Source organism: Bos taurus, chromosome 10, assembly GCF_002263795.3.
Source record: "Bos taurus isolate L1 Dominette 01449 registration number 42190680 breed Hereford chromosome 10, ARS-UCD2.0, whole genome shotgun sequence".
In the NCBI taxonomy this organism is placed as follows: domain Eukaryota; kingdom Metazoa; phylum Chordata; class Mammalia; order Artiodactyla; family Bovidae; genus Bos; species Bos taurus.
Window position 1 is genome coordinate 42,831,655 of NC_037337.1, and position 476,160 is coordinate 43,307,814.

Genomic DNA, 476,160 nt, shown 5'->3' on the forward strand with positions numbered 1-476,160 from the left:
ACGCTGGACTGGAAGAAGCACAAGCTGCAATCAAGATTGCCGGGAGAAATATCAATAACAGTCAGACACGACTGAGCGACTGAACTGAACTGAATGAATTAGATATTTTTGGCAGGGATCATGAGAATCCAAATCACTTTAAAAAGGGCCTATTTTTAAATTACTGTTACCCCGCCCCCCTCCCTGCCTCGCTTGTAAAAGCCCATGGACAGAGGACCACGGTGGACTATATTTCATGGGGTTGTAAAGAGTTGTACACAGCTGAGTGACTGAGCACGTTGACCCCTGCCCCACCTTTCATTAGACCTGAAGCTCTACAAAGGCAATGGCTTGTCCGTCCTATTTCTGATTATGTAGTATCAGTATCTAGTACCTAATTACCTAGGGTCTGGTAAATATTTGGCATGTAAACTTTTAAAAAATGGATAGATGGATAAATGAATGGATAGATGAATAAATGGATGGACTGTTAAAATATTATGCTTTAAAGAAAGATACACACACACACACCCCTCAGAAAAAGATTAACCCTGAAAACTTATTGAACGTGAAAAGTTTTTTAAACAAAAAGTACAAGCATTTTAAAGAAGACAGATACTGGAATGATTCCTTTCTGACCTCACAAGTTTTTTCAGGTACAGACTGACCTTCTATTTGCTTTCTATTGCTGCTGTAACAAATTACCACAAATTGAGTGGCTTAACCAACACAACTTTTTTATCTGACAGTTCTGAAAGTCAGAAGTCCCAAACAGGTCAGCAGGGCTGTAGTTTCCAGAGGCTGTTCACATTCCTTGGTTGGTGACCCTGCATGACTCCAATCTCTGCTTCCAGTTCACATCTCTCTGACTCTGATCTTCCTTCCTCCTTTATATATAATTGTAATAATCCTTGTAATTACATTGGGCCCAAAGGTATAATCCAGAATAATCTCTCCATCTCAAAATTTTTAAGTTACTCACATGTGTGAATTATCTTACCTCATAAAATAACATAGAGGAAGTTCACTCTATGAACTCATAAAATAACATCAGGAAGTTCACTTTTTTGTGGGGCATTATCCTACCTACCACACCTCAGTTCCACAAAACTGAGAAGTTCTGTCCCTAAAATGCCTAAATTTAAAAGGGGAAGCTCTAAGACAGTTCTTTCATAAAGATAAAATTACTATTACAGACCACCAAAAACTTCTGACAATTTTAAAGAGTCTCTTCTTTCATACCTTATTCACTTATTTCTTTTAAAAACGAGACAAAGATACAACACTTGCTCTACATAGCTCAGTGGAGGGCTCTGAGGCATTGCTCTAACCAGTTGAGTTCCAGATCCATCCCCATATAGTGCTCGAAGTTCCCTGCACTTCAATTCCATCTCTAAGGTGGTTGTTCAGTTGCTAAGTCCTGTCTGACTCTTTGTGACCCCATGGACTGCAGCACACAGGCTTCCCTGTCCTTCACTATCTCCAGGAGTTTCCTCAAACTCATGTCCATTGAGTTAGTGATGCCATCCAATCAAGTCATCCTCTGTCACTCCTTTCTCCTCCTGCCCTCAATCTTTCCCAGCATCAGGGTCTTTTTCATTGAGAAGGCTCTTCGCATCAAGTGGCCAAAGTACTGGAGCTTCAGCTTCAGCATCAGTCCTTTCAAAGAATATTTGGGGTTGATTTCCTTCAGGATTGACTGGTTTGATCTCCTTGCAGTCCAAGGGACTCTCAAGAGTCTTCTCCAGCAGCACATTTTGAAAGCTTCAGTTCTTCGGTGCTCAGCCTTCTTTATGGTTCAACCCTCACATCCATACATGACTACTTGGAAAAACCATAGCTTTGACTATATACAGTCTCTGCTTTTTAATACGCTGTCTAGGTTCGCCACAGCTTTTCTTCCAAGGAGCAAGAGTCTTTTAATTTCATGGCTGCAGTCACCATCTGCAGTGATTTTGGAGCCCAAGAAAATAAAATCTGCCACTGTTTCCTTTCCCACACCCCTCCCCCGCCCCATCTATTTGCCATGAAACGATGGGACCGGATGCCATGATCTTCGTTTTTTAAATGTTGAATTTTAAACCATCTAAGGTTAGCTGTGGGCAATCCGAGAAGGTGAGACAGGCTGACAGCATTTTTCCACATTGTTCCGGTTACCTTGGTTATAACAGGAACGTCTGGGTTCCTCTTATAGGTTTGCTTGTTCCCCTAAAAAGAGGGAGTATTTGGAAGGTCAGCCCTACCTGTAAACCCGCACTAAGTAAGGCTTGGCAAAAGGGCTAGATACTTCGCCAGAAACCTTTAAAAGCAAAAACCTTGATAGTCTAGTGGTGAATGAGGTTACATCCAGTGGCAGGAGGGTGGGGAGGAGAGGTCGGTTAACTAAGGGAAACGGCGATAAAAATTAGCAAACCTAACCGTTACGGGAAGAATATAGGAAATCTGGCCTCGGAGGTGCATTTTTTCCACTGACGCGGAGCAACCATTTTCTCCAATAGGTTGTGAGGAAACGAGCAACCCCTGTTGGTTTCGAGGGTGATAACAGCTTTTCGCAAAGACGTTCTGCTGATTGTCCAGTAGGGGTCAGTGATGAGGTAGGTGCAATCCCTCGAATATCCTAGTTAACCAGTGAGTTTTAACTGTAAAGGAGACATAAAATAGGAGACAAGTGTTAAAGAGTGAGCCAGTAATAAAGGCCAGTTATATCTCGTCTGTTTTTAATGCACACATTAGTGAACTACTGAACACGTAAAAAGTATCTGGAAAAAGGTAAACGTTTGTTGTTTACACAAAATTTGAATCCGTTAGTTGTACAGAAAATTTAGGTTCCCTTAAATCAGGGCGATGATAAATAAACAAAAGAGACGGGGTCTCGCTATGTTGCCCAGGCTGGAGTACAGTGGCTATTCACAGGCGCGATCCCACTACTGATCAGCACGGGAGTTTTGACCTGCTCCGTTTCCGACCTGGGCCGGTTCACCCCTCCTTAGGCAACCTGGTGGTCCCCCGCTCCCGGGAGGTCACCATATTGATGCCGAACTTAGTGCGGACACCCGATCGGCATAGCGCACTGCAGCCCAGAACTCCTGAGCTCAAGCGATCCTCCAGCCTCAGCCTCCCGAGTAGCTGGGACTACAGGCGCGCGCCACCGCGCCCGGCGATGAAAAACCTCGGCAGAGAGATACTAGAGGTTGCGGTGTTGTGACGTCATCTGGGGCGGGGCGAAGCAGAAGCCCTGCCAGGCATAAGACACGCCCGGCTCAGGGTGGGCCGGGAGGCTGAGGACATGTGACGTCATGGGGCGGAGATATCGTCTTGCCCTGGTCTGTTTGCGGGCTTGGAACTCGCACGTTTTCTTGTTCCAGCTTCGGCTCCTGGTGTTTTGCTTGGACTACTGTATTTTCTGGAGAAGGAAATGGCAGCCCACTCCAGTGTTCTTGCCTGGAGAATCCCAAGGACGGCGGAGCCTGGTGGGTTGCCGTCTTTGGGGTCGCACAGAGTCGGACACGACTAAAGCGACTTAGCAGCAGCAGCAGCAATTGTATTTTCGTTTAAGAAAAGTTGGTCGGTTGGCTCTTAATGCTCATAGGTGTTGTGTTCGGACACGCAGGTAGCACAAAAGGAAATGCAGTGCTCGGTCCCTCATTTTTCCCTTTCTTCAGCAGATCTTAAACACGTGCTGCACTCTGTGAAGAAGTTATTTACGAAGGAACCGGACCTTCTGTCCCTAAATCTACCATTGTCCACAGCAAGCATTTAGGAGGTGTCTTCGCTGTACCAAGGAATGTGATCCATAGTAGCGGGGGTTGGGGTCCACAGAAGTGCTGGAGGCCAGCTTAACTTTCACTGTTGAAGAGAGGTGGGGGAGCCGTCCGTTCATTGCCCGTTATTGTTGGGGGAGAAAATCTAGTATTGGAGTAGACTGTGCAAGAATTAGTATTTGGCGACCTGAAGTCTTTTAGGAGCAAGACTAGGTTGCTGCTGCTGCTGCTAAGTCGCTTCAGTCCTGTCCGACTCTGTGCGACCCCATAGACGGCAGCCAACCAGGCTCCGCCGTCCCTGGGATTCTCCAGGCGAGAACACTGGAGTGGGTTGCCATTTCCTTCTCCAATGCATGAAAGTGAAAAGTGAAAGTGAAGTCGCTCAGTCATGTCTGACTCTTAGCGACCCCATGGACTGCAGCCTACCAGGCTCCTCCGCCCATGGGATTTTCCAGGCAGGAAGGCATAAAGAGGAAGGAGGAAAAAAGAATTTCCAGCCATGGTAGATCTGCAATCAGCAGACCTTTTCTGTTTTATACAATCTTTACCATCTTTTTCTCTTAAAAACTAGTCCAAATCCCCCCTCCATTTCCTCCCTTGCAACACATTATTTTGCTCCCTCTTTGTAGATAATTTAAAGGCCGTCAGAAACATCTCAACTCCTTGTTACTCCGCTCTCCTTTAAAATTTATCTTTACATTTTCTTTTATATACATATTTGAATTTATTTATTTTTGCATTTTAAAATTTATTTTTAATTGGAGGATAATTGCTTTACAGTATTGTATTAGTCTCTGCCATATATCAACATGAATCAGCCATAGATATACATATAGCCCTGGAGGAGGGCATGGCAACCCACTCCAATATTCTTGCCTGGTGAATCCGCACAGACAGAGGAGCCTGGTGGGCTGCAGTCCATGGGGTCTGCATGTGTCCAAAGAGCTGGACACGGCTGAGCGACTGAGTACTGCATAGCACATACATATATCCATCCTCTCCCTCTTGAATCTCCCTCCCACCTCCCTTTCCATCCCAGCCATCTAGGTTGTCACAGAGCACCTGATTTGAGCTCCCTACTTCATACAGCAAATTTCCACTGGCTATCTATTTTACAGATGGTAATGTATATGTTTCCATGCTACTCTCTCCTTTCATCCCACCCTCTTCTTCCCTTTGTGTCCACAAATCTGTTCTCTACATCTTCATCTTGATCGCTGCCCTGCAGATAGGTTCATCAGTACCATCTTTCTAGATTCCATATATATGCATTAATATATGATATTTGTTTCTCTCTTTCTGACTTACTTCACTCTGTATAACAGGCTTTAGGTTCATCCACCTCATTAAGACTGACTCAGATGTGTTCTTTTTTATGGATGAGTAATATTCGATTTTATATATGTACCACAGCTTCTTTATCCTTTCATCTGTCCATGGGCATCTAGGTTGCTTTCACGTCCTAGCTATTGTAAACAGTGCTGCAAAAAACACTGGGGTACATGCGTCTCTTTCAATTATTGTTTTCTCAGGTTATATGCCCAGTAGTGGGATTGCTGGGTCATATGGTAGTTTTATTCCTAGTTTTTAAAGGAATCTCCATACTGCTCTCCATAGTGAGTCTATCAATTTACATTCCCACTAACAGTGCAAGAGGGTTCTCTTTTCTCGACATCCTTTTCAGCATTTACTGTTGGTAGATTTTTGGTGATAGCCATTCTGATTGGTGTGAGGTGATACCTCATTGTAGTTTTAATTAAAAAATATGGAACACTTCACGAATTTTTGTGTCATCCTTGTGGAAGGGCCATGTTATTTGTATTGCTCCAATTTTAGTATATGTGCTGCTGAAGTGAGCACTATCTTCACATTTTCAAAGAAGGGTAACGCTTTGTTGTCTCTTCCTGTCAACTGCTCCTATCAAATTCTTCCATCAGTTATTTCCACACCCATCTTCGCTCCCTCTCTCCCCTCCCCTCTTATATAGAGACTCTAAGCTTTCTTTCAAGTGTCCTTTGACCTTGCCTCTCTTTCCAAATAAAATGTTTTCATGGTTGCCCTTCCTGAAAGCATGTTCTACAGTTACTACATTCACTTCCTAACATTCTGTCTTCAGACCACAGCCCACTACCCACTGAAATTATTATAAGGTTCCCGTATCTAAGCCTCCTAATTGGCAGTTCTAAGGGACTCTTTCAGACTATGTGACACAATTTATGCCCCGCTCAACCATCTGAACTATTTGTGACCACTACCTGCTCCCTGAAGGTTTCTCCCTGGTTCTTGCTGACAGCCCCTGCTGGGTCCTCTAAAGTTTTGCTGCTCTTTCTGCCCACTGTATAAATGTTATTCTTTGTAGATCCTCCTAAACCTTCTCTGTAGTTTTTTCATGCTCTTCATGCCTGATCTCACCAGTTCTCAAGGTTCTTAAATCTGTAGCTCCAATGTAATGGTCTTTTCAGAGCTCTAAATCTGTATTTCAAGCTGCCTACTAGGTGTTATATTGAAATTATTCAAAACTTCAAATTCAACATGTGCAAACAAAACTGATCATCTTCTGGTCCCTTCCTCCAAACTGTTTCTAACTTCCTATATTCTCACTTTCTACCAATATATGTAGTTGGTCACTTCAGAACTCTCTGAGTCATTCTTGACCACTGTTTGATGCATTTAACACCAGGTAAAATTTATTTTTTGTCTATCCAATAATGAGCAGTGTGCTAGGTAATGGAGATATAGTGGTGAAGAAAAGGGACACGGTGGGGAGACAGAACATAGCAAAAAAAAAAAAGTTACAAGTTGTGTTAAGTGCCATAAAGTAAACAAAGTGCTGAGATAAAAACAATAATGACAGGAAAAGGGGAGAGGACCTATTTTAGAGAAAGCAATGATGTAAGCAGATCAGGGGGGAGGGGGCTGTAGGAAATCTCTGGAAAGAGAGAACCATGCATGACTTTCCTGACATAGATCAGATCAGATCAGTCGCTCTGTCGTGTCCGACTCTTTGCGACCCCATGAATCACAGCATGCCAGGCCTCCCTGTCCATCACCAACTCTCAGAGTTCACTCAGACTCACGTCCATCGAGTCATTGATGCCATCCAGCCATCTCATCCTCTGTCGTCCCCTTCTCCTCCTGCCCCCAATCCCTCCCAGCATCAGAGTCTTTTCCAATGAGTCAACTCTTCACATGAGGTGGCCAAAGTACTGGAGTTTCAGCTTTAGCATCATTCCTTCCAAAGAAATCCCAGGGCTGATCTCCTTCACGATGGACTGGTTGGATCTCCTTGCAGTCCAAGGGGCTCTCAAGAGTCTTCTCCAACAACACAGTTCAAAAGCATCAATTCTTCGGTGCTCAGCCTTCTTCACAGTCCAACTCTCACATCCATACATGACCACAGGAAAAACCATAGCCTTGACTAGACGGACCTTTGTTGGCAAAGTAATGTCTCTGCTTTTGAATATGCTATCTAGGTTGGTCATAACTTTTCTTCCAAGGAGTAAGTGTCTTTTAATTTCATGGCTATAGTCACCATCTGTAGTGATTTTGGAGCCCAAAAAATAAAGTCTGACACTGTTTCCACTGTTTCCCCATCTATTTCCCATGAAGTGATGGGACAGGACGCCATGATCTTCGTTTTCTGAATGTTGAGCTTTAAGCCAACTTTTTCACTCTCCACTTTCACTTTCATTAAGAGGCTTTTGAGTTCCTCTTCACTTTCTGCCATAAGGGTGGTGTCATCTGCATATCTGAGGTTATTGATATTTCTCCCGGCAATCTTGATTCCAGCTTGTGTTTCTTCCAGTCCAGTGTTTCTCATGATGTTCTCTGCATATAAGTTAAATAAACAGGGTGACAATATACAGCCTTGACGAACTCCTTTTCCTATTTGGAATCAGTCTGTTGTTCCATGTCCAGTTCTAACTGTTGCTTCCTGACCTGCATACAAATTTCTCAAGAGGCAGATCAGGTGGTCTGGTATTCCCATCTCTTTCAGAATTTTCCACAGTTTATTGTGATCCACACAGTCAAAGGCTCTGGCATAGTCAATAAAGCAGATATAGATGCTTTTCTGGAACTCTCTTGCTTTTTCCATGATCCAGTGGATGTTGGCAATTTGATCTCTGGTTCCTCTGTCTTTTCTAAAACCAGCTTGAACATCAGGAAGTTCATGGTTCACATATTGCTGAAGCCTGGCTTGGAGAATTTTGAGCATTACTTTACTAGCGTGTGAGATGAGTGCAATTGTGTGGTAGTTTGAGCATTCTTTGGCATTGCCTTTCTTAGGGATTGGAATGAAAACTGACCTTTTCCGGTCCTGTGGCCACTGCTGAGTTTTCCAAATTTGCTGGCATATGGAGTGCAGCACTTTCACAGCATCATCTTTCAGGATTTGGAATAGCTCAACTGGAATTCTATCACCTCCACTAGCTTTGTTTGTAGTGATGCTTTCTAAGGCCCTCTTGACTTCACATTCCAGGATGTCTGGCTCTAGGTCAGTGATCACACCATCGTGATTATCTGGGTTGTGAAGATCTTTTTTGTATAGTTCTTCTGTGTATTCTTGCCATCTCTTCTTAATATCTTCTGCTTCTGTTAGGTCCATACCATTTCTGTCCTTTATCGAGCCCATCTTTGCATGAAATGTTCCTTTGGTATCTCTAATTTTCTTGAAGAGATCTCTAGTCTTTCCCATTCTGTTGTTTTCCTCTATTTCTTTGCATTGATACCTGAGGAAGGCTTTCTTATCTCTTCTTGCTATTCTTTGGAACTCTGCTTTCAGATAGTTATATCTTTCCTTTTCTCCTTTGCTTTTCACTTCTCTTCTTTTCACAGCTATTTGTAAGGCCTCCCCAGACAGCCATTTTGCTTTTTTGCATTTCTTTTCCATGGGGATGGTCTTGATCCCTGTCTCCTGTACAATGTCACGAACCTCCATCCATAGTTCATCAGGCACTCTATCTATCAGATCTAGTCCCTTAAATCTATTTCTCACTTCCACTTTATAATCATAAGGGATTTGATTTAGATCATACCTGAATGGTCTAATGGTTTTCCCTACTTTCTTCAATTTAAGTCTGAATTTGGCAATAAGGAGTTCATGATCTGAGCCACAGTCAGCTCCTGGTCTTGTTTTTGCTGACTGTATAGAGTTTCTCCATCTTTGGCTGCAAAGAATATAATCAATCTGATTTCGGTGTTGACCATCTGGTGATGTCCATGTGTAGAGTCTTCTCTTGTGTTGTTGGAAGAGGGTGTTTGTTATGACCAGTGCATTTTCTTGGCAAAACTCTATTAGTCTTTGCCCTGCTTCATTCCGTATTCCAAGGCCAAATTTGCCTGTTACTCCGGGTGTTTCTTGACTTGCTACTTTTGCATTCCAGTCCCCTATAATGAAAAGGACATCTTTTTTGGATGTTAGGTCTAAAAGGTCTTGTAGGTCTTCATAGAACCGTTCAACTTCAGCTTCTTCAGAGGTTACTGGTTGGGGCATGGACTTGGATTACAGTGATATTGAATGGTTTGCCTTGGAAACGAACAGAGATCATTCTGTCGTTTTTGAGATTGCATCCAAGTACTGCATTTCGAACTCTTTTGTTGACCATGATGGCTACTCCATTTCTTCTGAGGGATTCCTGCCTGCAGTAGTAGATATAATGGTCATCTGAGTTAAATTCACCCATTCCAGTCCATTTCAGTTCGCTGATTCTTAGAATGTCGATGTTCACTCTTGCCATCTCTTGTTTGACCACTTCCAATTTGCCTTGATTCATGGACCTGACATTCCAGGTTCCTATGCAATATTGCTCTTTACAGCATCGGACCTTGCTTCTATCACCAGTCCCATCCACAGCTGGGTATTCTTTTTGCTTTGGCTCCATCCCTTCATTCTTTCTGGAGTTATTTCTCCACTGATCTCCAGTAGCATATTGGGCATCTACTGACCTGGGGAGTTTCTCTTTCAGTATCCTATCATTTTGCCTTTTCATACTGTTCCTGACGTAAGAGAAGGCATTTTAGCCTAAGTCATTCTGTGATCCAACCTTGGTCCCAATGCTTATCCTTGAACAAGTCTCTTATGAATAATCTTAAGGGAAAAAAAGAATGCAGGAACAAGTGACTGTTATGAGGCAAGAGAAGTAACAAAAGCACAGATAATAAATCATTTATAAAGACTCCCAGTTCTGTTTCAGTAGTAAAGATTAGCCTGAAGTGCTTAACTCCCAGATTAACTGGAACCTAAGGGATGATGATGTTGACCATTGGTCAGACCCTGATGACTTTAATCAACTAAAGCTTAGACTCTGCTTATCTTTGCAGCGAATCTGTGCTGGCTTCTCCTCTGCCCAAGCCCCTTCATGATTATGCATTTACCCTTAGCTTAAAGTTTTGCAGTTCTGAGCTCACTGCTTGGGAAAGATTCCTGGTGTTCTCCTTTTCTGCTGCAAGAAATAAATCCTTCCTTCTTTCAATCTTTGGCTTGGATCAACACCCACCAAGAGAACAGAGTTTTTGGGTAACAGCTAAATAAGCCTCCTTGAGGAGGTGTCATTTAAATTGAGACCTGAAGAATGAGGCATCAGTTAGGGTACCTCAATTGCAAGCAGTAAGGACTGTCTGTAAACTGAAGTAACAAACTCCACTTAAGAAGGGATTAATTGGAAGGGAAGAGGAGTGTGAAATAAAATGTATATTTTATGAAAAAAATTTAAAAAATAAAAATGTATGTTTTATGGCAAGATAAGAAAAATTTAAATATAAAAAATTCTGCCTTTTGGCCTCCTCTCTCCTGCCACCGTGCATAGTGTATCTGCATCATGGATTAACCAAACCGTCCCCATCAGCAGGAACGTCTCCCCAACCTTAAACAGCAACATTCTCCTAGCACCAACAAGGCAACTCCTTCAAAGATAACATTTCTTCTTGATCTTGTAAGGAAGGGGTCACATGACCTACCACAATGGCGTTTAGATCTTTATTATGTAATCTGTCCATATACATCATTTGATGTGTCAAAAAAACTTATAACTGTGCCTATACTTCTACAATGTTCTCAGAGCTTTCTGATACACTCTTCCTGAGTTATAATCCTCAAATTTGGTTGGAATAAAATTTTCCAATTCTTAGATTGACTAACTTTTTTTTTGTCGACAGAAGAAATGTGGCAGAATGAGAGCTGTCCCCCAAAGTCTGTTCTTTCCTTTTACTAAACTAATAAATTTTCAGTTGAGCACATGAAGCCCCGGCTAGAGACCACATTTCCTAGTTTCTCTTAAGGCCAAGTGTGGTCAAGTTCTCAGTAAAAGTGATATGTGCCACTTCTGCATCACTTGCTGAAAAATAAATCAACTCTGCTCTTTTGCCCTTACCCCAGCACTGAAGTGAAGTCGCTCAGTCATGTCCAACTCTTTGCGACCCCATGGACTGTATCCTGCCAGGCTTCTCTGTCCATGGATTTTCCAGGCAAGAAAACTGGAGTGGGTTGCCATTTCCTTCTTCAGGGGATCTTCACAACCCAGGGATCAAACCGGGATCTCCCGCATCGTAGGCAGATGCTTTTACTGTCTGAGCCACCAGGGAATTCTCCCCCAGCACTAGATGGCGCCAATGCAAACCTCTGGCAGTGCCCCAGCTTTAATCATGCAAATAAGGAAAATGATAACACTCTAATGTCAGAAAACGAAGAGCAATTGAAAAGCTTCTTGATGAGGATGAAATAGGAGAGTGAAAAAGCTTGCTTAAAACTCAACATTCAGAAAACTAAGATTATGGCATCTGGTCCCATCACTTCATGGCAAATAGATGGGGAAAAAGTGGAAACAGTGATGGACACATTCAGTAGTCATGTATGGATGTGAGAGTTGGACCATAAAAAAAGCTGAGTGCCAAAGAATTAACTGATGCTTTTGAATTGTAGTGCTGGAGAAGATTCTTGAGAGTCCCTTGGACAGCAAGGAGATCAAACCAGTCAATCCTAAAGGAAATCAACCCTGAATATTCATTGGAAGGACTGATGCTGAAGCTGAAGCTCCAATACTTTGGCCACCTGATATATAGAGCTGGCTCATTGGAAAAGATCATAATGCTGGGGAAGATTGAAGGCAGGAGGAGGAGGGGGCGACAGAGGATGAGATGGATGGTATCATCAACACAACGGACATGAGTTTGAGCAAACTCTGGGAGATGGTGAAGGACAGAGAAGCCTGGGGTGCTGCAGTCCCCAGGGTTGCAGAGTCGGACCTCACCTCTGGTGAGGTGATGTGCAGCATTAAGAGGAAAGAAACCAGAGCCCATGGATAACTTACTGGAGTTGAACAACCCTGTTTGCCTGGGCCACTTCTACCTCCAGACTGTTACATGAGAAGTAAGTTCCTGTAACCAAGCAGAACCCTATGTGGCTTTCCCAAGACATACCCTCCCAAGCAACTCATATCCTCTGCCTGTCTTTATTTTGTAGAAAAACTTTAGCATCCTCAGCCTTCCCTGAGTTCCAAAGAATAAATTTAATCAGAGAAGTGAGAAAATGTAAAAACAAAAGAAAACAGACAAGCAAGAAAAATAATAAGAGTTTAGCCATGAAGTGAAGTCAAGGACTTCTAGGGCCTCATCAAGGGCTATAGATAATGTTCTGAGCCATGTTCTTTGAGCTGCTTTGCAGATACTGAAACTCCCACTAGGTGGAAGAAGTTAACAGTATGCTGCCCACAAGAATGTAGGCTGCAGACCAGCTGGTATCAGAAGGGTGATGATGTTGACTTCTAATTATCTCACCACCAATCAATCAGAAGAATGTGCATGAGCTGATCACACACCCTGTAACCTTCTTGCTCATCCTATCTTTAAAAACCTTTCCCTGAAGGCCACTGAGGAGTCTGGGCCTTTTGAGGATTAGCGACCTAGACTCTGCTCGGTGTCTGCAATAAAAGCTGCATTTTCTTTCACCACCACCTAGTGTCATTAGATCGACTTTACTTCACACAGTTAAGTGGACTCAAGTTTGATTTGGTAACACGCCTATCTCATGTAAATCATTATATTTTGGGGTGTCTATTATTGCAGCATACTCTGTCCTCTAATTTAGGGAAGCTCACAGAGGAAACTCTGGCTAACCAAAACTCAGAAAGGGCAGGAACTGAAAGAGCTCCAGGCATCTTCAGGGCACCCCAAAAGGATGAGTCAGCCTTGACCTCCTGTAAGGAGTCTGATTTTCTATTTTGCATTCTGTATCCTTCTACAATCACCCTTTTATACTCATATCCATTTTTTAAGATAAGTAAAACTTTTATGTTCTGCTTTTCAAATTTGTCACTATACTTTTAGTGGCAGTATGTCTCTCAACTTGATGTATAATTGATGATTTAAATTGAACCACTATCAGTTACACTAACCACTATTTCATCATTCTATACTTTTCACCTGTATTATTTTATGAATTAGTGATATACATAATACCCAGTACAAAGTTAATTATGCACAAATTTGCATCAGTCACTTTTCTTTCAGCTTTATTGAGGAACAATTTTCAAATAAAATTGTAAGACATTTAAGGTCGTGTACAATGTAATGAATTGTGTCCATTGTAAAAGGATTTCTGCCATCAAGTTAACACATCCGTCACCTCACGTGTTTACTTTTTTGTGGGGGCGACATTTAAGTTTTACTTTCTTAGCAAATTTCAATTGTACATCCAGAAGTGGAATTGCTGGATCATGTGGTCGTTCTACTCTTTCTTGAGACACAGCCATACTGTTTTCCATAGCAGCTAAACTCGTTTGCAACTCCACCGACGATGCACAAGGTTTCCATTTTCGCCGCATCCTTGCCAGCTTTTATCTAAGTTTTTACTTATTAACATTGCTCTTTCAAACATAACCTGAATGACAGTTAATTTTGAGGCACTAAATGTCAGAATCGATTCTGCATTCATTCCAAATGGAATGTCTCAACCTGTATACACACGTCCATTCACTTGCGCTCGAGTCATTTATAAATCAGTCCTTCAGGGGAACGTTAATGGGGTCAGACCCACAGGGTTTCTGCCCTGGCAGCCGGGAGAGAAGGCTTGTGGGTAAACCGGGTCCCGGCTTACCGCCTCAGCAACAACCAAGCAGGGGACTAGCCTAAGGCCAGACCCTGGACCGCATAGCCGGAAAAGAACACCAGAGGAGAGCTGACGCGGTTGAAGAAAAGAAGGCGTTAAGATCACCCGCCAACAAGATAAAGAACGAGCCCAGTGCACTGCTTCCAGCACCAACCGCCAGCTTGGTCCAGCCCAGCCCACTACTGAGGAATGAGGAAGTGGGGAGGCGGGGCCTCCGAAAGGGAAGGTGGGGCCACCTGGGCAGGGACAGGCGGGGCCGTCTGGGGTGTGAGAGGCGGGACCCGCAGGGCTGGAGACGAGAGTAGCCCGGGGCCTGCGGAAGGTGGGGCACGGAGGAGGGTGGGGTGGGACACGAAGGAGGGTTCGGTGCTGGGGAAGGGGGTGAGAGGCTGGGTCACTAGGGGAAGGTGAGGCGGGGCTTGTCTAGGACGGAGACTCCGGAGGCGCAGGGGGAGAGGAGAGAGGGGTACCGCCAGGGGGCGAGGATCTCCGCGGTCTGCGGATCTCAGTCCAGTCCTGGGCTTCCTCCTCCCAAGAAAGCCTCCCGGCCCCGCGGCGCCTCGCAACCGCGCGACAGTTTCGCTGCTGCGGACAGGATTTTCTTTATGATAGGTTATTTGCATTTCAGAGACACGCCCATATGGGCTAACCCCGATTCTGTTACATTTAATAAAGGAACAATGGATTAACGAGAGGTAATAAACATTTACTTCTTGGGCACACTCTGAAGGAAAAGCCTTTAGTGTAGTTAATACACAGTATCTCACAATGTCTATCAGAAGCTCATTTCTTGTGGCAGGTTTTCAAATATCAGAATAAATCCTTAAGTGAACACAGTTACTTATACGGTGTCACGCTGCTAGACTCATAAATTAAACTTGTGGGGTTATTGTCCTCAATTTAAATATCTTTGACTTTTATGCGACAGTAGCACTCCATTACAACATGGCTATTTGTTACACTGATTTTGATCTGAGGTGAAATAAATCACGTCCCCAAACCAAAACAATACATTAAAATCCTGATATTTAGCAAACTTTGTCGCAGTTATTGATTCTAACTCTTTACACCAATGTGGCAAAAGCTTTCTACTGTATTTAATTTATTCATTTGCCTTAGAACGTTTCACTTTCATCAGATTAAGTTTGAAACAGTGCTTCCTTTGTTTAAGGACACCATAGAATCAGACTAATGCCACACCCTGCCAGAATAATTGGCAAATTAATTTGCTTTTTTGTAACTTTCTATTCTCAAGGTTAATTATTTATTGAGGTTAGTATATTTGAACAGCCTGGCTTTTGGTATAGAAACAAATATTTTAAACTGCATACAGCTTATACTGACGAAGGTGAGAGAGGATCAAGATAACGTTCTTTAAATCATTCATTCACTCATCCAACAGTTAACCATTGAGCCAGTGCCTGCTATGTGCTGCTAAGCTGCTAAGTCACTTCAGTCGTGTCCGACTCTGTGCGACCCTATGGACTGCAGCCCACCAGGCTCCTCCGTCTATGGGATTTTCCAGGCAAGAGTACTTGAGTGGGGTGCCATTGCCTTCTCCGTGCTATGTGCTAGGTGTCCTGAAATGTTAACTATTAATTAATACTGGGGATAAAAGTTAGATTAAAAGTGTAAACAGAAAACAAGGAAGTTGTTTGACATGATACAAATAGTCTAAGATACAGGCTTATGACTATTCAGCTTGAACCTTGAGAAAAGGGCATAATTTCTAAGAGAAGAATGACTGGAATAGTTCTAATCTTGCATGACTGCTGGCCTCTGGTTATGACTAGTATCAAAATCCTAGGGCTTTCCCTATACAAAGGTGGTGAGGAGGGTAATATCTTCCCCTTGAACTCCTCCCCTTACCTTGAATCAGTGGAAGCTCATTGAGGCCTTCTGAGGTTAAAATGGCAATGTACTTTCACTTTTATTTTGGAGAGGGAAATTTTAAACTTTTGGAGTGTGGTTTAGACAGCTTCTTATTGAGATTTCATAATGTGATGATTGAATATATAGCACCATGGTGCTTGCTAGGAGATGTTTTATAAATACATTATTTTATCACAAGTCACATTGATAATAATTAAAATGTATTGTTATACCAAGTTTTCTCTATATTACAATTTAATATCAAAATGATTCATAGTTTCCTCAGGGTGTGCCCTGAAAAAAGGCCTATTTATACACAGTATTAAAGGTACAGTCTGCTTGTGCCTATTCAAATGAACCCCCTTGCTGTACAATGGCAGAGCTCTAATTCATTTTGTTCAACTCATTTCCCAAGAGGCCATGGCCTAACATGTGGCAAGAAACAAAGACAGACAAAATCACTATGTATTAGTTGCAATATTCTGTAAAAGGAGATAATCTATAGTCACCATGATGTATGGATAAACAATATTACATATTACAAAAAGAGTATTTGTATAAGCAAGACAAATAAATACAAATGCTGAGTTATGCTTTATCGTTTTTAAAACAAATATTAGTGCTCTTGTACAGTAATATAATAATATAGACTAAAAGAGTGATTTACCCTTTGTGATAGAAATTTATTAAACTAGTAAGCCTGTTTATGCATTTATTCATTCATTCACTCTATCATTAATCATTGAAAGTGAAGTTGCTCAGTCATGTCTGACGCTTAGCGACCCCATGAACTGTAGCCTACCAGGCTCCTCCGTCCATGGGATTTTCCAGGCAAGAATGCTGGAGTGGGTTGCCATCTCCTTCGCCAGGGGATCTCCCTGACCCAGGGATTGAATTGGGGTCTCCCACATTGTAGGCAGACGCTTTTACTGTCTGAGCCAACAGGTAAGTCATTAATCATTAGGGATATACAATTAAAACCACAATGAGATACTATGTCATACCTACTAGGATCACTATAATTTAAAAAAAAACTGTATAATAATAAGTGTTGGCAACAATATGGGGAGCTCTTGCACATTGTTGGTGGGAATGAAAAATGGTGCTGTGAAAAATGGTTGGCAGTTCCTCAAAAAGTTAAGCATATGATTACTATATAGTCCAGTGATTCTATTCCTAGCCACAAGAACTGAAAACAAGGAATCAGTTACTTGTAGATGGACGCTTGCTGCAATATTACTCACAATAGCCAAAAGGTGGAAACAACCCAATTGTCCTAATAGAAAACCATGTGAACAAAATACTCACCCATAAAGAGGAAAAAAGTTCTGATGCACTCTATAGCATAAATGATCCTTGAAAACATTATGCTAAATAAAAATTTGCCAGACACTAAAGGACATATATTGTAAGATTCGACTTATATGAAATATCTAGAAAAGGCAAATGCATAGAGACAGAAAGTAGAAAGAGGCTGAGGGGCGCAGAGAACGGAGAGGGTGGGGGGGGTGCTTAATGGATATAGAGTTTTTGTTTTGGGGTGATGAAAAAGTTTGGCAAATGGTGCTATAAATTTCCTTTTCATCACTGCTTTAGCTGTGTCCTTCAAAATTATATACATTGTATTTTTACTTTCATTCATTTCAGTGTATTTTCCTTCCCTTTAAGACCTCCTCTTCGACCCATGAATTATTCAGAAGTGTGTTGTTTAGTCTCCAAGGGTTTTGAGATTTTCCTGTTACCTTTCTGTTATTAATTTCTAGTTTGATTCCACTGTGGATGGAGAATATAGTCTGTATGATTTATAGGTCTTTAAATTTTGTTGGTATTGCTTTTCTGGCCCAGAATATGACACTTGATAAGAGTGTATATGCTGTGGTGTTAGGTGAAATGTTCTATTAGTTTTGATTATTTTGGGTTGATGCCATTGTTGAGTTTTTCTATAACCTTGTCGATTTTCTGTCTAGTTTGTTCTATCGGTTCTTGCAAAAGAGGGACTGATGCCTCCAACTACGTTGTTGTTGTTGTTCAGTCGCTCAGGCGTGTCTGACTCTGTGACCTGATGGACAGCAGCACCTGAGGCCTCCAACTATGTGGATTCATCTATTTCTTCTTTCATTTCTATCAGTTTTTGCTTCACACATTTATATTCCTTTATTATTGTTTATAATTATATATAATTCTTCCTCAACAATCTTTAGAACCAAATCAGAGAGTGTTATAAATTTTTACTGCAATCATCAAAAATAATTTAGAAAGAAGAGAAGGGAAATCTATTATATTTACCCATATTTTTGCTTACCATGTTCTTTCTTCCTTCCTGATGTTCCGAGATTCTTTTTTAAAAATATTTTATTTTTGTTTATTTATTTTGGGCCATGCTGGGTTTTCGTTACTATGCAGGCTTTTCTCTAGTTTCAGAGATCGGGGGCTACTCTCTAGCTGCAGTGCACAGGCTTCTCATTGGGGCCTCTCTGGTTGCAAAACACGACCTCTAGGGCATGCGGGCTTCAACAGCTGCAATATACAGGCTCAGTAGTTGTGATTGCTGTGCTCTAGAGCACAGGCTCAACAGCTGTGATACATGGACTTAGTTGCCCTGCAGCATGTGGGATCTTCCTGGATCAGGGATTGAACTCGCATCTGCTGCATTGGCAGACAGTCTTTACCACTGAGCCACCTGGGAAACCTCCAAGGTTCTTTTTTTAAAAAAAATTCTTTCCTTTCTGTTCAGATAACTTCCAGCTTCCTTTGGTAATATTTTAGGAAACATCTGTTGGTGAAATTCTCTTTATTTTCCTTTGTCTGAGAATGCCTTGATTTCCCCTTCATTCTTAAAACGTATTTTCACTGGATATAGGATTCTAGGTTGACAGCTCTTTTCTTTCAGGACTTAAAAAATGTCCTACCACTTCCTCCTGGCCTCTATGGTTTTGGATAAGAAATCCACTGTCATTTAAATAGTTTTCCCCCTTGTAGGTAAGGTGCTGTTTTTCTCTGGTTTTGTTCAATATGTTTTATTTGGCTTTCATTTTAGGAAGCTTGATTATAATGTATCTTGATGTGGGTCTCCTCAGGTTTGTTTAGCTTCTTAAATCTATAGGTTTGTGTCTTTTGCCATATTTGGGAAATCTTTAGCCATTATTTCTTTGGGAACTTTTTCAGCCCACTCTATACTTTCCTTCTAGGAGTCCAGTGATAAAAACATTAGAAATTTTGTTATAGTAGCACAGGTTTCTGAGTCTCTTCTCAATTTTTAAAAAATTCTATTTGTTCTCTGTTGTTCAAATCAGGTCATTTCTATTGTTTTATCTTGTAGTCCACTGATTGTTTTCTCTGCCCCTTCTATTCTGTGTTGAGTTCATCTGTTGAGTTTTAAAATTTTGGTTATTACATTTTTTTCAGTTCTGAAATTTCAATTTAGTTCTTTATATCTTCTATATCTTTTTTGAGACTTCCTATTTCTTTGGTGAGACTTTCTATTTTTTCAGCTGTTTCGAATGTGTTCACAATTGTTCACTGAAGCATTTTTACAATGGCTCCTATAAAATCTTTGTCAGGTAATCCTAACATCTTTGCCTTACTGATATTGGCATTTATTGATTGCCCTTTTTCATTCACTCTGACGTTGTTTGAGAATTTGATTTTTTTTTTTTTTTTTTTTGAGAATAAGCTGTGCTTTTTGTTTGAGATCTGAATATTTTGACTATTCTAAGACTCTGAATTTTATTTAACCTTCTGTTTTAGCTGGCTTCCTCTAGCACTTCTCCAACAGGGAAGTGGAACATCACCTCACTACTGTCAAGTTGAAACAGAAGTCCAGGTTCCTTACTAGAATCTGTTGACAGCCTGGGGGGCTTGTTACTTCTGGGTGGGGGTGGGATCACTGGCTCCCCACTAAGCCTCCAGGGATACCTCCCAGGCTGGAAGGGGTAGAAGTGCCTCTTTACTGCTCCCAACATGGTTTTCACTGATACCACACCATGAACGGTGAGCACTGTTGAGGATCAAGAGGGTAATGGTGGAAGAGGGGCCTGGCCTCTATGTGATGAAAATCTGACTTTCCAGTAGGCCTTCGCTGATACCACCCCCACTGATTCAACCTCCTTACTGCCTAGCTGAGGTGGCAGTGCAGGCTCCCCATGAAGTTTCCAATGACACCAAGGGCTTGGATGGGGCTCATCAACACGACATGGGGATGAAAGACCTCTTCCCCACTCTGCCTAGTGAGGAGGCAGGAGATTAGGGCACCTTGTTAAGAAACTGGCGAGGGTGAAAGCCTAAGCTGCTCACCTGGCCCTTCACCATGGGTGAAGGTGGGGCTACAGCTTTTTTCTTTGGGTTTTGGCTGGAGTAAAGTGGTTGTTTTTGAAAAGTTTTCTGTCTTGCTAGGTTGCCCCTTTCCTAATTCTTTTTTAAAGAGAGAATATCCCTGGAGGTTTTTTGGCATTTCCAAGTTGCCAGATTCTTAAGCTCCAAGTCTGGGATACATGAGGCAAAAAGAAAACCCAGGGAACTCACCACCACATCATTCCTTGAGCCTTTAAGTCCCTGGTCAGTCTGCCTTCTCTTCATCTTTCAGTCTTCTTATGCTTCTTTTCTATGTAATATCCAGGGTTCTTAGTTGTACTTAGAAGGAGGAATTGAAAAAAGTATGTTTACGCCACTTCCTGGAAGAGGCTGTGTTAACTTTTTTCTTTTTAGATGCACCATGTGGCTTGTGGGATCTTAGTTCCCCAACCAGGGACTGAACCTTGGCCACGGCAGTGAAAGCACCAAGTCCTAACCACTGGACTGCCAGGGGATTCCCCTATATTTTATTAATTTTATTGATTAACTTCTAATCAGAGCAAATGATACTGATCAAAAAAGTTCTCCAGAAATTCTATGATGTCTTTTCCTCCTACATTAAGAGAATTATTGCTCTAGCATGCTGCTGCTGCTAAGTCACTTCAGTCGTGTCCAACTCTGTGGACCCCATAGACAGCAGCCCACCAGGCTCCCCAGTCCCTGGGATTCTCCAGGCAAGAACACTGGAGTGGGTTGCCATTTCCTTCTCCAATGCATGAAAGTGCAAAGTGAAAGTGAAGTCGCTCAGTCGTGTCCGACCCTTAGCATGGACTGCAGCCTACCAGGCTCCTCCGTCCATGGGATTTTCCAGGCAAGAGTACTGGAGTGGGGTGCCGTTGCCTCCTCCATGCTATAGCATAAGAGAATGCATTAACATATTCTAAGAGCTCTAATAAAGCAATTCAGAGATAGGTCAAAAGACCAGGTCACAGAGTGGTTTAGAGCTTTTTATAAATCAATTATTAGATTTGTCAATAGTCCGTTCCTACCTACTCCAGTTCTAATGGTGGTTTTATTACATAATAGTGGTGACAGTATACAATTATTTTATATTAGGTATTATTCATATCATATATAATTTTCAATGAAGCATTAAAGTCTGTAACTTTGATATGTTGTTAAAATTTGTTTTGCTTGCATACTACATTGATACATTTTATAAAGCTATAACTTTTATTTTTAAGTAACAGAAGCCTACTGGAGCTTGAAAGAAAACTGAAGGTGAAAGTGTCAGTCGTTCAGTCATGTCTGACTCTTTGCTATCACATGGACTGCAGCTCTCCTCTGTCCTTGGAATTTTTCAGGTAAGAATACTGGATTGGGTAGCCATTCCCTTCTCCAGGAACTTTTCCTGACCCAGGGATCAAAACCAGGTTTCTTGCATTGCAGGCAGATTCTTTACCATCTGTTACCAGGGAAGCCTTGTGGAGCTTGCTTTAGCAAAAAGAAAGGTCATTTTGTATAAAGATGCAAGTACTTCATGAAACTCAAGGGTTGGTATGGAGACAGACTCCAGGAAGGGCCTGGAACTGTGCAGTGGAGCCCAAGGTATAATATATTTTGTCTCAACTTCTCACTGTACATCTGCTTTATCTTTCTTGCCAAAGACTCTGCCACCAGAATATGGCTGTGACACAGTCCCTAGTTAAGAGAATATGGACCCACTGGGAAGAGACAGACTGATAATGGTCTTTCTTCCTTCAGTTCAGTTCAGTTGCTTAGTCATGTCCAAGTCTTTTTGACCCCATGGACTGCAGCATGCCAGGCCTCCCTGTCCATCACCAGCTCTTAGAGTCTAACCAAACTCGTGTCCATTGAATCAGTGATCTGATTTTAAATTCTCAGGAATGAGTACAATTAGCAAGTTAGGATCATGAGTCTACCTGTAGTCCATTTGGTATGATGTGAGGTGTATGCGTGGAAGTAGAACATGGAAAAACCAGTAGGGGTGACAGACGTCTACTCCTGTGTTCCTGTGGGTGGGGGTGCCATTTCCAAAGACAGCCAAAAGTGTTCAATACACTGGGTATCTTGTTCTATTCCTAGAATCTCTGATACATGGTTAACAATGTATCTACATTGAAACTGTTATAAAGTCACAGGTTTACCTTCTTATACAACCAACATCACTACTGTGAAAGTTGAATTCATGACTTAGTATTTCTTGTAATGTTTAAAAGATATAATAAGCAGCAGAAAGACCCATTTTTACATTTGGAAATGAAGTCAAACATCAGAAACTGCTTCAAAAGGCTCCAGAACTTTCCTTTTCCAGCATCAATCTAGTTAATTTGGGAAGTCAGCATACAGGGGACCAAGGTTTCCCTATGGTGAAGAGAGTATAGGAAGTGTCCCCCTAGTTTACCAGAGAGAGTCACCACACCATTGACTCTGGTTTGTAAAACTGTAAAGTTACCCCTGAAGCCAGTCTTGAGCTCAGCAGGCTTATATTATCTGACTAGTATTTGTGGACATATAATGTAGTAGGTGTCTTTCTAAGCCTTTTGGAATATAAATCTTTTTTACTTGAAATGGAAACAAACTCATAAAATTTGCCCAGCTAAGCCATTGTTAAATTGGTTATAGTGTAACATTTAGCTAGGATTTTACAACCATTTCCACACTCATAAATCTTGGTCATTGTTCTCAGAATTTTATATTAGAAGTAGAAGTAACTACAAACAGTAATTTACTGATAGTCCAAAGGTACTGAATAGCAAAAAACTGTAGTTCAAACTTTTGTTTTTAGTTATATCTTTTCCACTCTTAATACTGCTGAAAATGAGAGAAAGTCTTCATACTCAGGGATAACTAAAGTAATTATCAAGGTTTTGATTGGGATATACTTTTTTTTTTTATGGTTAAAGAGGAAAAACTAGCAAGTAGTTCTTCAGCTGACATGGGAAGAGGGAGTGAACTATCATTTTGGCTTCCACCCTCAATGTGTGGCCAGAATTTCCCTGATCCTGCATAGGATAGAAAGAAAGATACTACCGAGATACAAAGTGAGTGATTTTTCAAAGTTATAGGAGTTCAGAAATAAGGGTAAATAGCATGAGGTGCTATTGTTAAAGAAGACATTTATTTCATTTTAAAGTGGAAAGCTAAGTCATTTTATGAAAGTAAATATTTTTCTTATAAGATGATGCTTTAGTCAGGGATACAATAAACATGTGATATTGAACAGATTAGACATTATGAAATGGCATTTAAAAGTGAAGTCTTGTTTGAAAGCAAGCTGGAGAAATCTCTTCATTTGCAAGCTGAGTTAAAAGCAGAGATCCATTTTTCTATAGGAGTTAGCTTACATTTGTGTCTGTAACTTAAAACAGTGAAATAAAATGCAAACTGAGAAATTTAATACTTTATTTTATAAATATAAATTTGTTTATTTATAAAATATTTCACTGAATGACAATAATATTTTTTAAATTGAAATTTACTTTTTAAATTGTTTCAAGAAAGTGTCAAGAAAAAATTTTATCAGTGATATGATGATTTAGTAGTTCTCTAAGTTGTTACTTTTTGCAGATATTTTGGTTTTAGTGAAGTTCACTTTTTTAAAAAAAGTGTGCATATATAGAGTTAAAATTTTTCACTGTATGTATATTCTGGTTATTATTTTTTTATGATCATTACTTAAAATAATCTATTGTATAATTTGTTACATGAAGAGCCACTGTAAGATATGCTACTGTATGAAAATCTTGACTAACCTATTATTTCAGACCACAGATAAAAATTGTATATGTGCTTCCTTTTTTGTTTTACCTCCTCTGTGGTATAAAAGATATTCATTTAGTAAATAATGACTGAACTCCTGAGACCTACATGCTGTCACTGAGGACATTATGTGGAGAATGCAAAATCTCTGTCTTCACTTACTCTGTTAGAAGATAAATGGAAGTTGGCTTTCAAACATAAACTGTTTTAGCCCTAGCACAGTACCAGTGCCAGGTAGATGCTAGTGCTTCAAGTTGCTTCAATTTTTAATTATATCACACCTTTCACTGAAAAACAAGTAAAAGCCCAGAAAATCAATCTTCCATCTAGTTGGGAAAACTGGAATCTGCTCTGAGAAAACTATTGTGTTGGAATGAAGCAAGATACAATAGTCACTGCCTCATATAAAAAATTCCTTCCTCAAACAATAATTACCATGGAGCTTTAATAATTACTATGGCATCAGAAGGACTGATGCTGAAGCTGAAGTTCCAATACTTTGGCCACATGATGTGAAGAACTGACTCATTGGAAAAGACCTTGATGCTGGGAAAGACTGAAGGCAAGAGAAGGGGACAACAGAGGATGAGATGGTTGGATGGCATCACTGACTCGCTGGACATGAGTTTGAGCAAGCTCTGGGAGTTGGTGATGGACAGGGAAGCCTGTTGTACTGCAGTCCATGAGGTCACAGAGTCAGACACAACTGAGCAACTGAACTGAACTGATGGCACCTTATTTATATTGGCTTGGCCAAAAAATTCATTCGGGGTTTTCCCATATCATTGTACAGAAAGACCTGAATGAACTTTTTGGCCAACCCAATAGTTATAAAGCATTGTAAGTTATAAGAAATACAGTTGACCCTTGAACAATAGGGACATTGGAGGTCTCACCTCAACACAGTCCAAATTCTGAGGATAACTTCTAGGTCACCCCCAATATCCCAGGTTTCACATCTGTGGATTCAACCAACCCGGATTGTGTAGTAACATACTACAAATCTATTGGGAAAAAAAAAAAAAGCCAAGTATTGATGATACAAGTGGATCTGTGCCATTCAAACCCATGGTGTTCAAGAGTCAAATGTAATATAATCGAGCTTCCAAACAACCGTGTGAAGTACTCAGGGAGATAGCATAATTTTGGGTTAAGAGGATGAGCCATAGATTCACCATTTGATCTCAACTCTGGAACCTTCAAAAACTTACTTAACCTCTCTGACCCTCAGTTTCCACTAATACTCAAAGTTACCTCACATGGTTGCTGTGCAGGTTGAAGGAAAATATTTAAAGTATGTAATACAGTGTTCATCATGACAATCAATAGTGACTATTTTCATTCTGGATGATATCATTCTTCATCTGTTTCAACAGCTTAAAGAAGATGGAATTTACAAAGGTTTAGAGGAAAGGATTCACAGCTATGAAATGGAGGGGTGACACTCTGAACCCCAATCTTCTGACTCTAAATCCTTTTTTCAGTTTTAAGACAGTGCATGCATATTCAGGCTGATGGTAAGTAAATCACTGCTAGAATATTAACAACTTTGGTAATTAAATTTACTTCAGGCTGACGTTTATGAGGTTATCATTTAACCCATCTACCACTATCACATTTTCTTGAATTGTGAAATGAGAAGTATGTTACCTTATGTTATTACAGCATTTTCTTTAAAAAAACGAAACACTATTTTCCTGTTTTTCCTTCATTTCCAGCTTTCACTTTAAGTCTAACTTTACCAATAAACATCTGACACAAAAAGGTTTCCTGAAGTTTTCTACAAACATTATACTTATTATTTAATCCTCAAATAGGGTTTGCGGACAGCAAAGTCAGTAGTACACTCAGTTTAAACATGAGATAACTCAGTAAGGTTAAATGTTCAAATCGAGGCAACAGAAGTAGTCTTTCTAATTCTTAAAGTTGAGAATGAGTGGCTGGGTGAGAAGTTACTACTAATTACACTAAAAGATGATAATATTTACACATGAAAAATTATCACCTTCTAAAAAGTTGAAAAAGCATGGAAACTGTTGATAATACTGTAATTTAAAAAAACACACAACAGAAACGTGGACTGGTCCTGCCGAGATGTGTTAAGATTGGGCTCAAATGCCCCAAAGACGGGCTTCAGAACAAACCCAAGCTCAGTAAAAGCTCCGCACTGACTGGCAGATTCCACGCGAACCACTTGCCTACCACGTGTCTTTCAGGAAACGCACAGAACACAAGGGATAAAAGGAAGCCAAAGAGGGCCAGGGGAAAGGTAAAAACCGTGGCTAGGGCTTCCCTGGGAGACTGAGGGCTCCCGAAGGCTGCGGCAGGCTGGAGGGACCTCGCGGAAGATCAGGCAGGCACTGGGGTCTGCGAACAGGCCTGTAAGGAGCATGGGGAAGGCGTTCGTTGGGGGAGCCGGCGGTCCGTGAGCCCCACCCTTTGGAGCTCCGTAGAGGATCGGCTCCCCTGGATCGAGTTGGGGGTGGAGGAAGTGAGAGCGCAGAAGAAGGAATGCATAGAGGAAGGAGTCGCTAGAGGAGCAACAGGTGGGAGCTAGTCAGAGTCCGAGGTTCGCGGGGGTGGGGGTTGGCCGCACCTGCGAGACCTCCGGGCCGCCGTAGCCCCGCCCTCCGCGCGTGGCGCCCCGACGCTTGGCGCGCGGGCCGCTCTCCTTACAGAGGTCGCTCTTGCCCGAACGGTCGGACTCCCTCTGTTGCGCCTGCGTAGTCGGGAGGGGAAGTGAGGCGGTTTCCTCGGCGCCTTTTCCGGCGGCGGCAGCGGCAGAACTGGGAGGAGGCTGTGGAGGCCGGAGGGAGCCCGCGCGCGGGGCGGCGGCTGGAGGTAACCTCCTGGGCTGAGCTGGCGAGGCGGGCCCCCTCGGCCTCCGCTCTCCTCTGGGGGTCCAGCAGTAACTCCCTTTTCCCTCTCTGTGTCTCCGCAGGCAGCGCACCGAGTTCCCGCGAGGATCCATGACCTGACCGGGCGCCGGAGCCGCGCTGCCTCTCGGGTGGCCTGGGTCGGTGGTGAGCGCGGTGCTCGCGGACCGGGGACCGGGCCGAAGGGCCGCAGTCTCCCGCGGCGGAGCCAGGAGAAGGCGGAGGAGCGGGAACCGCGGCGGCGCTCGCGCGGCGCCTGCGGGGGGAAGGGCAGTTCCGGGCCGGGCCGCGCCTCAGCAGGGCGGCGGCTCTCCCGGCGCAGACTCAGCGCCCCGGCGGCCGCGGCGCCTGGAGGAATCAAGTTGTGTGGTGGGTGATGCCCGAGTGAGCGGCGGGCCCGGGCCTCTGCCCAGAGGAGGCGACTCCCACGCAGGCCGCGCGGGCGCCCTCGCGACTGGGAGGCTCCGTTTCTGTTTCGCGGCGGCGGCGGCGTTGTTGGCGGAGGGGACCCGGGACACCTGAATGCCCCCGGCCCCGGCTCTTCCGACGCGATGGGGAAGGTGCTATCTAAGATCTTCGGGAACAAGGAAATGCGGATCCTCATGTTGGGCCTGGACGCGGCCGGCAAGACAACCATCCTGTACAAGTTGAAGCTGGGCCAGTCGGTGACCACCATCCCCACTGTGGGTTTCAACGTGGAGACGGTGACTTACAAAAACGTCAAGTTCAACGTATGGGATGTGGGCGGCCAGGACAAGATCCGGCCGCTCTGGCGGCATTACTACACCGGGACCCAGGGTCTGATCTTCGTAGTGGACTGCGCCGACCGCGACCGCATCGACGAGGCCCGCCAGGAGCTGCACCGCATTATCAATGACCGGGAGATGAGGGACGCCATAATCCTCATCTTCGCCAACAAGCAGGACCTCCCCGATGCCATGAAACCCCACGAGATCCAGGAGAAACTGGGCCTGACCCGGATTCGGGACAGGAACTGGTATGTGCAGCCCTCCTGTGCCACCTCGGGGGACGGACTCTATGAGGGGCTCACATGGTTAACCTCTAACTACAAATCCTAATGAGCATTCTCCACCCATCCCCCGGAAAGGAGAGAAATCAAAAACCCATTCATAGGATTATCGCCACCATCACCTCTTTCAATTGCCACTTTCTCTTCTTTTGAATTTGAACTCTGGAGTTACAGTTCTGCGGTTTGGGGGAGGGGGTTAGGGATTTTCTTTCTTTTCTTTTTTTGCTTTGCGTTAGGATGCTCTGATCTGACTTTTTGACATGAACACAAAGTGCTAGATGCTCTTGTTGACTTCCAGCAAATGGGATGGGGGAAATATAGCAGTTCTTGGTAAACTCCTTTATAATAATGGTTTGATTTTTTTATCTCGAGAGAATCTTCTTTTCCAATGTATGCTTTTTTCCTTTTTGCCCAGTTTCCTTATCACTTGCTGTAGATGGCTTATTTTGCATTCATGCAGACTATGTTGCAAGTCTGTTTCATCTAGTAAACTGAAAATTATTGCTTAATCAAACTGCCGTTTGTCTTTTATATTTAAGGCCTTTCCCCCCCCTTATGAGTTCTGACTTTAACTTAGTAAATTCAAATGTGACCTTTTATATCTAAGACCAGTACAGTAAACTTAGACCACAGTGGCAAATAATGAGTAATATCCTTGTAATATGTTCCAGTTCCACATCAGTATGTTAAACAGGTAATGTAAGAAGTTCTTTGAATTTTCAGCTATTAAGTTCTGAAACATACATCATGCATGAGTAAGGATAAAACTCAAGTTCCCCATTGCAAAGCTAACTTACACTGCATAAAACTATGAAAATATAACCTGTCAAGGACACAGATTTTTTTTCGCTGCAAAGTTAGCAACTTTGCTGTGTTTTCCCTCTTTGTTAACTTTTAAAACATACTCTTCCAGAAAATGGAGCAATAATGGTGTATAACATACACAGATGAAATATTTGTAGATATTTTAAGTGACTTTTGGGCAAAACTGGAATATATCCTTTTACCATGTTTCAAATATCTAAGACCAGTAGATTTTAAATTACTGGAATGGTTATTTTGTTCATTAATAAGTCATTTAACAATTCAAATTATATGCACCTTTTACCTAGTTGGAAAAAAAATCTGTTTCCACATTATAGCAACCTGAAGATGTCTTTTTTTTTTTTTTTTTTTTTAGTAAGTGAGTGATCCATATCTCCATTAATTAGAACACTGGAAAAGATGTTTTATAAAAAGTATTCTGTTGGATTAACTCATGCAAATAGATATCCTGTTGGTTCAAAAATACACTATCTCCTTTAAGGAAGGAAATGTGATGAATGAATGATGTGTAGACTTGAGGAATGACAAAGGGGAAGTAGGATGTAGAAGAAGAACCTACAGATGACAATGAATGTAAACTTATTTTCTTCAAGTGTAAGCAATGTGCTTGCTGGTGATACCCAAATCTTAACAAGATTACTTGCTTAGCTGGTTAGGACCAGTAACTAGATTATTGAGACCACTATGATAATACTTTGAACCAAATGTTAATGCTTAATACAGAATAGTGTAGCAGCATCTGGTTCTTATATAGCCTTAAGGATTAATTGTAGAGATCCTCAAGGAATTAAAACTTAGGGAATTTCAGAAATGTAGACTGCAAATGCAGTTTACAGGAAAAGGTGAAGTGGGTTTTGTTTATGAGGGTGTCTGAAAACAAAAATTGAACGGGATATCATGGTATATGATTGGACAGTATTGGTCCTTCATGCTTTGGCCATATTGTATAATGGAGCTTTTACCAAAGATGTATGAGAAATACAAGGCTATAGAAAATTAACTCTTCAAAGTAAAACTCTTGACAAACGTTTTACTTAAAGCAGATGAGAAAAGGTGCTATGTTGTAGGCTCCTAATGGTGCAGAGGGATTTTTGAATTCAAAATGCAACTAAAGTATCAAGTTCTCAGTTTCACTTTAGTAGAAGTATCTCTGGAAATGAAGCTGACACACATCTAAGAACATTTTCGTTGCTTTTAAAATTCCCAAAGCTCCATCATACATTTAATTACTAGTGTGTTAAATGATTACATATAAGGTACATAAACATGGGTTATACAAATATCAATGTTACAGTAACATCCTGAAGCGACAAGCACAAAGGTATAAATGCCTAAACTGGAGGAAACTTGAAACCCTCATGTTAATTCTTAAATGTAGTATTTCTAACTTGTGACAAGACAGATTGGTAGGCAGCCATTTTTGTGTCTTAAAATAACTGGGGGCATAGTTAAAATTTTATACATCAAGTGATTGCTAAGGAATGTTGCAGGTGAGATGTGGTTATTTTTAGTTTATTTGAAATGTCTTAAGGTGGGGGGAGGAGGGGAAGCAAATATCTGAAATTTGGAAAACCCTAAATCTTTTGATAAGAAATTGTGATTTTCACTTACGTTATCTTTAAGGATATAAAAGGTTGATAAATTGGTGTAGTTAAATTGAGCCATAACCATTGGTGGTCATGGGGACCGGTAATTAAGCCTGCAGAAAAAAATTACAATCTAAGAATTTAAGAAATAAGATCCTGAAGATTTTGTTTAATTGCATCAATTTCTGTATTTTATGTGCATTTAAAAACTGCAGTAAGTTGAATGGGGTTAATCTTGTCTAATAATAAGTAAATGAGTCTGTAGACTGTGATCTCCCCAAACTAAAAAGTACAGTACTTGGAATTGTGTTCTTTATGGTTGTAGTGTTGGTAAAGCACTAATATGCAGAAAATAAAGGAATTACACAGTGCAGTTTCTCACGTTATGTTACTCGTTTGAACTAGATTAAGTGGGACGTGTGGTGTGTTGGGCCATGTTTTATTCCAGGGATATATGGTACAAAGTGACTTAATTTGGGAGTCATTTAGCCTTTGTAAGAAGAAAAAGAATCAGTTTGGTTCTTGTGATTCTGGCTATCAAGGAAATTTTGTGCTGATTTAGTTCCACCAAATTTAATCTGAATTTATGATAACTTTTAGGACACAAAAACAGTTGAAAAATTTAGAAAGTGAAAGTTCTATAGCAGTTTTTATTATGCTGCTTTTTTTTTTTAGAACAGAATTGTGTCTCTCGAAGAATTGACCTACAGCATAGTTTTAATCCTTGACAATTGACTTGGATTTTAGAAAGTTTGTCTTTTAAAAACCAAGCCTGCATGTCTTATAAGCATGGCAGAATTGTAGCCCTTTAGAAAATAAAATAGATGAAGAATAACGTATAAAGGGTTTTTAAAAACATCTTTTCTGTGTGGGCATTCCTTCTTAGCAAGGAATAGTAGTATTTTACTATTAACTTAGTAGTTTGTTTAGAATATCTTTGATCTCTAGTATAATTTAACTCCCACATTAATATTATTAATGGCTATCAAGTATCAGAGATAGTGGTAGAGGATATTTTATTTTAGTTTTTATGTTTTAATATAAGCTTAGAAATATTATAGCTGTAATCTGAATGGTGGTGAAGTTTACTGAATTCCCAAAGTTATTTCCTCTTTACCTTGCCGAGTATATATATGGGTGGTGGTAAGGCAGATTTTTCCTTAGAGGTAAGAATTGTAAAACCGTATACAGCAACTAGAAATAATTAATCACTGAGTATAATGTGTTTGGAATATAATATTCACTAGAATCTCCTTTTGCTTTGTTTATATTGAATGGTAAAGACAAAGTAGGAAAGATTACAATATTATGAAGTTTACAGAAAGGGAATGTTGGGAGATGGAGTGATAAATGAGGCAAAGTAACTTTTCTCTCCCTGCTTTACTAAACTTCAAAGTTGCCAGACTAGATAAGTGAGTTGAATGGGCAGGGAATACATAGAGGTGAGGTCAAAGAGGCGGAATAGAGGGGTTTAGGAATAACAACTGAAATTTGTTAAATAAGCCAAAGTAATGGTAAACTTCCAGGAATTAGTCTAGAAATAACCTTACTTTCGTTGGCAGTAAGAAAATACTTTTGAATTTTAAAATGTTTTATGACTGCCGGAAACAATGTTTAAAAAAGTATTTGTCAGTCTTCTTGGATACCTTTTCTCCTGTCTTCATTTGGATATACAGTTGGCCCTGAATAACATGGATTTGAACTGTTTGGATATGAGTGGGTCCACTTATACATGGGTTTTTTTTCCAATAGTAAATACTACAGTATTACATAATCTGGAGTTGGTTGAATCAGCAGATACTGTGCAACTACAATATTATGCGAAGATTTGGATTTTCCATTGCACAGACGGTTGGCGTTCCTAACCTCCAACTTGTTCTAGGATCAACTGTGTATTTCCTCCATGGTTTTTCTAAGTGTGTAAGTTTACTTACTGAGAGCCCACTGATGTGCTTGGCACTGTTCTAGGGACAATGAAGAAAAAAATATATATCAGTGGACAAAAATCTCCTTTATGGAATTTATATTGGTGTTGGGAGGTAGGAATGATAAAAATGTTAGGTGATATACTATGTATTACATAGTATGTTTTATATATATATATACACACACATATATATATATACACACATAGGGAACAGGTAGGCATGTATCCAGAGAAGTACTCATTGAGAAGGTGACATTTGAACAAATATTTGAAGGCAGAAAAATTAATATCAATGAAATTGACATAGTAGCAAAAAGATAATATGTATAGTGTAAAACAAGGGTGGGGAAACTGGCCAAGGGCAAATGTAGTTACTCTTGTTTTTATAGAGACTAAGCTAAGAGCTAAGAATGTTTTATATTTTAAAGCATCTTAAAAGACTGATCAAAAAAACCAAATGAGAATATGTGACAGAGACAGTATCCTGAAAAGCCTGCAATATTTACTTATCTGGCCCTTGATTGACAATGTTTGTTGACCCCAGATCTAAAGCCCTGTTTTTTTTGACCACACTTCGAGGCTTGTGGGATCTTGGTTCTCCAAGTAGGGACTAAACACATGCCCTCGGCAGTGAAAACATGGAGTCCTAATCACTGAACCACCAAGGAATTCCCTAAAGCCCAATTTTAAAAACATTACCAAACTATAAAGCAAACCCCTCAAAAGACCATTGTTAAATGAGTCTAATCAAAACTTTAGGAAACAGTGGCACATGTAATTTACCACATACGAACATGTAGTGATCTTTGAGACTTGTATTTGAGTAGTCTAACCGGGGTTCTTTTCTTGCTGGATGAGTGTGTGAAATCCATAGTTTTTCAGTATCAGTTTTCATATTCTTAAAAATTTCATGAATCATTTCATTAAAAAATATTCCTCTTATTTTTATGGTTGTTTTATTGGTCTTTGGATATAAGTTAAGCATGCTTTTCGTACAAAGCGCCTTTCCTCCAGGTAACCTGGATTAGTTTAGAATAGTTTGATAACATCATTGAACTGTGGCTTTTATTCAGTTGGTATTATTTTAATCAAGTACTGAATCCAGTATTTTTAATTATGAAACTTTGTAAGAGGAAGTGTTTTATTTGGACTTGGAAAATAATATAATGCATGGTATTTGGTTTCTTATTGTACTGTTCATGGACCACAACACTATTCCTCTAATCAATATAAATTAGGAAAAATAATTTACATGTGAATTATTACTTGCATAGAAAAATTGTTCCATACTATATACATAGTAGGATGTGGGAATTCCTAACTATCTTAAAAGAGAACCTAAAATGATTTAGGAGTTATAGAAGTAAGTTTTACGGAGGATATTTACAAGGGAGCTTTAACAAATAAAAATACTTCTTGTTCATAGAAGGGTCTATGTGAAACTGGCTAGTCATAAGCATGAAAGCTGTTTCCCATTACACTGGCCTCAGAAAGTCATAGGATGTAAGGGCAAAAGCCAAATTTGTTAAAGGAGTTAAAGAAGCAAGGATCAGGACTTTTGAAATTTGTTCTAATACAGCAAAGTGTTTTCTCTCCTCCAGATCTTTATTTCTAAAAATTAGTTTTGTGAATAAGTCCTAAATTGGAGCTAGAGGGGCACGAAGAAATCAAATTGGAAAACATTCTAAGAATAATAAGAGTTAGCATTTTTTGAATGTTTGCCATGTGCCAGGCATTGTTCTAAGCATTTCATGCATATCTTCTTAATCCTCACAACGCCTTGGCAGAAAAAGCTCCCGTTTTATAGCTGAGAAAACTGAGGATTAAATCAGTTCAGTTCAGTTCAGTCGCTCAGTGCTGTCCAACTCTGCGACCCCATGGACTGCACCATGCCAGGCCTCCCTGTCCATCACCAACTAGATAGCATATGTTAATAAGTAGCAGAGACAGACTTTGGACTCAGATAGTCTATACTGTCCTGAGAATATAACTGAGGTGAACCACTGGTTAATAATGTACCTAAAATTTTGTGTGTGTTTACAGAAAGCTTATTCTGAGGAATATCCCATAATTTTATTTGGTCATCAACAGACTTTCAGTCCCTATATAATTTGAGTCTTCTGTATAGTGGCGAACATAGTATTGTATTAAACTCCAACTGAGAAAAAATTTTTTTCTGTAAAAACATGTGACCACTTCCTGGATTGTGAATTTTACAGATCATTGTGAAAAATAGGTAAACATTTCAATGAGCTGATTATCGTACAATTATTTATATATAGACTCCTGATTTAAGAAAGTTTTAGAAAATTCAGAGTGTACAATTTATATTGTCTTTACTTCCTAAATTTATAACTATGGACATTTCAGGTACTAATACATGAATTTCTTGCTTTTTGTAACCTCACATTTTGTAAGTGAGGTTTATTGAACACTGTATCCTCTGACAGCAAGAGCCTAGAGTCCAGGGTCATCAAGGGCACTTTATTCATGTACTTAGGAATTTAAGCTTGAACTTAAGAGTAAACGTTGATAAAAAGTTGCAATATGCCTTATTTAACAATCCTATTTTATTTCTCAGTAATTTCTATATGAGATGGAAATTTAAGGCTAGATAAGACACATATGAAATGTTCAAAGTAAGTAATGAAATACTTTATCAAATACTAGATTTAGGAGAGAGGTTATATTTTGTACTGGACCCACAAAGTCAGAGGGATAACAATATTAGTACTTACTTCAAGCTTATTGTGTGCTAAGCACTGTTGTAAGTGAATTGATTATCTCAGTTAAAATAGGTAAGCAAGGGTAGTAATCTATGTGTAGTATTTGGGAGATAGCGAATAGACTTGTCTGACTAGGAGTGCCAGATTTAGCAAATAAAAATACAGGACACTGAGTTAAATTTCAATTTCACACAAACATTAATTTTCAGTACAAATAATCCCAAACCATATACTAAAATTATATACTAAAAATTGTTGTTTATCTGAAACTCCAATTTAACTGGCTGACCTATATTTATCTGCCACTTTACGCATATGTTAATGTGGAGGGAGAATTTACGTAAAAGATAATGATAGCATCATTGATAGAAAGCAGGATATACAGCAGCTTTGAATAGAAAGTTTGATAATCGGGTAAAGTGTCTCATTTATAATTTGAATGAAAAGAGGTTGAATCTGTTAGGCATACTCTTATAATTATTCTCTCTTAGAGCAGTGCTGTCCAATATAAATATATTGCAAGCCACATATATGATTTAAAATATTTTAGTTGTCACATTTTAAAAAGTAAAAATAAACAGTGAAACCAATTTTAGCAATATGTTTAACTCAAATATATCAAATATATTATTTCAATGTCACTACTATAAAATAATTGTTACTAAGACAGTTTCACCTTTGTTTCACACAAAATCCTCAAAATCCAAGAGTATGCAATACTGTATACTTAAAGCACATCTCATTTAAGACTAGCTACATTCCTTTACTCAATGACCTCATGTGGTTAGTGGCTACTGTACTGGACAGTTCATTTTTAGAGTGTAGTTATTTCTTCCTGATACCGTGCTTATAATTTCAATAAATTTATTTGAGGGTACCAGTTAAGGATCATTGAGATATGATAAGCTCTCTCAGCCAGGGACTGACAACCAATGTCCACAAGTCAAATCTGGCCCACTGCCTGCTTTTGTAAATAAAGTTTTATTGGAACATAATCATGGTCATTTATTTGTGTACAGTCTATGGCTGCTTTTGCACAGCGACAGCAGAGTTGAGTAGTTAGGGCAGAGACCATATGGCGCACAAGGCCTTTACGATCTGGCCCTTAACCGAAGTTGCCAAATATCTTTCTAGGTCCCAAACTAAAGTTCCAAGGATAAAACCCATACTTTATACATTTAAATGAGTTTTCAGAAAGAAATAATATTGAAAGAGCTAAAAGATAATGTATATATTGATGCATTTATTAACCAAGCGTTCATCTATTAGGTTCCAGGCACTGCACTAGGCTCCATAGCTGGAACAAATAAATGTCTTTAATCTTCAAGAAGGTCACAGTTCAGTTGAAAATAAATATACACAGTAAATTACAAAGATGTGTTATGGTAGACGACTCATTGACTGTACACCAGTGAGGCACCTTCCTCTGACTGGGAAATGGGAGGCTTCAGAAGAAGAGGACCATCTGAGGTGAGTTTTAAAGGACAAATAGCAATTACTCAGCTAAGCAAAAGCTGGTTGACATTTTAGGCAGAATAGTTATGTGTAAAACTCAGAAAGTGTTACCACCACTCTCTGGAATTTATGGTTTGTTAGGCCTGGAGCATAGCGTGGACTGGTGTGAGATGAAGATGAAAAGATGATGAGGGGATGGATCATGAAGTGCCTTTGGTTTTTTGAGGAACTTTGGATTCTATAATTTGGGTACTAGGAAAAAGCTGTGAGATTTTTAAGCACGAAACTACCTAAAATTTACACTGTAGGGAGCTCATGAAATACTGTATAAAAGATGAATAAAGCTCCTAGGCCGGAAATCTACTGTATAGACTAGGTGAGATAGAATTTCCTAGTTGAAGCAGTGGCTATGATGGTGTAGAGGAGAGGATCCATTTGAGAAATCCTTGAATGGCATTTTGTAAAGTATGTTCTCTGGTACACTGACCACAGAAGATAATCCTTGGAGAAAAAGGCTTCCAAGTTATTTGGGAAACGCTTCAGATTGTATCTGCATTTGGGATTCCCAAGACTCTTTAGCAGTATATTGAAGATTCTTAGAAGTCCTGCCTTAACCCAGCATTTCCCAAACTCATTTGATCCCACACCCCGATATTAAAACAAAAACAAACAAACAAAAAAACCACAGCAAACAGACAAGGGTCCCAAGGACTGTAGTTTGGGATACCCTATTTTAGAGACAGAATAAATGAGTTTGGGTCAACCAAATGAGAGGAAGAAGAGGGAAATTTTGCATAAGTGACTGCTAATGAAAGTTTTATATTTGTAAAAGTATAGCTGGAAAAGAACAAGTTTAAGGGGAGGAAGGAGATGACATACCCAGATTTGACAGCAAGTTGGAGAAGACTCTTGAGAGTCCCTTGGACTGCAAGGAGATCCAACCAGTCCATTCTGAAGGAGATCAGCCCTGGGTTTTCTTTGGAAGGAATGATGCTAAAGCTGAAACTCCAGTACTTTGGCCACCTCATGCGAAGAGTTGACTCATTGGAAAAGACTCTGATGCTGGGAGGGATTGGGGGCAGGAGGAGAAGGGGACGACAGAGGATGAGATGGTTGGATGGCATCACTGACTCTATGGACGTGAGTCTGAGTGAACTCCGGGAGTTGGTGATGGACAGGGAGGCCTGGCGTGCTGCGATTCATGGGGTCGCAAAGAGTCGGACACGACTGAGCGACTGATCTGATCTGATCTGATGGTATGGACATTTACATGAAGATGTCCAGTCTACATCCAGCTAGGTTAGGAGACATCTAGATTACAGATAGAAGTTTAGGAATTAGCTTGTAAGTGATTTTTCAAGCCAAAGATGCTAGTGAGATTTCCTTGGAGTAAGAAGAATAAAGGGCAGAGAATAGAACACCTCCCTGGGGACCACCAATGTTTAAGGGATGGTTAGAAGAAGAGGGTGTTAACAGAGAAGACTTAGAAGACATGGGTCAGAATATCAATGACATCATATCCTACAGGGAGATCAAGAATTTTGAAGTTCAGAATGACTTCTTTAGAATTGACATTAAAAGTCATTGAGATCTTCCTTAGATAAATTTGAGTGAAGTGGTCAGAAACTAGTTTGCAATGAAAAAGACAGGAGATAGTAGAGAAGCTGCTAATAGAAGTGTTCCAAGAAGCTGGAGATGAAGGGATGCTAACACTTTAATACAAGAGGGTCATTTAATTTTCAAAACATTATTTAGGTAGGTAGGTCTTGATTCGGAGAAGGCAATGGCACCCCACTCCAGTACTCTTGCCTGGAAAATTCCATGGACGGAGGAGCCTGATGGGCTGCAGTCCATGGGATCGATAAGAGTCAGACACAACTGAGCGACTTCACTTTCACTTTTCACTTTCATGCATTGGAGAAGGAAATGGCAACCCACTCCAGTGTTCTTGCCTAGAGAATCCCAGGGACGGGGAGCCCGGTGGGCTGCTATCTATGGGGTCGCACAGAGTCGGACACGACTGAAGTGACTTAGCAGCCACAGCAGCAGCAGCAGGTCTTGATTATTAACGGTGGAGTAGGGAATGGAGAACATGCACTCCCTACCACCTGTTTCCTAGAGGGAAAGTAAAATTGAAAAAAGGAACCATTTGAAAAACATTCACCTCAATTCCTGTGAAAGTGAAAGTCAATCAGTCATGTCTGATTTTTAGTGACCCCATGGACTATACAGTCCATGGAATTCTCCAGGCCAGAATACTGGAGTGGATAGCCTATCCCTTCTCCAGGGGATCTTCCTGACCCAGGAATTGAACCAGGGTCTCCTGCATTGAAGGCAGATTTTTTACCAACTGAGCTATCAGGGAAAACCTTAACTCCTGTAAGATACTTTTTTTTTTTTTTTAGCTTAGTTGGAGCTCTCTCCTTGGAAATGCAGTGACCATGCCCAGGTAGTTATAGTCCCAGTGTAATTACAAATGTGATGGTGGTATCCCAATCTCAGAAATGTGGAAAGTAAGCCATGGTGGCTCTGACATGTCCAGGAAACCATAGCAATTAGTGATGTAGCTGAGACTAGGTGCAAAATGTATTTGTATTTGGCAATTATATGGCCATGGAGTGAAATTTAAAAGAGTTTCTAATTTGTAGACATAATGATTGACCTAATCCCAATTTAACTAAAATATAGTTACCACTTTATTAGGAAGCTTAAGATTTGCGGGATTCCCTGGTGACTCAGTGATAAAGAATCTGCCTGCCAATGCAGGAAACACAGGTTCGATCGCTAGTCTGAGAAGATCCCACATGCTATGGAGCAACTAAGCTGGTGCACCACAACTACTGAAGCTCATGTGCCCTAGAGCCTGTGCACGGCCAGAGAAGCCACTGCAATGAGCAGCCCCTGCTCCCTGCAACTAGAGAAAACCCAGAGCAGCAATGAAGACCCAGCACAGCCAAAATAAATTTTAAAAATTATTAAAAAAAAAAAAAAAAGATTTGCAAATTGACAATACTGCCTGTCAGAATCAGTTCTGAATTTCATGGTATTTCTTCTGCAATGATTTAGGAGTTAGAGGTTAAAATCCTACAGGATGAAAAATTGGAGTATAGTACTAAATAATTTTATTGACTTACACATTACTGAATGGTTATTGTGTGCCTGCCAGTGTGCAACAGACTTTAAATGTTATCCTCACAACAGACTAGCAACATAGGTGGTGTTATCTTTCATTTTACAGGTAAGAAACTTACCATACAAAATTCAAGCAATTTGCCCATGATACCACAGCTATTAAATGGGACAGCCTAAAAAAAAATAAAAAAAAATAAATGGGAGAGCCTACATTCACACTCAGGTCTTATTGACTTCAAAGCAATAGGCTTTAGGAGGGGAAGGTTCTAACAAACTGCAATAATTTTCTTTTTTTTTTTTTCCCAACATGGAATCCAGTAAAACCTGGTGTCAGTCATCCAGGAGATCTGTCCATCATTAATCCAACTTATCAGGGACTTGTGGATGCTCCTGGAGGCAAAACAACTTTTGGAAGGGCAGGGATTGTTGGAAGTGTATAAGCAGGGTACTTCCCTCCAAAGAGTGAAAAAGTTGGCAATTTTAAATAACTCCCAAACATTCTTCTTTATATATCCACTATCACCTGCGGGCCTGGTTGACAAAAAAGGCTTTGGGGTAAATGAGGGGTGGGGGGCTGTGGGGTGGGAGGGGTGCCATAGATGGTGAGGAGGAAGAGGCCTTCTCTCCTACCTTATGTTAAATAAGGTGACCCCAACTTGTTTTCCCTGATAGCTCAGTTGATAAAGAATCTGCCTGCAGTGAAGGAGACCCCATTCAATTCCTGGTCAGGAAGATCCCCTGGAAAAGGGATAGGCTACCCACTCAGTATTCTTGGGCTTCCCTTGTGGCTCAGCTAATAAAGAATCCGCCTGCAATGTGGGAGACCTGGGTTTGATTCCTGGGTCAGGAAGATCCCCTGGAGAAGGGATAGGCTGTCCACTCCAGTATTCTGGTCTGGAAAATCCTGGGTCCCAAAGAGTTGGACATGACTGAGTGACAGTGACTTTCACTTTTTCTTTCAACTTGGTTTGAACTACATACCTCTATATGCCTCTGATTAGGGGATGGTTTGTTGTTTTTCAGGAGCAGCATCAGTACACATGGTTTCTGAACTCTGTGTGGCTGGCTAGTCTTGCCCTTACTTGGGGAGGAGGAGCCAGATGTATTGGTTTCTGCTGTGAATTTGGCCAGGAGTTCTGGGCGTGTGTAGACGTGCCTTGGGTGTATTTGTATTAATTCTCTTCATCTGTCTTTGTGGGTCTCTACTTTGTATTAGCTAAGCTCATGAACATGTTATTCATCAGGAACTCAACATTTGAGGTATATAAATATTTAAAGAATACATGGAGAAGTGAGATGAAGCCCAGGCTTCTTTTCAAGGGTTTATGCAGGGTAGCAGAAAGATGCACATTTTAATGAAATCATCTTTGTGCCAGTGACATATTTAAGAGGTGGAAAAAACACCTCTGCATTTTTTCAGTAACTTTTGGAAAAATCAACGTAGTATCTTTGAGCCACTGTTAATTATATAATAGGACTTTAATATCAAAAGTATATAAAAGCTTGTAGAGAGACTTAGTTTACTTAAAAGATTATGATGTGTTAGCACAGGAGAGCTAGCTGTTTAGTGGTAGAGGTTTATTTTCCCCCAGTACTGAATTAAAAGTGGAAGGGGGAGGGGAGGGCAAGGCACTGTTAAAGCCAGGAGGTTGAATCATCTAAGGAAATGAGTCAGTGGCTATGAACCATAACTTTCCTTTTTCTGAGGCTTTGACTTTGAGAGCTTAATGTTGAATTATTTAAAAAAATCTGCTTCCATGCTTTAAGTAAATTTAAAATAGAAGTTTTAAAAAAATAACTCTTTTATTATTAGTATTTGGGATTCATTCATTTTTCCAACACATTCACTGGTATCAAAAATAGTAGTTAATACCTTAAACTAAAAAAAAATACGTAGTGATCTGGTAGTAAAGTGTTAAGTCAGTCAGTATCTTTGTATTTATATTTAGCTCAAGGTAACCAATAGTGATTCTTAAACTACTTTTAAAGCAAGATTTTTGAGGTTACTACCACTGACTCATTTGTAGACTTAACAGGGCAAACCTGAGACACTGGTAGCTATTGACACATTGTATTTTCATTTGATACACTCGAGGTTTTTCCTAGACCATGAATTGTTCCTTAGGAACCTTAAGTCTATATCTGAAATGAACACATTGTATTATGGCTTATTTTTGAAATTAAAAAAATCTGAACTGTAAAGATCAAGTTTGAGGATAAAGATAGGTAAGTATCGCAAAGTAAACAGTAGTACTGGTATATGAAAAATTCTTAGCCTTTTGTGGTTGATTGCCTATCTATGATTTGAATTCTTTTTTATAAGATCGATTTATATTTTTTATTCTCTTCAATTCATAGATAATACTTGATTTAAGATAGTCAATGTATTTCACACAAGAACCTAGTATTTAGAAACTTATTTGAGGAATCTTAATTTTTTTTGTCGTTGAGACAAACAAGTTACACAACAAAATATCACATATTGATTCTTTTTTTTTTTTTTCTTTACTTAGTGTAATAATGTAATAGGGACATCTTGGAAAAAATATTTTAAATAAATGCTAACAGGTAGTCTTATTTGTTGGAAATCTCATTGGAGTATAGGTTTTATTAATTAAAAATTTATTTATTTTTGGAGCATAGATTTTAGACTAGCATGGAAAATTTTCCAAATTATATCCTGGGTAACTAATCTTCCTTCTAGTATTGTTGACAGGGTTTTTGTTTCCATGTGCTTAGACATGTTAATATTTATTTTTCTATACTTATGACGATTTCTAGGCGGTAGGGATTTTTTGTTGTTGTTTGTGTTTTTTTCTTAGTGCACATCCCTTCCTAATAAACCCTGAAGTATGTTGCCTACTGGTGTACATCAGAGTCCATGTCGCTTTCCTGAGCATCAAAATAGTGACTGAGCAAACTGTGACTTCTGCATAAGTGTTAGAAATACTAGAGTACAGAATTAGACTCTGGAAACATCCTGTGTATGATGTTGGGATATCATTCATAGCACGGAGGGAGGGCTGAAGACGGAAAAGGTGCCTCCTCCTCAAAAAGGTTGTCTAAGACAACTCCTACCTTTCCACCAGCATTTTAGGACCCTACCTGACAGGGTCAATTTGGGGAAACAGCATAACGTTTTGAGTCAGACCTAGGTTTGAACCCAAGCCCTGCTACTCAATAGTTAAGTGACATTGGAAAATTTCTCTCTTTGCTTCTTTTTCTAAACATGGGACTGGTAATGTTCACCCAGCAGGGTTTTATCATTAAAAGTGGTAATTTAGGAGAAAGTCTCTTGCATAACATGTGGCATGGGAAGCACTCAGTAGATGTTAGTTCTATTTTCTTTCTTCCCTCTAACTTAATCATAAAAAAAAATGAAAGCAGAAATAAAATTCAAGACTTAATGCTAGCCTTGAAGTACTTAATGATGAAATTACGTATCTTGGATTTGTCTTAAAATAATCTGGGAATAAGGAGTGGGTTTACAATATTTTGGCAACCTGATGCGAAGAGCTGACTCATATGAAAAGACCCTGATGCTGGGAAAGATTGAGGGCAGGAGGAGAAGGGGATGACAGAGGATGAGATGGTTGGATGGCATCACCAACTCAATGGACATGGGTTTGGGTGGACTTCAGGAGTTGGTGATGGGCAGGGGGGCCTGGCGTGCTGCGATTCATGGGGTCGCAAAGAGTTGGACACTACTCAGCAACTGAACTGAACTTATAGGTGAAACTATATGGACTATGAGTTGCTAACTGTTGAAGTTGAGTGAATGGGTACATGGGTGTTCAATTGAATGTTTGAAATTATCCATAGTAAGTTTGAAAAATTATACTGTACATAAAAAATATTCAGTGAACAAAGACTTTCTCAAGATACTGCGGAGCCAACTATTTGTTGTATTAATACCTTTTCAAAGATGATGATTGAGAACAGGCATTGTAGGTTTATGAATAGTGGTAGTTTTTTCCTTTCAACTACACAAAATGTGTAGTCACCAAATCTATGCCTAAGAGGAAGGAATGTCAAGAGAGAAGTCTGAAAAAATCCTGGAGAGGTTTACATGCTTTTGTCTAATTATCTGAGTCACTCCTCAGGGTGGAGGTTCTGTGGCATGGCTCTCAGCCAACATAATTTTCAGCTGGAAAAAGACAGCAGTTGGTACAGGAAACACAGTAACCAAAATGACTGCTATGACACTGGATCCAGCTTTATATGCAGACATTTTTTTTGTTATCGCAGGATCACAATGGATATATACCAGTGTTTCCTTTTCTGTGCCATATCACATTTTCTAAGAATGAATGTATACTGAGTTACAAATACAACAGAAAAAATTCCAGAGAGTGAACAAGTGTAGAGCACTTCCTCATAAGGATGTGTTATTCTGTACACCACTGAAATATAGAGGGAAAAAAAGTTTGACTTTTTTTGTGTTGAATGATTGATTCAAGGCACATTCATTACTGCAGAAAGCTAAAGAACTACTTTTTAAAAAATCTCTGCAAATCTTCTGGGGTGAATTCTAGAGGTTAATGTGTTTGAGAAATAAAAAATTGCTGTTAATATATTTAAACAATTGACATTCGAAATACAGGAATATGATTAGATTAATGTGCTTAGTATTTCATCAAATTTGATATTCTTGATCACTGATTAAATTGACGACTTACTTTTAAAGAACAAAATCAGAAGTGAGGTGCCAATTTAGAGAGAACAGAGAATTTTACTTTTTTGTTCTGCATTTATAAAATAAGTGTTTATTTCTTAAAGCTTTCCCTGAGGATACTGGTATCCTTACCATAACTTACTATAGTAAACTGATATTTGAATAATTTTTCATTAAAGTCTCAGTTCAGAAATTATGACCACTGAACAATGACAACCTCTCTGTAGTCTATTACTGTGAAAGAGACTTTCCTGGTGGCTCTGATGGTAAAGAATCAGCCTGCAATGTGGGAGACCTGGGTTTGATCCCTGGGTTTGGAAGATCCCCTGGAGGAGGAAATGGCAACCCACTCCAGTACTCTTGCCTGGAGAATCCCATGGAGGGAGGAGCCTGGTAGGCTACAGTCCATGGGGTCACAAAGAGTCGGACACGACTGAGCGACTTCACTTTCTTTCTTTCTTTCTTATAATTCATGGGAAACTCAGGTTAAATAATTTGTCCTTTGCTCTAGAGAAAAAAAAGTAGTTTATCTGGCATGTCAAATGCTGTAGCCACTGTGGTGTGACAGTTTGGCAGTTCCTCAAAATGGTAAACATAGAGTTACCATATGACATGGCCCCTAAATCCAAGCCCCACTCTATGTGAGCCAGTTAAACAGGGCTGTAAATGCCATGAGGTGGGGAACACTGACGGCCTCCTTAGAGGATGCCTACCAGAGCATGGAATGATCCTTTGTCCACATCAGGACACAGGGATACTTCAGTGCTCTTCTGTGAGGGGTCACCCATCTCTCTTTAGTGGGAAAGCAAAATGTAACTATATATATATATATATATATAATTCAGTAATTTAGAACTCTCTTTTTAGTTGCAGTAAAGGAGAACTAAATGCTTACAGAATAACTTAAACACATTGCAATTGAAGAACTGAAACTCTCCCTTTAACTAATATAAGCATTTTAATTATTGCTTCTCCTAGCCTCTCTGAACTTCAGCGAGGATAGTTTCTACACAAAGCTGTAACTGGTGGAAGATATGAGTGTCTACATATCTAAGCTGACAGTTTACTAGATATGTGTTGGAACTGTCAAGTGAGTTTTTGCACATAAAAACACTCATGAATTTATTAATATTAGCTATTAAGGGTATCTTATTGTTTGAAAATAAATAATGGAAGTATGCCATGTATATCAGTTTGGAAGTTTTTTCTGCAGCAAAAAACAAAGACAGTCAATTGTAGCCTAAACAATTGGGTGCTTATTTTCTCACCTAATTTAAGGCCAGAGGTAGGCAATTGTGGCCTGGTGTGACATAAGGAATGGAATCAAGGACCTTGCAATTTGTGTTTTTCCAGGCTGTAAGACTAAACAGGCTGCCTTGTTTGTTTATGAGCCCATGATGGTTGCTGCAGTTCTGGGTACCTGTGCTCATTTTCAAGGCAAGAAGGAGAAGGGAGCAGCACCATTGGCTAGAACTGTGTCACCTGGTCTCTCCTAGTTCCAAGGAAGGCTCAGAAAACAAGTACTGAACTTTTCCAGCCTCTCTAGTGGAAGTGGACAAGGATGAAACAGTGTTTTGAGTTAGCTTTATTGAAGAGAAATGGTCAAAAAGTTGAGAAATACTGCTTGAAATGTTCAATGGGATTTGGATAAGCTGAGAAGAGGAAATAGGGGTACAGCATGAATCAAGGATGCAGTGAACACTGGGGTACTTGAGGAGCCTAGTCCTGTAAGAAGAATAATGCTGAGAAGTGACAGAGACTGAATGTGGGGCTCCGCTTGGCTGCAGTGATTAACAGGACACCGATAAAGGATTTTGAGCAGGGAAATGATATATGAGGAAAGGGTAAGAAATATCTGGCAATATAAATTGTAAAGTAGTGAGCTGCATGATAAGGAAGCCTGGAAACTGCTGCAGTAATCCAGTTGTGAAACGCTAATTACTAAGGTGGAAATATACATAATTCCAATATTCAACCATTTTAGATTCACTCATGTTTGTGGCGATGGTAGGATGTCCAAATGGAAAAGTCTGGAAATGAACAAAGACAGAGGACATAGATTTTCTAACAGAGTGTCAGAGAAAAATGGGACTATCTAGACAATTAGATACTTTTCATCCTATATTTCCTGGATGTCTTTTCAACACTGAAGCTGTCACTTGCCAGTGGCTTTGACTCCCCATATTATTTCTAAGTTCTGCATTCTTGTATTCAACTGTTCCCAGGATATCTGCCTGCAGATATCCCAGTGAACTCTTCAATTCATCATGTCAAAGTAGATATTATTTTCCTTTTATCCTTTGCCTTATCTCTATCATACTTGCCTCATATTCTTTGTCTCATTTAGTGATATCACATCGAACTAGCTATGTTAAAAACTTGCCTTTTATTGATCCCTCTCTTTACCCACCTACATTCTGTTGCTTACAGATCTGATCAGTGCTCTTGAATCTGTCCTTCCTCTTCATCTCCCACTGCCCCTCTCTTAGTTTAGGCTCCCATTATTTCTCACCTGGATTATTGGAATACTTTGTACTTGCTTGAGTCTTAGCAAAGGAGCATCCAGATTGCTACCAAAAGGATCATTTTAAAATACAAAGATGATCTTGTCTCCTTCTTGCTTAATGCTTTTAATGGCTTTCAATACATAAAGAATAAAGTTGAAACTTATTACCAGTGCTTAGAAGAGCTCTCCATAGCACTCACTTTATCTCCGGCCTTACTTCCTTCTACCCCCTTGAACTCCTCTAAGTTCTTCCACATCAAACTTGTCCTTAACATGTTATGCCATGTCTTTGGACTGTCTCCTTAGCTTGAAATTTTCATATCCACCTTTGAACATTTTGGTCGTCCTTTAGCAATATCTCCTTCTGTGAAAACTTCTCAGATGTCAGTCACATTCTTTTTTTTTTTTCGCTCCTATGATTTGCATGAACCTTTAGTAGGGCACTTACCACATTATGGGCTTCCCTGATAGCTCAGTTGGTAAAGAATCCACCTGCAATGCAGGAGACCCCAGTTTGATTCCTGGGTTGGGAAGATCCCCTGGAGAGGGGATAGGCTACCCATTCCAGTATTCTGGCCTGGAGAATTCCAAGGGAGTCACAAAGAGTCAGACATGCCTGAGCAACTTTCACTCAGTACTACTTACCACATTATACTGTTGTTACTCAAGTGTTTTTCTCTGGCTCATGGACAATGTGTTCTTGGTGTGTTCTGGTGAATAGCATAGTGCCTAGTCCATAGTTGGTGCTCAGTAAGTTTTCATGCATTATCATGGATATGAATGAGCTGTCCCCAGGAGAAAGGTTAGGATGGGGATCCAAGGACAAATCCAAAGGGAAGGCTGATAATTAGAGGATGGGGGGAAAAAAAAGAATGGATGGAGGATCAATCAGTACGATGAAGCAAGAACCATACACTCATCATGTTGTAGAGCACTGCACTGTGTGTGAGGAAATACGCTTGTGTGTTAAGTAAACTGTATTTGTTTTGGCTTTGCTCTGTCTCCAGGTTACATCTAGTCTCAATATCAAAGGGAGAACTTTTCTCTGTTGCTTTGATTTATAGTTTCAAAACAACTCTTGTAAGTACTGTCCTATTTTCTTAAAGATACTCAACCTATAGGTTTTTGTACTGATGAATTAATTTTAATTCAGTGGGGAGACATACAGAGGGGAAAAGTCTGAATCTAAAAATCTCAGAGATAAGTTCCTTCCTAGGCCCTCACTAAGTTGACACAGTCCCTCTGTTATGCTTTGAGATCATACACACTTTCTGGGGATGTTACTGCCCATGCTCACTATTGATCTCCTGATTAATCTCAGTGCCCAGAAAGTGAAAGCAAGTACCAAACAAAATGTTCAATCTCTTCTTAAGCTCACCAACTGCAGAACTGATATTATTATATAAAAATTTATAGGAAGAACTAACCACAACCGTGCTAAATATTAATTCCAAACTGTTTATAACCTAGTGCTCATACTCCACTGTATGTTGCAAAAAAATCCTTGCTTTTTGTATATGTGATGTTGTGGTCTATTGATTAACTTAAATACACATACTACATGGGACTTCCCTGGTGGTCCAGTACTTAAGACTTTGTCTTCCAATAAGGGGAATGTGAGTTTGATCCTTGGTCATGGAGTGAAGATCTCACATGCTTTGTGGCCAAAACCCAAAAAAAATCCCCAAATCAAAAAACCAAGAGCGAGAAGAAGAAGGAGCGACACTGCAACAAATTCAATAAAGAATGTAAAAATGGTTCACATTAAAAAATCTTTAAAAATAGGCATACTACAGCAATACGTACACTGAATGCTTACTTTAGTCTCCTTAGTCCACCTATTATTTAGGTGATTGCTATGTCTGTATATTCTGTTCTCTGTTTCATTTTTTACTTCCTATTGGCCTTGACTCCTGGGATTTGCCATATTCCTATTCCTCTTGGGTTTGTGCCATATGTGTTCGATTATTTCCTAATCCAATTTTCCAAGTCATAGCCTCATCAAACTGCTTCTTCTTTGGCCTATCTTACTGCCAACATCTGCTCTTGATTAACTACCAAGCTACCCACAGTAGATCTTGGTTTATTTAATGAACCCAAAGTCACCCTCTTGAATTTTTTTCATTCTTTTGCATTTTACCTTCTCTAGGCTCTCATTCAGGCTTTAAAATTATAAAAATGAGCCATGGATGAAAAATTTGAAAAATATAAAAACAGTGGGAGATGGAGAGGAAAGTAATCTCTAGTTTCGCCATCCAAAGACTATCAAAAGAGATATCTCTATTCTTCTTAAACTTTTTCTTAGTATGAAAATATATTTCTCTCATCTCACACGCTAGTAAAGTAATGCTCAAAATTCTCCAAGCCAGGCTTCAGCAATATGTGAACCGTGAACTTCCTGATGTTCAAGCTGGTTTTAGAAAAGGCAGAGGAACCAGAGATCAAATTGCCAACATCCGCTAGATCATAGAAAAAGCAAGAGAGTTCCAGAAAAACATCTATTTCTGCTTTATTGACTATGCCAAAGCCTTTGACTGTGTGGATCACAATAAACTCTGGAAAATTCTGAAAGAGATGGGAATACCAGACCACCTGATCTGCCTCTTGAGAAATTTGTATGCAGGTCAGGAAGCAACAGTTAGAACTGGACATGGAACAACAGACTGGTTCCAAATAGGAAAAGGAGTTCATCAAGGCTGTATATTGTCACCCTGTTTATTTAACTTATATGCAGAGTATATCATGAGAAACGCTGGACTGGAAGAAACACAAGCTGGAATCAAGATTGCCAGGAGAAATATCAATAACCTCAGATATGCAGATGACACCACCCTTATGGCAGAAAGTGAAGAGGAACTCAAAAGCCTCTTGATGAAAGTGAAAGTGGAGAGTGAAAAAGTTGGCTTAAAGCTCAACATTCAGAAAACGAAGATCATGGCATCTGGTCCCATCACTTCATGGCAAATAGATGGGGAAACAGTGGAAACAGTGTAGACTTTATTTTTTGGGGCTCCCAAATCACTGCAGATGGTGACTGCAGCCATGAAATTAAAAGACACTTACTCCTTGGAAGGAAAGTTATGACCAACCTAGATAGCATATTCAAAAGCAGAGACATTACTTTCCCAACAAAGGTTCGTTTAGTCAAGGCTATGGTTTTTCCTGTGGTCATGAATGGATGTGAGAGTTGGACTGTGAAGAAGGCTGAGCGCTGAAGAATTGATGCTTTTGAAGTGTGGTGTTGGAGAAGACTCTTGAGAGTCCCTTGGACTGCAAGGAGATCCAACCAGTCCATTCTGAAGGAGATCAGCCCTGGGATTTCTTTAGAAGGAATGATGCTAAAGCTGAAACTCCAGTACTTTGGCCACCTCATGTGAAGGGTTGACTCATTGGAAAAGACTCTGATGCTGGGAGGGATTGGGGGCAGGAGGAGAAGGGGATGACAGAGGATGAGATGGCTGGATGACATCACTGACTCGATGGACGTGAGTCTGAGTGAACTCTGGGAGTTGGTGATGGACAGGGAGGCCTGGCGTGCTGTGATTCATGGGGTCGCAAAGAGTCGGACACAACTGAGCCACTGATCTGATCTGATCAGTATAAACTCTTAAACATTATTTGTAAGGGTACTATATGTTCCACTTTTAAAATGACAATATCATTTTTTTTTCCGTTAGAATATTGGCTTAAAAGAAACCCACCGACATAATACCAAATTGCTTTCTAAGAGGATTAAACCAATTTCTGTCACCAACAATAGTATGTTAGTGCCAGTAACATTGCATTTTCCTCAATATTTACTATTACTACACTAACTTAATTGGAGAAGGCCATGGCACCCCACTCCAGTACTCTTGCCTGGAAAATCCCATGGACGGAGGAGCCTGTTAGGCTGCAGTCCATGGGGTCGCTAAGAGTCGGACACGACTGAACGACTTCACTTTCACTTTTCACTTTCATGCATTGGAGAAGGAAATGGCAACCCACTCCAGTGTTCTTGCCTGAAGAATCCTGGGGACGGGGGAGCCTGGTGGGCTGCAGTCCATGGGGTCGCTAAGAGTCGGACACGACTGAAGCGACTTAGCACACTAACTTAATAGGTAAAATTTTCTCTTTAAAGGTTATCAGAGCCCTGAAAACAGTACCAATGAACCTTAAATTTAAAAAAAAATTTTATATTGGAGGGTTGATTAACAATGTTATGTTAGTTTCAGATGTACAGCAAAGTGATTTCGTTATATATATACATGTATTTATTCTTTTTCAAATTCTTTGAACCATTGAACTCAAAGCTCAGAGTCAGAATTTAGGAGTTAAAAGGAGCTACAGAAATCATGTAGTCCAGTTTCCTCATCATTCAAATGAAGAAAAGGATCTCCAGTTGATTTGCCCAATGTCATAGGTTAATAATGACAGAGTTGGGGCTAGAGTTTAGGTTTCTTGAAATGTGGTTCATTTTTCCCATTTTATTCTTCATACTGGTACTGAAATTAAACCTCATTTTGGGTTTGATATTGCTTTGAATGCAGTTTTTAGGATGGATTAGCATACACGAAATTTCCAGGAGTAGTTTATCACTTAGAACTGTTTCAGATCAGTTTAGTCGCAGCCAACTCTTTGTGACCCATGGACTGCAGCACTCCAGGCCTCCCTGTCCATCATCAACTCCAGGAGCCTACTCAAACTCATGTCCATTGCATCGGTTATGTCATCCAACCATCTCATCCTCTGTCGTCCCCTTCTCCTCCCGCCTTCAATCTTTCCTAGCATTAGGGTTTTTTCCAACAGGTTGGTTCTTCACATCAGGTGGCCAAAGTAATGGAGTTTCAGCATCAGTCCTTCAAATGATAAAAAGTTACCCAAATAACAATTGTGTCTCCTGCATTGCAGGCAGATTCTTTACCATCTGAGCTGAAACTCCTCTTATATAACAAGAATTCTGATGTATCTGTTACTTAATTCTGCAAAACAAATAATCCCTAAAGTTTCATGGATTAAGCAATAACAATAATTTATTCTTGCTCATGATTTCTATAGTTCAAGAATTCAAGAGTCACTTGGCTGGGTAAACCAGGTTTAAGGTCTTTGATCAGATTGCTGTTAACTCTCATGGCTGTAGTCATCTGAAGGCTTGACTGGGGCTGGAGGATATAGTTCCAAAGTGGTTCACTTTCATGATTGGTAAATTGGTACTGACTGTTGGCAGGAAGCATTTTCTCCCTACATGTGCCTCTCCAGAAAGCTCCCTGAATGTCTTTAAAGGATGGCTGCTAGCTTTCCCCACAGTGAGCAATACAAGAGAGCAAAGCAGAAGCTGAGATGCCTTTTATGATCCAGCATCAGAAGTCACACAGCATCACTCTGCTCTATTCTGTTAATCACACAGGCCAGCCCTAATTCCTTGTGGAAGGATACTACTCAAAGCTGTAAAGGCCAGGAGTTAAGGGTCACTGGGGGCCAATTGGGATGCTGGCCACCACAGTAGGAAATTCATAGGTAATATGAAGATAAAGGTATGTTATCATAGATCCAAGCTCTTTCTCATCTTGCCAGTCTGCCATCCGTAGTTATGAATCTCTGTCCTGTGGCTGGAATGCAGCTGTGGTTCTGCCAAGTGTTACTTTTAGGTGCCAGAATGGAAAGCAGAGGAGGAGAAATATGAAATACAGCACACTACATTCCCTCATACCATATATAAAGATAAACTCAAAATGGTTTAAAGACTTAAATGTAAGACATAAAACCATAAAACTCCTAGAAGAGAACATTGATGGGACACTCCTTGATAAAAATCATAGCAATATTTTCTTGGGTCAGTTTCCTAAAGCAAAAGAATTAAGAGCAAAAATAAACTAATGGAACCTAGTTAAACTTAAAAACTTTTGCACAGAAAAGGATACCATCAACAAAATGAAAAGAGAACCCAAGGAATGGGTTTGCATATTTGCAAATGATGCAGCTGTCAAAGGGTTAATATTCAAAACATAAAAACAGCTCATACAACTCAATATCAAAAAACCCAAACAATCCAATTAAAAAATGGGCAGAAGACTTGAATAAACGTTTTTCAAAGATGACATACAGATGGTGAACAGGCACATGAAAAGATGCTCAACATCACTAATTATTAGAGAAATGCAATGAAAACCACAGTGAGATATCACCTCAAACCTATCAGGATATCTACCACAAAAAAGTCTAAAAGTAACAAATGTTGGAGAGAGTATGGAGAAAAGGGCACACTGTTGATGGGCATGTAAATTGTTATAGCCATATGGAAAACAGTACAGAGGTTCCTTAAAAAATTAAAAATAAAACTACCATATGGTCCAACAATTCCACTCCTGGGCTTATACCCACAAAACCAAAAACATTAATTTGAAAAGATTCATGAACCCCAATCTTCAAAGCAGCACTATTTACAATAGTCAAGACATGGAAGCAACCCAAGTGCTCACTAACAGATGACTGTATCAAGAAGATGTGATACACACACACACACCACACACACACACACACACACACACACACACACACACCTATAATGGAATATCACTCAGCTGTGAGAAAATGAAATACTGCCATTTGCAGCAAAGTGGATGAACCTAGAGAATAACATGCTCAGTGAAATAAGTCAGAGAAAGACATATACCAAGTGATTTCATTTATATGTGGAATCTAAAAAATAAGTAAATATAAATGCAAAACAGAAACAGAGTTACAGATATAGAAAACAAACTTGTGGTTACCAAAGGGGAGAGGAAATGGGGAAGAGATAATAAGAGATATGGGATATTATATATAAAATAGAGAAGCAAAAAGGATATACTGAACTGCACAGGGAAGTAACACCTGGTATCTTATAATAACCTCTAATGGAAAATAATCTGTGAAAATTAATGAATCACTAATTTGTACACCTGACAATTAACACAATATTGTAAACCATCTATACTTGAATTAAAAAAAAATTCAGCACACTTTCCCTTGTGTCCTATTTGTAAAACTGTGTCGTGTGACCACACAAAGTTGCCAAGACAACTAGGAAAGTGAGTTTTTACCTTTTATACCTTCTGCAGTAGTGGCAGGCGAGGGAGAAGAGTGCTGGAAGTGGTGGCTGGTCAGCCAGCATGCAGTGTCTGCCACCGGTAGCTTTTACCACCATAGTAAGGTGGTCATAGTACTTAATGGCTTCCCAGGTGGTAAAGAATTCACCTGCCAAGCAAGAGATGTGAGTTTGATCCCTGGGCCAGTAAGATCCCTTGGAGTAGGAATGACACCCACTCCAGTATTCTTGCCTGGGAAATCCTATGGACAGAGGAGCCTGGTGGGCTAGAGTCCACAGGGCCATAAAGAGTTGGATGTGACTTAGCGACTAAGAATGCAAGCACAGTAATATTTAATATTGAAGAGGAGCATGCTAAGTATCATGTATTCTTAAAAACAATTAAGGAAGATTTTTCAAATAATAACACAGATTTTTCCTCTCAGAATTTTTGAGAGCAAAATGATTAAAGGCCTAACTTGGAAAGAACTAAAACGATAATAGAACATACAAAATAATACTGACTTCTAAATGGTTCTATGTTTAGGTTTATACTATACCAGATTTATGGTATTCCACATGTGTTTTAGTATTATCCTAGCATCATAAAAACATATTCTGTTTTAATGTAAATGTTATGCTCTACTGTATAACTGCACAGTGCTTATATTTATGTCATATTTTCTTCTCTACCAGTAATATCTTAGTCAACATTTACTGTTGACTGCAATATAAAAATGGCCATTGCCCTTGGGAGTTTATAATCAAATTGGAGAGGTAGGATCATCTGTGAAAACACACAAACAAAGGAAATATTACACAATTTTGGGGGAAGAGATAAGGGTATAGTGTTTCAAGAAATAAATATGAATAATTTGAAATTAATTTAATATACATAAATTCTTTTAATTAAAGGGATCAATTCAGGTAAGATAGAGACTATGAGGCAGAGAAAAAAAACTAGAAAAAATGATGTGCATGATCTCATTTCAGTACAAAAGGTGATGTTCACATTCTCTGCTGCACTTCATTTCTTAGGGTTATTCTGGAATCACAAGCTCCAATAAGCCTTTGGATTGCACTGAGGGATGTTATATTTAAAAGGGCAATTTGATACACAATGCATATTTATCATAGAACACAGTTGAAAATGTGTACTATAGAATCAATCAGGATCTTCTATATGAGACCCTACAGGAGAGATTCCTTATGCCCAGTACCTTATAAATGTTTTGTCCTGAACAGTTAATAAGTTTTTACAATAAGGACAGCATAAATCCTGGTCATGTTTCCCTCTTTTATTTGGCCACAAAGATCCCCAGGGTCTGATGAAGTGGACCACTTTTAATAATTACAAAGCACTTACTTCATGCATTTATTTCTTTGTACTAATACTTCCTGAACTCATCATATCTATGAACACTTATTCTTTTTTTCACTCTAATTTTTGTGTTTGTTTTTCAACTTAAATGGATTTTAGTAAACTGCACATATTTTTTGGAATAGAAGGAATATTTTAATTTAAAAATAAAATTGCTTACACACCTACCAAAAGACTAAAACTAAAATGACTGACAATACCAAATGTTGGTGGTGATGTGGAGCAACTGGAATGTTCAAATATTGTGGGTGGGGATGTAAAATGCTCAACTTTTTTGGAAAAAGTCTGGCAGTTTCTTATAAAACTAATCCTAGCTACTTGGGTCACAGAAAAGTGAAAACATGTTAATAGAAAGAGCAGCTTTATCTGTAATGGAAACAGCCTTCAGTTCAGTTCAGTTCAGTTCAGTCGCTCAGTTGTGTTCGACTCTTTGCGACCCCATGAACCGCAGCACGCCAGGCCTCCCTGTCCATCACCAATTCCCAGAGTCCACCCAAACCCATGTCCATCAAGTCAGTGATGCCATCCGACCATCCAACCATCTCATCCTCTGTCGTCCCCTTCTTCTCCTGCCCTCAATCTTTCCCAGCATCAGGGTCTTTTCCAATGAGTCAGCTCTTTGCATCAGGTGGCCAAAGTATTGGAGTTTCAGCTTCAGCATCAGTCCTACCGAAGAACACCTAGGACTGATCTCCTTTAGGATGGACTGGTTGGATCTCCTTGCAGTCGGACTCTCAAGAGTCTTCTCCAATGCCACAGTTCAAAAGCATCAATTCTTTGGTGCTCAGCTTTCTTTATAGTCCAACTCTCACATGCTACATATCCATTAATATGAGACTGGATATATACACTGTGATATAGTAGAATACAACTCAATAGTATATAATAAACACAAAAAACAACATGGATGAATCTTGAAAACAAGGTGAACAAAAGAAACCATATACAAAAGAGTATATACTTTATGATACCATCTATATGAAATTAAGCAAAACTAATCTATGATTGCAGCCATGAAATTACAAGACGCTTACTCCTTGGAAGGAAAGTTATGACCAACCTAGACAGCATATTAAAAAGCAGAGACATTACTTTGTCAACAAAGGTCTGTCTAGTCAAGGCTATGGTTTTTCCAGTGGTCATGTATGTATGTTACAGTTGGACTATAAAGAAAGCTGAGCACCGAAGAATTGATGCTTTTGAACTATGGTGTTGGAGAAGACTCCTGAGAGTCCCTTGGACTGCAAGGAGATCCAACCAGTCCATCCTAAAGGAAATCAGTCCTGGGTGTTTATTGGAAGGACTGATGCTGAAGCTGAAACTCCAATACTTTGGCTACCTGATAAGAGAGCTGACTCGTTTGAAAAGACCCTGATGCTGGGAAAGATTGAGGGCAGGAGGAGAAGGGGACGACAGTGACAGTGGATGAGATGGTTGGATGGCATCACCAACTCAATGGACATGAGTTTGGGTAAACTCCAGGAGTTGGTGATGGACAGGGAGGCCTGGCGTGCTGCGGTTCATGGGGTCTCAAAGAGTCGGACACAACTGAGCAACTGAACTGAACTGAACTAAATCTATGTTGGAAAAAAATCAGAATATTGATATCTTCTAAGGGCATGGAAGTATGGATTAACTAGGATGGGGCAGGAGGGAATTTTTGGGGGTAATAATAATGTTCTGTATTTTGATAGAGGTTTGGTTTTCACAGATGTACGTGCTTGTTAAAACTCAGTAATATGTGCATTCATTGAAACTCAGCAAACATTGAAGTGTATTCATTGTATATACAAATTTTACATAAAAACTGTAAATAAATATTGAATTCTAGTTAATCATAGGGAGGAAATATTTAGGGGGAAATGTACTGATGTTTATAATTTTTTAGAAAATGCATCTGTGGGGGTTTCCTGGTCTAGTGGTTAGGATTTGGCACTGCCATGGTCCAGGTTCAATTCCTGACTAGGGAACTGAGATCTTGCAAGCTGTGCATGGTGGCCGAAAGAAAAAAAGCATTGAAAATTAAGGTGGATTAATAATGGTAGAGGGATGGATAAGGTGATAAAGCAAGTATAAACAAAATAGAAATAATTGAATCAAGGCAGAAGGTACATTGATGTTCATCACAAAACTCTTTCAACTTTGTTCTTTGTTTAAATTTTTAATGAAAAGATTTTCTGGCGGAGGAGGAATGCCCTCAGACTTTCATTAATGTGCTCTGACTGGGTGTGTGCACTGCGTGCTCAGTCATGTCCAATTCTTTGCAACTCCATGGACTGTCACCCCTTGAGGCTCCTCTGTCCATGGAATTTTCCAGGCAAGAATACTGGAGTGGGTTGTCATTTCCTACTTCAGGGGATCTTCCTGACCCAGGGATTGAAAGTGCATCTCTTGTATCTCCTGAATTGGCAAGCAGATTCTTTACCAACTGCGCCACCTGGGAAGCCTGTATATATTCTTCTCTAATATCTCACATAAATGTTCAAACATTTCCTCTCAGGGGGAATGTGTCTTACTTTCAGAATTTATATAATGCCTAATTTACTCTATTTTTCAGAAATTCAATGAATGGCCTTCAATCTTGATATAACTCACTTAAAAATTTGGTAAATGGAAAAAAAAAAATTTGGTAAATGGTGGTATATTTTGATATATTTTGCCTTGTTCATGGCAGGATATTCCCAAGGATACTGGGGATGGAGCCAGATGTGTGCCCTACATAGGATCCATGATTTTCCACGTCTCTTATGATTTTGAAATAAACTCACCCTTATCCACTTTTTAAAAAAGACAGTAAAGTTCTGGTTATGTTAGCTAAAGACCAGGTGCATCAATAATACTTGTGTCAACACACATTTCACCGTTAAGCTTTTTCTCTTTTAACTTAACTAGTTTGGAATTCAATATCCTGTGTGCTAATTCACTTCAGTCGTGTCCGACTCTTTGCCACCCTATGGACTGTAGCCTGCCAGGCTACTCTGTCCATGGGATTCTCCAGACGAGCATACTGGAGCGGGTTGCCCTGTCATGCTCTCCTCCAAGGGATCTTCCCAACACAGGAATCAAACCCACATCTCTTATGCCTCCTGCATTGGCAGGTGGGTTCTTTACCACTAGCACCACCCGGGAAGCCCATTCACTAGCCTAGTGGACCAGAAGTATGGCTGTGGGGCATTTTGATCCCAGAAAAGGCCAGGTTAAGCTAGGACCATTCTTAGTTTTATATCTGAGGTTTTGTGTTGATTTAGCATATAATGACAGCCATGGTGGGCAAACAGAAAGATCAGTCAGTTGGGATGGCTGAGGTGCCCACTGACCAGGAGAAAATGGTGGATGGAGAAGAGAAACTAGCTGATGAAGATGAGAGTAAGGCAGATTCTTTTCTAAGTCATTGATTTTAAACTCCTGTTATGGCTATTTCCAAGAAGAAGAAATATAGCTGATGAAAATCATATGCTTCAAGGCAGGTGAAGTGAAGTGAAAGTTGCTCAGTCAGGTCCGACTCTTTGTGACCCCATGGACTATACAGTCCATGGAATTCTCCAGGCTGGAATACTGGAGTGGGTAACCTTTCTCTTTTCCAGGGGATCTTCCCAACCCGGGGATTGAACCCAGGTCTCCTGCATTGCAGGCAGATTCTTTACCAGCTGAGCCACAAGGGAAGCCCAAAGCAGGGGAATTTGCCAAAAAAAGAAACTCTTGAGTGATGGAGATGTAATGCATAATGAAGAAGTGCTTTAAATTGGAGATATTGCATTGTCTGATTTTAAATATTTAAAGAACCTCACAAACCACAGTATTTTATTTTTCATAAAAAGGCTTTTGTATTGGTCACATCTAGCCTATTCTTTGGGTTTAATATTCCAGAAGGACTTCTTCTCTCTCCAACCCCTACCCTCCTCAATGAGTGCCCACTTGACAAGCCAGGCACTGATGCAGGCGCTGGCAGTGTGGTAGTGCCGTAACAGGCCAAACCCAGCTCGTCTAGAGTTTAATCTAAGGAGGGAAGACAGTGAATAAAGAGATGAATGGATATTTTGGGAGAATGAAATGCTTCCACTGAATTTTCATGGGAGGTCTTCAGAGGAGGTACCATTTGAACAGAGATGCAAACATGGAGGAGGAATCAGCCTTGGGGAGGTCTGGGAGCACAGTATTTCAGGAGGACACAGCCAGTGGGAAGACCTGAGTGGGTACCCAAGCCAGCATGTTCCACCGTGCGGGGTTCTAGCTCTGAGACTGAGAGAAAGATCGTTGTTGTTACACTAAGGAAGCACCCATCTATTCCTATTCTAGGGAGAGTTTTTAATCAAGAAGTGATAGTGCATTTATATCCAATCTTTTTATAGCATCTATAGAGGCAATCATACATATGATTTTTCTCTCCACATCTATTAATATGGTGAGAAAACCTATTATTATAATAGGTTTTCTAATATTAAACCAAACCTGCATTCCTAGAAGGAAAGCTACTTGGTGTATTATTATTTTAATATGATGCTGGATTCTGTTTGCTGACACTCACTGTAGGCTTTATGGCATTGATAATCATCAAAAATATTGGCCTATAGTTTTTTGTGTGTGCTATCTTTGTCATATTTTAGCATCAGTTTTATCTTAATTGGTATTATCACAAAGTAACACTGAAAATAATGTTATAAATTATGTTATAGTTACTATAAATAATAATTACTTATTATACAAAGTAATAATATCAATAGTAATATTTCAAGGTAAGAATTTACCTTGTAAATTATTAACAAGAATTTCCTTTATTTTTTTATGGAAGGGAGCAGTTTGCTTTTTTTTTTTTTGGCTGCACTGAAAGGTTTGTGGGATCTTATTTCCCTGACCAAGGATCAAACCTGGGCCCTTAGCAGAGAACACCAAGTCCCAACCACTGGACTGCCAGGGAATTCCCAAGAGCAGTTCAAGTATCATTTTCAATGTCTTTAATAATTTGAATTGTGCTTCTCAGCCTTGGCTAAATATTGGAACACTTGAGGAGCTTAAAAACTACTGCTATCCCAGAGATGTAGATTTAATTGGCCTGGGGCACAGCCTGGACTCCTAGAGATTTCAAAAGCTTCCCAGGAGATTGTAACCTGTGTCGTTTCACCACTTTCTCTGTTTCTTCTCTACAGTTGGTCTGTTTCGATTTTCTGTCTTGAAAAGTTAGTTATATACTTTTACATCATCAAACTTTCATGAGTGTTTCAATTTCTTCTGTATCTCTATTTGCCCTTATGTTTCATTTATTTTATGTTTTCAAATTTTCTCTTTTTGTCCTTGATTTGTTAGACAGGATTTTATTTGCCTTTTGTTTTGTTTTTAAAGCAACAGCTTTTGAAATTTATTTCTACCTTTCCTCTGGCTTTTAATTCACTAATCTCTATTCTTATCTTTATAGCTTAATTCTGTTTTCCTTAGAAAAGAAATAAAAATAACTAAACCTAACATATTGAGAGTTTAAAGTTTTGTCAGAGTTTTAAGTTTTTGTTTTCTTTTTCCTTTTTATTTAGACATAGCTGTTATTGAAGACTATAAGATTCCCTGGGACCACTGTTGTAGTCGTACCTCTAAAATCTGATTTGTAGTGTTTTCATTATTGCTATGTTTCAGATATTCTGAAATGTCAATTTTTTATTTCCTCCTAGATCTAAGAGTTTTCTATTAAGGATGGTTGATACTGTCCTTAATCCTCTCTTTAGCCAATAATCTGTTAATTCTCTCCTGTGAACACTGATGAGATTATTATACTGTATACCCTTTTTATTTTCCTTCCCTTTCTTTTTCCATCTAATTTTAGTTATATTATCTATATGATATTATTATAAAAAGATATCATCTTTTTTGGTAACTTAATTATTTCTATATTCTTATTAATTGCTTTCTCAGTTTAAAGAAATCTTGAGGCTCTCAGCTAGAAGAAATGGAGAAGTTAATATTCTTTAACTACCTCCTACCTTTCCACCTTTCCTTCTCAACATTTTTATTCAAATTCTTTCTACTTTGGTAGAGTTTTTGGTGTTTACATTCGGTTTTGAAACCATAATTCCTACTTTCGTTTGCGTTCTAGTCCCACAATTAAATAGACTCAGGGGCTCACAGGCAGTTCTTGGCTGCAGTTTTTCCATTTATGTCTCGGTTGACTGAAATTTGTCCTCTGATCGTTTCTTCAGAAAGAGCTCTTGGTGTTCATTTCGGCAGCACATATACTAAAACAGAAAGAGCTCTTGGAGACAGTATTTCCTGAGCGTTTGCATATTCAAAACTACTTATTGTCTTTGGAAGTGAGTGACAGTTTGGAATATATACTTTCTTTCTGGGAGAATTTTTCATGTATTGCTATAGTATCTGTCTAATGTTATCACAGAGAAATCTGGGGCTAATTTGAATGTTTTTCCTTATAAATATCTTGATTCCTCCCTTCAACCTGCTTGGCTGCTCAAAGAATATTTATTTTAAATTCTCTAGATTTCAAACTATAAATTTACTGTGACTGTTCCAAATCAAGATTTTTGTGGGACATGGTATGCAATTTCGATTTGTAAATTCAAGTCTTCTTTTATTCCAGGAAAGTTTTCTTAAAATATATCTTTAAATGTTTGTTCTCTTCCACTATTCATGTTGTCTTCTTCAGGTACTTTTATTTTGCGAATATTGAATTCCCTCTCCTGTGTACATATAAATTGGCCAAAATTCACACATTTCTCTCTGAACATTTTGGTCTTTGTTTACATTTCCTTTTGTACTTTCTCCTCATTTTTGGCTATTGCGTTCCACACTGTATCTTTTTCTCCTTACCCTGCTTCTAGCTTTGCATATATGGCTACCATAGTCTTGGTTTCTTTTTCATTTCTTTCTTTCCTGAGCTCTGTCAGCTTCTGTTTCTGCTCCTTCAGTCACCTCCCCCCATCGCTTCTCTGAGTGTTGCTTCTTTGTTTCGTGCTCGTTTACTGAAAATAATTGCTCCATTACATCTTTCGGAAAATTTAAGACAAAATCTGTGTTTAGAATTTTCATCTGCTCTGAGGTAACATTTTCATGGTGACTATTCATCAGCATTTGTGTTTCTGTATGTTTTCTTGTTTTTTTCTTATATCTTTGTTGCCTTCTTTTCCATTCTTCATGTTTGAATGAGGAGAATTTTTCCTATATTAAATATTTGTTTATAGGAGGTTTGAATATGGAATGGCAGCCCATTCCAATACTCTTGCCTGGAAAATTCCATGGACACAGGAACCTGGTGGGCTACAGTCCATGGGGTCAGACACGACTGAGCAACTTTGACTGTATAGTGAAGGGGCCAAGGACACCTTCTATACCCTGGGGAGTTTTTCTTTTACTCAGGGTTTGTGTGTGAGATATTTTAGCTTTTCTCTTCCCCAGCCAGTGAAGACAGGCAGTGCAGAGCTGTTCACAGCGTAGTCTCTTTTCTTTCTTCCTCAACATATGACTTCCCGTGAATATGGTTTGTAGGTGGAATTCTAATTTAGGTCTACTTTCTCTGCTACTCAAAACCAAACTAGGTCCAGGGAAACTCACGCTACCAGCCTACCCATCTGTATTAGACAGCTAGAGCTGCCGTAACAAGTACCACAGATCAGGTGGCTTAAAACAACAGAAATGTATTGTCTCACAGTTCTGGAGGCCAGAAGTTCAAAACCAAGGTGTTGGCTAGGTTGGTTCCTTCTGGAGGCTCTGAGGGAGGATCCATCTCATGCCTCCATCCTAGCTCCTGGCTGCCAGAAACCTGGGTGTTTCTTGGCTGGTAAAAGGATCATTCTAATCTCTGTCTTCATCTTCACATGGCATTCTCCTCTCTGGGTCCAAATTTCTGTCTTATAAAGACACCAGTCATTGCACTAGGGCCTACCCTAATCTAGTATGATCTCATTTTACCTTGATTATGTCTGCAAACTCTATATAAGGCCACATTCAGAGGTTAGAAATTCAGTGCATCTTTTGGAGACACACACAAATCAACCCATAATTCCACCTTACTTCCATTGTTGTGTGAACCGAGCTATTGATTTCTAGCCTCAGTATGTGCCTCTCATTGGTTGCCCTGTTAAGCTCTTTCTAAGATATGTAGCCTTGGGTGCCCTCTCTCAGCTTCCTTTCATGCCTTTGGTCAAACTCCACTGCTTTTGGTACCCCTTCCACTCTTTTGAGGGCATCCTGTTGGCTCAGTCGGTAAAGAATTTGCTGGCAATGTAGGAAAGAGATTGCCTGCAATGTAGGAAACCTGGGTTCAATCCCTGGGTTGGGAAGATCCCCCAGAGAAGGAAATGGCAACCCACTTCATATTCTTGCCTGGAGAATCCCATGGACAGAGAAGCCTCGACATAGTGACTGAACCACCAACACCACCGCATATTTTGTGGTTAAATTAAAAATGACTTTTGTTGGAAGATGAGATTTACTCCTTTTTATTTCTTCTTTCCTTTGTTTTTTGTTGGGTGCTTTTTGAGAGATGACAGAAATGTCCGTTTTATGTGACATCTTCCAACTGGAAATGCCTTTGGTCTCCCTTATTTTTTAGGAGTCATTAACATGCTGAATTGAACAAGAAAGGAATGCACAGTATTTTTAGTACTTATTTCAGTAAAATAGCCTTCAATGGCACCCCACTCCAGTACTCTTGCCTGGAAAATTCCATGGATGGAGGAGCCTAGTAGGCTGCAGTCCATGGGGTCGCTAAGAGTCAGACACGACTGAGCGACTTCACTTTCACTTTTCACTTTCATGCATTGGAGAAGGAAATGGCAACCCACTCCAGTGTTCTTGCCTGGAGAATCCCAGGGACGGGGGAGCCTGGTGGGCTGCCGTCTATGCGGTCGCACAGAGTCGGACACGACTGAAGTGACTTAGCATCCTTCTAGTCTCAGCTTAGCATGCCAGTTCTACCAACAGACTCATGAGTAGGAACTAATAGAATTTATTAATGCTTACATTGAACTTAAACATCTTTCATAAGGATTGTATTGAATTGATATACAATTGCATTATTTTTACTTTTATATAACAATCAGTGTCACACTTCTTTACATGATCATCAAAAAGTTAATATTTATTTTTTGCAGTATTTAGCAAGTCTGTGTTGTATCTTTAGAACTATGTAGTGTTGAATAACTTTTTGACATTTAAATTATTTTTGCTCTAGTTGAACCTTTCTAAAAATAAATACTTTAAGAAATCTAAAACTATTATATCAAAAACAAAAGCCGTTTTGTCAACTTAAGGGATTTATTTCCAGGAATAACCACTACTTCTTACATATGAAATACTAAAAAAAATTCTTTGCTTCCCAAATATTCCTGAAATCTGCTCATTTATTAAGATTTATTTTTGTGATACTTTCTACTATGGTCCATTAAATACCTGATTCCATTAAATGCTAATAACAAGCCTGGCTTTTCAAGTCTCTCCAAGTCTGTCAATTTTGCATTATTACCACTTCAGCTTCAGAGCGATTCTTCTGAATGGCAGAGTCAGCAGTTATATTCTGCTACGTAATGGATGCACTTAACATACAGAACTGCTCAGAATTACAGAACACATGAAGCAGCTCATTTTAACCATTTCTCTGCTTAGGACTGTGAGAGGTTACATATGATTTTGGGGAAATCTTTTGGCATTTGGGGACAACATTTGTCTGCTTTTTAAATAAAACATTCTTGGGATACCATTAACCTAATCATGTGAGAATCAATGTAGCACAGTGTTTAAAAATGTGGACTTGGAGCCAAGCTGCCTGGGTTCAGATCTTGGTTCTATAAGCTGTGTGAGCTCAGGCAAGTATCTTAACCTCTCTGTGCTTCGGTTTCTTCAACTATAAATGAAAGTCGGTGGTGTTGAATTAAATGGGTTAAGGTATGTAAAGCCCTGGGAACTGTGCCTGGTCCATTTTAAGCCCTGTATGAGTGTTAGCTTTTATGACAGGTCTTAATTATTTTATTCATTCACTCCCTGGACCTGCAGCCAAACCAGCAGAGTAGCAGTTACTAACTAACTACACTGAGAATTATTAGTGCATAGTAGATGTTCAGAAACCACTGTTGAAACAAGTGAAAGACTAGGGAAGTTGTACGTGAAAGAGGGACACCAAACTTGAACCCTCACCTCAATATCTTCCAGACAGGAAGTTACATTCAAGAGGGAAAGCACCTCAGATTTCCAAGAACAGTGTCTGGCACATGGGCGCTCTGTAGCCAAATAGCTAATGACACTATTTCAGAGTTGGATTGTTTAAACCCCTCATTCCAACTGCAGAGAAGCAAGGATAAGGTACCGAACACCAAGGAATGGAGAGTTTCTAAAAGGAACAAGTCAACTTGTGACGCTAAGCAAAAAAAAAAAAATTGCTTGCCCAAGAAATAAGCACCCAGAAAAAATCCAGGTGATTAAGTAATAAGATGAAGCTACTGTATCTGATCTGTTCTGTGACTATTTTAACCCTTGTCAATAAAACTCCCTTCTTTTTTAGGAAGAACGTATGAATTTTTAACAATTAAACATTCTAGGCAAGGTGTTGGGCTTCCACTTTGCTCTGTGTGGGAAAGGCTGAGTGAGGTGTGCTGGCTGTGTCTGCGCATCCCCTCTGAGGCCCCCACCCTACCCACAGACCTCAACTGGCTGCTCCTCATGAGATGTTTCAGTTTTCTTGTGAGAGGACGAAGACCAGTAAAGCTATTTCGGTCAAGTGACAGGAGGCCTGGCGATCAGATGGAAAATAAGAGCCCTGTTGAATAGGTTGGGTGGTGCTATGAAAAGAACAAGAGGCTTCGGAGGTAAAGACTGATCTTCCAATCCAGGCTCCAGGACCTACAAGCTGGGTGATTTTAGGCAAGTTACTTAATGCCTCAGAACCACATTTTTCCTATGTGTAAAGTGGGGGTGAATATTACCTTCTAAGTCTGTTGTAATACTAGGTACAAAGTAGGCCCTAAACTATTACGGCTTTTTTTCACTATAAACTGAAGACAGAAGCATCTGAACTGACTCTGCTTAAGCCAACTTGATATTTCCTGTCTCCAGCAGTGAAAGGAGAAATAAGACAAAATTTTATATACATAGAGATTCTATTCAAGGTCTCTATGCATTATAGAATAATGGAGGATCTAAAGTTTTAGAAAATTGTCTATTTTATCCAGTTATCAGAACAATATGGCCACTTGCTCGCAGTGAAACAAATGAGTTTTGATGTTAGCTGAGGAGCAGTATAAAATCAGATTTAGACGCTAAGGGCGGAAACTGTCTTCTTTAGGGTTCCCGGAAACAGCTGCTCTGGTGTGGTGTACACAGGAAGTGCTGAAAGTGCTTGTAAAGTATTTTACTGAAGTGCCCTTTATACATATTTATACACAGATACATTTTTGTAACTCATTTCTGTACCTTTGAGGATGAATCTTAAAAGAAAAATATGTAATCCAGAGGGTGGGATGAGGTGGGGGATGGGAGGGAGGCTCCAGAGGGAGGGGATAGATACATACATACATATATATACATCTATGGCTGATTCATGTTGTTGCAGAAACTAACATAACTTTGCAAAGCAATTATCCTCTGATTAAAAATAAAAATTAAAAAAAAAGAAAAAAACATAGTCAAGCAGAGCCTTTGCTAGGACTGTCAAGGCCAGGCTTGAACATTGATTCATCCTTTGTCATTGTCATGAACTCTTGGCGCTGTACAAACAAGCAAGCCTGGGTAGGTAGAGGATGTGAGGGAAATAAACAAGGTGAACTCCTGCTCCATGAGGGCCTGGACTTCCAGTAATTTTCTTTTACCTATGTTTTAATTTTCTTTAATGAATATATTGAATACTTTAAAACTTTTAAACCCAGATCCCTTCCCTCCAATCCTGGATATACAAGCATGTATGCATCCCCCATCCACTTCCTCAAAACATACACACTACACCAGATGTGAATACCACCAGACAGGAGTCACTGGGGTCAACTTGGAGGCTGACTACCAGTGTTCTACAAAGTGTGATACAAAAATATTGCTGTTTTTTAACATCTGCAGAGTAGAGATGGAAGTAAGGGGTATGTGGGGGGAGATTTCCTTCTTTCCTGAGAATCATTTGCAACTTTTAGCATATTCTTTTACTGTGCTTACTTTTGATATAGATTTTCTGTCTCTTCTACTTTTTCTCACTTCCTATCCCAGTTTCTAAAATACTGTCCCTACTCTTCTTATTCTTGTTCTAGTCTTCCTGGATTTGTGGGCAAATAAAAACATTGAGTGTGGATGAAGGTAATGAGGTAACTTTCTGTAAGTTAAACATTTAAGTTTCACGGAATGATTTCTCTGGAATATCTAACACAAAACATTTACAACTTGGACAGTGTTTAAGGATGTACAATTTGCTTATCATGGAAGGAAATAGAACGTATTATCTATGTAATAAAGACATTTGGGCATTAAGTGCTATATGACACATTATGAAGTTAGACATATTAGATGTGATTCCTGGCTTCAAAATTACCACAAAGGGAAGAGCCGAGATGAACTGAGATATTTTAAAGGACAGTTTGATGATTGCATATCTACTTAATCCCTACATAAGCTTTTTAGTAGAGTCACACGTTTGCCAACTCTACAGGGCTATACAGTGCCCCCAGTGCCCTGGAGGACCAACTTCATGGGATGATGCTGTACTTCAACACCAATAGAAGGTGGACTCCTTGCTCTGAGGGCTGGCTGTGAATCAGGCAATAGAGAGCCATGGGAAGAGGTGGACTCTGGACACATCGAGAATTCCCGTGGCTCTTTAAGAGCTTTTCAGACTCCTTCTGACTCTCCTGGTCATCTCTCACTGTTTTCTGGGCTCGGCCTCCACCTCGCAGTCACTTCTAAGTTTTTATTCCTTTAGAATTGCTGTGGACCAAGAAGCAAAATAACCAAGCATATTTCATTTAAGTAAAAAAAAAAAAAGGATATTAATACTATTAATAAAATGAATAATACTAAATGAATGCAGCCACCAGATCCCCTGGGATCTGGCTGTGTGTTGGAGGGGGTCCAGAGCTAGGTAGAAGAGTTGTGAGTTAACCCAGTTAAAATGTTGACCTACTAGTACTGAGTTACTTCTGCAGAGCAACTCCAACGGAAGCTTCGTTGAGGCATTCCAAGAAGGCAAATGTCTGTTCCCTGGTGTGCAGGTGGGGTTAAGGGATGATAAAAAAGAGTCTGTGGATTCAGTCAGTACAAAGACTTCATCCTGCCAGCTGGGTGAACTTGAACAGATTTTTTAGCCTCTTGAAGCCTTAATACATCTTCCTTTAAACAGGAGAGAAAAGTACCCAGCACATAAGGTTTTGTAAGGATAAATGAATAAATATGTATAAGGTCCTCAGCACACTGCTTAGTGTACCATAAGCTTTCAAACACTAGCATTTATTAAAAAACACATGCACACACCTTGGAGCCTCACTGTATTTCACCATGGGATTTCATTTCTTAAAAGTAGGACACTTTAAAGTGAGAATCTTCTCTTTTTTTCCCACCAATTAAAATCTCTCGTTTAAAGAACAGTGATAGAGCAAGAATGAGTCTCATGGAATAGCAGCTAGGATATGACTACGGGATGGAATGTATTCGTGTACACATATATCAGAGGCTTGAAGGCTTTGCAGGTATGGGTTTATATAGGAAACGTCCTTTCAGAGTTAGGTGCTGATCTGAGTTTAAAGGACTACAGGGGATAATATGGAAAATTTAAGGCAAAGGCCACAAAAGGGTGGAAGATAACCATGTAAATAAGTTAGGCAGAAGCTGGGGAGGGGATGAGCTTAGGTGTTGGGAGGCTTTCAGGGAAAGAATCACAGAGTATGTAGATGAAGCAAACATGGGACTTGACTTGCTCACAGGAGTGAACTCCAGGCTCCAGACGGTCAGATGCAAGGCTCAAATGGTGTGTATGGGAAGTCCCCTGCCTCCACCTGGCAGACATATTCTCTCCAAGTGGTGAGCAAGACTCACATTCTTTTAGCTCAGTGCACAGAGAAAGTGTTATCTGAGAACTCAAATTATAAGAGGTTTGGCTTGACCTGGGTCACAGGTTCAACTTTATCCCAGTCACTATGGCCTTGGAGGAACTGGGGGCTCTGAGGATGAGGGGGGTTCAGCTGACCCACATGGACGGGCTCACCACAACCAAAAGGAGCTTTTCTCCTAGAAAAGCAGGGCAAAGGATGCTGGGCAGGCAAGAGGAACGTGGCTCCAGCTGGTAGTGCTTGACGTAACCATCCCTCGCCATCTGCCAGTACTCCATGGGCATCCATACCTTCTGCTTCAGCTTGACACCAGCCCTCTGAGCCAACAAGACCCCCTGAGATGATTGTGAAGTCACAAGGGTTCCTGGAAATCCCATCTTAGAGTAGATAGTTGTTAAGAGGACTGAGTGTAGACAGTTCCTTTGTTCCAAGAATGACAGAATTCACTAAATATGAGATCAGCAGAGTGAAGAATGGGGTGAGGGTGTTGCTTGCTCAGGTGGTATAACACAAGCACAGCCTCTAGGACCATGTAGGATCTGGCCACAGGTTGAAGGGAGTCCAGTGCTGGGTAGGTTACAGTAGACCTGTTGTGAGTTAGCCCAAGTAAAACATTAGTAGAGACCTGTTAGTACTGAGTTACATGTACAGTCTCATTTCTAGTATCTTTCCCATGTAGTGTCCTTCCCATGAAGACATGTGGTCTTCAGTTCAATGGGATGTTATTCTTTCTCTCTAGTAGAACAATCTCAGGGACATTTTTAGAGAACTGTTTATTTACAGTAAGAATTAGTACATATCCTGTGCTTGACATGCATGCTTCAAAAGCTTCTGGGTGAAGAGGCACATGGGGCTGGGGCAAGGACCGAAGGAAAGTCGAGCGCAGGTTACTAGAATGCTTTAGAAATCCTTTTCTGCTTCAGATAAGTGGCTAATTAAATTTGGGATTGGCTACTGGAGAAGTGCCAGTTATGGAAACGAGCATCTGTTGATCACACTTTGCTTCGGAAGCTTGGCTCCTGACTCGAGCCATGTTGGGGAGAAAGCGGGGTGCCGTGCTCGCACCACACACCGGCATGGTGGGAGGAGTGATTCATCGTATTTACTTTCAGGCTTTCATCTTGTAACAAGATTAATTCAGAAGAATTCAACTTCCAGAGAAAAATGGACCATTTATTGTTTTAGATTCAGACTTAGGCACAGCAGGTGGATTTTCAAAACTGCCTCATCTGACATTTCCTGGAAATGTAAGCTAACATGATTCCATTTTTTGGCAACTGGAAAGTTATATTTGAACATTCTACAAGTCAGTTGGCAGGACTGGGAATTTCGAACATTTAACTATCTTGCTTGAGCTTGATTTTGTCAAATGATTTGTAACTGTGTGACAGTCCTTTTTGTGTGACAGTCCTGAGATCTGGAAATCATCTCAGAAAATGTAAGTCATTTGCCAAAGGTCACTGAATAATATACACATGAAAACTGGGAACTGGTGAATATTGATTAGAATCCAGTTCTCTTATATCTCGGAGTCACTTGTAAAAAGTGACCACAGTTTGTGATGTGTGTAACTTTGTTTAACACATGGAGGAAATGAAGATTTTTGACACCCATCTCCTCCTGACTTTTTCCCCTGGTACTTCTAGGGCTTGCTTACTATGGTGTCTACTCTACAGTAAGTGAGTGTGAAAAGCTACAGATCACATTTACCTTTCTCCTAGAAGCACATGTTTCCTGCTCTGTTGGGCAGATCCAGCAAGAAAATCAACTTTGCCAACAGTAATACCATATTCCAGGTAATGATGTCCTTTGATCTTTTCAGTGGGAAGTGGTAGGCCTAAGCAAATTAAATTCAAGCAAGAACCATCAGTTTTGACTTCTTAATTAATAGCTGTCTCATCTTCACCAGTTGTCTCTAAGATACCATATAAATTCACTATTTAATCTGTTTTCCCATACATCTTTGGGGGTTTCTTTATTCAATAATTTTTTAGATTATTCTTCAGTGTTTTTCTTGTTTGCTTTTATGGATATCACAGATTTCTTCCATATTCCTCTATATCTTTGGGATTGTTTAATGTGTGTAGCATTTTCTTGTTTAGAATTTCTGATGTTTGAAAGTAACTCTTAGGTTGATAAAATTCAGGCATTTTCTGGGGATGTGGATTTGAAAAGAGATGAGAAAATAGATGAGTTTGGATTTAGGCTTATTTATTTAGGTGCCTCTGGCACATCACCTCTGGCACAGCCAGATGGACATAACCAGTATGCACTGAGAAATGGTTTGGAACTACGAGTTTAGGACTAAAGATAGATCTTTGGAATTACCGGCTTTTAGGTAATATATGACATCATGAGAATAGATGTAAACATCCAAATAAGAAAGTGCAAGTGGGAGAAAAGCTAGGATTAAATGCAGTCAGGACAGCATGAGTGGCAGGTGAAGAGAAAGGAGGACCGTGGATTCAAGGGGATTGGCAGCAAGAAGGGGAGGAGTAGAAGGAAGAGGTTTTTCAGGATGGAGAGCACTGACCATGTTTCTCAGGGAGAAGATGGGGTTGGGGAATTACTGGCAAGGGAGAAAATGAAGAAAGAAGATGGAGCACTATCAGGAGCATTATGCAGGTCTCGGAAGGTGTACCCATTCCTTCAGCTGGAGGCAGGAGGTGAGTGAACATGTAAAGCAGGAAGTAGAGAGGAGAGACATGAAGCAAGTTATCAGTCCTGATGCCCTTTTTCTTCTTCATGGATCAGGAAACTGAGTTATCTGCTGAGCACAGAGGGAACTTAAACTGCTGAGCACTTGGTAAAGCTTGCAAGCATCTTTATAAATTAAAAATCCGGTGTACCTAGATCTTGTGGAACTATATGGTACACTTCCATTTTGGAATTGAAGTCATTTTCACTTCCTTCTAAGCCCTAAAACATGATGATTGAGAGCCAGCAACTTATACCAAAAGACATGGAAGCATGAGGGTCCCAGCACTGCTTGTAAAACTCACCCTGGGAATTTCTGACCAGCTGAAGGCTTGCCCTCAGATGAGCAACTTGGTCTCCTATAGCACATCTATGCAGATCTGAATGATATAAAGACTGATGGCCGAGCAATGGATGCCTTAACTAATGTGATAAGTTGACTCACTCCTTAAGAATGTTCTATCTTCTTTGGAGATGGAGTAAAAACTCCTTGGGGCAGGGAGGTCCCTTAAGAAATGTTAGTGTTCCTGAAGTAATAATAGGCTAGAAAGCCTTTTACTGTGGGATGATTGTGACAGCTAAGAAATGGAAAGAAATGAACATGAGTCACACAAAAACCTCAGTCCATGACCTTCAGTTGTTGTCAATCATATTTAAGAAAATGTTGTGAGGAACTTCAATATTAGGTATTTTATTTATATTTTCTATTATATCTATAATTGTATATATGTTGGCTTCAACTCAGATGAGAAATGAGACAAATACGTAGTTTCACTTTCCCGGAGGCAGAAACTCCTTAAGCAGAGTGATCAGTCATGAGGGAAGGGGGCAGGGAAGAGATACAGGCTTCTGTGTCTCAGCGGAATCCTTAGAATTTTAAAATTTGCTCTATTTTCCTTCAGGACTCTTTACCTTTGCCCCAGGTTTCCCTTTTCAGAGCCTAAATTGGAGTAAGCCCAGAGCAGGCTCCTCGCCCCCGTGTATGCCTGTTCTTGTCCGGGCTTCACACCGCACCTCAGGGTGGGGTACAGAGCAGCTTTCCAAATCTGAGGTGTGGCCGGCCAGAACCTGTTCACTGTTGGCCAGTGGCCGACTTTGGAGCCACTGGTGCTGTGGCTCTCAAAGCCCTGCTAATTGGCACATTCAGTTACTTGGGACTGGGGAAGGTGGAGGGAGGCACGGCCTGGGATGACTTGGTCTTTCTTTGGCCTAACTAACAACGTAAGACCCTTATAGCGTGAACCGAGGGACAAAGCTAAGGAAAACTAGAACAAGAAGCATTGGAAAGATTTTGCCTTTACTTAAAATTTCCCTACTTCTCTTTTTAAAAGAAATTCAGTGAATTCGCATATATCAAGCATTGGTCATGCTTTGACCAATGCTAAGACCTTTGTAGTGCTCACTGCAGGTTTGTAGCATAGCGGCTCAGAATCAGTCTCCAATGTGGGAAACCCAGGTTCCATCCCTGGGTCGGGAAGATCCCCTGGAGAAGGGAATGTCTACCCACTCCAGTATTCTTGCCTGGAGAATCCCATGGACAGAGGAGCCTGGTGGGCTATAGTCCATGGGGTTGCATAGAGTCGGACACGACTAAGCAACTAATACACACACAGGTTTGAATGTGCCCTTAGACCTCATCTGGTTTTTCCCTTTCCAGAGCATGTGTTCCCCTCTGTCTGGATCCTGGTGAACCTCTTGAAAAAGGGAGATTCTTTTGTCAGACTCAGATCCTGTGGCTTCTTCCCTCCAGCGCTGACAGATGTGAGAGAAGCCTCCGCCTCCAACAGAGGCTATGTCTGCTCACTTTGTCTGCTGCCTGAAGCTGGCAAAGCAGCCAGGAGCAGTCACACATGTGGGGAAGTTATGTCCCCAGCCACTGTCGTAATCCCTTGGACAGCCTCTTCCTCCTATGCTTGTCTATCTTCCTTCACATTTTTTTGGTTTGTTTTTTAATTTAAGTATAGTTGCTTACAATATTGTGTTAGTTTCAGATGTACAGCACAGTGATCTAGTTATATGTTTTATATATATATATATATACATTCTTCTTCAGATTCTCTTCCCTTATAGATTATTACAAAATGTTGAGTACAGTTCCTGTACTATACAGTGGGTATTTGTTGGTTGTCTATTTTAAATATAGTGCTGTGTATATGTTAATCCCAATTTCCTAATTTATCCCTCCCCCCACTTCCCATTTTTACCAAGGGTTCTCTGTTTTCTTCTGAGTCTTCAAACACAGTTTGTGTCTTATGTATTTTTGGATGTATCGAGGATAGTGTTTTTTTGCGTCTTGAAGAGCTTAAAAAACAGGCCATATTCCTACTTTTCAAGAATTTAGTTCTATCTCTAAGTAAGGAGATGAAATAGCTTTCTAATTCTGTGGTCCTTAAGCCTGAATATGAATATATGTGTGCATGCACAGACACACATTCGTATCCAACTCTTTGGGACCCCATGGACTATAGCCCACCAGGCTCCTCTGTCCATGGGGTTATCCCGGCAAGAATACTGGAGTGGGTTGCTATTTCCTCCTCCTCTGAGGGATCTTCCCTACCCAGGGATCAATAAGGTCCTTAAACTTATCTTCCTTCTTAACTTCACCAGGTAGCCAACAGGACTCATGTGTACCCTGAGAGGTAAGAGGTGAGAGATAAAGTGAAAGTGTTGTTCTAAATGTGGGTGCCTGGCAAGCCTCTGTCCCTGAGCTGGAATTGCTATCGTAATCTAAAATCAACAGAAGAAGCAATCCAGGGCCAAGTATGGGGCAGGAACCAGGGTCATGGGTTACAAATTGATCTGGGAGTGAAATTACAAGCCTATGTAACATTTTTACAGGGCTTGATTCCAAGAAATAAGGCAAATGTGTTTCCAAGGTAGTTCATTTAAAGCTGGAGCTTTCAGAACTTTAATGCCCTTTCGTTCTCCCTAAATGGTTGGGAATGTGGTGGACATTTGCCTAGTTTGTTTTCTGCTCAGCATCTCCCTTTCCATCTGGAGGCAATGCCTCGCTGTGTGTCATACTGGGGAGGAGCAGTGCTCCACTCTGTATCAAGGATGATCCCTCCTCCCTACCCCAGTCATTCTGAGGAGGATCCCGGGTCAGCCAGTCAGACCCTCCTCTCTGGGACACTGAACATCAAGGGAGGAAAGCGAAGATTCAAAGATAGTGTAGAAACCACTTGTAGTGATGGTGTGTGCTGTGGGCAGCAGTGGGGATTAGCAGGGGCAGACACTCCTATGGCATGACTTTGGTCCCTACTGTCCATCCTCTCTTGGTGTCCAGCCCATTTTCTGAGCCTTGGTCTCCAATCCTCCCATGTATCCTATGAACTCTTCAATATCCTCCCAATACTCTATCTAAAATAAAGTGAGCAGAGTTGTCTTCTGTTGCTTGCAACCAGGCATTAGGTTGGACCATCTGATGCTCCTGAAATTTAAAGAGGTGTTTCTGGTGCTGCTAGTTGGTCTCTATTTAGAATAGTCTGGCAGCATGCATGCTGTGCCCCTCCACATGAAAGCCGCTGTACTTAGAGATTTTATGACAAATTTAGAGTCAAGGGTTTCTGGCACTTTCCCAAAGTGGACACAACTAACTTAACGTAGAGAGGGATTTCGCTGAGGGTGGGCCCTAAATGGTCAATGTTTGCAGGTATGAATTCTAGGTCACAGACCTAGGTGGCAAGAGATACTGAGTTTTTGCATGTATTTGCTGCTAAGTCACGTCAGTCATGTCTGACTCTGTGCAACGCCATAGATGGCAGCCCACCAGGCTCCCCCGTCCCTGGGATTCTCCAGGCAAGAACACTGGAGTGGGTTGCCATTTCCTTCTCCAATGCATGAAAGTGAAAAGTGAAAGTGAAGTCGCTCAGTCGTGTCCGACTCTTAGCGACCCCATGGACTGCAGCCTACCAGGCTCCTCCATCCATGGGATTTTCCAGGCAAGAGTACTGGAGTGGGGTGCCATTGCCTTCTCCATGTATTTAAATCAACTTAATTTCAACCTCACCTTTTCCTATATAGCAAGAGGGTAATGTATATCTATAGGCATACATGACTGCCCTCAGAGCCTCCTCACCCCAAGGGTTGTTTGGAAGTTCGGGGTCTCATAGCACCAAGATATAGGGGAAGGCCCTCTGGTCCTCAGTCCCTGGACTGTACTGGTGACCTCTGAGACACCTTCTACCCCAGCCAGTACAGTCCCTTCAAACCTGCTGGCTCTGTTTTTTCCCCTGGAGCACATACAGCATGGTGACCTATAGTGAGGCTGCTGCCTAGAGTTCTAGTTCCTTGGTTGTATCATAAAGTTGAGCCTTTGAAGATCTGGTCACTCCTTAGGTCACTTATGGAGATGGCTCTGGTTGCTGATGCTTGAGGAGCCCAGACCTCTGTCCATCTCCCCTGTCTCCTGGAATCTTTTAGTTTGATGAACACTCCATTTTCTTCATGTTTCCCTTATAGGTCCCCCACCCCTCCTGCCACACATGCACCTTACAAATGAATCAAAACAAAAGTCAAGAAGGAAAATATATTGCAGGTAACTTGTGCTCTATGCTCTGCCACAGCATCCTTTGAGACAAGGAAGCACGGAGCCTGTTCTTTGCTCACATGGTAGAAGGGAGAGAGTGGTCACTGCATGGGGTGGGAGAGGGATTAAAAACAAATGAATAGGTTAAAAAAGTCTTGTCAATAGCATTTAAAATTAATGAGGGGGAAAAGAAAATAGACATGTTGAAAGGCTATTAGCTGCCAAATAGAAGGGTTAATTGACTTTGTATTTGGTGTCACTATCTTCAGTGATTCCTTAAAATTTTATACATGATGCCACCTCATCTTGAAGCTATTCTGGTATGAATAATGTCACTCCTCCTTTCCCCGGCTAACTTTTTAGAGTCAGGAATGAGGAGTGTTTCTTGTCTACATTCTGTAAACCAAGTCAGCAATTCTAGCTCTAATTAATATGGGACTCCTACTCCAGCTGCAAACAAATATTTGTGTAACAAATGAAACAGCATATAATCCACAATCAAGCTTCTTACTGAGCCCCTTATTCCAGCTACTTCTCTGAATAGAGCCCATTTACTATTATAGTCTCCAATCTTGCATAGCAAAGCAGCTTAGGTGGGGTATCTCTGCTGGCATGTGAGCCTAGTAATTTATTGATACATTTAAGACAAGCAAGCATATGCTAACATTTTTTTATTCATTATAGATCCTATTCCAAGAAGCAGAGAATCCACATTTTGGGGATTCACAACTCTAATTCATGCCATACATACGAAGGCTGGATTCTAGTAAAAAAATTGATGAATCACTAGAAGAGGGAAGGTCAGTTCTTCTTAAACCTATAACCATGATTGACTGAGTCACAGAAACTCTGATTCAAATGGGGTTAAACAATAGGGGGATTTATTGTTCCATTTAAAAGGCCAGAGGCGAGTTGATTCTAGCATTGGTTAATCCAGGGGCTCAGTGACATCATGGAAGACCCGGGCTCTATCCAACTTTCTTCTCTGCCACCCTCTATGTGTTGGCTCTTCCCTTGTCCCAAGACAGATGAAGCTCTTCCAAGCTCTAAATCCCAGCAAGATTTCCAGAGTCAGAGGGAAAGAATGGTCTCTTCTTGCCTGTCACTCCTTAATAGCAAGAAAGTTTCTTCCAGAAGTATGCCCCTAACCAGAAGATTTATTCTCATGTCTCATTGGCTAGAATTGAATCTAGAACACCGTCCCAGGGCTTGACCCATGGTGCCCCTTCCGTGGCACCTGGCCATGGGAACCAAGTCAAGGCTTTCCTAAGAGTGGAAGGGATAGATTTAAACAGGCAACTGACAGTGTATATCATACCAGCTTATCCCCCATGAGCTAATAAATGGCTTATAAATGTGTTTTCAGGAATGTAGTTAGAAGTAAATATATGATGTTAACACATATCCTATCAACTATTTTTTTGTGTGTGCATGTTCCTTTTGTTTACTTTTTTAGCCTCAATTTTAGTTCCTTGACCAGGGATTGATCCAGGATCCTTGGCAGTGAGAGCACAGAGTCTTAATCACGGGACTTCCAGGCAATTCCCTACTCTATTAACTGCTAGATGTTTCATCTGAACTTTCATCAACTTTTGGAAGACACAAAATAATTTTTAATGAGTACCTTTAATGATCCAAGTCTTTCTTAATTCATATCATTTACACTTATTTAAGAGATGTCTTAGGAGTAGGGGAGATGTTATAGGACTTGGAGGCTGCTGCTTCTCAAGAGTCATCCTGAATGCTCAGGTGTCTTCCGCGGCTCCTCTGTAGACTCATCAAGTCATTGTCTCTGCATCTTGGTCTTGCTCTTTGCTCTTCTTTGTGCCTGTCTGCTCCTCTAGAGAGGCGTCTGCTTATGTGATGCTCCTATCGCAACCATGTGAATTACGGCCATGTTTACATTTTGGTTCTTTCTTCCAAACTGCCTCTCTCACATTTCCATATGATTGATGGATACTCCCAGTTAGGTATATTGCTAGTAACTCAAACTCAGCACATTTAAAGTCACCATGCCTTCTCTCATCATCTCCAGTTTTATTCCAAACATTTAATCAAAGCCAACCAACTCAAATTTTATCTTCTTTGTAAAGAACTTTCTGATTTTCACCCATCCAATAAAATAATGGTATGGACCTAACAGAAGCAGAAGATATTAAGAAGAGATGGCAAGAATACACAGAAGAACTGTACAAAAAAGATCTTCACGACCCAGATAATCACAATGGTGTGATCACTCACCTAGAGCCAGACATCCTGGACTGAGAAGTCAAGTGGGCCTTAGAAAGCATCACTATGAACAAAGCTAGTGGAGGTGATGGAATTCCAGTTGAGCTATTTCAAATCCTGAAAGATGATGCTGTGAAAGTGCTGCACTCAATATGCCAGCAAATTTGGAAAACTCAGCAGTGGCCACAGGACTGGAAAAGGTCAGTTTTCATTCCAATCCCAAAGAAAGGCAATGCCAAAGAATGCTCAAACTACCCCACAATTGCACTCATCTCACATGCTAGTAAAGTAATGCTCAAAATTCTCCAAGCCAGGCTTCAGTAATATGTGAACCATGAACTTCCTGATGTTCAAGGTGGTTTTAGAAAAGGCAGAGGAACCAGAGATCAAATTGCCAACATCCACTGGATCATGAAAAAAGCAAGACAGTTCCAGAAAAGCATCTATTTCTGCTTTATTGACTATGCCAAAGCCTTTAACTGTGTGGATCACAACAAACTGTGGAAAATTCTGAAAGAGATGGGAATACCAGACCACTTGACCTGCCTCTTGAGAAATTTGTATGCAGGTCAGGAAGCAACAGTTAGAACTGGACATGGAACAACAGACTGGTTCCAAATAGGAAAAGCAGTACATCAAGGCTGTATATTGTCACCCTGCTTATTTAACTTATATGCAGAGTACATCATGAGAAACGCTGGACTGGAAGAAACACAAGCTGGAATCAAGATTGCCGGGAGAAATATCAATCACCTCAGACATGCAGATGATACCACCCTTATGGCAGAAAGTGAAGAGGAACTCAAAAGCCTCTTGAATGAAAGTGAAAGTGGGGAGTGAAAAAGTTGGCTTAAAGCTCAACATTCAGAAAACGAAGATCATGGCATCTGGTCCCATCACTTCATGGCAAATAGATGGGGAAACAGTGGAAACAGTGTCAGACTTTATTTTTTTGGGCTCCAAAATCACTGCAGTTGGTGACTGCAGCCATGAAATTAAAAGACGCTTACTCCTTGGAAGGAAAGTTATGACCAACCTAGATAGCATATTCAAAAGCAGAGACATTACTATGCCAACAAAGGTCCATCTAGTCAAGGCTATGGTTTTTCCTGTGGTCATGTATGGATGTGAGAGTTGGACTGTGAAGAAGGCTGAGCACCAAAGAATTGATGCTTTTGAACTGTGGTGTTGGAGAAGACTCTTGAGAGTCCCTTGGGCTGCAAGGAGATCCAACCAGTCCATTCTGAAGGAGATCAGCCCTGGGATTTCTTTGGAAGAAATGATGCTAAAGCTGAAACTCCAGTACTTTGGCCACCTCATGTGAAGAGCTGACTCATTGGAAAAGACTCTGATGCTGGGAGGGATTGGGGGCAGAGGAGAAGGGGACGACAGAGGATGAGATGGCTGGATGGCATCACTGACTCGATGGACGTGAGTCTGAGTGAACTCTGAGAGTTGGTGATGTACAGGGAGGCCTGGCGTGCTGCGATTCATGGGGTTGCAAAGAGTTGGACAGGACTGAGCGACTGAACTGAATAAAATAACACATATCAAGTGCCTGTCATGGGTCTTGACCTACTGTCGACCTCACTATAAGGTGGTGAGCAAGCCCCCATGGAGCATATGTTCCTGCGCAGTGATGTATCAGATCATGAGTGACCAGTCATCTCTGCAGAAGCTGACCTGTGGTCTCTGATCTTCCAGAACTTTCACTGTCTGTGTGAGACACTGTAATAGCAAATTCATACCTTGGAAAGAATTTGGGCAGGGTGCGGTTCTAAGTGCCTAAAATGTAATAACTCATTTAACTATCACGACAACCCTGTGAGGTGGCCCTGTTTGCCCCACCCTTTATAGAGGAGGAAACTAAGAGAAGAAAGATTAAGAAATTCACTCAGGTTTTCAAAGCCAATAAGTAATAAGCTTCCTTCCTTGAAAGCCAGGAAAGTAAATTAGAATAAATTCTAGTTTGAGTAAAAGTAAAACATTGAAACTTAAAATAATGTGATATTTAGTGCACCTACTTTTTCATTTTCAACATTTTCTCAACTACATCAGTGTCACAGAAAAATAATAGCAGTTAAAACTACAATGAAACATCTACATAGGGATACATGTTTTTCTTTTGTTTAGGGCTCCAGTATGACTTGACACAGGATTGCTGGAGACTGTATGTATTTAAACTTTTGCTATTTTGTGCATCATGAATTTTTTGTATTAATTTTGATTTTTTAAAATATTGCATTAAAATATTTATCTCGATCACCAAACTTTTGGCACCCTTGTAAATTGTGTGCCCAAGGTGAGCCCTTAACTCTAATCCTGGCCTTCAGGGGTAGAGCTGGGATTTAAAACAAGGAACTGTGCTCCGGGTCTGTCCTTTTGACTACGGCACAACTCATGTCCTAGCACTGTTGATTTTTGTATCGATATCTACATACCACTGCTCTTTCCAATTAAACTAAAAATGCCTTGAGGACACAGACCATATATCATACTGCCTTCCTGTATTCCTAAAGCATCTGGCATGGTGTTTGATATATAGGGTGCTTGATAAAGATTGGCTGAAAGGGACTTTTCTAGTAAGCTAAAATTTACTGTAGAACCAGCTAATTTTACCACAATTTGTAGTTTTGCTTTCTTTCTGGCAATTTCCCTCTTATATATTACATTTTAATTTTAGAAAGATAATTAACTGAATAGCGCATCTCATATAAAGATGATGAATGAACACGTGCTAACAAAAATGTTATAAAAATAAAATGCTTTCTTCCACCTAGTATTGTCTTTTTAGTGAGACCTTTTGCATTTTTCAGAAATATATGGCCTTTGAAAAGAACATCTGTGTTAGTTTTGTAAGTGAACAGATGGATATAGTAAAGAGAAAGTAGAATGTTCATTGACATAATTATCAGCTCTTTGGTTACAGTGCAGCAGTTTCTGAAGTACAACATTTCTGTGATTTATGCCTCCCTGCAAACTAGAGCTCTGCTCATTACCTCCCACACCTTGCTGGGGATCAGTTCACCTGTGGGTGTACCCCTCTCAGTGTAGTGATGACACGCCTGGGTGGTTATGTTTTCTCCAGCACTACTTCTGGGAAGGATTGAGGGAAGGGTAATGAGTATCTTCTCTCCTGCCACTGAACTTAGAAATGTGGCCTTTGGAGGGAAGAGGGAATCAGTGATGAACGCAGGGATTTCTTCATTATATAAAAGCCATTGACTTGTTTTTCTGTATGTTAACATCCTATGAACAGGTTTTAACAGCTTTTGAATTTTATCTTTAAGCAGTCTACAGGTAAATTATACAGGATATTCTACCAAGGTATAGAGTAGTATATTCTATACTTTACTATAGTAGATATAGAATTCTATACCTTCTAGTTTATTTATTAATTTTACAAAAGAGATTTTACAGAGGAGAGCCCAGCAAATTGTCACTTGCTTGACATTTGGGAATTATATGGATGAGCCCTTACTCTCTGGGTTTCTGCTGAGAATACAATGCTATACTCAGGCTAACTTGGAAATGGTATTATATGATGCAGTATGAAGCACTTTGTAATTACCCAAATTCTGCAGCTATTAATATTTGCTTAATTTTTTGAGGAAACAAGGTGTGAGGAGAACAGTGAGAATTGTGAGTTTGCTCTGAAGGCACTTTTACTAAAGGTCACACTCCCCATAAGATCTGGTCTTGAAAACCCTGCTCTATTTTTGGTACAAACACAACCTCGTGTATCTTGAGGGGGAGAAGACACACTCCTGGAGAAGATATTATTTTCTCCACACAGCCTTTAGCTACTCCAGGGGCACCTCTGTATTCATCACTTAGACCAGTATAGACTGTGATGAGTGGCAACAAACTTAGTGAGACTCAAGTCCATTGTAACTTCTAATAAACTGAGCAGAGAAAATAGTTTCGTGGGTCATCTGAGTGAAACAGGTGAGACACAGTCTTCAAATATATGAAGAAGGGCAGCACGAAGAGTTGGTACAACATGAGAAAAACAGTTGCAAAGGGTGGAGAGTGGTAGGGTCCAGTGCCTAAGTCCCGGCGTGGACCTTACCTCTCTGAGTTCTCAGGGGAGAGAACAAGGCAGCCAGAACACCCTGTGAGGTAAGCTGGAACTTAGACCAGGCACAGCACAAAGGATCAAGTACCCTTTCTATTTCTGCATTGAGGCTAGTTCTATGTACCGTGGCAGGATCCCGTAAATTGAGAGACATGAGGATTTAGAGTTCACTTCTGGTCTTAGATTTAGATGCTAGAGCCCAAGAAAGTAACAAATGGGGAGGTCTGTGAGGATGTGATTCAAGAAATACTTGAACTGGGGTCTGAATTGGGGTCAGATTCCACTCTCACAGGAGCCAGGGAGTCATCCGGGCAAGCATGGCTGTCACCACCGCTGCTCGTGCTGCCCTTGCTGCTGGCTGCGTGGCCCGGGGCCGCCCCTTCCGCCCAGGCTGTGGCTGCTACCAGCCCCTGTGCTGGGAACAGCATGCCCAGCTGGGGTGCAGGACGGACTCTGGGCCTTGTGAGTATGGGTCACCATCGGATCTGCCCAAGAGCTGGAAATGGTGCAAGGTGGGATGGGGCTGACTAGGCCAGTGTTACCAGGAACAAGCACACCCCAGCATGGCAGAACCCACTGGATCCAGCATCCACCCCACCACAGCCCCAAGGAAACCAGTAACAAGTACCAGGCCAAGGACCAGGAGTGTGACAAGGTTAGCCAGGGCAGAACAGGCGCTGAATTCAGACAGTGCCATATCCTCCAGAACCACAAGAAACCACTAGAAAGTTGGTGACTTCTCCCTCTCTGGGAGGGAGAAGATGATGGCAGAAATCTAGGCGAGCGGGTCATCAGCCACAGTACAATGGCAACAGGCAAGATGTCTAATCCCTCTGGAGGCATCTATGCTGAATTCCATGAGGAGGCCCATTTCCGTGGCCAGGTGGGATGTCACCGATGGAAGAGAGTACTGAATTGTCCAGAATTTACAGAGTGAACCATGGGGTGAGAGAGGCTGTGTGAGGACAGTGACAAAGATGGGAAGAGTACTGATTACAACCTAGCTACCCAGGAGAACTGCACATTTGGGGACCCCATCACTTAAGGCAGATGTCTCCAGAAGAACACTTCTTAAAGAAATAATCTCATGATCCATAACCAGAGGGGATTCCATCAACATGGGCCCTGGGTTGGTCCTACCATGGTTTGAAGGAATGGGAGTTAATGTTCAAGTATCTGATGGCTGGTAACAGCACTGAGTACAGAGGAGGGACAGCTGTCTAAATGCCAGCGTGTGCTGAAGGAGCGTTCCTGGGGGAGAGTCTGACTGTGGATGACTTGAACCTACACAGGATGACTTCCTGCCACAGTGATGGCTGTGAACCATCTACCTGGAGAAGAGTGATCGCTAGACAGTGAATGATGTGACCTACGTTTTATTCAGTGAATGATTCGGCAACTGTAGTCTGTGATGAATTTAAGAGGCAAAACAGTTCAGACTTGTCACCTGTTTGTCACCTTGAAATCCATGGGAGGGTGGGGGGAAGGGAGATGGCAATTTCAAGTTGCCTAAGGGATGAAAAAATACACATGTCACACCAGAAAGAGGGAAAGAAGGGAGAAAGAGAGAGAGAAAGGAAGGGAGGAAGGGAGGGAGGCTGGCAGGAAGAAAGAGGGGAGGGAGGGAGGGAGGGAGAGAGGGAAAGGAACTGAACACCCATCCTGGGGCAAGGTGCTGGCCCCAGGACCGGAGAGACCGGCACGATTAGACACGATGCTGCCCTCCTGTAGCTGTGATCTGTCTGGGATTGTATATGTTACATGCCAGCCTACTGTAGGTTTTCAAGATTGGACAAGTTGCAAATACACTTTCAGAACCACGTGCTAATATGTGTGGAAATAATAACTGAAAAGTCTGTAGTGATAGGACTCTGTTTTCCTTCCTTACTTTAGTAGTATTTCTCACACTTCAGAAAACCTTTGTATTATGCATCTTCCAGGCCATATTTCTTCAATACCTGCCTTGACTTCTCTCCTGCTGAGCTCTGCTCTACAATACATTTGCCTCCCTAGAAGCTAATTATAAGCCTGTATTTTAATGCCTACTTACAAGGAAAGCTTGTGTCAAAAGCAGCACACATACACACACACACACATATATATATATAAATTGCAAAGAGTACAATTCCAGAACAGTGATGGAGCAATGCCCTTGGATATGTTCACCAAGGAATGATTCAGGGAAGTTGAAATAGGTTTGTTCATGTTAGTGCTGGCCAAGTCCTGATGCTTAATCAGTGTTTATTGACAATAATCATCATGATAGTGATGAAATGACCTGGTAAAGTTCATTTGGGACACTTTCTAGCTATAAAAAGGGGCAGATGAACTTTCGTGCTCGTCAAGATCAGAGCTTAGGTTACTGCAGCATTGAAGGTAAGTTCATGCCTTTGCAGGTCCACAAAGTTTTTCACTAGTCCTTCTCAATCTTGAGAAATAATGTTTCTGTTGTAATAGTAGCTTAGAATATTTGAGTGTTAGGTCTTAAGTTTTGGACTTTTAATCACAGGCTTTCTAGCTAATGTTACAATCTCTTTTCGGCCTTTGGTCTCCTGAGCCAGTTCTGAAAAGCTGAGATGCTATTATCACTTTCTCTTTTGTACTGAAATGTTATGAGGTATAAGGGGGAAAAAAGTATAAATAGGAATAGTTTAAGGATGTATTTACATCTTGGATTTTTGAAGAGAAAACTCAGATCTCCCAAACTGTCTTTTATCATCTATTTAAGGTCTAGAGCACTATTGAAGTTCGCCTCCCCTTAAAACCAAACAAACAAAAATTTTTTTCAGAGCTTCCATGAACTTCCGTATTTATAGATGGAAAGATATATGGGACTACACACTTTCAAGCCTCATTGCAGGACCCTAGTTTTAGTGGGATCATGTAAAACCTTGTATTGTTGAAAACCCAACCTTGTATTGTCTTCCATCTTGAAGCAGCATTGAGTATTTTATCAAACTGATAGCAAGGAAGTGTTTCACCTGCTTGACTTTTTCTTACTGTTTCATCTTAGTTTCAGTGCAGTGTGTCTACACCCTGCTGGGTGTGGAGGCCGTGACTCACCTAGAGAGAGGATGTAGTTCTCTGGCCACATCCAGGGTGTTGCAGGATGACTGAGGCACTTCTCACTTGGGCTTGATGCCATTTTGTTCCTTCCCTGGTTCTCACTTGGATATTTGCTTGGCTACTTGCTACCAAGGAGAACCAGTCCGTTGAGTATTTGAATATTAATTCCTCTTTCTACACAAGTGGCTGAGCAAGTTTTTACTGGAAGCGTAGACTACTGCCTGAGGAAAGATGGGGGTGGGGAGAAGCGAGATTGAGGTTAAAAGGCAAAGGACCTGCAGAAAATAGCTTTCCTGTCTAATTACAAGTTTTATGATGCTTTCCCATTGTCCAGGATCTCTGAGCATAAGACTAAGAAAACGTTTTGGTGAGAACAACCTCACATTATCAGTTCACACCAAGGAGGTCCCTCTCCGGCTGCAGCACCACAGCTTGGTCCATTAGAGCTCAGGGAGGGACCTGATACCTGGTCATCTGAGTCCTGTGAGTTGCATTTTGTACATAGCACCTTCTCCTTTCACCCTCTCTCAGACTAAGCAGTTTCCCAGAAAGCTAGTGGCTGCAGGCCAGGTATAACTGCGGGGAGAAGCTACCTGGATAGAAGCAGGTGCAGTCAGGCAAAGGGTGAACTTGTACACCAGGCAACCTTTCCTCCCGAGGGTGTCAACGTTCTCCTCATTCTCAGAGGCTCTCTCACCCCTGTGTCCTTTTCTTTCCCTCCTGTGGGCACTTCCAGAGCTGGGTAGCTTGGGTACATTTCTTATCCAAAGCCTTTTCTTTCTTTTTTAAAATATAATATGACTAGTTGATCAAGAGTTGTATCTAAGAGTGGTCAGATTGGGTATTTGGGGTAGTCAGGCCCAAACCCAGCTCTTTATCAGAAATATGGGAGCAGGGGAGAGGGAGAAGCTGGTTAAAAAATATACACTCCAAAACAACAAGTACCTACTGTATATCACAAGGAACTGTATTTAATATCCTATGATAAACCATAGTGGAAAAGAATATGAAAAAGAACGTATATGTGTGTAACTGAATTACTTTGAGGTACAGCAGACATTAACATAACATTGTAAATCAATCATGAAAGTCAAAGTGTTAGCCACTCAGTGGGGTCTGGCTCTACGACCCCATGGATAGGCTTTTCTGTCCATGGAATTCTCCAGGCAAGAATACTGGAGTAGGGTAGCCATTCCCTTCCCTAGGAGACCTTCCCGACCCAGGGATAAAACTGAGGTTTCTGACACTGCAGGCAGATTCTTTATTGTTTGAACCACCAGGAGATCATACTTCAATAAAATAGGGAAAAAACCATTCCAGGATGATATATCTTTACTGATGCATTCCACCAAAAATTTAAAGAAGCCTTAATACCACTCTTTCTCACAATCTTCCTAAATCGAACAGAAGGGAATAATTTTTAACTCATTCTATGAGACCAGCATTACCCTGATTCCAAAGCCAGAAAAAGATACTACAAGGAAAGAAAACTATATACCAGGGTCCAATAAGAATACAGCATTTAAAAAAAATATTAGCAAATCAAATTCAGCAACATATTAAAAGGATTATGTACCATGACCAAATGGAATTTATTCATGAAATGCAAGGAGAGTTCAATATTTAAAAATCAATTTCTGCAATATACCACATTAATGTAATGAAAAAAAAATCTCACAGGATCATTTCAATTAATGCAGAAAACTGTTTGACAAATTTAACACTCAATGACAAAAATACTCAATAAACTAGAAACAGAGGGAAACTTCCTCAGTATTAAAAGGCCATATATTAAAAATCCTCAGCAAATATCATACTCAATGGTGAAAGACTGAGAGCTTTTCTCTTAAGATTAGGAACGAAAGAAAGATGTCTGCTTCTAGTCAATATAATATTGGAAGTTCTAGCCAGAGATATTTAGGCAATAGAAAGAATGAAAACATATGTAAATTGGAAAGAAAAGAATAAAATTATCTCTGTTCAGAGATGATAGAATTTTTTATGTAAAAAATTCTAATGATTACGCACAAAACAATTAGAGTGAATAATATTTAGCAGCTGCAGGATACAAAAAAAATACAAAAAATCAGTTACATTTCTATATACTAGCAATGAAAAGTCTGAAATGGAAATTAAGAAAATTATTCCATTTTTTAGGATGTCAAAAAGATAGTATTCAGGAATAAAAAAATATATTTTTATGGTGACACTGTGCAGCATGTGGGATGTTAGTTCCCCCCCAGGGAACAAACCTGTGACCTCTGTGGTGGAAGCATAGTCTTAACCACTGGACTACCAAGGAAGTCTCAGGAATACAGTTTTAATCAAGGAGGCTAAAGAACATTGAAAATTACAAAACATTGCTGAAGGAAGTTAAAGAACACAAATAAATGGAAAGACATCCTGTGTTCATGGACTGGAAGGCTTGGTAAGATGAAGTGTCTTAGTCACTTGGTTGTGTGTGACTCTTAGTGACCCCATGAACTGTAGCCCATAGCCCACCAGACTCCTCAGTCCATGGCATTCTCCAGGCAAGAATACTGGAGTGAATAGCCATTCCCTTCTCCAGGAGAGCTTCCTGATCCAGGGATCAAACTTGGTCTCTTGCATTGCAGGCAGATTCTTTACCATCTGAGCCACCAAAGAAGCCCATTAAGTTGAAAATATTACAGAAATTGCTCTACACATTCAATACAATCTCTTTCAAAATCCCAACAGCATTTTTTTCAGAATAGAAAAATCTATTCTAAAATTCATATGGAATATCAAAGGACCTGGAATAATCAAAACAATATTTCAAAAGAGAAACAAAGAACAGAATTGGAGGTCTCATTCTTCCTGATTTCAAAACTTACTACAAAGCTACAGTAATCAAAACAGTGTGGTATTGGCATAAGGACAGACATATAGACCAATGGTACAAAATAGAATCCTAGAAACAAACCCTTGTATATATGATCAAATGATTTTTGACAAGGGTGCCAAGACCATGCAATAGGGAACGGACAATCTTTTCAACAAATGGTACTGTGAAAACTGGATATCCACATGTAGAAGAATGAAATTGGACACTTTCCTTATATTATTTAAAAAAAATCAGCTTTGTTTAGGAACAAAGACCTAAATTTAAGAGCTAAACTATAAAACTCTTAGAAGAAAACACAGGAGAAAAGCTTCATAACACTGGACTTGATAATGATTTTTTGGCTATGACACCAAAAGCACAGGCAAGAAAAGAAAAAATAGACTGGGCTTCAACAAAATAAAAAAGCTTAGTGCATCAAAGGACACTCTGAAGAGAGTAAAAAGACAGCCCACACAATGGGAAAGTATGATAAGGAGTTAATATTCAGAATATATTAAAACTCCTATAACTCAGAAACAAAAAAATAAAACCAAACCTAATTTTAAAATGGACAAAGGACTTGAATAGATATGTCTCCAAAGAAGATATACATATGGCCAATAAGCACACAAAAAGATGTTCAACATCATTAGTCACGTTGTTATTGTTTTCTTGTTAAGTGGTGTCTGACTCTTTTGCGACCCTATGGAAAAGTAGGCTGCCAGGCTCCTTCTGTCCATGGGATTTCCTAGGCAAGAATATTGGAGTAGGTTGCCATTTCCTTCTCCAGGGGATTTTCCTGACCCAGAGATCAAACCCACAACTCCTGCATTGGCAGGCAGGTTCTTCACCATTGAGCCACCAGGGAAGCCTCTATTAATCATGCTGCTACTGCTAAGTCGCTTCAGTCGTGTCTGACTCTGTGCGACCCCATAGACAGCAGCCCACCAGGCTCCCCTGTCCCTGGGATTCTCCAGGCAATAACACTGGAGTGGGTTGCCATTTCCTTCTCCAATGCATGAAAGTGAAAAGTGAAAGTGAAGTCACTCAGTTGTGTCCGACTCTTAGCGACCCCACGGACTGCAGCCCACCAGGCTCCTCCATCCATGGGATTTTCCAGGCAAGAGTACTGGAGTAGGGTGCCATTGCCTTCTCCTCTATTAATCATGAGGAAAATGCAAATCAAAACTACAGAGATATCACTCTACACCCCTTAGAATGGCTTTTACAAAACCAAAACCAAACAAAATGAAAAACAAAAAGAATAAAACAAAAACAATGAAAAAAGAAACAGAAAATAGTAAGCATTGACATAGTTGTAGAGAAATTGGAACTCTAGTACACTGCTGATGGGATGTGAAATGGTGCAGCTGTTGTGGAAACCAGTTTGATTGCTCCAAATGGTAAACATAGCATTACTTGTATGCAGTAATTCCACTCCTTGGTATATACTCAAAACAACCGAAAGCAGGCAACGAAACAGAAACTTATACACCAATGTCTGTAGCAGCATTATTCACAATAGCTGAAAAGTAGAAACAACCCAACTGTTTACCATGAGATGAATGGTTAAAGGAAATGTACCTTATATATATAATGCATATTTGGCCATAAAGAGGAATGAAATTCTAATACCTGTTATAATAAATGAAACTTGAAAATATTATGCTAAGTAAAATAACAAAAGGACAAATAACATATGATTCAATATATATATGTGGTACCTGGAAAGTAGAATAGAGATTGCCTGGAGCTCAGGGGGAGGGAGAAATAGGGAGTTACTTTTAAACTATTCCTGAGTTTCTGTTTGGGATGATAAAAATGTTTTGGGAAATGAACAGTGGTGATGATGGCACAGCATTGCAAATGCATTAAAGCCACTAAATTGTACATATGTCTGCTTAGTCGTGCTTAGTCCCTCAGTCGTGTCTGACTCTTGTGACTCCCTGCCCCCTCCATGGACTGTAGCCCACCAGGCTCCTCTGTACGTGGGATTCTCCAGGCTTGAATACTAGAGTGGGTTGCCATGCCCTCCTCCAAGGGATCTTTCCAACCCAGAGATTGAACCCAGGCCTCCTGCATTGCAGGTGGATTCTTAACTGTCTGAGCCACCAGGGAAGCCCAAATTGTACATTAAAAAACACACACACACACCAATTATTTTTAAATTGTACATATAAAAATGGTTAAAATTGTAAATTTTATATTATAAATATTTTACCATAGTTAAAAACAGTTTTAAAAAATACACATACCAGAGCTCCATTCTTGAAGAACAGAGAGGCAGATGCTGTAAATATGGGATGGGTACTTGGAATCTGTAATTTTTTTTTTTAATGCCTTCCTGTCTTTCTTGGGCATAGACAGGTTTGGGAATTTAGGATATAATCTCTATCAACTCTTTCCAAGGGGACTGACACCAGCCTGTGAGGAAATGTTTAACAGTATATGAGGAAAACGTGTTTTTCATAAGATCTTAGTGTGTTAGAGTGCTGCTTTTAAAATCTGAGATTGTCATTTTCACATTGTTTTGGTATTAGAGTCAGGTTGTTTTTGAAACCGTCTGTACTTGGTAAAATGAAAATCATTAATCCTTTGTTGGGCTCCCCCGAAACTGTGAAATTTTAATGGCTTATTAAATTCCAAAGGCTGGAAAAGTTTGCTCCAGATGCTAACCATTTGAAAATATGGTAGCATAGACTGCTCCTGCTATTTATTTGTACAATAAGAAACTGGAAGGATGTATGCATTTTTTGTTGTTCGTAGGATCCTCGAGGAAAAAAAAAAAGGGCAGAGTTGCAGTCGACAGTATTAAGATATTATTTCTCTTGCTGCCTGCTGCAATGCTCTTCCTCCATAAGGAGAGGCGGGACCAGGAGGACAGAGAATAGTATAACTCTTCCGGGAGAAGAACCGCCTTCTGGGCAGGGCCTTGAAGGCCCTTGCCTCAGTGTTTGGGGGCTGAGGAAGGGCAGGGGCCAGGGAACGGCCACTGCTAAGGGATGCCTTTGCATTCCAAAGGACTGTTTCTGTCCAGGGAGTGTAGAGTCTGTGGGAGCCACACCCACCCCCACCCTTCAGGCAGTTTAATTATTGAAAAGTGCTTCGGAAGCACAAAGGGCTGGAGAGACTCCATGTGCCCTTGCTCGGGCCTGTGTGGGAGTTGGCATTTGTGACACTGAGGCTCCTCTGGGAGGCTGTGGAACAAGAAACACTTCTTTCCTCTTGCGGTTCAATCTTAGGATTTGTCCAGGAAACAGAGAGACGGTCCAGGGACAGCATTCTATCTCCAGAGAGAAGTGCTTTTTTTTTTTTTTTGGTGATAGGATTTGTAAGATATTTAAATAAATGAGCCACATCAGATTTTAGTTTTGTTTTCTTGTTTTAAATTTTATATTAAAAGTTTACATTCAGGTCATTTGTATATAAATGAGATCATGTAATATGTTCCTATTCTGTGACTTAACTGTTTTTAAACTTAACAATGTTTGCTGGAGTTCTTTTTGTGTTAGTACATAAAAGCTTCCCTCATTTTTCTTTAAAGGCTACATTCTTGCCAAATTATGGACACATTGGTGGTTTGCCATTTTTCAGCATCAAACAAACAATACTGCTGCAAGCTTTTGTTCACAAATTTATGTGCTTATGCATCAATATTTCTGAAGGATATATTTCTGAAGTAGGATTTCTGCATCAAAAGGCATGCACGTTTGAATTTTGGGTAAATAATGCCAAAGCTTCTCCCTGAAAATTCTGTTCTAATTTACAAAGACACCAAAATACTCATGGACATTGAACATTATAAATTAAAAAAAAACTGCCAGCATCATATGCAGAAAAAGCTGCATCATTTAAAATCGCATCTTTTCATTGTGCATCTTTTCATATGCCTATTGACCATTTGGATTTTTGGTAGCATTTTCTCAAAGTATAAAAATACAGAAAAGTATAAAAGTATACAGAAAAGTATTCTACTGAAATAATTAACAGAATTCTTCTTATACCACCATCCAGGTCAAGAAATAGAATATTATCAGAACTTTTCCCACCCCCCCCAAGTAATCACTATTCTGCAATATAACTTGCATAGATTAGACACGCCTGGTTTTAAACTTCATAAAATGGAATCATACAGCATGCACTCATGTCTAGCTTCCTTCATTCAACATTATGAGTCATTCATGTACTTGCTTGTAGCTGTAATGTATTCATTTACATTGCTTATTATATTCCATTATGTGAATATACCACAATTTATTTACTGATGGATATTTGGATTCTTTCCAACTTTCAATTACTAGCAAATAATGATGCTATGGATGTTCCTGTGCATGTCTTTCAGAATACATGTGCATACATTTTTGTTGGGTATATTATCTAGGAATGAAATTTTGGGGTCATGAGTAATATCAACCTGTCCAATTATATTTGTGAATTTTCTATAACTCTTCCTTGTACGTTAATTATTGGGTGGTTTGTATGCATTCTATTTATTCTGGATGTTTTTTCTGTTTTATAGCTCTTATAAATATTTTCTCCTGGTCTTTATTTATATTGACTTTTACTTCACAGAGTTTAAAATTTTTATGCAGTCAAGGTTATAAATCTTTTTCTTTATGGTTTCTGAGCTTTATATTTTGTTTAGAAAGTCTTTCCCTATCTCAAGATTGTAAAATATTCTCTTATGTTTCCTTTGAATACTCATTTTGATTTTTACATTAGGATTTTTAATCAGTCTGAAATTTATAATGGTGAGAGGCAGAGGCTAATTCATGCCCAACACTCAGGGCATGAATAAAATGATACCATTTGCTGTCTGGATTTTTAGATATTTATTTTTAAAAATTCCAAGATAGGTGATGACACCAACGAGCTAAGAAACTGTCAAAAAATTTTTTTTAATTCTTTTTTTTTTTTTTTTTACTTTTTAATAGTTTTCCCTAACATAAGCCTCAGATCTTAAATGGGCAAAAGTTCTGTATTAGTGGTTGCTACCACAAATGCCATGCGTGTAAATGGTCAGTGACAATTCATTTACTGTGTATTTATGGAACTTTAAAATGCAGTTCTCATGGATTTTTGTGTCTGATAAGGAGAAAGATTCCATCCTAGAATCTTCAAGGCAGACTGATGGCACATTGGATCTGGGCTCTCAGGCCGGGAAACCCACAGCTGCTTCTTCCCTCCTAAGGGCCCAGCTCCTGTCCATCTGAGCAGATGCCCCCAGATAGGTTATGCGATCTCAACCTATCCTCAGTATAGTAAGGGGTCCAGTTAAGATTTTATCCAGTCCCCAGGGTCAGCTTTTGTTTATAGACATGACTTCCTCCAGCAAGTCTGCTCACCTAAGGGAAACTATTTTCTTGCCCACCTGGATGATGGGTGCAGGGCCACATGTGGAGAAGCGTGTGAGAACTCAGTTGTCCTCCCAGTGTGTCTGAAACGGAGCACTGGCTTGTGCCTGTTAACTAGCAGTGCCCAGTGTGGAGTTGTCTGTTCACAGACTTTCCACTGGCTCACAGTGTGAGCTGGTTTTATTCTGTTCGCCCCTCCTTTTTAAAACCTTTTTCCTTACACGTTTTGGAGAGGGCTGGTTACCTGTGGTTTAGTTAATAAGTTATATGACTGGAGCTTGAGCTGGAATGAGAAGAAACATCCCCCTAGCTTGACAAAGAGCTTGGTTTCCGGCTGGTGAACCACACATTCCCTGGTGAACCGTCTGAGCTGGTTCACTTGGAAATTGATCTGACCAAGCTCCAAAAATATAATCAAAGTGGGTTGAAATCACTCATTTTGTCACTTTCATTCTTAGTTTCACTATTTAAGGATTTGGCTGAAAGCATTTTAAGGATTTTGTCCTGAAAGCATGGAATTTTCTATTTGTGACAATGGCATTGTGTGTGCGTGCACATATTCAGTGTCCTGGGCTTGCCTGTACAGGCATGTTTTCAGCTGAACTATTTATACCTAAAGGCATGCAGTGATTAAAGATCACAGCGTATGGCAAGTTTTCTTTGATTTCCAGAATTGCCTATCTGAATTTGTAGGTTAGTGTCTTTGGAGAAATGCAATGTGCATCCAACTGATCACCTAGGTAGAGGACCTTGCCTCAGAAATATCTGAGGATAATTTACTTAGAAGAAACCAATATGCCTTTTTTTTTTTTTTTTTTTTTTGAGGAACAGGTGTATTTGACCACACATTGGGGAAGTGAAGACCTGAGCTTTGAGGAAGTCAAGTGTGAGGCCTCAGAGTGGTTATTTATATCTGAGTGATGTGTATTGAAAGTCAAAGACTTTCATTCCCCCAACATCACAGAACCAATTTACAGAAGAGAAAAGGTGTGAGTTTTGCCTTGTTAAATATCTGTTGCACAGAGAAGAGTTCTGGTGTGGGTCAGACTGGGTCATGATCCACACACAGGCTCTACTGTAGACAGAAGGGTATTCACATGCTCTTGCTTCAGTACTTTGTGGATAAAGTGGCTCATTTCCCATTGGTTGACAGATGTGTGACTTGATTCTTGCTTCTTTTCCCAAGATGCTCCTCCCCCAACCCCACCATGTGAGCAGCCTGGTGTGGATGTTTGGGGGAGAAGGGGAGGAAGAACCTTACATTTTCTCTCAGCTCAAAATAAGAACACTGGACTCTAACAACAGCCCCAAACTATACATTAGAAACCCTTGTGTTCGCTGTTAGAACAAATGAAGCCTCATGTGACTAGTTTCCACTTTTCTGTCTCTTGAATTGTAAAGTTCCCCTGCTCCACGCTCTTCTGGTTATGGGAAACGAGTGTGTTTTCAGACCAACATGTCAGAATTATGAGGAAGAAACTTGGCTGTGGAACAAACTACGTGATATGCTTGACAAGAACTGAGTAAAAATACGTCTCAGATTTTCTGAGGCGGTCTTCCATTTTTGGTTCAGAAATAGGACCCAGCAGCCGCAGAAAGAGAAGCACCTTTGCGGCACCATTAGGGTCACATAGAGTCCCAAGTAAGGAACCAACAGAGGATTTTTCTGCACAGAAAGATGGGGTGTCTCTAGGAGGAGAACTTAGTCCTGTTTCTACCAGAGGTAGGTGGAAACTGAAAAGAGAATTTGTGATCATCTGCTCTAAATGAGAAGGCCAAGGTGCAGAGTCCTCAGAAGGATGGAGCAGTGAGGAAATGTGAGGTGGCGGGAAATCACGAGCCCGTTTACATAAACATTTAGCTCCTTCTGGGCTCGCCTAAGCCTAGTCCTTTGGAGTTTGCCTTTTACGAGGGTAAACATGGTTTAAGAGTGAGCAAATATTAGTTCACATAATTAAAACCTGTTGAGTTGAACAGGAAACGTTCAAGGGAAATCTGCAGGTGTCTGCAAGCAAGGGTGACTCTGGAAGGATCTCCGTATGTCGGCGCCTTTTCTCCCAAGGGGAGTGTCCCTGGAAGGAAGCCACTAAGGACAGGAGAGGAAACAGACTGCTTGTAAAAAACTGGAGCAGCGTGGAAAGGTTCTGAACTGATTAATAAGCCGCTAGCCCTGGGGAGGGTATAAAAGGCATCTGGGATATTTGCATTTTTGTTTATTGAAGAGAGGAAGGCGCCTCACAACTCTCTCTCCCTAATTCATTCAGGACATGATATTTTTAAGACTGCTGCCATCTCAAGGCTTGAATCTGTTTTCAGCTTCTCTCCAGGTTTCATCACACATGTATATTAAAAAAAAAAAAAAAAAAAAAGACGGTTCCAATATGACTTTAAAAAGAAAAGCCAGCCTGACTTCTAAAATCCAATTTTGCCCCGTGGATGTATTTTCTTCCTGGAGGGGGCCATGTGATCTCTCCCCTCCTCACCATCCTGCATTCTCTGCATTCCAAGGCCTGGTCACAGCCAGATAGAAACTCTTATCCTCAGGCTGTCTGTAGTGAATGAGAGAGGGGCCTTGTTCAGACCAAGGGTGGAGACAAATGGGTGTGTAACTCACCATAATCCATGGCAAGAAATGATACACGTCATGAGAGAAAAATAAAGTGCTGATGGAAAAGTAATCTCATTAGAAGGATTTGTTTGTGGTGGCATTTGAAATGAGCCTGAAAAAATGAGTAGGATTTTGACAGATGGCAAAGAGTATCACTGGTATTATTATGGTGTTAACTTTCAATAAAATCAAATGAATCTGAATCTGTTCAGAACTCTTTAAACTTTTGTGAGGCTGGGCCTGGGCACACTGTTCTGCTGGTAGTAGTACCCTAATTATGCTCTTCACTTCACTTCAGTCGTGTCCAACTCTGTGCGACCCATAGACGGCAGCCCACCAGGCTCCCCTGTCCCTGGGATTCTCCAGGCAAGAACACTGGAGTGGGTTGCCATTTCCTTCTCCAATGCATGAAAGTGAAAAGTGAAGTTGCTCAGTCGTGTCTGACTCTTAGCGACCCCATGGACTGCATCTCCCAATCTCAACCCACCTCCTGGCTCCAGGTTCAGGCATGCGACCCAGACTAACCAATAGGAGAACCACATTCCCTTAACGCAGTGATTGGGTTGTAAGCATGTGACTGAGGCTGAGCCAATCCTGGAGCTTTTTCTGGAACCACTGGGTAAAAGGCATCCTCTTTCTGCTGGGATTGCTGAGGTGGTGGGTTGATATGCAGGAACCCCAGGTGGCCAGTCTTGTTACCACAGAGAGAGAACCTGAGAGACACAGAGATTCCTGAGCACTTGGAGCCAGCTGTGCCTGAAATTCTACTCTGGACTTTTTAGTCAGGGCAATAAATTCACCTTTTAATAAGGCATTTTGTGTTTTTCTCTTGCAAACAAAAGAGTCCTAACCTATACATAAAATTTTAGTCTGCTTTAACAAACAAAAAACCCCAGTGGGGCAAGGGTGGTTACAGAATCATAGAGCAGTTTCCTAGCAAAAAGAAATCTTCCTACTGCTAACATTTCCAGGTGCCAGTGACTAAGAATTTGGAGACTTTATCCTTAACCCCCTTGTCTGAGGCTGCTCACCAATCTAAGTGTGCTGGATATTTTCCAATGAATCAGAAATGAAATACGCAGCACAATAGCCACAAAGCATTGAAAACAGCTCGTTGCCTTTTGTCTCTCTCCAAGCTTTGTTTTTTCTGGGTCACATTTTGTAAGTGAAGAGTCGTAGTGATAATTCTGTTTGGATTTATTAACAGTTGAATAGACCTTTGAGAAAAGATTTGTTAATCATCAGAAGCAAATTCACCGCAGAAGCATTGTAGACAGAGAGTGGGATGGTTGCCTTGAGCCAACTAATTCTCTGCCCCTTCAGGGAAAACTCTTGGATGTTTGAATTAAGTGCCACATCTGGAAACTCAGAAAGAGAATTGCTTTTATTGAATGCATAGTATGTCCTTGGTACAAAGAACAGCATTTTGCCTGCATTCTCTCTCAATTTCATCAGTTCTACAAGGTAGGTCTTAGTCCTGTTTTACAGGTAGGGAATGATGCAGACACTGCCAGTTGCTACCCCCAAATCCATCCTCTTTTTGTTCCTTACAGATAGATAACCCCAAGAAGTTACTGCTTCTAGTTCAACGTTTATACTCCATGGGTGATTCCTGTCAACATTAATCATTTTGCAAACATTTGTCATGTCTTTCCTGCAGCTATGAATGGCCGTGTGATATGGTTCTGACCAGTGAGACTTAAGTAGAAGTCTTCTGGGGATTTCTGGGAAAGTGTGGCTGTCCTTATATGGACATTGCCCCTTCCTCCTATTCTTTCCTTCACCCTACTTGGAACATGGATGTGAGACTGGTGCTGGAGCAGCCATGTTGTGACCTTGAGGCAACCGTAAGGCAGACAGCCATATCCTGAGGGTGGTGAAGCAGGAATACAGAAGAACACTGGGGTATTCTGACATTGTGAAGCTACTCTTTCTGCCCCCAAAGGCCTACTTTCAGTCTTGGTGTGTGAAAAAATAAACCATTGTTTCATTAACCCAGTGAGGCTGGGTTTCTGCTACAGACAACTGAATTCTATCCCTGACTACACAGAAACTGAACTAAAGAAGTTTAAGGGACTTGCTCACATTTCCATATAAAGTAATGTCTCAAAGCTGAATGAGACATAGTACCCAGCTTTAAAGAATTCAAGCCTAGTTTGGGAGGCAGATACATAAATAGATAATTATAGTGTAATGATGGGATTTACCTAAGGGTAACATAGATGCCTCAAAAAAAAAAAAAGAGAGAGTCAGAAGTGGAACAGGAGTTAGCCAGGCAGAGGAGTGAGGTGGGGAAAAGAGAGTATAGCTTGAATAAAAGGTATGTAAGTGAGACACAGCACAGCCTATGCAGGGAGTCAAGCAGGCTGCTGTGAGTTGTTGAAGCATAAAGTATGAGGCAGGCAGTCAGGAGAAATGCAGCTGGAGGGGTGTTTCATTTTACTATTGAGCATAATAAGCCACCACCCAAAACTTGATGGCTTGAAAGTACATTTTATCATTTCTCATAATTCTGCAATCTGAGCTGAGTTCAGCTAGGTGGTTCTTCTGTTCATGGAGTATCTACTGGGATTAGGACATCCAAGAAAACTTCTTAACCCCCAGCTTTGGTGCCTTGGCTGAGATAAATGGAAGAGCTGGGCCATTCTCTCTCTTTCTCTGGCCTCTTCAGGTGGCTTCCTCACAGTATGATGACATCAGAGTACATGGCAGATGGCTTCCAACTGGGAGGAAGAAGAAGCTTCCAGTGCATATAGGGTCTGGGTTCAGAACTACCAGAACATTATTTCTACTGCACTCTGTTGATCAAAGCAAGTCACAAGACCAGCCCTTCAGGGAAAGGAAGCACTTTCTACTTCTTGATAGAAGGAGCACTTTGCACACACAGGGAGAGATGAATTAACAATGGTCCTCTTTGGAGACTACCTACCCCAGAGGTAAGAAGGGTACAGATGAAGGACAACCTTGTCTGCTTGTCAGGGAGGTTGATGTGAACCCCAGACCTGGGAGTGGGTGGATGTTGCTCTGCTTCATATTTGGGATCAGAAAGGAAAATACCTCTCAAACTGCCCCAACTTATCACAGTGAAACAGAGTAGTGTGATTAGGCAGAGGAAGGCTGGAGCTTGGCTTCTCTGAACTCCCTTCAGTTCCCATGTCTTATGGGAGATGGTTGAGTTGAGAATCAGAGAGTCTCCTCTGGGGTCTGCAGTGGTAAAGGACAAGGGGAGCTGCTAGCCAAGGCTGTGGAGTCAGAGTGGCCCAGGAAGCTGAGCAGGCTGAGTCCGGCTACCCCACAGCAGGAATCAGCGAGGATCTGGAGGGTGTGGTATGGGTCTGAGGACCTTGTCTTTTACCCTCCCAACCCCTACCCAAAGGGTCCCCAAAGACACCACCCCTCCTACCCAGTGAATTTACACAAAGCATCACGCTGGAGAGCAGCAAGGAGGAGAGGTGACCTGAGAGGCCGAGAATGTACCTGAAGGGACAACTTTTTCAGTGGTCTCTTCATAGCATTTCCCGGACTTCCCTGAAATCTAACCAGCAAGAGAGGCTCGTAAGGAATAATGACAAGTTATAATGAAATAGAAAAGCCATGCTAAGGAAAATTGCAGAGACATCAGAGGAGTGCTGGCAGATGCAGAATGGCAGTTACCTCTGTGGGAGGGGAGGGGAGGGGACGCAGGGGCAGTTTTGGCTGTTGTAGAGATAAGGCTTTATCTTTGAAGTTAGGGAATGGGTATGCATGTGGTTATAGTCTTTATGCCTTTTTGTGGGTTTTAAATAGTTCATAATGTAACTTTTAAAAAAGCTGCCATTCTGAATAGAATTGTGAGCTGCCAATGCCAAGTTTAGGTTTTGAACATATTGCATGGGAGTGGGAACATAGAAAGAGGCTTGAAATGGAATCAGATTTGCTTGCTCGAAAAATCAGCCAGGGTGGATATGAGGAGGACAAGAGTAGAGACAGGGAGGCCAGGGAGGGGGCTGCCACTCCAGTCCCCTGAGAGGTGACGGTGGCCTGACTGACATCCCAGGTTGTAGTTAGGGTGGCTATGGGGTCTAGTTGGTTATAAGGACTTGGTAAGATGCAAGGGTGGGGAAGATTTCTGCTGTGAGTGAGCACCCCATCCCCTGACTGAGATAATAGAATCCAAGTGGAGGGCGTATGAGAATGGAGAGGCACCAGGGTCACTCAGGAAAGGTTGGATTTGAGGTGCCAGTGCGATGTCATGGTAGAGGAGGGATGCATGAGTCTGGTCCCCAGGGAAGAGATCTGGGGACCTCGAGCACTGATGCAGATGGGAGCTGCAGAGGTAGGTGAGATGCTCTGATGCTCCCGGTAGGGGAGAAGCAAAGAGGATCCAGGGCAGACAACTGCAGTACCCACTCAGTCAGAGAAAGGGAAGCTCCAGCAGCTCCCAGCCCTGAAGACACCCTTTGGCGTCTGGTTAGCAGGAAAACCATCCCCCACCACAACTTGCTGTGGTGGGCTCCTCCCTCTGTCCTCCCCCAGTGCGGCCCTACCCTTCCTGCCCCTGCCCATCCTGTTCTCTATTTGCTGTGCAGGTTTGCCTGCCTGGGGGATTGTATTCCTTTCCCTCTAGAATTAGTAAAAGGGCCAGAGAGAAAGGCTCCCTCCATAACCAGATCTGGATTGAGATCCTCACCCAGGAAGCAGAAGGCCCAGCAACCCCCTGGGCCTGTCTCTTTCAAAGACAGAGCCCTGAAAGACCCACCCCTGGAGCCTCCTCTGAAGTAGACGCCAAATTGAGGAAGAGTACATAAGATGGGTTACAGCCTAGCTGGCCCCTTCCTTCAGCCTCCCACCTCCCTTTATTTTTCCTTATGATAAACGCGAGACAGTGTCAGGCTTTATCTCCGTTGACAACCTAAGTATCCTCTTTTGTATGTAGCCCCTGTCTTCTAGAACTGGGAATCTGTTTCTTACAATTTGAACTTTGATAGGAAGTTTGGGCCCTGAGTTAGGCAGGGATGGCTCTGGGCTCTAGGGGGAAAAAAAAAAAAAAAAGTGTTTCTGTCTCAAATTTGGGAAAACTAAAAACAACGAAGTTGCATTTCAGAAATACCAATCTCTCAAAGCATTTCTCCAAAAATGTAGATTTCGACTGTGGTATGAAAATATACTGGAGGGAATGTTACAGGGTTTTGCTTTTCTAAAACCAACCCTATGGTCAAAAGTAATAGAGCTATGAAATAAGATAATCAAAAAGGGAAAGTTTTCATACAGGAAACATTTTAATGAGTCAGTTTAATGCCAAACTGTTGCATCTATCTACTCGGAGATCTGAGAAGGGCTTTCAGAGTGAGTTACTTACCAGCCCTTTGAAACTCACTTGTATAAACCATAACCTTCTGCTCTAAAATATATGCCAAGAAGAACAGGTGTGTGCAAATAAGCAATCTCCAGTCTCATGATCTTTCTTTTCACCCAATAATTGGCTTTTTACAGAACTGCGCAGGAGGCATTGAAAGGTCCATTGGTTCATTCCTCTGCGTCCAACTGAACATCGACCAAATCAGAGAGCAGGCAGCCATTCCCTCTCAAGCCCTCCTCTGCAAACATACTCTGGTCTTTAGTTTCCTTTCCTTGAACATCAAATTGTTTTTGATGTGCCTTCTAACTCTTGGAATGCTCACTACCATCATTCTTATTCTAGGCTTATCCTTGGGGGACGGTAGCCCTGGCCCAGTCCTTCCATCTGTGTTCACTGTGGGCCAGGATTCAGCCAGCTGATTGAATCAATAAACTGGGGGAAGAGTTGAAAGTGGTGCTTTTCCCAGATAATATATTTACATTTTAATAAGAGTCTCCTGGGAGAAAAAAGTGTTAACTTCCAGGCATTAAAACTAGCTGTGAGTGTGTGTGTGTGTATATAGAGGGAAGGAGAGAGAATAAGAGGAGAATTGAGGAGGAGGAAGAGAGTGGCTGCCATTTATCAAAGAAAAACACAGAGAATACCCAGAGATGATCTCTGTTAATATTTTGATTTGGGCTTCCCAGGTGGCTCTCAACTTCCCTGGTGGCTCAGATGGTAAAGTATCTGCCTACAATGCGGGAGACCCAGGTTCAATCCCTGGCTCGGGAAGATCTCCTGGAGAAGGAAATGGCAACCCACTCCAGTATTCTTGCCTGGAAAATCCCATGGACAGAGGAGCCTGGTAGGCTGCAGTCCATGGGGTTGCAGAGTCGGACATGACTGAGTGACTTCACTTTCACTTTTCAGGTGGCTCAGTGGTAAAGAATCTGCCTACCAAGCAGGAGACACAGGTTTGATCCCTGGGTCAGGACGTAGTTCAATCCCTGGAGTAGGAAATGCAACCCACTCCAGTATTCTTGCCTGGGAAATCCCTGGGACAGAGGAGCCTGGCGGGGCTATAGTCCATGGGGTTGCAAAAGAATCAGACACGGCTTAGTGACTAAACAACAATATCTTAGTATATATCCTCCCAAGGACCTAGTGTTATAAATATGAATAATCATCCTTATCTCTAGCAGTCAAATTTTAGACACTTTTATAAAACTCAAAATTTGTACACATTGTTTTATACATCCCATTTAGTAACACTTATACTGCTGTTCCAGTAATCCCACTTCTAGGAATTTATCCTAAAGAAAAAACTAGAATGATAAGAATAACATTAGCTCTTATATATTGAATTTTAAATGTGTACCAATGGTACTGCACACCCATTAACTCACTAAATTCTCACACCCAGCCTACAAGGCACATAACATCAGCCCTCACTCAGATCAGAGAAGCGAAGGACCTGGGGCAGGGTTCTGCTAGCAGGTGGGTCTGGAGCTGGGGCTCTGTGTGCGGGAAGGAACCCCAGCAAAAAGTATCATCCACTTGGCCTCTCCAAGAGGAGTGTATCCCTTATCCCAGGGTCTCCCGTCCTCCCCAGTTGCTCCAAAGGTCCCAGACGGGAGGAATGTGGCCAAAGTCTTGCCCTCGCCTTCGGCAGGGGGTGGCAGCAGATGACCGTGCCTGTGTGCCTCCCACTGTCTAGTTTTCAGCTCTTCTTTAAAAGCACTTCTTCCAGGAAGCTTTCCCTCAATCTCTCAGACCAATTCTGTCTCCCCTGTCTCTGTTCTTTCATGGGACTGGAGCCACCTCAGTGAAGCTTGCAAGAGATTCTACTGCCTTCCACTGTGTCACCAAGTCTCTCAAAATATGTTCTTAGGGTCCCAATCAGAATTCCCTGGAGAGGAGTTAAAAGTGCAGATCAACTGGATCAGATTCTCTAGTGGGGGGTGGGGCCCAAGAATCTGCCTCTCATAAGCAGTCATAAAGATTTAGGGGTGCCCGTAGCACATTTGAGTGGTAGGGGGGACACTGCACTGGCATGGATGCCTCCTCGGAGCAGGGACTGTCCCATTGCTCTTTGAGTTCCCCACGACCCTTAGCTCGGGGAGGTACAGCGGACAGTGGTGTTTGGTGGATTCATCATAGAGATGTATTTTGAGGGGAAGGAAATGAAAGTAGAGGAGGTGGAAAAAGTGGGATTGTGGGTGTAGAATAACTGAAGTAGGGTGTAATTCGAGAGCTTTTACAGAAGAGTAAATGAGATGGGAAATCTTGGGGCTGATTGAGGTCCTTTGAGTGCTACCAATAGATATTTGGTCAATATCTCCTTTTTACTCCCACAGATATATTAATACATACTTTAGTCCCAGGGATTTTTTTTTTTTTAAATCTGGACTTTCAATGCCAGAATGAGTAATTGTGTATAAAGTGGGTCACAAGGAAGTGATAACTAATGCACAGACTATTTTAACTGCTGAATCAGAAATCTCTATGCTACATTATGAAATATGCAGGAAGGAAAATAAGCAGATGATAGGAGTGAAAGCAATCCTAAAATAATATTTTCACAAACAGATTCTAGCCCAACACACGCCTGAGGGGTGGGGGGAGGGGAGCTGCAATGATACACTCTCCTGTGCATTGACAAAGTGAAGCAAAGATTGCTGAACTAGAGAGCTTTCCAAATGACATAAGACCTTCTGAGGCGCATGACCACACAAGCCCACAGCCTGAATGGCTTTGGCAATGTTGTGGGGGCATCTTAGTCACTCTCCTTCCTAGCATAGGCAGGCAGGGCTTAAAGCAAGCAGAAACAAACTGAACAAAACCCAAACGGAATTTAAAAATCTGTTCTATTTACTCTTCCTAAAACAAATAAACAAAATCCATCTTTTCAGTTTAATTTTTGTTTAATAGATTTTTTTTCCTTGTGGTAAAATATATACAACATAAATATTACTATTTTAACCATGTTTAAATGTACAATTCAGTGGTATTAAGGATCTTCACAATATTGAGCAACCATCCCCACTATTTTCCAGAACTTTTTTATCAACCCAAACAGAAACTCTGTACCCAATGAGGAACAACTTCCCAGCCGCCCTGCCCAGATCTTGGTAACCTTCATTTTACCTTCTGTCTCTGTGAATTTGCCTATTCCAGGAAACTCACATAAAGGGAAAAAAACTAATATTTGTCCTTTGGGACAAAAATAACACAGTATTTGTCCTTTTTCATTTTGCATCATATAGTCAAGTTTCTCTCATGTAGCATGTATCAGAATTTTGTTCATTTTTATGTCTGAATAATATTTCACTGTGTACATATACTACATTTTTTTTAATCCCTTCATAGGCTGGTGGACAGTTGGGTTGTTCCACCTTTGGTCATTGTGAATGATGCTCCTCTGAGCACTTGGGTGCAGGTATCTGGTTCAGTCCCTCTTTTCAGTTCTTTAGGAATGGAATTGCTGAATCATGGTAACTCTGTGTTTAATTTCTGAGGAACTACAAACTGTTTTTCACAGTGGCTGCATCATTTTATAGTCCCACCAGCAAGTGTTCCAATTTTTCCACATTCTGCCAATACTTACTGTTTTGCGTTAAAAAAAAAAAAAAAAAGTCATCCTAATGGGTGTGAAATAGTATTTCATTGTGGTTTGGAGAGATTTTTTAAACAGAAATCATACCAAGAACACATAGTATAGATAATTTCATATAATTTAGATTTTGAACCAAAAGTAGGAATCATAACATATACTGAGAACAATAAGGATATCTATAAACTCATTGTGCAGAGCATCTTTTGCTTTATTCTACTTTTGGTGTAAAATATTCTCATCCTGTACATTGATTTTTCTTTCTGACACAAGTTTAAATTTTATCTAATATTCTAAAAATAGTTTGTGGACATAACATTAAAAGATGTGTTCATCTCTGGTGGTGATTGTTATTACTTCTGGTATCCTATTGCACTAGTTTCCAAGGTTGAACAGATTCCTTGAATTCCACTGTCAGGTTATGGGGCATTTCACAGTCATAAGGAACAAAGATAAGAAGCTATTTCTTTGAAGTTGACCTGTGGTCTTTTCTTAAACTGCTTATTATAGTCAAATGACAGATCTACTGTATTGAAATACTTTCCGTTACATCATAATTTTCTTTGGGCATAACCAACACATTTGATAAAGAGAGACCTTTCATGAACACTTGGTTAATACAAAGTTGAAGGCCCTGCTATGAGCCAGCCATTCTGCTGGATCTGGATATACACTGGTGACTAAACAGACTTTTGCATGTGGTAGACATTTCCAGAAAGAGGTACTCCTATTGTTTGACTAATACCTTAAAGGATAACTCATAATTTAAGGGTAACTCATAGAATTTTCGAGATAAATTTGGACCAGGACCGAATTATACTTATTGAATTGAATTTTACCTGATTTCCCCTAAAGGATTTGAGTTAACTTATAAAAGATATATACAATAATGTTCATATACAGAAAGACAGAATCCAGATCAAGAAGTAAGGAAGGTAGCAACATACTTGCCCTAAGTTGCCTATGGAAGGCAATGGCACCCCACTCCAGTACTCTTGCCTGGAAAATCCCATGGACGGAGGAGCCTGGTAGGCTGCAGTCCATGGGGTCACTAAGAGACTGACACGACTGAGCGACTTCACTTTCACTTTTCACTTTCATGCATTGGAGAAGGAAATGGCAACCCACTCCAGTGTTCTTGCCTGGAGAATCCCAGGGATGGGGGAGCCTGGTGGGCTGCCATCTATGGGGTCGCACAGAGTCGGACATGACTGAAGCAACTTAGACACAATTACTATTATGCAATTACAGTGTTTGACACAAACTTTAGAGATGCATTTGCTTGCAGAAAAACAATTAACATTGACTTGTTATAACAGATATATTGAGGCTCATATATTGATATATATATCATATATTGATATATTGAGGCTCAACATTGATATATTGAGGCTCATATATCTCACATAACAAGAAGACTCAAGTTATGCAATCCAGGGCTGCCACAGTAATTCTCTATTAGGACCCAGTTTCATCATCTTTCTGCTATGCCATCCTTAGCATGTTGACCTTTGTCCTCATGCTTGTCACCTCATGGTCCCCAAATTGAGGTTGCTGAAACCTCAAGGCAAGAAGAAAGGAGAAGGGCTAGTGGGCAAGAACTCTCTCCTACTTTTCTTTCTTTTTTTTTTTTTTAATTTAACCAAAAACAATGAAGGGTCTGAGGTATCATCCTGTTTGCAAGCTAAGCAGTTAGCCTGCCTTGGTTTCATGGTTGCTGGTTGAAGTCACGAGACTCCTGGGTCAGGGACAGCCAGCTCTATTACTCAGCACACAGCAAGCAGCAGGATTGTGGTAGTTCTCCTTGCCCAAGTCCCATAGGGGTGACACAGATAGGCCCACAGGAATGTCGGCACACTCAATGGGTTGCCTCCCGGGAGAGGAACATTGAACTCAGGGACCCCAATCTTACACGATGAGCAGTAGGCAGGCCTGTCCTTTGCTCTGGAGAGATACTATCTGTATCTTCAGAGGCTGTTATGCTATGCAGGCATCCTTGGAAGGATACTCTGTTGCTATCAGTAAGTCCTCTGCTTGTAAGGTACACAGAAATGAGAGAGACTGGAGAACTGTCTCCCAACAACATCCTCCCCAGGGACTTCTGCCTGGACACTACTGCCCAGAACTATATCTCTGGGCCACCTCTGATTTGCCAGGGAGCTGTGAACCTGGGCACTCTGGCTGGGTACACTGCTATTCACAAAGAAAGACGAGTTCAGGATGGAGCTTCTCAAGAGCACAACAAAAGCTGTGCCCACAAGTTTTTAATCTGTGTGACCAATGTCTTTTTCTCATTGTATAACAAGTTTTATGACACTTTATTGGTCCTGCCAGAAATAGTGTGTCCAACTTAGAAGAAAACTCCTAGTAAGTACCACTTTGTAAATTTCAAACAAGGTATAGGCAGATTAGTGCAGAATTTTAATGTCATAACTGCATAATATCTAAGTGTATAGGCCCATCACTCCTTGGAACTCTCCATATTTTTTTTAAAAAAATCTGCGTTTGTTATTTTTCCAGATCATTTTTAGGGGGTGAGAATAACCATTATTTCAAGAAAATGTTTGTGTCATGAAATTCCTCCCAATCTTTGAGTATCTGTCGCTTAAGGAACAGGTTCTACATTGTCAACAGATAGGTGTTTGGTAAGAGGTTTATAAATATATCTTTTCTGGTTTCATTTATTTTAAGAGAATTTTTTCACCTCATGACAGTCATTTGGGGCTGACGATGTTACCATGGTAACCATGCGCCACAATACTGGTTGCTGTTGAATATTGATCCTCAGCCTCTTTCACTACAGTGCTTGCTCCCTTACTAGAAGGAGGCCTTGCTCAGAGCACATCTAGGTCAAGGAGCCCAGGCCCTGTGGCAGCTTGTACTATAACAGAAACCTCCTGGCTTTTCCTCCCAGGAACCAGTCTAAAGATTCCATTGAGAACCCTGGCTCAACCCATATCATCATGGCTTACATTTCTACTGTGACAGATAGAGGCAAAACTTCTTTGTTTCTTTTTTGGCTGCACTGTGAGAACTCAGAAGCTCAGTCAGTGCAACAGCTAAGGCACTGAGGGAAAATCTCTGACGTGAATGGACATGCCTTCCCCAGTGGCAGAGAAGTTTGTGAACTACTTTTCAAAGCCCTTACTGTATGATTTTGAAGTAAAAATGCTTCTTTCCTGAGAAGGAAGGAGAGATTTTAATCTGGGTAGTGCCCTGGGAGTTTAATGATGGAGCAGAGCCCAGGGGCATCCCAGAAGTGATGACTATCAAGGCTGTGGCAGGGTGATCGCAGATGGGGTTGACCTCGCTTCTCCACAAATGGGGGAGAGACTCTCCCCTTCAGCAAGGTTTTGTGTATGAGAAGCGGGGGGTGGCAGGGGGTGAGTGGGTGGGGAATGGGAGTTTGTTGGAGAAAGCAGCTTTGAAAACTTCATTCTCCTTGCCAAGAACTAATGGACTGTCTTCAACGTGCATGAAAATCTGTTCGGCATGGTGACCAGGGGAGCCAAAATGAGGCCTCCACAGACCTAATTTGGCATCAGTCTATCTCCGTGTGAGAAGGTCTGGATGTGTTTATTCTACTCTCTGCTGTAACTAAGAAGAAAACAAATAAAAACCCTGCAAAGGTTCATTGAGACAACAGTTGGTCACAAAAAAGGAATTTGAACCAAGATAACGCTGGTTACATTTTATCCACGTTCCTGAAGCCAGTGCACTCACAGTTGAATACATAGCCTTTCACTATTAGATGAAAAAGGAGCCTAATCAGCATAGACTTTGTAAAATTAAAGTAATCTACATACACACACTTTTGATATCTCAAGAACCACTGACACAGTGAAAGGATTCCTACATCAAGTGAGACATTTCATTCTCTTATCATCTTTGTCCCCTGTTGGGAGAGGTGAATGAGTGTTGGTAGAGTGGAAACGTGTGGGAAAACTGCTCCCCTGACACTTGCAGTGACAGCCAGCCTTTATGGAGCTCTGTGACTTGGACACTGTTCCTTAGCGCTTTCCAGTGGGATTTTGCTGAATGCTGGTTAATGGCCCTTTTAAGTAAACTCGATCCTAATCCCCACTTTACTGCTGTGACAACTGAAGCACAGAGGAGTTAAGAGACTTGTCCAGCAACACACAGCTAGTTGTACAGGACCTATGCCTCTTGTGTAAAACGATTTGCATGCCCCCTCTAGCTTTGTGGCGCAAGGTCCTCACAACAAAAATGCTCCGACAGGAAGGGGAGAGGAAACCAGGCTGTGGTACATTGGAGGGGAAAAAAACAAGGGTGGCTCTTAAAGGCCACCAGGCAGCATCTCCAAGGACAGTGCAATTTCTCATCCGTGAGCTATTGGTCAGGCTCCCTGGCCTCAGAGGCCTGTCCGGGGTCACATTGCTCAACTGCCGGTAGGGGAGCTGCAGGCCTGGAAAGAAGCCCAGGCTGTAGGGCTGCCAGGGCCTGGCTGGTCTTGACTCCAAGATAGAGGAGAATGTTGTTCTGGGTACATTTTCCTTCTAATGACCTTTCTAAGATAAGCAGAAAGGTTGTTTCAAGGTCATTCTGTTTCCCAAACTGTCTTCCTCCCTTTGTCTTCTTCAGCACCAAAAAGTCTCCTCCTCTGAGATCCAGCTGGTTCCCCTGACCTCCTTGGGGACTTCTGACTGTGCTTCTAGGGGAGTGAAGTCATTCCCGGAATTGCTTTTCTGCGGGGATCCAGTCAGGCTGATGGTGGTGTGATGACTGAGTAGACTGGCTTTTCAGCAAGATGCACTTCTTTTTGGTTTATGCTGCCCGTTTTCCCCAGAGAATCAAATTTTGTTTAATCTGAATGGGAACTGTTTGGAATGGTGATGTCACTGTCTGTCATTGGAAATTAAAAAGCAGAGGGGATATATACCAACACCTTCCCTTGGAATTTCTCTATCTCCTCCCCTTTCAACATAGTAACAGAGCCTCTTGGATCTTAAATCTTTTCACCCTTTATCTCTTGGTCATCAAGATAATGAATGCTTCTGGCCCTAAAATATGCATTATTTCAATTCTTTGGTTTAAGAATATATGGATAGTTTTAATAAAAGAGATGACGGGATCAATTCAACTCTAAATCCAAAGTCAAGCCCTCTTGGTTAAACCTAAAATATTGTGTCTCACAGGCTTAGTTTTAAACCAAGGATTTAAAGCATAACTTATTTGTTCCTCTGAAAAACTTAAAAAAAAATCCAAATGGGGATAATTGTTCACATCTGCCTAATGATGTTTCTAGTTGAAAAGACATAAGAGAATGGACATTTTTGAGTTACAATAACTTCCAGTTTATAATTAAAATCAAAATGGGAAATTCAAGTGAAAGAACTAGATACTTTTGAAAGGTATTCTTTATATGAAGACTCAAAGTAACACATTTTCTTAGCTTTATCAGGCATTGATTTTTTATCTTTATTTTTTTCTATTTTTGTGCAGGTGAGGTAGGGAGGAGCAGATGTTTTGTCTCCATCACATCAATAATTCTTTATTATTGTTTGACTTGCCTTGTGTGTGCTGTTCACTAATGAGGCCTACAATACTGTCCACAGGGTCTGAAATGTGTAAGAAGGGGTCAGAAGGCCTTGGGAGAACTGAAAAAGAAGCCACTGCCCTGGCTTCAGTCACCTGTCCCCAGACCAAACCACAGCTAGTCATCCATGACGATTTGAAGACCAGCCCCCACTCAGCTGCTATTTTCAACCACAGTCCTTGTTGCCCTAGGCACTCACCCATGAGATTGAGAACTTTAATGCCAGAAAGAAGTTAGAAACTGATATTGAAGAGCAGACCTGTGTTGTAAAGAACATAGTTCTAGGGAGACTGGTGAATGAAGAAGGGTAGGTATGAATGGGGTCTGACTAGAGCATGACAGAAAAGAAGATCAAATGAGCTGATGTAAATGGAAGCCAAGATTCTAATGAAAGACTAAGGTGTTCTACTGAAAGACAGAAGGTGATCAACAAAAGCTTCTTAACTGGATTAATCACAAGATGGTAGTCAAGGGATCCTTGGTGGTGGTGGTGGGTGGCGGGGAGACCAACCAACTCAAGATGTTAAGGGTCTGAAAAAGTGAAAGTGAAAGTCACTCAGTCTTGTCTGACTCTTTGTGGCCCCATGGATTATACAGTCCATGAAATTCTCCAGGTCAGGATACTGGAATGGGTAGCCTTTTCCTTCTCCAGTGGATCTTCCCAACCCAGGGATCAAACCCAGATCTCTCACATTGCAGGTGGATTCTTTACCAGCTGAACTGCAAGGGAAGCCCAAGGATACTGAAGTGGGTAGACTATCCCTTCTCCAGCAGATCTTCCCAACCCAGGAATCGAAGCGGGGTCTTCTGCATTGCAGGCAGATTCTTTACCAACTGTTAAGGGTCTGTGGAGAGGGTAATTGCAGCTTGAATCAGGGAGTGTCTTTGGAGGAGCAGATACGAAGCAACAGAACTGCACACTGAAGCCAGGCTTGGTTGTGAAGTGAGATGGGGCAAAAACTGCTAGTTGCCTACACAGTATCTACTCGTCCCTTTTCCCCTCATAACACAACTCACATTTTAAACTGGATGACAATATGCCCAGCTGGAAGATTATATTTGTCAACCACATTTGCATCTGGGTTGGCCACTGAGATATCAGCATAAGTCTTTGGGTTGATCTTCTGTGAAAACTCCTTAAGAGGGGCTAGACTGCTGACATACTTGTTTCTTTTTTTCCTCCTTCTCCCTTCCTCTTGTGCCTTCTTGGACCAGAAGATCAATGTGATAGCTGGAGCTTTAGCTGCCACATTGGCCTATGAAGTGAATTTGAAGATGCAAGTCGTATACTAAGGATGACAAAACAAAAAGAGGAAATCTGAAATTTTGATGACACTGTAGCTCCCATATCAGCCAGAATCCTATTTTATTTTGAATGATAGAGAAATAGGCTTCCATCTTATTGAAACCATTGTTATTTCCTCCTTTACCTGGGACATCACAAGCCTAGAGAATTTTTGGAAGGCCTTGACTAAAGAGTGAAAAATTAAGGATTTTATTTGTTTTTTGGTATGTTCATTTTTGAAGTTAAATAAGCTGTAAAATAAAGGTGATATAGCTTGACAAAATGGTCTCTGAGCTCAATCATAAAAGGAATCAAGAGATTATGTATTATTGTGTTATGTAGTCATTTGGTTTAAACAAAAAGAGGCTTTGTTTGGTTATGTAACTGAGAAATTCAGAGGTTGTGTGGACTTAGGTAAGGCCAGATATAATAGCTGGAAAAGCCAAAGAAGACCCAGTGTCTCTTCATTTCTTCTTAGTCTCCCGTGGTTTTATTCTTAGACTGTCCAGGTGGCCAGCCCCAAGCCAATCACTGTGGCTAGTGTAGCTACAACAATAGAACCCACTGAATGTCTTGACTCTACCAAGGTCCACCCAGAAAACCACAGTTAGGTTAATCTCTCCCAAATGCATGGCTAGGAAGTGTGGGGCTCTGCTAGGAAGGGGGAAAAGGAAATGCATATGGAGAGGTCACCATGTGCTCTATATCTCTCCTGGCCATCCTTCCCAAATAGTGTTATTTAAAGTGCTTCAGTTTTTAAAAGGCAAAAATCTTTTTCTCTCAAAATCATTTTTACTAGCCTGAAAGCCAGTCTTAGGCTTATCGGTTGGAAGTAAGGCATGGGATTGCCAGAGAAACTTAGCTACTCTTACTTTAATTAACTCAACAGTAAGTATATTGGGGTACTAATTATGCGTCATATGGGGCTTCCCAGGTGGCACTAGTTTAAGAACCTGCCTGCCAATGCAGGAGACATAAGAGACGTGGGTTCAATCCCTGGGTCTGAGAGTTGCTGGAGGAAGAAATGGCAACCCACTCCAGTATTCTTGCTTGGAGAATCCCTTGGACAGAGGAACCTGGCGGGCTATGGTCCATAGGGTCGCAAAGAGTCAGACATGACTGAAGTGACTTAGCGCACAAGCGTGCATGTATCATATAGTCAGTAGGTCTTGCTTGAGAGGATGGGCACTTATTAAGCCATGAGAATGAGTGGCTGTAGCACACAGGGACACACATACTCTTTCTGAAGGTCAGGAAGCATGCATGAGGGCATGGGGAATAGAATGGGGAAGACTATGACTGGGATTGGATATTGGGTGATGCTCAGAGAGGGTGCACCTGTGTGGGTCCCTAAGCACGGCCCCTGGGTAGCTCACTGGTCCTGTGCATCTGAGAGAGGGAAAAGCAGATGGGAGATGCACATGGGGGCCTCAAGCTGCACCTGTTTTGTAGTCTTACCAGTGCTGGGTTTTGACTGGGGTTCTGAGTCCTCCTGGTTGGGGAGTCTGGGGGAGGAGGATGGATAGAATTATTGACTCTTAACTGGGGTTTGGGGAATGCTTGGGGGATAAATTGTTAGGAAATGAGGGTGAAATCCCTGAAACTCTCAGGAAGAGTTTCTGCCAATCCAGCCACTCAGCTGCTCTCCTGACCCTGGAGCAGTTTCTTGGGGGTTTTCGGTTTATCATGACACAATTCTTTTTCCTACAAGAGTTAGAGAATAAGGGCTCCATAACCCAAAATAATTCAGAGCATGGTATTGTCTCTATTTTAAATCATCTCCCAAGGGGTTCGGTGAACAATGTACATGTCAAATTATGTCACGTCCATTAGCTGCTCTAATTTGGTCAGGCTGGGTCAGGCAGTCCCTGAACTGACGGAGCTGTGAACGTCCCAGCAGACAGACAGAGCAGCAGCACCCGAGCTGCCCTTGGCTTAAGCTGCATCAGGGTGTGACATCCCACTAGGGAGCACCAGGCAGTGACACGTGGAAGGTTAACCTCATGATGACAGAGACCCGTCATCATCCCTTTTATCAGAGGTTTGCCCCTGGAGACCAGAATATGTGGGTTTGAATCCCAGCTCTGTCATTTAGCAGCTCTGTGATCCTGGGCAAATTCTTTAAATTTTCTGAGCCGATTTTTCACATCTGTAAAATGAGAAAACTCGTAACACTTCATTTATAGGGCTGTAGTGAGAATGAAATGCATGTAAAATGTTTGGCAGAGTGCCTGACACTTAATAACAACTCAATCCTAGCTATTTACTACTAGTAGTAGTATTTAATTTTTTATCTTGTGTGTGTGTGTGTTAGTCTCTCAATCATGTCCGACTCTTTGCGACCCCATGGACTGTAATCTGCCAGGCTCCTCTGTCCATGGAATTCTCCAGGCGAGAATGCTGGAGTGGGTTGCTGTTCCCTTCTCCAGGATCTTCCCCACCTAGGGACTGAACCTGGGTGTCCCTCATTGCAGACAGATTCTTTACCATCTGAGCCACCAGGGAAGCCCTTGTTTAGTCCTACAAAACTGGGGCTCCTTCCAAGATCACCCCCTCAAAATTTTTCACCAGCCCTCCAGAGACCAAGAGAAGATGAGCAGCCCTTTCTGGAGGGCATGGAAGGGTAGCTAAGAGGAGTCACAATGGTATTTTGACATAGAATTATTTAAAATGTGGCAAGAGTAGCCTTGACTTTAAGACTGGCTCTGTGTGGGCATGGAAAGCTTCTTTATCTGCCTAAGTGACCACAGGATGCCCTTGTATGGCCACACAATGGGTCACTGGAGCTCCAAAAAGGCAGACATAAGGGGCTGCCATCCATTTTTCCATAGAGGTAAACTGAGGCACAGAGAAGTCTACACATGCATAGTTCCTTCCCCGACTTCTGAAAGAACAAGTGAAACTAGGGTAATTATAGAGGCAGAAGCAAAATCTCCTCCTCAGATGACAAGAGACTGAGGTATCTGGGCCAACCACAATGGAAGCTAACATTTGGAAAGTGATCTGAGGTTGCTTTACATGCACAGAGACTTTGCCTCTCATCCTCTTTCTCATCCAAAGCCTCTGGAGTTGTCTGGCCACCCCTTCGTGGGTATATCCAGGAGGTGGTGTGTTGTAGAAAAAAAGTGTTAGTTGTTCAGTTGTGTCCGACTCTTTGCTACCCCATAGATTGTAATCTGCTGGTCTCCTCTGTCCATGGGATTTTCCAGATAAGAATACTGGAGTGGGTAGCCATTCCCTTCTCCAGGGGATCTTCCCAACCCAAGGATCAAACCTGGGTCTCCTGCACTACAGGTGGATTCTTTACCATCTGAGTCACCAGGGAAGCCTAAAGTAAAGAAAGTGTTAGTCGTTCAGTCCTGTCTGCTTCTTTGTGACCCCATGGACCAAAAAAGCCCCGGTTTGTATTTAAGAGACCTGTACTTTAAGCCCAGTCCTGGCAGACCAGCTGTGTGACCTTGGAAAAGTTACTTAACCTAGGACTGTACTTTAGAAATGGAAGTGAAGGGTTTGCATGACATCAGTGGTTTCCCAACCATGACTGGTCAGGAGAATCTCTGGGTGTGTGTTGGGGAATAGGGTGGGGAGGTGAGATCTGGAGCCTCAGAATCTGTATTTGCAACGTGTTCTAGGTGATTCTGAAGAGCAGTCTCTGTTGGGAACCCTGGAGGAGATGCTATCTAAGATCCTTCAAAGGGCTCCAGGGTTTTCTGACAACAAAGTCTCCTTAAGCACATGTTGTACAATTCAGTCCAGAGGAGATGGCAGCCCTCACGGTGAACCCATGAGAGACTCGGTGTGTACCCCTGGAAGCAGCCGACATGGCTGAGCACGCGGCATGTACCATGTGTGGGAGTGGGCTCCGGGGCTGGGCCTGTTTCTTAGCTGGTTCTCCCAGTGGAGCCAGTGTATTGGGCTTGCCTGGGGTCAGTGGGACCTCAGCCTTGACTGTGACTGTCTGCTGCCTTGTCCCTGAGGGCTCAGGGCTTCTTGCCATTGTGCTGTGGTCTGGAACACCCAACACACCTGCCTCAAGACTCAAGAGCCCATCAAGAATCTCACAAGCCTGCTGTGCATTCTGGAGGCTGACATCCTTCACGTGAGCTTTGGAATTATTCAGCCCTGTGCCTCCAGCTGTCCCCAAGTCACAGGAAGTCCTGGTTTTCATGAGGAGCTGTGGAATGCCATGGCTAAAGCTGCCTTTAGTTCTTTTTCAAAAAGTTTCAATTATGGGTTGATCCTGACATTCTTTGGCTTTACTAAATGGGGAGGAGGCTTTTGTGTTTGTGTGGAGGCTGAGGCAGGAGTCAGTCATGGCTCTTGGGGCTGACTTTGATCCGGAAATGTGTGTCTAGACTGCCTCTGAGTGGCAGAGAGAATGGGAGTGGTGGTCCCTGGCGGGACCCTCCCTGCCTGCAAGGCACTGAGCAGGGGGCCACTGCATGGGTGTGCGTGTGTGGACTGGTGTGCTTTAGTTCACGGGGTTGGCCACCACCAGCTCTTGACTGTTGTTGCCATGTACCAATGAGAGCCTAACGTTGCCAACACTCCTGCTACTTTAAAGAAGTCAGAAGTTTCAATTTTACCTGAATTCTCCCAATTTTAAAATAATGACACCTTGAATTTAGAAATTCCTCAGACCAAGCAATGGCACCCCACTCCAGTACTCTTGCCTGGAAAACCCCACAGACGGAGGAGCCTGGTGGGCTGCAGTCCATGGGGTCACTAAGAGTCGGACACGACTGAGTGACTTCACTTTCAGTTTTCACTTTCACGCATTGGAGAAGGAAATGGCAACCCACTCTAGTATTCTTGCCTGGAGAATCCCAGGGACGGGGGAGCCTGGTGGGCTGTCATCTCTGGGGTCGCACAGAGTCGGACATGACTGAAGCGACTTAGCAGCAGCAGCAGCAGCAGACCAAGCAAACCATACCTTCAAGCCACAGTCTGAGACTCTAGGCAGAAAACCTGGTCTGGGTATGCTCTAATAGTCTGCTCCTAAATGAGCAGAACCTCCAGAGGGAGACTATTAGGTCTTAAGAGTGAAATCCATCTCCTAGGTGAGTTCCTTGGCTGGAGGGGGAAGGAAGGCTCTGGCTTTCTGAGGCCCTAGAAATCCCCCTTTCCACTGCTATATAATACCCCGCCGTAGCACCAAGGACCCTCAGAGCTCCCCTGGGCTCTCCCTCTATGTGACCCTGCTCCCAACAACCCCTAATTACACAGCCTGCTTCCTCAGGTGTGACACCCAGTTACAGACTATGACACCATTTCCTTTCCCACCTAGAAAAACAACTGAACCCAAGTAACACGGCAATAACTTCTGACATGTACAACTTTGAGGTTTCTTTTATTTTTTAAAGGTTAATCACTTATGTAATACTTTGGTACTCTAATAGAGACGATTTATTCATGACACACATCTCAGTGTGGCGATACATAAAACAGATAAGGAACAAGAAGTGGCTCCAGAATTTCTATATGGGAAAATCTTGGGGATGGCATTTTGTTGGAAGCAAGGAATAGCTGAAGGATTTCTTCTAAAGCTAGGCTATATATTCTTAAATTGCACATTTATCTAAAAAGCAAAGGAATGCCCAGCAGCCAGGCTTTGACCCTACCATTGTGATTGGTCAGGACACCAGTAAGAGCAACACTAAGGTAGAGACCCACCCCCTCCTTCTAGATGGGGAGGGGGATGGGCAGGATGAAGTCCCAGAACAACCCAGGTGCAGCATAGGCCCCAGTGCTCAAGAAAATATTCAATTTGTGGCTATTACCAAAAAGTCTACAGATAAATGTTGGAGAGGGTGTGGAGAAAAGGGAATGCTCCTACACTGTTGGTGGAAATGTAAAGCGGTACAGCCACTGTGGAAAATAGTATGATTCCTTAAGAAGCTAAAAATAGAGCTACTATATGATCCAACAATTTCACTCTTTGGTATACACCTGGGAAAAATGAAAACTCTAATTCAAAACGATATATGCACCCCAATGTGCAAAGCACCGCTATTTATAATAGCCAAGACATGGAAGCAACTCAAGTGCCCATCAACAAAAGACTGGCTTAAGATGTGGCATATGTACTCAATGGAATAGTATTCAGCCATAAAAAAGAATGAAATATTGCCATTTGCAGCAACATAAATTAACCTAGAGAATATTACATTTAATAAAGTAAGTCAAAGAAAAATTCTATATGATATCATTCATATGTAGAATATAAAAATAAAATAAATGATTTTATATATGAAACAGAAACAGACTTACAGACATAGAAAATAAACTTATGGTTTACCAAAGGGGAGAGTAAAGAAGCCTCTCTCTCATTTGGAGGGAGGGACAAATGAGAAGTATGAGATTAACAGATATAAACTACTATACATAAAACAGATAAGCAACAAGGATTTACTATATAGCACAGGGAAAAGACGCTTACTCCTTGGAAGGAAAGTTATGACCAACCTAGATAGCATATTCAAAAGCAGAGACATTACTTTGTCAACAAAGGTTCGTCTAGTCAAGACTATGGTTTTTCCTGTGGTCATGTATGGATGTGAGAGTTGGACTGTGAAGAAGGCTGAGTGCTGAAGAATTGATGCTTTTGAACTGTGGTGTTGGAGAAGACTCTTGAGAGTCCCTTGGACTGCAAGGAGATCCAACCAGTCCATTCTGAAGGAGATCAGCCCTGGGATTTCTTTGGAAGGAAAGATGCTAAAGCTGAAACTCCAGTACCTTGGCCACCTCATGTGAAGAGTTGACTCATTGGAAAAGACTCTGATGCTGGGAGGGATTGGGGACAGGAGGAGAAGGGGATGACAGAGGATGAGATGGCTGGATGGCATCACTGACTCGATGGACATGAGTCTGGGTGAACTCCGGGGAGTTGGTGATGGACAGGGAGGCCTGGCGTGCTGCAATTCATGGGCTCGCAAAGAGTCGGACACAACTGAGAGACTGAACTGAACTGAACAGGGAATTATAACCTATAATGGAATATAATCTGCAAAAAACAAACTCAAATCAATTTGTTATACACCTGAAACGAACAGAATATTATAAATCAACTATACTTAAATTTAAAAATACTTCATTATAAGAAAATATTCAATTTGGAGGCTGATGATTTTGAGCCTAATCTCTGAAGTGTCTTGGACCAAGAGTGGAGGCTGAGCCATTCTGGATAAAACCAAACCTGCTCCTTGGTAAAGATCAATGGTAATGTCAGTAATATCTCAGACACCTGCTCCCTTGTGCTCCTTCCACCAGGCAGCCAGATAGCTCATTATGACCAACACGCAGTCCTCCAGGTCTGGTGGCCTGGTTTGTTGGCAGCAAATGGTCTGGGGGACAGGGACTTAACCCCATTGCTTGGAGTGGTTCCCACAGGATCCTGTCCTTGGGTCCCTCCTTAGAACCAGCAAACTCAAGGATAACCAGGGGAAAGTTTACTTTGAAGTGATTTATAAACTAACTCTAGAAAAGGAGAATAAAATGAAATATTCATACTTGCCATGATGTGGCTGAATTATTTCCATCACCATAATGCTACTATTAATATTTGGTAATATTTCAAATATTACCAATATTCATGTATAACTCAGAGGGTTCCAATATTTGACCCTTCATTAAACTGGTGGTTGTCATCACACTTAAAAACTATCTCGCCAGCACATCATACCTTTCTGGAATATCAATCATCAGCAACTGGTGAGAACTCACACCATTTTCACTTAAATTTATCTGTTCATAGATGGCTGGATTGTCCTTTTTTTCTTTTTCTTTTTTTGACTTTTTAAGCAGTAGTAACTTGACACTGAAAAGGCTTATGATGTTGGAACCTTATGTTTCTCCCTGGGAACAAAAAAATCTGGCAGGACATACACACAGGTATATACATAGACACACATGTGGGTCTGCATTCAGAGCTATGCACCATTAATATTTTTGAGTTGAAGAGTGTGTCTGGGGGACAAAGGGACCAGAAAGTCACTTCTGCAGAGGGGGTTGTCCATCCTGTGGTTTCTTCTGTCCTAAGTCACCTCCTTGCAGTTACCCCTGGGTGTGTGCTGTGCTCCGACCCACTCACCCAGCTCACCCACAGAGTTTCCTCCTCCGCCTCCCTCAGGCCTGGCCAGCCAGGAAGTTCAACCACAGCAGAGACTCTGAGCTGAGCATCTTCAATGGCCCCAAAGGCCAGAGGCACTTGGTAACATCCAAGGCAGGTCTGAGGCTTGGGGCCACTTCACAGCAGGACCACCTTTCTACTTGGGTCATTCCAGTTTACAGCTCCATTGGATTTCTTTGCCTCAAATGCCCTCCAATGTCTGCAGCTCTCCTGAAAGTTCATCTGGTTTGTTATGTCTTAGCCTGCTAAACACAGGTGATAAGATGGTAGATGAGACAAGGGGCTTGGTAACATCAGCTTTTGGTGATACGAGATGTAGAGGATATATGTGCAATTTCTTAACACGCATGTGGCCTGAACACTTGCACATGCAGCATCTTGAGAACAGAGTGACTTCTTTAACTGTTTTTTTTTTTTTTTTTTTTTTTTAAGGAATGATAGTAATCCAGCCAGCATACATCATTTGAGAACAGTTGCTATTTTTCAGGCATTATCACAAGACCGTGAGGTTCAATGTCAGAAAGCCTCTGCCCTCCAGAGTTTTACAGTTTCAGTGGAAAGAGATTCTTGCTAAAAAGTAAAAAGTCAAATTTCTCTTGCTTCTCATATCAGGGTTGTTCTATCCCAGTGTGAGCAGCAGCCTGCCAAGGCAGGTAACAGCACAGAGCCATGGGCTTAGCATGGTTCACAACTTCCAGCGAACAAAGGTCCTCAAAGATTTGGAGGGAACATTAATTGTTTTTCTTAAAATAACCACAAACCTATTCTGGAATAGCATACAAAAAAAAGATATAGTCCTCCCACTCCCAACTGCAGCTCCTCTTCCACCCATATCTCCTTGGTGGAAAAAGGGCTGCTGCTTAAGACAGGGATGCCAAAGGGACAGGGAGCAAAACTGAAGAAGGGGGAGTGGGGACAGTCAGAGAGGGTCAGCTGGGCAGAGGCATCTAAGAATGTATAACCCACAGACAGCGTCCCTGCTGGGCAGGCCCAAGCACCCCAGGTTAGAAGGAGATACACAGAAGTGTCTTTGGGGACTTTGTGGCTTTAGCAGTTCTTCACTTAGTTTCAGAAACAGGGGAGAGACATTCACCATGAGATCCAGACCAGGAGGAGACACAGTATTTGAAGCAAGCTGGGGTCTCCTCAACTGTGGCCTTGTCTGCTTTAAAGTTCTCCTCTACTCTCCCCAGGAAGTGGGGAGGCTCTCGAGAGCCTGAAGCAGAGAAGTTGTGTAGAACAGAAAGAGCTGGGGCAGGCACACCATGCCCTCCAGCACGTCAGGCTGGCAGGAAGCTCTGCGGGGTAACTTTGGTTTTAGTTGGAAACCTTCTGTCATGTTCCCATTGGGGCCGCGGGGAGGGGCGGGGCGGGGGGCGGAGTTGTGGTTAGATTTCCTCCTCCTTCCTTGCAGTGGGGAAGAGCGGTGGGGAGGGGTGACGGGGGATGAAGTCAGCCATGGATGTGCGGAGAAGTGACCTTGGGAGAAGGTGGAGGTTATCGCAGAGGGCTTTTAACGCACAAAACTTTTCTGCTGTGGGGAGACGGAGCGACACTCGCCTGCGCAACAGGCCACTCACTGGGGGAGGTTCCAGAGGAGGGGCCGCCGAGGCCTCCTGACTTGTGGCTTTAATTACCCAGTCAGTCACTGGTTTACTGTCAGCCAAGTTTAATAAGCTTGACTGTGATCCAAAAATTCGCCTAGGCCAAAAAGAACCCCAGCCATTCTGTGCTGTCCGGCAGCCTGAGGGGCAGGACACTTGGAGTCCACCAGCCCTAAAGAAGTAGGGGCCGCCGACCTCTTCATTTCTTTTTTCTTCTTTAGACCTGGGATCCTGAACACAAGGCCTCATATGCAGGCCAGGCCAGTTAAACCGGAAACATTAAGGAGCCGACAGCTTGCAGCTGCTCAGAGGGAAGGTTCACTGGCACAGAGCACCCATGAAAAGCAGAACCCCGATCTCCCAGCCTGGCAGGCTATAGCTGAGGTTCTGGGAACCTGACAGGTGCTGGGCTGCTCATCTAGCCTTTCATGGGCAGAGACAGGTCCCCACTGGTCCTGGCCCCCTGCCCAAGCCCAGGAGGAATGGATGTATTTTGGGTGGCATCCTCCCGGACAGGAAGAGGCAGGGCTTTGTTCCCCAACCTTGGAGCACAGCCTGAAGCTCAGGGCATAGCTCAAGCTTCCATCGTGAGAAACCTGATCCTGGGACTTGAACACTCTGCTCTTTGTGTTCTGCACAACAGGATGGTCCTGCTACTAGCTCAGCTCAGTGTGTGTCCTGGCTTCAGCTTCCCTCCTAAGCACCTGACTGCTGGCAGGTTACTGTGACTCATGGCCATTATATCTGCTGGGCTTGTACTTCCGGCATCTTATTGGCGTGGGCATCTCCCAGGCAAGGGTTTCCATGCAGAGGCTGCCAGGCCAGCAGGAGAGGAGACCTCCAGCCCATCTGTCAGCACTGAATAATTTCATCCACACGTACTTCTCTTCCAATCACCCAGGCTACTTTAGCTTCCCTGAACCACGCCAGCCAAAGACACTGGACGACCTGTGCCCTCTCACGCAGGATGCATCTCCTTGAGTGCTTTGGGAGCCCCACCACACTGGTTTCTCTGTGAGGTCATCTTTGCCATGATACTCTGGCCTCCTTCCTGGTAACTTCACACATTCTGATTTGCCACACTTCTGAAGGTGTTCAATTAAGTCAAAACATAAGGGCCTTCTGAGCATTCAGCTCTGTACTTCAAGCCATGGAGGATAGAAAAGTCCCTAGGGGGATGGCTAAGAGTCGTCCAAGGCTTGTCCACCCAAAGGGAGGCCCAAAGAGAAAGAATTCCACTGTCAGTTAGATTGGGGAATCTTGATCCTTCAAAACACCTATTTTTATATGAAAGTTTCTGTGAAGTCCTGTCATAAAGAAAATCTGTTGCCGTTTTTTTTTTAATCATTGCTACTGACATCTCAAGGACCTAATGAATGCTTTTGGAATATAATTTAGGAAATGAGTTAACTGCTCTTCAGCCTAAGGAAGTATAATCTCTAAGGAGCATTTGGACACAGGCAGTAGCATTTTGGGTTGTCAGAAAGAGAGGGAGGTGCTCCTGGCTTTAATGTATGGGGGAGGGGTAATGCGACAGCGCAGACAGTGCACCCCAGCCTCACTAAGCCAAGAACAGTTCTGCCCCAAGTGTCCTGGGCAGTCCCCACCCCACTGACAAGTGGTGGCTGGACAAGTGCTCAGCACCAAGACTTCGACCCCCGCCTCCGCCACCCACAGGGTCTAACCCTTCCCGGCTATCTCAGTCCCCTGGTCCCTTGCTTCCTCTTATCGGGGTGCCTTCCTGGCATTAGGGCATTACGGGACAGAGTTCATCCTTGGGTCTGGCAGAGGCAAGTAGAGAGCAGGGCTCCACAGTTCCAGAGTGGATGAAAACAGGGTGCTCAAGTGGACCCGGGAGATAAAGAGGAAAGGGCTCGTCTTCCTGAAAGTTCTTTCACCTCACCTCGTCTGGCAGAGAGAAGCCTGCCCCATGGCTCAAGCCAAAGAGAACACACCTGGCGCTTAGCCAAAGTCAGGTGACTTGAAAAGGAACGTGAGAAGGGCGGGTGCAGCCCTCCATCCTTCGGGGTTAAAGGAGACACCAACTTCCACAGTCTGCAAAGTCGGGGGATTCGGTCTGTGCCTGCTTCTGTCAAAACAGAAAACGCCCATGGCAACCGGCAAGTGTTACCTGAAACCGCAGAGTGTGTTTCACAAAACAAGGGTGGCTCATCGATAGTCACCCGGGGAGATTCTGGCCCCGGGCCCACGAGGTGGCAGTTGGTGGGTGGGATCTCTGCAGAGCTGGGGGGTTTCCGGGCCTCCACCCTTGCAGGGAGGAGCCGTGGGGGAGCGGGCGGCCCTGCCCGCCGAGGGACCGAAAGCCCCCTCCATCTGCGCCTGGGGCGGGAGACCGGCGAGCAATTGGACTTGAGACGGAGAACTGCGATCACCATCCGCCTCCTGTCCTACACACAACGGAGGAAGCAACGCCGGCACATTTGCTCATTGCAGGACAAGTCCCGTTTCTGCTCCCCTCATTCGGCTGTAAATATGCGTCGTTGCGTGGTGGTTTCTGGAGCAGTCGAAATGGTCTTCTCCCAGGATATTGCTTTGCGTCTGTTCTCCCCTTCCTCTTTCTCTCTCTGGATTAATTAGTACAGGTGATGAAGGTGGGGGTGGTGGCAAGGGAGGGATGCGGGGGTTTCTTGTGTGTGTGTGTGTGTGTGTTTAATTTCAAAAATGACGTTTAGTACAACGTCCTGCAAAATGTACAGTCCTCATATCCCATGTTATAGACAAGAACACTGAGAGCCAGCGCAGTCAAATTTAAGGTCACCCTGCTGGTGAGCTGCCAAGCCAGGTAGAGAACCCTTGTGCCCCACACTTTGAGCATTTGGCCTCCCCATTCACTATCATTTTCCCTTCTTCAGTACCCATTGAAGCAAAATGTTGTTGATGTTTCTCCCTGTTAAGAATAATGATTAAAAAAAAAAAAAAGACTAATGATTAAAACTTTCTAGGGGAGGGGCAAAAAACTTTTGATATCAAATAAAAGCAATGTCTAATGAGCCCATCTGGGGTCACCTGGCTCTCAGGGGAAGGTAACTTTGACTATTTACTATTAATCAGAGTCTGGAAAGGCATAATATTGTAAAATTAGATGAGAGTGTGTAGAAACTGTTAAAATGTAAATGACTTTTCTGTTTCATAGTAATGCAAATGACTTCTATCTGGTCGGGGAAAATATAACCCCAAAGATTACAGTTTTGTTGCCCCTGTAACCAGTGACTGTAACATTGACCAGTTTTGTATCTAACTTTGCATTCTTACATCAGCATTCCTTTTTGTTCTGAGTGCACAAAATCTTTGATCCTATGTCCTCTAAAAATCAGCTTTGTCACCCCTCTAAATTTTCCCCTAAAATAAATGAAAATCATGGGCACATATTCATCATCTGTCAAGACTCAGGTTCCTCTTTCTCTACAGTTCAGTTCAGTTCAGTCGCTCAGTCGTGTCCGACTCTTTGCGACCCCTTGAATCGCAGCACGCCAGGCCTCCCTGTCCATCACCAACTCCGGGAGTTCACCCAGACTCATGTCCATCGAGTCAGTGATGCCATCCAGCCATCTCATCCTCTGTCATCCCCTTCTCCTCCTGCCCCCAATCCCTCCCAGCATCAGAGTCTTTTCCAATGAGTCAGCTCTTCGCATGAGGTGGCCAAAGGACTGGAGTTTCAGCTTTGGCATCATTCCTTCCAAAGAAATCCCAGGGCTGATCTCCTTCAGAATGGACTGGTTGGATCTCCTTGCAGTCCAAGGGGCTCTCAAGAGTCTTCTCCAACACCACAGTTCAAAAGCATCAATTCTTCGGCGCTCAGCTTTCTTCACAGTCCAACTCTCACATCCATACATGACCACAGGAAAAACCATAGACTGTGACGGACCTTTGTTGGCAAAGTAATGTCTCTGCTTTTCAATATGCTATCTAGGTTGGTCATAACTTTCCTTCCAAGGAGTAAGCGTCTTTTAATTTCATGGCTGCAGTCACCAACTGCAGTGATTTTGGAGCCCAAAAAAATAAAGTCTAACACTGTTTCCACTGTTTCCCCACCTATTTCCCATGAAGTGATGGGACTGGATGCCATGATCTTCGTTTTCTGAATGTTGAGCTTTAAGCCAACTTTTTCACTCTCCACTTTCACTTTCACTTTTTCTTCCTCTACAGCCCCCACCAATCCATGATCAGCTTGGAAGGCATACTAAGCACCCACCATTGATTCTTTGACCCAAGTGAAGCACACACATGGCATCAGGGGGAACTAGGGATATGTACTCACCAACTTTGCAGAGTAAAAGAAATCTCTGTGATTGTCAGAAACAGACTAGAACTGTCAAAAGGATACAAACTCAACACGTTAACTCCAAGTAATCTCTGCCCTTCCCTGCTCACACTTTAATCATGTCACAGCTATGATCAGGGGCTGGGGGCTCCGGTCCTCAGGACACCTGCTACACTTTCAGTCCCTGCCAAGAACTTCTGCCACCCCACACAGAGTCATACCCATGACCCCATCACCCTGGATCCAAGCAGCTGCCCACTTCTGGTTGGTGAGCCAGTTGAAGGCTCAGCCCAGTGACACAATGAAATCCTCTATCTTGGCAAACTTGACAAGGAGACTTTGAGGGAACACTTGTTAGTAAAGGAGACAGAGACAAAGCAGGGATTTGGGGTCCTGAAGCAACAGATGTGTAAATAAACAGCAGGAAGAGCAGGGGCAGAGGAGTCCCCAAGTTGCCCCACTGATGAAGCATGAAGGCAAGGATGGATGGAGCCTGCTGCTCAGCTGACAAGATGACGGAGCGTCATTTTCTTAGGACTCTTGGTTCCTGCACTACATCTATTGGGCTCTCCAGAGATCCTGTGTGGTTTGTCCCAGGTCACCATTAGATCTGTCATTTGGTCTATGGCCCTTACTTCCTTTTCTATGTGTGGTCTTAAAATAAATCCTACCATGCTTAAAAGAACTTAGTGGATCTCTACTCCTTCCAATCTAGCTCCTGATCACTTTCTCATCTTTTAAATAACTTAATAAGTTAAATAATATGGCAGGATTCTTGATCACCTTTTGTTCAGCCAACTCTCTCTAGATTCATCAAGGATTTTCTAGGAAAGAGAAAGTTTCCCTGGTTAGAGCTCCCTTTCCCCTCTGTGTCCCTCCATTTATTTCTGCTTGATTATTCATTCACTCATTCATTCTCGCCACAAGCTCACATGGATTCTAAAACGCACAGGGCCACATCCATGCTTTGGAGGAGCTCATAGGTTTGCAAGGACAGCATCATAAGTGGGGTCAGTGCAGGAGTGAAGAGAAGGGTGGGTGCTGCATGCACCCCAAGGTGGAGGCACTGGAATCTGGGGCATTAAAGTGGGGTTGGGGAAGGCTACTCCTTGGCTCCAGCGTCTGCACTGGCAGCTTTTCCTCCCGACCTTCCTGCAAATGCTGGCTTTTGTGCCTCTGGCCTGGAACCACATGTAACCAAAGCCATATGTTCAACTTGGTTTAATTAAATGGTGGCCTCAGCAAACTTCTGATGCTGTGTATGATCCCTTGGTGTTATAATATTTTTAATATTTGTTACTGTATGTTGTTTGTTATGTTTAACCCTGAGGCTGAGATTCTTTTAGTCTGTAAAGTTTAAATGTTGAGAGACTTTTGGTCTTGGTTTTTAAAAATCAGTATTATTTTTAATTTATTCCAAGAGAACATATCTCCTCTCCTCTAGGTTAGACCTGGGAGGGTCCACAGTCCTAATTTTTCTGGGAGATGAATATTTGCAGGGCAGCAATGGAGATGCAGACATAGAGAACACACTTATGGACATGGGGCAAGTGGATGGTGGTGGTGGGAGGAGAGGGTAGGACAAATAGAGAGTAACACGGAAACTTATACTCTACCGTATATAGTACAGATAGCCAGCGGGAATTTGCTCTATGACTCAGGGAACTCAAACCCGGGCTCTCTGACAACCTAGAGGGCTGGGTTGGGGTGGGAGGTGGGAGGGAGTTTCAAGAGGGAGGGGACATAGGTTTACCTAAGCTGTTTTATGGCATACATACATATCATATTGATGTATGGCAGAAACCAACACAATATTTTAAAGCAATTATCCTTTAATTTAAAATAAATTAAAAAAAAGAAATGTTAGGAGAGAATGTTGTGCTGTGAATACAAAGACCTGTCCTCGATTCTTAGCCCCAAACTGCAGAAAAACCTAAATTCCCAATCCAGTTTCTAAGTGCAGTTGCCCAAGCACCCAAGGTGGCAAGCAGAAGGGAAAAAGTGCCTTTTCCTAGGCGAGGCCCTCTCAGGTTTGGCTCAGCCCCTACTCTCCCAGGGCCCACCTGGGCAGGTGAGAGGGGGAGACCTGGCCAGGTGTATAAGTGAACCTGCCTGTGTTCTCTAGCCCACAGAGGTTTGCAGAGGCAGCAGAGCTGCCATCTTGGCCATTTCCCACTCACGCAGCTCCTGTGCTCTTGACCCAAGGGCAGATTTGGTCATTTTATCTGGGGGTGGCGGGGTGGGGTTGATACAGTGACAGAGAGTCCTGCCAACCTTGTGCAAGTCCCCTAAAGGGCAGGCCTAAGTGTCAGCTGGCTCCTTGGCAGTGCCAGCCGAGAGAATGCCTGTTTCAGAAGGTGACAGTGACATAGGATGACATTGGGGGTGATTTCCTTGGGAGAGGGGGACCAAGGCTGCCTTTCTGATCCTTACATCCATATATTTGGGCTGGGGCAACTTTCAGAGGCAAACAGTGCACTTCTGAAGGTGGGGGGCCCCAGCATGGACCTTGAAGAGGGCCTGTGGGAACTTCCCTGAGGCCTCCAATCCCTAGGCAGGGCTGGGCTGGGGACGGTGGTTGTGATGCTCACAGCTGTGCTCCAGGCCCAGCCAGTGAAGTGAGACCTACTGCCCTTCTCACTGGGCTGGAACTTCAGGGAGCTGGGATTCCCCTTGGGTGCCTCCCAGCACAGGCCCCTCACCCTATCTAACTGCTCTGTACATCTACCTCTTGGATCCAGGGAGATTGGCCTTGATTTCAAATAAGCAATTAACATTCAGAAGACAGGCTTATACTTAGTTCAAGGCTGCTGCCCCACCCCTTAGCTTTCAGTTCAGTTCAGTGCAGTCTCTCAGTAGTGTCTGACTCTTTGCAACCCCATGGACTGCAGCACGCCAGGCCTCCCTGTCCATCACCAACTCCCAGAGTTTACTCAAACTCATGTCCATTGAGTCGGTGATGCCATCCAACCATCTCATCCTCTGTTGTCCCCTTCTCCTCCTGCCTTCAATCTTTCCCAGCATCAAGGTCTTTTCAAATGAGTCAGCTCTTGCATCAGGTGGCCAAAGTATTGGAGTTTCAGCTTCAACATCAGTCCTTCCAATGAATATTCAGGACTGATTTCCTTTAGATGGAGTGGTTGGATCTCCTTGCAGTCCAAGGGGCTCTCAAGAGTCTTCTCCAACACCACAGTTCAAAAGCATCAATTCTTTGGTGCTCAGCTTTCTTTATAGTCCAACTGTCACATCCATACATGACTACTGGAAAAACCATAGCCTTGACTAGATGGACCTTTGTTGGCAAAGTAATGTCTCTGCTTTTGAATATGCTGTCTAGGTTGGTCATAACTTTTCTTCCAAGGAGTAAGCGTCTTTTAATTTCATGGCTGCAGTCACCATCTGCAGTGATTTTGGAGCCCAAAAAAATAAAGTCAGCCACTGTTTCCACTGTTTCCCCATCTATTTGCCATGAAGTGACGGGACAGGATGCCATGATCTTCGTTTTCTGAATGTTGAGCTTTAAGCCAACTTTTTCACTCTCCTCTTTCACTTTCATCAAGAGGCTCTGTAGTTCCTCTTCACTTTCTGCCATAAGGGTGGTGTCATCTGCATATCTGAGGTGATTGATATTTCTCCCGGCAATCTTGATTCCAGCTTGTGCTTCATCCAGCCCAGCGTTTCTTATGATGTACTCTGCATATAAGTTAAATAAGCTGAGTGACAATATACAGCCTTGACATACTCTTTTTCCTATTTGGAATCAGTCTGTTGTTCCATGTCCAGTTCTAACTGTTGCTTCCTGACCTGCATACAGATTTCTCAGGGGACAGGTCAGGTGATCTACTATTCCCATCTCTTTCAGAATTTTCCAGAGTTTATTGTGATCCACACAGTCAAAGGGTTTGGCATAGTCAATAAAGCAGAAATAGATGTTTTTCTGAAACTCTTTTGCTTTTTCAATCAATGATCTAATGCTATAGAGTTAGTCCCAGGATTTTTACTAAACTATTGAAAAGGAGTGTTTGGCCTTCCACCGGGCTGGCTTGGCTGGAACCAGGTGGTCCTTTGGCTCCTTTGGCCCTCTTGCCACTACCTGGGGAGGGGGAGCCTTGTACATGTGTGCTAAGTCGCTTCAGTCATGACTGATTCTTTGAAACCCTATGGATTGTAACCCACCAGGCTCCTCTGTCCATGGAATTTTCCAGGCAAGAATACTGGAGTGGGTTGCCATTTCATCCCCCAGGGGATGTTCCCAGCCCAGGTATCCAACCGAAGTCTTCCACATTGCAGGCAGATTCTTTACCATCTGAGCCACCAGGGAAGCCTGGGCAGCCTTGTAGAGAAAAGCAAAGCTGAGAGATAGTACTGAGGATGCAGTCCTGAATCCAGCTGCTTGTGGAGCCCCCGGACTTGCTGGTTAGATGAACTGATAAATTATTACTTTGTGTTTAGGTCCCTTTGAATAAGAATTTATTTCACTTTCAATTGAAAGAGATCTGACTGCTAGCTGACTGATGTGTAAACTGATTTCTAGCAATCAGAGACAATGTGTTTTTTCAGGTAAAGCGGAGGGAAAGAAAAGCAGAGTGAAGCAATAACAGAAGCTCAGGTGGAGAGCTGGGAGTCTAAAATGCTGCCATTTTCTCACTGATTTTTAAAATCCTTCCCCTCCCACCCTCACAACCATGTAATCATGTGCTTTCGGAAACACACTCTTGAAAAGGAGACACTGAGAGACTTGCTTTGGTCATGCAGAATTTTTGGACCATAGTGAGGTTTTCTCTCCCAGGATCCCTTCAAGAATCCTTCCTGAGATTGTTTTGAGCTGATGGCAGCAGCTATGGGGAATGGTGATCTGGATCTCCCCTCTGACGTGGAAGATAATTCTTGGAGGAAGTGTGCGCCTTGCTGAAGTCTTCAAACATCCAGTGGGACAAGCAGCCTCATGCCCTAACCAGGTGCCAGCAAGACTTAGATTCAGTTTGTAATGACCCCACCCTCCACCCCCAAACGGTTAAAACCAGACAGAAATCTCTTTCTTTCTCACATAAAGGAAGTCTCGACTTAGGCTTCAGGAGGTTGTCAAGAACCCAGTACCACTTTATCTCATCTTATCAGCCTCAGTGTTGGGCGTGTTCCTCACAGTATCTCTTCCCTGCTCCCTCAACCCTCCCACCCCCACACACCACACGTTCACTTATAACCTCGTGCAGACGGAGACACAATCAGCAAGAGACTGGAAGACTCTTCACTCTGCGTGCCAGCTAAATATTGGGTGTATGTTACTAAGGAAGAAAACTAAAGTGGCTACTGGGGGACACTAGAAGTCTTTACTGGATAGGTAACCCATGATGGGACAGACCAAAGCCCCTCTCAGGGACTGCCCTATTGCTGGGGCTGCCAGTGAGGGTGAAACCTAGTTCCCCTAAAACTGAGTTCCCCTGCTGAGTTACTGATTAACCTCTCTGTCCAAAACTTTATTCCCTTTCCTGGTCCTCTGTTAGGGAGCTGTTGACAGAAACTATCTGCATTGGCCAGGCCTGCTTGCCTGAGTTATCTCACGACAGGAGGTCCCAATAAGGAATAGGTGCTGCTGCCTGAAAACTAAACTGGAGAATTTGGGAGGGGCTGAAAGAGGGAGCAGATGGCCAACCTCCCAGAGTCCTTCTTGTTGGAATCTATCTTGGCTGAGAGATGCATGCCACCAGGAAGGACCCTGAGTCAGACTGTGAACCAAGCAAGATAACTGGCTGGAGGCAACCTGGAAACTAACCCCATTACCATAAAAGCTGAGACTAGGAGCCACGTGGCAGAGCAATTGTCCTGGGTTCCCTCACCCTCCTACTCTCTGCCTGGGTGCTCCTTTCCAATAAAGTCTCTTACTTTGTCAGCACGTGTAGCTGCTTGGATGATTCATTTCTGAGTGTTAGACAAGAGTCCACTCTTGGGCCCTAGATGGGGCTCCTCTTTCCTGTCCAACCTCCCTGATCCCCTCAGGGTTGAGGAGTATCAAAGAAAATGGGGGGGGATTGAAACTGAGAAGGACCCTGTGGGGGCTTCCCAGGTACAGAAGCCCCATGTGTTCCCCATGTCTTAGTTTTAGAAAAAGCCTTGATAGCCTCCTAGCCTTCACTGACTTCCAAAAAGTAGGCACAAGGAATGAGAGAATGCAGAAACAAAGGAAAAGCAGTCAAGCAAGAAAAGTAATGATTATAAAACAGAGCCCAAGTTCCTCCTCAGGGGATATACATAACAATCTTGTTTTGCAGACCCTGAGACCCTCCTCCCCTCCCATCCCCCACTCTCCCTTCCCAAGGTGGAGAATGGTAACTATGAGCTGAAACCCCAGACTGGTTGGAACCAGAAGTGTGATGATTGAGATTCCTGGAACACCACCCTGTTACCTCACCACCAACCAATCAGAAGAAAGTCATGTACACTGCAGCCCTCCCCACAAATGTTGCCTAAAAACCTTTCCTGAAAGCCATCAGGGAGTTAGGGTCTTCTGAGCATGAGCTGCCTTTTCTCCTTGCTTGGTGCCTGCAATAAATACTGTACTTTCCTCCATCACAACCTGGTGTCAGTAAATTGGCTTTGCTGCTTGGCAAGCAGACTCGAGTTCAGTTTGGTAACAAGGGCCACTGGGAAAAAGAATAATTCATTCCATTTGTATCAGCTGTATGTGTAATTTCTTCCTGTTACAAACGCTAAGAAATGGCCTGGGACCACCTAGGGAAACCTTCCCCATCGCTATCTGTCCTGATCATTCAGGGGTCACTGTTCTTCAAGAGTAAGGACTCAAATCCCACCTCAACTTCTCAAGGACAGCTGGACTTATGATGGCATTAGATCCACAGAAACGTCCGAGGAAACTCCCAGGGAGCCAGAGAACAGGCAAAGGAGCTGTGTCCCTAGTTGACCCCATCTCAGCTGAGATTACACAATAGCAGCTTTCTTAGTGAAGAAAATAAAGTAGGAAGAGTTTCTTAATGTATTTCACTATCATTTGATATGAATAAGTGAACTGTGGATTTCCACACAAGGTTGTTGGATCCCAGAGCTCCTTCTGCAGCTCAGGAGAGCTGTAGCCACATTGGTTGGTCACTAACAAAAGGCAACCATCTTAGGGAAGAAACTCAACCTCCTTACTCACTGCTTAACATTTTCAAAGTGCTTAAAATGCTGGTTGGCATTTGATAGGAGCTCAGTAAATAGTAATAAAATATGAGCTTGAATATTTCTGAGTGAGAAAAGCACTTATGGTCATCATTACTATTTTAAAAATATTTATTACACATCTGTTATATATAAGGGACTGCTCTAAGGGCCATCGGTTGTCACAGAGATGAAGAAGATACCATTCGTGCCTTCAAGGAGTTTATTAATATGCAAATCCCATGGACTGTAGCCCACCAGACTCCTCTGTCCTTGGAATTCACTAGGCAAGAACACTGGAGTGAGTAGCCATTCCCTTCTCCAGGGGATCTTCCCAACCCAGGGATCGAACCAGGGTCTCCTGCATTGCAGGCAGATTCTTTTTCATCTGAGCCGTGAGGGAAGCCCATTACTAATAGGGAAGATAAGAATTATGTTTCATTTCATGTCAATTACCAAAACAAAATAAAAAACAATCAAGAGAAGCTGGGATCCTGCTTCCTGCATTTGTGTCTTGGAAGAAGCTGGTTTCCAAATCCCCACGTTTGCCTCCTGGAAGAGATGCCGAGGTTTTGCTGTACTCCATGTGGGCCAGGGCATGGGGAGTTGCAGGTAGACCTTTGGAAATAGCAACAGTGGTGCCTTTGTCTGCCCTGTCACCTCCCACTCCCTCGCTGAGCCTCTGCCTCAGTTTACCTCTCTCTAAAACGAGGACAACTGCATTTGTTTCTTCCCAACTCCCTCCGTCCCTTGCACTCTGTGCTGATGAAAGCAGCGATAACTGTGACTCACGTGGAGCTTCCCAAGAACTGGTTTTACATCAAAGGTTTCTTGGAAATGTAGGAGTAAACAGCTGGCTTTTCAAAATGGCTGTTTCATTTTGCATTACTCTTCACCCCAGCTCTTTCCAGGATCCATGATGAGATTGGGGAGAGAGGGCAGCACAAAATGCCCATGGGGGAGCAAACAAGATGCCAGAAGACCTGGGGAAAAACCAGTTGTTCCCAGAGCCCACTCCTCTGCCCCCAGACAGCTCTTTGATCCCCTGGGCACCATGTCCTTGAGGTCTGTATGTTGGGCAGTACTATCCCTACCCTAGGGCCACTCTCCTCCCCACCATACAGCAAGTGTGTGTGACCAGCAAACCATAGCTGACATCAGTGGGGGCTTCAAAATCATCCACATTTATGTTTCATCCTTTTGTTGGCTCACTTATTCATTCTCAGTTTATTCAGCATTTACTGAGCACCAGTAGGTTCTGTCTGGAAATCTTGCCTCCATTTGATACCAGGAAGAGTGTGTATTTGTATTGACTTTTCTGTACAATTAGTTTCATTTACCAAGAGTGGTTTTGAACTCGAAAGTAGATGTTACTCGCAACCTTTTCTGAAAGCTGTGTCTCAAGTTCGCAGGGAGGGGCCCACTTCTCCAAAGAAGTCTTACATATCCTGGCCCAGGTGAGCACATCCTCATGGGCATTCAGAAGACCCAGAGGTATCTTTGCACAGTCCCGGGCTGTCCCCAGGGAAATCAGAGCCATTTGGCTGCAACTAACAAGGACTCTTTGTGTTGATGGGGTTGAGTCACCTGACGGGTCTGAGATATAACTTCCACCTCTGGGGCCAGGGGAACTGAATGCGAAAGACTAGAAGGATGGGTCAAAATGAAGATAAGATTTTACAGGAATCAAAGTAGAGTCTTGTACTTAGTGGTTAAAAGGGGGAAAAAATGACAAAAGAAGAAGGAATCCCATCTCAATGGTGCTGTGTGGGAAACTGACCTAGAGATTTTGTTTGACTGTAAACCAAGAGCTGACCCAGCATCTGGAAGACTGAACAGCCTTTGGCAGTGTTGGCAGAGTCACAAGTGTCTAGAGATGGAGATGGGGCCCCTCTGGGCTTGTCACAGGGCAAGGCCGTATCTGAAATGTTTAGGCTCAGTTCTGGGTCCACACTTCAAAAGACACTTTAATATATTAGAAGGATCCCTCAGGTGTTTGTGTGAAACCACACCACGTGAAAAAACACTGGTGTTCAGCTAATTTATGGACTGGAATCTTTCTTCAAATAGTTGATTGGTCTGGTGGAGAGGAAGCCCAGAGAACTGCAGAAGGGCAACATCATTCTCAGATCACAACTTCCAGACCCCTGCCTATCAAAATTTGATATGCATCTTCCCCTATCCTTTCATATCCTCCTGGTCTCAGAAGAATTGTTGCTCTTCCTTCTTGGAGGTTGACCTCATCTCTCCCACCCAACTTGGACATGCCTTGCCAATTACCTCCCCTTCCAGAATCTTTCATTTTTCCTTCTCTGCTGGCTACTTCCCATCCTGCAAATATGACAAAGGTGGTGATCTGGGTACCTACTATATGCCAAGTGCATGATGATTTGTCTGCCTTATCTTGGTTAATCCTCGCACCAACCCAACAAAGTATGAGATACCTTCTCCATTTAGAGATGAGGAAACTGAGGCTTCAAGGAATTCTGTGCTATTCATTCCCAAGCTGAAGCAATTGCCAAGTGATGAAACTAGGACTCACTTCAGGTTCATCTGCCTCCAGCACTCAGAACCTCACTTCTACTCAGGCTGTTAATAACTCTCCTCCTCTTCCCAGCCAAATTCCTTTAAAGAAGTTCCTTTCATGTATCTGCTTCCTCACCTCTCATTCACTCCTCAGCCTGCTGCAGTCTGCTTTCTGCATTTACCCTCTGCAGAAATAGTACCACCTCCCTTCCAAGGTCATCAGAGACGTAATGGTCAATCCCAATGACCTTTTCTCAGTTCTCATTCCAGCCAGCCTTCCTGCCACATTTGACGTACTGAGCATGTACCCTTCTTCCTTCTGTGTCTGACTGAGCTCATCTGTTCCCACCACTGCACTTCTCACCCTTCTTATCCTCCTTCCAGTGTCATTAGTCATCTTAAAGGATCTGAGGACTCAGCTAAAGTTGGAAACCAGGAATCTGAGTCTGAGATTTCCCTGGTAGGGGTAGAGGTAAGACATAGTGTGCAAAGAATCGAACATGCTGGAAAGCATAGCTCCAGGGGTCCAACTGTCCTCATACCACCAGTGGGTGCAGTTAGAGGGGGTGGGGAAGTTATAGAGCAGAAATAAAAGGGCCAGGAAGGGGGATTGGTAGAGTCTCAAAAAACAGAGAAAGGTGGCAGGGCAGAATACAGGGAATGAGATAGTGAAGTTGAAGGAAAAAGCAGGCTGAGACCCTGGGGAAAAGGTGACCATGATACAGAGCAGGTGAATATTGCTGGAATTATAGGAATGCTGCAGGAATGTCAAGAAATTAAGAGTCTAGATTGTTGGGATGGTTAGCCAGCTCCACCTAGACTCTGACATTCCCCTAGGTCATGGAAGGAGGTGGGCTGAATCCCCCTGACTTGAGCCTGGATCCCCTGTGAAGCTGTCTCCTCAGCAGCAAGTGTATGTACCCCTGGGGCCCATCGTCAGCCTCCAGTTTGCCATGAGCTGGGGGTCCTGCTCCAGTGAAGGAGGGGTATGGGTCCAGGCCTGTGCTGAGTGGCACAACTCCAGGAGTTCCCTTCACATGGAATTCCCACTGGGGGCCTGAAACTACTCCAGCAGCACCGTGCTCAGCACGCAGAAGCCCTGAATGAACCAAGAGATGAACAAATGCATTCATTTCTTGTGCCCCTGACTCCAGTTCAGGCCAGCAGCATTCTCTGAGCAGCCAGGCTCGGTGTGAAGGAATTAGACAGATAAGAGGAGAGGAGGGAGCCAAGGAGCAGCCTGCTTCCCAGGTGCTAATATCCTTGCTGATTCTAAATTCGAGTAAAACCTTAGAGGGTTCCAAACGCAGCCTTAATCTCTCTCTTCTGGGCTCAACATTCGCAAACCTCATTTCAAATCCCAGAAACTCTTTAGTCTGATGAACGACAGGAAGTCAGCCTTGGTGAGACCACTCAGAAATATCTGGCCTTGGACCTGCCTGGTGGTCCAGTGGTTAAGAATTCACCTGGCAACACAGGGCACATGGGATATGCACTGCAAGAAGAATAGCCGCCGCCCGCCATAACTAGAGAGAAGCCTGTGCACAGCAACCAAGACCCAGGGCAGCCCAATGGACAAAGAAGTAAATAAATAATTTAATAATGTATTACTGGTATATTAAAAAAAGAGAGAGACATCTGGCCTCTCAGTTACTGGGCCATCCCCCACCCCCAGAGTCACCAGCTGAACGAAGTCAAATGTGTGTCCCCTGGACAGAGATGCTGCTAGGTCCTCAAGGGAAGCGTCTAGAAGCTGCATCCAATACAGCCTCTCCAGATTCTCCCAGTGGGGAAGGGGAGTTAACTGCTCATCTCCTTTGCTTCCTCTCCCATCTAATTTTACTCTGAAAGGAGTCTGAGGATCTCTTTTTATTTTCACATGGAAACAACTCCTGTCTCTAAAACCTTTGGAGTATTTCTTGGAGAACTACCTTTTGATTCTTTTCTGTCTGCACCAACAATAGCTAGAAGGTACAAAAGGTTCTCTTCCTGATTCCCAGGAGAAGAGCCTTCCAAGGAGAGCCCCACATCCCTCCTTGCTTTGCCCACACTGAAGTAGCCATATCTCCCTACTGTGTCTGGTTCTAAGTGGCGATGCTTCAGCAGAGCAGAGTTGATGATTCAGCTACACAGAAGCAGAGCTCTCCGATGGTTACCACCATGGGCTGCTGCAGAGACTTCGAGAAGAGCCTCCCTCTCTGTCACTTGCCAGGTTGGCCATGAGTGTTCCTGCTGCAGACCCTGGGCACCCAGGTTCCAGCTATAGGAGCTATGAAAACCCAAGCCACACTAGAGTATCCAACTGCTGTGGCTTTATCTTTTGTTGGCAGGCCTCCTCCATCAGTACCACAACCTCTGCCCCCAAACAGAAAGCGGGGAAGAAGCCAAAGAGAGGAGCTTAGGACAGTGGTGAGGAATGTATTGATCTACCAGACTTGGGGGGAAATCCTTTTACACAGAGCCAGCTTTGACATTCAAGTGGAGCCATTTGCCAGAGTTTGGACCCAGACCTGAAGTGCCAGGATGTTGGTTCTGTTCAGATTCTGTGGGGAGACGCCAGGACTGAACCACTATGGTGACAACTGGCAAACCTGGGGACATGTTCGCTTGCAGATGTGTGGCACAATATTGTAAAAAAAGTTTGATCCAGTGTTAATAGACTGGAGAGTCACAGATTTATAGCTTCTTTTGGAGGAAAAAAAAATCAAAAGATATTCTAAACTGGGTTCTTGTGGCAAAATTGTCTGTGCTGGTTACACAGAATGGGAGGGGGGTAGGGCAATGATTTCTGAAGTCCCCTCTATGCCCATGTCGTCCCTCACACACAGCCAGGTGCTATCGATCCTGAACTCACGCCGCTGTTTTTTTTACAGTAGAGGGAGATTTCTCAATGTGCCCTTTGCCACCAAGTGATTTTTCCACACTGGATCTCCAGGCTCCTGTTGGCATTTGAATTTGCAACCCTTGGATTTGCACCTAAGAACAGCAGGAGCCACAGGAACGGCCATTCCAGCCCACAGGACTCTCCCCTGCTCCTCATTTTGCTTGTTTCCACATATCCTTGTCTGTTGCCCTCATTCTCTTTCAGCAGAGATGCCCTGGCCATGTGGTGAGGATCATGGGCACCAGAAACTTCAATTTAGAAATCCTAGTAGAAAAAAAAGAGTTTCTTTTCTCTACTTCTGAAAATCAAACCTAGTAAAGAATGCTGGCCCCACATGGGGCGTGTGCCTCAGAGCTGCAAGATGTTGTCTTTGGAATCCAGCACTTAAGTAGCTGGTCATTGTTCTAAGCAGGTCACAGATAGTAACTTACTGAATCCTGTTTTTTAAAGAAAGCCTATGATTTAGGTTCCATGACTGCCTCTGATACAAATGAAGAAACTGAGGTACAGATAAGTTAAGCTGCTTTCCCAAGGCCACACAGCTATTAAGAGGTAGAACTAGAATTTGAACCAGATTGTCTAGCTTGTCTGTAGAACTGAGTTCTCGGGGGGTGAGAATAAAAGCTGACAAGCCTCAAGGTATGAGTCAAGAAGTCACAGCACCTCTCTTGCTACATCCGACTGGTCAAAGTCAGTCACAGGACCAGCTCTGGACTTGCTGGAAAAAGTTGTCTACATAGGAATGGGAGGAATTTAGGGCTATTTTTTGCAATTTGCCATATCTTCTCATTTTCTATAACTTCATTTCAATAAACTTGGCATGTGTCTGGCACACGAAGATGACAACTCATAGTATGTGTGGGAGAATGTGGCAAACCCTGCTATGTCCCAACTCATTATTCATTCTCCACTTCTCTCTTATTGACGGAACCCTAGTTCTTTTTTTTTTTTTTTTTCAGGGTGGCGATGTGCCCAGGTACAAGTATTCACCTTCCCAGATGCCCTCATAGCTGGGCTGACCATGTGACCCAGTTTTGGCCTATGAATGTAACTAGACGTCTCCTGGGCAGGGCCTCTAGAAGAGCTGTCATTTTCTCAGTAAAAGGGAATAGGCTCTGTGTCCCTGGCCATTTGCCTTTCCCCTTCCTGTCTCATTCCTGCCTGGATCCCATATGCAACAGTTTGGGGTGGATCAGCCATCCGGAAACCATGAGGATGTCATGTAGGATGGCACAAAAGGGCCACAGAAGCCTGGTCCCTGATGACACCACGGGGCCTCTGCTCTAGTCCTGGATGCCCTGTCTCTGACCTTCTTGTCATCTGAGAAAAATAACCCCTGCTTGTTTAATGCCACAGTCAAGAGTTGTGGATTCAGCTACTGAAAAAAGGAGTCACAAGAAAATGAGACTGAAAAGTGGGCAGAAGCCTGGCTGTGAAGCGTCGTGACTATTAGGAAGACCTGGCAGCTGCTGTGAACACTGCAGTGAGTTTCTGCCTTGTTATGCACATGTGCTTTTGTGTGTGTTTGATGTATGGGCATCTGGATGTATGTGTGTTTGGGTGTGGGGGTGAATGTGTGCATGGAAGGAAATGCTATAGTCATGGAAAAATTTAAAATCAAACTGGAGCCCAGATTTTGAAAGATTGAAAGAACAACGTTGAAAGTGAAATGGTCAGTTTAATGGTGATGACTATAAACCGAGTACTTAATTTTGTTTTTTTTTTAAGATGTCAGGATAGGAGAGTGTAGTTTCACAGCCTGGGGGCTTGGGTTGACTGCAAAGGCTAAGAATGAGCTCACAGAGTGAGCTTCGAGCGCCAGGAGCTCTGGCTCACCCTCTGGCTGTGATGATTATCTAGGATCCAGAACAGAGAGCGGACCGCCCAGCCTCTGCACGGTCAGAACACTGGGAGCCTGCACCATGTCCACCCCAGGACCAGCGAATGGAGCCCAGCCAGACGACGAGGCAGAGAGCTGGGAAAGTCTGACTTGGACAAGAGAAGACCTGGAGGGCCCTGATGGGATAATAACTATAATAAGTCATCTATCACTGTGTAGAAACCACACCTAAAACTTGGTGTCTTAAACCAACAACGGCCAGTCATTTGCTCACAATTCTGCAGTCTGGGTTGGAGAGATTTTCTCTACCCCATGTGGTGCAGTGGCGTGGGCTGGGCTCACTGATGCATTCGCAGCCAGCTGGCAGATTACTGGGGCTGAAGGAGCCGCGATTGCTTCATTGACATATCTGTCTCCTTCAATGAGATGATTGGACTGGCCGCACCCTTTTCCCCAGCATGCTCGTTCATCTTCCTTCTCCACATGGCCTCTCATCCTCAGGGAGGCTAGCCCAGGCTTCATGACTTCTCAGGACAGCAAGATGGTAAAAGTGGATGCTGCAAAGCTTTGAATGCCCAGGACTGAAATTTTTGTCACATTGGTACTGAATCAAGCACATCATGAGAGCAGCCCAGATATAATGTGGAAATGGGCCATGCAGCAGTATGATTTCAGGAACGTGATTCATTGGGGGCTATTTTGTAACAGTCTATCAAGATAAATAATCTTTATTATTTCTACAGATTTTATAGTTCACACAGGATATTTACTTGCACTATCTTAATTGATCCTTACCACTAAGTTGAGAAATGGTCAGTGATATGCTGGTAAAACAAAACATAAGCCAATAAGAAGTCCCAATTTATAGCATTTGCCAATGTTTATGGTGTAAATACTCCCACTGTGGCTCATTTTAAGCACCCAGCATGAGATCACGCGGCAAAGAGGAAAGAGGAGACACACTCTGGTTCCAGCACACCACTCTATCCAGTGGGGACCAACCCCATTTGCAGATAAGGTTAAGGGACTTCCTCAAAATCACACACACAACCAACAGCGGCAGACCCGGGACTCATCCAGATCCAGATTTTATGTTCTGGTCACCCTGCTTCCTAGATATTTTCTTCGAACATTTGAAAGGCTGCTATGCAGGAGAAGTTGCTATAGTCTAGATTGCCCTAGAAGGTAAAGTAAGAGTCAATATGAGTGTTAGAGAGACTTCAGCTTAAGAAAGTCAGTATGCAAATAGATTCTGCCAGACTAGAGCCACCCAGAGAATGGACTGCTTTGTGCCTGTCACAAAGTGTCTCCCAGAGGCCAGATCTTTGAAGATTTCCTAATTAGAGGAGAAGTTGAACTAGATAACCTATGAGACCCCATTTATGTCTCAGATTCTTGTTTTAAGAATGTTCCAAACCCCCAAATCTGGAATATACTTATTGGCCTTTTGAGACCAAAGGAGGCATGACAAGGAAAGGGAAGAGAACGGAAGAAGGAAAGAAGGTGCGTGTTGAATCTGGGAGGAGCTTGGCCAGCTGAAGAGTCTCTGTCCTAGAGAGCTCTATCCAGGGTTGGGAAACGGGTCTCCACTAGGGTGGCTCTGGTCCAAGGAACAGAGCCATATGACTCATGATGCAGAGACACAATATTTACTTTATCCCAAGTCAATTAAAATGGCAGCAGACAGCTCCAGACCTTTTGTCTGAAATGTCGGGAGGGATGTTCTCAGTGTAGTAGAATGCAACTCCTGATATTATAGCCTGGCTCTTTAGATAATGCTCTTTCTTTCCAAACAGGCTTTCCTAATTTTTCTCAGATAGCTTGCTGAGGACTTAGCATTTAGTCTCTTTGGCTTAACCAGATCCCAACTGCTCCTCTGCTTGGCCCCAGCTCTGGAGAAGAATAGATGCTCTGCTTGAGGGTCTGACAGTCTTAGACACTTTCCACTCAGCTCTGGGGACTTCCTGAAGCAATTAAATTTTCTGGTTTTATAATGAGAACCACAAAACTGGAAGCTTTCCTGAAGGAACAGCTCAAAACTTGAGGAATAAAACTCGGCATTTGGGAATAAACACCTGGGATGTTTCCTGGAATGACTCAAGCGTCACCACCCATGCCAAGAAATTACACGGGTAATCATGCAGCCTGGGAGCTTCCAGAGAATGCCCAAGACAGTTACTGAAGTAGATAATTCACCTCTGAGAACATGTCTTTCAGCTCAAAAATTGCAAAAGGTCATGTATCTGGTTCTGAGAAACTGTTATTTTCTTGTGCTGAACCCAAAGAAAGGTTAGTTGACAATTAGTGAAGCCTAGCCCTGCTCTTTCAGCAGGACCAGCCCCATCAGAGACTTTCAAGGACACTTTCACATCAAGATTTCCAGTCACAAAAAAATATGGGGTTTCCCAGAAACTGTTACGGAAAAACCCAAATGAACTTTTTGGCCAACCCAATATTAGCAAAACAAATACAACAATACATAAAAAGGATGACATACTATGATCAAGTTGGATTCATCCTAGGGTCACAGTATGGTTCAACAGATACAAATCAATATGATACACCACATCAACTAAAGAAAAGACAAAAACCACATGATCATCTCAATAGATGTGGGAAAGCATTTTATAAAATTAAACATCCATTCATGACAAAACCCAAAATGGGTACAGAGGGAACATCTGTCTCAACATAATAAAAGCTATTTATGACAAGCCCAGCTAACCTAGTACTCAATGGTGAAAAGCTGAAAGCCTTCCCACATCAAGATACCCCATTGCCTACTGGGCGACATGCTCCCCAGAGTTCAGTGGCTCCATCACCTATGGTAGAAGAGTCTGAAATGGCTGGGCAGGATGTGAAATAAGAAGCAAGGATGGTCTCAAGAGCTTCTCCCCAGGAGACAGGTACTGGGGTGGCTGCACTCCCCTCTGAAACACATTTACACACTAAAGAAGCATCATCTATTTATATGCAAACCATTACCAGCTCTGGAAACTGGGGGAGCTCTCTCTCCAGGAGCAGAGTAGCCTCGGTTAGTTCTGTTTGGCTCTTGCACAGAAATATGTCAGGGAAACAGGGTAGTAGCTATCAGATCAGAGCCTCCCATTCCCATTTCCTTGCTCAGCAAACGGTAGGACTTGCATCCACCCTGGGCCTAGAGTCAGCTCCAGGGCTTAAGTCCTGGGGTTGTTTCACAAGACCCAAGTTCCTTTCTCTTCCTCCTCTTTCCCTTCTTCACTCTCTTCTTCACTAACCTCAAATGACTAGAATCACAGACTTTACAAAACTTAAAGACTATGTTAGTTCAAACACTTGACTTTACAGAAAGGACCCAGAGATGAAGAGCAGAGATGCAGACTTACGAAAGACACTTGACTAGTTGATAAAAGAGTATAGCAGATGAGATGGGTTGTCACTGCTGGGATTAAGTTATAAAATATGGTGGCTTCTACCTTGGGCTCTCTCTTCCTCTCTCTCTTCTATCAGTTGCTCTGGGGGAAGTCAGCTGCCACATTACTAGACCAGGAAATTGATGGGCAAGCCCTGTTGCTCCTTACCCTTACCATCATTCAAGAGTAAAAGGACTGGGCTTCCCTAGTAACTCAGTGATAAAGAATCCACTTGCCAATTCAGGAGACATGGGTTCCATTGCTGATCTGGGAAGATCCCACATGCTGCAGAGTAACTAAGCCTGTGTGCTACAACTATTGAGCCTGCGCTCTAGAGCCCAGGAGCCGCAACTACTGAGCCCTGCACACCCTAGAACCCATGCTCCCCCTGCACACTGCAACTAGAGGGTAGTCCCTGCTTGCTGCAACTAGAAAAAAGCCCATGCAGCAAAAAGACCTAGCACAGCCAAAAATACAATAAATAAATCTTGAAAAAATTTTAAGTATATGAACTTAAAATTGAGCCCTGACATCAAATTTTGCCATCACATAGAGAGGATCAAGTCTGCTTTTTTTGTGAACAGTTTGCCAACTGAGAAGGACAACCAACGTGAGCTGTATCTTTGAAGCACAAATGCGGCAAATCCTTCACCTTGCTCTACAGATGGAGCTGAAAAGAGTTCTGGGGCTTTGGGCCCTGCAGGTGTCAATTTGCGCTCACTACACTTTCAGGCAATGCCAAAGAATGCTCAAACTACTGCACAATCGCACTCATCTCACATGCTAGTAAAGTAATGCTCAAAATTCTCCAAGTCAGGCTTCAGCAATATGTGAACCGTGAACTTCCTGATGTTCAAGCTGGTTTTAGAAAAGGCAGAGGAACCAGAGATCAAATTGCCAACATCTGCTGGATCATGGAAAAAGCAAGAGAGTTCCAGAAAAACATCTATTTCTGCTTTATTGACTATGCCAAAGCCTTTGACTGTGTGGATCACAATAAACTCTGGAAAATTCTGAAAGAGATGGGAATACCAGACCACCTGATCTGCCTCTTGAGAAATCTGTATGCAGGTCAGGAAGCAACAGTTAGAACTGGACATGGAACAACAGACTGGTTCCAAATAGGAAAAGGAGTTCGTCAAGGCTGTATATTGTCACCCTGCTTATTTAACTTCTATGCAGAGTACATCATGAGAAACGCTGGACTGGAAGAAACACAAGCTGGAATCAAGATTGCCAGGAGAAATATCAATCACCTCAGATACGCAGATGACACCACCCTTATGGCAGAAAGTGAAGAGGAACTCAAAAGCCTCTTGATGAAAGTGGAAGTGGAGAATGAAAAAGTTGGCTTAAAGCTCAACATTCAGAAAACCAAGATCATGGCATCGGGTCCCATCACTTCATGGGAAATAGATGGGGAAACAGTGGAAACAGTGTCAGACTTTATTTGTTTGGGCTCCAAAATCACTGCAGTTGGTGACTGCAGCCATGAAATTAAAAGACGCTTACTCCTTGGAAGGAAAGTTATGACCAACCTAGATAGCATATTGAAAAGCAGAGACATTACTTGCCAACAAAGGTCCATCTAGTCAAGGCTATGGTTTTTCCTGTGGTCATGTATGGATGTGAGAGTCGGACTGTGTAGAAGGCTGAGCGCTGAAGAATTGATGCTTTTGAAGTGTGGTGTTGGAGAAGACTCTTGAGAGTCCCTTGAACTGCAAGGAGATCCAACCAGTCCATTCTGAAGGAGATCAGCCCTGGGATTTCTTTGGAAGGAAAGATGCTAAAGCTGAAACTCCAGTACTTTGGCCACCTCATGCGAAGAGCTGACTCATTGGAAAAGACTCTGATGCTGGGAAGGATTGGGGGCAGGAGGAGAAGGGGACGACAGAGGATGAGATGGCTGGATGGCATCACTGACTCGATGGACGTGAGTCTGAGTGAACTCCGGGAGTTGGTGATGGACAGGGAGGCTTGGCGTGCTGCAATTCATGGGGTCGCAAAGAATTGGACACGACTGAGTGACTGAACTGAACTGAACTGAAACTTTCAGAGAAGGAGGACCCACACTGAAAAAGCAAAAACTGCACAGAAGTGGCTGTCCTGTCAGTGAAAACGTGGCATCTCTTGTTCAGTAGATAGCAGTTTTTAAAAAATTAAAGGTTGTAAAGAAAAGACTCATATAAGAAGAATAAGCATTTCCATGGGTGCAGTCTGAAAACAAATAATCTCAGCTGCTGGGAAGCACCGTTTTGGTTTCTTTCTGTTCTTTCTTTTCCTTCTCACTGTAGACTGAACTTTGTCCTCCGCTTTCTCTTTCTTGGAAAGAGAGGACAGAGTTTTAAGTCAGCACTGATTTGGGATTGTGCCTAAGGCACAATCAGTGCTTCATTGTCATTGTGTTTTTAAGCTTTTTAAAATTAAAACAGTTCTTTGGGGAATGAAAAAAAGTGAAATGTCATGAGGACACTCAGGCAGGCTATGAGATGTTCATATCGTGGGGCCCCGAAGTCTGGCCAACCACCAGTGAGGAATGAAGTTCTGCTGACAAGCATATGGCTGAGCTTACAAGCAGATCCTTCCCCAGTTGAGCCTTCAGATAACTGCAGTCCCCAGCCAACCACTGAACTGCAATCTCATGAGAGACCATCCTGAATTCCTAACTCAGAAACTGTGAGATGATAAATGTTTGTTGCTTCAGCTGCTGTGTTCAAGAGTAATTTGTTATGCAGGAGTGGATAAAAACACTGGGCTTTTTTTGTTTCTTCTTTTCTTGGTTGTTTTAATTTTCCCTTTGGGAGAAAGAGATGAGGGCAAATTCCAGCTTACCAGTCAACAAGACCTTGTCCTCTACCACTTTAAGAGATGAAAGTGTGGCAAATTAAGAATAAAAAAAGAAGGAGCTTCCATGGAGGCCTGGGGCAAGAGCCTCCTGAGCAAAGAACTAAGTGTCTTTCCAAGCCTAAGTGAAAGAATTTCAATTCATGGGCTGCTAGAAAGCTCCAAGTTTCTTTATAGCAGTTTTGAGTATGCGGCCACTGCAAATGCTAACTGCAGATGATGCCTTATGTATACACGTGACAGAGCTATAGAAATGGTGTCTTGGTTGCAACAAAGATAGAGCCTGAATTCCAAGTGGCCTCCCCACCCCCATCCACTCTCATGGTGGACCAGTCTAACCCTGTCTGCCTTATACACGCTACCAAGAGAAAAGGCTCTTTGAAAGGGGCCTGAGCAAACGACATCCTACAAATGCATATATTCAGCAGAATATGGTCACAAGTGCTCTTTCTGACAAACTTACTCATTGAAGGGTCCAAAACTGCAGGTTCTTAAGCAGCAGGCCCCAATCTCTGCATTCCATCCTGTGTGCTCAGAAGTGAGCCTTGTCTTGTTTTCTCTCCAGAAAACCTAGAGCTGAAAGCAAAACGGGTTTTCCAATGCCCAGCATTCATTTCCTAAAATATAGCTAAACTAGGTTAATGCTTTTATTTTATTTATTTATTTATTTTGCCCTTGAAGTACAGATTCAGAGCTTCTGGGAAACATCCTAGCTTCTTGTTTTAAAGATCCAACAAGAATGTAGTTGTCACCTTCCTTTAAGGAAGACTTTCAATTCAACGCTGGAAGCAGACAAGCCATAGGGGTGGGCCTGACTGGCTCTCCCGGGTCCATGAGAGAGAGTGGTGTGGGCCGTGCATGGTCTGCAGTGGCATGGCATCTTACTGTACAAAATAGCGCCAAGTTCATTTGGTACAGCTGCGGCAGGGCTGGAGGTGTTCTTAGGACCTATTATATGTGAGCCAACAACCTCATCAGTCCAGCTGTTCCTTGGTCTTCTAAAGGAGACCAGGAAGTAGAAGAAAATGAAGAAGTGGGAGCCAGAAGTCAGTTTCCGCCAATAGAACAATGGGTGCCATTGTGCTTCTCACATGGCAACAACTGCTCTCAAGGAGCATATAATAGAATTACACACACACTGTTACCATCATGAGAACCTCCCCATGGGAACTTCTGGGTGCAGTCTTTTGGAGTTTGAGGGATCTGGGAAGACCATTCCACTAAAAGGGAGATCCTATAGAAAAATTGAGGAGGGGCCAGTTTTTGGGTGACCTCTCCAAGCAAGAGAAAATGCAAATATGTGCTTTAGGAGTTTCCCCCAAAACCAATGCAAATCTTTCTCAATGCAAAAGCCATGCTTTCCTCTTAGTATTAAAGATAGTCCTGGTCTTGCTTCTGGAAAGCTTCCAAGGACAGAGGCTAAACAGATACCAAACTCACTGGAAAGGAAGAGCTCCTCAGAGCTCGGAAATGATTGTTTCACACAGTTTCTTGCCCCTTGTCTTGAACTGTGCTCAAGCCAAACTCTGCAAAGATGCCAAATGGGGGCTCCTGGGTATGTGTTGTGATTCCAGGCCCTCTCAGAGGGAGGCTGAGGTGGAATCACAGAGGTGATGTGGAGTGCTAACAAGAGCATGGCACTTGAGTCCTGCCTCCGAAAGTTCCTTAACTTCTCCCCAGCCTCTGTTTCATCTGCTTTGCGGAGATAATACATATTTTATGAGTTGGTTTTTTTTTTTGAGACATCAATGAGGCAATGAATGTGAATGAGGTTTGAAAAATGAAAAATAATCTCTGGATTCCATTTAATCATTTGTGCTCCACCACATTTATAGTCCAGTGACTGAGGGTCAGTAGGGGAGGCCTTGCCATGGGCTCCACACCATGTGAGATCTCATGCCAGGCCTCCTTGAGAGCTCTGCTCCACCACATGATGAGAAATGTCTGGTGGGCCAACTTAGTAGTCCTGAGACATCCCTAAGTTGATAGAATGATGCTTCTGGAAGATCTTGGGTTTAGTCCCTCCTCTTCCTTCTGTCCATCTAGTATCGCTTTCTCTCTACAAATGTGGTATCTGTGTTCCATTTCTCATAACCTGTGATGTTTACAGATCAAAATACCAGTTTCTAAAAACTCACTGGCCCAACTAGCCTTGACCCCAATCTGAAATGCCTACTGGGGATTACTAACTAGATGTCTACCCTACTTTAAATTTTTTAAAAAGGATGTCTTTTTCTTGAAATGCTTCCAACTCTCAACTATGATAAGCTGGTCAGTAAAGGCTTATGTGTTTATTTACCCTTTACTCTCCTGTGTTCCCTACTCCAACCTGTTACCAAAACCCTGTACCTCTTCCTTCGAGGCAACTCTTGAAGTCCGTTGATTCTTTCCAGGTCTTCTCTTGCTATCCTGCTTAAGTCTTCCTTTTCTGATATCTGGATTCCTGTCTCTACTTCTTATTACTTGTTCACCTCCAACTCTCTCTCTCCCATTTATCTGACACAACTTGATCTTTGACATCAGTCAGTCTAGGCTAGGCTATACTGAAGTAACAGATGACCCTAAAATCTCAGTGGCTTAACACAACAAAGGGTTATATCTTATTTACCTTACGTATATATCCATCATGGCCTTGCTCTGGCTCTACTCCAAGTTGTTTCATTCTGGGATCCAAGCTGATGGAGACCTCCCTATCTGGGACAGTGGTGTTCCCAGGGCAAAGGGAAACAAGAACATGGAGAACCATGGTTCAGTTATCTTTTGCCTAGAAATGACATAATTCCATTTTACTCACACTTTATTGGCAAAAGCATCACATGGCCAAGTCTGCTGTCATCTGGGGGAACCCCTCCGCAGGGAGGGGAACATAATTGTGAACACTGCTACAATCTGCCACAGAGCTCACTTCAGCCTTCTGTTTCCCTCTCATGACTCAAATGCCATGTGTTGAAACCCCAGCCACGTCATGGCCCCAGGAAGCCTACTCTCTCTGGCTCAGAGTGCTTTCTCTTTCCTAAGACCTTTGGTTGACTTTATAATCAAAAGGCCCCATACTGGATTTGTTTTAGGTGTCTGTCTGCACATAACCCTTAGGTGGTCTTGTGATCCACTACTCCTGGCCAAAGCTGACTGGACTTCCAGGGATGGCAATGGATCCAAGGATAATCAAATCCAGGCTCACAGAGGCCTAGAAGCTGGCCCAATCAAATGTAGAAAGAACCACCAGGCGACTGCCAAATACAGAAAGAATATACTGCTTGGGATAGTGGTTAAGGCTCAAAAGATGCTTTGAGGTAGAGTCAGAGCAGGTGGAAGCTTTGGGTAAGTTGAGATTAGGAGAGAATTGAAACTGAACTTCTTAGAGAGAGAGGCAGGGGCCAAATGCATGGAGAGTGCGGAGACACCACGAGAAAGGGCGGGGCCCTTCCATGACAGGGTGGAGGAGACTCGCCAGGCCTCTGGAGCCAACCACCTGGACTCTTACAATCCATACCCCTTTCCATTCCCACAGAGAGAGGGTGGTCTCAGCAAATCCCGAATAAAGCCACTTTGACCTTAGAGAAACATCAGTTGTCAACTCGTTTCACACGAGTTTAGTTTGATCTTCCTATTTAGACTTTAAGCCCCTAAAATCAAGGCACGTATTGTGTTCACCACAAGCCTGGCACAGTGCAGGCCGCCATATGTATTCTACAAATGGCTTTCCCTCAATTTCCACACACCTTTGCCTCATTATCATGATCATCTTCTCTGCAGCCAATGCTATAAAATCAACCCAAAGCATTACTGTAGAATTAACGAGAAAGGAAATACAAATTTCCTTACCCAGGAAACAATCTCTGTACCCACTTAGCACAGACTTCTGGGACCTTAATAGCCAGTGTGCTGTGCACCATGGACACAGAATGGACTTTTCACAATGGCACAGCCCTATCTCATGGTTTCTCATTCAGCTCCCCCGGGGTGAATTGCTGAGTCCCAGATTCAGCCTCTTAAAAATGGGGTTAGCATCTGGTTATGGTGAGGCATATATGGTAGATATAAAGGACTATCAGCAGAACAAGAAGCAACACAGATGCTTCCTAGCTACAAGTCCTCATCTGCTTCACACAATACCCGCTGTGCCCAAAGCAGCCTGAGTCTAGACTATGGGGATAAGAGGTGGTACCAGGGGGCAGATGGGAGGAGCCAGCTGTGGTCGCTGGGCTGGCTGGCTTGCTTCTGCAGAGCCTTTGCATGTTTCTCTTCCCCCATCCCTTCTGCCTTCCAATCCCCCAGTGGAAAGCAAAGGGTGTGTGTGTGTGCACAGCGAGGCAGGGGAAGCCGCATACAATTTTTTCCTGTGTGTGTTTGTACACATACCAGAATCATTCAACAGAGAAAGATTTTAGTGTGGGTCTGAAAAGACTACATAACTTGAAATATTCTTACCCATCTAGATACTGATTTTTCTGCCAGGAAAATGAAAAAAATAGCAGAGATGATAGATAGATAGACAGATAGATAAGATATTCACAGGCAGACCTTGCCAGTTAGTGTCAGCCCTTCTCCCCTGGGAAGTCTCCTTGTGTAACGCGACTCCAGGAGGAGAGCAGAGAAGTCCCTTCTGAGAGCTTACTGCGGCTGCCACTGGCTGCCTGCCCGAAGGGGCAAGAGGACTCGCTGGGGTCTCTGTCAAGCGGAATGACCCAGGAGACTCCAGCTGCCCTTAATGTCTTCATACCCAGATGAGAGGCAGCAGGGATATCACTTAAGACCAGTGCTGTCACAGACTCCTCTGTTGCTGGCACTTAAAGGGACCTCACGTTAGTGGCTAGGGTTGCCCTAATGAAGTACCACAAACTGTGGCTTAAACAACAGAAATGGATTATCTCAGACTTCTGGAAGCTGGAAGTCTGTGATAAAAGTGTCAGCGGGCTTGGTTTCCTCTGAAGGCTGTGAGAAGCTGTCACAGTGGCCAATGACGTTCACCCAAAGTGTGATTATTGCTTATTGAAAACTGAGGGCTGGGAGGGAGAATCAGCCCCAGGCCTCTCTCCGGGCTCTGGGTGGGTGGCTGACAGTCTTTGGAATTCCCTTGCTTGTAGAAATTCCCCCATCTCTGACTTCATCTCCACGTGGTGTTCTCCCTGTGTCCTCTCTGCCTGCAAATTTGCCCTTTTTATGAGGACACAAGTCATTAGATTAGGGCCCATCCTAATGACCTCATTTTAACTTATTACTCCTGTAAAGACCCTATCTTGAAATAAGGTCACATTCTGAGGTACCAGGGGTTTAGGACGTCAACATATTTTGGGGAGGGGATCTAATTCAACCCGCATGAGGCCTTACTTATCTGCCCCTCACGGCGAGGGCGGAGGTCTGCGTTCACCCTGGCCAGACCCTGAGTTTGTCACCACACAGACCTGGTGTGTTTATCACCAGACACACAGCCCTTCTCCCTTTGAATCATGACTTCTTGGACCCAGTTAGCCAGAGGCAGGGCAAACAGACCAATTCAAGCCTGCAGAGCCTGAAAAGGGAAGTTTCATTAGTCATTCTTCTGGTTTCTCCCAGTTAGTGCACGTTATCAGCTTTGCCTGCTTATTCTCACTCTTCACACCTCGTTGGGAAGGGGAGCAGTAGCCACTTCCCTGGCCCACCCGGGCCTCTCTGCAGTGGGACGCTTGCCAGGCAGCTGTGAGGGGAAGGCAGCAGGGGCTCCAAGGACCTTTGGGCTGTGAGCCTGTTAGTCGTGGAGGCAGAAACACTGAGGTCAGGCAACTCTGGTGTGGGAATCAGGAAAGAGGAGGTGCCGGGGGAAAGGTGAAGACAAGGGGATGGGAAGGGGATAAAGGGGGCTGGGAAAGAGACAGTATCATCATAGACTTTCCTATAAACTAAGTAATTTGTGGGTATATATATAAATGGTCTGTTCATTAGGCTGAAAGGCAGTTGTGTCTGTTACTTAGGATTATATTTGGCTCTGTATAATAGAGAATCCTCAAATAATAGAGGCTTTGTAAAGATTGACCTTAATTCTCCTATCCATAAAGAAGTCTGCCAACAGACAATATAGAGCTGGTATGGCAATCCTGCGGTCATCAGGAAACCAAGCTGCACTTAAGATTCTGTACCCTCAACCTTAACATGTCTCCTCTTGGCCCCTGCTAGCTGCTCAGCCTCCAGCCATCACATCCAGATTCCAGACAACAGGAGAAGGGTCCCTCAGAGACTCCACACATTACTTTTGCTTATACCTCATTAGCAATAACTTAGTAAGGTGGTCATATAATCTTTTCTTTGGGTAGCTATGTACTTTAAAAAAACTGCTGCTGCTAAGTTGCTTCAGTTGTGTCCAACTCTGTGCAACCCCACAGACGGCAGCCAACCAGGTTCCCCTGTCCCTGGGATTCTCCAGGCAAGAACACTGGAGTGGGTTGCCATTTCCTTCTCCAATGCAGGAAACTGAAAGTGAAGTCGCTCAGTTGTGTCCGACTTTCCAGACCCCATGAACTGCAGCCTACCAGGCTTCTCCGTCCATGGGATTTTCCAGGCAAGAGTACTGGAGTGGGGTGCCAAACAAAAACTAGGAATGTATTATTAAGAAAAGAGGAAAGAATGTTGGAGAGCAACAGTGGTTTCTACCATCACATTGTATATGAAGGGAAGACAGTTATCATCTAAATTCCCACTACGAACAAAGCTAGGGGAGGTGATGGAATTCCAGTTGAGCTATTTCAAATCCTGAAAGATGATGCTGTGAAAGTGCTGCACTCCATATGCCAGCAAATTTGGAAAGCTCAGCAGTGGCCACAGGACTGGAAAAGGTCAGTTTTCATTCCAATCCCAAAGAAAGGCAATGCCAAAGAATGCTCAAACTACCGCACAATTGCACTCATCTCACATGCTAGTAAAGTAATGCTCAAAATTCTCCAAGCCAGGCTTCAGCAATATGTGAACCGTGAACTTCCTGATGTTCAAGCTGGTTTTAGAAAAGGCAGAGGAACCAGAGATCAAATTGCCAACATCCGCTGGATCATGGAAAAAGCAAGAGAGTTCCAGAAAAACATCTATTTCTGCTTTATTGACTATGCCAAAGCCTTTGACTGTGTGGATCACAATAAACTCTGGAAAATTCTGAGAGAGATGGGAATACCAGACCACCTGATCTGCCTCTTGAGAAATCTGTATGCAGGTCAGGAAGCAACAGTTAGAACTGGACATGGAACAACAGACTGGTTCCAAATAGGAAAAGGAGTACGTCAAGGTTGTATATTGTCACCCTGCTTATTTAACTTCTATGCAGAGTACATCATGAGAAATGCTGGACTGGAAGAAACACAAGCTGGAATCAAGATTGCTGGGAGAAATATCAATCACCTCAGATATGCAGATGACACCACCCTTATGGCAGAAAGTGAAGAGGAACTCAAAAGCCTCTTGATTAAAGTGGAAGTGGAGAATGAAAAAGTTGGCTTAAAGCTCAACATTCAGAAAACGAAGATCATAGCATCTGGTCCCATCACTTCATGGGAAATAGATGGGGAAACAGTGGAAACAGTGTCAGACTTTATTTGTTTGGGCTCCAAAATCACTGCAGTTGGTGACTGCAGCCATGAAATTAAAAGACGCTTACTCCTTGGAAGGAAAGTTATGACCAACCTAGATAGCATATTCAAAAGCAGAGACATCACTTTGCCAACAAAGGTCCATCTAGTCAAGGCTATGGTTTTTCCTGTGGTCATGTATGGATGTGAGAGATGGACTGTGAAGAAGGCTGAGCGCTGAAGAATTGATGCTTTTGAAGTGTGGTGTTGGAGAAGACTCTTGAGCGTCCCTTAGACTGCAAGGAGATCCAACCAGTCCATTCTGAAGGAGATCAGCCCTGGGATTTCTTTGGAAGGAAAGATGCTAAAGCTGAAACTCCAGTACTTTGGCCACCTCATGGGAAGAGTTGACTCATTGGAAAAGACTCTGATGCTGGGAGGGATTGGGGACAGGAGGAGAAGGGGATGACAGAGGAGGAGATGGCTGGATGGCATCAATGACTCGATAGATGTGAGTCTGGGTGAACTCCGGGAGTTGGTAATGGACAGGGAGGCCTGGCGTGCTGCGATTCATGGGGTCGCAAAAAGTCGGACACGACTGAGCGACTGAACTGAACTGAACATGCTTGAGAAAAGGATGCTCCTGAAGCACAAAATCTTTATGTCCCACAGAATCTCCCCTTCCAATGTCATGTTCCACTGCCCTTGAATCATTCTTCAGGTCTCAGCTTTAACCTCCTTCACTCAAGGAACTCTCCCCAGACTTCTCAGCCTGCATTAGCCTCCTTGTCTCATGTCTCTGTTGTGTCTTGTGCTTCTCCTTCAAAGCCCTCTACCTCCTATTCATCATTGAATTTTAGCTGAAGTTACTTATGTAAGGACCACCCTCCCTCTAAACTAGAATGTCCTCTCCCTGAGGGCAGGGGCTGTGCCTTGCCCACCATCATCTTGGAAGTTGGTGTAGAGGAAGAAGAACTTCCTTCCACCCTATTAGGATGTGGAACTGGACTGAAGACTTCAATTGACATGAGACAGATTAACAGGAGAAAAGCATACAATTTTATGTGCTATTTTTACATCTACAGAGGAATCTTCAAAAGGAAAAGTATACACCATTTAAACAAAAACAATACATTGTGGGGATGTGACAAGACAAAGGGGCTTAGGCATGGGGCAGTGAACTGTGGGCCACTGACTAGGAAACAGGTAGAGGAAACCAATGGAAGGTAAGTGTCATTTTAGTGGGTTTGTTTGTACAGGTCCATTTGGGCCTCTTCTCCTAGTCTCTGAAGATAAGAATGTTCTCTCTTCCTAGTGCATAGAGGTCACCATTCTTGGGGGAAGATTTTGTGACCCGCTTTTAGGTAGAAAGGGGGAGGTCAGAGAGCCCTTCCTGCATCTGGTGTTTCTCAAGTGACTTCGGCTCAAAACAATCAATACAGGTGGCATATTTTGAGGGTGGCATGTTCTGAACCCCTTCATAGATTCTCAGTAACTATTTGTTAACTGACTGCCATCGAGTGATTAGAATACTAGAGAGGTCCCAGACTCAAGGCTGGTTCCAGTGAGACTCTTCTTTAACTGACTGCCCTGGTTGAGACCAGGGGAGACTGGCTCCTCCTGCGTTGTCCACCTAGCAGGATTTGGGTAGCCTGAGCATGCACGTCGAGGTCTGGGAGGGTTGGGGTTGAGGCTGTCAGACCAGCCTCTCTGAGGAGAACTCCCACACCAAACTCCGCTTTAGGAAGCCAGCTCTGGCCGGAAGTACGCCCAGGAGGGCAGGGGAACAGAAACTGCTGCAGTGTGGGTGAGATTTAGATCTGAAAATGTAGCCAGCTACCCAGTGTTTGGAGAAGAAAAGTAGGTCACCATCTTCCCTTCGGTCTGCTCTGACGTCATCCCCAGGCTCAAAAGGGGAAGGAAGGTTTGTGTGATCTCTGGCACCATAGGCTGTGGGCACATTTGCTCACACTCAGCTTTGTGAGAACTCTGCCCCACCCCTGCCATTCTCAAGACTCCCTTAAAATCAAGGAACCATCAGCTGGGCTGTTCAGCCTTGAGGTCTCAGATAGGGAGGCTTCCCGAGGCCGGCTTTTTGAGAAAGAGTCCATTTCTCCACCACCCAAGCCAAAAGGTAGGACCCAGCCAATGGCAGGACTTCCAAACCCTCCATTTAAAACCTGTCCAATTAAGAGACAAGCAGTCTGTGCTCTGGCACAGGAGCGCAGGGTTTTAAAGGAGAGAGCAAGAAAGAGAGAGAGAGGTGGGAGCCCTGAGAGACCATGACGTTGACCACTGACGAGCAGCCCTAAGAACACGACTCCCTCCAAGGCTCCAGCCCAGGGGGAGGTGAGGCCAGGATGGAGCAATGCAGCGCGAGTTCAGTCGCTCAGTGCTGTCCGAATCCTTGCGACCCTGTGGACTTTGCCCACTAGGCTCCTCTGTCCATGGGATTTCCCAGGCAAGAATACTGAATTAGATTGCCATTCCCTTGTCCAAGGGATCTTCCCAACCCAGGGACTGAACCCCTGTCTCCTGCTTTGTTGGCGGATTCTTTACTCTTGAGCCACCAGGGAGAAATGCAGACTTCATCTCCAACTTGAATTCCCCACTGAATCCTGTCCTTCCACTTTCACCATGAAGAAATTCAGTCATCACAGCCTGGGCGACCTTCAGCCACTTCTGACTAAGAGGCCGAAAGTGATATTCACCCCTCGTGTGATGTGGGGATTTTCTGGGGCAGAGTTGAGAGGATTAGCTACTGTCTCCCTCTGGTTTGCAAGGGCTTTTGATTAAATATTCAAGAATTTTGTGAGCCAGTTGTTAAACCATTAGTAACGCTGCCATGGTGGGAGTATTGACACTGTGGAAATTGGCAAATACTACAAATTAGAGTTTGTTTTTTTGTTTTGTTTTGTTTTGTTTTCCCCAGAGAGCTGCTTTACCAGCCACAGACTCATACAAGAGGAACTCTGAGAGGGCTAGAGTTGGAGGAGACCACGGGGTGAGCAGTGCTAAGGGCAACTGGTGCTTTCCTGACGCCTTCATCATGTCGCCCTTGGCTTTTAGACATTCCCTTGGGGGTCCATGTTTTCTCTGTGGAAACATCTATGGGTGCACTCCTGCTCCACCAGGGAACATGAAGAAATTTACTTTCAGTTGCCCCTATGCCAAAGGACTCCAAGAACACAACTTCCAAAGGCAGCAGGTGCATTGTCTTGAAGAAAGAGAAGAGAAGGAAAAACTGAGTGGCCCCTTTAATAGCAACAAGTGAGTGCAGAAGTAGATCCGGGCAGCCTGATCCCCAAAACTTAGTTTCCTTCAAATCCCCTGATACAATCAGCAATCCAAACCTGCAGTTAAGACCACAGGTGACGTTTCTTATGTAAGTAGATCCCTCTGCTTCAGATTTCATTTTCAGAGGTCACAAAAGTTTAAAAGGGAAACACTATTTTCATGAAAAGGACCATAAAAGAGACTGGGATTGGTATAAAGGAAGGTTCTTAAATTTCACCATGTTGGTCAACCTGGGGAAGGGTGTGCTTCTGGAAAAACAGATTTCTAGGACTTTCTCTGAGAAATTGAGACTCTGCAGATGTGCAGAGGTGGCCAAGCACCAGCCTTTTTTAAAAAAAAAATTTTCATTTATTTTTAACTGAAGGATAATTGTTTTTACAGTATTGTGTTGGTTTCTCCCAAACACCAACCTGCATCAGCCATAGGTTTACCCGCGTCCTATCCCACTTGAGCACTAGCATTTTTAACAGCCCCTGCCTCTACCTCCATATCTGCTACTGGTGGCCTAAGGACCACACTTTGAGAAACTGGTCCCAAGGGGATCCTTGGGAGGAATTCTGTAGAGGGAGTAACCCTGAGTGGGACCTTCCTCTCTACCTGGATCAGCCACCTGTGACCAGAATCGCCCAGGGCCATGCCCAGAGCAGGGGCAGCCTCCTCACCCAGGCTCCTCTCCTTGGCTCCTCTCCTTAGAATCGAGGGATGACAGTGAACTTGATTCTTGGCACAAATGCAGAGAAATCCTTGCCCCCATGGACCCAGAGAACCCTCCAGGAATCACTGAAAGTCATCAGATTGATTGTGCTTGCTGAAAGCACCTTAAGAGTTTAGATTTATAAGGTTTAGCAAAACTCCTCTCAGTAACTCAAATCCACATGCAGAGATGAGGTGGACAGGGGCTGTGGCATTCCACAGATGGTTCACTTTGGAGAGAAACCACTGATCCACAATTGTCCCTCCTCTGCCACTCCTGTACACCACCCCCAGAAAGACATCCCGTTCCATATCTAGGCAGCCCAGCCCTGCCATGATGCTAGAGGGCATCATGGTAATAGAGAGAAAGAAAAGATGCCAGGCTTCACCTCTGCTCACAGCACACTTCCTGGCCTGAGGAGACTTCTACTGCACCCCTGCCTTGGCTGTACTCTTTATATTTCTAAGCCACTTCCTGTTTCCATTTCTAGGTCATAAGCCAGGCTTACAGTTGGTGGGGCTCACTCACCTAGGAGCCCCAGCTCTTCTTATCTCCCCTCAGAGACCATGGCTGCCTCTTGGGGAAGGGTTCAGAGTGTGCAGCTTGGAAGACACACAACTTGTCCTCAGCTTTTCAGAATGCCGAGGCCCAGAAACTTTGCTGGCCTGGGAAGTCTGTGACTTGCTTGGGTTGTGTTTCTCTGCCTTGCTGATGCCCAAGTGCTCAGTTCCCTGGACGGACTGGACGAGTATGCTTTGTGAAGACTCTGCAAAGACCTCATCAGAAACCTCGCTCCTCCAGAAAACCAGCAGGCACCAGCTAGCTTTCCCAGAGGGAGATGTGAACAAGAAGCCATTCACGAGCATTCTCTCTGGAAACCAAATTTCAAAACAAGGAGGAAACCACAGCTCAGCTGTGTGCTGGTGTTTGGCAACATGGGCTCACTTGAAGAGAGACAAGCACAGGCTTTGCACAATTTTATTGCCGTCGCTCTGTGATTTCTAAGCAGTTTACTCCTGATTTCCACCACTCACTGGGGAAAGATTATCTTGGTGAAATGCTGAGTGCTCAGGACAAGCCCCTGGACGATTGGGTCAAGGTACATGTGCCAAGTCAGCATCAGGCTGTTGTTTTTGCCTCCCAATTCCGTTCTCTAACTTTTTTTTTTTCCCCTGTGAAAATGTATCATAAGCTGGAACACACCTAAGATGGCACAGAAAATGCAGAGCTTTGATTTTTACCCTGTGCCCCCAAGTGAGCCAGGCATGATGCCAAGGCTTGGGCAGGTCCCCTGAATGGATCACCCATGTCGTCTTCACCTACACACTATACCTTTTTCTACAGTAAGGAAGGGAAGAAGAAAGAACAAGCCAAAAAAGGAAAAAAAAAAAAAAGACCCATAACTGTAACTGAGCAGGACCCTGTGGGGTCTTCCCAGGATGAACCCCTCCCGCATATCCTCTGCTGTAGCTCCTCTCTGAAGTACCTAGATCATAGTAGCGGATACACATTTCCCGAGCTGTTTTATAGATGTTAAAATCCCCACCAAATGGAAGAAATCAAATACTTGATGACCATGAGCACACAGCCCCCAGACCTACTGACGCCTAGGGATTGATAATGGGACCTTGCCCTGTTATCACATCATCAATGAATCAGAGAACTGTGCACAAGCTGCTCCCATGCTCTGTGACTCCTCTCCTTCCCTGGATTTTAAAGATGCTTTCCTGAAACCCACCAGGGAGTTCAGAGCACTAGCTGCCCTAGACATCTTGCTTGGTGCCCTGTGATGAAGGCTGCACTTGGCTTCACCACAACCTGCTGTCAGTAGGTTGACCTGGGCGAGCAGACCTGGGTTTGGTTCAGTAACAAGCCTAGGGGACAGGGATGCAGGCTGCCTCTCACTCAAGGCAGCAAGATTATCTCCAAAGAGAGAACCAGGTGCAGAGAAAAAACAAAGCCACACACAAATCACCCGAAATCTAAAACATAAACCATGTCTCTTAATTATTGAGGATATAAAGAAATAGGAAATCTCATATCCTGTGGTAGAAACATACACTGGAAGAACTTGGTTGGTTGGCAAGTTTGAGGCAGAGACAATACTCCGTGTTCATTGGACTCTTATGTTTTCCTCCTGGACACACACAAAGACTACATTTCCCAGCCTCCCTGGCAGTTAGAAATGTTCATTTGACTGAGTTCGGGACAAAGGGAAAGTGGCAAAGGAAGTGATGAGAGTCACTTCCAAATCTGGACCTAAAACCACCTGTGCAATTCTCCATGTCTTTCCCTCTCTTCCTACCCCTTTGCCTATTGGTTGAAATCAGAGCATCCAGGGAAGAACTCCAAGGTCCTGGCAAATGCAGAGCCATCATATGACCAAATCTTGGTTCTAGATGACAGGGCAGAGCTCCTTCCATTTCCAACCACATAACCTACTTTGAACTGTAGCGTAAGAGAGAAATAAATATTTACTGTGTTAAGCCACAGAGCTTGGCAGAGTGTAACAAGATTTAGCCTATTCTGACTGATGTAGTAGTATCAAAAGCCTTACAAATATCCATAAGCTTTGACCCAGCAATTACATTCTTTGGAGCATATCCTAAGGAAATAAGTAAGAGTAGTCACTACAGTATTGGTTATTATAACAAAAAAATTATAAACAACATTAATAATGAAGACCAAAGCCTAGGACCTAGTAGAAGATTCATTAAAGAAATAATACAGCTCTGTAAAGAAATACTAGACATTTAATATCATTGAAATGTATTTCTTGACTTGAAAAACTTTCCTAGTGTTTGTGAAACACTATAATATAGTGTTTGTGTTTATGTTATAGTGTTTGTGGTATAGTGTTATGTGAAAAAGAACAACAGAACATAACCATTTGTATATTAATATATATGCACATAGAAAAATGTCTGGAAATATACCAAAATAGCAGTGATTATTTCTGGTATTAGGATTACAGGTGGCTTTTTTCTGCAGTTTTACGCCTTTTCTGCAATTAGCATATATTTCTTGAGTTAAAAAAATTTTAAGTAGCCAGCTGGAAATGGATGTGTCACCTTTGAACTTGAAGGCTGGCCTTGCTCTCTCTGTGTAAATATATTCCAAGCAAAAGAAACCTAGGTCCTTTGGATGCTCAGGGGCTAAAACCCCACCATCCCTACACATCTGTTTTATCTTCACCACGGGGAGCAGTGCCCAAGCCCTTCTCAAATCTTCCAGGCTCAGTTCCACTGACAGATTTCTCTGGCTTTAAGGAAGAAAGTACCTTTTCATCACAATGTTTTCCAGGATTTCCTCAGAGGGTTGATGGGCCTCTGAACTCTCTTCTTTCTGGGTCCCCATTTGGATGGTTTTGGAAAACTGTGGCCACAGATCCTCTCTCCCTCGAGACCAGCTGGGTGATGCAGACCCTGCCGACACTGCAGACAGCGGGGCAGGAAATTACACACTAAGCATAGGTCTTTATTCCGAAACCCAGCAACCTCGCCGCAAAATAAACTCAAGGGCCCTCCAGCCTTGGTGCCCTGACCCACCAGATCAGAGAGTCTTATGCAATCTCTGCTGATGAACTTTGAATACAAAGTAAGGCTGTAGGTTTTTGTTTTGACCTTCCAACCACATGATCATGCCAGAATTAAGGTGGAACTCCATTTTTTTTTTCCCCTCCCAAATGACTCCCTGCTCTTTTCAACAGACACTCAGAGAATAAGCCTCTGAGGTTTCCTGTTGTGGAAAGTTCTTTGCATTCTGTGACAGGAGCATGTAATAACTCAACTCCTGTATAAGTTTTGTGTATAGTAGGGTAAAGCTATTTTAGTTGAACTTAATGTCTTTTTGGCAAATCATGTGTCCTCCAAATGAAGACACATAAGGAAGAAACAGCTTATTTTCAGCATGAGACCCCAACAGCCTGCATCAGGAAAAGTGACTTCCCTTTTGAAGGCTGAAGCCTGGAACCTGAGAGAGCTGACAAGAACACTTGCATAGCTCTTTCCCATTTTCCCCCGCAGCTCAAATCCTTCCTGCCTTTCAAGGCCCAGCAGAAGAAGGTACAGAGGCCTCCATGGGCAGGCCAGCCCACATCAACATCTCTCCTGCCCCAAATCCCTTTCTAGTGAAAAGGCTCGGTCATGTGATATGCAGTGTGAGTGCTGAGGAAACTTTCTGGGCCAGTGTGGTCACATTCACATCAGTGCCCAGCTTAACCACTGCTCAGGGGTCCCACCCACTCAGGTCTCAGCCCCTTGAAGACTCCTCTTTCCCTAGGTATTGAGAATCCAACAGAATAGTGGTTAAGCACACAGGCCTTGGAGTTGGAGTGCTGTGTGATCTTGGGCAACCCTGAGTCTCACTTTCTTGTGTGCCTGGTTCTAATCTTAATAGTTGTGAGGATTAAAGAAGGAACTCAGGAAAGACACTTCACACTCAAAAAAGACAGTGTTCCATTTTTAAAAGTGGCCCCCAAGTCCTTTGACCCACCTCCACCCAGAGGTGGTGCTTTGGATCCCCTCTCCTGGAATCTGGTCTCTGAAACTGCCTGACCAACAAACAGAATGTCGGTGGGGGATGCCCATGCCTTCAGAAGCCTGGGCAGGGCTTGAGCCCCGCCTCACTCTTGGAACCCAGAGGCCATATGGTGAGGGAGCCTGGCCACACAGAGGGGTGTGTTCGGGCAGAAAGCCCCAGAGGCAGTGTTGGCCAACAGTCAGCGTAAAAGCTGACTCCAGGTACAGCCACCATCTGACTGCAACCTAGGAAATTGGAGATCAGAAGCCCTTAGCAAGAAACACCTCCCTGATTCCAGTGAACCCCCAGAACCACAGTGATAGGAATAAAATAACTGTCATTTTAAGTCCCTAAGTGTTCCAGTGATTCATTGCTCTGCGGCCTTTTCTTGTTGCTGGTGGGAGGGCTCCCATGGGTCCAGGAGTGACCCTGACCCTAGATCACCTGTCCTCCCTAATCCTGCTGCTTCTTCCTCTCCAGCTTCATACAGTCAGGCGTGCCCTTCCCCACAACATGTCTGTAGGTCTCTGAACCCAACTGTGGACCAAATCCAACTTTTCTTCCTAGAGGACACTTCTCAACTCCCAAGCCATTCAGTGCATTCAAAGAACTGTCTGGGAAGAAGGATGCCACCCAACTCTGAGACAGGACAGCCTCGGACACTCACAAGCTACCTTGTTCTCTTATTATACTTGCTGTGTGTTCAGTTCAGTTGCTGAGTCATGTCCAACTCTTTTCGACCCCATGAATCGCAGCACGCCAGGCCTCCCTGTCTATCACCAACTCCTGGAGTTCACCCAGACTCATGTCCATCGAGTTGGTGATGCCATCCAGCCATCTCATCCTCTGTCGTGCCCTTCTCCTCCTGCCCCCAATCCCTCCCAGCATCAGGGTCTTTTCCAATGAGTCAACTCTTCGCATGAGGTGGCCAAAGTATTGGAGTTTCAGCTTCAGCAGCAGTCCTTGCAATGAACACCAGGACTGATCTCCTTTAGGAGGCATTAGACATTGTTTTATCAAAACAAATGTAAGTTTCTTGAGGGCAGGAGCCCTGTTTAAGTTTTATATTTGGAGCCATCTTTTTTTTTTTTTTTTCAATTTAAATTTTTGAGTGAATTGTAATTTTTTGAGAAAATGATGATCATAGCTAACTGAAATGAGATGAGCCTGAAAAACCCAAGTCCATGACAATTCTCAAAAGGGAGAAGGAGAAAGGTCCCACTGCCCAGTGTGAGTTTGTTCATGCCCAGACTCTCAAGAAATGAAGCAGGTATATGGGGATAAGTCATTCATTTCTTAAAACAGGGTGAAAATGGCTCAGATACATGCAGATTTCAGGGGACGGAGGGTTTCAGTTGTTTCAATGTTGTCTCCTTATTGGGTCATTCAAGTCATTTACTGTAGTCTTCCAAGATGTAAAAAATATTTTGCTTGCTGAGTTGATAACTTCAAAAGTCTTGACATTTAGGATGGATACTAGATTGCAGGAGTCGTCAGGTGAAGCATATTCAGTGGCCAGGATGGGGACTGGGGGAGTGATGGTGGGACAGGGGAGTGATGATGGTCCAGAGGAGTGTTACACACCTGCTCATCCACAAGCTCCATCTGGAAGCATGTTACATGATGTCTCCTGCTCTATGGATCCATCTGCCTGAGTTTCCCTATCAGTTGTCAACGAAGAAGCTTAACCTACTGGGTGACTTTGGCTTCTCTTGGTGAACCGTATGCCTCCCCTCCTGGGACTATACTGGTCGATCCCACCTCCGGGTTGGGTGGTGGTGTCTCCTCTGTGCTCTGGCAGCTCTCCATGCTTTTTCATCACAACCCTTACACTGCTTCACTGTGTATGCGTACACATCTCCCCTTCCAACACACTATGAGCTTCTGGAGGATCTTGACAGTCATTTGTTTTTCTCTTTCTGCTCCTTAGAAGTAGCAGGACCTCCTTAATAAGGCTTTAAATGAATGTGTGTGTGTGTGTCCGGTTGTGTCTGACTCTTTGTGACCCATGGACCCCAAAGATTTTTGGATCCCATGGATTCCACCAGGCTCCTCTGTCCATGGACTTCTCCAGACAAGAATACTGGAGTGGATTGCCATTCCCTGCTACAGGAGATCTTCCTGACCCAGAGATTGAAGCCAGGTCTCCTGCATTGCAGGCATATTCTTTATCATCTGAGCCACCAGGGATTTAAATGAATAAGTAAATGAATAGATGAATAAAATAAGTTTCCACTATTTCCTTATATATTTCAACCAGCACAGGCCACCTGCTTCTTCCCAAATGTGCCCTTGTCTCTGAGGGGACTATGTCTTCCATTTGGGGAAGTCTTCCCAGTACACACAGTAGTGTGGCAGCAAGATTGACTGCATAATTTGTAGGATCCAGTGGAAAATGAACGAGAAATGTGCAGTCACAGACTCTGAAGGGGCCCTCCTTCAAAAATTGTTAAGAATTTCAAACTGGTGACAGTGGAGCCTTAAACCAAGCCCAGGGTCCTTCTAAGCGCCGGGCCCCATGTGACTGCACACGTCTCACATCCATGAAGCTGCTCTGTTAGCAGGTGTTGTTTGCATCGGGGGTGCACGCCAGGCCCCTCCTTGTGGTAACGGCAGCTTTTGTTTCTGTGTGGCTTCTGTAGGACTGACGCCACCATTGCTACTTCAGATGGGCCTGTGATACTGGGCTGGCCAATGAGAGCACTGCATCCTCCAGGTTATGATTAGTTCAGGGAAGGGCATGTGACCCAAGCCCAACCAATGAGAACTGTACCTCAGAATTTTGATGTAGGTGAAAAGGTATCTTTTTGCTGGTGCTAAGTCACCAGGAAGTTAACCTAGAGTCCCTGGGGATTGCTAATTGGAGGAAATTCTGCCGGAGATAAAGCTGACCCTGAAAAATCAGAGTCGAGAAGATAGGGCACTTAGGGGAGAGATTCTTGCCAGCATCATTTAAGCAATTACTGAGCTGATCTTCTCCTTTTCATTTGTATAAACCACTAACTTTCCTTCTTGGCCTAAATCCGCTTACCTTGGATTTCAGTCACTTGTAATCAAACGAGTCCTGTGAGTCAAAGCTTAATAATGCCTTTCAGTTTGAGTAATAGATCTGCAGGGCTTGAAGGAATCCGTTGTTTAGTTCTATCACCATTCTTTGCTTGGTTCCATTTGACTTGAGAATCAGGGCAAGAAATAGAATAGCCCAGGGAGACTGTGACCACATTATTAAAACGAGAATTTATAGAGACGTATCTCTTACTTGTGTTCATTGTTTTGTATTCAGAAGGAGACAAGGATGAGGAGCATGGGGTAGAAGGCCTTTTTGCTTCGGACATTTGAAAACAAAGTTTTTCAGTTAAGCATGTTTTACTTTTATACTATGAAAAAATAAGAATAAAGTTTTTTTGTTTCAAAGATTTGAAAAGATGCGACTCAAGCCAGTTCACCTTTCCACAGACTGCTAGGGTAATGATCCCACATAGGTAATTCTGACCAGCCATGCCAACCCTTCGTGTAAAGCCAAGCTCTGCAGAGCACACAAGTCCATCTGAGCCGCACTCTCCCCACCCAGGACTCAGCCTGCCCATGCCCCCACCCCACCTGCTCAGAGGGGCTGTGTCAAGGCCAGCAGTCCAGGTGGATGTTTACCGACTTGGGCCTAACCACGCCCAAACTATACCCCTTCACATTTCTTTTGGAATCCTGAGGAAATCCTCAGACTGCTGACTTTACTGCCAGTAGCAAACATTATCTACCCTCTGGGTGTGCTGGCAGGGAAATCAAATTTTATACCTTCGGGCTGGCCCGAATCTTAAGGCCACTTACCTTCCCCTGTGATCTCACCCCAGTGGCCCTTTACTTCTTCCCAGAGTGAAACCTTCCTCTATGCTTTGCTCGACTCTCGGCCCAGCATGGCTTTCTGACACCCCCTCCATCACCAGCCCCCCATCCTCTATGCTTTGCTCGACTCTCGGCCCAGCATGGCTTTCTGACACCCCCTCCATCACCAGCCCCCCAGCTTGTCTCCCCTCACACCCTTCCCTGACAACCTCTTTCTTTGGGTTGCCCTCCTCCGTTTAATTGTGAACAGACTCTCCATCCTACTCCTGTGGGCAGACTCTTTACTAATTCCTTTTTGCCTCAGTTGAAACTAGATCTTTCCAAGGACACTAGCCTCCCCTGTGGACCTCTCACATTCTCAAGTGGAAGCTCTTAGGGCCTTTCCCCACAGCTAGTCCTGCCATCAACTTGGGAGAGTTTGGTTTTTCTCATGGGTGTCCTAGCCTTATTGTCCACCTCCTCAACTTCAAGGACCTTTCCCTCTCTCCATTTCAACCATGGCCACATCCTGTATGTCCTCAAAACTCAGAACTGAAATGTTAAACTCTAATACCCCTAAACTTGGTTACTGGCACTCCCAATGTCAAACACCAACATTTTTGCTTTATTGAGATTTCTGGTCTATGGTCCATTCCATTTCCCCCAAATTTATGCATTCAACAAATCCCTACTGATTCTATGCATGTACCAGGGGCTGCTAGGCAAAGCTGGTGAAGCTTCATTCTATTGGGAAGAGGTTTCAGTTACCTAGTGCTTTGCAATGAACCTGTAGACTTTAGTGACTTCAGACAAGGGCTAATTATGTCTCATCTTTCTCTGGTCGGGAACTGGTCATGGCCAGGTTAGGCAGCTCTTCTGCCTCCCTGGGTGTCAGCTGGGATCACTCATCTACATTCAGGCATCACTGTACTTCTGTCACTTCCGTGCTCCTCCACACAGAAGTCTGAGCCTCCTCACAGCATGGCAGTCTCCAGGCGGTCCGCCTCATCACATGGCAGCCAGCTCCCAAGAGTAAAAGTGGAAGCTGACAGACTTCTTAAAAGTTAGGCCCAGAGCTTGGACAGCATCATTTCTGCTGCATTCTGTCAGTCAAGGCAAGTAATAGGAAATCAAAAGTCCAGATTCAATGAAAGGAGAATCAGACCCCACCTCATGATGAGTGGAGTAGCCTGTACGTACAATAAGAGAAGGAATTGGTGGTGGCTGTTTTCAAAGATTATCGACCACAGAGGAGGGAGACGATAGATAGGTAGGCAGATAAACAGGAAAACGCCAGATGGTAGTAAAAGCTGCTCAGACAACTGAAACAGGGTGATTTGATAGAGAACCGCTGAGTAGCTCCTGTAGATTGAGGGGATTTTCAAGGAAGAATCTGAGGAAGAGATATTTAAATTGCAACTTTAAGGCAAGGATTGCCAGCGTGTGAAGATCCAGGCAGGAGGGAGAGCTAGCACAAAAGCTCTAAATGGAATGAGCTGGGCAAATTTAAGGAATAGAAAGAAGGGGCAGGAGTTAGGGAGTACAGCCAACCACAAAGTGTGTGACTGGAAACAAGGCTAGACAGGTCAGAGGGGCCAGTTCAAATGCACTGGGGGAAGGAGCCTGGATTTTATTCCAGGAGCAGTCAATGGAAAGCCACAGAAGGGTTTTAAGCAGAGAAGGGACAGAATCACTGTTAAAAGTTCACTTTGGCTTCCCCATAGGGAATAGGTTGTGAACTATGAGTGTGGAAGCAGCAAGACCAGTCATTGTCTACCATGGAACCCAGAATCAGGAGATGGTGGCTCATTTGGCTGCCAGATGTGGGGAGAAGCATGGACATGTTTGAGGGTTGGGCCATCAGGAGGAGCTGAGACTTGAGCCTGCTCCATCTCGGTTCAAGTCCCTATCATGCCTGGGTGATTACTGCAAAAGCCTCCTGCCTGTTCCTCACCAGTGCACCCACAGCTGGCTGTCAGTTAGTGCCCTTCCTTAAACAGCATCTTAGTGTTTTAAAGATCATTTTCCAAGTAATGTATCTTGCATATAGGGCTTCCCTAGTAGCTCAGTTGATAAAGAATCTGCCTGCAATGCAGGAGACCCTGGTTCGATTCCTGGGTCGGGAAGATCCCCTGGAGAAGGGATAGGCTACCCACTCCAGTATTCTTGGGCTTCCCTAGTGGCTCAGATGGTAAAGAATCCACCTGCAATGTGGGAGACCTGGGTTCCATCCCTGGGTTGGGAAGATCCCCTGGAGAAGGTAACAAACAACTACCCACTCCAGTATTCTTATCTGGAGAATTTCATGGACAGAAGAGCCTGGTGGGCTACAGTCCATGGGGTTGCAAAGAATGCCTCACAACTGAGTGACTTTCATTTTCATATCTTTGCATATAAGCCAACCCCCAGCCCAGGATCTGTCCCTCTCCTCACTCAGGCTCGTTTCCAGTCTATGTCCCATATTTCCTTTTCACTCCAGCTCCATCTGATCACCCACAGTACCCTGACAACATCCTAGGTTGTGATCCCGGGCCTCACACATGCTGTTTTATCTTCCTAGAATGCATCTTCTCCCCACCTCCATTCATCATCCACCCAACATCTACTTCACCTTCAAAATATAACAGACGTTACCTTTTCCAATACGCCTTCCCTAAAAACCCAAGTTTATTTAGATTTCTGTGCACTCAACACAGTGTACCACGAATGTCCATCTCCTTTGTCTGTCTCTTCCAACCAAGTGTGGGTGCCTGAAGGACTGGAATCTAACATAGCACTCTCCAAGTGAAGGCAGTGAGAAATTTAGGAGAGCGGATGCTACCCTATTTGGCATGATTTGCCCTTAGATTCAGAAAATTTGCATTACAAGATCAAATCACAGCAGAAAGATGGATGTGATAGGTGCTTTTACTGCGTTCCTCTTTCTCCAGGCCAACTCGGGGAGGTTAGAGTTGGAATCTAGAATGAGGGGAGAACTTAGTTTCCTCTGTGCGCAAGATCCTCCAGGAAGAGTCTGCCCCCTGTATACACGATGCATCAACATCGTTGTTGATAATAGTATTGACTTCTGGCAAAATTAGTACTCTGACTGCCTTTCCCCTGGGAAAGTCTGAAAAGCCTGCTGCTGGCAGTGTGAAGCCCACCATGATATTTAACGGTAAATACACCGCAAGCTGATGACTTTCATATCCATACCCAGACCTGGTCCTTGAACCGAACTTCAGACTCTGAACTCCAAGTGTCTGATGCCCTTCTCTACCTGGACGCCCCTCAAATTTGGCCAGTCTAAAATCAAACTCATCACCTCTCTTACTCCTGTATGCCCAAGACTGAGGATCTACCAGTAATTCATGGATGAGTCACCGATGAATACTGGAGTTCACTCTCCTCTTCCTTCTGAGTGCCAAGATCCTGGTCCAAGGCCTCAGCTTCTCTGGGCTGTACAACCACCAGCATCCCTGGTCCCAGGCTGTCCTTCTCTGGTTTCCAGGGGATCCACTGGAAGTGCAATGGAAATGCAAATCCAATCTTGTTCCCGCCTCTCACCAATCCCATCTGAAAATCTAAAACCCTTTAATTCTTTAATTGTCCAACATCTTGAGAGCTTCTTTAAAATGCAGATCTGAGCCCCTCTAAAGGCCTGGTCAATCCAGAATCTGCTGGGTGAAGCCTAAGGATGAACATTCTTAACATTCTCAGTGTCCAGGGATTCTGATGGGAGGGGGTCCACCCTGAGCCAAAGTGTGATCCAGGGAAGGAACCCAAGCTCCTCACTCACTTTACCAAGCCCTTCATGCGTCCCCCTCTTCTTAGGTGAGGTTACAGCCACCTCCTTGCCTCACCCACTCTCTCCCCACACACCCTGTTCTCCCAGGTTCTTCTCCTCTTTGACCTTTGCTATATCTTGCCTGTCTCCAGGAATGTCCTCTCTGAATGACTTCTTTCTTCAAAGAGATAATGAAACTGAGTCCCCCTAAAATCAAATTTCCCTGCTAAGTTTACGATTAACCTCTCTATTCAAAACTTTACTCCCTTTCTTGTTCTGAACCTGTTCCCCTCAGGATTGAGGAGCATCAAAGAAAAGGGGGCATCGAAATGGAGCAGGATGCTGTGGGGCCCTCCTGGATAAAAAAATCTCTCCATGTTCCCCATTTTTATTTACAGAAAAAGACTTTATAATCTCGTAGGCTTTCCTGGAGTTTCAAAGAGCAGACACAAGCAGTTACTAATTAGGGAAGGAGGGAATGCAGAAACAAAGGAAAAGCAGTCAAGCAAGAAAAGCAATGATATTTTAAACAACAGTTCAGCGATAAAACAGAATCCTAGTTCCTCCTCAAGGGGTATACAGAACAACCTGACACGTATCTTTGACTTGTTTTGCAGAAATTAAGACCCCCCATCCCAGTGGAGGGTGGTGACTACATGCACGTAGACCCCAGACTGGTTGGAAACGGAAGGTTGATGATTAAAATTTCCAAACCACCACTGTGCTGCCTCACCACCAGCCAATCAGAAGAAAGTCATGCACTCTGCCACATCTGGGAGCCAGAGGTTTGTTCTCACAAGCGACTCTACCACTAACTTCTGTCACCTTGGCCAGCCTCCTATACCTCTCTGAACCTCTGGTTCTTGGTGTGTAAAAAAATGAATAAGAATACTTGTCTGGTCTACCACACTCCTTCCTCTAAATACTCAGAGGTGTTTCTACAGGGTTATGACAGGCTGGGTGAGGTGTGCATGCGTATGCGCACACACGCACATGCACACACGCACACACACACACTCATAGTCACTTCCTCTCCATGCTGTTCATTGACCCAAATGCAACAGAGCAAAGCCCCAGTCTTCCCATGAGCTTTCCATGCCGCCATGATGGCACCCATGAATGTCCAGGCCGATGCTCTCAAGAGCATCAATAATGCTGAAAAAAAGGCAAACACCAGGTTCATTTAAGGTCAGGCTCTGCAGTCATTGCCTGGTTTCTGCAATGGTGAAGCATGATTACACTGGCAATTTTGAAATCATTGTTGGTTACAGAGCTGGGAACATTTTTATGAACCTCACTGGCACATTAAACAAGTGTGGATGGAGCCCCAGATTTGACGTACAGCTCAAAGATAGAGAACAATGGCAGGGAAAATGAGCGGGACCCTTCTGGATGCAAAAGCCCTTGTGTCCCCTGTTTCTTGTTTGTCGGAAATAGGCTTTGGCCTCCTAGACCTCCTCCTTCCAAAGGGCAGATCCAAACAGTTGCTAATCAGGGAAGGGAGAGAAGGCAGAAACAAAGAAAGAGCAGTCGGAAAAAAAAGAAAAAACAGTGCAGTAAAATAGAGTAGAGTTCTAGTTCCTCCTCAAGGAAGGTACACAACAACAACAGCAACATATCTCTGAGTTCTTCTGCAGGAACTAAGGCCCCCTCCCAAGTGGAGGATGGTAACTTCAGGCTGAAGCACAAGAGTCCTGGCACATCACCCTGTAACCTCACCATCAACCAATCAGAGGACAGTCTCATACCCTGCATCCTTCCCCCCACATTTTACCTCTAAAATCCTCTCCCTGAAACCATCAGGGAGGTCAGCATCATTGAGCACAAGCCACCTGTTCTCCTTGCTTTGCCCTGCAGTAAACCTTTCTCTGCTCCAAACTCCGGCTGTTTGTTTGGACTTGCTCTGCGTCAGTCACACGCATGTGCATTTGGTAACAGCAGGACCATCTGCCCCAGCCTTTTGGGTTCACTGTAGTGGTGATGACCTCAGCTGGCATCACAGATAAAAACACACAGGCAGGAAAACCCTGGGACTCTTCTTCTAGAGGTGTAACACATACATACAAATCGAATGTCACAATGGGCCAGAGGGATGGAGAGAGAGAGGGGAGCAAAGCCCGGGTCAGCTATCTGCCCCTTGCAGCTCTGAGTCTCAGCTGGAGCCCTGGACAAGAGGGAGCTAAATCACTTGGCATCATCATGAGTGTCTAGACTGGAGATTGACCATCTGGGACAGGTCAGGCAATTGGTACACATAGAAGTTCTCACTGAGGAGTGTCCCAGAGCCATTAGTCTGCATTAAGGAAGGACGCTGCCTCCAGGGAGCCTCCCAGCAGAAGCTGGGCTTGCTTTAGTGCAAGAATGAGGGACTGCAGGCCCTAGAGCCAGGGTGCTCACCTTGGACATCTACAGTACCTATTTTATCTTTTGTCTGCTTGCATGTAGGGCTAGATGGTTCTATAAGCTGGTAGGGGCCAGAGAACACAGGCTTCACTTTTGGAATAGTTAGAGCTCTTAGGCAGAAATGAGATTTGAAACTGGACTTCTCCTCCCCTGCCCCCACTTTATTAACACCGACGATTTATGACACACCTATTCTGTGTCTGGCAGCATCTTAGATACTAGACTTGTATAGTCTCACAGAGTTGAAAATGAGGCCTGGGAGCTCATGCATTTCTCAGAACTCAAAGCAGAACTGGAGTTACTGACTCCCCCAATGGCCCGCCCCTCACCCCGGGGCCTTGCCCATAGCATTCTCAGTAAACACCAGTTGGAGGGACCATCTGTAGTCAAAAGCATTTGAGAATGTCTACATGCTGTGTCCCCTTTGGTTTCAGGATGCTGTGAGCTGAAAGACACAGAACATTCATGAACAACGAAGAAAAAACCCAGAGAGTTAAAGCAACAACTGAATAACACCAGGGATGGAGAACCGTGCCTCTGGGTGGTCCAGGCCTTCCCTCAAGATCCCAGTCTGACTGCAGCAGTTCCAAGCTCACGTCTTCCTGTGCTAGTGTCAAAAGACAGAAGAGACAAGTACTGTCTTGCATTTCGCTTTGAGAGGAACAACTTCCTGGGAGTCCAAAAGCCTCATTTGCCTGTGGGCAGAGCTGTACTCCAAGCTCCTGCTTAATAAGGCAAACACCGCCCCTCCGGGAATGGTTCAAACCAACCGGTCTTCCTCTCAGGACTGGGGAGGAGCCCACAAAGTAAACAGGTATTTAACCAAAACATTCCGGGTTATCTGAGCAGAAAAGTGGGGGCCAGGATGAGTATTAACTGGGAAATCAATAGCATCTTCCAAACCTTTCTTGGTGAGCCACACTGCTCATACATTTAAGGTTCTTAAACACATTTCTTTCTTAGATCAAGAAACCCACTTTATTTCTTTGAACCCAATGCTTTCCCAAACTTATTTTTCCTGAGAATTCTTATTCATTTCTTACAGACATGCTGAGAAAAGTTGGACCCCACCTTGCTGTTTTTCCTCAGCTAAATGACTGTCCTGAGTGCTCTGAGAGCAGCCTTGGGGCCAGACAGCACTCCGTGCAAGGAGAAAAGCTCAGAAATTCAAAAGGGAGAGATCCCTTTGGCCTAATTAACAGGAAATAAAGGCAGGCGTTTTTTATCTTTGGTGGGCTCCTTTTCTTTTTGGCTACTCCAAATTAATAGGTTTAAGACATTACTTTTAGTTGAATTTCTTTCCACTAAACTTGCCACCAGAAAGGGACAAAATGATGGCTTTTAATAACGATTATAAAGGGACAGATGGTTAGGTCAGGCGAGGACTGTGACCGCACCAGCGAAGCCTGCAAGAACTCACTTAGTCCTTCTTATGGCTGTCAGCTCTCACTAGGCGATCCCCTCCTCCCTACCCCTCCTGTCTTCCCGTCCCCGCTTCTCCTTGGTGCCTCTTCCCCTGTTGGAAATTTCTAATGAGTTTTCAAAAAGGAGACCTTGAGGTTTCTTTGTCACTGATATTTGAGTGAAAGTACAACCCCCACCACAGCCCTCTGCTTGGGAGAACAGCTGGACCCAGCCTCCTCGCGGTTGTTAAGAACCACAGAGAAGGGGCAGGGACCAGCAGGCGGGAAGGCCACTCTTCACACTGGAGATAACCAAGGCTCAGGTTGATGTCACAGATAGAACCATTGTTCTCTTTCCTGTTCATTTTGAGCCCTCCTGTGGGCCCGACTTGTTCCCATTCTTGTACGTGGGTTTTAAGAGGCAGAGCCATCATGCTGGGTGTGTGAGGGAAGGACAGGTGCCCTCAGCAGCCTCTGCTGGCTTCCTCGGGCAAGGTGTCCCACCAGCTGACAAGCCGAGGCCTCTGGGCTAGCGTCTCCTAGGAAAGATTGGGCAGGAGGTGTCCGTCTTGCTAGGAGGACTGAGAGGAGCTCAGCTCATTCTACCTGGTTCAGCCAGATACAAGAACAAGGCAACTAACAAGTAATGTCCACAAAACTGAGATTCTGGGGACACAGGATTGGGGCAGGTCTAGGGTGGACCCGACACAGGCTTGTGCAGTTTTGCCTCTCCCCGCGGTGTGTGTCTTCCTTCTCTGTGGCTTCAATGGCTGCCTGCTCAAATCTTCCCACTCTGGACTCCTGTTTCCTTGATCACTTTGTCTCCTGTTTCTTTGACTCTGTCTTAAAAATGTCTCGCGTCTGTCCACTTCTCTCTGTTTCTATGGCCTCTGCCAGCATTCAGTCCCCATTGTCTCTTGCCCCAAGAGACCTTGTCTCAAGGTCAGCCACACTGCCACTCTTTACTCCCCAACCAGACTGACCTTAAAATGTCACTCATCTGCTTGGAACCCTTTGGTGGGTTCTCACTGGTCAAAGGCCAGATTTCACAATCTTTACAGTGACTCACAGGCCCTGATATGCTGTGGCCCCTGCCCCTCGTCTGCTTGCCCCTGCTCACTGAGGTCAGTCATGCCAGCTGCTGCTAGCTGGGCTGGCTTCATGGGTCTGTGACCAGTGCAGCCATGCAGGGTCCTGCCCTCTGAAAGGGTGACTCTGCTTGGGGTCTAACGCTCTGTGATTACCACCTTGCAGTTCTTAGTAATTATCCTTTTTGCAGGGGCCATGTTGTAAAGCTTGTGGGATCTCAGTTCCTTGATCAGGGATTGAACCTGGGCTGTGACAGTGAAAGCTCGGAACCCTAATCACTAGGCTACAAGGGAAGTCCCAGTAATTGTCTTAGAATTCGTTTTCCAAGTGAAGTTAGACAGGACAATGGAGCACAGCACTGCACTAGACCTAGAGCCTCGACAGTCCTCTGGTCCTACTGCCTCCCTGCTCCCTGGACCCCTGTCCCACCCACCTTCCCCTTCCTCCCTGTGGCCACGGCCTCCCTCTGCCAGGAGCTGTGATCAGGCACACTGGCAGGCCCACATTCTGCTGTTGCCCTTCATTCTGGGCAGAGCTGTAGGAGGGTTGGAGACAGACACCTGATGTGACGTCATTTCCGCCCAGGCTGGCAGCCCCACAGCTCTTGAAATCACTGGATCCAGGTATCCATCACGTCCTTGGGCAGGGGAGGGGAGACTGCCTTACCCCTGGCTGGGGGCCTGCATTTTTGTCTGTACTAGGTTTAGCAGATTACATAGTCAGCTCGGCCTCTGAGATTCTCTGGGCTGCCACCCAGACTGCGCTTTCCATGCGTGGTTCTTTCTCATCCTTCAGGTCTCAGCTCACAGTCACCTCCTCAGCTCATCCTGCCCTGCTCCTCCTGTCCAGAGGAGATCACACCTGTTGTCCTCCGCTGTCTTCACATCACACTTGAAGAAACTGCTTGAGACACAGAGCTTACACATTTCTTAGTGTAATCCATGCATGCCTTTAAATCATTCATTCGCACAGAGGGGACTCCAGGGAGGCAAGGTAAGTGGGAAGATGTTCATGGCTCTGAGCTGACTGGTGGACCTGATTTCCCTCCCCAGCCTCTTACTTGCCATTGCCTCTTCTGAATTCTCTGACTCCTCATATGGACATAAGGAAGGTTCTGGCAATCACTTATCTCAAGGGAAAAAAAGAGTGATTCCCCTTCTCTGTTTCTGTTCAGTCACCCTCTCTTCACCTGGGAAGAGAACAGGAAGGACTTGAGAAAATGTACTAAGAAGTCCTTTGTTTTAAAAATAGCAGAACATTGCTGCTCGATATTTCCCCCAATTTTTATTTATTAAAAATATGACCTCAGCTCCTCTTGAGTTTAGTATGGACAATGGAAAGGCTTGGACTTGTCCTAGAATCTAGCATGCATCAAGCAGGAGGTCCTTTTGGAGCACGTCAGGGTGTAGCCTGGGTGCTGATTAACCAGGAAGTCACTGGCCCTAGTGCATAAGCAGGACGTGGAAGCCCCCTACTGCATGAGTTGATGACTGCTTATTTGGTGTTATGAACCAAATGTCTGTTTCTCTAAAATTTATATGTTGAGGCCCTAACTTATTATGTGATGGTATTTGGAGATAGGACCTTTGGGAGGTAATTAGGCTTAGATGAGGACATGAGCGGGGCTTCCCAGGTGGCACTAGTGGTAAAGAACACGCCTGCCAGTGCAGGAGATATAAGATGCAGGTTCCATCCCTGGGTTCGATTCCTGGGTCAGGAAGATCCCTTGGAGGAGGGCAACCCACTCCTGTATTCTGGCCTGGAGAATCCCCATGGACAGAGGAACCTGGTGGGCTACAGTCCACAGGGTCACAAAGAGTTGGACATGACTAAAGCGACTTAGCAGGCATGGGCTAGGACATGAAGGTGGGGCCTTGGTCTGATGAAATTAGTGCTCTTATAAGAAAAGACACTGGAGGAAATTCCCTGGTGGTCCAGTGGTTAGGACTCAGTCTTTCCACTGCCATAGCCCTGGTTCAGTCCCTGGTTGGGGTTGGGGTTGAGGGTGGGGAAAGACACTGGAGGATTCCCTCCCTCTTCCTCTTTCACTCCCTCAGTTCCTCTCTCTATGATGTGTGTGTGTGTGTGTGTGTGTGTGTGTATAAGAAGGCAGCTTTCTGCAAGTCAGGAAGAGTGCCCTTTCCAGAGTCCCTCTCCAAGCACTGACATGGCCAGCACTATGATATTGGACTTCTCAGTGCTCCAGAGCTGTGAGAAAGTTAATTTCTGTTCTTAGACCACCCAGTTTATGGGGTTTTGTGACGTCAGCCTGAACAAACTAAGGCTGTCAGGTATCTGGGAGGTGCCGTGGAGTGGTTGGGCGAGGGTACGTGGGAACTTGGGGCAGTGGCTAGTCACCATTAGGTACAGAAATATTTCAGTCTATTTAACAATTGAAACAAGTAGATTGTGATGGCCCAGTACTGCTCACGGAAATAACATTATAGAAGAGGCAGACAATGTACAAAATAAGCAAAATAAACAGTATGTCAATGGTTTTATGCGCTGTGAAGAAAAAAAAAAAAAAGGCAGAGGAGAGAGTTAGGAGACGCCATGGAAGAGGAAGGCATAAAGAGAAGGACACAGCACATTCCTTCCATTGAAGAGCGCTTTCCAGAAGTTACACTCTACACTTAAAGCCTGTTGCTCAAAACTTAGTCACTCGGCCACACCTGGCTACATGAGAAGATGGGAAATACAGACATCATTCTGAAAAGCCATGTGCTCAGCCATTGTAGGAAGTGAGGTTCCAGGACTGAAGATGCAGAGACTGGATATTGGGGAACAATCAGCCACAGCATGGGAAAAACATGATTATATAGAAAGATAATTTTCACAGGTGTCAGGAGACCACTCCTCTGGGTTTCTCACATTTGTGGGTGTCCCATAAGCAGAGGCACCGGCTGCCTTCCTTCTGGACTCTCTTTGCAAGGATGTTTGTATAGCAAATAGTCTTAGAGAGAGACAGTGTCTCCCTGTGGAACAAAATACAGGAGTGTTGAGTGTCCAGTATAATAGAATAAGATTTCCTTCTTCAGAAGAAGTCAGGACCTACGGACCATCATAAAATACTTGGGTTCCCTAACCTCAGAGATCCTCCCCTGTAATGTAACCCACTGCAGGCTCAGGAACCACTCGGCCCTCTTTGCACTGACCTATAGGAGGAACTGGGGATCGGGAAACCCCCATTAAGATGTGTATTTATTTAGTCATTCCCAGGAATAGAAGGAAAATGGTAGCTTTATAATAAAGAATCTGGCTGATACCATCTTTACAAGAGGATCAAATGACACAACCAATAATGGGACAACTTGACATCGTGTTCAGTTCAGTCACTCTGTTGTGTCCAACTCTTTGCGACCACATGGACGGCAGCACGCCAGGCTTCCCTGTCCATCACCAACTCCCAGAGCTTACTCAAACTCATGTCCACCGAGTCGGTGATGCCATCTAACCATCTCATCCTCAGTCCTTCCTTCCAATGAATATTCAGGACTGATCTCCTTCAGAATGGACTGGTTGGATCTCCTTGCAGTCCAAGGGACTCTCAAGAGTCTTCTCCAACACCACAGTTCAAAGTGTGTCCTTAATGTAACACTTAATGTAACACTCTGAGAAGAACAAAACCCACAGCTTCCTTGCTTTTTTAAAAAAATAGCTTGATTCTAATCATGAGGAAAAACCAATCCAAATCAAGGAATATGCCATAAAAATATTAGCATTATGAAATACAGAAGAGGGTGGGAGAATTCTTCTCAACCACAGAGGGTAGTTCACCACAGACTGGTGATAAAGACCCTGGCTGGTTGTGAAGGAGCAGAGGCTGGAGCCATTAAAAGGCATTGCATCAGTGTTTCCGTTTAATGCCTCAGCCATCAATGACTCCTCAGAGGCTGCTTCAGCTACCTGTTCCAACGCATCCTGGGAGTTGCTGGGCAAATATGTGGACAGCATTTCAGTCCTAAACCTGCAGGGCCCCCCCACCTGCAGGGCCTCCTGCTCTCTATAGGTAATGGTTTCAGCCTCTCCTTCAAACCTAGTCTCAGCAGGGACCACTGAGTCACCCAAACCTCAAGTCTGGCTTTCGGGAAACAGCCACCGGCCTAAAAATGTGTCACTGTGAGAAGGAAGGAAAGGGAAAGATAACTGAAGGCCCAAGGTACAGGCAGCCTCTGCTCTCTCTCTCTCTCCAGGAAACAGAGGGCCCCTTTCCTCACTCCAATCCTTTCTCACTCTTATTCTTCTTTCAGGAGAACTTAAGTCTGTGGCTAATCCTTAAGATCCAGAATGAGTCAGACATGGGTTTTGAGTCCGGATTCTCCATCTACCAAAGAATAATAATAATACACCTTCCTCCTGGGATTGAGGGTCCATGGGATAACTTACAGTAGGGCATGAGGGAGCAGGAGGTGAGGGTCCACTGTTCTCCCCAGGAATATCTGGACAAGGTCAGAGGTGGATGGCCCCAACCATGGTGCCTCTTGGACCACCCTGGAGAGGTTTCCAGTCACACAGCAGGAGAGATGGGCCTCCAATCAGAGGCCCCGGGTTGCTGTGGTCAGGGGGCAGGGGCGGGTGCAGGCTGAGGGAGCGGGGCGGGGGTTCCACTCGAATAAACTGCACACCTAAGATCAGTCCAGGCAGAAGACTCCGGGAATTTCCTACTACCTTCACTGCAGATGTCCTATTTATAAAGCTGAGTCACAGACAGTCAGTCAACATGTAGAGACAGGAAATGAGGGGCACACCCAGAAACAGGGCCTCACCCACCCACAGGCAGGGGATACCCTGGGTCCAGCCTGGCTGTCCCCACTCTTAAAAGCACCTTGACAGACTCTGGGCATTTGCGTTTCTGGCCCAGCTTTCTCTTTCTTATTGCATTGACCCCCTTTCTGGTTTCTTTGCTCCAAAGTAGCCTGCTCTGTTTCAGGGTTATAAACTTCCACGGAAAGTCTGGCATCTTCATGGCTGGCTTACAAGCAGTGCCAGTCCCTTCTGGGGGGTGGGGGGCCCTCCATCTCCCTCTGAGACCCAAGGGATCAGGCATATGCGCGGATCTAACAGCGTCTGTCTGCTTCTCTGCATGATCACATGGGCCTGAATGCCTCTTGCTCAACCCAGCCTCTGTGTGAAAAAACCAAGTTCTCCTAGGAGTGGTTCCTTTAGTTCAGGGGTGTGGACGCCTGGGGTACAGGCATCATCAAAGTCAGCAAGGGAGCAAAAGGGAGCAGAGTTCAGCTAAGACCAGCAGCACTTGCCTGTCCATCAGCCCCTCCTGGAGAAGCCCTGGAAGGACGGGCTGGAGGGGTACCCTCCTCACCTCCCCATGTTTCAGCCACTCCACCAGCCACTGAAATCAGGGTCACCAATCACGGCTGTGAACAAGGCCTGCCCATCCTGACCCCAGCAATCCCATCAAATGTTGGGCAAACCCACTTCCCCACCCCACAGTTGCGCAGAGAAGTTTCCAAACCAAAGCAATCTTCATAGTCAGCCACAGTTACTCATCAAACAGGCACACCATGCATGGTCAAAACATTCTCACCTCCTGACCCTCCCTCAATAAACTTCTGCTCAGGACCAAGTGTGGGAACCCCCAGCTCAGTGAGCCTTGTGGATCTAGCTCTGACTCCTGGAAGTTCTGGGGATGCGGGAGGTTCAGACTTGGGGGTTCCCAAGCCCTGAGGCCTTGGGAGTTAGGGTCACAGCAGCGCAGGTGACCAGGGCTGCATGGGCTGCACTGGGAGGGGCCCGGGTGCTCACACTTGTCTCCCAGGTGCTCCAGCTCCTCCGCCATCCCCATGTCGGGTGACCAAAGGACCCTAGGGTTTTCTCTGGGTGGCCCAGCTGGATAGCGGGGCTGTGTCCTCCCGCTCTTCTGGACCTGAAGCTTCTCTTACTGTCTACTGTCCCTGATACTTCTCCAGACCAACCCCTCACCCCATCAATATCCCCTTCAAAAGTCTTTCCCTTTTCTCTGTCTTCTTCCTCCTCCTCTCCAAATCCTTCCCTCTCTCTTACTGATAGCATCCCCGCCCTTCCCCTTTCCTGTTACCAGAGAATGTTAAGCCACTCTTTCTCCCATCACAGTGGTCAGTGGCCTGACTACAAGTCTCTGAAGCCATGGAGACCCTGAATGTTCGCATCACAGAGGCCTGGCCCCTGCCTGGAGGAGGAAGCATTTTCCACTCCTTCCACTGAGTCACACCCTCAACCCTCACCACCCACCTACCACAGAGATTAAATAGGGTGGGTGCTTCTTTACTGTAGCAATGGAAAAATTGAACGTCAACTTAGAAAAAAGAAAGGTTGAAACGAATGAGAACTGACAAGTTTCAGTAAGTTTACCAGGCACAAATCACCCTGCACAAATTAACAGCATCTCTCCCCGCCCACAGTAGCTGCTAGGAAATATTACTGAAAAGATACCATTCACCACAGCAACAGGAATTATAAAATACATAGGGGTTAACCACGAATACACAAAACTTCTACACAAAAGTGTTTTTTTAATTCTAATAAAGGAAACAGAAAATGATCTAAATAAAAAGAGCATGTTCCATGCTTTTGGACTGTATGGCCTAATAGAGGATGACTTATCTTGGATGAGTCTGTAAAGACCTAATTGAATTCATGATTAATCTATAAATTCAGCTCAATCTCACTCAAAATTCCAGTTGGACTTCTTTTTGAGGAATAATAAATAAACAACTTTCAAAAAGACGGGTAAAGAAGAGGACTTGCTCAATCAAACACGCTGCACATCCATAGTAGTATAGCATGGCACTGGCTTGGTGACAGAGAGACCAGCGGGACAGAACGGAAAGCACTACAGTGTACCCATGGGTTGTGTTTGAATATATACATATCAAGCTTCCCTGGTGGCTCAGACAGTAAAGAATCTGGCGGGCTACAGTCCATGGAGTCTCAGAAGAGTCTGACACAACTTAGCGACTAAAACAACTGTAGTAGTAGCCAACAAGTCCCAATGTCCTTTATATCTTGATAATTGTTGAATCTAAAGTAATGGGTATAGCAGGTTCGACAATACTATCATCTCTGCTTTCATATGTTTGATATTAAAAGTTTTCTTTTTTTAATCTGTATGGCTTAAAATAACAAAAATTTGCTTCTTGATCCTACTATGTGCCCATCATGGATCAGTCAGGTCTCTCCCCACCTCACTGAGAGGCACAGTCTAGTGAGCACCGGCTGTCTGCTTCCACGGCAGAGGAAAAGAACCCTGGGGGTCCATGTGATGGTGCTTAAGGCTTTTGCCTGGAAGTGAAATGTATCTCACTATTGACGTTTCATTGATAAAACAAGTCACATGGCCACACTTAACTTTTGTGACTCAGGAAAATATGACCCACCTATATGCTCAGTAGGAGACCTGGAAATATTTGGCGAACAGCATAAATGATTACCACGGCTCTGAAGACACGAGTCTAGAAATTAAAGGCCAAAATGTACTGTGATACACAACACTTTTTATGGAAGAATTTCAACACCCCCTACCCACATGCTCAGCTTTCTCACTTGTGATAAAACGCTCAACATTATACCAAGATTGGGAGACCCACAATGGCAGGGACAGTTTATCTGTCTTTACCTTTCTAACCCAGAGCACCTGTTTTGTCTTTACCAGGTGCTAAATTCAGGTTTACTGAGCTGAAGAGACCCTGGAGACAAGCAGTGTGAACTACCAGGCTTTCCCTTATGGAGCCTATTTCTCATCTCACTTCTTTTACAAATTCGGTTTTATGACATTCCCAGGCAGAACATGGGGCTGCTGCTGCTTTTCTAGGCCACCGGGGTGGTGGCTGCAGTCATGAAATGAAAAGATGCTTGCTCTTTGGAAGGAAATAATGACAAACCTAGATAATGTATTAAAAAGCAGAGACATCACTTTGTGAACAAAGGTTTACATAGTCAAAGCTATGGTTTTTCCAGTAGTCATGTACAGATGTGAGAGTTGGACCATAAAGAAGGCTGAGCACCAAAGAATTGATGCTTTTGAACTGTGGTGCTGGAGAAGATTCTTGAGGGACCCTTGGACAGCAAGGAGAACAAACCAGTCAATTCTAAAGAAATCAGTCCTGAATATTCATTGGAAGGACTGATGCTGAAGATGAAGCTCCAGTACTTTGGCCACCTGATGCGAGGAGCTGACTCATTGGAAAAGACCCTGATGCTGGGAAAGATTGAAGGCAGGAGGAGAAGGGGATGACAGAGGATGAGATGGTTGGATGGCATCACTGACTCGATGGGCATGAGTTTGGACAAACTCCGGGAGATAGTGAAGGACAGGGGAGCCTGGTGTGCTGCAGTCCATGGGGTCGCAAAGAGACATGACTAAGTGACAGAACACCACCACCACCATGGTTGATCTCTCTTGGCCAAGAGCCCTGAGCTTGAACTCACTTATGCCAGGGACTCCAGAAGCGAACCTTGGGATCATCCCACCCAAAGGCATGCATCTTATAGGTGAGGAAACTGAACCTCAGAGAAAGTAACCTAAGTAAGGATTTCTATTTTCTGGAAGTGTCTGTGGCCAGCAGTGTGCCCTGCAGTTTGCTGTGGTTTGCTTCAAAAGTGTTCGGACGGAACAGAGCTTGGGAAACCATTTCTCCCAATCTCCAGCCTCCCTCTAACTTCTTTTTCAGTCAGTGCAAGCTTTAGAACCAATCACTCAGCAATCACTCAGACATCCTCTGCCTCTGGAGCAGCCAACACCTTTTTTTGAGCTTAGCTCTTATTTCCACTCAACCATGAGCTCTCAGATTCGACAGAATTATTCCACAAAGGTGGAGGCTGTAGTCAACCACCGAATCAACATGCATCTGTGGGATTCCCACACCTACCTTTTCCTGGGTGTCTGTTTCAACTGCGGTGATGTGATTCTTGAGGGCCTGGGCCACTTTTTCTGCAAACTGGCCAAGGAGAAGTGCGAGGTCCCTGAGCATCTCCTAAAGATGCAAAACCAGCACAGTGGCTGCACTGTCTTCCAGGATGTGCAGAAGCTGTTTCCAAGACGAGTGGGGTAAAACCCTGGGCGCTATGGAAGCCATCAAGCTCGTAGAGAAGAACCTGAACCAGGCCTTTTGGGTCTGCATGTCCTGGTCCTGACTGTGCAGACTCCCAGCTCTGACTTCCTGGAGAGCCACTGCCTAGATGAGCAGGTGAAACTCATCAAGCAGATGGGCAGCCGCCTGACTAACCTCCCAGGCTGGCTGATCCTCAGGTGGGGCTGGGTGAGGACTTCTTCGAAAGGCTTGCCCTCAAGCATGACTAGGAGCCTCTGGAGCCCAGTGGCCTTTAAGGAGCCCCTCTGCATCCCCCTGGTATCAGGGTTTCTGCCTGAGTGTCTCTCTGTAGCCACTGGACAGCTTTTTAACCACCCTGGAGCCCTCTCCCAAGTCCTGGACTAAATGAAAACAATTTTTTAAAAAGTCTGTGTGGGGAAAAAAAAATCTGTGTGGCCTAAATCCCTTTGCCTTAGCATTCTGCAAAATGCTTGTGGCTGAACTGACTTTGCAACCCCAGTCTGGTGCTCTCCGTGCTCCATACTGTATCCAGCCATCCTGTAAATTGCCACATGTTCAGCAAAAGTAAAATTAACAGAGAGAGAGTTGTTTGTACACTGTAGGCAATTCTGCCTGCTACTCCACTCAGTGAAGGGATATGAATCTGCTGTTCCATGTGGGTCTTGGTTCCTGCCTCCTTCTCATTGTGTAAGAACTGGCCAGATTTGGTGATGCTCTAGCACAGTCCTAGACACAGGCCAACCCTTCTCCCGGGGCTCCACTGAAGAAACAATGTTCTGTCCCAACACCTTAGTGAGGAATGGTCTCTAATGTGGCACTGCTCATTGCTTCCCAAGGGTCATTTGGACCATCCTTCCGTCTTTAGAACCTGAGCCTGGGTGTGCTGTGCTCTGCAGTAATCACTGCCAGCACAGGGGACAGGCTGCCAGGAAAGAATTCATGCAGATCAGCACGTGTGTTCAATGACCCCCTCTTGCTGCGGCATCTTATCGGCAGGGGAGTGTGGAGAGAATGAAAACTTGAACAAACCTACACATCACTGGACTATAAAAAATCATTAAAATATCGAGGGGTTTGAAGGTTTAATGACCCAGCAAAGATGGAAAATACTTAAATGCAGATCTCAGTCATTAAAAACGTGTTTTGCACGCCACATTTACCTCCCATGAAAATGGCAGGGTAGGGGTAGAGGGGCAGGAATACACTTAGGGTGAGATTGCCACAGCTCCCCAAGAGGGCGGGTTAGAAAAGTGAGTCACAAATCTCACTGAGTGCCCAGTGGGGTCAAAGCTCTCAGGTGCTCGGGTGGTCTTTCCGTGGAGGCTGGTGGCTCTGTCACCATTTAAAGCTGCAGCCAATCCACCACTGCAGAGCCTTCTGAACTGTGCAAGACGCAGGAAGCTCTCCTGAGAGACCTCCCCTCACAGGGAAAGATGCCAGGTAGGTTCTGGCTTGGCAGAAGCATCAGGAAGTAAGGCAGCTGGAGAAACGTATGTCACAAGAAACACGAGCAACTGGGAGCAAATTCCTAGAGAGAAACAAGTTAGTCTCCGACCACAGCATGTTGTTTTCTGACCAGACCTTCCTTTCTGTGTTAGTTTGTTAGGGTTACTGTAACAAAGCACCAGAGACTGGGTGGCTTAACCAAAAGAAATTTATTTTCTCACTGTATTGGAGGCTAGAAGTCGAAGATTGAGGTGCTGGCAGGCTTGGTTTCCTCTGAGGCGTCTCTTCTTGGCTTGCAGACGGCCACCTTTTCCCTATGCCTTCATGTCCCTTCCCTCCTCCTGTGTCCTCTTCTTATGACACCAGTCATTGCTGGATCAGGGCCCACCCTAAAGACCTCATTTTAACTTAACTACCTCTTTCAAGTCCCAGTTTCCAAATCGGTCACATTCTAAGGTACTGGGGTTTAGGACTTCAACATATAAATTTGGGGGGGGGGGCAGTGCACAAGCCAAACCCTGCTGCTGCTGCTGCTAAGTCGCTTCAGTCGTGTCCGACTCTGTGCGACCCCACAGACGGCAGCCCACCAGGCTCCCCCGTCCCTGGGATTCTCCAGACAAGAACACTGGAGCCAAACCATAAGAGTTGTTAAATGATTATAACACCTTCAAAAGGAGGCTTGGGGAGGGGCTGCTTTGTTTTATAGAGAAAAGTAAATGTTCATAGTGTGTGGAGTGGCTTCTGCCTTTCTAAGTTTTTGACTCCAGTGAAAAAGTGTGGAAGTGTTAGCTGTTCAGTCACGTCCGACTCTTTGCAACCGCACGGACTGTAGCCCACCAGGCTCCTCTGTCTGTGGAATTCTCCAGGCAAGAATACTGGAGTGGGTTGCCATGCCTTTCTCCAGGGGATCTTCCCAACCCAGGGATCGAACTCGGGTCTCCTGCATTGGTAGGTGGGTTCATCACAAGCGCCACCTGGGAAGCCCTCAGCACATACAGTTAAGTGAACAAAAGCAAGTGGACGAAAGTATATTGCCACTTGGAAAGAGGGGGGTGGGTAGGTATGTATATTAAAAAAAATTCCTGGAAGAATGAAAAACAAAACAGAGGGAGTCCTAAAGACCCCCTTTAATGCTAAAGATAGTGTGACCAAGATGTCAGGTCCTGACCTCTAGGAGTGAAAGTGGAGCAAAGGGACAAGCGGCCTGGCCTATCCCTCCACCCAGTTCAGGTGAGTGTGAGGAGGAAGCCACGGGAGTGTCTGTCCTGTATAGCACCCGAGATGGGTACTTCAAAGAGATTTTCTCCTTTAATCATTTATAGTTTCACTTTGAGATAGGTATTTTTATTACCCTCATTTATAGATAAGGAAAGGAGAGCCAAGAGCAGTTAAGCAACTTGATCAAACTTATAAAGCAAGTTGCCAAAAATAGGGCTCGGGATCCCAGCCACTGCCTCCCTCTCTGGTTGGATGCCGGCTGGAGCTCCTGGGCTGTGGCCACAGTGAGGTCATGCTTCCCTAGGGACCTGGTTTCTGCCTCCTTCTTCACACCCTCCCAGAGTGGGGCACCAGGCCCAGCTGCAAGGGAGAGGGCCTCTCCCAACCTCCTGTCTTCTCTTCTGCCTAGGGAGGGAGTGGCTCTAAGCCACTGGTTTTCAATGTAATTGTGTATGAAAATTGCCTGAGGAGCTTTCAGAACTACTGATGCTCAGGTCCTACACTCAGAGATTTAATTTGTCTGGGTTGCAGCCTTGGCATGGGGCTTTTAGACAGCCCCCAGGTAATCGAATTGCAGGAGATGTGAGTTTGATCCCAGGGTTGAGAAGATGCCCAGGATAGGAAATGGCAACCCACTCCAGTATTCTGGCCTGGAAAATTTCATGGAGAAGCCTGGCGGGCCACAGTCCATGGGGTTGCAGAATCAGACACGACTGAGCAATTAAGCACATACACACACACAGAGGTAATCCTAAGGTGCAGCAGTTTGAGAAGCAGAGCTTTGAGCTCCTGCTGTTTTCACGAGTACTCAGGTCAGGGATCATAGGTATCACCTGGGTGTTTGTTAGACCTGCGTGCTCTCCGGCCCCGCCCAGACATACTGAATCAGAAATTTGTGTGAAGGGACAGTGAAGGGAAGGGGGTCCATGACTCCTCAAGCCTTCCTCGTGATTCTCTGTGCCCAAAGCTTGAGAACCGCCGCTTGGTGCAGCAAGCCAGAGACAGACCCTTGGTGCTGTGGTTTGCTTCATCAACTGTCACAAAATTGCTGTGTTATTGCCAAGGAAGATTAAGTTGCTGGTCCTGGGCAATGAGACTGTCCAGGCCTTTCCCCTGAGAATAAAACTTCACGGCCTGTGAGAATGTGTTTAAATGTGATTTGGAATCGACTGGAAGTCGGTGTAGCTTCTGAGAAGGGGAGTGACATCAAAACATGATGATGCTACTCAGCTACTGTGAACAAGAGGTGCTAAAGGGACCATCGGCAGCCGAGGGGGAACTGTGACCCTTGGGGACAGATAGGCTGGGGTGGGCAGCTGAGGTGAAGCAGCACCCTGGCAAGGCCTCACCTGCCAAGGCCTGTCCACTTGAATGGTGTATTAATCTCCTAGGGCAGCTGTAACACATTAATACATGTGATTGAAAACGACACCTGTTCTTGCACTGCTCTGGAGGACAGGAGTCTGAATTCGGTTATCAGCCGGGTTGACTCCTCCTGGAAGGTCTGTGGTAGGAGAATCGGCTCCATGCTTCTCTCCTGGCTGCTCCAGGCTGCGGGCAACCCTTGGGGCTCCTTGGTTTGTACAGCAATTGCTCCAGTCCCTGCCTCTGTCCTCACATGACCTTCCCCTCTGTGTCTTGATTCTCCTTCTCCTTTCTCTTATTAGGACAGTCCCTGGATTTAGGGCCCACCCTAAATTTGTCATGTGAATCATGACAAACTGTGGAAAATTCTTAAAGAGTTGAGAATACCAGACACCTTACCTGCCTCCTGAGAAATCTGTATGCAGGTCAAGAAGCAAGTTAGAACCGGACATGGCGCAATGGACTGGTTCCCAATTGGGAAAGGAGTTCGTCAAGGTTGTATATTGTCATCCTGCTTATTTAATTTATATGCAGAGTACATTATGCAAATTGCCAGGTTGGATGAAGCACAAGCTGGAATCAAGATTGCCGGGAGAAACATCAATAACCATATTGAGATTCATATTCAGCTTCAGCATCACTTCATGGCAAATAGATGTGGAAACAATGGAAACAGTGAGAGACTTTATTTTCTTGGGCTCCAAAATCACTGCAGATGGTGACTGCCATGAAAATAAAAGACCCTTGTTTGCTCCTTGGGAGAAAAGCTATGACCAATCTAGACAGCTTATTAAAAGGCAGTGACATTACTCTGCTGACAAAGCCCATCTAGTCAAAGCTATGGTTTTTCCTGTAGTCATGTATAGATGTGAGAGCTGGGCCATCAAGAAGGCTGAGTGCCGAAGAATTGATGCTTTTGAACTGTGGTTGTTGGAGGAGACTCTTGAGAGTCCCTTCGACAGCATGGAGATCAAACCAGTCAATCCTAAAGGAAATCAGTCCTGAATATTCATTGAAGGACTGATGCTGAAGCTCCAATACTTTGGCCACCTGATGCAAAGAACTGACTCATTGGAAAAGACACTGATGATGAGAAAGATTGAAGGCAGGAGAAGGGGACGACAAAGGATGAGATGGCTGGATGGCATCACCAATTCGATGGACATGAGTCTGAGTAGGCTCTGGGAGTTGGTGGTGGACAGGGAGGCCTGGCGTGCTGCAGTCCATGGGGTCACAGAATTGGACACAACTGGGTGGCTGAACTGAACTGACAATCTAGGATGATCTTATCTGAAGATCCTCCATTCACTCACAACTGCTAAGGTTCTATTTCCAAACAGGGTCAACCTCACAGGTGGTGAGGGAGGGGTTTAGGCTTTGAGTGTACCTTTGGGGGGCCTGCCATTCAACCCACTACGAATGGGAAACAAATCCCACTTTCTCACAGCAGCCCTCTCTAATGCTGATTCTGGGCAGAGGGGTGACCTGAGGAACCTGCTTCTCTCAGGGCAAACACAATGGGCCTGGAATTCAGCACTGAAGACTGTCTTCATAGCGTTCTCTACCAGTGTGCTTTCCTGAGAGCTCACTGAAGCCCTGCCGCAGAGCTGAGCTCTGTGCTATTGAATTGATATAAAAGGAGAAACTGAGGCTTAAGGAGGGCTTTCCAGGTGGTGCTAGTGGTTAAGAACTGGCCTGTCAATGCAAGAGACATAAGAGACGTGGGTTTGATCCTTGGGTCAAGAAGATTCCCCCGGAGAAGGGCAGGGCAACCCACTCCAGTATTCTTGCTTGGAAAATCCCATGGACAGAGGAGTCTTGTGGGCTACAGTCCATGGGGTCCTTAAGAGTCAGACACAACTTAGGGAGGTTGACTTGCTGAAGCTCCCAGAGTTAAGGGTGGTCTTCCCACTCTAACTGTGCTGCCCCTTCTGTTGGTATCAGCTGGTTTCAGGAGTCATGACAGCCTGGTTGTCTTCACGAAAGTAGGGGGCTGGGGATCTCTCACCTGGGACCAGTGGTATAATTATCGTGCCAGCCAGCTTGTCGCCGAGAGGCTCCTGGGGACGATGGTCTGGTCACTTCTTTGTTTCCTGTGACCTCTTTCGGTGCCACTTCTACACACACAGAGTGCTTTGTGCCTGCCAGGCACTTGGCCTCTGGGAAGAACTCAGTAAATGTGAACAGAATGATTTTTTTGTTTGCTTGTTTTTGGCCCCAGCTCAGCAGGAAACCCGTTTGATATACACAGTCCAATAAAATACATCTATTTTGGGACTTAACAATCCAGGGGACCCACAGATGTACAGTCAGAGTAGAAACAGTGGGTTCTGACACCAATCTCCTTGCTCTTGTCAACTCCAAACTGTGACATGCTGTAGGAAAGCAGCCAGGAGACTGGTGTGGGTGTGGTCACCTCCAGGTGGCTCTGTGTGGTCCAGTCAGTGATGTGAGGTTGCTTTCATCTTTAGGGTCGTCATCAACGAGCCCAGTGGGCTCAGGTTTGTTTGCTCACCTCAGCCACAGCTGCTGCAGCTTCTAGGAATTCAGTCACGTGTGGCTTGAACGACCCCAGTGTCCCATCCTGGGACTCCTGCCTGCCTATTCTCAGCTCTCAGCCTTTGGGTTTCTAGCTACCAGTCTGACTATTCCACCATCACGTCAAACCAAAATTTAAAAAATCAACCTATCTTCCCCTATCAGAGTAGTTCCCCTTCCTAACCTTTCCCATCTGCTTAATGGTACTACCTAGAAAGCTGATGTCACTGCTTGGCCCTCACCTTTTCTCTCTTCTCTACAGGCGACCTCTCACCTTTAGATAGGAGGTGGGGTGCAGCTATGGGAGATGAGGAAGGAAACCAACAGTTTTGAGCACTCACCACAATGAGACAGACCAGGGGCTGATGCTAACTCACTGATCTTCTCAATAATCCCGGGAGGTGAGGACAGGGTTACTGTCCTAATTTCAAAAGTGAAAAACCAAGGCTCAGGATGATTGAGGTCTTGGGGCCATGCAGCCATGAGGTGGGGATCAGGACCCAAGCCCGTGTTCTTTGCGCCTGGCAGTGATGCTCAGCCTGACGTATGCTTCCTTTGCTGATTCCCTAACTGCTGCTTCTCTCTCACTTTTGCTAGCGCTGCCTAGTTCAGGCCTTCACCATCTCCCTTCTGAACAGCGGCAACGGCTTCCCAGCTATTCAGTGCTTCTACTCTTTTCTGCTGCAAATTTGCCCGTGTCCAACACTTTCTATTTCTTTTATGTTTCCCACAGTGCCTGGCCCAGGACTGGACGCGGGGTAGACACTCAGCACATCTTGTTAGCAGAATGATATGGGCCTGGTGCCTTGGGAGATTAATTTTCTAGCATCTAAGTAAGAGTTTTGATTAGGCTAGGCATCATCTGATTTGCTGCCAAGGATGGCAGGTATAGACTAGGTTAGAAGTGTGGTTGACTTGTTACCATCCTTAGTGACGAAGGATGAGGATGGAACTTACACGGGAAGTTCACAGCTAAGGGATGACAATTACTTCTTAAAGTCCTTAGCTTCATCTTCTCCACTGACAAATCTGTAGCCAGTCTGTTTCTCTACTGTCGCACAGCTTCAAGGGAAGTCAGACAGTCCCAGGGTATTCATTACCTGTGCACCAGGAGCCACAAGTCCAAGGAACTGCTGGATTCTCAGGTGACTTGGATGAAGAAAGTCAAAGCAACTTTAGCTTAATCTGACCCAGGAAGGTCTGATACACATTTCATGCAAATCAAAACCAAAATTAGGTATTACTTCACACACTAGAGCATTAAGGACCACAAGAATCAGCTCCATATGTAATCTTGGAACAGCAATGTGATGAAAAGTATATGCTCGTGATGAATGTCAAAATAGTTCCTGGTCTCTTGGGTTTGGTATCTTGGGAGAGCAAGGTGGTAGAGGACAGTGGTTAGGAACAAGGCTCTGCAGTCAAATTCCAAGATTTGGTCCTGGTGATGCCATTCAAGCTATTTGACCTTGAATAAATTACTCTCTGGTCTTAGTTTTCTCATCTATAAAATGGAGATAATTTTAGCACCTATCTCCTAAGGTTGCAGTGATGATGAAAGAAGTAAATATAGGCAAAATATATACCAAGTGCTTAACCAATGTTACTACATCCTTAAAAGCTAATCTGCTTTTACAAAAATCATTATTTCTGCACAGTAAGCATTAAAAGCTTCAAACTCCTCACTGCCCCTCCCCTCTCCTAGCTCCTGGGGCAGTGAATTAAAATAATAGACTTGATCTTTGTCTCTTAAATTCAACAGAGCGGTTATTCCTAACCAGTGTTGTCTATTGCAATGCAAATTAATGTAAACTATTCATTTTATCTCAAAATCACCTCAGACTCCCACAGTCATTAATTTCAAACCCAGACTTGCCTTTGTACACAATTATTAGTTCTTCTCTCAGGGTCGGGAATGTAGCACTTTCGTTCATTCACAAAAAAGTTTAGGAGCCTTTCTTGGTGGTGGTGGTGGTAGCCATGGCAGTGACTGAATGAGTCCAACAGAGCACTGGAGTCACTGTGTTAGAAATTCCCATTTGCTGCTGCAGAAAAGTTATACCATCTAAATGGGGTTTTTAGGCTGAAAGCATGGCAGTTTCTCTACCTTGTTAGCAAGATAGGAAGTTCCAGAAAGGAGGTGGCTGTGGGATCCTAAGCAAGCCTTCACCTGTCTGTATCTTTAGATATCTCTAAAACAAACAGATTATATTAAAAGGTGCAGTGGTTCTTTCCCTTCCAAAAGACCCTATGTAGATGTGAACCCTGTATCAGGAAGCTGGGCTCTTTTTTTTTTTAAAACTATATTAAAATACTCCCCTCTGACCCCAGCATTGCCACCACACATCTAAACACACACACACAGTGAAATTATAAAACAGTGCCCATTTATTAGTGCTAAGTGCCAAGTGCTTTACATACATCGTGACACTAAAGCTCACAATAAACTTCTGAGGTAGCTATTAAGTTTTCAGACACCCATAGAGGCCACAGTGAAGCCCAAAGAGAGAGCCTAGATTCTTCCCTGTAAAACAGGAACCTGAGCCAGGTGACCGAGGCCTTCCAAGTGCTTGACCATTGTATACATCTAGATTATTGCATTCCCAAACCTTCACAGTCAGCCATGGTCCTGGGATTGGGCAATTCCTGTGGGACGCTTCCTGACGTCCGAAGTGTGGAATGGCACTGTGTCCTTGGGATTCTACTTTTCGAATCTGTTTTGGGTGGGCTGGTTTTATGAAGCAGTGCAACAAGAGTTCTCTTCAGGCTCTTGAGAGCCTCGAAGGCAGACAGACATTCTGTACTTTTGATTCCAAACTGCCTCCCTTCCTCTGAAAAACTCAAGGCCCTCGACAGTCTCACTGGGGAGAGAGACTCAGCTCCCTCCTGTGGCTTTTCAGTTTGCGTCAGGCCGCTGGGCAAGGCTGCAGTGATGTGACCTCACTTTCGGTGTCTGGTTTCAAAGCCCGTATTTAAGTCCCCGATTCTACTGCAGCTGCACATTTTCTGAGCCTTTATCTTTTATCCCTGCCTTCAGAACTTCAGTCTATGCGGCCAAGCTCCCTCTCTCTCTCTCACACACATTCTCATTCATTCTCAATCTCTTTGAAAATATTTCACAGTGGAAAATTAACACATTGGAATTAACACGGTTCCCTGTGACAAGAAAGCACACAGAAGTGAGAACCAGCGTCCTTATAACCGCAGTGGTAAGGAATGTCTTTGGAACCATTCTCTTCTTCACAGGGCTGAGAGCTCCAACAGAACTCATCAGAGACTAAGACAGTCTCAGAATGAGAAACGCACACATTTATTATGAGCAGCTGCATTCATCTGAGTTCGTGGAGGGATGTGGGGCAAGACTGGCATTCATTCACTGCTCTGGAAAAGCCTGATGCCATCACACCCAAAGGAGTGAGTTCCGGGTGCCATGTGGGGCATCCACCAGGCTGCAGCCCCTGCAAAGGTGGGGTCCAGGCTCTCCAGGGAGTTGGGGTCACAGGGCCTCCTTATCCCCACTGCTGGGGCACCAAGGGGCGGGGCCCAACCTGTCAGAGGTGGGCGGGGCCATGTGGGGGGACTTCTGAGCAGTTCCCCACATTGCCCCCCTTCCCCCACCCCAAACCTTCAAAGAAACAGTTCAAGGGTTGCAAGTCAGCGCCCTGCCCTGGGCGTTGCAGAGGGGCAGGGCCCAGCCAGGCACCTGCAGTCCCATCGTCGGCCCCTCAGGGATCAAAATCCTGCCATCTGCGAAAGGAAGGCGCTGCTTTATTTCCGGTTGATCCTTTCTTTGGGTAAGGCTTTCCCTCTGGTTTTTAGCAAGAAGAAATACAGAACACTCAGCTAAATTTGAATTTGAGATAACAAATATGTTTTGGTATAAATATGTCCCCAATCCTGCAAGGGGCATGCTTATATTAAAACATTTTTTGTTATTTACCTGAAATTCAAACAGCACTGGGTGTCCTGTATTTTATCTGGCAACCATACCTCCTTGCAGCCCTCCCCGAGGCCTTCCCAGGGAGTGCTTATCTTGCAATGTGCTCTCAAGCAGAAATTCATCAGTTCTGATTCTCCTGGGATTCCTGGTGAAAAAGCAGACTTCAGGCCACATCTACTGAATATAATTTCCAGGGGTAGGACCCAGAAATATACATTTTATCAAGGTGGTTGTCTAGGTGATTCTGACGCACATTTGTATGAATTGTTTACTGCCTCCAAACAAATTCCCTAAAACACAGAGGCTGAAAACAACCACATTATCTCACAGTTCAACATAATGAGACAGGAATTTGGAATTGACTTAGCTTTGTGATTCTGGTTAAGCTTCTCTCATGATGCTGCAATCAAGGGGTTGGTCCAGGCTGCAAACATCTCTAAAGACTGTTCTGTTGCTGGAGAACCTGCTTCCAAGCTCAGGTCCTTTCTGGCTATTAGGTGGAAATGTCAGTTCTTCAACACATGGACTGATTGGTGCCTTTTCCCAGAGTTAGGGATGACAGAGACAGAGATACAAAGAGAGGGAGGGAGAGAGAGGGGAACTCTCCAAGACAAATCCACATCCAAGGGAAGAGAATTACACAAGATCATCCATTCCAAGAGGCAGAACCATTGGAGGGTTGTCTTAAGAGGCTGTCCACCACCATATTCAAGTCGGAGAATTATGATAACAAGTTAGTCCTCAACGTACTACAACCAAGATCACATTTAAAAATTGGAAGTCAATGTCTTCCTTTACTCACTTTTTCCCTGTTTGCACCCCTCCTCCCCATATAGCCCTTGGGGTTTAAGACAACAACAATCAGGAAGAAAAATAGTCAAAATGACAATCTTAGGAGACTAGCAAAATGTTAAAATTTTAAACGCCTGCAAATATTGAGGAGGAGAAAATTAAACACCAATCCCACACATATATGGCTGTGTCCACCCAAAAACCCTCAGCATTCAACGTGACTCCTGAAGAACCTCCGATGAGGACTTCTGGAAATATAATACAGAAGGTGACCAGCTGTCCCAGTTTGCCCAGGTTTCTCCCAGATCCTGGGAGACCCTTCAGTCTCAGGCAAATTGAGATGGCTGGTTATCTTCTAACATGGAGCCAGTAAGAAATCAACCACTCTGCCCCTGTCTATAGACTGAGTGGGTCTATCCTGTGACGAAGTGGAGAGTGTGGGCTTTGAGCTAGAAGCCCACCAACAGGTGCCCTGAGCTGTGACTGTAAGCTATCTCACACAGAAAGCAGGCCCCATAATTCTGCTTTAAGCTTAAGTATAACGATGCCCATGGAAATGCCTTGTAAACTGAGAGGTACTGCCTAGATGCTCTTTTCTACTCTTTTGAAGAGAAGACCCTGATCCTAACGTGAAAGGTGGGACCAAAGTCATCACCCGTTTATACTTTTGCAACCAAATGTGACATTGTCTCTTTCAATTAGGCAGATGTGCTGGCCTCCAAAAAAGTAAACATAGCCCACAAAAGCCATATGACACACCTTTAATCTTCATTTAGTTTGCACTTTAATCCCCCAAATTGATTCACACTGTTCCCTCCAGAAACTGCTACCCTACTGAAAAGGACAGTCATCTCTATTGTATCCTCAATGACGAGTTTCCCAGAAAATCTGTGCGAAGTCTTGATAGGAAAGACATGATTCATTTTTCACAGCTCTGAGGGTGTGACTCCCTCCTCTTGGGAGAAAACCTGTCACCAGCGGCACTCATTCCCTCACCCTCCTCGTCTATCTGTCCAGGCTTGGGAGGCTTTTTTTTTTTTTTTGCTAGTGAGAAAGGCAGCAGTCTGTAAATCATATGCAAGTGTTCAAGGCAGGAGTCTGTAAATCATATTCAAGTGTTCATTCCCTCTCTTTTTTTCTTCTGCGTTTACCAGTTCTGTGCAGGCCTGCCCAGTAATATTAATATGATGCCAAATCTCAAAATCAAAACAGAAAATGCCATCTTGAACAGACGCCAGTGATTTTTGAGGAGGGCCAGTTAGCAAGACCAGCCACGGTTGTGTTTTGTCCACTCTCCTCCTCCCCACTCCTGTACCCTGGCTGTGCGTCCCAGGCACCCAACAAAGATGCTGGACTGATGACGATGCTGAAGAAAGCCCATCTGGTCTGGCCTGTTCCCTGCCACCCTGCCACCATGTAAGCTAGGAGCTCTCCTGAGTCTCAATGGGAAGAATGATGCCTGGCCCTACTGCAGCATGGGGCAATGTGCAAGGATCAAATCAGATTCATGTAAATGAAAGATGTTTAAAAATCTTAGAGTGCCATATAAATGTGAGGGGTTAGGTTTTATTAGAGTCCTTCCTTCAGCCTGCTTCAGGTATCTGCACAGCTGAGTACTCCTGTAGTAGTATAATCTGCACTGTTCACTAATGAGAATTTGTACTTACTGACCTCAGCCAGCTTATCTCATAACTATAATCATCTTAACACAGCCACAAAGCTGCTGCCTTATGGTTTCTGTTTTACAGTTTTAATGCTTAAGAGGCTGATTTTTGGCCCTGCGTTAAATTAGACCAGTCTTCAAGGTGTGTCCTTTCCTCGATATGCAAGACAGTCATACCTCAGTTTATGAAGTAGTCTTTAGCTTTCTATTTTATAATATCTCTACATAAATACACACTGTTTTAAAACTGTTTTGGCTTACTTCACTCTGTATAATAGGCTCCAGTTTCATCCACCTCATTAGAACTGATTCAAATGTTTTCTTTTTAATGGCTGAGTAATACTCCATTGTGTATCTGTACCATAGCTTTCTTATCCATTCATCTGCTGATGGACATCTAGGTTGCTTCCATGTCCTGGCTATTATAAACAGTGCTGCAATGAACATTGGGGTACACGTGTCTCTTTCAATTCTGGTTTCCTCAGTGTGTATGCCCAGCAGTGGGATTGCTGGATCATAAGGCAGTTCTACTAACGCATATATATGGAATTTAGAAAGATGCTAACAATAACCCTGTGTACAAGACAGCAAAAGAGACACTGATGTATAGAACAGTCTTTTGGACTCTGTGGGAAAGGGAGAGGGTGAGATGATTTGGGAGAATGGCACTGAAATATGTATAATATCATATGCGAAACGAGTCACCAGTCCAGGTTCGATGCACGATACCGGATGCTTGGGGCTGGTGCACTGGGACGACCCAGAAGGATGGTATGGGGAGGGAGGAGGGAGGAGGGTTCAGGATGGGGAACACGTGTATGCCTGTGGCAGATTCATTTTGATATATGGCAGAACCAATACAATATTGTAAAGTTTAAAAATAAAATAAAATTAAAAAAAAATAAAAATGTTTTGAAGATTTTTCTACCACAATAAAACTGATTTTAAAAAACAGCAATGCTTAAGCTAAACTTAAATGAGTACCATATAATCCCTTAAAGAAGGGATTATAAACACATTTCCTCTGTTCATTAAGTTGCATGCAAGCTTGTATTTAATATATAATCAAAACATTCACAGCCATATCAAAAGAAATGACAAAATGTGTTCACTAATAACTCTACCTGCCTGATCCAAGTGACTAGTCTGAAAATGAAACTAAGTAAATTGTTTCACTATAGCATTTTTCTTCTGGAGGAGAAAGGATGGGAGAGTTGGGCTCAAAGACTCAACCTCATTCAGGGCACTTGGGGAGTAGGCCTAAGGGGGAATGCCATGCATAAGCTCTCTCAGCACATCCTTGTTTTTTTCTGAGCAAAGACACTGTGAGGTTAATTTTATGTGTCACCTTGGCTGGACGACGGAGCCTAGATTACTCATCAAATATTCTGGACGTTTCTGCGAGGGTGTTTTTGGTCGAGTTCAGTTCAGTTGCTCAGTCGTGTCCGACTCTTTGCAACCGACTCTTTGCATGAACTGCAGCACGCCAGGCCTCCCTGTCCATCACCAACTCCTAGAGCCTACTCAAACTCATGTCCATTGAGTCGGTGATGCTATCCAACCATCTCATCCTCTGTTGTCCCCTTCTCCTCCTGCCCTCAATCTTTTCAAGCATCAGGGTCTTTTCAAATGAGCCAGCTCTTCGCATCAGGTGGCCAAAGTATTGGAGTTTCAGCTTCAACATCAGTCCTTTATGAACACCCAGGACTGATCTCCTTTAGGATGGACTGGTTGGATCTCCTTGCAGTCCAAGGGACTCTCAAGAGTCTTCTCCAACACCACAGTTCAAAAGCATCAATTCTTCGGTGCTCAGCTTTCTTTATAGTCCAACTCTCACATCCATACATGACCTCTGGAAAAACCATAGCCTTGACTAGATGGACCTTTGTTGGCAAAGTAATGTCTCTGCTTTTTAATATGCTGTCTAGGTTAGTCATAACTTTCCTTCCAAGGAGTAAGCATCTTTTAATTTCATGGCTGCAATCACCATCTGCAGTGATTTTGGAGCCCCCAAAAATAAAGTCAGCCACTGTTTCCCCATCTATTTGCCATAAAGGGATGAGACCGGATGCCATGATCTTCGTTTTCTGAATGTTGAGCTTTAAGCCAACTTTTTTGCTCTCCTCTTTCATCAAGAGGCTCTTTAGTTCTTCTTCACTCTCTGCCATAAGGGTGATGTCATCTGCATACCTGAGGTTATTGATATTTCTCCCGGCAGTCTTGATTCCAGCTTGTGCTTCTTCCAGCCCACCGTTTCTCATGATGTACTCTGCATGTAAGTTAAATAAGCACGGTGACAATATACAGCCTTGACGTACTCCTTTTCCTATTTGGAACCAGTCTGTTGTTCCATGTCCAGTTCTAACTGTTGCTTCCTGACCTGCATACAGGTTTCTCAAGAGGCAGGTCAGGTGGTCTGGTATTCCCATCTCTTTCAGAATTTTCCAGTTTATTGTGGTCCATACAGTCAAAGGCTTTGGCGTAGTCAATAAAGCAGAAATAGATGTTTTTCTGGAACTCTCTTGCTTTTTCGATGATCCGGCAGATGTTGGCAATTTGATCTCTGGTTCCTCTTGCCTTTTCTAAAACCAGCTTGAACATCTGGAAGTTCATGGTTCACGTATTGCTGAAGCCTGGCTTTTTGGTCAAGGTTAACATTTAAATTGGTGAACTTTCAGTAAAACAGACTGTCCTCCCTTATACAGGTGGGCTTCACCAATCAGGTGAAGGCCTAAATAGAATAAAGACTTGGGGGGGGGGTGTCTGAATGAGTCCCTCAACTTCTTTTAGGCTTAATTTCCTTGTCTGAAAAACCAAAAGCGCTTTGTAAACACTACTATATAATGTCTGGTGTTACATTTATTGTATTTCCTAAACTCACAGTAGCAGCTAACACTTGAGGACATTGGCCAGGTTCTGTGCCACATACATGTATTATCTCATTTACTCCATCCAACAACCTATGTGGGAAACAGTAGCACTGACCCCATTTTACAAATGAAGAGACTAAGGTATAGAGAAGTTAAGGTACTTGCCTTAGGTCACGCAGATGGGACACAGCAGAGCTGGGACTTATACCTACATCTATCAGAACTTGGGGAATGTTCTCCCTAATGATTAGCTCTGTGACCAGGGGGGAGTTATTTAACTACTCAAGTTCTGACATTGTTGTATGCAGCGCAGGATACCTGTATGTCTCCCAATCCTGGTGTGAGCATTCAGGGGATCACATTCTAGCACAGTGTCTGGTGTGTGTGCTCAGAGTGCAACAAGATTTCCACTCCAGACTGCTGGGTCCCACACTGCCAGTCCCCATGCACAGAGGATGGCGGGCAGCCACAAGCCAAAAGGGGCCAGATTCCCTGGACATCAAAGGCCACTCTGCCACACTTACTAACATCTTATTTCAAGAAATGTTCTTCCTGAGAAGAGTCAACGAATTTGAACAAATTTTTTTGTTTTTCTTATAATGTTAAGACTTTTAATATGTTACAAATATCTTCTTAAATATATGAGAAGCCTAACTTACTCTATAACTCAAACTTTTTGGCAAATCAAACATTCCTTAAAATACTAATGAAATACATCCCATATTTAAAAATACAGCTGAGATTATTGTGTTAGTCTGCTCAGGCTACCATAACAAAATCCCAGAGACTAGCTAAAACAACAAAAATTTGTATTCTCACAGTAGTGGAGGCTAGAGGTCCAAGATCAAGGTGCCAGCAGGGCTGGTTTCTTTTGAGGCCTCTCTCCTTGGCTTGCTGATGGTAGCCTCCTCCGGTCTTCACATCTTTCCTCATTATACGTCTGAGTCCTAATCTCCTCTTCTTGTAAGGAAACCAGTCATATTTGGTTATGGTCCACCCTAATGGGGCTTCCCTGGTGGTGCTAGTGGTAAAGAACCTGCCTGCCAACACAGGAGATGTATTTGATCTCTGGGTCAGGAAGATTCCCTGGAAGGCATGGCAACCCACTCTAGTATTCTTGCCTGGAGAATCCTGTGGACAGAGGAGCTTGGTGGGCTACAGTCCAGATGGTCACAAAGAATCGGACACAACTGATGAGATTTAGCACGCAGTACACTAATGGCCTCATTTCAATTTAATTACCTCTTTAAAGGTCTATCTCCTTCTGAGGTACTGCAAGCCAGGACTTCAACATGTGAATTCTCAAAATACACAATATATACAAATATATATTAACTTTATTTACATTAAAATAAATCCCTATTTATTGGACATCTTCAGAATCACTGAATATGCATGAAGAATACATTCACTGACTATATTTGAGAAAATATATGCATGAATATATTCATACAGAGACTCTTTGAATGAAGCTTTCAGTAAACTGGTTATTTTGGTAAACCTGACAAGTTGGCCATATGGTGATGGCCACAAGTGATGATACTTGTTCAGTTGTCTCTCTGAGAATCAACAATTGGGCATATTGATCCAGAGCTGAAAATCTGTATGAACCACCATCTAATGGGACCTCCCCACCTCCAAGAGTATCACACTGTTCCCTGAGAGAGGAAAGCACTGAAAGCCATGATCAACTGTGGAAACAAGGGCAGCAGCTGGTTGCCAGGAGGCCAGGAAGAGGTGTTCTGAGGGAAGGCGTGGGGGAACCTCCAAATCTGAAGTAGGTCAGTTCAGCAGAGTGCTCCCAGGGAGCCTCCAGATCCTGGTTCAGGGGATGGGTTGGGGAGAGAGAGAAAAGGGTGAACCTAGAGAGAACTTCTATTTCCCAACTCTGCATTTCTTTTCCTCAGTCAGGCCACATGGGCAGTTCTGTGTCACAGTTGCTACTTGCTAGTCTGTCCACTAGTCAACCCTGTAGCAGCTTAAGCTCCCTCATGTTGAAACCCAAGTCCCCTCTTTCATTCATTTAACAGTGAAAACCCAGGGTATTGGTGATAAACCCCTTTCCCCCTAGGTGCAAGTGTGCGTGCTAAGTTGCTGCAGTCGTTATCTGTCGTTATCTGACTCTTTGCGACCCCATGGACTGTAGCCTGCCAGGTTCCTCTGTCCTTGGGATTCTTCAGGCAAGAATACTGGAGTGGGTTGCCACTCCCTCCATCAGGGGATCTTCCTGACCCAGGGATCAAACCTGAATCACTTACGTCTCCTGCATCGGCAGGCAGGTTCTTTACCACTAGTGCCACCTGGGAAGCCCTTTCCCCTACATCCCCGTCCACATTTAGCTACATCTTCCTCCCTCCCCGCTTTTCTTCCTTCCTTCCCTCTGCTTTCCCTCCCTTCTTCCCATCAGTCCTCTAAAAGAGATGACCCTCTTCCTTCCAGAATCAGTTTACCTGCTCTGGATCTCACTCCTCCACTCTGGGCTCCTCTACAGCCCCCCTCCCCTCATGCTCACTTTATCTTCAGCCACAATCTCTTCTTGTCCATCCTTTAGTACAAGCCTTCTTTCAATTAAACTCTACGAAATAGGCTACTGCTTTCACTTTCTCCACTCTGTTGCCTCAGTTTTCAGTCATATTTCATTTTTGTTTTCCCTCCAGGACCTACCACAAGCATCACGGGCACTCGAGAAAAGTTGGTTGGATTAATTACTGGGGAATGGAATATTCCTCAAGCGAGATGTGCAAGGATCATGCAGGGTGCAAAGACTCTGTTCCTGACTTTAAGGAGGGGGCGGAAGAGTCAGGGAGACAAGGTAGAAACATGGAAAAACAATGTTGCTAGAGCCAAACTGGAAACAAACATTAGAGAATCTTTAAGGGGTGAGTGCCAATCAGTGAAATCACGGTGAGTGGCAAGTACTGTGACGATTACGCCACAGCAGGGGGCACAGAGAATGAAGGCGCATCATAAGGATGGGGGGATATTCTGGTTGGGAAGGACGGTGTCCCTGGCGGGAGGAAGGCAGTGGAGGACGCACGCAATCTGGGCATAGGCCAGCTCTGCGGACCCAAATGGCAGATTTCCCATGGCTGCCGCTGCTGCTGCTAAGTCGCTTCAGTCGTGTCCAACTCTGTGCGACCCCATAGACGGCAGCCCACCAGGCTCCCCCATCCCTGGGATTCTCCAGGCAAGAACACTGGAGTGGGTTGCCATTTCCTTCTCCAATGCATGAAAGTGAAAGTGAAGTCACTCAGTCGTGTCTGACTCTTAGCAACCCCATGGACTGCAGCCTACCAGGCTCCTCCGTCCATGGGATTTTCCAGGCAAGAGTACTGTAGCGGGGTGCCATTGCTGGGCGTCTTTAAATCAGACCTCAGAGCCCTGCAGGCCAAGCAGCGTTTACAGCCCTCCCTGGGCAGACCTGCTACCCTGGATTCTTTCAAGAACAAGGAAATAAGACCATGTTGAGTTGAGGAGGCCTTTCATTTGACAGGCTGAGGAATCAAGGAAAATACATCTGCAAAACCAGTCTCATCGCCTTTGCTCCCATAGTAAGAGTAAGAATAACAAGAAGATAATGACACATCTGTAAAATGCTCAGCATGTCTTGGGCCCTGTCCTGGCGTGCTCACTCCTTTTAGGAGCCGCCTCTTTTCCATGATAGTGAGCAACTCACAACCCATGGGTGTCCCTAGCACTTGCCGTAAGGCTGGCTCACTGAACACAAATGAGAGATGGTGACTGTCTCTCTTCTGTGACAAGGAGTGAGCATACGATTGATAAGATCTGGGCCAAGGTCAACTAGAGTCCAATAAGAAGACAGACTGAGGAGACCAAGGGGAACTGAGCCACAGTCTGTCCCTCTCCACTTCTGTGGACCTTTGGCTAAGGTCCCCTGCTCATTAGAGATGAAGCAGATACCCTCTGTTTAGTTTTGAATGGCACATACTTGGCTGGGAAGGGGAAGAACCATCCAGCCTTTTGTCGGATGTCAGCACCAAGCACAGTAACTCACATCTCCATCCAGCTTTCAAGCTGACACTGGGCTCTCCCATCCATTTTCCTGTTTGAGCATCCTAAGGACTCTGTGGGTGGGCAAAACAGGTGTCACTACCACCATCACCATCCCCATCTGATTGAGGGACCTGCCAGAGGACTCACAGCTAGTCAGCAGAGGCAGGAGGTCAGCCTTCACCCTCTGGCTCCAGTCAAGCCAGGAAATCTCCATCAAATGCTGCCGAGGCATATCTTTAATCAGGAGGACAGGGTAACCTGAGGGGCGTCAGCATGGCCACTGTCCTAATCACAGTCAATGCCTGGCATTGAGTGTTTGGAAAGATAGCTAGATGCCTGGGAACTCACAGATGAGTCCAGAGAGTTGTGGGAACTCTCTTGTGCTCGGAGAAGTATTTCTGGGGAGATTTGCCGGCTGGAGCTACTTTGTCCCCAGGGGAGGCTGAGGAGGCCAGAGTCCTGGGCTCTTAACAGAAGCCCACTCTCCCTGCCATGATCCTCGTGGAAGGACAGCAAACAATGCCATTCTTTTTGTTGAAGAATAATGGTCAGTTTTTCTAGGCTACCAGGCAAGTTAAGAGACATTGGTAAGAAAAATAAAGCCTCCAGTCTTTTACCAATTAATTACAACCCCATCCCCAACCCCGCTCCAAAACACACACATTATCATATTCTCTGCTCTCTACTCACATTTCACAGGCCTGGGCACAGATCTAAAGCAAGGCTCTGAATGGCCAAGTGGCATATTAGCTATTAGCTTGGGTCTTATGTTAGCCTTGATCACATTAAGCATGATCACATAAGGTAGAACTTACATCAAATCTGACAGTCTTGAGCCCATCCATTCACAACACCAACATCTAATCTGGTTTCCTATTTTGGGGGAATTTAATTCTCCTACCACTGCAGCCAATCACCTGTCAATCATCAAAGCTGCCTTTAAAACTAACCCAGGCCTCTATTGTGAATGGCTGTCTTGTCTTTCATAAATTAGTCCTTGTGAAAGTCAGGGATCATTCTGGAAACTTAAAATTCACGGTTAGGGATTTTATTTCTTGACTTGGTTTCAAAATGCCATATAGTCCTAACATAGGCCTTCAGGTATCTCACACAAGAAATCACAATTAATTTTAAAAACTATCTTACCAATCTATTTGGAATAACATGATATGAGTATAAATTCTAGTGAAAGTTTCAAATCTGGTGATATTAAAAAAAACATTAGGTTCACTTCAATCTTTCCAAATACCTCGATATTCATGACAATTACATTTAAAGTTAAGCAAAATATTTACTGCATGTAACATCTGTAACCCAAGGGTCAGCTTTGCCTCCGTTCCAAAGCCCTCCTCTGGCATATACTGGGAAGGGGAGGTGGCCCCTGGAGCGCTGGGACCCTCTGGGGCTCTCTCTTCCTCCCAGAATTTATACTCCTATCATGTTATTCCAAACAGATGGGTAAGGTAGTTTTTAAAACTTACACTCTTCACTTTTTGCCACCACATGGAAGCTAGACCCAGGTGTCAGACTTTTAGGAAAGCTGTGGAACTAAACGGAATTGAAATAAAGTAAAAAAACGAAAACTTCCAATAAATACAGGTTTTTTTCTGTAACCCAATGAAGCTTACCAACCTTTCTTAGCTGACACCCTCTGCGTCTAGTCTTGCTCTCCAGATCTTGGACCTCACCTAATACCTGCTGTAATTCTCCCTCCACTTTTCACAGTCAGCCCTACCCAGACCCACTTGCTCTCTGAGGCAATTCATTCTCTCAGTGCTAAATAACAAGTCCAGGATGGGGATGGAGAGGGGGAGCCTTGAATATTTTCTGGATGCAAAGGTGGTGGGTATGCTCTTTGGTAATACAGGAAAACCACTCCCACAATGGGTTTTTATTTCTTCACTTTTGCTGAGTAGTTTTATGATGTTTACTTTTGTGGCTTGATAGGTTAAGATACTGATCACCTGCAGTATGATCAATAACTGACACTATTCTAGCAAGTCTGTAAATCAATGGCTAAGATGATTTGGCTGCAATTAAGCACAAAATGAAGACTTAAAAAGCAGATTACTTCTTGGGAAAAGTACTGGTTGGGAAAGATTGTTAAGATAGGGGTAGAGTGTCAAAGGCAGAAAAGTTTGAAGGGTCTAGTTAGGACTTGCTCCACGGCAGGGAAGGGAAACCCAACCTCAAACCAGCAGAACAAAGCTAACTAGGTTATACAACTGGGAGTGTAGGCGGTAGAGCTGGCTTCAGAGGCTCAAACCGAATAATCAGGAGTCTTTTGATTTCTCTCTCTGCATCTAGATTCTGCTTTTGTCTGTGTTGATTTTTATTTGGGGGAAGCTGGAGTCTTATTTTTATCCTTAGCATTAGCTACCCTGGAAAAGAGGAAGTGCTTCTGATCCCGGAGGGCTCTGCAGGGTTGGCATGGGTCATGTGATACCCATCCTTTAACTGTGGGGGTGCAGGGGAAGTGAGGCTGTTTGGCTGGGCTTGGTCATGGGGCAGGCAGAGGGTCAGTTCTTAAGAGATTTGGTCTTCACTAGTCAGTTGGGTGGAGAAGGCGATGGCACCCCACTCCAGTACTCTTGCATGGAAAATCCCATGGACAGAGGAGCCTGGTAGGCTACAGTCCACGGGGTCTCGAAGAGTCAGACATGACTAAGCAACTTCACTTTCACTTTTCACTTTCATGCACTGGAGAAGGAAATGGCAACCCACTCCAGTGTTCTTGCCTGGAGAATCCCAGGGACGGGGGAGCCTGGTGGGCTGCCGTCTATGGGGTTGCAGAGTTGGACATGACTGAAGCGACTTAGCAGCAGCAGCAGTCAGTTGGGAGAAGGCTGATGGAAAAGATCATGGGTAAAGACAGAAGCCATGAAGCACACTGTGTACACACCCAAGAGAAGTCCATTTTGAGAAGATAGCAAGAAGGAAGCAAAAGGAGATACACCGAAGAGGGTACTGAGTACCTGATGTGGGACTTTCTACCTCACGGGCAGTCTCTGGGGAGGTTTTTGAGTAGGATGCTGAACAGTCTGGAACTCCCTGTCAGGAGAGTACACTGGCACCACTATCTGCACAGGTGTGTGTGGAGATGCTGGAAGTGGGAGACATGGAGCATGGATTAGAGGCAGTGAGGCCTGGCCTCGGGTGACAGCAGTAACGGGAAGAAGGCGAGGGAGATGGGACACACTGAAGGCAGCTGAAGAGGTGACGCCATGGCTCAGCAGGGGCAGGGGCAGGGGCCAGGGTGGGAATCTACAGTCAGCTTGTGGGTGGAAACAAGAGAACTGCAAGTTCTCCCCTGTGACCTCTTACTCCCTTGTGACGAAGGTGGAGCCTAAAGAGAAAGTGGAGAACTCAGGATGGAAGTAAAAGTAAATGACAGACAGGCTGCTACACTGGGAATCCCACCTTTTTGACAATAAAGGCTTTTGCTTTTTTTGGACCAAGCCGTGTTGTTTCCATAGGATAACTTCTCTCTAGTTTGCAAGAATTTACCAGTCTGAACCCTCAGAGCAGATAGCTGAGGCTTATGCTGGAGAAATGCCTTCTTCCCTACCCTTGTCTACATATATCATCTAGTATCAGGTAGATGTCACTCTCACTTTACAGAGACGGACATTAACATTCAGAGAATTTAACTCGCCCAAGGATATGTAGCTAGATAAAGTGGTAGTCAAGTGAGCCATTTTCTCCTTAGGAGAAGAACAGAATGTATAAGCTTGGGCACATCAAGGGAAGGTGAGTGGACTTAGAACAGACCTAGGGTTGTCTTCGGAGCTAATTTGGACTTTCATTTCTATTGGCCACAGTGAACTTCCACTCCTCTCTTCCTTGGAATCTCAGGTTAACAACCAGACACCTACTGCAGACAGAGAGTAACAGACTGAATGTGGGTGTCAGAGATATGCTAGAGAGTGAAAAGAGAGTTCTGAACGACAGATTTTTTTTTAAAAATCCCTGTGACAAAATTTAGAAAGACGATAGTTATTCTAAAAGTACACTGTACCTATGTTCATAAATGTCACCGAAACCCAAAGGCATTCTCTGGTTAAACATTTATTATTTGTGGGAGTGTGAAACTTGTTTTTCCTGTTTTTAAGTTTCAAGAAGCCAGGTGTATGTTCAAATGTCTATTATATGCCATGAGATTATTCTTTACACTCATTTGGAATGAAAATATCAAGCTTCTCATCTTAGCTTTGGATAAAACATGCTATTTATATTTACCCCAATGTGCAACTGTACTGTGCTCGCAGGACAAGCCAGTTTTCAGGACACATTCCTAAAAGAACAAGGTCAGGTAATGAATGTAGATACATGGGATTGTTTGTACTATATACACAATAACTCCAGCAATGATTTATCAAAGCACCAATGAGCCAACAAATGAATCTGGACCTCAGATTGTTAAATGCTTGGACTTCAATGGATTAACAAACTTAGAATAAAAGTTAACTTTTAAAAAATTACTCAAGAGTGTTTAAAAGCATTGACCCATCAAGCGTTTTAACAGACTGCCAGTGATGATTCATGAGAGCTAATGACATGAAGGAAATCTGTTAAGTACTCAACATTTAACCCCGTAAGGTTGGCATCTAGAACAGCTCTTTCAAAAGCCTTAACTTTGTTTTGCAAAGAAGAAAACATCATTGTTTCTAACCTTGTGAATAGTAAAAAGTGTGAATTTACCCTTCATCAAATTAAGTTAGTGTCATAGCTAATAGACGTTTCTAAAAATTAAGACCAGCTATCTAGTGTTCATAATAATCTTTTCCATCAACTGCAAACAAAAAAGGCTTGAAAGTTTAATATAATGCAGTTAAGCACCTGTGTTATTTTACACTGGCTGATGGAGAAGTAGATACAGTTCACGCTTCTGACTCTCATTCTTGTCTGCTGGTACAGACAGAATCAGCCTGAAGTTAAATGAAGCTCCTGATTCTCATCATATATACTGATCACAGGGTAAAAGATGGTTTACCCAGGAGGCAAGAGCTACAGAGTATTTTATAGTCACCTTGTTCTTTTAGAATCAACACATCTAAACCGATAGTAATTACGCAGATACATCAAGCCCCAGCCTTCAGAAAAATGACCTGGTGCCACTTATCTGGTCTCAGTTTAACACAGAGAAGAACCACAGAGGGAAGAACTGGGTAAGGTTCAGGATGCTGGGATCCTGGAGCTTCAGCCAACAAGCCCAAGCTCTGGTATTTGGAAATGAGGATCTGTTTTTGTTGGCCTCCTAATGCTCATGGCACTTAGCTTTAGAACCGTAAAAATGAACAGCAAACAAAGGTTTTCTTTTCACCACATTTTCTTCTTCTAAAATTGCTTACCTGTTCAACTTACTGTGGAACACTGTTCTCAGACTCCTCCCACCTAGGAGCCATTCCCACTGTGATGAGGTAGTGATGTTCATGAGCCTGATACTCTCAAAAAGATGCCCAGATTTCACACCGCAACACAGACTTGCATTATTACATTTCCCCAGGACCCTCACGTAAAGTAATTCCAAGCCTGCTATAACCACAACATTTATCGAAGGCTTACTGTATGCTGAGTATTTTATGTGCTAAATCGACTTAATCCCTATGTCAAACTATGAGGCAATCCATCATGGTTTTACCTCATATAGGAGGAAACTGAGGCACACAGTCATACAGCTAAGTAAATGAAGAACTGAGGTTTAAATCCAGGTAATCTGGCTTCAAGGCTTGTGAGCTAATAGTTTTCAGGATGGTCATGAGAAAACAATCATCATAGAGATAACCTATTCTAACACAGTTTAAAATTTATTCTTTGAAAACTATTTGCTATTAATAATGAATTACATAAGATGGATCTCACAACTGATATGACCCAAAATACGTAACAGCTTTCACCTAACTGGTGAAAATGATTTCAGAATTTGTTTTCCTACCCCAAATCATTTAAAGTGAAAACTTAAGTTTCCCATTACTTAATTTTCAGTAAAATTTTGTTGCCACAAACTTTTTCTAATTCAAATATGGCTTAAAGATCTTTATGTTATGAAAACTGAATATTATATTTTTAAATGTTTATTATCACTGAATCAAAAACTCTTTCAAATCCTGATGTTCCTTGAGGAAAAATTAAAACTGAAAGTCAAACAGGCAGCCTAAGCTTACAGAACTGTGATACAACCAAAGACAGAGCTTCAGTCTTTTGATGTAAAAGCTACTTATTACTCTAGTGAAGAAGGAATACTGGCTTGAAAACTAATTAAAATTAATTAGAAGCTTCAAGCACCTCAGATATAAAATCATGCATTATATAAAAAGTACTTTCAAGGTGAATTTCATTTTTAGAACTTGAACTAATTTAGCCTTTGAAATATGTCTCTCATAGAAAATACCAACAGTAGAGAAATGATTTATGAATTGCAATTTATGTAGCTATATGAACAACATTCAAAATTTCAAAAGGCATATCAAAGTGCAATAAACAAAATAAATACAGATTTACAAGGGAAAAAAACCCTATTTCACCTACACTACTGTTATGGTCTGGATGCTTACACCACGCCCCTCCCCACCCATTCATATACTGAAATCTATTCCTCCAGTGTGATGGTATTTGGAGGTGGGGCATTTGGGAGGTGAGCAGGTCATGAGGGTGAAGCTCTCTATAAATGGGATTTGTGCCCAGTAAAAGAGATCCCAGGGAGTGCCTTGTCCCTTCCGCCCTGTGAGGACAGCTGCCTATGGACATCTTGATCTTGGACTGCCCAGCCTCCCAGAACTGTGAGAAATAAATTTCTGTCGTTTGTAAGTTACCTAGGCTACGGTATTTTGTGATACCAACCCAAACGAACTAAGACAACCACATTATATTCTGAAAGCAACTCATAACAGGTAGGTTTTATTCTTTAAAATCTAACGTACTTCACTTTCAAAATGCAAGTGTGAATCCATTTAAAACATTTTAACAACTTCCTGTCTATAAACTGTTTAAAGACCAAGTTAAGCAACGCCATCTACAGGGAACCTTAGGAACAACAGTCATATTTCTATGATCCACACTATTTTTTTAAATATTTTATTTATTTATTGGACATGCAGCATGTGGGATCTTAGTTCCCTAACCAGGGATTGAACCCATGCCCCCTCCATTGGAAGCTCAGAGTCTTAACCACTGGGACCACCAGGGAAGTCCCCCACACTTTTCTTTGGGGGCTTCCCTGGTGGCTCAGTAAAGAATTTGCGTGCAGTGCAGGAGACCTGGGTTTGATCCTGGGGTCGGGAAGATCCTCTGGAGGAGGAAATGGCAACCCACTCCAGTATTCTTGCCTAGAGAATCCCATGGATGAGAAGCCTGGGGGCTACAGTCCATGGGGTCACAAAGAGTCAGACACAACTGAGCGACCAACACTTTCACACTTTTCTTTAAATAAACACAGTTGTCTGTACTCTGAATTGACATCATTTAACAAGGAAACTAGCCACACTGTGTAAAAAGTCCCACTAAAAATCATTGTGGATTGTTAATACTTCTTAATAACTAAACTTTACTTCCAAATTCACCAAACATGACCCATGGACCCTAGGTTATGAATTGCAGCAGATTAAGATTTAAAACTATGTAACCTTAAAGACCTTGAAAGTTATAGTCTATACAGAGAGGAAATAAGTCATTGGAGGCTACACCTGTAATAATTTTCTTTTCCTAGCTCTTGAATCCTCCCCCCTCCTTTTCTCGGGGTGGCTACCCTGTGCTGCATGTGAGATCTTAAGCTCCCCTGCAGTGGAAGTGGAGTCTGAACCACTGGACCTTCAGGGAAGTCCCTCCCCTTTATTCTTGAGGAGTATCACCTTTACCTTCCTAGCCAAACTTTCTAAATTTTCACATATTTAGTTCCTAAAACTCAGCCCGGTTTATTTTAAAACATCCTATTTCATAGAAGATTCCACATCAGGTTCAAAACTCTTTCCTCCCTTTATATAGATCTAATCATGGTTTGTTTTCATGTATCTCTTTCCTTTGATCTCTTCTTGGGAAGTAGCTGCTAGAAGAGGCTTCTTCATTGCAGTAATTCTCAATCTAGGCTAAACATTAAAACCATCCAGAGCACTTTAACAAATTAAACTCTGGTTTAATTGGACTGGGATGGAGACTAAACACAGTTTTTGTTTGCTTTTAATCTTCCAAGTACAGCTAGTCTGAGAAGCACTGCCTTACTGGGTGGCTGGGTGGGGTGTGTGGCTCTCTAACTGGCTATAGCTGCACTGCAGTAAGTGGCTTATAGGTTTCATTGTGCACAGTGGCAAGCCCCACTTGGGCTAATTCCTGAGCAGTTCCTCTTGGCCCTGGAAGTCCCTTGAGATTTGAGCGTTGTCTATATTCTGTCTAACTCCCAGATAATGGCATCACACCTCACTCGTCTGCTGCACCTGCCTTTTAACCACCCCATGTTGCTGCAGAAGTCCTAATGCCTTCAACTCATGTATCAACTCTCAACTGCCTGAGATCCATCTTTAACGCCTCTCTGCCTGACAGTCTCCACACCACCTCTCCAAAATTTCCATGCTCTGGAATTAAACAGATATATTCATCTGCAGGATAAAGACAAATCCAACCAGGTGGGAAAATGCTAGTCTACCCTTCTTGGAGGCATCCTGGATCTTGAATTCCTCCCCAGGTCTCCCTCCTGTGGCTTCTGAGTACAGATACGCTCTGTTCCCTCTCTCATGAGAGCTCAAAGGACTAAATCCCTTTCCTCAACATTGCACTTCCTCCAAAAGAAGGCCTCTCCCAGGTCTCCCCAGCTGTGTGTAGAAGGTAGTTAGTGAGAGAGCTTGCTACATGACCTGGCAACCCTCAGGAAGCCCGGCAGTGCTTACTACTCACTATGGTTCTCTGATCTTGAACATGGTGATTGGTACCTTTTAAACTCTGCTTTGGCCTTATTCCAGAATAAGAAAAACAATCTCACTTCACTTTCTGTTACAAAGTAGTTAATCCTGTAGTCAGTACCTTATATCAGTTCCTCAGAAACAGATGGTAATGAATGTATGATGGTGGTTTAGTCTTTAAGTCCTGTCTGACTCTTGTGACCCCATGGACTGTAACCCACCAGGCTCCTCTGTCCATGGGATTTTCTAGGTAAGAACACTGGAGTGGATTGCCATTTCCTTGACTTATTAAGGTGATAAGAAAGAAAGGGAGTGGAAATAGGACATGAAAGAAGAAGTAAAGGGGTGATTCTGACAAAGCTGCCAAGAGGCTGATCTCATCCCAACCCCTCCAGGAAGTTTTGGTGTAAGGTCCCCTGTCGGAAGTAAAGGAACTGGGCTTTCATTACAGGAATGTCAAGGAGGACTTCAGCTGAACATCCACAGCTACTGTATTTTAGAAGTACAGTCTTAAGGGGAGGAGGGTGAAAGGGACCTGAGGAATTGGAGTGGACTACTAGGGCTGGTCATTGTTAATAAACTCATTTCTACAAGTTTTATATTGTTACGAAACAAGCCAGAAAGTGATCATTTGTTCTAAGACTTCACTAATAAAACACCTGGTATTATCTGTAACTAGAAAAATACCATACACTTAAGTTACACTAGCTGCTTTACACTAGCTGCTTCGTAAGCTGATTAATGAAATGCTAAGAGCAGTTTCAGAGAAGGCAGTGGCACCCCACTCCAGTACTCTTGCCTGGAAAATCCCATGGATGGAGGAGCCTGGTAGGCTGCAGTCCATGGGGTCACTAAGAGTCGGACACGACTGAGAGACTTCACTTTGACTTTTCACTTTCGTGCACTGGAGAAGGACATGGCACCCCACTCCAGTGTTCTTGCCTGGAGAATCTCAGGGACGGGGGAGCCTGGTGGGCTGCCATCTATAGGGTCGCACAGAGTCGGACATGACTGAAACGACTTAGCAGCAGCAGCAAGAGCAGTTTGGGGAAAAAAACAAACAGCAGAACAAAAGTTAAAGACTGAAGAAAGCCTGAAGGAAAAAAATTTTCTCTTGATGTTAATCTTTAATTTCTCTAGGGCTGCTTTTGCTCTTTCTGGAAAGCAGTCACCTGCTTTAAACATTTATTTTCTCTAAAGCTATTTCTGAAACATTCTCAAAGTCACAGGATCTCAAAAACAATGTTTATTTTAACACATAAAATGTGCCACCTAGCACCAATGCCTGTTAAGTACCAGCGTTCCATCTGGTTACTATTACGCTTTGGAACCAGTGTGACTGGGAAGTCCTGACAGATCAGTCTGCGAACAGATGATTATCATAACATAAAACAGAGACCACACAGAAAAAAAATCATTTGGTAAATGTACACAGAAGTACACTTGTAGTATTTTAAATAGCTTCCTGTTTCATATAAACAAGTGATCACCAGTGAATTTAGCCACATTTTCCTGGAAGCTACACAGGAGGAAGAGTGCACAAGACACATAAATGCACGAGCCTGAGGCTGGGCCTTTCATTCTCACTCCATCCTCAAATAAAAAATTTTTACCAGGATCTTTCCCTCCCTTGCACTCTGACTTCTTTCTTCTTTACTAACCAACCACGGTATAACTTATTATGTAATTCACAGGGTAAATTATACTATAATCAGTACGGTAAAGGAAAAGCACAGAACTTTGGTCACAAAACAGTCTTTTCATTTTTTTTCCCCCAAGTAAAAGAACACAAATATTAAAGTTGTCTGAAAAACAATGAAGTGGAAGATACTTAAAATAAAGCCCATTTTTAAATGTTAAAACCCTCTCTTAAACTTATCTTGATGACAAATTAAAATTTACTGATTTGAATTTAAACATTATTAAAGAGTAACTGATACCTCTCTTTAGAAACTGGGTCAACTTATCTCTATTTTCCTGAAAACATGCCAAGCCAACCATGCTACTTCATTATTTTTGGCAGACTTTAGGCTAACCTCAGTACCTATTTTTATTGGAGGAGTGACTGCCACAATGTTTCTTTTAAGCAGAACTTGATGTGGAGCTAAAAGTAAACTAAGTTGGATTTCAGGCCCATTGGCAGGTAGGCAGTCAGTCAAGTCATTTTTCATATTGCAGGCAGCCGGTGGTGGTTGTCTATAGATCGGATCCCTAAAGACATGCTGAAAAAATCTGTGAACACAATCTTCCCATGCTGTATTCACATGCTTCATTCACGTTATTAGCTTACCCACGTTGGTAGAGGCTTGGGTAAGATGACTAAAGATTTCATGATGGGAATTTCTACAAGAAAAAAAAATGAAACCTTAAAAGACTGATTTCTTATTATATATTAAATATTTACTGGGTATTTAATACTAGGTATTATGCTTGCTGACAGCTAAATGCAATTCAAATGAATAGCTATATATAATGCTTGGAGATGGTCTTCGTTAATGCCTAAAGTACAAGCAACCAAAGAAAGAACAGATATACTAGACATCATCAAAATTAAAAACCTCTGTGTTTCAAAGGACATACTATTAAGAAAAGGACAACCCACAGAATGGGAAGAAAATATTTGGAAGTCATAAATCTCATATGAGTCTGGTGTCCAGGATATATGAAGAATGTTTACAACTCAACAGTGAAGACAACTCAATTTTAAAACCGGCAAAGGGTTTCTACAAATATGTAAAAAGGCCAATAAGTACACAAAAAAAGATACTCAACATCATTAGTCATTAGGGAAATAAAAACCACAAAGTGATTACCACTTCATACCTACTGAGATGACTACAATAAAAAAGATTAACAACAATAAATGTTAAGGAGGATATGGAGAAACTGGAAAATGCAGACAGTGCTGGTGAGAAAGGAAAATAGCATAGCAGCTTTGGAATAGTTTGGCAAGTCCTCAAAAAGCTAAACAAAGAGTTCCTGTGTGCCCTAGCAATTCCACGATGGGTATACACACCCTCAAGAGATGAAACACGCCACACAATAGTTTCACATGAATATTCACAACAGGATCATTCATTAGAGCCCAAAGTGGAAACTACGGAAATGCTCATCAACTGATGAACGCAGATAAGGTGTGGCATATCCATACAAAGGACTACTATTCAAGTGTAAAAGAAGTGAAGTGCTGATGCACTCTTGAAAACACTGCTGAATGAAAGAAGCCAGACAGAAGAAGCACACATCATGTGATTCCATCTGTATGGAACGTTCAGAATGGGCAAATCCAGAGATACAGACTGGTGGTTGCTAGGGGTTGGGGAAGGCAGGAAAAAGGTGTAACTGCTAAAAGGTATGGGGTTCCTTTTGGGGGTAATGAAAATGTTTAAAATTAAAACGTGGTGATGGTTGTCCAATTAGGTAAATATACTAAAAATGGCTTAAGTGTAAACTTTATTGTATATAAATTATATCAAGTTAAAAAAACAAATGACTCTCTGCCCACCCCCCAAAAAAAGCCTTTATATTTAGGAAATACAAAATTTTTAAGCCTCAAAAAAAACAAAAACAAAAAAACCTACTTTTAAAACTATACAACAGCTTTGGCTAAAACTGGATCCTTTAAGGCATAAAACATTTTTAATTCATTGTTTTATCTCTAGAACCATGCCACATAATAGTTGACCTGAATTACTAATCCCACTGCTCTTCTTTCTTTGTAGTTCCAACACCTACTCCTGATTCCAAAAAATGCACATTATCGGCTTTTGGCTAGAATGCACATAAATCAAAAAACTTCACCACAAATCCAAAGGAAAGATAAAAGAAACAAATGGAACTAAATCACGTTTAGCACCCTCAATTCATAAAAGTGATCTTGTTCTTGCCTTATACCAGTCACATACACACAAGGTGCTGGGGTACAAAGGTAGATGGGACACAATTCTTCCCTTCTACACATTCAAATACGAGACACTGCATAAAATGTACTTATTATAATGGGTAAAGGAAGCAATCTAAAAGGGGAACATAAAGATTCTATTTAATTGAGTGCATTTTTCTTTATTGGACAGACCAAAAAATAAAAACATACAACTATGTTATAGTTGGACTAGTTAAAAAAAAAAAAAAACTTGAATGGTTGGAGAGAGTTCACAAAGGTCAGAACTGGCATTTGAAAACCTCTAAGAGATAACAGAAATTTATAAATAGCTAAGTTACTTGTCTGAGGTAATGCCCAATTATAAAGCTATATAATTTACAGCTAGAAATGACCTTTACAAAAAAAAGTCTGCCTTTTAGAGAAAACACCGGAGGCCCGATAAGTTAGGCAATCTTAACACTGAGCATTAGTGCCCTGGTTCTGTTAATCATTATAGCCATTTCCCCACATGAAAATTAATATCTACATCATACTCAAGCTCAGAGACAGTGTCCAGCTAGTGAAATCACTTCAGAGAATGATAAGGCAAACATGTATTTACCGAGTTTTTCTTTCTGATGTATAAAATGTGAATATCTTCACTTCGATATTCTTCATCATGTTTTTCCAAAGGAATTTTTTCAAAGTCAAAGTCTAGTTGAAGGAGCTATAAATTTAAAAAAGATGCAATTCAAATTCAATAATATGAACTATCCGTTGCTGACAGAAATCAGAATGGTGGTTACCTTTGGAGTACTGACTGGGAGGGGTATATGAAAAGTTGAGCTAAGCACTTGATATATATGCATTTGATATGTTTTAACTCAACTGAAAACTGATTAATGATATCAAATTTTCAAGTATACACTATTTCAGAAGTTCATTAAAGTTCTTCACAGTCAAGAAAAACATAAAAGTAAAAAACCATTTCACCATATATCTGAGGCAGAGTCATGAAGAGTCACTTTACCCAAAGTAACCCTTTCAGAAGATAAAACTGAAGAGCCATAAAGATGTTTCCTTAAGAGGAACCACTTGTCATATGATGGATCTTTACCCGTAAGAAGCATTTGGGTGACCACTGGAGGAAGATGGGGGAAAGACAAATGGGATTCTAAGTACTACTTCTGCAGCTTCCTGTGGGTCATTAATTCTTGCAAAAGGAAAAAAAAAAGAAAAAGAACAACTTCAAAATAGGTACGATACATTGGCCAAAGCTACCACAAAAATACAGTGGAAAATACTGAAATGAAAACATATCATGTTTCAACACATCACATATCATGTTTCTATGATGTATTCTCCAAAAAATATATACATCATTAATATGTTCCTAAAAGCCAGCAACTTGTCTGATAAACACTGAAAACTTTCTCAGAAAAGACAAGGGTGTCACATTATTATTTTACATGGCTTTACACATACTAGATCAACAAATCAGAAAAGAAAAATAAAGGATCAGAACAGGGGTACTGGGGCGGGGGAGGCTGGCAGCAGTTGTTAGAATGGTGTGCTCTAAAGAATTCTCTCCTTGGGTTCATACAAGCAGAATGTTTTCCCTACTCAAAATTACCACAATATACTGAAACACAAAGTCACACATAGCCTCTCTGAAGGGTAATCCCTACAAATGCAGATCTAATAGAGTACTCACCTCAAAATATTTTTTCTCGATTTCTGGATTTTTTCCCATTGTTCGCTGTTCATAACAACATATAATACAAGTCTCAGACCCACTGAGATCTTTTAGGGTTTTCAACAGTGGCTCCAAAGACTGTTCAAAAAGGAATATGATTTTTGTTAATGACTTTTAAAAACACATTTGTTTACTATAAAAGGGGGTAGGGGAGGCAGAGGAGATAATTATAACTCCCTTACAATTCACACATCTTTGAATCAATCCAACCCAGTAAACACAGTTAACAACTCTGTAACTAATGATTGGTAAACTCTTAACTAATCAACCATTGTATTAATTTCAGCTTCCAAGAATGGATTCAAGTGATTGCATTTTGGAGTACCCATGGGTAAAAATGGAATTGACAGCATTCTTAAAGCTTACTCTAACAATATTTAAACAATCAACAATTTACTTATGAAAGTAGGTCCAACTTTAACTTGAATATAAGTTGGTTCAATGTTCATTATTGTAAAAAAATGATTGATGCTTACACTATACAAACTGATATTCTAAAAGAAAAAAAATTCTATAAATATAATAAATCTTGCCCCCAAACAATGAATCCTTTAGGATGCAACTCACAGCTAACTTAAAAAAAAAAAAAAAAAGAAATCTTAACCTTTTACAGGAGATTCAGAATAAAAAATCCTTTAAAAATTTTACGGAGGCCTCCTAAAATGCACGTAACACTTTTCTCAATAAGGTTCAGGGACCTCTATGTTAATCATGAGTACATATACGTAGTTCCTGGTGACCTTTCTCTTTGTTCATCAACTATGGAACATATATCCTGCATTCAGAGATGTTAAAATGCTAAGTAATGCGTGCTCCAGAATCCTCGAAATACAGTTTAAGTCTTCTAAAGGAAGAGATTCCACTCATGAAATACTCACCTCTTCGTAGTATATGCAGTCAGCCATCAGTATATAGTCTGGCGGAGAAGGAAAGTCTTCTAATTCTTCCCCCCTTAAAAACGTCAACCACATATTTTAAACTGTTGCTTTACTAATTTAAAATAGTCTTGTTTTATAAAAAGACCCAGAAATCTCCACTCGTATTAATCATGCTTTCAGTGAAACGCGATTTAAAGCAAACTACAAATTGTTATCTTAAAACAAGCTGAAAGGCCATACAAACCATTTCAGTACCTTGGCTTGAACAGAACCAGTGACAAGATGCTTGTTCATATTAATATTCATCTTCAGCAAGTCTTGCAATTCCTCAAGATCGGTGACTATAACATCTGCCCTATAAAATAACGTTGATTTACGTGTAGGCGAAAGAGTGGGAAGCCAGTAATCGGGGTTCCCGAACAAAGCGGCGTACCCTCCCGCCAGGTCTTACCCGAGAGTAGCGGCCATGAGCCCCACAGCCCCGGTGCCTGAGCCCAGCTCTAGCACCGACCGCCGGCTCAGCGCGTGGGCCCCATCGCCGGAAAATCCGGGCGTTTCCAGGTATTTAGAAAGGACAATGGCAGCGTCCCAAACAACACAACCCACGCCGCCGGAGCCATACTGCTGCAGTCGTAACACCGTGCCATCTCGCTTCTCCAAAACTCGCACAAAGTTCCGCAGTGGATCCTCCCCAGAGGACTCCAAAGAAGCCGCCATCGCTGCCCGGCAACAAGAGGCGTCGCACGCAGCGACGTCACATTCACGCGCACTATTCCAGGCCCCGCCTTGCCAGGGCCCCGGCGCGTCCCGGTGGCGGAGTTGGGGCTACGGCGCGTGCGCGAAGCCACAAAGCCCGGAAGGCAGCGTTCTTCCAGCACTGCCCAACGGTGGGCCAAGGCACCCCTACGCGCGAAACCGTCTCATTCTCCCCTAAATTACAAGTGTGGCTTAACGAACGGGCAGTTTAAATCACTTTTCCAGACAACGCCAACCTGAGCGTTTTTACCTGGCTGGAGACTGATAAAGTTGTTTTTTTTTTTTTTTAATTACTGGCTTTAAATCAAGGCAGCTTCCAAGATACTACCGAGGGTGGCTATAGTCTGCTTATCTCGAGTTCCTAATAGGCTCCTAAATTTTCATCTCAAATGCATAAAACGGTTGCAGGAAGCTTGTGATCGCGTTTAACGGTGAAGACAGTTTCCCCTCTTCCCTCTAAAGTTTACATCACTTAAATTCTTTGGGATTATGGAATTTAAACTGCACAAAATAACTGAAAATAATGTGTGTATATGTATTACTTGTACAGAATTCGACAGTCTTACCCCCTTGTTTCTTATAATGAAAACACATTTTAAAAGTCTTTTAAAAATTAAGACTGGGGTGATTTATTAATCTTGTTAGGAACTCTGATACAAAGCACAGTAAAAGGCCACAGACCAGTAAATAAACAATGTGGCTTTTGGCTACTTTACAACTGCTGCTAGCACTAAGAGCAAAACACGCTTTTTCATCACTTTGAACAGAGGAGTACAAATGGCAAATAAAAGTTTTAATCACTTCTCTGATTAAAAAGTTTAATAAAGCTTTAACTGCTGGTTTAAATATTACCAATCTAAAAAAATACTTTAAAAAATTTTAGTTAACACGAGATTTATAGAGAAAGTTACTTGGTTTTGAAGGCAATGCAGTTGGTTCCTATGCCATAAGAAAATTATCCTCCGGATTTATGAATTAGTAAAGTAGCAGATTGTATTATAGGCCTTGAGTCACATAAATTTATATAGGTTATTAGCATTATTTTTAAATATACAATATAAACAAAACTGTACATATATGGCATATTAACTTTGTTTTCCAAAACAATAGGCAACTCGTTAGCTAAAGACACCATAGTCCGCAAAAACAAAAAGGCACATCTGTACAAGATATATGCCCTTTTTCCCTCTATAACTGAGTTAGGTAGTCTTTACATTTTGACAACATAATAAACACAGTGCATTCTATTATTTTCATTCTATTTTTCACTTTTGTCTTCAGCAGCAAATTCTGGCATTTAAGACATGGCATTGAAGAGTTTAAGAATAGTGGGTGTTATTCACAATTTTCGGTAAAAACTAGATGTGAAAACAAAGATGGTCAAAGAAGCTTAAAAATCAGTATCACCACACACCCCCTATATGTGTGTAAATTCACTGCCTTAAATAGTCATCTGTTACTCAAATTTGAAAAATTCCACAAATGCACTATCCCCTTTCAGTGCAATCAATTTCACTTTAAACCATATTTTAGCAGAGTCTACAGTGCAAATATAAATTCCTTATACTGGCCTTTTGGCAGCACTGAGGATCCAAGACAAGGCAATGCTACTGATCACCTGAGGATAATGGTAAATGACTTCTGTATTTTTATTTTTCCAATTCTGAAAAGCTTATTTGATCAGTAGCATTTTTGTAAGAGCATTATTTTTTTTAAAGTACTAAAATACTATGCCTTTTTTGAATAAATTAAAAAAAAGAAACTTTACAAATATCATTCCAGTGTCAATGACTACATATGGCTAGGGTCATTGAGGAGTTTCTGCATTTTCTAACAAAGGCAGTCTATACACTGGGGGGTGTGAAAGCTCCCGTTTGTAAGTCTTTGGTGGCAGTTTTGGTAGATGAGGGCTTGAATTCTGCCTTGGTGGAACAGGGGGAGCTTGAGGATGAGCAAGATTATTTTGACTAGAACTGAGCACATAGCATCGACGAGGTACCCTTGGAGAGGGTGTGCTAGGAGGAGTGTTCGGAGAATTTGGACACGTACTAACGTCTCTGAACCAGTCTGGATCTCTGTGAAGATGTCCCAGTGGAGGTGGCTGAAGGGTAAACGGACAGTTTATAAAGTGTTCTGGAGGCCGAAGTGGAACCGGTGGAGGGGTATCAGGAAGAGGGTCTCTCGGCGGCGGTGGAGGTGGACTGTGCAGAGGCCCGTCAAATGGACCAGCGGGAGCAGGAACTCTGGGTTTTACCTTTGGAGGAGGAGGTTGTCTTGGTGGAATAGCAGGGGGGTCATCATCAGATTTCATAGTTCCCTCAAAAACAAAAAAATTAAATTATACCTCTGTTCTCTTGAAACATCTATAAGAAAAACTTTTAAAGACTAAAAAATTCTTATGTGTTAAGTTAAATCCAGAGACACAAAATAGGTTAATCTGGTTTAATGATCAGATTTATGAATAAATTACTCCCAGTTTCACTCAGGGCTCAGTTTAATATTTTTATATATGAGATGTTTTAACTGAAATCTTATAAAGCCTCAGATTATCTTGCTTTGTAGATACAGTTTATAAATTTATGCATTTTAATTATAATAATGGGCAAGTAAGTAAAAAGAATATTTAGTTTTGTAGACATGAATGCTGAAGCTGAAGTTCCAATACTTTGGCCACCTGATGGATAAGAAGAGCTGACTCACTAGAAAACACCATGATGCTAGGAAAGAATGAGGGCAAGAAAAGGGGGCAGCAAAGGATGAGATGGTTGGATGGCATCACCGACTAAATGGACAGGAGTTTGAGCAAACTCCGGGAGATAATGAAGGACAGGGAAGCCTGGTGTGATGCAGTCCATGGGGTCTCAAAGAGGCGGACATGACTTAGTGAATGAACAACAAGACATGAAAGAACATGATGTCAAGAGGTCTTAATATCCATCTTCTGCTTTTTGGCCATTTACTTCTACTATCCCCAGTGAACTTCAGAGTGGTGGTTCTCCAAAGTTTGACCCAGGATCAGCAGCATCAGCACTATTGAAAGTGAAAGTGTTAGTTGCTCAGTTGAGTCTGACTCTTTGTGACCCCATGGGGTGCAGCCTGCCAGGCTCCCCATTCCATGGAATTCTCCAGGCAAGTATACTGGAGTAGGTAGCCATTCCCTTCTCCAGGGATCTTCCTGACCCAAGGATTGAAACCGGGTCTCCTGCATTTCAGGCAGATTCTTTACCGTCTGAGCCACCAGGGAAGCCTTAATAGGGATTTGTTATAAATGAAAATTCTTGGGCCCTGCCCCAGACCAACTGAATCAGAAATTCTGGCCATCTGGTTTTAACAAACCTTTCAGATGCATCTGATGCAGCCTGAAGTTTGAGAAGCACCAGCTGAAAGTTTGGAGAATGCTTTGAATACTACAGTTTTTCCCATCTCTACCCAAAAGAAAATGTACTTCTGAGTATCTATGAATCTGCCCAGCCTCTTTTTTTTTTTTTTAAGAAAAAGTATTATGAGGATTAAACAATTATTTAAGGTATATTCTAAATAAAACAACCTAAGTATTTAAAAAACATAAACGGTAACCAAATTATAATTGACAGACTCTTTTTAAGAATAAGCACTGTTTTGAAGATTCACAACTTTGAATAAGTTGAGGCAAACCCAAGTCCTGTTGACTACCTTGGATTTTTGTTGTTGCTCTTGTTGGCTGAAAGGCACAGCATGTAGGATCTACAGTTCCCTGACCAGGGATCAAACTTGTGCCTCCTGTAATGGAAAAACAGCATCCTAACCACTGGACCATTGGGGAAATTCCCTACCTTGGAATTTGAAGCATCCTGATCAAATTTTTTTCGAGGTGGAAGTGGAGGAGGAATCAGTGGCTCTTCACTTAGCTTATGTAAACTACCACACGAACTGAAGAAAGACTCTGGGGGTAAAAAAGATTAGTTTAACCACAACTCATAATGCAATCATAAGACAAAACTTTATTTCAGTCTGTGATCACCTCTCCTATGGCATCCATCAGACTGTACTGTAGCTGACTGTTGGTTTAGCTATCCTCTCCATTAAGGTGTAAGCTTTTTGAGGGCAGTATTTATTTTCATATCCATAGCAAGTAACACACTGATAGTGCCTGCCACATGCTAGATACTACTGCTAAATGAAAATATAGTACCCAATTAAGATTAATAAGGAGATTCTGCTCCCTGAAAAGTCTTTTGTTTGTATAACTGTAAAGAGCATCCATAAACAGAGACTATGCATTTTTGAAAAAGTTACTATCGGATACATTTCTACATAGGTAATAAAACCTTCATTTAGGAGATGATAGGGTACTGTTGTATCACAGAACCATTCTCTATACAAATTTCTTATTGATAATGGACCCATTACATAACCACATTAATGGAAATTTACAAAATAATAAAGTATTAGAGGAAAAATTATCCCTAAACATGCCAACCAGACACAGAACGATTTTCATGTTTTTTTTTTTTTATCTTTTTCATATGCTTATAATACCTGTCATTATGGACCTGTATAAAGGCACTGATCAAGTCTTGTTTATCATTATACTGAGATTGGGTTTAAAGGAGCTTTTTGGGAAAGAAGCTGATGAGTTTAATTTTAAACACACTGAGTTTGTGTGAACTGCTTATGGGACATCCAAATAAAGATGTTACTCATTACTCCATGTCAAAAGTTGCTGTCCTGATCATATCACTCTGCAGTCACCCCAGGGGTCTTGCTGGCTCAGAGTGCCAGCAGCAGAAACAAACAGTATCCCTATGTGGTGTTGGCAGGTGGTGCGAGGAGGTCAGGTAGAGCACTACCCGCTGTCAATACGTTCCTTCTGCTTGCCCAGCACACCCTGCCCTGTCTTTGTCTCCAGGTGATGGTGAATCCATTCCATATGGTTTAGTCAGCCAATTCTGCCGAGGGCGCCCCAATTTCAGTCAAGAAGTGGACAAAGGACTCATTTTCTTGACAAGATCAGATCTGTAGCTACCTCTTTTTTATGCATGCAGCCATGTGCTTCAGTGAAATCTGACCTCACCCCTTAGCTCCAAAGATGGGGCCTGCTTAGATCATTCCCTCAGCCAGAGTAACTGGTTTAGTTGTTGGCACAGGACCCAATTCAGACTACTGAAATCTGAAAGGAGTGTTGAAGTCTCAACTTCAATTTTATTTTCCATTAAGAGCACTTCTCCACAGATTATTCAGGTTTTGTGAGCTTTTAAAACTTCATTATTCTACACTAGTGAATGTTGGATAATTTACTAAACAATTTCTGTAATGTTAGTTAGCTATATAAGTTACTTCCAATTTTTTATCATTCACGCCTCCATCCACGCAACAAATATGTATTGGGTATCTGCTATAGTGCCAACACTCTTCTAGGCACTAGCAATACAGCAGTGAATAAGAAACAAAAATTCATGTCCTTATGAAGCTTACATTCTAGGTTGATAAGAAAGAATATACATGATGATTAAGTAAAAGTATAACAGCTGTAAGTTAAAAGAAGAAATATTAGATAGGGAATGGGGAACAAGTTCAAACAGGGTGATCAGGGAAGACCTCCCTCAGGAAACACTGAGAAAAAAGGTTGAAGGAGGCAAGGGAGCTTGCCATTAGGCCAGACAGGTGAACAGCACTCTAAGCAGAGGGAATCGGAAGAACAGAAGTCCTGATGTGGGAGTATGTCCAGGATGCAGAGTAGCTAGAGTAGAGTAGGTGACAGGAGTGAACAGCAGGTGATGAAGTCTGACTGATCAGAGGTTAAATTTCACAGGACCTTACGGGTCCTTTTTGAAGAAACTGAAACTGTGTCTTTTACTCTAGGATGGAAGGCTGCTGGGAGCCAGCGTAAGGAACTCCGCCCGTGGCAAAGGTCATGAGGAAGGAGGCTTGGCATACGCAAAGGTGGGATTGAGCCTCCGGGGTCCCCCTGGAAATTCTCGAGCATCTACCCCCCCAAACCAGAGTCTGCCTACTTTACTGCTTTGTGCTCTCACCTACACCTCTGACTTTACAGGGGGCTGTCCCCCACCACCTCTCTCTGAAAAAGAGTTAACTTACAGCTCCAGTTAATAAAGTTCCTGGGCGTGACAAGAGGGTTTCAACCTACAAACTCCTTTGGAAGTCCTCTAGCCTGCCTGAATAGGATCTTCCAGCCACATGTGATTGTTCACAGCCTCCCAACCTTGAGAGGCATGATATGTTCTAAACTGTCTAAATACAGATTCCTTTGAGCAGTTAAAAGATTGATTAGAAATTGTATTGGTGAAGGGTTTTTCACTTGTTGGGCCAATGTTTGCTGCTAAGTTTCCATATCCCTTACCTACTGTGTCCCTGGGAGTGTATTGATTAATATAATTGGTGTATAGGAATGTAAGTAGTAGCTTTAATGTTTGTAACCTTGGACCCTTGAGTTAATTCTTTTCTTGTTATAGCCCACCACACCTTTGCCCTGTAGGAATGCAACTTTATCTAATGCTTTTGGAGGGTGGTGCCTGACTTTAGAATAATCACCTTTAGAGAAAAATAAGTTTTCTGAAGAAAGGATGATAAAATGTTAACAGGCCTCTTGGCCAGAAGATGATGTAATTCAAACTTTTGCATATGATAAGTTTGCAGGAAGAAAGCCTGGCTTACGGCTGACTCTACCCCTTCCTCATTATCCTCTATGCACAACTTAAGGTATAAAAACTACTTTGGAAAATAAAGTGCGGGCCTTGTTCACTGAAACTTGGTCTCCCCATGTCGTTCCTTCTCTTACCTTCTGGCTGAATTCCCATCTTGAGCATGGAGGCTTGTCAAGCCTACTAAATTTGCCTGGGCTTCTAAGATCTGACCGGGGAGGCCTTAGTGTCTCCTCTCCTTCGGGAGAACGGGAGGACACCTGCGGTCTACGTAGGTGACTCAAATTCCTTATTTTGGAATTTTATTAGCTTTCCACGTAAACCAAGTTATTCAGCCTCTTTTCTCCACTGAATTTTCGCACTGAGCTATCCTTATTTGATCACCCTTTGTATCTTTAATTCTATCGTATCCTGATCGCCGAAGCCGTCTCCCCTCAGAATTCCCTGGATCCACCGGGGCTGGACCCCGGTAAGTGGCGCCTGGACAGGCTTTTCGAAGGTAGGTCCCCCCTCGAAGCAATTAGGGTCATCAGCCTATTGCTCCCCCCTCGGAACAATTTGGGTCATGAGCCCTGTTGTTCCCCCTCAGAGCAATTAGGGTCATCAGCCCTACTGCTCCCCCCTCTGAACAATTTGGGTCATCAGCCCTGTTGTTCCCCCTTGGAGCAGTTAGGGTCATCAGCCCTCCCCCCTCACAGCAAGTAGGGTCATCAGCCCTATTGCTCCCCCTCGAAACAATTAGGGTCATCAGCCCTACTGTTCCCCCTGTGTTGAGTTTTTGGGACGGCTAGGACCCCACTCAGGGTGCTGCAGACCCCCCTGTAGGATAGACAGGGCAAGTAGGAGTGGGAAGTATTGAAGTGTTAAAGGGTTGGAGAGAAAACCCGGTTTCTGAAGACTAAAACTATCTTTTACTATACTTAACTTTCTGACATGGGTAACAGTGAATCAAACAAAGACAGCTCTTTATAGGAGTAATTTTGCAGTTATTAAGAGAGGAATCAAAGTTTAAAAATCTACCATTCAATCATTTTTTTCATTTGTACAAGAATAGTGTCCTTGGTTTCCAGAATAGGGTACTGTTAATTTAGATACTTCGGTTAAGGTAAAAAAAAAACAACTAAAAACTTATCGTACAAATATGATTAAAAATGTTCTGGACCTCTGTCATGAGGCTGTTGGATAGCCTATGGGAGAGGCTATAGTGGTGGATGGTAGTGGGTCTCCACCTTCTGCGCAGATCATATTTTCTGCCATTGACGAAGAAAAGGAGGGAGACTGTGCTCTACCTCCCGAGGAATGAGAGGGCTTACAGGACACTGCGGCTGGGCGACCTGGCGAGCCCCCTCCCCCTCTACACAAACCTTTAAAAATTTATACAACAACTTCTGATTTAAGGCGACTACCCCACCTCTGCTTGCACCTCCCAGGGCCTAGGAATTCCCCAGTTTACATCCAAAGCCTCCCAGAGCATTGCCTAAGGCTGAAAAAGATTAAAAAATTTTCTTTTAAACAAAGGAGCTTTTAAAGAATACACAATACACAGAGCCTGCTCCTTGCAGAAAAACCCCCTTCGAATTCAATGACTCCACCAGGGCTGGACCCCAGCAGAAGGCCATGGGTTTTAAGTAGTCATGAGTTAAGTCTAACCTACATTCTAAAAGGACCCATCTGCTGTATTGAAAACTGAAGTACGGAAGGTGGGAAGTGAGGATGCTACTATAATCAATCAGGTAAGTGATTGTGGTCACTTGGACCAGGGTAGCACTAGTAAAGAAGTCAAGAAATGGTTAGATCCTGGATGTATTTTGAGAGTAAATAAAACTTGTTGATAGATCACACTTTGGGTATGAGAAAAAGAAACAGGTAAATGATAGCTCTTAATATTTTCAGCCTCAGCAATTAGACAAATGTGATTATAACTGGGAAGAGGTGGCAATGGAGAGAACGACTTTAGAGGGCAGGATATTGAAATAGAGACATTGAACAGGACACTGATTATACGAGGCTAAAGGTCAAGACAGAAGTTCTGGGCACAGGAAAAAAATGGGGAATTATCATATTACAGATGATATAACATTGAATGAGACACCAAGTGAGTGAGAAGAAAAGAGATCCAGAGACTTAGGACCTTCCATTTTTAATAGGTTGGGAAAATACAGAGAAACCAGCGAGAGAGACTAAGAAGCTAAAAGTAAAGTAGAAAAACCAAGACAGTGAGTGGGGTGAGCAATGTGATCTTCATGTATGTGCCTTCTTCACAAAAATGTTTTGGTATTCAGTATTAATGAAGGCAGAGACTTTTTCTTGTTTGCTACTGAATCCTTAGTAGTTGGCAGAGTAGCTGGTCCAAAGTACTCAATTTTCTATTGAATGAATAAGACCAAAAGGTGTGAACATTTTTTTGGTTTGATACGTTGTTTTCAAATTTCTCTCCAAAAGGATCATACTAATATATCAACTCAAAAGGGTAAGTGATATATGAGCACCTTTTAAGATAGGCTTGCTCATTCTTTGATGTAAACTGCCTATTCATGCCCATTGTTTCTTGCTGTTTTTCTCATTGTACGTGAGCACTTTTTGTACTTTTATTTCTTTCAGGACCTTAAGATACTCAGAATTTTATGCAGTTATTCTCAATGTTTTCTATTAAAATTCAAAACATGATTTTATTTATGATATGGAAAGTATATTTTACCATCACCCAAAATAATGTCTAAAACTCCTTGTTCTAAAATGACACAGTGTTATAAACTGAACTGTGTCCCTTCTCTCCATAAAAGTTATGTTGAAGTCCTAGCCTCAGTACCAATAAATATGACTCTATTGGGAAATATAGACGTTACAGCTCTGAAATCAAGTTAGGATGAAAGTGAACTCTATTTCTGTTTGTGTGCTATGTGCTTAGTCGTATCCAACTCTTTGCGACCCATGAACAGCGGGTCATAAAGAGTGGGCCGCCAGGCTCCTCTGTCCATGGGGCTTCACAGGCAAGAATACTGGACTGGGTTGCTATTTTCTCCTCCAGGGGATCTTCCCGACCCAGGGGTCGAATGTGCATCTTCTGCATCTCTTGCGTTGGCAGGCAGATTATTTACTACTGTGCCACCTGGGAAGTCCTAATTCTGTGTGACTGGTATCTTTATAAAAACAGTTGAAGAGAAAACGAGATACAAGGAGAAGCTGGCCATGTGACAGCAGAGGCAGAGGTTAAAGTGATCTATCTACAAACCAAAGGATGCCAAGGATTACCAGCAAAGGCAGAAGCCAGAAAAGCCAAGGAAAGATCCCTCCTTACAGGTTTCAGAGGGAGCATAGCCCTGCCATCTTGATTTTTCAGACTTTCAGCCTTGGAAGTGGACCTGAAGTCACTCAGTTTGTGGTACTCTGTTACTGAAGCACTAGAAACTAATATATGTAGTAAAAACATTTCCACTGCTGGACAATACAGGAAAGTAAGAAACATATACAAACTTCAGTGAAACCAGGAAACATCTGAATCCTGAAGCTTCAACCCATAAAGGTGGACTACAGTGTATATGAAGGAGACAAATGGAAGAAGACAAAACCCAACAGTCTACACTGAATGAGACTGATAAACAGCAGCAAAACTGCCCCCACAGAACCAAAGGAGGGATCGGGAATTGAAGGCACTTAGTATAATGGAAGGCACGGGACAGAGGACTTGATTGAGTCTATACAAGGGACGAGAACCCTAAAGCCCTATTCTGTACTTAATGAAGCCAGGAAATTACCACATTTCCACCACTGGCAGGAGACTCAGGGTTTTATTCGCTGGAGAATCTAAACATCAGACTTGGGGACACTAGTCTGTGCTGAAAACAGATTTTCATACTAAATGCAAAGATCACCCAGGGAGAAGATTCACAGATCTTTCTTTGGAGAAACTAAATACTCTTAGAGAAAAGGCCTCACAGATTCTGAAATATGGGGATTCCTAATTTAAAAAATTCTCAACACTCTATCACCCTACAGTGAAACCCACAAGTCAACAAGTTTTACCCATGGATACAGATCTTTCCATAAATTTATACTGTCTCACTTTAAAATATGAACAGAAAGCTAAGGATATAAGATAAGAAAGAAAAGCCTCCAGTATGAAAGACCACAGACCACAACAAATAGAAGAAAGAAACTCAGAAAAAAAAGAATCTTATCAGAAACAAAATCTTTCAAAAATTAAAAAATTAAGCCAGAAGAGAAAAATATAAAAATGGCATGCTGAGAGGGAATTTAGAAAGAATTCTGAGAAATTCAAAACCATGATAGATGAAAAAAATAGAAAAGCTGGGTGATTAAAGTAAGGCAATCTCCCAGAAAACAGAACATAAAAACAAAGAGATGGACAAGAGGAGATAAAAGAAAACTGAATGACAAATCTAGGATGTACAATATGGAAAATAAGCTCCAAAAAGGGAGCCAGGGAACATGGAAGGGAAGAAAGTATTAACAAAATGATACATGGAAAATTTTCTAGAAATCAAAGACATAAATCTCTAAATTTAAATGGCTCATTAAATACACAGCAAAATGAAAAAAAAAAAAAGACCCACATCAAAGTAGATCACTGTGAATGTACTGATCATTAGGAATAAACAGAAGATCCTAAAAGCTTCTTGAATTTAATGTGGCAGAGACTCCTAATTGTCCCCCAGGGCACCTTTCCCTTTCATCCTTTTAGTAATAGGCTCTGCGGAGAAGGCAATGGCAACCCACTCCAGTACTCTTGCATGGAAAATCCCATGGATGGAGGGGCCTGGTGGGCTGCAGTCCATGGGGTCGCTACGAGTCGGATATGACTGAGCGACTTCACTTTCACTTTTCACTTTCATGCACTGGAGAAAGAAATGGCAACCCACTCCAGTGTTCTTGCCTGGAGAATCCCAGGGACGGGGGAGCCTGGTGGGCTGCCGTCTACGGGGTCGCAAAGAGTCGGACACGACGGAAGCGACTTAGCAGCAGCAGCAGCAACAGTTAGAGAGCATTTCTTACAGCTGTGCCCGTGTGACTAAGTTTTGGCCAATGGGATGAGAGCAGGAGTGACGTTTGCAACTCCCAGACCATGTTTTTGTAAACAAAGTTCCTTGCCCTCCAAGTTCCTACTGGCAGAAAAATGGTAACAACTCAAATCAGTTGCTCAAAACTCAGAGATGGAAGACACATTGTGAGAATCCTGGATTGCCCTGCTAGTTTGAAAGCCTAGTAGAGCAGAGTTGTTTACTTACTCTGGCTATTTTGAGAAACAAACTTTCATTTCATTTAAGGCACTGCCTTTTTGGGGCTCTTTGTTATTACAGCAAGTAAACTGCAGTTTTCAAAAAAAAGTATTAAAAACGTAGGGTCACTGACAGAAGGAGTTTTGTCTATTTTGTTCAGTGCCACTTCTCTTGTACCTACAATACGGCCTACATGTAACGGGCATTTAAAAATATGCATGAATAATTTATGAGTGAATGATACTAGACTTCTAAACACCACATATGAAAGCTAAAACAGTGGGAAACTGTCTTCAAGATTCTGACTGAAAATGACTTAAATTTCTCTACCCAGCCAAACTTTTTTTTTGGGGGGGGGGGGGGGCCTTGGGGGAGGGCAGTTTGCACCATGTGGGCTTGGAGAAGGAAATGGCAACCCATTCCTTCTGGGTTTCTGGCCTCCAAAATTCCCTGGACAGAGGAGCCCGGTGGGCTATAGCCAAAGGGGTCACAAAGAGTCAGACATGACTGAGTGACTGAGGATGAGCATGCAGGCTTATGGAATATCAGTTCCCTGATAAGGAAATGAACCCAGCCCTTGGCAGCAAAAGTGCAGAGTCCTAACCACTGGACTGCCAGGCAATTTTCCTGGCTAAACTATTCACAATGAAATGTATAATAAATACATTTTCAGAAATGCAAGAACTTAAAAATGTATATCCTATGTATCCTTTCTCAGGTAGCTACTACAGAATGTACCCCTATCAAAATAAAGGAGTCATTTCCAGTATGACAGCAGAAGAAAGTTCTAGGATTTCAGCTAAGTCAGAAGCCGAGACAGCAACTAGTCCCAAATGGAGCAGGAGGACAAAAGATCATCAGTAAGGAAGTTTCCCAGTTAAAAAGCATACACAAAAACCCTCAAAACCAAAAAAACCTTGGTAATTCCCCCAAATGGTCTGACTTTAAGGAAAACTGTGGTGTTAAAGTGTGTGGGAAGACTTAGCAATAGACGTTTAAAAAACAAAAATCCTAAACATTAATGAAGCTATTATTAATTCCAGGAAACAGCATACAAGAAAGGAAGCATAATCACAGTATATACTCTGTGACTTAGCCGTAATAATATTTTCTCTAAATGCGGGAAGTTTATTAGGTAAAGAGAGAAATCCTCACCTACCATGTCTTTTAAACACTGTCTAAAAGTAATGATTCAAGAGAGAGAAAAACATAAAAACATCACTTAAAAAGGTAGAAGAATCACTGCAAAACAAGGGGTGGGGAGTCAGGAGGGAGAATACTGTTGTTAATTTCACCCTAAGTATTTTAAGCACTATTTGCCTTTTGAAACTCTACACATATATTACCTTGATAAAAATCTGAAATTACAGAATTAAATATTTAAAAGAATAAACTTACTTTTCTCACAAGACAGGAATTCTCTTGTTACTATCTATATGATCTACATTTTACTATCATAGAAGCAGAAGTCCTCTAGATTGGGAGAATTATTCCTGAAGCTGCTGTATCCCTTTGGGTTATTCTGTTTTAAACAAATGGCCACAGAAAGGTAAGTGACAGTATTTATGTCATACAGAGGATGAGATGGCTAGATGGCATCACTGACTCGATGGACATGAGTCTGAGTGAACTCCGGGAGTTGGTGATGGACAGGGAGGCCTGGCGTGCTGCGATTCATGGGGTCGCAAAGAGTCGGACACGACTGAGCAACTGATCTGATCTGATCTGATGATATAATTAAGGATGGCAGAATAGCATTTTACTTAAAATGCTACTTTAACTAAATAAGTTCATGAGAAGAAATAAGTGATCAAAGCTAGCCTAGGAACCTGATAAACATTTAGTATTATTCCTGTAGAAAAATGAATTGGAAATAGCAGGGAAGAGGAGAGACAACCGATATGAAATCACTGTTCCTTCTGCGCCAAGCAATGTGCTAGGTGCTCTATATAGTTATCTCATTTGACCCTTAACAAGTTGGAGATACTAAGTAATTTGTTCAGCATCATGCAGTCCCTAAAACATATATAGTAAAATGATGAAACTGTAGTAAAGTTTAAATAGTACCCAGTTGTAAAAAAATAATTCCATCCATTTGTAAGAATTTTATTTTGTAAAATCTTTAAATGTTGCTAAAATTCAAAATATTCATATACAAAGTTCATCAATGCAATTATTATCTTTATAGTCATTTCATTAGAATCAAGTTAAATTCTTACTTACTTGAATGAGGCAAGAGGACTGGAGCAAAGATGCTATTGCTTCCTATTAGAAGGAGAAAAATCAATTTGAAAAGGAAGGTAATATGTATGATTTTATTTTAAAAATGTTTGCATAAAGTAACATACATAATAACATGTACAGAGTTCAGAACTTTATCATCTTTTGCCATGTTAGTTTTTAAAGAATGAATATGGTATTCTTTGTACTTGGAATTTTTTTCCTTTCTTAGCATAAATAGCTCCCTCTCTATCAGTCTCTTTAAATTTCCTTCACAGAATTTATCTGTTTTGTTTTCTTTTTCATTGGCTATTGCTCCCTTTAGAGTAGAATTGGGGCTCAAAAGGTCCTGAATAAATCTTTGTTGAATGAATAAACTAGAAAATAATATGCAAAAGCAATGCACAAATTATGCTTTCCTCCCCTGTGTTAATCTTTATTTTCACATATAGATGTCATTTTTCACACTAATATAGTCTGTAAAGGATTCTATAGTTTCCTAACTAAAATGATGAGAATTAACTAAAACAAAAGATTCCCTTTTTTGCCAAACAATTTACATCAAATACATACCACAGGAACTGTTGAGATCCACATCTAAAAACACACTAAGGTCTGAAGAAGCAGACACTGGTGGGGTAGATGGTGTATTTGGAGAGGTTGGTGCTGACACTGTTGATTCAAGCTCCGTTTCAGCAATCCGACTAAAGCTTATTTTACACGGTTCTCTTTCTAATGGTGTTGGGTGACCTCGCAAAGTACCTGAGGTAGAGCCATGTCGGCCTGTATTAGGCCTTATTCCAGGAGATTTTAAGGAGAAAGCTGATTTCCTAGGCTAGGAAAAGCAAATGTAATTACCATTACTAACTTGCGTGTACTTTAATAAATCAAGTACATTATGTAAAGTATTATGGCTTAGCATATTAGTATACAGTTGAAAGAGTACAATAAATCCCAACCTGCAAGGACAGTCTGTAACTGTTCTTCCAGCAGAACACTTTGAGATTTGATTGGCTTAATTTTAAGGTGGACTTGAATACTGTATAAGTAAACCTCTTTTCATAATTCAGAAATAAAATAAAAATTCATGTGAAAACAACTATTTGCTTCCAAGACACTTGAATCTAAATATCTTCAAATTATTGATATCGATTTTATAAATATTTACTGTAGATACAATAAATACAACATATTATGCTGGGTGCTATAGAAAAAAAGACATCCTCTCCCCAACTCCACAAAATAATAAATGACCAACCTCTGCAATGATACTTTAGAGTCTTTGGGAAAAATTGCTATCATTGTCTCTCACCTTTACCCTCCACTTTTAAAAATTCCCACAGTGGTAACTTAATGAAAAATATAAACTCAGATTCAGATAATTTAAGTTAAAACCTCAAGTGTGCCCATATCTAGCTATGCAGCCTTGAAAAGGTTATTTATCTCCTTTGAGCCTCTTTATGTCTGTAAAATGAGACTAAGGTCAATATCATACAATTGTTGTGGAGATGAGGTAACATGAAACTATCTGGCCCCAAGTTCATGTATGACAAATGTTTTTCCTTCCTTCCACATCTTGTTTCACTTTCAGCTCCTTATAATTGGTGTACTACTACTTCTGTGTCACTGTAAACCCCAGGAATAAAAGCAACTACTGTATAGTAGCAAATTTTAGCGAGTGAGGTGGGTTCCAGTGCTAACTGTGGACAGTGGTGCTCTTATGGCAGAAACCATGGTCAAGTCAGAAGAACCACAATATATCTCCTTACTCTTTCCCAAGTCTCTTCATTCCTTGTCCTATTACCTACCTGTCATTAGGTTCTCACTTTCTCATAGCTTTCCCCCTTATACTGGGAAGGATCAGAAATGGATGGGTAAGTAAGTGGTTTAAGAGACAGGATACATCAGGTTTTATCTAACTGCTAACTTTCCCCCTACAAGATATATAATTTTAGAAATAATGCAATACTGCAAAACAAAACAGGTATTCAAGCAAAGTATGATTTTAATGGAAATAGTCTACTGAACATTAAAGATGGTATCGTTTTAAAAAACAAAATTTTCCAAAATTATAATGCACTTACAAATCGAGGTGGCTGTTTGCAATTTCGGGGTTCAATTTCTAGTGACTTGTTGAACAAATAATCTGTAAACTCTTTTTCAGAAGCACATCCCATGGGGTTAAGGTTTTCAAAGAATCTCTGGAATTAAACATCCATAAGTATATATTTTTTATTTTATTAAAATGTTTACTTCATCGGTTTAATATCAAAAAAACTATCAACAAATTAATAGATCCTAATGTCTGAAAAGTCCTCAAGGATTGCTGATTCCAATCTCTCTATTTTGGGATAAAATTATAAAGTTTTTATGGAAGTTTTATACTCCAATCTTAAACTTCTATTAAGAAGATGAACAGACTTTCACTTATTATTATCATCTTAATAGCTCAGTATCCGTCAGTTAACATTCCTACTGATTACACAACAAAATGATCATCAGTAATAAGTCAAAAGTGTTTAAAACAGAATTACAGTTATAATCCACAACAAAACTTTGATGATCAGAAAAAAAGTAGCGATAAATTGGATTAAAGTCTATTCAAAAATAATTTCAAGGACAATAATATATTTTAACATATCTGTGCTCACATCTAACAAAATAACTTTTCTGTCTTTAATGAAAAAGTATTTGCTAAACTTAAACATAGGTTTTTAAGTAGAAAGTTTAGATGATCTAACAAAGTGCAAAAAGAAAAACAGTAATCTCACAATGAGAGATTGCACTGTCAACATTTTACTATTGGGACAGTCTTCCAGTGTCTTAACTATGTATGTGAACATATGCACATATGCATTATTACAATTTTTTTCCTGCGAAATTGGGGTCACAACATAGGTATTTTTAGCCTTTTGAAAATATTAATTTTTTTCTGTATGGTTTACTTTAAATAATACAAATTTTAACTATATTGTACTTCATCAGATGAAATGTTCCAGAATTTATTTCACCAATTTCCATATAGGTAGTAACTTACATAGGTGGTTTCTAATTTTTTGCTATTATAATTATGTGTTATTATCCACTCCTCATGCATAAATTTTTCTGTGCATTTCTGATGACTTCCTTATAAGCAAATGATTGGGTTTAGTTTAATTTTGAAGTGGCTTAGAAGCATATGTAAAAATAAGTTCTGAGTTTTAGCTTTACCAGTAGGCAAAATGAGCTTTAGAATTTCTAGAATAAACTTCTTCCATTTTTCAGGCATTCTGACAATTTCAAGAAAATTGCATTACTACTTAAACAATATTGAAACAATTTATTCTTATATTCAGGTCAGATAAATTAAATCATATGGACCAAAAGTAATTTAAAGACTTTATAAAAGTCTAACTATGCTTTGAAAGTGAATGGCTACTTTATCTACATTTTAAGCTTATTTTGAGTCAATCGTAAAAAAAGCATTCTCTGCTCCTTACCCCCAAAAGAATGCTTTAAATGATGGCAGGATGTCTAGATCAGATGCAGAAACCTATCAGGAATTATTGAGATATGAATGCTAAAAGCACTATTTTAATTATACCCAACTAAAATGCAACATTATTTCTATGAGGAAATACACTGTGAATTCTAATCTGGGCTTCAAGAACATTTTTTTTTTTTTTGGCCCCATCATGCAGCTTGTGGGATCTTAGTTCCCTGAACGGGGATTGAACCTGGGCCCTTGGCACTGGATCTCCAGGGAATTCCCTCAAGAACATTTCTTTACCCCTATGGAACACCAAATCACAGAGGGTTGGCTAAATGCTGAGAGAAGGGGATGGAACAAACGACCATTTTCTTTAAAGCAAGTATCTGTCTATATTTTCATAATGGTGTACACTTCAGGTCAATTTTTCTTAGGACTTTAAGGTTCTTTGTTTTGAACTTGGAACAAAGAATAGTTACCATCTTACAATTTAGGAGGATGGAAATGATGGTGACTATTTTCACTCAATATGCTCAACCTGCAAACTATATCTGAAAGTGTAGCACAATTTTTAATGTGAAAGGTAAACTTACTCTGATTGTTATCATATGTTCTGAATTTCAAATAAACACAATAATATCTACTTACTATAGATATAATACCACAGTATTTACTCTAATTTAGAAGATATTCACACTTTATAGTACCACAGAATCAATATTATGAACTATTGCTCAAAACAGAATATCAAGTGATAAAATATTTTTTAAAAAATCATTGTTTTGCTATGCATATATACACATCACTCTCCCAACCCCTTCCCCTACTTAAATGCAGTGTTCTTATAAAGGTATTAATTATTTAATGTTACACTGGCACATGTAAAATATCTAAAATGTCTATTAACTAATGATAGTACTGGTAGTGGATTTTCTTTTTACTGTGTGGACATCGGAAAGCATCTTCCATTCCATTTTGTCATTCATTTTTTTAAAAGTGTTACTTAAACCTGTTGCACAAAGAAGCAATAACTGTCAAGACAAAGTGCCTAGTAATATTAATAACGGCAGATTGTTAGTGGAGAATATCTAATATTCACCACTTCCATCTATTGATTCATTAATGCATATTATTTTCATAGCAAAATAAAGATCATAATGTATGGCTATGGAATTTCTTAGAGAGGGCAGAGGACTTAACATGTTCTCTTTTAAAGATAAGCAAAGAAAATATTTACCCTCATTTCTGGTTCTATCCGTAAACAGTAAGGTTGATTTTGATACTGCTGAATTTCTCCAGTAATTTCAGCTACTTTCCTCCTCTTACTGAAATTGATTAAATCTTTCCCTTTCTTTTTTAAAAAATCATTATTCCCTTCTTCAGTCTTCAGTATATTTGTTAAATATATTCCTAGTAAAAAAAGTATTTGAAGAAAAGTTTTAAAATTGGTTACTTAACCATTTGGGAAAACAATTGATCTAGTAAAGTTGAAAAACATCTTATAATACAGCAGGTCTTACTAGTGAAATCTCTGATATATTTAATAATCAACTCTACATGAAGAATTTTTTACATGGATGGAAATAATTTAAAATTGAAAGAAAATTAGGGTTTATAAAGAGCTTAATTTGCCATTTCTTAGTCTAATAGCCTAAAATAAAAGAGGGGATTCATTCACAGTCTAAATTATGTGTTAAATCTACTCTAACCATTTTAATATTTACTTATAAATATTTAACACCAATGATCTTAAATGATTATTGATAAAATACGCAATACCAATGATCTTAAGTGATTACTGACCAGCAAGTTAATTTTAAGCCAATTCTGGTTAATAAGACTACAGATTTGCAAACTAATTCTGTTTTCCCAAAGCCTGTAATTTAGACACAATTTATTCTTCAGTTTTGGACAGGAAGAAAGTTTTCAGTTTCTCTTTCACACATAATTAGATTCATTTACATCAGTGGCTCTCAACTGGGGACAATTTTGTCCCCCAGAGGACAGGTATCTGGGAATGTCTGGAGACATTTTTGGTGTGTGCTATAATTTGAATGGTCGAATGTTCAAAATTCATATGTTGAAATCCTAATGCCCAATGTGACAGAATGAGGTGGTGAGGCCTTTGAGAGGTGCTAAACTTATGAGGCTGGAGCCCTCATCAATGAGACTACTGCTCTGAGATTCCACAGGACTCCTTACAACTCTATGAGATAATTACCAGAATTACAAGTTTTATAGATAAGAGTCTACATATAGAGTTTAGGTTTCATTTATCAATATAGACAGCTAATAAAAGTAGATGTGCTCAGATATAAAATCAGGACTATCTGCTTCTAAAGGCTGGTCTCTTTTTGCTATATAACAAAATCTCCCTCAAAATATAAATCCGTATTTTATAACTTACCAAAAAAAGGCACACAGGGTGGATTGATTGACTTAAGTTTCACTAGATATTTTTTAAAATGATCTTGACTTAATTCCACAGCGTCATCCAAAATTTTCCTTTTTCTTTCCTGCAACGCCTTTAAAATATATAAATGGAGTATAATTTGTTTTTTTTTTAAACAGCTCAATCATATTTTTTAGGTACAAAGCTTTCAATTTTAATATTGTACAAGTGTTTGAAAAAAAAGCTTTTAAATTAAGAGATCAGTAGTATTCTTATCTCTACTTGCTGGAAATGACTTATCTATAAATATAGAACTTTAAAACTTAGTTTTTTTCTAATATAAATTAGAGGATTAAACAATAAAACAATCTTCCTTAAGACATTATTAGTTATAATCCTGATTAGCTGGAGTTTCAAGTTATAGCTATAGGAGAAAAATATAATCCCATGGCATTCAAGTATTTTTCTACTGGAAGGTCTTTTGGGGCTAAGGGTAATAAGATTTTGGTAAAGAGAAGGCCAGGGGAGGGAGACAAGAATTGAACAAAAATTTATTAAACCAAGTAAGCAGTCATTTATTTTATATTTCATTATTACATTTTGTAATTAAAAGTCAGTTATTTTATTTTTAACCTGATACACACACACACACACACACACACACACACAAATTGACAGCAAACGTACTTGATAAAAAACCACTCAACTCATTTCCTTTAACTTAAGGAAAAAGCAAAGGTGACTGCACTGTAACTTTTATTCAGTGCTCTACAGAAGTTCTAACTAGAATGGACAAGAAAAATAAACAAATAAATAAAAGACTAGCGACTGAGAAGAAAAATTGCCAGTATTCACAGAGGAAATGATTATGTAAAGAAATGTAATAAATCTACATATAGAATGTTAATGAAAGAATTTAGCAACATTGCTGGATATAAAACTAATAGGCAAAAATCAACTGCATTTCTAGATATAATCAATAAAGAAAACAAATTTTAAAATATTCTAATATAAATCTAACAAAACAGTTGTGAGGTCTTCATCAAGAAAACCATAAAACTTTATTAAATAAATAAATGGAGAGATATACTATGTTCATAGTTGGGAGGATTCATTATTGTAAAAATGTCAGTTCTTCATAATTGATTTATAGGACCTGTACAATTCTTATCAAAATCCCAACCTTTCAGATGATTCTACAATTACATAATAGCAAAGGGTCAAGAATAAGTCACTCTTGGGAATTCCCTGACAGTCCAGTGGTTAGCACTCAGTGCTTTCACTGCTGGAGTCCAAGTTCAATCCCTGCTTGGGGAACTAAAAAAAAAAAAAGAGTAAATCACTCTTGAAAAGGAAGCTTGGTGGGGACTTGGCCTACTATAGTGTATCAAGAATTAGTATAAAACTATGGCAATTTAAACATGCGGCACTAGCACAGAATAATGGAATACATTAAAGGAACAGGACAGAGGAACCAGAAACAAGCCCACACATATATGGATGCTCAATTTGTGACATAGCTGGCACCTAGAGATCAATGAGGAAAGAATGTACTTTTAATAAACGTGTGGGATCATCTGGCTAGCCAAATGGAACATACAATGAATTTAGACTCCATACTCAAAAATTTGTTTCCAGCTAGATTAAGGACTTAATGAGAAAGAAAACATTAAGATAACAGAGGAGGATCTATTATACAAGACACCAACAACCACAAATTACAAAGGAAAAAATAAATGTGACATTAAGAATTTTTGTTCATCAAAAGACATAATAAAAATGGTGAAAACAGAAGCTTTGATCTGGAAAAAAGGTATTTATAACAAACATGATTGACAAAGGATTAAAATATAGTATATGAGAGAACTCATACAAATTCATGACAAAAACTCAAAGAAAAGTAAAAAAATTTCCACAATACAAAGAGCCAATAAACATCTTAAAAGAGGTTCAAACTCAATAGAAATCAAGAAATTATAAACCCAAACCACAAGACTAGAAAAATTAAAAGAACTGACAATATCAAGTGTCCGTGAGAATGCAGAACAACCAGAGTTCGTTGTTTCCAGTGCGAGTATAAACTGGCACAGTAATTTGAGAAAACAACTGGGCATTATCTATTCTATCATCCAATACTTCTACTTCTAGGTATGTAAGAGAAATTTGTATATGTATGCTCCAGGACACAGGCAGAAAATGTTCATGACAATATTATCGATAATAGCATCAAACTAGAAACAATATGAATGACCATTAACTAATAAATAAATAAGCAAATAAATAAATTTTAGTAAAGTTATTTCTATAATTTTCTTGATGAGATCTCTAGTTTTTCCCATTCTATTGTTTTCCTCTATTTTTTTGCATTGATCACTTAGGAAGGGTTCTTATCTCTCCTTGCTATTCTTTGGAGCTCTGCATTCAGATGGATATATCTTTCCTTTTCTCCTTTGTCTTTCTATTCTCTTCTTTTCTCAGCTATTTGTAAGCCCTCCTCAGATAACCATTTTGCCTTTCTGCATTTCTTTATCTTGAGGATGGTTCTGATCGTCACCTCCTGTATAATGTTCCAAACATTATAGTTTGTATAGTTCTTCAGGCACTCTATCAGAGCTAATCCCTTGAATCTATTTCTATAATATGATACAACTATAAAAAAGAATGGCCTATAATTATAAGAAACAATATGGATGAAGTTTAGGAAAATAATACTGAGTGAAAAAAGTCTGGGAAGAATTATATTCACATATAATTAAGAAACAAGAAAAATAACATTGTTTAGTGCTACAAATAGTAAAACTATAGAAAAAAGCAAAAGAATGATAAGCACAAGATTTAGCACAGTAGTTGGCTCTGAAGGGACAAAGGAGATAGAATTGGGAAAGGTTTTTAAACTGGATGCCAGGTAAACAGGCTTTTTTAAAAATTTTTATTCCTTATACCATATACCTATTTTAAGAAATATTGTTGAACATTTAATATTTTAAGAAACTAAAGCTTAACGTCTCAAAATGAATATATTTCTTTAGAGTTTACAAAATGAGAACTGAAGTTATTAGTCTCTTAGATTAATATTTGGCAATATTTGACTATTAACATCTTTAATATATAATATGTCCATACAAATCAATAACATGCAAACACTCAGATAGAAAAACACATACATGAAAGCAGTTTAACCCTATACTCCCCACTAATCACAACCCACTGTAAGAATGAATGTTAAGTGAAGAGTACATATCCTTCCACTCTTCTCAATGCTGTGCAACTCCACTTACATGTTTAGAGTTTATTCTGTTCTGTTCTATCAAAATGAAGTCATACTATATTAATTTTTCTAAAGATTTTTGAAATGGCTTTTCCCCTGAATGTCACACTATTCTTTCAAGACACACACAAAGATTCTAGTCACTTTTTTCCCCTCCAACCAATACTCCACATGATAGGGATAGGATAACATAATCATTCTGTTGATGGACATACAGGTTGGATCTAGCTTTCTGCTACTATTAGTACAATTAATGCTGCAGAAACTAGATCTTTGTACCTTAATTTTATAGTCCTGAGCCTTTTATTCTATGTCCAAAAGTATGTGTAACATCTGTTAACATCTGTAGCCAGATTGCTTTCCAGTAACACTATAAAAGTTCACATTCTCAATGGCAAATATATTTACATGGCTGAGTCTCTAAATTTCTATACTTTCTATATCTTCCAAATTTTTAATGATAAACATGAAAACATACACCATGTTTACACAATTATTTTTTATAATTTAAAAAAACATTTAAGTTTTAGAAAGCATTCTCTCCATGTTACTTAACTATATACTACAGGTAATTAATTTGTATATTTATATTTAAAATATGTTTAGTCATTTATTTGAAACTGTCAGTCAATCTACTACTGAAAAAATACATTTGGAACTTTATACATCTGAAAGTGAAAGTGTTAGTCGCTCAGTTGAGTCCAACTGGTTGTGACCCCATGCGCTGTAGCCCACTAGGCTCCTGTGTCTGTGGAACTGTCCAGGTAAGAATACTGGAATGGGTAGCCATTCCCTTCTCCAGGAGATCTTCTAGACCCAGGGACTGAACCTGGGTCTCCAGCATTGCAGGCAGAATACTTACCGTCGGAATCACTAGGGAAGCATTTAGGTAAGCATATTAAATAGTCACAAAACACATATTCTTTGATGAATTCTAGGTTTACTAGCATATATTGATGTATTTTCTAATATTGTGATACTGTGCTTCAGGAGTAAGACAGATTATTTATAAACAATTTACTCAAAAAAGATTGGTGGTAGAAGGAATCTCCTTCACATTAATTTTATCTCCTCTCAAAAGATAAACTATTTAAGCCTAAAACTTACCTCAAAGGTATGATCTAGTCTATAGACTGATACTGAATTTACTGCACTGACGATCTCCAATACACCATTGAAATTATTCAAATCTTGAAAAACTTGCAGAATTTCTATAATTCTACTCAGTATTGCCACTCGTTCCTCAAAATTTTCTGCCTCCACAATGCATCTAACCAAAAAAAAAAAAAAATCATGGCTTAGAAAGCAAGAAGTGCCTTGTTTCATACAGAAAAAATATACATTTTCAGCCAGAATGTTTGCTTATATGTGACTTAATGTTATAGAAATATATTAAGAAGTAATAATACAAAGTAAGTAAAAACTTACTTTTCAAACCAGAGGGTGAGATTTGTGGTGTGGCGAATCATTTTTAATAAATTTGGAGAATTTATTTCTTTATCTTCTTTGGTCCATACACTCCCTACAAGTTCAGAAGGTTGAACTTTCCTGTGGAACCAAAAATCCATGCACTTAATCTACAAGGGATCAGTATCAAAATTATTTAAAGGCCTCCAAAAGCTTAATAAGAAAAAGATAACTAGTTTAAAAGATAAGTGAACAAACATACAAGGAGATAATTTACAGAGAAACAGAACTGAATAGCTACAGACATGAAAGAATATTTTAACTCTTACTCAGAAAAAAGAACATTAAACCACAATGAAATCCCACTTTATTGCTATCACACTAAAAGAAGTTTAACACCAAATGGATAAAAATGTGGAAAAAAGAGAACTCCCCATCACTGATGTGCAAGTAAAAACAGATATAACCACTTTTCAAAAAATTTCACAATATCTCATAACACTGAAGATATACATACTAGATCATCTAGCATTTCTAATAACATTCAGTCAAGCAAAATTTGCAAGAGTGAAAAATCCCAAACAACCTAAATGCTCATCATTAAGAGGATGGATAAACTGTGGAGTATTCATACAATGGAATACAATACAGCAATTAAAATAAGCAGACTGGAGCGATACTCAGCAACTTGAACAAATGCCAGAAATGATTTAAGTAAAAAAACAAGTTACAGAATGATACACAGGTAGAAACAGACTTAAAATGTGTAAAATAATGCTACGTGTTGTTTATGAATGGTTGTATGTATATAAATTATAAAGACACACATAGGAGTAGTAAATGCCAAATATAGAATAGCAATTATCCTTTGGGAGAAAGAAGAGGAATGGGATTGGAGAGAATCACACAAAGGGTTTCACTTTTATTTGTAATGCTTTTGTTGTTGTTGAGCCCTTACTGTATTATCGTCTATATTTTTTAATAAAAAACAGTTGGAAAAGCAGATAAAATCACTGTATATAGTGATTCAGGATTATATGATTTTTAAAATATTGACCAATGGCATTGCCATCACTGTCCTATAGACCTGGCTATTATAATAAAAAAGTTCAGTAGATTTGAGTACAAAAGGGTACTCTGAACAGTCTTGGAAATAAATTTTCTTAATTGGTTCTATTATTTCACCAGAATTTTAGTTTACAGAGTGTCAATGTTTTACGTATGGTATCCTTCTTCCATAATACACATATCACTTAACAAAGGTATTTCTATGTTTTGAAAGTAGGTCCACATAGAGCTCAGTGCTTTTTTATTCCTGATGTCCATTCATGTAACACTGTAAGGAAAAATCTAACTTCATACTATTTGCTTTGTTATCTAAGTAATAAGTCTCTTCATTCCCACCTATCACAAATCCCACAGTAAAGAAACAACTTAAGTGCCCATGAACCTAGAGGGTATTATGTAACATGAAATAAGTCAAGCAAAGTAAGAAAAACACGTTATCACATATATATGGACTAAAAAATATAACCAACAAATGAATATAACAGACTCATAGATACAGAGAACAAACTAGTGGTTATAGGTAAGGAAGAAGAAGGGGCAGGAGCAACTGGGGTAGGCAATTAAGACCTAACAAAGTACTATGAAGAAAACAAATAAGCTATAAGGATATATCGTATAGTACAGGGAATACAGCCAATATTTTATAATAATTTTAAATAAAATAGCCACAAAAATATTGAGTCACTATAATGTACACGTGAAACGAATATAATATTGTGTATCAACTACAATTGCAATTTAAAAAACTTTTTCCTTAAAAAAATCCTATAATACAAACAAAAACCACTCGAACTCCAAATTATTTAAAATATAACATGACACTCTGAATCAGATGGTAACAACCTCTGATGTGTGTGCTAAAGTCTGAACAACACAACCAGGGCAAATCAGAAACCCAGTTCTAAAGGTCAAGTTTTATATCTGGTGTCTTTCTACACTCTCCACTAACGTTAAACTTTATATATTCTTGCTTTTCCCTGTGTAATCTCAGTTTAAAAAAACAACGGCTGCTAATCAGGATAATTTCTTAAGGATGTTTGTATTTCAAAAGCAGCTCCTGAACGCAGAAAAGTTTCTGATACAACCATAGTGGTACAGGTTAGTGGGTGGTGATTACCTACAAGGCCTATACTCTCTTTTTTGCAAGGCCTCTACTCTTCACAGGAACCTGGGTTGTAAATGAAAGAAGAAAGCTTATATTATGAGGGAGAAGACAGAAAGAAGCTAACGCACTGGGAAAACATAGGGGTTAAAAAAAAACCTGACCGACAAAGAAGTTGATAAAGCAAGTTGAAAAGAGAGACTGAGATACATGAGTTAGTAATTCTGGAATAAAATTTGAAGTAAATAATATGACAAAGCGAAGTGTCTGATTTGGAGTAGAGAGTGACCCTGGAAATGCCACAGCCATGATACTAAAGTTAGGCTGTAAATGGGTGATGTGTGTAGGTACAGGATGATGGCAGGAACTGCTTTATATATAAAGACAAACGATGGGATACAGATAAAAATAGTCAGGCATATTTCTAGCGATTCTTATAAACAGAAGAAAATTATTTACAAGTTTAAAGTATGGTTCATCATCTACTTCAAAAATCCTTAAAGTCAATACTAATTTCAAATAGCTACAGTATTTGAGACTCCTTAAAAGAAGTGAAGAAATCTTTACTCCACTAAGAATTTTTATTCATTTGCCTTGCAAAGCTAACCCAGTCAAGTCCCAAGTCTAACTTTTTATTACAGAGTATTTGAAAAAAAAAAAAAAAGAAGAAGAAAGTTTATTTCACTCAATAGTCCATGGACTGAGCTGCCCAGAGCCTAGCATCTATACTGACAGTCTTTTTTAACTGAAGCAAGTTAAACTAAAGCAATGTGAGAAAGCATCAGGAATAGGAGCTGGGTGACGGTCTAAAGTGCCTGCTTATTCTATTGCATTAGTCTTCTCTTTGCCACTTCTCTTGTGAAGGATTGCTAGTACCTAATCTAGGCCTAAAGAGCAATAATTTATAAGACTTTCACTTGCAGAACAGATTATAATTAAAAAATTGCTATGAACTTTCTTCCTAGCCTATAAGAATAGATGAGGCTTTTTAAGTACACATGAATAATTTTCAGAAAGTTCTGAAAATAGATAGAAATGTTCAACGTTCTTGAAAACACAGCAGCAAATTAATGTTAATTGTCTACCTGTAGAGATCAGATTCCAAAAGGGTCAGCTGACGTGCAATTTCTATTGGATGAAGTGTCATGAGATCAAATGTTTCAAACTGTCCTGGTCTGCTGATATGCCATTCAATTGGTGGAGGTGGACTTTCAAAGGTAATATTATGGCTTATACCATTTGCCTGAGCTTGTTTTTTCCTCTTGATGATCTTAGCAATTGACTCTACCCATTTCTTCATAGCTTTCCCTAGAAAAAGAACACAAACAAAAAAAGCCCTTTACTTGACAAACATTAACTGCAAATATTCATATAATTTGTAACTTTCATCTACTTTGAACAATTATCAACTCACGGCCACTGTTTTACCTAATATCACTCATGTCCTCCCTCTACTTATATTATTTCAAAGCAAATCGAAGGTATAATATAATTTCATTCATATTTAAGTATGTATCTGAAAGTTGAGACTTAAAAAAATACAATACCATTACACATATAAAAATGACAGTATCTTCTTAATATCATCAAATATTTAGTTAGTATTCACATTTCTCTGATTGTCTCAGGGAACCGTCTTCCCACAGTTGGTTTGTAGGAAGTAGGATCCAACAAGATGTACACACTGCACTGAGTCAGTATGTCTCAAGACTCCATTCATCAACAGGTTCCTCTCTTTTCTCTCATTTCTTCAGACAATTTATTTGTTGAAATTCAATCACTTGTGGTGTTTCCCAAGTCTAAATTTTGCCAATTCAATGTTTGTGGCATCATCAGCCCTATTTCTCTGTCTCTGTATTTTCTGTAAGTCAACATATACAGATTGATCTGGTCCAGGACAAACTTAAACATGAATACTTGCAAGAATATTTCTGACAAGAGGCATAAAATGTCTTTTTATGATGTTACTGTGAGTTTGAGAAATGGTAACATTCTAATTCTGTCATTCCTTCTTCACTTATTGGTTGCAATGCTTCTACAAAACCTTTCCCTTTTATGACCCAGCAATTACCACTTCTAGGCATATACCCTGAGGAAACCAAAATTGAAAAAGACACATGCACCCCAATGTTCACTGCAGCACTCTACAACAGCTAGACATGAAAGCAACCTAGATGTCCGTCAACAGGTGACTGGATAAAGAAGCTGCGGTACATATATACAGTGGAATACTACTCAGCCATAAAAAGGAACACATTTGAGTCAGTTCTAACGAGGTGGAGGAACCCAGAGCCTATTATATACAGTGAAGTAAGTCAGAAAGAGAAAAATAAATATTGTGTATTAATGCACATATATGGCATCTAAAAGAGAGTAATGATGAACATACTTGCAGGGCAGCAATGGAGACACAGAGACAAGACTTATGGACAAGGGCAGCAGGGGAGTGGAAGGAGAGGGTGAGACGAATGGAGAGGGGAGCACAGAAGCATATATGCTAACATATGTAAAATAGGTAGCCAATGGAAATTTGCTGTATGACTCAGGGAACTCAAACTGGGGCTCTGCAGTAACCTAGAGGGGTGAGATGGGGAGGGAGATGGGAAGGTTAAAGAGGGACGGGACATACGTACACCTGTGGTTAATTAATGTTGATGTATGACAGAGATCAAGCCAATACTATAAAGCAGTCATCGATCAATTAAAAACAAATAAATATAATTATAAAAAAAAATCTTCCCCCCCAAAAAAACTTTCCCTCATCAACTACTGAGTTATCTTGAGGATTAACTTGTATTGGAAAGGCCTTTAAACAAAACCATTTAATTGTTTTATTCTAATATGTGTATTTTAGAAGCTTCTTATAGCAAATAAAATCTAGTATCTTCATTAAGAACATTAAATTAAAAATCAGCTTAGTACTATAAAGCACAGATGATAAAAATGTGTTTTAAACATCTCAAAATGGAAACAAATCACATTCTCTATTTTAAGTAAAATTCACCTTAAAGAACAAGTAGGAGATGAAAGAAGCTATATTTAATTTACAATATGCCAATATTTTTAATTAATGCCTTATACTATCAGGAAAAACATGAGTTTTCTGGATTCAATAGCATATATCTGATATGTTGCATATTTTGATACATACATTTGTTTGATGCTCACTGCCTAGAGTTTCATTTTATGGACTGTGCTCTGCAACTTCAGGTAGGAAACCCCTATCTTTCAGGTGCCAAAGATATACCAAAAACTTTTCCAGGGGAAATAGATATTATTTAAGAAGCTGTTAGGGCTTCCCTCATAGCTCAGTCGGTAAAGAATATATGCCTGCAATGTATAAGACCTGGGTTCAATTCCTGGGTCGGGAAGATCCCCTGGAGAAGGAAATGGCAACCAACTCCAGTGTTCTTGTCTGGAGAATCCCATGCATAGAGGAATCTGGCAGGCTACAGTCCGTGGGGTCGCAAGAGTTGGACACAACTTACCGACTAAACCACCAATACCAAGAAGCTGTTAACCATTCAAAACTGAAGAATAAGATAAAGGAAAATAAACAGGTAAAATTACACAAATATTTAATTAGTTAAAGGAGTGGCAGCCATGAGACGAGATAAAGTTTTAAATTTACTAAAGAGGACTTCTGACTTAAAAAAAAATATTTTCCTAAAAACCTTTAACACTTCAGGTGGTTCTAAACATATGTGAGAGCCTTAAAGTCTATAAAAATTATTCCAAATCTTACTTCTTTTTTAAAATGAAAAACAGTTTAGCTTCTTAAATTGAAAGTCACATAAATTAAAAAAAAAACAACAAAACCTCATGTGCAACAGAAGAGTCAATCAAATCTTTAAATAATATACCTCTTACACTTGAAATGAAGGATTCTAGTCTTTCAAGCAGCTCCAAGTCTCTTTCAAAGTCATAAAAATGGTGTTCAACCCAGTGCCGAAACACATTTAAGACCCTGACAAAATGAAAAGAAACATATTTTAGTAAAACCCAAGCGTTCAATTATACTTCTTTCACTTCTCTAATGCCATGGTGATACTTTTATACACTAGGGCCAATATAAAACCCAAGAGTTTCTAATTTTATAAGCATGGAAAAGTACCTTTTCTTTTTTTCATATGTAGAAAATTTATTCTCTATAATTACAAAAGCTACTTTTAAGTTCTTCAATTGTAAAAGGATTTCTTTGAAAGACCTAAAATTTGAAAACCAACTAAGATTTAGTGTATTTAGTTCTAAATGCAAGTGCTATCATCAAATTACCTGTATTTGCAGGTAGGCTCACATTCCTTTATTTCAAAAGACAAAAGTATTTCTGACCGAGCTATTTTGTTTTATGCTGCTGCTGCTTAGTCGCTTCAGTTGTGTCCAACTCAGTGCAGCCCTATGGACTGCACCCTGCGAGGCTCCTCTGTCCATGGGCTTCTCTAGACAAGAGTACTGGAGTGCGCTGCCATGCTCTCCTCCAGGAGATCTTTCCAACCCAGGGATCGAACCCAAGTCTCTTACATCTACCTGCACTGGCAGGCGGGTTCTTTACCACCAGGCACCACCTGGGAAGCCCATTTTGTTTTATAGTACCTCATAAATAATTACTTATACCTTGCAAATAAAGATGTAAACAATTGACACAAATATAACATTCCATTCTCCATCACAAAGATACAGTTAGTATATATTAATTTCATTAGCATTTTTCCTTCATTATTTCAATGAATGACTATTTCTAGGTTATCTTCCCACCTACACCCTCCACAACCACCCAGTAATTGTCAGGCAATAGTTTTTTCCCCAGACTAAGAAAATACTCTAAATTTCTAATGGTATCTGGAATAAAACAACCTTAAGGGCCTGGTTAGCTCAGTGGCTTAAGGCATTATCTTCTTACACAAAGAATGACATACTAAAAGTTTTGGCTAAAAGCTATATAGTTGGAAGCATCATCATTCCTCCAAAACTGCATTTATTTGTGGTAATTATCCTTGAAAATAAACATTTAATACACTTAGTTTTAAATTTTCAGTTTATGGTTAACATTAATCAAGGAACCCTAACATTTACAGGAGAAATATTTAATCATATATAACTAATAAGATATCTCAGTTTTCCCATGGAAAAGGTTATGATTCCTATGATTTTCACTTGCACTATAAATAGGCCTAATCAAAGGAGCTTTCAATTTTCAATGCTCACTGAACATTGAAACGAACAAGCAAGCACTGGCTCAGGCAGTCAGATGTAAGTCTGAACCCTGTCCTGTCACTCCTTTTATACGACCTATCTCAAATTACTTTATTCTGTTAACTTTCAATTTTCTTTTAAACGAAGTGAAGGACAAAATAAAAAAGATCAAGCACTTAGGCACACAGAGTAACGTTAACAACTGGCAGATGCTATTACTAAATACATTTTTAGAAATTACTACATAGATAACCAACAAGGACCAACTGTATAGCAGTGGGAACTATGCTCATTATCTTGTAATAACCTATAATAGAAAACAATCTAAAAAAGATAAAAAGTATATATAAAACTGAATCACTTTGCTGTACACCTGAAACTAACACAAGATTATAAATCAACTGTACTTCAATAAATTTTTTTTTAAGTCATGAAAAAACAAATACTGAAATGACATTGTTTAGGTAAGTAACAGAGAGAAGACAATGGCAACCCACTCCAGTACTCTTGCCTGGAGAATCCCATGGACGGAGGAGGCTGGTGGGCTTCAGTCCATGGGGTCACGAAGAGTCGGACACGACTGAGTGACTTCACTTTCACTTTTCACTTTCATGCACTGGAGAAGGAAATGGCAACCCACTCCAGTGTTCTTGCCTGGAGAATCCCAGGGACGGGGGAGCCTGCTGGGCTGCTGTCTATGGGGTTGCACAGAGTCGGACATGACTGACACGACTTAGCAGCAGCAGCAGGTAAGTAACATATATCGATGTATCTTGTGGGAAGAGAGTAGGGAAAGAACTAGAACTTTCATAAATGTTATAAACAGAAAAAAGTCTAGGATTACTAAATGATCACACTGAGACAAAAATGAAATCAAAAGGGTAGAGAGGACTGACAGTAGGCAAAATTCATATAAAATTAAAATATTTTTACTTATTAGGTACCCTAGCCTATAAGCCATAACATATTGCCTGTGAGAGATATCTGATGCATATAACACAGTATATTTTAATAATTAAATTTCTTCAGGGAATTAAGAGTAGCTTCATGGCACCCCACTCCAGTACTCTTGCCTGGAAAATCCCATGGACCGAGGAGCCTGGTAAGTTGCAGTCCATGGGGTCACTAAGAGTTGGACACGACTGAGCGACTTCATTTTGACTTTTCACTTTCATGCATTGGAGAAGGAAATGGCAACCCACTCCAGTGTTCTTGCCTAGAGAATCCCAGGGATGGGGGAGCCTGGTAGGCTGCTGTCAATGGGGTCCCACAGAGTCGGACACGACTGAAGCGACTTAGCAGTAGCAGTAGCAGTCACATAGAACTTGAAAGTTTAACTGCTATGCAATTAATAAAATAACCTACATCTGAATTAAGAGGTAAAAATTTTTGTGCTAACTATATACTGAAAATTGAATGACACATAAAAAATACAATATTCAGGCCAAACCTAAGTTGTACTGGTTGGACGTATTCCTTGCGAAACCTTTTAAGGTCTGTACTGATGGGCTGCTCGCCTTTTTCTAACGCCAATTTATCTGCTTCAGTAGGTTCTGGCTCTGGAATTTCAAATCTAAGAAGAAAAGCAAAATGAGAGAAATTTTTTGTTGTTCAGAAATGAGGATTTCAAATATAGCAGGAAAGACACTTTAACTAATAAGCAAACTTCTTTCCTACCATTTATGTGAAAACTGAAACTGATAAACTTCTCTTAAAGTACTACATACTACAAAACATTGCCCTTTAGCTATACAGTACTGAATACTTATATTCTTATTTTTATCAAAAGTTTAATAACTAGCACTGACCAACGTAGAAAAGGTCAATGGAAAAGATCCAAGAAGACAATCAACAGAGTATGACCTCTTTAAAAACATAACAGAGATACCTTATCTAATCCTATCTTTAATATTTATTTTATTAAAATGAAAGTAAATATGTTTCCACAAATAAATGAATATTAATCCAAAGGAAGTCCCACACTGAATTTTAAATAGTATTTAAAAAACATAACTAAGTGGAAAAAAAAATCAAAGTTTAAAAAAAAAAACACCTTCCCCAACCATAGGAAATGTAGCTATAATATAATAATGGGGCTTCCCTGGTGGCTCAGACAGTGGTGAATCAGCCTGCAATGCAGGAGGCCGGGGTTTGATCCCTGGGTCAGGAAGATCCTCTGGAGAAGGTAATAGGAACCCCAATATTCTTGCCTGGAGAATTCCATGGACAGAGGAGCCTGGTGGGCTACAGTCCGTGGAGTCACAAAGAATCAAACACAACTGAGTGACTAACACTTTCACATAAATAATATAAATAAATAAATATATATATAACATATGTGCATTCCTTATTTTGAACGTGAAAAGGCAACCAAGTAAATCTTCATAGCACATTATACTGACTGAGTCTGGTATAGTTAGCTTCATGGAATAACATAATGATAGAGGTCCAGATAAAAATCTGGTTAAGTTTTAAAATATAAAACAAAATTATGTTGAAGCTCAAATACTACAGTTTAACCTATAAAGCATTTTAAAATACCACTAACATACTCAGTAAAAAAGAAAAAGCCAATTCAAAACTTAATTTTTAAAAATTACTCAATAAAGGAAATCTTAATTTTTTAGGTCTAATAATGATATTGTGATTATGCTTTTAATAAGAATACTTATCTTTTAGAAATACTAATGGAAATAATACTGACAAACATGTTGCCAAGGATTTACTTCAAAATAATCCTGGGACTAGGGTATTCAAATCAACAGGAAAACAGATGAAATACAAGGAGATAATTATTGAAGTTGGATGATTGATAAATGGGGTTTATTAACAGAATATATTTTCTCTTGCGTATGTTTTGAAATTTTTCACAATAAAAAGTTTGTTTTAAAAGTGAAAAGCTTCTTTCAAGGAAGTATTGTTTTATTGCATAGAAAAAATTTCATTAAAATTCATATTTTTTATCCTATAAAAGATTACCACTATAAATTTTGCTAGAATCTGAAAAGATCTGTTATAAACAGGGATTTCAGTAAGTATGCTACTTGAAGAGAATAATAATACTGTGAATTTAATGTTGAATAAATTATGTTCAAAAACTACCTGAGTGCATACTGGGTACCTAGCACTTTGCAAGGTAAAAAAGTTAACTTTTTAAAAAATGTAAAAATAAGTGAAATAAGTATTTTTCTTACCGTTCAATCAGTAAGCTTAGTAATTCCTGTGGTTTACAAAATGAACGATATGTAGTAAGAAAAGTACGAACAAAATTGGGATCTGAAAAGGCAGAGCACAGAACACATTGCATATTCAATTTACTCAGTTTAATTAATTCAAAGTAGCATATTTTGGAGGCCTTCCTTCCTTTCTTTTTTTCCTGGTTCCTCCCACTGTTGCTTTTCCTGCCAATTGTGGTATCTCTTGATAAAGGACTGCTTCTTGATAAAGGGATGTTTTCAAATTCAAGATTCATGAACAAAAAATTTTGATGAATATTTATTAACGAAGTTAACACTATATAGACATTTAATTAGGTATTTATTCCTATTGATTCTGTAGTATTCCTTTTAAATTTTAGAGGCAGTCTATTTTCTTCCTAGGCCCTAAGTGTTTCTGAACAATCTTGAAAAGGTTTTGGATATCCTCTGCCCTATATAACCACTTGTAAAGAGCTCCACATACCTGCGTACATATGATATGTTAGCCTTTCAATTAATTTCACCACAGTTCCTCCTTTAATAATGGGGATTCCACTTCTACTCTGCAAGTTGTCTTCAAAAACAATGTTTTCCTCAGAGTCTTTTACCACAAAACGATACACTTCAGGACTTGGTAATCTCAATGGTTGTTCATTTTCTTCCTTCAATAATACTGAATCTAGCATTCGATCAAGAGTACTACGATACTGAAGGGAAATAAGTGCTGCCATCCAATTATTTTTCTCTTCGGCAGACTTAGCAGCATATATTATGCTGTTTTCATCTTTGGATACTAATTCAAAAGCATGTTTGCACTCACAAGTATCTTCTTTATCACATATTTGTATTTTCCTCATGACAAATTTTTCTTTTAATCTGTATTCTGCACTACTGCATCCTGGAAGGCGTGACTGGCTGTGATTGGGTTTGCAGCTAATCATTAAGCCATCAAAGAGAAAAATATGCCGTTCATGTTTAGCACCAATTCTTGTCAACGGGCCTTCCATAATAAATTCATTACAACACTGTCCAATATCTTTGCCTTCCCATCCATCTATGTTTTTCTGAATTTCATTCATTTTTTTAATAGCCAGGTGCTTGCTTCTTAATTGACGATTATAAAAAGGGCAAACAGGATCCCTAAAAAAAAAAAAAAAAAAACACACACAAAAAACAAGATAAATTTAGCTTACTCAATGGCTAAGCAACCTTAATTGCCTGAAGTATAAACTACTTTAAATCAAGTGACAAAAATATTAAATAACTAAACACTAAATTTTGCACACAGCATTTACTTTCTCCTAACTTTGCCATTAAATAATACATGCTTCAATTTCATTATTCAGAAAGAGAAATCGTAGAGACTTGACATGATTCCTGAGGTCCTAAGAATTGAAATGAAAATAATATTAAATTTCTTATATAAATAATATGTTATTAAATATATCTTTTAAAAATTTTGTTAAATATATCTTAACAATATGACAACACCAATTTTAAAAGGCTAAAGGGCAAAATAAAAATGTAAAACAAAAATATAATTTTCAAGAATGCAACTATCACTGTAAGTAACACTTTAGAAAACCAGACATCAGATATAAGTGAAATACTGCGTAAGCATTCGTATTTTCAACAGTGTGGAATTACCCAGGTCGGCGTCTAGGTGAATACTGCTTGTAAATTCGGTCCATACTACCTTGGAGATTCATGAGAGCAGTAATAGCTTGGTTCAAACATTCTCTGTCTTCATGCTCTTCACTACGTATTTTCAATTGCTAAGAAAAACCAAACAGAAAAATTAAACCTGCATTGTTCAATTCTTTCCCTTTCTCATACTTAGAGGAAGCAGCAACAAACATTATGAACTCTAAAAGAATTTTAAGTATACTTAATAAAAACAACTATAATTTTATATAATTAAGTATACCTCCTGATGCTTCAAAACAGCCCTCTTTCTACATATGCAAATACAATACAAAGTACTATAACCATTACAATCATAAAAAACAAAAAGTAAATTTCCAGGTATTTCCAGAAAATGTCTCGAAAAAGACGTTTTCCAGATATATAAAAATAGTTTAAAATATGCAAAACATGAGGCTTACAAGTTACTTTTATTTGTAACTATGTATAGAGAAAAGATAAATACATACTATTTCACATTCTCTTATGATTAAATTCTTAACTTTTACAGATTTTTAAGAGCTTGCATATTTTTGTTACACAATAAAATCAAGTATGCTAATTTTAGCAATTCAATCTTTCATAAACTTTTCTACAAACAGCATCACAAAAAGATCCAACTGACATTTTTTACAACATAAAATTCAACTATTCTAGTAAACATCAAGAATCCATGAAAATTAATATCCTATCTTACTAATCCTTAGAAATGACACTTATAATAACAAATTACATCATTAATCTTAACAACTCTGGCTTTATTTCATTTAAGCAAAACCTCTAATAGCTCAGTCTCAAAATGGAAGAAAATTCACCTTATAATAAGTAATTCAGACTGGACGATGCTTCAGTGCTTTGACAGAAGAACTCCAAGAGGAGCATTATACAGAGATTATGTAGATATAAATACACATTTATATGAGAATATGGAAAAATTAAAATCGCTTCAGAAAATTTTTTAAAGTTTAAGTCTATTTCATGATCTTAAACTACCTCACTAGAAATTTTGTGATAAATTTTCCTTATACTCCAAGAACAATCTGAAAACCATTCAGCAATGGCTCTTCTTCCTTAGCAAGGAACTGAATGGATGCTGTTTAAGTACTAGGTCCATTACCTTTCACATATACGTCTAGAAATTATTCTCTATATGGAGCACAGACCCATTAGATATTTTTCAAGATACATATAGAAGTCTTGCTATCAAAGATTTGCAATATAAATAATTTAAGTGACTATCATCATCTCCAGATTTAAGAAATAAATTGAAAAGATGAAGGGAAAAAGAGTTAAAAAAAAACCCACCGGTTTAAAAAATGATTAGCACTCGATCACTCTGACTTCTAAAGGTGAAAATTACTACTAAATCACTTCATTTTGCTGTTTGAAAGCTTCTTACAAAAAGATTCTTTTCAGCTCCACTCTAAAATATTTCCCTAATATAGACATTGATGAGACAAAATGCTTAATTACAGATTTTTTATTTTTACTGCTTCTGTTGATCCAAATTTCCAAATTATCACTAATAATGAGGTTCTATCAAAATGAGAACTGCTTTTCAATTTAGGTGTATGAGGACACTAAATTTCTACTGTAAATTTCATCGTAAGGTTGCTCAAACTCTTCCAAGCAAGTGGCCTTATCATTTCTACATATCCATGAATAATTTCAGGCTATCAAAGAGAAATAAAACTTCAGGATGTTTAAAGCATAGGATTTTCCAGTGATATAAGTATACAAAACAATGGCTTTCTTTGGCATAAACACAGTCCAATAATTTGCTAAATAAACATTTCTTGAATTTGGGCAGTAAGATTCAATAAACATCAGATTAATGAAAACCCAAGCTAATTCTCTATAGATATTTGGGAGAACGTATTCTTATCATGATGTAGAAATTACCATACTGAATTACCTTGCATGTAAGTCATGCTCTTTCACATTGATAGTGCTTTCTACATATTTGTCTGTGTTTCTCTTATCTACCTGGTGAATTTAGCCTCTATGATACAGTTCAAATGCCTCCTCCTTAGTAAGCTCTTTCCTTTTTCCTCCCCCTTGAATTTTTTCCTTTGAAATAATATCAAATTTGTAGAAAAGTTATAAAAATAATGTAAGCAACTCTTGTTACTCGGAGTAACCAGTTTTTAACACTTATAAGAATCTCTCTGCATATGCCAGAGACCTGGGTTCGATCCCTGGGTGGGGAAGATCCCCTGGAGGAGATCATGGCAACCCACTCCAGTATTCTTGCCTGGAGAATCCCATGGACAGAGGAACCTGGCGGGCTACAGTCCATAGGGTCACAAAGAGTAGAACATGACTGAGCGACTAACACTACTACTACTACCACAAAGGCTATACCACTCTGTGTGTGAGTGTTATGTGGCATTCTCCTGCTGAACTACCTGAGAGTAGTCTGTGACACAATTCTCTCAGTTCCTTGTTGAGGAAGGTGCTGTGCTTGCTGTGCTTGGTTGCTCAGTTGTGTCTGACTCCTTGTGACCCCATGGACTGTAGCCTGCCAGGCTCCTCTGTCTATGGGGATTCTCCAGGCAAGAATACTGGAGTGAGTAGCCATGCCCTCCTCCAGGGGATCTTTCCAACCCAGGGATCAAACTCAGGTCTCCCGCCATTGCTAAATGGCTCTGAGATTGTTTCTAGAACATCAGGGAAACTCAAATACATCACAAACTATTCTCAAATAGTGTCATTCCCCTTATTCCTTTGATATTTCAGTGTGTCTTAGAACAAAAATTCTTTTACAGTATAGTGATAACTTCAGGAAACTTTTGCTTAATGTCCCAATCCTGTTCTTAGGGCAATCCCACCCACCTCCACCCCACCCCAATACAGGATCCAATCAGTATGCACTTAGTTGTCATGTTTCTATTCTCTCTTTTAATCTGTAATAGTCCCTCAGCATTTGTCTTTTATGGCTCCCTCAATTTAATAACACCAACATACCAGAACAGGATGATAAATTCTAGCATACTCAACACTCATATACATCTTTTTCTAGCTTTCCTAGACAGAGTTGGTAACTCCTGCCTCACTATCCCATAGAATTACTTTTATTAGGCACTTCCTATATTGTAATTATTTATCTGACATTTATCTTCTTTACTAAAACATGAACTCTTTAGCTTGGGGATATATTTTATTCATTTTTAGTACAGTACCCACAAATGGTAGGTACCCAAGAAAGTAATGAGAATGAGTGACTGTTGTATAAATACTTAGAATTTTGTTAAGTGTTTAGACAAATAACAACAATGAACATTTATTAAGCTCTTGATAAAAAGCATTCTGTGCATGCTCTTTTATGCACTGGCTTATTTAATGCTTGTTACAACTCTGTAAGATAGGTACTATCATCATACACATGTCACAGATGAAGAAACTGAGGCACCCAAGATGAATGGCGGAGTCTATATTCAAACCAAGGAACTCAGATTCCATCCTTTTTGCATGCCTCTCTCCAATGACACCGAACACAATTATGCAAAAAACTGGACTATGCCAAACTCTGGTGAATGAATTGAAGGGGATTCCCCTTTATCTTAACCATAAACTGGATAATTACAGTTTAAGAAATAAAATGAAGTGTGCTTTGGGCAAGAGGTCAAAGAGAATAAAAGTGAAAGTGAAAGAAAGTGAAGTCATTCAGTCGTGTCGGACTCTTTGTGACCAGGGACTGTAGCCTATCAGGCTCCTCTGTCCATGGGATTTTCCAAGCAAGAATACTGGAGTGGGTTGCCATTTCCTTCTCCCAAAGAGAATAAATGCCCTTGCAATTTATGCTTAAACTAAGTAGTAAAGGGGAAATAATCTTTCATTAATGTGTACTACCTTATGAATTTGACTGAAGAATATATTCTTTGCTTACCTGATACACTTTTCTCCTTAGTAGCATATATGTGTATTTTGCCTGAGATTTTATACTTTATGTAAGTTTTTTCTTAACTCTAAGACTTCACTGAAACTCTTGAATTTCTATAAACTGCTATATCAATTCGGGATATGAATTCATTTATGTTCAACTCTTTGTGACCCCATGGACTGTACGATTTTCCAGGAAAGAATACTGGAGTGGGTTGCCATTTCCTCCTCCAGGGGATCTTCTGGACCCAAGGATCCAACCTGCGTCTCCTACACTGGCAGGTGAATTCTCACCACCGAGCCATCTGGGAAGCCCATCTATTACAGATATATGTGCCTAAGACAGGAGAAATTATATTAAATTATGAATTTATCTCTAGTTTATCATGCTGGGAGTTCAGTTTAGATGTGAAATAATATATGTGATCAATTCTCTTTTGGTAATAATAAACTTCTCTCTAGATTTTCATAAAAATAGGATTTTAGAAATTTGGTGGGAAATTCACCTCAATAAAACCTGTTACTTCTCTTTATGTGCTTTTTAAAAATGTGCATTATCTTCCTTCAGATATCTTTGAGTGCTGTGTCAGTACTGAAACAGTAAATATTACATAGTAAAATATTCTCACATATTTTTTTCAAGAGCCAGAACATTTCTTTTAATAGACATTATCTCAACTTCTTGATGTTATAAATACACTTAAATACACACACAGGAATTCTTTTTTGTCACTTTCTCTGTAGGTGACAAAGTAATTGTTACATAATGTTAACAATTAGGGAATCTAGATGAAGGGAGCATACTATTTTTGTAACTTTTTCCCTATATTTTTCAAAGTAAAAGGTTAAAAAAAATATTACCTAAAGAAACATTTTCAATTGTTTCACTAAAATATTGGCTTATCGTTCCCAATGAACTTCATTAAAGTTATTAGTAATAGGTATTCCTGTTAAGCTTCAAATTAAGATAAAGTTCTCTTCAGAGGAAAATATTTATTCTTTCCATTACTAAATTTCCAGGGAATGACCAGAGTAAGAGAGGAGAAGAATGTTACTTGGATTTGAAAAAATCAATTCTGAACTGAGAGTTGATATGTTCCTAGTAACAGAAGGATAAACAGATTTTTTTCTTAGAATATAAGAAGTATATTATAAAGATGCTTATAAATCAGGAAATGAATTTGTGATTTCTGTTTCCTCTTACATAAGGGTTGGAATATATATTAAGGAAAGAAATATCTAAAATTTATCTGAGAAAAATAAACAAAATGAAAGTAGTTTATGATTAACCCCAGAGGGGCTTAAATTGGAAAAGAACAAAAAAAGAATCATATTACCTATAACATGAACTTTAAAGTATTGCTAAAAATAATAATAATCCAACAACAAAATAATACTGTTCTACAAGTGTAAAATAATTTTAGGAAAACTATATATGATATCCTATAATTTCTCATTATGTAGTTGTCTTTCTGTCTTCTTATCATAAATTCTGACTCTGGGAAGTAAAACTCAAATAATATTTAAACATTATATCCATAAATAAATCTTCCTTGGTACATGACCAAGGCAAATATTTCAAATTAAAGCTGGCCTAAGACTGCTCCAGGACAGTGTTTTTTATTCCCAAAGGAACATGACAGCCGTAAGTTACACTGGTCGAGCCTTCTTTCCTATGGGTCTCATCCCAAAGTAGGCTCAATATGAAATGAAATTTCTTTCGAATGAGTGCTTGAGCTCAAACAGTATCACAAAAAGATAATCACCAGAATGGGAGACAGTACTGGAAATGACACATTCAAAAGGTTTAATATTAATATTCAGAATATATAAAGAACTCCTATAAAACCACCACAAAAATATTTACAAATAACCCAAATAAAAAGTGGGCAAAGGACTTGAATAGACATTTCTCCAAAGAAGATATATAAATGGTCAAAAAGCAAATAAAAGGATGTTCACTGTCACAAATAGGGAAATACAAGTCAAAACCATGAGATACCATCTCACATCCATCGGGAAGGCTATTATCAAAAAATAAAAATACAGAAAATAACAAGTGCTGGCAAGGAAGTGGAGAAACTGTAAACAGTGTGTGCTATTGGTGGAAATGTAAAAGAGTATAAAGTTACTATGGAATATCATACAGTGCTTCCTCAAAAAATTAAAAACAGAATTACCCTATGATGCAGCAATTTCACTTCTGGCTATATATCCAAAGAATTAAAAACAGTCTTGATGACATATTTGTTCACGGCAGTATTATTTATCATAGCCAAAAAGCAGAAGCAATCCATGTGTCCAACAACACCGGGTGTATAACAATATACTTAACACTACTGAACTATACGCTTAAAATGGTTAAGACAGTAATTTCATGTTTGACCACAATTAAAAAAATAGTAAATTATTATTAAAAGGAACAGTATCACAGTCAGAACAGATATAAAATGTAAAAAGTAATTTCTTATCTGATCATGTGATAATTCTTTTTGCTTATGTCTGGAATTAATCCTTATTTTGGTTTTTCAAAATCTATGTCATAATACACTGAATTATGAAATGAATGGATCCTTTTTTAAAAAAAGAAACAGAATAGAATATAACAGAATATAGGGTGTGAATATATTGCATGAAATGCCGAGTAGCATTTCAAAAACCTTTTTGCTTTGTGTGTGTGTATGGTCGTATAGCATTATCATGATGTTAAATGTATTTCTTACTATGGATCATTCCCACTGTGTAACATACAGACTGATTCCCACAGGACAATAATGCTATAAATAAATGGGTCACTTTTTAGAATACTTAGGCCCTTCTGATCCCACTAAATGAGTCATATAATTACTAAGAATCAGTAGTAAATGTTTCCAAATATGAATGACAGTTGTGCTTATGTTATAATTATATAATTCAATAACTATATAAGCTAAAGAAATATGACTATAAAAATATTTATATAAAAACTCAAATCTAATAACTTTAAAGGCAAGTCATTTTTAAAAGATATAGGGAAGACAAATCATAAAAGTATTGGAAAAATTATAAAAATTTAGATTTCTGCAATCAGATTGCTTTACAAGGATCTTCAAGGTTATGTACCATCTAAAATAAATGGAAAGTAGAAATCATAGAGATACTGTTTGTGACTTAAGTAAGATTCATACTCAAAGAAAAGGTTTTACCCTAAGTCAACAGATTAGCATATAAATATATACAAATGTTCATCTCTAGGGGTTTTGTGTGTGTTTATTAAAATGAGTGTTTATTAAAATGATTATGATTGATAATTAAAATGATTTATGATTCTTCAGTTCATTTTCAATTAACTGACCAACTACTAGTCCTAATCACAGTGGCTAAAAATACTTGGAGTCCAGTAATTAATTGGTAGTAAAAGTAGCTGTGACATTAGGATGAATCAGGCCATTATAGTCAATGTCCGATTTTAGATTCAGACCTCAGAGATTTTAAAACTAATCATCTAGACAGGGGAAAAATAGTAAGCTTCTATTTTAGTTAACTTCTATTACAGTTAGGTCCATGCTGCTGCTAAGTCGCTTCAGTCATGTCCAACTCTGTGCGACCCCATAGATGGCAGCCCACCAGGCTCCCCTGTCCCTGGGATTCTCCAGGCAAGAACACTGGAGTGGGTTGCCATTTCCTTCTCCAATGCATAAACGTGAAAAGTGAATTTAGGTCCATGAATCAAGGCAAATTGGAAGTGGTCAAACAGGAGATGGCAAGAGTGAACGTTGACATTCCAGGAATCGGTGAACTAAAATGGACTAGAATGGGTGAATTTAACTCAGATGACCATTATATCTACTACTGTGGGCAGGAATCCCTTAGAAGAAATGGAGTAGCCATCATGGTCAACAAAAGAGTCCAAAATGCAGTACTTGGATGCAATCTCAAAAACGACAATGATCTCTGTTCGTTTCCAAGGCAAACCATTCAATATCACAGTAATCCAAGCCTATGCCCCACCAGTATGCTGAAGAAGCTGAAGTTGAATGGTTCTATGAAGACCTACAAGACCTTTTAGAATTAACACCCCAAAAAGATGTCCTTTTCATTATAGGGGACTGGAATGCAAAGTAGGAAGTCAAGAAACACCTGGAGTAACAGGCAAGTTTGGCCTTGGAATACGGAATGAAGCAGGGCAAAGGCTAACAGACTTTTGTCGAGAGAATGCACTGGTCATAGCAAACACTCTCTTCCAACAACACAAGAGAAGACTCTACACATGGAAATCACCAGATGGTCAAAACCGAAATCAGATTGATTATATTCTTTGCAGCCAAAGATGGAGAAGCTCTATACAGTCAGCAAAAACAAGACCAGGAGCTGACTGTGGCTCAGATCATGAACTCCTTATTGCCAAATTCAGACTTAAATTGAAAAAGTAGGGAAAACCACTAGATCATTCAAGTATGACCTAAATCAAATCCCTTATGATTATACAGTGGAAGTGAGAAATAGATTTAAGGGACTACATCTGACAGACAGAGTGTCTGATGAACTATGGATGGAGGTTTCATGACACTGTACAGGAGACAGGGATCAAGACTATCCCCATGGAAAAGAAATGCAAATAACCAAAATGGCTGTCTGGGGAGGACTTACAAATAGCTGTGAAAAGAGAAGTGAAAAGCAAAGGAGAAAAGGAAAGATATAAACATCTGAATGCAGAGTTCCAAAGAATAGCAAGAGATAAGAAAGCCTTCCTCAGTGATCAATGCAAAGAAATAGAGGAAAACAACAGAATGGGAAAGACTAGAGATCTCTTCAAGAAAATTAGAGATACCAAGGGAACACTTCATGTGAAAATGGGCTCCATAAAGGACAGAAATGCTATGGACCTAACAGAAGCAGAAGATATTAAGAAGAGATGGCAAGAATACACAGAACTGTACAAAAAAGATCTTCACAACCCAGATAATCACGATGGTGTGATCACTGACCTAGAGCCAGACATCCTGGAATGTGAAGTCAAGTGGGCCTTAGAAAGCATCACTACGAACAAAGCTAGTGGAGGTGATGGAATTCCAGTTGAGCTATTCCAAATCCTGAAAGATGATGCTGTGAAAGTGCTGCACTCCATATGCCAGGAAATTTGGAAAACTCAGCAGTGGCCACAGGACTGGAAAAGGTCAGTTTTCATTCCAATCCCAAAGAATGGCAATGCCAAAGAATGCTCAAACTACCGCACAATTGCACTCATCTCACACGCTAGTAAAGTAATGCTCAAAATCCTCCAATCAGGCTTTAGCAATATGTGAACCATGAACTTCCAGATGTTCAAGCTGGTTTTAGGAAAGGCAGAGGAACCAGAGATCGAATTGCCAACATCCGCTGGATCATCGAAAAAGCAAGAGAGTTCCAGAAAAACATGTATTTCTGCTTTATTGACTATGCCAAAGTCTTTGACTGTGTGGATCACAATAAACTGTGGAAAATTCTGAAAAAGAATGGAATACCAGACCGCCTCTTGAGAAACCTACATGCAGGTCAGGAAGTAACAGTTAGAACTGGACATGGAACAACAGACTGGTTTCAAACAGGAAAAGGAGTACGTCAAGGCTGTATATTGTCACCCAGCTTATTTAACTTATATGCAGAGTACATCATGAGAAACGCTGGGCTGGAAGAAGCACAGCTGGAATCAAGATTGCCGGGAGAAATATCAGTAACCTCAGATATGCAGATGATACCACCCTTATGGCAGAAAGTGAAGAGGCACTAAAAAGCCTCTTGATGAAAGTCAAAGAGGAGAGTAAAAAAGTTGGCTTAAAGCTCAACATTCAGAAAACGAAGATTATGGCATCTGGTCCCATTACTTCATGGGAAATCGATGGGGAAACAGTGGAAACAGTGTCAGACTTTATTTTGGGGGGCTCCAAAATCACTGCAGATGGTGACTGCAGCCATGAAATTAAAAGATATTTACTCCTTGGAAGGAAAGTCATGACCAACCTAGAGAGCATATTCAAAAGCAGAGACATTAGTTTGCCAACAAAGGTCCGTCTAGTCAAGGCTATGGTTTTTCCAGTGGTCATGTATGGATGTGAGAGTTGGACTGTGAAGAAAGCTGAGCACTGAAGAATTGATGCTTTTGATCTGTGGTGTTGGAGAAGACTCTTGAGAGTCCCTTGGACTGCAAGGAGATCCAACCAGTCCATTCTAAAGGAGATCAGCCCTGGGTGTTCTCTGGAAGAAATGATGCTAAAGCTGAAACTCCAGTACTTTGGCCACCTCATGTGAAGAGTTGACTCATTGGAAAAGACTCTGATGCTGAGATTGGGGGTAGAAGGAGAAGGGGACGACAGAGGATGAGATGGCTGGTTGGCATCACCGACTCAAAGGACGTGAGTTTGAGTGAACTCCAGGAGTTGGTGATAGACAGGGAGGGCTGGCGTGCTGTGATTCATGGGGTTGCAAAGAGTCAGACACGACTGAGCAACTGAACTGAACTGAATTGACTATAGTTAAGTTGGGATTTTTAAATGTTGGCAAATACTAGAAGGCAACTATAAAACTAATGATGGGACTTCCAATTAGACATGAACATTCTCTAAAAACTTTTAGGAATCTAAATATACATCTGTGGCTGCTAATATATTATTCATGAGAAGCCTACAATCCTTTCTATGAGTTCTTTATGGACCCATTAGTCTCCATGGAGATACACAAAATCAAGTTGCTCATCTATTTGTTTACAAAAGCTAGTGAGCTCCAGTATCACACATTATGGATAGTAAGACTCCATAAAAAAAGAATTCTTGAGGTAGGTATTTACTGTTGTAGTTGTTTAGTCACTAAGTCCTGACTTTTGCAACCCTATGGACTGTAGCCCGCCAGGCTCCACTGTCCATGGAATTTCCGAGGCAAGAATACTGGGGTGGGTTGTCATTGCCTTCTCCAGGGGATCTTCCTCATGAAGGGATCAAACTTACATCTCCTGCCTTGGCAGGCGGATTCTTTACCACTGAGCTACCAGGGTAGCTACCAATACCTGAGCCAAGATATTCATTAGAAATCATCTAAAGATTTCTTTGCCTAGATGTCTACTAAGTTTAGTTATTCTGGCTTTTATTTTAAATATTACTAATGAGTTACATGGAAAAGTTAGAACAGGCTGTCTAAACCAACAACATGGTATAGACACAGTGTCTACATATAGACAAATATAGTATACTCTATATACACAGAGATACAATATCTATATAAAGAATGAATAATAAAGAGAAGCCGCACATGATCTCATTAGTGAAACTCAACTCTCAGAAATATGGAATATATTCAGCTTTAGTTGATGCACAACAGTAAGAAAAACAATCAGAAAAACTGCAAAGACAAGGCCCAGAAGATATTTACAATGGCAGAAGACTTGAACGATCCTATAAAAAGTTATTCAAAAGGCCAATCAACATATGTACAAGCACATTAATAATCAAGAAAATATAAAATAAAACATTAGTTACCATTATAAATAGATCATATAATAGAAAATCTTAAATATGAAAAATGCATAAAGAGAGACATCATGCATTCTGGTAGGAGTATAAACTGTATAATTTTGGAAAATTTTCCACTTTGAAAAACTGCTTGACCTCATCTAATAAATTTGAAAACATACACACCTTATGACCAAGCAATTCTAACCCTGAGTACATACTCTAGAGAAACAAAATCATGTACATGTGTATCAAAAGATAGAAAAAAGAATATCAATAGAAGTGTTATCAATAATAGCAAAAAACTATTGTTCAGCCAGAGAACAATAAATAAATCATGGTTTATTCAAACAATGGAAGAAAATTAAATTAGAAAAACATAAAATAACATCAGTGAATCTTATGTTGTGTGTTAGTTGCTCAGTCATGTACAACTCTTTGTGACCCCATGAACTGTAGCCCACCAGGCTCTATTGTCCATGGGATCAATGAATCTTACAAATATCAATGTAACTTTCAGAGAAGATGACACAAAATACTATAATAATTTGATCTAATTGATAAAAAGCTCAGAAACAGGCTACATATATTTTTACTGACATATACATAGGTGGTCAAACTGTAAAGAAAAGCAAAAAAGTAACTGCCATTACAGTCAGAGCAATAACTTACCTCTGGTGTGCTTGTACATTACATTTATTTATTATAAAGCATGTTTACATTTTTCTCTAAGTATACACCATAATAAAGTTTATACTACATATTAGACCCTTAGAAATTCAGTATATTTTTATGTGTACTGATATTTAAAAACGAGTTCAAGTTTTATCACAATTTTAATTTTTAATTCATTACTTGGGTTCTACCTACTACATTGCATGGGCAAAAGGTATCAACTTTAAACGTGTTTTTCATGACAAGTTATATATGACAGAAGTTTAGAACAATGTTATACATAAAAGTTATTAATTACCTTTATAAAATATGAAGTTAAACCATTGTTGCTGTGTGACTCCAAAAATTAATTTTTAAAAAGTCAACATTTTAATGTTATTACTTTGAGAATTTATATTATCAAGTGATAGATAAAGTAACATTTTCCCCTATCTACAACTTGGAAATTATATGAATATAAAAAATAAAGGCATTTCTCTATGGTCCATGGGAAGTAGGAAAACATTTAAGATATTTTCTTTTTATGAATAAAAACTATTAAAACTATCATCAGAGAAAAAGTTTTTAAGTCTCATAAATCTAAGTATTTCTTTTTGTTCAGAAAACTTTTATCTTACCTTTAATAATTCAAAATAGTGCCAACAATGATATACTGGCACCAGCATAAGGCGTGGAAGGACATAACGAACTGCCTCTTTAAAACCATCAGCGATGGACTGCAAAGTGAAAAGACAAAATAGTATATCTCTGATATAAAGGTTACGTAAACAGCAGTGCCTAACAGAAGTAGTTTTTAAGAATACAAGATACAGGGAACTCTCTGGCAGTCCAGTGGTTAGGACTCGCCACTTTAACTGCTGGATCCTTGGTTTCAATCTCTGGTGGGAGAACTAAGATCCCACAAGCTGCTAGGATCCCAGCAGCTGCACACAACTTAGCAACAACAATAACAATAATAACACCACTAAACAACAATAATAACAACTTATACTAAACAGTAGAAACATTAGGGTACAGATATCTTTAATGGAACTAGTCTCTAGTCTAACCTCATTTGTGTTTTGGGCATGACTTAAAAAAACAAACAAACAAGATAGAGATGTATCAAAACTATAATGAAAGCGTTCTATATTGAAATTGAAGTGCTATAAATCAAGTTTTTTCTTTCTTTAATTTATCAGCTAATTAAATATATACATTTCATCTTTCATGGCTAATATAACTTTAACAATGGTCTTCTCAGCTTTTTCCCCAAAAGTTTTGGGTTCCACATACCATAAAGGAATGCTGAAAAGCTATACATCTTCTCACAGATTTCTATGTCACTTTTACTCAAAATGTTTTAAGTAGTTACAAAGAATGTGTTTGGGGGGATGTGGTACATTGCAGATGTGATTTAAACCTATTTCACAAAACACCGATCAAATACATTTCAGATTTAGCTCATTTAACTTAAGAAAAATGCTGCTTAATTGATACAGCCGATCTTCACTGTCAAAGTAAACAGCCAGATCACATTAAATTTCCACAACAGGTCTGACTTCACTCTTAAATTGAAATACACAAGTTAATACCACAGTCTTCAGTACAGGAAGCACTTGAAAGAAACTATAACTGCTTCTAACATAGCATGTTCAAGTATGAGAGCTTTACAAGCCTCCCCTCTCCTTTATCATAATGGAATCAGTGAATTAAAATGGATGAGAATGGGTGAATTTAATTCAGATGACCATTATATCTACTACTGTGGGCAAGAATCCCTTAGAAGAAATGGAGTAGCCATCACAGTCAACAAGAGTCCAAAATGCAGTTCTTGGCTGCAACCTTAAAAAACAACAGAATGATCTCAGTTTGTTTCTAAGGCAAACCATTCAACATTCCAAGTCTATGCCCCAGCCACCAAAACCGAAGAAGCTGAAGGTAATCAGAAGACCTAGAAGACCTCCTAGAACTAACAAAAAAAACAGATGTCCTTTTCATCATAAGGGATTGGAATGCAAAAGTAGGAAGTCAAGAGATACCTGGAGTAACAGGCAAGTTTGGCCTTGGAGTACAAAATGAAGCAGGGCAAAAAGACTAACAGATTTCTGCCAGGAGAACTCACTGGTCATAGTGAACACCCTTTTTCAACAATACAAGAGATCACTTTACACATGGACATCACCAAATGGTCAATACTGAAATCAGATTGACTACAGTGTACCGGAAAATGGAAAAGCTGTATACAGTCAGCAAAAACAAGACCGGGAGCTGCCTGTGGCTCAGATCATCAGCTCCTCATAGCAAAATTCAGGCTTAAACTAAAGAAAGCAGAGAAAACCACTAGGCCAGTCAGGTATGACTTAAATAAAATCCTCTATGAATACACAGGGGAGGTAATGAAAAGAGATTCACGGTATTAGATCTAAATATCAAGGGAACATTTCATGCAAAGATGAGCACAATAAAGGACAGAAATGCTATGGACCTAACAGATGCAGAAGATATTAAGAAGAGGTGGCAAGAATACACAGAAGAACTATACAGAAAAGATCTTCATGACCCAGATAACCACTATGGTGTGATCACTCACCTAAAGCCAGACATCCTATAATGTGAAGTCAAGTGGGCCTTAGGAAGCATCGCTACGAACAAACCTAGCAGAGGTGATAGAATTCCAGTTGAGCTATTTCAAATCCTGAAAGATGATGCTGTGAAAGTGCTGCACTCAATATGCCAGGAAATCTGGAAAACTCAGTAGTGGCCACAGGACTGGAAAAGGTCAGTTTTCATTCCAATCCCAAAGAAAAGCAATGCCAAAGAATGTTCAAACTGTACCACACAACTGTACTCATCTCACACGCTAGCAAAGTAATGCTCAAAATTCTCCAAGCCAGGCTTCAACAGTATGTGAACTGTGAACTTCCAGATGTTCAAGCTGGATTTAGAAAAGGCAGAGGAACCAGAGATCAAATTGTCAACATCCGTTGGATCATCAAAAAAGCAAGAGAATTCCAGAAAAACACTTACTTTTGCTTTATTGACAAAGCCAAAGCCTTTGACTGGATTACAACAAACTGTGGAAAACTCTGAAAGAGATGGGATTATCAGACCACTTTACCTGCCTCCTGAGAAATCTGTACGCAGGTCAAGAAGCAACAGTTAGAACTGGACATGGAACAACAGACTGGTTCCAAACTGGAAAAGGAGTACATCAAGGCTGTATATTGTTACCCTGTTTATTCAACTTATATACAGAATACATCATGTGAAATGCCGGGCTGGATGAAGCACAAGCTGGAATCAAGATTGCCGGGAGAAATATCAGTAACCTCAGATACGCAGATGATACCACCCTTATGGCAGAAAGCAAAGAAGAACTAAAGAACCTCTTGATGAAATTTAAAGAGGAAGTGAAAAAGTTGGTTTAAAACTCAACATTCAGAAAACTAAGATCATGGTGTCTGGTCCCATCACTTCATGGCAAATAGATGGGGAAACAATGGAAACAGGGACAGACTTTATTTTGGGGGGGCTCCAAAATCACTGAAGATTGTGACTGCAGCCATGAAATTAAAAGACACTTGCTCCCTGGAAGAAAAGCCATGACCAACCTAGACAGCATATTAGAAAGCAGAGACATTACTTTACCAACAAAGGTCCATCTATTCAAAGCTATGGTTTTTCCAGTGGTCATGTATGGATATGAGAGTTGGACTATAAAGAAAGCAGAGCGCTGAAGAATAGATGCTTTTGAACTGTGGCATTGGAGAAGACTCTTGAGAGTCCCTTGGACTGCAAGGAGATCCAACCTGTCCATCCTAAAGGAGATCAGTCCTGGGTGTTCACTGGAAGGACAGATGCTGAAGCTGAAACTCCAATACCTGGGCCACCTGACACAAAGAACTGACTCATTGGAAAAGACCCTGATGCTAGGAAAGATGGAAGGCGAGAGGAGAAGGGGACGACAAAGGATGAGATGGTTGGATGGCATCACCAATGTGATAGACATGAGTTTGAGTAGGCTCTGGGAGTTGGTGCTGGACAGGGAAGCCTGGCATGCTGCAGTTCTTGGTGTCGCCAAGAGTTGGACACAACTGAGCGACTGAACTGAATTGATTAGATCTAGTAAACAGAATGCCTGAACAACTATGGACAGAGGTCCTTAATATTCTACAGGAGGCAGTGAACAAAACCAAAGAAAAAGAAATGCAAGAATACAAAGTGGTTTTCTGAGGAGGCTTTACAAATAGCTGAAGAAAGAAGTGCAAAGCAAGGGAAAAAGGGACAGGTACACCCAACTAATGCAGAGTCCCAGAGAACAGCAAGGAGAGAAAAGGCCTTCTTCAATGAACAATGCAAAGAAACAGAGGAAAACAACAGAAAAGACAAGAGATCTCTTCAAGAAAGTTGGAAATATTAATATCCAAAGATGGGCACAGTAGAGGACAGAAATGATAAAGGCCTAATAGAAACAGAAGAGATCAAGAAGAGATGGAAAGAATACACAGAAAAACCATACAAAAAAGATACTAATCACCCAGACAACCATGATGCTGTCGTCTCTCACTTAGAGCCAAACATTCTGGAGTGTGAAGTCAAATGGGCCTTAGGAAGCACTGCTGCCAATAAAGCCAGTGGCGGTGATGGAATTCCTGCGGAGCTATTTAAAATCCTAAAAGATGATACTATTAAAGTGCTGCATTCAATATGTTAGCAAATTTGGAAAACTCAGAAGTGGCCACAGGACTGGAAAAGGTCAATCCTTATCCCAACTCCAAAGAAGGGCAGTACTAAAGAATGCTCAAACCACCAGACAATTGCACTCATCTCCCATGCTAGTAAGGTTATGCTCAAAATCCTCCAAGCTAGGCTTCAGCAGTACATGAACCAAGAACTTTCAGAAGTTCAAGGTGGGTTTAGGAAAGGCACAGGAACTAGAGTACAAATTACCAACATTTGCTGAATCATAGAGAAAGCAAGGGAATTTCAGAAAAACATCGACCTCTGTTTCATTAACTATGATAAAGCCTTTGACTGCATGGATCATAACAAACTGTGAAACACTCTTAAAGAGATGGGAATACCAGACCATCTTACCTGTTTCCTGAGAAACCTGTATGTGGGTCAAGAAGCAATAGTTAAATCCCTGTATGGAACAACTGACTGGTTCAGGATTGAGAAAGGAGTATGATAAGGCTGTTTATTTCACCCTGTTATTTAACTTACATGAAAAGCATGTCATGTGAAAGGCTGGGCTGGATGAGCTACAAGCTCTGGAATCAAGATTGCTGAGAGAAATACCAACAACCTCAGATATGGCAGGTGACACTACTCTAATGGCAGAAAGTGAAGAGGAACTAAAGAGCCTCTTGATGAGGGTGAAAGAGAAGAGTGAAAAAGCTGGCTTAAAACTCAAAAAAACTAAGATGATGACATCTGGTCCCATCACTTTATGGTAAACAGGAGGGAAAGAGGTGGAAGCAGTGACAGATTTCCTTTTCTTGCACTCTAAAATCACTGCAGATGGTGACCGCAGCCATGAAATCAGAAGACGACTGCTTCTTGGCAGGAAAGCTATGGCAAACCTAGACAGAGTGTTAGAAAACAGACATCACTTTGCCGATAAAGGTCTGTATAATCAAGGCTATGGTCTTCCTGGTACGGATGTACAGATGGGAGAGCTGGACAAAAAAGAAGGCTGAGCTCTGAAGAACTGATGCTTTCAAACTGTGGTGCTGGAGAAGACTCCTGAGAGTCCCATGGAAAGTAAGGAGATCAAACCAGTCAATGTTAAAGGAAATCAACCCTGAATACTCCTTGGAAGGACTGATGCTGAAGCTGGCCACCTGATGCGAACAGCTAACTCATTGGGAAAGACCCTGATGCTGGGAAACATTGAAGGCAGAAGGAGAAGAGGGTAACAGAGGATGAGATGGTTGGATGGTATCACCAATTCGTTGGAGATGAACTTGGGCAAACTCTGGGAGATGGTGAGGGACAGGGAAGCCTGGTAGACTGCAGTCCATGGGGTTACAAAGAACAGGACACAACTTGATGACTGAACAACAACAATAACAATAAACTCTTCTTCAGGAGAAATCTTTTTTTTTTTCTGATTGGTACCCTGGAGATTTTTACACCTTGGATTAATGCATGATAGGAAACTCCATAGGATAATAAGTAACGTGTAGGAAAAATTGGAAGAGAATGCAAAAACATAAATAAGATTAGAAACTAATTCTCTTCAAGATACCTGTACTGGTAAGTTTTTGTTGTTTAGTCTAAGTTGTTTTTGCTAAGCTGTGTCCGACTCTTTTGCAATTCCATGGACTGTAGCCAGCTAGGCTTCTCTGTTCGTGGGATTTCCCAAGCAAAAATACTGGAGTAGGTTGCCATTTCCTTCCCCCAGAGGATCTTCCAGACCTGGGGACCAAACTCACATCTCCTGCATTGCAGGTGGATTCTTTACTGCTGAGGCACCAGGGAAGCCCCCTGTACCCTTGTATCACCTGGAAAATCAGCAGCAGCAGCAGCAGCAGGTATATCCCAGTTTTGAAAACTAATAGTCTGCAGAATAAATGATTTTCTAAAATTTATGAGGCATTTAAAAGTCACTCATGTTGATTTTAAATGTCATATATTTATTTAAAGTGGTATATCTCCTCATCAGGTAAATACAGACAGAAGCAATACACAATGTGAAGAAAAAGTTCAAGATGCTGTTTTTAAAATATATCCTCATAGGTAAACATATCCATAATTCTCACCTATTGTTAACTGAAGTAAACTATAATTTGTTCAACAGGCTTTTACCAGAATATGCAGAGATTAATTTCTTTTATCATTTAATTAAGACAGTGATATAAATTATGCTGGATATAGGTTTATGTATTTTATATGCAATGCTTTAACTGGAAGCAAGATGAAACTTTAAATTTAGTCTACAAAACTGTCATTTACATGGTTAATTAGCACTGAAATGGCTACTAAAGTGTATTCTAAAATATTAATGCAATGTATGTTTATAGTGTAAGGGGGCCTGTAAAGACAATATACACTAATGTTTGCATGTGTAGTATGTGCCAAATGTGCTTAGTGTATTCCTGTTTAATTTTCATAACCATAGAGATGTACATTATCATTATCATTTTACAAATAAGTAAACTGATTCTCAGAGATTAAGTGATTTATTCAAGGTAAGATAATTGGCTCAAAGCCAGAAGTTCTGACTCCAAAACTCATATTCTTACAGTGTGCCTACATCTTCTAAAGTTTTGTTGTGTTTTTTAATAAAGCATTACTTTTTCATCTTACAAATGAAAAATTTGTTTTACGTTAATAAGGTACAAGTGAGTCTGGCCTGAAAAGGGGTATTATCTAACTCTGAATTTCACTGAGTATCTGGAATAACAGCTTAAATAATTGGGTTAGAAACATTAAAATCTCATAGTAAGAATTACTGGGTGCTTCCCAGACAGCACTAGTGGTAAAGAACCTGCCTGCAAATGCAGGAGACATAAAAGACGTGGGTTTGATCCCTGGGTCGGGAAGATCCCCTGGAGGAGGGCATGGCAACCCACTCCAGTATTCCTGCCTGGAGAATCCCACGAACAGAGTCTGGTGGGCTATTTATAGTTTATGGAGTCACAAAGAGTCAGACATGACTGAAGCGACCTAGGAGCAGCAGCAGTAGTAAGAATAACTAATAAAATAAGGATGAAACAATTGTTGTACTTTTAATGAGTATGCCAAAGATCTTATAAGCATACTACTCCATTTAACTAATGCTTAATTTATGGTTTATATGAATATCTAAGATTTAACTTAAAAATTATTTCTTCAATTAAGTAAATTTTGAGAATTAAGTGTAAGTTTTATTCCAAATTGACAAGTTTTTGAGGAATAGATGATAATGGGAATTCACAGTAAAGGAGGCAGGGAGAAGACAATACGTTCAGTTTTATTTATTTATATTTGAAGTCCTTGTGGGATATTCAAGTGAATTAGTTCAAAAGGTTGCTGGTTATATGAAGGTGTATATACACACACACATCCAGTGTTCAAAAGAAAGCTATGGGTTAAAAATACAAATAAGGAAGTCACCAGCATACAGATGGAAGCAAAGGGTATGGATAAAGTCCTCAAGGACAGCACAAAGGAACAGAACAGCAGGAGCTGATATAAGAAGATGGGTAACACCTGCAACTAAGGAAACTGAGAAGAGGAAACCAGAGAAGATGAAAACTATGTAACAGCAGTATCACAGAAGTAAAAAAGAGCAAGAGGAATATTCATAAATACTACAGACATAAACATGAGATCAAAATAACCACAAGATTCGGTGGTTAAGTTCATTGTCCAGGGCAGGTTTTAGTGTTAGAGCCTGGTTAGAGCACAGGTGGTGGCAGTCTGATAGAGAATGATCAAAATATAATTGGCTACAAATGGGAAAAAAACAAAAGGGGTAAGAGTAACAGTGACAAAAATTTGTGCATTTATTCACTTGTTTTAGGACAATACAGATTTGACCATATTCTTATGCTAAGGGAGAAAAGCCTGTCTAAATGCAGGAAGCTTCTACAGCAGTAAGTAGTCAAGGATCATCGATGCCAATCTAACCTTCATTAAGTGTTAGCAGAGTAAAATGTAATTTTGTCTCTCTCCACTTACTCTCATTTTATCTAACTGCATTACAGAACCAATTAACTTGCATAATCTCCATTAATATACCTATCTCCTTTAAATGATAGCCCTAATCGGAAAATAGTATGAGTATACATGAGGATATTCTCCACTCTTTATTATTTCAGTTCTCTCTCTCGTAGGGAAACAGATCCTGAAATAGCTCTCCACCACCATCTCTACATCTCAGATCTAGAGTGTACCAGATTTTTCTAGTCACACAGTATTTGTGATGGTATTCTATAAAAGATTTCCACATTAAGGACAAATTGAAAGAACTCAAGACAGAAAACAAAAGACAACCTACAACAGTTTTACAATTAACAGATTTTGAAGGACTGGTAAAATATTCCTTTAGTTTCTTTATTAAAAAAACAGCATTCAATTTAAGTTTACCTGAAAGTGTAGAGCCACTGCAGGTCTGGCCATCAACTTACTAAAATTTTCATTAAACTTTGGTGAAAGAATATCCTGGGATAATGTTTCATAAGGATCAAATGCTTGCTCCTATTTTTTTTTTTAAAAAAAAGAAAAATATGTTAGGTTTAAAAGAAAATCTTTTCTACTATCATGGCACAGATTATTTAATGGCAAATTTTTAGTTAAGCCCTCCATTAGGTTTCAGAACATTTTTTTTATTCTGGGGACAAATAATAACTATGGACTATAACTTGGAAATTTTTTAAAAATGTAAGTAATGACTTTAAGTAATAGATGACAAGAAGCTGCTAGTCTTAAAATAGGTCACTGACTTGTGATCACAAGTATCAAACTATTAAATGCATATGCATATTTATCCCAGCTAAACAAAAATTGTATTATTAGTAAAATAAGGCTGGGATTTGAAATTTCAGTTAGGTTTGCTGCTGCTGCTAAGTCACTTCAGTCGTGTCAGACTCTGTGTGACCCCATAGACGGCAGCCCACCAGGCTCCCGTCCCTGGGATTCTCCAGGCAAGAACACTGGAGTGGGTTGCCATGTCCTTCTCTAATGCATGAAAGTGAAAAGTGAAAGTGAAGTCACTCAGTTATGTCTGACTCCTAGCGACCCCATGGACTGCAGCCTACCAGGCTCCTCCATCCATGGGATTTTCCTGGCAAGAGTACTGGTGTGGGTTGCCATTGCCTTCTCCATCAATTAGGTTTACCTAGGCTAAAAGTCTAGATGGTTGGATGGCATCACCAACTCTACAGACGAGAGTTTGAGCAAGCTCCAGGAGTTAGTGAAGGACAAGGAAGCCTGCCTAGCATGCTGCAGTCCATGGGGTCGCAAAGAGTCAGACACGACTGAGCCACTGAACTGAAATGAACTGAGACTAAAAGCAGTTTACACTGAGGATATTTTCAAAAGAAGCAAGAAGTGATACTTCCCCTGTTTTATACCACATTTTTTCAAAATTAGAAAAAGAAACCAAAGACTAACATACAGTAAAATAACAAAACAGAAACTGCCCATATTTTGTCCATGTTTATATTTTTTAAAATTCCTATTATTTTATAATAATCAATATCTGCAAAGTTTAGTTAGAACTAAGACTTATTTCATTTTCATATGTTAAAAATACAGTATGTTTTCCAGAAAATAACAAGTGCTGTCAAGGATGCAGAGACACTACAACCTTTGTCCACTGACACTTGGAATGCAAAATGGTATAGCCCCTGTGGATAAGTTTGACAATTCCTCAAAAAGCTAAACAAAGAACTATGATATGACCAGCAATTCTACTCCTAGGTATATACCCAAAAGAACCAAAAAAAAAAGTGACTCAGATACTCATATGCCAATGTTTTACTGTAGCATTATTCACAATAGCCAAAAAGTGGAAAAAGCGCAAGGGTCTATCAACAAATAAATGGATAAACAAAATGTGGTATATACACACAGGGGAACATTATTCAGTCATAGAGAAGGAATTCTGATAACATGCTATTACATGGATGAACCTTGAAAACATTATGCTAAGTGAAATATGCAAAGGAGAACATTGTAATAATTCTACCTTTATCAAATATCTAGAATCAGCAAGTTCATAAAGACAGAAATAGATTAAAGGTTACCAGCGTTTGTGTGGGAGAGAATAAGGATTATTACTTAATGAGTACAGAGTTTCTATTCAGGATGATTAAAAGGTTTCAGAAATGGATAGTTATAATGATAACATATTACTATGAGTTTCATTTATCCCTTAAATTGTACACTTAAAATTGCTAAAACGGCAAATTATGTTTTACCATAAAAATTAGAAAATACATTTTTGAATACAAGTTTTTGACTCATGATATCTTTAAGAGTACAAGCAACCAGATTATAAAGTAATATTCTAAGATATCACAATATTAAAAAAGCTTTCTAATAAGAGCAAGCCTAAGTATCTTGGTTAGGCATCAGTAACTGAGTATTTCTATACTAGCAGTTCCATTGTCTACACAATGGATGTAATAAAAGTGATGCATATTTTCACAAAAATTAAAGAGATTATAAAATTATGAAATTTACATGATAACTAAAGAAAGAACTTTTAACATCTGTTTTCCAAAAGAAATAAAACTAACCAATGAATATGAAAAGATGTTCAACATCATTAAAGAATAATGAAATACTGTTTTTCTCTCACTAGACTAGCAAAATTTAATGGGATAACAACCAGGTCTGAAAATATGGGGAAAAAAGAGGGCCTGCATATACTGGAACTTATCTGGAAGTAAATTTGGAAAAATGCTTCAAAGTTCTTAAAATGTACCATAATTCTACTTCTAGGACTGCATCTTAAAATAATTAATGGATTATAAAGGCATTATATAAATGTTTGTTATAGTGTTGTTTATAATAACAAAAAAGAACTAAGACAACCTACATGCTTAACAATAACAGATAATTTGAATAGTATCTCCACAGTACATGGTACTTTCAGATTTTAAAAGCTATAAAGTATATTTATTAACATGGAAAATGTTCCTGATGTTGAGTGAAAAAAAGCAGGTTGTAAAATAGTAAGATCCTATTTTTGTAACTACACATAGGTTTGTTTAAACATGTAGACAAATATTCACAAGGATAAATAAATCTTATAAAGACAATCTCTAGGTTTTGCAAAACAGTGATTTTTGTCTTATACTTACCTACATTTTTCTGAACATTTTTAAAATGAGTTATGTTAATTTTATAATCATTTGAAGTACAAAAATATGATTTTCACTTTGAGAAAAAATATATAAATTTCCTTTTTCATTTTTGGAAATTAAGACTAAAATCCACAAAAGTTAAACTTTTAGCTTGGTCAATAAAATTTCTATGGTCAATAAAAGCAATGATCAATAAAATTTCTTTTCTTTCCTCCTTAAGTGCACTTGCCATCAAAAAAAGAAAGGTCTTAAACATTACTAGTCTATCAGCTTTTGATATAAATATTAGCATAAATACACCATAAAATGCCACTATAAAGACGATGTAATTTTAGTTTGCTACTGGTTAAATCTTAAGCATTTTTTACAGCAGCCAGCAGTGTCTTCTAATTTTCACAAAGAAATACAGCACTTAGGACTTTAAAAGGAAAACAGTTTTGTAAATTTACCTCTGCCAGATCTTCAAAACAGCTGCCAGCTAAGGGATGAGGGCTACTTTCATCAGTCATTTCAACTGTGTCTTCAATTAAACCTAAAAGTTTCACAGTCAATTCATGTATATCTAAAATGTTACTGAAAATCTTTTCAATATCCTAAAAAAAAAAAAAAAAAAGGAAGGTTAAGACATGTCAGGTTGAAAATTTCATTAGAGAATTATTAAATATAAGTAATATAAGTGCTAAGGGTATATTTTCATCCAATCGCATACCAGTATATTTCAAGACATAAAATATATTCCGAATCATACCAAAGTCAATCATGAATAAGGAAGGGAAATGAATCTTTTGGATTAGATTTAGAATTATTGACCAAAACTGTATAGAATCTATATTTTCCAGTAAATGTGCTGTAAATCTCATATAGTGGATGATTCTAAGCAACTTTTTAAATGAAGAATTCGGGCATTCGAGTATTTTTAAATTGGGTAGGTGCTAAAAGTCTTGATCAAAGTCTCAGAGTTGGTTAATGACAAAAGCTGGGATCAAAATGAAGATCTGACTCCTAACTGAGACACAAAGTAGTTCCACAATATGTGACCTGTCTCTTAAATTTGAGGAGGAATTAAAGATTTCAGTCAAGCTCTTCAGAGTGAACTTTATCTGGGTTAAAACATGTTAAATACTCTGGAAACAAGAAGACCACGTGACTGATTATCCAGGTTATAGCCAACTAGTATTCATTCTGCATCTGGTAATGGAAACATGGATTAAGGAACCTAACAGACTTGAGTTTGGATCCTTGTCCCACTACTTGCTAGGTGAATGACTCTGGATTAGGACAATAATAACAGCTAACATTTCTTGGTCACTTACTATGTTCCAGGCACTATTATAAGTACCTGACATGTAAGTTCATAACAGATTAGCTACTATCATCATCTTCATTTTACGAATGAGAAAACAGAGGCACAGAGCAATTATGTAATTTGTCCAGGGTCACACAGCTGGTACGTTAAGACCTACCTCATAAGGTTTTTAAGAGAATGAAATGAGATGATTTCTACAAAATGCTCCTGGTATATATTAGGCCTTCCACAAATATGAGTTTTCTGAAGACATAGGGCTAGGGGTAAACCCCAAAGGAGTAAATTAAGATTAACAGTCATTAATTCTTTTATCAAATATTATTGAATTCTATGCTCTGATCTTAGATGGTCTTTATTTCAAAAGTTTACAGTCTCATCTATGTTGAAAAAATATAATATAGAGATAAAGGGATTCCCTCTTTCTCTTGACTCTTGAGTATTTAATGAAAATTTTCTGTCAAATCAGCACAAATTCAGTGAAAAAAGAACCATAAAAATTAATTCTTGAGGAATGAAAACTGATGGGATGAACAAAAGGTAAAGAGGATAATAGTTCCAGCAATTATTATTAGCTAACAGCATTTATTAAGTTTTTAATTCTTCATCCACTTTAGGTAAAACCCAATTGTGGTATAAAAGAATCAAGTTCAACCTCCGTAAGTAACTTATCATGTCATAACTATTTTGTGTCTATTTCCTCACCAGTAAAGTTGAGGTGATAATACCTGTCCTACCTATCTCAGAGAATTTTTAAGGGTCACACAAAATAGGACAGTACTTTGAAAAACATAAAAATGTTAACTACTTAAGGCAGTGTGTCCAGTAGAAATTATTATCAAATGTTAAACTAAACATGCATTTTTAAAAAAAAGGATAAAAGCCAATTAAAACATCTTACATTTTCATTAATAACCTCAGATACGCAGATGATACCACCCTAATGGCAGAAAGTGAAGAGGAACTAAGAGTCTCTTGATGAAGGTGAGAGAGGAGAGTGAAAAAGCTGGCTTAAAATTCAACATTCAAAAAATGAAGATCATAGCATTCAGTCCCATTACTTCATGACAAATAGATGGAGAAAAAATACAAACAGTGACAGACTATTTTCTAGGGCTCCAAAATCACTGTGGACAGTGACTCTAGCATGAAATTAAAAGACCTGCTCCTTGGCAAGAAAGTTATGACAAACCTAGACAGCATATTAAAAAGAAAAGACATCCCTTTGCCGACAAAGGTTCATATAATCAAAGCTCTGAATTTTCCAGTAGTCGTGTGCAGATGTGAGGGTTGGACCATAAAGAAGGCTGAGCACCAAAAAATTGATGGGTTTGAATTGTGGTGCTGGAGAAGACTCTTGAGAGTCCCTTGGACAGCAAGGAGGTTAAACCAGTCAATCCTAAAAGAAATCAACCCTGAATATTCATTGGAAGGACTGATGCTGAAGCTCCAATACTTTGGCCACCTGATGTAAAGAACCAACTCATGGGAAAAGATTCTGATGCTGGGAAAGATTGAGGGCAGGAGGAAAGGGGACGAGAGAGGATGAGAGGGTTGGATGGCATCACCAACTGGATGGACATGGGTTTGAACAAACTCGGGGAGATCATGAAGGACAGAGAAGCCTGGTGTGCTGCAGTCCATGGGGTTAAAAAGAATCGGACACAATTTAGGGACTGAACACATACACTTACACACACAATAGTTATTTGGGAGAGGAAGTCAGGAGGTAAGAGAAAAGCTAAGAATTTAAAGTGAAAGACACTCAGACATCCAAGGGAAAATAGATCATATAAGAAAGGAAGGAAAGAAAAAGAAATCTAAACAAACAAACACAGCATCTGTCTAGATAGATGCCTTAGAAAACTACACAGGTTAGAAAAACATGGACAAGACTCTCCTGGATCCCCATCATAATTCATCCCATTCCTACCCGGCAGAGTAGAACTCTGCTGCTCTGCCTTTGTTTATGAGACATTCTGCATAAACTTTTATTCTTAAAAAGTCTCACTATTAAAATTTTATACTACTCTAAAGTACTTACCAAAAGACAGGACAAAATGTACATCTTTCTTTTCTAGACCATACATTTCTTTCACCATCTTCAAATGAATAACTATAAATCTCAAATATTGCACAGTAGAAAGATTTTATTCCAGTGTAATTCCCCTAATTTTGTGTCTAATTTTCATTGCCACTGAACATATTAGTGTAACAACCCATGTACTAAAAAACCCACAACATGATTTTGTCACAGAAATCGGGGCAAAGCTCTGTAAGAAATCAATTGATTAAAGTTGATAACTTTCTTTCAAAAAAAAAAAAAAACTCCCACAATATCCCCAGTGTTCACAGCAGCATTATTTACAATTACCAATATATGGAAGAAACTTAAGTTGTCCCTCAACAGATGAATGGATAAAGAAGTGGTATATATACACAATGGAATACTATGCAGCCATAAAAAGATGAAATTTTGCCATTTGCAGCAACTTGGATGGACTTGGGAGGGCTACGTGAATTAAGTTAGACAGAGAAAGACAAGTACCAACTATATATGGGATCTAAAAAATACAATAAGCTAGTGACTATAACAAAAAACAAGCAGACTCACAGATATAGAGGACAAACTAGTGGTTACCATTGTAGGGGACAGAGGCAGTATAGGGGTGGGGAAGTGGTAGGTAAAAACTATCGAGTGTAAGATTGGCTACCAGGATGTATTGTACAACATGAGGAATATAGCCAATAACTTATACTAACGACAAATGGAGTATAAACTTTAAAACTTGTGAATCACTATGCTGTATACCTACAACTCATTCGGGAATGTGTATCAATTATATTTCAATAAAAAACTGAAACAATTTAAATAAAGCCAAACAATACCACAGTACTATATAAAACCATATTTTTATTTTACATACTCATTAAGTTTATAAAGTTACTACTTATGATTTTTAAGCTACTATCTGACATTTGGGGGCAGACAGACTTTCAAACCCAAAAAGGTACTTACAGAAGGTTTAAACAGCTTTCTGTCAGAAAGAAAAGCTTCTCGAAACACTTTTATGATCATATTTAGTTCCCGTAGATACTGTCTTTCTTCTGCAATTTCAGTTCTAACAAGGTCATAGTAGTTTAATTCGCCTGAAGAACTAGGTTCATCTTCACAAAGAGAAACCAAGCCTATGTCATCCTGATCAAACATGTCCATCAAAACCTAAGAAATATAAATCAGTAATGAATAAACTTATCTTACTTACTGTTACAGGACCATTTCAAAGTACTTGGAATTAAAATATTATTAAACAATGAGAGCTATGTGTATTATAGGCCAAATTTATAAAAGAAAACTAAAGAGAAATATGAAAAGCTAAAGTGAGATAATGTTCAAATAAAACTGGATATAGAAAAATAAATATTTATGAAAATAAATCTAATAGTGAAATACATATATACACATATTATGTACACAAATACATGTGTGTCTGTGTGTATATAAATATATATATACATACATGTAAACACAAAATTTACAATAGCAAAAAGAGTACACATTTGGAGAACAAATCTGTACAATTGTTCTGAACAAATCAGAACAATCTGAGCCAAAAATCACAGTTCTATCATTTACCTGTGATTATAGACAATATAATATTTTCGAGTATTCCTTCGAAAGTCAGATCCCTTACATGTATGTAATTGATGAAAGAATTCAATGAGGTAAAGGACATAAAATGCATACTATTATGACTAGCAAATAATAGGCATTAAAAATAGTAGTTCTTTATCCTACTGTAAGAATGCTTAGGTGCACTTAAGTGGAGTTTAAAGGAGAAAAATGAAACAAGACACAAAATATAGAAATAGCATGATGCTTTTCTGATGCATATTTACTACATTAACAACTGCTATAGAAAGTTCTTTGTTAAAATCAAGCATCCCACAGATGCTTAAATTGCTATAGTGACAATTTCCCCTTTCAGGAAAGAATAAAGATTGGTACTATGGACTTGAGTCAACCAACACTCAGTAGCTGGATGTATATTAAAGTCAACAGGAAAAAGGTGACCATACTTTTTAGAATTAAAAACATTGATAGTTTAAAAATAAAAGAAAAATTGGACCTACTTAATTATATATGCATGACTAACTGAAAACTACTTTCCTAGAATTTAAGAGAGAGAAAAAAAAGCACATTTCCAAAAAGGAAGCTCCAAAAGTAAAACAATTAAGAGAATGAGCAAATTCTGACAATATGAGATATTCATTCATTCTCAAAAATATCTACTGATCACCAGAAATTGTGCCAGATGTTGGTAAGATATAGCAGTAAGCAAAATAAACATGAATTCTGCTTTCCTGATCTTTTAAATCTAACTCAAAAATATTTCTTAAAGCTGGTCAGTTCTCTCCATTACCCTCCAAGCTTCAAATTAGACTATTAAAGAGCCATATCACCTCTTAGAAGGTCTTGCAATATGACCTCCTTGCCACAGGTTTCTTCCCAACCCCAGTTCCAAAATTATGTTCCTAAAACCAAATTGTGTCACATCCTACATATACATGATACTGGATTTCATTGCTTTCAGTATACAATTCTAATTTCATGAAGATAAAGCCACTTACAATTTAACCCCAGCCTACCTCCCCAGCCTCATCTTCTGTGATACTCTAAAATCCCTCTTCTCTTCATTGCCCTCTCCATGCAACTCGCCCTCCTGCAACTGAACATCATCGCCTCCCATTCTCAGCCACTTAAGACCTTTGAAGAAACCACTGGGCTGCACAGGGAATTAGCTAATGATTTTAGGCAGACACACAAAAGAATGGAAAGTATGACACAGAACTGTCTTCTCTTCCCCCACTAGAGATATTTTTAAAGTAGTCTGTACTTTGTATCTCTAATTTCTTAGTTCTCAAGCTCACCACTCTACTGAAACTCACTAATAATGTCTGAATATCTTTTTGTTTTCTCTAGTTATTAACACAGATAACCAGAACCTCTTAAAACTTTCTCTTCCCTTGGCTTCTCATACACCATTCTGTCAGTGAGGCCTCCTTCTCTACTGCTTACCTTCCCTGCCACCCACTGAAGGGTCCCATTTTTGGAACTGTTTTGGCCACACGACACCCAAAATCCTGAATGTAAATGCTACAGGAGTCAGGCAGATGACACATCATATTAATACAGAAGAGGTGACAGGCAGTGTGGCAAACTAGAAAGTGCATGGACCTAAACAGGAAAGTGTGCTCAATGGTAGCTGTTTTATCAGGCATTTTGATTTTCTTTTTCAAGAGTCTGAAATCTAGATTTTATGTAGAATTTTCATTATTTTTAAATATAAACAGATTGCAAATAATTCAAAATTTTAAAAAATAAACCTGGAGCCCCTATTCACTAGGTGGAAAACCCCTATTCAATAACAGGCCATCAGTCTGAAACATGTACTATATTTTCTTCTGAATGAGCTCACCTTCTTAGATGATTATCAATCACTAGATAACGACTCCCTAAATATTTATGTCAGAATCTCTCTGGAATCTAGACAAGTGCTATGAAAGGCTGGCTAGGTATCTCTCTGTCTGACAAACCCATACATGTACACTCCACTTGAGAATCACTAATCAAGCATCATCTACTTCATAGCTAGAAAACTTGTCCTTACCCTAGACTTAACACTTCTCAACTTTCACACCAAATCAGTCCCCAAATCCTTTTAACTCCAATTACAAACAGCTCTTAAAACTGGTCAGGTCCTTCTATTCTCCTGTCCTTCACCTTCTCTTACTTCTCTTTCCTTCCAACTCTCACATTTATTCACCTGATAAATCCTTAGTAATTTTCATCACTTAGCTCAAATAAAATTGTCTTTGTACAGCTTTTCCCAACTCTTCCTGAACTCCTCCATTAAAATCTTTCCCTGGCTTCAGTCCTCCATAAGCATCCCCTCTCTTTTCTATATAAGCACCTAACTTATACTGACATATCTACAGATAAGAGCTGTAATTTCATCTTAAAATCCACAGCATTTGATGCACAGTAAATGCACAAAAGATACCTGCTTGAAGAGCATACATATATTGTATGTTTGCAAATTAAGAAGCACAGGCTGGAATCAAGATTGCCAGGAGAAATATCAGTAACCTCTGATATGCAGATGACACCACCCTTATGGCAGAAAGTGAAGAGGAACTAAAAAGCCTCTTGATGAAAGTCAAAGAGGAGAGTGAAAAAGCTGGCTTAAAGCTCAACATTCAGAAAACGAGGATCATGGCATCTGGTCCCATCGCTTCATGGGAAATTGATGGGGAAACAGTGGAAAGAGTGTCAGACTTTATTTTGGGGGGCTCCAAAATCACTGCAGATCGTGATTGCAGCCACGAAATAAAAAGACATTTACTCCTTGGAAGGAAAGTTATGACCAACCTAGAGAGCATATTCAAAAGCAGAGATTTTAGTTTGCCAACAAAGGTCCGTCTAGTCAAGGCTATGGTTTTTCCTGTGGTCATGTATGGATGTGAGAGTTGGACTGTGAAGAAAGCTGAGCGTCAAAGAATTGATGCTTTTCAACTGTGGTGTTGGAGAAGACTCTTGAGAGTCCCTTGGACTGCAAGGAGATCCAACCAGTCCATCCTAAAGGAGATCAGTCCTGGGTGTTCATTGGAAGGACTGATGCTGAAGCTGAAACTCCAATACTTTGTGAGTTGGAGCTGAAACTCCAATACTTTCCACCTCATGAAAAGAGATGACTCATTGGAAAAGACCCTGATGCTGGGAGGGATTGGGGACAGGAGGAGAAGGGGACGACAGAGGATGAGATGGCTGGATGGCATCACTGACACGATGGATGTGAGTTTGAGTAAACTCTGGAAGTTGGAGATAGAGAGGGAGGCCTGGCGTGCTGCGATTCATGGGGTCGCAAAGAGTCGGACACGACTAAGCGACTGAACTGAACTGAAATTGCTAAGACTTGTAATGACTTGCAATAGCCTTCCCAGGTGGCTCAGGAGTGAAGAATCCACCTGCTAATGGAGGAACCACATTGGAGACAGGGGTTTGATCCTTGGATAGGGAAGATATCTTGGGGGAGGAAATGGCAACCCACTCCAGTATTCCTGCTGGGATAATCCCATGGACAGAGGAGCCTGGTGGGCTATAGTCCATGGGACTGTAAAGAGTCAGACACAATTGAGTGACTGAGCAGACACAAGACTTGTAATGAATGGCTAAAGACTGAGTTAAGGATCAGAATAAATGTTAGGACAATAAAAGCAGTTCTTGGTCATGTTCACAAGAATAGTAAAGGAGAATCAGTTCTTGAAACAGAATAATATTACAACAAAAGAAAAAATACAGAAGAACTCAACTCCTATGACATCTGGGTCCACAGAAATAATCTTCAGAACAGCTCTGTGCTCTTACTCTCTCTTGCCTTGAATCAGTTCAGTTCAGTTGCTCAGTCGTGTCCGACTCTTTGTGACCCCATGAATCACAGCACGTCAGGCCTCCCTGTCCATCACCAACTCCCGGAGTTCACTCAAACCCGTGTCCAACGAGTCAGTGATGGCATTCAGTCATCTCATCCTCTGTCGTCCCCTTCTCCTCCTGCCCCCAATCCCTCCCAGCATCAGGGTCTTTTCCAATGAGTCAACTCTTCACATGAGGTGGCCAAAGTATTGGAGTTTCAGCTTCAGCATCAGTCCTTCCAATGAACACCCAGGACTGATCTCCTTTAGGATGGACTGGTTGGATCTCCTTGCAGTCTAAGGGACTCTCAAGAGTCTTCCCCAACACCACAGTTGAAAAGCATCAATTCTTTGACACTCAGCTTTCTTCACAGTCCAACTCTCACATCCATACATGACCACAGGAAAAACCATAGCCTTGACTAGACGGACCTTTGTTGGCAAACTAAAATCTCTGCTTTTGAATATGCTCTCTAGGTTGGTCATAACTTTCCTTCCAAGGAGTAAATGTCTTTTTATTTCGTGGCTGCAATCACGATCTGCAGTGATTTTGGAGCCCCCCAAAATAAAGTCTGACACTCTTTCCACTGTTTCCCCATCAATTTCCCATGAAGCGATGGGACCAGATGCCATGATCCTCGTTTTCTGAATGTTGAGCTTTAAGCCAGCTTTTTCACTCTCCTCTTTGACTTTCATCAAGAGGCTTTTTAGTTCCTCTTCACTTTCTGCCATAAGGGTGGTGTCATCTGCATATCAGAGGTTACTGATATTTCTCCTGGCAATCTTGATTCCAGCTCGTGCTTCTTCCAGCCCAGGGTTTCTCATGATGTACTCTGCATATAAGTTAAATAAGCAGGGTGACAATATACAGCCTTGATGTACTCCTTTTCTTTTTGGAACCAGTCTGTTGCTTCCTGACCTGCATATAGGTTTCTCAAGAGGCAGGTCAGGTGGTCTGGTATTCTCATCTCTTTCAGAATTTTCCACAGTTTATTGTGATTCACACAGTCAAAGGCTTTGCCTTGCTTAAACATCAAATTTCCTCTTAAGCATATATTTTCTATTTTTCCAATCTGAATATTATTTTCCTTAATAGTGAAAATATATGAAGGGTTGAGCTTTAAAATTCCTTCCTATGATCATATACCTATTCTCAGGAATCTCTGATGGGCCAGAATACATCATATAGTCAAATGCTGCTTTTTTTAAGTGCAGAAAAAAACTTGATTCTCAAGTTCTCTGTCAAATTATATGACCTTGTCTGGGAAAATTAGAGACCTCTAGAAAGCACTTTGAACAGTTTATTAAACAGATGGCTTATAAGTTCCTGAAACAGTGCTCACAGGAAATCAGTTTAGATTTACTAAGATCACACCATATCACACTAGTCTCATTACTCCATTCACATGACTAGTCCCACAAATAAAGTCATTTGGATCTTTGCTATACATATGACAGTCTCTTGTGACAAATTTGGAATCACAGGAGGAAAGGATGGGCAAACTAGCCCACAGTCCACAATGAGCCTACTGCCTTTTGTATAAATAAAGTTTTACTAGAGCACAGCCTAAACTCATTGTTTTACGGCTGCTTTCTTGCCACAAAAGCAAAGCTGAGTGGTTCCAAGAAAGGCAAATATATATATATATATATAGCCCACAAAACCTAAAATATTCATCCATCTATCTGGTCCTTTACAGATAAAGCCTGCTGATACCCGAATTAGACAAAGAGGTGAAATGGCAGCTAACTAAAAGCCCGTAGTGAAAAAAAGTGGTAATTTATTAATCTAGAAGGATGCCTCTAATAACATTATATGAGGAATATCACCTATTATACTTTTTATAATATTTTTAATAAATAATTCAAACTGAAACAAACTAAGTTTCTTAGACTGGCATATATTATAAAAAGCTAGTAGGATATCTACAATGATGAATAACAAAATCAGATTTTTATAATATCTTGATATGCTGGACATAGTCTCAATAACAGTATTAAGTTTTAGAGAGATAAATTTGAATTCAAACTTGGATAAAAAAAATATACCAACAGCACACATTGTAAGAAATCAAAGATATAACATACTAGTACCTCACGTGAAAAGTCCTAGGGAGTTGAGATATATAACATACTAGCATCTCCTGTGAAAAAGTTGGAACATCTGTAAACTCATTAAGTAAACAGAACAACATGTGTGCTCCAAAAAGTTAACAGTAAAATAATAAAAGAACATCATATCGAATAAAGGAAGTAGGCATTTCATTGCACTTTGTGTGGTCAGAACAAATCTAGTCTGTTGTCTTTATTTTTGAAATCACAGTCTAAGAGCAATTCAAAGAAAATCTGAAAATCATGTCAAAAAGATTGGTTTGCAAAGTCTCAAAAGGTGAAAATTTAGTACATGGAAAAATGCTTTAATAACAGAATGACTTATTCTGAAAAACAGTTTCATCGAATTAGGGAATCAAAGTTAATAGGAAAGTCAGATGAAAACTGACTTTTTATATATAGGATGAGTAAATAATAAGGTCCTACTGCATAGTAGAAACTATATATCTAAGAAACTATATTTAATATCCTATGATAAACTGTAATAGAAAGGAGTATGAAAAAAAGTATATATATATATATATATATATATATAAAACTAAGTCACTTTGCTGCACAATAGAAATTAAACACAACATTGTAAATCAATTATATTTCAGTAAAAAAATTTTTAATGCATGCCATACTTGATATTTATAGCTCTACTACAGGTTTGTACCCTAAAAATGCACTGAATTTTAATAAATTCTCTTTTGGATAATTCCATCCAAAAAATTTTTTACAAAGCATGATGTGTTTAAAATTGTACATATTGAATTATCAAGTATATTCTTGCTAATAAAAAACAGCTAGTCTGGAAAAAAGTTAATAGGAAAGTTAATTTTAACTCTCTATGAGGAAGACATTTCACCTAACTAGAATTCTATAAAAATGAATAGACAGTTTTATGAGCAATAAGCTCCCCAGTGCTCAAACAGACGCTATGTGACTACCACCTGTCAGTTTGCATATAGATCTGGTCTCTTGTAATTCTGAGACTGTGTATTTGTCTAAGAATTTAACTACTTTTGCTTTTTAAAAGAGTCAGAGAAAAGTTAACTGACTCAGATATAGAATAAAGTCTCCCCTTCCCACAGTCTCTCAATAATCCCACGCAAAGCCACTATTCAGGGCAGGGAGAGTGGAGGAATGGGGCAAATAAAGGAGGAATCCCTGCATGAGGGTGTGGGGAAAAGCTGCAGCGCCCCATCTCAGTGTGCTAGTTCCTGAGAGGAGTAGGGAGGGTGTTTACAGGAGTGTAGGGTTGGGGCACAAGATGTTAGCGATCAATCAGAGTATAGAGACTATCCACAGAATAGCGCAGCTTGATGCAGGGTGCTGGAGCCCTAGTGGGTAAGGAGGGTATTTGCACGGGAAGCTGGTCCAGCAGCAGTGGACCAAGATGGGACTGTCAGAATCTGAGGAGGGTTAGGACAAAGTATACAAAGAAGGAGAAGGGTTTCTATGCCAAAATAGGGTGTCTACACCAGAGTGGGGAGATAGGCCTGCTGGGAGACTGGTCACATACAGAAGTGTTGATCAAACAAATAAATATATTAAGAAAAACAGGAGCCAAGTTTCTATCAGATAACAGAATTACAAATGTAAAAATGGGGAGGCGAAAATGAAGTCTGTGGTAATGAACCTGGATTGAAGAGAACTCATCTAAAGATACATAAGATATAAATACAGATGTATATGTATGTGTTATTATTGTTGTCTCAGTCACTAAGTTTTGTCTGACACTTTTGTGACCCCATGGACTGTAGTCTGCCAGGCTCCTCTGTCCACGGGATTTCTCAGGCAAGAATACTGGAGTGGGTTGCCATTTCCTTCTCCACGGGATCTACCCAGCCCAGGGATTAAACCCACATCTCCTGCTTTGGCAGGCAGATTCTTTACCACTGAGCCACCAGGGAAGCCCATGTATGTATGTATACAAACACACACACACACATATTCCCTAATTTTGACCTTAGAGAGATCGGAGGAGTAACACTCCAGTATCAATGAGCTCATCGAGCACCAAGATCATGGTTTCTAAATACCATTCTCCACTAAAAGGAACCAGGGATTTTTAGAAAACAACTAATTCCAGGCTTGAGTAACCAGGTAAAGAACAAGTTGAACCTGGAGCATCTTATGTCAAAAGAGAGACAGGGACAGAGAAGCAAACTGAAGGGGCTCCCACTGGTCAACTTGAGACAATCTGAATATCAAAATAACTAATAAAGTAACAAGTTATGTTTCACTTAATAAAATAAGAATCAATGAGTCCATATTAAAATAAATTGTAGCTCAGTTGGTAAAGATTCTGCCTGCAATGCAGGAGACCTGGGTTCAATCCCTGGTTCGGGAAGATCCTCTGGAAAAGGAAATGGCAACCCACTCCAGTATTCTTGTCTGGAGAATCCCATGGACAGAGGAGCTCGGGAGGCTACAGTCCATTGGGTAGCAAGAGTTGGACACGACTTAGCGACTAAACCACCACAAAGTGTGATGAGGATCAAGATATTTACATAGCCTTAAGATACTCCACAAAATATTCATTAATTACCAAAGGGTAAGGAGTCCTTTAAAGTAGAGAAATCTAGGAGACAAACCCTTAATCAAGGGATTGAAGTGACCATCACCAAAAATGGGACACATCAAAACTGCTGTCGTGTGACAAAGTACAATGAGAAGAATTTCTATGGCATTTCTGCCACAGCTCCATACATAACCTGAAACTTATCAAGAGAAAATGTCAGAAAAAACTGAAGAGCATTTTAAACATTAATAAGCATGTCAAGGTCATAAAATGTCAAGGTCATAAAAGTTAAAGGAAGAATGAACTGTTCCAGAGTGAACAAGGAGAAGAAAAAGATACATGACAACTAAACACAGCACATGATTCTGAACAGGATCATTCTGCTTAAAAGACGTCACTGGGACAACTGGCAAAACCTGAACAGGGTCTGAGGATTACATAATATAGTGTATCAGCATTCATTTCCTGGATTTTGACTGTCACAGTGTGATTATACAGGAAAATGTTTTTCTTCATATGATACACTAAACTATGTCAATAACCTACTCTCAAGTGGTTTAGAGTACAAGGGGGTATCTTTTTTTGTACATGCGACTTTTCTAAAAGTGAGCTAGAAACTAAGTTAAAAAAAACATATAATCATTGTTTTTCATTTTTTGAGAAGTCAAACAGAAATGACAAGGAATTTCTACGATAAAATTTAAGTGAAAAATCATTTTTGAGACTATGGCGTAGTACAATGGCTCTCAATTGTTAACCGTACATCAGAATCACTTGTGAGCCTAAAGGCCAACCCCAGGCCAAGTAAATAAGACCCTCTAGAGGCAAGATGCAGACGTCAGTATTCTTTTAAATACTGGTAATAAATAATAAATACTGGTAACTCTGATGTGCAAGGTGAAGAACCAGGGGCCTAGGCCAGGCCCTGGGGTAACTCACACCTAGAGGTCTAGCTTAGGCACCTTCTCTATGAAGTGCTTCTGGTCTCCCCTATCCAGAGTTAATCACTTTCTTCACTGCACCTTTGATTCATTTGTATAATAATAGTTTTAATTATCTTGTACTGCAATTATTTGTTTATAATACATTTATTACCCACTAAAATAAATTCCTTCTAACATAGGGACTGCTGATATGCTCAGTGTTGTACATTGCTCAGGGCAGTATCTGACACATAACAAGCATTCAGAAATGTTGATTTCAAAAGAAAAAAAAAAGGAGGAAAGTAGAAAGGGAAGAAAAGGAGGAGAGAGGAAAATAAAAGACTCAATTTCTTTCCTCAGTAGCTTACAGACAGGAAGAATGAAGTAACAAAAAAAACGATCCGAAGAAAGTAACTCTGGCATTGTAAAATCTTCTCTTTCCTTATGCCCCACTGAATTATGCTGCAAAATCTAAGTATGTTTTTCAAAATTACTTCTTAAAAGTATCTGAATATTCTGGATTTATTATCTTTCTAAAAATACAAAAAAACTACTTTTTTAAAACTTGTTTGAGGTTTTGGATGTTTTTTCTCTGCATGTAAAGAAGTTTTGATGGAAAAAAAGAGATTCTCATCCCACCACATGCTGAAAAATCTGAAAATATCATTGTTATTAGTCTATAAGGCCACCATTTTTCTGTCTTGCAACACTAGGAATTATAAAAATCACTAATATAACCATGTATTAAAAAACAGAGATAGAAGTGACATAATCACTAGCATTCTAGCTAAATTTAAAAATACTTTTTAACACTTACCTTATCTGCACACATTGACACTTTAATGTCTTGTTGAGATATTTCATAATGTCGGATATTAAAAACATAATTACCAGCCAATTTCAAAATATCAGCTGAGATATACTCCAGCACAGCCACAATATACAGGGATACATGGTAGTCCACTTTGTACCCTAAAACTTCCTGTGGAAAAAATAAACAATTTAATTCCCAAAAATGGCAGCACTGTCAAGTAGCAGGTAAAACGCACTTAAAATTTTTATTTAACATTCTTGCTTATAAACAACTTTCCAGAAACCAAATGTCTAAACTCAAAGGTACCACAGGATGTAAAATGAGCTGTTGGCTCAGTATCGGGGTTTTGGTTTTTATTTTTTAAATCTAACAAATCTGTCTTTAGTATCAAACAAGAAGCGATAGTTGATTCTAAGACAGAAATCTTAGACTGGACTTCACTGAAAACCTCTTGCTATATTATCCAAAACCCATCTGACAAATATTTGCATTTTTTAATTAATATTCCCAAATTACAACGGTTTCTACTGAGGGGATGACATATATGTGGGGGGTTCTAAAACTGCTACCAAGGGATATTCAAATCCAGGTACACCAGCTACTCTGTACAGACTAAATAATATATCCTACCCAACACCCAACTTTACCAATGTATATAAAAATATCTATAACAAATACAAATGAATTTAAAAACAGTTCTGAACTCACAGTAGCTTTTGCATTATACACAACAAAAAGCTAAAAGTTAATCAGCGTAGCAGTCATCAGAAGATGCCAAAAAGATGCATTATTTCTTATCATTAACTTTTAATACTATTTGAAAAGCAACTGATTTTATCAGAGTATATTTCTTTTTGCTTTTTGCATATATTAAGGAACATATATATGTATGTGTGTGTGTATGTGTATATACAAGTATATACATATTCAACTGCACATACACAGTCACATAGACCACGTATATAAACACATAAATATATTTATAGACCATGTATATAGATACATAAACACTATATAAAGGACTATTTGTTAAAAACTTCTCTCAACAGTTTTTTGTGTGTCTTGTTATTGTATGTTTGCTTGTTTGCTTTTACCTTCAATGAAGGATGGATTTTGTCCACAGGCAGTAAGAGAGGATTTCTTCTTTTTCGTTTCTCTATGGCAGACTGTGCATCAGCAATAGCCCATTTATCAATTGGATGAGGAAAGGTCTTTTGAACTCGTTCCTGTTCAGATCACAGCAGAACTATCATTAACAGAAGTGCTCATAAACGGAAAGTTCATACAAAATTAACTTCATCATCATCCTCATGCCAACAGTTAATAGTAACATAACCTGTTCTGATTTCTGCAATAAATTAATGATTTTTGTTTAAAAAAAATTCAAAGCACTATCAAGATTTTTCCACATAATTCCCACAGGTAAATAAAAAGGTGAAGTTTAAACAGAAAGCTTTAAGTGTAAGTATAACTAAGATAAAATTGGAAAAAAAAGAAAAAGTAATAATGTTAGAGATTAAAGCAAACATAAAATATGCTAAGTCAGTGATTCTACGGTCAAGGTTTCTAGGGTTAAAATTGTTTACCCAGCAGAAGTTGTTAACTTGTTATTAATAATTATTATGCAGTCATTCTCCTTCTGCTAATCTCAGAGCTTTATAGAGAAGAATTTTAAAAAGGAGAAATATCATGTACCTCTTAAAGAATCAAGTGTATGGCAGAGCTCAGAATAGTTTAAAGAAATGTATCGCTTGGCAAAAACAATACAAACCTTTTATATCATCTAATCTTATTAACAAATTTAGTGGTAATAACAAATCTTATTACCAGTAATTGGCATGAATAATGAGAAGTGATGATAACTGAATCAAACTCCAATTCAGCAGAATTTCCTGTTTTTTAAGTTATATTCTCAGCTTCTAGCATATTTAGCTTCTGAAAAGTATACTTTTATTATATTTAGTTATGTCCAATTCTTACAGCAGAGAATACGGAAACAAATGCATTAATTACCAGAGTTCCTGAAAATCTTAATGTTGTTGTTACTGCCAGTTGCTAAGTTGTGTCTGACTCTTTGTGACCCCATGAACTGCAGCACACCAGGCTTCCCTGTCCTTCACTATCTCCCAGAGTTTGCTCAAATTCATCTCCATTGAGTCAGTGATGCCATCTAGTCACCTCATCCTCTGTCGTCCCCTTCTACTCCTGCTCTCAATCTTTCCCAGCATCAGGGTCTTTTCCAATATAAGTCATCTCTTTGCATTAGGTGGCCAAAGTATTAGAGTTTCAGCTTTAGCATCAGTCTTTCCAATGAGTACTCAGGGTTGATTTCCTTTAGGACTGACAGATTTGATTTCCTTGCAGTCCAAGGGGCTCTCAAGAAATCTTTTCCAGCACCACAATTCAAAAGCATCAATTCTTTGGCACTCAGCCTTCTTTATGGTCTAGCTCTCACATCTGCCATGACTATTGGAAAAACTATAGCTTTGATTATAAGGACTTTGGTCGGCAAAGTGGTATCTTTGCTTTTTAATACACTGTCTAGATTTGTCATAGTTTTTCCTCCAAGGAGCAAGTGTCTTTTAATTTCGTGGCTGCAGTCAATGTCCACAGTGACTTTGGAGCCCAAGAAAATAAAGTCTGTTACTGTTTCTATTTTTTCCCCATATTTGCCATGAAGTGATAGGACCCGATACTTTGTTTTCTGAATGTTAAGTCAGCTTTTACACTCTCCTCTTTCACCCTCATCAAGAGTTTCTTTAGTTCCTGTTCGCTTTCTGCCATTAGAGTGGTATCATCTGTACAGCTATGGTTGTTGATATTTCTCCCCGCAATTTTGATTCCAGCTTGTGAGTCATCCAGCCCAGTATTTCACATGATGTACTCTGCATAGAAGTTAAATATGCAGGGTAACAGTACACAGCCTTGATGTACTCCTTTCCAAATTTTGAACCAGTCCATTGTTCCATGTCTGGTTCTAACTGTTGCTCCTTGACCTGCATACAGGTTTCCCATGAGGCAGAAAGGAGGTCTATTACTCCAAAATAAGATTATCCTTTACCCTGGAAGTTGTTGCCTTGTTAGAAAATAATTTTCAAAGAAAGGTGACATAAACAATATAATGCCAAAGTAACTTTTAAAAACTATACTGACAGGTATTTCTAAAAATTTAGAAATACTCACATGTAACTGAGCCCAAACAGGTATTTCAGCACTAAATTACACATGATCTTTTAGGTAGACACACACACGCTTCCCTCGTAGCTCAGACAGTAAAGAATTGGCCTGCAATGTGGGAGACCTGGCTTCGATCCCTGGGTTGGGAAGATCCCCTGGAGAAGGAAATGGCTATCCCACTCCAGTGTTCTTGCCTGGAGAATTCCATGGACAAAGGAGCCTGGCAGGCTACAGTTCATGGGGTTGCAAAGAGTCAGACATGACTGAACAACTTTCACATTCATTCATTCATATATATACATATATGTATATTTTTTTAATCAATGAGTAAATATCTTTATTCTACACTAGTCCTTTATGGAACCTAATATTTGTATGCAGTAAAATGCACAGATCTTAAGTGTATAATTAGATAAGTTTTGAAAAATGTTTACACCTGTGTAACCATCTCACTAATCAAGATTACAGAAAACTTCTATCATCTTAATCTCAACTTCATAGGCAGCTACCATCCTGATTTCTATCACCATTACTTTAAGCTATTTCTGATTTTCATATAATTGGAATCAATAAATATATACTTTCTGGGGTTTGGCTTATATTTTGTTCCACGTGATAACTGTAGATTATAGCTATGTTATTGCATATATCAATAGTTTATTCCTTCATTTTACTACTAAGTAGCATTCTATTTTATGAATCTATCACAATTTGTTTTCCCATTTTCCTATAGATGGAAATTTTAGCTGTTTTCAATTTTTGCTTGTTATGAATAAAACTGCTTATACATTCTTATATAAGTCTCTTTGTGAAGGTATATTTTCATTTCTTTAGGATTAAATACCCAGCAATAAAACTTCAAGGTCATAGGTTAGGTATATAGTTAACTATAAGAAACTGTAAAACAATTTTCCAAAGTAGTTATGCCATTTTATACTCCTACTAGCAGTGTTTAAGAGTTCCAGTTGCTCTACATCCCATTAGTATTCCATGTTATCAGTCTTCAACTTTATCCCTCTTAGTGGGTGTGAAATAACTCCTTGTACTTTAAATTTCTATTTCCCTGATGAATTATGAGTTTGAATACTTTTCATATGCTCTTTTATGAACTGTCTATTCAAGACTTTTGTTCATCTGGGTGAGCAAAGAATCTTTTTATTTTGGATTTGTAATTGTTTTTCTTTTTTAACATATTCTGGATACAAGCCCTTTGTAAGGAATACATATTGAAAGCATTTTCACCTAGTCTGTGACTTGTATCGTTTTCACCTTCACATCAATTTTATTATTTTGCTATTTATGGTATTTTGAGTCCTCTGTAAAAAAAAAAAAAATTGTTTAACATCATCTTATAAAGATATTCTGCTGCATTTTCTTCTAGAAACTTCATAGTTCCAGCTATTATTTTTAAGATTATGATGTATCTTAAATTTCTGAGATGGTTTCAAGGGTTTTTTCCCCACCAAAAATTTATCCAGTTGTTTTAACACTTATTTTGGCTGAATAACTTTACTTTCCTCATTGAATTGCCTTGACATCTCTGACAAAAATGAATTGATCATACATCCCCCATATGATTTCAATGGCTTTAGTTTCCATGATAATTTTAAATGATATAGATGTAGATATAAAAGTTAATTTATACAGTGGTTCAATGACTTTTTGAAATAATAGAATCATTTTTACCTCCACATCTTGAACAGTCCTTGGTTGGGCCATGCATAATTTATTAAGCAGCTGAAAAATCAGCTCTTCAATGTAATAGAGAGACTCTTCATTAGCTGAGAGATTGGGATGTACTTGCTCCTGAACCTTAAAAAAAAAAGTTCTCAATTTAAGTATAAGCAAAATGATACTTATTAAACAAAAGTCTGAGAATCTTACATATAATTAATAGTACTTTATCAGAATGGTTATTCAAATACAGACATAAAACACAAAAAAATGGGGGGAAAAAGTTGGTTTCTGTAAACTTTTCTTAACTCATAGAAGTCGTTCTTAATCTTTCTTAGACTATGGGGTTGGAGACTGAACAGCAAGCAGATCAAACCAGTCAATCCTAAAGGAAATCAGTCCTGAATATTCATCGGAAGGACTAATGCCAAAGCTGAAACTCCAACACTTTGGCCACCTGATACAAACAACCGACTCATTAGAGAAGACCCAGATACTGGGAAAGACTGAAGACAAGGAGGTGGCAGAGGATGAGAGAGAGGATAGATAGCATCACCAACTTAATGCACATGAATCTGTACAAACTCTGGAAGGCAGTGGAAGACAGAGGAACCTGGCATGCTGCAGTCCATGGGGTTACAGAGAGTTGGACACGCCTTAGCAACTAAACAACAATAATACTCTATGAAAATCAACTGAAAGCCACTGGTCTCTCTTCTCCTTACCACCAAAAAACCATATACACATAAAATATTCTATACAACTTCAGAGGAAGCATGGATACCCTGAAGTTAATTAATAAACCTACTGTGTACAAGGATCCTATTAGGGACGATATCAGTCACTCTCACAAAAGTCCTGAGGCTGTAAATTTCTGTGACAAGAGGAGAGGCAGCCATCTATCTGTGTACAGAAACACGTACATAACTTTGTACATGGTTTGGGTTTTGCCCTTCCTTTGACAATTATAATCCTAATATCTTTTCTTTCCCCTTTGAGTAGAGCTATTAGCAGAGACATTACTTTGCCAACAAAGGTTCGTCTAGTCAAGGCTATGGTTTTTCCTGTGGTCATGTATGGATGTGAGAGTTGGACTGTGAAAAAGGCTGAGCGCCGAAGAATTGATGCTTTTGAACTGTGGTGTTGGAGAAGACTCTTGAGAGCCCCTTGGACTGCAAGGAGATCCAACCAGTCCATTCTGAAGGAGATCAGCCCTGGGATTTCTTTGGAAGGAGTGATGCTAAAGCTGAAACTCCAGTACTTTGGCCACCTCATGTGAAGAGTTGACTCATTGGAAAAGACTGTGATGCTGGGAGGGATTGAGGGCAGGAGGAGAAGGGGACGACAGAGGATGAGATGGATGGATGGCATCATTGACTCGATGGACGTGAGTCTCAGTGAACTCCGGGAGTTGGTGATGGACAGGGAGGCCTGGCGTGTTGCGATTCATGGGGTCGCAAAGAGTCGGACACGACTGAGCAACTGATCTGATCTGATCTGATTGCAGTGCCTCAGAGGTTTGTCTATATGCTTTGGTGGATTGCATGTGAGTGTAAAGCCCAGTTGTTGGGGGTGGGGGTGGGGGAGGAGGAAGCTTGGCTAAATGTAGGCCAATGGTGGAGCTGAAGCACTATCAGCCCCACAGAGGTGGGTCAGAGGTGTTCTGCTCCGAGCTGCATTTCCCCTTACCCAGAAACACCACCATTCTTGCTCCTATTCCTACACATCCCCCTCTGCCTCAGATGAAAGCCACACCATTCTGTTTACAGATAAGTTCAGGTGCTTTGGGTCACTGGTCTTGAATCTACCCTGTTTTTTTAGAGTTACGATCCAACTCCAGAGGCATTTTCTGAGAAAAGTGGTTGAGGCCTGCGGTCATGACTGAAAAGTGATACCAATACTGTACCACGTGAGTCAGATGCTGCTCTTCAGTTTCAACCTGATTACTACCAACCCTCACTCTCCCAGGGAGACAAGGAGCAGGGCCCTTTTCACTTAGGCTGCTGACTTTATTACAAAACTATTTCCTACAGTTCAAAAGAAAGAGAACATTTTTGCATTAGACCTGGGCTATATGCAGATCAGAACTGGCTGTGAGTTAGAAGAGGCACCATTAAATTTGAGGCCCAGAACACGCTGGGAGATAGGTCTGTATAGTGTGTCATACAGGTCTTTGGGGTATTTGGGCCCACCTCACAACTTCTGGACCACCTTGACTGCTGATGTCCACATTAGCACATACTTGAACTTCTCTGAACTAATGTAGTTCAGATGTTTGACCCCTGAGTTTGAGAAGAGAAAACTGGGTAGCCCAGCTACCAAGACAGACCAGATGTCCCTCAAAAAAGCATGGGTTCCTGGCTACAGACCCTAGGAAGGTGAATCAAACCTTTTTCCTTTGGCTTTTCTTTCCAAATTTATTTGCTTTTAAGAACTATAAACTCTGGCTACTGTTTCCTATGTCCTCAGGGCCCCCTGGGTATACCTATAAAGCTTGATGATTCAGAGCAGATGTAAGCCAAGAAATCATGGCACTGAATGTGCTGAGTTCAGACAAATGATATTTATATACACATTCAAATTTGAAGATAATGTGTAATTCTTTAGGTTTCAAACACTGTAATTAGACATAAAGCAAAAATTAAAACATGTTGCAAAGTTAAATAAAACAAACCTACTAGAAGTCTATGAACACTAGGTCATAAACCCAGCAACAGAGGTATCTCTGAATGACCATACGATTTTATAAATTATAGAGGTGCACTATGAAGTGCACCCTACTTCATAGGGCACCTCTATACCATCCCCAAGAAAAAGAAATGCAGAGAGGCAAAACGGTTGTATAAGGAGGCCTCTCAAATACGTGAGAAAAGAAGAGGTGAAAGCCAAAGGAGAAAGGATATACCCATCTGAATGCAGAGTTCCAAAGAACAGCAAGGAGAGATAAGAAATGCAAAGATCAATGCAAAGAAACAGAGGAAAACAACAGAATGGGAAAGACTAGAGATCTCTTCAAGAAAATTAGAGATACCAAGGAAATTTTTCAGGCAAAGATGGGCACAATAAAGGACAGAAATGGTACGGACCTAACAGAAGCAGAAGATATTAAGAAGAGGTGGCAAGAATACACAGAAGAACTGTACAAAAAAGATCTTAAAGACCTGATAACCAAGATGGTGTGATCACTCACCTAGAGCCAGACATGCTGCAGTGTTAAGTCAAATGGACCTTAGGAAGCATCATTATGAACAAAGTTAGTGGAGATGACAGAATTCCAGCTGAGCTATTTCAAATCTTAAAAGATGATGCTGTGAAAGAGCTGCACTCAATATGCCAGCAGATTTGGAAAACTCAGTAGTGGCCACAGGACTGGAAAAGGTCAGTTTTCATTCTAGTACCAGAGAGGGGCAATGCCAAAGAATGTTCAAATTTCACACAATTACACTCCTTTCATATGCTAGCAAGGTAATGCTTAAAACCCTTCAAGCTAGGCTTTAACAGTACATGAACTGAGAACATGATGTACAAGCTGGATTTAGAAAAGGCAGAGGAACCAAAGACCAAATTGCCAACATCCGTTAGATCACAGAGAAAGCAAGAGAATTCCAGAAAAATATCTACTTCTGCTTCACTGACTAGGTTAAAGTCTTTGACTGTGTGGATCACAACAAACTGAAAAAATCTTAAGGAAATGGGAATACCAGACCACCTTTCCTGTCTCCTGAGAAACCTGTATGCAGGTCAAGAAGCAACAGTTAGGATCAGACATGGAACAACGAACTGGTTCAAAATTGGGAAAGGAATCCACCAAGGCTGTATATTGTCACCTTGCATATTTCCATTGTTTCCCCATCTATTTGCCTTGAAGTGATGGGACCAGATGCCATGATCTTAATTTTTTGAATGTTGAGTTTTAAGCCTGCTTTTACATTCTTCTCTTTCAATAGATGGGGTAAAAATATAAACAGTGACAGACTTTATTTTTGTGGGCTCCAAAATCACTGCAGACGGTGACTGGAGCCATGAAATTAAAAGACATTTGCTCCTTGGAAGAAAAGCTATGACCAACCTAGATGGCGTATTTAAAAGCAGAGACATTACTTTGCTGACAAAGGTCCATATAGTCAAAGCTTTGGTTTTTCCAGTAGTCATGTACGGATGTGAGAGTTGGAAAATAAAAAAGGTTGAGCATCAAAGAACTGATGACTTTGAACTGTGGTGTTGGAGAAGACTCTTGAGAGTCCTTTGGACTGCAAGAAGATCAAACCAGTCCATCCTAAAGGAAATCAACCCTGAATACTCATTGGAAGAACTGACACTGAAGCTGAAGCTCCAATTCTCTGGCCACCTGATGCGAAGAGCTGACTTACTGGAAAAGACCCTGATGGTGGGAAAGATTGAGGGCAGGAGGAGAAGGTGGTGACAGGGTGAGATGGTTGGATGGCATCACTGACTCAAAGGACATGAGTTTGAACAAACTCTGGGAAACAGGTAAAGGATAGGGAAGCTTGGCGTGCTGCAGTCCATGGTCACAAGAGTGAGACACAACTGAGCGACTGAACAACAACAACAAGTAGGATTTAAGAATGTTGATATAATGATAGAGAAACAGATGACTGGAACAGAACAGACAGTACAGAAACAAGTCTACAAATATATAGACCCTTGATGTACAACAAAGGTGGCACAATGGGTAGGGGGAGAATTGCTGAGGAAAGGTGGGGCAAGTGGATGAACAGTGAACAACTGGACACTCATACAGAAAAGAATGAAATCAACTCCTATTCATACTTGATACAAAAATCAGTCTTAGTTGGATTTTAGATCTATTAAATAAAAAGACCTAATAAAGTTCTGATAATATAAAATAAGATAATAGATAACAATCTCATGATCTCAGGACAGAAAAGGAGTTACTAAAAAGGACACAAAAATTACTATCCATAAAGTAAAGGATTTACAAACTTATCAACATTAAAATTTAAAACAAGTTCAGCAAAAGACATCTTTAGGAAAATGAAAAGGCAAGTTACAGAGTTGAAGATCTATGTTAACACATAATACAAAAGGGCTCACATCCAGAATATATTATAAAGAACTTCTAAAAATTCAACAAGGAAAAAATGATGAAAATCCTAATAGAAAAAAAATGGCAAAAAAATTTTAAACCAGCACTTCACAGAAGAAGAAATTCAAATGGTCAATTAATATGAAAATGTGCTCCAGCTCTTTAGCCATCAGGGAAGTGCAAATTAAACCACAGTGAAATCTATCACCCACTTAACAGACAAGAAAACGAAAAAGTATAATACTAAGTGTTGGTAATTATGTGGAAAAATGGGAACCCACGCACACTGGCACTGGGGTGCAAAATGGCTCTATCACTTCGGAAACCTTTGCTGTCATCTACTACAGTTCAAGATATGATACCCTATAATCCGGCAATTCTACTGTTCAGTATATTCACATCTTTTAGAGCTCTGTTGTCCAATACAGGAGACACTAGCCTCATGTGCCTAGTGTGAGCACCTGAAATGTAGCTCGACCAAACTGAGATGGGCTATAGAATACATACCAGATGTCAAAGATCTAGAATACAAAAAGAATGTCAAATACCTCAATAATTTTTTTGTTGGCTAAATGCTGAAATGACTACATTCATTGGGTTAAATATGTTATTTAGATAAACTTGATCTGTGCCTTCTTATATTTTTAATGTGGCTACGGACGGATGTACATGTGTGCTCAGTTGCTAAGTCAAGTCCGACTCTTTGTGACCCCATGGAATGCAGGTTACCAGGCTCCTCTATTAATGGGATTTACCAGGCAAGAATACTGGAGTGGATTGCTATTTTCTTCTCCAGGGGATCTTCCCCATCCAAGGACTGAACCCGCATCTCCTGCACTGGCAGGCAGATTCTTCACCACTGTACCACCTGAGAAGCCCTAACATAACTATGAGAAAACTTTAAATTACACATGTGGCTAATATTATATTTCATCTGGACAGCACTGTTCTAAAGAAATAAGCACAAACATTTACAGAATACATGAACAAAAAGGTTCAGAAAAAAACATTATTGGTATACCTTTAAATTAGAAAGGCAAATTCAAATACCTATCTAGAGTACGATAGATAAATTGTGGCATATTCATACAATGGAATGTATATACAGCAAAAAATAAAACATGAGTAAAGATAGCTCCACAAAATGTGGATATATCTTTAAAATAATGTTGGCAGAAAGAAGACAGATAAAAAGAACAGATACAAATTTCACTCACAAAGTTCAAAATCAGATAAAATTAAGCTGCGGTGTTTAAGAACACATGCTTAGATGATGAAACTATAAAGGAAAGTAGTGATGACTACTGGTTACCTTCTGGAGAGTTCTCTTGAGAAAAATGTTAAAAATGTGCTATTTTCTCACCTGGGTGATGGTTAAGTAAGAGTTCCTTAAATTGTATATTTATGTTTTATGCATTTTCTAGCTGTATGTTACATTTCACCATAGATAAAGTTTTAAAAAGAAAATCACCAACAAGCAAACAGAAAATTAAGGGGCGAAATTATCAATATATTAAATCATTAAGGGCCCTCCTAGTTCCCATCTCAATGAAAGAAATGAAAATGTCAGGATGCCTGGAGATATAGAGAATATCTTACAAGTTCAGAGTAGAGGGAGAAAACAGGTCATGCACAAAGTAGACAACATTAAATCAGCTCCAGATTTCAACAATAATACTAGAAGTTGGAAGGCAATAATTTCCAACCTTTAATAAGATCTTAACAAATTATCAATCAAATGTTAAGGTATAATGAAGACATGCTTGGATCTAACATGGCCAAAAGTTTTACTCTCACATACTCTTTTTCATTAAACTTTATAGTTTGTACCACAATAAAACAAGCATACAAATCAAGATAGAGAAAAATATGGGATATAAGAAACAAAGGAACCGATGCAAGAGAAAAGCCAAAGGAATGCCTAGGATGACGTGAAGAAAACTTATGAGATCTGTAAAACAAGCATAAAGGTTGCCAGTCCAATCAGAGCAGATCAGAAGGCTCTGAAAGAAACTATCTCAAGAAGATGAAATTAACAGAGTATCTGATAGATCTAAAACTCTTGAGAGGATATTTAGACAACTGGTAGGCAGTTTGAGCTTAAACTGATAAGTACATAGAAAATACACAAACAAGAACACAAGATAATTATTAACTTCAGTAAAACATTAAGTAGGAAAGAAAAAGGGGTTTAACTATAAATAACATATAGTATATGGTCATTATGTACAGTAATAATACTATAAACTCTGAATATTGATCCAACCAACATTAAGATAGACGCATGGAGTGGGAGGGGAGACAGGAAGTATGTACATGTGGTAAATCTATGTGTTGTTGGAGGGGAGAATATATATATGTGTGTGTGTGTGTGTGTGTGTACAAAAGATAGTAAAACCTTACCTTCCATAGTAGGAAGCCAAAAGATACTGCCCAAAGCAGAAAGGTCAATAGAGCAGAAGCACTTTTTTTTTCTTAGAGATACAGAATACTGAAATAAATCACTTTGAAAAATTAAAGGGACTGCATCCAGGAAGCAAAAATTGTTGCGAATAGTGAGGAGACACTGCTATTTTTCCTAACAGCCTTACAGAGCTAGTTATCTTTTCATTTCCATGAATAATTTTGATAAAAACAAACTTACAAAGAAACATAATTTGAAGTGGGGAAGTGAGAGAGAGAAAGGACACAAGAAACTGGAACAATAACCAGTTAACGAAGTCTGGATGAGAAGCGCTTAACTAAGGCAGCTGGAAATCCATACAGGACTAATATCCAAAAAACCTGGCTTTACATTTTTTTTGGAAATGCAAAATAGATTTGGGAGAAATAAATATTTCCTGTTACATGTCAAGACGAAACTTAATTACACTCTACCATATATTTCTATTATATCAACAGAACAGACATTTAAATACATGTATAAACATGTATAAATATATGTATAAAATAAACACTTATATTGGAAGTTTAGCTTAAAAAAGTCCATAAGACTGTTTGTTATAACATTCTTCCACAAAAGCCAACAGCCCCATTCAGTACAAATGACTATGCGTGAGAATTAAGATAATGTCTAACTGGGATACAAATTTTTCCCATGATTGTGATTTCAGTAAGTAACCTGAAAAGCAACCTTAACACTGAGCATCTGAGTTTCTTATGCTAAACTCACTAAATTGCAAAGATGAAAAGTCATAAAAACAAATATAAAATCTTAAAATCCTAGCTATAAATACTAAAAAGGATATCAAATGACAACAAAAGATAACCGTACCCTGCAATACCACATTTACTATCTCAGCACCCTAAGAGACAGTAAGTATAAAATAATTACATCAGAACAAACTCACTCAAACTCACTTTTCATATTTTTCTGAAAGACTAGGCAGAAAAAAGAGCAATTAAAATAATTTTCAGTCTTTAACAGTAGATTAACATATCAGACCTGTATTCCCATTATACAGTATTTTCAAATTGCCAGAAGGTATTTCCTTACACATACACTGTAAACAGAAAAATCATACTGCTACAGATTTGTGCGTAGACACATATAAAAGCATTAAACTTATTTTTTTCAATTGATAAACACTAGATCTGACAAATTTCAGAAATGCTATTTCCTAATACATACATATTTTCAGTTTCCCATACTCAGAATCAAATAAGAAAATCTTGCTAGTGCAAATTGTTCAATCAACTAACATTTGCGTTTAGGGTATGGAAGAAAGTGAAGAGGAACTAAAAAGCCTCTTGATGAAAGTGAAAGAGGAGAGTGAAAAAGTTGGCTTAAAGCTCAACATTCAGAAAACCAAGATCATGCCATCTGGTCCCATCACTTCATGAGAAACAGATGCGGAAACAGTGGAAACAGTGTCAGACTTTATTATTTGGGGATCCAAAATCACTGCAGATGGTGATTGCAGCCATGAAATTGAGATGTTTACTCCTTGGAAGGAAAGTTATGACCAACCTAGATAGCATATTCAAAAGCAGAGACATTACTTTGCCAACAAAGGTCCGTCTAGTCAAGGCTATGGTTTTTCCAGTGGTCATGTATGGATGTGAGAGCTGGACTGTGAAGAAAGCTGAGCGCCAAAGAATTGATGCTTTTGAACTGTGGTATTGGAGTAGACTCTTGAGAGTCCCTTAGACTGCAAGGAGATCCAACCAGTCCATCCTAAAGGAGATCAGTCCTGGGTGTTCACTGGAAGGACTGATGCTAAAGCTGAAACTCCAGTACTTTGGCCACCTCATAAGAAGAGTTGACTCACTGGAAAAGACCCTGATGCTGGGAGGGATTGGGGGCAGGAGGAAAAGGGGACGACAGAGGATGAGATGGCTGGATGGCATCACCAACTTGATGGACATGGCTTTGAGTGAACTCCAGGAGTTGGTGATGGACAGGGAGGCCTGGCATGCTGTAATTCATGGGGTTGCAAAGAGTCGGACACGACTGAGCGACTGAACTGAACAATATAGAAATAAATCCCTTGGATACACAGTCTGTGTATTTATTCATGCCAAATTCTTTATTTCATTGCCAAAGTTTCTGCAAAGATACAGTGGCTCAAACATCAATTAAAAATACTGAAAGCTTTAAAAGTTAAAATTCAATTTAAAAAGAAAAAGCAGAAGATTTCACCCTAAAGATATACATTAACAACTACAAAATATTGGGGATAGAAATGTTTAAAAATCTAAACAAATGAAAATACAAACTTTGTGGGTTCAAAGACTCAATACTGTTAAGATTTCAATTTTCCTCAAATAATCTATAAATTCAACATAATCCCAATCAAAATTCCAGCAGGGTTTTTTTTTGGGGGGGGGCGTAGAAATTGACAGGCTAATTTTAAAATTTCTATGGAAATGCAAAGGTCCTAGAATAACCAAAACAACTGCGGGAAAAAAAAAGTTGGAAGGCTAAACCTACCTGATTCCAAAAATTTTTTATAAAGGTGTAATAAAATAGTGTGGTAGACTGGTGTAAAGATAGGAAAAAAGGGATTTCCCTGGAGGTCAAGTGGTTAGGGCTCTGTGTTTCCATTACAGAGGACACTGGTTCAATCCCTGGTTGGGGAACTAAGATCCCACACGCTGATGGCCAAATAAATAAATAAACAGAATTTTTTAAAAATAAGAAAACAGATCAAAAAACCTCCCTGTAAAACCTCTGTGTCTCTTGTTCATTTATTTTACAAACTTGCACTATTCGTTAGCAAATAAACTGCAGCAGGTACCACAGAATTAAGAAAAACTTAGAAAAAAAATTAAAAAAAATAAAATTTTTTTTTTATTATTATTATTTTTTACTTGACAATATTGTATTGGTTTTGCCATACATCAACATGCATCCACCACGGGTGTACACGTGTTCCCCATCCTGAACCCCCCTCCCACCTCCCTCCCCATACCATCCCTCTGGGTCATCCCAGTGCACCAGCCCCAAGCTTCCTGTATCCTGCATCGAACCTGGACTGGCGATTCGTTTCTTATATGATATTATACACGTTTTAATGCCATTCTCCCACATCATCCCCCCCCTCCCTCTCCCACAGAGTCCAAAAGACTATTCTATACATCTGTGTCTCTTTTGCTGTCTTGCATACAAGGTTGTCGTTACCATCTTTCTAAATTCCATATATATGTGTTAGTACATTGTATTGCTGTTTTTCTTTCTGGCTTACTTCACTCTGTATAATAGGCTCCAGTTTCATCCACCTCATTAGAACTGATTCAAATGTATTCTTTTTAATGGCTGAATAATACTCCATTGTGTATTTGTACCACTGCTTTCTTTTCCATTCATCTGCTGATGGACATCTAGGTTGCTTCCATGTCCTGGCTATTATAAACAGTGCTGCGATGAACATTGGGGTACATGTGTCTCTTTCAATTCTGGTTTCTTAGTGTGTATGCCCAGCAGTGGGATTGCTGGGTCATATGGCAGTTCTATTTCCAGTTTTTTAAGGAATCTCCACACTGTTCTCCATAGTGGCTGTACTAGTTTCCATTCCCACCAACAGTGTAAGAGGGTTCCCTTTTCTCCACATCCTCTCCAGCATTTATTGCTTTTAGACTTTTGGATCACAGCCATTCTGACTGGTATGAAATGATACCTCATTGTGGTTTTGATTTGCATTTCTCTGATTAATGAGTGATGTTGAGCATCTTTTCATGTGTTTCTTAGCCATCTGTATGTCTTCTTTGGAGAAATGTCTGTTTAGTTCTTTGGCCCATTTTTTGATTGGCTCGTTTATTTTTCTGGGATTGAGCTGCAGGAGTTGCTTGTATATTTTTGAGATTAGTTGTTTGTCAGTTGCTTCATTTGCTATTATTTTCTCCCATTCTGAAGGCTGTCTTTTCACCTTGCTTATAGTTACTTTTATTGTGCAGAAGCTTTTAATTTTAACTAGATCCCATTTATTTTTGCTTTTATTTCCAATATTCTGGGAGGTGGGTCAGAGGCTCCTGCTGTGATTTATGTCGGAGAGTGTTTTGCCTATGTTCTCCTCTAAGAGTTTTATAGTTTCTGGTCTTATGTTTAGATCTTTAATCCATTTTGAGTTTATTTTTGTGTATGGTGTTAGAAAGTGTTCCAGTTTCATTCTTTTACAAGTGGTTGACCAGTTTTCCCAGCACCACTTGTTAAAGAGATTGTCTTTTCTCCATTGTATATTCTTGCCTCCTTTGTCAAAGACAGGGTGTCCATAGATGCGTGGGTTTATCTCTGGGCTTTATATTTTGTTCCATTGATCTATATTTCTGCCTTTGTGCCAGTACCATACTGTCTTGATGACTGTGGCTTTGTAGTAGAGCCTAAAGTCAGGCAGGTTGATTCCTCCAGTTCCATTCTTCTTTCTCAAGATTGCTTTGGCTATTCGAGATTTTTTGTATTTCCATACAAATTGTGAAATTATTTGTTCTAGCTCTGTGCAGGGACGGGGGAGCCTGATGGGCTGCCATCTATGGGGTCGCACAGAGTCGGACATGACTGAAGCGACTTAGCAGCAGCAGCAGCAGCTCTGTGAAAAACACCGTTGGTAGCTTGATAGGGATTGCATTGAATCTATAGATTGTTTTGGGTAGTATACTCATTTTCACTATATTGATTCTTCCAATCCATGAACATGGTATATTTCTCTATTAGTGTCCTCTTTGATTTCTTTCATCAGTGTTTTATAGTTTTCTATATATAGATCTTTAGTTTCTTTAGGTAGATATATTCCTACGTATTTTATTCTTTTCGTTGCAATGGTGAATGGAATTGTTTTCTTAATTTCTCTATTTTCTCATTATTAGTGTATAGGAATGCAAGGGATTTCTGTGTGTTGATTTTATATCCTGGAACTTTACTATATTCATTGATTAGCTCTAGTAATTTTCTGGTGGTGTCTTTAGGGTTTTCTATGTAGAGGATCATGTCATCTGCAAACAGTGAGAGTTTTACTTCTTTTCTGATTTGGATTCCTTTTATTTCTTTTTCTGCTCTGATTGCTGTGGCCAAAACTTCCAAAACTATGTTAAATAGTAGTGGTGAGAGTGGGCACCCTTGTCTTGTTCCTGACTTTAGGGGAAATGCTTTCAATTTTTCACCACTGAGGATAATGTTCGCTGTAGGTTTGTCATATATAGCTTTTATTATATTGAGGTATGTTCCTTCTATTCCTGCTTTCTGGAGAGTTTTTATCATAAATGGATGTTGAATTTTATCAAAGGCTTTCTCTGCATCTCTTGAGATAATCATATGGCTTTTATTTTTCAATTTGTTAATGTGGTGTATTACATTGATTGATTTGCGGATATTGAAGAATCCTTGCATCCCTGGGATAAAGCCCACTTGGTCATGATGTATGATCTTTTTAATGTGTTGTTGGATTCTGATTGCTAGAATTTTATTAAGGATTTTTGCATCTATATTCATCAGTGATATTGGCCTGTAGTTTTCTTTTTTTGTGGCATCTTTGTCAGGTTTTGGTATTGGGGTGATGGTGGCCTCATAGAATGAGTTTGGAAGTTTACCTTCCTCTGCAATTTTCTGGAAGAGTTTGAGTAGGATAGGCGTCAGCTCTTGTCTAAATTTTTGGTAGAATTCAGCTGTGAAGCCATCTGGGCTTTTATTTGCTGGAAGATTTCTGATTACAGTTTCAATTTTCGTGCTTGTAATGGGTCTGTTAAGATTTTCTATTTCTTCCTGGTTCAGTTTTGGAAAGTTGTACCTTTCTAAGAATTTGTCCATTTCTTCCACATTGTCCATTTTATTGGCATATAATTGCTGATAGTAGTCTCTTATGATCCTTTGTATTTGTGTTGTCTGTTGTGATCTCTCCATTTTCATTTCTAATTTTATTGATTTGATTTTTCTCCCTTTGTTTCTTGATGAGTCTGGCTAATGGTTTGTCAATTGTATTTATTCTTTCAAAGAACCAGCTTTTGGCTTTGTTGATTTTTGCTATGGTCTCCTTTGTTTCTTTTGTATTTATTTCTGCCCTGATTTTTAAGATTTCTTTCCTTCTACTAACTCTGGGGTTCTTCATTTCTTTCTTTTCTAGTTCCTTTAGGTGTAGAGTTAGGTTATTTATTTGACTTTTTTCTTGTTTCCTGAGGTATGCCTGTATTGCTATGAACTTTCCCCTTAGCACTGCTTTTACAGTGTCCCATAGGTTTTGGGTTGTTTTCATTTTCATTCGTTTCTATGCAAATTTTGATTTCTTTTTTTATTTCTTCTGTGATTTGTTGGTTATTCAGCAGCGTGTTGTTCAGCCTCCATATGTTGGAATTTTTAATATTTTTTCTCCTGTAATTGAGATCTAATCTTACTGCATTGTGGTCAGAAAAGATGCTTGGAATGATTTCAATTTTTTTGAATTTACCAAGGCTAGATTTATGGCCCAGGATGTGATCTATCCTGGAGAAGGTTCCATGTGCGCTTGAGAAAAAGGTGAAATTCATTGTTTTGGGGTGAAATGTCCTATAGATATCAATTAGGTCTAACTGGTCTATTGTATCATTTAAAGTTTGTGTTTCTTTGTTAATTTTCTGTTTAGTTGATCTGTCCATAGGTGTGAGTGGGGTATTAAAGTCTCCCACTATTATTGTGTTATTGTTAATTTCCCCTTTCATACTTGTTAGCAATGGCAACCCACTCCAGTACTCTTGCCTGGAAAATCCCATGGATGGAGAAGCCTGGTAAGCTGCAGTCCATGGGGTTGCTAAGGGTCGGACATGACTGAGCAACTTCACTTTCACTTTCCACTTTCATGCATTGGAGAAGGAAATGGCAACCCAGTCCAGTGTTCTTGCCTGGAGAATCCCAGGGACGGGGGAGCCTGGTGGGCTGCCGTCTATGGGGTCGCACAGAGTCGGACATGACTGAAGTGACTTAGCAGCAGCAGCAGCATTTGTCTTACATATTGCGGTGCTCCTATGTTGGGTGCATATATATTTATAATTGTTATATCTTCTTCTTAGATTGACCCTTTGATCATTATGTAGTGTCCTTCTTTGTCTCTTTTTACAGCCTTTGTAAAAATATGGAACGCTTCACGAATTTGCATGTCATCCTTGCGCAGGGGCCATGCTAATCTTCTCTGTATCGTTCCAATTTTAGTATATGTACTGCCAAAGCGAGCATGAAAAAAATAAAATTAATTAAAATTAATACTGGCTTTTTCTTGTGGCCTGGGGAAAAGGTCACTAAGTATATTTTATTCAGTCAAACTTTAATACTCCCTGGGTCAAATACTCATATCCTTCAGCATCCTACCAAAACTACCATATGCACTCTTTCTTAAAGATCTGCCTGCAAGGTGCCTGCACTCAAGGAGTAAATAATGCATTCTCCTTTCCCATCTCTCCACAACTGCCTTCCTCCCACTTAACAGAAGAAAGGCAGATCTCTTATCTTGAATGTTGTTATGGGGCATTGCTCTGCAGAGCAATAAATAATAAATTCTATGACACAAAACAAAGAGACGGTGATAAATACTTCTCATTTAAATAATAAATATTTATCATTTAATCTTGCTTCTTTCATCCCGTAGCCTAGAGTAAAAAAAATACACTATAAATGAGGAGACTCATGAGAACAAAGAAAAGAAAGCATCTTTAAAAGAATACTAAATACAGCCAACATCATTTTATTTCAGTCAGGAGAAACAATTTAAAGCAAGTTTTCACACCTTATCTTTCTATCTTACAAATAGAATTCAGAAGTGAAATGGCTGGCACATAACAAGTATTAACACATTCATCTGAATTGAAAAATTAAGTCAGACTTGGTCTGAAGATAAATATGATAGGCAGGTTGGCTTGACAACTAAACTGACCTTTCCAATTAGGTTATGGGGGATATTTTCCATAAGATGAATGTGGTAGGCAGAATTCTAAGGTGCCTGGCTCCCAAGATTCCGATCCCTGGTTTACACACCCCGTACACTCCTCTCACCTTGAATGTGGGCAGGACCTGTGAATATGATGACATACCACTCCTGTGCTATTACTGTATATAGCAAAGGTGACTAAGGTCAGTAATTAAGTTGACTTTGAGTTAATCATAAAAGAGATTATCCTAGGTGGGCCTGACCTAAATCAGGTGAGTCCTTTTAAAAAAGGGTCCAGAAGTGTGAGACAAGAAACAGCAGCAGATGCAGTCCTGTTCGCCTCGAAGTAGTAAATTGACTTATTACAGGCAGAACCACGGAGAAGAAATGGCAGCAACCCCTGGGAGCTGAGGGCCTCAGACAGGCAACTGAAGGAAATGAATTCTGCCAATAACCACATAAACTGGAAGAGGATCTCAACCTCAGATAAGCCTGCAGCTAAAGCCAAAACCTTGATTTCAGCCTATGGGACCCAAAATAGAGAATCCAGGTAGGCCATGTCTGGACTTCTAACAGTAACTGTAGGATAATAAATATGTGTTGTACTAAGCCACCAAGTACTCAAAAATTTGTTATGTGGAAACAGAAAGGCATGGCAACCCACTCCAGTATTCTTGCCTGGAGAATCCCATGGACAGAGGAGCCTGGAATGTTACAGTCCATAGGGTCGCAAAAAGTCAGACACAACTGAAGCAACTTAGCAACCACACAACAGAAATTCATAAGGTTTATGTTCTTTTGAGCAACTATGTACTACTAAAGTATGTGCTCAGTCTCTAAGTCGTGTCTGACTCTTTGTAACCGCATGGACTGTAGCCCACAGGCTCTTCTGTCCGTGGAATTTTCCAGGCAAGAATACTGGAGTGGGTTGCCATTTCCTCTCCAAGGAATCTTCCCGACCCAGGGATGGAACCTGCAACTCCTACATTGGCAGGCTGATTCTTTATCACTGAGCCACATGGGAAAGCCAATAACTCAACCTAAAAGAAAGCACTTTGTCATATATATTAAAAGGATGAATGGTGTGTATCAAATTGTTATGGTATTTAGATTTCATTGGGTATTAAAACACTAATGTAAATGTTTTATTTTAAAACACCTGTACTTAGAAAACAAACTATTGAGTTGGCCAAAAAGTTCCTTTGGTTTTAAAGTAAAAATAAAAGACACACCTTTTATTTTCACCAAGAGTTTATTAAGCAATGTATTCAACCATTCTGTTTCACAAACTTCTGCCATTTTTCAGGCAACTTCATAATTCCATCCACCCAAAACATTTTATCTTTTTGAGCAAAAAACTGTTTCAGGTGCCTTTTACAGTTTTCCAGGGAACTGAAATTTATTTCCATTAGGAGAATTTTATAAAGACTGAATATGTGGAAATCTGAAGGTGCAACATCTGATGAATACGGCGGATGTATCAGGACTAGCTAGTCAAGCTGTAACAGCTTTTGCCTGGTCATCAAAGAAACACGTGGTCTTGCATTATCTTGTTGGAAGATTATGCATTTTCTGTTGACTAATTCCAGACACTTTTCATCCAGTGCTGCTTTCAGTTGGCCTCATTGGAAGCAGTGCTTGGAATTAACCATTTGGTTTTCCAGAAGGAGCTCATAATAGAGGACTCTCACCAATCCTACCATATACACAACATCACCTTCTTTGGGTCAAGACTAGCCTTTGGTGTAGTTGGCAGTGGTGCATTTCACTTGCCCCATGATCTGTTCCACTGCACATTATTGCCCAGTAGCCACTTTTCATTGCCTGTCACAATTTGTTTTAACAATGGAATGTCTTCATTATGTTTAAGTAGGGAATCATATGCAGAAATATGGTTTAGAAGGTTTTTGCTTAACTTATGTGGAACCCAAATGTAAAAGCGATGAATATAACCAAGCTGGTACAAATGATTTTCAATGCTTGATTTGGATATTTTTAGTATGTCAACTATCCCCTGCATGGTATAATGTTGACTGTTCTCAGTTAATGTCTTGACTTGATCACTATCAACTTCAACTGGTCTATCCAACCATGGAGCATTGTCCTGTGAGAAATCTCCAACATGAAATTTCACTAACCACTTCTGACACATTCAATCAGTCACAGCCCCTTCTTCATATAACACAAATCTATTTTTGTGTTTCAATTGTGTTTTTATCTTTCTTGAAGTGAAGTGAAAGTACCTCAGTCGTGTCTGATTCTTTGCAACACCACGGACTGTAGCCTGCCAGGCTCTTCTGTCCATGGAATTTTTCAGACCTGGATACTGGGGTGGGTATTGTTCCCTTCTCCAGGGCATCTTCCCAACCCAAGGATTGAACCCACGTCTCCCCTACTGCAGGCAGATTGGTCACCATCTGAACCACCAGAGAAGTCCTTTCTTGAAATAGTAAAGCATAATATGGCAAAATGTTGCTTTTTCTTCCACCTTCAACACTAAGTGAAAGTGAAAGTCGCTCAGTCATGTCTGACTCTTTGTGACTCCCTGAACTGTAGCCCTCCAGGCTCTTCTGTCCACGGAATTCTCCAGGCAGGAATACTGGAGTGGGTAGCTGTTCCCTTCTCCAAGGGATCTTCCCAAACAGGGATCAAATCCAGGTCTCCAGCATTGCAGGCAGATTCTCTACTATCTGAGCCACCAGGAAAGCCTTAAACACTGAACACTAAAATGGCTACACAAAAATTCTCTGGTTTTGGTAAGTTTTTAAAATGCACACTGATATGACATACAATCTAACAAAACTGTGTCAAATGAAGTTAAAGACAACTAAGCACTACTAAAGCTACCATAGATCTTCCTGAGTGGTTCAGCAGTAAAGAATCTGCCTGCGGGTTCGATTCCTGGGTCGGGAAAGAGTTAGATGTTAGACAAGATTTAGCAACTGAACAACAACAAAGTCAACTTACAGAAAACCAAATGAACTTTTCAGCCAACTCAATATATCCTCTGAAACTAAGCTTAAAGATGAACATTTTTAGATGTCAACATAAAAATGTACAAAATTTTCAAAATTCTTTTGGAATACATAGTAAAAAAAAAGTTAGAAAGCTCCTTTTAGGAGAAAAGAATCAAGACTGGGTGTTGATTAGACATGAACCTGGAGAAAAAAGAACAGATGATGACTAGGCTTCTAGCCTGAGAAATGAGTACAAGATCATTTATACTGGAGACATCGGTTTATGGAAGATGATAACAAGCTTGAATTGGGACATGCTGTTAACATTTACATAGGAATTTCCAGTAAGCAGGAGTTGCAGAAGTTTAGACAGGCTCCAAGAGAAGGACTCTTTAAGATCTTTGTCTGAAGACTTATAAGAGGTAAAAGGGCCACTCATATTTTTATCTGCAGGAAGGTTGTTCCAGGCTGAAGAAACACCCAGCACAAAGCCCTGAGACTAGAACACGTCTAAGAGTTGGAGGTACCAGGAAGCCAGTGTGCGGCAGGAGGAGAGCAAAAAAAGGACAGTGGTAAATGAGATCAGCGAGGTTCAGGGGGAAGTGGGGCAACACCAGGCTACTGAGAGGACTCTGACTTTTATTCTGAGAAGCACAAGTTTTGAACAAAGGAATGACATGATCCCACTTATCTCTATGTGTTGAGAAAAGACTATGCGTTGGGATAAGGGGAGAAGACAGGAGACCAGTTAAGAGGCTATTTTAATAGTCCCAGAGTGTTCCCAGAAGGTAGAAGTGGAAGAGTAAAAAATGGTGACTGAATATTGTTATAGTGTGAAGTAGAGCTAAAAAGATTTGCTGACACATTAGATATTGGTTATAAAAAAAGACAGAATTCAAGAATAACTCAGTACTTTGAGCAACTAGAATGATGAAGCAGCCATTCACTAATGTGGGAAATATTAAAAAAGGAGCAAATTTTCAGGGGAAGAGGAGGAATTCAGTATCAGTTGAGATGTCTATCACACATCTTTGTGGAAGTGTTAAGAAACTAGATATCCAAGATCAGGAGGGAGCTCTGAGCCAGAAATATATATTGGAACCCATCAGATAGAGATGGTATGTGAAGCAATGAGGCTGGGTGGGATCTCAAGAAATCTATTGTAAATAGAAACAGAAATTCAAAGACTAAGCTCCAGGGAGGTCAGGATGATGCACTGTAGTAGGGAAGATGAGGAGATAGATAAACAATGGTGAAGAACTAGGAGGAATATAGTCAGAGAGGGAGAAAACCATCAGAGGTTGGTGTCCTGGAAGCCAAATGATGAAAAGAAGCAGAAACAGATCAACTATGAAATGTTGCTAATGGGTCATTTAAGAAAAAATTACAAAGTGCTACATAAGTAAGAGGTAGTATTTGAGTTCACAAAGTGTTTTTATGAAGAAAACTGGGTAATGAAAACTTTACTTGGAGATAATACTAATGCTCTCGACTCGATCTTGATGTTATTTTCATTGTGTTGCTTCCTCTCTACATATTAAAATGTGAAGTATATAATACTTTACACATTTAAAAAGTTTCTACTTACTATGTGCTCTTATGTAAAAAAAGGAAAAGAATTTTAGGTTGTTAATTTTTAACGTGACTACATGAGATAACGCTAAATCTATTAGTTCCATTAAAATTCCTTCCTGATTCAAATATGCAGGCTAACGGAGAATATAATCAAACTACTGCTCCATTGAAAGAAAGGCCCTGATTAATATAAAAGATATATATTTGATTTATGTCAAGTGGTAACACAGGTAATGCTTTGGATACTCAGCATAAAACACTTTAATGGAATATTATTGCTCCAAATATACCATACCAAAATTAAACTGAAAATAGAAGACTACTAAATCATGGCTGACAGGAAGCTAAATGCAGCAAGCTAAAATGCATTCCTAATGCTCATCCAGTTCTAGCTGAACCCCTTGGGTCAGTTTGGGTCATTATTAGTTTGGAATAATTCCAAATGACTCCCTAGAGTTATATTCACTGTTATATTCAGTGGCTTTAGGAAATTCCAAATAGGCCTCATGTCACAAAATCATAGTTTCTCCTATTCCTTTTAGCTGGAGTGATTTCTTCAAAAAAGCAAGTTTGATCAAGTTAATCTAATTAATGTGTTACATAAATAACCCTACAGGATTTTCTATTCTCAGGAGAGACCTTAACCTGAGTCTATGTAAGAGTCTCTCAACTTGCTTAACTCCTTTTCACTCGATCTCAGTTCCTAAAGTCATGGTCCTACCTTACCCTACAGCTTCAATCTTTTCTCCCCCTTTCTTTGTTTATTCCTATTGATCTTTCAAATAATTGTTTACCTCTTTACTGTCTGTCTCTCCCCAGACCTCTCTGCTACAGTCATTTATTAAGAGAATAGATGTTTTTAATGAGAGCAGGGCCTTACTACAACCTCAGTATCAAGAATACTGCCTGGCACGTATGAGGCACTCAACAAATATTTAAATATATTCTCCAGAAGTCAGCACTAATGTTACTTCCTTAAAGAAGCTTTCCTTGACCTTCTGTCAATGACACCAATTTCATTTTCTCAAAGAACTCCCATGCTTTTCTTCTGGGTCCTAGGAAAGATCTAGTGCAATCTTCTAAAACAGTTCCAAGAGGTATTAGTACAAAGGCATTTCTGAATCAAAACCTTCAACCTTCTCTTCCACCCCCACCCTCAGCATTGACTGCCATTAATTAACTCAAACATTCTCTCACATCTCTTGAATTTTAACAGATATCAAGAGTAAACTGTAATGGTTGAGGCGGAAGGTCAATATTAAACCTGAATTAAGTTAGACTCGGGAATAAGGTAAGTTTACCAATTCTTTCTAGCTTTCTGTGACAGCTGTAATGACAGATAATAAGAAAATTTTCTTTTCCATGGCTAGCCTGGTGAATAATATCCTACAGAAAAGGCATCTACAAGGGAAATATCAGAGACTAAAAAACCTGCTAAAATGATTTTAAGGCATGTTTCCCTATATGCAGAATGTTTACACTGATTTTTCTTAGCATACGATTCAAGTAGCACATGCACAAAGTACCACAGGCATTTCAAAGACACAGGTAATAAGCTGCATTTGCAACTATATCCCACACCCTTTCTTCCCCCAAGTAACATGATAGCTTCAGTGTTCTCCAGGAGTAGTAATGAGGGCAATTACCTCTCTGGCTCTTTTTAGGTAAGATACATAATTCAGCAGTAATGTTAACAATGCACATAGTATCCATTAGTAGTGTCATATTGCTCTACCCTTTGTAGCTCTCTATGTATTTAAATGCCCTAAGTGAAGTTCTATTTTAACAGGTAAAGAACAAAAGCACAATAAAACAAAGAGCTAAAGAACAACACATTTCTATTTCCAAAATTATTTTTCCTTAAATCTATTTCTCAATGTTCATGTTTCTCCATAGTGAAATGAATATTTAATGTTGGTTTAAAACAATCTCTTCCATTTTCAAAGTCAGTATAGTAACTTTATCAAATATATGTATGGTTTTCAGAAAAATCAGGAAAACTTGAAAATAAGCAAAAGAGATAACTTGCTGTTCTTCAGTCCAACACTATGCTTGATTACTACTGACTGGGCTATTTTACAAACGGGTAAGATTAACTTAAAGAGATTTTTGTCCGGCACAGATGCAAGATCTAATCAGTAGGAAGATAACCCCAAACTTACTGCTTATGTTCCTGTAGGACATTAACTATTTTTGTGTCCAATCCAACAATCTTACCTTGAGATTCTTTAAGGTTTCCTATAAATACTTAACCTCCTCCAATTTTCATATGAAGTGGCTTTTAGCATCTCATGAGTTAAGTAATAAATTAAGTAATAAATTGAATCAAAATCACTGATACATGTTCATTCGTAACTGTCATGAGAGTTTTGATTTTACCTTTCAGAAAATTATATTGTAACTGTTTTGAAGGTTCCATCAAGATGCACAAGTGAACTAACAGAACTAATTAAACAACCTTGTTCTTTTCACACAGAGATATTTCTTACAGAACTTTTGAGTTCTACATAAACCAAAACCTCAAAGTTTAGAATTTTCAGTCTATGTGGTAAACATTTTAGAGCAAGGCATCTTGGTTTTATTCACGTTTGTATTCTTAGGATCCAGTTTGGGGCCAAGTACCTACAATGTGTTCAATAAATGTTAATAAAACTAGCTCCCACATGTTTGATGGCAACATCCACCAGAGGAGAAAAGTCTTAGTAGTCTAATACTATTGCTGCTTTTACTATTAGTATTAATCTTAGTAGTGTTTGCAATAATCTGGTCAGCTGGAAGAAGGAAGCCATGTTCTAGATGCCTTGAATGTGAAGACAGAGTTTCTGCCTAAGTTGCAGGAATTCTCACTGTACAAGGACACGTGTGGCAAGTACAGACCAGAATTTAACTCATCCTGCAAAGAAAGAGTGAACCTTGAACTCCTCAAAAACTACAAACCTCAAGAACTACAAAACTACAAAGAACTATAAACCTACGAGCTGCACGACCACAAAACTGGATATAATCTGGAATTACAAACATCAAAAAATTTGCAAAAACATAAAAAAAATGTGTTCCATGGGAGTATACCTCAATTCTAGAAAAACAGTAATGTAATAAGTTAAATAAAAATTGTTTTTTAATTCACTCAAAAGGCCAGATTTCCTTAGCTGTATATATTCCATACGCAAAGGACATACAAGAACTGTAGAATACAACAGAGATCTACAAGGCATCTGAGATCCAAGAAAACAAGCACAACATATAAACGCAAAATAACAGACTCAAAGCAATGAACTAGGATCAGATGCTACCCTGGGTTTATTTCCAGACTAACCTGAAGATATAAATCTGTATCTGTGCATGAGGGATTATTAGGGTCAAAGCTACCTATTGAATAAGTTATGCAACACATACTCAAATTCTATTTGCTACCAGAAAATCCTAGTAAGAGACCTACACCTCACTGCCAACAACATAGGACTATCTGATAACTGCATTCACATTTCTATGTGGTAGAAGGTTCAATCACTATCTAAGCATTTCCCTCTTTGCTTTTAACTCAGGCCAGTGTTCATTATCACCACTCAGCACACTTGCCATTTCCTTCCCTCTCCTTATAGAATCGGGTTGCCCACGGAAGGAAGGTCAATGTAATACTTTAACACCTAAAATACCTGTGAAATGGTAACTGTCTAGCTGCTCTTAACCACCTCCACCAAATTCTTTAAAAAATTTTACATGATGTTTGGCCCAAGGAAGGCAATACCTCTTCCTAAGAATCGTGAAAAAACGGCAGATCTGAAACTCGAATACGTGAGGGAATGTTTTTTACTTTAAAATACTACTACTTCTTTTCACTTAGAGAAATTTAATGTATGAAGATTTATTTTCCGGGGTAGTCTTTTAAATTAATGTTTATTCCTTATTATTTTAAAATTTATATTTGGTTATTTTGCACAAAAGGTCATAGGGACTACATCTGTATCAATGGCAAGGAAAGCCCATGCTCAGTATGTTTATCATCTTCTGCCTCCATTTACACTCTTTAAACGTCTTGACCTTACAAAAGGCTTTATTATAAAAACGTATGATTATTACATATTAAAAAAACAGTACGATTATTACCGAAATTCAGAGGAAAACTGACATCATCTACAGGACAGATGCACCCTAACGATGTACCCAAACTAAAAAGACTGATTTTTTATGAGCTGAGCCTTTTTTATCCCCTTAAAATGATTCTAAGTAATAAATTGCACTCAGTGAAGAAAATGACCAAATTTTACAGGGGAAATCTCTCCTAAACAGGGGGACGCCTATGGCAGGAAGGGAGGAGGCACTTTAAATTGACCTCAAGAATTGTAAAAGCAATATTATGGCTCACTGACATTTCTCAATCGAGAAACACATCCATCACCAAAAAAAAAAAAAAAAAATTACAACCTCTTAAGTGAGTGGACACCCTTCACCCTTCAAAATGCCTAAGGGAACAGACCCAAAGAATTTAATTAAAAGTGATTACTCGGCCTAGAAACGTGCTTTTGTTTTAGAAACTGTCTAAATACCAGCGGGACTTTCTGTTGCCCGAATCCAGCCCGAGGACAACAAATTGGTCAACGGCGGAAGTCGCCTGACGAAAAGACTGCAACATGAAATCCAGTTTTATGATCATAACAAAACCTTCCTTCCGGGGCCAGGCAATAACTTGAGAAAACGTCCTTTGGGACGCAAAGGCAATCACAAGCCCCTCGTCGCCGGCCAGAGAGAAAGCGATGGACCCTCCGGCGCCGAGCGCGGGGAAGACGTGCAGCTCCCCGTTACAGCGTCCGAGGGGCCGCGGCTCGGGCCGTGGCTCGCGCCCCGCCCGCCTGCCGCGGCCCCGGCACCTCCCTCGAGCCCCGAGGCCGCCCGGGCACCAGCACTGACCTTCCGCAGGGCCGAGACCAACAGTCCCCGCCATTTCGGACTGTTCTCTTCGCTGTAGAACTCGTAAGGCTGCGGCGCCTGCTGCATGGCCCCGGCGGCAGCGCCTCCGCATCGGGGGCGGGCCGCGGGCCGAAACGGGCCGGGCCGGTGATCTGACAGGCAGGGCGCGGGCCGCCTAGCCTCACCGGCCGCCGCCGCCTCCCGCCCGGGCCGCGGTTACGGCCGAGGCGGCTCGGAGGCGGCGCCGGCGGGCGGGCGGGGGCTCCGGGGGCGGCTTCCTCGGCCCCGCGACCTCGCCTCGCGCAGCGTCCTCAGGGGAAGCGCGGCGGCCCGTGAGCCCGAACGGCCCTCGGCTGCGACCAAAGCGACGGCCTCCTTTCCCAGTGGCGCTGGCCCGCTTCTCGAGCTGCTGCTCCTCCTTTGTCTGGGTTCGCAGCCTGGCGGGGGTACAGCTGGCCTCGCCCCCGCCCCGACTCCCGCTACGGCCGTAGTAGGCGGACAGAGGCGGCGGCAGCTTGTGTCCTCATCGCCTCATCTCCGCCCTCCCAACCGGCAACGCTGCCCTGCCCGGGCCGCCCGAGTCACCTCCAGAGGGCCCTGGGGACCGACCGGGCGTGCGCGTCGGGCGAGCAAGCCACACTCCTGCGCGCACAGTGCCGGCCACCGCCGCCGCCCCCTCAGCAGCCGCGCACAGAGCCTCAGGACCGCCGCCAAGCCCAGGTCCCAGCAGCCGCGGCTCGGCCCGCCCCCTCCGCCGCGCGCTCATTAACCAGAGTAGCTGGAGCAGCCCCTCACGGAGCATGCGCGTCGCAGAGCTGGCCGAGGCGCCGGCTGGGCGCGGGGGCCTTCTCTCGGGAGTGCACGTCTCCTGGGCGCTGTCTGCGAGCCAGTTTCAGAAACACTCCCTAGCTCCCTGACTGCGTTTTACACACTCTTTCCCGCGACAATCCTGACTCGATGCCATTCCTCAAGCCCCAGAACTCCAGTCGTGGGAAACAATATAGGGAGTTAGAAAGAAAGTGGTTTTCAGGCTGGACACGATGTTTAATGTATTTGTGTTCTACGTGGCTCTTCTGTATATGTAACTATTTCATAGCGTAGTGTTGAGGGGACTGAAGAAGGTGAGGAGGGGAAAGTCCTTGGCGCATAGTAGGGCCAAAAAAGGCAGAGGGCAGCGTTAATCAAGCTTGAATTTAAAAGTCCTTCACTTGCACGAGCCCTCATGTGTTCACAGAAATTTCATACCGTTTTGGTAAAACTGTCCATATTTTTGCATTGTTTTCTTAATGGTGTTTCCAAATTGTGGCGGTGTGGAGGTGTCAGGTCCCACAAAACCTGGATCCGCCCTTGGGGCCAGCCCTACTCACTAGCAACCCCAAAAAGATCCCCAGACCTTAACCCCTCCTGAATTGACGACTCTGGAAACTTTATCGTTAGCATAAATTTTATCCCACTAAAGATGCTGAGCACATACATGAATTACAATAGATTGTTGCCAGCCACCATCCCGGAGGAAGAGAAAGGAAGAACAAGGTACAAAAAAACAGTGTGCCACGATTCAAAATCGGTTCAAAATCAGTAGCAGAGCAGTTAAAACAAGCATCATTTTGTCATTTTGGCAAAATCATAATGGCAGAGTTGGAAAACTTAGATCATTTTTCTAATCCAAGTATCCACTGAATCCAGAACCTTTTCAAATAGATAAGTAACAAGGATATGTGGTACAGCAAGGAAATATAGCTATTGTTTTGTAATAAGTTCAAGAGCAGCAAAATATATTTAAAAATATTGAATTATTGTTGTACACCTGAAACTACTGTAAATAAGAAATACTTCCTTTAAAAAGAATGGCCACATCCACATTCCCATGTAATTAGGATAAAAGGTAGAATGGTGAAATGCTTGTATTTCTCCAAAGAATCTTTCCATAAGTGAGGGCAAAGACCTTGGCTAATTTAGACCTCTTTACTTTTCTCTCTTTTCTTGAACTCCAGCTATAAACTGCTAGGCTGTCCCGCTATTAGACTGGGGTTGTATTTTCTTATAGGAAAGTGAAGATGGGAAGTTTCATTCTTGGCTAAGGAGATTAGGAGCCTTCTCTGAGTCAAATCAGGTCTCAAGACACATTTTGTTCAACCAGAACTGTATTTACCTTTTTAAACCTGATGTTAATATTTTAAAATTTCATGTTAAAAATATCTGGATTTCCAGTTTCTCTTGACAAAGATCTGGCAATACTGGGCCCTGATGCGCCCTGCAAGGGAATGATCAGTAGGCACGGGGTAGTGGCTGCCTCTTTAGAAAAGTATGCCATCCCATTTGAAGCTGGCTAGGCAATGGCACCCCACTCCAGTACTCTTGCCTGGAAAATCACATGGATGGAGGAGCCTGGTAAGCTGCAGTCCATGGGGTCCCTAAGAGTCAGACATGACTGAGCGAGTTCACTTTCACTTTAATGCATTGGAGAAGGAAATGGCAACCCACTCCAGTGTTCTTGCCTGGAGAATCCCAGGGACGGGGGAGCCTGGTGGGCTGCCGTCTATGGGGTCACACAGAGTCAGACACGACTGAAGTGACTTAGCAGCAGCAGCAGCAGCAGCCTCCCCACCTGGCACTCTTCACCCTTTTATGTAACCTGCCTAGTCTCTACAAGCATCTGAGCTATGATCTCTGGGCTAGACAAACAGAAATGTGATCCACATGCATGTGGAAAATAATCCAAGAATGACATTAGTAAGAAGTTACCCAACCAAATGGGCCATCCAGGAAAACATGTTGGATCCATACCCTATACTGTACACTAGGCTAACTCCCAGATGTGTCAAATATTTAAATATAAAAAATAAAACCATAAAGTAATCTGCTTATAATTTCAGAGTACAAAGACCTTACTACTATGACATAAAATGTAGCTTAGTAAGTTCTAGTTTTGAAAATGTATACCAAAGGAAAACATAAGTAAAGCTAAAAGGCAAACGACAAACTGGAAAAAATATTTACAACTTATTTCCTACAGTTAATCTCCCTAATATCTAAAGGAGTTCCTATAAATTTATAAGACTAAAATGTAATAATAAAAAAACATTAAGGATATGAAAAGGAATATAAAATGTCTCAAACTTATTAAAGATGGGCAACTTTCTCATATTACAAAAAATGCAAATTTAAATTATCATTTTTTACCTATTCAGTACACTTCAGTTCAGTCACTCAGTCATGTCCGACTCTTTGCGACCCCATGAATCACAGCACGCCAGGCCTCCCTCTCCATCACCAGCTCCCGGAGTTCACTCAAACTCACGTCCATCAAGTCAGTGATGCTATCCAGCCATCTCATCCTCTGTCGTCCTCTTCTCCTCCTGCCCCCAATCCCTCCCAGCATCAGAGTCTTTTCCAATGAGTCAACTCTTCGCTTGAGGTGGTCAAAGTACTGGAGTTTCAGCCTTAGCATCAGTCCTTCCAATGAACACCCAGGACTGATTTCCTTTAGAATGGACTGGTTGGATCTCCTTGCAGTCCAAGGGACTCTCAAGAGTCTTCTCCAACACCACAGTTCAAAAGCATCAATTCTTTGACGCTCAGCTTTCTTCACAGTCCAACTCTCACATCCATACATGACCACAGGAAAAACCATAGCCTTCACTAGATGGACCTTTGTTGGCAAAGTAATGTCTCTGCTTTTGAATATGCTATCTAGGTTGGTCATAACTTTCCTTCCAAGGAGTAAGCGTCTCTTAATTTCATGGCTGCAATCACCATCTGCAGTGATTTTGGAGCCCCAAATAATAAAGTCTGACACTGTTTCCACTGTTTCCCCATCTATTGGAATAGCACAAATCAGAAAGTTTGATTATATACTGTGTTGGTGAGAATATGGGGAAATGTGTATTCTGATACATTGTTGGTGAGACTGGTAACTGGTCAGTCTCCATCAGAGGCAATGTGACAATATCTTAATTGCAAAGCACAAACCCTTCAGTTCAGTTCAATCACTCAGTTGTGTCTGATTCTTTGTGACCCCATGGACTTCAGCACGCGAGGCTTCCATGTCCATCACCAACTCCCGGAGCCCTCTCAAACTCATGCCCATTGAGTCAGTGATGCCATCCAACCATCTCATCCTCTGTCGTCCCCTTCTCCTCCTACCTTCAATCTTTCCCAGAATCAGGGTCTTTTCAAATGAGTCAGTTCTTCGCATCAGGTGGCCAAAGTGTTGGAGTTTTAGTTTCAGCATCAGTCCTTCCAATGAATATTCAGGATTGATCTCCTTTAGGACTGACTGGCTTGATTTCATTGCTGTCCCAGGGACTCTCAAGAGTCTTCTCCAACACCACAGTTCAAAAGCATCAATTCTTTGGCACTCAGCTTTCCTGATAGTCCAACTCTCACATCTATACATGACTACTAGAAAAACCATAGCTTTGACTAGACAGACATTTGTTGACAAAGTAATATCTCTGCTTTTTAATATGCTGTCTAGGTTGGTCATAACTTTTCTTCCAAGGAGCAAGTGTCTTTTAATTTTATGGCTGTGGTCACCATCTGCAGTGATTTTGGAGCCTCAAAAAATAAAGTCACTCACTGTTTCCATTGTTTCCGCATCTATTTGCCATGAAGTGATGGGATCAGGTGCCATGATCTTAGTTTTCTGAATGTTGAGCTTTAAGCCAACTTTTTCACTCTCCTCTTTCACTTTCATCAAGATCCTCTTTAGTAGTTCTTCGCTTTTTGCCATAAGGGTGGTGTCATCTGCATATCTGAGGTTAGTGACATTTCTCCCGGCAGTCTTGACTCCAGCTTGTGCTTCATCCAGCCTAGCATTTCACATGATGTACTCTGCATAGAAGTTAAATAAACAGGGTGACAATATACAGCCTTGATGTACTCCTTTCCCGATTTGGAACCAGTCTGTTGTTCCATGTCCAGTTCTAACTGTTGCTTCCTGACCTGCATACAGATTTCTCAAGAGACAGGTAAGGTGGTCTAGTATTCTCATCTCTTTCAGAATTTTCCACAGTTTGTTGTGATCCACACAGTCAAAGGCTTTGGCATAGTCAATAAAGCAAAAGTAGATTTTTTTCTGGAACTCTTTTTTTTTTTCCCGATAATCCAACGGATGTTGACAATTTTATCTCTGGTTCCTCTGCCTTTTCTAAATCCAGCTTGAATATCTGGAAGTTCACAGTTCATGTACTGTTGAAGCCTGGCTTAGAGAATTTTGAGCATTATTTTGCTAGCATGTGGGATGAGTGCAATAGTTTGAACATTCTTTGGCATTGCCTTTCTTTGGGACTGGAATGAAAACTGACCTTTTCCAGTCCTATGGCCACTACTGAGTTTCCTAGATTTCCTGGCATATGGAGTGCAGCACTTTCACAGCATCATCTTTTAGGATTTGAAATAGCTCAACTGGAATTCCATCACCTTCACTAGCTTTGTTCGTAGTGATGCTTCCTAAGGCCCACTTGACTTGGCATTCTAAGATGTCTGGCTCTAGGTGAGTGATCACACCACTGTGGTTATCTGGGTCATGAAGATCTTTTTTGTATAGTTCTTCTGTGTATTCTTGCCACCTCTTCTTAATATCTTCTGCTTCTGTTAGGTCCGTACCATTTCTGTCCTTTATTATGCCCATCTTTGCATGAAATGTTCCTTTGGTATCTCTAATTTTCTTGAAGAGATCTCTAGTCCTTCCCATTCTATTGATTCCCTCTATTTCTTTGCATTGATTACTGAAGGCTTTTTTTTTTAAATCTCTCCTTGCTATTTTTTGGAAATCTGCATTCAAATGGGTATATCTTTCCTTTTCTCCTTTGCCTTTAGCTTCTCTTCTTCTCTCAGCTATTTGTAAGGCTTCCTCAAAGAAACATTTTGCCTTTTTGCATTTCTTTTTCTTGGAGATGGTCTTGATCACTGCCTCCTGTACAATGTCATGAACCTCCATCCACAGTTCTTCAGGCACTCTATCAGATCTAATCCCTTGAATCTATTTGTCACTCCCACTGTATAATCATAAGGGATTTGAATTAGGTCTTACCTGAATGATCTAGTGGTTTTCCCTACTTTCTTCAATTTAAGTCTGAATTTGGCAATAAGGAGTTCATGGTCTGAGCCACAGTCAGCTGCCGGTCTTGTTTTTGCTGACTGCATAGAGCTTCTCCATCTTTGGCTGCAAAGAATATAATCAATCTGATTTTGGTATTGACTATCTGGTGATGTCCATGTGTAGAGTCTTCTCTTGTGTTGTTGGAAGAGGGTGTTTGCTATGACCAGTGCATTCTCTTGACAACGCACTGTTCTGTTCTGTTAGCCTTTGACCTGCTTCGTTTTGTACTCCAAGGCCAAATTTGCCTGTTACTTCGGGTATCTCTTGACTTCCTACTTTTGCATTCCAGTCGCCTGTAATGAAGAGGACATCTCTTTTGGGTGTTAGTTCTAGAAGGTCTTGTAGGTCTTCATAGAACCGTTCAACTTCAGCCTTTTCAGCATTACTGGTCAGGGCATAGACTGGGATTGCTGTGATACTGAATGGTTTGCCTTGGAAACAAACAGAGATCATTCTGTCGTTTTTGAGATTGCAAACCCTTGGACCTAATAAATTCTAGGATTATGTCCTATAGGTATGTGAAAGTCATATGTGAAATGACTTTGCACAAGATTATTTATTCCAGTACTGTTTGTTACAGCAAAACAAGGAAAAACACAGTAGAAATAAACAATTCAAATAATTATCAGTAGGAATAAGAGGCTGGTTCAACAAATAATAAATCAGAGAATGGAACCTATAAAGTCATTTAAAAATACTTGGCCACTGTGTTCAAGCCACTTGAACATTCTCCAAGAAACGCTGCAAAGTGAAAAGAGCAGGGTGTGTATAATACAGTATACAGAATACACTACCACTTGTATTTTAAAAATGGAGACAATGTTTTATTATATATATTTCTGAAAGGCTGCACAAGATTTTGACAATTTTCATTGCCTCAGGGGTGAGAACTGGGTCGCTAGAGAGGGAGACTTTCCACTGTGTACCTTTTTATGACTTGAATTTTCAACTACATGAATGTTGTACTCATTCAAAACATTAATTAAAAGCTGCTTTCTTTAAATGAAAAATTCCAACCTCACTAGAAATACCTCCTTCAAGTGTTAAAAAAATATAAGTTTTAAATACACTAATACCATGAGAGGGAGAACCTGTGGATATGTAACAAAAACTTTATCATAAACGTGAGTTAAAATTAATATACTATCATAATAAGTTGATAGTAATTTTATTTGGTTTTAGAATTTACTTTATGTAAAAATTTTTAATAGTTAATTTACAATATCATGTAAGTTTCAGCTGTTGCAACATAGCAATTCAGTTATACACACACACGTGTGTGTGTGTGTGTATATATATTCTTTTCAGATCCTTTCCCCTTATAGTTTATTACATAATATTGAGTATAGCTGCTTATGCTATACAGTAGGTCTTTGTAGGTTATCTATCTGATACATAGTACTATGTATATGTTAATCGCAGTCTTCTAATTTATCACTAGCCTCACTCCTCCTTTCCCCTTTAGTAACCATAAGTTTGTTTTCTGTGTCTGTCTGTTTCCACTTTGGAAATAAGTTCTTTGCGTCTTTTCCCCCCTTTTGTATTCCACATAAAAGTGATATGGTATTTGCCTTTCTGTCTGACTTGGTTCACTTAGTGTGATAATCTCTAGGTCCATCCGTGTTGCTACAAATGGTATTAGTTCATTCTTTCTTTATAGCTGAGTAATATTCCATCGTGTATATATACCACGTCTTCTTTATCCATCCTTCTGTTGACAGGCATTTAGGTTGCTTCCATGTCTTGGCTATTGTAAATAGCGTTGCAATGAACACTGGGATGCATGTAATTTTTCAAGTTATGTTTTTGTTTTTGTTTTTTTTATATATGGCCAGGAGTAGGATTTCTGGGCCATATGGTAGCTCTATTTTTAATTTTTTGAGGAACCATACTGTTCTCCATAGGGGCTGCACCAATTTACATCCTCCCCAACAGTGTAGGAGAGCTCCTATTTCTCTATACCGTTTCCAAAATTTATTATTTGCAGACTTTTTGATGATGGCCATTCTAGCAGCTGTGAGGTGACACCTCATTGTAATTTTATTTGTCTTTCTAGAATGTAGAATGGTTTTAAGGTGATAACTTGAATGACCCAGTCATTTGACAACTCAAATTTTAACATCTTAAATTTTAAAAGGCAGTAAAAATTTTACCACTAATATTCTCCCACTGAAAAACATTTTCAAGAAGGGCTTACTCAACATTTCTCCCATTTACTCTCTTCTACTTCTTCAATTTATTTAAAGCTACAAGAGCTGCCAGTCAGTAGCAAACCAAAACTATGCCACAAGAAACAATAAATGTAGTTGTCACTCACTTTCATGGTCCATTGCTGTAGCTAACTCTGGTCTTCTTACAGTCCACCTGCTGGAAAGAAGTTGGAGCAGGCACTCAAGACAGATCATTTGCCCTATAACCATTATGACAGTCTCATGACCAGAACCTCAATCCCCTGTAAGAGACAGCATACCAAAAATGTCTTCCCAAGAGGAACGATAATTTTGTATAAAATTCCAAGATGATTTATTTATTGCCCCCCTCCCCATGGAGAAAGCACTATAATGTTCCCTGGGACTCTGTGTATGAAGATGATACTGGTGTCAGCTAGATATTGCCACCACTACCAAATGGAAAGCCATTTTTGTACACAACTGAAGCAACTTAGCACAGCACAGCATGGTAGGAAAGTGCTCCACTTTTTACCCAAAATACAAACTACTCTACCTCATTTTTATATTATACACAAGTACAAGCTTTTTTTTTAATTGACTGCTATCTAAATCCTACAATAGTCCTGTTTCAAACATAAAGTTTATATGAATCAGAAATTTTTTTAAAAAAATATTTATTTCTCCATGTCCTGTATCACATTCACCACCATTCAGTACCCATGTTAAATGGATGATGCACTAAAGGTTATCTTCAGTATTAGATAAACACAAACCACTGGACCCCTAGAAAATGTTATTGAGGGATCTCTATCATTAAAACAGAAAAAAAAAAAAAAAAAACAGGGGAAAAAGTGAACACAGTCCCCCACTACCACAAATTATGCAGCCAAGTTTCCCACATTTGGGGAAACTGCAAGGATCAGCATATCCAGTGTAAAACAGATGAGCTGCACACTGGAAAAACCACCTTCGTGTAGGTATCTCCCCTGCCAGGCAAATATTGAATCAAGAGTTTTTATGAAACTAAAAATTATGTTCACAAAACCAAGGTTCATAAAATATTTTTAATATTAATATACATTTCTTCTGTCTTAGAAATACAAAAAACTTAAATATTATAGCATTATTCCACAATAAGACTCTATTGACAAATACAAAATGTTTTACAACTAGAATAATCTACACATTCAAAACACTTTCAATAATTTTTTCACAATTTTTTGGAGGCATAGTAAAAATCCAAATGGAATGAGCATTGCTTTAAATAGGATAGTTATTTTTATAATTTCAGTCTTTCACAGCTTAGTGTATATACAATCTTACTGTCAATAAAATAGAGAACTGAATATTTTCCATCTCCAAATAGTCTTGTAATGAAACAGAAAATACCCTGTGTGTTACATTTCTTGGAGGAACCAGTTTTTATAAAGAATCATTAGGGCTTGTTTCCTCTGTGAATACTTTCCAACTGCTTTCAGTATGTATGCTCATTCCAAGTGTCAAATAACTACCTAATCAATTTACCTGGATGTGCTATTCTGGAACATGAGCTGACGATGTGTAGCCTTTCAAATTAATTAATGAGGTAGCTCAATCGATGTAATCATTGGCTTGAAGTGAAAAGGAAGAAAATAAATAAGTTTTCCTATTTACCAAAATGCTCATTTTTCTAACTCGTCCATCACACAGTTTTAGAGATGAGTGGAAAGAAAAAATTAAGACTAGAAGATTAATCCGGAGAGAGTATATGTGAGGGAATGGATGAAAATGTCTCACCTAATTGGTGGTTCTGTAATAAAACATTCCTCATATTCTACTACATTTCCATTTATATTTCTGTTTTCTAACATTCTGAACTATAAGAATCATTTCAATAGATACCACACACATATAATATATAGTACACAGTAGACAATATGGCACTGGGCAACAATTTAAAATACTCTTGAAATACACATGATTGTAAGGCACTTTTGCGGTTTACAAAAGTGAATGCCTCAAAATTAGGTATTTCCTCAAAATGAAGAAATATCCTCATAAAGGTTTATAGGATTCCAGAAAAGTCAAGTAGGCATGAATCATTAGTGATCTGGGTCAACATTTGAGAACCTTGGTGTAACTGAAGACTAGAGATATAAGAGGTAAATACCATTTTAAATTACAAAGTTCTGTATGTCAGTGTCAAGATTCTAAGTTCTTCTGTTTTTTTGACCACAGAAGACTGAAGAATAAACAAAACACCCATAGAGGACTGTTGTTAAGATTTACGGATGACCCAAGATTAACTGGGTCAATTGTAAGAAACTGAGAAGAATAAATACTTTGAATTTCTTTTGCAAAGTTATTTTTTACAAACATAGATTAGATAGAATCTTACTCAAATTACTTCAAAATGTGAAATTTCATGTATTTTTAATCAATAATTTAAAATTCCCAATTACTGTTGCTCTAAATAATGTGAGCTTTTTTTTTTTATGACTCTTTGAAATTAAAAGGAAGTTTTCAATCTACAATATATTTTCTTGTCAAGGCAAGACAAAAGAAACTTAGATATTATAAAACTAAAAAGTTAAGGGAATAATCACTTTTCATGCTACAGTTCCCAGAAATTCCAAAAAAGCCAAATCTCATGAGGACAGATCATTAGCAAAGTCAGAAGGAAAGATACAACTGTACCTTTTTAAAGAGCACAGACTTTAAAAATATATTATTTCTATGTTACCTAATTTTAAAAATTCAGTGGTTATCTAAATGGTATACCTAAAAATGACATTTTAAACCAGTTTTCTTAAAGAATGCGGTTAGTAAATTCTTGTTGCTGAACATGGAGATCACAATGCATACCTAGTTCCTTTCATTATTTACAATTTAAATCTTTGTTGCACTTCATCTGCAATCATTCCAGAAATCGCAAGGGAAGAAGTGGCAGCAGGGGAAGGTGCATTCCTCACATGAAGAATGCGATTTCCAATATCCCCAACGCCTCCATCAAACACAAAATCTTCTATGAGATTCCCATCCCTATCCAGGGCTTGGGCTCTTACTCCAGCGGGGCCTCTGCAAAAGCAAGAGTAGCAGTCATCTGACTAGGAGAGATAGGACACTTCACATATGTGCCAGTGGTTTCAAAGTATTCTTAAAGCAATAAAGTCTTTCCTCTTTTAAGTGTACAATTATGTGAAAACCAAACTGGTTTGTAATTAGCCAAAGGCTGTCAGTTGTAGCCTGTCAAACATTCATCCTTAGCCTAAAATACAGAAATGGGTTCTTTACAAAAGTAGCAGATAAACCCATACTTCGAGTAGATGTATTTTTATTTGAATTTACAAAATGAATTTATTATAAAATCAGTCATTAGAATATAAGGCTCTTCTGATTGATGCAAAGCAAAGAAAGCAAGAATTATATGTGTCAGCTACATTCCTACAGCTGCTACAGACTTCTATGTATTTTTGTATTTTGTTTTGGTTGAATACTATTAAAATTTATGCAGAAAAATATTTGCAAATGGCAGCAAATTCTTGTTTTGTAGTTTGTTTTTATTTTTAACAGTTTAGCCTTTAATATCAGAATAACCTTCAATCAAAGAGAAATGACCTGGAGAAGGAAATGGCAACCCACTCCAGCATTCTTGCCTGTAAAATCCCATAGACAGAGGAGCCTAGCAGGCTACAGTCCATGGAGTCGAAAGAGTCGGACAAGATTTGGCGATTAAACCTTGAGTTGCCTTACCTTGCCTAGTACAGTAAGATCCCTTAATACTAAAAGTTCTGCGTTATAACACTTGCATTTACAAATTAGATTTTTTTTCTTTTTAGTTTTAAAAAAAGTTACAGATAAAACCTGAATAAAATATTTTTGGAGTCCAAAAGTACCTCCACTGAAACCATGTAAGAAAACCCAGTTGAAAACAGGTGCCTTTTATATACCATCAAGACTCAAGAAATCAGGCAACAATATTAAACAATTTTGAATGACGCTGGGCCAATGCAGATAAGCACATGAGGAAGATACAAAGAACAATATGAGAGTACTACCCTCTAAGACCTCAGACTAACTAAGGAAAGATCATGATAATAATAGCTTTTTTTGTTTTTTTTACCAAGTGTTTGTTTAATCCATGCTAGGAATTCTCTCATTTAATCCTCACAGCTCTAAGAAGCTGATATAGTTTATATTTAACAGCAAAGAAAATAGAGAGATTAAGTAACTTGCCTGAAGTTACACAGCTAAAAAGTTCATTTGTAAAGAGATAAGTAAGAATTACAACAATGAAGGTGAAAAATTCTATAATAAAAGTAAGTAATTTGTAATACTGAAGCCCTCAAGGAATCTGGACAGGAGATTTCTGAGCTGTAAAGATTTCCAGGTAAGAATCAGATACATCACTATAACCCAAAAAGACAGAACGGGATGGAAGCTGAATTTTCTTAGGGTAAGGATTATTGGCCAGGGTATGGTCCATTTAAGGTACATTCTGTGTTTATAAATTTTCTCAACTCATCAAAACAGCATCTCTCCTCTCGCTTTTCTTGGATAATACTCCTGTTGCTGTTGTGAGCATCTCTATGAGTTTTCCTGTCCCTCTCCTTTTATCTCACAGAAGGCCAAATGAGGGGGCACACAGTGGCATGACCAGCTACTGATGTTGAGTGTTCAAAAAACTTTCCTCTCCAAGAAGGTTTAGTTAGTATATTCTCCTTACTCCTTCTAAGCAAAGAGAAGTTAATGCAAATTAACTAGTTAAAATGTGTCTATACTTATTTATTCCTCTTATAAACACCAACTATTTTATCAACATCCCCTACATTCCTGCCCAAGTATTCAAAACCTGTAATCCAAACTGTAAAAAACAATATACAAGATTAGGTTTTTCTAAGGAACTAAATTTAGGTTGAACTAAAGTAGCTATTTCATATGAAATGTTTAAATTATCAAATTCTTCATGTGTTCATGTTTCCTATTTAGCACTTAATGAAACTCCAGGGTTTTTCTTTGCATGATTCCATATAGGCATTCCCCCTTATCTTGAGGTGAACACTATAACTTGAAGTTTTAGGTAAAATAAACCATAAACACCTTCAGGGCCAGAACTGAATCTTGCACCACACTCCTATTTCTGCCCTGGTGTCTAGATTTGTGTACATAGGAGTATTCAACAGAGGCTTCCCAGGGGGTGCAAAGACTCTACCTGCCAATTCAGGAGACGCAGGTTCAATCCCCAGGTTGGGAAGATACCCTGGGGGAGGAAATGGCAATCCACTCCAGTATGCTTGCCTGGAAAATCCCATGAACAGAGGAGCCTGGTGGGCCATAGTCCATGGGGTCACAAAGAGTTGGACATGACTGAGCATACATGCGACTACTCTCTAGAAAATTTTAATTGTTTAATTTTTCATTCTATTTTAATAGCTAAAGGAACAAATGATTCAGCAAATATTTGCAAATTTAGCCATATTTAACTGTTTAATGTTATTTCTATCAACATATTTTGCCCTATTTGTAACTAAATTTAATAGGAATGCAAGCCTTAGACCCTTAAATATGTGAAGAAACAACAGGCATTCATTCTTCTGAGAAGTGTTGTATTTATTGCTTTATTATTCTGTGTCAGGCATAATCCTGTGGGCTAGAAAACAGCTATGACAGGCTACCACTGACATCTTTGTTGCTTAGTTGCTAAGTTGTGTCAGACTGTTTTGCAACCCCATGGATGATAGCCCACCAGGCTCTTCTGTCCATGGGATCTCCCAGGCAAGAATTCTGGAGTGGGTGACCATTTCCTTCTCCAGGAGATCTTCCTGACCCAGGGATTGAACCCATGTCTCCTGCATTAAGAGGCTGATTCTCTACCACTGAGCCACCAGGGAAGCCCACTAACATTTTTGGCCAGTTTAGTATTTTATAAAACTTACCATGGGATCTACTGTTAACCTAAAAATAGAAGTTCACATGAGCATATTTAAATTGGGAGTGGTGATACAGGGCAAGTCAACCATTCCATCTTAATTTCCAAACTTGATGGAAGGGTATAGGGTATTTTTATTATTAATATTCAACCAAACTGGACTGCAACAAAAGGACATGTAAATGTTTTGTGAGGACTTGAATAACATGAGTACTCTGTAACGAGAGTGAAAGAGTTCTATGAATCCATTAAATAAAGTGTTTCATGTTTTTTTTGTTTCTAGTTGTTGGTTATCCATTTTGAATATAGCAGTGTGTACATGACCTTCACAAACTCCCTAACCATCCCTCCCCCACTCTCCAGCAACCATAAGTTCATTTTCTAATTTGCACATGATGCATTTTTAGCTTGCAACACTGTTCTCCCAATTTTTTAGATTTACCTTCCAATTAACTGATTTTCTCTTACAGGCAGTCTAACCAGCTGTCTAACTTAATCATTTGAGTTTTAAAATTTAAGAACTACATTTTTCATTCCTAGAAATTCTGATTACGTGGTTTCTAAATTTGCCTAGGGTATTTTTTATATTATTATTCTTTTTCTAGTTTACTTCATTTGCTTTTTAAATTCACTGGCATATACTTACTTTATGGTTTCTAATATTACTATTACCCTAAAGGGTTAGGGGTCTAATTCTAGTATTTATTCTATCTGCTTACTCTCACTACGGTGCTTTGTAACTTTTGCTAGTGAGTTCCTATTCAGCAGGATTTTATCTGGAGGAATAGTGTGGGGGTTGGGTTGAAGTTATGTCCTTATACAGAAGGTTTTATATTTGTTTTTATTGGTAAAAATAAATATACTTTTATTTGCTTTTATCAGTACAAATAAATATACTGATATATATATAATATAAATAAAATGAACAGCATAATGAACTCCCATTTTATCAGAAGCTCCACATATTACCATTCTGGGAACACCCTTTTTTTTTTAATGGAAAATGTTAAACATGTACAAAAGTAAAATGAAGAGTATAATGAACTCCCATGTATGTATTACCCAGTTTCGATAACCAACACACAGCCAATTTTGTTTCATCTATACCCCACTCTTTGTCTACCCTTCTCCACTGGATTATTTTAAAGCAAACCCTAGATTGCATATCATCCTGCTTCAATGTATATTTCTCTTAAAAGGATTCCTAATAGTAAGACAAAACTACTAATTGCTTCTTGATGAAAGTAAAAGAGGAGAGTGAAAAGTTGGCTTAAAACTCAACATTCAGAAAACTAAGATCATGGCATCTGGTCCCATCACTTCATGGTAAATAGATGGGGAAACAATGGAAACAGTGACAGACTTTATATTCTTGGGCTCCAAAATCACTGCAGATGGTGACCGCAGCCATGAAATTAAAAGATGCTTGCTCCTTGGAAGAAAAGCTATGACCAACCTAAATAGCATATTAAAAAGCAGAGACATTACTTTGCCAACAAAAGTCTGTCTAGTCAAAGCTATGGTTTTTCCAGTGGTCATGTATGGATGTGAGAGTTGGATTGTGAAGAAAGCTGAGCACCGAAGAACTGATGCTTTTGAATTGTGGTGTTGGATAAGACTCTTGAGAGTCCCTTGGACAGCAAGGAGATCCAACCAGTCCATCCTAAAGGAGATCAGTCCTGAGTATTCATTGGAAGGACTGATGCTGAAGCTGAAACTCCAATACTTTGGCCACCTGATGCAAAGAACCAACTCATTTGAAAAGACCCTGATGCTGGGCAAGATTGAAGGCAGGAAGAGAAGGGGACGACAGAGGATGAGATGGTTGGATGGCATCACCGACTCAATGGACATGAGTTTGAGTAGGCTCCAGGAGTTTGTGACAGACAGGGAGGCCTGGTGTGCTGTAGCCCATGGGGTCTCAAAGAGTAGGACACGACGGAGTGACTGAACTGAACTGAACTGAACATATATGGATGTGAGAGTTGGACTATAAGGACAGCTGAGCACCAAAGAATTGATGCTTTTGAACTGTGGTGTTGGAGAAGACTCTTGAGAGTCCCATGGACTGCAAGGAGATCCAACCAGTCAGTCCTGAATATTCATTGGAAGGACTGATGCTGAAGCCGAAACTCCAATACTTCGGCCACCTGATAGGAAGAACTGACTCATTTGAAAAGACCCTGATGCTGGGAAAGATTGAAAGCGGGAGGAGAAGGGGATGACAGAGGATGAGATGAATGGATGGCATCACTGACAAGATGGACATGAGTTTGAGAAAGCTCTGGCAGTTGGTAATGGACAGGGAAGCATGGCATGCTGCAGTCCATGGGGTTACAAAGAGTCGGACATGTCTGAGTGACTGAACTGAACTGAACTAACTGCTTGCTATCAACAATATTCAGTTTGTGGTCAAATAACCCTGATTTTCATTCACTCTAGTCTGTTTAAAGTGAGAGAGTGAGAGGGAAAAGTATTAATTTGAAGCAGGATACAAACTAGACTGGATCTACACTTAGCTTACATTTCCTAGATCAAAATGGTGGTACAAATTGAAACTCCAAGTGTTTGTGAGTGCAGGCCCAGGATTCTAGATTTTTACAGATTTTTTTTTCTAGACTTCCTTCTCACTGAGAGTATAGCCCTTCCAGAGTCCCCGGCTTTACAAATCGATCTCAGTTCCAACTTTTCACCTTTTATGGACCCAAGGCTTTCTTTACACCACTTGAAAGAAAATTAAAATACAAGTCCCTAATGTATCTTGATTTGGGTGGTGGATACGAGTTTATATAATTCCAAAGTTCATTGAGCACTTAAGATCTGCATATTTTATTGTAAGTAAATCACATATCAATTAGAAATGAAACTCAAGTTATATGACATCAAAATCAGAAAATGCTCCCTATCCTTCCAGGTCAGCATCAGCATTCCTCTTAGTTCTTAGGTTTTCAATTTCCTCTTTGTTTTCATCTCTGGGATGCCCTTATTTCCTTGTACTCTCAGCAATAAGTATTTCAAAGGGTTTTTTATTATATTTTCTCCAGACTCTCTTAGGTGTTTTGTAATTTGAATTTTGTAATGATATGGCTGGATGGCATCACTGACTCGATGGACGTGGGTCTGGGTGAACTCCGGGAGTTGGTGATGGACAGGGAGGCCTGGCGTGCTGCGATTCATGGGGTCACAAAGAGTCGGAAACGACTGAGCGACTGAACTGAACTGAACTGAATGTGAAGGCTACCACATTCTCTAGACTAGTGCTCAATCAGGGGAGATTTTGCCCCCTAGAGGACATCTGGCAATGTCTGGAGACATTTCGGTTGTCATACCAGGGAAGTACAGCTGGCATCTAGTAGGTAGAGGCCCGGGATGCTGCTAAACATCCTACAATGAATTGGACAGTCCCCCCACAGTAAAGAGTTATTTGGCCCAAATGTCAATGGTACCAAGAATGAGAAACCATTTTTTGCAAAAGAGTCTGATCACTTTTATTACAGAATTTCTGGGTTTTACCCTTGCATTTCACAATGATATTGTATAGTCTTTAGCTATCACTTATGATGAAAACATCTTGCCTGAAAATTTATTTGCCTGAAAAATACCTACCAAGAAGGTATTTTCAAAATGAAGCATGGAAAAAAGAGGGGATCTTGGCAAATATGTTTTCATGTTCTATGTCCTTACAACGCTGCTGCTGCTGCTACTGCTGCTAAGTCGCTTCAGTCGTGTCAGACTCTGTGTGACCCCACAGATGGCAGCCCACCAGGCTCCCACGCCCCTGGGATTCTCCAGGCAAGAACACTGGAGTAGGTCGCCATTTCCTTCTCCAATGCATGAAAATGAAAGTGAAAGTGAAGTCGCTCAGTCGTGTCTGACTCTTCGAGACCCCATGGACTGCAGCCTACCAGGCTCCTCCATCCATGGGGTTTTCCAGGCAAGAGTACTGGAGTGGGGTGCCATTGCCTTCTACCTTACAACGCTAACACATACAAACTAGTTAGGTTACCATGTCAAAATTAATCACAGAACAAATTAAAGGGCTTTACAGCTTAAATTAGGAATCTTAGAGATCACCATTTAATAATGAGAAGTTTGTATACCTAATGCATATATTTGGCAGGCTATCACTTTATATTCCAGTCTAATGTTCACCAGCAAGTTACTGCCCATGATGCTCTGGCTAGGCAATGAGAGGTCAAGCTGTATCCCCTTTGGAGGCTAGTGCAACTAAAGGACACCATCTTGAGCTAAAAATCCCACTAGAAGTGCTGCTTTGGTTCTTTTTTACTATCCAGAACTGCCTAATATGCTTCCACTCCAATATTAATGATAGAACATTTATGGTGTCACACGGGTTTCAAGACATGCAGGACTTGGGCTTCAAAACGTGGGAAAGCCTAATTATATCATTTATTATGATGATGATTATTATTTAAGATTCTAAGCATGTTAACAGGTGTGGAGAATAACATAATGAGCACCAATTTTTTAATCAAACAGCTTAAGAAATAAAGCATTATAGATATGATAGGAGCGCCCTGTCAAACTCTCTGGATCCCATTCTCTTGTTTCCCTAGAGTTAACTTTTCTCTTCAATTAGGTATTTATCACTCCCATGTTTGTTTTTATTTTTACATGTGAAATCCATATACAATATGGTATAAACATATAAATGGGATCAAACATATCTTCTACGATTTTCTTTTCACTAATTTCTTGCATTTCATAGCTACAGGAATCAAATGGAATTGCTGACTATGTTCAGCCTCTCTTTCTCCAGAGAGAAACTCTCATGGGACTGAGTTGAACTCGTCCCCACATGCACCAGCCTACACTGCTGTGTGCTTTCTACTACATGCTAACGAGACTTGTAACTGAAATCCACACCCTTCCTCCCAGAGACAAGAGTATTCACCAAAACTCACAAGCTCCAAGTTCAGTTCTACTATATGAAATCCACTGGTCTAAAGAGTTTTCCTCAGACTTCTACAAAAGTGTGGTAATCAAATCTAGGTAGTGAATTCATTCCAACTATTTATGTATAGAATTCACGACACCCATCTGTTGTATTTTCCAAGGAATATTAACAAGAGTAAAAGACACTTGATTTGACCCATCTATTTTCAGATACAAAACATAACAAGACTGCTAAAAAAGACCACTGAAAACATAAAAGCCTTCATTTATAGGTGAGTGAAACAACATAAAGCCTAGATATTGTTATCCCTTCCATTTCAGAAGGTGAGTGGAGGGGTGAGAAAGATAAGAGTAAAAACATTAGCTCGGTTTAATAGTTCTAAGCATTCAAAGAGGCTGGTCTAGGAATGACACATAAGTCAGATTTAGACCAGGACGCTACCCTGAGGGAGACAGCTGACGTGATCATTGCTCTCCTCCTAGATACAGAGCCGAGCTGCTGACATTTTACACCAGGCGAGTCCCACAGCTGTTACTGAGGAGACAGACATGGTGCTCTAGAGATTCATGGAGGGATCGGTTCAGGGAAGAGGGAGCCTCAAAGACCATGGTTGATTACGCCTAACAAATGGCCGGTTCAGGAAAAAAGGTGAGCACCCTAAAAATACCACCACAAAGGAAATAGGCTTATGTGGTATTTAGGACAAAGTATAGATTAAGTCCAGAAAACCTTTTCTCTTTAAGAGAATAAAAAAATTTTAAATAGTCCTTCCTTTGCCCCACACCCCTGTAGCAAGGACTTAAACTGATTGCTACCATACTATTTCCCACTCCTGTTCTGCAAATAATCCTTGAGTGCAACAGGACCCAAGAAACAGCAAAATAAGTAGATAGGAAGCAAGGTAAGACAGCAGGTATGAGTTATGTTTCTAAAAGGTTTTAAGAATCAATTAAAGTGTAATGTTTTAATACGCTTATTACCTAATTAGGTAACATGCTGATCAATGATCTTGCACAGAACTGAAGTCAGAAGGCTTTGGAATCACAAGTGGCCAGGGAGACTAAAAAACTTTCAGGTGAGATGTTATATTATGAGTGATAGCTAGACACAAGGGTGAAGATGGCATCGTAATATAACTGCAATGGAGAGTTCAGCTTAGTGCTGGTCTCTCTAGACAATCATAAACGGACCTAGTTCAAGCACTAAGGGGACTGATGTGGCAACACCCAAACTGCAAGGGGAATGAGCAACTTGTTAAGAAAGAGAGATCATGCAAAAATTCAGGGCACACACTAACTGCATGGGTGCTTAGAATCACGAAGTCAGACCCACGTCCCAAGTTCACAGAGGTCATGAATGCATTTACAATCCTTATAGCTTTTCCTTACCTAAGTACATCACTGATAGTAATTTCAGGGATAAACTTTTGAAGGTGCTTCACTGTTGCACTGAGAAAACATGCTTTGTACATTTCATTAACTCCATAGGAGAAATTCTGGAACACCAGTTTAATCAAGCCACTGAAAGCAAAGAAAATAAAATCTTTATGAGAAAGAATTCCTTATTACTGTAAAACATCTCTACAACTATTAGATTCAGGTGGGGGGAAGTGGTGGGGAGGAGGGTAGAACCACAGAAATCTAGGCGAAGTCCAAAACACCACATATTAAAAAGAAAATCAACTTTTGGCCTACGTTAAAAGGAAACTTCATCGAAGGAATACCTTCCAAATTCCAGAAGTAAACACCTTTCAAATTCAAATTCCCAGGGGGTGCTGGTTTCAAAACTAGGATTCTATAAAGCCTGCCAAAACCAGGGCTTTCTAATGCAATGTTACTTGCTCTTAAAACACACATAAAAGGCATTTACAGATTTTTTAATTTGGGTATTAAAAGTGTGGGACATTTACCCTACTTCTATTGAGTCAGCCAGAGGTCAGATACGCTAGTAGTGATTCTCAAGTGAGAATCTGGGGAGCCTGTGCTCATATGTATTTTTACAAGCACACAGCTGGGAAGCCCCACCCTAAACTGGTTTCAGAATCTGTGCAGGGTGAAATGCAAGTAGAACTCTGAAAGCTTTCTAGTGATTTTGATGATGTGAAACCCTCTAGAGAGCAGCACCGCTAAAAGGACAAAATACTTCAGTGAGTTATTTCTTACCATAGTAAATGATCTGCACTTCATATCAATGTAGCAGTATTGCTAATTTTCCAGAAAAGGAAACAACCTTGCTTATCAGCAGTTTCTCCAGAGGTTTTCAAAATCATGGTGACTAGCCTGAAATGATCTTATCAAAGTAAACCATCTACTGATTTTGAGAGAAACTTTCTTTTTTTTCAAACTCAACTAAAGGTTAGCAAAACAAGATTTGGATTCTCAGATGGAGGATCACTCTTGGCTCTTTTTTCACCAAGACATCACCCTGGCTCATCAGAGTTTTCTTGAAGTAGTTTAAATGTTATGCTTATTTCACAAAGCTCTTAATTCAGATTAATTTTTTTTAAAAACCAATATACCAATCACAAATATGAAGATTTATCCAAATAAACCTAATATCAAGAAAGAAAAAATTTCCCATATTAAAAGTATAAGCACTTAAAATCACTTTTTAAGGAAATGCAGTTACCTCTTGATGATTATATCCATAATATCTCTGGCACTGAAGTCAAAGGGTCTGTAGCCCTCTCGTTTAAAGGCAAGAATTGCATTGGGCCCTAGCCAAATATTGCCATCCATCCTTGGTGTGAAGTGAACTCCTAGGAAAGGAAATCGGCTATCGGGGACCTACAGATTTAACAGAGCAAACAGAGCCCCATTTCATACTGCATTTTATTATACACACAAACATTGAACTGGTAATAGAAAACACCTTCTCACGCATTTACTTGTGATCTGTGCTCAGATAATACTTTTCTACGTACATGCTTCTGCCTAGAAATGCCACACAGGAAACCTGATGCCATGACAATGAGGCACACTGTCCCATCTATTCCTCTTTCTGGGTAAAGAAAAAAACTGTCCTACTCTAGGTTACTCCCCACTCCTACCGTCCCCAACTAGGAATCTACGCAGCTGACAAGTAAAATCAGAGCTGCCAGGAAAAAACCCATCTTCATAACACAGGCTTTTGTCAAGTGGGAATGTAACAGGTTGGAAAAGATGATGGAAGTCTTGGCAAGGTCAAAAACACTGAATAGCTGAATACTCGTAGTTCAACCCAGTAGGTCCAGACAGAAGAATGAGCTTTTCATTTAAATGCCTATGTCTTCTACACCATGAAACTACAGAGTGGCCACATCCCCTTTCTTGCACTTACAGATAAGTGAACTAAGAAAGAAGGTTGGCATCTGGGCTTGTTAAAAGGAAAAGTTCTCTTAGGAATACTCTTTCCAGACAGAGGTGGGAGAATCAGGTTCTTTCCTCACTGTTCTTCCTGTGGTACACTCAAGCTTTCCAGGACTTGTGAGCAAGTACTGTCAATTTAGGGCTTCCCTTGTGGCTCAGCTGGTAAAGAATCTGCCTGCAATGTAGGAGACCTGGATTCTATCCCTAGGTTGGAAAGACCACCTGGAGAAGGGAAAGGCTACCCACTCCAGTATTCTGGCCTGGAGAAATTCCATGGACTGTATGGGTAGCCACAATATCAAAACAAAGATGTAGGGATTTAACCCAGAGAAACAGGTGGAATGCTTGAACTAAAAAGCCCTTTAAAATAGCTCTTGTGTCTAACTCTGGGAAAAGTTTTTGTTTCATTCCCTTTTGCCACAAGCGTCTTGAGAAAGCAGAGGTATCATGGTATGTGTGTGTGCTCAGTCGCTCAGCCGTATCTGATTCTTTGCGACTCTGTGAACTGTTACCCATCAGGCTCCTCTGCCCATGGGATTTTCCTAGCAAGAATACTGGAGCAAGCTGCCATTTCCTCCTCCAGGGGATCATCCTGACTCGGGGATCAAATCTGCATCTCCTGCGTTGGCAGGTGGATTCCCTACCACTGAGCCATCTGGGAAGCCAGATGTATCATTACTTACCGGATAAATATTTCCTTTTACAAGATAGCGCTTTTCTGGCTTCAAGACTAGGTAATCTCCCCGGAATGGTACAATTCGAGGATTGGGATTGCAGCCACTCAACTCGGAAATACGGTCTGAGTAAAGTCCCGCACATGTCACAACATACTGACATCGGACCTCCTCTCCCTAGGGCAAGAGAAAAGAACAGCGACTTGTGGGAAGCAGAAAGAATAGGTGATAGCAAAGACAGTAAAGGCACAGATATGGATCCTTCATTCATTCATTTATGGCTGCATCGCACAGCTTGCAGGATCTTAGTCCCCTCACCAGGTATTGAACCCAGGCCCCTGCAGTGAAAATGTCCTAACCACTGGACTGCCAGGGAATTCCCATCTTTTTATTCTTTTTAAAAGATGAGATTAAATACAGGTATCAGCAAAAGAAGTTCTTCAGCATTTAGTTGGAAGGTAGAAACTTAGAGCAATGGCACACAAGAGGATATCACCTTAAATTTTGTACTTTAGAGTTAGAGTGGTTGACCTAGCGAGGATACCTAACAAGCCACATACAGACAGCTCTTTTTCACAAAGACCTACCGTGGAACTTCTTCACTACTTATTGCAGGAAGAACCCACCTTCATTTAGGTGGCTCATTTGGCCTCAACCCATTTGGCCTCCTCTGTATTTCAAATAGCTTCTCCTGTCTTATCTAGGGGTAATTATCCTGTTACTCTCAGGTTGCTTCACACTCAACCCTTGCTCAGTTCCACCTGTAATCTACCCAGCAACCAAGGTCTCCCTTCGGATCAGTATCTACTTTGCAAAGTGAGGCTACTTTTCAAAACTCAGTTATTCAACCCACATTTACTGAGAATGCACACTATGGTCAAGGTTTGCTTTAATGACTAGGAGACTACTAATCTTAGGCTATGTTTTCTCATAAATTTTATTTGTGATTATCATCTGCATATTTTTTGCTTTACTCTGATAGGGTGAGCCAATTTGTGACTCAATTTCCTAAATGATTTCATTTAACCCTAATTCCCTACCATACTCCATTTCTATTGCTTTATTTCTTACAGAGGAAACAACTAATACCTTCTCGCTCCAGGTAATCTCATATTGCTAGATTTCCTTCTGAGAGGACCTGTTTCTGAAGCCTTGAGGTTCTCATCTGCCTCAGTGTTCTCTTTCTTTCTAGGCTTTACTGATTTATCCTTATCCTATCTCTGTCTTCATCCTATTTTTGCCCAGCTACCAAGATAAGCCTCTTTTCAACAGTTATACAAGCACACTTCGGACAAAAATCAAATGAAACTTCTTTGCAGTGAATTCAAATTAGCTAGACTAAACTCATGAAAGCTTTAAGATCCTTGAAGTCAAAGGACTATGTCAACAAAAATAAAAATGCTTCCTGTAAGTAGGTTAATATCTTTTCTGTTCATCTAGAACTATATACCAGAAGTACAAAAAATTTTTTACGTGATATTAATCTACTAGTTACCTACTTGAAAAGTCAGCAATTGTTTTGTTCTTAGAACATAAAATGAAGATAAGCCTTATGATAAATGTAAAGATAAAAGAATTCATAGAATGGTACCAGAATGCAATAACTTAGAAGTTCTTTTAAAAACTTGAGGAACGATTTCAAAGGAAAAAATTATTAAATAATTCAGTAACATTAGTTTCACACCCAAAATGGAAATTTTTAATTTACATTGACTTATTATTATTAGTTCAACCATTAAAGTCTTTTAAAAAATAAACCATGCATCGTTATTGCTATTTCATAAGCTTCCCTGGTGGCTCAGACAGTAAAGAATCTTCCTGCAGTGCAAGAGACCAAGGTTTGATCCCTGGAGAAGAAAATAGCAACCCACTCTAGTATTCTTGCCTGGAGAATTCCATGGACAGAGGAGCCTGGGGGCTAAATCCACGGGGTGGCAAAGAGTCAGATGCAACAGAGCAACTAACACTTTAACACATTCAAGTGAAACAGACCTTTCCCCCATGTTCAACCTATAAATCTTTAGTTTGCAACTCCTCTCCTCAAAAGTTTATTTTAAAAATTCATTTTTTTTAGCTTGTCATAAATGCATCGATATTCAACTTGATAAGCTGACTCAAATTTTTGTATTTTATAATTTTAAAATATATTAAAATTATATTTAAAATTTTAAGTTATATTATTTAATTATACTAGAGGAAAATGCCAAAATAAAAGTAACAACTATAGAAGCTGAATAAAATACATATCCCCTGGTTTCCCACAGGCCCCTGTGTATCTTGGATCACATGATGCCACACTTTAGTGAAAATGTTTCTTAGGGCAAGGGTAGAAACAGACTTTTAATCCTTTTTTTTTTAAGCTTTATAAAAGTTTTAGGTAAATGTTTCCATCAGTTCGTTTTATGTACTTCTTGAAAACAAAATTCATAGGTTTAACATTAATGCTTTAAAATATTGTACATCAAGAAAGCCAATTCTCACTCATGCAACAAGTTGGTCTGTGTTCTCTTTACTCCTGTTTGCCAGACAATCTTCAATAATTTCTGCAAAGAGACTTCTCGTTGGCAGAGTATAGGCAAGAGGTGAAAGCTGGCCAGCAGCTTTATGAAAACAGTCTGAACCATAACATGGGAAGTCCATCCCACTTACGCTTCATTCTATAATCACGTTTATCACTAGCAAACTGCACTAAGGTCATCATTTCTTGAATGAGAGCCAAAGCTTTTAGCCTCTCTTCATTACTTGGTGCTTCAACAATTGTCTTGCAAATTCCCTTGAAGCTGGCATCCGTTTCAGGGAGCTCACCATACCCAGCATCATTTCCCTCTACTGAGACAACCAAGCCTGCCTCATGAAAAGTCTTTGTCATGACTTTCTTATCTTTATATTTCATCTTCATGGTTCTCTGTTCCAAAGAGTAAACCCAATGCTCTGGCTGCTTCTGTGCATTTTTCATCTATGCTTTTCAAGAGACCAGTTTTCTTCTTATCTGTTTTTTAATCAAAAAAAAAAAAAATCTGATGGCAGCAAACACATTATCTCCATTTTGATCAATTATACAATTTTTCTTTGCTCCATCTATTCCAACATATACAGGAGGTTGGTTCATCAGGAGACTCCCTGAAATACTCCACGTGGAAATGAATTTTATTATCTGCAGAAATAATGGTCTGGAACTCAAGAAGGCCACGGTAAAATCTCCAGTGAAGGTTAAAATCAGCCTTGCTGATATTTTTGTTCATTTTATGTTTCATAAAGACCCACTGATCGAAGTCCAAAGTTTGCAGAAAAGGGAATTGGCTGACTTCTCAGGATCAAGTCCTTCATAGAAATTCCAGAAGTGATAGAAATCTCCAGGCAGAGAATGCCTATAACGATTTTCTATACTTATTTTCTTTTTAATATCTCTTTTCTAAAGTCACTGGAGACCTCAGTTTTCAGGATTTACTCCCCACCAGGCCTGCACTTCCCACCACTGCTGACCATTCTGCTTCTTAATCCTTTTTTGAATGGACACCTTGGCTGTTCTGCCACTTGGGCCACACGATCCAGCAGCTCTGACAGTAATTCAAGTTTGTGGCTGATCATGATGTTTTAAGGAGACTTTTGTAGGTCCCTATAGGAAGAATCACAGCACAGAACTTTAGGATTTGGGAGGAAAGTTACACCATCCTCTGCAGGTAATTAGCCTCCTTTTGAGAAAGGGCTTCTGCCTTTGATCCAACACTTGACCACAGGTCACCAAGTTACCATTTGAATTACCCATTATGAACTGGGTATTGTCTTACTCACCAGGCCACAAAACTGGGTGTGTACGCAGCACTCTGTCATCAAGAGGAAGTGGTAATATACAAGATCAGAGATGTATAGGTCCTGCAGGCACACATAAGTTGTGGAGGCAAGTGGCTCAAATGCCCATGACCTCCACCGCTAAATCATCTCCTCCCTCTGGACCTGCTCCCTCGGCCCCATGGAAAGTGATCAGCTGACCAAGGAAGAACAAAATACAGGCCAGGTTGACAAATGGTTCTGCACAACATTCTGACATCACTTGAAAAGAACAGCTACAGCACCAGCGCCCCACTTGGGAGTGGCCCTGAAGGTCTATAGTAAAGGGCAATCTTCCCAAGGGGGCAGAACACAGAATGTCATACCTGGTTATTTGTCCTAGAAGTATGGATCTATACTGTTTCATGTGCAATGACTATTTGCTGGATGGTCAGAAAAAGGAGCTCTGGAGAAAAGGTATGTGAATGGATCTCTCAAAACAGGTTCGGATAAAAAAGACATTTGAGTTCTCCATGAATGCTCACTGAAGAGTGATCATGGAAGAGGAAAATTTTAATAATCAGTGGACAAGATGACCTGCCCTGTGGATGTTAGCTAGCCTCTTTCCCCAGGTACCCCATCCACACCCAATGGCTTCATGAACTAAATGGTTATGGCAGCAAGGAGGTAATGCATGGGTTTAGCAACATGGACTTACTCACCAGGGCTGATCTATTTACAGCCACAGGTGAATACTCAATCGGCCAACAGCAGAGATCAACATAGCCACTGACATGGTCCCTGGACCACTTCAATCAAAAACCAAAGGCAGCACTTAGTCCTCATTGGAGCAGACACTTGCTCTGGATACAAATTCATCTTCTACACCTGCAATGCTTCTGTGGAAACCGCCATCTGTGAACTTACAGGATGCTTTATTCACTCTTAACGGTATTTTACTCAAAAGCATTACTTCTGATCAGTGAGCTTATTTTCCAGGAAATGAAGCACAACAATAGGTTCATGCTTGTGGAATGCACTAATTTTACCATTTACCCCACAAACCTGAAGCTACTGGGTGACAAAAAGTAGAATGAGCTTTTGAAGATCCAGTAACAGCACTAGCTGGCTGGCACACCTACAGGCTTGGGGCAGTGTCTTCCAGGATTCTCTACATGCTCTAAACCAGTGACTAATACATGGTGTTGTTTCTTCCACAGCCAGGATTCACAGGTCTGGAAATCAAGGGGTAGAAAATGGGAGCAGCTCCTTACTATTATAATAAACTGCTTATGAAATGTTTGCTTCCCAGCCCTACAATTTTTGGTTCTGATGGTCTAGAGGTCTTGGTTTCCAAGGGAAAAATGCTTCCATTAGAAAATAAGCAATGGTTCCATTAAGTCAGAAATTGATACTGTCATACCTGGTCACTTTGGGCTCCTCCTGGCAGTGAATCAATAGGCAGAAGGAATTACTGTTCTGGGTGGGATAACCAATTCTCTCAAGAAAACACTGAGTTGCTACCACATAGAGGGCTCAGAGATGATAAAGAGAAGTATGTCTGGAATGTAGCTCCCCTGGGATATGTTTTAGTTTCCCCACGTGCTATTATAAAAGCTAATGGAACCCAAAAATGGAACCCACAACCCAAAACAAGCAGGGCTGCTAAGCGCACAGACACTTTAGGAATGGAAGTTTGAGTTACCCCAGCAAACTAGGAACCATTACCAGCTGAGATGCTTGCCAAGGGCAAAGGGACTATGGAATGAGTAGTGGAAGAAGGAAATTATAAATATCAGCTATGACCACATGGCTGGTGACAGAAATGAGGAGTGTAGTAGCTAGGGGTATTTCTTTCTTATTCTAAAATAAATATAATTGCCTATAAGTTACCCAACACTTTCTTTACCCTCATTGTTACTAGAGTGAACTGTGTCCTCCTCAAATTTATAAGTTGAAGTCCTAATGCCCAATGAGACTGTATTTGGAGATAGGACCTTTAAGGAGATAATTAAGATTAAATAAGGTCTGTAAAGTGGAACCCTAATCTCATAGGACTGGTGTTCTTATAGGGGAAAGAGACTGCTCTCTCCCACTCTCTCTCTACACGTGTGCAGGCACAGAGAAAAGGCCACTTAAGGACAAAGGCAGCCAGCCTCAGGCCGAGAAGAGAGATCACACCAGAAGCCAACTCTGATGGCACCCGGACCTAGATTTCTAGCCTCTAGAGATGTGGAAAAATAAATTTCTGCTGCTTAAGCCACCCAGTGTGTGGTAATATGTTGTGGAAGCCCCAGACAACTAGCACACCCATTTCTGCCACTTCCCATCATCTCACATGGGGTTTTTCAACTTCAGCATTATTGACATGTGGGACCAGATGCCTCTCTGTCGTGGGGACCTGTCTCTCACATTGTAGAATGCTTAGCAGATTCCCTGGCCTCTACCCAGTATATGACAGCAGCAGTGCCCCATCTCCTCCGCTTCTACTAGGTGTGATGAGAAAAATGTTTCCAGACGTTGCCACACGTCTCCTAGGAAGAAAAATTACTTCCAGTTGAGACTTAAGATGCTTAAATAGTGGTTAACCTTTTATCTCAGGATTTATATTGCAGGATCTCAAAGTGGGAGAGTGACTCAGATAGAAAAGAAATGAACATTCACAATCAATGAAAGTAGACTTTGTATCCTTTTTGGAGAGAAAGCTTGTCTTCAGGTGTATGAAAGATAGTTGCACCTTGTGGATGGAAGCATAATTGTTCTACTCTATTTCATAAATGTAGTTATAAGGGGTGTGAGTGGATGCCAAGTGGGAAAGGGAGGGACTGCAGGGGATTTACGGTATCACTTGGGTTATGCTGGGATTGATGCTTCCTTACATGCTTCTAACTTAAAGCTGACCAAACAGCAAGTGCATATGATCCAGGAGGCAGAGGTACAGCAGCAACCACACTATTCTCTGAAGGTCACCTCTGGCCCAAACACCCACTGCCAAGTATTGATAAATTATAGCTCCACCTTCAGCTCACCTCCTGACTACCCATCCTACTGGCCAAGCACAAAGGCACCCACTACTTGGGTGTAGACAAAGCTTCCTGCTCGCGTTCCAACTTCAGCAGCTGGACACACTTGGCTTCTCAGAAACTGGCTGGAGATACCTCCTGATCTACCAACTCCCCTTCTGAATTTTCACCTCCCTAAATACTTTCAAAACTGTGTAAGGCCTAATTCCTACAATATACTCATCGATGACTCTACTCTCCTGACTGACTGAACTCTGATCGTTCAGTGAACAAACAGCTAATGCAATACTTCTATGCTATTCAATAATTCTTGTTTTAGACTATGAGAAGCTGAAGAAAAGCAGCCTGTCTCTCCCTGCACAGCCTGCTCCCTGTCCCCAAAGTCTTATAATTAGTAGAGAGTTAATAATAAGTTCATGTAGATAAGTAGGCAGAAACGGTAAAACATCTATCAGTTTTCATTACCCCAAGTGCTTATAATCCTATCCTTTGCTGGCACAATCACTTGATGAAGACATTCCCAAGTTGAAACCTTTCCTAGAATGAAAGTTGTTACATTGTTCCCAAAGGATTTTTCTCAGAATAACTTTTACAGTAGGCAAATTTCATTCAATGACGTAAAATACAGCACTGTGGTTTAATTCAACTTTTTAAGGAAGAAGATGACAGTAGATAAAGTAGATAAAGTTTACTTAAGAATCTTGGGACTTCCCTGGTGTACCAGTGGTTAAGACTCTGCTTCCAATGCAAGGGGCTCAGTTTAGACCCCTGGTGGTAGAACTAGATCCCACGTACCACACCAACGATCCCAAGAGCCTGCAAGCCGCAACTACAAGATCCTGCGTGACACAACTAAGACCTGGCACAGCCAAACACATAAATAAAGATTTTCTTAAAAAGAATCTTTACCTTTGTATTCCTTATAACGATTGGATATTTCATCCCTGAAAAAAAAATTAGTGAAAAATTTATTTTTAGCAAAAGAAGGCCTACATTAAATGAAATATTATTCTAGTCATAAATTTCAAGGATTATCTCCATCATAACCATGACTGGCTCCTACTTTTCATTCTAAAGTTTTCTTTTTACCAAGTAACGAGATTAAACTAGTTAAGATTCGACAATATATAAAACTCGGGCATGTTTTTTTAGCATATTTCATTTTAATTCATTTAACCTGTAAACCATTCCCCACCTCAGCTCCAACACTAGAAGGCACAGCTTTTCCGTGAACCAAATCCTAGAAAACATGCTGTAAAATGGACCATCACAAATCAGTATGTATTTTTCCATTGGAAGAACGCTATGACACTTGTCATTCAAGTGTTATCTGAATCCTTACAGATTTTAGGTTGGATAGAGAAGCAAGAGTTATTACAACACAAAATTTCCAATGATAAACTATTTCTAAAATTTGTTCCCAATCAGATACATGTGATCTTAAAGACCTATAATGCATATGGATAGCAGGTAAAGAATATGATTTACTTACTTACATCATAAATTTGATTGCTTATGCTACCTACCTAACAATCTCAATTATTTAACAATTTTGCTCATCATCTTAGAATTTAGAAGAACACTGGGAAAATGATTGCTTCAGATAGCCCAGATCTCCTTAAAGGCCTGTCAAGAAAGAATGAACCAAGCACTACTTCTTTTTCCCTTCAAATTTCCAAACAACAAATTTAAGGCTTAACAACTAATTCATTTGGTTTAAAAAAAAAAAATCTGTGCCCCCAAAGCAAAACAAAATAAACTCTAAGTACAGGCTACAGTGGGGGAATTGCAGGTGGGGGCTTCAGAATGGCTGAGTCATGTCCTATCCTCAGACAGTCTGATTCAGTAAGACTGCTGCTGCTGCTAAATCGCTTCAGTAGTGTCTGACTCTATGTGACCCCATAGACGGCAGCCCACCAGGCTCCCCTGTCCCTGGGAGGATGCTAAAATCTGTATTTTTAACAAGCATCCCCAGGGGATTCTGAGTCTAACCTATTGGATAGGAAAGTCTTTGGGAGCTAATTTCGCTTCTGCACCTGCCTGCAGCTCTGTGCCCTACTGTAGCTACCTCCTGGTGACCCTCATGTCATGCTACCCTAGACAGAAATAGTCCCAAGTTTCTATAAAGTCAATTCAAGTATTCAACAGAAAAGATACAGACAGCTTACCATCTTTACTTCTTGAAGGACTTTCTCTAGCCATTTCAATATCTTCTACTTCAAAATTGGTCAAAACAGAGCCACCTGCTTCTTGGAAATCCTTGGCAAATGAAAAAGCCACCTGCCGATAGTCCACGATGCCAGTATAGGGACAATCGATAGCCATTAGACCCTGGGACAGAATTGTGAAAGGACCAAGACAATATAATTAAAAACTGCTGAGGACAGGCTCTCCAATGAGGCTTCCCTGGTGGCTCAGTGGTAAAGAATCCACCTGCCAATGCAGAAGACTCAGACTTGATCCCTGGGTCGGGAAGATCCCCTAGAGGAGGGCATAGCAACCCACTTTAGTATTCTTGCCTGGGAAATCCCATGGACAGAGAAGCCTGGCAGGCTAGTCCATGGGGTCTAAGAGTTGAACATGACTTAGCAACTAAACAACAGATTGTCCAATAAATTTGACCTTTGGCTGAATTTTTTTTACTGTTTATAGTAATGGATAACTCACAATTAGCCTTTCCTGGCAAACATCTGATAATCTTAAAGAAAAATAAAATAAAAGCTTTCTCAATTCAGTGCCTAAATTTGATACTGAATACGTATATAAATTGTCTAACAGATAATAGAAATAATACGAGCTAAATAAGAAAACCTCTATAATCTGGAAATAATTCTCCTCCTTAGAGGAGTTAATTTTTCCAGGCTCTTTCAGCTGCTACAATGAGTCTTTCAGTTTTATTCGGCCTAGAGGAGCTATCCCACGTTGAAGGTCAGGAAGGGCAGCAGTGAGGAGATACCCCTCATCCAAGGTAAGGAGCAATGGTTGAGCTTTGCCGAAGCAGCCATGAAGAGATACCCCATGCCCAAGGTAAGAGAAACCCAAGTAAGACGGTAGGTGTTGCAAGAGGGCATCAGAGGGCAAACACACTGAAACCATAATCACAGAAAACTAGTCAATCTAATCACACTAGGACCACAGCCTTGTCTAACTCAATGAAACTAAGCCATGCCCGTAGGGCAACCCAAGATGGGCAGGTCATGGTGGAGAGATCTGACAGAATGTGGTCCACTGGAGAAGGGAATGGCAAACCACTTCAGTATTCTTGCCTTGAGAACCCCATGAACAGTATTAAAGGGAAAATGATAGGATACTGAAAGAGAAACTCCCCAGGTCAGTAGGTGCCCAATATGCTACTGGAGATCAGTGGAGAAATAACTCCAGAAAGAATGAAGGGATGGAGCCAAAGCAAAAAGAATACCCAGCTGTGGATATGACTGGTGATAGAAGCAAGGTCCGATGCTGTAAAGAGCAATATTGCATAGGAACCTGGAATGTCAGGTCCATGAATCAAGGCAACTGGAAGTGGTCAAACAAGAGATGGCAAGAGTGAACGTTGACATTCTAGGAATCAGCAAACGGAAATGGACTAGAATGGGTGAATTTAACTCAGATGACCATTATATCTACTACTGTAGGCAGGAATCCCTCAGAAGAAATGGAGTAGCCATCATGGTCAACAAAAGAGTCAGAAATGCAGTACTTGGATGCAATCTCAAAAACGACAGGATGATCTCTGTTCGTTTCCAAGGCAAACCATTCAATATCACTGTAATCCAAGTCTATGCCCCAACCAGTAACGCTGAAGAAGCTGAAGTTGAATGGTTCTATGAAGACCTACAAGACCTTTTAGAACTAACACTCAAAAAAGATGTCCTTTTCATTATAGGGGACTGGAATGCAAAAGTAGCAAGTCAAGAAACACCTGGAGTAACAGGCAAATTTGGCCTTGGAATACGGAATGAAGCAGGGCAAAGACTAATAGAGTTTTGCCAAGAAAATGCACTGGTCATAATAAACACCCTCTTCCAACAACACAAGAGAAGACTCTACACATGGACATCACCAGATGGTCAACACCAAAATCAGACTGATTATATTCTTTGCAGCCAAAGATGGAGAAGCTCTATACAGTCAGCAGAAACAAGACCAGGAGCTGACTGTGGCTCAGATCATGAATTCCTTATTGCCAAATTCAGACTTAAATTGAAGAAAGTAGGGAAAACCACTAGACCATTCAGGTATGACCTAAATCATATCCCTTATGATTATACAGTGGAAGTGAGAAATAGATTTAAGGGCCTGGATCTGATAGAGTGCCTGATGAACTATGGAATGAGGTTCGTGATACTGTACAGGAGACAGGGATCAAGACCATCCCCATGGAAAAGAAATGCAAAAAAGCAAAATGGCTGTCTGGGGAGGCCTTACAAATAGCTGTGAAAAGAAGAGAAGCAAAAAGCAAAGGAGAAAAGGAAAGATATAAACATCTGAATGCAGAGTTCCAAAGAATAGCAAGAAGAGATAAGAAAGCCTTCTTCAGTGATCAATGCAAAGAAAAAGAGGAAAACAACAGAATGGGAAAGACTAGGGATCTCTTCTGGAGAAGGCAATGGCATCCCACTCCAGTACTCTTGCCTGGAAAATCCATGGATAGAGGAGCCTGGTAGGCTGCAGTCCATGGGGTCACTAAGAGTCGGGAACGACTGAGCGACTTCACTTTCACTTTTCACTTTCATGCACTGGAGAAGGAAATGGCAACCCACTCCAGTGTTCTTACCTGGAGAATCCCAGGGATGGGGGAACCTGGTAGGCTGCCGTCTATGGGATCACACAGAGTCGGACACAACTGAAGCGACTTAGCAGGGATCTCTTCAAGAAAATCAGAGATACCAAAGGAACATTTCATGCAAAGATGGGCTCGATAAAGGACAGAAATGGTATCAACCTAACAGAAGCAGAAGATATTAAGAAGAGATGGCAAGAATACACAGAAGAACTGTACAAAAAAGATCTTCACGACCCAGATAATCACAATGGTGTGATCACTCACCTAGAGCCAGACATCCTGGAATGTGAAGTCAAGTGGGCCTTAGAAAGCATCACTACGAACAAAGCTAGTGGAGGTGATGGAATTCCAGTTGAGCTATTCCAAATCCTGAAAGATGATGCTGTGAAAGTGCTGCACTCCATATGCCAGCAAATTTGGAAAACTCAGCAGTGGCCACAGGACTGGAAAAGGTCAGTTTTCATTCCAATCCCAAAGAAAGGCAATGCCAAAGATTGCTCAAACTACCGCACAATTGCACTCATCTCACACGCTAGTAAAGTAATGCTCAAAATTCTCCAAGCCAGGCTTCAGCAATATGTGAACCGTGAACTTCCAGATGTTCAAGCTGGTTTTAGAAAAGGCAGAGGAACCAGAGATCAAATTGCCAACATCCACTGGATCATGGAAAAAGCAAGAGAGTTCCAGAAAAGCATCTATTTCTGCTTTATTGACCATGCCAAAGCCTTTGACTGTGTGGATCACAATCAACTGCGGAAAATTCTGAAAGAGATGGGAATACCAGACCACCTGATCTGCCTCTTGAGAAATTTGTATGCAGGTCAGGAAGCAACAGAACTGGACATGGAACAACAGACTGGTTCCAAATAGGAAAAGGAGTTCGTCAAGGCTGTATATTGTCACCCTGTTTATTTAACTTATATGCAGAGTACATCATGAGAAACGCTGGACTGGAAGAAACACAAGCTGGAATCAAGATTGCCAGGAGAAATATCAATAACCTCAGATATGCAGATGACACCACCCTTATGGCAGAAAGTGAAGAGGAACTCAAAAGCCTCTTGATGACAGTGAAAGTGGAGAGTGAGAAAGTTGGCTTAAAGCTCAACATTCAGAAAACGAAGATCATGGCATCCGGTCACATCACTTCATGGGAAATAGATGGGGAAACAGTGGAAACAGCGTCAGACTTTATTTTTCTGGGCTCCAAAATCACTGTAGATGGTGACTGCAGCCATGAAATTAAAAGACGCTTACTCCTTGGAAGGGAAGTTATGACCAACCTAGATAGCATATTCAAAAGCAGAGACATTACTTTGCCAACAAAGGTTCTTCTAGTCGAGGCTATGGTTTTTCCTGTGGTCACGTATGGATGCGAGTTGGACTGTGAAGAAGGCTGAGCGCCGAAGGATTGATGCTTTTGAACTGTGGTGTTGGAGAAGACACTTGAGAGTCCCTTGACTGCAAGGAGATCCAACCAGTCCATTCTGAAGGAGTTCAGCCCTAGGATTTCTTTGGAAGGAATGATGCTAAAGCTGAAACTCCAGTACTTTGGCCACTTCATGCGCAGAGTTGACTCATTGGAAAAGACTCTGATGCTGGGAGGGATTGGGGGCAGGAGGAGAAGGGGACGACAGAGGATGAGATGGCTGGATGGCATCACTGACTCGATGGACGTGAGTCTGGGTGAACCCTGGGAGTTGGTGATGGCCAGGGAGGCTTGGCGTGCTGTGATTCATGGGGTCGCAAAGAGTCGGACACGACTGAGCGACTGATCTGATCTGATCTGAACCATATCTGATAATGAGTCAGATTCTGTATCACCAATTTCTTTATATAAACTGCACTAAGATTTTCCCAGTAGTATATTATCTGTCATGCACACTCAGTGAGAGCCCTGAGTTGTTCACAATGTTTTCAGAGTACTGACCTGATTTGCTGCTGAATCTATCTTCAAGACTGCAACTACTGAATGGAGATTTTAGTGGTTAAGTCAAACTTTCTCTTTAGGTAATATGGAGAAATTAATAGCCTGGGTATTTAATTGCTATGTTGGAGTGTGTGTGTATGTGTGTGTGTCAGTTGCCACTCAAAACATGTTTAAACTCTATAAATGAATGATCTACAACAATACATATTTAATTTTTCATAATAAGTGTTCAATGTGCACAGGCCTTTTCTAATTGTGAAGAAAAGGATATGAGTAGAATTTCACACACTAAATACTGACTACATTTTGGTGAGTGCGTGGAAATGGCACAATTTTCTGTTGCGTTATTGTATATAAGAGTATATCAGTTCTCTCAATCAATTTCCTCTAAGAGGGCAGACTGGTTCCCAGGATAACTAAAGCCCAGAAGTTGAGTGTGACTTAAGGGCTGCCATCCTCCTGGGCAGCACTGCACTGCTGTTACAGTTTTAAAATGACATCTGATAATATTAAATATTTCATCTGTATTCACTGCTCCACCCCAGCCCAGTGCGTTTACCTGTCTGGCCTTTAAAAGCTTTTAATTTTGCCACTCAACCCTGACCAATGTTTCCAAATGGCCAGATGGCACTAAAAGTGAAGGCTCATAATCTCAGGCTCTTTTCACAAGCTGAACCTAACATGTGGCAAAAATTCATCATTCTCCTGACAGTCTTGCTTCCAGAATTTGAGAGCATTTGCCAAGAATAGGAAATCATTCCTTCTGTTTCTAGACACACGTAAGATTTTACACTAGAACTTCTATTGCCTGAAATTCCTAAATTCACAGGTCCAATAAGTAGAATTCAACTCCAATCTACAAACAGTATCTGGGATACAACAACCTTGGAAGCTAATTTAAGATAATACTAAGAGTTTAGTCACAAAAACTTTCTTACATAGCATAGAACTATGTGATAAGTATGATAACAGAGGGGTAAAATAACATGTGTCCAAGTGCCTCATGTCAATCTTTTTTTATCATCCCAAATATCCTCCTCATTCATCTTCTACTCCTCTAATCCAGCACATGCCTGACATACACAGAAGGCACTCAAATACTGACTGAATGAATTTTTGAGGGCTGTCTTTAAACATATACCAAATCTTACCCTTCCTAAACAGGTTTCCTTCTTCCTTCCCTTTCTGGTCTTGGCTCTGACCCTCCTCATGAGATGTTGGTGTGCCTTGCCTGAATGTGGATGAGGGGGAAGGTGGAACAAATCACTGCTGCCAAGCTGTTGACACTCTGGCCTAGGGTGGGGTTAGGGGACAGGCTGGCTGTCTGCCAGCCGGCAGACTGCACATGCACGGACCAGGTCACCAGGTCAGAGCTTGAAATCTGATATTGTGGCAGGTCAGGTTGGAAAAGAACCAGGCAAGTGGGTCAGGGAAAGCTAAGAGTTGGAAGTCAGTCAGGAGGCTAGAGGAATATGTGATTGACCAATAGCGTTATAGTAAGGCAGTTGGCTCAGCATCCCTATGGTCAGAGGAAGCAGTCAGGATAGAGAGGCACAGAGAACACTGTCAAGAGCCATTCTTCAAAGTTTACAGATGCAGTTTCAAAGTTTCTCAGATACTCCCACTAGGGGCACTTCATTTTCTTCTTAAAGAGATCTGATACAAGAAACATTTTCAGAGTTCCCCTGACAAACTGTTTCTTTCTGGAGGGCCTGGAAGAAAGAGAAGAGACCCTATACCATGGAAATTCTGCTACCCAATCCTGGTAGTGGTCGTGAATTTGGGGTAAAAGGCAGAAATTTATTCAAGACACCTTTATGAAAAACCGAAGTATACTTTCCACTATATATTGTCACCCCTAAAAATTCTGGACATTGATAACCATAATGCGGCCTCCTATAAAGTAGATCACTACTGCAGAGGCTTCAGGGAAGGGTAACATACACCTCTCTTAGAAGTTACACTACTTATTTATCTTTCAAGCGGGGGGCTCACCTCTGAGAAGACTTTTCTAAACTCTTGGATTTAACTAAAAGCTCTCCCTTGCCTTGGTACAAGACAGTTCTATCATAATACTTATCACTGTATTAAAACTATCTTCTGCTATACTCTAACTTCTTTTAGGATCATGACAATGTCTTATCTTCACATCTGCAGTACCCACTGTAGTGCTGGGCACACAGTAAAGAATAAAATGTTGGTCAAATTAACTTGATTATCTATATATACATACTTCATCTACCCCGTTCTGAGAAATGTGAGGATCACATGGTCAGGTGCACAGAACAATATCCAGACTCATCCCTAATCTTTATGATGTACAAAATGCTGTTTTGTTTTGAACAGTAAGGCATGATATAAAGAACCATGGGTCCTTCTTATAAAGAACCATGGGTCCTTCTTTTTCTATTTTTTTTCCAATTTCTAAAGTTATCAGACACACAACAGATGACTGTTGTTTCGGTTGACTAGCTGGAATATTCCAAATCCCCAAGATTTCAGTACCATCATGAAATCAAAAACTTTGTTTCCCAAACTCCAGAGTCAAAATTGTTTTTACATCATGACCAAATCCACAGTGGGTTCAGGGGCTTATATATCTTTTTTTTTTTTTACACTAATATTAAAGTCTGAAACAGTTTCTTGATAGTACATAAAAACAGAAACACATTTAAAAATTAGCATGCCTCTCTGGTGGAGGTTATAAATTGTTTTATTCTCAAATGCCAGGTAATACTTGATACAGATCAGTGAGATTCTGACATCTTAGTTCCACAACCAAACCTATCAAAATCACACAAAACAATAAAACAGAAACAGGTTTAGCTGTTTTATAGTCAGGAAACACTCAATAATTCTTGTAAAGCACTATATAGATAAGAGATGGGAAGTAAGTTTAATTTCATTTTTTTAGTAGATTTGATTTTTTAGAGCAGTTTTAGGTTCACAGGAAAACTGAGCAGAAGGAACAGAGACTTCCCGAATATTAATACTTCCTGCCCCCATATGTGTAGCTCCCTAATCTCTTTAATACTAATATTTTTTTCCTTTTTAAGTACAGCATTAGTATAAACAACCAGTTCTGCTATAGACTGAATGTCTGTGGGCCTCCAAAATTCATAGACTGAAACCTAACGACCAACGTGACAGTATTTGGAGATGGGGCATTTGGGAAGTGATTAGGTAATAAAGATAGAGCCTTCATGAATGGGATTAGTGGCTTTATAAAAGAGACTCCAGAGAGCTCCCTCACCCTTTAAGTATTGTGAGAACACAGCTAGAAGATGGTCTATGAACCAGGAAGTGGGTCCTCACCAGACATCAAATCTTTCAGAGCCTTGATCTCAGACTTCTGGCCTCTAGAACTATGAGAAATAAATACCTGACACTTATAAGCTAACTGGTCCACTTTCCAGATGGCACTAGTGGTAAAGAATCCGCCTGCCAACATAAGAGACACAGAGAAGAGAGCTGAATCCCTGGGTCGGGAAATCCCTGGAGTAGGAAGTGGCAACCCACTCCAGAGTTCTTGCCTGGAAAACTCCATGAACAGAGGAGGCTGGTGGGCTACAGTCTACAGGGTTGCAAAGAGTCAGACACGACTGAGCACACACTTTGTTGCAGCAGCCCCAACTGACTAAAACGAGCCTTTATATGAGTTACTCACAACCCTAGTTTGAAGATATCCTACGATCTCTCAACAATGTTTTGAAATAGCCTATTCTATTCTACAGAGGAAATGACATGGCTTAAAGGAAATAAACAGAATAAAATAATGAGTTACAAGCAAAGTATTAGGAAAAAGGGAAAATGTAAACCAGGAGAAAAAGAACATAAAAAAGTTATCTTATCAGACGTCATGAAAAGTACCCAAGTATCTCAAAAAAATCCATTTTAATTCACCAGAATTACTGCTCACATAAAGCACAAAATAACAACCATCACTTCTTGAGGATTAACATATCTTGGATGCTTTATATGTATTATTGTATTTAATTCTCAGAACAACTCCATTTTACAAACAAGGAGTCTGAGGTTTAGAAAAATTTTAACTTAAGGTAAACAGCTGTTAAATAGGCAGATATGAGATTTAAATTTATGTCTGTCTGACTTCTCAGCCACCACAAACTGCTGCTCATCTTATGTCAGATCCCATTTTATGGGGGGGGAAAAAAGAGAAAATGCAGTGAGATAAAGAATAGTATGTCAAAACTTCCTTAAGTCTAGAAATTACTGACCTATGATATACAGTAGTAGTAACGTTAGTTGCTCAGCCGTGTCCCACTCTTTCAGACCCCAAGGATTTTAGCCTGCCAGGCTCCTCTGTCCATGGAATTCTCCAGGCAAAAGTACTAGAGTGGGTTTCCATTTCCTTCTCTAGGGGATCTTCCTGACCCAGGGATCAAATCAGGGTCTCCTGTATCGCATGCAGATTCTTCACCATCTGAGCCACCAGGAAAGCCTGGTAGAAAGGAATCAGGTTTTCTAAAAACAGGGGACAACAGAGGATGAGATGGTTGACTGGCATCACCAACTCAACGGACATGAGTTTGAGGAAGCTCCGGGAGTTGGTGATGGACAGAGAAGCCTGGCATGCTGCAGTCCATGGGGTCGCAGAGTTGGACACAACTGAGCGACTGAACTGAACTGATTCTAAAAATAACTATAAATAGGTAGTGTTGGTGGTGTCATAGTGAGTAAAGCTGCTTCCAAAAATAAATATATAAATGGTTCTGACCTCCCACTTCAAGGCTCCCCTCTCTCCCACAACCAGTTTCATCCTGTGTACCAGAGTTTGATTAACTTTTCCTTAATTAACACAGTTTGCATGTCATTTTCCTGCCAAAATCCTTCAGTGGCTCCCTACTGTTTAGATCAGGAGCTGGTAATTTTTTCTATAAAGGGCCAGATAGTAAATATTTTTGTCCATGTGAAGCTTAAGGTTCCAACTACTCGAGTTGGTTGTTTGGCACAAAAGCAGCCACAGACAACACATAAATGATTAAGTATGGTTGTATGCCAATAAAAATTTATTTGTGTGACACTGAAATTTTGTTTCATATAATTTTCACTGTCATAAAATATTATCCTTTTAATTTTTCTCAATCATTTAAAACAGCTTAATAGGTCATTAACAACTGGTTGTGGGCTTGGCCCACACTGGCCACAGTTTGCCAATCCTGGCTTAAGACCCATGTAGCATTTGCTCAAAGCCGGGAGAAAATAGACAAAATCAGATATTCAATGAATGAGTCTTCTTATTAAAAAATCAGTCATTCATTCATCATCTCAGAGAAATAAGAACTATATGGGGAGAAGAAAAGGGAGAAGATCTGCTCCCACAAGGAAAACACTCTTACTATTCTGAGTCCGAAGGGAGAGAGAGGTGAAGTATGCTAGAGTCAAAGATGCTATGCTATGACCTTCCCTGCAAGGAAGAACTCATTCAACGCTATCTGGATTTCTAGGTACTACCAATCTCTTGGGAACTTTATACTACTTAAGAAAATCAAATATTTTGATCCAACCTTAACTGCACAACTAAAGATAACTTAAGAAAAATTAATTCTATATTGTCTTTGTGTAAAAGGATTTGAAGCAGCTTGTAAAAACAAACAAAAATACATACAAAACAATATATACTAGCATTAAATTTTAAACCAGACAAGTATATGGATTAGAAGTCATTATTTGCAGAAATATGATTGTATATAGAAAACACAGAAGAAGAATTAGGACTTCCATAGCAGTCCAGTGGTTAAGAATCCATGCTTTCACCACAGGGGGTGCAGGTTCTATCCCTGGTTGGGGAACTAAGATCCTATCTGCCATGCAAAATGGCCAAAAAAAAAAAAAAAAAGAATTCATAGATAAACTGTTAGAATCAATAAGTGAATTAAACAACCAAAATGAAGCGGGTAATGTTCTGTTTGTTGATCTGGATGCTGATCACATTTCGTGAAAATTCATCAAGTTGATGATTTTGGATGTACTGATATGCTAGGATTCAATAACAAGTTCCAAAAAATAAGAGCTTACAGAAAACAAAGATGAAAAGACAAGATGAAACAAAGAGTGAAATTAGTGCATAAAAATAAAAATTTATGCTTAAGGCTTTAGCTACTTGGCAAGAGTAGGGCACAAATGTGTCCTGCTTGGGATCAAGGCAAACAGGACAATGCAATCAGTTACAGAGTCCATAGACAGAAACTGCTCAGGAAGAAAAAATTATACTTAAAACTGGGGTCTGAGAGAAATTTCTCCTGAGTGTTCTCAAAAAGATGCTATTCAACAGTGAACCTATCTTCTTACAGTAGAGGCCTTAGTGAGTGACACAGTGATTTTCTCCATAGGCTGATGCCAAAACACCAACACACAACTCAAGGAGAGTAATCTGGGGTCAAGGAGTAGGTGGGGAGAGAAAAACACTACAGTATAGGGGTACCACAATCTGGTGGTCTGGAGAGAGGTAGAAGGATGAATGATCATCTAGGCTCTCTTCTTTAAACAGTGTTTCTCTAAAGCAAGCTTTTGATAAGCATCGCCTGACAGTGAGTTCAAGGTCATACTCACTAAGATAGGTACCCAGAGTCCAAATATTGTATAATGTCATTAAAACACTGGGGACAGATGTAGAAAGCAAACCTATGGTTACCAGGGGGTAAGCGGGGGTGGATAAATCAGGATTGATATATACACACTACTGTATATATTAAAAAAAAAAAAAAATATATATATATATATATACAAAGTGAAAGTGAAGTCGCTCAGTCGTGTCCGACTCTTTGCGACCCCATAGACTGTAGCCTACCAGGCTCCTCTGTCCATGGGATTTTCCAGGCAATAGTACTGGAGTGGATTGCCATTTCCTTCTCCAGGGGATCTTCCCAACCCAGGGCTCCAACCCGGGTCTCCTGCATTGTAGACAGATGCTTTACCATCTGAGCCACCAGGGAAGTCCATATATATAAAAGATATAAATAAATAAAATAGACAAAATAGATAAATGGTGGTGGTTAGTTGCTTCAGTCATGTTCAACCCTTTTACAACCCCATGGACAGTGGCCCACCAGTCTCCTCTCTCCACAGGATTTTCCCAACCAGAATACTGGAGTGTGTTGCCATGCCCTCCTCCAGGGGATCTTCCTGACCCAGGGATCGAACCCATGTCTCCTGTACTGCAGGAGGATTCTTTCCCACTGAGCCACTGGGGAAGCCCATAGGTCCTTATTAGTTATCTATTTTTACATATTGCTTATATATATATATATATACACACGTATACTATTATTATATGTACTTTTATCTATTTTATTGTATATATATACACACACATATTTGGGGAAGATCTGTAGTGGCCTATACAGGAAAAGAATCTAAAAAAGAGTGGATATGTGTATATGTATAACTAATTCACTTTGATGGACACCTAACACAACATTGTAAATCAACTATATTCCAATTAAAAAAAAAAACCAAAACCCCGAGGAATGGAAAACAGGAGATACAGCAATTCACTGTAACAGTCAGTGGCATGGGAATCAGACAGTAGCCTCTAAAAGGCTATCAAGGAAAGCTGATAAACAGAGCAACTATTATATATATATGGTCAAGTCTCCATCACAAATAAAGAAGATCTGGTTTTCCCCATAGCATGCTTTAAGCCAGATACTCTATAACCCACCATTCACACCCTCCTGAAGCAGACCAGATACTGCAGCCACCATCCTCAAAAATTTTCAGTGGCTACCCATGTCTACTGGATACACTTCAAAGTATTAGCATGAATGTCAGGCCCTTCATGTGGGCTAGCTCTGCCTTTCCAATCTCATCTGTTATCTTCCACTACACACCCTAGGACCCAACCACACCTCACCACTCAGTGCTTTCCCAGCATGTCACAGGGCCTCAGACCTCTCTTGCCTTTGCCTGTGCTCTTTGGACCTGGTAGTTTCTCAAAGGGAAGAAGAAATCAGCATCCAGAGTTTGTGGCAGTGCCCTCTTGTGTCTGTCACCTCAATGCTCCTGTGACAAGATTATCTGTTTCTATGATTCCTGCTTCCTATAGGCTCACCCCCAGCCTCCATGTCACAGGGACTGAGCCCCAGCTGAAAATATCCCTGTGAGCATGTGTGTGGGGTTAGCGAATCACTTACCCTACAATATGGCTCCTTCTTTTTTATGTCCTCCTGCTGGATCAGCCTCAGGCCCTGGACACCATTCTGCAGGCCTCTCTCATACAGGGCCTGAAGTCTGGGAATTTCTTCCTGTTCAACAGCCACTATAAGCTTAAAAAGAAAAAAACATAAAGAATATGAATAAAGTTAAACATATCATCAGTTATGAAAGATAAAGGTCAATAGAAAATCATAAATTTTTGTATGATTCAAACTGGGTTGAGTTTTAAAAACTGCTTTTTGCCTCATGTATCTACTTCTCCCTTTCTCCAAGACTTCACTCTTTCTCCACCAAAAATATTTGTTTTTAGACTGCATTAAAACAAAGGTGAGGCATGGCCTCAATTTTCACATCTACCATCACAGTTGCTATGTGTGTCTTGGCCATACGTATCCCCATCACTGTTTCAATCCCAGAGGGGAATGAAGCACAGCTTGTTTTGTCTTTAAATTAAAAAAAACAAAAAACAGAATATCAGAGAGATAGGAAGTATTCAGTATAATGGGATATCACTAACAGAAAGCTATTTTCTGGAATAAAGTACATTTCAAATTATTTACTGATGCATTCTGTCATAGAGGAGAAAAACAGAAAATTCAACAACTTTACTCAAGATTCCTTTTCTATTAATATTTATTTCTGGGCAAAGTATCTGTTTGAGGTAGTTACTTTCTTACTTAACAGTTACCAGCAAAGGAAAACACAGATGATATTCACAAGTACATTAGAATTCAAAAATCACTATTTCATAGCAAGGAGTCAATCACAGTCCATGAAGTAATACTTCTAATCAAAGTGTAAAGGTTATTTAAATCAACAAATCCTTAACCTTAAAAACAGATGTGGAATCAGACGGCACTATCAAGAAAGTAAAAAGATAATGCACTGAACAAGAGAAAATACTTGTAAATCATATCACTGATAAGGATCTAATATGCAGACTATATCAAGAACCCTTTACAAACTCTGTACAGACTTCCATATACAAAGTAAGTAAGTTACAGGGATGTAACGTACAGCATGGTGACTACAGTTAGTAATTGTGTATTTATAGTTAGCAATTGTGTATAGTTAGTAATTGCATATTTGAAAGTTGCTCAGAAAGTAGATCTTAAAAGCCCTCATTACGGACTTCCCTGGTGATCCAGTGGTTAAGAATCCACCTGCCAATGAAGAGGACAAGGGTTCAATCTCTGCTCCAGAAAAATTCCACATGCCGCGGGGCAACTAAGCCCATACCCGACAACTACTGAAGCCCGTGCACTCGAGAGCCCGTGCCGCGCAGCAGGAAAAACCCCCGCACAAAGCATGCGCGCCACCACTACAGCGTAGCCCGTTCTCTGCAACTGGAGAAAGCCTGCGCGTCGCAACAAAGAACCAGCTAAAAATAAAGAAATAAATACAATGTTTTTTAAGGGATCCTATAATATTTTTTTAAAAGTCCATCATCACAAGGAAAAAAATTCTTACATGTTAAATCATACTTCAATTTGAAGAAATGAAAGGACTTCAAACTTGATTTAAAACAAAGAAGGTGGAGATGGGCAAAGACTCAAAAATAAGCGACTAAACCAGGAAAACTGTGAAATTAGGTTATTAAGTCACACTGACATTGCCATGGCCTGGAAGCAGCAATCTGTAAATTAATCCCTGGATCTGAGCTGAGTCACTGTTAAAAGCAATGACATGATTTGATGTGAAGAGGAAATATGAAGTAGTATTCAAGCCTCCAGAAAGAAGCAGGTGTTACAGAGCTCAAAATCATCCTATGGGCAGGAATGGGGCCTGCTATATTTCTCAGAGGTGTTCAGTGGATGATGGTTGGCTCCTTTGGCTTAAAGGATTGGATGTTTAGTAGGTCTTGCATTCATGCAGTGAATCTCACTTGATCTTGATATATAATTCTTTTTATATGTTGCCACATTCAGTTTACTAGTATTTTGTAACAAACAAACCCTCATAATGCAACCATAAAAACTGTAAATATACTTCCACATTTTGCTTTTTTTTTGCTTTATAGTATGTCAAGACCATTTTCCCACATCATTAAAAAATTCTTCATAGCATTTTTAAGGGCAACAATGAATTTCTATTCTTAAAAATTACATGGAGAGGAGTTATAAGGAAATACTGTGAACAATTATAAGCCAACAAATTAGATAATTTATATGAAGTGGGAAAACTCATAGAAAGACACAAAGTTTTGAAACTGACTCAAGAAGAAAAAGAATATGTGAATAGACCTATAACAACTAAAGAAACAGAATTAATAACTTTTAACAGCTCAGACCTCATGAATGCTACCAAGTATTTAAAGAAGAATTAGTACCAATTCTTCAGAAAATCTCCCAAAACACAGAAACAGGAACACTACCTAATTCAACAAGATCAGTTAACAGTCAAACAAGACAAAGACATCAAAAGATAACAAAAACTGCATATCAACATCCCTTATGAATACTGATACAAAAATTCTGAACAAAATACTAGTAAACTGAATATGGCAACATATAAAAATAATTATATATCAAGATCAAGTGAGATTCATTGCATGAATGCAAGACCTACTAAACATCCAAAAGTCAATGAATGTAATAAATTCATATTAATAGAATAAAGGACAAAACCCACATGACTGCCTCAACAAAAGTGGGAAAGGCATTTGAGAAAATCCAACACATTTTCATGATTGTGCTGTGCTAAGTCGCTTCACTTGTGTCCGACTCTGTGCGACCCCATGGACTGCAGTCCACCAGGCCCCTCCATCCATGGGATTCTCCAGGCAAGAACACTGCAGTGGACTGCCATTCCCTTCTCCATTTCATGATTAAAAACACTCAACACAATACAGGTAGAAAGGAATTTCCTCGGTCTGGTAAAGGACATCTTAAAAAAAAAAAACCCATAGCTGTTGTTATACTTAATAGTGAAAGACTGAATGCTTTCTCTCTAAAATAAGGAACACAAGGATATCTCCTTTGACTACTTCTATTCAACACTACATTAGAGATTCTACGCAGGTAAAGCTAGGCTTTGCATGCATGTGAAGTCACTTCCGTCATGTCTGACTCTGTGACCCCATGGACTTTAGACTGCCAGGCTCCTCTGTCCATAGGATTCTCCAGGAAAAAATACTGCAGTGGATTTCCATGCCCTCCTTGAGGGGATCTTCCCGACCCAGAGATCAAACCCACATCTCCTGGGTCTCTTGCATTTGCAGGTAGGTTGTTTACCACTAGCACCACCTTTAGCAGTACATGAACCATGAACTTCCAGATGTACAAGCTGGATTTAGAAAAGGCAAAGGAACCAGACACCAAACTGCCAGCATTCATTGGGTCACAGAGAAAGCAAAGGAATTCCAGAAAAACATCTGCTTCACTCACTACACTAAAGCCTTTGACTGTTGGGATCACAATAAACTGTGGAAAATTCTGAAAGAGATGGGAAAACCAGACCACCTTTCCTGCCTCCTAAGAAACCTGTATGCAGGTCAAGAAGAAACAGTTAGAACCAGACATGGAGCTACAGACTAGTTACAAGTTGGGAAAAGAGTAAGTCAAGGCTGTATACTGTCACTCTGTTTATTTAACTTCTATGCAGAGTACATTATGCAAAATGCCAGATTGGGTGAATCACAAGTTGGAATCAAGATTGCCAAGACTAAAAAAAAAGATTGCCAAGAGAAATATCTACAACCTCAGAACCTCAGATATACAGAAGATAAATGGCAGAAACTGAAGAGGAAAGAAAGAGCCTCTTGATGAAGGTCATAGAGGAGATTGGAAAAGAGGGCTTAAAACTCAACATTTAAAAAACTAAGATCAGGGCATCCAGTCCCATCACTTCATAGCAAATAGAAACAGAAACAGTGGAAACATTGACAGATTTTACTTTCTTGGGCTCCAAAATCACTGCAGATGGTGACTGAAGTCATGAAATTAAAAGACACTTGCTCCTTGGAAGGAAAACTATGACAAATGTAGACAACGTATTAAAAAGCAGAGACATTACTTTGCCGACAAAGGTCCATGTAGCCAAGGCTGTGGTTTTTCCAGTAGATATGTATGGATGTGGGAGGTGGGCCATAAAGAAGGCTGAGCACCAAAGAATTGATGCTTTTATATTGTGGTGCTGGAGAAGACTCTTGAGAGTCCCCTGGACTACAAGGAGATCAAACTAGTCAGTCCTAAAGGAAATCAACCCTGAATATTCATTGGAAGGACTGATGCTGAAACTGCAATACTTTGGCCACCTGATACAAAGAGTCAACACATTGGAAAAGACCCTGATGCTGGGAAAGATGCAAGGTAGGAGGAGAAGTGGGCAACAGAGGATGAGATAGTTGGATAGCATCACTGACTCAGTGGGCATGAAACTGAGCAAACTCTGAGAGATAGTGAAGGACAGGAAAGACTGATGTACTGCTGTCTGTGGGGTCACAAAGAATCAGACATGACTTAGCGACTGAACAATTCAACACTCTATTGTTGTATTGTACCATAGTAGCATATTGCCCAATGTGCTACTGGAGACCAGTGGAGAAATAACTCCAGAAAGAATGAAGAGGGTACTGTGTAGGGCCACCCAAGATGGACTGGTCCTGATGCACACAAGGTTTTGTTTGTGCCCTCCAAGAGTCTGTTTCCCCAGTCTTGATCACCTCGACCACAAACTTGTCTAACTCAATGAAACTATGAGCCATGCCGTGTAGGCCCACCCAGACAGACAGATAATGGTGGAGAGTTCTGACAAAACACGGTCCACTGGAGAAAGGACTCGTAAACCAGTATTCTTGCCTTGAAAACCCCATGAACAGTATGAAAAGCCAAAAAGATAGGACACTGAAAGATGAACTCCCCAGGTCGGTAGGTACCCAATATGCTATTGGAGATCAGTGGAGAAGTAACTCCAGAAAGAATGAAGAGATGGAGCCAAAGCAAAAACAACACCCAGTTGTGGATGACTGGTGATGGAAGTAAAGTCCGATGTTGTAAAGAGCAATATTGCATAGGAACCTGGAATGTTAGGTCCATGAATCAAGGCAAATTGGAAGTGGTCAAACATGAGATGGCAAGAGTGAACATCAACATTTTAGGAATCAGTTAACTATAATGGACTGGAATGGGTGAATTTAACTCAGATGACCATTATATCTACTACTGAATCCCTCAGAAGAAATGGAGTAGCCATAATAGTAAACAAAAGAGTGTGAAAGGTAGTACTTGGATGCAATCTCAAGAACAAAAGAATGATCTCTGTTCATTTCCAAGGCAAACCATTCAATATCACAGCAATCCAAGTCTATGCCCTGACCAGTAATGCTGAAGAAGCTGAAGTTGAATGGTTTTATGCAGACCTACAAGACCTTCTAAAACTAACACCCAAAAAAGATGTCCTTTTCATTACAGGGGACTAGAATGCAAAAGTAGGAAGTCAAGAGATACCTGGAGTAACAGGCAAATTTGGCCTTGGAGTACAAAATGAAGCAGGGCAAAGGCTAACAGACTTTTGTCAAGAGAATGCACTGGTCATAGCAAACACCCTGAAGCAACAACACAAGAGAAGATTCTACACATGGACATCACCGGATGGTCAATACCAAAATCAGCTTGATTATATTCTTTGCATCCAAAGATGGAAAAGCTTTATACAGTCAGCAAAAACAAGACTGGGAGCTGACTGTGGCTCAGATCTTATTGATCTTATCAATACTCCTTATTGCCAAATTCAGACTTAAATTAAAAAAAAATAGGGAAAATCACTAGACCATTCAGGTATGACCTAAATCAAATCCCTTACAATTATGCAGTGGAAGTGACAAATAGATTCAAGGAATTAGATCTGCTAGACAGAGTGCCTGAAGAAGTATGGACGGAAGTATGGACGGACACTGTACAGGAGGCAGTGATCAAGACAATCCCCAAGAAAAAGAAATGCAAAAAGACAAAATGATTGTCTGAGGAGGCCTTACTAATAGCTTAGAGAAGAAGAGAAGTTAAAGGCAAAGGAGAAAAGGAAAGATATACCCATTTGAATGCAGAGTTCCAAAGAACAGCAAGGAGAGATAAAAAAGCCTTCTTCAGCAATCAACGCAAAGAAATAGAGGAAAACAATAGAATGGGAAGGACTAGAGATCTCGTCAAGAAAATAAGAGATACCAAGGGAACATTTCATGCAAAGATGGGCACAATAAAGGACAGAAATGGTATGGACCTAACAGAAGCAAAAGATATTAAGAAGTGGCAAGAATACACAGAAGAACTATACAAAAAAGATCTTCATGACCTTGATAACCACGATGGTGTGATCACTCATCTAGAGCCAGACATCCTGGAATACGAAGTCAAGTGGGCCTTAGGAAGCATCACTATGAACAAAGCTAGTGGAGGTGATGGAATTCCAGTTGAGTTATTCCAAATTCTAAAAGACAATGCTGTGAAAGTGCTGCACTCAATATGCCAGCAAATGTGGATAACTTAGCAGTGGCCACAGGACTGGAAAAGGTCAATTTTCATTCCAATCTCAGAGAAAGGCAGTGCCAAAGAATGTTCAAACTACCACACAACTGCACTATCTCACACGATAGTAAAGTAATGCTCAAAATTCTCCAAGCCAGGCTTCAACAGTACTTGAACCATGAACTTCCAGATGTTCAAGATGGAAAATGCAGAGGAACCAGAGATCAAATTGCAAACATCCGTTGGATCATTGAACAAGCAAGAGACTTCCAGAAAAACATTTACTTCTGCTTTATTGACTACCCCAAAGCCTTTGACTGTGTGGATCACAACAAACTGTGAAAAATTCTTAAAGAGATAGGAATAGAAGACCACTGACCTGCCTCCTAAGAAATCTATACACAGATCAAGAAGCAACAGTTAGAACTGGACATGGAACAACAGACTGGTTCCAAATCAGGAAGAGTACGTCAAGGCTGTATATTGTCACTCTGCTTATTTAACTTATATGCAGAGTACATCATGTGAAATGCCAGACTGGATGAAGAACAAGCTGGAATCAAGATTGCTGGAAGAAATATCAATAACCTCGGATATACAGATGACACCACCCTTATGGCAGAAAGTGAAGAGGAACTAAAGAGCCTCTTGATGAAAGTGAAAGAGGAGAGTGAAAAAGTTGGCTTAAAAGTCAACATTCCAAAAACTAAGATCATGGCATCTGGTCCCATCACTTCATGGGAAATAGATGGAGAAACAGTGGAAACAGTGACAGACTTTATTTTAGGGGGCTCCAAAATCACTGCAGATGGTGACTACAGCCATGAAATTAAAAGATGCTTGCTCCTTGGAAGAAAAACTATGACCAACCTAAACAGCATATTAAAAAGCAGAGACATTACTCTGTCAACAAAGGTCCATCCAGTCAAGGCTATAGTTTTTCCAGTAGTCATGTATGGATGTTAAAGTTGGACTATAAAGAAAGCTGAGAGCCAAAGAATTGATGCTTTTGAAATGTGATGTTGGAAAAATCCCTTGAGAGTCTCTTGGTCTGCAAGGAGATCCAACCAGTCCATCCTAAAGGAAATCAGTCTTAAATATTCATTGCAAGGACTGATGCTGAAGCTGAAACTCCAATACTTTGGCCACCTGATGTGAAGAACTGACTCACTGGGAAAGACCCTGATGCTAGGAAAGATTGAAGGCTGGAAGAGAATGAGACAACAGAGGATGAGATGGTTGGATGGCATCACCGACTCAATGGACATGAGTTTGAGTAAGCTTTGGGAGTTGGTGATGGACAGGGAAGCCTGGTGTGCTGCAGTCCATGGGGTCGCAAAGAGTTGGACACAACTGAGTGACTGAACTGAACTGAACCGAACCCAGGTAAATTAGGCAAGAAAAAAAGTACCCAGTTGAAAAAAGTAAAACTATCTTATTTGTAGATGGCATGATCCTGCATGTTGAAAGTCCTAAGGAATACACACACCACACACACACACACAAACTATTAGACTAAGAAATGAGTTCAACAAAGTTGAAGGATAAAGATCAATATGTAAAAATCAATCCTATTCTATACATTAGCAGTGAATAAATGCAACTGAAATTAAGAAAATAATTTTCCTCACAAAAGCATCAGAAAGAATAAAATATCAAGGAATAACATTAACAGAAGAAATGCAATAACTGTACAATGAAAAATAAAAAATATTTTTGAAAGAAATTAAAGAAAATTAACATAAATGGGAAGACATCCCAATTTCATGTCTTGCAATATTTAATATTGCTAAGATGGCAGCACTCCCCAAATTGACCTATAGATTGAGTATAATCTCTATCAAAAATATCAGCTGCCCTTTTGGAGATACTGACAAACAGTACTGGCATAAGGACACACACGCATTAGTGGAATAGAATTGAGAATCCTAAATACACCTTCTTACATTTATGCTCAACTGATTTTTGATGCAGGTGCCAAAACAATGTATTGTAGAAAGAACACTTTTTTCAACAAATGGCAACTGGATATCCACATGCCAGAGAATGAAGTTGGACCCCCTCCCTACATCATATACCACAATTAATTAAAAAATGAACCTACACTGGTAGAACACGTGTAGGGGGTGGGGTGGGAGCTTTACTTCTGGTGGCCGGGTCTGGGAAGGGGCGGTAGGCCAGCTGCAAAGGCAGTAAGAAGCACCTGAAGCAGACCAAGGAGCTGGATGAAGCTGATGGGGCATTCAAGCAGAAACAAAAAAAGCAGCAGAAGGGGAGTTCCCTGGTGGTCCAGTGGTTAAGAATCTGCCCGGCAAAGCAGGGGACAGGGGTTCGATTCCTGGTGGGGGAACCAGGATCCTGCATGCCACAGGGCAACTAAGTCCATCCCGTATGCCGCGGGGCAACTAAGTCCATGTACGGCAGCTACAGAAGTGTCCACCCTGCCACGAAAGCCAGAGCACTGCCACAAGACACAGCGTGGCCAAAAAGCGAGAGAGAAGCAAAAGAAACTTGAGAAGCTAAAAGCAAAGGCTGCAGGGAAGGCCCTCCTGGAGAAAGTAGGAATTAAGAAATCTGTCAAAAAGTAAGCTGGGGGACTTCTCTGGTGGTCCAGTGGTTAAGAATCCCCCTTCCAGTGCACGGGATGTGGGTTTGATCCCTGGTCAGGGAAGGAGAACTAAGATCCCACATGCTACAGGGCAACTAAGCCTGTGAGCTGAGGAAGACCCAGTGCAGCCAAGGAAAAAAAAACAAAACACCACTTTTCGGGACTTCCCTGGTGGTCTAGTGGCTAATACTCTGCTCTCCCAATGCAGGGGGCCTGGGTTTGATCCCTGGTGGGGGAACTAGATCTCACATGCTGCAACTAAGGCTTGGTGCAGTCAAAAAATAAAAATACATATTAAAAAAAAAAAAAAAAAAGGAAGCTGTTCTTTGTGCTGGAGGCAATGGTAATCCTTAATTCCATTCCCGATTCCCTGCCATGTCTATTGCCACCTATAGTTAGAATGAAGTACTGTCTTGAAGCCTGTTACACATTTAAAAACAAACTTTTGTTAAGGTTTAAAAAAATGAAATCATACAGCGGCTCATCTTCTCTTTAGTTCTTCTCATTTAGCCATTTCTACCGTAGCTGTGAGGTCAGAGTAAACCCAGCCTAGAATCCTGCCAAAGTCTGTTCTTCAGTCTTTGTTCTAGCTCCAATTCTGTACCACTCAGAATTAAATCAACTCATCTCGGGGAGGAAAAGGGACTAAAGATCTAAACATCAGAATTAAGGCTTTGATATTAGAAGAAAATCAGGAGCAAATTTTCATGATCTAAGGTTTGGCATATTTCTTAGATATGACCCTAAAGGTACAAGCAACAAAAGAAAAAAAAAAGATAAACTACACTTCATCAAAATCAAGTGTCTCTGCTTCAAAGGATACCATCAAGAAAGTAAAAAGAAAATCTACAGAATGGGAGAAAATATTTAGCAATATTTTAAATATCATCATTACTATTATTTTATTTTTAAAATAAAAATATTTTAATATTTTAGTAGTATTTTAGTAAATAACATATAACTGATAAGGGGCTATATTCAGAATATATAAATAACACAACTCAACAATAAAAAGACAAATAACTCAATTTTAAAATGGGCACAAGATCTGAATAGGTATCTCTCCAAAGAAGATAAATGAATGGCCAGTAAGTACATGAAAGATGCTTAACATTATTAATTACTAAGCTTCATTATAAAAAAAACCCACAGTGATATAGCACTTCACATCCTCCACGATGGCTAAAATAAAGCAGACAATAACTGGTGTTCATGAGGATATAAAAACACTGGAATCCTCATTAATTGCTGACGGGGATATAAAATAGTACAGTACTTTGAAGAACAGTTTGGCACTTCTTCAAAATGTTAAACATATAGTTTCTGTATGACCCAGCAACTCTACTCCTAGGTATATACCTGACAGAAAGGAAAACCTAGGTCCACACAAAAACTTGTACATGAATGTCCATAGCAGCATTATTCACAGTAGCCCAAAAGTGGAAACAACCCAAATGTCTATCAACTGATAAATGGATAAACAAAATGTGGTATATCGATCCAATGGAATACAAAGAGGAATGAGGTACTGATTCATGCTGCAAGATGAATGAACTCTGAAAACACTATACTCAGTGAAAGAAGCCAATCACAAAAGACAACATTTTGCATGATCCCATTTATATGAAACATCTAGATTTTGCAAATTACATGGATACAAAGAAAGAAAAGCCAGGTATTTTTTAAATCAACATTTAAGATTACTAAGAAAACACTATTTATAAATAAGTCAAGGGCCTAGTAAAATGCCATACCTTGCCACATTGCTTGTAGGAAATTCCCTTTTGGTTACAGTACTCGTAGATGAGGGCTGCACCTTGCACACATAATTTAGCTTTCAGAGATTCGGGTTTATAATAAATCCCACTATGTATGACACCACTATTGTGTCCGGTCTGATGAACAGCTATGGAACAAGAGAAATACCTTTAACAGAAAGTACACACAAGATTCATTCACAACCCAAGAAGTAGGGGAATACAGTTAGAGTTGAAGCTATTAGAGACACTATTTAAAACTCTGCCTGGGTTTGTTCTTCCAGCTGGAGCACTGGTAGCTTCCCCAGCAGCCAACCACAGTATGTGTGTCAGGTCCCTCTAGCCCATCTCTGACTTCAGCTATGACTTTGGGGTACAAACCCACCTCTCACCACCAGCAACCCACTTCAAGGGCCCAATACGGCTCTCTGCCTTTTGCCCCAGGGTGTTCTCTAATTTTGGGGGAGAGGGACTTAACATCCCTAGGGACAATCCTCAAACAAAGGGACAGAAGTTGAAGGGCACATGAGCACAATCCTGGGAGATATTAGGCAGTTCCTCAGAGGTCTCGGTGGAATCAAGCTCACAGCTTCAACCTGGATAACACACCTTCCCAAGATTTTCCCTCCTTCCCTGTTTACTCTCCCCACCCACTGACTCCTGCTTCCTTGGATAACCTCACAAATTACCTATTTTTTTTTTTAAGTCACTCAGTCACGTCTGACTCTGCAACCCCATGGATTAATACAGTCCCTGGAATTCTCCAGGCCAGAATACTGGAGTGGGTATCCTTTCCCTTCTCCAGGGGATCTTCCCAACCCAGGGATTGAACCCAGGTCTCCCGCATTGCAGGCAGATTCTTTACCAGGTGAGTCACAAGGAAAGCCCGTATCCAATATCCAGTACCCAAGTTCTAGTCCCAGGCTCTGCTTTTTGAAGAATCCAGACTGGGACACTAGCATTGACATTTAGATTGAAAGATGCAGAACTGACAACATGAGCAGGTGTTCAGGTTTATTGTTGTTCAGTTGCTCAGTCATGTCCTACTCTTGGCAGCCCCATGGACTGCAGTACATCAGGCTTCCCTGTCCTTCACCATCTCCCAGAGTTTGCTCAAAGGTGTTAGGGTTAAGCAACATAACATACATACCTAAATTTTTCTCCTTCTCCAGAACACCAATGGAAAGAGCTGGATGTCGCAGGATGAGTGCTCTGGCAGAGGCAAGCCCCACAATTCCGCCACCAATAATGACTATATCAAATGAGCTTTAAAAGAAAGCCATCTTTAAAGTAACACATGTTTACAATAGATTTTATCAAACTTCGCATTTTCATCACCAATAAACAATTAAACTATTAATTGTAATCATTAAAATCAAATGTTTACTGGGCTTTGTGATATTTGGCTTTAAAAGTTAATCAGCTACAGCCAGCAGGCAGAATGGCTAGTTGCCCAAGCTGCTCTAAGTCTCCATTACACTCTGCATAAGCTGGCTCCATCAGCAGTTACTCGGTTAAGTATCACACTCTCCCCTACTAACTGTCAAAAATTCAAGTGCAGTATTCTTTTGTGCTTTTTTGTTTGTTTCTGGGTTTTTGCAGGTGGGGGGACTGGCCACATTGCACAGCATGTGGGATCTTAGTTCCCCAACTAGGGACCTAACCCACATACCCTGCATTGGAAGCATGGAGTCTTAACCACTGCACCACCAGGAAGTCCCTCAAGGGCAGTACTTTTGAGGACAAGTTACCATTAAGTCTTTAACACCTTAGTATGCAAAAAGTCATAATTATTTTATTCTGCTTAGAAGTAAACAGTGAGAAAATCAAACCTTAAGGAAATAAGTCATCCAGGAATGGGCTCAGAACCAATTTTAGTCACGATAACTCTGATTACACAATCATTTAAAAAATTAGAAAGGGTATGTATAGTCTAACTCCACAGTGCGAAGCTTAAAAAATTACCATCAGCATTGATCTCACGGTCAACAAATCTAGGTTTTATAGGAACATGGCCACTTTCACTTTTTCAGCCCACTTTTTTTTTTCACTCCCTCTTGCATTATATTATTTCAGTCTAAATTCTAAACATCATCTGTAAATATCCAATATGTTATTTATAAAAGAGTTCTTTAAAACACACACACAATGCTATTATTCTAACCAAAAAATTCAGTTTTTAAATATCTGCAAATACCCACAATTAAACTTTAAGAAGAAAACACAGGAGAAAATCTTTGGTATCTAGGGCTACTTGAAGAGTTCACATCAAAAGCATGACCCATAAAAGAAAAAACTGATAAACTGGACTTCATCAAAATTAAAAGTTTTTGCTCTGCAAAAGACTCTGTTAAGGGGATAAGAAGATGAACAAATTGGGAGAAAACACTTGCAAACCATATATATGACAAAGGACTCAATTCTTGAAATAAACAAGTAATTTAGAGAATGGGCAAATGATATGAACAAACATTTCATCGAAGAAGATAGATATAAACATGGCAAATAAGTACATGAAAATATACCTTTAGTCATTAAGGAAATGCAAACTAAAACTACAATGACATATCACTACACCCCTATCAGAATGACTTTTTTTTTTAAAGTGATAACACCAAATGCTGATGAAGATGAGAAGAACTGGAACAACTCACACATTACTGGTAGGAATGTAAAATAGTACAGACACTCTGGAAATAGTACGGCCTTTTCTTAAAAAACTAAACATGTGCTTACTACATGTCTTAGCAACTGCACTCTTTGGCATATATCTGGGGAAAAACATTGTTCAAAAGAATACACGCACCCCAGTGTTCACTGCAGAGCTGTTTACAATAGCAAGTCATGAAGCAACGGAAATGCCCATCAACAAATGAATGGACAAAGATGCGGTGCATATATACAATGGAATATTACTCAGTTATTAAAAAGAAGAAATAATGCCATTTGCAGCAACATGGATGAACCTGAAGATGATCATACTAAGAGAAATAAGTCAGATAAAGACAAATATCATACATTGCTTAATTGGGCAATCTAAAAAAATGGTACAAATGAACTTATTACAAAACAGAAAGACAGACTTAGAGAATGAACTAATGGTACCAAGGCGGGTAAGATGGGTGGGGGGAGGGATAGATTGGGAGTTTGGGATTGGCAGGTACACACTGCAATATTTAAAATAGATAACCAGCAAGGACCTACAGGAAACTCTGCTCAATATTCTGTAATAAGATAACGGAAAAAGAATTAGAAAAAGAACAGATACATGTATTTATATAACTGCATCACTTTGCTGTATACCTGAAACTAACACAACATTGTTAATCAACTATGCTCCAATATAAGAAAAAAAAATTTTTTTAATATGAATTCACTTGACATCAGATTTCTAAATTGTAACAATGAAATCCATAAGTCACTAGAGCTACTTCCTTGGTGGTCCAGTAGTTAAGACTGCACTGCCAATACAGAAGGTGAGGCTTCCACCCCAGGTCTGGGAAATAAAGTCCCACATGCTGCACGTTGTAGGCAAAAGACAAAAAGCAAACAAGCAAACAAAAGAAGCAAAAAAAAAAACAGTAAACAAAACAAAAACAATAACAACAACAACAAAACAAGAAGTCAATGAAGTAGTAGTTTCAAGAAGAAAAAAAGGATTTCTAACCTAGAGTTAAACTGTATCATTTAAATATGAGGATTCAATAAAGATATTCTTAGATAAAAAAGGTTACAGGAACTTTAACATGCAAGAGACACTCCTAAAAATACTACTGTACCAAAATTTAATGAGTTATCAACTCAAGAAGTTAAATACAATAAGGAAAACAAATATATAAAGATACATAATATATAAAACAAACATATATATAACAAAATATAACGAAGAAAAATCCTTTATTTGAAAAGATTTATAAAGTAGACAAATCTCTGGCAATAGTAATGAGGAGAAAAGTGAGATGACTCAAATATATATAACAGAATAAGGAAAAACATGTAAAGACATGACAATGATCTTAAACATAATCAAAGAACATCATGAAGATCTATGTGCTAATAAATTTGATAACATAGATGAAATGGGGTGAGGGACTCAAGCGAAATTACTGAGACAAGAAGAAATAGAAGTTTTGAATCAATTGCTATAAATTAGTCATCAGAGGCTTTCCACCTAAATACACATACACACACGTGTGTAAATTTTACCAAAATTTTAAGGAATGGATAATCTCTATCATCGAAGATGTTCCAGAAAAATTTAAAAAGCTGAAGACTTCCTAACTCATTTTATGAAGTACCTATGACTCAGGTTCCAAAACTGGATGTTGGTGTTGTTTAGTCGCTAAGTCATGTCTGTCTCTTTTGTGACCCCATGGACTGGATCCTCTGTCCATGGGATTTCCCAGGCAAGGATGCTGGAGTGGGTTGCCATTTCCTTCTCCAAGGCATCTTTCCTATTCAGAGATTGAACTCGTGTCTCTTACTTGGCAGGCAGATTCTTTACCACTGAGCCACCTGGGAAGGCCCTAAAGTGATAAAGTGTTAGTTTCCAAATCACGTCCGGCTCTTAGTGACACCATGGACTGTAGCCTGCCAGGCTCCTCTGTCCATGGAATTTCCCAGGCAAGAATATTGGAGAGGGTTGCCATTTCCTTCTCCACGGGATCTTCCCAACCGAGGGACTGAAGCCAGGTCTCCTGCATTGCAGGCAGAGGCTTTACCATCTGAGCCACCAGGGAAATCCCCAAAACTGGATAAGAAATACAAAAAAGCATTAAAAAAAAAAAAAGCATATTCTATACAAGTAAAATCTAGCTGAAAGAATATAAAATAAGATACTATTTATCATAGCAACAAAGCAATAAGGGAATCTAAGAATTAACTAAAGAGAAAAAGAACTTCACAGAGAAAAATTTAAACTTTATTAAATAACAAAGGCATGCATGTGTGCATGCTCAGTCATGTCCAACTCTTTGCAACCCCACGGAGTATACTCCTCTGTCCATGGGATTATCCTGGCAAGAATACTGGAGTGGGTTGCCATTTCCTCCTCCAGGGGATATTCTGGACCCAGGGATCAAACCTGTGTCTCCTCCCACTCCTGCACTGACAAGTAGATTCTTTTACTGAGCCACCTGGGAAGCTCCTAAATAACAAATGAGTATGCATAAATGAAAAGATATGCCAAGTTCATGGATGGGAAAACTCAAAATTATAAAGAAGCAATTCTCCCCCAAATCTATCTACCTAATGTAATTTCAATTTTCAAAATAATCTTTTAAGATACTAACTGTTATATAGAATAAAGTCTGTAAGTAGTGAAGCAGTTTTAAAAAACGAGTGCATGTAAAACTGATGAAAATCTGAACAAGGTCTATGGATTGTGCTAATATCATTTTCCTGGTTTTGACACTGTTATTACAGTTAGGTAAGACGTTGGAGCAAATTGGGTGAAGAAGGGTACATGAGAGCTATCTGGTCTGGGTTTTTGTGGGGGTTTTTTTGGGAGGGGGACTTCCTATGGATCTTTAATCATTTCAAAATAAAAAAGTATAAACAAAACCTTCACTAACCTTACTTTTCTTCCCTTAAGAAAAGGTTCCCAAAAGAACAGTCTACATACCCCACGATGAATCACAAATCCTATTCCACACTAATTCCCCTCCAATCCACTAATACACAGCAGCCAGAATCAACTTTTGAAACATCAACATTTAATCACGTCTTTAAAAGTCTCCCAGCGCCCTTAGAATAAAATTCCACGTGCAGTTAAAGCAAAACCTCTGCTGTGATGTAACCCTTCTCCGGTGTCTTTCCACACCATCCTCTGTTCCGCCAAGCTCCTCACACTCATGTTGCCCACATGCTAGTTCCCGAAAAAGAGCCAAGAGCTTTTCAGCTTTGAAACCTTCGCATAAACCGCTCCCCATACAGAGAGCAGGTAAAAAACGGTAACTTCATACGTGATCTCCACATTTCAAATCACAGGACGCTGAATTCTGCAGGGTTTGATTAGCAGCTGAGCTGCTTCTCATACGGCAACTCTATGCAGCCGTGTGTGTGCCAGGAACTGACTGACTTAAGACCGGTTTCAGATGTTCCAAGTAACATCAGGAAGGCCAGCGAACAAACAGCACATTTGATTGCTTACAGTGTGTGAGGTCCTTGTAATCCTCAAAACGACCACTTGCGCGAGAGACTACGTTCCAATTCACAACTGAGCCTTAAAGGAGCTTAAGTAACCCGCCCAGGGTTGAATGGGAAGCGGTGGAGTCGTATTCAAAGCCAGGACTGTTCTTGACCTCTACTCGACACTGCCTTTCTTATTCTTCTCTCGCCCACAAGCCTACGAGGGATCCAGGCAGGTAGCTCCTGGGATCTGAGGCTGGAGCCCGGGCTTCACAGGATCCCGACCTTCTCTCTCGCCGAGGACAGCGAAGAAAAGCAGAGGCAGAGGTCCAGCACTAGGCACCTCCAAGAGAGGCAGCGGAGACCGCGGGGGGCGGGCCAGCGGGTACTCACCTGGTGCTGGCTCTGCGGCCACCCTGGCACAACAGCCGGGATTTCCCCGACGCGGGTGTGTGCGCCGCGGAGAAGCCCCCGGGGAAAATCCCGCGGGCCCGTCCGCAGACACTGCCCAGGTAACGCAGTGCTGGTACCATCGCCTGCACCCCTTTCCCTGCCTCAAGCTCTAGAAGCCAGCCCTTGAGACCTGCAATGCCCGGGTCCCAGCGCCCTCTAGACCCGCCCCCCAAGCAGAGCCCAATGTAGGGAGCGCCTTCGCCCCACGTGGGCGCAGCCGCCAGTGGCCAATAGACGCGCGCGGCGGAGGGCGAAGGGCAGGCCTGCGCCGCCGTAGACGCTGGGGACGCCAGCTTGCTCCTTCCTTTTGACGCTGTGAGTAGAGGAGCTAGGCCCCGAGAGGGGCGGGACTAGTCGTGGTCACCCTCTCCCCTTTCCCTTCTCCCATCGCTTGGCTAACTGAAAATCTGGCCCGCCGAGTCACGCGTCCTCGACCTGCACAGCCCAGCGGACTTCGCGCCGCAGGAGAAAGTCTGGGGATGACGATGGTGAAAATTCTCGTTTGGGCAGGCCCAGAGGCCCTCCTTTCCTCCAGCTAGGCCCCGCCCCCTCGACCCCTCCCCGCGTCTCTCGTGGCTCCGCCCTCTCAACCTCGCCTTTTCCTAGCCCCTCCCCACGTCCCTAGCGGCTCCTTGCGGAGAACCTCTGTCTCCAACGAGTCTCCTACAGAGCGAAGTGCTCACTGAAGGGCACTGTCCAGCCCTACCCTTCTCCAGACGGAGGCTCTGTCATGGCGACGCCTGATAGTCTGCTGTTTTCTGGCCATCCATATATGTGGCTCCTGACATGTCATTCATTATTGGTCTTGTAAATATTGAGCGAATAAATGAAACAGACGGCTCGGTCTCTGCCATCATTTAGCGATCTGTTTCCTTTTTTTTTTTAATACTGGACTGACATGTAGTTTTAAATATGCTTTGCGGGCCTAGAAACAGTGATTCACCTGTGCATGTCACTTCACCCCTGTTTAGCTGTAAAATGAGGGAAGCGGGCTGTGTAATCTCTGAAAGGCCTGTGTTAGATTAGTTCTGTGCCTAACACCTGTTGTCAGTGTTTGATGGAAGTTTTTGGTTTTTTTTTTTTTAATTTTTAGGGTCAGGACAGCTGAGCAAAACAAAAATAGAACGATGTAACTGTATTACTTTATTTGGATTTAGCAGATGGAGCAGTGGTAAAGAATATGCCTCCAGTGCCAATGCAGATGGCGCAGTTTCAGTCCCTGGGTCCGGAAGATCCCCTGGAGTAGGAAATGGCAACCCACTCCAGTACTTTTGCCTGGAAAAGTCTGTGGAGAGGAGCCTGGCGGCCTGCAGTCCATGGAGTGGGAAGGAGTCGGACACCATTAATTATCCCATGGGCACTAACTTTATTGCTGGAAGGACTTACACTTGCCTGTCTGAATTTGGCTCCAGTTATTAATCACATAGCTTGGGAAAGTGGAGTCACCCCTTTCCCTTAGCCCCTCCTCTGTGAACTATGAGTGATGTAGGGTCCCTCTCATAGGACTTTTGTCCTATGAGCAAGATAAGACTCATCAGATTAAGCACAGTAAAGTGAAGTCGCTCAGTCGTGTCCGACTCTTTGCGACCCCATGGACTGTAGCCTACCAGGCTCCATCCATGATATTTTCCAGGCAAGAATACTGGAGTGGGTTGCCATTTCCTTCTCCAGAGGATCTTCCTGATCCAGGCATCGAACCCAGGTCTCCCGCATTGCAGGCAGACGCTTTACCGTCTGAGCCACCAGGGAAGCCCTTTAAGAGCTCAATAAAATGATGGTTTTTATTATGTTTATATGGTTTTTATCACCTGGATAGTTATGCATATTTTCTTTATTTGTGAAAATAATGTGGAATGTTGCCTGCTTGTTCATCACAAATGAAAAATAAGATATTCATTTTTTAGTTTTTAATTAGAGAATTTTTTAATATTTTGAATTTTGAGTTAATTGTAGATTTCCATGCAGTTGTAAGAAACAGTAGAGATCCTGTGTACCCTTTACCCAGTCTTCTCAAATAGTAACATCTTGTAAAAGTTTGATACAACAACATAACCAGGAGCAGCCCATGGATCTTATTCAGATAGCTGTTTTGCATTTGTGTGTGTGTTTAGTCCTGTACATATTTGATCACACCTGTATAGATTCTTCTTTTTGGTCCTGCAGTGGGGCTTGTGGAATCTTAGTTCTCTGACTATGGATAGAACCCTGACCCCTGGCAGTGAGAGTGTCCCAACCACTGGCCCGCCAGGGACCTCCCCATGTGTAGAATGTTGTATCCATCACAGGCAAGCTACAGCACAGATCCATCACCACCAAGATCCCTCCAGCAAGGCACCCTCTTCCCCATTCTGTTCTCACTTTCTAAAATTTTGACATGTCAATAATGTTACATAAACAAAATTATATAGTATGCAACTTTTTGGAATTGACTTTTTCACTTAGCATTATCCCATGAGATCCATCCAAATTGTTGCCTGTATTGATAGTTCATTCTGTCTTATTGCCGAGAAGTATTTCATGGTATGAATGTACCACAACATGCTTAAACCATTCACCCTTTGGAGGATATCTGAGTTACTTCTAGTTTTTTTCACTATTCGAATAAAGCTGCTATAAAACTTAGTGTACAGCTTTTTGTGTGAGCCTGTTTTTATTTCTCTGGGATAAATGCCCAATAGTCCAATTGCTGGGTCATCTGATAAGCACATGTTTAGCTTTGTAAGAAAGTGCCAAACTCCTTTCCAGAGTGGCTGTACCATTTTACATTCCCACCAGCAATGTTGAGTGATCGAGTTCCTCTTCAGTGTTGCCAGCTTTTGGTACTATCACTGTTTTTTATTTTAACCATTGCACAGGATTGTAGTTGATTTGTTACTAGGTTGAGTATGCTGCTGCTAAGTCACTTCAGTCGTGTCCGACTCTGTGTGACCCCACAGACGGCAGCCCACCAGACTCCCCCGTCCCTGGGATTCTCCAGGCAAGAACGCTGGAGTGGGTTGCCATTTCCTTCTCCAGTGCATGAAAGTGAAAAGTGATAGTGAAGTCGCTCAGTCATGTCCGACCCTCAGTGGCCCCATGGACTGCAGCCCACCAGGCTCCTTAGGTTGAGTATAGAATTCTACAATCTAGGGTCTGTGGTCAGGGTTTCATGAATCAGTCCATAGTAGTGACTGTTTTACTCTTCTGTGATTTTGAGCTTTGAGCTTGTACTTCCTAGTTTAGCAAAGTGAAAGAACTCAAAATACACATGTACTTTTATAAAATTTTCTCTGCTTAGCTTCTCACCTAGTCTTGACTGTACATTAATTTGTTTCATCTCGATTATCTCAAATCAAGAGCTCACCTTACATTCATTGACCCTGTAATGTCTTTGGCTAGAGACATTTGTTTTCTGGCCACCACATCCTCCTGAAGCTAAGAATTCATGTTCACCTTCCATCTAGGTCAGAACCCATAAGAAGTTAGTTCAGTGAGTGTCAAGTGATACTGGCCTAGGGTGACTTTGGCTTCTAATTCCTAAGGAAGTGCTCTGTCACTCTATTTCACTAGACTCTAGATACATCAGGAATAAGAACTGGCATCAGTAATGGATGATTTCCAGTGAAGTGGGGTTATAATCTGGGGGGAAAACTCCCCAATTCTGATACCACCTCACCCTTCTCTCCACACTTTCACTGCCCTCAAGAACAGGTTGGCTAGTTTAGTCTTTTTGACCCTTAAGTTAGCCATCATTTTGAATAGCCCACCTAAGTAATTTTGTTTAATATATAAAAAGAGAACTTGCACTGTTTAAAAGAAACTTGTTTTTATGCAACTTGGAGAACTCTCCATCTCCTATTTTGAGGCACACATTAGAGGTCTGGCTTTCTCTAAGTCACAAACTTACTATCAACTTTTGGAAACATCTTTTAAAAAAAAACTTACGGCTCCAAGCCATGTTATGATAGTAAGAAGAATTTTTAAAATAATTTGAGTTATCACAGCAGTAGCTTAGTAATGTTTATTTTTTAACTTGAATTTGAGTGGTTTCTTTTAATTTGTGTGCCTGGTCACTCAGTTGTGTCTGACTGCGACCCCATGGACTGTGGCCTGCCAGATTCTTCTGTCCATGGAATTTTCCAGGCAAGAATGCTAAAGTGGGTTGCCATTTCCTTCTCCAGGGGATTTTCCCTATCTAGGAATCAAACCTGAGTCTCCTGTGTCTCCTGCATTGCAGTTAGATTCCTTATCTGCTGAGCCTTCCCGGAAGCCCTTCTTTTAATTTATTAAAGTTAAATTCACCAACTCACCACCAGAGGTCTCCTCTTTTCCTCTAGAAAGCTTTCTTAGAGATAGCTGCTTGAATTCATTTGAAATTCCCAGTATCGATTTTAACAAAATTACAGTTGAGAATGCAAAAACCTACCAGTTATTTTTTTAGGTTTACTGAAAAATAAAAATTTTCATGTTTAAATTATTTTGAATATAATATCCAGTATTTCTAGAGATCATAAGCTGAAGTAAATTTGGTCTTTTTCTTAAGCTGAAATATAAGGTTGACCAAAATGAATCAAGTGACTTCAGTTTTCATACTTCTCTAATTTTTCTGCTTAATGACAGTTTCTTTGTTTCTGCATGAAAATTCATCAGCCATTGAAGATTGTTAATTCCAAGTATTTATTTAACTTGCATTAGGGGATGGTGCTGTGCCTGGTGTTAGGAATAATTGAAATGAATGTGTGATTTTTGCTCTTCCTTTTGCTCTGCATACTTTAAATATTGCATGAATGAATAGATGGATGGAGGTGGTATTTGAATAAAGTCTTGAGGTTGGGAAAGATTTTCATAGGATTCTAGGGGCGGGCAGGGAGGACTCTAGGAGGGAACTAGGAGGGAACAGCCTGAGATGAATTCAGAAAGACCCAATTTGTAAATATGGTTGGCAGCCAAAGGAGTTACTGAAGTGGGCACGGGTGGTGAGAGATTTAATCAAAAGCAGGGAAGATCTGAGAATGTGGGAGGAAGTATTTATAGCGCGGGGACACGTTTGTAGCAATGAAGGCGGAGTAATGGCGGAAAAGCAGGGAAGAAGGTAGTAGATGACCCCAGGGTCCTGTCCTCAGACCTCAGCTCTCATTGTTCACAGCCTCAACATCCTCGGGCATTTCCTCAGCTCTAAGGTGGTTCCCTCTCAGGACTCTCTAGTTCTCTTCTTTTTCTTGAGTTCTAGAACCATTCAAGGACTGAAGAAAGAGCCATTGACTAATTAGAGCAAAAGCTAGGTTCAGGTTTCAGCACTGCATTGCAAACAATTAGCCCAGAAACACTGGGCAAGTCCCTTTAAAGACACGCATTTATTAATACCCCCACCTTCTTCCAGGATTTTAGGGTGTCAGTGAGTTACTTAATATCGGGGCTTCAGTTTCCTCATCTCTGAATGGCCCTCATTCTTGCTGCTGCTGTCTGAGTAATCTTCCTGAAGCATAGCTCTGACCATGCCAGTGCTCTGTGCTGAAAGCTCAGTGACTGCTAGCTACCTGCAGAAGCCAAATTCTCTGGCTGATCACAGGAGACCCTTCCTGTTGGGACTGTGTACATTGTCTGTCTCCTCATGACCCCCATGTTCTAAGCCAACTGAACGACAATAAGTCTTAAACATTCCCACCACAGCTAGTCACCTGACCTACCTTTTCTTGGCATCTTTGTCTGTTGAAATCCTTGTTTGTCTTGAACTCTTTTGAGGTATTTTTCAGGCTCCATCGTTTATTTTAACTACCTGGTCACTTGTTTTAGCTCACTCTACCCTGCATTAAGTTGTCAGCTCTTCAAAGACAGTGTATCATCTGTCTGTGTTTCACCCCCCTCCACCTGGCACCATAAGTCACGTTGAGACCCGATTCCGAAATCACTTTCTCAACTCATGGTTATGGATTTTTACAGCTGGAAATCATCTGTGCCAATCATCTCATTTTATAAATGAGAAAACCAAGGGTCAGAGAGGTTAAGTTGCTTGTCTAGTCTTTCCCAGCTGCCCTGGCATAGTTCTTGGTTTGCACTGTTCTGGGGGCTACTTACAATCTTGTCATCAGTTCACTTCAGTTCAGTCGTTCAGTCATGTCTGACTCTTTGTGACCCCATGAATCGCAGCACGCTAGGCCTCCCTGTCCATCACCATCTCCCAGAGTTCACTCAAACTCACGTCCATCGAGTCGGTGATGCCATCCAGCCATCTCACCCTCTGTTATCCCCTTTCCTCCTGCCCTCAATCCCTCCCAGCATCAGAATCTTTTTCATTGAGTCAACTCTTCGCATGAGGTGGCCAAAGTACTGGAGTTTCAGCTTTAGCATCATTCCTTCCAAAGAACACCTGGCATTCCCAGGTGGTTGGATCTCTTTGCAGTCCAAGGGACTCTCAAGAGTCTTCTCCAACACCACAGTTCAAAAGCATCAATTCTTGTCATAGGAAGATCTATTTCCATGATTCCACTCCTTTTCTGGATCTAAGTGTCTTAACCTTGATACATTGACCCTTAGATGATTTTAGTTTGTCATTTTGATACTGGAAATGTGGATTGGGACTGGAACTACTGCTGCTGCTAAGTCACTTCAGTCGTGTCCGACTCTGTGCGACCCCATAGACAGCAGCCCACCAGGCTCCACTGTCCCTGGGATTCTCCAGGCAAGAACACTGGAGTGGGTTGCCATTTCCTTCTCCAATGCATGAAAGTGAAAAGTGAAAGGGAAGTCGCTTAGTCGTGTCGGACTCTTGGCGACTCCATGGACTGCAGCCTACCAGGCTCCTCCACCCATGGGATTTTGCAGGCAAGAGTACTGGAGTGGGGTGCCATTGCCTTCTCCGTGGGACTGGAACTGGTTTCGGTAAATCTGTAACTGCACTACCTGAATGGACACCAGGTGGCGCCACTGTAGGCGGACTCCAATTGAAGCTCGAACAAGTATAACTTAATGTCAAGGCTGGGAGGAACCATAGAGACCATCCAATTTGGCCTCTCCTTTGCGGCAAAAGAAACCAAGAAAACAAACAGTAGTAACTTGCTCAATAACTATTGAGGGGTAAATGAGTCAGCTTTATCATCACAAGAACATTGAGTCTGAAGTTGTGAAGTAAGTTACTGTATGTATGGATTCTGATTGCCAACTGATGATCTAATATGAATACTATTTTATGTGTCTAGAGCAAATGATGCTGTTTGGAAAAATTTCCCAGCAGCTCTGTGGCTTAAAGAAACTCCCATGGTCACGTGACTCCCGATACTTCTGGGGCTGGTTGAATGCAGTGTTTAACAAGTAAGTTACCCATACTAAAGTGAAGAAACATGGGGATTGTTTCAGCTCGATGAGTTCCCAGTGGCTAATTTGGTTTTCTTATATTTCAGATGTTATTTGTGTTGTGTATGCAGTATGATCCTAATTTTCTTTAAAAAAATTGAATTAAGACCAAAAAGAGATAAGTTATAAAATATTAACTGTGACTGACTGGGTTACAGGACTTCAGTGATTCTTTTTATTCATTCTTTCAGTGCCTTTCAAGCTTTTAAAAATGATCTTTTATTATTTTTATAATCAGAAAAGCTCAATAATGTTAGAATATTTTATTCTGTGACTTAAGCAATGTAGTTAACCTTTTGAATACCATCAAGTGAATTCAAGTTTTAAAAATGTTATTTGGTGGCATGCTTATTTTGAAACTGGCAAAACTAACCTCCTCATTGCTTAATACAGCATTAATACCACTAACTAGAGAAAAAGGCATAAGTAAAAATTAATAAAGATCACTTAAGGACATTAATTTGAACAAATGTTCAAAATTATTCTCTTTTTAAATCTTTTATCATTAATAAAAATTATAACCAAGTGTTGTCATTCGTTCAATACATAGTTACTGAGTATCTCCTGGAGTCAAGCTACTATGCTACATACGAGTTAATGAAGACCCATGTCTGCCTGATAAACTCAGATTTAAAAAAAAAAATGCTTTGACAGTGTTCACTTGAAAACAAAAGCAAAAATGGTAGCAAGTAGAGCTACCATTGAATATTTTCTTTTCATGGATTTATCTCCCTCATCACGTGAAGTGAAAAGTAGTTGCTATTCCATATTTACGTTGGTGAACATAGCTAAGAAGCTAGTGACTATAGTTAAAGCTACCTGCTTTTGTCCTCATCCCCACAGAGTGGATCATGACCGCATCAGGGACGTGGGCCCTGACAGGGCAGCGTCAGAGTGGCTGCTGCGCTGCGGGGCCATGGTGCGCTACCACGGCCAGCAGAGGTGGCAGAAGGACTACAACCATCTCCCGACAGGCCCTCTGGACAAGTACAAGATTCAGGCGATTGACGCCACCGATTCCTGTATCATGAGCATCGGATTTGATCACATGGGTAAGTCCTCCACCATTTGTTATGGGAAATTCAGGTGATTTGCAATGACCTTTGGTTGCACTTGAAACTCTTATAGTCATATGGGTGTCCTTCTCGCCCTTTTCAGTCCAATCCAGCTTGTATCTTCTTGTGTATGATATTTATTTTTAAGTTAAATAGAGGTTACAAGTACCCTCCTCTCCTTTCTCTCCAAACCAAGCTGTGGTTTATCAACTTAATATTTAAGGTCTTGTTTGTCAAACTGTCTTTGTCAAACTTCTGTCATTGAGTAACCCTGACTAATGTAGAAATAATTATATCCACACAGCCTCTGCTTGTGTGGGCATTTTATTCCTCAGTGCATGGGCATCTGACTGTAGAATGGCTCTGTCTGTCAGCACAATCCATGTAGTGAATACTTTGTGTGGTTAATAGGGTGACTAATTGTTCCAGTTTTCCTGGGATTAAGAGGTTTCCTAGGACTTAGGACTTTCAGTCCTGACACCAGAACAGTCCTGGGCAAACCAGGACAGTTGATCATCTTAATGGTAAAGCAGGTTCTTAAACTGTGCTTTTTTCCCCTCCAGAAGGCCTACAGTATGTTGAAAAAATAAGACTATGCAAGTGTCACTATATTGAGGATGGTTGTTTGGAGAGACTTAGCCAACTTGAAAATTTACAAAAAAGCATGTTGGAAATGGAAATAATTTCATGTGGGAATGTCACAGACAAAGGTATCATTGCTTTGCATCATTTCAGGTAGGTGGTTAGTGTCAGAATGGAAACTTGATAATCATGTTAAGGTGAATAATCAGAATTTAAAACAGTTGATAAATGGTATCTTTTCTTAATTCTGAAAAACAGAATTTAAAAAAATGATTTAACCTTCAGCCACAATACTTTAAAACAGTTGAAATTATCAACTTTAATATCTTATAGTTGTATTGCATTTTTTAGGAAGCATCTTTTTTTAAAAAATCAATTACATAAAGCACCTAGCATGATGCCTATTAAAGCTGTTGGTGCTCTCAGTAAACATCAGCTATTATACTTCCTCCTCATCCTTTAAAGTATTTTTCCCCCATGGTCTGCCAATAACCTCAGCATCACAGGAAGTTTGAGAAATCTTAAACATTAGAACCAAAAGTACAAGATTGTTTGTCTCTTACATTAGTTCAGGCTTTGTGGCTTCATCTCGTAACAGAAACTTGAGTTGTTTTAAGAACTTCCCCAGTTTCTTTTCCTTTCTAGGTTAAGATTCATATTTTTAAAATTCAATTTCATTTAAAATAAAAGCAGAAACATAACACAGTTCACCCATTTTCCTGCTTCTCACCCCGGCTTGGCAATAACCACCAATCTGTTTTGTGTATCTGTGAGCTTGCTTCTTTATTTTTAGCTTCCACATATAGGCGATCATACAGTTATTTGTCTCTCTCTCTCTGACTTATTTCACTTAGCATAATACCCTCAAGGTCTATCTGGTTTGTTGCTAATGCAGAATTTTATTATTTTTTATGGCTCAGTACTACATATATGCATATACCGTATTTTCTTTATCCACTGACCCATCAGTGGACTTTTAGGTTGTTTCTGTATATTGACTATTGTAAATAATGCTGCCCTGAACATGGGTGTGCAGATGTCTTGTTGAGTTAGTGTTTTTGTTTTCTTCAGATAAATACTGAAACATAGAATTGTTGAATCATACGGAGAAGGCAATGGCACCCCACTCCAGTACTCTTGCCTGGAAAATCCCATGGATGGAGGAGCCTGGTGGGCCACAGTCCATGGGGTCGCTAAGAGTCGGACAAGACTCTGCAAATTCACTTTCACTTTTCACTTTCCTGCATTGGAGAAGGCAATGGCAACCCACTCCAGTGTTCTTGCCTGGAGAATCCCAGGGACGGGGAAGCCTGGTGGGCTGCCATCTATGGGGTCGCACAGAGTTGGACACGACTGAAGCGACTTAGCAGCAGCAGCAGCAGCAGCATGGTAGTTCTTTTTTAATTTTTTGAGGAATCTTTATGCTGTTTTTCATATGACTGCCCCAATTTACACTCCCCTCAACCATGCACAAAGATTCTCTTCCCTCTACATCCTTGCCAACGCTTATTTCTAGTCTTTTTGATAACAGCCATTCTAACAAGTGTAGGGTGCAGTCTCATTGTGGTTTGATTTGCATTTCCCTGATAATGATGTAGAGTATCTTTTCATGTACCTGTTCTCCATCTGTATGCCCTCTTTGGAAAAATGTCTATTCAGATATTTTGCCCATTTTAAAAATTGCATTGTTCAGGTTTTTTTGCTGTTGAGTTGTATGAGCTTATATATTTTGGATATTAGCCCCTTATCAGATATATGACTTGCAGACATTTTCTCCTGTTCAGTAGGTTGCCTTTTCATTTTGTTAATGCTTTTCTTTGCTGTGCAGAAGCCTTTCAACTTGATGTATTTCCACTTGTTTATTTTTGCTTTGTTTTTACTTTTAGTGTCAGATTCAAAAAATCATAACTACAACTGATGTCATATTTTATATTTAACATGCAAAGGAGTTCTATGCCATAATATACATATTTGGAAAAACTCAGCAGAATTATTGACATAACCAGAACTAAACTTTCCAAAGTTTAGATTAGTTCCTAGCATGAATTTCATTTAAAGTAGTACTCTAGGACTACTGTTCTAAAAGTCATTTTGAATGTGTAGGATGATATGAACATGTACTGTGTGTACTTTCTTAAAAAGCCAATAAAACAAATTTATTTTTAATGCTATGAGAGTAAAGGTCAAATTACATTAACTTTTAAAATTTTCTTCTTTTTACAGGAACCTTAAGTATTTGTTTCTAAGTGATCTTCCTGGAGTAAAAGAAAAAGAAAAAATTGTTCAAGCCTTTAAGACATCACTGCCTTCTCTGGAGCTAAAATTGGACTTGAAGTAAAATAATATTTCAAAAAGTATCTTAATTCAGTGTAGAGTGTCATTTTAAATTGATCCTTAACAGCAACAAATATTATATGGTTATCAGCAGAACTATAAGGATGTTATATCATGACATTTTTAGCAGGGTCCATCATGTAGAAAATAAACATTCAGATGTGATTCACTAAAGTTACTAACTTGGAATTAAGAATTTATGTACACTAAATCATATTAAATGCAAATCATATACCCTTTTAATTTTAATATATTTATTTTATAATGGTATCTATATAAATATCTTGATGTAGATACTTAAGTTCTTTAAAATGATTTAAATGTATAGTACAGATATTTAACAGTAATTTGTTTCATTTTAAAGTTATTGAAGCATGTTATTATAAATGTACAATTATGAAAAACTGAAAGCTAAATTTCAGATTCATTGAGATGGAGTCAATTATGCAAAGTAATCAGAGGTTGCTGGAGCATTCCCATTCTTCCCAGGATTTGCATGCATTTCTCATGATCCTGCATATCTGTGTTCTTTGTAACATACATCCTTTCTCTGAATAAACAGTTTCTGGCTAATTTGTCTAGTCTGTAGGCTTAATCTGGTGTTTTATTAAAACTAGACCTAAATACTTGGCTGGATTTAAATAACTTTGCTTATTCCAATAAACCAGAGGAAACAATGATGAAGACCAGCACAGCTTTACCTATTTTTTGCTTAAATTTAAAAACTGCTTAAAGAGGAAAAATTTAACACGTCAATTAGAAACTAATTTGTATTCCCTCATATATGTTGGATAGTATTTCCCATGAGTATAAGCACAAAATTCACTTTATGTCTAGAACTCAGTGATAATGAATATCACAAATAGATAAAAATCAGATCTTTATTTTTACCTCTTTGAAATGGCCCTGATTCTATTATTGTTAGTTATATGCCAACTTGTTTGTGGATGTCTATATGTTTGGTTTGAACATTATTCTGTTAGATATAACCTTGACTGGAGATAGTTTTAAAATAAACACTTTCTGTAATGCACTCTTATAGTAGAAAAATGAATTTTAGTTGTGTTTAGAAACTGGGTTATGTAAATAGCACATGCCATAAATGATATACTATTTACTAATATAATTGCCACTGTCATTTAAAAAATCAGAAAATGTTTGTCTCATGTGAAACAGTGGTGATTCCATGATGAAGAAAGAAAGGATCACGGATATGGTTAAGTATAAGCATACATTTTATAGAAGTCAGAAAAAAATGACCACTTCTATCTCAGGTTTGTTTGATTACTATGTGATGAAGCACCTGATTGGCCACAAGTTAGTCTGGCAACACTTTTCTATTCTGAATGGGATTCTTTAAAAATACTGGATAAATTAGGCAGTTGCAGTCATCTGCCTCGTCAGGTGCATTGTTAGGAGTAAAGAAAAAAGAAAATACAAAATTTACACTACTGCAGAAGTTGGATGTCCTTCTTTGTCATTTGAATCAAAGTCTATGTAACAAGAATTAGATTATATTGTGACTGGTTATTTAGCCCACTGTCAGCTTTATGCAAGAAGCTACATACATCAGGAAGCCTCAGGCTATCATTAAACTGGCTGGGATACTCAAAATTATTGAACAGATGCCAGAATTTGGTAGATCACTGTGTAGTAAGTAAAAACCGTCAAATGCTGTCATGAAGAAAATTAATATGGCAGTAAATTAAAGTGCAGAAGAAATGTTTTGAAGATATAGTAAACAGTAAAATACGTCTTCAAAAACCATGGCTGAGAACTGCTAGGAAATAGCAGCACATCAATCAAGAATGGGGTTGAGCAATAAGAAACAGACTTATTGCTTCATATTGCCCTTATGTCCAGGGGACAAAGATGAAAAAGCTTTTTGAATAGAAGCAATAGGCCAAATCAAAACTAATTATATGTCATCATTTTAAGTACCACTGTACAAAGCTAGCAATTCTCAATAATATCACTTTGGCCTATTATTGTTAGTGTTTAGCTGTTAGGTTGGTATATATACACACATATATGTGTGTGCAGTATACATATATATACAACATATACATAGAGTGTAAAAAGATATTTCAGGGAAAACATAATGTCTCTTATGATCCAAGTGAAAGTTTATAAGCAGTTTCTTCCAAAACCCAGATCACTGTATATAGTCCTGCCTGTTGCTCTGTCTCCAGGTCTGAGGCAGAACTGGAGAGAATGGAGTACTAATTACTTTCAGGCTGGCAGGCTGAGTTCCTGCAAAGCCTGTAGATCTTGTTCTACCCCTTGGTCAACTGCCAAGCTTCATGCCATTGTTTGCAAGGGTAACTGGGTGAACAAATGTAGACAGATTATAGTCAACCCATCTTGCCTGCAAAAATGACTAAGATGCATCCTTTACTAAAGGTTAAGACCAAAGTATATGTAAGAAGTGTCTATAAACACATCATTGAATATATAAGCAGATAAATTACAGTCCTTTTATGATAATCCACATGATTTTAAATATTTTGAATGACTCAAATATTCAAGACGTTTCCATATATAAAAATCAAGAACTAGAACAAGCAGGAAATGGAATTTTAAATATTTTGCTTTTAAGAACTAAAACCCTCCTTAAATATGATGAGAAAATCTGAAGAAGCAGGAGACAGGTCTCAAAGCAACAGAGATCCAAAAAAAATATATGGGCATTCTGTAATCCATTTTCACCTGTTCTATCTGGTACGATTATAGCATAAATCTTTTTTCTTTTGCATCTCTATTTTGCCAGAGGTATGGGCGAGTACAGTAGATACAGTTTATATTCTGTCCATTAGCTCAGCTACTTAGATACAATAAAAATACAAATGAAAATCCAAAGAAGTTGTTCCCTTCTGTTCTGGACAGCATTGTCATGCATGGAAGACTGCCTCTGGAATTTTCCTTCACATCTTGCCATTTGGCCTCCCCCACTTAGTTACTTAATTTTCTCCTGAGGCTTCTTCCAACGTTGTGATTGTTTTCAACCAAATGTGTGTTTTATTCAAATTGATGATCAACTCTTTTTTTATCATCAATCTCCAAGCTCTTTAAATGTTTGGAAAATGGTAGTTAAGTTTCTTGGTGTTATAGCAATGTTTCTTGTTATCCAGAGCTGGAAGGATGCTGCTGCTGGTCAGCTGAGGTAGGCACTGCAACTGAAAATACAAAACAGAGTTACGTTCAATGCCACACACTTTTTTCATTATCCATAACACGGTCAAAAAAAGGTCAGTTTTTTCAGCACAGAAATACTCTTTCTGCATAGAATCCAGGATCTGAGAGAAAAAGAATGTTTACATCTGGAGGTCAGGGGCTCCAATCAAGATGGAGGAATTGATGGACATGGAGCTCAGTGCCTCCTGTAAATCTGGTCTCTGCTTTTCAAGATTTATTGTTTATTATAAAGCAAAACATGTACTTTAAAGGAAATTGAGAGGATATGAAAAGGAAGGGGAAATCTACATGTTAACAGTATTGGGAAAAAAAGCATAGATTCACAGGAGTTAAGAGCTTGCTGGGACCTTGAAGTGAAGTCGCTCAGTCATGTCTGACTCTTTGCAACCCGTAAACTGTAGCCTACCAGGCTCCTCTGTCCATGGGATTCTCCAGGCAAGAATACTGGAGTGGGTTGCTATTTCCTTCTCCAGGGGATCTTCCCGACCCAGGGATCAAACACAGGTCTTCTGCATTGCAGGCAGACGCTTTAGAGCTTGCTGGGACCTTAGGGATCATTTAAGCCAATACCTTGTCTTACAGCAAAGAAAACTGATGTCTGAAGCACTCAGATGATTTGGCCACCTACTACATTACTTAAAAAGGCAAAACTGCTCCTTTAATGCTGCCAGAAAATGTTTGAATTCATCCTCAATGTCAAATGAAGGCAAGGGAACACATATTTTTTATGGTACTATATGGACTTAGGTATCTGAAAAACGAATACTTTTCAGGACTTTTAAATCAAACCTACAAGCGATATACAAATTAGTGAGGTTCCCCTATTCTTTCAAGTAAAAATATTTATATCAAGACGCTGTACTCCTGAACACAAAGAAACAGTAAGGTAAGAGGTAACTCTGAGGGGAAAGTCTATCTGCTTTGTATGAAAAGCATTCTTAATTTCCTAACTCTGGTCTATTTTAGGGCACTGGGTTTCATGTTGTACCTGTTCCTAATGGAGCATCCACCCTCTTCTCTCCTCCAAACCTCACAACCACCACCCAGATACCACTCAGCAATGGAAGCTGCAAAGGGAAAGACTAAGCAAGATAATTTAAAGCTTAAGGGGCACCTGAGCAGATGAAAGAAGCAATCAGGAGCAGCCAGCTCATCCTAACTGTGGCTCCAACTACAATCCATTCTAAATCTTTACAGCTCTTGGCTTATGACAAGACAATGCAAGGCCACTCTTCCCACTTTATAGCAATCACAAATCTTCACAGGCTCCCAGTGTGCAGCCTGGATGCTGTGCTCTGGTTAAAGGTACTGTTCTGCTGTTCTCGTTGAAAGCAATCATCACCACGTTTACCACAGCCAACTCTGATGATTAACGGGTCAAGGAGGAAAACAGTTCCTTTTTCAGATAAAGCTGGAATGTCAATCAATACTGAAGGTAAACATGATGACAGAGAGCCGCCTGGGGTAAATTTAATTTCATTTTCCAAAGCACAAGAAGCATGCTCAGCGGAATTCACACCCTTGTCTCTGTCTGGGACCTGTGCTCCTGCACAGCAAAAGCCCTGGCCCCTGGGTGGCAGCAGGGAGCCACGAGGCAAGGTCATCTTCAGGATTCAGGAAGAAGGGCCCTTAGCAGTAAGTGTCTCTGGGACCCTGGCCGGTAGATCTTGTGATCTGTGTGTCCTCACGCAAAAATAACAGGATGCTGGAACTGCAAGCCTCAACCGACACCTCAAGTATAGATTCAGACTCTATACCAGATAGCAGGTATGAACTCATCTGATATTGCAACCTCGCATGCTTCTGTAAAGCAGTGCCCCATTTTTACCCCCGGCAAGTGCTTTCGGCTCTGTCGTAGGGTCTTCCTTGTTGGTTTCTCATGCTGTCTTGCCGAATCCCCTATTTCTCTGATACTGTCAAAATACGAATGCTGCAACAGCTGCTCACACGTCAGTCTCTCGGCAGGATTCATGTGGAGACAGCCCTAAAAGACAGAAAACCCCCTCTTCTTACTCTCTAAAACTGTATAAACTTATTAATATCATTTTTTCTTCTTTGAAATATTAAACTCTTCAGGAAAAAGGAAGAAAAACACACCAATCATGACTTTCATTCCTTCCACAATCATTCCTGAATGGGTAACCACATAATGAATTAATAAATAGTTCTAGAAATAGTAACAAATCCTTTTCTTCACCTTGTTCTGTTCTTGAGGCATTCAGTGCTCTGCCCTGAGGGAGTAGGACATGATTTTTGAGTTCACCTCACTGTCTCACTAGAATAATCCTCCTAACCCATTTTGGGCACTTGACTATACTTTGTAAAACCTAGTTTTTTTATTTAAAAAATAATATCTACAAGTGATAAAAATAAACTTCATACAGTATGTAGCAAAGTCTCTTCATCACTCTAGTTCTCCTGTCTTCTAAAATCAGTCATTTTTTGTTTGTTCTTACAGAAATAGCCTATGTGTTACATGTATGTAAGAGAGAAGAGACATACCTCTCTCTATGTTACATCATTCTTAACTACTTGCTCTGCCATAGGCTAGAGGGCTCATACTTAGATAGATTAAATCTCACAATTACATGCCTCAAGGAACTGTCTCATTTCTAAAATTATAAATGCATCAGTAAATGTTCTAAATACTTTTTATCATGAGTGGGACATTGACCTTAACTTGCAAATATTTTAATTGGTACCTCATTTTACACGAGGGCTATATACTTTTGAAAATGTGTATGGAAATCAAGTTTTAAAGTTGAAACCTACTTTCAATATATTAAAGTGTTGGTTATTTAAAAGAATCCTATGGCTAAACAGGTTTTTTTGTTTGTTTTTTTTTTAAAGAAAAGGATTCTTTTTGTAAAAAAAAAAAAAAAAGAATTCCTCCTCTTAAAAATTTACATTTCAAGTACAATATTAGGGTTATTTAAAGTGAAAAATACCTACAGTTGTTTTCACCGTTATGTGACTCATTTTAAAAATGAAAAGTACATATACTTTTCAAGTGAGAAGAATAATTCTAAAAGGAACTCTTTTCAATCCGTGGATTGACATAAATCATTCAGATTCCCCAGTGATACAGCTGCCCTGTACTCCCAGGTCTGTTGGAAGCCATGATTTTACCTTTAAGAGGCCCAGGGCAGAATAAGAGATGTTTGGAAATTTTAATTCAAGTGGTTCCTGTTGAAAAAGAAAGAAAATAGGGATTTTATTTACAGCATATATTCAAATATAAAGTTACTTCAGATTGAATTTTTCAGTGCGAGAAGCATTTTCCTGGAACCTTCTTTGCCTCCTCCACCCTCTGCCCACCCCACCTCCCACCTATGTCTGTTTCATAAGTTCCTTCTTTCCCCACTTCCAAAATGTTTTATAAGCTTATACTCTCCCCCATCCTCTAAACCGCTTTTCCAAATTTTCTTCCTAACCATTTACCCCCTTTACTTCCTAAAGAACAGATTCAGGTAGCAAACTGTGAGGGAATACTAATGGAAAAAAAAAAAAAAACACTTGTCAAGCAATTGTTATTTCCCTGTTTTCTGCTCCAATTTATATAACTTGCCTTGTCTCAGAATAATGTTTGGCATTTCTAGAAAGGGGTCCTAATTATGGCATTTACTGACATTTACCTAAAGGGAGCTATGTAACAAAGATTTTTTTCCCTACCCAGGTGAACAGACATTCTTGGTTTTCTGGAATAAACACTGTTCTCTCGTCCCACAGGAGCCTGCTGTCCCCCTGATTACCCTACTGTTTAAAGAGTCTCCTGAGCAGACATCCATCAATCTCCCTTTGGTCATTTAAGGCTATTTGGCTCTGGTCACAGGCAGGCAACAATCAGGAGTGATAAACACTATAAAATAGAAGGAATGCCGTGTGTCAGGCAGACAGGCCAGTTCAAGTCTCCCACACTGCAGGCGGATTCTTTACCGTATGAGCCACCAGGGAAGCCCACACCACTGATAAAGAGGCTAAAAAGGAGGAAAACTGAGAAACTAAGAGCTAACCAGGCTGAGTAAAATAAATGACAAAGATGAATCGTGTGTATAAAGACGGCGGTTCCCTGGTGCTGCCATCAAGCTTAAGAGCACAGGGTTACTTAGTTCAGGGAACCAGCCAACAGCAACCCATTCCCAAGTGTGCAGTTATTCATCACTGATAAGAGATAAGAGCCTCAGTTTTGGAGTTGCCTAAGATCAACAGGGAAAAATAAAATCCTAAAGCAGATCTTTATGAGCCTTTAAGAGCAGCCCACTCCACTCCCAAAGCTAAACTATTTCTCTTGCTATTTTTGTGTGTTGAATCTGAGCACCACTGGAGACTGCCTTGACATTGCTGACACTGAGGTCTGCTGTTTCAGCCAGGACGCCTGGGATGAGGCCAGCTGGTTGGCTGTGATAGGCAGGGGCCCATCCTGCCTGCTTAGCCGGTTTCCCTGCCCCAGAAGCATGCAGGCCTCCTTCGGGCAGGGTTGGTGACAGGCAGAGGGACTCGGGCACAGATATTCAACCTGTGCAGCCCCCACGCTGCGTCTTCCTGTGTTTCTGTCAACAGGAAATCCCCTGCAGGACAACCTCTGGGAAACCATGGGAAGCCTTTTACACTGATGAAACCTGGGTTGTTTCTGAGGTTTCTCTGGTAGAAGAGCAAACAGGAAGTTCACTAAGGGATATTTAGTGTGACACTGGGCATGTCCAGGTCACAGGGGAGCACCTGGGTCGCCTGCCATATGTCAGGTGTCATTCCTGCTTCTGTGGCCTTGAAGGCTCCCTGCTGCCCCACTTTTCCTATTCCCAGTGCTGCCGGAGGAGGGCTGCAGGGCAGTGGGAGGTGGGAGACGTCACTGAAGGACAGGCCCAGAGTTTGCAGGGACAGACAGCTCTGATGGAACTGGCTGGAGCCTCCACCTGGAAACTGAGCGATGGAGGAGGGTTCACTTCAGTGTGAAACTACCTTCCTTAGACAGTAGGAACTCAGGACTTCATAGACCTTAACTGTGCTCTGAAATGTTTCTGATTATAATACAGGCTCATTAGAAGACACTTTAAAAAACCATAAAGAAAGAAGCAAATTGTCCCACCACAAAGAGACATTCGCTGTTAATATTTTGGTATACTATACCTTGCAGCCATTTATTTCATAAATATAAAAATCTTTATAGCCTGATTTTCTTCAGGTTGTCATATTATTTTATATTTGTACATGTAAACATGTATATTTATTTAAAATTCATTAAAGTTATGTCAAATTATGGATACTGTTTTATAACTTTTTTTCATTTAGTAATATGTTACAGACCTTTTTTATCAGGTGATTACATATGAATCTAATTATTTTTATTAGCTATGTGGTATTTCTATTGTAAGGACGTACCATGACCTATTTAATTCTCTAAAGGAAATGATTTCTGTTAAAGAATGTCATGTTTCTATCAAAAAATGTTTGCTGTATCTTTATACTCTTATCTAATAATTTCACTGGACTAAATTCTTGAAAGTGGTTTAGACTATGCACATTTTAAATTTTTTCCGTTTTTGAAAAATATGTGTTTTCTCCACATTGGCCAAAAGAACAGGTATCAGAGTGAGGCTGGCCAAGCAAGTTCATCACCATTCTGCCCATGGGCTGGGACTGAGAGCACAGTAGAGTAGGGGTTTGGACCATGCTGGATTTTCCTGGAGGAGTCATCTTCTACAAGTTGATCAGCTCTGAGCTTTGTAGCTTCAGCTGCTGAAAATGATGGACAGGCGAGTTTGGGGCAGGCAGCTCTGCAATCCTGTCCAACATGATGGCTATGCTCTGCTATGAGCTGTCTGTAAATTAGCACTGAAGGCCAGGGTCTTGTAGCGAATTTGCCCCCGTTTTCTTTTCCACTCTTAGACTGATCTTCTGGTGCCAAGTGGACCATGGGGCTCAGGCAGGTGCCTAACTATCAAAACTTAGTTAGACTGCAACTCCCCATGTATATTCATTGAGTGAGAATGATCACCACTTAAATACCCTGGTAAACGTAGCTCTGACCTGCAGAACTCTTACCAAAATAGGTCACTCACCATATCTTCAGGGTCTGGAATTTTTACCCCACTGAAGTACTGATTTGTGCTAAATACATGTTGGTGCCTAGGAATGAGGTCTCCTTTGGACAAGAAGAAAGAGAAAGGTAAAATTAGATCAGTTATATGTATATTATAAAATACTGGGTATAGTTTTCTGAAACTAACACAATATTGTAAGTCAATTATACTTCAATAAAAATTTTTTAAAAATAGGAAAACAATGTTTTTCATCCTCTCAAAAACATTAGATCAGTTAGCAAGCACTGCTCCATGGTTTCCTCCCATTGGTGCTGTATCAGTCAGGGCCTATACCTACAAAGGACACCGTTCATGGAGCCATTACAATGAGGCTCTGAGAGTTTCGCTCTTTCGTGACTGTAAGGGGCACTGGATGAGACTAGGAACTTGGCTCTGCCCTGACATGGGTAAAACTATCAGGTTTCCAAAAGATGGGACAAAAACCAGCACTTACCCAAGGTTTTCCTAATCAGATAGAGCTGATCCACATCTGATTTTCCTGGCCACAGAGGAACGCCTGACAGCAGCTCAGCAAAGACACAGCCAATCGCCCAAACATCTACCGGGGGGCCGTATTGCGTGTCCCCCACCAGCAGCTCTGGGGAGCGGTACCACCTGGTGGCCACGTAGTCTGTGTAGTAGTCGCTCGGTCCAGCTGGCCAGTGATGGGACATGGAAAACAGAGGGAGCAGTGCAAGCAGGGAGTCAGAACGGGGACGCGGAAGACCTGAGAAATCAAGCTTGTGCCCCACCTGTGGTTTTTCTACATCAGTGCTTCGCAATACTGGTTACACATGAAAACCACCTGGAATATAGTCCTTTTTAAAAATTACTGATGTTTGAGCCCCACACCAGTCCAATTAAATCAGAATCCCTAGAGGGGTATCAATATGGTTTTTAGAGTTTATTGCTTCCCAGATGATTCTAATCTACAGCCAACATTGAAAGCCACGCTTCTAAAATAGTTTAAAAAGCACTATTTTAGCAAAAAATGAAGGGTAATATACGTATTAGTAAGCCCTTTATTGTGATAAAATGTACATATAGCATATACATTTTTAAACCATTGTATGTGTGTTTTCAGTAATTGCAACTTGCAAGCTTATGCCCTAAATATACAAGAACTAGCTTCTTGTAGCACTTAGATCCTTTATCATACTAAAAATCTCTCTAGCTTTGACACTTAACTAAAGAAAACTTTGATACTCACTCAAAAGTCGAGCGAATCCAAAGTCACAAAGCTTAATCACAGACTGTTTCGTGACGAGGATGTTTTCCGGCTTCACATCCCTGTGTATGCACTAGTCACAAACATCAAACCCGAGCAGATTAAACAGGAGCAACCCTAATATAGGGACTAAATAAAATACATGAATATCCAGCAAATATCTGAGGCTGTTTGAACCTCTCACTGACCTTTAAGATAACAGACTACAAAACAGTAGCCTAAAATAAATCGAGTACCATAACCACCATAGCCTGAATCAACCCCAATTCCTGGAGGGCCCTAAAGGACCAATAAATGTGAAAAGAAAAATGAAAGTAGGGTAGAAAGATAAACAACAATTTTTTAGTAGAAGTACATCCCATGTAGTGTTTGGAACATATTTATACTAAAGTGTTTATGACTGTTTACTTGAAATTCAAATTTAACTGGGTGTATTTAATCTGGCTACCTTAGGTGATAGACAAAGTGTTAAAAGGCTCTGGGTGAGGACTGCAGCGTGGCTGCAGGACCTGCAAGTTGGTGCCTAAGCAGAATTCATAATTCAGTTGTTTAACTGAGAACAGAACACATTTCGCCTCGTAAACAGGACAAGCCCTGGGCCTGCTGAGATAAGCTGAGGAAGAGATGGGCGGGAAGCAGCAGCTTGCCAAGAGACCTCCCTTCCAGCTCTGACATTTGTCCCCACAAGATAAACAAACGCAGGCAGCGCACACCCTCTGGGGAGTCACTAGATGTCAGCTCCATCCCACACACATCCAGTCTCCTTACTGCTCCTCCACCCCACCGGATGTAGCCCCCACGCCACTGCCAGGGTTTAGACACAAATCACCTGTGGTTTCCAGACCACAGCTGACATTGTTTAACAGGGTGATGTTAGAAGAATGCTTAAGAACCTTCACATGATTTTCCTATTAAATAGTGCTTTTTTTGGTAAGGAACAAATCTTCAACAACAATAAAAAACAACCAATTAGCAATTACATAAAAACAACAGTGGGGTCAAAATACTGTTTAAGTTTCTAATAACCTTCTCTTCTTGGTGTTTTCCTCTCTGGAGGAGAATGTTAGAGGCTTCTGCAATCCGAGAGACCCTCTCTGGCTTAGGGCTGATACCCTGGGGTGTTCTTGACTTTCTAAAATTTGGAGCTAGGACAGAGGTTCCTCTTATGCCTGGCCTAGTTCTCACTCCAAAGGATCTTCAGGGTGAGACCCGGGTGTCAGTGTTTCCCCACGGGTATTTATTATTCTGGAAAAATTGGGAGAAGACAATTTCTGAATTATTTTGTTACAACAGATCTGGTTCTCAGCAATTAATGGGCCTGAGATCTCCACTTTTTTACTCCTGGCTTCAAATATTATTATAATGGGTACACCCTTGAATATCGTGATGACAGATGGTCAGAAGTACTTGTAAGCAAGAATGTGCTCCTATTCTGTTCTGGGAATTCTTTACAAGTTTCTACAGCCCTCCCCCCAAGCACATGTGGCCAAACAGTTTCAGGGGCTCTCCAGGGAGCTGTGGTATGCATTATATTTGTTCTTAGTGTCTCTGCTTTTCCCCACCAGGGCCTTTCTGCCGTCTCTCTCACTCCCCCCACTCCCCAACCCCGCTCCTAAAACCTGCTATCAGCAAACTGCTGGCCCTCACTCTCAGTGAAGAGCAGTACGTATAAGGCATCCACACTCCCTGGTGCGCACGCATTTGGACACAGATTGTAGCCTTCAGCTAGGTGGAGGCTCAGCTGGGAGAAGTGCTGCCTACTCTCATATTTCCTTCTGAGAAGGCAGCTTCAGAGGAAAAAAAAAAAGTTAGAACAGCTCGAGAAAGGCATTTCAGCCCTACCAGTGAAATTGACCCTGGACGTTGTCAGGATGACAAAATGCAGTAAACTGCCCTTGGGGCCAAAATGAAGCTCTGATATTGGAGTCTGGCTTCCTGTATGCAGGGAGTGGGCTATGTTGAAGCCAAGGGAGAAGCAGGCTACCCAGTGTCTGTGAGGTCACACCACCTGGGCAGCAGTCCACTGTACCTCCCGCCAGCCTTGCTGTGGCTGAGAGTGCTCATGAGGTTTCCACTGGCTGCTTCGTTGCAGCCCTGGCATTCCTAACTCACCTATGCAGACACGAGCAGGTGTGCATCACACTTGGGACTCCACGTAATACATGCAACAGGCATGAGTCATCTGGGGTTCCCCTCCCCAATTTCATAGTATTTTGAGGGTACCTTATGGCAGAAAGTGAAGAGGAACTCAAAAGCCTCTTGATGAAAGTGAAAGAGGAGAGTGAAAAAGTTGGCTTAAAGCTCAACATTCAGAAAACGAAGATCATGGCGTCCGGTCCCATCACTTCATGGGAAATAGATGGGGAAACAGTGGAAACAGTGTCAGACTTTATTCTTCTGGGCTCCAAAATCACTACAGATGGTGACTGCAGCCATGAAATTAAAACACGCTTACTCCTTGGAAGGAAAGTTATGACCAACCTAGATAGCATATTCAAAAGCAGAGACATTACTTTGCCAACAAAGGTTCATCTAGTCAGTCAAGGCTATGGTTTTTCCTGTGGTCATGTATGGATGTGAGAGTTGGACTGTGAACAAGGCTGAGCACCGAAGAACTGATGCTTTTGAACTGTGGTGTTGGAGAAGACTCTTGAGAGTCCCTTGGACTGCAAGGAGATCCAACCAGTCCATTCTGAAGGAGATCAGCCCTGGGATTTCTTTGGAAGGAATGATGCTAAAGCTGAAACTCCAGTACTTTGGCCACCTCATTCGAAGAGTTGATTCATTGGAAAAGACCCTGATGCTGGGAGGGTGGGGGCAGGAGGAGAAGGGGACGACAGAGGATGAGATGGCTGGATGGCATCACTGACTCGATGGACGTGAGTCTGAGTGAACTCCAGGAGTTGGTGATGGACAGGGAGGCCTGGTGTGCTGCGATTCATGGGGTCGCAAAGAGTCGGACACGACTGAGCGACTGATCTGATCTGATCTGATCTGAGGTGGGCTGCCGTCTATGGGGTCGCACAGAGTCGGACACGACTGAAGCGACTTAGCAGCAGCAGCAGCAGAGCAACGTGGACTCCAAGTGAGAAGGAGTCTACCTTAAATCTGGATAGTTTCTAAGCAACATAAACAAAACTACTTTCTTAAAATCATAAACATATCTTTAAAACCTGAACAAGAAGGAATAGCTTAGGTTGGCATTTTTAGCTTCTCCACAAAAGTATGATATAAACTCTGTACAAAGGTTCCACCTCAGGTGAAGGGCAGCCTTCTGATTTTTAGAGGGGGATTATGAGACTTACACTGTGTTTATGGCAAAAATTTACAGCCTGCAGTGTCTGCCAAGTTATGCTCTTCACAAGATGTTCTGGTACCCTAAAAAAAAAAAAAGAAGCAACACAGATACATTCTTTAGTGTTTCGATGGAATTCAACTCAAAAAAGAAGAAAGTAAACCAAGACACACTTAAGTAGTGGAAAATCCTAGGTGACACATACTGTCATCTAACTCATGGGAGAGGGTCCAGAGTGTAGAAAACCTGTGTTAAGAACACTGATGAATTCCAGGGATGGCAAGGTGCAGCAACACAACATCTACGCCTCCAGAAAAGGACCATGAAGCTCCAGCGGGATTTCAACAAGTACTGATGGCCACCTACCTCAAACATCTGTGACTGGGAACCTGCCTGGTGACTGGGAACCTGCCTGGTAACTGGAGTTCCATTGCTATAAGGAGCTTTTTGTTGATGGCAAGTTAGTGAATATCAAGCATAAAAGATGCTGCCTATTTTTTCAAGTTGCCCCAACTAATGGCCTTGACGTAGAACTCCTCTTCCACAGATGGGCCTGGGGTTTTTTCAGATTCCTGAGGAAGCACTTTTTTTTAAGGTAATGAAGGTTTTATTGAAGGTAAAGAAGAGGTTTGCATTGCACACCACACAACAGAAGGTCAGAATAACCGACCTGTGTGTGTTTGCCCACACAGGCAGCTTGGTTCTTTGCTCACATGGCTCCTCTCTGGTAGCCGGTTGCATCCTGCTTACATCTTCCTGCCCTGTCCTCTATCACAGCATCTAAACTTTATTCCACTGTTCCTAGCACTTCCTCCCTGACTCTAGGTTTACATAACCAGGGCAACCAGTAGCCCACCAGGTCCTCTGCACAAATCAGGAAACAGCACCTCCTTTGAGTGCACTTCTTAAAAATATTTATTTTATTTTATTGGCTGCCTTGGGTATTAGTTGCAGCATACAGGATCTTTAGCTGTAGCATGTGGGATCTATTTCCCTGACCAGGGATCAAACCTGGACCCCACGCACTGGAAGCATGGAGTCTTAGCCACTGGACTGCTAGGGAAATCCCCTGAGAGTTTTTTTTTTTTAAATATTAGGTGATGAGTAAAATGAATGCTAGTGGTAAAGAACTCGCCTGCCAATGCCGGAGACATAAGAAACATGGGTTCGATCCCTGGGTGGGGAAGATCCTCTGGAGGAGAGCATGGCAACCCACTCCAGTTTTCCTGCCTGGAGAATCCCATGGATAGAGGAACCTAGTGGGCTACAGTCCACAGGGTCACACGACTGAAGCGACTTAGCATGCATGCAAAATGAACCACAGAGAGAGTACATTTATATTTCAGAGACTCTGGCCTACCAGTTAGACTCACTGTTTTTACAAATCAAACATTAAACAATGTTGATGTGATCCTCAGCCAGAACTAATATGTATACTAGGGAGGAAACTCTTGAGTACTCGTGTCAAGGTGACCCAAAAAAGTCACTTCCAGCCTCTGGGAGGGGGTATGAGGCCACTGTTGTCACAGGCCAGATGTTCAGGAAATCCTTTCAGGCAGATAAGGGGATGTTGTAGCAGTGGAACAATGTGGAGGAAACAAAGAGGCCACTTCCAGGAAGAAGATCTGGGACACTCCTGGGCTGAAGTAGCTTTTCTCCAATTTCTCTTCCTTATTCTAATGACACAAAGGTAGAGATGCCAGAAAAATCTCACCTGTCTAGAAAGAAAGGCCTAGAAAAACACAACTAAGACAAGGACATTTCAGGTGACATGCTTTCCCCAAGCCTCCACTTTTTGTCCAGAAAAAAAAAAAACAGAATATATTTTGATTATGTAATAAAGTATTAATATATGGTTATTCAGAACCAGGCATCTAGTCTCTAAGAACAGTTCCCAAAAGAAATTATGCAAAAAAAGGCATGTTAAAGTAAATTATAATAGTGTATCATTGCTGCTACTGCTAAGTCGCTTCAGTCACGTCCGACTGTGTGACAGACCCCATAGACGGCAGCCCACCATCCCTGGGATTCTCCAGGCAAGAACACTGGAGTGAGTTGCCATTTCCTTCTCCAATGTATGAAAGTGAAAAGTGAAAGTGAAGTTGCTCAGTCGTGTCCGACTCCTAGCGACCCCATGGACTGCAGCCTACCAGGCTCCTCCATCCATGGGATTTTCCAGGCAAGAGTACTGGAGTGGGGTGGCATCGCCTTCTCCGAGTGTATCATTAGTGCTCCTCTAACACTAAGCACCTTATTACACAATTTTCAAACGTAAAAACTCTGTGCAAGCTACCTAGTACCATCTTGGGTCAGCTACTCACTTCACTTTCTGATTTTTCCGTGTGTTTTATCTGATCTCTAAGACCCTTTTTATATGACAATGATAGGAGTCAAGTTTTTCACTCTCGGATAAGGGAGAGACAGATGTGGAAAGAAAGAAGAATAGAATCTCTTCTGTGGCATTGGATTGGGATTGGATACACATGCATGTACAGAGGGTGCTGCCCTGGAAAGGGTGCTGATATCTGACACAGGTGCTCTAGAAAGCTTCTTGACATAGGACAATATCTGAGGTAGTGGTTAAGGTGATGAGAAGTGGCCAGATTTTTATAGAAAAAAAATCCATATTTTAAAAACAGTCTTCAGCATTCTCTGAGAGATTGGATATGAGATTCAGAGAAGAGTCAAGGAATGACACCAAGGTGTCAGCTTGAGTCGCTGGTTTATAGTAAGGCCCTTCCCTGGTAGCTCAGACAATAAATAATTTGCCTGCAATGCAGTAGACCAGGGTTCAATCCCTGGTTTAGGAAGATCTCCTGGAGAAGGTAAGGGTGACCCACTCCAGTATTCTTGCCTGGAAAATCCCATGGACCAAGGAGCCTGATGGGCTACAGTCCATGGGGTTGCAAAGAGTCAGACACGACTGAGTGACTAACATACTTACTGTGGAGAACGCTGGGGGAAGAACTGATTTCAGGGAGGGAAGAGAAGTTGGATGAGATGCTTCTTAGCCATACACGGGAAGACTCTGGGAAGGGAGTTCTGAATTCAGAAGGGAGATGTCAATTTGGGAAGCATAAGCATAGTGATGGAATTTAGAGCTCTAGGACTGGATGAAGCCACTTAAGGGGTGAATCCAGAAAAAAGAAGAGGTCAAGCCCAGAGGCCCTCAACATGCAGAGATCAGAAAAAGGAGGGGGACACAGCAAGACTGGGGTTGGTCCTCAAGTGAAGTAAGATGACTCTCAGGAGAAGTGTTCCTGAAGCCAACTGAAAAAAGTGTTTCAAAGGACTTCTGGGTTAAGATGGTGGATAGAACACACCCATCTATTTTCACTCTCTTCTAAAATCTAACTAGAACTACACTAAAGATCAATCGAAATATAAGCCATCCTCTCACCCTCAGGCAGCTTACAGTATCTTTGGGAAGATAAAAGTACAAGACAAGACATGTTGACAGTAGATGAGAGAGACATCTGTTCCTCTGGAGCCCACTGGGCTGCAGTCCAGCTCAGCAGAGGCACTCCCTCCAGAGAGGGTGGAGTGAATCCATCTTCCACCAGTGGGAACAGGGGAAGGAGGAGTGCACCCGTGGGTCCTCCACATGGTTTTCCTCCTGCCTGCTTTGGGGACTCTGTTTCACCCCCAGGAACATGAAAGCTTCCCAAGAGTTTGGCTCCAAGGAGGAGTGAGGGGGTGTCATTAGAAATGTCTGTGGTCTAGATTTCTGTGACTATACCACTTTTAACCAACTGAAGGTAGAGATGCTTGGTCACAACAAGCAAGCAAAGCCAGATTAAGGAAGACAAGACATCCAGGAAGCAGTGAAGCCAACCCTAGAGAAATTCCAAGAAGGGATTCCAAGGATGACATCAAAGGGAAGTCCCAGGAGGACAGCTGGTCAGCAGGCTTGGAGAACAAGCCAGACAGATGGAGAATGGGGATCTAAAGGCAGGACATTATCAGGAGGGAGAAAAGGAATAGATTAACTGATATGATTATCCTGTGGAAAAGGATACTAAGAGACTATTAAAAAGAGTGGGGAAAGTTAGCAATAGGGTTAAAGAATACTAAGCAAATTTTAAAAATAAGGCAAATATTAATTTGTGGAAAAAGGTATAAAAATAAACTCCAGTATGGTAAAATGCTCAACTATAAGTAATATTTCCATAGGCATAATAATAGTAACAGTGAATTTTGAATTAATGAAATTTTAATGTAACTATTTGGGGGAAGAAGAAAGGGGAAGCAGAGGAAATAATGGTATAGGATGAGACACCACCCTTATGACAGAAAGTGAAGAGGAACTAAAAAGCCTCTTGATGAAAGTGAAAATGGAGAGTGAAAAAGTTGGCTTAAAGCTCAACATTCAGAAAATGAAGATTATGGCATCTGGTCCCATCACTTCATGGGAAATAGATGGGGAAACAGTGGAAACATCGTCAGACTTTATTTTTCTGGGCTCCAAAATCACTGCAGATGGTGACTGCAGCCATGAAATTAAAACACGCTTACTCCTTGGAAGGAAAGTTATGACCAAACTAGATAGCATATTCAAAAGCAGAGACATTACTTTGCCAACAAAGGTTCGTCTAGTCAAGGCTATGGTTTTTCCTGTGGTCATGTATGGATGTGAGAGTTGGACTCTGAAGAAGGCTGAGCACCGAAGAATTGATGCTTTTGAACTATGGTATTGGAGAAGACTCTTGAGAGTCCCTTGGACTGCAAGGAGATCCAACCAGTCCATTCTGAAGATCAGCCCTGGGATTTCTTTGGAAGGAATGATGCTAAAGCTGAAACTCCAGTACTTTGGCCACCTCATGTGAAGAGTTGACTCATTGGAAAAGACTCTGATGCTGGGAGGGATTGGGGCAGGAGGAGAAGGGGACGACAGAGGATGAGGTGGCTGGATGGCATCACTGACTCGATGGACGTGAGTCTGAGTGAACTCTGGGAGTTGGTGATGGACAGGGAGGCCTGGCGTGCTGCGGTTCGTGGGGTCGCAAAGAGTCGAACACGACTGAGCGACTGAACTGAACTGAAAACTAAATCCTCATCTATCAGAATAGTCTGTAGATAATGTCTAAAAATTAATATATCAATAACAGTATATCACTCTTTTATATATTGACATTATATTGCTAGATTTAATTCACTAGGGATTTTTGCATCTAGTTTATGAAGGATATCCATCTGTCATTTTCCTTCCTTGAAATGCCCTTGTCTAGTTCTGGTATCAGGCTATAGTGGCCTCATAATATGATTTGGAAATTGCTTCTTCCTTCTATATTTTATGAAAGAGTTTGTGTAGGATTGCTAATACTTCTTCCTTTTATGTTTGAAGGAAATCATTCATCAAATATTATAATAATAGAAACCAAAGGAGTATGACTATAAGGAAAAAAATATACATTATTGGAGATAAGATGAACTGGTTCAGTTTGACAAACCCTATGAGCCAATAATATTTTGAGAACTTTGAAAGAAAAAATATAAAAGAATAAACATCTATTTGTAGGAAGATTTTGATAGCAGAATCATTTAGCAGACAAAACACTGAAAATGGCCTCTATTCAACAGTGGAGGAATGGTTAGATGGTAATATGAGATGTAATATCTTACAGTTAGTAATAGATCTAAAAATTATACTGCAACATATATAGAAATGCATATGAGAGAATATTAAGTGAAGAACAGATTGGGGTTCGGGGAGGGAAACAGTCATTTCATCATTGCAACATGGAGAATGGAACACTTAGTTTGGAAGGGCGGCCAGTAGCCTGGCTCCTTTTTACAATGGTCTTCAGGCTTTCAGATACGGACACTAAATTTTGTCAGTGTATTAAGACAGTATCCATTACAAAGTGGCAAGTGAATATTAAACAAATTTACTAGCCTGATACATAAAACAAATTTGTTCATCCATCTTCAAATTCTGAGTGCCAGCTTATGTTCTCTTTGTAGGCAATTCCATAGAGACACTCAAGTTCTAATCAGAATGGTATTTCGTGAGGAAAGAATTGGAATGAAAGAAGGTACACAGTTTGGTTATAGCCTTTAGGCTGAGATGGTTTAATTGTGCCCATCTCCAAATTAGAAGGGTCTTGTCCTTAGATAAAACGTATGTGATCAGCCCAGCATCCATCCTACACCTTTAAGGATGATTTGCGTATCTCTGCCCTGATGCATTATGTGTTGGTTTCACAAAATAACTCCCAGAAAGCAAGCTTCTACCTCTCTTTCCAAGTTTTGGGAAAGAAGGCCTATGACCCTAATGTCCTGACAACAAAATTGAAATGAACAGAGAGAAACCTAAACAACTGCTGTGGGAAAGTGAAAAGGTCAAAGTGCATTTTAAGTATTTCTTCAGAACTAACAGAGACAAGAGAGATGACAAAGAAAGAATATGGATCTGTTGCCAGGTTCCCAATAGAGTAACTGTCCTTTCCACCACTGCTTCTCTAATATTTGCCACATAATAAGAATTCAAACCATCAACATCCATTCAAGGTTCATTTCTACACAAGGCTACAACAAAGACAAGGATGAAAGGAAACTGGTCAAGCTCCTATAGAAATAATATGTTCTTTGAAATTTATTCTATAGGGACTTCCCTGGTAGTCAGGTGGTTAAAATTCAGTGCTCCTAACGCAGAGGGCACAGGTTCAATCCCTGGTCGGGGAACTAAGATCTCACATGCCAAAGCAATAAAAATTAAACAATTTATTCTATAGAAATATTTTTGCAAGTGATTATTTACTGTAACCTTATTATTAGAGAAAAACTAGAAACAATCTAAATATTTATCAGTGGGGGGTTGAATAAAGAAACCATGGTATGTCAGCACAATGGAATTTTATACCATATTAAAAATAAAAAAGCAGAAATCTAAGAATAGGGAGACAGCTCCCACATACACTTTAAAAATGAAGAAGAGTATACAGAGTACAATCTCTTTAAGTATTTATATAGAAATGCATAAAAAATAATTAGAAAACTATTTCTCAAACTTTATTTCTACATGTTTCTGTGTTGCTTGAAACATTTTCACAACAAACAATATATCACTTTAAAAAAAAGAATGACATTGGAACATGTAAAATATCATGTAAGAAACGAGCTGCCAGTCCAGGTTCGATGCACGATACTGGATGCTTGCGGCTAGTGCACTGGGACGACCCAGAGGGATGGTATGGGGAGGGAGGAGGGAGGAGGGTTCAGGATGGGGAACACAGGTATACCTGTGGCGGATTCATTTTGATATTTGGCAAAACTAATACAATTAGTTACATAATTGTATTTACATTTACATATAACTTTTGTTATATGTAAATTTATGTATTTACATATGTAAATTTATATGTAAATATATGTATTTACATATAACTTTACATAATACAATTATGTAAAGTTTAAAAATAAAATAAAATTTAAAAAATAAAATAAAAATTAAAAAATTAAAAAAAGAGATTTTTTTTTTAGGGTTAGCTCTGGAATTGCATTGTCAGAAACCAAAAACTTGTAGTAATGCCCTTTACTCACCAGATGTTCTTTGAACAAACTAAGAGAATCAGAAGAGGATCTGGTTGAAATGGAATTTGCACAGGAAAAAAATGGGTGAAGTACTGTGTCTGGCTGCACTTAAACAGGGGCAGAAAAATGTGGAGAGAACACATAAACCAATTGTTTACAAAACTTTGACAGACGACAGACCAATGGTTTACAGAATAAGTAAAAAGCATATTAAGTCCTATGGAAGATAAGAAATACACTTGTTTGAGAGCAAATCTAAGCAATGTGAACACAACACAGGGAATAGTAATGGATAAAGATTTATATATTTATATATGTATATAGGACATATTCTGGCATAAACTTGACTGTTATAGCAAGTTCTAACATTGAAGTTATATTCATTATATATATTATATTCAGTATAGCATGAATGTGAATCTTCTCCAAAATCTTTCCAGATGAGTTCAAAGTTAACAACATATTACAAGAAGATGAATTAGTATCCACTTCAGATTCACAGTAGAGAGTTTTTTGGTTCTGATTTAGCAAGAATTATTTTTAATAATTAAAACATTGCCAGAGTAATACATGGAACATGGAGAAAATAAAGAAAACAAACAAACAAAAAAGAAACAGAAAAATATCTATACAAACATCACTCAGATAATCTCTATTAAAATGTATATATTACTTTTTAAAATTTTCTACCTACATATAAATTGTATAAAAAGGAAATATATACTTTTATTATAGCACAGCTTTTTTTACCTTGCAACCACTCATGAACATTCTAATATGTAAATGTTTGTTTTATCTTGTAAGCATGTTTCTTAGCAGTACCACTGTGTTCCACTATAAAGACATACTATACTTAACCAATCCTTTATCACTGAACATTTCAGTTGTTTCCAATTTTTTTCATTAGAAACAATACTTAAAAACAGACACTTTTATAACTAAAACTTTTACACATATATTTATTTTCTGTGGTAAATTATCAGAAGCAGCATACGTGCCCAGTCGCTCAGTCATGTCCAATTCTTTGCAAACCCATGGCCTATATGTAGCCCACTAGGCTCCTCTGTCCATGGGATTCTCCAGGCAAGAACACTAGAGTGGGTTGCCATTCCCTCCTCCAGGGGATCTTCCCGACCAGGGATCATACTCGAGTCTCCTGCATTGGCAGGTGGATTCTTTACCACTGAGCTATCTGGGAAGCCCTATCAGAAGCAGACCCACTGATTGCCAAATTACCCTCTGTCCAACATTGTACTGATCATTTCCTTTGACAGTATTAGGTTTAGAAAATTTTAATCAAAGTAATTATTTTTAAATGAAAAAAAAACACATTGTTTTGATTACTCTTTAAAATCATCTTGTAAGGATCAATTTATTGATTTGCTGACTCAATCACTACACAAGAGTACTGGGAATGTACCAAGTGCCAAAAATTAACCTAGAAATTACTGAGGATACACAGGTGAGGAAGATACAACTTTTGCCCTTGAATATTTTATAGTTTACTGGGCAAATATAAATAATCCTGGAAGATATAATGAATACCAGAGGAAGGAACTCTCACCTCTCCTAAAGGGGATATCATTAGGAGGTCATATTTGGACTGTATCCAAGGACAAGCAGGAGTTTGCCAGGCAGAGTAGAGAAGGTAAGGCAAACCAGGTATCCTAAAGCCTGGAATGCAAATAATTTCATGGGGTTGAAAACTGGTGGGGAGTGGGATGGACTTACAGAGTGAGACCTTGTATTGCATGCTAGGGGTTTTCACCACACCAGTAAGCTTTGCTGCTGCTGCTAAGTTGCTTCAGTCGTGTCTGACTCTGTGCGACCCCAGAGATGGCAGCCCACCAGGCTCCCCCGTCCCTGGGATTCTCCAGGCAAGAATACTGGAGTGGGTTGCCATTTCCTTCTCCAATGCATGAAAGTGAAAAGTGAAAGTGAAGTCGCTCAGTTGTGTCTGACTCCTAGTGACCCCATGGACTGCAGCCTACCAGGCTCCTCCGTCCATGGGATTTTCCAGGCAAGAGTACTGGAGTGGGGTGCCACTGCCTTCTCCGAGTAAGCTTTGAGGAGCTACCAAGTGACTTATGCTGGGGAGTGGCATGGTCCACTTTTTATTTTAGATATCTGGCAGGTTGATCCTCCTTGAGTTTGCCTCTTTACCCCTCTGCCCAGTGATCACTATATTCCCAGGTACAAATTTCTAAAATATAAAGTGGAACATGCCACTTCCCTAAATAGTACAAAAGTTAGTCACTCAGTCGAGTCTGACTCTTTGTGACCCCATGGGCCGTATGTAGACCACCAGGCTCCTCTGTCCTTGGAATTCTCTGGGCAAGTATACTGGAGTAGGTTGCTGTTTCCTTCTCCAGGGGATCTTTCCAACCCAGGGATCGAACCCAGGTCTACCAGATTGCAGGCAGAATCTTTACAGACTGAGCCACCAGGGATGCCACTCCTACCTAGTATAATGAAAAGTTACTTTTATTTTTAAAACGCACACAAACAAAAATCCTTAAACTTCAAAGTAAATAGATAATGATCTGATTTAGAATAAATCTTAGTTTTCAAACTTGCTCATTTATTGGTGTTCCTTAAGTCAGTCTTATATTTGATAAACCATAGCACAGTGTCATTTAGAAATGAAGTTGCTTGTACTTAACCACACATGTGTCTACCAGACAGTCCCTTCTCTAACCCACCTCTATATTAAAGCATTTTCTGGAACACATATTGGAGATTTTAGCCAGCAGAATTAAAAAGAAAAAAAATCTGCCTCCAGGACTCTCATCCCTCCTTGTCCTGTCTTTTTATTCTTCTGCTTAAACTACATGCTAAAAAAAGAACTGACTCCCAATTGCTTTCAACCTCCCACTAATCAGTTGGCAAATGACTCAATCGAACATGATTAATCAAATTCTCTGCAACAACTCCCTAGTTAGCCATGGCACAAGTAACTTATACTAGTAGGCTTAATCGAAGTGTCACTTGCAAGCTGTCAAAAGAGCAAATACCAGCACACTAAATGTTTTCTTCCTTGAACACATAATTTCTCTGTATCAGTGACTTTCTGAAGACAGAAAGTCTGTCCTCTTGGCTCTCTCTGTGTAAACTAACAAGAAAAGCCGCCTGTGCCATGGTCACTAACAAATCAAGAGCCACTTTAATCCCATCTGCCCAGAGGTCACGCTGGATCATGTATAACCACCACCACATGGCAGAGCAAGCTCTTGGCCAAGGCTTGAAAGCCTTGTTGAGTGAGCCTCAGCCTCCAGCCACTGGAGTGCGAACGAGAGTCAGGATGCAGCAACCTTCCATCACTCTGATCTCTGGTGCACTCTGCAGATTATCCCCAGCCAAAGCTGAGCTTCCAGGAATACAGCAAAAGGAGAAGATGGGATATCCTTTTCTGTTCGACTTCTGGGGAGTCTCCTTACCTTTCAAGCCAGAGACCACCTCCTCTGTGAAGTATTCTTTGATTGACCCACTTTGAATCCTATCTTCCTGGGCCTGCTAATCATTCTACCTTCTTCCTCCAGCACAGTGATAGCTTCCAGGGATAACTGCATCACTGATGCTGAGCCAACCAGTCTTCTACTGGACCTTCTGTGCAGACGCCACTTTCTTCTAGAATTTCCTTTCTTCTAGAATGGCTACACAGGGTGATAAAAGCCTACAGCAATGCTTTCCACTACATACTTTTCCTTTCCTAACACCTTCCATCTCACAGCACACATATGCCCTCCAAAATCAACCCTGTAGGGGAGACTCACCTGAAAGGCAGAATGAAGCCAATACGGAAAGAAGAGTTGGGAGGGAGAGGGAGAGAAAAGGAAAGAGAAAGCCCCACCTAAGGTGCTCTGCCTTAAAGACGCCCAGCTGAGAGAAGCCAAACTCCAGCTTGCATTCTGCTCACCCTCACAAGGAGCTACCTTCAGAGGAACAGATTCCCCCACACTGCGCTGGTTTTTCAAACAAAGGCTCTGTCTGCTCACCAGGACTTTCTGCTGCTGCACACAAAGGTGCTGCCTGTGCTGTTGCTGCTGCTGCTGCTGCTAAGTCGTGTCAGTCATTTCCGACTCTGTGCGACCCCATAGCTGTCTGTGCTAGAAACGTGTTAAGATCAGCAGAGCCTCCAGAGTCACCTTCCCAATTACAGCCACCACCACTTCCTTTTTCACTTACACCAGCGTCAGTTAGGTTTTTGTCATTTGTAACCAAAAAAACTCTGACCAATACTGCAGACCGGATACCCGGATTGCTTCAGATAAAACACTGCTGCCCTGCAAATAGGTTCATCAGTACCATTTTGATGCAGAGATAGACAGCAGACTTGTGGATACAGTGGGGGAAGGAGAGAGTGGGACGATTTAAGAGAGTAGCACTGAAACATACACATTACCATATGTAAAATGGATAGCTAGTTGGAAGTCAACGTAGGGAGCTCAACCTGGCTCTCTGTGACAACTGAGAAGTGTGGGATGCAGTAGGAATGGGGAGGGAGCTTCAAGAGGGCGAGAACACATACACTGCTGTTGTTCTGTCGCTCAGTCCTGTCTGACTCTGCGACCCCACGGACTGCAACTTGCCAGACTTCCCCGTCCTTCACTACGTACATACTTGTGGTTGATTCACATTGATGTATGGCAGAAACTAACACAATGTTGCCAAGCAATTATCCTCCAATTAAGAATAAATAAGTTTTAAAAAATATTTATAAAAACACTGTTTTAGCCTTACATTTCCTATGAGCCATTGTCTTTGAAGTCTTCCTTTCAACCTCCAAGTCCTTATGCTTCCCTAGGCTGGCGTGGAATAATTGATAGCCTTCCTTTTCTTTCCTAGAGACTGATATAGCATCTATGTGGAGATAACATACCAAAGAAATCAAGTTCAACCTAATAACATGGTTGCTGCTTTCTTCATGAAAATGACTAGTTATGATCCCTTTCCCAACATTTCTGGCAACCCCTCAGCAGCAGAGTATGCTGACCAAACACTGGCTGTCCCTGCCTACCGTGAAAAAGGGTCATAGCTCATCTTCCCTCGCCAACCCTGGTGTGTTTTGTTGGGTTTTGTTTATAAAGGACTGGTCACTCACCCTCTTTGGTGTCTGTCCAGCTCATGGAGCACCGTGTGGTCACAGTACTCAAACACCAGGTGAAGCCTCCGCTTCCTCCTGAAGACTTCGATGAGGTTGACGAGATTGGGATGCTTGAGTTGCTGAAAACACAAAAAGCGAGGTGCTAAACTGGAGTAGTGAAAGACAGTTTACTGTCTTTCAACAGAAGAAAGATGTTTGTCCTTTACAAAAATTCTTGTCTTGGATTGAAGGAGGCTGTAGATGGTACAATCTTAACTTCTCTTGATGAGCTGTTTGGGCTTCCCAGGTGGCACAGTGGTAAGGAATCCACCTGCCATTGTAGGAGATGCAGAAGATGCAGGTGTGATCCCTGGGTCGGGAAGATTCCCCTGGAGAAGGAAATGGCAACCCACTCCAGCATTCTTGCCTGGGAAGTCCCATGGACAGTGAGGCCTGGTGGGTTATATAGTCCACGGGGTTGCAAAGAGTCGGACAAGACAGAGCAACTGAACACGCACACAGGTAAAAAATGATCATAACCCTGGTGGCTGGTGAAGGCAAAGAGATATGAGAAGGCTGGGAAAGGAGAATGAAAAAGAGGGGGGCAGTGGTTAGTTAACATGAACTCATCCTTAAGGCTCAGATCAAGTGTCCTTTCCTAAAGGTGTCTTTCTGATCTCCCCAGACTGGTTCAGTGTCCCCTGTAGCTCCCTGAAGTATGAATCCTTTGGAATCCTTCAAAATTACTATTTGTTCAATTGATTTTTTTTAATGAACTCTGTTGTCGATAGATATAATAGATACACAGAATGTAAGATTCATGATAGACATCAGGGTCTGTGTTCTCCTGTTTCCTCAAAATGATGTCATGCCCCCAGCACACAGCCTTGTACATAATAGGCATCTGATCATTATTTGTGAATGAATGAGTAAATCAGGTTTCCTAGGCTGATGAAACATTTTAAAACAGAAAAATCAGAAGACTCTCCAATCTGACATGCCAGCTGCATCTAGAAAGAACAGGCAGGAGTGAATGTTGGTGTTGGCAGAGATAAATCTTGTACTTGGCTTTCTGGGCCCTTCTGTCTATAATCTGATTGGAAATACCTACAGCTAAGCAAACTAACTACTGGTTAACGTTCTTCAGGGCTTGAAGGTCTCCAGGCAGTGATCTAAGAGAACAAAAAAGAGCCTGAAAAGCTTCTTAAGGCTCCAGTCTCAGAAATCAGGTGATATAACTTCTGCCTCATTCTACTGGTCACAGCAAATCATGAGACCCACCCAGACTCAGCCCACAAGAAAATATAGAACTGGCAAAAATTTTGTTCAGATTTCCCATAAGATGTTATAAAAACCTGAATGATCTTTTTGGCCAACCCAGTACCACAAGGAGAGCAGGGCCCAGGTGTCCCGGCCAAGCTCAGCTCCTGCTGACCACCCCCACTTAATTCAGCTACATGAGCAAGCTCCGGTAAGACCAGCCGAAGGAGCAGTCAGCCAAGCCACAGTTGTGAGAAATAAGAAATCATTCTTCTTTAAGCTACTGAGTTTTGGGGAGCTCTGTTAATACAGCACTAGATAACTCGGTTGCGGAACTTTTGAAAACCAGGGATGCCCGAGCCCCACTCCCAGAGATTCTGAATTGGTCTTAGGCAAGGGCCAGCCATCTATTTTCCCCCCAAAATTGTCCAGGTGATTTAATACATAGACAGAAGTATTAATCATAGGCAAACAGATATTTCAGACATGATAAAAGGCAGAAGGAGAAAAACTGAAGTTCTTGAACTGCACAGTATAGTATATTTGTATGGACAATGAGAAAAGAAGAACCCAGCAAGGAAAATACCAAAAAAAACCCAATTATTTTCTCATTTTCTTTGTCTAACACCTCTATCCTCAAGATGTGAACTTCCTGCCCCAGACATTACACTTGATGAAGCAAAATAAAACAGCCAAGACACTCTTAAAGCCCACTAGCCACATCTGGGCCTTTGAATAAACGGCATTCCAAGCTATAAAGCCCCAAACTTATATTCCCATACCTGGAATATGGGACACCAGGGGCTTCCCTGGTGGCTCAGATGGGAAAGAATCTGCCTGCAATGTGGGAGACCCAGGTTTAATCCCTGAGTCAGGAAGGTCCCCTGGAGAAGGGAATGGCTACTCACTCAAGTAATCTTGCCTGGAGAATTCCACGGACAGAAGAGCCTAGTAGGCTACAGTCCATAGGATTGCAAAGAATTGGACATGACTGAGCGACTAACACACACACATCTGGAAACATTTAGCCTGAACTAACAGAACAGTTAGTTCTGCTCTAAGAGGACAGAACTGACTACTGTTTCAACCAAAGAAGTGCACTGGCTCAAATGTCTCAAACAGAAAGCAATCAACCAAGTTTAAAGTGGTGGAGCGGGGGGAGGCAGTTTAGACAGCAGGCAATTAGGGGAAAGCAGAAATTCTCTTATAAGCTCTGAAAAATAATTGTCTGTAGGCCAAGACCTCAAATCTTAGATTCTTTTAATTTTCCATGTTCCATATATAGTCCTCAATTCTACTGAAACAAATACCTGGAGCTTCTCAGATGCCAAGACTGGCACCTGCAACTTGTCACATTCATACGTGCAGAAATCGCCAGGGGCACTGTTGCCTCAGGGTAAAACCCAAAGATCCTCTCCACTTGACCTCTGCTTACCTCTGCAGCCTCATCCGGAGAAGGCAATGGCACCCCACTCCAGTACTCTTGCCTGGAAAATCCCATGGACGGAGGAGACTGGTGGGCTGCAGTCTATGGGGTCGAGAAGAGTCGGACACGACTGAGCGACTTCACTTTCACTTTTCACTTTCATGCATTGGAGAAGGAAATGGCAACCCACTCCAGTGTTCTTGCCTGGAGAATCCCAGGGACAGGGGAGCCTGGTGGGCTGCCGTCTATGGGGTCACACAGAATCGGACACCACTGAAGCGACTTAGCAGCAGCAGCAGCAGCAGCCTCATCTCTTATAACTCCCCCAGACTCACTGAACTTCCTCACTCTCGCTTCAGGACCTGTTCACCCAGCTGTTGCCCATCTTCCAGATGAATTTTTTTCTGTCCGGCCCCCTCGGCCCTGCTCAACAAATCTAAAAGAGTATAACTCTGGAACCATGGGTGCCGTGTAGCAGGTAGAAAGCACTGTCACAGCAGGACCCACTGAACTGCATGGACTAAATACTACATTACACCCGTCCTCCTGTTACTGCACACCTTTTGAAAAGTCAGATTCTAATAACTACACTGTAAGCTATTCTAATAACATATAGATTCTCTCCAATTTTTGAGCATTATAAATAACGTTTTGATAAACAGCCTACTAGCTGATTGACCTTAAATTGGGCTTCCCTGGTGGTTCAGCTGGTAAAGAATCCACCTGCAGTGAGGGAGACCTGGGTTCAATCCCTGGGTTGGGAAAATCCCCTGGAGAAGGGAACGGCAATCCACTCCGGTATTCCGGCCTAGAGAATTCCATGGACTATTCAGTCCATGAGGTTGCAAAGAGTCAGATATGACTGGGTGACTTTCACTTGGACATGTTAATTAACGTCTTTAGGTTTACCATTTGTGGGAGGAGGAAGCTCAGGGGCTGCTGTGACAAAGCATATGCAGCAGTGTCAGCCCACATCATCCTCTCCAGAAAGTTTAACTGTTAATATTTTTAAATAATTTTTTATTATTTTTAATTTTATTTTTGGTTGTGCTGGATCTTCATTGTTGCACATGGGCTTTCTGTAGTCGCAGCGTGGGGGCTAGTCTTCACTGGGGTGCTCAGCCTCTCGTTGTGGTGGCTTCTCTCGTTGCGCAGCACAGGCTCTAGACTCACGGGCTTCAGTAGATGCAGCACACACAGGCTCAGTAGTTGTGACACATGGGCTTAGTTGCTCCACGGGGATCTTCCCGGACCAGGGATCGAAACTGTGCCCTGCATTGGCAGGTGGATTCTTATCCAATGTGCCACCAAGGAAGTCCTGTTAATATTATTGGGAGTTCAATCTATTTCTATTTAGGCTGACTATCTCAATTCATTTTATTCAACAAGTATTTATCTATCTTAGTGTGCATAAGGCACTCTGATAGTCCTAATGATACAGAGATAATACAGCAAGTACCAAAGCTACTCTCATGAAGCTTAGAAACTAGAAGGGGAGACAGATGTTCAACAAGTAATTACAGACGTGGTAAGTGTTACCAAAAGCCAGGGAAAGGGTACCTGGCTTGAGGGTGTTGAGTGGTCCATGGAGTGGTCCAGTGGTTCCTGAGGAAGGTGGCCATTTAGGAAGTTAGTTGGAAAGCCCCAGGAATACAACATAAATAGGCATGGCCACACTGCTTTCCAAAAGGATGGAACACACTTAGACCTCCGCCAGGAGTGTGAGAGTACATTTTACCATACCATTGAGGCATTAATAGATATTTAAGGTTTGTGACGTAGATTGCTAAATTACTTCTCAAGAGGGCTTACAATGCCTCCAGCAACACGGGAAGGTGTCACGTGATATTTAAACCACTCATCTCTCCTATTTTCTGCCGTAAGATAAGCTTTACATAGCTGTAAATAGCCAATAACTTATTTCTCAACCTATTTTCAGAAAAGTGTTCATTTAGAGAAGTCAATCACTAAAACTAAATCCCAATTAGGACTCACAAATCTTAAATTGTAAATATTTTTTGTAAATATTTTTAAATAAATTATTAACTCTCTGTAGGTTGCCAGGATTCTGGGTTGACCTGAAAACATGCTAGAGCAGCAGATATCTGGGAGACAGCTCCTGTCCTGGCTGTGTTCATTTATTCAAAAAAGGTCTCCGGAGTGTCTGCTCAGCCTCAGGCGCTGTTCAAGGCACTAGGGAAACACTGACGAAGGGGACAAGGGGCTCAAGCATTAAGCAGAGAAGTGCCACGGAGCCCTCCGTGTACAAGAATCTAGGCTGCCTTAGAGAAACTGTTCTTAGGAAGTGACTCTGAACCAGAGTCCTGGAGGGTGAGAAAGGTCTGACCAGAAAAGGGCAGGGATGGTAGAGGGATGGTGGCTTTCCAGACAGAGGGTTGGCTCTGAGCTAGGAGGGAACTTACGCCACCTAAGGAACTGCAAGATGGTGTGGTCTGCATGTCAAACACGTGGAACCGATTACCAGAGAGACAGGCAGAAGGCAGGTTCTCTGGGGCACTGAAGGACATGTTAAGAAATTTACGCTTCACCCTAAATGCAATGAGAAGCTACTGGAATGAATTTTAACAAGAAGTGATATGGATACCATTTGGGTCTTTGTTGCTATGTGGGCTTTTCTCTAGTTGCAGTGAGCGGGGGCTACTCTCCAGTTGCTCTGTGCAGGCTTCTCATTGCAGTGGCTTCTCTTGTTGCAAAACAAGAGCTTTAGGGTGCATGGGCATCAGTAGTTGCTGTTCCCAGGCTCTAGGGCACAGGCTCAGTAATTGTGGTGCACGAACTTAATTGCTTTGTGGTATGTGGGATCCTCCCAGATCAGGGTTTGAACCCAGGTCTCCTGCATTGACAGGCAGATTCTTCTCTACTGAGCCACCAGAAATCCCACCATCTGGGTGTTTTAAAGCTCACTATGGTGGCAGGATACAGAATGGCTCAGAGGAGGCAACATGACTAGAGGAGCCTGCTAACTGAGAGCTTGGAGCAGAGAAGAGGCAGGGGAGATGGGGAGATAGGCACTGTTTGGAAACAGACTTTATTATTAGGATAGTCAGGATGTGGTGATGGGCTGGAGCTGAGGGATGGAGGAGAGAGTGATGATCAAAGGTTTGTGTAATGGGGTGGATGGTGGTACCATGACTGAGAGAAAAAGCAGGTTTTGAAGGGAAGGACCTACAGCTTTGGCGCACTGGGCTGACAGGGACTCTGAGATACCAAAGTAGAGGTGTCAGGTTGGCTGGAGTTTGAGCTGAAGATAAAAGCTGGGGCGTTAGTGTGAGTGTAAGCAAAGCCATGGTGAGAAGTGATACCCAGAAGAATGAGTGAGAAAAGCGAGGCTCAAGGAGCCCAGCACCCAGATAAGTGGTAGATGAGGAGGAAGTGGAGAAGGGGAAAGGGAAGATGGTGCCCCAAGATAAGAGAGAAAACAGCAGAACATAACACGATGGAGATACGGTGATAAGAGTACACTTACTCCACGAAGATGCTGCTGCTGAAAAGTCAAGCTGGGGAGAAGGGGTTCGTGTGACCTCACTGGAAGCAGCAGTGAGACCAGGAGCCAGATGTCATGAATTTAGCATCCCCAAACCATCTGTCTCCTTTCTCTTATTGACTCCCCTGACCCTAGGGGCTGAACTCAGAGGAGCACCTGTGGTTCTGAATCCAGTTTGCAACTGGTTGCCTAGAGGTCTTGACCAGAGCTCCAATATTGTGAATGTTTGCATTGACGAAAGTCTGGATGTTTCTACCTCAAAGCTGAATGGGCTGTTTAGGGGCATTGGGAGGAATTAGATGAGAAGAATCAAGCAGCAATCTGGATGGACCGTCACAGGTTTACTCAACGTGTTTATTATACAAGAAGTCTTAATGGAATAGACTAAATTACCATACATACTATGAAGATGTAGTTCAGGGCTCTTCTAATTAAAATTCCTTCCTGTTTATGAGTATGTGAAGCCAAAGCCCCAGCCCTAGCCTCATTCCTCAGCACTCTGATTCGTGCTGGCCCAATCCTGAGGATCTCAGTGCCTCATCCCACGTCAGTCACCATCCTTTAGTTCTTCTATATCTAGAAGCCTGGGTTGGCTCACACTCAGATTTAGTTTCTCTTATATAAAAGTTTCTGCCTTTGCTGCTGCTATTTTATTTTGGTCTCTCTTCTTTTTATTTTCTCTGCATTTTGAAATATTCCTATTATGCTGCAAAGTGAAGCGTTTTTCTCTGACTTTAAAAAAGAACTGTGTTTTATCCGCTGGATTTAACCTGAGCCCTTGTCATAAGCTCAGGCTTTTCTACACCTTCTAAGGTCAAATGTTTGGCCTTAGCATTCTGAAGGATTTTTGACCTGGTTGCCAACCTTTCAGATCAGGAAATGTTGCTTTAAAGCCTTGGTTACCAAGATTCTCTTGAAAACGCTGGTGATGTATGCTGAGCCTGCAGTCTCTGGCATCAGTGGATTGGGGCCGAGAAGCAGCTGTCCATGTTAGATAAGCCCTGGATACCTGAGTTTATCACAGTCCCTACTACTCCCTGACACGAAGGACCTTTAACATCACTCTTTCATTATTAATTTTCTTAAAAGTGAGATATTTAAATGCCCAAGTTTCTATCAAAAGTGGGGAAATGTATAAGCGATAGAAATAACTGCATATTTTAATGCAAATAAAAGATTTGTTTATGAAAGCAAATCATTTCTCCCCTACCTGCCTGGCCCCTGCAGATACTGGGTTTGGAACCTCTGTCCTATGAACTCCTCAGCACTCACATGTTCTGGATTGGTCAGTATACAGACCACTACATCCGTGGTCTCTTCTATCCCCTGGTCTCTGTTCTTTGTGGGGGAGAATGGGGGGATATTTATCCTGTCTGTGCTTTAGAGAAAAGAAACAGGCTATTTTTTCAATGATCATATCCTGTTTTCCTTCCAAAAACATTCTTCTTTTCCCACAAATTTGTGGTAAATAACAAAAGAACAAGGATTAAAATTTAGAAAGTGAGAGCTGTCTTGGTAAAATGTTTTTCACAAGCCTCTGCAATTTTTGAACTTGACTCTTAGTCACAGATACATAGATCTTGTTGCAGGAATTTTTCATCAGTTAATATTCACCCAGAATGGAAAAAAGTGATGTCCCCCTCTTTATAATAATTCATCCTGGGTACATCCCAAGGATTCCCAGGTCAGCATATGATAATACTCTCAAGGGCTTGAGACCCAGCAAGGTTTATGGTGGTGTTCAGTCACCCAGTCATGTCTGACTCTGTATGACCCCAAGGACTTTAGCCTGCCAGGATCTTCTGTCCATGGGATTTCCCAGGCAAGAATACTGCAGTTACCATTTCCTTCTCCAGGGAATCTTCCTGACCCAGGGATCAAAACTGCGTCTTCTGCATTGGCAGATAGATTCTTTACCACCTGGGAAGCCCCACTTTATAGTAGCCTCGTATAACTGATAGAATTTCTTCAAAGTAGCCTAGCCTATATACTAATGAATGAACCATTATAAAATGTTTATCGCATACAGTATTATAGTCATATTCATAACACAGTATTGGAAACACTGTTACATTTTTTTAAAATTCACTTACCTGAGATGATAGACTGATATTCAGTTTCTCCCTTTATAAGAGAGGGAGAGAGATATATACTGTACATAACATGATCTTTTGAAAGCAAAGTTATAAAGCTGTGAGAACTAACACATAATTTTATATCAAGTGTCACCTACCTTATCATGCTTATGTAAGGATAGACTAATATTTACGTATATTTTATATATTCATGACACATGTAACTTTTCCATAATTGTTTTTGATTATTTCTAGGTTACACAGGTCATCTGTGAGTTACTTCAACTGTTGCAAACCTCCAAAATTTTTTCTAACATATGTATTGAAAAAATTCACATGTAAGTGACTACAAACTTACACATGGAACATGCAGTTCAAACCCATGTTGTTCAAGGGTCAACTGTGTTAAGTGTAAAAAAGAAATGATTGGATAGTATATATTTGTGTCTGTGTTTTAGAGGGAAACACATGTCCTTATATGAGCACAGGCATCCTTTGGAGAGACCGCCATTGTTCAGGGGATAAGAATGGAGACTGAGGGATAAGGCAGGTTTCTTTTCCACTGCACGTTCTTCTGCACCTTCCATCTTGTTTTCTTACATAAGCATACTTACTTATGTAAACATGATTTTTACTTTACCGTAAAAAATAGTTTTAAAAGATTTGCATAAGTCTCTTCACTATATTGTAAAACCAAGATAAATATTTTGAAGTTAGTTTCAGAGAGCTAGTTAATACATCAGCTTTGTGGTGGGGGGAGCTATTTTCATGATTTTAAAAGCTATTTAATTATCACCACCATCTCTGACCTAGAGGAAAATATTCCACACCCCTCACAGTGCTGTTGAGGAATTGTTCTTTAACACTTTTGGTAAAGGAAAGCTGCCTTGATCCCACATTTCCTTTAAATGCCCAGAGACACATGGTAGATACCCTGGCTAACACCTTAGTTTTGGGGACAGCTAGAGAAGGGGCCCCGGTGGCTCAGGCAGTAAAGAATCTGCCTTCAATGCAGGAGGCCTGGGTTCGATCCCTGGGTCTAGAAGATCTCCTGGAGAAGGGCACGGCAACTCACTCCCGTATTCTTGCCTGGAGAATTTCATGGACTGAGAAGCTTGGCAGATTACAGTCCATGGGGTCACAAAGAGGCAGACACAACTGAGAGACTAACACTTTCAGAGAAGGAATGGGTGTGACATGTGGGGGAGGAGGGAGAACTAAAAAAGCTGGAATCAGAGGTGGAAAGGTGAAGTTAATTTACATTAGGTCTGCCGTAGACAGCATGGATGGTCAGAATGCGCCAGGTAGGTCCTCTGGCCAGAGACCTGGGCTGAGATCTCTTCTGCCTTCCTCTCAAGACCCATCACAGGCAGGCTAAGGATGAGCACAGCAGATGCTCAGTTTGTTTTATTGGTTAATGAAGTTTTTGAAAAGTACTAGGAAAGAAGCAATAGCACCAATGTGATCAAAATGAGAATGAACCATGACACAGCCAAAAATTCATGCAGTAGCTCAGTTGGTAAGGATTCCACCTGCAATGCAGGAGACCCTGGTTCGATTCCTGGGTTGGGAAGGTCCACTGGGGAAGGGAGAGGCTACCCACTCCAGTATTCTTGGGCTTCCCTAGTGGTTCAGCTGGTAAAGAATCCACCTGCAATGCAGGAGACCTAGGTTGGACTCTTGGGTCGGGAATATCCCCTGGAGAAGGGAAAGGCTACCCAATCCAGTGTTCTGGCCTGGAAAATTCCATGGACTATACAGTCCATGGGGTCACAAAGAGTCCGACATGACTGAGCAACTTTCACTTTCAGTGTACTGATAGTTATAAAACAAATTATTTGTTAGGTTTTTATATAAAGTTGATAGCATAATTCATTTAAAAAATTCACCTTTCACTCTTCTAACAAAAAGGGAAATGGAATTCAGAGATTTTCTATCAGGCAATTTTACTCCAAAGCATTTTTACCACAGTGTGGTTAAAGTTAATAAGTAATAAAGAAGATTAATGATTAGCATGGAAATATGCCTGTTGAAAGCAAATTTGTGGTCTAAAACATCACTTCTGCCAAATAAAAAGGTGAGTTAAAACATTAAAAAAATTTAATGTGAAAGACACAAAGCTGGTCATTAAAAAAATTTTCATTCCATACAAAAAGTTCTACTTTCTAGAGTGGTTTGAATGTTTGATAACTATATATAACACAGTTGTCTACCTATAAACTTTTTTTTTTGGCTGGAAATAAAAAACAAGTGGCAAAAAAGCAATAGTATAATTATATTTCTTATCAATGTGCTTTATAAAATCATTTATTCAGCCTCCTTCTCCTGCTCTATGATATTTTCTAGAGTAAGGTGCGTGGCAGGGTATGTTTAAAAGCATTTAGAGTGCCGACAGATGGTGGCATGTGCTTAATCTCCTTGCAAATTGGGTATTTTTAAAAGGTAAGGAGTCTGTTTGTTGATGTCTGCTTCTTTGTTCTTGAAGTACAACCATGGCAGCTTTATCGCTTAGGAGTTCACTACACAGCAGGAACACGATCTTTCTAGACAAACACACGGTGAGCTAAGCCAAAAAAATCTTCTAATAAACAAACAGAAGAGTCTGTTACTATTTGCATTTAGTATGTTATCTTGTAAAAATAAAATCAAACAGGTCTCCACTTGTTGAATAAATAGGGAGAGAGGATGACAAGGGGGTTTGTTTGGTTTCTATCACTGTGGGCCAGGGAATGCTCCCCTTTGTCCTCCATGCTACTGACGACCAGTCTCTACAAAGTCCCAACACCTACATACATTAGCAATGAACCTCGAGGGTCAGATCTGCCCGTCTCCAGTATGAACATCTGCAAAAAATGAAAGCTGTATAATCAGAAGGCTCCAAACTGAGCCTATACGCCAAATACTGTCTGTAGATGTGTTTTCTTTGGCCAGACTGCTGTTAAAAAAATTTTTTTTTTAATTATTTGTCACTGCTTTAAAGTCAGATTTCACTCTCACTTAAAGATATGAGGACTCCTTGGAGAAATAGCCGATTCTAGAGCTGGGGGAGGTGAGCCTGGAACATTTCGTTGTGCCCCAAAGTAAAGACACATACAAGGATTGATGGGCATCTGTAAGACTGAGGAGCAGGCTCCAAGGATCCCCAAGTAGCCAAAAGTGTGACAATTGGGTATTTGAGACTCAAAAAGAATGACAGTGATGGTTTATAACATGTTGAATTTTTTAAAAATCCAGAATCCACAGTGATATTAAAAACTGTGTGTACTGGGGTGTAGGAGTGTGGGTGAAAAGAGCATTTTTTTAAAGAAAAATTATAACTAATGAATATAGCAAGAATTGTTGAGAACCACCATTTTACAATAACTCTCACTGTAATTGATTCAGGTAAGGAACTTTGGCCACCTCATGCGAAGAGTTGACTCACTGGAAAAGACTCTGATGTTGGGAAGGATTGGGGGCAAGAGGAGAAGGGGACAACAGAGAATGAGATGGCTGGATGGCATCACTGACTCGATGGACGTGAGTCTGAGTGAACTCTGGGAGTTGGTGATGGACAGGGAGGCCTGGCGTGCTGCGATTCATGGGGTCGCAAAGAGTCAGACATGACTGAGCGACTGATCTGATCTGATCTGATCTGAAGGAACTTTGGGTGACAGTTCTTGGGGAATAAGGCAGTCACACTGTTTCAAAGAATCAGCCCACAGATTACTTACTAATTATAAAGGGGAAAAGTGTTTCTTTACAATTGAGGAATATGACAGACCCATCTTAATCAAGAGATTAAAACTGAGAGCACCAGTTACAGGACAAAATGATATTATGCATTTCCTGATTAGAAACAGTGTGATGGAACAGCCTTAAACATGCTGAAATCATTTACCCTGAATCAAATCACATGGAAACAGTCAGACTTGTGTGGAGGCACATCTGGCAAAATGACTGACGTGGACTCTTCCCAAATGTCAATACCATGAAAGACTGAAAAAAGAATTTAAAAGTTAGAGAACTGTTGGATAGCCGCACGTAAAGCAATGAAGTTAGAACACACCCTCTCACCATACACAAAACTCAAAAGTTGCTTAAAGACTTACACATAAGATGTGACATCATAAAACTCTTAGAAGAGAACATAGGGAAAAGATTCTCTAAAATAAATCGTACCAGTGTTTTCTTAGGTCAGTGTTTCCCCCAGACCAAGGCAATAGAAATAAAAACAAAAATAAACAAATGGGACCTAATCAAACTTACATGGTTTTGCACAGCAAGAGAAACCATAAACAAAATGAAAAGACAACCAACAGAATGGGAGAAAATAATTGCAAATGATGTGACCAACAAAGGATTAATTTCCAAAATATACAAATAACTCATACAACTAAACAATGAGAAACAAACAACCCAATTGAAAAATGGGCAGAAGACCTATTTCTCCAAAGAAGAAATACAGATGGCCAACAAGCATGTGAAAAGATGCTTAGCATTGCTAATTATAAAGACATGCAAATCAAAACTACAATTAGGTACCACCTGATACCAGTCAGAATGGTCATCACTGAAAAGTCTACAAATAACAAATGCTGAAGAACATGTGGAGAAAAGGGAACTCTCCTACACTGTTACAGGAGATGCAAGTTGGTGCAGCCACTGTGGAAGACAGGATGGAGGTTCCACAGAAAACTAAAAATAGAATTACCGTATGATCCAGCAAGCCCACTTCTGGACATATACCTGGACAAAACTATTAATATCATTCAAAAAGATATTTCACCCCTATGTTCACAGCAACACTATCCACAATAGCCAAGATGTGTGTGTGTGTTAGTTGTTCAGTTGTGTCCTACTCTTTGCAACCCCATGGACTGTAGCCTTCCAGGCTCCTCTGTCCATGGGATTCTCCAGGCAAGAATACTGGGGTTGGTTGCCATTTCCTTCTCCAGGGGATCTTCCTGACCCAAGAATCAAACCCGGGTCTCCTGCATTGCAGTCCGATTCTTTACTCTCTGAGCCACCAGGGACGCCTAGCCAAGACATGGAAACAACCTAAATGTGTATCCATTGATGGACAAATGCATAAAGGAAATGTGGTACATATGTACAATGGAATACTACTTATAAAAAAAAATAAAATAATGCCATTTGCCGCAAAACGGATGCAACTAGAGATGATCACATTGTAGAAAGACAAAGACAAATTCCACTCATATGTGGAATCTAAAATATGACACAAATGAACATATCTATGAAACGGAAACAGAATCACTGACATAGAGAGCAGACTTGTGGTTACCAAGGGGCAGGGTATTGGGGGAGGAGTGGGGCAGGATTGGGGTTAGCAGATGTAAGTTTTTGTGTACAGAATGGATAAACAACAAGGTCCTAATGTATAGCACAGAGAACTATATTCAACATCCTATGATAAACCATAATGGAAGAGAATATAAAAAAGAATGTGTGTGTGTGTGTGTATATATATATGTAAAGCTGAATATGTAAAACATATATATGTAAAACTGAATCACTTTGCTGTAGAGCAGTAATTAACACAACATTGTAAATCAACTATACTTCCAATTAAGAAAAGAATACTGGACTTCCCTGGTAGTCCAGTGGCTAAAACTCTGGGCTCCCAATGCAGGGGGCCCAGGTTCGATCCCTGGTCAGGGAACTAGATCCCACATGCCTCAACTAAGACTCAGTGCAACCAAATAAATAAATATATTTTTTTAAAAAAGGAAAAGAATACTGTTTTAGATTAAAGGAGGTTACAAAAACATGACAATTAAATGCAATGTGTGCTCAGTTATTAATCATGTACTAAAATATACATATAATATACATGTATATACGCTTATTCTCATAAACACATTATATATATTATTGAGACAATACAAAAAATTTGAACACAGACTATATATATTAAATAATAGTACTGAATCAATGATAACATTTCTAGAATGTGGAAATCATATTGTGGTACATAGAAAAATTTCTTTGTTCTAGGAGATTCATGCTGTATAGTTAAGAAAAATGTGTGTGCATCAGCCAAAAAAGTGCGTGCGTGTGTGTGATAGAGGTAGAAATGAAGTGGAATTCTAACTGTTAGAATTAGCTACATTAATGAATCTTGTTAAAGATACACAAGTATTCATTGTGTTAGTCTTTCCACTTATGTGTGTATAATTTTTTTCAAAATAAAGAGTTATGGGGGAGAACCCAGGAGATTTTAAAGAAAATTTTGATCTCTGGCTTTAAGAAAAAGTCTCAGAAAGACTAGCATGCAGCCACCTGCTTCTCACAAGACAGTCTCCAGTTTGCCCTAGTCTCCACTGCTCCGTCTTGTCTTGCGTTCAGCCTGTTTCACTGGTTTACGTTACCAGTGTGAATCCCCACAGACATCGGAGTTAGTAAACCATAAGAATGCCGAACATGGTTAAAAACAACTTATGGAAATATGTTACTAATCTATTTAAAATAAGCCAATTAAGCAAGATTAAGATAATGGACCTAGAAATGGCACCGATTAGCAACAGCAGGATTAAATTCTTAAAGATGTCACAGGATTTCCCAAGGAGACTTTTACTGAGTTGGGAAATATTACTCAAATAATAATTCAACAAGTACTACGGGACCAGACACCTTTAGAGATTACGAACACTCTGATTAGACTCTAATGCTAGCGAGCATTCACACGGTTCTCTGCCAGCATTCAGTGGAATGGGGCCTTGGCACAAGAGCACATGGCATTAAGCACTGAATAAATACTGAAAAACAGGGAACCATGACTGTCCTGTTCCCCACAGCAATTTACAGTCATCAGGACGGTAATCTGCCCAGCAGTGTTTCTGGTCTGATGTTTTAAGACAGGAGAGACCATGTGAAGTACTAGCCCCTTCAGCTTCTCCTCTTGGTCGCCCACCTTCTGCCAGCCTGTACCTTTCTCTCTCCTTTCTCTACTGTTCCTCCTTTCTCCTACTCTGTCCTTTGCTGCTGCTCTTTTTGAACCTCTGCTTTCCTGCCCTTGCATCCTTAAGGTGCTTGACCGCTGTACGGTGTTTGTCCCCAAAGCACCCTGCTCCCCTCAGCAGTGAGTCAGCAGAGCAATGCCAAACAGAGACATAAATCATGGCGATAAGGTGGGCCGGGTTCCAGGAGGCACTGGAGCTTGCCCAAGGTTACCCAACAGCTTCGATCCGGATCAGAAACTGAAGCTCCTAACTGCGGCTCCTATTCCCAAGCAGCCTCACAGCCCACAGCCTCACTGGAAGTTATTGAAAGTGAGGAGACTAGGGAAAAATGGAATGCTCTGAACATGTGGTAGGTTGTTACTCTTCATGTCTGCTGCTGCTGCTGCTGCTAAGTCGCTTCAGTCGTGTCCGACTCTGTGCGACCCCATAGACGGCAGCCCACCAGGCTCCCCTGTCCCTGGGATTCTCTAGGCAAGAACACTGGAGTGGGTAATTACAGTCAAATGAGAGCATGTTTCTGGCACATAGTACATAGTCAGCATTCTTACCTTCCTATACCTCATGGACCTTTTTTTTTTTTCTTATTTGTTACTCAAAGAAGTCTTTTTACACAGCTTTTCTTAATCATCCCTCAATGAAATTTTAACTCCACAAATATACAGTACATCTGTATATGTACTGTATGTATACATGCTTTATACAATAAAAAGTTAGGACCCCCATTCCTAAGAACCAACTTTCACCCTCTTCGGTGACACTGCTCATTAAGAATGAATGAACTGCACTTCCACTCACCACATCACTTTGCTTGACCTCCCAAATTGTTTGTAATTATTTTATATTGTTAGGTTAATCGTGTTTGTATTATGGCTTGCAATTGTAATTAACTTTTATTTTTTGTCTGGTTATTGATTGTGAAAACTGATAAACATCTTCTACTATTGTGATTATGTAACTGTTACTTCATACCATTGTATCATGATTTGTCAACAGAAAAAAATTGAATCCTTTATCACCAAAACTATCATTTAATAGGAAAACCTCTAATAACTTTTTAAAATCTAGATGCATATCAGAATTATCTTGGAATTTTTTGAAAAACACAAATGCCCAGGTATTTCTCCAAAGCTCCAGATATGTTTTTAATGAGTAGCTGTGTTTAAAAACAACTGGACTAAATGATGATCTTTTACTTTTATCTAGTTTGTTTCACTTTTTCTAGTTCATATTTAGTGCTCCCATTTCATTTAGTTTATGTTTTCCAATTTCTCTATCTCTTCTTTTTTTTTGATGTTCTTCCTCAAGTCTTTATCAAGCATACTAGAAAAGCTTTTGTATACATAAATAAAAATAGTAGGTATACTATATATATTTTAGAAAACTTACAGATTTTTGCCTAATTTAAAAATTTATGACATTTTGATTCTACTTGTTTTTCTTAGTATGAATAGAATGATAGATTTCTAATTAAAAAAAAATAGGTATGCAAACAAGCAACAAAGGTTTACTGTATAGCACAGGGAACTATAGTCAATATTTTATAATATTACACTATAATGTAATATTATAATATAATGTAATATTAAATTATACCAAAAGATAATCTCAAAAATAATATATGTGTATATGTATAACTGAATCACTTTGATGTGCACCTGAACCATTGTAAGTCAACTATGCTTCATTAAAATATATATATTAAGGGAAAGAAAATGAATGAACCTGGGATTTCCTGGTGGCTCAGTGGTAGAGAATCCTCCCAATGCAGGAGACACAGGTTTAATCCCTGATCCAGGAAGATCCCACATGCCACAGGGCAGCTAAGCCCATGCACCACAACTACTGAGCCTATGCTCCAGAGCCGGGGAGCTGAAGCCACTGAGCCCACGTGCCCTGGAGCCCGCGCTCCACAACAAGAGAAGCCATGGCAATGAGAAGCTCGTAGCCCACAGAGCAACGAAGATACAGTGCAGCAATCAATAAATTAATTAATTAAAATACACAATAAAAAAATCAATGAGCTTTACTGTAGTGTTTATAGTAAAGTTTTAAATGGACATTTACCCCCATGTTTATCCTCACCTTTGTGGGTTGCAAACCATAACTGTGTACCTACTAAAACAATCTATAGGGTTAAAAACAAAAATTGGAAAGAACTGATATTCCAGTAAGAACCCCAGGTTTCCATGAAAGCCATGAGTCTCCGAAGTAAGGCTCACTGGAGGCAAGAGCAGGATAAATTCTGAGGACCAGTCACTGGGAGACTTCAGAAAGAGTGCAGTGTTTGGTGTTCCGAGGCGTGGGAGCAGCAGGGCGTGGATGTGGGGGCCGACAGAACTGTGTGTGCATCCAGCTCACTAACCAGGAGGCCACAGCAAGTCATTGACCATCCTACATCCTTCAGTAAAATGGGATAGCAATGCCTGCCTCCTAGGGTTGTTGTAAGTGTAATTTGTGCATCTTAGGTAACAATCCTCGGGCTTTCACCCAAGACCACTGGGTCACCAGATGGGAATACGATTCCTTCTCCACGTCGTCACTCTAGCTTTTCTACCTTTTGGAAGGAGGGTGTGTGGTGTGCTGTCACTCAGTCTCATCTGACTCTTTGCAATCCCATGGACTATAGCCCACCGGGCTCCTCTGTCCATGGGGATTCTCCAGGCAAGAGTGTATTGCCATGCCTTCCTCCAGGGAATCTTCTCGACCCAGGGATAGAACCCAGGTCTCCCGCATTGCAGGTGGACTCTTTACCATGTGAACCGCCGGGGAAGGACGGTAGTCACAAATTTTGACTGATGTTTGTCTGATCTACTTAAAGGCCACTGTACCATCTGCCAGCACCTCATAGCTGCTGGCTGGCATTCTTTGATTCCACTTCCAATAGTTCTATCATTTGCATTCCACAGAGAGAAGCTTCTGCAACACAGAGACTCGGGACCTTAGTAATCCAATGATTCTGGGCCAGTCGGCTCATGTTTGCTTAGAACCACACAGCTTTTTTCTTGCTGGACACACAGATGTTCCCCAAGGGGCTGGGTTGGATTCAAGTACAGCCACCTGCTTTATGTAGAAGCAGTGATCACTTCCCACCACAGGTCTATGATGCCAGACTTTTTTTAAAAAAACTAATCTGTAGTCTTGGATATTTCAAAATTTTATTTTTTCATTTATGGCTGCACAGGGTTTTTGTTGCTGCACATGGGTTTTCTCTACTTGTGGCAAATGGGGGCTACTCTCCAAATGTGGTGCACAGGCTTCTCCTTGCAGTAGCATCTCTTGTTGAGGCACAGGCTCTAGGCTCATGGGCTTCAGTAGCTGGAGTGTGTGGGCTCAAGAGTTGTGGTGCACAGGCTTAGTTGCTCCACAGCACGTGGGATCTTCCCAGACCAGGGATTGAACCCCTGTACCCTGCACTGGCAGGCGGATTCTTAACCACTGGATCACCAGGGAAATCCCAGCCTTCTTGATTTTAGATGATTTCCTTTCGGGAATGTTGTCTCTCTCTGTAACCTGGCCTCTCTCATGACCATCACACCTCCTATCCAAAATATCTTTATATGTTTGAACCCTAGTTATGCAAAAGGGGTTGAATTCTTTCCTGAATGGTTCATGGGTCATAGCACAAATCAGCTGCTGTATATCCTGGTAGAAGAAGTTCTAGGCCAAACAGCTTTAAGATAGCTGTGGGTCCTGTTACCTAAAGATTAAGGAGAGTGTAGGGAAAGAACCTAGCAACATTCCAAATAAAAGAAGAGGTGGCCTAATCTCCTAACTGGTCCCTGAATTGGTCTTTTATTATGCTATAATAGCTGTTTTTGGTCATGGTCCAGGTTGGCAACTCAAGGTGAGTTATCTTGACTAGAGCCAAGGTCATGGCTCCAGGAATTCTCTCCCTCCATTAGCATACTCATTTATTTCATATTACAAACAACAACTTCAAACACTCTCCCTTGATGCCACATCCTTCTAAGCACATACTGCCCCATTTCTCGGTTTCCTTTTATAATAAAACTTCTCAGAAGAGTTGTCTCTATCACTGTCTTCACTTTGCTCTTTTGCTCTTCTCTTGAACCCTCCCTGATGAAGCTTTCATTCCTACCTTTCTACTCAAACAGCTCTCATTAAGATCTCAAATGACCCTCATATTTTCAACACACACACACACACACACACACACACACACACACACACACACACACAGAAGTCGTTCAGTCGTGTCCAACTCTTTTCGACCCCATGGATTGTAGCCCACCAGGCTCCTTGGTCCATGGGATTTTCCAGGCATGAATACTGGAGTGGGTTGCCGTTTCCTTCTCCCAATGGCAAATTCTAAGTCTGTACAAAAGGTGACCTTTGACAAATGCTCCTCATTCTTGAAACATTTGCTTCCTTCAGCCTTTTTTTTGTTTTGTTTTGCCACACCATGTAGCTAGTGGGCTTCCCTTGTGGCTCAGCTGGTAAAGAATCTGCCTGCAAGGTGGGAGACCTGGGTTCGATCCCTGGGTTGGGAAGATCACCTGGAGAAGGGAAAGGCTACCCACTCCAGTATTCTGGCCTGGAGAATTCCATGGACTAACTATACTGTCCATGGGGTCACAAAGAGTCGAACACGACTGAGCGACTTTCACTTTCACATGTAGCTTGTGGGATCTTAGTTCCTAGATCAGTGATTGAAATCAGACCCTCTGCAGTGGAAGCATGGAGTCTGAACCACTGAACCCCAGGAAAATCCCTTCCCTCAGCTCATAAGGACATTGACCTCAAATTTTCCTGCCTCAAAGAGCACCCCTTCTTACCTCTTTCACTGGTTCCTCAGCTTATTGACCTCCAGATGCTGGAGCTCCAGGGCTCAATCTTTGACATTTGTCTCTCTGCTCCCCTTGGTGGAAAGGTCCCCAGACTATTCCCTGAATGCCAGACTTGAGCATTCAATTGCCCACTTTACAGTGGGTCTGCATCTCAAATATTACATTTCCAAAACAGAATTCTTGATTTTCTTTCCCCTAAATTTGCACCTGGGTCTCCCTATCAGTGAATGATCTCTTTGTTCTTCCAGGTCCTCAAGTGAAGAACTCGAGTCATTCTTGATTCCTCATCCAACCATCAGATTCCTATGTGCTCTCCTCTCTGAATATATCTTGAATCTGACCACCTCCACTGCTGCCTCTCTGACCCAAACCCCATCACCTCACACCTGGGTCACATGAAGTCTGCTAACAGAGCTTCCTGCTCATGAAGCTGGAGTAAGCAGCCGCTAGAGGAACCCTTCTGGGATATAAGACGTGCCTGGGCACCCCTCTACTCAAAACCCTCTGATGACTCCCATCTCACTCAAAGTAAAATCCACAGCTCCTACCATGGCCCACAGGCCCTCATATCTGACCCACTCACCCCTGTAACATCGTCTTCCATGACTCTCGTCCTCGCTTACCCTGCTTCAGGCACACTCTTCTCTTTGCTCCTTCTACAACACACCAGAACACACCTAGCACACATCCCTTGATCTTCCCTCGGGGCCTCTGTCCTACCCTCCACCTGCCTAGAACGTTTTCCCCCTGAAGAGCTGCAAGAGTCACCCCTTCACATCTCCTCTGGAATGTCTTCAAATGTCATTCATCAGGAAAGCTTTCCCTAACCACTCTGTATAAAGAAGCAAGCCCTTCCCTCACCTTAACCCCTTACCCTGCTTCATTTTTCACCACGTGACATGCAGGTTTACTGTTAGTCTCTCGTTTGTGAGGACAGACACCTAGAACAGTGCCTGGGACATGACAGGTGTTCTGCAGAAATCCCTGTGTTCACGCCAAATGAACACGTGTCAACTGTCTTACACACAGGTGTCGCATCAAAACCACTGACTGAGGGACTTCCAAGGTTGGCCAGTGGCTAAGACTCCATGTTCCCAATGCAGGGGGCCCGAGTTCAATCCCTGGTGAGGGAACTAGATCCCACGTGCCACACCTAAGAGTTCACGTGCCGCAACTAAAAGGTCTCACGTGCTGCAGCTAAGACCCAGGGCAGCCAGATAAATAAATAAATACTAAAAAATAAACGAAAAAACGCTGACTGAAAATACTGACTTCTTTTTTTCCCACAGTGGAAAGTGAGTTTGAGAAAGGGTGGGATAGTCGCTTTGTGCTCAGGTACTGCAGGATAATTTTATTTCTGTCACTGCTGTTTTAGAGTATGAGCTGACTATTTCGTTCATGTATTTGTTTGGCTGGGTCAAGTCTTAGTTGCGGCACACTGACCTTCGTTGTGTCATATGGGATCTTTCCATGAGGCGCGTGGATTCTCTAGTTGTGGCACCCCAGCTTACAAGCTCCTCAGCATGTGAGATCTTAGTTCCCCGACCAGGCACCAAACGCTCAATCCCCTGCATTGCGTGGTGGATTCTTTATCACTGGACCACCAGGGAAGTCCCTGAGCTAATTTTAACTGGAGCCATTGTTTATTTTTCTAAAAGCCTAATTATGTAACCTGGAAAAAATAAGATTCAAAATGAAAATATTAAAGGGTTGACTGCAATAGGACTTCTTGGTGAAGAGTGGATTACATTTAGAGAGCAATTTATGAGTACAAATACTGAATTTATCTCATAAAAACGTGTTATACTTTTTTTTCCCCAAGTGGCGTGAAGTAATACTATTTGAAAAGTGTTTCAAATGTTCAGAAAAATATGTTTTCTAAAAATATTAGCAAAATTGGTTTCTTGATAATAATTTTCATCCTTAAAACCATTTACCAATGAATGGTTACATCTTCATATATGCTTCACATCAAGAACAGGAAACACTATAGATGTGCTGCCTTAATAATTAAGCAATTGACTGCTGGACAGTTCACTCCCATGATCTTATCTGCTTAATGGAAACAACTGTAATTTTTAAAAGAGTCCAATAGCAATTATTAGGAGTTGCTTTAAGTCATTAAATAAATGGTTTTAAAAACATATCTGAGGATAGATACATGCCAAATTCTACTATAATATAAAATCCAAGGGACCATTCCTTTCTTTTGTAGTATTAGAATTTTGTTGTATCAGATAGATCTTAAAAGTAAGACAGCATCTGATCCAGGGAGTTTTGTTCTCAGACATAGTACTAACTTTTGTGACATTTAGGCTGCACAAAACAAATGAAGTCTACATTTTCATCAATGGATAGTGAAATGGGAAAAACAGGGGCAATGATCTCTCTCTCATACACACATACACTGTTACACTTGTATCCTCTCACACACCAGAGAAACGTATATACAGAGAGATGTTGACTTAGTTGTCAACTACTCTCTCAGGAAGACTGCTTTCTCCTAAAGTTATATCGTTCCTAGTTTTTAAAAAATATTAAAATGTCCTTTTGTTTATGAAGTAATGGTGATAAACTAGTTTCTTCAAATATTGACCACCCAATCTGTAAAAATATTTTTTTTGAAGTTTATTGATTCATGAAATTTAAAAGTCTGCAAATGATAACTTTCTACTAAAAATATCTTAGCTGGTTTCCCTCTTTTCAGGTGAAAGCCAAACTCTTCAGCCTGGCATTTGAAGCCTTCTATATCTGGTCTTAATCTGCTTTTTTTACTTTCCTTATCACAATAAGGGCAGTCTGGGGTTCAGCCCTTGACCAATGTCACCCACTAAGGTCACTAAGATACCTTTAGCCTCAGTCATCCTAGTTCCTGATCTTAGCAAAGGTCATTAACAGCCTCAACTCTGTGAGGGGTATGCAAGGAAAACCCTAGGAATGCACACTCAGTGAGCCCTTGAGTTCACAGAACTGTGCTTCGTGCCCAGGTTAGTATTCCCCTTCCATGGTCAATGGGGCAATGCCTTGAATGCAGCTCAGACGGGGCCCTAAACACGAACCTAGACCTCACCAATTTCTTGTTCTCATGGACAACAACATGTCCCCAAGGCAGGATGGGCATCTGGGACCAGGTGCGTGGATGTGCAAACCATCACTTATCCCAGGGCCAGACCTGTATTCCAGGACATTCCTTGCACCCCTTCTTAATGGACATTGGCTTCCTTTCCTTCTCTTTTCTCCCAGGCCTGTTAGCACCCAGCAGGAATCTTGGCTAAGACTTTGGGGTTACCTGTGTTCCCTCCATACACTGCTTTCCACTATGCACCTTTTTTTTTCTCCCTAGCAGAGACTGGCTGCCCTGAACACCTTATCTCTCATTCCACATTTCAAAGTCTAGTTTAAACAAGCCTCCAAACACTTCATTTAGAGGGCTCAAACCAGGCATGGGAACACAAGGTGAATGACACAGGCCCTGCCCACTAGGAACTTAGTCTACTGGGAGTGAGAGCTGAGGCAGAATTCATCTCCCACCAGTTACACATCTGTAAGACAGGATGTACGCTTTAATGCAAACATTGTTTTAGGTATAATGAGACTCCATAAATATTTACTGAATAAATATATGGAAAAAATATGACTTGACTTAACAAACCCTCAATTCATTTATTCAGCAAATATTTAAGTGCCCATTATCAAGAATATCAAGAATTCAGACAAGTTAGGGCTTGAAGGGACAGACTCTACTGGTAATCTAGTCCCATCACCTCATACAGACCAGAGGAGTCTACAGCTGTGCCCTTGATTTTGGGGAATGGAGTGTTGTGTGCCTTGAAATCAGGGTTCTGCGTACACACCTATCCTTCAGAGGACATCAGTATTCAGTTATTCAAGAAAACACATCTGACTTCCTAATTTATTGGCAACACCTACCCTTTCTTTTTTGGTTGTGCCATAGGGCATATGAGACCTTAGTTCCCAGGCCAGGGATCGAACCCCCAACTCCTGCAGTGGAAGCACACAGCCTGAATCACTGGACTACCAGGGAAGTCCCAACCTACAGTTTCTAGGAGCTTATTTTGTTAACATCTTTTTTTCAACAATAACATTTATTGGAGGTACATTACATGCCAAGTGGTTGACACAGAGATCCGAGGAGAGGCCCCCATCCTGGAGAAAGTGAATTAATTCAGAGACTAAACTTGTAAATACCATATTGCTAAAGAATAGTGAGAGGCTTCAGAGAGGCACCTGTAGGTGACCTTCAGAATCAGAAAAAGAGTATCTCTCCACTAGAAACAGACTGGCTTTTCTCTGGAGTAAATGAATCCTGTTGAAATTCAGTGATCACCTTCTCCTATAGGAAAGCCTGAGAAACTGAAAAACGCCCATGGGCCCCAGAGAAACCGTGAGACCCTCTTTCCCTGTGTAGAGGGGGGAGGGCAGGGAGTCCAGGGAGATGGGCAAACACTGCTGTCTCACTCTGCCCTAGGGAACACTGCACAGGGGCTTCAGAAGTGTCTTCTCGAACTGAAAACATTCTGCTGGTAAAAATGTCCTAGATCTAAAGAGAGAAAGTTTTCCTGTTATCCACCCATTTTAATTTATCTGCAGCCTGATACTTCCTATTCGGGGTCCAGTGATAATCCCACCCACTTAATTCACAGGAGAAAGAATTTAGAGAGCCCTGGAAAAAAGGGAGAAGCAGAGGGAAAATCCCATGGACAGAGGAGCCTGGTAGGCTGCAGTCCATGGGGTCGCTGAGGGTCAGACACGACTGAGCGACTTCACTTTCACTTTTCACTTTCATGCATTGGAGAAAGAAATGGCAACCCACTCCAGTGCTCTTGCCTGGAGAATCCCAGGGACAGGGGAGCCTGGTGGGCTGCCGTCTCTGGGGTCACACAGAGTCAGACAAGACTGAAGCAACTTAGCAGCAGCAGCAGCAGAGGTAAGAGGAGACTCCCCAGATATTCCACTCAGCCCCCACGAGGCTGCTCTTCCCTTGTTGGATAGTCAGTTACACATGTCAGAACACAGAAAGTGAAAGTGAAGTTGCTCAGCCGTGTCCGACTCTTTGCGACCCCATGGACTGTAGCCTACCAGGCTCCTCTGTCCATGGAATTTTCCAGGCAAGAGTACTGGAATGGATTGCCATTTCCTTCTCCAGGGGATCTTCCCAAGCCAAGGATCAAACCCGGGTCTCCTGCATTGTAGACAGACGCCTTACTGTCTGAGCCACCAGGGAAGTCCTAGGTCCTGTTTAAAACCAGACCCAACAGAGAAAGTTAATCTGTTGAAAGAACCTCCACCATGTTCACTGCAGGTCGCACTCTACATAGGGCAGGATTTGGAGTTCATCTTCACAGAAATAAAAAAATGAAGGAAAAATACTTTCCTTCTTCATTTCCATTTCAGGAAACAGATACTTTCAGCTTGTAATAAACACTCACCCCCTCCAAGTATCATGGTCTCCAAGAGCTAACTAGTGAACATTTTTAAAGCAATCATTTCACTTACAGAAAAATCCTTCTTCTAGAGACAAGACAAAGACATTATGAAGCTCAGCAGTAGATCAAGGCAAGGTGTAATGAGAACCTGTCAGCTTCCTGGGAGTTTGAAAACAGGTGAATGATTAATTCTCTTCATAGACTAAGAATATCAACAGAGGCTAGCCTAGAAGTTTAAAAATCATGCACACCAGCAGACTGGAGTTGTGGAAAGTTCCTATACTGTTAAAGTTGATGACTCTTGAGGAACCAGATCTACAGGTGACATGTGAAAGAAGCTATCGGGAAGAAAAATAAAATATCCCACAGCAAGTCTGAAAGTGAAGACCATCTTTCCCCACACCTATGACTTTCTAATTCATTATACAATTGGTGACTGGTGCACAGATACCCCATCTGTATCATTGAGGACCAAAGTCTGTGAAGGAAGATGTGACCACATCTCAAGGCATTTATTTCATATAACATGACTCACTTTAATTTTTTTTTTTTTAGTTCCTTAAAATTCACCTTAAAGAAATTACCTTGAGCATGCGGATTTCTCGAAGGGCGATTTTCTTTATGACAGGGTCATCTTCTGATTCCAGAAACTTCTTGATGGCCACAATCTGACCTGTGTCCCTGTTTCGGCATTTGAAAACAACTCCATAGGATCCTTCACCAATTTTCCCAATTTTTTCATACTTCTCCATCACTGATGAATAAATTCTTAAAATGGATCTTCACATAGTTTGAAAATGTCGCTTAGTAAATATTGGCATGAACAGCTCCACTCAACAATGGGTCTTTGTCAAGGGCCTAAGACAGAAGACTGCAGTTGTTACACAATTAGGAATCAACCCAGTCCCTTAAACCCTCGCCCCTCAGCCGTGGCCACTCGGTCAAAGACGACGGCCTGGAGTCAGCTGCCTTTGGTAACTCAAGTTTAATCCTCTGTTGTATATACCCTGAAAGTTAAAATGTAACCTGTCATCCTGAAACGAGCCGAGTTGTAAGACTATCTTTTCAATGTCAGGTTCATCCGATCTAAGACATATGAGCTGGCTGGAGAACCTGGAAGGTTAAGGGCTTCCCCGGTTCTAATATAGGGTCTCGTTTCCTTTCCGCAAGAAGACACCGCCCGACTCCCCGCGGGGGCGGCGGCGGGGCGGGACAGGATGGGAGAGCCCCGCGAGGTAGGGCCCGGAGCCCGCAAGGAGCAGGGCAACGCCGTCCTGCCGCCGCGCGGGGCCGGGGGGAGACCCTCCTACGTCGCCCCCGCTTCCCACCCGAGCTCTGGCCGGCGCCGCGCAGCCTCGTGCGGCGCCACGTGGCGGCCTGGCCCGCGCCTCCCTCCCCGTCCGGGACTCACGGCGCCGCGGCTGCCCCGCCGGCCTCACTCCAGCCTAGCCGACTCTGGCCCGGCTCTGTCGCAGCCCGCCGGCCCGCGATCCCTATGGGAACCGGCCTCCGCCCCAGGCTGGCCAGGGCGGGGCCGCCGCGCCCATAGGCGTCCCTCCTAGACCCGGCCGCCGTCCTAGGTGCGGCGAGAGGCCCGGGTGGGCGGCCCTGGGGACCCGGGAGGAGCTGTGAGTGGCCTTCTGCCCCGGGAGAGGAGGCCTGCAAGATTGCAAACTCCAGCAGGTCGTGGAAAACGCAGCTCTGGCAGTCTGCTGCAAAGACGCCTGCGCTGGGAGCCGCCCCCGCCCCCGCCCCCCCAACGCCCCTGCCCCACTCCCACTTTCCTCGCAGCCTGTACCATACGGGGTGATAACTGTGACCTCCTATTGCGGGACGGTACACGCCTTGAGGGCAGCCTCTGTGTCTGCCGTGGTCAGTGCTGTAGCAGCCGGTGACGAATGAATGAGTGAGAGAAAGGGATCCACGAAAAGTGGAGGAATGGTGACAGTATGATGACTGAAGCCGTCTACACTTTCTTCCCACAAGCTGGCAGGGCTGTGGAGCGGGGTACGGTTCCATTAGAGCTGGGCTTATAACTTGGGAGATGGAGGCTCACAGAGCCAGCCTTGTCTTACATTCCTTATTTACATCCTTCTCCCACCTGGCTCCTCGCTCTGGTCTGAGCACAATGAAGGAAAATGAATGGACCTGGGGGAAATCTCAGAATATGGTAACTTGCCCCTGGGCAGATTGCCTCAGTATTTTATCATCTTTTCCATTCCATAAGCGCAGGATCAAGATGGATGTTGCCGTGGAAGCAATAGCTGAAGAGAGAATATTTTCATACTGTCTATGAAGTGGGGACCAATCCTGTGCCAAGCAGAATGTCACTAAATGTAAATCTGGATAGGGTTCAGGAAGGAGCTGCAGTTAGGAGGAGAGAGTTTGGTGGCTGCCTTGAAAATGGAGTGGCATATGAATGGGGTCCAGGGATGGGCTAGAGGTGGTCTGTGAACTCCCCCAAAATTGTTTGCAAATAGTGTTTTCTGTCTCTATAGTTATGCCTCTTCCAGCATGTCATATAAATGGAATTATACATTGTATAGCCTTTTGAGGCTAAGCTTCTTTCTCTTAATAGATTTGAGATTCATCCATATTGTTGCATTTATCATTAGTTCCTTCCTTTTTATTACTGAGTAGTAGTCCATTGTCTGGATATTATTTATCCATTCCCAACTGAACATTTGAGTTGTTTCCAGTTTTGGTGGTTATAAACCAAACCACTATAAATATTAGTGTATGGTCTTTTGTGTGAACATATGTTTTCACTTCTCTTGAGAAAATAATGCAAAGGAGGAGTACTGCTGGGTCATATGTTAAGTATATATTACTGTAAGTGACTGCCAAAATGTTTTCCAAAGTGACTGTACCATTTTACATTCCTGCCAGCAATGTCCCAATTACTCTGCATCTTTGCCAACATTTGGTATTCACTTCTTTTGATTCAGTCATTCTAAAAGATGGGTAATGGTCTCTTGTGGTTTTAATTTGCATTTCCCTAATGACTAACATTGAGCAGTTTTTCATATGCTAATTTGTCATCTGTTTTCTCACTTAAAAGTTCCAGAAGGTTTTTGTAAATTCCTTGAGGTTTTCTCTGTGGACAATCATGTCATCTCCAAATAGGGACAGTTTTTGTTCTTCCTGAGTGGTGTGCTTATTTCTTTTCCTTGCCTTACTGCACTTAGTACATCCTCCAGTGTGACCTCAAATAGGAGTGGTGAGAGCTTATGTGCCTGCTACTGATCTTAGGACAAAAACATCCAATCTTGCACTGCTAATTATCTGGCACTAACTAGATTTTTTGTAGGCAGTCTCTAAGATGGCCCTCAGTGATCTCTGCCTCATGGTATTCATGCCCTTCCATTCAATGTAGGCTTGACCTGGTGACTCGCTTCTAGGGAATAAAATATGTTTAAGTGAAAGTGGAGAGTGAAAAAGTTGGCTTAAAGCTCAACATTCAGAAAACAAAGATCATGGCATCTGGTCCCATCACTTCATGGGAAATAGATGGGGAAACAGTGGAAACAGTGTCAGACTTTATTTTGGGGGGCTCCAAAATCACTGCAGATAGTGACTGCAGCCATGAAATTAAAAGACGCTTACTCCTTGGAAGGAAAGTTATGACCAACCTAGATAGCATATTCAAAAGCAGAGACATTACTTTGCCAACAAATGTTCGTCTAGTCAAGGCTATGGTTTTTCCTGTGGTCATGGATGGATGTGAGAGTTGGACTCTGAAGAAGGCTGAGCACCGAAGAATTGATGCTTTTGAACTGTGGTGTTGGAGAAGACTCTTGAGAGCCCCTTGACTGCAAGGAGATCCAACCAGTCCATTCTGAAGGAGATCAGTCCCGGGTGTTCTTTGGAAGGAATGATGCTAAAGCTGAAACTCCAGTACTTTGGCCACCTCATGCGAAGAGTTGACTCATTGGAAAAGACTCTGATGCTGGGAGGGATTGGGGGCAGGAGGAGAAGGGGACCACAGAGGATGAGATGGCTGGATGGCATCACTGACTCGATGGACGTGAGTCTCAGTGAACTCCGGGAGTTGGTGATGGACAGGGAAGCCTGGCGTGCTGCGATTCATGGGGTCGCAAAGAGTCGGACACGACTGAGCGACTGAACTGAACTGAACTGAAAGTAATGGCATATCATTTCTGAGATTAGGTTACAAACAGATGATGACTTCTGCCTTGAGTTTTCTCTTGTACTCTCTCACTCACTTCCTCTGAGGGAATCCAGATGCCATGCTGTGAACTGCCCTATGGCAAGGAATTGAGGAGACCAACAGCCAAGAAGACAGTAGGCACTCAATCCAGCATTCTGTGAGGAACTGGATCCTGCCAACCATCTTGTGAATGAGCTTGGAAGTGGATCTCCCTACCACCATCCCTACTCCAGTGAGCCTACAGATGAGCAGACAATGTAAGTTCACTTTTGTGAGAGGCTTTGGTTTACAGGCACCAGCTAAGTCATACCCAGATTCCTAACCTCCGGAAACTGTGAGACAATAATTGTTTGGTATATATGTTTGGGGTTGTTACACAGCAGTAAAGAACTAACAGAGAAGCTATTTATTAGATTAGGAAAAATTGCAATTGGCTGAAAGGTGTTTTTTGTTTGTTTTGTTTTAAAAATGAATGTATGGTGAATTCTGTCAAATACTTCACTGCATCTATTGAAATAATAATATGATATTTCTTGCTTAGTCTCTTGATATAGTGAATTACTTTGATTTTAAAATGTTGAATCAACCTTATGTTCCTGGGATAAAACAAGCTTGGTTATAGTGTTCTATCACTTTGATGCATTCCTAGAGTTTACTAATAATATTTTATTAAGAATTTTTACCTTGTTTCTGAGAGATATCTACTGTTTTATTTTCATGTTTTTGTCTGTTTGGGTATCAAGGTAATGCTGATCCTATAAAATGAGTTGGCAAGTGTTTCTTTGTCTTATGGAGAAGTTTATGTTAAATTGGTATTATTTAGTTCTTAAACGTTTGGTAGAATTTGCTAGTAGAGTCACCTGGAATTTTCATTGTTGAAATGTTTTTCATTACAAATTTTACTTCCTTATTAAAATATAGTACTATTCAGATGAGAGTTTGATCCTTGGGTCAGCAGGATCCCCTGGAGGAGGGCATGGCAACTCAGTTCAGTAATCTTGCCTGGAGAATCCCATGGACAGAGGAACTTGGTGGGCAACAGTTCAAAAAAGGCTGCGAAGAGTCGAACATGACTGAGCAACTTAGCATGCATTATTCAGGATATCTATTTCTTCTTGAGTGAGCTTTGAGAGTTTATGTCTTTCAAGGAATTTGTCTGTTTAATCTAGATATTTGAATTTATGGGCATAAAGTTATTCTTATATAATAGCATTACATTATTATCCTTTATATAATAGTGTTCTCTCTGTACTTACAAATTTTTTTTTTTTATATATTTTTTGACCATGCCTTGAAGCATGAGGGATCTTGATTCCCTGACCAGTAATTGAACATCTGCCTCATGCAATGGAAACTCAGCATCCTAACCATTGGGCCACCAGGGAAGTTCTTGTCATTTTTTATATTAGTAATTTGAGGGGTTTTTTTCCCTTCTTATTCCTGATCAGTTTGACAAAGGCTTATCAGTTTTATTGGTTTTTAAAAAGAAACAGCTTTTGATTTAATTGAACTTCTTCTAATGTCTTTTAATTTCATTGATTTCATCTCTTTTATTATTTTCTTCCTTCTCCTTGCTTTGCTTTTAGCTGCTTTTTCTAGCTTTTTTTTTTAAGATGAAAGCTTAAATCACTAATTTTAGATCTTTCTTTTCTAATATAAGCCTTTAATGCCATAATTTTTCCTCTAAGCAAGACTTTATATGCATCCCTGACATCTTAATATGTTGTATTTTCATTTTCATTCAGCTCAAGATATTTTATAATTCCCCTCATGACTTCCTATTTGATCTATGGGTTATTTTGAACTGTGTTGTTTAATTTCCAACCGTTTTTTTTTTTTAAAGGAGATTTTTCCAATGTCTTTCTGCTGTTGATTTCTAGTTTAATTTGGTTGCTTTCATAGAAATCCTTTTGTGTGATTTAAATTCTTTGAAATGTGTTGAGGTTTGTTTTAAGGCCCAGAATATGGTCTATGTTGGTGAATGTTTCTATTTGACTATTTGAAAATTTATTTTTAAATGAGGTGAAAAAAGTTAATGTGAATTTCTCCAGAACTACCTTGTCTGAAGTTCATTCCAGGCTAGTCTGGAAAATTAATTTACGGACTTCACAAGGTTCAGTACCCAAGGAGCCTGGAGTGTTGCCAAGCCCAGAAGTGAAGTAGGAAGCAAGCATACAGTTATTTAAGGCTAACTAAGCAATGAACCAGAAAGCTGGTGGGATCTGCAGCTATACCAGCTGTTGTATTTGGAGGAAGTTGGAGCAAAATACGAGAGAACAACTGTGAAAGGGAGATAAACAGTTGATGCCACCATTTGGCCCAAAACGGAGGGATAGTATGACCTCTACACTGTCAATTTGCAGTCAGTCCTTTCAGCTGGCAAGACTGAAATTGGTTTTGATATTAAAGAATTATAGCTTCTCAGATGGTACAATAGTAAAGAATCCACCTGGCTATGCAAAAGATGTGGGTTCGATCCCTGGATTGGGAAGATCCCCTGGAGTAGGAAATATCAACCCACTCCAGTATTCTCGCCTGAAAAGTCCCAGAAGAGGAGCCTGGGGAGCCTGGCAGGCTACAGTCCATAGGGTCACAAAGAGTTGGACACGGCTGAGCACACACATCAAAGAATTATAACTCCCAGGAAGCAGGGTTTCTGGGAGGGTAAGACATAGTGTGATATGTGAGTTCTTTTGCTCAAGCAAGTGCAAAGAACAGTGAAACAACATTATTATTTTCTATTTATAGCGATCTTTGATTTGCACTGCATAATTAGAGAGAATACTTCAGTGTCAATGGATAACAAACAGTACTGTGGTATTTTAATCATTTAACGAAGCAATAAACATTCAGTAGAGTAACGCACGGTAAGAGAGAGCCTGGGATTTGGAGTCAGAAGACCAGGATTTCCACCTTCTTACTGGTGTTTGATTTTGTGCAAGATAATTACTATTGGCCAAACAACAACAACAGTAATTATTTAACTAGTACTTACTTCATGGCAGGCATTGTGCTAAGATTGTAATGAGCCTTCCAACAGCCCTAGGAGATGGGCATCAATATTATCCTGGGTTTCAGGTGAGGAAAATGTTTCAGAATGGATTAGTCTTGTGTTTCAGGACACAAAACTAGTGAGTTGTGATGTGAGGATTAGACTGAAGGCAGTGTGACTCCAGAGCCTTTGCTCCTAACCCTTTTGCAAATACACCTCACACAATAGGAGTGATTGTCAGGATTCTTGAGTTAATGTACAGGACATTGGGAGTTGACACAAGTACTTATGCAAGGTTAAAAAGCTTTCTTTTTTCCAAGTTGCCAGGAAAGTAAGTCTTGTCATTATGCTTCCTTATCACAGTGGCTCAGCAACTTCCTCTGTGTGCGGCTCTCAGTTCTGAAGAGCAGACCTTGGTGAGGTTGAGCAGAATGCTGAGGCCTCATGTGAGTGCCAAAGCCAGGGCAATGCTTCAAGCTTTTCCCCCTTCACTTATGTTTCCTGTAAGGGAAAGGGAGCTTAGTCACTGTGATCTTCAAATGACATGGTACAGCCGCTTGAGGAACTTTGAACTTACTTTCTCTGCTTTACATGGATTTGGAAATGGTTTCCGGAGAAGGCAATGGCACCCCACTCCAGTACTCTTGTCTGGAAAATCCCAGGGACAGGGGAGCCTGGTGGGCTGCTGTCTATGGGGTCGCACAGAGTCGGACATGACTGAAGCAACTTAGCAGCAGCAGCAGAAATGGTTTCCAGGGCACATACAGAAAAGTTAAAAACTATCCTTTAGGAGTACTGCTGTTTCAGGCTCAATATTCACATTATCTCTAATCTTTATAACAGTCTTCTGTGATTGGATTTGTTAATTGGTCAGAATTATTAACCATGAATACCCCATTTTACTAAAGAAGATGCCGAGGCCCTGAGAGGTTGATCCACATTGACGAAGCCACCCAGCTATCCAGGGCTGATGGCAGGTTTCAACCCAACTCTTATCTGTTTTCAAAGCTCACTCTCTGGCACTGGAAGATGGAGTTACAACTAAGAACATCTTGTGAACAACCTAAAGAGAAGCCAGGTGTCAGCCAGTTCTTCCCAACCAATCACTGCTTAAACATGACAAAACCAGGTAGTAAATAACTCCCCTTTATCTGGAGATAGCAAAGGAGAATCAGTGTAAATGCTGGAAGATCAATTTAAATAAAATAAAATCCTATCATTCTTGACTTTCTATATAGGCACAACCAACAATAGAATAAAATGTTTTTATCCCTAATCAACATAACCTTAGTTATTTTGTGTGTATTTTCCCTTTAAATACTCATTGCATTTAATATACGATAAACCATTCTTTTAAAGCAACTCTTCTTCTGAAAACTTTGTTTCTGAGTCTACAGTGTCAATATTTTTAACAATATCAATACTTTTTTGCATTTTCAGATTTTAAAGTAACCACCAGTACTTTGCCAACGAACTCAAATTCTGTGAGAGCTCAGCAATATTAACATGAAACCCTGGAAGGTTTACGTGGTTGGCTCTGGGCCACCAGCGGGTAAAATAATGTGTAAGTGAGACTTTTTCAGGGACTAAGTCTCCAGGTTGCAAGGTATACATCTCTGTGCCACTTTGGACAGATGACTGCTAACCACACTTAATTATAGGCAATCTGCGGACATTTCTGGGTTTACATGATTTTTGAATCATTATATTCTAGGAAAAAGATAAGTTTCCAAAAAATTTATGAGACAATAAATAAGAAAGAATATTAATTGCTTTCTGAACCTCAGCTTAAAGCTGTGACACAGAAATAGCTGTTTGGGAAGAAGACTTGTACTGGGGGCTGACCTGAGTCAGACACCACACTGGGCTCTGGAGGCTGAGAGGAGACTTCCTGGAGATCAAACACTGTCTCAACGCTCACAGCCGCTCGCCTGCCTCTCCTGGCGAGTGTCTTCCCTGGAGGAAAGGAGATACGAGAACTGGAGGGCTGGAATTCGCATTGCACTTTTTTGCTTCTCAGAACACTTCACCAGGTTCTGTGGAGAGAGGGCACATCCAGCATTTGAGGAAACAGATACAGAAACTCTAAATGACTTTTTCCACAGTCAAAAACCAAATCTGTTCTAGATAACAAACAGACCTAGAACCTGGGTCTCAATTCTGAGTTGTATCCTTTCTACCATACTGTGGCTTCTAACTGCTGCTGCTAAGTCGCTTCAGTCGTGTCGACTCTGTGCGACCCCATAGACAGCAGCCCACCAGGCCTGCCCATCCCTGGGATTCTCCAGGCAAGAACACTGGAGTGGGTTGCCATTTCCTTCTCCAAGGCATGAAAGTGAAAAGTGAAAGTGAAGTCGCTCAGTCGTGTCCGACTCTAGCGACCCCATGGACTGCAGCCTACCAGGCTCCTCCGTCCATGGGATTTTCTAGGCAAAAGTACGGAGTGGGGTGCCATTGCCTTCTCCGTGGCTTCTAACTAGATAGCTCTAATGACATGTTAAAGAAATGTAAATCTGCCTTAAGAAAACCCGGTATCAAAACAAATATTCATGAGTGAGACAAGGTGGAGGAAGGGGGCAGGAAGTAGAAACTATTTGCATTTAAAAAATATTCTTAAAGTAAGACTCTTTTCACACAGCTTCTTTTAGAAATGCATATGTTTCTTGAATGGAGTTAATACTCTAAGTCTTCTCAATTATCCCTTCTCTAAGGAAACTTTATGATGCTTATTCATCGATGTCTAAATAACTCTTTGTACAAACACAAACCTCTGGCACCCTGGATACATTGTCCATGTCAACCTTTGAATTTTTAGGTGTTTATTGATCCAAAAGATCTGAATAGTTTCATAAAGTTACTTTCAAGCTGCATGCATGCCAAGGATTAAATGAAGATCATAGTTACGACCCGCATGGGGAAATCCTATTCTTGTAAATAGCTTTCATAAGAATGGCTCATTGTCAAATATTAGTAGTGAGATATGGTGAGGCCTCTAAAATGGATCCATGTGTAGGTCCTTGTAAAAAAGATGAATTAACCAACATCCCCTCTAAGTGATAAGAAATCTTTCCCCTTAAGCAGCAGCATGTTAATTTTTCTGCAGTATCATCTGACTTGATGCTCCCAGTAAGAGCATGAACTCTGGAGCCAGACTGCCTGGGATCAAATCCAGCTCTACTATGAACCATCTGTGAGGCAAGTTACTCTACTTCCTTAGGCTTCATCTGTGTCATCTGCAAGATAGAAGTCAGATACTTCTTAAAGCTGTGAATGTTAAATGAAAGCTATAACCATGCTGGCTTTAATGATTACTGTTATGATACTAATACTCTCTGTGTACTGTTTTCAGGTGGAAATTTCATTTACATTCAACTGTATTCAATACTGACAACATATGTAAATTTAGACTCTCTTACCACTTGCCAGTCAAGGAAAAACATTTTTTTTTCTTCACTCAGAGAACTAAGCACCATTCCCAGGGGTTTGCACTCAGGAAGCCAAGTGCTTCCCTCTGGTAGAGCACACGCTTCCCACCACATTATGCTGCCCGTGGGATGATCTCTAAGAAAGGAGCATGTGATGAACCAGGACGAACTAGACTCATCTCTAGGCTCATCTCTAGGTTCTGTGCTTCTTTGGTTGTGTGATACCAGGAAAATTACTTCATGTATTGGTCTGGGCTTTTTTTTTTTTAAGTTTCTTTTTAATTAACCTTTCTAATTTCAGATAATTGTAGTTTCACATGCAGTTGTATGAAATAACACATAGAGATCTCATAACATTTTCCCCCCAGTTTCCTCCAATAACAACCTCTCGCAAAACTATAATACAGTAAGCTGGATATTCACATTGATCGAATCAAGCTACAGTTCTATCACCACAAGCATCCCTCATGTTGCCCTTTCCTCCATCCCTGACCCCCAGTTGTGAATGACTTTTTCTGAGGGCATATGTGTTCATTTCTCTTGGGTAAATACTACCTAGAATTGGAACAGCTGGATTGTATGGTAAATGTATGTTTAACATTTTGGGATACTACCATACAGTTTTTCAAAATGACTGTACCATTTGGCATTCCTCTCAGGAACATGTGAGAGTTCCAGTTGCTCCAGATCCATGCGAGCACTTGGTACTGCCAAGCTTTTTTTTTTTTAATTGTAGTAAAATGTACATAACACACCATCTTAACGAGTTATAAGTGGACAGTTCCATAGAACTAAGTGCTTTCACATTGTTGTACAACCAACACTACCATCCATCCTGAAACCCTTTTCATCTTGCAAAATGGACAGTCTGTACCCATTAAAGAACAATTTCCTATTATTCCCGCGCCAGCCCCTGGCAACCACCATTCTACTTTCTGTCTCTATGATTTTGACTACCCTAGGTACTTTTCACATTTTAGTTACTGTGAATAATTCTACTATGAATACAGGTGTACAGATATCTCTTTAGGACCCTGCTTTCAATCTTTTTGGTATATACCCAGAAGTGGGTTTGCTGGAACATATGGTAATTATATTTTTAATTTCTTGAGGAATCACGATACTATTTTTCACAGCAACTCTACCATTTTACAGTCCCACCAACAATGCACTGGGTTCCCATTTTTCCACATCCTGCCAAGACATCTTTTCTTTTTCTTCCCCTCCCCCCTCCCTCCGCCTCTTTCCTCTTCCCTTTCCCTCCTCTCCCTTTCTCTCATGCTCTCTTTTCCTTTCTCTCTCTCTTCCTTTTGTGTCTCACTCTCTCGCTCTCTCACTCTCTTTCATAGTCCTCATCCTAATGGAACTGAGGTGTATCTCACTGTGGTTTTGATTTGTCAACTGGGATCTTATTTGCCAACCACAGAAGCCACTTCAGCTAATTTAAGAATTTCCTGCTGCTGCTGCTAAGTCGCTTCAGTCATGTCTGACTCTGTGCGACCCCATAGACGGCAGCCCACCAGGCTCCCCCATCCCTGGGATTCTCCAGGCAAGAACACTGGAGTGGGTTGCCATTTCCTTCTCCAATGCATGAAAGTGAAAAGTGAAAGGGAAGTCACTCAGTCATGTCCAACTCTTAGCGACCCCATGGACTGCAGCCTACCAGGCTCCTCCGCCCATGGGATTTTCCAGGCAAGAGTACTGGAGTGGGGTGCCATTGCCTTCTCCAAAGAATTTACTAAGGAATATTAAATAGTCTGTGGACTCTCTAGGAGAATCAGTCAGATCTGGAGCCTACCCAGCCAGCAACAATACCAAAACCAGTAAGCAGGATTGCCTCAGCCAGACCTCAGTGCTGCTGCCAATGGGGCTATAGACGAATGACATTGCACCCAAGACTCTCCATCATTTCTGCCACTGAAGACCAGACTTCTCTTCACCATCCGAGCCAGAAAAATGGATTCGGGACAGCACTTGCTTCTTCATGCTGCTCTTTTCGTCTGAGACCGGTGTGGGTAAGCCTGGTTGGGAGAGCCTGCACTCTTGTTGCAAAGGTGCTGGGAAAGGGAGTTTGGACTCTGCCTCAGAGAGTCTGGATTCATAATGTGGGAAGTTACTTTGATGTAGTAAGTGTTTTCAAAGACAGCCACCAAGCATGAGAAATATATACTTCACTTTTCTACCTTATTTATATATTATATAAGATATTATAAACATATAGAGATAGTAATAGCTACCTCATTGACTTATCTTAAAGATGAAATGAAATTCCATACGGAAAATGTGTAACACAGTGTCTGGCACATTGCAGATGCCAATGATGTTATCCTTACTTCTCTTAACTAAATGTGTCATTTCCTGTGTGATGTAAGGCTGACATGGAGGCAGCTGTACGTTACAATTTTAGGAACCTCAGAAGAGCTCTATGACACCCTCAGCATCATATTGAAAATAAAGTTCCATGTTATTATTTTAGCTTAATTTCTGATCTTGAGAGAAGGCAAATATCTGAAAAGGGACTGCTATTTTAGGATATTAAGGCATATTAATATTAATACAAAGCCACATCATATGTTGGAAAGAGCGCTCCTTTGGACATTAAGAGGTCTGAGTTCAAATCCTGTCTCTTTGTAACTGACTGTACATTCCTGGGCAGTAGATTACCCTCTCTTGGCCTCTCCCCTCTGCGAAAAGGAGGGTGAGGTGCTGAACCACCATCTAGCTCTAGTATCATGCTGCCATAAATGGAGGCTCTTGAGAGCAGATTTTTGGTGTGGAGCAGAAAGGAGAAAGCAGGAATTCTCTGGTTCCTTGGAAGAGTGTCAAATAATTCTTGGGGGAAGAAAATGATGCCAAAGGACATCAAACTGATAGAAAGAGCACTGGACTGCAAGGGCTGCTGTAAGCTGAGACTCAGTAGAAACATTAAAGAATAAGTGGTATAAAAGTTAAGATTTTGTGAATTACTTAAGTATCTTGAAATTCTCTCTTGGGAAATAATTACTAATAAAAATAGAGACAGTTACTGAGTAACTGTTTCCTGTACCATATTGTAGATACCAAGTTTCACTGACATACAGTTCTCAGGCATTAATTCCAGAGGGCAAGACAGAAATATAATTAGAATACAGTGTGGCAATTCCACAAAAGCAAGCGCCAACTGTGGTATTATAAGTTATTTGCATTTTGGAGAGTTATGTATTGAAATACCAACAATTAAAAAAAATTCTGCAAGTTTTTTACAGTCTTGTTGCCATTACTACTGTCTTAAGATCAAGCAGGGACAGTTTGATAAAGGAGAGTCTATACGTGCGTTAATCTAACACACACACACACACACACACATACACACACTGTTTCAAGTTGGGAAAACAAGACTTAGCTTTGCAAAGAGTTGGACATGACTGAGCGACTAACACTTTCACTTCCTTTAGTAATGGGAGCCATAGTATGCTCCATAAATATTAAAGATTATTGAGATGACATTGGCAAAGCATTCTTCAACTTGTCTCAGAAAAAGTGGAACCAACTTTAAGATGCAGGTCTAAATGTCACACTGTACAAAAATTCTTACAGATCTTTCAGCTGGAAACAATCTCCACTACATTGCTAGTCTGCCCAGGATTAGAGCTGTTTTGCCGATGTCCATCTCAAATCAGACTGTTTTACTCATGTTTGTATCTCTCCAAGTCTGTAGTTCATTGCCACACCCATGATAGGGGACTGATACAAATATACCCAATTAAGCTGAGTGTTGGAAAACTTTCTCAAAGGATATGCTGTATGTTAGACATTAGAATCCATGTGCATTTTCTAAGGCTGAGAGCAGTTTAAGCTTGTCAATTGACTTTGTGGAACCACAATAAAAAAGCAGACTATCTGAGTAACCGTGTTTTGGCTTATCAGAATGGATTAGATGCTATTTCATTAACTGTAAGAAATACGGCAAGACTGTTAATTCATTCTTGCTTTACCAGATACTGAAACTTTCTGTTTTAACTTGCTCTGCTAAAACTTAGTGGTATAAAAGTACAGAGAATTGCGTGGAAATGAAAAGAAAAAGTAATCTTCAGAGAATTTATTTAGACATTAGTTGTCCATAAATATTACACATATCTTCCTTTTTTAAGTCTTCCTAAAAAGCTCTGTTTAAAGGGCCACAGTAAAATAGGTGTAAAGCATTACATTTAGTGCTTTTAAAATTCCCACTTTGAGTTTCCCTGGTGGTCCAGTGGGTTAAGAATCTCCCTGCCAATGCAGGGGACACAGGTTAGATTCCTGGTCTGGGAAGATTCCATATGCCATGGGGTAACTAAGGCAGTGGCCACAACTATTGAGCCTGTGCTCCACAGCCATGAGCCACAACTACTGAGCCGGGGTGCTGCAACTGCTGAAGCCTGCGCACCCAGAGCTCCTGCTCCACAAGAGAGGCTGCTGCAATGAGAGAGCACCACAACCAGAGAGCAGCCCTCACTCCCTGCAAAGAAAAGCCCTCGTGGGCACGGGCTCAGCTAAGCCTAAAATAAATACATTTAAAATATGAAATAAAATCCCAGCTTAACTGATAGGAGAAAATATATTGTTATGGGAATGTGACACATATAATAAATGACATTCTTGCCATTTTCATTGTTTTAGATGACATGTTATTCCTTCTTTAGGGGATCATATTTAAAGTGGCCCCTACATAATAATCTAGGTCAAACAATGCCCCTAGTTATATTATTTGCCTATTTAATGTTTTCAGCTCCAAATTAACCCTTTTATCCTGGGGCTAGAAGTCTGCAAACTGTATATTCCAGAATCCACTGCAGTTAGGGCGGACCTCCTGGAGACACTAGAGAATGGATAGTAGGAGAAAAAGCCTCCTTCCTGTTTCTTGCTATTCCTTAACTGTGCAAGTTCTCCTTAACTCCTGCTTCTTTTAGCCCTTCCAGAGTCAGTACTACACATGGTCAAAGGTACCAGCAGCAGCTCCTCTTAAGGTCTGAGTCCCAACTTCATGGGACTTTCCTCTGAGCTCTTGCTGCACCGTGGCAGCCAGGTAGCAGACCCTCCCCAGGGCCAGAGTTCTCATACAGTGGGTCTTCTCTGAGCCCCTCCCCAGGTTCTAGTAATCGCAAATTTTACCCTTTCATTCCTCTAACCCTATCACTGGTAACTGCTTCTTGCAGTGCAGTTGTCTATTTTTAATGTCCTATTTTTGTCTTTTCAATCCTCTAATATCTGTTTAACATTTCCCTGTGTTAATTCTTTTAATTCTCCTCTAGTAAAATACCTACTGGGGTTTCCTGTTACGTTGCCTAGACCCTGACTAACCAGATTCTGAGCCTAGGTATCAAGGTGCAATATTTTAAAACAATTTTTTGCCTAGACTCTGAGGCTAGCTACCTAGGCTCTATATTCTAAAACTCACACTACTTCCCTCATTTTCAGAAAACGGACATATTTTTCTAATGTTTCTGCATTTTGTAGGAGCTAGGCTACGAGCTAAAGAAAAATTTTCTTATACCCATGAATGAGTTACACTCACGAGCAGGTAACCCCATTACTGACAACACAATGTTCATCGTATTGTTGTCTGATTCAACAAACATTTACTGCTCACTGACTATGAGGCAGGAACTGTTAGATGCTGGGGATGCAAACATAAATGTCATTGTTCTTATCCTTAAGAGAAGAGAAATGCCTACCGATTACTTAGTATTAGTAATAGCTTTGATCAAGGATGCACAGAGGCTGTGGGATCCTGGAGGTTTTGGAAGTGGGCGTTAAGGAATGGAATTGGATACTGGAACCCACTGTGAGTTTTTCAGAAAGCATAAACTGAGAAATATATATTGGGCAGCAGAGTCAGTGCTTTGTATGGAGCATTTAAATGTCAAATGGCTGGGATGCCCTGGCAGGTGCTCAGTGACTAATAGATACCTGGATTGTCTGTGTCCTCTAGTCATAACAAGATGATCACATCGAAGTTAGTAATCCAGTAAGATTTAGATTTGAGAAACATGACAAGGAGGAAGTTAAATACCCTAAATTAAATGCCATATTTAGAATGTGCTAAATCTTATACTTACCAAAATTACTGAGAAAAGAGCTAGTGGTTGAAGATCATAATGATTTAATGAACCATTTCACTCACAGTTGGTGAGTGGGTTTGTATTTTAAGCCTCACCATCAGAACAAGACCCAGTTTCCCCCACAGTCAGTCTCTCCCATCAGGAAGCTTCCATAAGCCTCGTATCCTTATCCATCAGAGGGCAGACAGAATGAAAACCACAATCACAGAAAACTAACCAAACTGATCACATGGACCACAGCCTTGTCTAACTCAATGAAACTATGAGCCATGCCATGTAGGGCCACCCAAGACAGACGGGTCATAGTGGAGAAATCTGAAAAAAATGTGGTCCACTGGAGAAGGGAATGGCAAACCACTTGCCTTGAGAACCCCATGATCAGCATGAAAAGGCAAAAAGACAGGACACTGAAGATGAACTCCCCAGGTCGGTAGGTGCCCAATATGCTACGGGAGATCAGTGGAGATATAACTCCAGAAAAAATGAAGAGACAGAGCCAAAGCAAAAACAAAACCTAGTTGTAGATGTGACTGCTGATGGAAGTAAAGTGTGATGCTGCAAAACAAAGCAATATTGCATAGGAACCTGGAATGTTCAGGTCCATGAATTAAGGCAAATTGGAAGTGGTCGCACAGGAGATGGCAAGAGTAAACATCAACATTTTAGGAATCAGTGAACTAAAATGGACTGGAACAGGTGAATTTAAGTCAGATGGCCGTTATATCTACTACTGTGGGCAGGAATCCCTTAGAAGAAATGGAGTAGCCATCATAGTCAACAAAAGAGTCTGAAATGCAGGACTTGGATGCAATCTCAAAAACAACAGAATGATCTCTGTTCATTTCCAAGGTAAACCATTCAATATCACAGTAATCCAAGTCTATGCCCCAACCAGTAATGCTGAAGAAGCTGAAGTTGAACAGTTCTATGAAGACCTACAAGACCTTCTAGAACTAACACCCAAAAAAGATGTCCTTTTATTATAGGGGACTGGAATGCAAAAGTAGGAAGTCAAGAGATACCTGGAGTAACAGGCAAATTTGGCCTTGGAGTACAAAACGAAGCAGGTGAAAGGCAAAGAGACTTTTGCCAAGAGAAGGCACTGATCATAGCAAACACCCTCTTCCAACAACACAAGAGACGACTCTACACATGGATATTACCAGATGGTCAATACCAAAATCAGCTTGATTATATTCTTTGCAGCCAAAGATAGAGAAGCTCTATACAGCCAGCAAAAACAAGACCAGGAGCTGACTGTGGCTCATATCATGAACTCCTTATTGCCAAATTCAGACTTGAAGAAAGTAGGGAAAACCACTAGACCATTCAGGTATGACCTAAATCAAATCCCTTGCGTTTATACAGTGGAAGTGATAAATAGATTCAAGGGATTAGATATGATAGACAAGAGTGCCTGAAGAACTATGGATGGAGGTTTTTGACACTGTACAGGAGGCAGGGATCACGACCATCCCCAAGAAAAAGAAATGCAAAAAGCCAAAATGGTTGTCTGACAAGGCCTTACAAATAGCTGAGAAAAGAAGAGAAGTGAAAGGCAAAGGAGAAAAGGAAAGATATACCCATCTGAATGCAAAGTTCCAAAGAATAGCAAGGAGAGATAAGAAAGCCTTCCTCAGTGATCAATGTAAAGAAAGAGAGGAAAACAATAGAATGGGAAAGACTAGAGATCTCTTCAAGAAAATTAGAGACACCAAGGGAACATTTAATGCAAAGATGAGCACAATAAAGGACAGAAATGGTAGGGACCCAACAGAAGCAGAAGATATTAAGAAGAGGTGGCAAGAATACACAGAAGAACTATACAAAAAAGACCCAGATACTCTTCATGACCCAGATAATCACGATGGTGTGATCAATGGTCTGTAAAGTCAGACATCCTGGAATCTGAAGTCAAGTAGGCCTTAGGAAGCATCACTACGAACAAAGCTAGTGGAGGTGATGGAATTTCAGTTGAGCTATTTCAACCTAAAAGATGATGCTGTGAAAGTGCTGCACTCAATATGCCAGCAAATCTGGAAAATTCAGCGTGGCCACAGGACTGGAAAAGGTCAGTTTTCATTCCAACCCCAAAGAAAGGCAATGCCAAAGAATGTTCAAACTACCACACAATTGCACTCATCTCACACTCTAGCAAATGCTCAAAATTCTCCAAGCCAGGCTTCAACAGTACATGAACCATGAACTTCCATATGTTCAAGCTGGATTTAGAAAAGGCAGAGGAACCAGAGATCAAATTGCGAACATCCATTGGATCATCGAAAAAGCAAGAGAGTTCCAGAAACACATCTACTTTGACTACACCAAAACCTTTGACTGGGTGGATCACCACAAACTGTGGAAAATTCTTAGAGAGATAGGAATACCAGACTACCTGACCCGCCTCCTGAGAAATTTGTATGCAGGTCAGGAAGCAACAGTTAGAACTGGACATGGAACAACAGACTGGTTCCAAATAGGAAAAGAAGTACAACAAGGCTGTATATTGTCACCCTGCTTATTTAACTTATGTGCAGAGTACATCATGAGAAATGCTGGGCTGGAAGAAGCACAAGCTGGAATCAAGATTGCCAGGAGAAATATCAATAACCTCAGATATGCAGATGACACCACACTTATGGCAGAAAGTGAAGAAGAACTAAAGAGCCTATTGATGAAAGTGAAAGAAGAGAGTTGAAAAAGTTGGCTTAAAACTCAACATTCAGAAAACTAAGATAATGGCGTCTGGTCCCATCACTTCATGGCAAATGGATGGAGAAACCGTGAGAGACTTTATTTTCTTGGGCTCCAAAATCACTGCAGAGGGTGACCGCAGCCATGAAATTAAAAGACGCTTGCTCCTTGGAAGAAAAGCTATGACCAACCTAGACAGCATATTAAGAAGCAGAGACATTACTTTGCCAACAAAGGTCTGTATAGTGAAAGCTATGGTTTTTCTAGTGGTCATGCATGGATATGAGAGTTGGATTATAAAGAAAGCTAAGCGCCGAAAAATTGATGGTTTTGAACTGTGATGTTCAGAAGACTCTTGAGAGTCCCTTGGACTGCAAGGAGATCCAACCAGTCCATCCTAGAGGAAATCAGTCCTGAATATTCATTGGACGGACTGATGTTGAAGCTGAAACTCCAATACTTTGGTCACCTGATGCAAAGAACTGACTCACTGGAAAAGACCCTGATGCTGGGAAAGACTGAAAGAGGAAGAAGAAGGGGACAACAGAGGATGAGATGGTTGGATGGCATTACCGACTCGATGGACATGAGTTTGAATCAGCTCCAGGAGTTGGTGATGGACAGGGAGGCCTGGTGTGCTGCAGTCCATGATGTTGCGAAGAGTCAGACACGACTGAGTGACTGAACTGAAGTGATGATTTATAACTATACAGGCCATCTGGTTTAACAGCCCAGCATCCATTTCTCCTTGTCAAAAGCCCAATATCCATTCCTTCTTCTGCTTTGGGTTTCTGGCTCTGTGGGACTATTATTCAAGGCATCACATCCCCTCTGACCAAGGATAACCAAACCTAGGTCAAACATTCTCTTCCCTATGAACCTGACTCCTGCATGAAGGAGACTATAGAAGGCTTTTGAAGTGGATTCTTTCTGAGGGCCCAAAGGAACTCTTTAGTGGCTACTGCCTCTAGGTCTTCTCTGAGTCCATTTTTCAGCTTTTTATTCAATCCATACCAACCAACAAACAGCCAAAGAACATGATACAAGAGCGTAACTCTCAATGATGTTTATTTTGGACACAACTTCCTCTGCCTGGAAGCCCTTTACTCTTATCTTTATTTTTCCAAATACTATGTTTCCTTTAGAAATATATACTTTTCAAATGGTTTTCTTGGATATTTAAGCTACACTTGATAGGTCCCCATTTAAGCAGGCATAAAGCGGCTCTCTGGACTTAAACAAGATTCATCCTAACTTTTCAATAACTGTGTGGGCGAGGCATTGAGAGAGAATCTGCTGCAAGAAATTAGTTAAGTTCCATAATTCACCTCAGCTTTGGCCAAACTTTCCCTGGGCTGCTTCCAGCTAATGACTGGGTTCTTGCGTATGGGTTTCCTTTTCACCTTGGGATTCCTCTAAGTGGATATTTGCTCTGGAGCTCCCCATTATTGGGCCAAGATGTTCTTAGAGCTGCACTGCAGTTCCAGGCTGTATCCAGTCCTCCTTCCTCCCCTTTTGATTTCACACCTGTCAACTCTGCACCACGTCTCCTGCCTACCCTGGTCACCCTCCATTCTGTCTTCACATACGTTATTTCCCAAAATTAATCTCATGCACTTCTAATTCCATCTTGATGTTTCCTTCTAGAAAACCCAATTTGTGACAATGACTGACCTCTGGTTTTCTCACTTATAAAACAGGAACCTTGATGAGGGTGAAAAAGGAGTGAAAAAGCTGGCTTAAAACTCAGCATTCAAAAAACTAAGATCATGGCATACAGTCCCATCACTTCATGGCAGATAGATGGGGAAAAAGTGGAAACAGTGGCAGACTTTATTTTCTTGGGACTCCAAAATCACTGCGGATGGACGCTGCTGCCTTGAAATTACTCCATGGAAAGAAATCTATGGCAAACCTAGACAGTGTGTTAAAAAGCACAGGTATCACTTTGCCAACAAAGGTCCGTATAGTCAAAGCTATGGTGTTTCCAGTAGTCACGCACAGATGTGAGAGTTGGACCATAAAGAAGGCTGAGCACCGAAGTGATGCTTTCAAACTGTGGTGCTAGAGAAGCCTCGAGAGTCCTTTGGACTGCAAAGAGATCAAACCAGTCAATCCTAAAGGAAATCAACTCTCAATATTTATTGGAAGGACTGATGCTGAAGCTCCAAAACTTTGGTCCCCTAATGAGAAGAGCCAACTTCCCTGGAAAAAGACCTTGATGCAAAAGGAGCGGGTGGCAGAGGATGGGATGATTAAATCTAGATAGCATCACCATGTTCAGCATTCAATGAACATGAATTTGAGCAAACTCCAGGAGACAGTGGAGGACAGATGAGCCTGGTGTGCTACAGTCCATGGGGTCACAGAGTTGGACATGACTTAGCAACTGAACAACTATATCATAGGATTAAAATTAGGTATTTCTCCCAAGTAAAGGTCTTGACACAGATTCTAATAAATGCTTTTATTGAAGTACATACAGAAAAAAATGCATCAATTGTGAGTGTACAGGTGCTTAGAAGTGAAAAAGGGAACGTTCCCAGCACCTTAAAAGCATCCCCTCATGTCCCATATCAATCATTATTCCCTCACTCCTCCTCAAAGGTAACCATCCTGATTTTTAATACTATAGTTTGCCTGTTCTTGAACTTCAGTTAAGTGAAATTATACAGTATACACCTAATGTCTGAGTTCTTACAAAGAACTTAAATTCTGGAGTATTGAAATCCATGTTGCCATCAGTAGTTCATTCTTTTTGATGGTTCTGTAGTATTGACATTTTGAGCTGTGAATATACCACAACTTATCTTTTCTCATATCAATGGACATTTGTGTTATTCCTAAGTTTTGGTGACCATGAATAATGCTGCTGTGAACAGTCTTATGTGTCTTTTGGTGAATCTGTTTGCAGGTGAATCTGCAAATCTAGGGTTGGAAATGCTGGATTTTAAGGTGTGTCTGTTCATCTTTAGTTTTTCAACTTGGTAACACCAATCTACACTCCAATGAACAGTGTATGAGAGTTCTAGTTGCTCCATACCCTCATGAACACTTCATTCTGTGCTATTTCATTTTAGTCATTCTGGGGCTGTATAATGGTACTGCAGTGTGACTTTATTTTGTAGCAGCATTACTGTTTTAATTTCTCTGGTAACGAATAAAGTTAATACCTTTTGAAGGGTTTATTGATCCTTTGGATGTTCTCTGTGTGGTTTTATTGTGGTACATTTTATATACCATAAAATTTAGTCATTTTAGGTCTGTAAATAAATAGTTTTTAGTTAAGTTTACAGTCATGCAACTATCATCACAATCTAATTTTAAAATATTTTTATCATCTCAAAAAGAAACCTCATGCCCATTCACAGTCATTCTTCACCCTTAACGCCTGCCTCATGCAAACAATAGTCTCCTTTCTGTCTCTATAGACCACCTTTTCTGGACAGTTCATATAAATAGGATTGTTAAAATACGTGATCTTTTGTGACTGATTTCTTCCATTCTTAACATGTTTTTAAGGTTCATCCATGTTGTATCATGTATCAGCACTTTGTTCATTTTCATTGCCGAACAGTGTTCCATTGCATACATATGACTAATTTACCAGTTGGTGGATATTTGGGTTGCTTTTGTTAGGTAGGTAGAATAGGGAAAAGGAGTCCAAAATGGCGGTGGCTAAAAGACAAGGAAGGGAAAAGCCCGCGAAAATAAAACAAAAGAAGGTCCGAGGACCGAAGTGAGGACCTCAGGTAAAACAAACAATACTCCTGGCTGGTCCAATTTACATAGGACGGCCCAGAGAGAGATAAACATATAGAGGAGCCAAAGCTAGCTCCCCCCCAACCCCCCACCCCCACCCCCGCCCACCCGCCCGCCGCGCTGGGGCGCTCTTCTCCTCCTGTCTTTGGATTGACGTGCCCTCACGCCTCGAAGTTGGATTTTCCTGCTATCTTCTAAACAGAATAGAGCTGTAACACTGATTTGTCTAAGAGCTATAACACGGTCCATTCAAGACCTGAGAGCTGTAACACGGTCTATCCAAGACCCGAGAGCTGTGATACACCGAGGAGGCTTTAATGTCCGTCACTCCAAATCTTTGTTGTGACGAGACAAAGAACCAAGAAACATACACTCGTGTGACACTTCTATGGAGATTTACATACAAGACTTCTGTATGGACATGTTTTCTCTAGGGCAGATAACTAGTAGTGGAATTGTTGGGTTGTATGGTGAATCTGTTTAACATTTTTAAGAAACTGCCAAACTGTTTTCTAAAGTTTGCATCATCCCACTAGCAAACCCAGTTTCTTCACAATTTCATTGTAGTTGGTTTTATATTTTTTTTCCATTTCAGTGAATGTGTAAAGTATTGGATTTTAAATTTGCATTTCCCTGATAAGGAAGTGAATACATATTTATTGACTACATGGATGTTACCTTTTGTGGAGCACTTGTTCAAAATCCTTTGCCCATTTTTTCATTGGGTTTTCTGCCTTACTTCTTTATATCTTCTGGGTAGGTCTTCTGTGCATATATGTAATGCAAACCATTTTTCCATTTTGTGGCTTGTCTTTTCATTCTTGTAAAGGTGTCCTTCAGTTCAGTTCAGTTCAGTCGCGTCCGACTCTTTGCGACCCCATGAACCGCAGCATGCCAGGCCTCCCTGTCCATCGCCAACTCCCGGAGTCCACCCAAAGCCATGCCCATTGTGTCAGTAACGCCATCCAACCATCTCATCCTCTGTCGTCCCCTTCTCCTCTGGCCCTCAATCTTTCCCAGCATCAGGGTCTTTTCAAACGAGTCAGCTCTCTTCATCAGGTGGCCAAAGTATTGGAGTTTCAGCTTTAACATCAGTCCCTCCAATGAACACCCGAGACTGATCTCCTTTAGGATGGACTGGTTGGACCTCCTTGCAGTCCAAGGGACTCTCAAGAGTCTTCTCCAACACCACAGTTCTTAGAGCATCTTAATTTTAATTAAGTCAATTTTATCAACTTTTTCTTTTATAGCCAAAGTCTTAATGATCTGTTTAGAAAAATCTTTGTTTACCCCAAGTTCATGAAGATATTATGTTTTATTTTAAAAGGATTATAGTTTTATATATTTTAGATGATTTAAAATCTACTTGGTATTTATTTTTGTTGAGTGAAGCTGCAGTCAAGATTCATCTGATTTTCCATTATTGTTTTCAATAAATTTTCAATAGAATTTATTGAAAAGGCTATCCTTTCTTTTACTCCACTGCAGTGTATCTATTATACATAAGGTGACTAAATGTGGGTCTGTTTCTAGACTCTCAGTTGTATTTCATTTTTTATTTTCATGCCAATGTCACTCTTCTTAGTCGTTACAGCAACTTTATCATAACTCTTGAAATCTGGTAAAGATCCCCAAATTTCTTTTTCAAGATTGCCTTGGGTATTCCTAGCCCTTTGCCTTTTATGTAATTTATAATCAACTTGTTAATTTTCATAAAGTATCTGCTTGTATGACACAGAATCTTTCAATCAACTAACATTTTTATAATATCAAATCTA

The 476,160-nt window shown here is 41.0% G+C and overlaps 6 protein-coding genes, 4 long non-coding RNA genes, 3 other non-coding genes and 1 pseudogene across 21 annotated transcripts; 4 read left to right on the forward strand and 10 right to left on the reverse strand.

Annotated features, from left to right (window-relative positions):
* Window positions 1-242: 242 nt before the first annotated feature.
* On the reverse strand, window positions 243-172,501 carry LOC112448447 (uncharacterized). 2 transcript variants are annotated; one of them, XR_009496088.1, is made up of 4 exons: window positions 172,193-172,501; window positions 161,593-161,746; window positions 85,556-85,779; window positions 243-2,618 (listed from the first exon to the last, which is right to left on the reverse strand). It is a non-coding gene; the product is annotated as an uncharacterized lncRNA (long non-coding RNA). The 2 variants fall into 2 exon arrangements; XR_009496087.1 differs by lacking the exon at window positions 172,193-172,501 and having other exon boundaries at window positions 161,593-164,708.
* Window positions 5,500-5,600, reverse strand: LOC112448588 (uncharacterized; annotated as a pseudogene).
* Window positions 26,002-30,477, forward strand: ARF6 (ADP ribosylation factor 6). 4 transcript variants are annotated; one of them, XM_059890714.1, is made up of 2 exons: window positions 26,002-26,333; window positions 26,729-30,477. In XM_059890714.1, exon 2 carries the CDS (start codon window positions 27,215-27,217, stop codon window positions 27,740-27,742), a length of 528 nt encoding a protein of 175 aa, XP_059746697.1. In that variant the 5' UTR covers window positions 26,002-26,333; window positions 26,729-27,214; the 3' UTR covers window positions 27,743-30,477. The 4 variants fall into 4 exon arrangements, with proteins under 4 accessions (XP_059746697.1, XP_059746698.1, XP_024853747.1 ...); XM_059890715.1 differs by having other exon boundaries at window positions 26,002-26,168; XM_024997979.2 differs by having other exon boundaries at window positions 26,002-26,056.
* On the reverse strand, window positions 121,065-121,159 carry MIR10171 (microRNA mir-10171). Its single transcript, NR_162202.1, has one exon. It is a non-coding gene; the product is annotated as a microRNA mir-10171 (primary transcript).
* On the forward strand, window positions 137,985-163,182 carry LOC112448446 (uncharacterized). Its single transcript, XR_003036807.2, has 2 exons — window positions 137,985-140,199; window positions 157,254-163,182. It is a non-coding gene; the product is annotated as an uncharacterized lncRNA (long non-coding RNA).
* A 7-nt stretch (window positions 172,502-172,508) lies between the features above and the next one.
* Window positions 172,509-174,051, forward strand: LOC101906243 (uncharacterized). Its single transcript, XR_003036810.2, has 3 exons — window positions 172,509-172,654; window positions 173,256-173,635; window positions 173,867-174,051. It is a non-coding gene; the product is annotated as an uncharacterized lncRNA (long non-coding RNA).
* Window positions 174,052-193,292: 19,241 nt separating this feature from the next.
* Window positions 193,293-207,651, reverse strand: LOC104973139 (uncharacterized). The gene is made up of 2 exons (XR_809271.3): window positions 194,868-207,651; window positions 193,293-194,735 (listed from the first exon to the last, which is right to left on the reverse strand). It is a non-coding gene; the product is annotated as an uncharacterized lncRNA (long non-coding RNA).
* Window positions 207,652-214,325: 6,674 nt separating this feature from the next.
* On the reverse strand, window positions 214,326-220,328 carry VCPKMT (valosin containing protein lysine methyltransferase). Of its 3 annotated transcripts, none has more exons than NR_198912.1 (6): window positions 220,042-220,328; window positions 219,846-219,945; window positions 219,591-219,663; window positions 218,671-218,790; window positions 217,579-217,683; window positions 214,326-215,437 (listed from the first exon to the last, which is right to left on the reverse strand). NR_198912.1 is itself a non-coding variant. In NM_001435211.1 (6 exons), exons 1-6 carry the CDS (start codon window positions 220,305-220,307, stop codon window positions 215,423-215,425), a joined length of 690 nt encoding a protein of 229 aa, NP_001422140.1. In that variant the 5' UTR covers window positions 220,308-220,328; the 3' UTR covers window positions 214,326-215,422. The 3 variants fall into 3 exon arrangements, 2 of the variants coding, with proteins under 2 accessions (NP_001422140.1, XP_005211768.1); NM_001435211.1 differs by having other exon boundaries at window positions 219,835-219,945; XM_005211711.4 differs by lacking the exon at window positions 219,591-219,663.
* A 620-nt stretch (window positions 220,329-220,948) lies between these two features.
* SOS2 (SOS Ras/Rho guanine nucleotide exchange factor 2) lies at window positions 220,949-326,592 on the reverse strand. The gene is made up of 23 exons (XM_024997980.2): window positions 325,842-326,592; window positions 301,024-301,149; window positions 297,255-297,386; window positions 296,164-296,328; window positions 285,349-285,552; window positions 281,476-281,619; window positions 278,301-278,411; window positions 269,858-269,956; window positions 257,188-257,315; window positions 256,025-256,680; window positions 255,538-255,619; window positions 253,794-253,916; window positions 251,014-251,117; window positions 248,236-248,458; window positions 245,002-245,121; window positions 244,681-244,843; window positions 240,321-240,438; window positions 239,151-239,323; window positions 236,529-236,645; window positions 235,018-235,279; window positions 234,448-234,489; window positions 224,159-224,268; window positions 220,949-222,663 (listed from the first exon to the last, which is right to left on the reverse strand). The coding sequence occupies exons 1-23, from the start codon at window positions 325,926-325,928 to the stop codon at window positions 222,154-222,156; spliced, it is 3,999 nt and encodes a 1,332-aa protein (XP_024853748.1). The 5' UTR covers window positions 325,929-326,592; the 3' UTR covers window positions 220,949-222,153.
* Window positions 315,607-315,713, reverse strand: LOC112448650 (U6 spliceosomal RNA). Its single transcript, XR_003037024.1, has one exon. It is a non-coding gene; the product is annotated as a U6 spliceosomal RNA (small nuclear RNA).
* An 8,366-nt stretch (window positions 326,593-334,958) lies between the features above and the next one.
* LOC112448628 (U1 spliceosomal RNA) lies at window positions 334,959-335,119 on the reverse strand. Its single transcript, XR_003037010.1, has one exon. It is a non-coding gene; the product is annotated as a U1 spliceosomal RNA (small nuclear RNA).
* A 49-nt stretch (window positions 335,120-335,168) lies between these two features.
* On the reverse strand, window positions 335,169-388,200 carry L2HGDH (L-2-hydroxyglutarate dehydrogenase). Its single transcript, NM_001101090.1, has 10 exons — window positions 387,999-388,200; window positions 382,627-382,742; window positions 381,474-381,625; window positions 370,629-370,760; window positions 357,925-358,087; window positions 356,666-356,700; window positions 348,975-349,142; window positions 347,573-347,730; window positions 346,333-346,464; window positions 335,169-337,175 (listed from the first exon to the last, which is right to left on the reverse strand). The coding sequence occupies exons 1-10, from the start codon at window positions 388,136-388,138 to the stop codon at window positions 336,980-336,982; spliced, it is 1,392 nt and encodes a 463-aa protein (NP_001094560.1). The 5' UTR covers window positions 388,139-388,200; the 3' UTR covers window positions 335,169-336,979.
* A 117-nt stretch (window positions 388,201-388,317) lies between these two features.
* On the forward strand, window positions 388,318-400,391 carry DMAC2L (distal membrane arm assembly component 2 like). Its single transcript, NM_001007812.3, has 5 exons — window positions 388,318-388,373; window positions 395,234-395,345; window positions 396,231-396,439; window positions 397,006-397,177; window positions 399,248-400,391. The coding sequence occupies exons 2-5, from the start codon at window positions 395,239-395,241 to the stop codon at window positions 399,360-399,362; spliced, it is 603 nt and encodes a 200-aa protein (NP_001007813.1). The 5' UTR covers window positions 388,318-388,373; window positions 395,234-395,238; the 3' UTR covers window positions 399,363-400,391.
* CDKL1 (cyclin dependent kinase like 1) lies at window positions 400,226-453,167 on the reverse strand. 3 transcript variants are annotated; one of them, XM_059890431.1, is made up of 11 exons: window positions 452,670-452,726; window positions 451,843-452,116; window positions 428,468-428,560; window positions 425,791-425,912; window positions 413,167-413,239; window positions 409,844-409,934; window positions 409,088-409,288; window positions 408,613-408,695; window positions 405,683-405,739; window positions 404,382-404,537; window positions 400,226-402,534 (listed from the first exon to the last, which is right to left on the reverse strand). In XM_059890431.1, exons 2-11 carry the CDS (start codon window positions 452,008-452,010, stop codon window positions 402,427-402,429), a joined length of 1,152 nt encoding a protein of 383 aa, XP_059746414.1. In that variant the 5' UTR covers window positions 452,011-452,116; window positions 452,670-452,726; the 3' UTR covers window positions 400,226-402,426. The 3 variants fall into 3 exon arrangements, with proteins under 3 accessions (XP_059746414.1, XP_005211728.1, NP_001094586.1); XM_005211671.5 differs by lacking the exon at window positions 428,468-428,560; NM_001101116.1 differs by lacking the exons at window positions 428,468-428,560; window positions 452,670-452,726 and adding an exon at window positions 453,057-453,167 and having other exon boundaries at window positions 401,835-402,534.
* Window positions 453,168-476,160: the final 22,993 nt, after the last annotated feature.

Excerpts from the sequence above, each read along its gene's own strand:
- L2HGDH (NM_001101090.1), bottom strand. The coding sequence starts at position 388,138 with ATGGTACCAGCACTGCGTTACCTGGGCAGTGTCTGCGGACGGGCCCGC. Across the intron at positions 349,143-356,665 it reads TCGTTATAAGGAATACAAAG|GGAGAGGAGGTCCGATGTCA; the intron begins GTAAAGATTCTT and ends CTCTTGCCCTAG. Across the intron at positions 347,731-348,974 it reads TAAAAGGAAATATTTATCCG|GTCCCCGATAGCCGATTTCC; the intron begins GTAAGTAATGAT and ends TTAAATCTGTAG.
- VCPKMT (NM_001435211.1), bottom strand. The coding sequence starts at position 220,307 with ATGGCGGCTTCTTTGGAGTCCTCTGGGGAGGATCCACTGCGGAACTTT. Across the intron at positions 219,946-220,041 it reads CTCATGGCCGCTACTCTCGG|GGCAGATGTTATAGTCACCG; the intron begins GTAAGACCTGGC and ends GTTATTTTATAG. Across the intron at positions 217,684-218,670 it reads TCGAGAAAAAATATTTTGAG|CTCCTTCAACTAGACTTTGA; the intron begins GTGAGTACTCTA and ends TTAAATTTATAG.
- CDKL1 (XM_059890431.1), bottom strand. The coding sequence starts at position 452,010 with ATGGAGAAGTATGAAAAAATTGGGAAAATTGGTGAAGGATCCTATGGA. Across the intron at positions 425,913-428,467 it reads CTCCGGATGAGGCTGCAGAG|CAACTCAAGCATCCCAATCT; the intron begins GTAAGCAGAGGT and ends TTGTGTTTTCAG. Across the intron at positions 408,696-409,087 it reads TCTGATTAGGAAAACCTTGG|GAGACCTCATTCCTAGGCAC; the intron begins GTAAGTGCTGGT and ends TCTTGTCCAAAG.
- SOS2 (XM_024997980.2), bottom strand. The coding sequence starts at position 325,928 with ATGCAGCAGGCGCCGCAGCCTTACGAGTTCTACAGCGAAGAGAACAGT. Across the intron at positions 251,118-253,793 it reads GTCCAACCAGTACAACTTAG|GGTCTTAAATGTGTTTCGGC; the intron begins GTTTGGCCTGAA and ends TCATTTTGTCAG. Across the intron at positions 239,324-240,320 it reads ACCCTGTGTGCCTTTTTTTG|GAATATATTTAACAAATATA; the intron begins GTAAGTTATAAA and ends TTTTTTTACTAG.
- DMAC2L (NM_001007812.3), top strand. The coding sequence starts at position 395,239 with ATGATGCTGTTTGGAAAAATTTCCCAGCAGCTCTGTGGCTTAAAGAAA. Across the intron at positions 395,346-396,230 it reads TTGAATGCAGTGTTTAACAA|AGTGGATCATGACCGCATCA; the intron begins GTAAGTTACCCA and ends TCATCCCCACAG. Across the intron at positions 397,178-399,247 it reads ATTGCTTTGCATCATTTCAG|GAACCTTAAGTATTTGTTTC; the intron begins GTAGGTGGTTAG and ends TTCTTTTTACAG.
- ARF6 (XM_059890714.1), top strand. The coding sequence starts at position 27,215 with ATGGGGAAGGTGCTATCTAAGATCTTCGGGAACAAGGAAATGCGGATC.